The following is a 500222-nucleotide window of genomic DNA, read 5'->3' on the forward strand; positions in this document are numbered from 1 at the left end:
ATGGGCAGAGTTGCCTGACCATTCCTTTCTTTTTATAAGCCTATTTCAATAAAAGCCTTTGTGAGCCACAAAGAGAGCTGGATGGAGAGCATTTGGGAGAAATGGGGTGAAATTTCTCTCAGAGCTGTTCGAGTCATTGACGTCTTTGAACATGAGTGTGTTTCCCTCTGAGGATTTACTTTGACCATCACTGGAGCTCCAGTTGTGGCGTGCTGAAAGCTGACTTCTCAATATTTCAGCCTTACACCATTTCACGAAAAATATTTCTTCTGCAAAAGCACTGAAGCATATGCAAAACATAATTTCCCAAAGATAGGTGGAAAAAAAGAAAGAGATCTGAATCAGATTTCATAAACATTCAGCCGTAGCTGAAGTTTTGTGTCATCTTACAGTGACAGCCAGCAAATATTTGAAGGTAATGAGGGAACAGCAGAGCCTTGAGCTACAGAAATATTTCTTCAATCACAGAAGTCTGATCAGATCAAAAGGAAATGTGTTGTTTCTACTTTGTCATAGTACTCCTTTCTAGTTTTGCATAGTTGGCATCAACTCACTGGAAACTGCCTGAAAACAAAAAAACTCTTTTAAGGTTGAACACTCCAAAAAAGAGGGAGCCTAAAAAACAAAACGAGCACTGCTCTTTAGAAGAAAATCCCTAGAAAGTACTGGCAGTACAATTATCTATCCACACAAAAAGTAATTTGTACCTAACAGGAAATCTAAACAGGAAATCTAAAAACAAAAAGTTCCACACAAGCATTCAAAAAGGAAAAAATAAGGTAAAAAAGCTAACAGTTAAATAGAATTACTTTGAATTGAATAATATACAGCCCAATAATAGGTATATTTTAACTAGTTCTAAGCAAACGGTTTGCATTTTTTGAGTTTGTTTGTACCTAGTTGTTCATTTTGACTACAGTGACAAAAACTAGTAAAAAAAAAAAAAAGAATTTACTAATTTTAGAACAAAATGAAAACATGATCTTAGTACAAGCTTGTCCGTCTTAATAAAACTTTCATTAAATCTATTTGTTGTTTCCCATTTTATCATAATGAATAACAGTCTAACTTGTCAACATTTTAATAAACTTTGAGGGTTTTTGTGTCCTAAATCAAGTTTTTCTATTGTCATGAGTATGGAGCAAAGGGTTTTTGACTCATTTTAGTAATAATTTCTTTATTTCTAGATTCTAGCTCTTAATGAGACAAAAACATTCTCAACTGTGCTAATTTTGAGAAAAGAGAAGTTAAAACAACTTAAAACTTGGTCAAATATCTTAAATGTCTAAAAACAAGGGTGTGAATATTTGCAAATATCAATTAGTTTGCAGTGTAAAAATTGAAGCAAACATATGTTTTATCGAATTTAAACAAATTCATTCTCTCAAGAACTATATACTTAGACAGGTGAAAATACATGATGCATAAAAAGACATGATAGGACACACTAGCTTTCTGCAAAAGCATGCATCAACCACCTGAGCTGTCATGCCAGTCTAGGAATCATGGATCCCCTCTAGGGTTGTTTTTATTCACTTCAAGGACATTTGCTCATGCAAATATCTCACAAAATCCTCAGCTTATGTGAAGTCTGCCTGCTCTGATGATGAGGACGATGAAGCTTTTTGAGTCATGAAGATGAGCCTTTGGTGTTCTTCCGTAAATTTCAATTTTACGTGAATTTTATAAGTTGCCGGTGTAAAATTCAGCTGACATTTTCAGCCTTGATCTCTCATTTAAGTATGTTCAAACTAGGCTTTTTCTCATTTAACATTTTAGCATTTATATCTCATTAACAATATGTGACATTGAGTTTTGTAAAGGTCTTTCTTAGTTTTGGCTTTATTATGAGTCAATTTGAATGTTTTTTCATGTGCAGGTACGTCTCATTAAGCAACAATTATTTTCATCTCCAAACACACACACACAGACCGAAGACACATAAATATCTAATATCAGCACTCTTTCATCTTTATCTTTTGTTCTGTGACATACGGAGAGTCTCCATCTTCATGTGGTCCTGACCAAAATGAAGATACACTGCAGACTCCCGTGTTTTCACCATGCAGTCAATAAAATTAAAACAGATTTGAAACATATGACAAGCATGTTTTATTTTGACACCTATAAATAGAAAGTGCATGATAGAAAATTCTTATGCTTCAGTAACAAAAACACCAGCAGCTACTAACTGATCAGGATGTCTGGTCTCTGATCCTGATCAAGGTTTTCTGAAAACGTATCAGCTCCCTCTTCTAGAATAACATAAAATACAGAAAACATTAATCTCCTTGCAGAATCTCCTTGTAACAAGAAAACGGCAATGTGTGAAATGAAAATATGAATGAAAATGATGAAGGTAATGGCATAAATAACTGCACCAAAAGGAACTGGATGGAGATGAGAGAGAGAAATGTTTACTCTTTGCAGAAAACGTTGAAAACTGGATTAGAAGAGGATTTTATGGGATCCTTCAACATGCTTTGATGTGTGAAAAAAAGTCCTGATTTTTGTACTCCTTGCCTTCTAGAGCCTGAAGACTGTTGATCTGTAGGAACGGATACTTCAATCTGAAGCTGAGCAGTGGTCCAGGAGGCTTCAGGAAAAAAAAATGCCTAGAACAATTCAGCCTGTTTCTTTCAACAGAGCAGCAGCCCTTCCCTTTTTACACCAGCCTTACCGCAGGGGAAACTCATTTCCACCATTTGTATCTGGGATCTTCTCCATCCGGTTCTGGCTCAGAGCGTATAGGTGAGAGTAGTAACCTAGAATGACTGGCAAATAGAGGGCTTTGCCTTTTGGCTGAGCATTTTTTTTTCACCACAAAGAAACAATGCCACGACTATTTTACCCTTACCATTCATCTCATGTTTGATGCGTGCATTTCTGAGATCCCTTTCTGCTTAAAACCCATAGGATTGAGCGTTGGCCCTGTAGTTCATCATCATTCCACTAGGGGCAGTGGACAATTTTGGCTGGAAACGTTTTGCAAATTTTTAAGAACTTTATAGTGAGAATAACTCTTCTGTTGTTATTCTTTTATTAAATGACTGCTTGCTGTATTGAAAAAAATGCTAAATTTTTTGATATTTAATTCTTAACAATACTGTTACACCGTGCTAAAAATGTGTGCATAAAATGTAAGGCAGTGGTTGGGTGGTAAGTTGTCTTTATTTCCTGATCATTTCAATATTTTTGCATCTTAAACTAACAGTGTTGTGAGTAAAAACTTACCAAGTCTCCCAACATGTTGTAATAGATGCAATGTATATCTCAAGAAAAATTATGTTGCACCATTTTTAGGGTTTTATGCGGATTAGTACAGTCCGTAGTTTTAAAAACATCTAAATTAAAAAAATTAAAAGAAAAGATTTTTCTGTCAATTCTCTGTTGTAGTGACCCTTACATGGTTAATGCAAATATTTTACCTTTCTGATTTGTTGATCTTATTCGTAAAAAACCTAAGATACTTAACTTCTCCTCCAAAAGATACGCTTTTTTGAGATTAAGTTTACAACTCACTGTTTTTTGGGAGGCAATTGTTATAAAGCTCAAAAACATCACATTTAAATTGCACTAAAACTAAAATCTGGTGTAATTTCTATGGAAAGCATAGTGTTCAATAGCAACAAAAAAAAATATTGAAAATAAAACAAACATACAGTTTGTGTTTCTGACACGCAGACTATCACTTGATTTAATCTGTTTTCTTTTTGGAATCAAAAACTTCTTCAGCAGCCTGCAGAGTGCCAAAGCTTTGATAGTCGTGGGTTGCAGGAGGGAGTAATAACTTTAAGGAGCTTATTTTACATGGAAGAAGAGTGGGACCACCTGATTATTTGATCTTCCATTCCCATCCCGGGGTGTGTGTGTGACAACGCTGGAGGATTAGGGATAGAGTTTTGCACCGCTGTCACACAGAATAATGTTCACCCTCTGGTTTTCCTGCAGCTGCATATCCTGACAAGGAACACCTGTGTGACTCCTTTCACTGCAGATTACAGAGTGTTTCATCTGATGGATGTTTGCTACACAACCATCAGACATGCCTGTAGGTAACTTCTAGACTCAATCCCGCTCAGAGTTTTTGCGACTGCTGGAAAGCGTTTTTCTGCAGAGAGGCAACAACTTCAAGGGTCATGACAGTCGTATTATGCTGGAGTAATGAGTGCTGGGATGAAACTGTTTAACACAGCCGCTCAGTTATGACGAAATGAAAACACTTCCCTCTGTGCTACAGCCAGTCTAAGTTCCTCCCACACCTTGCTCTCATTTATCTTAGGGATGCAGCACACAAAGATGCCCACCTGCTCACATTCATCTCAGCAAGAAATGCAATCATTTTCAAGGTGGAGGGAAGCTGGTGCAGTCCAGGAACCAGTTGTATCTGCAGCCTGGGATATGAGAATTACTGTCAGAGTGTGTGCATAAAACATGGGAAGCAGCTATTTGCATGAGTGTTTGAGCCAAGTTCAACTTTTTTTTAATCATTTGCATATGGATACGGTGGCATTTCTGTCTTTTCTTTCACAGCCATTTGTGAGCGACATGACTCATCAATTCCTCTTTATCCAGCTGACCTTTGTGCAGATTGAGCGGACTTCATTTGTCTGCCGTGCTGCATTTAGAAACGATAATGTGTTGCTGAAGGTGCATACATTAGAAATGCTAATAGCATACATTGAAAATGAAATTGCATGCATGTTAATGTGACAGCGGTAAAAGCTATTCCCTTGTTGTGTTTTGTTGGTTTACTTCCTCAGCTTTTCCTGCCTCATTTGCGTCATTGAAAATTCATTATTTCATGTTTAAAATGCAAAACTAATATATTTTCAATAAAGAGACTCTCAAAGCAGAAAATAGTTGGAGTTTTATTTAGTTGTCTTCCTCCTCACTTATTCCTAAACACACTCATAAATAGAATACTATCGTCAATGGGCAAATATTGCACCACTGGAAATTAACAAAATCCATCTGACCTCATTGCAAAACTGAAATATCATCCTCAGAATGAAACCTGTTGACATTTGTGGTCTCATCTAAAGTTGTAGGGTTTTACATTTAAAATAAAGTTTTGGTTGAATGTATTGGGACAGAATGAAACAATACTTATGAACTGAAGCCCTTTGGTGAGAATTACAATGAGGTGAGGGTGGAAGGGGAAATTTTTTAAGTACATTTTATAATCTGCTGTAAGGAAGTAGTTGTTAATGAATTTGACTTATCTGCCACTCCTTTATAATACTATTATTGTCTTTTGTTATTCTGCTTCTTTCCATAAACTATGCAAGTGTATTTGCCTGGCACAGTTTGCTATAGACAATTCAAAGTGTTTTACATGAAATATTCAAAAAAAAATATATATTAAAACAAACATTTAAAGAAAGTTAAAATAAAATGAATTTAAAGAAAGCTTAAAGTAACAGTGTGGATGTCAACTTTTGAATCAAAACTAATCAAATGCAGCCTAGAACAGGTCGGTCTATAATCAGAATTTAGTGTTTCAGCTGATGTAAGGCTTAATAAAAGTCTGTTCTGTATATGTGGGAGATAGAAATTGGGTGCAGCTTCTCCATGTTTGGTTTTAGCTCTATGTACTGACAACAGACTGGATCCGGATAACCAGGTAGGTCTTGGCTGATTTACACTGGATCAATAAAACGTTAAAGTCCCACTCCCATCATGTTTTGATCTATTTTAAAAGCGTTCCCAGTGGTCTTTTTATTTTTATTATGTCATTTTTAGCTAAAGTAAAAAAAAAACTGTGTTGTTTTCTAGAAAATAGTCTCTGCAGAGTGGCAGTAGTTCATTAAAAAATGTGCCCCGTACTTGTGGGCGGAACTGTTGGTGCAGAGTAAGCCTGCCTCTACTTCCCATTATTTATGTGTTTACACACTTTCCCGCTAATCTACAGCCCCTCACACCCCAACATAACATTACTGATACAGCAAAAAAGGCAAACAATATCGGAGCTATCCAGCAGTACAGTTTAGAGCCAGATGACAGCTCAGACGAGGAAAACAAAGACGTAAATGGATGTATTTGTCTGAAAGTGGATGCATCAGAATAGAGAAGAGCAGGGAGCTTGTGGCATATTGTAGGTTTAACTTCTCAGCTACAGGCTTTTTTGTTTTGGAACTTTTTTGTCTGCTCCTGAGTCATCACAATTTGAATAAAGAAATGCTCAGAATTGCAGTTTTATGCTTAATTTTTCTTTATATATGTCCTCTGTTGTGAAAAATTCTGCAAGAACATGTTCAAACACAAAGAAAACACAATTTTCATTGGATATGGGTTTAAAATGATAAATCATGTTATAAAATGGTTACGGTAGAACAGGGGTTGGATTATATAAGTTCGCTTCCTTCCACTCCCTTTCAAGCAATATTTATTAATATGTCTAATTATCCAAAGTTTGATTAGTTATTGTACGAATGTATAACTGATGATCGTATTGTTTGTGTGTATTATTCCTATTTGATTGCTTGAAATAAACCATATCAAATCAAATCAAAAATCTAACCTCCGGCAGAAAGGCAGCCTGTGTAAAAACCTTTAAAACTGGACTGATGTGGTGTACTTTTCGTTTTGTCAAGATAACCTTTTAAAGAAATTGCTCATTTGTGCGTAATTATGGAGTCATACAGTAAAACACACATTGATTTTTTTCTCTTTGCATATAGGTTTGGTAAAGAAAACAGCATTTGAGCTCCAACTAAATACATGAATAAAGGTTTCATTCAAATGTTCACAATCTACCATAAATTAGGGGTTTTAGTATTATTTTATAATATTTTTTTCATAATCTGGCTCCACATGCTTTTAAATGTTATTGTAAAATTTAGGTCTCATGTGAAATAATGCTTTAAGTAGGCTATTTTATAGGCTCTTTCATCCAAAATGCTCACAACGGCACACTTTTCAGAGTGGGAAGTGTCCACATGGATTTAAATGATGAATCTTGCATTTATAGTCACAGAAAGCTCAGCCCACAGATCTGCTACTTAAGACCACATCAAAACGGAACCATCGCTGAGAATATTGCACTGCCATATAAAAAAGTGGCTGCAAATTGGTTCTTTATCATGAAACTAAATGTGCCACTTCTTCTCTAGAGTCTTGCTGTAGACGAGGTTTGTGTTTATATAGACCCGTCACTAATTTTCTTTCAGGAGATTGTCTTTATCTCACCTGTGGCTGGAAATTATTGCAAGTTTTCTGCTAGAGCAGGTTTTTTTCTTTAGGCTTGAGGATTGTCTTCTTAAACTACTCTTTTATTTGAAATCAGTAAAGAAAACAAGTGGTTGATCTGGAAATATTTTGGATTAATGTGAAAAATCAAAAATACTCATTTCAGAGCGTCCTCAAACATTTTCGAAAAATTTATCAGAGCAATAAAACTGTCAGTGGCTGGGACTCTGGGATAATTTCTGCAAGCATAGAGCCATCAAAACCAAAGCAAAAAGAGATAATAGACACAAATGCACGCAAAACTTTTTCCCTCTTATTATTCTTAATTCAGGAAACAAAGAAATGCATTTACTCAGTTCATTGGCCCAGCGCCCATTACTGCAACTTGAATTGTTTTGAGTATTTCATTATCTCGATTGTCTCCATTATTATTCCTCTGGCCAGATTAAAATCACTCCTCATGTAAATTCATGCAAGACTGATGAAGCCAGAGTGCAGATACGCTCAACAGAGCACTACACGAAATTTAATCAAGTGTGGCATTCAAATTTGAATGAGGCTCTGTAGTTTCGTCCAAGCCCTGACACTCTAAAAATGTGCCCCAGTGCAGTTTAATGTTGCGACCATTTAAAATTCCTTCACACATGCTTACTCTTTCTTTTAGTGTCCATGTCTGATTCTTTAGCACAGAAAATTGCTCTGTCATCACTGCAGTCTCAATCCAGACTCATCCCCTTGTGGTTCTGACAGATATGCTGGTGCTTGAACAGGTATCCTACTGACACCTTGACCTCTATTACTACTACAAGCTATTTCAAGCCTTGTTGGAAAAGCTAAAATAAAACGTAACATCCAGAAAGTTTTGAAGCACTTAAAATATTATCTGTAACATATTTTTTCTTAGAGATCCAAAGAAAAGTATGTATTTTTATTTGAATTACTGCATCTGTGCACGTCTGGTCTTTCTGTTACAAAACCTTTCTAAAATTCAGAATTGATTGAGAAAATAAATCATAGTATTTTTTGTTGAGTCATGCAAACTATATTGCAAGAAAATCTATAAACGGATGGCAATTTTCCCTTGCTGTCGCCATCATTAAGGCTGTGGCCTTAATGATGGCGACAGCAAGGGTTTTCCTGGGGTAGGAGATGAGGCTCTTTTGAAGTAGTTTGAGGCTTGTTGTAAGCTCGCTAATGTTTTCTATTTTTAATTAAGGGCAAAATGATATAACTCAATTGTCTCTCAGAAATCTGGTTAAAGTTTGGCTTCAAACGATTGTTGCTCAACATTTGCTGCAATGACAGAAAACAGCGTTGGTCCTCCTTTACCATAATGTGAAATATTCACTTTAATCTACATCAGTAACAGTTTTTTTCTGAGGTCTTAAGCTTCTCACAAAGGATGTTGTCTACTACGTTTGTCTCTTTTTTAGTTAACGTAATCATAGTAAATTGAGACACTTGGGACAATTTTGCTGCTAAATCTTTTTGCAACCTATTTAAGGAAAATGCCAGAGTTTTTTTGAGATGTTTTGGAGAATTCCTCATGAATGCCATGGTTACACATTATCTCCCCAGCAAGCTCCTACAGACAATTTAAATCAAAATTAAGTTCTTACTGGAAAGGAAAACATATTAATACTTTTCTAAATATCCATGTATGATGTAATGCAATCAATATTGCTCAGTATCTAAATCATGAATGATGTTTTTATGAAATTGATGTAGAATGCATTGGTTTCCAATTTTTCAGGTTTGGTAGTGAATTTAGGTCCATTCGCCAATCTTTTATTTATTTATTCTTTTATAACCTTTTTCTTCCTTTTCTTCATGCTATTTCATGATGCACCAAAATGTCAAGCAGTTGAAATACCTATAGCACTTTTAGAAAAATGCAGGAGACCAGACAAAAACTTGAAGGTTTAATACATAAACTTGAATGACAAAACCATGAACTAGGCAAAACAAAGCGATGATGAACTGAAAACCAAATACTTTTTAATGTTGAGGATGATCAGCATAAATAAAATCAGCTGTGGATGGTTAGCTTAAACCTTGTGTGACTGAAAGGGAGGACAACTGAAACCTGTATATATAACTGAAAAACATACCAAAGTACACAATCCTCCATTGTGTACTCAAAGGCATTTGATGGTGCTAATCAGTCTTCTTCAAAAGAAGAAAATAGTTGGTGATGGTGTTTTCACGCCAAAGCTTCACAGACAATGTAGCAGAATTGTGAACATACAATGCCAGTTGATTTGATGCTGCTCTAAAAGTGTGTGGAACTATGGCAAACACAAGTATACTTTTAGACTAAAACCCTGGTCAGGTTTGATGGAAGAGATGGATGGATCCAAGTCTGAGAGAAAACCTGATCTATAATAAGGTACATAAATTAGGAACAGGAATCCAGCAGGTTAACCTTCCTTGTAGTACCGCCTGTCTGGAAATGTTCTCTTGAGAGATTTTCTCTTCATATCATACCGGACAAAGATTAGCTTCTGCCTTTGGGACATAGATGTAATAGAATTATCCTCGTGTCAAAGGCTAGTCATTTATTGATGAGACATTTCATCTGGGTCTCAACTTGTGTGGGAGTTTTTGTCTCAAGAGTTGTGAGTCTTCTTGTTTTTTGTTTTGTTGTGCAGCTCTTGTTCAGAGATCTCCCCCCCCCTATGTTTTATCTTGAAAGTGTATTTCCATCATTCATGGTGTCTGGCTTCCATTCTTTTGACTGTCATTGTCTCTGATCTGTCTTGATTGTTGTTGCCACCTGAGTCTCGTCACCCCTTGGGTTTATATTTAGCGCTATCTCCATATTCCTTTGCTAGTCCATCTGTTCCTTTTGCTCATCACATCTCTGTGATCGGTTCTAGTCTGTGTGGCCTCATTCACCCTGTCAATCTACCTCATGATTTTCTGCCTTCTTGTTTACGAGGCTTCTTTGTTTTTCATTGCAGATTTTCTACTTTGACTCTACTTGATCAAAGTATTTTGTCCTCATCTGAAATGAATACTCGAATGCTTCAATTTGTGGTTAAAATCATTTTGGACCTCGTTAGTATTAATGCTCATCTATAAAAATAAAAAGCTTTTTAAATGTGACTAGCTTTCTCACTGGTTGCAAAAAAACAGCAGATGCATATTTACAGTGGAGGAAATAATAATTTGAATATTTTGTGGATTTGGACTCTTAAAAAGACATTGGCAGTCTGTCATTCTAATGGTAGGTTCTTTTGTACCTGTGAGTGACAGAAAATCTAAAAGAAAATTACGAAGTCAACTTAAAAAATAATATAATCCAATTTAAGTATTTGATCCCCTAATAACCATCAATGATACATTCACATCAGGCTTAGCAACATACATCCAACCAGCCACTTCCAAAGAAAAGTCTTTGTAAACGTGTGTATATGCATGTTTCAGGCTTCGGTTTGTCCATCACGCAAGTATCTATGACTATTTTCGGGCTCTATGTACAAAATGCGCTGCCACTGAACGCTCATTGCAAGTGGAACTCGGTGAAACCATGACCAATCAGAAACCGGGATTTGGTAGTCACGTATGGAGGAAATCATCTTTGATTAATGGAAGTGCCAACCATTTAAACATAGATAATGGAGAACAAATTAACAATTGTGGTTTGTGTTCAGCCTGAATTACATGACATCAAACTGTTCATGTAATAGAGCTTTGAAAGAAAAAGCCTGATGCAAGATCAGCGAGATTAGCACCACTTAGACATTTCGAACCAAGCCTATTCCAGTTGTAGGTACATGTGCTAATATTGGGTAGTGACAAACCAAATGCAAAATGAGCATTCAAAAACCTGCATTTAGCCCGTTCTTGACACATGCCCAATTTGTTCTGGTCCACACAGACCAGTTAGACCAGGGGTAGGCAAACTACAGCCTGGGGGGTCCTATGTGGCCTGTTAAACTATTTAATCTGGCCCTTGAGTAAGTTATGGTGATTATCCGTATTGATGTTTTATTTTCCCTGTAATTTCAGTGTTTCCCCATAAATGCACTACTAATAAATTAAACCTTTGTTGCAGAAAGTTATTCTGCATTCATGTGGTCTTGGAAAATTTGTTGTTTTTCTGACAATCATACATGTTTTCTCAGGCGAACAGTCATTCTTTTGATCATTCCAACACGACCTGAATGCAACGTTTCTCTAAGTTTGAGTATATTCCTCATGGATCAACCCATTGGTGCAATTGAATAGGTTAGTTTAAAAGTGTCCCAAGTCCACAATTTTTCAAAATAGAGATATTATATGTTCTATGATCTTCAAGGGAAAAGCTATCTGATTATGTGCAAAAAAGTCCCGAGTCATTTGTAATGGATTGACTATGCTTGACATTTAAAATGCATTAAGTGCAAAATTCCTTAACTTGGGCCTCTCTTGCATGGGTTTTGCTTAATCCCATAGATAGCAGCACTAGCTATCCAATATGGCAGCGCCCCTGTTTAATTCAAGAAGGGCCCAAGTCCAGAGACTTTAGTTTGCTGGTCCTCTGAAATTATAAAAGTGAAGAGCTTCATATTATAGCATTTGTAAGCTATGAACTGGTGCTAAATCAGGGTATTAATCATTGGTGTAGCCTCCCTTTAACCTATGCAATTAAAATCATTTCCTGGAAAAACAAACCTCTTGGACTTGGGCCCCTTTTGAACTAACCGATTCAATTGACACTAAAATGAAAGTAAAAGCTACAATCTCGACATAAAAACTCCAAAATGTTCTGTTTTAAAATGTACTTATTCATTTTCAATCAAAATCCAAGCATGTTTTTTTATCGAGATTCCATGTTATGTCTTTCTCTTATGGGGTGGATTACCAAAACATATCACGCCTCTTTGAACCCTTTGTGCCCCACACTTGAGTTAGTCTCTTCTTTTAAAAAGTGCAGCAACAAATAAATACATGTGATCTTGCAAAACTGTACAACCAAGGTAAATTCTTCTGAAACACCAGCACTGATCACACCTGTTCTTGCAGTGAGAATTTTTGTGCAAACAGGTTTATTTTTAAGAGTTTGTCAAAAGATTAAAGAGAGATGAACTGTTTCTACAAAGAAATTTACACACAGACTTCTTCTGCGAGGGACGTTTGCAAACTTTCGGTTTACTCTGAGTCACTGTAGAGAGATTTACTGCTTAATATTATCCTACATTCCATTGTGACAGGTTGTAGCTCTCTTGAAAAATTATTGTTCCATTGGTGCCTTTTCTTTTTTCCCCAAAGTACACGTGCACATCTTACAAGATGAGATAGCTCAGCTTCTGGGAATGTATTATGTAGCTGATGTGATCTTGCATTTATTGGAGCGGCATCACAACTCTGAGACATGGTGTAATGCGGAGTGTTGTATTTCAAAGAGAGAAGAATTTTGATTCAATAAAAGATTAAAGAGGAGGCTTTGCTGGGAGCTTTTTTTTTGCCGGACCCATGGCTGCTATATGTCTGAGGGGAGATTAGCAGGTCGGGGACAGGCGGATATTATACAGGAGGAGGCTGTGCTGGCCGGAGCAGAAAGCATTTGTAGGATCTACAAAGCTCACCTCAGCTTTGCCATTATGCGTTTAACTGTGACACTGGTGTTGTTCGTATTGATTTTCCCTGCTATTCTCCTAGTTTCTGGCTCATTTCTGGTTTTGTGCAGAGAGCCAACACAGAAATAATAATTTTTCGGTGCTTCAAAGACAGATTTATCTTTAAAATTCTCTGTAACAGGATTTTGCATAAAAATTAGGATTTGAAATTTGAATGATTTGAACAATAAACAGCAAAGATGTATTGCAAAAACATTATTGCACTGAGTTGGCAACCTGTAAGTCTTCAAATTTTATTTCAGACCATAAAACATTGCAAAAAAAAAAACCAGGGTAGAATATGTTTTACTCTGTAATATATCACATCTCCTAATGTATTTGCATTTATTTTTAGTGACAAACATGAAAGAAAAATAAATAATATGATCCACATTTTATGACAAAGAACGATGCTTTTATTGCAAAATAATGTAATACAACATTATTAAAGTCTTTCTTTAAATATTTACTTAGGTATAAAAAACATGTCTTAGAATGCACACATTTTTCTTACGTGTTTGTCTTGTTTATGTATTTGAGCACTCTGCCTCTGATTGGAACGCCTTTGCAGGACGAGAATGTGCTTCATCAGACCTGCAGTTCAATCAAATGTGCTGTCATTCAAAATGTACGCCTTCACATAAAATGTCACAAAAAAAAAATAGTCGACAGTACAATTTTGATAAAAGCTGAAAGCTTGAGTGTATGTTTGTGTCCTTTTATACTAAGAAATGGCAGACCTTGTACATAAAGTGCTTTTCGATGAAAAATGTTCTACTAAAGATAACATTTGAACCAATAAAAAATAGTAGGAAGAAGCACACAAATGTTTAGGCAAATATAAGCTAAATCTAAATATCCTCACTTTCCTTTTGGACTCAATTTTATCAGCGACCCAAAATAATCTAAAGTGCATTCCACGGTCAAGACATAACAGTTTAAAAGGAAGAACTCACTCCAGGTTTTGAACTGAGATTGAAGAACTGCTGGCATTTAATATTCAGGTGGGTGTGTTCCCATTGTCAACAAGTTGTATTGGCAAGTTGCGGGTTACCTAGAGTTGACACAAAAAAACTCGAATTTATCCGTAAAGTCCCACTCTGATTTTAAAAGCGTCCCCAGTGGTCTTTTAATTAGGATTATGCTGTTTTTAGCCTAAATCAAAATCGTTTTCTAGGACATTGTTTTTGCAGAGCGGCATTGGTGCATTAGAAATTCCCCTGTGAGTTGTGGGCGGAGCAACCCCGCTCACCTCACCGTTGCTGAAAATTTCAACATAACAAATATGCCCTTTTTTCAATCTGCCTATGGCTTTTTTTTGTCTGCTCCTGATTAACGATTTGAATAAATAAATCCTCAGGAATGCAATTTTAATGTTAGTTTTCTTAATATATATCTCAAATCCTCCGAAAAATGCCACAAAAACATGTTGGGTGTCTCCAGACTGGACACATTTAGTCCGGTTAAAGCAGGGGTTCTCAAAGTTTTTGTGGCAGAGGGCCAAACTAAGAACTCGACATTAGACCGGGGGCCAAAAAAATGGAGAAAAAAAATGCATAACTTTAATGACCAAGTGGCATTTGTACAATTAACCAGGCCCTCCAGATGTTTTTCCAGTTGCTGTTGGAGGTTGCTGCCCAGATCTTCTACTCGTCTAGTAATTGTATCATTTGACAGAATTATTTCTTCAAACCTTTTCTTTTGCTGTGGACAAACAATGTCAGCTACTTTCAGCATACATTCCTTTTACAAACTCCCCGTCACTTAAGGACTTGCTTTGCTGGGCCATTTCCAAAGCCACAACGTAGCTAGCTTCTGTCACAGCTTCACTGGATTTAGCCAGTTTTGTAAACATCTGGTGTGCAGCATGGCCTCGTTGTAGTTATTTGAGCTTAGTGTTGCGCTCCTCCACGGTAAATTTGTTATAGGTTTTATGATTTGTAACATAGTGACGATTTATATTAAATACTTTGAGCATTGCATTTACTTGCTTGCATATAAGGCACATTACTTTATCCAGCCCATGAGGTACGACAAAGTAAGCATTTGTCCACTTAGCTGAAAAGCGCCTATTCTTCTCGCCAACAGGTTTTCCTCAAAGGAACCTGCTCTGGCTCTCTTTTATTGAGGGCCACGAAAAATCTTCCTGCGGGCCGCCATTGGCCCCCGGGCCGCACTTTGAGAACCTCTGGCTTGAAGTGAACCAAAGTTCATTTCACCGATGATCCGGAACACATGTACAGTCTGAATACACCCTAGCGGACCCTGGTCCGGGACCAAGAACCGCTCTCTGACCCATCTTTGGAGGTGGTGTCAGTTCTTTTTTCAATCGGACTGAGCGTGGGTTCGCTCTGTCAGAATGTAGCAACAGATGAACTGCGACAAATGCAAAGCAGCTGTTTAGTTAGAACATTTAATTTTCTGAATCACGTTACGCGGCACGCACTGCTGTGACGTCATCCTAAAAGTGACCTTGTAGTTTCCTTAACAGAATTATCTTATAAGATGCCATTACACCACAACGATGGAACAATGCAGGTCATTGGAATGTGGTTGGATGATTTCAGACTCATCAAATCAACTTCTAACTCTTTTCCCAACACTCTATATGTCCCGAACACTTATCAGCGTACCTTCTTAGCTGTCTTCTTGCCAGTAACCGCCCTGCAGCATGTCTTCAAACAAAAAAGCGAGTAAAAAGTGTTGATACAGGTGTTGAACAATGACACAGGGGTTTAAAATTGGTCAGCAAAATATAAAGTTTGAATGAACTACCCCGAGAAGGACTGAAAAGCCAGGACTTCCACGACCTCTGTCTCTAGTCATTGGTCAATTCATGACCAATGAGTGAAAACATTTTTATTCATGTGGTTTTGTTTACAAGCTTTGGTTTGAATCAGGAAAGGTCGCTTGACAGAGGTCTGAATACAGACCAAAGACCAGAGCTCGATCCAAATTAAACGGACTGGGTTCTGAACAAACGGTTTTCCCAGTCTGAATACACACTTGAAAACAGAATTTTCATCCAAGTTGGTTTTTAAATATGCAACTCTGTTAATCTATTTCTCAAAAATTCCTGAAGGAGTTTTTGTTAGTCTTTCTTAACTAAAGCCATGCAGTGTCTCTTAAAACCTCTCTTTTAAATTTGACATTTCAAACTTTTTTTCTATTAAGCTTTTCAAAACTTTCTCACTGCTGGAATCCCTTTTACACTGTCAACAACATTCACAGGAATTTCTAGTTCATCCAGCTCTTTTTTTCTTTGCTTTTTTCTGCTGTCATTTGCCTCACACACACACCTGCAAATGCATTGTGGGCAGTGTGGGGGGTGGATGTCTTATTCAGACATGTTGACAGGTGGACTGCGGAGGCTGGAAATCAAACCCCCGGCCTCCACTGGGCTGCTGTCTGCTGCCACCACAAAATCTGATGCTGCACATCCACATAAAGTTTTATTATCTGTAGATTTATTTTCTATTATCATGGGATTCTTTGGACCTTTAAAACACGTCTGGTGTTTGCACTGCTTCTCTCTGTTCTTGTGCAAATAGGTTATATCTATTTTGGGATATTTATTTTATTGTGATGGGATATTATTCATAGTGTGACTGCATAATTTGTGATGCAAAACAATGCAAATCACACACACCCCCCCCCCCAAAAAAAAAGAAAAAAAAGAAAAACTACAATCCCTCCTTGACCACTGTTAATGTGTTTCGTTCTGTATTAATAGTTTCCATCCTTCCAAATGTGACTTTGGAAAAGTTTAAAATATTTAAGATTTACTAATGATCATTTAAGATTGTTTTAAAATCCTTTATCAAGCGTACACATCACTCAGGTTGGGCCCCACTGTCAAAATACGTAACCTTGTTCTATATGTCATTAATAAATCACAATATCTTATATCAAAAAGTAACTGAAAACATTTTTTACTCTTTTAAAAATTCATTTGAGTCCTGTTTGGCAAATTCATGTCAGTGTTTTAGAATAAAGATCCCTTCGATATACAAGAATCTCTGTTTTCCACCCAGACCTAGAAATTTTGGAAGCTCAAAATTTTCCCATCTTTCCAGGAAAACAACATTATACAAATGTAGAACATCTAAAATGGAAATAATTGTTCATCACTCATCGCTTCATGTTTTGGTTTATCCTGCTTTTAGATGTTTATTACAGCTCTTAAATAATCAATACATAGATTATGTCTTTAAAACCATTCATTCAGCCCACAGAAAATGTTAAAAAGGCAAATCTGACACACTATCCATCTGTTTTAGTATAATACAACCATCACAGGTCCGTGGCTGCCAAATGTTCCTGTGTCCTTGTTCAAATACCCAGCACAACCCATTGAAGCTGTGGAGCCCATCTGTAGCCCCATCAATATTATTTGTAAAACCGAGCAGCACAGTCTAAAGCCTGCAGTCAGAGCATCCACGCAAGACAGATTTTTTGATCCACTCGCTGGCCGAACTGCCGCTTCAGTGCCTTCTGCCTGATCAACTGCCTCCTCTATGAGGGACCAGTCAGTTGTGTTGTAACTCAAATGTTTCAGAAGCATACTTTGTCTCTGCGACTGAGACAAAGTGTGACTCATGAGTCTCCTGGCCTCAGACAAAAATATGTGGTGGGCTTCTGGGTGAAATCATATGTTCTGTAGCAAGAATTCTGTCAATATGGAGGTTTTAGACACCGCTTAACCCTGCTGAAACATGTCAAGATAGCACCGAAGCTTAAGTGCCAAAAAAATAAAAAGCTCTCACTCTGAAGAAAATGTTACTTTCTCATATCTTTGTGGGCTTCATCTTTCACAGCTTGTTATGAAAACTTATTTTTAATTGGCTAACAGGCTTTCATCTCAGCTGAGAGGTATCCTTCATGGGCATCAAAGCGCAGCGATGTGACAGCCATACACATCCTTCTTAATGCTGAACTTTTTACTCCACCAAGATGAAAGCAGACCTGAGAGCAAATCAGGCCACAGCAGCAGCTACGAGTTATGTTTCTGTGTCGAAGTTTTCTCTTTTTTTTTGTTGCGGCATTGACATGTTATTTCACCGTTGAGTTACTTAACAGAACCAGCAATGGAAACATTCTAGCGTAAAATACCTGGCTTCTTTTAGAAGACCAAAACATTTTCTTCAGGTGGAAATTCATCAACTGCATTCAGGCTTTGCTAGAATATCCTGATCATTTCACATTTCAAACCAAGTTCCTGCTTATTCGGAGAATAAGCGAGATCTGTTTCTAATGCTTTCTGTCCCAGTGCACCTGGTGTTCAGCTGCTCTCTGGCGTTCAGCTGTCATTGTGATCAGCTGGGATGTGTGCATGCGGTTGACAAAACAATTTTCTTATTCTCATCTGGACTGAGCTCTTGGGCAGGCTATCACCTTGAATCAGTACAATGTTCACTCTGAGTGGTAAAGCAACTACGCTCCAGAGTTCGGAGGCCTGTCAGTGGACGACACATGCACAAATCAAGATCTGTGTCTGTCACCAGACCCTTTTAGAAATCAATGCTAGCATTTTATTATGTCTGATCTTTTTGGCAGTTTTTTTTTTGTTTTGTTTAGGGGTTTAACCTTACTTAGCAAAGTGAATGTCAACATTTGACAAACTTTAGAGTGTGCAGGAGTCCTCCAGCTCTTGGAGAAATCATGTTATTTGACGCCATCTGCTGGATTTGAGTCCTAAATCCTGAATGTGAGTTTCCAAAGGCTCTTCACTCTGCAGAACACACCAAATTGTCTTAGAATAGATCATAATAAAAGGAAAAAATGTAGATGTACTAGTTTGAAAAGGTCTGTTTAGTTTTTTTTAAACATATTTCTTTCAAAGTTTCCACTCCAAATGAGGGTTCATACTTTATGTTGACGAATGTTGTTGTGTTTTGTGAAACAGAGAGCTCTGCAGTGTTTACACACCTTGGTTTAAGTTTCTGGTCCTTTATTTATTTGTTATTTTTGTTTGGGTGATGCCCTGTCTGTATATTTTGAGATGTGTCTCTTTTTATCAAATTATTTATCAAGCATTTATCAAGTAATGTGACTCTGGAATTGTATGAAGCTGATTGCATTGGTGAAGAGCAAAAAGCAAGTTTTTGTTGATCCATGAATTTCATGTCAACACAAAATCTATTTATTGTGTACGTCAAAGTTAAATGCATCTTCATTCCGTTTGATTTTGTACTACCTCTATAGAAATAGTGCGTTGTGACCCTACTGTATATGCTACAGGCATTTTTAACTGCATTGAACTTTTCTTTTCTTTTATCAAAGTACATTTTGAGACTCATGTTTAACCCATGAACGAACTACTTTATATACATTTTATTTATGCATACTCCACACTTTGATGCTCACTAGTTTCCGTAGTTGTTTCCATGGTTAGCAGATCAACAGAGGAAGCCGTAGCCACAGGCTTCCATTCTGACTATTTCCTTCTGGAGAAGCCGGGGAGCCACGTCTGGATGATTTTTGTGGATTATAGCTCTGTATTCACACCATTCTTCCCAGCAGACTAAGCCTCTTCCAACTGTAGGTGGCAGACATGCTCTAGCAAAAGAAAAGGAAGGAGTCCCTCCCTGCATCCAGTGTGAACACCATGGGCTGAACACACACTCAAGATCGTGCGTTTAGTACATTATCAAATGCGTGTCACACACCCGATGTGTCTGTAGCTTAGTTTTTTAATAGCCACAACCATTTTTAATATTTAAACAACACTGTCTTCATGAGACATAAAACAAGAAATAGACAGATGGTGAATGAAAATATGCAATTTTCCAAACCTATTAGTTTATTTCTCATCTTATTTTTTAATTCCTTGCTAATTGAGTTTATGGATGATTGCTGCAGTTTGAATGGTTAGTATTTTTTTTAATTTTGCTATGTGCAAATGTTACAAATTTTTTTATTTATCTTACATATTTCTATTAATTTTGATTGAATTCGTTTTACACAATAATATCTTATTTCTTTTGATGTCATGTTTCTTTTTTTCACAGAAATGAGTCAATTTCAGCTTCCTGAACTATTCCTGTTCTTTCTTTACATTTCACTTTTGAAAACAGGACTGTTTGGTTTAATTCATTCCTGCTCAACTATATATTTGTGAGCAGGAATTACATAAATAATAACATTGATCCTAAAGCATTTTCAATGTTTCACTAAGTGAGCAAGCAGGTGTAAAATAATACATTTAGGCCATAGTAAAAAAAAAAAAGAAAGAAGAAGAATAAAAATCTTAACACAGGGAAAACAATTTTTTTTATTTAAATACACAGATACAACAACGGGGCTGGGAAAATTGAAATCCTTTACATATGTATTTTATATTTAGACTATTTACTAAGCTGCAAATGATGCAGAAACAATCTTGTTGGGATGACAGCTGATTGTACAGAGGCAGTTGAGGCTTTTGTGGGGCAGCAGATGTGGTTCAAAGCGGCTCAAATGCCCCAGAACGAGGTCAACACGCAGATTGAAGAAAGCCGAAGCTCGCCTTGTTTTTCATAATTTAGGAGGAGCGGCCGGGGGGGCGGAGTCTGTGCGAATGGAGGGAGCGCGCGGGACGCAGCCGCGTGCATCCCGAGAGGCGCTTCCTCTCCTGGACACACTCACGCTCAGATTCACGTCGGAAGTTGGGATGGAGTTAGACAAATAAAGCCTCCCGCCGTCGAAGGTATTTATTAAACTCTCTGCGTTTTACCGGTTATTTCAGACCCATTTAAAAAAAATACAACAATATTATTTTCCTTTTTTTTGGTCTAAGTAAGTTTGTATGCATTTTTATTAAAATATTAAATTGTGGAAATATGTCGTATTAATGCTTCTTGTCTATGTTTTGGCTTTTTATACATATAGAGGAACGTTGCATGTTTTTGAATTGTAAAGTAACTCAGTACCAAAGTCCATTCTGCTCTCAAACAGAAACTGAAAGGTTAATCTTTAATCAACCGACTTCTCCAGATTCATGTATGGATCTATTTAAATAAATGTACATTGAGTAATTGCTCAAATCGCTTTAGTTAAAAAAAGTGCCTTGAGGATTTCCTGCAGGTGTAACTCTATAAAAGTGATTTCAAAGATGGTGAGGTCATCCTGAACAGGTGACCTCACCTTTCATCTGCATGGTGATCTCTTTTTGCAAAAAGAAGGTCTAGATGATGAATAATGATTACATTTGAACAACTGTTGTATAATTTTAGCACAGCTGCTTCAGTTTAAAAGATTGAATGTTGATCCAACAAAAATAATCTAAATTATTTTCTATTTTTTTCTCAGTCTCAAAGGAAAGTAAATAGGATAAATACATTTTCAACAGCACCGCAAACTTTTGTATGCACTCTTTTTTGAATAGCTGAAGTCTGGGAGAAAATCAAATAGATGTGAGCAGTTTTTGAACATATTATTCTGAATTTTTATATTTTGCCATTAAGTAATTTCAGACATAATAGAACAGTTGCTTCAATTTTTAAAGAATGGATGCGGATCTAACAATAATTAACACCTTTTTTTGTATATTTGTTCTCATTCTCAACTGATATATAAAAGTTGTACAAAAGCACACCTCTCATTCTTCTTGTCTTTTTGTATAAGCTAGTTAAGTCCTCTAATGAGTTTTTACACTGATCACTGTTTTTATTAATTTGAGAAACTCCTAAAGTTGAACTTTTCTAACCTTTTCCGTTTTTGTGTTTCTCAACATTTCCTGCTTAGTTTGGTCTGTTTTTACAAAGGTTAATCAGTTAAAGCTGCTGCAAATAGTGGACTTGAACTGACATTAATTTATTGCCAAAAAACTGAGTTAGGTCTTAGCATATTTTTATGAAATTTTATGTTCAGCAAGTAAATAATTTCAGACAGTATCAAAAACATATCTCCCTAAAAACAGACAAATGATTCAGGGAGAATAACGTGTTGATATTGGTTTACTTTTTTTGAATCAACCTCTTTGGTGTTTCTGATGCCACACAATTAAACATGATAGATGTTCTTGATAAAAGTAGTGCTGGTTCATTCGCAGCTATCAAGAACAACCAATAATTTACTCCTCAAAGTAAGACAAACCTGTTGAGTCTAGAAGAGTGTCCTCCTTTGTAACTGGAGAGGCACAACATTCACCTCATCTTTTTTCTTTTCTGAGGCTACAGTGGCTGCATGTGTTCTGCATGAAGCTCCTCCTTCAGCAGCCTGATAATGGGCAGGCAGAGCAGGGAACAGGTGCCATTTGTTGACTTGTTTGCAGCCTTTGAATGGTCTTTTGTCTGGTGACTAGGATATTGTACAGAATAGATGACCCAATGAATAATGGGTGATACTGGCTGCTTTTTTTTCTTTAGTTTTCTTTAGCAGCTATAACTGCTTCTTGATGTTGAACACAGACTTGTGGAAAACTTGACATTGGAAAGGGCTGAAAAAGGCTTGAAAAGCTGTTAAAGTTTGACAGCCTGGCGTTTAATATGCAAAGCTATTCCAGGTAACCGCAGGAGTGTGGAAATGTCTAGGCAACTATCTGTACAGTGGACCAATGCTGCTTTTATTCTCTGAAGTTCTAAAGCGAAAAAGAAAATAAAGGAAATTGACTTCAGTGGCAATTTACACACAAACACGGTTAATTCAGCTCATTACGCCAAGAATGTTTTAGACAGCACCCATGTGAATCCAGTGTCCATTGCCTCAGAGTGCTCTTGTCTTTCATTTATGCAGAATGATGGTGCACCAGTGTCCTTGGGCATTGGCGGAATTAACCTTCCACCCATTTGCGCTAACATTAGGACCTGACATCCATCAATTATTCATTTTCTACTGCTCTGCCAATGCCAACCCAAAAGTATCTCACCATGGAAACAGCCCTCTGGCTCCACCAGAGGGTGTTGGTTTCAGCAGCCACCCTGACTTTAGCCTCATTTCCAGTTCAGGCAGTCATGCTGCAACCCAACGAGAGAGAAAAAAAAGTCAAGACTAAAAAAGACAGTCTTTAAACCCAAATATTTCATAATACATTGGCACCGCTTAAAATTTTTGTTTTGTGTTATGGACTATTAGTGATCAGAATGATCATATTTATCAGTTAACGGCAACCTTTAAAAGTGCAGCTGCACAGCATAAGGGAAGTCTGCAATCTTAGTAATCATTATTCCAATGACGATATGGCTTGGGATACATAACCTTATAAAACAGATAATTTAATAGATAATATACATCTCACTGCTACAGTTCAAATAAAAGTCTGCATAACTTAAATTATCCCCTAAATGACCTTCGTTTTCATAGGAGAGGGGTATCTAACATAAAAGGGGTCCATCTGATTGGTCCAGTGAATAAAGGGCCCAATTTAATTTCAATTAAATAAATATCATAGCATGTGTGTGAGCATTTAGAGCGACTATTTATAGTAATTTACATAATTTTTGCAATATGTATATTGCACTGACTGATGTCCCAATAATAATACATTTTTGAGTTATTGTGCAGGCCTATTTAAAAGCCTTTTTTCTTACTTTTTTCATTTTTATGTATGAAGACAATAGTTTACAAGAGGAATGCAACATACTTTTTTACCACACAATTTTTCTTAGGCTACAAAACAACAAGGGGTCGTTAGTAAAACTTAAGAAATACTGTATATATGTAAACATTTTTTTTATTTGCTAAATGAAGACACTATAAAAAGATTATTTCATACCATTAAAAAATTCTTAGAAAAGGAGAACTTACAATGGAAGAACCTATTTATGAGCCTAAATAGGACTTAAAACTGAGATACATGGGGGTCAATTTAGAGTTCTTATCGTCAGAAGTTATGAAGGATTTTGTTTTTATCACTAGAGGGCGCACTATCCCTGTGAAATCCTGAGGCATAGTGAACATTGGAGCATTTGAGTTCTCAGGTTCAGATTTTAAAGTTATATTTGAATTGGAAACCAAAACAATGATGGACAAAGTTACATTTTGATGTAAAAATGTTTTATGTAAAAATATCATTATGTTAAAAAGATTTCTTAGAAAAATGTACAAAATACACTAGAAATTGATTTTATTAAGTATTTCTAAATACAAGCAGAGTTTCTATATTTATAAATACAGTATAAATATACTTGTGCTTGAATAGAAGTATAGCAAGTACATTATAGAACCTGTTTGTGTAGTGTAGGAGGTGTATTTGAAAACATCGTTAGACTAAGTTGAAACATTTTAAATTAGGTAGTATATAAAAAGTAAACTTCAAGTATAGTACGTCACCATTATACATGTAATACACTTAAAAAAACTACTTTTTGTTAAGGGTAGAAATGGTGCAGAAATTTTTTTTTAATAAAGAAATAAAATAAACCTTTTTCCATTAAATCAGGTGAATATGTCAGCAGATTGGGATGTGAGGCATTAACTAATTTATTAATCAGGATTAAAAGGTGTTATAAAAAATAAAATAGCCTGAGGAACAACCTTTTCCAGTAACTGCTGCCTAAAAAAGAAAACGCCTTTAAGTTACTGTATTCAGGATACAGCGGCTGTTTGTCCTGTAGATGTAGGTCAGACTGGGAAAAACTGGTTTTTGTTCAAGGTGTGTCCAGTTTGTGTTCACTTCAGCAGCTGAGGAAGACTGTATTGTACTTGAAGCCACAATTTAGGTGGAAAATATTTCTTATTTATATTGTTTAAATGCTGTGAAACAGTACAACGTACATCAAACGGAGTCAAATTTCAAACAGAAAGATGTTTGGGGATTGCATTGATGATTTGTGGAGAAGTTGTCGAGCATACTTGGAAATAAGCTGCATCTAAAGACTGCTGTTAGCAATAAATGTCTGTTTAGAGTTAGTGCTGACAAATACAGGATATTTATCCAGGACTGATGAGCACAAGTATGTTGTAGCTGTCAGAACAGGCTCTCTTGTGCCTATTCCCGCCCTCTCCACTCTGCCTCCTGCCTTTTTTGCTAAAAGAGGAGGGTCTGTGGAAGTAACTCAATACCTACTCAATTCATGAATGTTACTGTAAGCTGTTGAACTGCCCTGACAAGTGCAGGGGTTCAAACATATTAGGGGACTGGAGGTGGCCACGTTGGTTGCATCTCCACACAGCTGAAATCTTCGGTGCCACTCAGATGAGGAAGAATTTAATCTGCCAAAAAACGAAGGGAAGGAATCAAATCCTGAGCACCAAAAGAGGGTGGGAAAATTTGGCACGGCTTCAAATGGCTCTTTCGGAAGAATGAAAAAGGGAGCGTATCATCTAACATGTCTTCAGAGGAAAGTGCAGTGAGAGAAGTGGCTGAGAGTGAAACGGATTGCTCTGAAGGGCTAGATGAGGCTTTTCGGGGCCACATCGCCAGCTCACCGCTGGATCCATTCCCATCCAGAGATTTCAGAGGGAAGTTTAAAAAGATGCGGCAAAAGAAGCGACCCACTATTCTTGAAAGTAGGTGCAGTTTTTAGATATGGTTATCCTCTTGATATTTTTTTTCTTTTTATTCTGTAAGAATACTCCTCGTTTACACAGGACTCATTGCTGCCACTATTTCCATCACTTTGTGAAATTCCTCAGCGTCCCTCAGTATTTGATACAGTTACGTAGGAAGCTGGTGGCTTGTTAATAATGTTCTGTTCGGTAATTAGCTTTGCATCTAAGCGTGTGTGATTGGCTCTCATTTATCAGGGGGTTTGAGCATCTAACATACAGAAAAGGCATGAGGAGCATAATCACAGAGCATGATGGGAAAGGAAAAAGGTGTTTTAACTTCATAACTGAAAGACTGGTTGTACCAGACAGACATGCCTCACATTCCTCACCACCATCAGAGCTTGATAATGCTTTTAATAAGTGCTTAATGTGTGACCTGTCCGCTATTTAGAGAAATGCACTCACAACTGATGCAACCAGCGAGGCACTTCTTCTGTTTTGGTGTTTTCAGAGTAAACGTGGCAGCTGGATAAGCTGTCACTAAGCAGGGCTGCAGATTTGGTGATTATGCAGGTTTTTACAGAAGCTACAAAGAGCAGTAAACTTCCTCTGCTGTATATGTGGGCCCTGCTAACCTGACAGGTTTACACATAACCAAAAGGCTGTTTTACCATAAATAATGTTTTTATTTTTTTAACCAGAAGTTTGTACCTAGGTCACTGGTGTACCTTCATTCTGAAAAAGGCTAATTCAAAGAGGACAAATAAGAGATAACACTTAATGATAAGTATACTTTATGCTAGGTAATCTTTATTGACCTTAGTTAACGCATTATTAAGTATTACTTAACTACTAAACAAGGTATTAACAGACACTTCTTGTGCATTCATTTGCACTACTAAGTGTAATTAATGCATTAGTTAGCACTTAACTAACTTTTATTATTCAAGCTAACTTAACACAACAGAGCATTAATAAAGGTTTATGCAATTGCTTAGTGTTATTTTTTAAAGTAGTGTTCAAACATCTAAATCCTACAAGATAGTTGTTGATTATAATTTAAATAGATTAGCTGCCTTTTGAGTTGTGTTTGTCTGCCTCCACTCCACTGTTTTACTCTATAACAGCTGCCTTGAATGGATGTCAGAATGCTTCAGCTGGAGAATTATGTAACTGTTTGCCCTTTGGTGAACGTTTAACTGGATATGTCAAACACACCACATAAAAAATGATGGATAAGTCATGGCGTTGCACTCCATTGAGTTTTTAAATAACCCATTTGAAATTAGTCAAATTGTTCCTCAAGTGAATAAACTCAAACCAAAATGGTTCAGGGCTGCTTATGGTGCAGAGATCAGAGATATCTCTTTCTTTCACTTTATATTTTAAAAGAAAAAATATGTTTACAGGATCTTATTTTGACGGAATAATGTATGTAATACTTTTCAAAGCTAGAATACTACTTAAATAAATAAGTATACTACTACTTAAATAATATATAATGTGAGAAAAAAAATAACTGAGGAATTATCTTTCTATTTGAGCTATGAAGTTGTGGCTGCACAGTGCTTTTAAAAAACCTTAAAATTACGTTTTCAAATGTACAATACAATTCTTTGAATATAATTTTAGCACTGTCCTCTCCTTGTGCTGTGTAAAATGATATAACCACACAGATAATGAATTATTCTTGCACAATCCAAATATTTTTTCCATTACCCATAGCTGTGGTGTGCTGTTGACTGGCTGTGGTCAAACTCAGAACTAATTAAAATAGTTTTTGTGCTTGTTTTTTATTAAAGAAGCAGGAAATAGGAAGTCCTTTTATTTTGTTACTTTTTTAATTCTCGGTGAAGGCTAGATTATATTGTATTTATTTATTTAAAAAATTCTTTTAATGACAAATATAAATTTCAAACAACAGGAAGTCAAAGTGTGTGTTTACTAAACCGTGCTAGCAGCACTGATGGCTTCCCCACAGCGCAGCGTGTTATGTAATCAAGGTCAAGTGACTGTGGCTTGATGGACAGTCAGAACTCTGATAGGATTACACTAAGAGCACTGAGAGGCGGCAGAGGAAGAGGGATTGAATATGTCTATATGTGCATGTGTTTTTAAAGACAGCTGCTTTCATATTGTCAAATATTCATCCATTTTTTTCATTCATCTTCTTCCGTTTGTCCCTTTTGGGGTCATGGGGCTGCTGGAGCCTAACCCGGCCACTGATGGGCAAAGGCAGGGGACACCCTGGACAGGTCGCCAGTCTGTCGCAGGGTCACACATATCACACACCCATGCACACTCACAATACGGACAATTTGGAGTGACCAATTAACCTATGAAGCATGTTTTTGAACGGTGGGAGTCCCCGAAGAAAACCCACGCATACATGGGGAGAACATGCAAACTCCACACAGAAAGGTCCCCCATTGTTGTTCTGTTTTCAGAGGACTTGAACCAGGGGCCTTCTTGCTGTGGGGCAAGAGGGCTAACCACTGCGCCACCGTGCAGCCCATATTGTCCAATATTCACTGAAAAAACAACCCCACTAAAAAACAAGTTAAAAACAAATAGTAAAACATCTGCCAGTGGAGTAAGAAAAATGGTTTCACCAGGGATTCTTATTTTAAGAAAAAAATTCTAGTCACTAAGACACATTTTATTAATAAGGGAATTTTTACTTTGTTAAGATTCAGCTTTTTTTAAAAAAAACATTTATTTCATTTAATATCAGTACAAAACATCAATACAATACACAGTAAAATTGTAACAGTTGACAAATAAAATAAAGCAGAAGGAAGAAAACGTATCTGCCCCTATCACTACATCAATAAAAGTAAATCAAGGGACATCAAGGAAAACGAAAATGATCTAAACATAAAAATTAAGCCCAGCTTACATTTTAAATAAACATTTATTTACACAAACCCTTATTTAATTTACCTACACAACGGTTCAGTGGCATCATCTAAAAAGTTAACTTAGCTTGATAAATACTTCTTACAAACTATATACAACATTCGCTTAGCAGCTTATTCCTAATAAATCTTATAAAGGCGGCAATTTATTTTGCAGCATTGTATCTATTCAGAGCAAAAGTGTCTGAGAAAAACCTGAGCTTACATCTAACAGCAAAGGAGTGCTTAATCTGATATTTTGTGAAAATCTTCTTTCACTTTTGGCTTGTCCCATCAGGGGTTGCCACAGTGAATCAGCTGCACCATTGCGGAATATTCGCACGGTGAACTTGGCAAGGTTTTACGCCGGATGCCCTTCCTGATGCAACCCTCTCAGACAAACTGGGCTTGGGACTGGCACAGAAGCAGAGAAGGGAACAGGGAATCGAACCCTGGTCACACGGACGGAAGGCGCCGTAAACCAGCACGAGCTAAACTGGCTCCCCTGATATTTTGTGAAAATATCGAAAAGAAACGCAAATGGTTTTGGTTTTGCTTCTAAACTTTACTTTTTCCTTACACAACTATCTGCTCCAAATTTTTTTGTGTTTAAAAACAAAGACATTTTTCAGATGCTAAGCTGAAATCAGGTTAGAGGTAAGGTTAAGTCAGAGCTGATTATCTGCTTTTACTGTTTGTTTTCTTAATCTTTTACAAGACAAACACATGAACTAACAGGAATATTAAGTACTGGTATTTGATTGCAGCCTAAAAGCGTCCCATGCAGACATAACCTGTTTTTAACTGTCAGTTGTTTTCTTGCCTCCCCAGATCCTCGTTTAGTTTAATACATCTGCCTGCTCGTTTTTAGGGATCTTTCTGTTTTGTCTCATACCTCCTGTATTCTCCAGGGGTTCTGTCCGTGTTGATGACCTGTCACTTTCTCACACTCACATCAAAAGTCACCACAAATGCAGCACTGTCAACAGTCCCAGGCTCTGCACATAAACAAACACTAGCTATTATTAACTGTCCTCAGCTAAGAGGATTGTGTCCTGCACTCTCAGCCTCCATGCAGTTATTTAAAGGGGAGCTTGCGTTGCCGCCCACTGCCTGCCTCAGCTTTGCAGAGTTAGAGATGTTGAGCAGTGGGGAGGGAGGGAGGGGGGGAGAGACCAGGGGGCTGATAGCCGAGGACAGCACACAAGAGGAGGGGTAAAGCAGGGCTGGCGTGTTGTCTCAGGGTCTCGTCAGCACAGCGTTGCGTGCGTCACAGTGAGGTGACAGCAGGTTCCACCTGCTGGTTCCAGCTCCACTGCTGCTGCAGCTGCCGCCGGAGGAAAAATTAAAAGGAGGCAGGAAGCTGCAGCCATGACCAGCCAGCAGGATTCAGGCTTCTTTGAAATCAGCATCAAGTCCCTGCTAAAGTCGCTGAGTGGAAGTGAGTAGCAGTTCATCAAGTGTAATGCTCAGTGGATGGAGCTGCAGCCGCACTGGAAGCTCCACTTCCAAGTAGTGTTTTCATGTTTTCATCTGTTTTTTTCCCCTCTCTGGGTAAAATCTTGCTACTTTTCAGAGTGGCAAAACTGAACGTTAGCGGCTACTAAAGCTTTAGTAGCGCAGCACATCAGGCTAAGAACTTTTTTAGTATATATAAAAGGAACAGCAGATCAAAAACTTTCTGTTTCTCATTTTGCAATGTTATTCTTTGACTAACACTACTTAAATTGACCTCAGCTGTACCACTTCTGCTAAGCATGGCTGCTTTAGATTGTTTATGTTCCTCAACTTTTTATATCAGTTCACAAACACAGTCCAAATAGCTCTTATTAAGTGTGAGGAGTGGTAATAGGATTACTGGAGATAGAAGGGTTGCATTTTCTGTCCAGAGTTCCCAGCTTCACAGAGTCTTGGAGACTGGAGAGCCTTCCTGCTCCAGGTTATTGCCATACTCAGCAATGCTTAGGTGGTGGTTTGACTTTTAGATTTTAGTTAAATAAATAGAGAACAGCACAAGCTGCCCCCTGTCTGCAAAATCAACACTGAACTATACCTCCCGGTGATGTTGCATAATTACTGCAGTGGGTCACTTTGCTGAAGTGATACAGGCCAGGGCAGTCGCTGAACTACGTCATTATCATTTTCATTGGATATTCTGCCTATTGATGTAATCCTTTTATATTACTGCATGACAACAGTGTAGACAAAACTTTCAAAACTCCAGGACAAATACTGGTAAAATGGATTAAAAATTTTCCTCTCTGGTTGGTTCAAATGACTAAACTGTTGAAGTACACGTGCATCTATCTAGCTTTGTTTCTAGGCTTTCTGTCAGATGCTGTTTGCATTGCAACCTGTCCTCAGTGTGTTGAGCTCTGATAAAACAGTGACAAACAGCATCACAGAACTGGCTTTGTGCAGCAGCAGCATCAGGTCTGCTGTCCAAACTGCCTAAAGGCCAGTTCTGTGTCAACCACTCAGAGCAGGAGATGAACTGGAGGAGGCATGCATGGTGGGATCCCTATAAATACATATAGTGCATTTACTTTTTTCAGGTAGAACTTGTGTTTTGTCATTAAAAACACCCTTTTTTAAATTTGTAGTTGATTGGCTTAAAATTCTATGATGTTTATGACTGATGCTCAGCATCATGCTTAAGAAAGTTTACTCAGTTATAAAAAGACAACAATTAGGCAGGGATTAAATTGTATTTGATTAGGTGCCTTTTCTTTGAGTAAAAGTGACAAATATAGGCGTTTAAGTAGCCCAGTACTGCACTTTTATTATTAACCTGATCTGCTTCCCCACAGCAGTCCAGTTGGATGTCAATTGATGAAAAAGAAATTCATGGTCAATAATTTATGACCAATTTAATCTGCTTTTCAATTTGCACATTTTTAACCCACTGATACTTGAATGTATTTACAGCTCTAACAAAAAAAAAAGTATCCATAATGTTTTTGCTTTGAAGTATATAATAAATGACGGTAAATTTGTAGCAAAAGCGGTTTGACGTATATTTGCATCTGTAGGCATTGAGTGGTTAAAAGATTGATAAATAACGTTTTTAACACTTGTAAGTTACTCACATAGTCAATTCAATATGACATATATAGATAAAAGATTAAATTCACCACTTTTTTTCTGCTGAAATTCATTTTTACTAATGGTTTATTTCCACTCCATACATAAAAATATGACACCAATTAAGGCATAAATTACATGTAACATTTATTATTTAAACATTTATTTATTCCTCAACAGTGGTTCAGTTTTAATATAGAAGTTTGGGAAAATATTCTCAGAAGTCCATGTTTAAACTGGAATTTTCTGCCCGTTAAAGGAGGTCAGGGATATCTAAATATCCACCCACATGGTTCACAAACGACTGCTGAAGTGGCTGTTTACTCAGTTTACTCTGTCTTCACTGTATGCACAAGACTGTGTGTGTGTATAAACAGAGACTTGTTAGCTTGTGGACATTGTCCCCCTGAGAGCACCACCATGCTCAGGGTGTTTCCAGCTTGACGATGATGTAATGCGTGCTGTGGCCCATCTCCTTGTTTGCAGAGTCACATGTGTCTGAGACTGAGTGTCTGCAAAGACACTGGTTACCCACAGAGGTTCCCTTATTCTTTTTTATCTACGTTTTATGGCGAATTTGGAATAAACTAGTTTTGATTTGATTCTGTTGGTGCTACTTGTCAAAAATCCTGGACTAGTATGATCTAAAACATAAAAAAGTATGATCTTAGTCCTCCGGTCATGGTTTGAACTTCATCGAATGGTGTTTTTTGTAACGAAGAACAGACTTTACCCTCTGGTTGACTGTTCCTCATCATGCTTTAGGATCAGGGGAAGGGAGGCCTGCCCTGCCAATCTTGTGTTTACCCCAGGACCAAAATAGGCACCCAGCTATGCCCCCATAGCATGCCCCCTCGTCACTGTGCAGCTAAAAATTCCCACCTGACCTTCAGTCTTCGAATGCACTTGTTGGTGACAAGGCAAGAGAGAGCATTAGCAAGGCAGCCCAGACGCAGGAAAAGAAATCTACATAAGCAAGGTCTCCCAGCAGAATCAGCGGTGCGTCTCTATTAGTCACCATGGAAACTAAACCCAGGGGAACATGGCCAGCTGACATGCAAGACACAAAGGTTGGTGGATTTTGGTAGCAAGCATTCATCTCAAGTCAGGACAATCCTGGAAAGTGTACAATCCTTTTGGACCATGGACAGGACCGCTGTGTGTTGGAGTACAGCTAGCGTCATCAGCTTCATCAAAGGCCTTGGTAGGTGCTGAGTTGCTAGTGCGGAAAGCATGCCCTGAGAGCCATAAATGGTCGTAACACATGCTGGCCATTCTTTTTAAGATATACAAATACCTAATGACCTGGAAAGACCTGCTGACAAAAAATAATCTACGGTGTGTTCAGATTAGAAATGTGCTAGTTTCTTTTATACTTCTATTAAGGTCAATGCGGACAATTTTTATTTATTTATTTACTTTTGGTTTATTCATGTATGTGTACTGCAAATTACACCTTTTTATTGAGAAGATTGATAAATTATAATGTTATTGTCATTTGTTTCCTCTGAATATGGTTTAGGTTTTTGTTTAGTCATAACTGAACCATATACCTGCATTGTTCATTACTTTATTGATTTAAGCACCATAGACATATTTCTGTTTTTAACAGTTTAAAAGCACCACTCCAATGAAAATGGTGTTATTGGTGTTTTTAACATGTTCTTGTAGCGTTTTTTTTTCATAATGGAGGACCTATATAAAGAAAATTAGCATTAAACATGAATTTCTGAGTATTTCTTTATTCAAATTGTTGTGAATAAGGAGCAGACAAAAAAGATGCCAATTGAAAAACTGTTTTGTAGAAACGACAATTTGGCAGGCCACAAGCTCCCTGCTCTGCTGCATTTTGATGCATTTCCTTGAGAAAAATAATTCCATGTATGTCTTCCTTTTCTTAGCTCCAGTATTGCTCGCCATTTTTTTTATGTTAGTGTTAGTTTGGCGGATATGAGAGGCTGTGCAGGAGAGATGGTAAACAAAGGGATGGTGAGAGATAAAAGCAAGCTCACGCTACGCCAATAGTCCCACCCACAACTCAGAGGCATATTTCAAATAAACTCCTGCCGCTCTGCAGAAACTATGTCCTAGAAAACAACACAGGTTTTTTTTTGTTTGTTTTGGCTTAAAAACAGCATAATGATAAATAAAAGACCACCGTGAACATTTGTGCAAAGATCAAAAGATGATTGAAGTGAAATCTTAGGCTATTTAATGAACTCTCAGGTTCTTATGTCTTTGTATGTTGGGACATTTAGTGTGTGACAGCAGGGTGTTATGGTGCCTAGGATTGTCACCTCACATCAAGAGGACTCTGGTTCAAATCCCAGTTGGATTCATTTTGTGTGTAGTTAGCATGCAGTCCAAACACATGCTTATAGGTTGATTGGTTTTAAAATAGTTCCTTTAGGTGACAGTAACTGTGCATCCTCGCAGTGGACCAGCAAACTATCAAGGGTGTTGCCTGACTTTGCCCTGAAGTAGCTGAAATAGGCTTCAGCAAACATTATTGAAGATGGATTATAGATAAAGATTTAGTGCTCAAGTTGGACTGAAACTCTTCGGTACATCTATGACATCACATAGATGTTTTTGTTTCATGTGTGACCTGGGTTATGCATTCCAGTTTGCTCCACACACATTGCAGACGTCATGTCACTCCAGATGTGGTTTTGTTGTGTCATGTCTATTGCATGCAGATAAATACTAGGGGAGTTGTAATTGCAAGGGATGCAGTAAATAAGTTTTGGCTTAAATCAACATTTTCCTTTTTAAAAATAGCTACTTCTCTTGTGTCTTGACGACACATGTTTAGACTGAGTGTAATACCTGAGTAAACGTTTAACCTTTTAGTTAGTTTATGGGAGTTTGAGGCCTGAGTAAAGCCATGCTTGGTTAAACTTTTCCACATTGCATCAGTGGCTGAAGGATGGTCACATGAACAGGATTCATGCTTCCCTCTAAAGGCAATGACATCTTTGGTATGAAATGAAAACACCAGCTGTTGGTCATGGTGTTTTCATTCCCATATGTGCCCCGTCATGCGAAGCAGCAGGAAAGAAAAAGGAAATTTGGGGTGAGATGATGCCCTTTTACAGCCCAACTCAGTTATGTGTTGGGAACAATGTCTGAAAAACTGTGTTTTTAGCACAGACTCATCTGTGTCATTGTGCTAAGTGTTTGAAGGAGTTTCTACTTTTCTTTTGCAGCATCACCAGTGGGGAACGGATACAGTAAACCTCCTGTACCTCCAGTCAGCTGTCCTCAGGGAGAAAGAGGTCCTCCAGCCATGATGCCCATCAGCGTCGACCCGGAAAGCAAGCCGGGGGAGTACGTCCTAAAGAGTCTGTTCGCCAACTTCACCAACGTGTCAGAGCAAAAGATCTGCATCATCATGGCTGAGCCCCTGGTGAGTGAGCACAGAGAATTACTGCTCCAAGTGTCTTGCAGGTAAACATACATGTGGCTGTTAAAAGTTAGGACCCGTAATGTCTATCTTCACACTGCCCAACATTTGTTCAAGTGGCCACAATGAAAAATGTATGTTAATGAACGTTTGGGCTTCCACGTTCAAAATACTGGGGTTCACACGAGTTTCTATGACCGTTTTCGGGCTCTGCGTACAAAACGCATGGTCATTGAACACACGTCACAAGTTATACTGGGTCAAACTTTGACCAATCAGAGACTTGGATTTGGTAGTGACGAATGGGTGGCCTCCCCTTTTGATTCACGGAAGTGCCAACCATTTGTAAATTGATCATGGAGGAGACTCTAATACTTGTGGTTTGTGTCCAGATGAAATTATATGACACCAAGTCTTTCATAAATCAGAATAGAGCTGTGAAAGAAAAATCCCGAACCAAGATTCACATGATTTACACTGATTTGACATTTCACTCTTAGCCTCTTCGAACTGTAGGGTGCAGACATGTGCTGGTAAAAAGTAGAAGAAGAATGAAAAAAAAAACCTCCTCCCTGCTTGTACAGCGTGGCTATATCCTCAAAAACGTGCAAAACGCACATTCTTGAACGCATGTCATATACCATACCATATACAGTGTGTCCACACCTTAACACAGCCATATTTTGCTAGTGACTTGCAGAGGTGGATATAAATCTTAATACTTCAGTTTTTAAAGATACAGAAATAAGAATAAATCCCTCACCTTTTCATTGACAGCAATAATATTTTGATACGCATTAATGTCTGAAATGAGAAGAAAACAGAACGGATATAAATTGTCCCAAAAAAGTTAAATGGTGACTGCAATTTTCAGTTGTATATTGAACAAATAATTTGCATCCTTTGCTTTTTATTGATATTTTGTAAAATCCTATTGTTAAATTGGGGGCCAAACACAGTTTTTAAAATACATTTATGTACAGGTATTTGTTTAAGTGGGAAAAAAACCCACAACCACACCAATACGTCAAAGTGCCTCTAAAATTACAACCTTCCTATTTATCATTTACAGAAAAAGCCTAAAGCAAGTTTTAGCTGAAGCACATTTACCCTCAAACCGAGGAACTGCAGTTTACAACATGCTCAATTTAAACATGTTGTACTTGTGGGTTTTATATCAATAAGGCTTCTGTTGATGTCCCAACTTCAATTTTAGTGATTTAAAGGAAAGTTTACACTACTGGTTTCAGTCATCCAGAAAGCTTTCATTTATGCCAGAGAGTTCAGCTCTTTGTTGAGAAAACATTATCGAGAAATGCAAAGGTTGACTATCTTTCTTGTTTTTGTTTTGGCCAAAGTTGTCGCTTTTTCAGCTCATATTATTACTGGCACAGGCCTTTGCTCACTTTCATTACTCATTTTAATCTGTTTGCCAAAAAACTGACATGTTTAATGATCTGTAGCGGCTATTAAGTTTAGAAATAGAGACTAATCTTGGACATATTATTCATGTGAGACAGTATTGCTCCGTGTGCCTGACAAAGCAATTCCAAAGCCAGATAGTGGGGAAAAAAAACTTTTTAAACTGCTCTAATATGAAAAATAAAAACAATTTAAAAAAAAAAAGCTCCGATAGCTTACCGATCAGAGCTGATAGTAAGCTGGTGATCTAGCTGAAAGCAACAAAAAGGGATGTTGCCATCAGCCCACGCAATGTCAGTGGCATAGGCATCTGCCATTCCTTGTTTTAAATTAATCAGCACGGGATGCACTGGGGTTTGCTGATAAACAGGCAAAGAGGTGAGTCTGAAGAAAAGAGAGCGCAAGAAAAGAGAGCAGAGGCTTTGATTTTTGCAGAGACAGGTCAGCTAGTAATCATGTAAAATCAGCATAATCTCATTACTGTTGTGTGTCTTGTCATTTTATTGTGCAGTATGCACTAAAGCCAGTACTTGCGTCTAAAGTACACCTTTAGAATGTCTTCCTATCATTGTCAGGTTTTGCTTATGGTGCTCAGACTTCTCACCTGTTATAAAAAACCAATCATGCATCAGTTTTCTAAACCAGCTCTTCTCCTAATTGGGGTCACGGGGTCGCTCGAGCCTACCCACCTGCTTAAAGACCCTCTCCAACAAAAATGGTGTTTTAGGTGCTTTTAAAATATTCTTGTGGTATTTCTCTGATGAAAGAGGACATACAGTACAGACCAAATGTTTGGACACACCTTCTCATTCAAACTTTTGGTCTGTACTGTCTATAAAGAAAGTTAAGATAAAATTGCATTTCTAAGTATTTCTTTATTGAAATCATTGTGAATAAAGAGCAGACATAAAAATGCAGTTGAAAAAAGCCTGTAGCAGTGACACAATTTCTACAATCAGAAACTCCTCCTCTCACAGCCTCTCACAAAGTTTATTTCCTACCATTTCTGTCTCTAAATTTAGTTAAACTTCAATTGTTTTTTTTGCCCACATCACATATTTAAACAAAAAGATGTGTCCTAATCTGCTAATAAATGGTGCTAAAGTTGATCATGTTTTCTCCAGGACTGTTCATTTACCAGGAGAAGAGAAGGCTGAGCCTAAATCCTTCCTGAATGCTTTTATCTCAGATGATAGAGGACTGTAATAATGGGAGCTGTCATGAGTGTGCGGTCTCCTGTGCTGTGTGTGACCTGGCTATTGCCAGGCAACAGGCTGATGAATGTTTCTTTGGGCTGCAATGAGTCCCAGTTCAAAAAAACTGTGACACAGCTGATGAAGTTACAAACTTCAGAAGAAAATTCAAAAAGCCCATATTTTTATTGAAAAATATGAAATAAAGATGTATAATTGTGAGATGAATTACCATTGTGTGGTTTCAGGAAAAGCCGTTGTCTAAATCACTACAGAGAGGGGAAGATCCTCAGTTTGACCAAGTAAGTCCAGAAAAAAATTGAGTTTTGCTTATTTTTCATGTTGATTGCCTGGTTCGCAAAAACTGCAAGTCATCATTTGAACTGGTGTACAGCTGACTTTCTGCAGTGACTTGGCACATTTGTTTTCTCATCTAAAACACTGCTCTAGTATGAGGCACTGCAACATGGCAAAGTTTATGGGTGTAAGTGCCTCTCACTGCCCGGTGGCTCTTTCAGATCCAAATTCAGTCAAGGGCAGGACTGTTTACCTTGAGAGCTGGCTTGGATTCAGCGCAAGGTGTGTCCAGCAGGTCTGTGGCTTTGCAGAGAAGGCCTTTTCACAGCCACAGAGGTGTGCCTGTGCTGCTCTGTGAAGACATTCATACCTCACAGAGCCAGCCTTCTTCCCCAGCCTTGTGCTGAATGAAGGGCTTGCTGTGTTCGCCAGTCCCGCCAGACTCTCCTCCCTTCCTGTGTGCCCAACCTGTTCCTTCCTCCCCCCCCCCTCCCTCTCACTCTAAGGGAGGCTGCCCCATGGGCACCATGTCCTTTTGCATGGTTGCAAAAAGGACCAGCTCACCCTTCATGCCTAAATCTTCCCTTTAATGTGGCCCTAAAAGCGTCCTCATCTGGTCTGATTCCCGGTAACGTTTAAATAATTAAATGTAAATATATAATTGTGTGCTGCTGGAATTGTCGTTAAAATTGCTGTGAAAATAAACAGAGGAAACACTGATTTCTATCTCTTGTTTTGGTATGTTAACGACTGAACGGAGATGTGCATTTGCAATGGCTATGGTTTGTTCTTCTAGTTGATAAGCACCATGAGCTCATTGGCGGAATACAGTCTACCATCCATCTTGCGTACGTTGTTTGACTGGTACAAAAGACAAAATGGACTAGAGGAGGAATTGCACGAGTACCGTCCGAGAGCAAACACCAAGTCCAAAAAGTAAGAAACAGCCAATTGTGCAAGACATCATATAAAAAGTAACATCAATTCTCCTGGAGTTTGTTTGTTTTGTTTTATTTTAACAAACCTGCATTTTCATTGTCACAGTGATGAGCAACAAAGGGACTATCTACTTGAAAGGAGAGATTTGGCAATAGACTTCATCTTCTCCCTTGTCCTTATAGAAGTACTGAAACAGGTGATTTAACAAAAGCCATTCTGTAAAAGATATTCCTAAATCCACTTGAATTGAGTCTTCTTTTCACCCTATCGTGTCTTTTTGTTCTAAAACTAGATGCCGCTCTATCCAGCCCTCGACGGTTTGGTCAATGAAGTTATTAACTTAGCTTTTAAGCACTTTAGATACAAAGAGGGGTAAGATATCTATTGTCCCAAAACAAACTTCTCTTCTTTCATCATATCAGATTTGTTTAAGTTCATTTTCCTGTAATGTCTTCAGATACAATGGTCCCAACACTGCCAACATGCACACTGTAGCAGATCTATATGCTGAAGTCTTAGGAGTGTTGGCCCAATCCAAGTAAGTAAGACAACCTTTTTTCTGTTTTTTCAACATTAGATTCACACCAAATCTTTACTCTGATAGTATCCTCCTCTGGAATATTAGGGATGCCACAATTCTTAGTTTATACCAAACCGAATGTTACAATATAGTAGGGAAAGTGAATCCTTGCGTTCCAACTGCATAGAGTTGCATAGATTTTTTTCTAGTTTTATAGTTTCTAGTTGAAAATACCAAACACAGGTGTTTTGCTAAATATAATTAAACATTGTTTTATTACATTACACCAGGCTTAGTGGAAAGGTTTTTCTTCCTTGTTACTTGCTTATTAGCAAATTTTAAAAAAGGGAATTAATCCGAGTTTTTTGCCTTTTTGTTGTTGTGTTGTTATACACACATCATATATTGAACTGATACAAAACCGTGACCAGGAAGTCTACATTTGAACCAAATCATGGGTAAAATGAATTGTTGCATCCCAAGTAAATACCTTACAATGGGTATTCTTCATACACTTAATATTTTCATGGTGTACATGTTTTGCTAAATGGTCCAAATACTGTATATTTTTTGAAGGCTGGCTATTTTTTTTTGTGAGAGCTTAAATAAATCTCTGGGATTTGGTCAAAATGTCACTAAGAAACAAAAGAAAAAACTCACCATATAAACTTCTGTTAAACCATTGTTGAGAGTAGAGTGAGCAAAAACTATAAATCCCAGTTTTGCATCATTGTAATTTCATTATTTTTCTTTTGCACTACTCACCCTAGATGACAGGTGCTTCAGCATAACTTGAAATTGAAGGATAAGTTCTTTTTGGATCTTAAATTCATTAAATCAGCATTTGGGATAAAACAGAACCAGAGAATCAGAAATATTTACTGTTTTATTTTTATGAATAAGTAACTCTTTAATGAATTTTATGACAAATTTTAAGTAGAATGTCACATCAAGAGACTAAAAATTAAACTCACTTTAATTGTGCTCTTCTCCTAACTCCTGACAGACATGCAGACCCTCAGTATAATGTAATGTTTTGCAGCTTCTTTATCAAAGATTAACACGTTCTCATAAGTCCCCTAAATCTACATGAGGTGAAAAAAAACTTTGCACGGTCTTAGCATCATCTTAAGATGAGTTAAGACTCTTGTTTAGGGGTTAAACAAGGAAATTCTATTTTCAACAGATGTTTTCTCTCTGGTTGATACTTTTCATTCTATTTTACTGCATTTTTCAGGTTTCCTGCTGTGAAGAAGAAGTTTATGACTGAGCTGAAAGAGCTTCGGCAGAAGGAGCAGAGCCCTTATGTGGTGCAGAGCACAATTAGCCTCATCATGGGGGTCAAGTTCTTCCGGATTAAAATGTATCCTGTTGAAGAATTTGAGGCTTCTTTTCAGTTCATGCAGGTACAAAAGTCTTTGTAGCACTTAGCACTTTCTTCTCTTGTGTTTTTTTTTTTTTCACGGCCCTATGATTCTCTTTGCACGTTCTATTTAAATGACTGATCCTCTGTTTGGTCAGGAATGTGCCCAAATATTTCTGGAAGTCAAGGATAAGGACATTAAGCATGCCTTGGCTGGGCTTTTTGTTGAGATCCTGGTTCCTGTTGCAGCAGTAAGTTTATTCTCTTCCTCAATAATTTATCTGAAAAACAAATAAATCCCAAAGGCCTGCGTTTACACGTGACTCCACTTTTGTTCCAGATGGTGAAGAACGAGGTGAACGTACCTTGCCTGAGAAATTTCGTGGACAGCTTGTACGACACAACATTGGACCTATCCTCCAGGAAGAAACACTCTCTGGTTAGTTGGGAAGTAAAAGAAAACAGACATTAATTGCATTTTATTTGTTAAGGATTTGCCTTTGACTGACCCGTCTGCATGACGGCCAAGGTGCCTATCGTAAATCTTCAAGGTCACGTTTGCTTGAAGAGCTTCACAACCCAAGTGTCAACTTTAGGAATAATTTATGAGAAAAGGCATGAAAGGAGCTGGAAAACAGTGCAGTGTTTTGCTGGTGTACTCTCCCTTAAGTGTTTACATGCAAGTTCACAGGGCAATGGAAAGACAGTAGCCTTCATAAAACTCCAGCTTGGCCTCACAGAAGGTCTGCATTCCTCTGAGGCAGCATTTGGGTCTTTGTTTTATGAAGGTTGCATCATCAGCAAAAAGCATGCAAGAAAATAAGTTTACCTTTAGATATGGAGACGTGGTTCACAGATAATGCATAATTACTTAAGATGTGCACTTGATTAGAGCTTGTAGTATTTTGTTTAGAAGTTTTTACATTTTTTAGAATTTTCAATGCAGTATACCATGTAACTTCACTTATTCTGTCTTTCCACCAGGCTTTTTACCCCCTGGTGACATGCCTGCTTTGTGTTAGCCAAAAGCAATTCTTCCTCAACAGATGGCACGTCTTCCTCAATAACTGCCTTTCAAATCTGAAGGTAACTCAATCCAATTTTCATCTATTTGTCATTGACATCTGGATTATAAGAAACACAAAAGTATAAATGTAAACTATTTATGTCTTTTTTTAACACTAAAATGTTTTAAATGAAAGTAAAAGTTGTCTACTTTACTTTTTTGTTTTTACAATTTTTATTTTCATATTTATAGAGTAGAGACCCTAAAATGGCTCGAGTTGCATTGGAGTCTTTGTATCGACTGCTGTGGGTCTACATGATCAGAATAAAATGTGAGAGCAACACTGCAACACAAAGGTAACTATTGGAAAATTTTAACTTATTTCAACTCATTTTATTGTAATTTCATCTTTAATTTATGTATAGACATAAAAAAGTGGTAGTACTGAATAGATTTAAACATAAATAGAAGGAGAAAAAGAGTTTTAAAATTCTCTCTGGACCAAGGGATGGACTTCAGGACTACAAAACATTTTTGGTTCTTGTCAGTCAGTCTTGTCAGTGTGGATTATGAATTTTTTTTTTACAAGTTTAAAGTTGGGGTTGCTTTATGCCTACAGTCCAGCCCACAACTCAAAAGCGAAAATTACTGCCGCTCTGCAGAAATTAGGTCCAAGAAAAGTTATTACTTTTGTTTTTTGTGCTAAAACTGGCACAATCATGATTTAAAAAAAAATAGTTTAAAAGATGATTGGAGTGGGTCTTTAAACACACCAGAACATTAAAAATGTGTTGTGCAGCAGTTTTCACAGGATTATTCTCATGATGCATAACTCTCTTTTTCCACAGTCGTCTCAACACCATTATAACTACACTGTTCCCCAAAGGATCTCGGGGTGTGGTACCAAGAGATATGCCTCTCAATATATTTGTAAAAATCATTCAGTTTATTGGACAGGTAACCACTTGGATGCCATCTGTGCTTTACATCTCATTAAATTTCCCTAAAAAGCTCTCATGACACATTTATTAAACATGATTGACCTTTGTTGTGCAGGAACGACTGGATTTTGCCATGAAGGAAATCATCTTTGACCTACTATGTGTTGGTAAACCTGCAAAAGCATTTAATCTCAATCCCGAGGTACCTTTAATTTTTACCTTTCAATATTTCTCCAAGTAAAATAATATTAGCCATTTTTTGTAAAATCATAAATTTGTCAAACAATTTGTTTACACTTTAAACATGTTTCTAGATTCAAGCTGATTCTTAGAATATATGTTACGTATTTCTGTGTGGTTAACTTTTTTTCTGCCATAGCTGGATGGATTTGTATACCTCAACGGGGCATCAACATAACAATAAATACACAATGTGTTTTGAATGTTTTTTCTTCTGTTCAGAGGATGACTATTGGCCTGAGGGCATTCCTGGTTATCGCTGATAAACTACAGCAGAAGGATGGTGAGCCCCCCATGCCGAATACAGGCTGCACTTTGCCTTCTGGGAACACAGTCCGAGTGAAAAAAACATACCTGAGCAAAACACTGACAGACGAAGAGGCCAAAGTTATTGGTGAGGAACACAAACTATGATCAGAAATGTTCCGAACGGGGGCAGAGTCATCAGGTTTTATTTGATCTAAGGGCTTCAAGTTAAATTTTGGTTTTAAGATTTTAAAAAATGATTTAACACATAGTTTACTTTGAATGTGCCCATTTGAACTGAACACCTAAAGACCTACGCTGATGGAAATTGGGTTTTAGTTGTTTTTAATATCTCCTTGTGGCATTTTTCTGAGGATGGAAGACAATTATAAAGAAGATTAAGTTTAAAATGAAATTTTTAAATGTTCCTTTATTTAAATCGTTGTAAATCAGAAGCATACAAAACAAGAAATTTGACAAAGCACTCATTTGTGACGTAAAAAAAAGGCTGGACAGGCCAAGGAAGGGAAGGGGGGCAGAGTCCTGCCTACAACTCCGGTAAATTTCTAAGCAGCATAATTTAAATAAAATGACCACTGGGAACACTTTTAAAATAGATCACAAGATAATCGGAGTGGGTCTTTAATGTGATAACTGTTTAATTTGATAAGTTGAACAGAAAACATGTCTATAAAGGTAATTGTAGAGTCACATTTTTTTAAACTTTATCTTTATAACAGCCGTAACTGGAATGGGTTACTTGTAGATAAAATCAGCACTTTCTATGTCCTCGTCTGCCGCAGGTATGTCACAGTATTACTTCCATGTGCGAAAAGCTATTGACATCATCCTCAGACAACTGGACAAGGACGTGGGGCGCTGCATGATGCTGACCAATGCGCTGATGTTGAACAAGGAGCCCGAAGAAATGATCACGTAAGATTTCCAATCATTGTCTTAGCTGCTGCACAATTCAGATGATCTGTTTAAATACAACTTAATTCAAACAGAATACAGTCCCATTCTGTATTCTGTCAGTCTGTTTATTCAAATAGAATACAGAATGGGACTGTTTTCTGTTTGAATTACATTTACAATTTAAATGAGCTTGTGACAGATATTTTGACTTTCAATTACTTATGTTCTAAACTTTTCAGCTTTGGAATTGTATTTCTTTACATTTAACAATTAAAATGACCCCTAATTTAAATGCACCTCTTTCAGAGGTGAAAGGAAGCCCAAGATTGACCTGTTTAGGACTTGTGTTGCTGCTATTCCTCGAATAATTCCGGATGGGATGTCCAAGTCTGAGCTCATAGACCTGCTCGCTCGGTAAATTATAATCTACATAATCATCTCTGAAGAACTTTTTTTTTTGATAACTTTATTCCCTGTGCTACATTGAAATTCAATCAAGTTATTTATTTATTTATTTTTTGCTATATACTTAAAGGCATTAAAAGACTTTTTTTTAATGATGTTTGTCATCTAAATAACCTTTTATGTAGAGCAGGGATACCCAGTTTAGTTTAGTCTGTTTAGTTTAGTTTAGCAATTACCTATTGAATTTTCTGACGGATTTCCTGTTCTTATACAATTACTGGTCGGAAGCCCATTGAGAGGACCATTGTTGTAATATTGGGCTAAATCAATAAAGTTGAATTGAAATGAATTTTTACCACCTGCTTTGGAAAGTTTGATTTTGCCATTGTATTTAACCGATATTCTTAATTTTAAGTTAACATTCCTTTAGTTTTTCAATAATAATCCTTGTTTTCAACAGTCTGACTATCCACATGGATGACGAGCTTCGACTCATTGCCCAGAATTCCTTGCAAAGTCTTCTGTTGGATTTTTCGGACTGGCGAGATGATGTCCTGTTTGGCTTTACCAACTTCCTCTTGCGCGAGGTCCAAGACACACATCAGGGGTTGCTGGATGGTTCCCTCAAGTTGTTATTGCAGTTACTGACACAGTGGAGGCTGACTCAGGCCACTCAGGGAAAGAACCATAACACCTCCAAAACTCACACTGTGGAGGTCTGTGACCATTCTCATTCATCCTAGTCGAGTTATCACAGTTTTATTCTTTGGGACAACTGGACTTCATCCAAGAGATCTTTCTGCTTCTCATCTGAGAAGCTTCTTCTGTTGTCTATCCAACGAAGCCACTCAAATGATCAGAAAATAAACTTTGAAGTCCATTTGTCTCGAGGGACGGAGTTCTTTGATGTGTTTTTGTCATTTTTTTTCCATTCTCAAATGGCTGTTTTACCAGCATATTTGGCCAAGATGTCATGTTTTCAGCATTTGAGTTTTGGTTTAACATGTATGTCATAGCTGATGCAGTCCAACTCGAATGTCAAGGCTCCCGCTGAGCGAGGTCCCCACTCCACCGTTCTCCACGCTGTGGAGGGACTGGCTCTCGTCCTGCTCTGCTCGTGTCAAGTGAGCACTCGCCGCCTGTCGATCGCAATTCTCAAAGAGATTCGAAGCCTGTTTCAGACCATCGGACAGTCTGAGGTAAAAAATTCCAAAAGTCTCAAAAGAATATGCCGTGACGGAGATAAATAATTGATTTAAAGACTCAAATCTTTTTGCCTCCTGCAGGAAGATGACAAACCAATGATAGAGATTATGGATCAACTCAGCCCCGTAATCCTGGAAAGTTTTGTTCACGTTGCAGCCTCTGACACGGTAAGACGTTTTTAGATTTCTCATTATGAGAGTTTAAAGCAAAAACAGAACAAAGGTTGCCCTCCGTTTATTTTTTTTACCTGAGCAAACAAAAGTCTATCAGTCTACAGTCTACTAACAGTCTATCGCAATTCACCTTTTGCTGACTCGCTGCTTTGCAGATTTTTTTCTGTGGCATTTAGGTTGTTGTTTTTTAAGTTTTTGCTTGTTCTGTTTTCTGATTGGCTGTTGACCTTGTGAATCAATCCCCTCCATGCCATGTCTCCTGTACAGATTGCGTTCAGTTTGCCATATATACATAATTGTTAAATCACAGACACATTTTTTTCTCATTTTACCAAAACTGGACTTATTTTTCAATTAAGGTTTGAAGATTTGAGAGTTTCAACAAGATAGAAAATCTTCATGTCTGTTTGAGAAGAGCTGTATAAAGTGTGTAGTGTAGTTACAGCCTAAAACACAGATTTCACCTACTGTGGTTTGTTTTTATAACGTAACTCCTGCAATAAACAAGGGCACACTGAATTTATAAATGAAAAGGTAAATAAAAGGATTACTTTCTCCTTGAGTTCTAATTCAGCCATGACCTCTGACCCTTCCCTTTGCTGTGTCCCTGCTGTATTTTAGGCCGTCCTGCCAGCCGCTCACCCTGTGGATCTTCAGTGGCTCGTGGAGTGGAATGCATTACTCGTCAACAGTCATTATGACATTAGGAGCCCCTCTCATGTTTGGATCTTTGCCCAGTCTGTCAAGGACCCTTGGGTGCTGTGTGTCTACAGCCTCATCCGACAGGACAACCTGCCCAAGCACTGCCCCACGGCCCTCAGCTACGCCTGGCCGTACGTCTTCACCCGGCTGCAGATGCTCATGCCTCTGGTGGACCCCAAGTAGGTGTCTTCACACTTGACTAACACATGTCCTGTTTTCAATAACTGTGACCACATAACCCAGATGATTTTAAATACAAATAAAACGTTTTTCCTTTCACCAGTAATTCGGTGTACCCAAAGAAGACCAGCACTTCTGGAGGTGCTGATAACTATGCAACCCTGTGGAGAAACTACCTGATCCTTTGCTTTGGGGTGGCCAAGCCTAGTATTATGAGCCACGGCCACCTGAGAGCATCGACACCTGAGGTCATAGCTTCTACACCTGATAGCGGTGTCAGCTCTGATACCAAGGTAGCTGTCTCCTATTGCACAGGCATTTTCTGAATCCCTTTGTTGTTTGTGTTCAACAGGTCAGGTGTTCATACTCAGCTTATTGACAATGAAGATCAAAGTATCACGTTTCACAGCAGTTATTCTTTGCATGAACTGACAGGGAAGCTGATATATTGTGAATAGAGTAGACACTCATCTTCGTGCAGTTGTGAGTGATTAGTGGTGTTAAAGCAGCAAGCGGGATTTTGTTTGTGTGTCTCAAGCGTTGGTGTTTGATGTTTCAGGTTATCGGAAGCCCATCTGTGGCTTGGCTCCTGAAGCAGTTGGTTCCACTGATGAGGGCAGACAGCATCGAGTTGACAGAGGCGTTAGTTCTGGGATTCGGTCGCACTAATTCTCTCATATTCAGGTATATCAATACAACATGTTTGGATGTTATTTTTGAACAGTTTTTAGCTTTTTTAGTAAACTCAAATTTCCCTTTTTTGTAAATAGGTTTTAGGAAATTATAGTTGAAACAATGGAGACCTACATGAAAATGACATCAGTTTAATCCGCATGGATTTTTTTTGCCCCTTTAATAGGAGAAACAATGAAATTGAGCTTAAATCCTCAAAATTCTCTATAATTAAAGTCCACATTAACCTATATTTTTGTGGATTTAAAGTGGAGCTGAAGCGGGATTATACCTATTTGATGTCTTTTTTATCATTTGTGGTCAATTGTTTCCCAGAATGAGATTGTCGGACTCAAATCCTTTTTACTTAAAAAAATAAAAATAGCCCAAGTGCAACCTGTCAACATGTTCATCGTGTAATCACAGGGAGCTTGTGGAGGAGTTACATCCCATCATGAAGGAGGCATTAGAAAGAAGACCCGAGGTTTGTTTGCCATTTTTTTAGCACAACATATATTACAGTGAAAGAGATACAATGTCAATCATATACCGTAATTTTAAAACTATGAGTTTTTTTACTGGCAACTTTAACATGTCGTTGTTTTTCAGAACAAAAAGAGACGTGAGCGGCGAGACCTGCTGAGACTGCAGCTGCTGCGCATCTTTGAGCTTCTAGCCGATGCAGGTGTTGTTAGTGACAGGTTAGCATCAAATTAATATGCATATCTTGACAAACAAATATTAGAATAATGTTTCTTTAGTCTTTTTATATTTTTTAACCTGCTGCTCCTTTTTGGATTATTTTTACCACTTCTGGGTCTAAAGCGTTCTGCTGGTGCATCGTTTGCTGTCAGAAGAGGATGAGAAACTTTGGTTCTTCAGAGTTTGCAGGACTCTTTTTAAAGAGATTGTTGTTATGATGGGATTGTTGCATCTACCCTTGTTCTACGGAGTGAGCTGCTGGGAGGGTCGATGCGCTAACAGGAAGAGGAAGAGGAAGAGGAAGAGGAACGATAAACCGGTGCAAATATCCAGCACTGTCCTGGGATGACCCCTAGAGTCTGTGACTGTGGTGGGTGAGAAGAGGATGTTACAAAGACTGGAATCCATCATGGACAATCGTCCTCCTCTTCAACATCCTCTGCATGAGACCATGAGTGCATTGAGGAGTTCCTTCAGTCAGAAACTTGAACACGTTACAGCAGGAAGGAGCACTTTTGCAGATCTTTCTGTCAGCTATTAGACTTCGCAACACCTCATAGACACTGGACAATAATTATTATGTTTTTTTTTAAATGGTGTTATTTATCATTCATCAGCGGTTTTTAATAGAGCTATGGTAACAAGGAAATTTCCCCTTTTTGGGATTCATAAAGTTTTATTTTGCCTTTCAGCACAAACGGAGCTCTGGAGCGAGACACCTTTGCCCTCGGTGCTCTGTTCCTGGAATATGTGGATCTAACCCGAACGCTTCTGGAAGCCGAGAATGACAAAGATGCAGAGATCCTCAAGGACATTCGAGCTCACTTCAGTGCCATGGTGGCTAACTTCATCCAGTGTGTACCAGGTACAACGTCCTTTGACTCGTGTATCATAAAAATTTCAGCACTTTTGGCACAGAGCTTCATCTTGACATTGCCTATTGTGAGTGGATCTATAAATAGAACAGCTTAAGGAAAGAGTTTTTTAGGGCACATAATGTTTTACGGTTGCCAAGTGCACAAGTCTCTATGGAATAACCAATAATCTATCAAGGGACATCATCATCTCATTAATATAAAGTAAACTCAGATATCAAGCAGGAACGTATGATGCCTTCAATAATTTTGCCAACTTCTCAATCCTCAAACTAACACCTCTTTTCATTTCCTCTCCTCCCTAGTGAGCCATAGGGGCTTCTTGTTTCCACAGCAGAGCCTTCGGCATCACCTCTTCATCCTTTTCAGCCAGTGGGCTGGCCCTTTCAGTGTCATGTTTACTCCTCTGGACCGCTACAGTGACAGGAATCATCAGATCACAAGATATCAGTATTGTGCACTAAAAGTAAGTCAGGCAAAACTATCTGGAAGTTACTGTGAGGGCTTCAATGTGGGAAATTTTGAACATCTATATCAAGCTTACTTAAGCTATTATAGTATGAGCTAAGTTAGCTGATGTTTGTTTTTCCAGGCCATGTCTGCTGTGCTCTGCTGTGGACCGGTCTTTGATAACGTTGGCCTCTCTCCTGATGGATACCTCTATAAGTGGCTGGATAATATACTAGCCTGCCAAGATCAGCGGGTCTGTAGCCAATGCATTACCACATTGGGGCACTTGAACAAAGAGCTGGCCTACCTGAAATCCTCCTCAAACTTCCTTCAGAAAAATCAGAATCAGAAATACTTTATTGATCCCACACGTGGGAAATTTGTTTGTCACCATAGCAACTGACAGCAGAGGGGAAAAAAAGACTTAGAATGAAATAAAAAAAGCAAGAACAAAGAAAATGTAGCATAAATGCAAACATCAAGGTATTATAATTTAAAAAGCTATTTACAGAACAGTGCACCAACTTAATCCTGTAGGAGGCTGACGTGTACTATCAAGAGTTTTTATAACATTTTTGTGCAGCTGATACACCTTGTTTATTTTGCACATTCTTCCATGACAGAATTTGTCATGTGACTTAAACAGAAATATTGTTTGTAGCAGAAATGCAAAATCTTTAAATATTTTAAAATAAACATCACACTAAAAGGCATGAAATCCAATGAATTTTGGGTGTTTTTCTGGGTCAGGTCCATCAGCTGGGCTGTGAAGTTGTCATCTTGCTCCTGAAGCTCAACGCTGACCAGGTCAACCTCTTCAACTGGGCTGTGGATCGCTGCTACACAGGCTCCTTCCAGCTTACATCGGGCTGCTTCAAAGCCATTGCTACAGTTTGCAGCAGCAGGTGCAAAATCACGATTTCTAATACTATTAGTTTGTATCATTTGCATTTATTTTTGCAGTCCAGAAACCCACCAGCCAATAAGCTATAGTGTCAAACTGACTTTAATCCTGTTAAAGTTCTCACTATCCCATTAACTTGATAAAACTTGTATCTTCACTTTTCTACTTTTTTTTCTGTTTTACCAGCAAGAACTATCCATGTGACATAGTAACACTGCTGAATCTGGTCCTCTTCAAGGCATCAGACACCAACAGAGAAATTTATGAAATTTCAATGCAGCTGATGCAGGTAAGTAACAGGGTTTTATGGGAAAAAACATATTTTGTGGAGCCTAATCATTTTGAGGCATTTATTAAATACAGTAAACAGCCTTCAATTGACACTTTAATCATTATCCCTGTTTCACATGTGCTCGTCACTGTCTAAAAACTGAATAACACTGAAAGGTTCAGGTGGTCTTAGATTCTATACATTTTCTAAAGCCTGATAAATGATCCATTTTGACCATACAAGTGTCTGAAAAACGGAATATCCTGAATATTTTGGTCAGTCAATTCAAAGAGTAAGATTTGTATTTTACATAGAATCATTACAAGTAAATGTAGATGTTTAATGTCTTTATTTTTTGCCTTTATGTTTTGTCATTCTGATTGTTCTGGCCGATAGATCACATGTCTTCCTCCTGGCATTTTCTGTCAGGTTCAAATACAGGGACAAACCTGTACCAACACCAAAGAATGACATATGACCTGAAATCATCACTTGCAGTAGACACTTTTCCGCAAAACCTTGATTTCTATAGAAAATGGAAAATTTACTTTAATCTGAAAATAGGACTTTGATATGGGCAGCAGTCCAGTTCTTTTTCTGAATTGCTGGTATCTCTGCGTTTCCTGCTTTGAGCCCCCGATTGTTTTTTCTTTTGCATTTACATTTAAAACGCGCTGTCATCAGATGATCACACAATTCAAATAAAAATAATCAGACGCACGCCCTCGCGCGCGTCTCTACGAGAGCGCGCTCCAGCACGGTCGATTGCACTCTCTGTACAAGACCCAAGGGAGGGAGGAGCGGCTGCGGCGGGAGCGCCCTATTAGTTTCAATGTGCTTCTGTTACTGATCATACCATGTAAATATATGTGCACAAACACCTGAGAAATAAAAAAATATGGACTCAAAATAATTGTCACAGCTTCAGTTTGGCGCTGCTTTGGCCGGCGCCCCTATTCGACGTGTACGCTGCATACCCACTTTTTGCGCCCCTGGACGTGCAGTAAAAGCTACAATTGGCAGTGCATTGTGATGCATACATTGTAGAGAAACTGTATGGGTGAACAGCTCCAATATTGCTTGCCATTTTTGTTGCAGCAGTAATGTTGAGGGTTTTTAGGGGCTATACGCTAGTGGGAGAGCATCTAAACAGATGGATGGTGGGAAATGGGGGTGGGCTTACTCCGTACCAACAGTCCCGCCCACAATTCAGAAACAAATTTCTTATGAACTCCACTTGAAACGGTGGTTACAATGGTTCAAAGTGGAACTTTAACAGGTTTTTTGAGCCAAAATGCCCACTATGTGTTATATAACTTTATATAAAATACTAGTTTTACTTTTTGATTTGACTAAAAACAAATTAACTTTTCACAAAATTCAGATTTTTTGTGAAGCATCTGTAAAAATGTACAGAATTAAGTATTACACTCTAAGTATTACATTAAGTGAGACTCTCTTTCTTATTATGAACAGATTCTTGAATCCAGGCTGTTCCTGTACTCTAAGAAGGTTGCCGAGCAGAAACCCAGCAGCATCCTGTATGGCACCCACGGTCCAATGCCACCTCTGTACAGCGTCTCCCTGCCCCAGCTCTCCAGCCAGCTATCTAGGCAGTACCCTGAACTCACACTTCCCTTGTTTTCAGGTACTTTTTGGTTTGGTTTAAATGGATCTTCAGCACATTCTGTTGGAATATGTTTAAGTTTGTCTCTTTTCTAATCTCACTTTATTCATCATCTTTAGACGTTTGCCTTTTCTGCTTTTAATGAACATAGAGACTTTGTATCAGCCAAAGGAATGCTATCAGAAAATGAACTAAAAATGCTTGTAAAATGTACCTGTTTGGTTAATATGCAGGCTGCGAATGTCCTTGTTTCAGAGATTAGCCAAAGATTCCCTACTACTCATCCCAAAGGGAGGCAGATCATGCTCACCTATCTCCTGCCGTGGCTTGGTAACATTGAGCTGGTGGACAGTGGTTTGCTGCTTCCTTCACTCGCTCCTTCAACCCCTAGCTATGACTCTTCAAACCCGCTGAACACAGGTTCACCACACCAGCTAAAAGGCTCAGGCTGGGGATCCTTACAGGCCACATCTTTGGTTCTTAATAACCTCATGTTCATGACCGCAAAGGTAACTTACTCTGCTGTGGCAGCATCTAAGCGAAGGGGGAGATCAACATGGCTAACATGTTTTATTTTAATCCTGCTGGATAGTATGGAGATGACTTACCAGGACCAGAGATGGAAAACACCTGGAATGCTTTAGTCAGCAGTGAGAAGTGGAGCAACAATCTGAGAACCACCCTGCAGTTCCTCATCAGCTTATGTGGCGTCAGCAGCCACACCAGTCTTCTTCCATATGTAAGCCTTCAAAATGAATAAAAAGACATTTTTTTATAAATACTTTTGCAGCCTCTTACTAACACGTGTTGCATCTGTTCAGATCAAGAAGGTCGTGACCTATCTCTGTAGGAATAACACCACGCGAACCATGGAGGAGTTAGTCTTTGAATTACAGCAAACAGATCCAGTCAACCCGATGGTGCAGCACAGCGACAGCCCTCCTTTCTATTGCTTCACTGCCACAGGCAAAACCTCTGTCGCTTCAGGTACACTTTTTTATTTGTTTAAGCTAGGAAATTTGTTTTAAAGATGCATTTTAGCTCAGTTAATACTTCTAAAATACTGATTTGAACAATATTTTAAGTTTAACATTTGTCTTTACAGAGTTACTTAGACCTTTATTTGGTCTCTGATTTGCTGTTCATTAGATTTGCTAAAGACCCACTCTTTCAAGATCATCTTTTTAACTATTTTCAAAATGTTCCCAGTGGTCTTTGAATTATGATTATGGGTTGTTTTTGGCCAAAATCTTAAAACCTGTGTCGTTTTCTGGGACGTGGTTGCTGCAAAATTCTCTCCAGAATTTTGGGCGAGACTGTTGGCATGGAGCAACCCAGCCCCCTCTTCCCTTCGCCCATAACTGAGCTATCTGCTTCCACGTTCTCCCGCTAGCTTACAGCCCCTAACACCCAAAACCTAACATTACCAGTGTAACAAAAATGACGAGCAACGTTGGAGCTATCCAGTCGTACAGTTTTAAATCAAATGGAAGCTCAGACGAGGAAAAATGAAGACGGACATGAATTCATTTGTCCACAAGTGAAAGCATTAGAATGGAGCAGAGCAGGGAAGTTTTGGCTCACCCATTGTATTTTCTACAGAACAAATACAATCTTTTTCAAACTGCATTTTATTGTCTGCTCCTGATTCACAATCATTTGAAAACAGAAATACTATGCAATTTTCTCTCTTTATGCCTTAGGTCATCAGAAAAATGCCACAAGCACATGTTAAAAGCATAACATTTTCATCAGAGTGGGTCTTCAAGTCTTATAATAAAAACTCTTTATTTTTATTGCGTTACCTGTGTTATCTTGATTTATGAATAAAAAAAGATGTTGAAAAGAATAAAATAGAGTTGACTTTAAACATGCTATTATGACAGTAGAATCATTTAGGATTCATAATTTCCCTGTCCAGATCTTCTGTTATAAATGTTCCTAATCTTCTGTAAGCAAACTTCTTAACATGTGGGTTATTTTAGGCACCACCTCGAGCAGCAACACTGTTGTGGCAGCCCAGGACAGCTTTCCTGACCTAGATGACACCAAGACTGCAAAAGAGAACGATGAAAGGTATTGTATGCAAAAATCTTTCACTTTCATCTTACTGCTAACAGTCATACTGAACTGTTTGTATAAATTTTTATTTTTATCCTAGGCGTAGTCATTTAATGCGAGCACACAACCGTCTGGAATCACGTTACAGCAACAGTTCTGGAGGATCTTATGATGAAGAAAAGAGTAAGCATTTCTTTGTAGTAAACAACCTATCTATTGAGGGGGGCTGTTTTTTGGCTGGGAAGTGTGAAATACAAAATCTGGCTAGATGCCATCGATAATGCATGAACAGTGTGCAAAGTGGCCCACGGCTTTTCAGGGTCTGTGAGAATTGGCACTGAAACAGAAGTAGTTGAGCCCAGGGTTCCTGCACTCCAAATACTCACCGAGAAACAGCTTTCTTGAGGTTAACTACTTCCTCTGTAAGACATAAATAGATAAACAACTACAAGAATTCTTAAGTTTCTTTTTGATACAATAACCTTTTGTAGTGTTAGATTGTAAGTTACCATTAAAGCTGCGTGTTTACATGCAGTTTGTGGTTATTACATAAAAAGACGATTATTCAAACCCTTTCACCAGGCGAACTTCTGCCCCCTTATGCTGATTGGCTGATGGCGGTTTTGGAGAGCAACCAGCCCCATTCTCTCCCTATGCCTCTCAATGGAGGATGCTGGGCTCCTCTGGTGGACTTTTTACCTGAGACCATCACTCCTAGAGGTCCTTTGCACAGGTTTGACAACATCATTCAAAAGGAGCTTTAGTGTAAATGGTCTTAATTTCCCTCTGGTGATTAAAATGTTGCTTTTTTCTGTTTTAAGCAGCTCGAGTGTATATTTAGAATATTATCTAGTTTATTTTTTTAAATGTGCAATTCATTAGACACTTACTATACCTTTTGCTTTATAGATGTAATATTGCAGTCATCTTCATGGCAGAAATGGTTGTGGATCACAGTATAAAAGAGGACTGGACCATTCATCTGCCTTTGCTTCTGCACGCTCTATTTCTAGGTAAAGTCACTTTAGAGCCAGCAAGCATCCAGAAAATCTATGTTTTGATTCATTGCTACTGACAAAAATATAATATACAATAAAATAGGAAAAATCAGATTTCTTTTTCATTTATTAATAATAAGAGTCTGCCATTCCAATCATCTTTTGGTCCCAGTTGTGTTTTAATTGTAATTATGCCGTTTTCAGCCAAAATCTAAAAACCTGTGTAATTTTCTAGAACATAGTTTCTGCAGAGTGGCAGTTCTATAGAAATTCACCTCTGAGTTGTGGGGTTGTCGGCGCTGAGCAACCCCACACCCCCGTTCCCCTTCTCATTGCTGAGAGCTTAGACCAGGGAGCTTTTGGTCCACCCAGCGTATGTTTTTCAAACTGCATTTTTTTGGGCTGCTGCTGATTCACAGCAATTTCAATAAAGAAATATTTAGATATACAATTTAAATCTTAGTGTTCTTTATGTATGTCCTCTTTATCAGAAAAATGCCACAAGAACGTGAAAAACCTCATTTTATTTTAAAGATTTGAAATATATGCCTATTTTGTATGAATGCACAAGACAGATGTGCTGATGATCTTCTCATTACTGATAATTGGTATGTTTGTTTCGTGAAAAATATAACCACGTCTCCTATTTTAGAGTTACTGTTGAATTTGTAATGTTCTAAAATAAAAGTTGTCGTACACAATGTAGATAAATATTCTTATGAAACTATCTATTCATAATATTGTGTCTTCCTTATGCTTTCATCATTTTTTTTGGCTGTTATTAAGTACAGGTTTGTATTATAATTGAGCAAAATGCTGATTTTATCCTGTTTATTTCAGGCATGGATCACTATCGTCCAGAGGTGTTTGAGCACTGCAAACGTCTCCTTCTCCACCTGCTCATCACTTTGCCCTGTAACAGCAACTGTCAGGCCATTGCATCAGTTTTGTTACAGACCCGTGAGATCAACGTCACCAAGACCCTCACCTGCAAACCATATCTTCAGCCGGAGTTTTCATCTTCAGGTGGACAAAAAATAGCCTTTAACATACACCTTTGAGCCTTTTCCAACTCTAACATGTTCTCGTTTTAAGAAAATCTCATTTTCAATTAAAGTCCACAAGTTGACAGAGTAGCATTTGGCACATGACTTTTTGTGATGGCTTTAATCAACAAGCGTCAAGAGGAGATGACTAGCATTCCTTTAGGACAATAGATAAGGTTCTTATCTGGTGAAAGAAAATATTTGGATGTTGTGCCAAAGGCAGTATTAAGAACCGAGGACATCAAAGGTCTAGATTAAAGCATTCCATACTGCTATTTTTATCCTCTTGCCCAAATTGGGGCCATCTGCTTGGACAAACTTTTTTTTGCTCCCCGCTCTCTGGCTGCTAAAATGACAAATGTCTAGACGTTGTGAAACATGCTGTACTTTTGCATTCGCTCTAGCTGACTTTTTTTTAAAAATACTTTTCCAAATGTTTACTTTTGCAAAGAAAAAAAAATTGTAAAATATTTTCTGATGCAATTAAGTAGTTAGACAACTTGCTGTGATAGTTTAGTTTACATGAGCACCAAGAAACAAAGCACTTGTACAAATCTGCGATGACACACTTTTCTTGTGTGGTTAACAGGGGGATTTGACTTTCTGCGGGAGTGCCAGGCATCTCCCGTGCCAGACTCCGGGCTGAGCTCTTCCTCTACATCATCCAGTTTAAGTCTGGGAGGCAGCAGCAATAATCTGCCGGAGATTATGCAGGAGATGGAGGAGCTGGTGGGGCCCGGGAAAACAAATGAGAAGGCCAGCAAGCTCATTGAGTTTTTGGCAACAAGGTATAACACTGAGATGTGTTTTAAATTTAATTTAATAGCAGATTTAAAAATTGAACAGAGTTGAATTATGCAAACAAGTTAGAAACGGTCTTCTGATGCCTTGATGTGCTTCATCATATTTCTTGATAAAAGTTGCCACCTAGTGGTGAAGCATGCTTAGTGCAACAGATTCAAAGCAGACAGACACTCTAGACATGGCTACAGACCATTCAAAATTATTTTTTTCTCTTGTAAAAAGAATTGCAAATTTGATTGATTGATTGATTGATTGATTGATTGATTGATTGATTGATTGATTGATTGATTGATTGATTGATTGATTGATTGATTGATTGATTGATTGATTGATTGATTGATTGATTGATTGATTGATTGATTGATTGATTGATTGATTGCCTTTCTCTATGGTTTTTTAGACCATATGGACCACTTTGGTGCCATGAAGACATTTCACCAAAGAACCAAACCTCAAAAAGTATGACACAGCTGACAAACTTTCTCCGACATGTGTTGTCAGTGTTTAAAGAGTCCAAGTCAGGTAACCTTCCCATGTGTGGCTATCAGATGATTGTTTTACGTGGTACATGCTTTGTGTCTTTTATGTTTTTATATGTATATGCTGTATATATATATTTTAACCTGTGAAGCAGCTTGTGACTTCTGTCTGTGAAAGGTGCTATAGAAATAAATTTGACTTTACTTACTTACTTACTTACTTACTTACTTACTTACTTACTTACTTACGTACTTACATACTTTCTTACTTACTTACTTACTTACTTACTTACTTACTTACTTACTTACTTACTTACTTACTTACTTACTTAGTTACTTACTTACTCACTCACTCACTCACTTACTTACTTACTTACTTTCTTACTTACTTACTATCATTTACTTGTTTGAAAACTTTGCCAAATCTTGCTACTGACTTTTTTTTGTGTTCAGATTTCCATCTGGAGCAACAACTTAGCGAGGTGGCGCTGCAAACAGCCTTGTGCAGTTCGTCTCGTCACTACGCTGGTCGCTCCTTCCAGGTGTTCCGGGCCCTTCACCTGCCCATCTCTGCCCACGCCGTGTCTGACCTGCTCTCACGGCTTGTTGAAGTTGTTGGTGAACACGGAGAAGAAGTGCAGGTCAGTCCTCTGACCATATATGCATGTGCCGTTTCTCCCAGATTATGAAAACAATCATTACTGTAAATGTTAGAAAAGACTCATGCCATTTGACTGATTTTTTAGATTGGGCTGAGCCAATTCAAATAAATGTGATTCACAGGTTCATAAGTCTTTTTAACTAATTAAAATTCTTTCTAAATATGGATCAATAATGTGTATGCTAATAAAAAAAACTGTTGTCGCATATGTAAAAGTTTAAACCAGACTTAGGTGAAACTTTCATTGATAAACAGGGAATTCTTTCTTCAAACATAGAATTAAAAAGCAGCCCCCCCCTAAAAAAATAGACAAATAAAAGATCAAACAAAATTGAGTTGAAGCAATCAACCAATAATCAATTTAAGTGATAAACCAGTATTACATTTGATTTGAAAATTGTATTTGCTTAATAAGTCAACAAATCACAAATACTTTTAAACATTTTTGGAGCTGTTTTAGTTGGTTTTTCGTACAACACCAGAGGAACGTTTGCTTTGTCAGCAATGTGACTACTTGTAAAATGAATACAGCTACTAAAAAGCTGAACATTGCAGTTTTAACTTGGATATGGTGGATTTTAGCATTTCCTTGTAGTTTCTCATCTTCTTACTGGTTGCATATAGTAAAAACCATGACTTTAAAATGAATTTTGCTCCTATTCAGTCAACAATAAAGCAATATTTTGTAGAAACATTTTGCAGTTAAACCTCTTAGAAAGTTTGAAATGTTCTGGCTTAACAGATTTTGATCTTGTTCTTCACCTGTGTTTCAAACCTAAAACCTTACCTTTCACTGAGTGTAAAGCAGTTCCAATTGTATATTTTTTCATTTGAGCCTGTTGCATCTATAATGCTGGTCCTAATTTATGGACTTTTCTAAAACACAAATTGAGAATTGCATTTTTTAATCTATAATAAAACAGTAAAAATAGCAAATATGGCAATAAATTACCAAATAAGTACCTTCAAGCTCTTAGCGTGGAGCCAGTGGGTACCAGTGCAATCTTTGGTGATCTACAGCTGAGGAACAAGGCTTAGAAAAATTTTGTACAGAGGGGTGTGATTAGATTTATCTGTAGACATGATTTTATTTAACTGCCTTGGAGGGTAAAAACTGTGCCAGACTCCTTCTGTTTTGGCCTGCCAGAGATTGAATAAGAAGATGACAAAAGTCATTTTAATTCATTTTGCTCAACAAGGTGAGTGATTATTGTTAACAGTCATGAAAATATTTGAAATCAAGGTTAAAATTAGACCTTCTAAATGAACATGTGTACTTTTTCCCTCATAGGGCTATGTGATGGAAGTCTTACTCACACTGGAATCTGTGGTGGACAACTTGGCAGAATGCCTCAAGAACAATGATCTGATGGCTGCCTTGACAAGGTTTGTTTCTTTTCTAGATGTATCCACAAGCATTTAGCTTTTCAAATGTAAATTAACTTTGCATTTTTATTTTTGTAACTACAGAGCCACATCTCCAGATTTCCTTACTAGCCTCAAGCAGCTTTCCAACAGGAAAAGCACAGGACAACTCAACCTAAGAAGAGAAGAGAGGATCCGGCATCAGAGGAGCTCCTCTGTTCCTAAGAAGTTCGGAGAGGCTGACAGGCTCTCTGATCCGCCGCGTAGCGCCACACTCGATCGTATCCAGGCCTCTGAACAGCAGGGCCTGCTGGCAAAGATCCGGGGCTCGTCTGCTCTTAAAGACAACGTCACTGACCCAATGAGCATCAACCACCCTAGCAACCTGATGGCCACCATATTCTGGGTGGCAGTGTCCCTGATGGAGTCAGACTTTGAGTTTGAATATCTTATGTCTCTACGCCTCCTGAACAAACTTCTATCCAATATATCGCTTGACAAGCTGGAGAACAGGGAGAAGCTGGAGAAGCTGCAAAGTCAGCTGAAATGGAGCAGTTTCACTGGACTCCAGCAACTGCTGTTGAAGGGCTTCACTTCTCTGTCCACCACTGATCTCACGCTCCAACTCTTTTGCCAACTTGCACCTGTATCACGAGTCCCTGTAGTGGACACCTCACAAGCCATAGGTATTTCCCCAAAATGTGATTGACGCAAGTTATCCTGATAGCTTTTTTTTTTAGAATTATTAAAGTCTCGTCTTCTTCATCCTCCAGGTTTTCCCTTGAATATTCTGTGCCAGCTTCCACATCTTGTGCAGCACTTTGATGCCCCCACACAGTTTTGTCAAGAGGTTGCTGAGAAAATAGCCCAGGTTTGACTGTGGATAATCTCTTGATTCTCATATAAGATTTCTACTAGTATATATGTTTTGACTGATACGTTTTTGATGTAGGTAAGCCACGAAGAGAAAAATGCCAAACTCTCCAACCTTGCTCACGTCATGACCCTGTATAAAACACGTTCATACACACGGGACTGCTTCTCCTGGGTCAATGTCATGTGTCGGTATCTTCACGAGGCTTTCCCAGACGTCACGCTGAATCTGGTCACTTACATGGCTGAGGTGTGTGCAGCTACCTCTTTTTTTATTTGCCTTGCTGTGGACAGAGTCTGGGTTACCCAACATATTGTGTGTTCTGTCACTCCTACAGCTGTTGGAAAAGGGTCTCCCCAGCATGCAGCAGACACTTCTACACATCATTTCCAGCCTTCTGAGTCACATGGATCTGAGTGGAATTCAAGCCAAACCCTTTAACATGGAGGTGCTGAAGACAATTGAAAAGTTTGTCCATGTGAGTTGATTACAACAAACACCTTTTTTTCAATTTAATCAGTTTAATTGTCTTTATATATATGTCTTCTACCTTAAGAAACAATGTTAAAAACACCAAAAACATGATTTTCATCAGAGTGGGTCTTTAAAGCTCTTTTTAAGGTGAGTCAGAATAAAAATGAATATTTGAGTCTTTTTTTTTTTTTACTAGTCTCTGTTCCTTGTTTCCTGTAAGTGCTCTGAAAAGAAAGAGGAAAAGAAGTCAGTGTTGTGTCAGCACTGTAAATTCGTGGACAAACCCACACTATAAACAGTCAGCTTCAGACCAGGCCTGTGCCTATTCTCATACTGTGTCCATTTATATCAAATACCTCTGATCCCAAAGATGAGTCAGACAAACAGGCATCTTTCACTTTTTCTTTTCTGTGTGCATTTTAATTAATGTTGTTTGTTGTGCATTTATCTGTTTTCACTGCAGACTGTCCATTGGAGAGAGGCCCTAAATATCCTGAAGCTAGTCGTTTCTCGATCAGCCAGCTTGGTTCAACCTTCATTCCCACAGAGTGACCTTTCCTATGAGGACATCAGCTGCATCTGGGACCGGTCTTCCAAGGCTCTGCCTGGGAAAACCCTGGATTTCCACTTTGACATATCTGAGGCAAGAACATTTCTATCTAATTTTTCTTTTCTGTTATTTTTAGGACAATGCATTTCAAGTTTCTCCAGCCAGTGGAAAGGTTAAATCCTTCCATGTTTGGGCTTGGATTTTCCCTGCTATTGGGTGTGGTGTTTGTTGAAGCTGTGGCATGGAAACTTTACTTCCCCTTCCTTTTTGGATATTTCACTTTAGAGGGTTGAGATTAGCTTGAAAGCTCAGACGGTAAACATAATTAGCCAGAAAGAAGGGAACTGGAAAGTGATGTGAAAGATAGGAGCAGTGCCTGTGTGTGGGAACTGAACAGGAGATATTTGTGCAGCTCATGAATGAAAGGAAATGATGTCAGCTCATTGCCGCCTTCCTTTACTGCATGAATCAGTGAGTTCTTTGAGTTGGCAGCAGTGATCACACAGGAAAAATACTTGTTGATCATTTCAAGAACACCTCAATATTTAGGAGAAAAAAAGTGTAAACTATTGATCCATTTTACTTCATCTCCATTTCAAAGAAAACATTGTAATATTTTTACTGTTATCCTGGAGTCCAGAACTGTATTTGTTTGTTTCAGACCCCACTGATTGGTCGCCGTTTTGATGACTTACAGTGCTCACCGGGTCGTGATGCCAAGAGCAGTAAGACGGCAGTGACCCGCAGCACTTCCTCTACCTCCTCTGAATCCAACTCCAACAACGTCCTGGTGCCAGTCAGCTGGAAAAGACCTCAATCTTCACAAGTATGAAGTTTTCTCTCATTACAAATTTACAGTTTCTTATGTTAAAAAAAACTGGTATCTAATCTAAATTGAAAAATTCTTTAACTTTTTGCAGAAAAGAACACGTGAAAAACTGGTAAATGTGTTGTCTCTGTGCGGACAAGAAGTCGGCCTCACAAAAAATCCTTCGGTAAGACAGATGTTGCTTTTAGAACAAGAAACATCACTAAACATCTTTTTTTGCATTCTGTGACAAATGATTTTTTTTTCTCCATTCTCTGCATAGGTGATTTTCTCTAGCTGTGGAGACTTGGACCTCATGGAGCACCAGCCCAGCCTGGTGTCCTCCGATGAGGGCAATCGAGAACAAGACAATATGGACGACGTCACATCAGAGCAGCAGTTCAGAGTCTTCAGAGACTTTGATTTTTTAGATGTGGAGCTTGAAGATGGGGAGGTGGGTCTTCTTACCTTTTGAATCACAGACAAACCTGTTCATTAGTTGCAAAATCAGAAATGATGGGCCATTCTTTCGATGCAAAACTTGTTTATGTTGCATAAATCTGATGTACCTTCTCTGCTTTACGAGCTTTCTGTCCCTTTTTTTTGTCTGTGCAATCTAGGAGCTACAGGTAACTTTACTCATTTTGCATTTTAATTTGCTGTGCTCTTAGTTGGCATTTGTGCAGACTAGATAGCTGTCAAAGGGATGGTAAAAAAAAAAAAAAAGGACAGAATGTGTGTGTGTGTGTGTTGTGCAGTATACAAAGCTGCTTCTGCCACATTCACAAAGCGGAGTTTCAAGGTGGACAACAAGTTTTGGTAAGGTCTAAAAAAGGAGGTCCAAGGACTAACCCCTGTGCTTACGTAGGTGTTTAAAACATGCAAAGCATTGAATGCAATTTATAAAATCATTTTAGGTGCAGTCAGGCTGATAACAAAGCAATTAAATTAAGTTTGAGCAGGAAGTTTCCTATTTTTGACTTAATAAAATGGAGATTTGATGGAGTCTGGTGTTTAGTTGAGACCATCAGTGATGTTTTGGCTTTAAGTTACTGTCTTTTTGGATTTATGAGTCTGCTATATTTTCAGTTGCATTGCATCTATTTTGGTTTTAACTTTGAAAAAGTGTCAACAGTGTTGGGATTTTAGTGTAGCATCAAATCACATACTGTAATCACTTGAATTCTTTACATGGATCCAACCATAGAGTGATTAACCCTCTCCCTGAACGTGCACTGCATGGTTGTAAGTGTGTATGCATGCAGTTGCGTTATATACATCATGGTGCCGAGTATCTCTTTATTCTACTGTTGCAGGGAGAAACTATGGACAGCTTTAACTGGGGGGTGCGTCGACACTCTATGGACAGTTTGGATCAGAGTGACCTCCAGCCCCTGGAAGAGAGTCAGCTGTCCAGCAGCATGCCCAGCCTCAGCAAGATCACGCATGAAGACTCAGATGATTCGTCTGAGGAGGATTCCTTAGTTACCAGCCAAACACTCTCCCACTCCCAGCTTGTAAGCTTTTGTGTAAAAGTAATTTTAGATTTTTAATAAAGTAAAATTTGGGGTATTTTCTAGTAATATCAAAGTATTTTGTTTTATTTTCAGAATTTTTAAACCAGAAATGTTGTGTCCCATCTTATGATAGGTTTCAAAAGTATGCTAATTTACTGACAGTTATTTATGATAGCATTGTGGGGAGTCTATTAGGTCTTCATCATTTGACAAAATGAAACAAAACCAAATAAAAATGTTTCCCCAAAGTTTCCAATATTGATATAATCAACTTTTTTTTCATCTGAAATGACTTTATAATAGTAAAGGTCAAGATTTTTGATTTGATTGACAATTTGCCTTAGATGGCACAATTTAGTAAGAAAGTAGGAATCAATTAATCATTTAATTTGATTCATTCTTACACCCCAAGTTGCAATTCTTGCATTTCTCAATCCACCCTTTGTTTTTGTTTTTTTGTGCTTTCAGAATGTCAGCCTCTCTCCAACTGCCGAAATCAGTAGCATGGATGCGCCATCTGCCTTTTCTGATAAAACTTCGACAGATTCAACTCCTCCTAGTACCAAAAACCCCAGTTTCGATGTCCAACTGCCAGACGACTCGAAGCAGCGGGTGAATAAGGGCTTCAGAGTGTCTGAGATTCTAGGGAGTACTAATTCCTATCGCAGTTCCATACTGGAATTCTTTACTAATTTTGCCAAATAGGAGCCTTTATGTTGCAATGTTTTTAGTGTAATGTCTTAAATGTTAGATATGCTTTGGGCTCAATCTATGCATTAAATAGCGCTGCTTACCTTTTCGACTTCCTTTACATATTCTTTCTTCAAAGTAGAGCATGTGCCAGTATATCCTCTGTAATTTAAATCTTGCATGTAAAAGGTGAATGATCTGAATCCTACAAAGAGACAATCTGTGTTTTGGGCTGTGGGCTCGTTTCCACCTCATAATATTAGTGACAGATTGTTTGGGAATGTGATGGGTTCATAATCTATTTTACTCTTTTTTTTTCTTAATCTGTGAAAGGCAATGTGTATACCTACTGCTTCTGTGTGGGTTGGTCTAAGCAGTAACTAAAAGCTGTTGGCATGTGGGGGTTCAACCAAAGGTTTACACATTGCCTGTCCAAAACCAAAAGTGCCCAAAGCCAGATTCCTGGCTCTGATGAAGTATTTATAAATTAATTTAATTGGCAAAACTAAATAAAATGTGCCAAACAAACAAAAAAAAAAAACATCAAGGAGTGTCCCGATAAAAGGTTAGTGTGTCAGTTTTATTTGAATAGTGATGTTACTGATAACGAAGAATAACAGAGGGAGTCACAGATACATTTGACGCATGCTACATTAGCATTTGCGTTTGATTTTTGTCAGTTTCTTTTATTCTGAAGAGTTTTGTGTCTCTTTTACTTCAGAGTGAGTTTTCACAAGAAGATGAAGACACCAATGTCCATGAAGACGACTTGTCGCTCTCAATCAGCGATCTTCACCTCGAGTGTCACTCAGAGGACAGTTTGACAACAGACTTGATTTCCAGTGGTTGTAAAGCAGAGCTGGACCTGGACTCCTGTGCACTTAGGTACACATTTCTTTTACAGTTTAGACAAATCACAGTCAAATAAATATAATTTCTAATGGGCACTTGTGACGATTCAGTCTTGCAGAAGAAGAGATGGATAACTTACTGGAATCGCATTCCTCACCGCCACCATCACCTTTCTTCTCTGCTATTTTGGCCGCTTTTCAACCTGCAGTGTGCGATGATGCAGAGGAGGCCTGGCGGAGTCACGTCAACCAGCTTGTGTCTGACTCCGATGGATCCTGTGCAGTTTACACCTTTCAAGTGTTTTCATCGCTTTTCCAGGTATTTAATCCCATTTACATGGGCAGCAGGAATTCAGTATATTATATTAGTTATTGCAGTGATTCAAAGGATTAAATATAACTCAAATCAATTATTGTTTTGATTCATTACGTAGTTTTTTTTAAAACTGATAAATGTATCTTTTTTCCCTGTTTTTTTATTTATTTCATTATTATTTTTTTCAAATTGCTGTTAAAGCTCAAGCTATATGGTATTGGGAAACTGTATACTTCAACATTTACTTTATTCACATGCATATTTTTCACCTGGATTTGTGTAAGTTAATTGTTACCACTTCCCATGCACATAAAAACAGGTCTACAGATAATGCTCATCTATCACTAGTGGGGGACATCTTAAAACTAAAACAAATGTGTTTTATATTTGTAGTTTAAATGACTAATAACTCTCTTTTCACTGTTTTTAAAGTAACTAAAGTTTATAAAGTAACTTCAGAATCATGAAGCCAAAATGCTCCTAAAGTGCACTTGCAATATGCCCTCTCTGTTCAAATAATTCCCCCAAAAGATTAGAAATGTGTTATCTGTCTTAATAGTTGTATTATTTGAGAGTATGGATTTAAGTCTTGAAAGGTTTTATATCAGATATTGTTCACCTCACTGACAAAAGACAAAAAGACAAAAAAAACATTCTCATCCTGCAAATAAAGAATATAACTGCTTAAAATGAAATGAAAATGTGATGGACAAAACTATAACTAATGTCTCTGTGTTTGCAGAGTATCCAGAGTAAATTTTGTTTACTGACATGTGACGCCGTGAATTATATTGGCGATGGCTTGAGAGGGTTGGGATCAAAGTTCATTAAGTCTTCTGAGATGCTGACCTCTTGCTCAGAATGTCCAACATTGTTTATCGATGCAGATACAGTACGTTTTTTCATTTTAATTCTGTTTTTTCCCCCAAATAAGTTGTCAGTTGTTGAAAAGTATTTCACAAAGCCTTTCCCACAGATCATGTCTTATGGGCTTTTGGAAAAAATGAAATTCAGTGTGTTGGAACTTCAAGAATACGTTGACACCTACAACAACAAAAAGGAGGCAGCTCTCAGTGTAAGAACATTTCTATTTTATTTTTAAGTTGTCTCTTTGGCATTTGTATTGTGACCACATCTTTCTTTGTTTAAGTGGTTAAAGGACTGTAAAGCAACTTTTCCCAGAAGCACTGAAGACTCAACAATAACATGTCATCCAGCGCAGCATGAGGAAAAGGTAGACACTTTTGATTGGTTTATTTTTGTCTAAATTTATGCAACACATAACTGACAAAATGTATTACATTAGTATTGTAAAATACAGATTCAGTATGGACAGATTTATTCTGCTGAGGTGCGAGTAGTAGATTTGTAACAGAAGAATATCAGTGCAGGGGATTCAATTTCTTTTGCTCTTTCATGCTGTATTTTCCGCATTACTGTCTGAAACTGTCGCTCTGTGAGTGTTACTCCTACTTTTTCCTTTTTCTCTTGCCGTCAACTTTAATTTGGAGCATGTCAGATTGAGGATCCCATAGTGGATGAACACTTTGATCACCTCCTGCTCCGTTGATCATGGGATCAACTTTTCTGTCATTTTCTGGTTTTATTTCAACTCTGAACAACTACACTCACTTTATATCCAAAGAAATTTGACATCTAAATGCTTTTTTCCCAAATTTGCTTAAATGTGTCAGGAAGTGAGTGCATTTGTGCAATTTTTAAAAAACAAAACAACTACTTTAGTGGCTTTTTTTAACTAACAATTTTGTTCTTAAAGACCCACTCCAATCACCTTTGAGCATTCCCGGTGATATTTTAATTATGATTTTTCCGTCTTTAGCCAAAATCAAAAAGCCTGTCATTTTCAAGGGCATTCTGCACACCGGCAGGAGTTACAAAATTTTTACCATTTGAATTGTAGGTAGGACTGTTGGGGCAGAGCAACCCCACCCAAACTTCCCCTCACCATTGCAGAGTGTTCTCTGTTTACACTCTCCCACTCGCTTACAGCTACTCGCACCCCCAACCCAACATTACCAGTGCAATAAAATGGCAAGAAATATTGGAGCTATCCAGCTGTACAGTTTTAAACCAAATGTCAGCTGAGGAAAGCAAAGACGTACATAGATCTACCTGTCTGCAAGTTGATGCATCGGAATGGAGCAGAGCAGATTCAAATTGCCCCTGATTCACAATTATTTCAATAACGAAATACTCAGCAAAGCAATTTTGAGCTTAATGTCCTTTACATATGTCCTACATCATCAGAAAAATGCCAGAACATGTTAAAAAAACAAAAACACAACTTTCGTCAGAGTGGGTCTTTAAAAAGAGAACCAACACTGCCGTTTTGAATTGTTTTATTCCACACACATTTGTTCTTTTCTTCTTACATGCATGACAATTATTTTAGATGTTTTTCATTCTTTCATGGATGAAAATAATGAGATTTTGTTTGCTTTTGATTGCTTTCCTTACTTCTTTTACTTCTTTCCTGCTTTGTAACATGCTTACTTGGTAGCAAATGGAAACTCTAGCTGTAAGTTTCACATCTTTGTGTCTCTTCTTCTCTGCTTTAACGCCAACGTTTTAGGCTTATTGTGAAACTATCTTTCATAAATTGGTTTATTTATATGTCGATATTATTTTTTGATAGATAACTAATCCAGATACTTTTTGTCTTCTAGCAACTGGAGCTCTGTCAAAGATTGTACAAACTCCATTTTCAGTTGCTGCTGCTTTTTCAGTCCTATTGTAAGCTGATTGAAATGGTCCATGCAATATGCTCTGTTCCAGAGGTTGGTCCTTCTGTTTCATTAATGTTGATTCTGTATCTGTTGGACGCCAACTGTCTAACCCTTGCCCTTTTCAAACTTTAGCTCACAGATATGTCACAAGAGTTAAGTCAGTTGAAAAGCAATCTGAGAATAGCAGCTGCCTCAGTGACTGCAGATGAAATCGCCGTCTGTGAGAGCTCTCGCTCTGAGCCCGTCTTCAGCTCCTCTGAAGCTGCAGTGCAGGCCATCCTGGAGAATATGAAGATCAAAGAGTTTCAAACAGCCATTCGCTGCATCCGTGAGTGCAGGTGAGGTACTGGTATATGTATACATGTAAACAGCCCAAAAAGTAAGAAACGTTTGGTAGGTTATGCATTTGTTGTAACAATGCTTGTCGCCAATTGATTAACCCTGCTAGAAAGTTGCTTATTAAACTTTCAAATTGTGTTCACTTCAGCCTGATGCCAGCAGCGTACCTGTAGGAAAAGATGTGCACGTACATTTTCGCTCTTTGGGTTGACCGAGTGATCTTAAAATTTCTTACGGGCCACCTCTGTACCCGTACAAGTTTGCCCAGAGATGAAGAGCACGCCCGCCCATCGACTTCCTTGTCGGCTGCTAAGGTTCCTGAATCGCTATGACCGAAGTTTGTGCCCTTGCATGGATAAATGGCGTCAGCTGACTCCGAAGCATCCAGAAAATATCCTGATATGCTGAGGCCTCTTGCACTTAACTGATGAAGGAGGAAGCACGGGCTCCTGGTTTTAAGGAGCAGAGTGACAGAGTGACACTCCTAATGTGCGTTATAAAATACGCTACAGTAGAGTCTACTGTTCTTAACAACAACAACAAAAACTCTTTATGTTTAGCAATATTACAATGTTCTTTAATAAATGTCTTACAAAGCATTAGTAATATTTCAGAAGGGTTTTTGATCAATAAGGATCAGTTGACACAAATTCTTCGGCCATGGGGGGGGGAGTGATTTGCGGATTCTGTGGATTCCCGGCGTCTCTGGTCCCTAACACCCACGAAATTGGGGGAATACTGTGTATAAGATAAACATTTGTACCCAAGAGGCACTGTTATAACAAAAAAGTACCGACCAAACACACCTAATCGTACCATTTTTTTTCCTTTTCAGGACAACATGGCCCAACGACATCTTTGGTGCTCATTCTGAGGATGAGGTCCAAACATTGCTGAATATCTATTTCCGACATCAAACCTTAGGTCAGACTGGAACATTTGCTCTGGTGGGCTCCAAGCAGGACCTCACGGAAATTTCTGCCAAGCTGATGGAACTTAATGGAGAAACACGCGACATGATCCGACAAGCCCAGGGCTACAGCGCTATCACAGCTTTCCTCCCAGACTCCAGGATTTCAGGATCAACTCTGTAACTGTGACCTGGGAGTATTGGAAACAGAAAACTGTAATTCAGCCTCTCTTCTCTCTCCGTGTTCAAGGCAGCTGCTTTCACTTTATTTTAAAATCAATTTGTGCGCTCTCTGGGGAATAGAACAAAATCTTCCTTTTGGAGAATGTCTGACAGCTAGAATGTCAGAAATGCAGCAATACATTTCTCTTAAATAGCTGAGGGACTTTGCTGTTGACAACATGAAGAGCTTTTCTTGCACTACCAATAGAAGCAGTCAATGCATCTGTCTTGCTACTGAGGACAACTGTAACATTTAACAATGATACCAAAGTTAGGAGATTTTCCATTGGATTTCATGTTTTAAATATATAGGGAAAACGTGCAATTCTTCTCGGAAGTGGAAGACCTTTTGTCTGCAGAACGAATGTATTTGAGTATCACAGGATTGAAAACACTGGAGAGAAAACTGATGTGTGCTATTTTGTGAGGGAGTCTCTGAGTTGTGAGTGCTCTGGGGTGTATGAAATTAATCACAATGACCATCATAGATGGCATATTTGACTCGGATTTGTGGGAGTGGTTGATGCTTTACTTTAACAGATTGCAAAAGTACTGTAATGTAAAACAAAGAAAAGGAAAAAACCTACATGCTGCTCAGTGGGTTTTCTGCTACCTAAAATATTTTACTGTACCTTTTAACAGAGCAACTTTGCAAACAGATAAATTATTTATATTTTAAAAAGACAACATGCTTTTATCAGACTAGTTTTGCAGAAGACAAATATATTTTTGATCAGTTACACTTGCCATGCTCGCAAATCTGTGTACTATTAAAAAATAGAAAACTTTAAATAAATAAACTATTTTATTTGAATTGTATATATTAGTACGAGAACCTTGCCCAGGCTTCTAAGATTGTATGTTTATGTTGTTAACTAAGTTTCTTGCTGAATGAGTAAACATAAATGTCAAGCTTCAAAAGCTGTAGCCTTGTAAATATATCTGCCTTGGCAATGTACTGAATTTTTGTGACTTGTATACTTATCAATAAATTTGTTAACTAAAATTACATTCTATTTATAGTAAATTCTCTTTATGGTATAAATTCAGCCAGCTCGAAGATTTATTTGGTAAGTTTTGTTGTGGTCAACGGTTAAGTTATAAAATCTGTCTGACACAACTTTTACTTTACAGCTCCCCTTTTTTGTAAAAATAAAAAAAAAGTGTCAGTCTGGATTAGCTGACTCACATTTACATTTTTTTGTCACTGTATTCAAACATCTTGTGACCTTTTTTGCCCACTGTTTGACACGTAGCAACTTAGATAAATGAGATGCGAGGGGAAATTTGAAAAATACTAAAAATTGCATAATTTTATGTGGCGACCCGCAGGTCGCAACACATTTAGTATTTTGTTTTGGGGGGGAAATAAGATAATGGAAAGTTAGAATTATGCATTTCTGTCATATTCATACATAAAGCTAATTATAAGCGATATAAATGCCATTTTCAATTTTGTGGGAAAGACATGTAAATAATATGTTGCGTTTCCTGAATTATTATTCAATCTTCAAATAGCTCATTCGATTCATGTGTCCCATAAATTAAATAACGATGTCGAACTCAAGCCCCCAACACTCAAGCCGCCACGCTTCTCTTATTTTGAAGTCAATGTGACTTCCGGAAAGCGGCGCGCTTGATTTGTCTTCCAATGAGTCCACAGCGGCTAGGTTTTTAACTGCTTGTGTTTTTCACTTTCGAAGTTTTCTTTATCTTTTCATGTATGTTATATTATTAGTACCGACGGTCCCAGGGATCAGTATCAACCCGGGGGTTGGGGTCCACTGTTCTGTCGCACTCGAGCTACAAGGCTGTCACACGTCTCTTATTTTGAAGTCATTGTGACTTCCGGAATGCTGCGCGCGCTAGATTTGTTTTCCCGTGAGTCCATAGCGGCTAGTTTTTAACTGCCTGTGTTTTTCACTTTCAAAGTTTTCTTTAGCTTTTCGTATATGTTATTATGGACGTTTTTTCGTGACATGCAGGCTTTCATTCTTAGATTTCGTGTTGGTGAGTCACGATCTAATTAGAGTCACTATTTGTTTCGATTTTTCTACTTTTTAAGTGATTATCAAAGTGTTATTTCGCCTGACAACAGGGAGCTAGTTAGCTTGGGGCTAAATGTTGTTACGGTTCAAGCAAAATTATACCCACTTATAGCAAATAACATGTTAATATATATAGTGTATTATTCATTTCTTAGGCCATTATATATTTTAGTTAGTTGATACTTTGATGAGCTTCCTAATTAGTCTATTTTAAAAGTGTTTGTTTGTCTGTACTAGAAACACTTGTTGTTGAGAGAGCTTGTTTTCTTCTCAGGTGTGGGCCATAAACAAACCTTTGCTGTTGTTTGGGTCGCCTGGAAAAGACACAACTCTAACTAACATGTATAATATTTTTAAGGATGACGTTTGGAAAGGTAAGACGTTATAAAAGCTACATTAAAAAGTGATTATTAAATAAACTGATATTAAATCTCAGATTGATGTTTCAAACTGTGGAAGTTAATTTTAGCAGCAGCAAAGACAAAAGCATCACATATTATTTTGTATCATGTACTTATATTATAGCTCTTGTTTTCGAGCTGGGACCTCTTGACCCCAACTGGTTTGAGGTGCTGACAGCAGAAGCATCTGTTATTGAGGGAAGCCTGTCTGATCAAGAGGATCTTTGTGCGAATCAAGAGGGAAACTCCAAGGATACTCTAGAAAAACCTGCAGTGGAAAGTCAGCTCTTTTCTACCCCAAAGGTTTTCCGACACAGTCGAGTGGTGTCACCTCAAACTGAGGATGAGCAGTCATTCACATTACCACAAGGTGAGAGTTGACAGTTTGGCTTTAATGACCCACTCCGATGAAAATTGTGTTTTTGACATGTTCTTGTGGCGTTTTTCTCATGATGGAGGACATAAATTAAGAACATTAAGCTTAAAATTGTATATCTGAGTATTTATTCATTCAAATCTTTGTGAATCAGGAGCAAAAAAGAAATACAATAAGAAAAAGCTTGCATGTGTGACATACAAGTTACAATCTTCCTGCTCCACTCCATTCCGATCCATCCACATGTAGATACGTAGATCGATGTACGTCTTCGTTTTCCTCATCTAAACTGGCATCTGGCTCAAAACTGTTTACCTGGGGGGTATTCCAGAAAGCAGCTTATGCTAGCTCCCACGGTAAATTTGAGGCTATGGAAGTTGATAACTTCAGCTTTCGGTTCCAGAAATGGAGGTATGTTTCAGGGTAGGTCAAGTTGCCATAGCAACTCATTCTCTGAACATAACCTGGTCCGGAGCAGGTTTAGTTGAAGCTTAGTTTGTTTACAGAGAGGTGAAGCAGTATGACGTGTCCATTTGAAGATGATTTAGTGGATGAAGAAGCTCAGATAATACTTTTTCCACCGTGAGAGGGTGATAAGACCACATATGGATGTTGGAAAAATAAACTTTTTTACTTTGATCCAACTTAATTATTTGCTTCAGTTAAGATAAATCATTTTTTTGTTAGGTCACCTTAAAAACAACACGTAGTTTTCAGACAATTATTTTACTTTCATTCAAATTAATTCAATTAAGTAGGTGTAACTTTGGTGCTGCTGTTAGATCGGCACCGCAAGGGGATTCTGGGATATCAGTCCCTTTGCCTGCCTGGACGGATTTGGGTTTAAGTGAGGGTTTTTGTCCAAATGAGTTTAGTTGTTTATCTGTTTTACTGTGTTTTGCCGAGTTATTTTGTCCTACTATGCTTAAGCCTTTGCACCATGAGTGAGAGGCAGGGAGAGGATGATGAGTTTATACAGCACCCCTACAGTCATGTAGTGTAATGTCAAGGTTAGAAAAGTTCTACATGAATTTCTGTAAAACGCATTTAGAGTTTTGTTCTTTTTTTTGTTATACAAATGAGCATATCTGCCGGCTCAAACTTAGACATATGAGAGTTCAAGAATTATATTTAATTAAGATGGAAAAAAGATGAATTGAATTAGAGTAATGTGACATTTAGTTAGATAAATATGTAAATTTGAGTTGCATATATATATAACATACGTAAGAAAATTAGGTTAAATTTAACTCAATTACTTGTTACCAATAGAAGTAATTCATTTAAGTTGGCAAAATTGGATAAGTTATATATGCGTCACAAGGAAAATGGAAATAAGATCAGAAATCGTGCGTTTACTTTGTTCTTTTTTTTCATGCAGAAACTCTTATTGCTGATGCAGCAGTGTTACTTTTTTGATGGACCTATAATCTTCATACGACGTCATTAAAATGTCCGACTCCGTCTCACAAAAGTGTAGCGCTCTCTTTTTTTTCTCCACACGTTTCTACGGTGACTCCAGAAATCGGCGATCTATTGAGAATGTCTTTATATATCTGCTGTGCACGAGCATTAACCCAGGGTTACCAAGTCAAGAGTAATTACGCTAACTCATATCCGGTCTTTTGCAACCGACATACCTCGAGTAAGCAAGTTCAGGCGGATTTCAGCCAGAGTTCAGGGTTAAATTCAGGCTAGTTTAAACATGCCTCCTGGAATCCCCCCCTGGATGGCTGGAATATATCTTGGCATTTTGTTTTGCAGCTGTATAGTTTGGGGAGGTATTTGGGCGTGTAAGCAGTGGATGAGGGTTAAGTAGTGGGAGGCTTACTCCACACCCACAACTCAGAGGAGCATTTCTGGTTAAATGTCAGGTTTTTAACTGAGACGGCATAATCATAATTAAAAGGCTACTGGGAGCACTTTTACAAAAGATAACTGGAGTGGAACTGTGAAATACATTATAATAAAATGCATTTCGTTAACAGACATTAAAAGATTATAATTGATTTCATAACAATTTTCTTAAAAAAATATACTGACATGTTTTGGAAATGATGAATTGCAAAATTTACAACTACTTTTCTTCTTCTGGATTACCATTTAGGTAAGGGAGCATTGCCGTGGAGTAAAACCCAAAGCCCTTGTTTGTTTCAACTTACAACACAGGGGTGAGTGTAACCTTTAGATGCTGGGCGATATGGCCAAAAAATGAAATCTCAGATTTTGTTCATTCCAAAATCGATTTGGGATTTTAATAATTTTTTCCCCCCTTACTTTTACTTTCTTTAACAAATCTACAAAATGATAGAATTTAATTAACACATTTTTTCAGCTTTAAATGTTACCAAGGCACTTTTAATAAAGCTTCATACAAAGTGCCTCTTATTGTATTTATAAAATAAAGTTTTATGAATGTTCCATGAATTAATTTTGTTGCGTTTATTCGCCATGTCTTAAAGTCAGCTCGGGTAAAACAGCCCGTTTGCATAGCATGATGATAGCATCGTAGCATCAGTGTGTAACAACACCGCTGTCTCCAAATCAACACTTTTTATTAAACTTTCTGGTGCTGCTGTAAGTCCAACAGGTTTATCCTCCAGTTCATTCTGGATCCGGTTAAAAATCCTCATATGTTCCGCTGCTTCATCAGCTGAAAAGCTACACGGAGGCAACCAGCAGAAGTTAGGGGGGTGCTTCTCGCTGCGTCTACACTAGTTTTTGTTTTTTTCAGCCTTGCGGACGTAGCTCCTCTTTGCTTGTTGCTGTTATCACTTCTGCAGCAGACTGACTTTACTCTGAACAACGGAAGCACAAGAGAGCTGGGAAAATAAAACCAAAAAAATCTTTCAGAAAAACAACAAATTCGAATGAATCGGTTAATTGCCCAGCCCTATCCTGTTGTTACTGTCACTGCCGCATCTGTTTTTCTGCTGTTGACCACGTAAATGGCATTTTTGCTCTTTTCAGTGTCTCGGGTGAAAAATGCGACGTTTTTCAGCCTCAAAGTGACGACAGTTTTGGTCAGTTAACCATCACTCTGCTCAAACTTGGTGAATTCCTTATATGTGATCAGTATTTAGGAATGTCAGATGTTTTCTTTTTTTCATATTTCTACAGATTTACTATCAACACCAAATAAATCAACAGTAAGTATCATAAAAAGGTTACTTATTTGTGTTCTGGAAGTATCTTTTTAGAGATTAAGCTAGAGTCAGGATTAGTTCTTCTGCCTTGCGACATTTGTTTCTTCTTGTTTTGTTAATAACAAAGACCAGCTATGCCAAGCACATCTCTGAAAGTCTTGGTGCACAAATAAACCCCGACATTTCATGGACCAGTTCTTTGAATACACCACCAGCAGTTCCCTCCACCTTGATTCTGTGTAAGTGAAAGAAGAATTCCAGTTATGGGTCTAAAGATCTGTCTTGTCAATAGATTGTTGTCTTTTTATTGTTTTTTTTCTTTTTCTTTTTTAGCTAGAGCCGATAATAAACCTTGTACAGGGAATGCTCCCACAGACGGAAATATTGTAGTGAGTACTCTGATCAAGCAATCAGAACTAAAACTATATGTGTGTAAGGTTTTTTTGCAAATTAATTCCTATGAAACTTTTTCCTTTTGCTCCTAGTTTGTACGAAAGCTTTTCCCTTCTCTCTCTAAGTCATCTGCAAGCAAAGCATCAAAAAACAATGATCCCATTGCTTTTCAAGGTAATGACCCTTTTTTAATACACATTTTTACATTTATTAGTAGGTTTGAATTTTTAAAACATTACAATGCATTTTACTTTACTTTTGGTTCCTTAAGCCCAGATGGCAAACTTGTGTTATAACATGTCATTTAAACGTTTTGTCTTTCTCTAATTGTAGGTCCACATTCCCCCAAATTCGATCCTGAGACTTTCTCAAACCAAGAAGAGCGTGTTTGGCAACAGAAGCTTCCAGACGCTATTGAAGATGGAGACGTTCGCAGCGCAGTAGCAGATGTTCTTGATGGAGCTGAAGATGCCCTCTCTATTTTCTTTGCTAATAGTAGCTCAGCTCTGAGAAAAGTGAAGCCTGAGAGGACTAAACGAAAACAAATCCTTCAGGCAAAAGAGAATGCCTACAGCTCAAAAGATGACTTGACTGGAAGCAAAGCCAGTTCGGATGAAGAGGGAAACGGTCATCTAGAACCGGGTGGATGTAGCTTGTCTCCACTTTTGAAAATGGGACATGCTGCGACCAGCCAGTGGTCACCCCTGAGCTTATCTGAAATCCCACTTTGTTCAGTGGGAGGCAATGTTGTACAAGAGCAACTGCAGGGAGAAGCTAATTCAAGTCAATTCTCAGGTCCATCTAAGGAAATCCAAAATGCTGAATTCCAGAGCAAAAAGAGATTTGTTGACACAGTTGGGATTCCAGAACCTCAGTCCATGAAAATAAATTCATCTGTTGAAATTCCATGTTCTGGTAAGATATTTTCTATTTGATGAGTGCACAGATGTCAGACAAAAACTTTGCTATTGTAGTTCATGTTTTTTTCTTTCTTGTGGTTTCTTTTAGAAGGATTGTGCGTCGGAAAGGTGGAGAGTGCACCAAACAATACAGACTGCTGCAACGCAGGGAAGACTGAAGGACTCAAACAAAATCAACCTGTGGAAGTGAATCTGGTCGGCACGGTAAAAACTAACATGTCGCAGCTTTGTAGAGAATTTGCACAAGATTTTAGCCAAATACCTGAATCTCGAGATCACTTCTCGCCATCGGCTTGTCTCTCAGCCATGAAAAAAGCAAAACAGAAAGCAGGAGAAGGCAACCCTCACCATCAGTGTAATAGCATCTCTAATTCAATGTTTCCCATCTCTGATGTTCCTGTAAACGACAGCGGCTTTCATTCTGCCATTGTAAACGGCACTAATCTCACTGCATCGTCGTTCTCAGAAAATATTGGCCTTAGTCGAACACATACAGAGCTCAAATCAGAGTTTCACACTGAAACTGTCTTTCCACCAACAAAGGCCTTTCCTGAAACCTGGCCTTCAGGTACTAAAGCTGACATTGAGCTGATCAGTGCAGAAACGTCTAAAGAAAAGGAGGTGGACCCTGGAAGAGCGAATAAGTCTCCCACAGACGTCACTATCCAGCAACCGAGTAGAACGGGTGATATTCACAGCATTGCAATAAATGATCCGAAACACGACGGACAGACAAAGAAAACATCAACTTCTCTCCCTGCTGCGCATTCACTAGGATTCAAAACTGCTTCAAATAAAGGGATACACATTTCCTCAGCCAGCCTAAAAAGAGCCAAGCAGATCTTCAAAGAGACTGAAAGTGAAACGGCTTTTTATGATCAACCTACCACATCTGATTGTGACACTACAAAAAGAAGCACAAATAATAAAACTGGGAACATTTCAACTTTTTCTTTAAAGCCAACTCAAACTTCGATAACAGAAACATTTGGTAGCATCACCCCCCAGCTAACTGCATCACAAACAGACGATGTGACTGAACTTTGTTCTCTCCTGGAACAAACAGACAGCCAGTTTGAACTGACACCTTTCAAAACCCTAAAAGCAAAGCAACAAGACGATGGAAACTCACCACAAAAAGCTGACAAAGAACTGGACCCTGATTTTCTTGCTGGCATAGATTTTGATGATAGTTTTAGTTCAGATTTATTACAATGTGCAAGAAACGAAAACATATCTCCCTCCTTAAAGGACAACTGTCAAGACGAGGCATCTGTTGTTTCAGATGATCCACAAAGAGCGGTGCAGGCTAGCAAACTACAAAGCAAGGTGTCTGGTGTTGCTTTTAAGACTGCTGGAGGAAAAGTTTTAAGAGTTTCCGACAAGTGTCTAAGCAAAGCTAAGGCTTTGTTTGCGGATTTGGATGGGTTTACGACAAATCGAGAGTCATCAAGCAACAAAAGCACAGAAATTGGTTTCAACACCAAACAAAAATGCGCCATGGATCCAAGTAGGTGCACGAAGAATCCAACATATACAGTCAAAGAGGATGTTCATGCTGAAAGAGTTGGGAATTGTTTTAAAAACCACGAAGAGTTAGCTTCTGAGAATGAAAAGCCTCAGACTCCTAAACAACATGTCAGTGGATGCTCTGTGACTGAAAACGCCAAACTGCTACCATGTCGCATAAAAGAACCACACCTGGAAATGGTGAAGGTGGATAGCAACCAACTGAAGGCTTTGAAAATGACTGCTCCTTTTCATAGAAACTCATTTTCTGCTTCAAAGCCAGATCCTTCCCTGCTGTGCATTACTTCAAAGACTATTGACTCTAATGAGAACTGCCCTGCTGCTGCTGCTGCTGCTGGATTTTGTACTGCAGGTGGGAAAAAAGGTTTTGTGTCAACGGACAAAATGGAATATTGTGAATACCTTTTGAAAGAAATCCATACACCTGAGAATGGAAAAGGACAATTGGAGGAAAACAAGAGTACATCAAAGGCAGCAAATCCTACTGATCAGGGTTTGCAGCCAAAAATATGTGGATTTCAGACAGCTGGTGGGAAAGAACTTACTGTGTCGTTTGCAGCTTTGAAGAAAGCACAAGAACTGTTCAGTGAAAATGAAGGAGTCAACGAAAAAAAACGTGTTTTAATACTTCCTTCAAGGATTCCAAGTACTGAGTCTTCTGGGTTTTGTACAGCAAATGGTAAATCTGTGGGTTTCTCATCTCAGGCTCTACAGAAGGCTAAGGCGTTCTTCAGCGACATTAGCGTGAATACAGTTCAGCCCGGTGTTTCAGACGCAGGAACCGTAAAGAAACACAAAGATGTCCCATGCAACGGGGAGAAAATGTATTCTGCTTTCACAGCTTCAAATGAAGCAGATGCCTACGCGTCAGAGGAGCATCAGTTAAAATCAAAGCATCTTTTAAAGGACTTTGACTTGGTTTCAGACAAGGAAATGCAAGAGGCAGATGTGTTCTTGGAAAACGATGTGTGTGTTGAAAATGCAGTATTTCCAAAAGATCAGGAGTGTCAACCTCCTCTTAGTGAGATGGGCAATGAGAAGATATCTAACCCAGGTCAAAGAGCAACTCTGAACTTTTCTGAGCCTGTAAGCGGATGTCCGGAAGACCTGTTATCCTTTCAAAAGGTTGGATTTCAGACTGCAGGTGGAGCAAAAGTTCATGTGTCAACAACAAACTTAATAAAGGCAAAACACCTCTTTAAAGACTTGGATGATTTGGTTTCAGACAAAGAGATGCAAGAGGCAGATGTGTTGTTGAAAAGCGATGTAGATGCAGAAAATGGAGTATTTCCAAAAGATCAGGAGTGTCAACCTCCTCTTAGTGAGACGGGCAATGAGGAGACGAGGTCTGATCCAGGTCAAAGAGAAAGTCTCAACTTTTCTGAACCTGTAAGTGGATGTCCAGAAGACCAAAATGTGGACATGTTATCCTTTCAAAATGTTGGATTTCAGACTGCAGGTGGAGCAAAAGTTCATGTGTCAACAACAAACTTAATAAAGGCAAAACACCTCTTTAAAGACTTGGATGATTTGGTTTCAGACAAAGAGATGCAAGAGGCAGATGTGTTGTTGAAAAGCGATGTAGATGCAAAAAATGGAGTATTTCCAAAAGATCAGGAGTGTCAACCTCCTCTTAGTGAGACGGGCAATGAGGAGACGAGGTCTGATCCAGGTCAAAGAGAAAGTCTCAACTTTTCTGAACCTGTAAGTGGATGTCCAGAAGACCAAAATGTGGACATGTTATCCTTTCAAAATGTTGGATTTCAGACTGCAGGTGGAGCAAAAGTTCATGTGTTCAGTTTCAGTGGAAATAAAGCAGACATTTCCCAGAAATGGACGACTGAACGGAATCAAGACAAAGTTGATGACAAAGACAAAATACATTTTGGCTTCCAAACTGCAGGTGGAGCAAAGGTTCATGTATCAAAAACAAACCTAATAAAGGCAAAACACCTCTTTAAAAACTTGGATGATTTGGTTTCAGACAAAGAATTGCAAGAGGCTGATGTGTTGTTAGAAAATGTTGATGTGGATGCAGAAAATGCAGTATTAACAAAAGATCAGGAGTGCCAGCTTCCTCTTAGTGAGGGGGCCAATGAGATGGTAAGATCTAGTCCAGATGAAAGGGGAAGTGGACCTTCTGAGGACACAAACCAAAGAATTCTTCCAAATGTGGACTTGTTATCCTTTCAAAATGTCGGATTCCAGACTGCAAATGGAAAGGCAGTCACATTCTCATCTGAATCTCTCAGAAAAGCAAAATCTATGTTTAATGGATGTGAAGCACCTGCAGACAAAACGCTCCCAACACCACTGCAATCCAAGGCCAGTGTCCTGCCCTTCAGGGGAGGATTTTGTTCAGCAAGTGGGACGCCTGCATCAGTGTCATCTGAGGCCGTTTCCAAAGCTAAAAGTCTGTTCAGTGACATCAGTTTAAGTGGAAATAAAGCAGACGTTTCCCAGACATGGACAACTGAACAGAATCGAGACAAAGTTGATGACAAAGAAAAAATACATCTTGGCTTCCAAACTGCCGGTGGAGCAAAAGTTCATGTGTCTAAAAAGAACTTAATAAAGGCAAAACACCTCTTTAAAGATGAGGATGATTCAGCTTTAAAGGCTGCACAAAGGACAGACTTTAGTTTGTACAACAGCAGTGAAACATCGTCACCTTTGAGGAAAACTACCGGGCTGACTGCTGATCTTTCCAAACAAGATCAGAGAATAATGGTGAACCCCTCTGAGGGCCCTGCAGATGGATGGACTGAAAGCAAAACCACATCAGTAAAAGAAAAGGCGAATGTTCTGCTGCACCAGAACGCAGGCTTTCAGACGGCCAGTGGAAACGCAGTCGTAGTTTCAAGTGAAGCCCTAAAAAGAGCAAAAGCCCTGCTCAGTGAAGGGGAAGAAGTTGCAACTCCTCCTCTTTGCAAGATTCCAGTCTCTGCTTCAAGTGGGTTTTTTGCAGCAAGTGGAAAAGCTGTGACTTTCTCATCGAAGGCCTTACAGAAAGCGAAAAGTCTTTTCAGTGACATCAGAGCCGATGGCCCTGATTTTACAGACACAAGGAGCGTCAAGCAGAAACAAGAAGATGCCCCAGGCTTGAAAGACAAAATGCTCTGTGGCTTTACATCTGCAGGAGGAAGAGTATGTGTGGCAGAGAGAAGTCCAGCAAAAACAGACAATCTTGTGGCGGAAGTTGCTGATGATTGTCGCTCTGACTCCTCTGGCTTCAAAAAATTGGATCTATTTAATGTAAAAGATGTACGTAGAAGTTCAGATGTGGATCTTTCCAATTTGGCTCCATCAGAGGCTGCTGTTCAAAGTGAGAACTACAAACCGGAAACGTCACACGTGATGGTCTGCAACTCACATCATGAAAGCGGCAGCAACACATCTAGAAACACAAGAGCTGAGGAGTCTTCAGCTCTGATCTTTCAGTCCCTGAACCTCACCGGCTGCACAGAAACCCAGCACAGGCTTCTGGCCCAGGAGGCTTTGGACTGCACAAAGGCTTTGCTGGAAGACGAGGATCTGGCTTGCCTACGCTTCTCTCCTGCTTCACAAAATGCACTAAAGCAAGATTACCCACAAACCACCAGTGGGACTGAAGCAGAAGAAAAAGGACCAAGAAAAAGATTGATTGGGGATCCAGATCCAACTGGTAAGTGAGAAAATGTCCGAAACCTTTTCAGAATTTCATTAATCAGAGCAGAATAGTTTTTTCTTAATGTTTTAATACTTTTTGAGCTTTAACAGCATTTTGGAAGCTCATGGTGCTTGGAAAGCACTAAAACCTCATCAGATGAGCAGAAACAGAAAAACTTCAGTCCCAGATTTTAACATGCTTCATTTGACACATTAATAACAAATTGTTGCATGTTTGTGATGTAGGTCAGCCTCCTCTAAAAAGACAATTACTGGAAGAATTTAACCAGACTGATGATGGTTCAAAAGACTCAGCACTCCAGCCTGTGAAAAGCTGTCCTCTTGGTAAGTCACTTGCATTGAAATGTGAGCATTAGAGAATATTCTGCTCTCTTTTCTCATTGCTTCATCTGTTCTTGACATGAATAAGGATTTCAGTTTGTCTTTACTTTTTCCTCTATCTTTTCTCTTTTGTTTATTTTAAATAAAGAAACTTTATGTATAGTTCTGTCTTTATCATAAAGATATTTATTCGCATTAGTTCCTGTCAGTGATCATCTTGATGATTCATATTTAATCCCACCCTGCACAGCATTCATAATTCCTTCTGAAGTCAAATGTTTCCTCACTTGGTATTATTTTTAATCGTTCTTAATTTAAAGCTTTTAGACTTCATTTAATTTAAATAATAGCATCTTGATTCATTTAAGCAGCAACATCTGTCTGCATACTTTTATTTATTATGTGCTCACATTTAGTGTAGAAACGTGTTAGAATGTGTTGCCATGGTGAATTCTTATATATGAGCTTTCTGCATACGTGGGATAAACTCAGTCTTCTCCCAGTCAGAGTAGATTCCGCTTCAACCTTTCTGAAACGGAAACTTTCCAGTTTCTTAGTGAGTTCAGGCTCTGCTAAACCTCCTTTTTAAAATAGGCACCAGATATTTTTTATTTTCTTATTGTCATATATTTTAAAGTGTTGAGGTTGAGTGTTGAGTTCCTTTGTCATGTACACATACTTTTTTTTTGCTTTTCAGGTTTAATGAAGGACAGAGGAGTTTTCAAGTACAGTTCAAGTCTTTATCCAAACATCACAAAACCTCACTAGTAAGTTCCTGCTGCATTTTCAGGTCTCAAATCTAGTTTTCCAGCTTTGAAAAGCTGAATAAGACCGTAGAAGGCATTAAATTGCCTTAGGTTCTAATGAGTCTTAAATGTTTTCTTGTCAACGCAAAAAAAACAGTTTTCAGGTTGTGTTGTGCCATACGATGGTGAACTGGTTGTTTAACCCCAACTAACTAATGAGCTCATGTTCATCCGAGCGGGAAAAGGGCAGGGCTCCAGACTAACTTTTTTCACTAGGAGCACTGTGGCCCCCAACTGAAAATTTTTGGGGCACAACCAGAAAATTTAGGGGCGCATACCGTAAATCAACATGCTAACCAAATCTACTAATTTCCACTGTATTACGAATAAATACTTTAATAATAGATGCAGAAATTACAATGTGCTGTTTCAAATTCAGTGTCATATTTTATTCTGCACTTTTGAAGATGCAACAACAAGCTAAACTGACAGCACCATCGCTGTCATGACAGTACAAATAGTAAACAAAATACCATACATTTAGAATAAAAAAAAGTTTTTAGTAACAAAGTGATTACCGTAGTAACCTTTCGGTCATTTCACAGTTTCAAACAATACTTAAATGTATGTAAACATTAGGGGATGGAAATTCATGTTGGCGACACCAAATAGGTGCAGCCAAGATGCACAATAAGCGTGTTTGAGATCACCCAGATGGACGCAACGCTGCGCAGATCACCTGATGTGAGACGTATATTTTTGTTTTTGCTCCAACAACTGTCAATCATCACAAAAATTTCAGGAGAAAGGGGTGGGAGCAAGGGGCAAACCTACCCGGACACAGCTGGAAACTGAACTGACTGAAAGCTGCCCTACAGGCTACAAAACAATGCATTATGGGACATGTGTCCTGATGGGTTTTTGTAGTTCAGTGATCAATTAAAATAATTGAAAATACCAATTGATTAAAAAAAGGCTACATCCATTACAAAACATTAAAATAATTACAAAAGATGTAATATCACAGGTCATACTTAGGGGGAGAGGCATATTAAAACTAAATTGGTTAAGGACTACAACTTCCTGTTGTCCTTCAGTCTCGCTTTAGCTTCGCCTTCATGCCCCCCCATCCCCGGGCCTGGTCACCCCAACGATCCAGGTGCGGTGCTGGATCATCTTAAACACGTCTATCGTTGCATTTTCCCCACATGTTTTAAGTGCGTCTAAGACTAAAGCGTGTTGTTGCTTTCACGTGTTTAAAGTTCAAGCCCTCGCATGTAGGTGTGGGACATTTATGCTCCCCAGCTGACCATCTCCTGCAGGAACATTGTGCTGCCGTAACAGCCGTGTATGAGAACCGTGGTTTGCTTCGCGAGTTTGAGACCCCTGCTGTACACTCTGGCACTGGTACACTAGCTGCAGGTTGGAAGAACGAATCAATAGTTCGCTTGCTCATAGCTCAGACGCACATATCAGGTTGTGATGATATTTGTCTCCGTTTCCTTCCCACAGATGTTTACGCGCGCTCGATTATCTGTAGGCCCCTCCCCCTCCACGCATTTTAGCCACTTACAGTGGCCATTCCCTAATCTTCTCACACGCATTGGCCGCCTCAGGCATCACTCAATGAAACGTGAGTGTGTGCTTGAGTCTCATGAGTATGTGTGCGAGTGTGTGTCTGTCTGCGTGCGTGTGCGCTCGCGTCTCATTGATTATTTCATTGCTCATTTCATTGATCATCGACGTGCCCCTTCCACGTTTAGTGTATTAAAAATACGGAGGGTGGGGGAGGCAAATTAACTGGTAGAACATGTGCGACTGGATGTAAAATTCAGTCGCACACTCAAATTTTGGTCGCAAAATGCGACCATTTGGTCGCAGTCTGGAGCCCTGGAAAAGGGGAACGTGTAAATGGAGAAACGACTTGACAATAGTGTCCAGTTTGCGAAAAGACTTCTGACCTCGGCACGATGGGGATCAAGCCAGCCGAATGACACGTGCAGAAGGTCAAGCCAGAGGTGATCTGGGTGCTGACGATGGTGACGAGTCTCAATAGGCTTGTTGACACTTGAAAGACTGTTAAGATCATATGTTGTTGGTTACTTCTTATTTGTGACCATCTGAAGATGATGACAGTTTGATTTGTTGTTTTTTTTTTTCTGGAGTAGTTTGCTGACACGAAATTTACTGATTAATAATAAATATTCAGAACAACAATGATGGTGCATGATTTATAACATGTGAGAAGTGCTACACTCTGGTTTATCATTTTAGCTTGTTCTTAGGCTATTTACTGTTTGCAAGATGTTCATTTTCTTTGTACATGCATACACAAATTGGATTTGCAATGGTCTTAAAAAGGATTCAAATGTAACTTCTGTACATCTGTAGACACCATGTGTAATTTAGTCTCTTTTTAATCTGAACAGCAACGGAAAAACCAAAACAACAACAGTACAACCTTTAACGCCAGACGACAGCAGATCGACTCGTCCCAAAATGAGCCCTTTTGTTCCTCCATTTCATAAAAATGCCAGGTCAGACGCTAGCAAGACGACAGTGATTCAACAAGCCACGAGAACGCCAGTGTTTGTTCCACCATTGAAAAAACAAAGAGCTGTCCTACAGGGGGAAAAGGATCAGAATACCAACCAGCTTCCATCTGTGACAGAATCTAACAGCATCTCTCATGTTCCTTCCACTATAAACGCCCAAGAATGCAGCAGTGCCCTTTCTATTGTCAACACTCACCCTAATAATAAGACAAACAATCCAAATGTTGATGTCAATGGTGGGTCGGTCTGCTTTGAGTCCCATGCTGTTCCAGCATTTTCTAAAGGTATGTTACTCCTTTTGAATGATCTCCATTCAAAACAGCAGAAGTAATTGGATTACTCGTGTGAACAAAATTAAAGGTTTCTTGTTTTGTGAAGTTTTTCTGAACACCGAGCTCGGACGGGACATGCAGGACATGCGGATCAGGAAGAAGAAGCGCCAGAACATTCGGCCTCTTCAAGGCAGCCTGTTTCTGACAAAAACCTCAGGAGTGGCAAAGATCCCGCTGAAAGATGCAGTGAATGGAAAAGTCCCGGCGAGATGCCCTCCGGAGCAGGTGAGGCTTAAAGACTGGTGAGCTTCTTCAACTAGCTGTTGTTCGTTTGGCTCATGTTATCTTATCCTTCTGCTCCTTGTGCAGCTTTACAGATATGGCGTCCATCGGCAAGTTTCAGGGATCACAAGCGAAACCGCCGAGTCTTTTCGCTTTGATTTGCTGCACTTTTTCAAACAAGACGTTTTGATTGATGAAGGTGGGGTTAAGCTAGCCGATGGAGGCTGCTTGATACCCAGCAAAGACGGGACAGCAGGGAAAGAAGAATTCTTTCGGTATCCTTTAAACCAATAGGATCTCATGCTAACACGAACTCTCCACATTTCATATCTGTCTAATAAATCCTATTTAAATGTGTTTTTCGCCTTAGAGCTTTGTGTGACACTCCCGGAGTGGATCCTAAACTGATCACTGAAGCATGGGGGTACAATCACTACAAATGGATCATCTGGAAGCAGGCCTCTATGGAAAAATCCTTTCCAGAAAGGATGGGGGGCATCTGTCTCACTCCAGAGCAGGTTCTACTGCAGCTGAAGTACAGGTTAATGATATAAAGCTTCATGTTCGCCTGTTTTTATGGAATACTGGTGGGTCTCTTTTGGGCAAAATGTTAGCTAGATTTGCTTTTGCTAGAGCTACAGCTAATCTCTGGAATGACCTCTCCTTTAACCTTTTAAAGCTTTGATTTTCTGTAACTGCACTAGATATGACGTGGAGGTCGACCACAGTCGCCGGCCCGCTCTTAGGAAGATCACGGAAAAGGACGACACGGCAGCCAAAACGCTCGTCCTTTGTGTTTGTGGGATCGCCTCCAAAGGAGGTGGAGCGAGCGGCTCAGAAAGTTCGGATCCCAAGACGCAGGCTCCAACTGCAGTTGTTTGGCTGACCGATGGATGGTACGCCATTAAAGCCCAGCTGGACCAACCTTTGACAGCCATGCTGAACAAGGGCCTCCTGGCTGTTGGGGGTAAATTGATCACCCATGGGGCCCAGCTGGTGGGGTCACAGGATGCTTGTCCCCCTCTGGAAGCACCTGAGTCGCTCATGCTAAAGGTATTTTACGGGTTAAAATGATCAAATAATTTGCCAAACAACCACATAAGAAGAATTTTGTTATTTAGATTTGTGCCAATAGCACCAGACGGGCACGGTGGGATACAAAACTGGGATTCCACAGAGATCCCCGACCATTCCTGCTTCCAATCGCTTCTTTGTTTAGCAACGGAGGGCCGGTAGGATGTGCTGACGTCGTCGTACTGAGAAGCTACCCTGTACAGGTTTGTTTACTTCAGCATTGTTGTGGTGCATCTTTTGGTCATGAAGGCTTAAAGCTAAATCCCCGTGCATTTGAATGACATTTTCCAGTGGATGGAGAGAAAAGCGGATGGAGGCGTCGTGTTCCGGACGACCCGAGCAGAAGAGAAAGAAGCCAGGCGATTTGATGAAATGAAGCATAAAGCAATGGAAGTGCTGTTTGCTAAGGTCCAAGCTGAATTTGAAAACGAGGAGAGAGGTAAACATTTGTATTTGAATGTTTTAAAGACCCACTCCGATAAAGATTGTGCCACTCGTGTCCTTGTGGCATTTTTCTCATGATGGAGGACCTAAATAAAGAAAGATGATCTTAAATTGTTCTTTATTCAGTCTTAAATCAGGAGCAGACACAAAAATGTTGTTTGAAAAAGCTTGTAAGTGTGATGTACAAGTTATTGCAGCGGGCCACAAGCTCCCTGCTCTGCTCCACTCTGATGCATCCGCTTGTAGAAGACTAGATCCATGTTCGTCTGGATAGCTCCAATATTGTTCACAACTTTTGTTGCACCGGTAATGTTAGGCTGGGGGTGTGATGGGCTGTAAGCTAGCAGGAGAGGATATAAACAGAAGGCTCTCAGCAATGGGAAGGGGAAAGGGGGGGGCAGAATCCCAACACCGTGGAGGCAAATTTTCAATGAACTCCTGCCGCTCTGCAGAAACTGTCCTTGAAAACGTCAGTTTTTGATTTTGCCTAAAAATTGTGTACGGTAATCATAATTAAAAGACCCCTGGGAAGGCTTTGACATCAGATCTAAAAATGAACAGGGATTTTAAGTCCAAACTGAAGTTGAATAAGCTTTACATAAATGTTTCTTCTTCAGAGAAAAACAAGTCTCTGCGACGAAAGCAGAATCTGGACGTTGCAAAGTTGCAGGATGGCGAGGAGCTGCATGCAGCTGTGGGAGATGACCCAACTTACCTCGAGGTGACTTTTTCTTTCCAGTTTGTTGCCTTTATTTCTCATGAAAATGTGTTTTTGTTTTTTTATTGAACTGCTCATTTTTGTGCTGTAGGCTCATTTAAGTGAACAACAGCTGCAGACTCTTCACGCCTACAAACGTTCACTGATGGAGAGGAAGCAGGCCGAGCTGCAGGATCGTTATCATCGAGCTTTGGAAGAAGACGACCAAGAAATCAAATGTCCAAAAAGAGACGTGACTCCGGTGTGGAGACTTAGTGTTGCTGACTCTTTGGGCCCACCCAGCTGTGGTATCTCCCCTTTTTCTAAATGTATGTTCAACATTCAAAGTGTCACACACACTGATGTGGTACGTTCTGTTTCTCGTCCATATAGTTTACCAGCTGAGTCTCTGGCGACCTTCCTCAGATGTCGAGTCTTTATTGAAGGAAGGTGGTCGATACAAAGTTTATAACCTCGCCACTGCAGAAGGAAAGAAGAGAAGCAGCCATGAAACCGTTCAGCTCACTGGAACCAAGAAAACACAGTTCCAGGTCCTGCAGGTACCAAAGCAAACGAGCAGCTTTCTGCACAGCTGGAACAGTATTATTGAAGATAAATATATTATTAATATTTAACTTATTCACACAGGCATCACAGCAATGGATGTCAGAACGTTTTCAACCAAGGGTCTCCACAGACTTTGAGAGTCTTCAGAATCCAGATTTCCGACCTCTGTGCGGAGAGGTGGATCTCTCCGGATATGTCGTCAGTGTCATAGATGCACAGGGTTGGCGCTTTATTTATTTTTTTGCGTTTTTTGTGGAGTGCATTATCAACTAAATAATAACTTGTGGTTCTGAAATCAGGTTCCTCTCCTGCGTTTTATCTGGCTGACGGGAAACTGAACTTGGTGAAGATCCGCTGCTTTAGTAGCCTGTCCCAAACCGGCCTGGAGGATGTGGTCAAACCACGTGTCCTGTTGGCTCTAAGCAACCTCCAGCTCAGGGGTCAGTCCATGTTCCCCACTCCTGTTGTGTATGCTGGAGATCTGACGCTCTTCTCCATAAACCCCAAAGAAGGTCATCTACAGGAATCCCTCAGCCAGTTAAAGAACGCTATTCAGGTACAGTTTCAAAATATTCAGAAAAAAAACTACACCTCTCATCCCCAAATACCACATCTATGTGAAATTTGGAGAGAAAGTATGGTAACTTATTTGTTACTGCAGTTTGCCTCCTGTAAGAGTTTATATTTACTGCGTGTTTTATTTTGTTTGCAGCATGAAGCAAACTTTCATGTAAACGCCGAAGAGAAACTATCACATTTGATCAAATCTGGTCGCTCCAGTTTTGTCTCCCCTATGACTGTGAAACAGCAAACTCTGCCTTTGTCGTCTGACAAAAAGGACCAATCAAAGGCAAGTCTGAGTTTCCCTTCATGCTGGACTAATTATTACCTATCTGCTGCACAGTTAAAGTTTTGTTTTTGCTTTTTATTCAGGTTACATTACAGAAACCAATCAGAAGCCCGGGATCCGTCACTCCCGTCAGTAAAAACCCTCAAGCAGAAACATCTTCAACAAAAAAAGACCCCAAAATCCTAAAAAGAAGAAGAGCTTTAGATTATCTGTCTCGCATCCCCTCTCCACCACCTCTCTCAGTTCTGGACTCCGTTTCATCTCCATGTGTAAAAAAAACCTTCAACCCTCCTCGGAGATCTGGAACAGCCAACGAGTTCAGAACGGAAAAAGCTATAAAGCCCACAGACTCACTGGTTGAGGATCAGTGGGTGAATGATGAAGAACTGGTTATGATTGACGCTCAGGCACTACATGTTGGTGGCTTAATGTAAGTTCTCTGTATTCAGACAAGATGCTTTTAAAAATACATTTAAAACTGTACAAATTGTAAATATAATGATTGAAGTTTATGTAAATGTTGTTTTATCTTCAAATTTGATGCATTAAAGTGTTGAAACTGATTTGCATTTTTAATATCAGCAGTTGTGTATTTGTTAGCTGACATATCGGTCAGTTAAATTCAACAGATTATTATTAAAATTATTGTTGATTGATTGATTTTCATGCATTGCAGTCAAAACAAAGAATTCACACAGATTTATCAAACACATTACAGAAATGATGAAATGCATAAATGAAAAAAATAAACGAAAACAAAAAAAAACACTTAAATCACATTTGCTTAACTAAATAGTGATCATTAACTTGACTTAACAAGAGCCTGTTTCATTGCTTAAAAAGAAGCAAGTTTATATAATCCCACCTTTATTGAGTTAATTCATTTTATAGTTTTTATGATCTGGTTTTGATTAGATAGATTCTTTGCAAGCAACAGAATCAAGTACTTATCAAAGAACATTTATTCATGATCTCTGTTAACAGTAATGTTAACAAATATGTAATTATTGATTATCAATAGAACACATTATCTCATTAAACCAGTAATCATTGCTACACATTGCAGATCAAGTAAAGAAAATCAGTAACTTATTGATTGTAATTAAATAAATATTTCAGTAATCAGTATTTTCAGCACAAAAGGAATGACAAAAATGTAACAGGATAAAAGTTAGACCTCATTCACCCTTTGTTTTCCACATATGTGTTTTCAGATTAGCAAGATTTTGTTTGAACTCTACTGTACTGGAGTACTGGACCCTTAGTCAGCCATCATCAAGTGAGAAGTGGGCTACTATTATTATAAGTAGTAGTAGTAGTAGCAGCAGCAGTAGTGGTAGTAGTCTATATATATTTTAAATACTGTTCTATTCATTCGTTTTGGGCAAACCTTTTCGACAGGGTACTATTTCTTGTCTCCTGAAGGTGGCGCACAAGTTTAAACTAAGAGACGATCTCCTAAATTGAAGAAGAAGAACGTCACTTCCGTAATTACAAATGACCTGAAATGTTGCGACTGCATTCTGTGTTTATAATTAAAGCTGTACTTTTCTATATGTATATATTCTGAATATTTACGGTAAGTTTTCTCAAATCTTAAAAATTGGGTTTTGTAACGTTTCTTGTTGCTTTCTGCGTCACCTGTTTCTAAAACTTTGACGATATTAGCTTATTTCTGAACACATGATGATGATCATGATGATGATTATAGACTTTATGGATTTTTATCACGAACGACAAACATATATTATCATTTAACTGGTTTGGTTTACTTGTTTATGCAAATTATGCACAGAATAACCTTATTTGTTTTATTTTAATATAGTGTCACTCAAATGTCTGAGACTAAAGTTTCCACGAGTGTTGCTAAAAAAACAGCATGGTGTGAATTGTGAAAATGCCGGAAAGTGCGAGGAGGACTCTGCCGTAAACACTCCTGAGCTCGCGCCCAGTGACAGCAACAGTTGTTCGGACTCAAACGCGAGGAGCAGGGTGTTGAAGGAGGTAGGATTCACCAGCACCGCTTTCATTGGTCCAGCATTTCCTCCTCCATCATCATCTACAGCCAAACGTGACATTGAAGACTGTCTGGATGAGTTTTACAAAGAGCTAGAAAAGAGCGATATACCTGATGGAGATGCTGGAAGCCGGGCACAAACAGGCAAAGAGTCTCAGGATGCGCTGAAAGAAAAACATGTTAAATCAACAGAAGAAACGGATCTCTACCTGAAGAACAGACAAAGATCCAGACATCACTGGTATGGAAATGAACCGTACCAGTGGACAAGACAGAGGCCGGTGATGAAAGGCATTTCCTCCTCTGACCCAAACCAGTGGCATTACCCTCAGCCACCAGACATGCCACATCATCTCCCCATGTACCACAGGCCACCTTTCCCTGATCACACAAAGCCATCAGAGGGCCTTCATCGGTCAAATGATCCGTCACACATCACCCTCAGTTCAGATCATTCGGCTATGATGAGCCACCATCAAAACGAGCTTCATTTTCCACCTTTTTCCAACGTTTCCCCCCAAAATGTTTGCCCACATCCACCCCAAGGATTTTACTTAGATTGTCCACAACACTTTCTTGGGGATGGCGAAAGTTATGCACGCCACGCTCACTCAGAACATCAACATGAGGAGTCGCTTCAAAGTAGACAAGAGTGGTCAAGGTTTGATTTAGAAAATGAAGAGTGGGAGCGACGGCATTACTCCCAACCCCACATGGATGCTCACAGGTACCAGCCTTTCTTGGTACTAATATTAATGAGAGGACTACCAGGATCTGGGAAATCAACAATGGCCCGGTATGATTACATGACATGTTTTAATTTCAACTTAAGTTGTTTTGTGATTTAAAGTAACGTCTCTTTTCTGTGTGGCTTTCAGGGAGCTGCTCTCTAGTGGTCCCAGTGGCATCATTCTGAGCACAGATGATTACTTTGCCCAAAAAAACGACTACCGCTACGACCCATACCTTCTTGGAGCAGCGCACGAGTGGAACCACAGCAGAGGTAGTGTCTCTGTAAATGCTTTTCCAGGTTAAGTTGGCTTAAAAGAAAACCCTTTTTTTTATGTCTCCGTTTTTTAAACATTTTTGTTTTGTTCATTTTACTTTAAGCAAGAGATGCCTTGTGCGATGGCAGGTCTCCCGTCATTATTGATAACACAAATCTTGAAGCCTGGGAAATGAAACCATATGTCAAAATGGTAAGTCATTTGTTTGTTCAAACCTTGTTTTTTTTTTGGCTCACAGATTTGTTTCTGTTATAGGACTTGATATATATGATATATGACTTGTGCAGGGAGTGCACGGGATTTTAGAGGGGGTACTTTTTATTACAAGGCAGTAAGGGCGGGGGCTCAAGCACCCCTAAGGTGCTACAAGTGCACCTGTCTGGACTTGTATATTACAAAACGACAACAAAAAATTTGGAGAATTTTTTTTTTTTTTAATTTCCTAATAAGCAAGTAAGAATGAATAAAAATATTTAAATATTTCAGTTTTTTTTTAATTATCCTAAGCCTGACAATAAATAATAAATCCTTCTTAAATTAAGGACAATTGTTTGACACTTTTAATGTAAACACACTGATATGCAGCAATGATTTACTTTCTCCACAGTTCAGTGAATGGTTTAACTTTCAGTTTGGTAATCGGTCTAGAATTGTGGTATTACTAGTTATGAAAAAGGCATTATCTGTTGCTTGGCAGACTCTGGGTATGTGCCGTTTTTTTTGTTTTTAGAAAACCTGGCGGACTAGACAAGATTTTATTAGGAGTGAAAGAAATTGTTGTAAGCAAACATTAGGTTTTGCAAATGAAGGAAAGGGATTTTCACCCAAAATATTTAAGGTTTGCAAACAGGATTACAATAACCAACTTTTTCAAGTTTTTCCTTGGAAGGAGTGGATTTCCCACCGTGGATTAAGTCTAGTTAACCCTTGTGCTATCTTAGATGACCCCAGCCTCACATTGATGTGTTCTCCCTACCATGACAAAGGTGGGTAAAGGTGAAAAGATTTCATGTAATCCATGGACACCCGAGAAGATCACAAATCATTAAAGAAAAAAGGTTCAGCGCTCTGTCTAGTGGGTCTAGATGACCCAACTCCCCATGTTTAAGTGCCTAGGATAGCACAAGGGTTAAAAGAGAGTGGAAGACAGAAAGACGGCTGCACTGAGGCATGCTCCAGCTTCAAACACAAGTCATTAATTCTAAAGTCTAAGAGAAAAAAGACTAAGAGAAAAAGTTGTTATTCTAAGATTGCTCTGAAAATTGCTCAGGCTCACCTTTTGAAAAGATGCAAATCGTCCAAGTTTCCTGAGAAATCTCAGCAGTTCTTTTATTCTAAAGGAAGCTAAGGATGGGTTGTTTAGAAATTCATCAGTAGATGAAGGAATTCCGTCTTTCTGCTGACTTGGAAAAGCTGAAGAAAATGGTTAAAAAAGAAAAAATGTAATTCTTTAAAATAATTAATGTTTTCTATATGTATTTTTTTGCAAATGAAAAAAAAAATCAAACTTTTAACAGGCCTTGGAGAAAGGATACAAAGTGGACTTTTGTGAACCTGATACAAGCTGGAAGTTTGACCCGTACGAACTGGAGAAGTATGTTCTTTCAGCGACTCCATCTATATACTGTTGCAGGATTTGAAAAACTTGTGATCTTTCTTTAACTGATCATTTTTCCACTTTTTTCCTCTCTAGGCGGAACAAGCATGGTGTTAATCGGGAGAAGATTGCACAGATGATGGACCGTTTTTGCTTTCCCATATCCATAGACATTGTTATGAATTCACAAGAACCTCTTCATGTGCTGCACAGACACAGACCAGAGCTGACGTCCAGCAGAAGAAAATAGGATTGAAATCAGGATTTATCAGCAAATAATTTTAATTAAGGACCACATTTTTTTTATCACAATGAAAACTGCATTGAATCTATGTTTTTATTAATTCTGTAGCTTAAAGTTTCTACTTTTTTTTGTGTGCAAAAATGTAAAATCAGGGACTTGTATTTGTTGGCTGATAATTTAACTGTTCTTATTACATGCATTTTTAATAACTGGAAGATTTCCAATGTATTCTCTTTTTCTCACACACTTATCATTTTCCAAACACTTTCAGGGTCAAGGGATCTATCATCCAGCCACTGTTGGGTCCCAGAAATCCCGACCGGGACACGGAAAGGTCCCAGTTGGGATTCAAATCAGGGGCTTCTCGCTAAACTCTACAGAACCAGTGCAGCCTTCTCAAAAACACAGTTATTTAAATTGTGGTTTGGAAGTTAAGGCAATTGCTGAATACTTATGAAACAGCCAAACATGTTATTTTTTTAATTCTGTCTTGGCACGAATGTGTAGTCTGTAAATTTGCAGATAATAAAAAAAAGTATTTTTAAGGAAATTACACTTTGCGATTTATTTCTGTACTTTGGAATGGTGTAAAGCAGAAGATCTAAAAATGATCTTACTGTTCCTACTTACATTAAACAAAATCACTCATTGATCTGTTTTATTTTAAATTAAAAATAGATCAACTTTAGTCACATTAGTTTGCTTTTACGTTTTCTGTGCCTTGATCTACAGAAAAAGAAGGCAAATTCAAAGAATTTTGAGCTTAAATCTTCAGCTTCAAATGCTCTTAAAAAACCTCTGCGTGGTTTGAACCATGTTGCTTCAAGGCAATTATCTTTGCTTTTGTTGACAGACTTGAAAATTGCCAAAACATCTCCAGGGGGCCACTTTGTGGAACTGAAAGCCTAATAAACATTGCAGCAGATCAAGACATGCACTCTGGTAAACAGAATTTGTCATTAGGTGTGATAAAACACCTGAATGCATGGATGAGAGATTATTTTTATTTTTTTCTGATCACGTGGAAAATCATGTCCCATAGGAAATCATTCACTGCTGCTCACTTTGGTGTTTATTAAAACAGCAGTTTTATTTAAAGCTTTTCTTTCTGAGTGAAAAGAACTTATTTTGTCTCTTTCTAGAAAAAGATCATTTATAAGACTGTATTGAGCAAATTTACTTCATATAACTTCTTAAATATTCAAGTATTTTTCAATGCAACATTAATCCAATTTTATTGAACTATTAATAACGTGTTTTAGTCCTAATTTTTTGCAAACTTCTGTCTGAGAAGCATCTAATTCCTGCAGCATGCAAAGCACTTCTGCCTGCAGATTTCTCGTTTCTCTTGAGAAACTCAAATGACCATGATGCTCCAGATCTGGATTTTCTGTGGAGTATAGAAGAATAAATGGATTTATTTATTTAATTAAAAGTGAGAAGGAAATTCAAACATATGAGGTGGAAAGAAGCCTAATGGGTTGCATTACGACTTGTTCTGAAAGACAATTCCTTTATTATCAAATGTTCAATTACACATTAAAAAAACAAGTAAACATTAATGGTCGGATGATATACCAGAAACAATTGTAATACCTTCTCAAAATAATAATAAAAAAAACATTAAATTATAGATACAGTAGCCCAACAAAATCCAAAGCATCACAAGTCCTGACAGCTCCAAGGCCTGCAGAGAATCTCACAGATCCAACTTTGTTTTACTTTCAAATAAATATTGAATTGTTTTTTTTTAGATAACAATTTGCATTTGTAGATGTGAAATTGAGCTAGTATTATAAATACTTTAATTATACGAAATTGTTTTTTTGTGAAACCTATTGATATTATTAAAACCAAACAATGCATCTTTGTATAAAATAATAAAAGTTTTCACGAATGTTACATTGCAAAAATAAAAGGTGAATTCCTGCCACAATGTGGAGGTAAAATATCATTTCCAAAATAAGTGACACACTTGACGTGACATAAGTTAGTCAATTATAGAAATGTTGGAGATCTCACTTTAACAGAAACTACAAATTTCAGAACTTGATTCAAGAAATAAAACACATAAGAGATTTGATAGAAACCTTGAGGATATCTCACAAAGTGTTGCTACAGAATCTTTGGAGGGATTTTATATCTGTCAGCGTGAGCATCCTTGAGATCATTCTGACCTTGATCTACAGTGCCTTGCAGAAGTATCCGCCCTCTTTTGGATTTTTGTCCCATTTGTTGCTTTCTTAAATCACTCATGGTCAATAAAATGTGTCTTCCCTCACACAAAAATTTACTAGAGAAGAACTTCAATGTCAGTGTGAAAAAAGAGTTCTAAGTAATGCCAATGAAACAAAATTATAAAATGAAATATAATTTAAAAAAAAAGAAACGGAAACATATCCATCCCCATTGCACACCTTCAGATGGTGGGCTGACGTACACACAAAGATAAAACCCAGAAAATACTCCCTTTAGGCCAAGCATTGAATTACAGCATGATGGTGATGATTTAAGTTTGAATACTTCTTTAAGTTAAGTGTATTCCCAGCAAAAAGTAGTACACTTGAAGTTTATTTAATTCAGCACATTTGTTTTAAAGTAAAGCAAGTATAGACCATGTACATGTAGTGTAAAAGGATACTAAATGAATACTTCTTTAATCTAAACTACAACATTTTAAACTTGCAGTATATAAATAGTATATACAAATAATACTTCAAGTATACTGCATAACTTTTTGTATAGACTAAGTAGTACAAGTAGTACATGTACATAGACTACCTTTTGCTCAGGGTAAGCTTCACTCTGAATTGGACTATCTGACTTGATAAGATTGGAAGCCTGAGAAAAGGGCACAACTTATTGAATAATCAGAAAACAGATCATTTCAATCACTTCCTTTTGTTAGACACTCGTAGGACTCCACACACAGGGGCACATCCCAAATCATCCAAATGTTTAACATTTGACTTAAAAAGATAAAAGATGTACTTCCAAATGTGTTTTCTTTCACATTTTAATTTTTTCTTAAATGTATTTAAAACACTTAAACAGTTATTCATCTTGTCCATTCCAACATCCATGTGGTTTGAGGCAGACAGACCCCCACCAGAGAGACTGCCAACTATTGTGCATTTTAGTAACACAATACAGGACTCAACAACAGGATGTCAGAAACAGGAAAAACAAATGAACTCTGCTGTTAAACTAAAAAATAAAGTCTTGCTCCCTAAATAAAGAAATTCATTTTTGGTTATTACTTCAATGGCATTTGAGTTGAAGGTTACCAACCTGTTGTAAAAAAAATAATAATAATAAAAAAAAAATCTGACTTTATCACAATAAAAATAATTATAAAATACAAGTAGATTATAAAATACTTTGTTTTTGCTAATTTCTCTTTTAGGTTTTTCAATTCTGCCTCCAAGTCCTTAAAACACAAAAACTACAACTAAGTCGTGATGCTGATGTGGGGAAAGGAATCAGCTGGAGGAGACAAATGTGCTTTCAGAATAGGCTTCAATCATGGATACTTGCCAGGTACAGCCTTACTTGTAATATGAGGAAGCATACAGCAACAGAGATGAGCTTTGAAAGATGATGATTAGTGATCTGTGCTTCCTGAATGACAGTGATGAACCACTTACTGCTGGTAAAAGAGCATAGAAATAATCAAAGCTGCACAGGAGAAGGAAATAGAGAACATCCTATTTGACTGACAGAAGATAATGAGGTTTAATTACCACAATAAAAGCAAAAAAAAGCAGGGATGAGGGTGAAGCTCCAGACTGCTATCGTCTGCTATTAAAATATTTCTGTGGTTTTAAGATTAATACCTTTTTTTCTATTTTGTACCATTATGGATCAATACGGTGATCAAAAAAATAATTGAAGTTAATGGAAATTTAACTTGAAGGCCCCACATACGTTGTAGTTTATGGTTTTATCTATGCTCTTTTGCCAAGTCCAATCAAACTGATTAGAAAGCGCATGAAGTGTGAAATAAAAGCTCACGTTCACGTTGTTTGTTGTGGTTGTCACGTGACGCCGACAGCCAATAAAAGCAGCGAGCCGCGACCTCACAGCCTGTCATCTGTGTAAATAGACAATAAGGCCACCGTCACAGGACCGGAACAAGCTCTCCTGTTCTTCAAAATAAAAGCTTTCAGCTCAACTGTTATTTTAATTTTTCTAACAGCACATAATCATTCAACATTTTAAGACTCATTTAATAAAAATGAAAAATATTTGGTTAATTTCCAAAAGTATTCACATTGGTGATTGGGTCATTTATACTCATTAAGCTGGGCGGAGGCCAGTTTTAAAAAGTTTAATTTTTGCAAGCAACCGTTAGACTACAGCTGCTTAAAGTAACCACACATGGATGCAATCATAGCCTACTAGACTTAAAAATACAACACATAAATCAATCCTTTTGGTAACAAGAAGAAGAGGGATTGTGATGAAAAGCAACAATTTAGGAGCAAATTAAAGTAAGATCAAAATGTTAAAATTGGTTGTTCAAGTAAAAACACAGTATCGCATTATCAAATCCAAGAAACCATTTTATCTTTAAACAAATTACTTGTTCTCTCAGAAATAAAACACTACTTTACTGTGAACCCAAAATTTAATTAGTTCAGTATTTTGGCAGGTATACCAAGCCCTGATGTACAGAAATTAAGTCTTGGTGTCATAATGACTTGCATTTAGTGTTTGGCCTATATTGATTCCAAAACTAATGTTCCCAATTAGCTGAAGGAAACCATTCACGCAAACAGTGAAACTTGGGGTTCAGTGTCCAGAAAAAAATTAGAGAATCTGATTCAAGCCTTTTTTCCTTTACAGGCAAGACTATCTATACAAAGTTTACTTTCTGCTCTTCCAAAAACAGACTTTAAAAATGCACTTCTTCATTTTCTTCCTACTGTCTTTGAAAGGGAACACAAACATGACCAAAATTGTTTCTGACTAATAGCTCTCTGACCATTAATAGTATTATTAATTTTACTAATATAACAACAGCAACAATAATAAATCGTGTATTTCATTCATTCATTCATTCATTCATTCATTCATTCATTCATTCATTCATTCATTCATTCATTCATTCATTCATTCATTCATTCATTCCCATGGTGATTGTGCCTGTGAAACCGTATGAGTCTATTAGCTCTGGTACCTCCAACAACCCAATGGAAGTACAACACTCCTCCGAAATGAGATCAGCTCTGTTTAATATCATAATTCGGTTATGTCAACAGGTTTATTTTCCACACAACTCTTCAAGTTCATTTCCAAGTTGCTTTTATTTTGAAATGCAGAGGCGGATGCGTGGTTTTGCATGCACGCAATTTGACGGCTGAGCTCCGGGTTGCATGGATGCGATGCTGCGGTTCGTCCGCTTTAGGCGGCCACACACACACAGACACACACACACAGACACACACACACAGACAGCTTTGGAGGCTGACTTCATTCGTCTTCGCGGTGTGTCTGGGAGGGTTTCTCCTCCCTGCGGATCACCTGCCGTTCACCCTCCTGTCAGGTCCATGATCATGCAGACTCTCCGTCTGTGCAGAGAGGGAACTTTAACTCCGGCGTCCTGAGGACAGGGGTGGAACATCGCGCGACGCCTTGTACGTGAACGGTAAGCGAATTTGAATGATGATGAGGAGGAGGAGGAGGAGGAGGGGTTCTTTATCAAAGGATGCACAAATCCCAAAATAAATCCCATATTGCACTATTTGAAAATATATATATTTTTATGAATCTATTTCTTTTTTAAAGGATGAAAGAAACATGCATTTCGGAACTTTTTCGAACATAAAGTAGCCCTGGATTAATTTAAATCTCATCTAATATTGGAATAATAGATACAATGGGTTTGGGGGACGAGTGTTTGCACAGTTTAATTTTGAAGGGACTCTGCTTTTGAATTCTGTTTTAATTGGAGCCCTTCATCATTTAGTGTGTATCCCAACAGCAGTAACTGCACCAGACATAACCTGGACCCCTTAGTTTCACCACATGTGGATCAAGTCATTAACAGCTGGCACACTTCACTGCTCAGTCTGTTCCCTGTTTGCTGCTGTTCTCTACAGAAAATCCCATTCTGTGAGCCCTTAACTGTGAAATGCTCATTTCTCAGACAAGTCTGTGCGCCAGCCGCCTGAATGTGTCCTGTTTTAATTTTAGTTCCAATTGTCAGTCAGAGACGGTGCCTTTGCCTCCCAAGCGTCTGGTTACATAATCACAGCAGAAGATTGCTCTAGTGACCAGAGGGAAGAAAAAAAAAAAAAACTTGAAGTGAACACAAGACTCCACTCCAAAGGAGACAGCATTGCATAAGCGATGGTTCACTTCCTCTTAACTGATGCGGATGATGGTGGTCGAGAAACTGGTTGTGGAGTGGGAGGCTGCCTGACCTATATTTATAGACAGAGGAGAGCTGAGGCGAGCCCGCCAGCACACATAGAGGATCTGGCTTTGGCAGTCAGAACATAAAGGGATGCTGCTCTGGCTTTTGTTATGGCTGTTTCCATGAAAACCATTTGTCCACAATGAGCATCTGCACATTCAAGAAATAGATTTGAATGTTTTTTAGGAGGTGCAGAAGGGGAAATTTCCTTCTGGCCAGTAAGGTGCATTAGATCACAACAAATAGGATAAATTAATGCAAATCGCTTCTTTAATCAAGGTATATTTCTAGTTTGCTGATTGATTTAGCTGTGTTTGCAGCCATAACTTTTATCCATAACGTGTGATTATGGAGAATATTGCTCTTCTGATCCTCATCTGCATGTTGCGTCAGGTAGAAAATATGTTTGTTCTATCGAGTGTTCCCTTGTTGGCACTTTCTCTTGATGTTTTTCTACACTCTCATTTGCATCTGTTTTATTAGACAAAGCAAAACAGACGAGTTCACTCGGAAAAAATAAAGATGTAGAACTTATTATCAGATGGATTTTTTTTTCTCTTTTTCTTTAAAAAAGGGCCACCAGAGATTTGTAAAATTTAAAAGAAAATTGTGGCATACAATAAATACATCTTTTTTAAAAATGTAATTAATAATGAAAGGATATATCTGTTTTAAGTGAGTTTAAATAAAGGTTTGTTTCGTGGATGAAAATATCAGTTTAAATGCTGTATTTTGCACAGATTTACAACTTTATATTTTTTTTAACTGTCCTACTTTACGGTCATTTACGATCATTTTATTTTTACCCTAGAAGTTTAAATACTATAAAGTAGAATTCCATATATACCATCTTAGCTGATATCATAACAAATTTTTGTTGTAAATTTTAATTATTGACAAGTATTGCTTTTAAAGAAAATCTCTCTGAAGTCAGCATGTGATGTCAACCGCAGCTATAATTACATCTCAAATTTGTATCTACACTAGTCATATGACAGCTCTGTCTATTGAGCTGTTTTGCCTAAGAGTAAGACAGTAATCCTTTGTGTATCCGCCGTGCATCATACTTTCTAGTGGAGCATCAGTGTAGAAGCCGAGGCTGCATCCTATTAAAACCCTTTTCGCTGCAGTGGGAGCTGTGAAGAACACAAAGGTCACAATTACACAATCCCCGCATTTACAGCAGAGAAAATAGAGTGCTGATGAAAAAAACAAGTTTTCCCATCAATTTTGACCGAATAAATACATTCATGCACTAGAAACAAGGTTTCAAGAACCCACTCAGAGTGTTAAAAAAAAAGAAAGCAGGAAAGATCATCAACACAAGCACAATGAGTGGTTTTTGTTTTGGTTTAATTACATACAGAAATGATTTCTGGGCTTTAGTTTTAGCCTTAAGCAATTGTTTTGGTTTGTGAGATGCTTGTTACTTACTGAATTAATTTCTACACTTCTGATGTTTAATGCTAAAACTAAGGTTGTCCTGTAGGAAGGCTGCAGGATGGATGTGATACATTGATACTGCCGAGGCCCAGCTCAGGGTCTGGCATTAAATGACCCCTCGATGCCTGACACATGTTAGAGTGTGTGTCTGCTGATTACGGTTGCCAGCTGACCTTGTTGGACCATAATGTGCACGTAGAGCGAAACACCACTGCACTGCTGTTTATATTCTAGCGATGCCATGGTAAAAAACAAAACAAAAAAAAGCTGTGATGTTTTTGCTTCCCTGCAGTCATCATGCTGGGAGGCTGTGTGAGGCAGCCTGCATGAACACGATGGAGGAGGCTGCCAGTCAACTTGAGCGTGATCATGTGCACAGTGTTTACGACAAGATTGCTCCGTATTTTAATGACAACCGCTATAAAGCCTGGCCCAAAGTGCGTGAGTTCCTGCTGGACCTTTCGCCTGGGAGCATTGTTGCAGACATAGGTGGGTACACTGGATCCTCATCAACACATGATGTTTTTGTCTTGTTTTTAAATGAAAAACAAAAACAATTCAAAAAAGTAAAATACGTCATATTTACTTATATTTTATTGTCAAGAATCTAGCATATCTATTTTGATCATTCACCTGCTTCTTAAAAGTTTCTTGAGCTGGAAATGTTTGTCTTATCTGTTAAATTAATTACTTTTCAAAAAGTTGTTTTTTGATGCATGATGGAAAATGTGGCATCTTTAATATTTTTTTGCACTTTCTTTTTTTTAACACAAAAACACCAGAAGGTAGTTTGATAAATATTATACAAGATAAATATAAATTAGGTATATGCAGTTAATTTCTGGAGTATTGGCCAAATAAACCAGTAATGTCTTCTTGTAATAGCCTTTAACGTTTTTTTAATAATTTAATTATTGTAAATATTTCAAAGCTACCTGTTGTAAATGAATGGCCACAAAAGCATAAATAGTGTATATTTCTAAATGTTGAAGTGGGACTTTGTGGGTTTTGCTGGGTTGTAGACCCCTGATCTAGCAGTACATTCTCTTTTTGAAGAAAGTGCTTTTATTTGATCAAATGGTAAAATGGCGTATACTTGTATAGCGCCTTTCTTCCTACAAGGACAAAGCGCTTTACAGTCACACACACATTCACTCACACATTCACACACTGGTGGTGGCTCCGCTGCCAAACACAGGCGCCCGCCTACCACCAGTGGCAAGGTGGGGTTCAGTGTCTTGCCCAAGGACACTTCGACTCATGGGCGTGCAAGGCGGGAATCGAACCTACAATCTTATGATCATGGGTCGACCGCCCTACCGCTGCACCACAGCTGCCCAAATACTTCTTTATAAATGCGGAAACGTTGTGAAAATTTGTTCTGACTTCTCATTTTACTTTTTTCTTTTTTTTTAAAGCTAATATTGCCTTGTGAGTTTTATTTTTAAATAGTTCATCAGTCATACTTAAATATTGTGTCATAAACAGAATATGTCCTGCAAAAAATAGCTTATTACTATAAAAAATAAATAGCGAAGCTGCAGCTTAAGGCCACTTTGAAAGACTGCAAAACAGTTTAGCTTAAGGGTACATTGTACAAGCAAAGAGGAGGTAGAACACTTCTTTAGTATTGGAAAACTTTGCCTTCTCAGGTTGTGGCAACGGAAAGTATCTCAGCATCAACAAGGAAGTCTTCAAACTGGGGTGTGATGTTTGTCGCCCCCTGGTGGACTTTGCCTGGAGTCAAGGACACGAGGTCCAGATGTGTGACGGGCTGCATTTGCCTTACAGAGATGGCTGCTTTGATGCCGTGCTCTCCATCGCAGGTAACGGAGCCGCACAGATGGTTCGGTTGTTTGTGATTGCACCCATTCGCGGCTAAACGCCTTCCTTCCTATGCACGGGCTTAACAGCTGCAGCTGGTGCTTGCCTTGAATTTGATCAATCTTTTAATGATAAACATCCGTTTACCAGGTCTTGTGTTGCCTTGCCAACAGTGGAATCATTCATGTGTCCTCCAACAAGAGGGCAATTAGCCTTAAAAAAGGGAAGCTGTCGCCCACAGTGTTCTGTCAGCCGGTTTGCAGATTACTGTGTTTTTGCTCACTGCCTGTGCTGAAAGTGTCACTTCTGAGTTCAATGAAAGTACATATGCTTCTCTTGCAGTCATTCACCATTTGTCCACCAAAGAACGTCGCATTCGAGCAATAAGGGAAATGGCTCGCACCCTGAGGGTGGGTGGCTGCATCATGATCTATGTGTGGGCCATGGAGCAGAAACGCCGCAAATTTGAGAAGCAAGACATCTTCGTTCCCTGGAACCCCAACCCTCATGTGCCCTCTCACTCCAACAAAGACGATGGCAAGCCCAGGAGAGCCACGGCGCAGAGCGTGAGCGACGCCACTGACAACTCGAAAAAGCACAGGAAGGTTAGAAGCACATCTTCTGTTGCCGATCAGGGACATCTGACGCCGTCGGCGCCTCAGCAGAAGACACAGAGACTGTGGTTCTTCTCCAGGTCACTGGACTCCGTGTTTGACTTTGGAAGCTTAGCCATTTCCTGGCCGTCATCCAAAGATCTGAGCACTTTATCTTCACCTACGGGTGTAAACGAAGGAAGAGAAGTCAAACAGCGTGGAAGAGGAAGACGGCTAATCAAGCAAGTCTCAAGCTTCTTTTCTCCTCCATCTACAATCGGATCGGAGGAGGATGTTTTTGATTTGGGGCAGAATGATGCTGAAGACAAGAGCCCTGATCCTTACAGCAGCACAGAAAACCAGAGCGTCTCAGTGTCTTTGGTCCAGGAGTGTGGATCCCTGGCTCTGCCAGATCTGATTTCTTTGCAGGAGCATCCAAAGCAGTCTGCAGGTGAAAACAATCAGGAGCTGCAGGAAAGCACAAGTCTACTGGGGAGTGGCAGGCAGGAGGAAAGCTCCTGTTTGAGGTACTACCATGTCTTCAGGGAGGGAGAACTTGCAGAGCTGATTGAAAATAATGTGGAGGAGCTTCGAGTAAAACACAGCTACTTTGACCACGCTAACTGGTGTGTAGTGGCAGAGAAAGTTGAGCTTTTGAAGATATGATTTTATGCTTATAAATTTGGCACAAAGTTTTAGCACATAAGGGATTGTTGTAGATATGTACAGGTGTGGCGGCTGTCTTTTCAGGTACTCCAAAAAGCAGCGGTGGAACAGTTGCAGCACCTTTTCCGATACATCTAAAGTCACTTTTAGCAGTGTTCCAAACCTTATTTTAAGTATTTATTCCTGAATTTTAAATATGACACTTACAGACAGCATATAAATGACTAGTAAGAGTTCTTTTAAAATGAGTGAGCTTGAATGCTGCTAGAGATTTTTTTTTTTTTTTTAAAGAACTACAAAGGTTGATGTTGGTAAATGCACTGTTTTTTTCTTTTGGGGAGATTTTAAGGTCCAAAGAGAAATTGTGAGACAAAATAACCCTCTTCCATCCTTCTGACGTAAAATGATTCCGTGGATAGTTCTTGATGTCTGCTCATGTTTGCATGTTCTGAACATCTGCAGCTTCACTGAAAATGTTAAGTGTGCAAGCGACTTTATCTAACTATCCTACGAGCTGAAAAAACCTACAGAAAATCTTCCAAAACGCGCATTCCTAAAAGGAAGTGTGTGTTCTTGACTGATTTTTATTTTATTTTTTAAGTTGCATAATGTCTAGTGTAACAAGCTGAAGCTGCTAGTAGTGTTTCAGCAAATCGACTGCCTCATATACTGTGAATAAAGATTGCACTGCACTGCGAATATGTCGTCGCTCTGTGGCTCTGGGTGACATACGAGCAGGTGACACTTGAAACGTATTGCTTCTCTGTACTCATCGTGCCAAGGAGAGCGCTGATCCTTAAGTGTTAACAGTGTGTGGACCAACTGTGTTTGTACTGATGTGATTCTGGTACCTAAAATATCCTTGAGGCGGAATTTGTTTTCTCTTAATAAATATTTTGTTCATGAGTGCCGCATTGCAGTTACTTTTTATATAAAGACACAGTATGTCACAAACTCATGGTTTCCTTGACAGTCTGTTTTCAGTATGTGACATTAAAATAAAGTTAAATGGAGGATCAGAATCGCCAGATTCATTGAAATTACGTACTAAGGAGAACTTCTGATTTTTGTTGGTACTGTCATAATTAAAAGCCTGGAATCCACGGATGAAACCACATTATGTCTTTTTCTCCAACAGGCAAGAGGGGGCAGTTTATTAGGTAGATCATCAACACCTGTGTACATGTTGCTCCTCCCAAACAGGAATTTACATCAATCAGGGAAACACTTTTTATTTTTTTTTATACTTTATTTGTTGTTTCATGTACAAACCAAGTTATGGTCATCAGAAATGAGCATTACTAGCAAAAAAAACCCCAAAAGTTTAAAAAACTTAAAACTGAGATCTTAAAGACACCCTTTTTCTATTCCTATTTTTACTTGTGAATTTTACCGTTTTAAATCCTTTTTTTTCTTTGAGGGGAGGGTTATAGTCTGGGATGAAAAGTGAGAGTGGCTGCCACCTGGGAACATTTCATTTGATGCTGTCAGCTTGAGGGATGTGTCTCACTGAATTCGTCCAGCTGCTTCTGTTAACAACACTGCTTGGTCCTCATCACAAGGTTGGACAGGAGATGTGGCTTGTGCTTTGTCTTTCTCTTTAGAAGTTGGGGAACTTCCTGCATTATGCATCAGTTGGATTGTGTTTGTTTTGTAGCTCATGGTCTATCTGCAGTTGCTCCTCCTCTCTGCTCTGCTAACTGTTCACCACCTGTTCTGTATTGACTCAACCCAGTCTGTACACACTCTTATTGGGCTTTGCTCACTTTGTGTCAGATCTGTTGTTGATTCTATGCAACGGGTATAAACGGCTGGTTTGTTTGCATTTTACTTTACTCATTAATGGACTTTAAGCATCTTGTTTTTAGGTTGATCAAGGTCTGTTATCTTGCTTTTGTAGGAATCGTTCTCGTTCTTTTTCATTTTAGGTTAGAACTTTTTTTCCACATTTAATTTTGCTTTACTGGTGAGGAGCTTTAAAATCATTTGCATAAATGAAGCTTCCTAATTGAAGATTCTGACAAAAACATGTTTTCCTCCCCGAGAGCCTTTAATGTGCAGTGATTGGGTTTTATAGAAGTTTAAATTCTGCTGTTTTCTGAACCTTTTGCATTTCTTTTTTATAGAGCTGTTTGTGCAGTTCTTCTTGCATCTGCACTTTTTTAATTCTGACAATAAAGCATTTACATCTGTAAATGCTTTATTGTCAGAATAAAGTCTGCAAAGAATCTAATTTATTAGTTTGCATTTATTTTACCATACAGAAACTATTCATTTGCAGCTTAAATCATCCAATCACCTTTTGAGCTATTGTAAAATTGTTCCCAGTGGTCTTTCAATTATGATTATGCTGTTTTAAGCCAAAATTAGAAAACCTTTGTGTGTTTCTTGGACATAGTTTCTGCAGAGCGGCAGTAGTTCATCAGAAATGCACCTCTGAGTTGTCGGCGGGGCCATTGGCATGGAGTAAGCCCATCCACTTCCCATCATCCATCTGTTTACATGCTCTCTGGCTACAGTAGTTTACCCCACCCCCTTATAATCCCAACATAACAATACTGGTGCAAAAAAAAAAAAAAAACGGCAAGCAATATTGGAGCTACCCCGTCGTACAGTTTTGAGCCAGATGCCAGTTAAGATGAGGAAAACGAAGACTGGCATGGATCTAGCTGTTTACAAGTGGATGCATCAGAATAGAGGGGAGCAGGAAGCTTGTGGCTTGCCGTAGTAACAATGTCACATTTACATGCTTTTTTTTTTCTTCAATGACATGTTGGCCTCTGCTCCTGATTCACAATTTGAATAAAGGAATACTCAGAAATGCAATTTTAATCTTAAATTTCTTGATAAATGTTCTCCATCATGAGAAAAATGTGACAAGAACTTGTTAAAAACACAACTGATATCAAAGTGGATCTTTATTGTTCTCATCTTCCCAATAACCTGGCTGTTTTATTTTATTTCTATGTGTTGGTGCACAGAAGCCTGGAAACAGTCCAGAGACAGAGCTCCATCAGTGGAGACATTGTTACATTCCACACTCCCTCCAAACCTGAAATGGGGAAAAATAATCATTCTAAAAACATTTCTGCATAGAAATGCTTCACCTGGTAAATCATTGAAGGGCTCCTGTCACCTGAGTGGCTGCTCTGTGGACGATGGAGTGTCTGAGGGCCAGTCTGTCCATGTCTCTCGAGTATCCTCCACCAATAACAGTGGCAATAGGAACACCTTGATTCACCGTGGTCTTCATCACAAACAGGTCTCTCCGGTAGAGCCCTAGGGAGATGTTAAAGGACTTCAAGTCGCATGTAGGTAAAGAAATGCCGTATGAGAAGGCGAGAAGATGACCTTGGTCGGTAAGATGAAGTCTGCCAAGTTCATCTTCCCAGTGGGGATCGACGCCTGCGTCGTACAGAACCAGGTCTGGACGAAACGTCTGCAGCAGCCATGGCAGGTAAGCTTCTACTGTTGACACCAAGCAAACATCTTCAAAACCTTTTTCTTCAAACCTTTTTATTTATATTTTCAACACAGATTCATCGTTAAAAAAAAAAAAACACAACTATTGATATGAAGACTTGTATCAATGTACCAGTGGAGAGGTACTCCTCGTCTTCAAGCCCATCCTCCAAGCTGATATCTAGGTCGCTTTCTTGTTTGCGGAGGGGGAAGTTTTTCCCACAATGCACAGAGAATGTAAACACAGCTGGCTCCTCTTTGAATATGAAAGCGGTACCATCCCCCTGTCGATTCAAAATATGAACATTCAAAACTGACTAATGTCCAAAGCGGCCGAATGCTCCCTACCTGGTGTACGTCTAAATCCACGATCAGAATCTTTCTCTTGGTGGGACAGTCTTCCTTCAAATACTTGGCTGCGACCGCTAAGTCATTGAGCAGACAAAACCCTGAGCCGTAGCCGGGAAAAGCATGATGGGTTCCTCCTGCTGTGCTGCATGCCAGACCTCTCTGCAGAGCAGCTTCAGCAGCCAGAACGGTCCCACCTGTCGACAAGGGAGAACAACAGCGATGAGTGATTTTTCTAGGCCAGGCGGCTGTCAGATCCCCCGCAGTGCACGTCGTCTTCCTACCCGTTTCGTATCGACAGCGTGAGACTATGCCCTCACTCCAGGGAAAGCCTGTTCTCCTCTGTTCTTGCTCACTTGTTTTCCCACTTAGGAACTTGTTCAGATAGTCCTCCGTGTGCACGCAGCTCAGCAGATCTCTGGAGGCGATTTCAGGGACCCACACCTACTATGAGGGAGGAGACGATCATTGGCTTTACTGAGACTTTCACAGATAAAGCATCAGCGATGATGCTCCACAGTTGATGGATGCATGGATGGGATGCAGAGTTGCAGGATTTTGCACAAACAGACTGATGTGCGACTCGTTCAAGGGGAAACATTCATGTCTGGAGAAAATTCACACCTTTGTATTCATTTCTGGCTTAATCAAATCACTAAAATGTGAAAACTACTCACTTGTTTTTCTGTGATAACTTGGTCTTTAAGCAAAAAGTGTAAAACCCGAGGGAACTTGCCCATTGGAAACCTGTGGTTGGCTGGGAGCTCGCATACATACTTGCTGTGATGAATTATGGGAAGTCCACTGGACTCGAGCCTCACCTGTTCACAGGTGAGGTATAAACAGTCACATCTATTACCTAATCATTCATTAAAAGTGTTCAGAAAACCCCTAAGGTCTTACGTGTTCAGCGTGGAAACATCTACAAAGCCCATTTCGCACAAGCTCTGTCAAGCGCGGGTTTTTACAAAAAACCCTCTTCAGGCCGGTCATTTCTGTCTGATGCTGAACGAGTTTCCCTGTTATATAAGGTATGAAAACCCTTTCAGGCGTTATGAAAGCACAAACGTTCGAGTCCCCGGAAAGTGGATGAAGATTGGGTTTGTTCTTCGCTGCTGCCATCTGCTGTCACGGAGGTCAACTAACACGCAGGCTGTCATGGTTAAATACTGCCACCTACTGGCGAGAGACTAGTACTTGTTTTTAATACAAAGTAATGAATATATCGTAATTGTAATGCTAGTAAAAATCGTACCTATTTAATATCATTATTCATATTTATAAGACATTTCAAATATTTTAAAAGTGAAATTAAATTTTCAGCTACTAAAAAAATATAAAAAATTACTTTATTTAAAAAAAAATCCTATACCTATATCTGCTTTAAGCTGATCTGTAATAGTGTTGGAAATTAATTGTGCAACTTTTTTAAAAAGTTGAATAGAAAATGTATCTAAATAACGACATGCTTTGTAATTATTGATTTTATATAAAGAGGGCTGAAAAACGGCAAGTGTGTCCCATTCATCTTTACTTCTCAATCAATATTTAATCTGTGCATCAGTATCAGTATAGACACACCTGTCAGAGATCTTCTGAGGCCTGGATGGTAAATGTAAATAAAACACATCAATTTGATCCAATTTTTTTTTTTTTTTTTTTTTTTAACTTTTTTGCTTTTAAATTTTAAAGCCAACAGAAGTATTTTTTTCATAACAACAAATGCCACAGGATCTGTTCCAAGCATGAGGGAGGATCTGATTATAGTTTAGATGGTCTGGTGAAGGGTTTGTGATGCGGCTCTGTGTTGTCCCCTGCTTTGAATCTTCATCTCTTGTTCTACTGCTGTTATCGTCCACAGAACAGAGACGAGCTGCTCACATTCCTGTATTGTAGGTAGGTCACAACACGTGGACAATAGATAAGACTGAACATGAGTGTGTCACTGTCTGAAAACAGCCACTATTTCTGCCAGTTTCGGTGCACTTTCACATCAACATCATCATCCTGGGATTATAATCCTCCATGCATACCAGCTTCTCTCTAATCAGAAGGTTACAGTGAATGGAAACTTCCATGCAATGTATTCGCAATGACAAATTTTTTTTTTTTTTTTTTTTTTAATCTTTTATTTGATGACAATTATCAAAGCACCTTTGCATTCAGCGCCTTCAGTGCTAAGCTCAAGACAAATTGATCCTCCCCTCTAATATTATGAAATGCTTCATCTGTTCACTTGCCACTTCATCTCAAACTGTTATCTGAACCCTGCTGATATCTGTGTACTCCTTCACTCGGCTCCATGGCAACCACCACAGTAAAACCCCACCCCAAAGTTGGCGTTTGATGCTGCCAGCATGTTTAATCACTGAGATGAAGGGGCATCTGCGGTGTCGCACTGAACTCATATCTGTGCTCAGATCCAGTCCCCTTCGCTACAGTGACTCTGGAAAAAAAATGCACAAATAAGCTTCGATTTTGCAATTCCGGCTTATTTTTTTTGCATCTTTCATTGCGTATTATATTGCATAAAACTGCTTGAACGTTTGCTGGTCATTGTACCAAAACGACCTTTGATTCCATTCTTTTGTGTCTGTTTATTTCCCCCCCTCCATCTGTCTGATTTACGTTGCTGGCAGAGAGCTCAAGGCGCTGTCTGGCACAGAGTTGGCTCTGTCATGAATTTGTAAGTGCGAGAGGAGCCTGGTGGATGGGGGATTAACATCGCCCCTCTGGGACAGACTAGTGTACTCGCAGTCCAATAAGAAGGAAGACGAGCATGTGGGCCCCAGGTGCAGAGAAAAAATTCCACATAATAGAAAAAGGAGATTAGCAGAGTGAAATCAATTACTGGCTTCAGCCCAGTTAGCGGGGCTTTCAGATAAGAACGATGCTGGAGACTGGACTTTGAGTTCTCTCAGACTCTAAATGGAGGGTTCTAATTTACATTGGATTTAAAGGCAATATTAATTTAGAAGCAATCAGTTTTTTTGCAGATTGTATATGAATAATTTTTTTAAAAAACTCCTTAAAAAAATCCACTTTTTTCTGTATCCATTTTTAAGGCTTCTGCCCTTTTTTGCATTTATTCAGTTCAAATCGCCATTTTCGGGTCATGGTTTTGTTTCAGTTTGACATACAATTTGTGTATTTAAGAACAAAAAACTATAAATGTGGAAAAATACTTTTTGAAAATTTTGCTTATAAGCAAATAATGTAGAAAAACCTTTCAGTTGGCGCATACCAAGCATGATGTGATGTTATAAAAGAATAAATGCTAAATCCAAACATAAAACATACTGGTGTGCAGTGGGGATGAAACGATGGCTGGCATGCATCAATCTACAAAGTTCTACATCGAGCAGAAGTCAATAAAATGCAAGTATTCCACCTTTAATAAGACACAAACAAAAAGTATACTTCACTGGGTTTTAAGTGGGATAAGAATGGAAGTGTTCTTTTCTGTTTTTAGACTTACTCAAAGTTGATTTATAATTAATGGTTCCAGATCCTCTGGTAAGCTTTGTCAGTCAAAGAAACAACCTTGAGCGTGTCGACAACATGTGTTCAGTCTATTTAAACGTGCGTTTCAAGCTTCCGTGTTCAAAAGTCTTGCGTTCTATGATGGTTTTCGGGTTCTATATGCACAAAACACATGTCCACTGAAAAGTGAGTCAAAAGATAAGATTGAAGATTGAACTTTGACAAAGCAGGGTCTTGGATTTTGTAGTGACATATGTATGGGTGTCCTTTCACAGAAGTACCAACCGTTAAAAAGTGTTCAAGAAGGAGAAATGAACAGTTGTCTTTTGGGCCTGGTCGGAATTATACGTCCTCAAGTCTTGCGTACATTGGAAAAGAAAGAAAAAGCCTGGAGCAAAATTCGCTACATTTGCACCGCTTCAGCATTTCGAACCAAACCTCTTCCAACTGTAGGTACATACTCCAGTATCAGATAGCAAGAGTCCAGCGTAAACACCATAAGCATTCAAGAACGCAAAGAAGAATTAAACTGTCCCCTTTACAATAAACTATTACTACATTACAAAAATGAGAGCAGAGAGATTGAAGATGTACATATCTTTAATAAGGCAGCTCTTCATCTCCATCGCACAAAGACAACAACGAAAAAGGTCTTTCAGGACTTTAATCTAATTTATCTTCTTGAGGTGGAACAATAAACACTGAGCTGATAACACTAAGTCTTTTAAAAAATGATGGATTCTCCTCTAAAGCAAATTAGTCATGAATTTATTCTAGGCCCACGGGATATTTTCTGTCTTTGACAGCACCTTTCAAGGCTCTTTGAACAGATTTTTCTTGGACTATATTTCTAAATCTTGACTTGAATTCTGTCTGAGTAGCTCTCTGTCATCTTGGCATGTATTTTCACACCCCAAAGGCAGTGAGTGTGTTTGTTGGCTGACACCAGCAGCTAGGATCTGGATGGTTTGTTAAATGCCTTTCGAAAACGGATTTGAGCATACATAGAATTACCCAACATCATAATCGCAACATGAAGCCTACAAACCCCTGGGTCCTCTTCGCCCTCCTCCTCCTCCTCCTCCCAACTCTGAGTGGAAGGAATTCGCTGGTTGATTGCAAGCGGCTGGCAGAGCATGTTGCTGCAGGTGAGGACAGGGGTTGTTGTTGAAGTGAATTAATTTGTAGCTGCTCTGGGTGTATGATGGTGATGACCAGCTGTTTCCATCCTCCGAGACAGTCTCTGATTCTCCTTTACCCCATTCATGTGCTCTTGTATACACAGAAAAGGAGGCGAGATGGAGTGTCAAGTGCATCTGACAGTATAATTTCCCTTCACTGTAGGCACTTCTTACCCTCTTTTTATGATCATTGGAAATGACATTTTTCTCTCTGATAACTTCCTGTTTTTAAAAAATTCCAGCTCTGAACTGAGTCTTTTTGATTTGCTGTAATGTGTTGTCACATCAGAGATGTACACCAGCAGTAATTTGGCTTTTGCAGTTGCTTTCATCGTCATGTTCAAGGGTTCTGTTTTTTGGGAGTAAAATCCCTTTGGCTCATTATCGTAGTTATAAACTCGCTGAACTTATTTTCAGTAGGTTTTGGTGAATAAAACGTTTTAGTTTGCTGAGAGTTTTGGGTGTCATATCCCTCCGACCCCCAAAAATGCATAGAAAACTATCAGTTCATCTATCCACACATCTATCATCTCCTTTAATCTATTTGATATGTCTTATAAGTTTTATGTTTAATGCTTTTCCTGACATTGCCCTCTGCATTTACCGGGGATTGGACAAGCAGGACATTGGTTTGTTCTCTGTTGAAGCTGCATTCAAAAAAAATTTTTTTAATGTCTGCTGTCTATTTGTCCATCTATCTGTCAGTCCATTCTATTTATTTTTTTGCATTCATTTTGTTTGTTTTTGGTTTGCTGTGGAGTTTTTTTCTTGTGGATTTTGTGGGCTGTTAGATTTGGGGGGCTGTCACCCCCATGCCCATATCCGCCCTTGGAGAAAGGTAGATGTCACATGGATGCAAATGTACGACTGAAGAGACAGAAAAGACATGAGATGCACGATGCAGACAAATGATTTTCAGCACATAAAAAAGCAGAATTCAAAACATTCTCAGTTCCAAGAGGTCACGATGCATGTTAGCATGAGAGAAAAGAATCACCAGGAAAAGAGGGAGACTGGACAATTGCAACACACAAGCTCAAACATACAAGTTCAGACACAAAGTCACACACTTTCAAAATAAAGGAAACTATTGTTAATGATACCGTGTTACAAATGCCTCAAAAAGGCAAGGTTAAAGCAGCATATAGAGAAAAATCTCTAATATCGTAACTACATTTCTTATTGATTTATCCTCCTTTGTAGGACGAACAATACAAACCACATATGAGATTGTCATTTACATTTTTCTGCTATATTTGTGTTCTCAAAAGCTTTTAGCATTTGTAAAAAATCAACACACAAAATAAATTAATAAAGCAGTTTCTTTTTAAGCTCACTACTTTACAGAAGATGTTTATTTTATTTATTTAAATAGATAAAAACAAATTATTTTTTTGCCAACTATCAAGCTAATTAAGCATCAGCTGGCTACAAAATGAGATTTCTGAAAGCAATAGATTAGTGATTCGGTTAAATCTAAATTGTTTGAGTTTCTTTATTTCCTTTTTAAAAAGCCAAACCAATTATAGGTTTATTTTATGTAAAAACTAAATTAATATATTTTATAAATATTCTTACTTTGTTTTACTCAGTGTGTATTTGCAACTCTGCAGCTTCTAACATAACTGTATTTTAATTTATTTATTTATTATTATTTTTTTAAATCCACCGTGATGATAATGTCACCATTACCCACTTTTAAAATTAGGTAAATATAGAGTCAAACAAATAACAATGCTTGAGATTAAACATATTTTTGTTTTAGAAAAAGTTAAGAACATACGGAGCCCCTAAAAAAATCAAAGCTAAAAAAAACAACCTAACTGCTGCTCCGTAAAAACAGACATGAGTAAACTGTTTTTTACTATTAAATATTTGAGTCACAGATAGTTAATGCTCCAACATTATTGATGAAATTCAATAGTGAGTTTAAACATAGCTTTAAAAGTGGATTTTTGTTTATAGTTAGGTGTTGTTGATAAGAAAAGGCTTCTACTAGTCTGAAGGAAAATTAAAATTGCTTTGACGCTGCCTTAAAGGAATATGATCACCTAATGCTGTATTTTAACAGATTTTCATATCAAAATGTGAATTTTTGAGATTTACTACTTAATTACAAAACATTTCCTTATTCATCAGATTTCTCCTTGTTGCCTTTTGCTTGCTCCCTGTAGGAGTCGTGTCAGTGTGTCATCAGCCTCGATCTAACTCTACATTGGATTCAACACCATTCCGTTATGCTCTTCTGTTGAATCAGTCTAACGTATTATTCTGCTAAACCTATATCACGGTCATATGGAAACAAATCTTGCACTGTAAACACAGGGATTTGTTTCAGCACTAGGGCACAGCTTGCTCACAGAACAGCTGCATGATGATTTGAGATGTTCTCCTGGCAGAATTAAAGTGAAACTACACAAAGAAGTGATAATTCAGAACATCTGCACATGATCTGTGGTATGCTGGGAATCTGTTAGGGAGTCAAAAAGGAGACGAGATATTGAGTTAGACAGTGGTATTGCTGGAATGCTTTCCAAAAATGTTTATTTTACATGTCTGTTGCAAAATCTCTGTTCACTGCGTATTGCATAAAATAAGATGAACAGAAATTCTGTAAAGCTGCAAGCAGACGCGTTTTTATTTGTCATGTGTCTCATTGTTGAACTACACGGTCTCTACTTTTCATCTTACTGTGTAGTGGAAAGACCAGTGTTACTTCAAAAGGGCTGGCTTGCCTTGACGGCAGTGTTATTATGGGAGATAAGGGCACTAAGGAGATAAGTGAGTGAAAGGACAAAGCAGAATGTGACTCCCAGCACACAGTAGGATGCTCCTACATTCCGAAATTGATCTACTGCATGAAGTGAAAACACAGTTCTGTAATGGTTTAGTTGAGTTACAGATATGTACTTCTGCCAAAAACTGCACAATGTGTATTGCATTGATTTTACTTGAGCTCTTTCCTGTGAAACCAGCTTTGTGCTCCTTAAACATTGAACTATTAAAAAGACTTTCAGTCACTTGTTCACATGCATGCAATTATTCCAAAAACATCCTAAACTAGACTGTGTTTACAAACTAAGATCACATTTAGAAATGACGTCTAAGATATAGTAGCACAACTTTGAATATCTTAACTAACAAATATCTTTTTAAAAATGTTATGAAATATCATGTCAAAGGTTTTTTTTCCTAACTGGAGAAAATGTTTATTTTTATGATTTACTGGGTTGTATTTGGCCAACTCAAAGCGTTTTGTGCTTCATGAAAGTTGCCTTTATATTAGGTGTCCAAACCCCCAGGCTCCACAGAAAGGGGCAATATTGACAGTTGTTGCAAATCCCCCCCTGTTGTAGAGCTGAGGATTCAACTGTCAGATGCCATTTGAAATACACACTTAACTTGGATCACAGTTTAATTTGTTTAATTTATATAAATGCAAAAATATGTTTATGACGTTTGTAAAAAAATAAAAATAAAAAGTTTTTTTTTTAAATCTGACCCCTGTGGTGACTATGATTTTATGCCTAAAATAAAGCTCTTCTGTATTCAAAAGTGAAATACTCCAAAAAAAAAAAACATCAATAACTTCATATTTTCTCGTAGAAATTGTTTGGTTTCAGCCTGCCTTGAAACTGATAGTTTACTGAAAGCTGTATTCTTTTTTCTTTTTTTGGGGGTTTTATATACTTTTACCATAAAGAATCTTTGAAACTATTCTAATTGTGGCAGTAGTGACTCTTGAGCAGCCTAAAAAATGTTTCTTCATTCCTTATTGTACCTAAATCATTCTTATCACTCTGCAAATCAGCCAAAAGCAAGCCGTAACATCCTCTTCCTGTCACATTTGCCTGTCTCTTGAGGAGTTGTCAGTAAACTAAACTGCTTTCTGTCTCCAGCGGTTTGCGGGTCAGGCCTGTCTTTATCCCTCTTGTGGGATTCCTGCCCTGACATATTTGTCATAGCAGTTGTTCTGTCATTTAATTTAAAACAACAGTGTATGATGGAGACTAAGAAAAGCTGCATTTATTTATTTTTTTCCGCAAATTTTGGATGAAATAGAAGTAATGAAATGGAGCACATGCACAAGACCTGCCAAGACAAGGACCTTTTAGTGTTATTTGTTCATGTTTCTTTGTAAGAATAATTTAAATACAAATAATGCACACAGAAAAATGTAAATGTGGGGCTTCTGAGAAATTTACCGCTGAGATAGGTGGGTGACTTTAGTGTTGAAACATGCCCTGCCGAATTTGCTCTCAAATTTGAAGCAGACCTGGGGGTACCAAATTTTGCACTTTTGTGTTTGAAATAAACTAAACTAAAATAAAAAAAAAAAAAAAAAAATCACTGGAGGCTGGCTGGACTCAGAAGGAAACAATTTCCCACCAACTAACATGTTAAAAATTCAAACTTCAAACCAAAACCAGAGTTTTTCACAACAAAAAAAGTTGCTGTTTTATTTTCTGTGAAGGACACTTGTGGAGGAGGAGGAGGAGGAGGAGGAGGAGGAAGTGTTGAAATAAATGAGCTGTTTTGATACTTTAAGGCTCAAATTTGAACATGATTAAGGGCATGGATTTCATAATTGGCCAGTGGGTGGACCCATGGGTTGATTCATCAAATGTCAGAATCTTGTTGAATCAGGTCGAGTAAAATCCAACCAAAATGCTCGACCTACTTCAGGTGCCTTCATGTAAATTTGTACAGTTTTCATGTAAGATTTGTACAAAATCTGCAAACATTTGCACAGTTATTTATGTATCTATTTACTTGTTTGATCCAATATCTGGTGAGCAGTAATTGTGCTATCACTTAATCCCCCCCCCCCCCCCTTTTTTTTTTGAGCTGCCATGACAAGGAAATTTCTCCCTGTGAGATACATACAGTTCAATTCAAAATTAATGGATGATGATATGCTTCGGTAATGGTCCTTCATTTTTTTTTACTTATGATCCCTAAATTTTATCAAAATTTTGAGAACACAACACAGAATCTTTTCTTCATTGTGCATGGAAGGGATGAAGTGATATTTTTTTTTGTTTTTTTATGTCAAATTTCCACAGAGTGTTAGATGATTGCAATTACAGTCCATTAAAACTAGAATGTTGTCACAGTCATAATTACTTTTGAGTTTTACATGACTAATTAAAAAAGCAAAATGTAAAAAGACACCAAAAGTTCTTTCAAATTTTATGTATTGCTGTTTTTAATACATGTGTAAAACAAATAAAAACGCCGGATAACTCTGTGGCTTTGAATCGCCTCTTTTCATGTTCTTGCAAATATGTCTTAAAATCACAAAACAGTCCAAAAGCAAAGCCAAGCTGGAGTTTTCTTGCTGTGTTTTCAGGTCCGGTTGTGAGAACATCCAGCTGTGTTTGAGTTGAATGTCCTCCCTCCTGCTGGCCTTGGGCGGTTCACCTCCACAGCTCAACCAGCTTTCTCTGCGCCCCCTCATGCGCTCCTCCTCAGTCTCTGCTTAGGTTTTCTTCTCATTCAAATCTACCTGCATATGTTTATTTCCTATCTCAAACAGAATAAACGGTTGCAATTCTCTGAAGCAACATGTGCTCAACTGTGATAAAGAATAGATGTTTTCAAAAAGGAATCGCATTTCTTTTTTGCTTCCACTACTGAAACTCCTAGCGAAATGAGAAAAAACGTCTAAAGATGTGTTCAACAATGACACTAGCATTTATTTGAACAGAACATGGGCTGAGCTTGGGTTTTTAAAGGAAATAAATTGCAAAGAAAGCAAAAGGAAGCTGTAAAAAACAAAATATCTGCCATAAATGTATCCTACATAATGCTATAATAGACAGAATTACCCATTTTCTCTTCTGAAACGTACCTAAACACTAATTAATGATCTCAACGTCATCTTTTGCTAAAAGACCTGGCTGCACTCTTCAAGGTACCCAGTCAAGGACAATGTGAGTTTGAACTTCTACTGCTCTAGTCCAATCCAGAGGCAGTATAACACAAACTGAGCAACAAACTCCTATGACACAAAATTGTCAATGTTGAAGGTTTCAGGAAGTGATAAACTTATACTTGAACCTAACCTTGGTGTTGTGACTCCAACTGGTCACAGTTAATAATGCTTCAATTGACACCTCACCCGTCTATTACCCTTTAAGTGATCTGGCACACACTGTAACCCACAAGACGTTACCTAAAAATAGGTCTGCTTTAAAACAACATTTTAAACTCTGTTCTAAATCTTTTCTTTTGTGTGTAATCTATGTCTTTATTATAATGTCCTCACTGTAATTCAAAGGTCCGTTCTCAGAGTATGTCTTCCATCTGCAAATTTAAACTAAAGAGTTCAAACCTTCCGATAGAATTCAGGTCTTATCTTTGAGTAAAACATGGCCCTATCCTCTGTTTGACTTGACAGCATTCCTCAGTTTTGAGGAAATAACTCACAGCGGCAGTTCACCTTCCTCCTGTCAGGTAGCCGGTAAAATCAGCTATTTCCTCAAAGTCTATTAGTGAGGCCTGGAAACCCGTTTCACCTTGTTCTTCTACACTGTCAGCCAGCACTCTTCACACCCCATACCCGCCCCCAACTCATGTCTCCTCCCCTCCATCTCTCAACAAGTACACATTCTCCTTGCTCTTACGCATTTTCTGAAAGGTTCAGTCACCGCTAGCTGATCTGTCCTGCAGCCCGCCCAGGGAAACACATGAGGAGGAGGGGGTGATGGCAAGCCGGCCAGATTAAGGCTACAGGAGCAAAAGTGTGCTTCCACGAGGGTCCGGCCAACTCTGTCTCTACAGGAGCCAGGCTTTCTGCATCTGTTTTGCCTTGATCTGACACTGTTTGGGCAACACAGACAATAGCAGGTAAGTCCTTTGTTTTCCTCTGACAGCAGCCCAGTGATGCCACATGTCAGACATTCTTTGTTAATCCTACCTATTTGAATCATGCGTCAATATGTGATGTTTCTACATGAAGGGACTTGTTCAAGACCTTTATGCAAAATGAAAAAATAGGTTAGAGGTTTATATTTCACTTTTGCCATAAGTTGTAATCTTGGCTTTACACTGGTGGGTCATTTTCCCTCAGTGACTTCTCATTTAAATCTGCTCTGTATTCATCTGAGAATGATGAGAGCCCCTTTGCATACTGTTTTTGTAAAAGAGCAGTTTCTTGGAAAGAGCTCTAATCGCCTGTACACTTCACATTCACCATGTAGGGGCAATTCTAACAGGATGCCTGGCAGCAGTCCGTTTACTTTTGTATGTAATGTAAATTTAATGTGGATTGCATGCAGATTTATGAAAAGTTTTCCTATTTTGCTACTTGTGCCTCTTTGGAAAAGAGCGTTAGGGTTCCAGGATGTTTGTGTCTATCAAGAGTCTCAAAGCCATTTTAACTTTTCTTACAACATTAGCAGAGCTCTACTTGTGTGAATATTACACAAAATAATTTGATGTTGCTGCTCTGAAATCACTTATTTAAAAAAAGTAATCTAATCTTGGTTATAAAAAAAGCCATCTTGTGTTCCTTATACATACTTAAATATAAACTTTTCTTTAACCTGTCTGAAAACATCTTCTAAAGGGGTTCTTTGTGGTTGAATGGGATGATAAAGTTCTGTTTCGGCACGATAAAAGGGTTGTTTGTTTTGTGCTCATTGGATGTCTCAAAGCTGTCCAAGCTGTGTATTAAAGAAATGCTCAGTGAAGGAGTCAGTGAAATGCAAACCACCACATAGGAAGCGGGGCATCTTTTGCCTGAATAGTGTAACGTTCTGTAAATCTCCTAGTGAGGAATTGCAAACGGATTCCTCTTCACTGTGAGGTCACCACTATCTTGAGTGAAACAGATCCAGACTTGAACAGCTCAGGCTGAGCCAGATGTTGAGTTCAGTTTGACTGCATACCCTTGGCTTGATGGCATGTAATCAACACTGTGCTGTGCATTAAAACGTTGACTTTAACAGACATGCAGCAAACTCTAATCATCTTGTTCTACCTGTGCTGTAGTCTAATTATCTTCTTCCTTTACTTTATGATGTATTTGCTAAACACTCCCATTTTCTGTTTGTTTCAGGTCATCTGGTTTGTTGTCCTGGGCAAGGAAAGATGGCAATCCGACAGATCAAGCTCAAGCACCTTTGGACTTATGTTCTGATTTATGAAAAAGTCTCAAACTAAATATTAATGGAGACTCCACCCATCGTGAGCTTGGAGGAACATCGGTGTAGGACACATCTAGGGTTGCAAGATTTACCAGGCCCAATGATAAGTGATGCTACCTCAGGTGACCCCTCGCAAAACCACAGAGGGAATCACTACATCCCTGAAGACCATAGAACAGAAATAGAAGAAAACATCCGAGATTTTAGGAACAGCTTTATTGATTTTGAGTATACAAATGTAGGCTGTCTGAAAGGTGTTTGCTGTCAGGAAGCAAGCATAGAGCCAACTCTGGAGTCTGCCCAGCTTCCCGAAAAAGAAATTGGGTCAATAAATTGTAAATCAGAGGACTTTAAGAATCTAGAACCAGCATCAGAGGCTTTTGCCCCAACAGTTCCAGCTGAGCCGGCCCAGAGAATCCAAGATCTACCAAACAATGTGAAGGTGTGTGAAAAACAGACGAACTCAGACTTTTCGGACAGCAGCACTAACTCCAACACTGTCAGCCATGAGAGCTCGGAGGTGGAAGAGCCATCACCGGATGGGGTGAAGGAAAAGAATGGTCAACGCGAAGGCATGGCAGATGAGGATGATGATGATATTTCTCAAGAGCTGTTTCAAAGTAAAACTAAACTCATGCACGATCAACAAAAAAGCAAAGACAAAGAGAAGACGAAAGATTGTGTGGTAACTGATAACACAATCTGCTGCTGCGGTTATGAAGCAGAGGGGAGAACAAACAGCAAGGAGGTATGCTTCAAATCTATCATTTAACCATTTTGTGTCTTTGCAAATCCCTTTAATGGAAATCTTTTTTTTATTTTTCCAATTTCAACGTTAGGGATTTTCTTATAGTGCTTTACGTAAAATGTATTGACATCAAAACAATGCATTAAAGTCCTATTCTGATCATCTTAAGATTTATTTTCAAAAAGTTCCCAGTGGTGTTTTAATTATGATTATGCCATTTTTAGCCAAAGAAAAAAAATCTGTTTTCTGGGACATAGTTTCTGAACAGCGGCAATGGTTGATCAGAAATACGCCTCAGAGTTGTGGACAATACTGTTGGCTGGGAGCAAGCCTGCACTCATTTACCAGTAGTCATCCCTTTGTTTACAAAAAGATGACAATCTTTTCTTAAATTGAAATTTCCATCTGCTCCTAATTCACAACAATTAGAAAAAAGAAATACTCAGAATTTATTTTAATTTTCTTTTTCCTCCATCATGAGAAAAACATGCTGCAAGAACGTGTTAAAAACACCAAAAAAAAAAACACACCAATGTCATTGGAGTTGGTCTTTAAATATGGTTAAAACACAAACATTTCACTTTTATTGCACCAAATCCATATTAGAGAATATGGAAAATAAATAAATGAAATAAACCAAGCAATGAATTGTTTCTGTCCAGATTCCTAATGTTTACGGGTTTAAAAGTAAAGATGCTAAAAATTAAGTGAGCACAAACTTAGTGCCCACATTTTGTAATGATATTCCACGCAAACAACTTACTATAAATGTATCTTAAGTGTTTTTAAACAAACAAGAAAAGAAAACGTTCAAATTTGATGTAAATTGACATTTTCATTTAACTGTATTTTATATCAGTCGACACTGCAGAGGAGTCTGTGAACAATAACACGCAGAGATAACTTGTGTTTTTGTGCGTGTGAGTGCCTAACTGTGTGTGGGTCTGTGCGTAAGTACTAGCTTCATTTGTTCTCCTACACAGTTCCAGGAGGAATCTAAACAACTTCTGCTTTGTTTCCACTCCCTTAGCTGGCACTGGTGTTTTGACAGAGAACTGAGCACCAAAGTCAGCTCTCCATTACTGAACTTTCTCCTTCTTCTACTCGCCTCCTTCTTCAGGCTGTCCTTTTCACACAACCTCCACCACAAATACCTCAAACCTCATCTCTGCCCTTCAAAAATGTAACACTGTAATCCATGACATATGAGTTGCACACTCCAACAGCAGAGAAATGCAGTGCTTTTCCAATGTCCTGGTTGACATTATTAGCTTCCCTGTTGGTGAGATGTTGAGGTGATGCCAGGTTTGTGTTCAGAATGACATCGGGCTCTGAATGGGTTGTTTTGGAGAGGAGAGGAAGAATGCGGAGAATCCAGGGAGTCTGTTGTAAATATTATCAAAAGGCGAACAGTGGATGTTTCTCATGCTGTCACGCCACAAACTCTGTTTTTGTGCACTTAAAGTAATTATCACTGTAAAAAAGTTCATTTATGTTTAAGGAGCACTTGTTTCATATATTATCCTCCTCTGAAAAGTAAAGGAATTGAGATAGAACAGCTGTGTATGATGATTCATGCTTCCCTAAAACAAAAATAAGACTTCTCAAATTAACCACTTACAAAAATTTATTTTTTAGGAAATTTTCAGATCTGTCTCTACAGTTTAGCTTAATATCAGCCGTGGTTCTGTCGATAAAATACAGAAAAATCAGTGCAGTTGTCAACATGAACCATATGAGGGCACCATCTGCGTAAAGTTTACATTCAGTCATTCTGAAAAAGACCACACTTCTACACCTGTCACTCCAGCTCCACAGATACTGCTCTGTCACTGCATATTAGGAACTAATTTATTCCCCCAAGTCGCCAGGTAGCTGTTGCCCTTTCGCATGACCGGCTGCTACATTTGGATACCTCCATGGTGATCTCTGGCACTCTGTGGGTGGCGCAGACTAGGCACTGAGCCCAGAGCGCACACACTTAACTCCTCATTTCCATGTCAAAGCAGCAATGGTGGGATCCACAATGTGGGCAATTTGTGCTGATAAAGTTATAGTCAGATCTCTCTTTTTTTCTGGACTCCGCAAAAGATAACATTGATGCATCAGGCTAAAGGAATGACTCATACCAGTCGAGTTGCCATGGTGTGGGTGCTTCATACAAGACTATGACCGAGGTGAGGGGAGAAGCGCCACCAGATGAATCAAGGCCAGTGTCTTCTCCTGAGCCTCTTCAAGGAATTTGTGTACTTCTGAGTAGAATTGTCTGCATTCCCAAAGAGCACCTTGAGGGGATGTGGCTGAAAAGAGACAGTGTGTCTGTTCCAGCTTCAGCTTGTGCTTGAGCCAGAGTGGGGCATCTGTTTCTTGAATTTGTGTTTGTCTGACACCAGGGGTTAATTAGCAGTCCGGCTCAAAAGAGCTTCAGCTTCCTCCTCGTATACATTTGGCTCAGAATCTTAGGCTGGTGCTTTTCCTGTCCTCTAGAGGGAATGTACACAAGAATGAAAACTTTTATTTGTAAAGCGAACACAGAGGACTGAGTAGTCCAGACATCCTGATCCAGCCTTAAACATTTCATATTCCCTATAGTCGCCACCCTGCCGGAAAGACAGACATAGCAGAGAAAGGAAGTATTATTTTTTCCTCTTGGTGACCCAGCCGATCCCTTAGGCCTCAGAGGTCAGCAGGGGATTGGCTAGATTTAGGCCATTCCTTAAGGATTGAGTAAAGGGAGACACTTTCCCCCGTTGTTGGGTGAGTCAGCTGACCCTGGGTGGTCAGCAGGCGAAGTGGTGCCTGGTGTCCTGTCTGCTAATCCATCACAATTTAGGGATAAAGAACGAAGCAAGTCGTATGCCAGATTTCAATTTCAAAACAGACATGTTCCTGACAAGTTTCATTACTTATTCTCATACTTATAGAGCTAAAGGCTCAATGGTGTTTTCATTAATTATGGGACTCAGAAATATCATTTTCTTTTCCAGGAATGAGTTAAATTTTGCACATTTTTTTTTCCATTCAACCTAAAGTAAGGACATATCTTTAAAACATTTGCTAATGACCAAGATGACATTCCTGTAATTTGAGCGTGCTGTGTCAAGGTAACCTTGACCTCACACAGGAGATTTTTTTTCACTTCAAATTATGACAAAGTAGCACACAAATAAAATTCTTACGAGAGGAAATGTTGGAATGTCAATCATTTATATTTAAAGGTCATTTTTACAGGTCACTCACAATGTTCTGCTTAGTTACTGCAAATCCAAAAATGAACATTTAAAACATTTTTAATCTGTGTTGAAAACAGTTTGATTACATTTGCTAAATTCACTTCACATGTTCAAAGTAGTCATGGGCGTAGTCATAAACAATAATGACAAAATATTTGGCCTGAAAATGGTTTTAGCTCTCAGATCTAGATCAATGTCAGCTCCAGAGTTTGTCATGTGGGTGATGGCCAAGTGTCACACCCTAGGCTCCAATCTGCATCATCTTTTTCCCACCAACCTAACTTTTCTGGAAAAAAAATAGTTTGGCATCAAAATAGTCAATTTGCTTTTACCTTTCATAAATTTAAAAATAACCTGTAGCTTTAGTCATTAAGAACAATTTAAATACCAGTACCGTAAGCTTCAAACCTGGAGTTAGTTTACAAGAAAGTATATAAAACAACAAATCAAAGGTTGCAGAGAGTTCTGTGATTATGAGGAGATGTCATGAGATGTAATGAAAAATGAGGCATAAAGCACATGTAGAAAGATATTTATTACATAGCAAAACATGAATTTCTCACTTATTGTTTAATAAAGTAAAGCTTTCATGTGTTTTAGTGAGACCTCTAAATTCTCTGTTTAATTAGGTTAATTAACAATAATCCTTCTGCCGTTCTTGATAACGAAAATAATATGAATTACAACCAAATTAAGAAATTCGATCTTCACCATGAGACAGTGTTATTTTTTCTGCTTGTCAGACCAACTTTCTGTTCAGCTGATTTATGATACTGGACATCCAATTCAGATACAAGCTCTGCTCTATGTTAGACCATTTTTTTGTGAAACTGTCTTAATTATAAATGACCTAGATTTAAGAAGCACTGAAAACAATTATTAGGGAACAATTTGGATTAAAGTCATCACGTACAACAATCCATATTTCCCCCCTCCTGTTCTGTAGAGGCTGTTTTCTGTTGCAGGTAACATTTTCAGAGGATTTCTGAATTTGTCTTTCTTTTAGCTTTTTATTTAGCAAAAATGCATTTCTGAGTCATCCTTTGGGCTACCAACCTTTTTTTTTTTACATTTTTTATAGGTTAGTTTTAAGTGACTAAACAAGCAAACACAACCAAAACAGAAAATAAATAAATCTTCTCTGAGAATGGTTGGAGGTAAATTAAGAGCTAAAACTGATGATGGAAATACTGAAATGTTATTATAAGCTTTAGACCATTTGGTCTATGAAGACTCTCATTCATCCAGGTTGATTCCATCATAGTTGTAGGTTTAGGGGCTGTCATCTGGACTTTGTTTTTAAAGTTAAAAGACGTTTCACCTCTTATCCAAAAGGTTTTGTCAATTCTGAATTAGCTGGTAAAGGAGCTGGTATATATGTGCTAATGGGGGAGGAGTCAGACTATTGAAAAAAAATTTTTAATCCCTTTTCAGTAGAGTTGATGTATTAGAGCAATGTTACCATTTTCAATAAAAAAGTATGGCTACTTGTCACACTGCAAAAGCAGGCATCTTAAGAATAAGTCCAAAAATTCCTACCCCATAGGCAGATTTTCTTTAAATTAAATAAATAAATAAAAAACTGCCAATATGATGAGAAAAATGGTCTAACATAGAATTCTTATTTTAAGAAAAAATAATTCTAGTCTCTGAGACATGTTTTTCTCAAACCAAGATTATTTTGCTACTAAAAATCGTTCTTGATCCCACTCCACCATCCCCAATGTTGTAGCTCTACAACACAGTCTTTTTTAAAATTGGGGGAAATAAATCCAATTAAAAGGGTCATAAGAACCAGTTTATGAACGATGAGACCCCTAACTTAATTACTACAAAATGCAACCAGCAGATGCAAATCGTCACTTCCTATTTTCTAAGATCCAGTTTTTGTTGTGTACTTTGACTCATAGTAGCCCTAAGGTCACAAAAGGTCAAAGAAGACCAAACTTTCTGTGCGGACTAAATATAATCAAGACGAAATTAATGCAAACTAAAAGGTTTACTGTCATCCTGCATGTACTGGAAAAACCATCAGGTCTTTGGCAGTGGCTGTGTGTTTTCTCTTATCTGAGTGCCACCCTGTTTTACCCGCAGGAGTCTCCACAGGTCAAGTCCCCCTGGTCAGAGTCAATGAACCAGCTGATGAGGAAACTTGATCAGCTATATCAGGACATAGAGGAAGCTCTAAGTGCAAGCTCATCCCCTGCTGACACGCCCTGCATGACTCGCAAGAAACCGGTGAGAATGTGTTAAAGCAACATGGCAGTATACCTTTCTGTCATGCCAAGTGTGATAATGAGCATTTGCAGTCTGCATTAATTCATCGGTATCCTGTAGGGTACATGGTGTACCCATGTGTCCACGTTTACACAACACTTTAGGTCTCTGTGAGTTAAATCCTCATTCGAAATCCAGCAAGTTCAATGCTTTATGGTGTGTCCACTGTCACGGTTGATAGTTGTACACATTCCTCTGAAGCCTGCGCTGCATACTTGGTCATGCTTTTTAAGCTCCCTTAAATCACGCATGTTTCCCTCTTGGAGAGAAAATCCAAGACTATGCCAGCTATAGGCAGCAGGTGGTCAAAACTTCATGTCTAAAAGAAAGCTGCATATCTGCATGTCAGGTGGAGATTTAAACATGTTAAGGAACTGTGTGACTACGTGACTAAGAAATTGCAGAATATGAAGCGGTAAAGTTGGCTAATCTTCGGTGGACCATCTTTTAAGCCATCTTGAAACCTCCGTCTTGGGAGTGTGCAGCTCATTGATGGGATTCTGGGATCTAAAATCAGAAAACTGCAGCAAAAACAGACAGCTATTGTACCTTCGACCTTGCGTCTGACACCATGTAACTCTGTTTCTAAAAAGGGCCCTTCTTATGGTGGAGTGTTTCATGAAATATGCTACAAGAGTTAGGATTCAGGGACAAAAGTGCTCTTTTGGGCTCCATATGTCACTGCACAGAAGAGCTGTTGTCTAGGAAGAGAGTGTGTATGATTTGGTCCATTAGGAATGGCTGAGAGAGGCTTACATGCCTCCCAGGCATCTACATAACCATTCCAGGCATTCACCATTACTTGCTTTAACTAATGGTAGGCGACTGGCCAAGACAAGACATCTTTACTGGGATATTTGACAAGGTCATAATCTCTGTTCTCTCCAAAGAAGATCCACACATAGAGGCTTTTCTGTGAGTCTCTGTCAAGCTGATTTGAGAGTGGACACTTCACTTCCCCAGCTTCTGATCTAAGCCTTTTTCTTCTTTTCCACGGGCCCCCAATGAGTGCATCCTGTCCTCGTCTGCTTGGACACAGAGAGATAGGTCCAGCCTTGATTGTTGTTGTAACTTCTTTTTTTTTCTGCAGGAGGGTGCTGTTTTAGAGTCTACGCTGAACCTAAATGAAAAAGTTCTTCAAAGACCGGATGGAGGGGAATGTCAAAGCTTAGACAGATCTTCTGCTTTTTGCAGTCTCTCCATGGGAACAAGGGAACAAACCAAGAAGACGGTAGGTTTTTTTTTTTTTTCACAAACTTTGCCTCCTGCTGATTGATCTTTCCAGGACAACAATGTACTTATATACGAGTTATTCATTAATTCTCCGTTCTTCCAAAAACAATAGCCGTAAATAATCAATCTGATTTAAAATTAAGTGCTTTGTAAAAGGCATAATACTATACTAAATTATTTCAAAGTTCCCATCACATTAAAGCTAAAAGAAGTCAAAGGGATTCTCACCGGAGATATTCGCTAAGAGATTCAGTTCGCTAAGAGCAGTTGCTCTGTCTTTCTATGTACCTGCAAAAATCTGGGACTTGTGCTGGGAATAAAGTCAGCTTAGGCGCTTATAGAGAGGCAGCCCTCCTTTCTGCTGGACAAAGTATAGAAATGTCACCATTCAGCTGCCCTAAAAGGAACGGACAACTGAGAGATTCACAGAATGCAGGGTGGGTACAGTTCGCAGCTTTTCAGGGTGTCTTTTGTGTCTTTCTTGATGGCTCGGATGCAACTGGGATGGTAAACAACAAGCTTATGGAAAAGTTTAAAAAAACGTAACATTTCTTTTGATTTTTTTTTTTACAGTAAAAGTGTTAAAGCAAATAAAGCAACGAAAACACACACACACACATTTAAGAAAAACTTTTCATAATAAGTTTCCATATTTTAACACATAACACCTGTCTCTCTATGGGTGTCAAATTACCACTTGAAAATTACAACAACAGCATTAAAACTTGGCATTTGAACAGCTGGGAATCTTTCCATATGTTAAAGTCAAGAGCATTTTGGCTGGAGAGTATCACTGAATAAAAAAAAAGATCAGTGTTAAGTGTATAAAGTTGAAGAATACCAAAAAAAGATAATAGTGTAGATTGTTAAATCATAAAAGCCTACAAAGTTTGGAAAACAGACGAATTGCCATAGCAGCAAAACTGACATGTATTGTGATCCCCCCCCCCCCCCCCTTTACTGAGGCCTCATAAAAAGCTCTGTCAGCCATGTGGATTTTCTAAAAATAAAGAGAAACAATCTGAAACTGCCTGAATTCTGTGGCCAATTTTTGCTCCAACTGGTAAATGTGTGTGCACCTTCACAGACCGTTTCACAGCAAAATTCTAAAATTCATCATCGCTAACAGCTGTTTATATGTTTTATCTGCATGTAATTCAGTCTATTATGGCTCTGCAGTTCGAATCATTCATTGCGTCCGACTGCAGTTGGCAGTGATGGTAAAACATCAACCTGACGCAAACTAATTGTCAGAGATGAATCTGCTCACAGGTCTGCAAGATGCGATGCAGCTGTTTTCTTCCCAGAACCACATGTTCAGTAGTCACAACATTGCACATGGAAGCTCCAAAGCTGACAGCAACAACTTAAAGATAAAAAAACAGTGACTGATCGCACATTTTTGTTTGCCAGACAGCTGGCAGTCCACTCAGGGTCCTGCTGTGTGGGGCTAATGCTCACTTGCTTGACCTCCTGGCAGGCAGCAGTGAAACTTTGGTTCTGTAAAAACCATCAGGACGATAACTGTAAACCTGTGTCATCCAATTAGTTATTTAATCATTTTGTCTTATACCTGCATTATATATATATATATATATATATATATATATATATATATATATATATATATATATATATATATATATATATATATATATATATATATATATATTTCTTTTGGTGTAAAGATGATGCAATTAAAGATTCACAGACCTACTTAGGGCCAACTTGTCTGCCAACTTTTTTTTAAAATAAACCACCTGTTTATGTGCTCTCCCACAAACTAACAGGCCCTTATACCCCCCACCCTAACATTACCGCTGCAACAAAAATGGCGAGCGACAGTGGAGCTATCCAGTCTTACAGTTTTGAGCCAGTTATTACCTGAGGCGAGGAAAAAGAAGGCATGCACGGATCTATTCGTCTACAAGTGGATGCATCAGAATGTCGACTGTATCTTCGAGGTCAAAACTACAAATAGCATTTTTTTTCTGCTCAGAAATTGAGTTTTAAGCTTACGTAACTTTAAATATATATGTCCTTCATGATCAGGAAATGCTCCAAGAACATTTTTAAAATGCCAACCAATTTCCAGGAGTGGGTCTTTATACTTTTATTTTGCAGTGGTACATATTTGTAAACATTTTGTTTTTTTCATCTTGTATGACAAACCCCATATTTCTGTGTCTGGAGGTTGTGGAGGACCCAAATCCAGGAGAACCACAGCAAAATACTACATGATTTATCAAACACATTAAACCAGATCTGAACTTGGTAAACAGACGTCCAAAAACAACATGACAAAACTAAAACATGATGTGGTGAGAGATGCCAAGATCTGACAAGGAGAAACTGAAAGTATGTGCCCTAGACACTGAGGGTAATCAAAGCAACAAGAAGTATAGCTTAGACGTGCAGAGGAATAAGGGGGCAAAGCCCAAACACAACCAACATTCAGAACTTCAAAAAAAACAAAACAACTAAGAACTAAATGCAGGCATAAAATAAAAATTAATCAACAGACTCCCTAAAATTTTTAGCATGTTAAATTCTGCATCTTTTTTCAGGTCCCAAAGGCTTTGAAACCTAAATTAGAAGCTGTGGTTGTTTCTGGCGTCAGTTATTCCTTCTTTCCTGCTCAGCCTAGCGTCTATTATTGGAGCACAAACATCGATTCAAGTTGAAGACTCCTACTCTTAATTGCTGTTGGCAGAGATGGGCTCAGAGGGAAAGATGGCCCGTCACTCGTCTTGACCGGCCTTGTTACTGCCCAGCTGACTTGTCATTTGTGCTGTTAAAGCAGCTGTCACTCAGCCGCACAGAGTTGTCACTTCCTTTAAACATTCTCGCTGGTTCTAAAGGGGGAGAAGGCTTTTTGCATGGGCAACAGCCCTCAAAGGGACTCCAAGCTTCTACTCTGTTGAGGATGTCACTGATTTTGGTCTGGACCTTTGGCATGTGTCATTCATCTGACTTGAAACTAGCCTGTACCAAGGCAATGTGACTCTAACTGAGGTCCAATCTCGAGTTATGATGAAATGTCTTTGCTGAAGGAAGCATAGATATAGCATGTTTCATAGCATGTAACACTTGCACATCTCCTCTGGGGCACCAGATTTGGTTTCTGGAGATCTAGTTTTCAAGTTTATTTCTGAAACTGGGACTCCTGAGCCCTAAGTGACTAACGGAGCAGAAATATCTTGAGCACACTATGAAAAATGAACCTGCTTGTGTCTTGATAAAGGCATTTGCTGTTCCATTTTCATTTTCCGTTTTAATTCCCAGGCTGTGCTAAATCTTACAGTCAATACTAAGCAAAAATCATGGCTAGACCTACAATCTTTTACAGGATTCACTTGGTTTCTCAATGTACCAAGGTAAAAATAGATGCATAAAGACATAAGTAATTTTTTATTACCCAGTTTTGGTACCTTACTTCTCTGAGAAATTCGTTTTTTTGTGTTTTGGGACAACTAAGTGGTTGAGCCTGCTAACCCCGGAGACACCGCTGATGGTGTGGGCCTGAAATCTGCCAAAAATGTGCTGGCTGTGACTCCCTTGCAGCTTTAAATCTTTTTGTCCATCTGAATAAATGAAAAATGGAGTGCCAGATGGCTGCTGTACTTTGACCGCATTTGCAGAGTGACCTAAAAACATAAAAAAAAACAAAAAAAAACATTTACGAGTAAAAAGAAACAAACTTTGTTTGGCCATTTTTGCTTTTACATTGTAGCAGCAGCTGTATAGGATGCTCAGTTGGAAAAATTAGGTTATTTAAAGCAGGCGATTCTGTTTTTGGGGTTACAGCCCTCCCTTTAAAATTCTGTTAAAGGCTATAGCATTTTGGTGAAGTAGGTAAAGCCTTTGCAGATGTGTTAGCAGAAATTCCTATCAGCTGCATAAAGGCTGGACAGCTAGCTTAGATGGTCAGCAGTGTCACAGGGAAAAAAAAGCATTTTGGGATTTTATGTTCTGCCAGGGAAAAATGTGGAAACAGGACAAGCGAGCAAGCGCATAAATCAGAGCAGTGGGCCACAGAAGGGAAATGAAAGCGAGTTGGGCAAGAGCAGGAAAGCAGTCACTGAGAAAAGAAAAAGGTTTTTAGTCATCCAGGTTCTCTAATGATTTTTTTTTGCGTTGTCCAGTTTCACTGACAAATTCACAAGGCAAATGTCACTTCCGACACCTCCAAAATGTTTCATATGAATTGTCATCAGCTGTTTTACTTTTTATACAATGCAGCATTTTTTCTATACATGTTTTGAACATTTATTTTTGGTCATTTTCTACACAGTAGCTCAAATAACCAAATCGGAATATTTAAGGTCCTGAAATTGAAAATCTGTTTTGACATTTTCATTACAACGGTGATTACAGACGATTCAGATTCTTAACTACTAGTTACTGTCTCTGCCTTGCAGATGTTCAATAAGATGAAAACTGCATCTGATTCAGGTAAGAGGCTTTCCTTCTTTGTTTATTTGACACTTTGTAAGTGAGAGAAAAACGAGAAAAACCAAACGTTTTATCTAATAAACTACTGTTTTTCTGTCCATACCATGTCAATGTTAATGTTAATGACCTTTTAACAACATATACCACATTTCATTTATTAACATCAACAGTTTCAGATGCATTTTGACCATTGTCACTTACTTTTTCAATTGTTTTACTTTGTGGAGCTTTTGGAAAGTGATGTTATTGCACAAAATCAACTTTTGCCTTAAAGTTGTATTCATGATGAGGTATTTATGATTGACTCAGTGACTTTAAGGCGTCCCAGGCCTGTGCCTCTGAATCAAGTTCAAACCACCACTCAATTACTACCTAACTTGGCAATGTCAGTTATGTCCAAATGATAAGTGTGATCTTTTATTAAAATGGTCAAACATCTGTTGTCTCATCTGTCCAAAGAACATTGTTGTGTGGATTTTTTTATGCAGCACAGTTTTTTTTTAAGAACATAAGTATCAAACTGTTAAGTTCTTCCAAAAATATTCCCAAGTGTACTTTTCATTTTGGTAACTTGCATTATTTTTCCACATAAGCAATATTCCAAATAACGTTTTCCCTGGAAAAGCCTGAAATTGATCATAAAAAAAACTCAAAAATGCTTTGGCTATTTATGAGATACTGTAGTTGTTTTCATTTTAGGCACCAGTTTTTTTTGTTTTTTGTCATGCTTTTTCCTTTTTTTAAATATATTTGTTGTTTATCTTGGCAGCTTTTGGTGTTCAGACAAACTTATAGTATCATTTACTTTTTAGGTACTTTTATTTTCTTTTTGTGGTAATATTCCATTTGTTTTTCTTTCCTTTTTTTGGGTATTTTTTAGTTAATATAGTACGTAAAAGTAAAATGTATAATTTTGGCCTCTAACAAAGCATTTACATGTAATATAGTTGTACTTTTTTCTTAACAATTTTGTATTTTCCTCAGCTAAAAAGAAATTTATCAATTAACTTGGTGATCTGGGCAGTAATATTGTTTTTCTTTCCCCATTTGCTTCCGTCTACTCTTTACTTTTTTTCATTAAGCAGTCAATCTGACATAAAGTTTAGAATTTTTTTGCATTATTCAGCTTTTTTTTTTTTTTTAGACTGTTCATGGTGGCTAAAACAGCCTTATAAACATTACTTGGAACTTTTTGAATTTAAATTGTGTTTTAACATTAACAACTATTTATGCAGTGGGCAGTTGACCAAGACACTTCCATTCTTTCTTTTTTTTTAAAATATGCTTTCAAAACATGCTTTAAATGCTTCATGCAAGACTTCAGCCTCCTCAAAACAACCCCAGCTCTTAGCGTTCACACATGGACTTGCATAGCTGTCCTTTATTTGCAGCACCTGGCTCTAGAAGCAGTAAGACTTTATGCTGGTTTGCACTAACTGCTTCTGCATTTAAGCATTCTTAACTGCATCATACAGTCTAAAATGCATGTTCTAATTCAGAAAGCTGTTTGACTGGGCTGATGACTTTCATATTTTTTATTCTCTATTCCAAAGTGCAAAAAGGTGGTCGTCGCCCTCCCCCTCGATGGGGTTAATGTTATCCTCCATGGACTTAACACCTTAAAATCCCAAAGGATCATACAAAGTTTTAAGCCATAGTCATTTTTGTAGATTTTAATCTTTGTACACATAGAGGAAATAAAAGACAAGTGTACATTTCACAGGTTTGCTGAACCTGTGATGGATTTGCAAGCTGTTCAGGGTGAGTGTGCAGCTCTGTGCTCAGTACATACTGGGACTGCAGCCAGACCATAAAAGCTGCTGGAAAAAATGGATGAGTAAATGTGATCGCATTCTAGACTAAACGGATATCATAAAGCCAAATGCTTGTGTATTTGGCCTTAACTTGTGCACATCAGCAATGTTCCACCTGCTTGCTCAGGTCAAATGACTTTTGTTCATCTTTAAATGAGTTAAAAAGGAACATCAACACTGAAGTTTGATTGATGGTGGCATGCTGCCATTTGTTTTGCTTATTTTGAACAAATAAAAAGCATTACTTTTCTAAATAAAAGACACTATTGTGTATTTAAAATGACAACTGCCAGGAGATTCCTTAAGTAAGTGGAATTACTAAAAATCAATTAAAAACCATGAACACATTTTTAATGCCAGAATTGTTATGTATTTTGAAGGAATTTTTGTTCTGTAATTTAAATTTCATTGTCTGGTACTTCCTGGTACTGGTAATTCTGAAAACAAAGAAAAAAAAATCCTTGCAAACTGATCCTGCTCTGTGCCCTGGCTCTCATGGTGGCAATGGCTCCAAACAATGTTAAAAAAGATTGATGGTCACAGGTGTCAACCCCAGTCGGCTTCTCAAGAATTTCCACATGCACATTCTTTTATTTTAAAATTCCCTTTACATGTTGGTCACTTGGAGGGATGCAGTTAAAGTTAGGCACCATGCCAGATCATTGTTTCTGTTGTGCTTAGAGGAAATATTTGGCCTTGTGTGATGTGGCCCTTGGGGGGGCAGCTGCAGATTTTAGATTAATGTCATTTGAGGGTTAGGTTGCAGTCTTGCATGACCTCACTTGCAAATAAAAAATAAAAAATATGTTTCACTTTCATCAAGCAGTAATAATTAGATCGTCTGCTGGTGAAAATGTGGGTTTGTACAGTTACACATATTTCATTTAATGGTTTGGAATAACCTCAGAATGTTTGCATTTAGGTTTTTCTAGATTTGAGAGTTTATTTTCCATTGTTAATAACTTCTAAATAACCACAGATTTAGTCACTTAAAAATGAAATCTGAAATGTAGCTTGTAGCTTATATGTTTTAATGTTAATAGAACTCATACAAAGCTAATTCTGTTAACGGAACAACCCCGGCAGAGACATCCACATGGTAGATGTGATATTTCCTGGTTGCATTTTGTAGTAGGCCTGCGGAAAGCTCTTTTAAGACATGAGTGTGAAACAGCCAGATAGCTGTCAGTGTCAACCATAACAGCACCGTCCACCTCATTAAATTGACATTGTCCAGGAAAGCCAAACACATTCCCAAAGCTCCTTTCCAAACACGAAAAGCAACAGTGAGGAGGCTAAAGCTGTGCTGTCTTTTATATGCATTGCTAGCTGAAGTTCTCCACTGGAGCTGGATATCACTGCCAAAATACAGAACCGCTGTGATTTAGAAGTTTCAAGTTAGATTAGATTTACAAGTTTAAACTAATCTAAAATCACTAAAGGTTGAAGCTTTTTTTAAACAATTCTTACGTTAAAATCCAACTAAAATATATATTTTTTGTTTAAAAAAAAAAAACAGTTTTCATTTCTCACAATGTGTTTAGGTAAGACCCCTGACGCTACTGTCTACGTATGTAGCCACTAGGGGGCCCAAGTCTGGGTCTCCCTCTGCTGGTCCCCAGGCTGGACAAAAAACAGGGTTGTGTCAGGAAGGGCATCCGGCGTAACAATCTCTGCCAAACTAAATCAGTGAAATCCTGACAGGATATGCCGAAAGGTGAACAACAACAACAATGCTTCAAACTTCTACCTACAGCTAATTCAAAAGCCATGCAAGTTTCTATGACCGCTTGGCTGGAATTAGAAGACACCACGTCTTTTATATATTGGAATAGAGCTGTAAAAGAAAAAAGTCTGGAGCAAAATTCACGAGATTTGCACCGCTGAGAAACTGTAGGTGGCAGACATATGTTGGTAAACAGTAGAAAAAGAAGAAGAAGCCCCTCCCTGCTTGTCCAGTGTGAACACCGTGGGCTAAACACGCAGTCTTGAACATGTGTCACATGCCTGCATGAACGTAAAGCTTTAGAATTTCAGTGTTGGTATTGTGTATTTAAAAATTTTGAGTCAACTCTACACTCGCCTGGGAGCGACTCAAAGGACTTAGTTTTATTCCTGTTATTTAAAATCAACTGTTGATTTTGAAATTGACACTGAGCAGAGTGTCTCCCATAATTTACTAATGTCAGGGATTCTGGCAATGATTAGCTAATGTCACATGGTAGGCAAGCATTACAGCTAGCTTTTATTCTTTATATGCTACCAAGAGCATAAAAATTATTCAATCTAAGTATGTGGTTTGTTAAGTTCTATGTTGGATAACATTCTAGAGACATAAAACAACAGATTTTATAGGTATCATAAGCTAATAGCTCAGCTGTTGAAGGTGCTACAGAGGTTCAGCAATCCCCTTCCCCAACAATGCTATTCTTTTGCTCAGGAATAAACACAATATTGTATCGAACCAAGGTCTGCTTAGAATCTGGAGCTGTGCATGAGTGACATGTTATTTATTTTTCTAAAGATTAGTTTTTTTTTCTAATTAAAATAGAATAGCTGCTTTGTTTTTTCTGTTTGCCCTTGAGGAAGTTGCTTTATTACAGACTGTGTGGCAAAAGGTTTTCTAATAAGATGCTTAAAAAAAACACACACACTTTGTACCACTTTGTCATGTTGTGTAATATTTGTTTTGTTTTTTGCAAAACAGTTTTATTTCATGTAATGCTTGTTCCAAAAATAACTGAGTTTAAACTGCAACTTGTGTGGTTTTAACATTGACGCCAACTTTATGGGTTTATTAATTTGAAATTAAATGTAGACTTTTAACAGGAAATCAAATCTGAATTATTTTTATGTGAGATTACATATAACGCGCTATAGTGTTAAAATAATTTAAACTTTATTCAGTGTAAAAGAAAAAAAAAATTTTTTTTCATTTTTTTGTTTTTGCTATAAAAATAGTTTTGTTCTTACTCAACAATGTTGTAAAATGTTAAAAACTTTTAAAGGTGTTGTTTTAACTCGATCTACACTTTTTAAATGTTACATTTTACAATATTAGAGTTGAAAGGATTCTTCTAATTTTGCTGTACACTGTGTGGCTACACTTTCTTTGCTCTGATATATTCCGTAGGACAGTGTTTTTCAACCTTTTTTGAGCCACGGCACACTTTAACCTTGACAAAAATCCCGCGGCACACCAGCATCCCAAAAAAAAAAAGAAGCAGAAATTCATGGTCTGTATTGATCGACAGCCCCCCCCCCCCCCCCCCCCCCCCCCCGCCGCAATCTCACGTGGATTTTTGTGATAATTGTGGCAGAAAAAGCAGGAAGTTGCGGCTGTTTTTTTCTAAGAGATGAAATAAAAGTTAAATTAGAAAATTTAGAAACTGTTTGTTTGTTGTGGTTTCAAGACGTTTCACAAGGTCGACTCAGTATGCGCTGTCCCTTTAAGCCAATGCATCATGGGAGATGTAGTGTGAATACGGCAGAAAAAGGGCAGAAAGACTCGCGTCTCTGAGCTTCATTGTTTTGTTCACTTGTTCCAGGTCTGATAACGGATTCTGTGGAAAGCTACACCGCTAAAGACGAGCTTTAGCTGGTATTTTTGTTGGAACTGAGAGACTTTATCAGCAGAATTAAGAACAAGGAAGTGAAGCCTTTAAGCACTTCTGATTGGTCAGACTGATGACATGTGATTAAGCCTTCAAGAATGATTGGCGGAGACAGTTAAAGGGGCGGGGACTTTTCCGCAAACTGCTATAGCTGCAGGTAAATCGCGGTACTGTCATAATTATCAAAATGTCTTCAATAGAATTAAATAAACACAAAGAAAAAGTAATTTTAAGATATTTTATATTCCTAATTATTCAGTGTTTTATCAGGGCCTGTTTGGATGAAAAAAGAGCTGAAATCCTGGAGATGGGAAATGTTGTTAGTGCAGTTAATGAGGGCAATTTCCCACGGCACACTTGACCATCTCCAGCACACTGGTTGAAAAACACTGCCGTAGGATGATCTATGAGACATTTGGGTTGAAAATTCATTTTGAGTGATGCAATAATAAAGACCAGGGGCCTCATTTATAAAACTTTGCGTAGGACTTGCGTCAGAAGTGGCGTACGGATGAAACATAGGACGTGCGTACGCACAGAAATATTCGGATTTATAAAACCGTGCGCACGCACATCCTACGCATCTTTCCCTTAATAAATCACAACCGATCTAAATGCAGCGCAGCTTTTGCGGCCCCATGACACGCCCATAGTTGCCCATAAATAGTACGTGAAACGCCCACAAATGAATATTCATTGATTGCGAAACCATGGCAAACACAGAGAGGAAATCAAAAAAATGTGACTTCACTCAATGTGAAGTAGAATTTATCGTTGGCGAGGTGGAAAAGAGGGGAAAAGTGTTGTTTGGAGGGCACAGTTTGGGCATTACTAATGCCAAAAAGGCACGTGAGCGGCAGACGGTGGCCGGTCCGAGGTTGTGAGGCTACAGCGCTCCATGGGAGGGAGGGGGGGACCGGAGCGCCAGATGCATGCACCGGGTGACACGCGTGGTTCCTCCGAGTGCTCCTCTGTAACGCCGGGCCCAAAAGCCCGCAGAGGTCCAAAAGGACGGCTCGAGGAAGTCAGAACCGGCTCAGAAGCCACTCGTCCTCATTTTCCAGCAAGTCTTCTTGCTGTCTAAAGATGCGTTCACTCTGAATTCTTCCATTTGCCACATCTTCTAAGATCAGCCATTGTGCGTCATTACGCATTGTGATGGGGCATTTTATTTCCATCCATTTAATTACATCTGACAAGCTACAGATGTCGGTAATAATCCACGTGGAAATGGGAAATTGTTCCGCGCAAATGTAATTTCTTGTGGCTTTCTGAATGGTTGAGACATACGCCATACATTGTTTTATCAAAAATAAAACAAACTAACGGCATATGCATGAATACCATAATTCCATAGCTTATGAAGAAATGTTTTAATATGAAAACAACTTTCCCCAGTGGACAATTAGTACATCTGTCCGTCCGTCCGCACCTATCTGCTCCGCCAGACGGACACACTGACGAGAATATCAGTTTTGAACATTAGTTCGTTCTGTTAACTATATTATTTATGAGGATTAATTGCACAACATGCCAATATTGTAGAACATATATAACTTTTCTTTTTCCAAATATGTGTTCATTTGAATTTATGTTGTAATTCTCGTTTGATCTGTTTTGTTTGTTTCACTGCTGATCGATCAAACGGGTGTTTGTGTAGGCTGTTAATTGTAAGTCTTGCTTTGTGAAGTCTTGCGTTCATTTATGAGAGGCAGGAGTGTCATTTCCACTGTCACTTTCACGTGTTTCTTCCATCTGCCGACGGTGTCGCCGTTTCTCATTTCACCCGTTTTTGTGCGTACGCCTGGGTCAGAGCTTGCGTGAAGGACCGCACATTTTCCCGTCAAGTTTGCTTTTTATAAATCTCAACTATTGCGTAGAGAGCGGCGTACGCCTTCTTTTGTGCGTACGCAACGTTTATAAATGAGGCCCCTGGGGCCTCATTTATAAAACTTTGCGTAGGATTTGCGTCAGAAGTGGCGTACGGATGAAACATAGGATGTGCGTACGCACAGAAATATTCGGATTTATTAAACCGTGCGCACGCACATCCTACGCATCTTTCCCTTTATAAATCACAACCGATTCTAAATGCAGCGCAGCTTTTTGCGGCTACATGACACGCCCATAGTTGCCCATAAATAGTCCGTGAAACGCCCACAAATTAATATTCATGGCTTGCTAAATCATGGCAAACACAGAGAGGAAATCAAAAAAACGTAACTTCACTCAATGTGAAGTAGAAGTTATCGTTGGCGAGGTGGAAAAGAGGAGGAAAGTGTTGTTTGGAGGGCACAGTGTGGGTATTACTAATGCCAAAAAGGCACGTGAGCGGCAAACGGTGGCAGACGCCGTAAATGCTGTAGCCTCACAACCTCGGACCGTGGCCGAAATAAAAAAGAAATGAAAGAAATGATCGGACATCAAAGTCGAGGCAAAAAAATGTCTAGCGCTGCATCGGCAGAGTGTGTCCGCCACGTGGGGGGGGGGGGGGGGGGGGGGGGGGGGGGACCGGAGCTGACCCCTCTTGATGAGAAACTGGCCGCTATTATTGGGGAATCCCTATTAAGTCCCCCTTATCGGTGTCCTCCTCCGCCTCAGTCACCTGACTGAGACGGAGGGGACGCCGACGCGCCAGGGTCAGGGTGACACAGGTAAGAGAAATAATTAAAATGAATGCAGTCAAGTCACATGTATGCAGGCTACACAATTACAGATTATTAATATAGAACAATTTTATTTTAGTTGCTGGGTGTTCCAGCGGGGCCAGTGGTTACGATGCTGCAGCTGAGCAGCCGTCTGGACCCAGCGTCTCCACGGCACGCGGCTCTCAACCCTCCAGCAGTGGACGTTTCCTCACCGATGCAGTCCTTGAAATGCAGAGGGAAGTCAGTAGTTCAATCAGAGAGGTGGCCAAGGAGTTGGGCGAAATCAAGATCGCCCTGACTGAAATAAACTGCACGATGAAGGAATTCTTAAATAAATAATATTTTCCACACCTCTTTTTCTTTATAAGCGACGCATCACTTCCAAACGCTGGCGCACAGCAGCAGCAAATGGCTCAAATGCGTGGGGATGGGGTTCAGGGTCGGGGCCAACACAGCAATCAGCGCCAGGGGGTAGAGGCACGTTTTTAAGCTGTGCCACATTGTGTAGCACAGCACATGCCAGCACGATTTGGCACACACTGTCACTTTCACGTGTTTCTTCCATCTGCCGACGGTGTCGCCATTTCTCATTTCACCCGTTTTTGTGCGTACGCCTGGGTCAGAGCTTGCGTGGAGGACCGCACATTTTCCCGTCAAGTTTGCTTTTTATAAATCTCAACTATTGCGTAGAGAGTGGCGTACGCCTTCTTTTGTGCGTACGCAACGTTTATAAATGAGGCCCCTGGTCCTTTTTTAAGTTAAAAATTGTTGAAAAAAACATTAACCTTCTCAGCCTGATTTTTTTCTTTCTCTCTGAGATTATTTTTCAATGTTTATGGAGTATCTTTCGCATCATGACCACATGAGAGGCCAGAATAGCTTACTCTATCTCACACAGATAGATCTGCCTGGTAATGCTTTTCCCTGCAGCCTCTTTAATTGCAGTGTTGTAATGAATGGCTTTCTCTGGTGTGAAATGACAGAAATGTTCATCTTAAAAACCTCTCTGCCCTGACTATTAATCATAGAATTAATGAAACCGCAGTGACATTAATGCCTATCTTTACGCACATCTATCAGTGCTCCCATCAGAGCAGCAGATAATTAAGAGAAATTCCCTTTTAAATGTCTGGAACCGAGATTTTATGGTCTGAGCGAGGAGCTTTGAAATCATTTAAATACTTACTTTATGTTTTATGAAGGTTTCTCCCCAAAACTTTCAACAAACGTCATTTAAAATGATTCAAACTGCAGCAACTTTGCTGAAATAAAATACTTTAAGCTTGCAGAATAAAGACTTATGTGTTGGCTATGATAAACATTGCCTTCCCAAATGGCACTTGAAGGGAAAATAACACAAGTGCAGCTTAAACAACACTCTGTGGCCCAGAACTGTCAGGCTGAAGCTTCCCTCTTGGCCTCTGCGGTTTCAAACAAGCTGTGTTCATTTACACAGATCTTCTCTCTGAATAAATATGCTAATCTACTTTCAATGAGGAATCTCTCCAGCCGCTGATTAAAAGAATAACAAAGAGGAAACTCTGTGAAATGCTTGGAGACTTCTTTATATCTGTAAGGAACAAAATGTAAGGCCCAGTGTTTCTCACACACCGATGGGAATGACTCCAATGGAAAAGATACAAAAGAAAACATGCAAAAGGGGTGTGCTGAGTTTTTTTTTCTGTCTAACTTTTTCCCCCCCTGTGACTGATTACTCAAAGAAACTTCTGTGTTTTTATTAGTTCTTGTTTCCGGGTCCTTTTTAGCTAAACCACATGTTTGGGTTCTAAAAGAGGCAACTCTGGGAGTAAGTACTTCTAGGTAAATAATGAATGTTTGTTGTCCTTTCCCAGTAAATACTAATATTGAAAAAAATAAAGTTACAGTACAACTAAAAAAAAAAAAAGGGTTTTAAAGTTTTACTGTACTTATTTCTTCATTAAGGTAAAAGTAAGATTTAGGTTGTATCAAAATTCCTACATTAATTACTATAAAGTGAACTATATAGTGCACTATATAGTGCGTTCGCCATTTTGTAGCGCTGTCAGAATCTACAGTTCCAAAATTGAGTGCCCTAGAAATTTCCCAGAAGTCTCTGCAAAAAACCAGTGTGCATCGACGCTCACTAGATTGGCGAATATAGACCACAATGCATTGAATATGAAATTCTGCCGAAAATATTTTCTTTAATTGTATATTTTTAACAAACCATCAACGTTTTCATCTTCAGAAGATGGTGGATTCATGAAAGATCATTACAAAACGCTCATATCAATTAAATTTTAACTTCGGGAAATCGTTGACATTCGCAGTTTAAAAAAAAAAAAGAAGAAAAGTAGTGAGCATGTTGTCCGAATTGCTATTAAAATCCAGGGAACTACATAGTACCACATTATATAGTTTTTTAGTAGTTAGGGATAAGGGTGGGAATTTGGACACAGCCTTATTTTTTCCATCTTGCAATCTTCTTCTTTCTTCCACTTTCGGCTTCTCCCATCAGGGGTCGCCACAGCGAACAAGTCGCATGGTAAATTTGGCAATGTTTTACGCCGGATGCCCTTCCTGACGCAACCTTCTCAAACCGGGCTTGGAACCGGCAGAGGTAGAGAAGGGAACTTTTTCCATCTTGCAATAAACTTGCAAATGGTCCAATCGCAGATAGGTAGGCTTCAGCACCCTGCCCCCGAATGGGATAGATGGACCACATTTTTCTAGAAGTCGAACAATACTGATGGATTTTAAACTTTTGAAAATAGATTCTACAGATGAATGGAACTGAGCTGTCTGTGTGGATTGGGTTGATGATTGGACGACTGACAGTCTAAGTGTCCGAGATCTAGTAAAAGTAGGACATGGACTCCCAGCAGGCTTATATTCTGGGACTTCACTACAAATTCTAGAGTCTAGCTAGGTCAAAACGCACAATGTCTCATCGTAGTTGTTCATGAAGTTCCATTAGAGATTGGTTGTGTTGCAGAAACATGGTAATTGAGGGATTTTGTCTTTCAAAACAGTCTATTTGACAATCCTGCCAATTCATCCTTCGACCCTATGGCTACATAAACTGCAGATTTAATGACTGCCCTCTGTAAACAGATGGACATCAAAACTGATGACTTTTATGGTAATATAAGGATCAAAATGTCAAGAGATGGTTGTTTTCTGCAATAATTGCATGTGTTTTTTAAATGTGTGCAGTGTTGCCTGAATAGCTGGTGGTTTCAGAGTTTTGCTTCTAGAATTAATTGATTTAAAACTTTTTTTAATCTTTACTAGTTTTTCAGATACTTTTGGTTTACAGCTGGTCATTAAATGTAGTAGGGATTTTGGGACAGACATCTTAACCTCCTAAAGGATAAAATGTATGTTTGGCTTTTGTAAAGACACTGGATCAAGCTGGACTGTCTTGGTTGATAAACTCGCAATGTTACATTAAAGAAAGAAATGTACTTCTTAATCCTAATTATGATTTCAGAAAGCTTATTCCAGCAATGATGGAAAGGATGTTCTTCCAAGGATGATAGAAAAAAGGTGTCTGATTTAGTTTTGGATATAGAAAGAACATTGCCTTTTTCCAGTTTGAACAATATCTTTGCTCTTGCAAAAATTCCTGAAGGAATTTCCCCAGCCTGTCTTTTTCTGCTGTTTAACGAACGTAGTGGGAGACTTGATAGAGATGCTTTAGTGATGTGAGGAACATGAACTTTTCTTTTGAGGTTATTCAGTTTTTATATTCCCAGACAGAAAATGTTCATAGTTTTGACTGCAGTTTTTCTGGAATGAGTCAAATACATTATTTATAATATGGTTTAGACCAAATTTGCCCTTTCTGTGTTCATGAGGTTTTCTTTTTTTTTTGAGAGGGGGGGGGGGGGGGGGGGTTCTCCACACAACACGGATATGAAAGGATTGGTAGCTTGGTCAAAAGGGATCTTACTTTTTGCATTTTGCTCAATGTGACACAGTTTTCTTTATTACATGGAGACCTCTGGGAAAAAGTGGAGAGGTTTTGGTCCTTAGAGCTGCTTGAAGAGGAGAATTTTAGGTTTCTTGTAGTTAGAAAATATGGAACATAGAGAGAAAGAGATTGAAATTCAGAATCAAGTGGGGTTGTCTAAAAAAATATGTAGCTGAACTAAAATCAAAGCAGTCTTTTTACCAGTCACTCTCAAATAAAATAACTCTCCTTGTCTCCTCATCTTCTGTTGCATATAGCAATAGTCTAGCAATAAGGAAAAGCCAGCGGGTGATATAAAATGTGAAAAGTTTCTAATGTGTGTCAGCAGTGTTGTCGTGTATGAAATTTTCCCATTTTTCAGCTGTTCGCCACAGCCTCAGACGGGGGTCACTGCCTGCTCCTGAAGGCAGACTGGGATGTCAGACAGCTGCATTCTTTCTCCGTCTCTCTGTGGAATGGAGGCCTTTTAGGGTCAACAGAACACAACACAAAGGCACCATGACAAAAAGAGTCAGAAATAGATAACTCGACCTGGACTAGTTCAGAAAAAACCAAGGCAATAGGAGCAAATAATCCCATCAGAAGTTTTATGCAGGAAGAAATCTCATGGCTGTTTTTCGGGTCATTTCTTTTCAGCCTACTGGTAACTTGGCCTACTCAAGTGTTACTTTGTCTCCAGAGCTGGGTCATGAAACATTTTTTCTACATTTGTCTTTGCTAGCTGTGGTGCAGAGGTAGAGCAGTCAGCTTCTGATTAGAAGGTCGCGAGTTTGGTTCCTACCTTGCCCTGTGTCAAAGTGTCCTTGGGCAAGACACTGAACCCCACATTTGCTCCTGGTGGTTATATGTTGGCACCAGTGTAAGACAGCGGAGCCGCCATCACTGTGTGCATGGGTGAATGAGAATGTGACTGTAAAGCCTTTTGGGCTTTCAAGGAGGGTGGAAAAGCACTATATGGTACACTTGCAAATAACCCTTGCTGTTTTACCAGGGTTTGGTGAACTTCATGCCATTTGAACAAAAGCATGAAGTGTAGCAGTGAATCATAAAATTTGTTACATTTTTAGGAAAATGACATTGAAATGATGGCAATAATTATTCTAAATATTATTCTTCAGTAATTGCTATAATTGGTTTTGTTTTATGACATTAAAAACAGTCAAAAGTGACAAAAAAAGAATCAAATAACAAATAAAAGACAATGCATTTTTTGATTTGTAAAATAAATTGTGTTTCAGAGCTGCATTTATTTATTCTGTCATCATCGTGTGCAGGGCACACGGAGAAAATACCACTGACCCTTGTGCTGTCTTATGGGGTCCAGATGACCCCACCCTTACATTGATGTGTTATGCCTACCATGATAAAGGTGAAAAGGATTTCAAGTAATCCATGGACACCAGTGAAGATCAAAAATCATAAAAAAAAAAAAAAAAACATTAAGCGTGCTGTCTTGTGTGTTCCAGATGACCCTACTCCCAATGTTAAAATGCCTTGGGTAGCACAGGGGTTAAAGGGAAAGAACAGATTTAAAAATGACCAACAGTCGTATCCATTGAAAAATATTTTTAAATAAATGTTCCATTAGAAAATGTATTTTTGTGGGTTCATGCTACAGTTTTGCCTCTCCATCTACTAACAGGTGCCAAGCCAGTGACATCATGATTCAAATTTACAAGCAAGTCATCATTTGTAGATGGAGCTTGGATTAGAGCGGGTGCTGCTGGCATGACAAGTGCATTAAAAATTCCACTCATGGAAAGATGGAAAATTACTTGTGGTTTCCTAAGAGAAGAGGCCAGCTTGGCTGCTTGACAGTGAACTCAGAAGGAGGGGGAAAAAAGCTCAGTAATATTTCTGGACTTTTCTGTGTTTACAACGTGTCAAGGTTGAGAAAACATTAGAAGACTAAGCCGTTTACGCATTCTTTTTGCCTTTAAACAGCTCAAATGCAGTCTCAGCATTTTCATTGCAGATGTTTATGGTTTTTGGATTTAATAATGTCTTTAAGACCTTACTCTGAATAAAATAATTTTATTTGAAAAAAATCCCCTAATCTTTGTCCATGATTTGTTGCCAAATATAAATAAAAAAATCCCCATGTGTTCTCATGGCAAACTTTGAACAGCAATTATTTGACAATTTTATGTTCTCCTGTGGACAGACTTATGTTTATTGTTGTTGCTCTTAATTACATCAAGTTTGCCAGCTGGGGAAAAAAAAACAGCCAGTAAAATGTTTAGGGAGCAACTTTCTCAAGAAGATTGAGGTTTTCTCCATGCAAAGACTTTAGGTATTGTGTTGGATAAGACATGGCCCACCATGTGAGGGTGCAGTGGAATAGACGCTCTGTTTTTGATTGTGTGCTGGTGTGAGAAGTGACACAAAAGCTAGCTAGTTGGTCCAGCATTCATCTGCCACTGGTAGAGAAAAGCAGAGTAAGATTGATGAAGTAATGAACCCAGAAGAACCGCACTACTTCTGGGTCCCACAGCAATAGTTCCTTTAGTTTTTCAAATTTTGCAGGAATATGTGTTTTTTTTCTTTTAGTTAATGTTGTCATGATGAACCTTTTTGTAGGTTCTCAGTGATGCTTTGTTTACATATCATAGTCTCCAAGCCCAACATAGTTCTGCAGCGCTGTTTCAGATGCAGTAACTCCACTGCTTCTTTCGGTGGCCTCAGAGATTTCCCACTCAGACCACAGAGATTCCAGATGTTGCAGGGAGGCAGAAAGTCTCCTCCTCTGCTGGGCCTCCTGCATCCGTTTTCTGTGTGTTCGGGTTGGCCTTGCACGTGGCGTGGCTGACACGAAACGCAGTGTCTGTCCGCACTGAAGCAGACCCATGGGTGGCCATGCTACTGGGGATGGGAATCAATGTGCAAAACAAAAGGGTGTCTTTGTCCTGAAGCAGTGTAGCACTGCAGCTTTCTTGCGGTTTCAGACCAGATTAAATAATATAGTTCAGTAATCAAAAGCCAATAGCGACAGAGGTTCAGCAGACTTCATGCCTCCTGCCAGCTCTCTGCCTCATTGGCTTTAACCACTCTGATAAAAATTGCGTTTTTTAACATGTTCTTATGCCATTTTTCTCATGATGGAGGACATAGATAAAAACATTAAAGTTAAAACTGGATTTCTGAGCATTTCCTTTATTCAAATTGTTAGGAATCAAGAGCAAACAAAAAAAATACCATTGGAAAAAGCTTGTAGGTGTGACGTAGAAACTACAATTGGCAGGCCACAAGCTCCCTGCTCCACTCCATTCTGATGCATCCACCTGTAGACAAATAGATCCAGGTAGATCTTTGTTTTCCTCCTCCGAGCTGCCATCTGGCTCAAAACTGTACAACTGGACTAATCTCCGATATTGCTTACCATTTTTGTTGCAAAAGTAAGGTTAGATTGAGGTTATGAGGGGCTGTAAATTAGGGGGGGAGGGTTTAAACAGATGGACGTGGGAAGGGCCTTCTCCACGCCAAAAGTCCCACCTACTACTCAGAGGAGAATTTCTAAGGAACTTCTACTGATCTGCAGAAAAACGACACAGGTTTTTTTTATTTAGGCTAAAACAGCATAATAAAATAACTATGATTTTGCAATAGATCAAAAGATGACTGCAGCTGGACTGTAAGGGACCAGGTGGGCTTGACAGTTGATGACCTAACCAAAACTGCCAAATTTGAATTGGTTTATAATGAAGCACACAATGGTAAAAATAACAATTTAAAATTAAAATTGGTTTAAGTCAGTTTTGCAACCTGAGGCTTCGATGCAATGTGCAGCTGTTTGACTCTTTGGCCTTAAACTAAAATGTAAACGCTTTAAAAAGAAATGGGTTTGTTAGCCATTTGACACAGGATGTTTTATTTTGAAAGAAACTTGTATGTGCTACAGTCTAAACTGGACCATTCTAAACCGTACTGTACTGTACCGCTCAGTGGAAACGAGGTTTTAGTGGCAACCCCTCGTTTACATCAAAAATAAACAAAAACATAATGTTTAAACTGAAGACTAATGAGATAATAAGGGTACCCAGTTTCTCAGAAAGAGCCCATCATGTCCCTAACTTCAACTACCATGTGTGTTATAACTGGGGCTGATGTTGTCCAGGCTCTTTCTTATCTTGGATGGTAACACGTTAAACAAAGCCGCAGTAATTAATACCCTGAGATGTATTCTCACCCTCGGTGCTATGCAGAGGCACAACTTGTTTTTACAACTTTTCTTGTGGAACCAATGTGTAGTGGAGAAACTATTGATGTGAGGCTTGCTTGACGTAATGGCTGTAAACATGCAGCATGTAAGCAGTCACACACATAAAAAGCCACAGTGTGGTTTCTATTAAACTCAATCTTTGGGACTCAAGACTTTGGAGGCAGAATTTGAATGACTTCAGATAGGAGCACACAGCATTTATCACTGCAGAGGGGACGGTGGGTCCATACTGTTTAATTTTAAACATCTGTTGTTTTTTTTGTTTGTTTTTTTGCTTCGGTTGGACTCTTAGCGTTGTTCGTTCTCCAGGGAAAATGTCTGTCTAGAAACATAAATATCAACTTCCTGTTTAAATAAGTTTCATTAAACCTAATAACATGTCTCTGAATATGCAAAACTGCTGTCAATATAGATTAAGGTGGAATCTGGATCTACTGGAGATTATACTAAAAATAAATGTATGATAGGAAAGACTGAGCTATTGCTTCAAACTGACTTAAACCTGCAAAAATAGTTTGCATTACTTTTTAGAGAGTGTGTATGTCTATGATTAAACTCGTGTTGCCCTAATAAAAGCCAGATGGTGGACAGTGGTCCAAATGTTTTCCCATGCATTTCTGTGAGCAGTAAACCTGACATGACACTATTATATGCTTCGTCATTCACTCAAACAATGCTCACATACGCTTGTCATGCCAGCTTAACATTCTTCAAACCTCCTTAGGCAAACTTTGACCTGTGCAAGCACACACTACTACATACATATAATATAACATTGATAGGAGTGTGTACATGCATTAGAGTCCTACTTCGACCATCTTTTAATCTATTGTAAAAGCGCTCCCATTGGTCTTTTGATTATGATTTTGCAGTTTTTAGCCACAATAAAAAGAAAACTGTCATTTTCTAAAACACAGTTTCAGCAGAGTGACAACTCAGAAATGTGCCTTTGAGTTGTGGACGGGACTGTTGGCATGGTGTAAGTCTGTCCTATCTTTCCATCATCCACCTGTTTACACACACTCCCACTAGCTTACAGCCTCTCACACCCCCAACCTAACTTTACCGGTGAAAAACAAATTGGCGAGCAATATTGGAACTATCAAGCCGTACAGTTTTGAGCCAGGTGGTAGATCGGACTTGTCTGCAAGTGGAAGGAGCTTGCGGCCTGCGGATTCTAGCTCCTTTGTCACTTCTACAATATTTTTCAAACTGCATTTTTTGTCTTTTCCTGATTCACAATAATCTGGATAAAAAATTACTCAGAAATGCAATTTAAAGCTTAGTTTTCTTAATATTTTATGTCCTGCATCATAGGTCATGTTAACACCGCAGACATGATTTTTACTGGAGTGGTCTTTAACATTTCAGCTATGAATAGATCTGGCTATAAAGTCTCATTTCATCTGCATTTCTGAATTATTTGATACTACGCAAATAATTAAACATACTTATTACAACCCAGTTATGTTGATATTATTCTGTAGTTGAACAGCAGAAAGCAGGTTATGTAACCTACTTCTGCACTGAGAAGACATAAAGGGTAAAAAAAAAAATCTGCAGTTTGAGATTAATCTGTGTTTTCTAACAACTGATCACCTCCTTGGGAATTAGCGCTTCTATAAAGAGAAACCTCAGCTGAAGGCAGAGACCATGACGTTCTAATGGGCAGCCTACTAAGAAAACAGAATTAGTGGCCGCTTTAATGTGTTGGGACCAGCTCCTCCTCCATCAACCACGAAAACTAAAGCCAGATATACGCCATATGTGTGGCTGCTCTGGAAAAATGAACTCAACTCGACTTGGGAATATATGGTTTGGAAATTTATAGCACATGCCTGGGACAAGCCCTCGGGGGCCAGGATGGAGGCGAAAGGGTGATCTCCTCGCTCCCTGTGCCTCGAGCTTTGTTTCCATTTGGCTGGGAGGTGCAATCTCCTAGACGTTTCAAGGAGGCCTACTGTAAGTCCTTGTAGCCAATAGCATGACCCATTTACTGAGGAGAAATCAGTATCCTCACATCTGGGAATTTCCCACTGTAGCTATGGGACAGCATTCTACATCAGTTGTCAGACACGGATAGAAACTGCCCACACATACTCAATATAGAGAAGCTGCACAAAAATGTGTTTATCTATGTTTGCTTATTAAACTTGTGTTGAAGAATGAAGAAGAGCAGATAAATAAAAAATACTAGATAATGTTCTACATTTTCTAGGAGGAAAAATATTGATTTAAAAAAACAAACAAAAAAAAAAACATCTTGGCCAAAACAAACAAGTGGGCGAGTCAGCCAAGGGAAAACAGTCTCAAGCTGACTGATGTTTCCACTCCCGGGATCCGCTATTACTTCTCCTGACAAGAGTTTCTCCAGAGACAAAGTCATTGTCTAGCCGATGTGATTCTCACAGTGATAATGTTCGTCTTTGTAGGGCAAGTGGGGTTAAGTTTTTGGAGTAACAGGTAAGAGGGACTGGGGCTAAAGGGCTTAGCTGAGAGGTCACAACCAATCTGTCCATCTGATTGACTTAAATAATGCCTTGTTTGCAACACAAACAAGTCCTTCATTTTCCTGTTTTTTTTCTTCTTAATTTATTTTTTTTTTTTACAGAATGTTTTAATTTCATTTCTGTTTTTTACAGAAGAACAAAAACAAAATCAAAAGTCCTTTTAAAGTAATTGAAAAATGCTTGGAAAGGAGTCATCAAAAACCAAAGTCTATCCAGGTTTATTAATGATAGAGCATCCAAGATAGACGAAGAGTATTGATGTTAATGCAATAAAGTTCATAGTGTCTGTAGTTACTGACTTCTAGGTTCTTTTGTTGTCAGACACGGGTTATGTTTAAACATACCTGATATGTTTCGATGGACGTGTTCTGTCTTCGTCAGAGTCGTCATCAGGTGGTTGTACGTGACGTACTGTACATAAACATTTGATTGTCACTGAAGCGGAACTGTTTTTATGTCTGTAGGTGTTGATGTTTTTAACACATTCTTGTGGCATTTTTCTCACAATGGAGGACATATAGAAAGGACATTAAGCTCAAAATTGCATTTCTGAAATTGTTGTGAATTTAGGAGCAGAAGATAAAATGCCATTGGAAAAAGCTGGTAGGTGTGGGGTAGAAGCAGTGGACAGCCGAAGCTCCCTGTTCTGCTCCATTCCGACGGATCCGCTTGTAGATGACTAGATCCATGTATGTTCTTGTTTTCCTCGTCTGAGCTGGAATCTGGTTAAAAACTGTATATTGCTCGGTCTTTTTGTTGCACCGGTAATATGAAGTTGGGGGTGTGAGGGGCTATAAGTTAGCGGGAGAGAGTTTAAACAGATGGATGATGGGAAGCAGGGGCAGGGTTACTACACACCAACCATCAGCCCAAAACTCAGAGGTGAGTTTCTAATGAACTTCTGTAGAAAATATCTGAGAAAATGACATGTTTTTTGAATTTTGGATAAAAATGGCATTATCAAAATGAAATGTTTTATTGCTGCTTAATATCAGTCTGCTGGGTAATATTTTAATTTCCCCTTTGTGGGATCAATAAATTCTATTCTATTTTATTGGACCGGCAGGAACGCTCTTACAATAGATCAAAAGAAGATCAGAGATTGACGATCAGTATAAAACAGTCAGTTTTTATGAGAATAAATTCAATACTGAAACTTTTTGCAAATCAAAAAGAAATCATTTTTGTTGATCTAAAAGAAAATGTAAATTCATCAATTAAAGTTTTTGCCTTTGTCTCATCCAGACCCTTTCTGAGAAGTCACAGAATCCAGTGAAAGCTGTTCTCTGTACAACTCTGTGTTTGTGGACACTATGAGCTGCATTTCAGCCTGAGGTCTGGTCTGAACAAGTGCCACTAAACTAAAGGCAACATTCCAATCCGTGTCTGTCCTTATTTGACCCAAAAACAGTGGAATTATTTTTAAGACTTCTCTGTCGAGTAGTGTCAAAATTCTCTTCCTCTTTCTAATAAGATAATAATCGTGTGCAGAATAAAGAACAATCTTGGCCTATCTTAACTCGTGCATTGGTGTGTAAGCCTTTTTTTTTTTTTTTTTTGCTTGAGCAAGTTGAGCTATTTTTACAGCTTTAAACTAACTGGTAGAGCAGCGGTAAATCCAGCTGGTGCAAACTGATATGATATCACTGCTTTCAGGTCATGCTCTGCTTGAGTGGGCATAGGAGGAAATTCCTAAGACAATTTCTCCAGCAAAGATTATTGAAGCTGCTCTTTTTGCACTTAAAAAAAAATCATTCTATTGATTTAAACAAATATCCACATATAATCTGTGCAACAAAAAAGTAAGTAGTTCTGAAAAATAAGCTTGAAATCCATGTCACTGATGAACAAAATTTTTGTAATGAATAGAAACCTCTGAAAGTTACAAGGACTTTATCTTTGTTTTGAGTTGTTGATATTCTTTTAGGCTTTTATATAACACTTGTCTATATACAGTATAGACCAAAGGTTTGGACACACCTTCTCGTTCAAAGAGTTTTTATTTTATTTTCATGACTATGAAAATTGTAGCGTCACACTGAAGGCATCAAAACTGTGAATTAACACGTGGGATTATATACAAAACAAAAAAGTGTGAAACAACTGAAAATATGTCATATTCTAGGTTCTTTATAGCAGCTACCATTTGCTTTGCAAACTTTGGCATTCTCTTGACAAGCTTCCAGAGGTAGTCACCTGAAATGTTTTTCACTTCACAGGTGTGCCCTGTCAGGTTTAATAAGTGGGATTTCTTGCCTTATAAATGGGGTTGGGTACACAGCTGATAGTCCTACTGAATAGACTGTTAGAAATGGTATTATGGCAAGAAAAATGCAGCTAAGTACAGAAAAACGAGTGGCCATCATTACTTTAAGAAATGAAGGTCAGTCAGTCCGAAAAATTGGGAAGACTTTGAAAGTGTCCCCAAGTGCAGTCACATAAACCATCAAGTGCTACAAAGAAACTGGCTCACATGTGGATCGCACCAGGAAAGGAAGACCAAGAATCACCTCTGCTGTGGAGGATAAGTTCATCCAAGTCAGCAGCCTCAGAAATGGCAGGTTAACAGGAGCTCAGATTAGAGAGCAGGGCAATGGCACACAGAATTCTAGCAGCAGACACATCTCTACAACAACTGTTAAAAGGAGACTGTGTGAAACAGGGATTCATGGTAGAATATCTGCTAGGAAACCACTGCTAAAGAAAGGCAACAAGCAGAAGAGACTTGTTTGGGCTAAAGAACACAAGGAATGAACATTAGACCAGTGGAAATCTGTGCTTTGGTCTGATGAGTCCAAATTTGAGATTTTTGGTTCCAACCACCGTGTCTTAGTGTGACGCAGAAAAGGTGAATGGATGGACTCTACATGCCTAGTTCCCACCGTGAAGCATGGATGAGGAGGTGTGAATCTGTGGGGGTACTTTGCTGGTGACACTGTTGGGGATTTATTCCAAATTGATACTGAACCAGCATGGCTACCACAGCATCTTGCAGCGGCATGCTATTCCTCCGGTTTGTGTTTAGTTGGACCATCATTAATTTTCCAACAGGACAATGATCCCAAACACACCTCCAGGCTGTGTAAGGGCTATTTGACCAAGAAGGAGAGTGATAGGGTGCTGCGCCAGATGACCTGGCCTCCACAGTCACCGGACCTGGACCCAATCAAGCGGGTTTGGGGTGAGCTGGACCGCAAAGTGAAGGCAAAAGGGCCAACAAGTGCTAAGCATCTCTGGGAACTCCTTCAAGACTGTTGGAAGACCATTTCAGGTGACTGCCTCTGGAAGCTCGTCAAGAGAATGCCAAGAGTGTGCAAAGCAGTAATCAAATCAAAAGGTGGCTACTTAGATGAACCTACAATGACATATTTTGAGTTGTCTCACACTTTTTTGTTATGTATATAATCCTACGTTTGTTAATTCACAGTTTTGATCCTATCAGTGTGACTCTACAATTTTCATAGTCATGAAAATAAAGAAAACTCTTTGAATGAGAAGGTGCGTCCAAACTTTTGTTCTGTACTGTGTTTATGTATATATATATATATTGCTAGTTTTGTTATTTCTTGGGTTATTTTGCTGGTTTAAGGCTGGTTTTGGTTATTTGATATCCTAAATAAACTTTTCATTTTGACTTTTTAACCCTTCAGATGCATTTAGCTATCCATAGTTATTTTCACATGGATAATTATAATTAAAGCTACACAAATGTGTAGTTGTAGCAAATGAACACAATTTTAGAGCTCTCTTGCATGTTTATTTATTATGATTATTATTTTTTAATAAATAAAACTTAATTTGATTTTAGGATTTCTTTAGTATTTTTTTATTTTTGTTGATTAAAATTGTTTTTGGTATTATTGGTAGTGGTAGTATTTTAACTTTTTAATAACTCATCTTTAGTGACAACAAAACTGAAATTCTTTTAATGTGCTTGATCATAAAATCTATGGCATTCAGATTTGATATAGCTGTTCACACTATTTTTTGTTTTAAACTGCATTCTTAAAGATAATATTTTAACAAATATGTGTTCTTTAACTAGCCTTGTGACGTTGTTTTTGTTTTCATTCTCCCTCTTTGCTGAGTTGGGGTGCTCTTTTTCCCCCCACTGCATTTGAACGCATCACGGCTGTTTCGCTGGTTGCTCGTGAATCTGCTCACCCACAAATACACACACACATACACGCGCACACAGACGCACATCTGGTGGGAAGTGCAAAAGCCCGTCTTCGTGCTTTACTGTCACTTTTCACCAGTCCGGCTCATTTCCGTTTTTCTGTAATCCTCGCTTTATTTCTAAATATTATGAAGCTCTCTCAGAGAGCCCACACCGGGGAACCGGGCTTTGGAAGAACTTGGAAGAACCGGCAAAGGTGACTTACTTAGTGTCGGAAACGTTCACAGGTTTGTGTGAGAGCGACAGGACTCAGTTACTATGTACAAGTGGAGGATTGGTGATGACTTCTAAGAGGAAACTTGCGAGGCTGAACCTCCGGAGGTCTCTGAGCGAGCAGCTGCGGAGCTCCACGTCCAAAGCTTGGGATTTACTCTGGAAGAATGTCAAAGAGCGCAGACTGGCAGGTCAGTAGCCCCCATGCAGACCCCGAAAGCTTAAACACAACAAGAGGAAAATCCAACTCATTCGTCTTTTATGAGGCCCTGACTAGTGCCAGTGTCTTATATTTGTTAATAGAAGTTATGCAAATGGGAGAAAAAGCATGCAAATGTTATAATTGTAGTTATTTCCCTCTATGCTGAAACAGGACGGGGAAATTGCATGTCTAAAATTAGAAACGAAGTGTGTCAAATTTTAGAATACTGCAGTGGCAGCTTGTGTTAATAATAAAGAGAAAATGTGTTAAACGGCTGGAAATGGTAAAATGTATGACTAATAAATGTGTTTAATTTTATTTAATTAATTGGCCTTTAAGTTCTTGTGAAGAGGTTTGCCACGAGGGGGCGTGATTGGGTTACTTTGGGAGTTTTTCATTGACTGTCATGTTCGCATTTCTGTGAAATGGCAGTTTTCGTTTTCTTTACTCATAACTGAAATGACTATGCAATTCTCAATTGACGTTTGCAATTTGATCATGCAATTTGAAAAGGCAGTTTTCAAATTACATTTCAATATGCAATTCATTCTCATTTTTATATTTAAAATTGTAAAATTGAAGTTAAATTTTTCGTATTGAAGTCTAAATTGCAAAATTTATTTTCATTTTGCAAAATGAATTGTCAATTGAGAATTGCATATTACATGGAATGTTTTGGGAAAAAAACTTCTATTAGAAACAGCACAAAAATATTTCTTTATATGGTAAAGACACATGTGTTATTCATTTATATTTTAATTCTTTATTTAAAATTATTCTGAATTATTTCTTGTGTTTAAGGTGTTCTCACACATTTTTTAGTCTTTCACAACTATACCACTTTGAAAGAATGTTGATACTTGGTTTAATATTCTTATCTCTCCATCTTTTTGAGATGTTTAATACTTACCCATAAATAAATGTGCACATGTATACTATTAGGAATCTGAATACACAAATATCCAAAGTAGAATAAACATCTTAGTTAAAAAACACCCAGTAGCACACTTATTTCCTTCTGGAAATGGGCATTTTTACTGTAAGATATAATAAATGGAATTAAAAAGATTTGGGTAAATAGATGTGAATTACTACGCAATGATTTTATATAAAAAAAGATGAAGAGGTCTGAGCTTGGTGATTTAAATCAAATGAATGAAAGTGGATTCTTTGTGGGTGGAGAACAACTTTTTTCTGCAGTTGCCATAATTTACCACTAGATGCAGCAAAAGCAAGTTCTAGTTAGTAAAGCACATGGGTTCTGAAACAGCCTAGTCTTCATCAGGCAGGATGAAGTCACACAAACTGAAACCATATATATATATATATATATATTTTGCATGCGCACAAATACTTTAAATTATGAATTTCAAAATAAGATTGTGCTATTTTTTTTAAACTTGTCTAGTGTGTTTTGGCAGAGTAAGTCCTATTTGGATTATATTAATGAGCACATTTTACGTATTTCTTTAGTTTTCTATAGCAAAGCAGCTTGGAAAAGGCTTTTTCTGATGGTTTCATGATTTTTCCCCACTGACAGAGTTTGCTGGAGCGAACTCTGACTGAAGATTTTTCTCCAGTTTGTAATTTTCAACTCTGTGAACATTTATCTGAACTCATCGGACCAACCTTAATTAGATAAATTAGGATTTCCTGCCTGGTGGAGAACTCTGAACTATACAAAGTCATGTTATTCATGGCATTAAACTTGTTATATAGATTATGTTTTTAAGTAAAGTTTTTTACAACATTGCCTTAAACAAAGATATTTTTATTGAGAATATAGCATATACACATAAGAACAATCAATATTTAAACAAATACATATTCAGTTTATACAAGTGTTATACCACATAACTCAGTGGCGGTTCTACACTAACTTACTCCCTGGGCGAGTAACCCCACCAGCGCCCCCCCCCCCCCCCCCCACACACATACAAAATTTGACAACATCCTGCTGTGTTCCCTATCTTTTATTTAGCCATTTTACACAAAAAATGCATGAATTTTCTAGACTCGTATTACAGGGGGGTCAAACTCAGTCACACAGGGGCCTAAGTTAAAAACACGCTTAAGGTTTTGGGCCGAAGAAGATAAATGTTTACTGAACACACTAAACCTAAACTTTTAAACCTTTTAAACTGAACTTTTTGAACATAAATATGAATAAAAACAGGAACACAAGTTAAACCTTAAATAAGTTGTAATATTTTGTTCTCCATATAAATATATTCTGTCAAAATTATACAAATATGAACATGCTGGAGGACAAAAAGCAAAGAAAGCCTGGAAATATTAATAAGAAATTATATCAAATAATTCCATTTTTTTTGCTCTTTCATCATTTTTTAGAGAATTTTTTTTTAGAGCTGGACTCCTGCTTCATTTTTAGCAATAATTTCTTAATGTGTGACGTCCTGTGTGTGTCTTTGTGAAACATATCAGAGGGATTAGATCTAAAAAATAAAACTTATTGTGATTAATATGTTTAGGTCTTATAAAACATTAAAGACTAAATCTTAGAACTCATCAGTGGGATTACTCCAAAAATATTTGGCATTTCCCTAAATTTGTGCAACACCAACAGCAGAAATCCTCCAAAAAAACTCAATCCTAAAAAAATGGTCTGATCTCATCCCCCCCCCCCCCCTCCCCCTCCCCTTCCCTCTGACACACGCGGCTCCGTCTCTATGACAGGAGGCGCAGCTGCGGCCCAGAGTTGATTGTCAGATAGAAAAAGACTCCCAATCACCTGTTAGTGTGATTCAGCCAGCCACCGGCGAGTCGCGCTCCCCTCTCGAGTTTTTTGACTTATGTTCCAAAGACTACCGCAAAGAGGTGTGGCCGCAAGCGTCTTGCAGCAGAGGGCGGTGGTCACGTGCGCATCGGGTCTGCTGTGTCGGAGCAAAGACTTGTGGGAAATAATCTCCATTGCCTGCTTTTTTCGAAATTGGGTTGAGCACGGGTGTTTGTTCTGCCTAATTCCTTTTCATGTGCCTGTTTTACGTTGTTTCACTCTGTGGTATTCTTTTTTTTTTTTTTTTTTTGCACCATAGGTGTGAAGAGCAAATAGGAGGAAGACATTCTTAAGAGTCTGATGTGTCAAACAAAAAGCATAAAGTGTCGGCTGCTGAAGCAATTTCAAATTAAAAGCTCCAAGCTTCCTCTTTGAATATAGTATGTAGCACATTAGGTGTAACGCTTCAGGCACGGCAAATGCCGCCCCCTATGAAGTGCCGCCCTGGGCGACCGCCCACATCACCCATATCAAAAACCGCCACTGACATAACTTGTTGTACAGTTTGATTTTAAATTCACTTTTTTCCGTGAACAGCACAAGTACATGTAGAATCAAGATTTAAATTCTAAATTGAATGATATGTTGTAAATGTATTAAAACTTCCAGGTTGAGTCAAAAGCAAAAGATTGTAAATTTTCTGTTTTGGCTGCATGGTGGTCTGTAGTTCTGCAGTTTTTACCAAGAAGGATCCCATTCTAAAAAATAGTTTACTGTCTACTCCCATTATGTTCTGACCAAACATCTGAATTAATTCCCCCACCTTTTTAATTTCAAATTATAAAAACAGAATTTTGAATCTATGCCTACATTATGACATTTCAGGTTCAGGATAGAAAATGTTCGATTTTTCTGAAAACTGAAAAGGTCCATCGTTAATTATTTTCTTGCATTGCTTGTCTCAAAGACTAAAGAAAATAAAATGACAATATTTATTCTATTTATTATTATTTATATTGTCCAAGATTGACAACTCAAAAAATAAAACCCTGTAGCATCTCGTCGCGTTAGGTCAGTGCTTCTCAATTATTTTCTACAAGAAAAAGAAAATGCCCCCCCCCCGGCAAACCCACACGCGGTGACAATATATAGGTTAGTATCTATAACAATTCTGTAAGTATACCTAAAATTGTATCTTTTAACATTAAAAAAAGGAAAAAGCATTATAAATCCACTTTCAACAAATATTAAATTTATTTAGCCACACAGAAGCCCTGTTAGTCTAAAACAGGAAAGTATCTTAAAGTGCCTGATATAAAAAAAATCTGTTAGTCCTTATTTAAACTAGAAACATTTTGACCAACTGAACCATTTGATGCAGAGAAAAATAATTCAATAGATAATATTAAATGTAAGATGATCTGAAACATTAACAGCACCAATATATTTAACGTTTTTACTTTGAAGAAATAGGCAAAAAAACATTGTGCTGATTTTTTTTCTAAATGATTGTTTATTTATGATCTCATAAAGTGCAGCTGTTTCCCTGCATTACCTGCTGTCTTTCTGTCAAATACTGACACCAACTAAACGACAGGCAGACAAAGAATACATTTATGGAAAATAAAGACACGTTATAAAAATGTGTTCAAAAGTTAATAAAGAATGACATTATTAGCATGAGCGGAGTCATCTAAAGGTACGCGATGATCCTGGCGTTGCGCAATCTAGCGCTTCGCGTGCGCTGTTCCTCCTGAGCCCACTACCCCTCCCCTTTCCTTCTCACACATGTGACAGGAGACGGCTTTTACAAACTCTGTGATATATCAGATAATAGTAAATCAATAGTGGCACAGATATTTTTTCAAGCACTGACCCGCTGGCACCACCGCGCCCCGTTAAATTTGCGCCCCGGGCAATTGCCCGTATTACCTTTGCCTAAAACCACCCCTACTACTGCCCCCCCCTCCCCCTCCCCCCCTGACATTGCATCGGGGGCGCGCCCCACTATTTGAGAAGCACTGCGTTAGGTTAAAGTAGATCCTAGCGGGGAAAGTAATCTCATTGTAACGTGACAATCCTTGTTTTCCCCCTTTTTTTAAAAACGAATTTGTGTAAAATATACAAGTCAATAAACCAGCAAAATCTGTGAGTTCCACACATTACACACTTGGTTTTTTCCCGTCCAGCTGAGCTGGAGCTGCAAACAAGACCTAAAAATCATCTCTGAGCTCAGAAAAATAAAAATGTCATAGCTTGTGTGTTAATAATTTTCTGTCACTATAGTGCTAGGCTTAAGCCTTAAGCACAGGGAGCATGTCTTTAGTCAAAGCAGTACTGCCCAGTGCAGATTACTGTACATGTGCTGCCGAATCAAACCACATCAGAGCAGCGTGTGCTTGCTATAGCAACTTAAGCATAATAAAAAAAGTGCCTATATATATAAATCTTTCACTGCCTCATTATGATGAACAGTTAAACCCACTTCGTCAGCTCTGGCAGGATCTTAGTGTTTGTTTGTGTGTCTGTAATGTGAGTCTGGATTCCTGTCGCGGGACTGTGTCGTAGTTGAGCTCTGAAACCCAGACAGAGGCGTGTTGTAACGTGTCTGATGAGGGTTGAAGTCGCAGCGTTTCCTCTGAGGACAGTGTCACGCAGCACACGGGCATCTCAGAGCACACAGGACTGAGGTTTTCCGAATGCCAACAGAGACGATGACACTTTTGATCCAGTTTAGCAAGATGGGTCCTGTAATGCGATACGTGTGATTGGAGACCGTCTAGACGGAGCAAGACGTGCAGAAAACACAAACTTTTTCTCACACTTTTCCTAAAACACTACCACTTATTCTTACATCTGATGCCTCAAGCAATCCTTTTACAGGATGGCATCTCTGTGAGTCACCACATTATGAAATGACCTGAACACAGTCACACCATCACCTAACGCCTTTAAAAAGCAACAGGCGGGTATTTAAATAGCTCTATTGGAGGGTGTGGACCGAACCATTAAACCCAGCAGAAGTATATGAAAATGTGCATCCGGCTCTGAAGTGTGCTGCTGAATTGTAGCCTTTGTGAGCTTAAGCTGGGGTGGATTCTGCCAGCCATGGAGAGGAACAGACAGGAGCTGTGTTTAACTTGGTCTCTTGCCCGTTCGTGCTCTATTCACGTGCATGGCGCCATGCGTATTACAAACAGGGAATCGTGTATGCTAAGACTAAAACGGTAACCTGGAGAATAGCAGGGATCCTGATTGGGTGGGTCTTCTAGTGGGCGGATGCAGACTTTGGTTTTAGGTGTGAAGAGATTTTTTTTTAATCCAGCTACATTTACAAATATGGAACATGTATTACAAGCTTTATTAGAAAACGGGAATGAGTCCTTTTATTATTAATCCAATTTGTTTTCTGGCAAACACTCTTACAAAACAACTTTAAAAGGCCTTCTTTAAGTGGTTTTTTGAGTTTCATGAAGTTAGTCATTACATTTGAGATTTTAAAAAAAAGTTTTTTTAACATAATTTTTCTGATGATGGAATACATATTAAGAAAAGTAAGCTTACGTTCTCATGTTTGAGTATTTCTTTATTCAAATCATTGTAAAGCAGGTTATGGAAGACTGTCTTTTAGACTTTTTCTTTTGTTACATAGAAAATACAAGTTCAATGCTCTCCTCCATTCTGATGCATCCACTTGCAGGCAAATAGATCCACATTGTACGTCTTTGTTTTCCTCGTTTGAGCTGGTATCTGGGACAACACTGTACAGCTCGATAACTCCAATATTGTTCGCCATTTAAAAAAAAAAAAATTATCAGTAATTTTAGCACCAGCAGTCCCACCCAAACTCAGAAATGATTTTCTGATGAACTACTTCCGCTCTGCAGTAACCATGTCCTGGTAAATGAGACAAGCCTTTTGATTTTTGCTAAAACTGGCATAACTAAAATTAAAAGACCACTGGGAAGGCTTTTAAAATAGTTCGAAAGATGATTGGAGTGGGACTTTAACCTTTTTTGTTTGTCTTTCTTTGCTCACAGTGTGCATTCAGTCCATAATCTGACTGTCTGACACTGAAGAAACTTGTAAGAAATGAGTAGTTTTCTGCAAATAGAAGTGAAACCCCGGATGTGGGGGTTGGGATAGCACAAATTAGCATTCTCCAACCAAGAAAAACAACTTAACCCTCCTTGTCTCCCCACCGCGGATTTCTCTAGAGTGGCAAAAAGTCACTCACGCCCTGTAAATGTGGCACCTGTGTCGGCAGCAACAGCAGCATGGTTGTTCTTAGAACAGGGTGAGACTAAAAGCCACAGTTTGGAAAGCCGTCCCACTCCCCACATCATCCACTGCTGCTCCGCTTACTCAGTTCATAGGCATTCCAGTGGTATTTATATTTCCCTCCAGAGCAAGGGTAAGTTGACAAGCCTTTACACAGGCACTGGATTCAGCTCAACAAGGTGGGCAGCACTCCCACTGCTTCTCTCCCATTGGCTGTGCTTGGGTCACATGGTCTGACTGAAGCGTTGGCTCTCCTCCCCCTGGGCTCTTTTGAGCCCTCCCTCTGAACTCAGGCTTTTTGCGCATGAATGTGAAGTTTTCTGTTGGTGAGACAGTGTGAGTGTGTTCCAGGCAGTGGTAAAGGATTTCCTCTTGGTAGAGTATTACAGATATGTTTCGGGAGCTCTCAGAGTCCACAGACAGTGAGTGTCTGGGCAGCATGACCCCTGAAACTCAGGATATCTATCAGAGAATGGATCACCGGCACAGACGCTCCAGCTACAGACTGGGCAGGATCATTGCCCGGCAGCAACTTCTCAAGAGGATTGCTGGAGGTAGGGGAGCTTCTAAGGCGAGAAGTTTGGGCCGTTGGTATCTCCCAGAAGGATATTCCCGCTGGTCGTGCTTCCAGGAAGCTGACTGCCAAAGCATGACATGAAAGCATGATGACTGTGAAATGACAGGCTGACCCCGAGTAAGAACCTTGTTCGGAATGAGGTGACTATGTCCTGATAGTTAGTTTCCTTTCCTTTCTATGGATGGGATTCAAATCACAGTCCTTCTGAATGTCAGACAAATATGTGCAGTGTTTACATTTGTCACCATAAAAAAGATAAACCTGACCTTAGCGACAATGGTTGTCAAGGTTGAAGTTGTGGTGAATGAGTCAACTGACTAAAACATACGGCAATAGCTGATAAGCTTCAAGATCAGTTGTGTAAGAAGCCTTGAGTGTAAGCAAAGGCACAAATTCACGTCTTCCTTAACACAGTCACATGTAATTTTGCTTTTGTTTTTAGGAGAGTGGCAACTCTTATTTGGCTTTTTTTGAGACCTCTAATCTCTTGTGGTTGCATCCACCTGGGATTCACAATCAGTCCCATGTGGTCAGGAGGGGGTAGGGTATGGCGAACAACAGGGAGAACAATAAGCTGTGAACTCTGATTCCTTACCTCAAAGAGTGCTATGTTTCCCCACAGAAGGGTCTCCTTTCCAGTCACGGGGTGACGACAGCATGATGCGGTCCACTGTGTGGAAAGTTTCCCTTCATCTTCAGACAACGCAGAAAAAGCAAAAGCTATGCTTTAATCGGAGTGATCTAGAAAATGCACAAAGATTTTATTTTGTGGAACAGATGTGTGAAGACATCCCAAAGCTGGGCACACACACAGCAGTGTGTTGGTGTTCAGAAAGTCATTGTGTGGGCTTGTGGGACCATGCAGCCTGGCATGTGTTTTCCGATGACAGATGCCTGAATGACAGCAAAGCACCAATTTAAAGTCCCACTCCGATGTTCTACTGATCTGATGTAGAATTCTTCCCAGTGGTCTGAAACTGTTGCTTTCTATGACATGGTTCCTGCAGAGCAGCAGTAATTCAGTAGAAATTTGCTTCTGAGTTGTGTGCAGGACTGTTGGCACGGAGTAAGCCGTGCTAATTTCCCATGATCCCTTTGATGATGCCTTTTTGACACAGCATTAGATTGTGCTCTGCTGTTGTACTTTACTATTTTTGCTTTGGCTTTTATCTTTTGTTTTTATAGTAATATGGTCCTTTAAAAAACAAAACAAAAAAACAACAACTTTTTTTTTAACCTTTAGTTGTTTTTAATGTCTGAAGCTTTAATGTATGGCGCCTTGTTTGACTGTGGTCATTATTGGTGCCTAATAAATAAACTTGAGTTGAATGGAGTTTGTTTACACTCTCTCCCACTACCTTACAGCCCCTCACATCCCCAATCTAACATTAGCGGTGCAATAAAAATGATGAGAAACATCTAAGCTATCCAGCCGTATATTTTGCGCCAGATGCCAGCTTGGATAGGGAAAAAAGACGTTCATGGATCTGGTTGTCTACAAGTGATGCATCAGAAAGGAGCGCGCCGACCGTACCAGGTCCATCAAAAGCTTTTTAAAACCTCATTTGTTTCGTCTGCTCCTGATTCACTACGATTTGAATAAAGAAATAGAAATGCAGTTTTAATCTTAATTTTCTGAATATATGTCCTCTATCATGAGAAAAATGCCAGAAGAACATGTAAAAAAACAAACAAAACTCAGTTTTCATTGGAGTTGGTCTTTAAGTCATCTGGCTCATCAATGGAAAATATTCATGCTCAAACAGCGTTATGAGAGATATTTGCTTTTTTTGTTTGTATTTTTTTTCCAAGACAACATTTTTCTGTCTTAAACACTGCGGAGAACTAGGTTTTCTGCAATCATAGAGTTGTTGATAGTAAAAACCACTGCACAAGCTCCACATGTTAGAGAACAAAAATCAAGACACTTTTCAGCACATTTATTGTGTAGGTATTGACTTTAGAAGTTTATTTGTCCAATCAAATATACTGCATCTTTTACATAGGATGAAGTCAATGTTCTAATCAGTTTTAGGTAGCTGCCATTGGAGAGGAGTGACATGTTTTTTCATTATCAAGACCATGTTGTCGCCCATCATCAGCCATGTTTCCTTTCACATCTCGAGTCAAACTTAGCTAAGCTGTTAATTCTCATGGTGTTTTGAAGGTCTGACTGCTGAGAGACACGTCAGACCTCTGGTTGCGGTGGCTCCTGCCTTCCAGTTGGCTGGATCTGTTGACATTGTAGGTTGAAAGTCAGTGGGGGCAACGATGATGGGCAGTTGCTCACATATTGTCTCATCCTGAATTCCAGGGACGCTTGTTGAGTCTAAGTTTCCGATTTGTTTTCATGTCGGGGGCGTTTAGCCCACTGTGTGTGCATGTGTCCTGATTTGCTTTGAATGGTGACAAAGTCACACCAAGGTCGTTGAGGGTGTTTCAACACTTTGAGTGATGTATGAGTAACCAGACTGAGATAGGAACGTGTTCTTGTTCGTAATGATATTTTTATGTGAGGGGTGTGTCTTCCTATTTTATTAAATTAGCATCAGACACAGATTTATTTAGAATTTATTTAAAGCAATGACTTTCTTATAGTTATCCAGTGCTGCTATTGCATTGTGTCAGATTTTATTGTTCTTTTTTTGGAACCTAAAAACACTCAAATGAAGTCAAATGAAAACTTTTCTTCTTACTTATATTTTAATAACTCTGTGAAGGGCATGGGGATTGAGAGCATAGTTTGTTTTTTCAAATATTTTCTTAGCTTCAGAGCAACAGAGGGAATATCAGTTTTTTGTTGTAAAAACCATTCCTGTCCATAAAGTATGAAAGGAAAAATGAAAATAATAATCTGGGTTGATAAAAAACAAGATATGTACAGAATACTTGGAATATTCAACAGTAAAAATATACATTTTAAAAGATACAACAAAAGAAAAACTCAGCCATCATGAGATTACATAGAAAATGAATGCGGGTCATTTCAGAACCATGTTGCGCGTTAGTGGGGGTGTGGATATATCTCTAAATAAAGCTTTTTACTTGCATTAGGATAATGTAGTTTTGAGCATGCAGTATAATATTGTCAAATATTTTTCAGAGGAGGTATTTATAAAAAAAAAAAAACTTCTTCTGACAACATAAAATAATCTTAAAATACCGATCAAACATATTTATATTACTTCTTGTCTTTTAAAAATCAGACTTTTAAACTTCAAAGTTCCTATTTCACGACTCACACATAAGCTAAATTTGAGTTTCCCCGTACTGTTGCCAGAATTTAAATGAAAACCAGCCAGTAAACTGACTTAAATTCCCTCTTTTAGACTGTGCAAGCATTCCCGTTTGACATGGAAAAGTTCTGGAAACTCCATCAGCACTTTGGCGGTAACCCAGTAAGGTTTCATGCGGCTATAGACTTGAAGCTGCTTGGTTCTTGTCTCTCAGAGAAAGTGCTGTGTTTTTAACGAGAATCTCCCATTTTCCACATGAAGCCTCTTTTGTGCTTTAAATGTTGGAAAGAGTGAAGGTACCTGTATGTGGTCCAGTACAGTTAGCATATTTCTAAAGGGTAAATGGTATGTTATGTGCTTGAAAGACCTACTCCAAAGAAAATTGTGATTTTGGTGTTTTTAACATGTTCTTGTGACATTTATCTGATGATGGAGGGCAAATATAAAGATTATTGAGCTTAAAATTGTATTTCTGAGAATTTCTTTGTTCAAATAGTGCATCAGGAGCAGATTAATAAAATCCTGTTGGAAAAACCTTGTAGGTGTGTAGTAGAAGCTTATGACAATCCACTTGTAGACTAATAGATCTATCAACATCTCCGTTTTCCTGGTCTGAGCTGGCATTTGGCTCAAAACTGTACTGCTGGATAGCTGCAATAATTGCTCACCATTTTTGTTGCACTGGTAAAGTTAGGTTGGGGTTGTGAGGGGCTGTAAGCAAACGGGAGAGAATGTAAACAAACGGATGATGGGAAGGGGGCGGGCTTACTCCACCCACAGCCTAGAGTTGAATTTCTAAACAAAGCAGGTTTTTTTTCAGTCTTGGCCTGATCTTTGTCCTATGACATTTGTGGAGGTAGATCTTTAAACACGTAGCTATGTTCATTTTGAAAATTACACTTGGATTTTTACTCTGGATTTTTTTCCACCAGCACGAATGATTTTGTAGGATTCTGTTGTTCGGAACAAAAGTCTGCCCGCACTTCTCTTGCTACCCGCAGACGTTAAAATGGCAGCCAGCAAAGAGGAGCTTTGTTCCCAAAACAGGAACAATTTTTTAGTTATTTGGAACTAGTTCGGTTTACGACGTAGGCCAGGGGTGTCAAACCCATTTTCACTGAGGGCCACATCAGCATAGTGGCTGTCCTCAAAAAGCCAGATATAACTTATAAATGTAACTAAATGTAATGAAAAATAAATGTAACTGCTCCTTAATGTTAAATAACTCATTATTTATTTATTTTACCTTCTCAAAGTGACAATTACAGTTGCATAGAAAACATATGTTTGCTTGTTATTTTAGCATAATTCCTTTTTAATTTGATTCTGTCAGGTTAGGTTATATCAGTGCTTCTCAATTATTTTTTGCAAGGCCCCCACTAGGAAAAAGAAAATGTTTCGCACCCCCCCAACCCCCTAATAATTGTTTAAGCATACCTAAAATTGTATCTTTTAACATTAACAAAAGAAAAAAGCATTATGAATCCACTTTCAATAAATATTAACTCAATTTAGCCACACAAAATCCCTGTTAGTCTAAAACAGAAAAGAAGCTTAAAGTGCCTGAAATAAAAAAAAATCTGTCAGTCCGTATTTAAACTAGAAACATTTGACCAACTGAACCATTTGATGCAGAGAAAAATAATTTAGTCAATAGATAAGATTCAATGTAAATTGATCTGAAACATTAACACAGCAGCACCAATATATTTAACATGTTTAGTCTGAAGAAATAGGTAAAAAACATTGTGCTGATATTCTGTTTTTAAATGATTGATTGTTTATTTACGATCACATAGAGTGCAGCTGTTTTCCTGCTGTCTTTCTGTCAAATACTGACACCAACTAAACGACAGGCAGACAAAGAATACATTTATGGAAAAGAAAGACACGTCATAAAAATGTCTACAAATAGTTAATAAAGAATGACATTATTAGCATTAGCGGAGTCATCTAAAGGTACGCGATGATCTTGGAGTAGCGCAACAGAAGCAGCGCTCCGCGTGCCTGAGCCCACTACCCCTCCCCTATGGACAGTGTTCAAGTCCTCATGAATGGTTGCCCAATCTGGTATTACAAGTCAGATCCCCCCTAGATGTGAATAAAAACACACCTATTTTTATTTTAAGAAATTTAAAAATTTATGCTCTCGCGGGTCACATAAAATGACATGGCGGGCCTCAAGTTTGACACATATGACATATGATACGATCAACACCTGAAACAGAGATTCTGTCACGCTAGCAGTAGATCACCAAACTGGATTGTTTACAAACATTTTTACAGCTTCTAATTTGGTTGCACTTTTTCAGGCCAACTTTTCCTTAAATAAAATGTGTCTAAATCATGTTATTACAGCCTGATTTAGATCTATGATGTCACAAATGCAGAAATAAAGCTAATCATAAAAGGCCACAGTAGGAATTTTCAAAAATCACAAGTTTATATTCTGAATTTGTATCACAACGGAAAGTAAAAAAAACAATGTTTCATTTGAGCAGTTCTAAATAATAATAATAAAAAAGAATCATCTGTCAATATATTTTAAAAGAAAAATACTTCCATGTTTTGCCTAGTTTTTGTTCTCAGCCCCATGGAGATAAAAAAAAGACTTAAAAGAACACTTCACTTGGTAAAAGGAGAAGCTGTTCCTAGTAAAATGTGTCATCCTTTAACAACCAACCAAAAGAGCTTTGTGCTGTTCTCTGTTTGAAGAGTTTCATACAGTTAAGGGGCTCTTCAGAGGAAAGAATGTAGACTCTGTCCTCTGCCTCTCAAAACCTCACTCATCTGAAGTCTGCAGGATCATCAGTTTGGTGCCGTAGCATGTGGCACAGTTGACACAAATGTCATTCCTTTTAGCTTCAAGTAAGGGTTATATGACTAATGTAGGCGGGATTCTGTTCGGTTCATTTAAACTTTAGTTTGGCTGAAGTGTCCTGGAATTAATAATCCATTCTGGATTGTTTGTTGTTCTTAGAAAGATGTATTCTGTTTGTTTACTTGTCCTACAAATGACTGGTTATTGAGTGTTGTGTTCTGCATAGAACTGGTTTGCAGTGCAGAAGCATTTTTCATTGTGAAAAGGAACCGATGAATGTTATGTTATAGATTACTCCAGTATTTTCATTTTTTTTTTTTATCTCTGGGCTTTATGGCATCCACATTGAAGCTTTCTTAGAATTTTTGTTATAGTGTTCTGTTGCTATAACGCGATCTTGCTGTTTTTGTTTTTTTCCAGTGCTTCTTTCCTGCCTTTTTTTAACAGTGCCTTGTGTTCTGTGTCCTGATTGGCTGTCGACCCTGTCAATCAATCTTCCCTGTTCACAAATGATGCGGTTTTCCAGAGTCGTGATCAGATATTTGTTTTCATTCTATAATACTGGACTTTTTAGGGTTTAAATATGTTGATGCGCGACCGAGAAAATTGTCTGAAGTCTTTAATGAGGGGTTTTACAGCCTTAAAACATCTGTGACTCTACTTCACGGATACTTCCTTTACTGCATCTTATTTTTAGACCGTAACCTCCTCGATGAATGAGGGAACCCTGTATTCTAACCAAGAGCAAATACTGTCAACATAGAAAATGAAAGCACTTCAACGACCTGTCCAAGGGTGTAGCCTGCTTTTGCCTGACATTTAGCTGGGATAGGCTCCAACAATCCTGGGATACAAAAGGGACAAAGGAGGTTTGGAAGGTGGATGAATGGATATCAAGTAAAAAAATATTTCTATTAAATAATTATTTAACTCACAGTTTTCAACCAAAGTTAAATTATCTTTAATAAATTGCGAGATTAGAGAACTCGTCTTTTTTTTTTTTTTTTACATTTTATCCCTTATACCAAAACATTTATTGATATTTTTGGTTATAGTTTATGTCTCTCTTACCTGCTCATGAGGATACTAAATGGTGCTACTAAATGGGATCTTTTAAACATTCTGGCTTTGATTCAGAAACTTTTGAAGCTACGTTTACACCTCGCATTCGACGTGCGTTCAGCCCATGTCTTCACACTGGAAGGCAGGGAGTGACCTCTTCTTCTTCTTCTTTTACTTTTTCCACTGTTTACATGTCTGCCACCTGCACTTGTGAGGTGTGAAATGTCAAAGCGGTACAAACCGCTTTATTTATCCCGACATCTGAAAGATTTGGTGTCGTAGAATTCTAGCTGGGCACAAACCATTGAATAATTAATTTCTTCTCCATGATCAAGTGTCAAACGGTTGGCACTTCCTTGAATTAAAAGGGGTGCCATCCATATGTCACGACCAAATCCCAGTCCCTGATTGGTCAAAGTTTGACCTGGTCTAGCTTTTGATGTTAACATGCATTCACTGTTTGTTGAATTTGTACATAGAGCCCGAAAAACAATTGTAAAAACCTGCGTAGCTACATGTGAACATGTGTTTTGGATGCTGAGGCCCTAAATTAGAGTTGACATACGTTTACATAGACTTTTCTTTGAAAGTAGCCGCTTGAAAGCTCGTTGCTGTGGCCGGTGTGAAGTCACATTTAAAAACAGATTCCTGCTATTTCCTCTTAGTACTTTCGTGCGTCAGACTGGACTCACAGCTTTCCCTGCTCTCATCTTTTTCTTGTGGAAGACAGTGTTGTTCCTACAGCCTGACAGCTGCCACATGTGCGCGGCTAATCATTTACCAAGAGCAGATTTCAGGAATGCTTCAGCTGCACTGTCACTGAAATGGAAAGTCACACATTAACTACAGCAAAATGGAAAGTTTTTCCTCTGTGTTTCACATATAAGAAACCTCCAACTTGAAAATGCCTCATTGGTGAGAATATACCCAAGACATACTTTAGGATGGTGTTAGTCCTGTAAAGTGGTACTGTATTAATTCTTTTGAAAACAAACCACAAAAATTCCATCATTTTTAAATCTTTTATGTGCTCTTTTCTCTATTTAAATCTCCATGTTTTTGAATAAACTTTATTTTACATCTTTTGCCCCAATTTTTATAGCTGTCACTGAAAATTACTCTGTGCTTTTGATTTCAACATGTTTCTGTCATATTTCAAACCGTATTTTGTTCACTTTTATGTTTCAGGGTTGTCAAGCATATCTCAGAGTTTAGCGCTTTGCCGCCCTCTTGTGGTTGAATTTGACATTACATATGACATCAGCTTCAAAATAAAATGACCGTGAGGTTAAGATGACATGATATTTGGCTTCTGTCTTTTCCTTGTGGGCAAACAGCCAATCCAGACACAGAATTTTTTAACACTGATTTTTGAAAAATGTTTTAACAATTCTTTTGCTTTGGTTTAATACATAAAATAAATCAGTAACAGTCGCCCTCCATCTCCTTAAGTATGGTGAAGCTCATGATAAAGTGACCGTTCACTTTGATGTTGTTAATTAGGACCAGCATTTCAGGGAATGACTGTGGTTTTATTGTGAAGGTCCTGGGCGGACTTTCTCACGGTAGGGGCTCTTGTTCTGACATCGGCCGTCTCTGTACCCTCTGACTCTCTGAGGCCAATCCCAGAGAAGGAGGGAACCCCACTTTAGACCCCTCTGGGAACTCTTCCAAATGAGAGGAAGGAGGATCTAATGAAGCTCCGCAGGAACTTCAGAGGACTTCCGCATGTTTTTTTTTTTCTGTTATCCCCCATCATTTGTACTTTACAAACCTACACACACAAGCTTTATTTAATTTGGAGGCTAGTTTTTTGTGCTTTTGCTCATGGTATGGAAAAAAATTCTAATAGCTTTCAAATTAATACACTTCCATGGTTTTAGGTGAGTCTGCAGACATGGTCAGTATTTCCCCCTTTAGCCATGCTGCACAGCATCACTGGAAAACCAAATAATTACAGTGTGCCTATAATCTGTCAAAGGGCAAGTAGAATTACAGTGACACAACTGAATGTAACGAGTGGAAAAAACTGTTCATGACAATCTACTTAGCTGTTCATAAAAAAGAAGAGCTTCATGGACTTTAAATTGGGTTGCAAACACAACTGCAGGCTTAACCCAGCTATTTAAACTGAGGAATCAAGTTATTTTCATGAGCACATCATGGGAAACCAGAAGCCAGCTGTGAGGAGACAGGATTAGAGATGAGACGGGAGCTGAAAAGATAACTGAAAAAGATCAGATTAAAGTCTCGCTGGGAGAAAGAGAGAGGCACAACAAAGGGAGGAGAGTGAACACTTTCATGGAGGTCTTATTGGACAAAACAGGGAGCTAAAAATCAGACAAGATGCCCTCATAGATCCACACTGATTCTGTGTCACCAGGCTGTCCCACTGCCTGTGATAAACTCCTGTCTAGGCTTGAATGTTTAAAAAAACACCAGAAACAAAGACAAACTGGGGAAATGAAAGTTGTTGTGGGCACATGACTATTAATCCTGCAAAGAGTGTAACAGTTAATACATTTAATAGATTTGTATTCCTACAATCCAACTAGATCAATCTGTCTGAGGCAAGTTGTTAATTGAATCGACTTATACCATTAAAAAAAAATTCATTTCAAAATGGTATCAATGGATTCTGTCAATCTTGGAAAATACTGTTAGGATTAAGGCCTGGTAGATTTATATTACTGTAACCCAAAAACGTCCATCACAGAGGACAACACACATGCAAAAACAACAATGGGCTGAACTTTAGAGAACTAATATTTGAATGAATCATTAATTCTTGTTAACTTGTTTATTATCCTGCAAGAATTACAAGGAATCTGAAAAACTTCACCTGCACTGTTCAGTTTTTACCTCTGAGTCACACTTGTTGAAGTTTTGGCTAAAGGATCGATTTATGGTCAGTGAATTGTTCAAAATTAACCAAAATCATCAACCACAAATTATGATATGAATCAAATTGAGATTAAAATCAATTACACCCCTGATCCTGCATTATTAATAATGTATTTCATCATTTAAAAGTATTTTAATCGATCAAATATCTTTAAACTCATGTTCCAGAATAAATATTGATTTAGGAATCCTTCACAAAGTTCGCCATGATGGCTGTCAGAACACTTTAGCACGTGTGGGAACATGGCTGCAGTTAAAGGGTTTCAGGCTGTTCAGCCATAGAGGTTTCTTCATCATGTGTTTTACAGAAATCTCCCAGGTTTCTGTTGGATTCTGAGATGTTTCCAGCAGACCAGACGTTCAAGGTCACTCTTCGCTTGATTTAGAGTGCTTTGAGTTTCTCTGTTTGATACTGCACCCCAAATTGTACTAAACTGGGACCAAAGATGAAGAACACTTGACTGAAAAGCTGAAATTCACTGTCTTTAGTTTTCTGCAACCCCAGGGAACCAACAACTTCCCAAAACGGAGTGAAAGCTATGAGGGAGATAAAAATACTGCAGCATTGAGGGTTTGAACTGTGAATCTTTGGCCAGGCAGCCCAAACATTGTATCCCAGTGTTTGTCTTGCGCCTGCGACAGCCAACCAGATGCAGCGTGCTATCAGTTTACAGACTGGCTCAGGGATAATTCTGCTCAAAGGCTGTTTGTCGTAGAGATTTTCCCCCAAAAAAACATGCTCCCCTCACAAAGACTACTAGCAGTAAAACTTTATTAGGATGATGTTACATCGTCAGGAAGGACCACGTTCAAGAAATGAATCAGATTTGGCTTTTGACTACTGGTGGCCAACGCCGCCAGGAATAACAGCATCTGAAGTGGCGTCTGGGTACTTTTTAAAGTCGTCACAGAGCGTTTTATCAACCTGCAAATTCCGAAAAAGCTCTGTCTGGGATTTCCAGACTTGCGTTAGGGAAAACCAGAAAGACTGGCAGGAAAAGAGACTTGATGAGTTGTTTCCCCCTGAAGATGAAAGCAGCCTCTCTCTGGGTGTCCTTCAGAGGTGAAGGAGAGTGTTACCACAGCTGTGCTGCTCTTGTTTAAATTCAATACTGGACCTCAGGAGGAAAACAGCCCCCATGACTTTTGACCCAGCAGGCTGTGACGATGGTCAACAACAGCAGCTCTCTAGCTAACAGAGTTATGCTATTTACTCTCAGAATCAATGAACCCTTGCTGTGAGTGTGTGCGTACGCTGGGAAATGAAAGGTGACTGTTGTAGCAGTGGAGCCATTAGGAGTCTCTGAGCAGACTGCCGAACAGCATGAATCTGTGATCGGTCGTCTGAAAGCGAGGAAAATTAATTTAAGCACCAGCGATGACGATCAGTGGCATATTTAAAAGACTTGTGCAAGTCGGGCTCACAGCTTTTGAATGCTAATTCCTTGTTGGCACCGGGTTTGCATTGTGTTTGTCCTCCGGTCCCTGTTCCGCAGGAGCCGTTTGCTTTATCCACTCACAACCACAGACATGTGATCCATTGAAAGGACTTCTCCACAGGTCGCTGTGGACCACAGGGTAAAAGCAAGCCCAAGATTTGCTAGCTCATTTGTCTTTCAGAACATTTTGCTCTGGTGTCGTAGCAACGCAGCCCAGAGGTGATCATTTTAAACCCGCATCTCATGCCGGCTGCTGCATAACAGGTCCCCTGTGACCCCCACAAGATCAAATGAGGGGGCTGGAAGTCCCTGTGATTCGACACTGCCTCTGTGTAATTACTTGGCCTGTGGAGCCGGCCAGCTCATGTGTCAATCACTACATCAAGAACAAAGTCACATCCACACAGGCAGTGCGCTGTTATTCATGTTTGCAGACATATGAATTCTCAGCCGTTGCCATTGTTTATTCGCGCCTAGCCCACTGTATCCTGCAAATTAACACTTTTCCAGATTACGGCCGACACGAATGTGTCAAATTCAAGATCTGTTGAGAAGTTTGTCCGTGACACCTCCTCCTGTTTTGTTGAGGATTGTGCTGAGGATATTGGAGTCTGAGGGACACGTGGAGTTTGGTTAATTAAGACCCACTTGAGAGCACAGGAAACCTCTCTTCCCACGACACTATAGGTGAATTACATGGGGTTCTGATATATTAATCCATCTGGTATAATCCTGCAATTTGGGGGTATTGGGAGGATTGGGGGTATTTCAAATTTAAATGGAGAGAAAATCTTTCACATCAACAGGTGAGCTTTTTAAAAATGCCTTATAATTTGCTTACATTTAAGAGGATGGTTATTACACAAGTTCTAAAATTCTTTCAGCAGCATTCGTTAAAATGACAAAAGAAACCATGTTTCTCACGTTCTGACTCACATATGCTGGCAGAGCAGACAAAGAGAGCCACTGTGTGAGGTTAATTATAGCCTCTGTTCAAGTTTGAAGGCAAATGAGTCAAATCTTCTGAGTTTTAATACACTGAGTCACCCTGAACAATACATGTTAGCCCATTACCTGCTCAGAGCCTGAACAATAACATTTAAATATGGAATCTCATAGTTCTTCCAGCTGAGCAGAACTGCTGCATTTGGAGATGGAAGCACTGTCCTTGTCCTCCTGTCATTGTCGCTACCTGGCTTTGGTTTCCTTTGACTTAAATGTTGGTCCAAATCTGTATAAGAAAACTGGACTGAGTGAGTGTGATGTCAATCATTTCCGGATTATCATAGGTTTAAAACAAAGAGATTCTGAACCTTTTGGCGACTCAAAATCAGATTATTTTCCGTGTAGCAGTCTTTCCAGGGTTCAGTGTCAGTAAAGCGGAGTTTAATATATAAAATAAGGAGCTCAGAGACACGTTTGGGTGTAGACAATCGCTGCAGGCTTTATTCTCCTTTTCATTCACATATCCTGAAGTTCATTTGTCTCATTACGTCATCATCCCAACACCAATGCGGAAGTAAACAGTGTTACAAACGCCCCCTCCTGCAGATGAAATGTCCCGTTTCAGCATAAAACAATAAAGAGGAATGAAAATAGTGTTTTATATTGGCTTTGGAACGTTGAAAATGCCAAAAAAAGTGCTCCTCCTTTTGTGTGACGGAAGCGTCACACAGACGTAGAGATCTGGTCTTTGGTGGAGGAAGAAAGGATTCAAGCGAACAGCTGCAGGGACACCGACGACGGCTTCATCGGGCTGCAGAGATCCTGCAAACCAACCATCAATAAATAAAACTTTAATGAATCGTAAATCAAACAAATGACCTTCCAGACATTTGGAATGTTATCAATAAACATTCAGCTCACCTGTTCAACAAAGTTTAGTCGGTCTTCTCTGCTGCTGCACGGCGTTCACCTGCTGCTCTGCATGCTAACTTCCACTGTAATCTCCTAAAATTACGAGTTTTTTTCTCCTAAATTTACGAGTTTTTATCTCCTAAATTTACGAGATAAAATCTCGTAATTTTACTTTTTTTTTTTTTGGTGGCTCTAAATTTTTTTTTTTTTGGTGGCCCTAATACTCCGTCGTATTATTCCTTTAATTTGTATTTTCTTTTTTAATAATTGATCCTGAAACTTGTTTGAATTTTTTTATTTACTAACAGTGGATAAATAGTTAACCAACTTTGTCTAAAAAATAAATAAATCAAACAAGAACAAAACAATTAGTGTACACAAAATAATGACAGCAGATAAGTTGAAACTTTATTTTTGTTTTCTGTGGACAAAAGTCTGATCTAATCCAGAAATATGAAATTACATGGATGAGTATTTGTGACTTAATAGAAAAAAATGTAAAAATGAATAAAATAAAGTTGGTAAAATAAACTTTATTTTATATATATATATATTTTAAATACACACACATGTAAACGATGCCGTTATAATTACTCTACATCATAACTAGACACATTTGTTCTTTCACATACAACACATTTTATGTAGAAGGAGCCATTCCAAGCCAAAACAATAAACGTCAAATCCTTTGAGTATGAAGCACATCAAAAAGAGTTGCTTAAAAGAGAGTTGGAGGACACAATATTACATATTCCCACCCCTATTATGCTTTACTTAGCTTCTAATTAGAGGTCAGGGCTGCAGGTCAGGTTGCCAATACATTAGGTTCCACATTTTGGAAATGACAGCCACACATGAAGTTGTCACCACATTAACAGTCAGAGATTTATTGAGATTCAGTTGTGTCCCTTCTTGTATTTTTTTTTCTTAGACCTAACAGTGATTATCTCTTTTATTTTGCTGTTATCTATCACTTACGTTTAAGTTCCCCATTTTGCTCTCTTATGCACAATTGAAAACTGTGCGACAGATGGAATGTGGGACTATTTTGGGCATGAAACATCAGATGTTGTGGTTTTCAAGCAGACTGCAGAGGAGGGGTCTGAGTGTTTCCTCTGGCTGTCTGTCTAGCCTTCACTGACTGCTCACTGTGAGCGGGTGTCTGTTAGTTATTAGCATCATACAGGGAAAGAAGGGGCCTCCCCCTCAAGAGCCTCCCAGCATGACAACACCTACTGTACTTTGGAGACTCTTTTTTCCATATCTGCTTGTTTCTTTCCTACTCCAGGTGTTTTCAGGAGACAGCCGTGCACTCAGCTGCAGCCTCACTCGTCTGGCTGATTCATTCTTTTGCGGAGAACTGTGGGGGAGGAACACACAGACATTTTTATAGCTCTACGTGATCCTTGCACGTTGGAGTAGCTTGCCCGAGACTGTTTTTTTTAAGAGTATTTACTGTTAAATGCTGTGTTATGGCAACTTAAGTGGATTAGCTACGACATCCTGTCTTGACGCTGAGCTTTACGCTTGGTCGTAAGCTCTGTAGATCACGACAGGAAGTGGCAGGAGCGTCATTAGGGTTAGTGTAGTACAAGGAGCTTACATCTGGGAGTATGCTCACGTAATTGGAAATTGTTTTGTGATATGCTGTCCCTTTGTAATTACAGAACCATGGAAAGCCCCAATAATTTAAAGGGCCGTTTAACACATCTTAAACAAACCGATTTTCTTTGACCACAGTTTGTGTCCTTTAGTTGGAAATGGGTTTATTTGTCACTCAGCCTATTTATCCTCTTCCGCTTGATTAGGATTGTCCACCTATTCTGAATACATTTCTCATTTCATGTCATCTTTCTTTTAACTTTCCCCCTCATTTTCACAGAAAATCGTTAAAGACCCACCAATCATGTTTTTGTTGCTTTTAACACGTTCTTGTTGCATTTTTCTCATGATGGATTGGACATTGAGAAAATTAAGCTTAAGACTAACATCTCGGTTTTCCTCATCCGAGCTGGCGTCTGGCTCAAAACTGTACGGCTGGATGGCTCCATTATTGCTCACCATTTTTGTTGCACCGCCAATGTTAGGTTGGGGGTGTGAAGGGGAGTTTAGACAAAAGGATGATGGGAAGTGTGGGCAGGCTTACTCCACACCCACAACAACTCAGGTGAATTTCTAATAAACCCCTGCCACTCTGCAGATACTATGTCCTAGAAACGGACAGATTTCTTTTTAATTTTGACAAAAAAACGCTTTGACAATAGATCAAAAGATGATTGGAGTAGGTTTTTAACTATTTATTACATCTACTGATCTTGCCACAGGTTAAGACAAAGGTAGCTCAGACAGTACCCTGATGTGGGGGATTGGGGCTGTTTTGGGCACCACAGCATGATTCACTGCTGCTGATTGCCAAGAGGTTTATGTCATGGATTTCCCCGAGGCCAGCCAGCTGCCTAGCGCATATTTTTTCCATTCCATTCACGGAAAAACATTTGGACCCTTTCGGAAGCACGTTTTTGTGAAGAAGAGCGTTCATTGTATCAGTTTTACCAGCATTTGAATAACATATGACATTTTTTAAAGTCATAAATCTGAAAAGGAAATGATTGTGAGTAACATAAAACATCTTTTAGTGTTGGGCTGCAGAGGACTTTTTTTTTTTTTTGCTGAAAATGTGCTGACTTGGATATAAAAGAGTTGTGCTGGGTAGTGGGGGGACGGACAGGCCATAAGGAGCTGAGGAGGTGGAAGAGGAGGGTGGGTGTTCTGGAGCCTGCCACAGAAAGGGGTGGGTTGAAGGAGAGATTTAGTGTTGGGACAGCCACATGGGTAGATGGAAAGAGAAAGGAAGAGAAGGAGCTGTGGGTCCGAGTTCAAACTGCCAGCTGTGTTCAGAGAAGCAGAAGGAATGCGGCTCAGCGTGGGAATGAAGATGCTTTGACATGCTGAGAGACGCTCTTAAGTACTGATGGATGTATGATCCACTCCGGCTGTATGATGAAAACATCCCGTGAGTACACAGTGAGTTGTTACTGGAAAGACGAGCAATTTAATTTATCCAAGGGGTTTTGGAGAGTTGGCTTGTGTTTCCCTGAAAAGGGTGGTCTATTTTGCATTCAGCGTTTTTGTTTCTCAAAAAGAATATATTAGAAAAATATTTTTTTCTGTGCAAAAGAAAATCCAACAAAACAAAATAATTTAATTGTTTGTGAACAAGCCTCCTTGAAGATGTGTAACCAGCTGGAATCATATCATATCCAAGCGTCTGATTGCATAAGCCGTGTTCTTTACAGTGACTGTTGCATAAACTGAATTGTAAAAGAAGGGTTTGCCCTTGCTTTAGATACTTTGCCTATACACAGCTTTTCACATATCAACCCATTGTGTGTCTTCATGAAACTGTAATTCTATATTGTACACAGTTTTAAACCAAAGGAGGGTTGAGGAGAGCAAACAAGTTCTCATTCTTTGGCGTGATGCCCACCCAGCCTTTTATCCACAAGAGATTTCCTCAGAGAGGATGAGAGGACATAATGTCTTAGTATCGTGTTACAGAATGCAAAACAGAGAGGAATTCCCAGCTCCAGTTACACTCCTTCAGTGGTCCAACCTGCAGCCATTGGTCACAACAGGACCTGGCAGGGCGCTTCCCTGTGTGCTGCACTACAATGATACCAGCCTGATTTGGGGCAGCTAGGAGGGAACTACAACTGAGGGCCAAAAGACTCCTGCACATGCAGGTGGATGCAGAGCGGAGTGGCTCCTGACCGTGTGCACATGTTGACCTAACTGTTGGCTAAGGGGTTAACAACAGACTTCTATGACATTCAAGGACACAGGGAACTGTTAATATTTGTTCAGTTGTGGGTCATTCTGAAGACCAGAGTCACTTCTCATTGATCATGGCGTGACAGAATAGAAGCAGCAGAGGTGAGTTGTTTTGGAAAGCAGCATGGAAATAATGCAACTGTTGTGATAGTTTAGTATTTGATTACATTTTATAGTCTTTAATTGTTTTATTAGAGCCTCTACTTTTTATTTTGCAAAGAAAAACACACATTTTTATGACATTTAAGCTACAAAAAATGCTCCAACTATATCTTAAATTACATTTTACCCCTCAGATCAGATTTAGCTTTAAGGGGAAAATCCTTTCTACTTTATTTTACTAACTTGTGCAACACTTTGATTACAGGATTTTTTATTAAATTATTTTTTTTATATAAAGCTGTCTGTGTGCTCTGTCACCCCTGTGTCAGACATCATGTCTCATGAAGGCGGTAAATGGCACCAAACTCTATTAACATTAATGGAAAGGTGCCAATGGTCTGTTTCCTGTCCTTGTCATCGATGGCTCTGAAGCTCGCACATACCTCGCTCTGTAGGTCAGTTTATGATCCCAAAGCACATCTTTATCAAGTCTTTGCTTGCAGAGATTTCATGAAGTAGTCTTGGAGATTTCAGAAAAGTATTTGAATTTGGTTGTATTTGTGTCTTCTATTTGAGTTGGTCTCTTGAAGTATTTTCGTTTTATGAGAACTACCTTTTTTTTTTTAAATGTTTGTGCACTCGAGGGGAATTTATCAAACCCACCTCGTCTCTTCGATGTCGAGTCTGTGCCTGCAGGATCATTAAATGCAAGCCTTGCTGTTTTGGTCTATATACTGGTGGTTTTTCCTAAATGAATAAAACTTTATGTGGTTGAAGTTCACGTTTTATCTCTGTCTTGTCTTCCAGAAATTGAAGCAAAAGAGGCGTGTGACTGGCTGCGGGCAGCAGGATTTCCCCAGTATGCTCAGCTCTTTGAAGGTAATAAAAGCACTCAGAGAACTCCCACATGCATTCATCACAAAGAGGGCAATTGTTTGGGAAAAAGATTAATAAAACAGCATGCCAGTAAACGGGTTCTGTCATGGATCTAAAATAGAATTTTCTTTTTAGACTTTTTGTAAACCTGACTGTTTCCGTTTTAAGATGATGAGTGGAAAGTGGTGGACAGTGTCAGCTCCTCTCTTTCCAACTCTGCCCACAAAACCATCCATTCATGCCCTGCATGGTTCGCCTCATTTATGCCACTGTTCTCGGAAAGCCTTCGAGCCGGGGCTCAGATCTCTAGACACCACAAAACAAGTAGAACATCAGATGCTTTTAAAATCTAATCTTTTCCAAGCTACGATTACTACGTAAACATGTCCTCTGTGCTGTAAGGCTGAAGTCATGGGAAGAAATGGGTTTAATCAGAGCTTCAAGTAGCTTTTCTCCCTTAGATCATTTTGCTGGAGCCAGACTTTTGATGTGCCGCCACACGATAGTTTTACTACACTTCAGTTTGATTATTCCGATGCTGAGGTTAAGCTTTAAAAACACCCAAATATCCCTTTATTAGGGTTAGTTTATGCTTCTGAGTTCTCTGTGTTTTCGATTCCTGGCACTAAAACCGGCTGGGTTTTGTTGAGCCCGGGGCCTCATTGCAATTTCTGCTTTTCATAAAAAAAAGTGAGAAAAAAAATGCAGCGGAATGTAGAATTCTGTGTTTTGAGTTATGTAAGAGGACGCTCATTCCCAGAGTAGAACGTCATGCCCACTAAAATGTTAAAGCTGTTTTATGGGCAAACTCTGTCTGTTCTCATGAGCCTCATTTGAAGTTTGATAGTCTTCCTTTATCTTTGGTTTTCGTGCAGATCTTTTTTTTCCTACTAAATGTTGTTGCCATTTAACAAAACTTTTGTTAAAAAATATATACATTTTCTGCTTTTTATCTGCAGATTCCCAGTTCCCTATTGACATCCGGCCTGTGAAAAGAGATCATGACTTTCTGGACAAGGATCTCGTAGAACCTCTGTGCAGGTAAGCAGATATTTGATAGGAGAAAAAAACTGTGGTCGCATACTTTTTCTTTGGCCTCGAAAAAGTGGAGAAGTATGAGATTAGCTCTGCAAAGCGAACAGTAAAACCACTTTTTCTTGCATTATGTTAAAGCATTTTTTTGGGGGGGGTTAATATAGATTAAAATTAACTTGCATCATATCATATTGACCCTCTGCAGTCTATTACTAAGAATTAGCATTGAAATATTGGAACAGTCCCACTCCGATCATCTTTTGATCTGTTTTAAAAGGCTTCCCAGTGGTGTTTAAATTATGATTATGCCATATTTACCCAAAATCTAAAAACCTGTGTCGCAAAGCGGCAGTAATTCATTTGAAATTCGCCTCTGAGTTATGGGCAGGACTTTCCGCCATCCATCTGTTTACGCTCTCCCATTAGCTTACAGCCCCTCAAACCCCCAACATAAAATGGCGAGCATATATTAAAGCAATCTAGCTATACAGTTTTGAGCTAAATCCCAGCTCAGACGAGGAAAACAAAGACATACATGTCAATAAATGTCATTAAGTGGATGCATCGGAATGGAGCAGGAAGCTTGTGGCTTGCCATAGTAGCAGTTCTTTGTCACACCTACAAGATTTTGTCAACAGTATTTTTGCATCTGCTCCCGATTCACAACAATTTGGACGAAGAAATACACAGAAACACAATTTTAAACCTAATTTTATGTCCTCTATCATGAGAAAAAATGATACAAGAACATTAAAAACACAAATAATACAATTTTCATTGGGGAAATGCTTTTAGAGGCATTAATCAGGCACAAGCATAGCTTAATATTGATGGTTTTTCTTTTACTTACGGGTGACAATAGAGTGGAAAAGTACATTAAACCAGCAACTGGTGGTTCCACATCATCTCCTTTTAGAGTGCATGTACTTTATTTTTGGCCAAGATAAAACAGCACTTCAGCTACTCCTGTAACCATGGCAACGGTCCTAAGAGGGAAGACTGGGGAAGCATTAGGGGTGCCTCCCACAACTCAATATACTGTGACTCTAAACAACCCTAAAGCAACCCCTCTAAATTCCAAAGCATCAATGAATAGAGGAGAACTGGAAACAGTTCCACCTCCAGTGTGATTCTGTCCACGACTGCCTCTGCGAGCTCGATAGTCTTATGCCACCACACCCAAGAACAAAAAATAAAAAGCCACCCAACGTACTGAGACTTTGATAGAGCGGACACTGACAGATATTTCATAAATGTGAGAACTCTTTAATCACTGCTTAAGCACCATTGTATTTTAGCAACCGCAGTGAAAGCTTCTTAGGCTGGCAGAATGAAGGGCCCCCAGCTTGAAAATCCTCTCTTCAGTTGTTTTCCTCTATCTCCAGTTGCAATCATGGGAAGATCTTGTTTAACCAACCCCTATCATCCACTGCACAGGAGTGTAGTTTAAGCCTCCATCACAGTATTGTCACAGGACAATACTGTCAATCTGTACAAAAAAGAGACCGCAGGCAGAATGGGGCGCTGTTTAAAACCTTGTGATTATCATGCCACAAATGGGTTTCTTTTTGTCAGAGCCTGACTCAGTTGAGGTGTCTCCTGAACACATCTCAGCACCTTACTCTGCACCGATTCTAGCACATTCTTTCCATTTTTGAGATGAGGGAGTTTACTTTAGAGGAGGATAATGCAAGTTCATGCTCTTGCAAGCATTCTTTTCATGCATCTTTTTATTAATTAAGTCTATATTTCAATCAACTATTTAAAATGCTAAGAGCAATTACCATTATTTTGGGGTTTTGTGAGATGGACTTACAGTATTATTGTAGATCTGATTTGCATCCAGAACTCAAACTGATCAGATTAACCCCTAAAATAGCAAACAGAAGAGGATCTATTTCCAGCCTGCTCATTAGAAAGCTATTACGCTTCTGTTTTTTCTGAAGATTGACTCATCAATTCTCTTTTTCAGACGACTCAACACACTAAACAAGTGTGCCTCTATGAAACTTGATGTGAATCTTCCAAAGAAAAAAGTAAGTCTTCCGACACTTTTTTAAAATACCTGTTGTTAGATCTGTTTTGTTTATATTTATATTATATTATTATTTTAGAGAAAGCAATATTTTGTCTTTACATTTTTAGAAATTATTATTATAGATTTCGGTCTCTGGACAGAGAAGTGTATTATTAGTGCCATTCTGAGCTCTTTTGAATGCATTTGAACTTTGCATTTGACTGTTGTGCCTTTTTTAATAAACTTTTCAATTGTTATGTCATTTGAAATCAATGCTCTTGTGAAAAACAGATTTTTGTTTAAATACAGCCCTAAGCTGTGCTTGTGCCTCCTGGTCTGACAGAAATATAGTCCGTGGTTTTCCTTAACCTATTTTAAAAAAGAACACACCATTGTTATCCTGAAGTCTCTTGTTACCTTTTGTTTGTTCCACAGACTTTAATGTAAGCATGTTGGCACTTATTAGTGACTCTTCCTGCCTTGATCTATTTATGGAAAAGGTTGTAGTCAAGGACCCATTTGCCACTGTGTTGCTGTTGCTTCATTGCATAATGTTATTGTGAACCAGCTTATTCTACAGATGCTTCCTGCGACTGTTTTTGCGACGTGCGTTCCAAAAATGTCTCTCCTGGTGCATCGATTGTGAAATATAGTGCCTCAATCTTAATATTTTTTTTTAAATCTTTTTAAAAATATTACAGGTTTAGGTTAGTTCATTTGAATTGTAAAAACAAATACAAATATTTAGATCATTGGTGTAATTTGTCTTTCATAAAACGTCCTCTGTTTGTCTCCAGGGAGAAGACTCTGATGAAGAAGACGTGTTTGCTATCAGCGACAAATGGACCTTTGAGTGGAGCAGCCGGCGTTGGTCGAGATTACAGGACTGTCTGCTTCAAAACCACAGAGAGGGTCAGACTTTCAGCGACAGTGTTCCTCTTAGAACCACGACAAGCAGCGAGAGTGTTCTGACGGACATCAGTGAGCCAGAGGTCTCCTCTTTGCACAGTGAAAGCAGCGGGGGCAGCGCTCACAGAGGACTCAGCACCGAGGACTCTGACTGCTCTAACCGAACTGATTCTGCAGCAATGCCAGACTCTACTTGTCTCACAATGCCTCATACTCCCGCCAATTTTTCTCACTACGACTCTTTACCCAACAAGCACAGCAAGACGAGTTGTGCGCGTGCCAAAGACTTCTTGAAGCGAATGGAGACCCTTGGTTCCCGAGGAACCTTAGGAAAGAACCAGAAGCTGGTCATCAGCTCCCCTGTGATGCAGCAGGAAGCCCAGGCTCTGAAAACTCTGCGGTGTGTCGAGATCATCAATGGAGCTCAAGAACCACCATCAAGCCAACTTTCACCACCTCAGTCCAGTAGTGAGGGCAGCAGCCATTCTGGTGGCAGCACGCCCAGCCTGAAAGAACGAAAGCCCCACGGTGCTGACCACAAACGCAGCGGCATGTATCTGGAGGACATAGACATCTTCACAGGAGCCGACATGAGCAAAGTCACAGAGCAAAACCGCAAAAATGACTTCTGTTCCTATGAAGACCTTGTGGTCCACATTCCTAAAGACCATAAACCAGGAACCTTTCCCAAAGCACTGTCCATAGAAAGCTTGTCCCCAACGAACGGAACCACTATTAACTGGCAGACTGGCAGCATGCATTTGGACTCCACACTGATTTCTTGCAGAAAGGAGTCCAAGCGTGCAACCCAGTGCTCCTCCAGAGGCACCCGCATCAGCATTTATGATAACGTTCCTGGCTCACACCTGTATGCCAGCACCGGAGACCTTATGGATCTAGAGAAGGAGGACCTGTTTTCACACCTGGATGATATACTGCTGCATGTAAATGGTCTACAGCAGATAGTGGATCATTGGTCCAAAAACGTTTTACCTGTAGGAGAAGGCCTGCTCCAAGTAGACAGCGAGAGGGAAGAAGCAGTTGGTAGGCAGTCTGCTAGTCAGATTACTTTGGACTTTGAAGGAAATTCAGTTGCAGAAAGTCAGACCACACCGAGTGATGTAGACCGTGACAAAGTCTCATTAGTTGAGGCAGAATCGGCAACACTCAGGGAAAGAAGGGATTCAGGAGTCGGTGCTTCCCTTACAAGACCTAAAAGGTGAGCTTTCTGAAAGTATGCAGAGTTAACACAAAAGCACATGCATATATTTTCTTTTTTTTAAATGAATTTGCTTTTCACCTTTTTGTCAATGTACTCAGGCTAAGATGGCCCAGCTTTCAAATTTCCAATCGGATAAGCCACTCAGTGGCATCCCTGCAGATCACAAACCAGTCAGCAGGCCAACTGAGTTTGTTACAGAAGTTTTCTCTGCTGCGTCTTACTGCAATCATGGAAAAATACTCCATGTCAAACAAGCACGGATGGACATGGTGGGTCTAAAATGATCTTTATACATATTTAATCTTTTGTTTATATATGCTAAAATGTTATTACAATGTCTGCATTGCCTCAAGTTCAAATATGTGTCTCTTAAAGGTCTGTGCCAAAGTTCATGAAGAGAATGAAGGTACCAGACTACAAAGATAAGAATGTGTTTGGAGTGCCGCTCATAGTGCACGTGCAGCGCTCCGGGCAGCCTTTGCCTCTTGGCTTGCAGCAGGCCCTGCGATACCTGAGGAGCCGATGTCTTGACCAGGTCAGCAACAGTTGAGTCTAAGGCTGTGCCTTGATTGATCCTCAGCAAGTTAACTGGAAGAGTTTTGTTGCTGTGGCTTTATTGTCCCTAAAAGTGCAAGCTAATTTTCCGATGCCTGTCCTGCAGGTGGGTTTGTTTCGCAAATCAGGTGTGAAGTCCCGAATTCAGGCTTTGAGGCAAATGAATGAAAGCTCTGCTGATAATGTGAACTATGAAGATCAGTCTGCCTATGATGTGGCTGATATGGTGAAGCAGTTTTTCAGAGATTTACCTGAACCCTTGCTTACCAACAAACTCGGGGAGACTTTCCTCCATATCTACCAGTGTGAGTAAATGCCTCTTTTCCACCTAAAATAGATTGTTCCTGTTGTTTATTTATCTTCTAATCTAAGTTTTGATGAAAATTATCACAAATGCCATGCCCTTTGACACTGCAATGATTATTCATAAGTGCAAACGTAAATGAAATCCTCCCTTTGACATGTGCAGATGTGCCAAAGGACCAGAGACTGCAGGCTGTCCAGGCTGCAATCATGCTAATGTCGGATGAAAACAGAGAAGTGCTTCAGACACTTCTCTGTTTTCTTAGCGACGTCTCCTCCTCTGTGGAAGAGAATCAGATGACACCCACGAACATCGCTGTGTGCCTTGCACCCTCTCTATTCCACCTAAACTTGCTGAAGAAGGACAATCTCTCGCCAAAGTAATTTTTTATACTGTTTTCTTTGTTCCATTTCCTTGGTGTCTGTCATTTTGAGCTTGTCACTCTGCCATAAAAATATAATAAGGATGAGCCGCATGAATTGAATTACTTCCTGTAATTATCCTCACCTCTGACTCCATAAAACCAATGCATAAAATTGGTTGCAGATTTTGAGTAAGCCTGTGGAGTGCTGTAGATTATTCCTCTTATGGGTTTTTAAAGGATGCAACTCTTTTTCTTTTTTTTTTGTCCTTAATGTTTTATGAGATCACGCTGTGTGAAAAACAAAGCAGAGCTACTTATTTTACCATGTTGAAAACTGTTATTAAATGGATCAAAGGGGTTTCCTGCAGTGAGGAAGAGGGGTTTATATACTTCGTTTGCTAAAGATGTTGACCTGAAAACGCTGCTCACCTAATCAGTCTTCTGTCCTCGTAATCTTAAGGGCCATGCAGAAGAAATACGCCACCGGCAGACCAGACCAGAAGGATCTGAATGAAAACTTAGCAGCCACACAGGGGCTTGCTCACATGATTGTAGAATGCAACCGTCTCTTTGAGGTAGAAACTGCAATTGAAATATTGCAAGAATGTCATGCCTGGCTGTAAAATCTGTTTTTGCTGATGTTACCAGTGAGCCTCACGCATGTTTTATTCCCCTCATTAGATACCTCATGAGATGGTTACACAGTCCCGGAATTCCTACGTGGAGGCTGACTTGCATGCGCCCACAATTCAGGAGCTGTGCAAGCAGCTGGAGGATGATGACGGAACGTATCAAACACACATGGAAGGAAGGCTCCAGAACCTTCTGAAAGAGGCCCGGGAGAAATCCAAATCTTGGGTGTCGTACAGCAGCTCTGACAACACTGAACTTCTTTATAAGAAGGTTTGTGTCTTTCTTCAGGGTGTGGACTTAACTTGGATTTGACACCAAGATGAATATTGCAGTGGTCAATCATTTATCGTGGGAATTGTGTTCTAATTCTATGTTTACACTGGGCGTGTGACGTGCGTTCAAAAACCCGCTAAAACCCACATTTAGCACACAGTGTTCACGCTGGACCGTCGCTACTAGTGCATGTCTGTCACCTACAGTTGGAAGAGGCCTGGTGCAAAAAGGTGCAAATCTCACAAATCCTGCTCCTGCTTTGGTTGATATTCCAGACAAATTGTGTATTTTGTTGTACAAGCACAAACTTTGGCATGGATGTAAAGCACATTAGCCATGAGAAAAATCCAAAAATGGTGGCCATTTATTTGTAAAGATAGCAGACATATACTGAATAGTTTCAAAATATTCTTTGTCTATTTGCCCTATTCTCAGCAACATGGGCTGTTCATGCACAAAATGTAGTCTTTACTCTTGCGGGGTACTTCCAGAATACTATTGTGTGTTTATTATATTCATGTTTGAAAATTTAGGATTTTATTGTGTCTAAGGCAGTGTTTAGGCAGAAGTTGAGGCAGGTCCTGGGTGGTCAGGATGAGCTTCCAGAGGACTGGGAAACTACAGCTGAGATTATCAGGGAAACAGGTAGGAAGGTGCTAGGTGTGTCATCTGGAAAGAGGAAAGACGGTAAAGAGACTTGGTGGTGGAATGAGGAAGTACAGGAATGCGTCCAGAGGAAGAGGTTGGCTAAAAGGAAGTGGGATGCAGAAGGGACTGAGGAAGGTAGACAGGAGTACAAGGAAGCGCAGCGTAGAGTGAAGAGAGAGGTGGCAAAGGCCAAACAGAAAGCTTACGATGAGCTATATGACAGGTTAGACACAAAGGAAGGAGAGAAGGACTTGTACAGGCTAGCCAGACAGAGAGACAGAGATGGGAAGGACGTGCAACAGATAAGGGTGATTAAGGACAGAGATGGAAAGGTGCTAACAACCCAAGAGAGTGTACAGAAAAGATGGAAGGAGTATTTTGAGGAGCTGATGAACGAGGAAAATGACAGGGAAAGAAGGGAGGAAGATGTGGTTGTTGTGGAGCAGGAAGTAGCAGAGATTGGAAAGGATGAGGTTAGGAAGGCTCTGAAAAGGATGAAGAGCGGAAAGGCCGTTGGTCCTGATGACGTACCTGTGGAGGTATGGAAGTGCCTAGGAGAGACAGCAGTGGAATTTCTAACAAGGTTGTTCAATAGGATTTTAGAGAGTGAGAAGATGCCTGAGGAATGGAGGAGAAGCGTTCTGGTCCCGATCTTTAAGAACAAGGGTGACACGCAGAACTGCAGCAACTATAGAGGAATAAAGTTGATGAGCCACACAATGAAGCTGTGGGAAAGAGTAGTGGAAGCCAGGCTTAGGAAGAAGGTGGAGATTTGTGAGCAGCAGTATGGTTTCATGCCCCGTAAGAGCACCACTGATGCCATTTTTGCTTTGAGAATGTTGATGGAAAAGTACAGAGATGGTCAGAAGGAGCTGCATTGTGTGTTCGTAGATTTAGAGAAGGCGTATGACAGGGTGCCGAGGGAGGAGCTGTGGTACTGTATGAGGTCGTCTGGAGTGGCAGAGAAGTATGTCAGAGTAGTTCAGGACATGTATGAGAGAAGTATGACGGTGGTGAGATGTGCTGTAGGTCAGACAGAGGAGTTCAAGGTGGAGGTGGGACTACACCAAGGATCAGCTTTGAGTCCTTTTTTGTTTGCTATGCTGATGGACAGGCTGACAGACGAGGTAAGACAGGAATCTCCCTGGACAATGATGTTTGCGGATGACATTGTAATTTGCAGTGAGAGTAGAGAGCAGGTGGAGGAACAGCTAGAGAGGTGGAGGTTTGCTCTGGAAAGAAGAGGCATGAAGGTCAGTCGTAGTAAGACAGAATACATGTGTCTGAACGAGAGGGATCAAGGTAGAAGCGTTAGGTTACAGGGGACTGAGGTGAAGAAGGTGCAGGAGTTTAAGTACTTGGGGTCAACAGTTCAGTGTGATGGGGAGTGTGGAAAAGAGGTGAAGAGGCGAGTGCAGGCAGGTTGGAGTGGGTGGAGGAAAGTGTCAGGAGTGTTGTGTGACAGAAGAGTGCCAGCAAGACTCAAAGGAAAGGTGTACAAGACAGTGGTGAGACCAGCTCTGCTCTATGGGTTAGAGACGGTAGCAGTGAGACAGAGACAAGAGGCTGAGATGGAGGTAGCGGAGATGAAGATGTTGAGGTTCTCCTTAGGAGTGACCAGGTTAGACAGGATAAGGAACGAGTACATCAGAGGGACGGCTCATGTTGCCTGTGCTAGCGACAAAGTCAGAGAAGCCAGACTGAGATGGTTTGGACATGTTCAGAGGAGGGACAGTGGATATATTGGTAGAAGGATGTTGGAGATGGAGCTGCCTGGCAGGAGGGCAAGAGGACGGCCAAAGAGGAGATACATGGATGTCTTGACAGAGGACATGAAGTTGGCTAACGTTAGGGTAGAAGATGTTCATGATAGAGTGAGGTGGAAAAGGATGATTCGCTGTGGCGACCCCTGATGGGAAAAGCCGAAAGAGAAAGAAGATTGTGTCTAACGTGTTTTTCTGAAAGAGGGGATCCTATAGTACACCCATGCCAAATTAGGTGCTTGTACCACAAAATGTACCATTGTATTAATAACAGGCTCCACTAATATGAAAGACTTGGTATCGTATAGTTCCGACCTGGCACAAACTGCAGTTAATAATTTCTCCTCCATGATCAATTTAGAGACGTTTGGAACTTTCGTTAATTAAAAGAGACATCATCCATACGACACTACCAAATCCAAGTCCCTGATTGGTCAAAGGTCTACCTGGTTTAACTTTCAACGCGTGTTTAACGGATGCGGGATGGGAACATGGCTTCAAATTAATCTGCAACAGATAAAATCGGCAAAGTAGTCACCTCTAGTTTTTGCAAATATTATAGATGTCTTAAGGCTGTAAAACTCTCCACAGAAGACTTTGTACACCTTTCTCAGACATTTTGTCTCTTGTTTAAACGTGTTTAAAGTTCAAACCTTCACTGAAAAATAAGTCCAGTATCTACAGCCAATCAGGACGCAAAACATGAAACGGATTTTAGATGCCATTAAGGGTTGTGCTTCTGTTTCATTCAGGTGGGAGATGGGAACCCCCTTAGGCGCTGGAGAGTGTCTGTGGAGGTGGAGGCGCCACCCTCTGTTGTGTTGAACCGAGTACTACGAGAGCGCCACCTGTGGGACATGGACTTGCATCAGTGGAAAGTGTGTGAGACACTTGACAAACAGACAGAGGTGTTTCAGTATGTCCTCAACAGCATGCCCCCTCATCCTAGCAGAGAATTTGTTGTCCTCAGGTTTGTGAAGACACAAAAAAAACACAAAATATCATATTGACTTTATTTTGTTGCAACAATATGATAACACTCTCTAAATCTTTAAGGTCTTGGAGGACAGACTTGCCAAAGGGGGCTTGCTCCCTGGTTTCAGTGTCTATAGAGCATGACGAGTGCCCTACCATAGGAGGGGTACGTGCTATAGTCCTGGAGTCCAACTACCTGCTTGAACCCTGTGGCTCAGGAAAATCCAGACTAACCCACCTTTGCAGAATTGACCTAAAGTGAGTTCTCCAAAAAACACCTCTACCAGAATTTCTGACCAAATCCACAAAGAAATGTTTTTTTGTTCAATTCCATGCAATCAGTATTTAACTTTATCTCTTCAAAGACGTGCATAATTTTAGATGAATGCCTTCAATAATTGAGTTCACCGTCTGCTTTCAGAGGAAGGACTCCAGACTGGTACAACAAAGCATTTGGCCATCTCTGTGCTGCAGAAGCTGCTCGAATCCGCAACTCCTTTCAACCGCTAATCTCTGATGGCCCAGAGACCAAAATCTGAACCGTCTTTGCCAGTTGTGTCTGTGCTGCCTTGAGATCAAAACTGAGCCTTTGACTCAATGCCAACAGGAAGTTATTTACCATGGACCCAAGAACTAAAGCACAGTTTAAATGCTCTGAAACCAACTGTAAGCCTGATGCATGACATCATAAGAAGGTGCATCATTATTCATCCTGCCAATGTTTATTTTTCCATTTATGCATTATTTACCATCACGTTGTTAAGCTTTTATGTAAGAGAACTATAAGTTATAATCATTTTCCTCAATGTCTAGGACATTTAATCTCAAATGCTTCTGAGAAGCTGGAATATGTTATTACTTTGAGATTTAAAGATATGATTATTATGATGTACACACAAGTGTCTGTAAATATATAAATATGCTTGTGAATATCTTGTAAATTTAATTCTTTGTTCATACTGTCAATATGTAAAGATAGCTCATTTGTTAACTTCCTATATATATATATATATATATATATATATATATATATATATATATATATATATATATATTATATTGATTGCATCCATCCCTGTACCAACACTTGTTGGACTCATGGTACATGATTGTAAGCTGGTTCAGTATTGACCTGTTTTTTTTTTTTGCAATGGGCATAATTTTATTCAACTTTGACCTCCACTGGTTGTGAAAATGATGACTTAAGGTTTGACTTGATCATACTTGTTTGAGGGTACGGTATTATACTTTCAAGTAAAATAGACAAGGATTTTTTTTAAAATAAAAATGTAAAAATCAAGCTGTTTGTGCTGGCATGTGCTGGCATTTCATCCCACGGCAACATAAAAAAAGAAGAGCATGTGACTAACTAGGCGTCCATTATGGCCCCATCCCTTTCCCCACTGTTTACCCATAAACAATTCTATCACAAAGAAATGTAATTTAAGAGCCATTGCTTGGTCATTAGGCTAGACAAAAGGAAGGTTCCTCACAGTCTGTTCTTTTCATGTCATATTCATTTTTTGAGCTGCTGATAGCACTGAACATTATGGTAAAGCTTATTTCAAGTCATAATTTAGCTATAGTCTGTTGTCAGGGTCCATTAAATCTGTCTGAGGCCTTCGAAATTCACAAAGCCAGTTGCCATTCGCTGTAAACACTTATCACTCATAAAACAACAAACATTTTTTAACATGTAGCGAAGAAGATCCATGTTAGTGAGTGCAAACATCGGGCTTTTTAAAAAAAGCCCCTAAAGTGAATCCTTTGCAAACAGGAGTGGTTGCTGCACCGCTCTGCTGTTAAGTACGAGTGTTGAGAGTCATGCGGCTCATCTGGCTCTGGAACCACTTGAGGCTCTTTGGTTGCAGAAAAATAGAACGTTTTTCAGTATTGTTCAACTTTATTCAACCCATTAGAAAAATTGCCGTAATTCTCCAACAATCCATCAAGCGGAGTAGCTTTGAGGTTGATCAAAGTCATACAAAAACAATTTGACAGATTTTTAAGTGCCGTGTACCACAGAAAACCTGTTCAAGCTTAACAATAACTCAACTGTTCGATTTTGAAAAGAATCAAAGGATTTTAAGTGCGCCTTAAAGTTTTAAAAAATTTCAATAAGGGTAATTCATTTAGCTCTAATTTAATTTAATGTTTTGGTTTGATTTACAAATTCATGGCTAACAAACTGCCAAAGGTTATTAAATATTTCATGTTTATAAAAAGAAAACTGCAAATTATCTTTTTACGTTTTTGCTTTTTTATTCATGCTAAAAACACAACCATTCATTTATTTTATCATAATACTGACGATGACAATAAAACAAAGCAGTGCCGTACTTCATTAGAGAGTAAAGTAAGACTTGGTGGCTTCTACTGGGATGTGGTGAGTGAGAGTTTGACCCAAGTAGCTCTTTAAGTGCTGAAGGCCGCATATCCCTAGCTAAGGTCATTCTGCATGGATTCTTCGACCATAGATAGATGCATTGAACAAGGTATATTTAAAGGACCTAGGGGAGGATCAACGGGGAGCCACTGGATTGTTCAAATAATTGCATATACACAAAACCACCATTTGAAAACCCGTCTTCAAGTAGCAATCATGTTCCTTTCAGGTCAGCAAGAAGAAGTATTTAGTGTATTTAGGCCACACTGTTTCCTCACATAATATAGACAAAAGTTGTAACAATAGAACTCTAGCAACTTTCTATCCTTGTAAAAGAGACAAAAATAAAGACTATGGTTAGATAGGAGAACAAGCATTTTCTGCTACTGTGTTTTTTAGTCGTAGAAGTCAAGAGAAAAGCTGAAAAAGGCAGAGGAACAATTTTAAAGATGGAATAAAATATTTTTAAGGAAAAATTTTAAAAAATGCAGTAGTTTTTTTAAGTAAAAAATATAAAACTTAAGTGTCTGATGCAGACTGAGGTCCCCTCCTTCTCCAAACTGCATGGAGAAAAATATTCCGAAAACCAAATTATGAAAACATTCTTTGTTGAAAAGAAAAGATCAAACAAGGAGTAAACTAAAATGAAATCTTAGAAGCAGAACCAAACATTGCTGAGTTAACAGAAGACATACTCTGTATGGAAGTTAATAAAACACCACATTTGGATGGTCTCCCATTGGTATATTACTTTACTTTTTGGGACCAACTTAAGAACCCCTCATTGCAAGTATTTAAAGAATCCTTCTGGAGCTGCATTTTGACATCATATTTGCACCCTGGAGTACTGGTAATATCATTAAAACTTTAAAGATATTAAAAAGGATAGAATTGGAGAGCATTTGCTCTACTTGGGGAGGATGCTAATATTTAATCCAAAGCTCAGTTTTTAGCAGTTATTTATTAAGCAGTAGACGTGGAACCAACTTTTGCCGTATACCAGAAAGTGATATAATTGGCTCTGATTCGAGATTTCTTTTTTCTGTAACCCTTGTGCTATCCTAGGCACTTTAACATTGGGAGCTGGGTCATCTAGACCCACTAGTGTTCTGAAATATTTTTCTTCAATGATTTGTGATCTTTACTGGTGTCCATGGATTACATGAAATCTTTCCACCTTTATCCACCTTTGTCATGGTAGGAATAACATGTCAAAGTAAGGGTGGGGTCATCTAAGATAGCACAAGGGTTAATGTTGCAAAAAAGCAACGGCCAGTGTAAGTTTTAAGGGGTTGACCTCGTAAAAGCATTTGACAGTGTCAATCACAAATACATAACACCATCAATCCTAAAGGTACCGATCGACTACTTGAATCATGATCAAATGTATACGTTCTTAAACCATTATGATATAATTATCATATTTTGTAACATGCAGCTTTTAAATTATTTTAACATTCTAGCGCTTCATGTTTTATTACTGCTTTTATGCTTGGGATGTGTCTTAGGATGAATGTATGAGAGAGATAATACACCCCAATTTTTAAAAACATTTTGTTTTGTAGTTATTCCCAAAACAATAGCCAGAAGATAAAAAATCTTATTTGATGTTTTTTCCACTTTGGCACCTGAGACAGTTAAGTCAGATTTTCCATTTTACCTATGTATTTTTTCTTTTTTTACCAAATTCAAGTTACATTTCCGCACAGCATCTGCATCTCTCTTGACTCTATTGTCCCAAAGGCTAGAAATGGTGTGCTGTCGTCACAGCGAGAAGATCAAATCCCAGCTGGGATTTTCCTCTGTGGAGTTTGCATGTTCTCCTCGTGCATGCGTAGGTTTTCTCCGGGTGCTCTGGCTTCCTCCCACAATATGTAGGTTGATTGATTGCTCCAAAGTGTCCGTAGGTGTGGGTGTGTTTGGTTGTGAGACTCAGTGACAGACTAGCATTCTGTCCAGGGGGTGCCCTACCTTTGCCCTACAGTACCTAAGCTTGGCTCTGGCAACCCCATGACCCCAAAGGGGATTCAGTGTTACAATTGGCTCTGGACTGCAACAAGATGACCCGGTTTTTGCACTCAAATGGCATAATGTCATTTTTTATTGTTCATCTTCAAGAGGAGACTTGAATAGTTTTTGTCATCCCCTGTAACATGAAAAGTTGAAATTAACAGAGGATTTACTTTCTTTCAGGTGACTTAAACCTCAAGGCAAGATAGCATCAACCGAATATGCTTTGGGATTAGAAGGACCTCTACTGGGCATTTGAGAAAAAGAGACAACTGTGTGCAAAAATAAATCTACATTAAAAAGGGACATGTAACCTTTACAATGAACAATTCAAAATATTGTTACCCAATAAATAATACATGTTTTGTCTTTGGGATTTGGCTTTTGCATGTGTAGAATAGTCAAATAAACCTGGCTGACAGTCACTTTCTGGTTAACGAAAAACCTTTAGAAACTTTCTTGTCATGTAAAGATAAGGAGAATACACAATCATGTTTGTTTTGTAGCTTTATGAGGTCACAGCAAAATCGGTCACTTATTCTAGCTTGAAAAAAGATACTGTAACAAACAAATTATCATTAGATATCAAAAACGAGTGTTTACAATACCAAAGACGGATTTCAAATGAACCTATTTGGAACAGAATCCCATAAATCAAATGCATGTTCAAGCACTACTAGTGAGACATTTCCTTCATTAGTAGTAGTTTAAGTCAAATCTTTGTACAGATCAGCACTTTGGGTTAATTTAGTTTAGCCTATTTCAATATCAATGTCTCATATTGTATTATTGAACAGAAGACTTGTATGACAGACATATATAAGGGTTGTGTACTTTAGTTTGGTTTTTCAGTTGAGTTTTGGTCATGTTCCCCAGTCAGTCGCTCCTGGTTCATGTTGATCATCCACAGCTGTTTTCATTTCTGTCAATTACCCCGCAGTCTATTTGGGTGTCTGGTTTTCAGGGCATCTTCTCTGCTCAGCCTTGCCATCTTCTTGTTTCTCCATGTTTTTTTTTTTTTGTCTTCTTTCAGTTTATCTAATAAATGTTTTAGTTTTTGACACCATGCCTGATCTCCCGCATTTTGGGTTCTACAGTTCCTGACAATATAAGTCATTAAAACCTAACTATATAACATTAGCACATGAGGTCCTTGTTTAGACTTGTAAACATATTAACAATTTCGATTTATTATTTTAGAAGGTCATCAAAGTCACTAAAATCAAATAATGGAAACGTGTGCATGTTTTTGGTCTAAAGAGTGAGGAAACAGTTTGATTTTTATTTTTATTTTTTGAGCCTCCAGGCTGTTGATCTGGGACAGACTACCCGGGAGGAGCCACCTGTCTCCGCGGCGGCGCACAGGCGGGGAGCCGCAGGTAGGGGGCAGCACTATGGCGATGAGTGCAGCAGCGGAGCGCCAGGCGCGCATTTACGCATTTGCTTGGTAGCCCAGGTCAGTCCGCTCGGGTAATTGGCCGGGGCTGACAATACAGCAGACTCACTTGCTGGGAAGTCTCCAGAGTACATTTCTTTTCTGACCTCTTTTTCCGCGCATTTACGCATTTTTGATGCTCCTCTGAACACATCTGAGAGAAAGCTTGAACTACCCTCATAAAAAAAATCCACTTGACTTGGCTTTAAGGGAGAGAGAGCGGTCACAATGCCGGGCTCGGTGTCGCTCTCGGACCGACAGCCTCTGTCAGGTCACGGGAAAGACGCGGCGGCATCCTCCGCTGCGCCTGCCGGAGAGACAGCTCCGATGTCCGGCTCAGCCTCTGCGCTTCTCCCGGCTGGGATGAGCAGTGCTGCGTTTCCCATCCGGAACATGAAGATGAAATTTGCTGTTCTCAGTGGACTTATCCAGGCTGGAGAGGTTAGCAACCGGGATATTGTGGAAACGGTGCTGAATCTGGTAAGTGGACCTTTTTTAGAAAAATAATAAACATCCCAGACTATCTAGGATGGATGGCTGTATCATTTTAAAAATCACTTTATTCATCGTTTACAATTTCATTTATTATCAATGTGATGAATGAGAAGGAACTGGGATAAAGGCTTAAAAGTCACTTCCTCTTTATTTTTTACCAATCAGTATATTTCATCTGCCTTCTTTGCCTGCAAGGGCATCACTTCAAAATGTTTATTTTCCTCTTTTTTGTGTTCTCTATAAATATGCGCTCATTGTTTTCTGCATTGAACAAGAGCCGAAAATCATGTAAGCTCCTGTCTCCAACTGCCAGAAATTGCTCCAGCACACCTGATGCTGTTCATGATCATTTCTTCATTTGCAGCTCATCAGTGGTGTGGCAAGGAGGTGGAATGCTGTGGTGCTTTTATTTATTTTAAAGCATCTTAGTGGCTATATGTGGGAATGGGAGAGTCTCAGAGTAGATTTATTCTGATTTATCATGAAGTGGATTAGATCAAGTTTGTAAATGAAGCCAGGGTAGTCTTTTGGTGCAGTTTAAATTAAAAATAAGAGACTCTTCATATCGTGTGCTTTGACACCCTGCAGGATTAGTCTGTTTGCTATAGCTGGCCTGTCCTTGTTGGCACCAGAGATTAATTACTACCTGTTCTAGCTCGACAGAGACCCACTTTGTGGAGCAGAACAAATTGTGGCCCTTGGCGTGTTCAGACATGAGTCGTACAGCAGGAGCTGGAGTCGGTGACATCTTGCCCCTTCAGACTTAGCAGACTAGTTTCCCAAAACACGATCAGAGGGGATTGCAGTGCATATTTATTTTAAATTGATGGAAAAATGTCAGATTTGTTTGTGTCAAACTGCCTTTTTTTTTTTTCTCCAAATTTACTTTATTCTGTTGACCTTCTGAATGCTCCTTTTTGGCTCCTAGGGCCATGTTTATTTTAAAGGTCAGCCATGGCACCATGCTCTGTCTTATATATACACATATAAGAAGTCACGCTTTTTCTAATGATGGCTTTAATACAAGCCTGTTCTTTTAGTTTTTAGTGTGGTTCTTTGAAGTACATTTTTACAAAATCATTTTTATTCTCAAAAATGTTTGGTGTCAGCCCAATATTGAACTTATGTTTCCATCTTTTTAGAACGGGATCCCAGTAAATTGTTGTTTTTTTTTCTGTCACAAAATCACCTCCAGCTGCAGAAAAGGCAGGAGTTGCTGTTCAATCAACACTAACCTCTCCTCAAGGAAAGAACAAATCATTGGTAGTTTGAAAAATGATTTTTGGTAGAAATCTCATGTTTAAGTACCGGTAGTTTTAAGCACAGACTATTTAAAGAATCTATCATAATTAATAGGCATCAGATTGTGAACCAATATAAAATTCTTTATGAAACTTCAAAGATTTCAGATGGAACATAGCTGAAAAATGACTCTCACATGTTTTTCTGTTTTTTTGTTTTCTGTTTTTTTCTCATTCTTGAGAAAAAAACAGAAAAGAATTCCGTAATTGTCATTTAAATAATGGCTCACTGAAGCAGCACCAACAGCATGAGTCAGTTTATAATCCGAGTTCAACTTGTTTTGGTCCACATTCAAGAATCATGTATGAGATTATGGAAAACGTTCTGCTGGCATCAGTTAAATTGTGTCAATCAACGCAGAGCATGCTGGTGATAACCGGCTGTCTGACAGCAATTTAAAAGACAGTGATTTAGGGACAGCACTGAAACGACAACAAAGTAGCTTCTTCCTCCTGCAATTGCGTTCCTGTTGATATTAGTCTTGATTCAGCGGCATCTGGAGATTTATCATAGTAGCTATCTAGCAAAGACTTTTGCTTTGAAAATTCCACCAGTTTCTCTGACTTGTAACAATATTTCATCCTGTAAAGGTAGCCAGCATTTCTAATTATTTGAAGTTTTTCTTTTCACTCTTAAAACATAAACACCTGCTTGCTTCTCAAAAACCCTTTTTTCTTTTTTAATTGACACAGTTAAATTTTTATAGGCTAATATAGCAAAAAATCCTCCATGTGAATTAAATTTTTTAAATTTAATGCTTGTTGTTGTTTTCTTGTATTTAGTCAGCGATGATTTAATTTAAAAGTAGATTTGTGGATTATAATTTACTGTAATGTAATTAATTTGGTCAATGATATAAATTGAAATTAAGTGTCTGTGGAACTTTGACCAGAGATGTTTACAGAATTGCGTTCTTTGTTCTGTAAAAACAAACAAATATTTTTTGTCAGATCAGAACTGAAAATTTTTATTTCAGTCCTGTATTTTCTTTTTATACCATGGTCCAGGTGAATACTCCATTCTGGTTGGCTGCTGGGTGTGGATAAAGGGATAATGGCAGACGAAGTGTGCATCAGAAAATAACGCAAGTCGTGGAAGCGGAGGACGTTTTTTTTCACAAAGTGCGTTAATTTCTGAGAGAGCCCACTTCGGAGGCGGTTCTCCCGCTTAAACCATGGTCACTTACAAAATAAATCAATATGCAACCAGTTTTAAATACTTTATTCTTGTTATTTTTTCAGTTTAGATTGCTTTTTTCACAAAAAACAGACGATTTGTTACGTGGTGCGGCGCATTGTCACGGTAACATAACGCACTGAGCCAACACCGACCTTGACTTCAGGAAAAAAGGAACGTGGTATATATGCTGATCGTCACGATGGGTTAAATAAGGCATCCGTTCAAAGAGAAAGTTGCACAGACAACATGTCTCATGCTCTAAATTTGTATGGTTTTACTGATCAATGAGGAAAGAAAGCAACATAACCTTTATTTTAGATTTAAAAGGTACTTTTGTGTTATGAGCCATAAAAAAATGTTTAAAATGTTTTCATTTTTTAAAAGATATTTTAAAATGTTTCATTAACAAGCTTCTTATTTTCATCTGGATTTTTTACATAAACTGAGCACAGGTCAATGTAACAAAAAATTGAAAAAATATTTTGTTGTGTAGCAGCTACTAATCAAATGAAAGAATTATCAAACAGCCTGACGATCAGAGTGAACCACTATTCCACAGATTTTTCTCTGTCAGCCAAGATCGACACATTCAGCAAACAGGATTTCACAAAGTAAAGCAGCTGGATTACAGACAGTTTCTGAGAGCCTTTATGTTTGAAAAAGCATTTTTCTTCCAATCACACAGATTTCTGGGTTTTATTAGTTAAAAAAAATACTTTTCATTGAATAGGTATCCTCTTCAGACAGTTCCCCATCATTGTGGTGCAGACTTTACACATAACGTTTACATCATTACAAGGTGGTTAGAATAAATTTACATAGCATAATAACAGACTGGGTTTGTCCTGAAGCTTATCAGTGCCTCCACACAGACCTGTCCTGAACTTGTGCCAATTTAGCAGTGTTTTTTAACACCTGCCCTAGAGTCTTCTGCCTACTAAATGCAAGGAGAAAGTCAGCACCCTGGAGTTTTAAAGACAAACTCTTCAACATGTTGAAATATTTTTAAATCTGCTAGTCTGTGGCTGTTTTTATTTATTTTTGTAATCAATGTGGCATTTTGTTGTTATCATCTCTTTTTTTAAATAAAAAAATAAAAACACCATTAAATTAAAAAAAAAAAGTTTTTTTGCCACTTAGAAATATATTAATAGCATTTGCACGACACCAGATTGCTATTCTATGGTTTAATCAGAAGGGAGGCCTCAAATAAAGTTTAAAGAGTTAAATTCTTCTTCCAAGGATGATGCCCTTCTAATTGGTGTCAAAAAAACAAAAATCTATTCTTTCATATGGACTTTTATTTATTTATTTTTAGACTATCCAATTTTAAATATCCAGTAGTAACTGAAACATCTGTTTCCATCTCTAGTCAAGCATTTGAAGTTCTAGAAAATGGATTGCTTAATAACCTTTGGAATGATGAGGGGCCTTCCTGCAAACTCAATGTGTGAGTTGATTAAAGGTCATTAAGAATCCTGCTAAGTGGGGAAAGGTGCTAGACCCTGTGTGGAATGCGGAATACGTTGACATAGTTTAAACGCCAAGGATAAAATAACAAGCAAGTGTCATATATGCAGATTTTTTTGCATATATGCAGACATATGTGCAGCCTGGTTTTCGGATATTTAGTTTTATTTATTTTTTCCTGCATCAGAGAACACTTGATGCAGAAACTGCGTAGCATTATTACAACGTCACAAAGAAAGAGGCTATAAGACAAATGGGAGTAACAAACAAATAGGCTAGGTAATGGAGTGACGACCACTTTTGGTAAAACTTTTTTTTAAGATCAAATTTAGTTTAATTTAATTTTTTAATGTAAATTAAGAGACTAAGTGGTCTCTGAAGCCTACTCCAATCATCTTTTGATTTATTTTCAAAGTGGTTCCCAGTGGTCTTTTATTATTATGCCGTTTTTAGCCAAAATAAAAAAAAAAAAAATGTTGTTTTCTAGGACATTCTGCAGGAGTTAATTCGGAATTCGCCTCTGAGTTGTGGGCGGGACTGTTGGTGCGGACTAAGCCCGCCCCCATTTCCTGCCATCCAGCTGTTTAGATGCTTTTCCACCAGCTTACAGCCCCTCAAACCCCCAATCTAACATTACCAGGGAAACAAAAATATTAAAGCTATCAAGCTGAACAGTTTTGATCCAGATACCAGCTCAGACGAGGAAAACAAAGACATACATGGATCTAGTCGTCTGCAAGTGGATGCCTCCCGAAGTGGAGCTGGGAGCTTGTGGCCCGCTGATTATAGTTTCTACTTCATAGCTACCATTTTTTTCCAACTACTTTTTTTCGCCTGCTCCTTAATCCCAATCATTTGAATAAAGAAATACTCAGGAAACTTTAGGCTCATATTCTATTATATATATATATATATATATATATATATATATATATATATATATATATATATATATATATATATGTCCTCGATCATTAGAAAAATGCCACAAAAACATGTTAAAAACACCAAAAGCAAACTTTTTATTTTTTTTCTCTGGAGATGGGCTTAAGAAGGCTAAAGTATTGGTAAGGATTCTGCTTTTTTGAACTATTTTGTTCTTTAGCTTGGAAGTTTGACACTTTTATTCTGCTGTCTATATCATGCATTCAATTAATTTTGGCCAGAGTTGAATGATTAATGCTTTCATCATCATTTATATTGGTTTGCTTTGGAAACTGACAAAAATAGGCTACCATTTTTTTATGCCCTTTTTTCCTAATGCAATTTAAAAACCAAAAAGTAAGCTTTAAAATGCACACACAATCATACACACGTTCTTTTTGAGAGAAAAATTGAAATACTGTCAAAAATGGAAAGACCAGATGACCATTAAAATTCTGTTTTTGCTGCTGAGAGGTTCACCGAGAGAATCGGCACTCCTAAATCAGTAGGGCTAATTAGATGGTCAGCCTCAGGAAAATTTTCTTCAGATAAAGTTTGAAATGCTTTATTAGTTTTATGTATTCTTTGACTGGCTTAGTTATAGAAATACACGATGATTGTGGGATTGGAGGCTCATTCTTCTTTTGCAAGACATCACATTAAGTAATCAGTGCCCGATTGTCCAAAATTATGTCTTTTGAAATTTGGAATTGTCTGTTGTTGTTGGTTCTTAGCAATTTTGTGCATTCAAGCATATTTTGGGAATAATATAAGTTAAAGATAATGACTGCATGAAACAAACAGGCATTGCATTGAAACCCCTTCCTAAATGGTACATTACATTTCCTCAATAGGCAGACTACAATACACCGAAATTATGCATTGTGTATGAAGTGCATTATCTAAGAAGCCATCTCGGTTCTGCCAACAGCATTTACCTCTTATCAACTCATGGTATTCCATGGATTTGCATCAAAATGGAAATTTGGATTATGTGGGAATTTACTTCTTTAAATGTAATTTACCTAAGCAGTCGGTTGACTCGGAAACCATGCTGATGATGCATTTACCTTCAGTCAAGGACATTGTGAAGGTTAGCTTTTTCTGGCCATGTCTGCACATTTCTTTTGGTTTCGTAAACATCTAAGGCCGTTGATATTATTTCTACCAGGTCAATATGTTCTTCTTTCTTGTACTTATTCATTTTATTTGGTTACAACTTAATAGTTTAAAAAAAAAAGTTTTTAGTTTAAGTTTTTTTTTTCTAACAGACAAAACAGCAAAGTGTCTGGTTTTATCAATTCAAGACATCAATAATGGAGTTATGATGCTTAATATCTATTATATTGAGATTTAATTGATGATACGAAGTGGCTTGTCCAAATTAATAATTGTACAAAGGCCTATTTTTGTTCTAATGAATTCATATTTTCAGGGTTTTTAAAAACCAAATGGCAAAACGGATAACAGCCCTTGACACTAGTCCGATCAGTTTAACTGAAAAGGGTAGTGTACTGTTTGGAGAAAGCCGGCTTTAAATGTCCAATGGGAGACCCAGTTGTCCTGCACAAATGGGAGTGCATTTTATAATTAGCTTTATCGTGAAACCCTAGTGTTTGTCGGACTAATCAGCTGCCCAAGAACATTCTTTGCTTTCATCCTCAATGTCTGTTTTATCTCATTTTTGTTCATTTGTCCTTGTGGTTCGTATTAGTTTCATAGGCTCTTCCCAGATTTTCAAAATTAAAAATTAAAAGCTCCTTCATCTCAAGTATAGTTTAATTCTTTCTCTAATTCTTTTTTCCATTGTTCAAACTGCCACTGAATGCTAATTTGTTCCAAATTGTTAAAAGATTTTATAAACTTCTTAGCTAATTTAGAGCCTACTTTTTCAAGGAGGACAGTCTTTGAACACGCACTCCAATCAAAATTTTGTGTTGGGCATTTTTCTTATTATGAAGGAGATGTATAAAGAAAGTTTAGCTTAAATTGGCCTTTCTAAGTACTTCTGTATTCAAATCTGTGTGAATCAGGAGCAGATCCAAAACAAAGCTGTAATCTGCAACTTAAAAAAAAGCTTGTGTGACTTAAAAGCTACTGTGGCAACCCACAAGGTCCCTGCTTTGTTTGTAGACGACTAGATACGACTAGGTAGCTCCAATACTGCTCGCCATTTTTGTAGCACCGCTAATGTTAGTTTGGGGTTGTGAGGGGCTGTAAGAGAGCTGGGGAGAGTGTAAACAGATGGGAAGGGGGCAAGATTACTTTGGCCCAACAGTCCCAACCACAACTCTGAGGTGAATTTCTTGTGAACTACTGCCGCTCTGCAGAAACTCTGTCCTAGAAAAAAAGACAGGTTTTGTTTTTTTGTTTTCTTAAAATTTGTCCTTAAAATGACACAGTCATAATTAAAAGACCACTAGTAATGCTTTTACAATAGATAAAAAAGATAATTGGCATGGGATAGTAAAATAATTGATTCTAAAAACATCCAAAGAAAATATCTCATGCTGTTCATTTGTGCTTCTACAGAGTTGTCTGTTGTTCAGTAGCAAAAGCAGATTAGCTTGGAAACATCGTTCTTTTGCAGCTTCATTGACTATGGAAAGCTAAAAAGTGCACAATGGATGCTTTTATTTGCACTTGGAGTCCTGCTTTTATTTTCATGAAATGTGGGCCTCTTATCTAGCGAGCAGGAACAGAACAGGTGCAGTAGTAAAAACAATGTCCTGCCGTCTTTTCGTAACCAAGAGTTTAGGCTTTAAAACAATGAATAAAAGGTACAATGTTGTTTTGAAGAACACAAGCTTTAAAATAAATGCGTGGGTCATTTATAATTAAAGCTTGGATTAAGGCTTGTTGGTTAGTTGAAATGGGAACGAGACATGTCAGACTCCAACATACATGTCAGGGGACCAACACACTGCTCAATGGGGAAACACAGTTCCTAGTTTTTCTTGCCAAAAGGATAATGCCTCTTGCATTTGTTAAATTTGGAACCCCTACCTTTTGTGTATTGTGCACCAAAACAAAGAGCATCAGCAAATGCAATTACTCGTGTTCATTGTTGTAAAAACAGCAGCTTCTCTTAGTAGCTTGCCATTTTCAGAAGGGATACATGACAAGTGAAGGAAACTGCATTAGCAGCAGCATGAAGCTGGAGGTCCATGTTAAAGAAAGTGACAGATTTACAAGTCTCCCCTGCACACTTGCCACTAGCAGTTAATGATGTGTGTTGTGAATACAAATTTCTGTATAATTCGAGACAACGCATCCATCATTGATGGAAAGGTTTTATTATTATTATTATTTCACGTTTACATTTGCATTTAATTACCTTTTTAAACTGTAAATTTTTATCAATCTACCCAAGATTTCTTATCTTAAAATTAGCTGATAAATTTTCGTGATCTTGATTTACACAAATGGACTACCACATGTGTACAATCATTAAACGTGTTTCTTTCTTATTTAGTTTACAAAAACAAGAACCTGTCCCGAATAAAGAATATTTTAGATGTGGCTACTCTCCCCCCCCGAAACAAGTAATTCAGACATGTCTAATTTTGAACAGCTCCTACAATATCAGCAGGAGTTTGATTGGAAACAACAGATAAATCTTTAGTTTTATACAGCAAAATCATTACAATTATATTTTATCATTTTACAAACCGTGTTTTTGAAATTGACTGGATAACGTGATTAGGGGTGGGAATCTTGAGGCACCTCACAATTAGATTTCTTTACCATTCATGAGGAAAGGATTCAATTATAAAATGATGATCAATTCATCCTGAATTTTTTTTTTTTTTTTTAGAAATGTTTTCTCTTAAACCACATGAAACAAGAACAAAATTACTTACTTTTCTACACCAAAGTGCATTTTTAAGTAAAGACTAGATCAATATTCTTGTTTAATTTTTAAATAACATAAAAATTCTGACATGAAAATATTTCCTTTTGTAATCGAAAGGGTAAAAAATGTCTCCTGAACTCAACGACCTTAACTAAGATGTCACTTTGTGTCATTAGCCCTGCTTTATTGTTACTTTCTTTAACTCTAATCAAACAGAATTGATGGTGTCTAGCTAGCAACTGAAGATATTTTAGAACAGTGTTTGATCAAAAGGTTTGCCTTGAAAACTGTCACATTGGGTGCTTTCTTAAAAATAAAATACTTTTAACCTTCAAGTATTGAGAACATATGTCTAACATAAAACTAAAACTAATTTTAGATGACCGTTAACAAAAGTTCAAAGAAAACAAGAAACTATTGTATGGCATTCTGGATCAAATGTTACTTTGTGTGGTGCAAATGTGCATGTTGTTGTGTAGGAATAGAAGCTGATCCACATGCTCAGATACAAGTGTGCTGAACTGAGCAGTCATTATATCCCATGCAGTAGTAAAAACTGACTGCAGAAACACTTGCACTGCTCACATAAGTTTCTTTTGGCCAATTCTTTTGTCAAATCAAGAAAGAACAAGACTGCTTCACTTACTTTAAATCATTTGAATGTTTTGATTATCAATTATTTAAAATTCATAAACATGACTCTGAATTGGTTATGGTTTGTAATTGATGCATCTAAAAATCAAAAATTTCCCCCCACCCCTAAATATGATGCATAATCAAACATGTTTTTAGCATTAAAGTACTATGTATATGTAAATTATTATATTATTATCATTTTTTAATGCAAGTTGGGGCATACGACGGAGTTTTAGGGGCCACCAAAAAAACTTGTAAATTACGAGATTATAAATCGTAAATTTACAAGGGAGAAAAAACTCATTAATTTACGAGATTAAAGTTGAAGTGAGCATGCAGAGCAGCAAGTGAACGCTGCGCAGCACGCAGCAGACTGACCGACTAAACTCAATGGAACAGGTAAGCTGAATGCGTATTGATAACGTTCCAAATGTTTGGAAGCTCATTTGTTTGATTTACGATTTAACCAAACCACTTTTTTTCTTCGTTAACCTATGACTTTTTTCTCATAAATTTATGACTTCAAAGTCGTAATTAAAAAAATGAAAAAAAACATTTTTTTGTAAACTGGCCCCTAAAACTCGTCGTGAGGGCAAGCTATTCAAATCCCTATTTATTTTGTTTCTTTTTACATTCTAACATACAGAGCCCTGGACAGGACATTCAAAAACAAATTTTTGGCCTTTAATTAGCATTTCAAATTCAAAAATTACCATTATAAGCATGTGTATTTTGAGGGGGAAAAAATAAGGTTTTTTGGAATAACTTGGCATATTCTAGGCACAAATCAGCACATTTTGGGCACACATTTGCACTAAATAGCTTTATTTGTTCACAAATTGGTATATTGCACATACAAATAAGTATTTTGTGCACACTAATTTACTTTTACAGGCAAAAATGACCACTTTGCGGGCAAAAATTAGTATTTTGTGTCCACAAATTGGTATTTTGCAGAAACAAATGGCCATTTGTAGCCAAAACTAGCATATTTCTGAGATCATTAAAAAAAATTAGTATTTGTTTTAACAAATTTGTGTTTTGCAGGCACAAATTAGCTACTTCATGCTAACAAAATATCAATTTGTGCCTAATAAATGCTAATTTGTGAACACAAAATACCTATTCGTGGCCACAAAAATATTAATTTCAGGGAAAAATAATATTTTTTAAATGTATTATTATTTTTTCAATGTCATCTCCAGGGCTCCATAGTCACATGTTTATTATTAAAGATAAATCATTTTAACAGTTAGAATAGTTAGTCTTAAATATTGCAGTGTTTTGGTTTTACGTAAAGCCTTTGAAGACATTGATTGGGCACTAATTTAATGTTCCTAAAGTATCATGTAAATAATGAAGAGCTTAGTAAAAGGAAAGAGTTTGGATTAAAACTAATACTAAAGGATCAGCTTAATGAATAAAGACGCCCTCCATTTGTATGGCTCATTATCCTCCTTGCCACAATGTAACAGGATTTTTCTTCTTTTTTGATTAGCATCCGAAAAATTGCTTTCCACTTGTCTTTTTCTGGTTCAAAGCACCAGCTACTGGATTGATATAATTTCAAGTTCTAACTATTGGGCATCTAAAAATGCTAATTTATGCTGGTTGGAGGCTTATCACAACTTGATTACCTGTTTTAATTTTTGCAGTGGTCCAGAAGTCTCATTTATAGTGTACATTTTAACTTCCTTCCACTTTTGGGCATATTTCCCTTCATCTATGCACATATTTAAATGATTCCCCGTCTATGTAGAGACCAGATTTTGCCTTAGTGATAAGATGACCTTGACATGGCTTATGTTCATAGATTTAGCTAAAAAAAAAAAAATTCATTATAGATTTACACTTCTTCTTCCTCTTTCGGCTTTTCCCATCAGGGGTTGCCACAGCGAAACAACCTCTCTTTCGAGGATAAGTCGCATGGTTAACTTGGCAATGTTTTACGCCGGATGCCCTTCCTGACGCAACCCTCTCAATTTATCCGGCCTTGGGACCGGCACAGAAGCAGAGAAGGGAATGTGGAGCAGCCCGGATTCAAACCCTGGTTCCACGAACGGAAGGCACCGCAAACCAGCACGAGCTAAACTGGCTCCTCATTATAGATTTACACTGAACATCACAAAAACAGTGACATTTCCTTTTCAAATGTACTATTTGTTTAAATAATTGATAAATAGCGTTAAACGAAAGATAAAATTGCAGCTCTAAGCTCTGGGAATCTGTTAATTATCATACTTTTTTAAAACATCTCTTTAAATCAACTTCTATACCTCTTTAACTTCTCTTTTAAACAGTTGTTTTTACTGAATTGCAGAATGAATAGATCTGCTCTCATAGCAGAAGAGGAAAGGTATTAAGAGTACAGATCTTTAGTTCATATTTAAAATGTACATATATTTTTTTTAATTAAAAGACAATACAAGAATTTTAAAGGCAGATCTAATTGGTATCTTTTTATTAAAAAAATATATTTTTCTGATTTTGGTATAAAAAGTAAAGCAAGTCAGCTTTGTTTTATAGTGCAGCATTTTATGTACTGAGTGGATTTGAAGAGCTTTATAGAGACAATTACACAAACATAAATAAAACCACATACCATATTGTGCAACAGTGCACAGACTATAGACATCAGCACAATATTGTGCAAAAGGACTGCTAGATTTTCGCCTAAAAGTCAGGGTTTTTTGTAAGAAACCCTCCTTTTTTTATTTGATCACACATGGGAACCGGTAATGTAACGCTCATTCAAGAGCGCGCTAAACATGAACACCATGGGCTAAACACACTTTCTTGAAAATTATAAGCTCATGGTGTTGACACTGAACTGTCGCTATCTGATATTAGACATCCGACATTACAGTTCGAGGAGGCTTAGTCAGAGACGTCGAAGTGGTGCAAATCTCATGCTCCAGGCTTTTTTTTTCAAAGCTTTATTCCAATATGTGAAAGACGATGTCATATACAGTAACACCAAGTCTGATTCTCTGATTGGTCAAAGTTCAACCTGGATTAACTTTCAATGCGCCTTCAATGACTGCACGTTTTGGACATAAACCCTGAAAACTGTTGTGGAAACTTACCAAAGCTACACCTGAACATGAGAGTTTTGAATGTGGAAGCCCAAAAAGTTTTTCTTTTTTCTAATGTTTGCATAGACTTTTTATTGTGAAGAGGCCGCTTAAACGTGCGTTGTCGAGGGTAAGTCTAGCTTTAGATTCCATGCAGCTGCTCACAGCACACAATGCTGGCATCCAGGCTTGGCCATTGATGGTTAGAGGCAATGTAAGCTATGAAAGCTGTGAAAAGTGGGGAAGTGAAAGTGATCATGCTAATGTATGGTTCAAGGCAACCATGCCTAGTGGGAGTACATCATAAATCTTATAAACAACCTGATAAGTTTCATAGTTAACATAGTTTAATTTGAAATCCAATTACTTCCATGACTAAAAACAGTTGTTTGTTTACACCTTGTCAATGTCAGGAACTGTAAAGTCGACCCCAGTGGAATTAGGTCTTTTAGAAAAAACGATTTTTCTCCTTAACTAGAAAAAGTGCATAATCTTGTTTCATACTAAGCTGTTTATCTTGGCTTTGAAGGCTTAGTTTACTCTATATGTTGTAGCCTTTAATGTTTGGAAAGCAAAGTCTCGGTGCGTGAATGCGTGCCTTGGGCCCAGCTAATATTTGTATGGGCTGGGCTGCTCTGAAAAGGACATCTGGCAGGAAACCTCGCTGTTGCTCCGGAGTTTCGAGCCGAAATGGATTAATGCCGTGGCATTTGGCTGATGATGATTCAACATGGAAATAGACGCTCAACATGAAACTCATCGTGGGACACTGACAGTCTGACTCTTGTGGTTGATATGAATGCAGGGTCTTCATAGCAGTTACAGCCTGTAAAGGCTTGAATCTAAGCACTCTGTGGGACTAAAGAAGAAAAGGCTTTGATTAATGTTTCAGTTGTTTATCCTATATTGCCTGTTTCTGTGCACACATCTGAAGTTAATCTTTTTACTATAATAACTTTACACTTGATGTGTTTTTTCCTCCAATTATTTAAAGCTTATGAAAAAAGAGTTAGAAATTAGACTACGGTCACATATCTTAAAATGATTTTGCGCACCGACCTAAACACAAGTTTTTTTAGCAAAATTAGCAGGTGGCAGCATTTGCAATCGGGAAGTGGCAGTTGTTTTTTTACACGCTGCAGGGTGGCCACAGAAAAAATTGAAATTTTACGGTGATCAGACGATTCAGCACATTTGAAGTTTACGTGGTGGCAGTCCAGTGACAGGCGGGTGGCAGGAAGGCAGTAATGAGATAATTTTCCGATAAGAGGGTCTCCAAGGTCCCAAAAATCGTCCAATTTCAGACTGCCACGCCCTGCTCGGTGCAGTGGGACGGAGGCATGGACGGTTGTTAGAAATCGTGTTGTTGCTGTGCAGACACTCGACGAGGGCTGTTGACATGAGCCAGGGACTCTGTGATTACCGGACGTCAATCTGACCACTGTGGGACCTGCATTTAAATGGGGAGACTTCATTGATGCTTTGATGCTGCATTGTCAGCAGGAGTCCTCATCGGATGAAGACTCCAACTGTGGTTGTGCACACTAGGGCCATTATAAGCACTAGGGCTTTGCTTTTGCTGGGTTTCTTGGGAGGCATTTTGTCCAAAAAATTGTAAAAATGTAAAATGTTGCAGAAGGGCCCACTTTTTATATACCCCTGGGCTACCGAGCAGCCGGCAGCACTTGATATGTACAGCCGCCGTCTGGAGACATTTACACATCATCCAATGAGAGCTGCTGCCGGCCGGCGATCCGGCTGCCACCACCCGTGGCTGCCCAACTGTCGCCCCATTTTGTAATGGCGCCTGACTGACTGCCGCCGTCTGCTTTCATGACCCCGCCAATGATTTTCAAAAAAATCAGGCAGCAGCATGAAATCTTGAAGATTTTGCCAATGCCTCCCCATCGCGTAGTTGTATTCGTGAGCGTAGCATCAATTGTAAGTCCCATCTTTCTGTTTCACTGTTACAATCATTTGTAAAGAAATCCTATTATATGAACGTTTTTTTCTGAAATTACTGAAATGTAAGTAATTTCAGAAGAGTTTACGCATTGGCTATCTGAATCTAATCAACAACAGATTTGCAAAGTAATCAAGAAAATGTTCTTCACTAATAGCAGCCAAGAGAGTGGGATTTTTGTGCTTAGGAAGTTAATTACATTTTCACATCTAAATTACTGCACTCTATTTCCATTTGAGTTGATGTTTTGAATGCACCAGACCCCAGCTGCCTGAGCGGTGCAGCTCTGTCTCTTAAAAAGAGAATTAAAATCTTTCCAGAGGAGAGCGGCTCAGTGTCCAGAGAGTATCTTTTTGAATGTGCCTTATTTTGTCCATGTCAGTACACTTTGATTATTTAGCTCACATGGTTGGCTGCTCATTGTGGTTAAAGTTCCCACAGAATTTTTTAAATTAATGGACAGATTTACATGGACTATTTTCTTTGTGGGAGACAAATGGAGGTTTTAAAAATGCATGTTTTGGCCACTGCCCTGCATATTTGTCTCCGAAAAAAGTAGACCGACAAAAAGAAAAAGAAACTGTTAATGGAGAACAAAAAGAACTTCCTTGCTCCACGTTATGCACTTCAGCAGGTTATTATTGACTGTGTTTTCTGTAAGTTTGATTGGAAAAGCAACTTTTCTACAAATAGCAAATTAGTGTTTTACAAAAATTCAAAAGAAAAAAACAAAAAGAAAATCAAAATTATCAGAAGTAATAAGATTTAGAGTAAGATTGTAAATAAGGGCACCAGAGAAGAGCAAATATTCAAGTGTGAACTCTAATGCAGATAAGGTGGACAAATTTTACAATGCAGAGAAAAAAAGAATCGCTCTGAGAAATCCTGGTTCTCCAGGGCTCTTCGTTGGTTTGAAATGCCTCTTCATAAACACTTGCTTTCTCAGATTTGGCTTTGATAACCTTTATCAATGTGTTACAATATCTATCTCATTCAAAAACCATACTACTATCTCTTCCAAATTCCTCCATACCTGAAATAATTAGATCATCACAAACAATTTTCCCTTTTTAAAAAAAAAATCATTCTATTTAACCCTTAAGCTACGTCCACACCAGGCATGTGAGGCACGTTTTAGATCGCGTTTAATGTAGGTTGCTTTTGTTCGTGTTTTTACCACACTGTGTTCACACAGGTCTGCCTCTACCCGATACCAGTGTATGTATTCACAGTTGGAGAAGGCTTGATGTACAATGTCAAAATAGTGCAAATCGTGAAAATCATGCTCCAGTTTTTTTTTTTCTCCACTGCTGTATTCCAATCTATAAAGGACTTGGTGTATACATAATTCCGGCCAGGCACAAACAGCAATCATTAGTTTCTCCTCCATGACCCCTTTTCAAAGGGTTGCTACTTCCCTCTTTTTAAAAAAAAAAGATGCTAGCCATACGGCACTACCAAAGCAAAGTCCCTGATTGGTAAAGCTCAACTGATTTTACTATTGATGCACGTTTGATGCACGGAGTTTTGTACGTAGAGCCTGAAAACTGACACAAAAACTCCACACGTGAACCCGGAAGCCCTTAACACGCATTATACGTGCGTTTACAAGCCTGTTGTGAACCAAATAATAAAGGCGTAAGGTCTTTTATTCTTCTTTTTACATTCCAGTGTGTTCTTCTTCACTTATTTTTCCCCTGTTATTTATCTCACTTTCTCATCATATTTTAGCATGTAGCTGTCTCCATTCTTAATAGCTTTAGTTTAATTTAACATCTTTCCAATCATGGCTGCTCTGTTTTGCTGACATTTCTTTCTTGCTCTTTAGAATCCAATCTATCACACAATACATCATCTCTTTACTTTTTTTTGTAGTTTTTTTTGCCTGTGCAGGCTCAGCTGCACTTTGTTTGTCTTACTAGTTATTCCCTACACTTTCTATTTTAATTAAAGCTCTTTGTCCTTCATTCTCTTCAGATATGATCACCAAATACCTTCATACCTGTCTCTCTGAGAAAGTCATCTTAAGCTTCCTAAAACCAAGCATGGCCTGCATATTAGCTCTGCAATGAACTTCTCACAGCATCTAGCCCTTTCTCTTTTCTGCTATTGACCTTTTCACCTTCGCCAGTAGAAACAACAACCATAATTGATACTAGAGGTGTATCAATTAATTTTAACGAATTTGTGCTTCCTGATACCATTCATACTAGATATTGATTCATTTTAAACGATCCAATTCCATCTGACTCACTGACCTAAAATCGATCCAGGACATCTTGTGTCAAAAATTCAACCAGTGTGACTCGGACATAAATACCTGGGTACTAAACAGAGCATGTGAAGTTTTCCTGATTCTTTCTTGCAAGATAATAAAGTCTAAATTTATTTATATTTATTTCATTTTGAAATGATTTTATAATGGTTTAAGTTGATTTAATTTGATTTGATTAACAACTTGCCTCAGGCAGATTCAATCAGGTTGAATAGTAGGAATATAAATCGATTTATTGATTTAGTCTCTCGTGTTCTCCAACGTTTAGCAGAGGACACTATTTACCTTGGGATATGATGATTTTGTGTGATTCTGTCAGGGGCGGAGCTACAGGGGAGTGGGGTTTGGTGGTGGCTGCCCCCTCATTTGCCTCCTAATTTTTGAGTTAATATTATCATTATTGACAAAGATTAGGACATCATCAATAAAAGCTTATATAAGCATTAAAAAAATAATATATTTGAATGTATGGTGTATGCCTGCCCATCTGGGCTTTCAAGAGTTTTTTTTCTAGTGCTTTACATTAGTAATAGCACCTCAGCAAAAAGCACTTTTAATATTAATAAGACAATAAAACGGTTTGCAATGCATATTTTTGATCTTGTCATTTGCAATGCTGGCCCACTCTGCTGTTCTCATTTGCCACCTTTCCAAATTTCTCCACTTTTGTCCACTTCCCACCTTCCGTCCCCAATAAAATCTCCAAGCTCCATCACTGTTTCTTATGCATACCTATAGGTCTTTTTCAAAAGTAGGCATTCACTGGAATTTCTAACGTCAACACAATCCACCTCCATCTTAGTCTATTAATACTTAAACTTAGCATTTTTATGAGAACAACTTTTTGAATTCAGTAAATATCCACCATGTTTGATGAATGTCCTTTAACTGTCAGACGAATATGTCCATCCTCAGTTTGTCTTGTACAAACGTTCTATAGGTCTGGTATCAGATCAGTAATATCTGAACTTTTACTTCATAAAGTTAGTGTTATTCTAAAAATGAAACAAAAAAAAGCTGAAGAACCCAAAAATACAAGTAAATTAGTATAATAATGCTGCTCATTCTTCAAACTGCATTGAACGCTGAATATTTATTGTTTTGTTTGAACACGCTGCATCTGCTTCAGTTTATGAGCTAATTTTTGTTTATTTACTGTGACAGCTGTCACTCCTGTCAGTGCGTAGGATTGTTTACACACTACCTACATCAGTCTAGTATCCTTCAGGCTTGCAGTATTCTGTTGTTAGTTTATGAGACTGAATTTCTAGCTTGCTACATGAGATGTTATCTAATGTTGTCTTAGGCTTGGCAATAAAATAGAAGACAACAAAGCGAAATGAAAGAAATCAAGTTAGATAAAGAGAAAAATAGATATTCTACAGTTCTAAGCAAGTAGTTTGTCATTCTGCTCGAGTCTCTTGCAGGCATATCTATCCTTGTATCTTAAATAAAAGGTCATCTTCAGGCCTAATTTTTGCTCTTATAATAAGATGCCTAGAAGGGGAAAGTTTGCAAAATCCTAATGTATTCGATTTGAGCAATTCACTGTCAACATTTGAATCATTTTTTTCCTCTATGGATTTAGAAAGTGACATTCCATCCATCTATCTGTCCATCCATCCAAACCACATAGATTTTATACTGACTGGTATTTTTTAAGGCAAGATTCACATGACTGACTCACTTTTGAGCTCATCATCATCATCAGAACCTTACATTATTTTTTTCAAAGTCACTGAGGCACATCAACTTTATTTAAGAAAATTATACAGAATGTGCAAAATAGTTTAACTCCTACAGTAAATTTTGTGTATAAAAGTCTCAATAGAACATTACTTTCATTATTAGAAAGAGTTTAATTACAGACATGATGGTATATCACCTAAGCCCATAGGTGTGTGAAGGCAGATGAGCAAACCCTTTTGGCAATATCATAAATGTGATATTGTCGCAGAAGAGTTTTTCTTTAACGAAACGTAGTATTTAATTTTTTGTTCTAGTGAAAATACTTGGTAGGACTTCCAAACGGCTCTTTTCTTTTGACTTTTCCCCCTTTCATGTTTTCTTGGGTACCAAGCATTAGAGCATTTTTATCTGATATTTATGTCAGATGGTTCTTTTCATTTATTCTTTTTCACTGCCCTCTCATTATCTTGTGCCATTTGTGCATTCTTATTAGACAGAAAGCAGGTAAAAGAAACGAGTAGTTTGGTTTTTAACTGACGCTTCTGAAATATGTTCAACTACAAGTTACTATTACTTTCAATTTTTTACCAAATCAAACTCCAATGATCCAATGTCTAATTCCAAGAGAGAAATTTTGTTTCTATTAATTAAAGGTTGGCAATTAGTGTTTCTTATTTGTTGGACAACTCCTAAGTTTGAACGTTCACAGTAGACATGGAATCAAATAGAGACTGATAGAGCCACCCTTCAAACCTCATTACTAACCCAAACCATCAGGTTCAACAGTTGGTTTGAGGTTTGCTTTGGAAAGTGTTTTAGCACAAGACCCAATTTGGAATTGGAACTTTCTTTGAAAGTGACTGTGTTTTAATCTATGTATATATTTTTTTAACTTTCATAAAAATAAAACAGAGTAATCAATCTCACAGTGTTTCAAACCATCAGTCTCAGCTTCAGCCAGAATAAAATCATTGTACATGCAGTTTTTATTTTTTATTTTTTAACTTGTCCTGTCCAACAGTTGGGCAGACAGATGAGAGCTGAAGGCCTCTTGTGTTGGACATATTTTACTTTAACAACAGGTTTTTTTTTTAATTATTATTATTTTTTTCAGGCGCAGGGCATTGGCATTATCTAATCTTGTAGTTGAAAATTCTTTGGCTTTGTCTGAACCCTCTCCCTACTACATAAGTGCTATCAACAACTATCTAGTGCCCTGGATTAGAAAAGGAATTTCGGGTACCATGCTCAGTACGTTTTTACATTTTTTTTTTGGGCAAAAATGACGTCTCAGATTTCTCAAAGTAAAATCCTAATAAATATGAACATTTTTCAAAGACTATTTACAAATCCACTGTATTGTGAAAATGAAAAATTGGATGGGTTACTAAATATGAACTAAATTACGTTTTTTATTCTCTTACAAAATTGACCAAATGCAATGCATCGTGATCTATGTTCACCATTCTAGTGAGCATCAGTAAACACTGTTTTTTTTACAGAGACTTGTGGGAAATTTCTAGGGCACTGAATTTTGGAATTGTAGATTTGGACAGCTTTACAAACTGTCCAGCACTACAAAGTGCACCAAGTATTGAAGAATGAATGAATTCTGAAACAACCTTAGTCTTTTTTAGAATTATTAGTTTAATTTTGATCCCAGGTTTTTTTTTTTTTTTTTGGTAAGCTGTATCTGCAGGCTATTTTACTTTCCTTTCATAGATGGTTTATAACATTTTTTTATTTTTTGAAAGCTGTGATATATATTTAAAAAGGGTCAAATGAAAATGGATTTAAAAACAAAACCAGGCAGATGCTTTTGCACTTTTATAAATGTAACGTCTTTTTTCTTTTAATAAAGACCTAACAAAGAGCCCAACAAACAATTATGTATGAACATTGTCTCCTCTGTCAGAGTGTCCCTTTGTTTGCCCTTGATCTTTGTTTGACTGCTGATGAATTAGAAGCCAGACCACTTGTAGTCTAGGAACACAATCGATCTTTGAAGTAAAAACCATGCTTTATGTCTCAATCACACCACCATTGTTATTTTGGGAAGAAAATATATAATTTCAAGTATAAAAACACTTTAGTTAAAAAATGCCCTTCAACCCTTAAACATGAATTTTATTTTAGCCAAAGAAAAATGTGCTCATCCTGGATTGAATTAAATTCATTTGTATTTTTATAACCCAATATTACAATAAGAGTCATCTCAATGGGCTTCACACCAGTACCGGTAATCGTATAATATACATGAAATCATAACGAACATGAAGTCATAGAATTCAAATGGTAATGACTAAATTAAACTTCACAGTTCAAGCTAAACTGGGCCCTTAGTTCCTTCTCGGTAAGAAAAAAACTCCTTAAAAAAAATAAAAATAAAAACAGATTCCGAAAACAAAAAGAAGAAACTGATGTACCAGAACTCGTGGAGAAGAATCAGCTTATTTAACTCTACAACTACATGTTATAATAGTCCAGCAGATGGGCTTCATCCAGATGAAGTTGGGGGATGGCTCGGAGCGCGAGACAAGCCAGAGGCAGGGTTCACGGCCAAGTGTAGAAGCAGAAGCAGAGACGAGCCAGAGGCAAGGTCCACAGCCAACTACAGGAGCACAGATGAGCCAACTGGAATCACTCCAGAGGAAAAATACATGAATCGCACTGCACCAAACAGAGGCATGGAGAACGGAATGTTAAGAAAATGATGAAGAAGAAAGGAGAGGAGAATAGTTAAGAATAGAAGACAGAAGAACCCCAGTGCACCATAGCTTCTAACTTCTAACAGCCTACTAACAACTAATTGTGATTATTAAATGTAATTCAGACCTGTTAATAGTAAGTTAAATATTCTCTTATTACTCGCTAGCCTGGTAATAAGCCTGTCCAAACAGGAATGTTTTATGCCTAACTTTGAATGTAGAAACTGTGTTGGCCTCTCTTACATGACCTTGGAGCTTATTCCATAAAACAGGAGCTTGGTGGCTAAACGCTCTACCTCCAACCGTACTTTTACTAATTCTAGGAACCACAAGCAGTCCTGCATTTTGGGAGCGAAGTGTTCTGTTTGGTTGGCAAGGCACTATGAGATCTTTAATATAGGATGGGGTCATACCATTTAATGTCTTATAGGCTAGCAGGAAGATTTTGAAGTCAATTATGGATTCAACTGGGAGCCAATGAGGAGAAGCTAATACAGGAGTAATGTGTTCTCGTCTACTAATTCCTGCTATGAATCTTGCTGCTGCATTTTGAACAAGTTAAAGACTTTTTAAGGAACATTTAGGACACGCTGCCAGCAAAGAGTTGCAGTAATCCAACAAATCCATGGATGAGTTTTTCAGCACCACTTTAAATAATATATTTCTGATCTTAGCTATATTGCACAAGTGAAAAAAATTCAGTTTTACAAACCTGTGATATGTGAGCCTTAAATGATAAATCCTGGTCAAATAAAAGCCCAAGGTTTCTAACTGTGGAATTGGAGGGTACATCTACAGCATCTGTGAATGCTATCTGATCAGACAGAGCATTTCTCAGGTTTTTAGGACCTAGTATAATAACTTCAGTTTTTGCTGGGTGTAGGAGGAGGTAATTAATTGTCATCCAGGTCAAGATGTCTCTGATGCAGGCATTACGTTTTTCTGGTCAGGTTTAATTGATAAATACAACAGTGAAAATTAATGTTGCGCTTCCTGATTATGTATCCTAAGGACAACATGTAAATCATAAACAGGATGGGTCCTAGAACTGAGCCCTGTCGGACTCCGTAGCCAACTCGAGTGCAATGAGAGAACTGTCCATTTACATTAAGAAAGTAATACCTATTGCATAAATAGGATTCAAACCACTGTAGATCAGATCTAATCTCTAATCTTTGAGCTAAACTACGGTCGTCGATAGTGCCAAAGGCTGCACTGAAGTCTAACATGACCAGAATAGAGAGTAGTCCCTTTTCTGAGGCCAATAAGTCATTAGAGACTCTGACTAGTGCAGATTTAGTGCTGTGGTGTGGTCTGAACCCTGCCTTCCTGTGTAAAGAAATGTACTGTTGAAGTAGGTTTTTCCCCCCATCTACTCAGCAGGTTGGAAAGCCAACACATTTTTTAAAATGTTGAATCTGCTTTTAGAAATACTCCCAATTCCCTACTTTTGACTATCCTTTTGGTTCCCAGATTGCTATTTCAGGGTAAGCATCGGGTGCTGGACAGCACTCAGAGGGCAGCAGGTGCTTCTCGGACAATCGCCGAGTTACTGGTGTTGTGGCTGATTAGTCTGTGTCTTTGCACTGAGCCGTGTGATTACCATGTGGAAAAGTGCTTGGCCAAATCTCACTTGTAGCATCTGAGGATTAGTGTGTAGCTTGAGTGGCGATGTTTGTCGGCTGTTCAGACCCCTCTTTTGAGTCTAAAGGTGCTGGCAAGCAGTCAGATTGTGCATTCCGTATGGAGCTTATCATGGGATTGTGAGGTATCAAATTTATACGTCAACATTTTTAATTCTTAAAGACAAGATTCGGGTTGTAGCATGAGATTTGCATACATGATACCTTTTGTTTCATGTTGGAACACATATATAGTTCATATCAGATGTGAGCCTTGTCCGCAATTGATGCCCATCAGAGGAAGCCATACGGAACAATATGTTAGGGGGGCCAAAGTGCTGATTGGAACAATTATGCTAGAACCGCCATGAACTGCGCTAATCACCTGCTGTGTAGGTAGCTGCTGCTATTTTTATTCTGCTTTCCAATGTTTTACATCTATGATCAGAGTGAATTTTTAATGAAAACTTTGATGAAGGTAAATCTTTAATCTTTAGAAAGTATTTTATATTTCACTTTAAAAATTGCATACAAAAACTGTTGTGGTTTTTGAGAGGTGGTCGTAACATTCTTTGTTTTATTACAGCCACACTGGAAGTCGTACAGCAACTACTGACAACTGGGCTCTTAACAAACCAGTGGATCACATGATCATATGTTTTGCGCATTAGAGGCGACTCGCAGCATATCAGCTGGACTGTGCCAGAGTCCATCTGACCCCAAAAGAAGGTTCTTTAGGTAACTGATCTCTCTGTTGCTGTCGCCGGGCAATGGCTGCCAACCCAACTTGCAGAGGTGTGCCACAAAACTAGGCACCTGGACTCAAAAACGGATTAGTGGTGCTGTCAGAGTCAGCTGAGATGGATATCCCGCCAATAGGAGTGACCACTGCCCCATACTGTATTGGAGTAGCTGATAGCCATGCTTGGGTCCTGACAGTACAGAGTCCATGATGGTCTGAGCATGTTGGTACTGTGGATGGCTGCCTATATCGGTCACACAGTGTAAAAACACAAACAAGAGAATTTTTAAACTGGCTAAAATGTATTTATCTTTTGTCCTTTTTTTAACACAATTTTATGCTTTGCCCTTGTTTGCATTGCGCTTTTCATGAGAACATAAGCCAAATTCCTTGTATGTGCACTCATACTTGGCCAAGCTGTTTCTGATTCTGATTAGAGCTAGGGACGGCCAACAATCTGTGGTGATTTTGGCCCAACTGGGCTGCTATGAGTAGGCTCTTAGCTTGTGTTAATTTTCCTAAATAATATGTAGGATTCATTGAAAAAAGACCTGCATTCTCATATGTTTTTATTTTTAATTCTGTTAATAAAGTCAGTTCATTGTGTTTGTTTCATTTTGTTTCTTTTTATTCGTCCAGAATTTTTTACTGGGAGAATTGAAAGAGAAAAGCAATTGGTTTGGCTAATTAAGAAAGATAGCAGGATCCTTGCTCTTTGTGAACCAGTAAAATATTCTCATTCGATATATTTTCTAAAATCTGTTGGCCATTTTTTCCATGTATATTTCTTTTGTACAACTTGAAGCAAAAACAATAGAAAAGAACAAAATTTGTTAAACATTAAATGTTAAACCTGACAAAAAATTCAATTTGGCTAATAAGTATCGACTAATGGGTTGCAGTTAAAGTTAAAGTCTGACATGTATAAATAGGATAGATTTATGTGTTTCCAATTATTCCTTCTGAATATGATACATTAATAATTTTTCAGAAGGATGTAGTTACTCTGACATTTAATTGGCAGCTGTCTGCTTTAGCAGTCTCCTGATGTTTGGCAGATTGGAGACGACAGATTGTGTTGATGCAAATAATTACGCTGTACATCAAATAAAAGCATTAAAGACGTTTACACAGCTTCAGACTTGCCACTGTCTTGCATAATGTGCAACTCTATGTAACCACAAGCAAAACCGTACTTTGTTTTTTTTTCTTTTATAAAATTGCATTCAATTTATTGTTCTGTAAAATGATGCTAAATGCTTTCTGTGACTTTCAGATTGCTTTACTTCTTATGTGCAGTAAAATCTTCGCACTTAAGTGTTGTTTCTTACCATATTTGATAGCATGTTTTACATTTTTCCAGAAAAGAACATGGAGAAGCAATATGTGTTTCGTATAAAGCGAGCGTGGCACTTTGCTGTGCTCTCTTTATGTTATGTTTTGGTTCATAGAAGCTTGTTCATATCTCTGCTGCAGAGGATTATCTCTGCCTGCAACTTTGTTTTTTGGTTCAGTGCCCGTATCTGTATAATTCACAAGCGGTTTACATCCTCCAGCTGACTAATAAAGACACAACTCTGGGTTTGTGAATAGCACATATTAACATTTTTTAATGTGTTATGAGTTTCTGTTCCTACTTTGCTTACCCTTTATAGAACTCGGCCAGAGCTTGAATTATTCATTCTTTTTTTCACTTGCTGACGGCACAAACATGACAGTGAGGATTTAGACGGAGTCTAAAGTGCAGGCGAGCCGTGGAAAGATTTGTCTTTTTTTCCTTATATTTTTTTTTTGGAATAATAATAAAGAAGAAAGAATAAAGACGGCAGTAAGAGGTGTACAGTTTCCCTAAAAATTTAGGAAAAATAATTTGTTTCTACATTTCAAGACTTTTTTGCAAAATATGTGATAAAAATGAAGCAAATATCTTTTTTCTTTTGTGAAATATCATTTTATCCCTTACCAAAGAAGCAAAAGACAAAGAAAAAGAAAAAATCAACTACCATTGGTAAGATTGTGTTTGGCTTTGGTTTCTTAGTATAAATCTGCAAATTTTAGTATGTTTTTAGTATTGATTTTTTTCCCCAGTAATATATATTTGAAATCAACATTGTGTTTTTTTTTTCTTCCCCGTTCAAAATAATTCTGTTGCCTGTAATATTATGCATATATATTTCAAAAAGGTAGTATGTATAGTATCTTAAGTTTCTTGACATACGTTAACTGCAAAATTCATTTAACGTTTATTCATGGCTTGAATTGGATTTCATTTGAACACATTTCAAATAAGAATGCATTTATTTGTCAATTTTCCAATATAAAACCAATTTTAGTTTGCTATTAAAAACAGTTTTTTACATATCCAGTAATATAAAACAGAATAGAGATGAAATTCACATCTTAAAATGATAATTTTTTAATAAAAATTGATTTAAATATTATTTTTTCAAACTAATATGAAACATTGAATATGAATATGAAACCTTAATTTAGCATCCACTTGAAAGCAAAAACACCTGATTTTCTTTTTTTTATTGTCTTGGATGGAAATACATTCAGACATTTAGATCAATTAATGGATTTGTTTAGTTTATTTTCAGGCATTTTCAGGTAAAGATGGGTAATGAATCAATGTAAAACCTGCCTTACTAAAAATCTTTATATCTACCTACATGTTTTTTATTAAAACCATGATAATAAACTGTGCTAGGAATTCCGGACAGGAGTTTCTTGTACTTTTTGAATGTAAAAGATTTTCATAAAATCAGCTTTTTGATCATTTTCAAATTTTAATGTTCATGTCTCACTGTAATTTATGACAGCTGGTGAAACAGGTCGAGTCCAGCACGACATGAGATTTATGCCATTGTCAAAAATTTCCGAGCACAGACAGACGGACAGATGAGACAAAACACCAAGAGGTGGAGTAATTTAGGGGCTGGGAAGGGGTTGGGCAGAGCTGCAGGAGCAGTGAGAGCAGAGCGTTTAGATCAGCCGGATCCCCAGACCTGTCCTAATGCTGCCTCAGAGAGCATGTCCTCCTCGCACAGGTGACTGCACTGGATGTGCTCGAGCACCTGCCATTTTTGCATCATATTAAAAAGTGCCCTAATGTCCTCCTTTAAATAAAAAAAAAAAAAAGATTTCTTTGTAATAACATTAATAAAATCCTGTTAGAGATAATAGAAAATAAAACGTGGGTACAAAAAGCCCACGATATTCTATCAAACCCGTTTTCATGTTACATAGTGGTTCTCATCTGCTGACTCTGTTTTATCTGCTCCACTTGGACTCAGAGAAAGAGAAATAGAGTGAGTGACAACGAGAGAAACTGCTGCGCCACTGAGAACTGAAGGCGTGATTAATATTACAGAAAAACGTTCCATAGGCTATTAGTCAGTTTCTGCTATTGCCAGACGTCTGAACATGGCACATTAATTTAAAATCCTACTGGGTCAGGAAGCTGGGTTCTTGGTAGAAAATAAAACACTGTTAGAATTTTCTAAATAAATTAATCGTATTTAGGGCGAGTTGATAGCTTCCACACTTCAGATCAGTTTGATATGATATTTTCCGATTAGATTTGTCTTTTTAAAATTCATTCAGTTTGTATTATACTTTCCACATTGTTTTATAGGCCTTTTTTTGTTGTTGTTGCTTCTTCTGCCCTTTGCTGAATTTGAGCCCCTGCCCCTCTAAAATCCTGTGCACATCCCTGGCCCATACCATATACTTGTAGCTATTTTTACTTCAGAATATTTTTTACCTCGTTTTTGTACAAAACTCTGAGGATTTCAATATTTTTGTTTTGCACACAGACAGACAAAATTCAATTTCTATAGGTATAACTGTTGGTATCAGCTTTTATTCCATATTATCATTGAGTATAGGAAATTTAAGATGCACCCAAAAAGAAATTCAGCCTCAGTGTCTAGTACAGCTGAAAGGAAGAGGCAGAGACTTTCCTCACCTCCCTCCTGCATCATGTATTGACTGCTTGAACCTTTGAAGTTCTCAAGAAGCTTTTAATACCTACAGTAAAAGACAACAGCACATGCTCGAAGACTCATCCTCATCCTGGAGTTAAATATGCAAATTCTTTTTCTCACTGCTGCTACTAAGGCACCAATAATGAGGTTGAACTTCTCATTAATTGTCTGCATTCAGTGCTGTTAGAACCCCAGTGTAATAACTTCTGCATAATGATGTTTGGCCAACGAGAGCTTGATTCATTTCATCCTTACCTGCTTTTTGTGTTGTTTTTTTTCAGGCTGCCCTTACCGATGCCATTGTTGTTGTTTACTCATTAGAGCTCCAACACTGTAAAGCAAATAACATTATTTCCTTTTAGTACCAGGACCACCAGTGCACATAACAATTTTGGTACCATCAATAAAAGTGAGAAATGTATACAATCAATGATTTAACATTTGGTAAACATTGTATAAGAAATGGAAATATACACGAACAACTAATAATGTTTAAAATGTTTTTAATTTTTTTTTTCCGAATTGTTATATTTTTAGAGAAAAGTGTATTTCTTAAAATTGTGGACATTACGTTCTTGTAATAATTTGAATTGTGGTTCTTTGGGTTGGAATATAACAATTTGAAAGATTATTATTACTATTTTTTTTATTGAACATTTGCAGAATACAATACAAAAGTACAATATTTATAACGATACATATAAGAATAAAACACAGCTCTGAATACAAAACAACATTGCTTTGACCTTTTGAAAAACGTAACTATTAGGAACAAAATTATAATACTAGACTATAATTTTTTTAAACTGGAGTTCAATAATAACCAAATGAAACGATCACAGAAGGAAATAAATAACTAACAGTAAAAAATAGAAATGGGAGGGTTAAATTACGCCACTAATACAAAAGATTTACAGATGTTGATCGTTTTTTGAGCCTTTGTATTTTTTGAGGCAGAAGTTAATTTTAAATGTTGCTACAATTCAAATTTCAGTTAGAAGAATTCAGGTTTTTTATTAGCAAATTTATTTTTGTGAATACGAAATTTAGCCATGAATAACAACATATTTATAAAAAAGAAAGCACGATAGAGTTGATTAATAGTACATTGTTCACTTTAACAACTTGACAAATAGGGAGAATCTGATGGGAGCTGGCGACGTCTCCAAAGATTTTTGTCTCATTAAAAGGCAGAGAACTTTGACTTTAAAGTTCTGCCTCAACTATGTTGTTGCAGATGTCTTAAGGAAACCTGTTTGGCTTGCTGTCAGACTATGATGAATCGTGTGCTAGAGTACAGCATCATTAATGTTTTGGTCACACAGGAAATGGGGACTTGCTGCAGTAAACAATATGGACTCTTTCCACTATTACTACCCGGTCTCCCCATCTCTGTTCTGTGACCTGCATACTGATCCCCATTTTTAACTTAAAGGACATCATGTCCCAGTTCCAGCCTGATGAGAGAAGTGACACTTTGATGATCTGGAGAGGACTGAGTCAAGAGCTCTCAGCTGCCATTCCCTTTTCATCTACCTCTGTTCTTGCTTTCTAAAACGTCCATCTCAAGCCTGTCTGTTCAGTCTTGTGTTTTTCTGCCTGTGCTTCTGGAGTCTGCATTGCAGTGCACCTTTCTCCCCTCTATCGAGCACAACATGTTTATATTGGCAGCAGACCTTTAAACCTCCCTTTTTCTCTTCTGTTGATGGATACAAACATCATATACTGGATCTGGATGAGTGCATCTTGTATTATATGAGACATCAGTAAAGCATAAGGGCTTTTTTTGACAACCCTATTCAGATGGAGGGAAACTGTGTGAACTGATCACACAAAGAAACTCGTCTGTTACATAGCTCAACCTGTCAGCTTTATCCAGATGCGATGCATTATGATATGTTTTTAAAAGCTGACTTTATTCAAGCAGGGATGCAGGTCTGTCAGGGTACTACAAGCTTAGAACTCCAAAAGGAAACATGCATGATGGAACAGCCTTAGTCCAGCCTTTAAGTATGAAAAAAGGAGGATCATTTGTGTTTATTGTCAAATAAATCTCTTTAAAAGAGCCAAAATGGAGAGTACGCTGCAGGAGTTAGGAGAAAAAAGTTCTTAGTAGTACTTGCTAAAATGTTCATTCATTGTTTCATTTTTTTTTTTTAATTATAAGTTACCCTTTGCATTGTAGGCTGCTTTCCTTTTGATGAGAAGATTGACGGCACCATCCTGTGTTGTTTCTTATGGGTGTGGCTTCATGTTTTCTTTCTAAATTGGATGTTGCATCATTTGTGACTGTCAAATGGGTTCACACAGGTTTTTATTTGGTAAGGAAAGACACATTTCTTGCAAGATTGCATTTTAATTTTCTTCTTCTTACCCTCTGGAGAGGCAAACACTTCTGCTGTTTGACAATTTAAAGCTTTTTAGGGGATTAGAGGAGAAACCAGATGATACAATCCGCCAGAATAGTAAACAGACATGTTTTCATTGTGAAAACAAAGCAGTCAATATGAGATAGGAATGTAGTGAGGGTTTTTGTCTCTGTCAGTTTATACTTAACGGGTAGTTGGTAAGGAAGCAGTGTGTGTAAATCTTGCAAACATTAATTAGTAGAGGAAAAACAAACCAAAGTTTAGTATTTTAGGTTTTTTTATTTGTATGTAGACCGCGTCACACAGCCACTCTGTACATTTAGTGCATTTTCCATGTATGTAATTTTGGTCTTTCGCGATACATGCATGATGTATATATATATTTTTTTTATGTTTCTTGCATTTATGGATTTGTGCAGAAATCCATTTTGGCTGACTGGTCTTTATATGAATTCGGTAGATGCTCAAAATTTTGGGTCGTTAAGAATTACGCAGTTTACGCCTATTTTACGTTGTATATAAGCAATTATTATGTAAATCTATTGTGCTCGATTTTAGCAAGATGCACACACGTGTTCCACATTTGTCCACGTATGACTAACAGACTATTCACACATGCAGCACAGATGTATAACTTCTATATCGCATATACGGCGCACGTGTTAAAATTATGTAATTGACGCACAAATCACCAAATCAGTGCAAAATTCATGCACGGTTCATGTTCTACGTTCATGGACAGGTTTTTTACATGGTTTATTCGTACTTCTTTGTGGTTTTAACGTGGCTCATTTGTGATAAATCTATGAAAATATCACGTAAAGGCAACAGCTTTTCTTACTTTTTCCACCTTTCTTCACGTATGACCAATTTTCATCCGTGCAATATGACCAAAAGGTACGTCACACAGCCAGTATGGCTGTGTGACGTGGCCTTAAGAATGGTGTTATTTTGCTTTTTATTGGTTTCTATTGGCCCACCTGGTTTAAAAGTTATATTGGCCACAGATGAAAGCTCTAATCTCCATGTTCACTGGGTGCTCAGGGTTACAAGTTATGGCAAACAGCTGAGGAGCTCAGGGCAAAAGATAAAGAGGCTGCATAAAAACATTTGACAACTTCACAAATCTACAGAGACTGATCCTTCTATGTTGCAAAAAGCAACCTGGCATGTCAAAGGTTTGGTGCTGATCCCTACTAGGCCGTACAAAAAGGGAGCTTTCCCATTTGCTGAAATAGAGAACGACAGCAAGTCCAAGGGGTGAAAGCTCTGGGGATCACTGCACAACTGCCTCTTTATCACTGCAGTAATCAGTCACTTCATTGCCTGCAGGTACTGAGAATCTTTGTGGGGCTTTCCACTTTGCACTTAGAGCCAATATTGTTCCCTTTTGTTTTAGCGATCTTGAGACTCTCCTTGAAACATGTCAATTTATTCACACCACTGGCTTTTAGGATCTGAATTACGTCCAGACCCCTAAGTGATCCACAAAACTCCATTCTTGTCACACCTCATAAAAAATGACCAAAATGCTTTTATACCCCCTTCTTAGTTTATGCATTTTCTTTGCACTCTGCAGTATTAAATAGCAAAAATGTCAAAGAAATAAACAATCACTACACCCTTAAAGTAAAACAAGCATAAGCAGGATTTATGACAAAAGTACCGGTAGGCATATGTGTGAATTTTAACCCATTTTACAAAATCCATCTAATTGCAACAGATTGCAAATAAAACTATTTAGAGTTACACAACATACATTTTATGTTTGATTTCTGGTTATTGCATTGTAGTGTTGGTATAAAAATACATACTATCAATTTAGACTGCACATATATAAATACAGTATAAGTGTTGGTTATGACTATTCAATTTTAAATAACTTTGACAGCACACGTTATAAGTGTGGACAATTTAATGCTTTTATAATTTAGTCAGAACATAATTAAATGTCCCTGGACTAACCTGTGTTCTCCAGGTTAGAGTTATCTTTTAATTGCTTATTTTCTGGTGCATAAATTAGATGTTTATAGGAGGATCAAAGTAATTCATCTCTGAAATAAATTTGAAGGTGTTTCTTCCACTGTGGTGGAACGAAGAGAGCAGGGGCGTCAATACACTTGTGAAAGCACTGAGTTGATTTGAGACGTATGAGGTCCCTGTGATGCATGCTGGGGCTTTGGTCAGTTTGCAGAGATCAGGGAGAGATGAGGAGATGTTCTCTGTCCCCTGAATGTTGAACACAAATGTAGAATTTGCTCTTTATAGAATTCATCTCAGGCAATTTTGCTGTTTCATGGTTGGATGAATTCTTTAGGGATTGGTATCTACGATACAAAAGCTAGGCACTTGATTAAGGAACACGGTTAAAAAAAAAATGAGGATCTGATGTTTTCACTTAACAGGCGGTTAAGCAGATCAGCCAATGGTCGAAGGGTCGGCAGTTCAATCCCTGAATCTTGTGTCTTCTACGTCACTGCTACAATTTTTTCCAACAGCAATTTTTCGTTAACTCCTGACTCACAATTAGAATAAAGAAATACTCATAAGGGCCATTTAAATCTTAATTGTCTTTAGATATGTCCCCCATCATAAGAAAAATGCCATAAAAGCATATTAAAAACACCAAAAACATCATTTTTATTGGAGTAGGTCTTTTAAGCTTTAAATTTCATTTTTATTTAAATGTGTTTTAAAAAACAGTAATTGAGCAGCTTGTACATTCAATTCCGGTCTTTTCTTAGATTTAAGTTTAAGTACTTTAAGGAGCAGCAAATATTCAATGTTTATTGACAAAAAAGAACTTTCATTCATCCTTTTTATTCGTTTTCTAAACTAGTTTTGTCCCTTTCGGGGTCACGGGGCTGCTGGAGCTTATTCTGGCCATGGTTGCCTGTCTGTTGTGGGACAAATCACACACTTATACACACTCACATTCACACCTAGGGACAATTAGGAGTAACCAATTAACCTATGAAGCATGTTTTTTGGATGGTGGGAGGAAGCCGGAAACCCCAGAGAAAACCCACGCATGCACAGAGAGAAAATGCCATCTCTACACAGAAAGGTCCCCCGATGGTGTTCTGTTTTTAAGTCCCCCAGCCAAGACTTGAACCAGGGGCCTTCTTGCTGTGAGGCATGAGCAGTAACCACTGTGCAGAACTTTATTGCCTAATATATGTCTAAAAAAAAATCTCTCTAGAAAACTTCTAAGGCATTTGTTTTTGTTTTTAAATTATAAGGTTTCAGCTTCTCATTAAGCTGCTGATCAAATGTACTGATTTATTATTTAACATTGGTCCTTAAGTCTTACTGCTATGTGCTCAGTAAAATCTGACAATTTTTCTTAACGTTTTACATGTTTACCAAATCCTTATTGGTCTTGTTTTTAAAATTTAGTTAAAGCTAAATCAAGTTTGGACTTGTGTGATGTAGATCACAAATTTTAAAGTGCAATAAAATCAGGCTGTTTTAAATAAAGCTTTTTTTTTTCCATTGTTTTATTTTCACTTAATTTTTCTCTCAGACTTCCAGCAGTAAACTATGGTACTGATATATTATGATATATTTTTATATGATCTAAGATAATACATTTCTTTTAAATTTAGTTATGTTTTTAAAATAAGGATATTTTAACATTAGTATTTTTGATTTTGCATCCATATTTCTATACTGCCAGATATTGTATGGAAGTGCAGTTGTTTTTGTGTGATCACATTGTATATTTAGATAATGTGGAGAGAGCTGCTGTTAAAAAGTTGAAAAGGAAATAAGTTACTAAGCAACAGTTTTTTTTGTCATTTATACATTTAGTTTAATTGCTTCGTGAGTCATGCTGCCCTGACATTCTGACATTGCTATCTTATGTGTGAAAAAACAAGTGTAATGAAATGTGTCCACTGTCAGACATGTGGAGGTCAAACAAAGGCTTCTCTGTCGCAAGAAAATGAGACTGAGAAGCTGCTAAACTCATCGATAGGGACTTGGGGAAGACACTCCAAATGTCACAGAGAAGGGATGAAAATATTGGAATGAGGAATTGGGTAGTGTGTGTGCTAAAAGTGCTTTTGGTTTTACCTTCTAGTACTGTGCAATTAAGACAGTAGTCACATGCACCCAAACTGGAACTGCGCTTTTTTTTTGTTTTGTCCTGGCCCGTAAAGGGTCATAGAGAAGTGCTGCTGCATCCTAAAGGGAGTTCAGGTGTGTCTTGTGGCTCCTTTGAGACTCGTTTGGTCACATCATGTACAAGTGCATGTAAGATGCATGCACTTGTGGCCACAAGGGGTGGCTTTTTGTACCAGCCCCAAGCCTGGATGAATACAGAGGGTTGTGTCAGATAGGGCATTTGACGTAAAATCTTTTCAAAACCAATTATGCGAATCAGACCTATGATATCAATACCGGATTGGTCGAGGCCCGGGGTCAACAACGACATACATCAGTTCTGTTCACCGACAGGGTGCTGGTGAAAATTGGACTACTGTCGGTTGAAGAAGGAAGGTGCATTCGTAGGAAGAGAGAGAAGAGAAATGTATGCTGCAGCGCTTGACGTATGGGTGATGGTGTCCTTTACACAGCACTCTATTAGTCATTAAAAAGGTGTGAGCATTGGCTCCTTACTGACACAAATGCTGCATGAGCAGGGCTTGCATATGTAAAGTGAGGCAAAAAAAGTATTTAGTCAGTAACACAAGTTATCTTAAATGCACGTTTAGCCTATGGTGTTCACACTGGAGCAGGGGCAGCTCTACTCCAATATATGAAAGACTTAAGGCCCGTACACACCGGGACGAATATTCGCCAGGCGTTATTCGCCAGCGTTTTTCGCCACGTTTTTTGTGTTCACGCCCAGGCGATTTTCGCTGACGATGAGCCGAGCGAACATGCAATTTCATTCCCTGACATTAGATGGCGCTTAATGTAAACAGAAATACTCCTGTACACAAGGTGGCGCTGCGCAACTCTACGCTTCTTAAAGTCGCTTTTCCCTCAGAAGAAGAGAGCAAGTATTTACGCGCTTGTCAGAATCATACAAAGAAAACATGAATATTTCAAGCACCAGTTGCTCCAACTGGTGCTTGGTTCGGGGATATTTTAGAATGTCCGTCATTATTTCTTCGCTGCTGTGTAGACGCTACTCGGCGTCCATCTTCTTCGCTGGTATGTGTGCTCAGCAAGGCAGTTTTGTGTTTGAGCGCCCCCAAGTTGTGTTTTACTGTAACTTCAGAAGCTCCAGACACGTGTGCAAAAGCGCCATTCTCATTGGTCGAATAGATTTCGACGCGACGCGTCGAAAAAAAAAAAACGAAACCGAGGCGTTTTTTTTTTTTTGACGCTTTGACGCGTGGCGTTTTTTCGCGTCGGTGTGCACACTCTCATTGGTCCCCTTTGTTTAGTCACGAGGCGTTAAACGTCGGCGAAAATCGCCGGCGAAATTCGTCCCGGTGTGAACGGGCCTTTAGTGTCATATGGTTCTGGCCAGATGTTGGGTTAAAACAACCTTCAACATCATACCCAGCAACAATCTCTCTCCACTCTGGCGCATATTCTGTCGCCTCCTCTTTTATTAAGTTTGTTGGGTATTCCCTAATTTACATATGCGCTGAGCTCTAAGGAGGGGAAACAGATAAAACACAGCTGCAGCGCTATCAGAAAACATTAATTGCAACATGTCCATCTTTTCACAGTCTCCCCACATCATCTTTGGACCTGTAAAGCTTTTTACACGGATAACTGACATAGACCGTCCTTTGATCCCGGTCCTGACAGAGATACAACATAGTTCTCATGCTGATCTTGGGAAGATGCTAAGATAGTCGGTTTCCTCCCAAGAGTTTCACCTTCACCTTCCTGTGAAACAGAACTTGGACAAAAACACTTCTGCAATCATGATTATATTACCTATATAGCTAGGTAATGCATAAAAGCAAATATGAGATAACTTATATACATTCTTCCAACACCAGACACGAATGGTACATTTTGATTTCTCCTCCATGATTAATTTTCAGACGATTGGCACTTCCATTAATTAAAAGGAACGCCATCATTGTCAAATCGGAGTCCCCAATTGGTCAAAGCTCAACCTAGTTTAACTTTTAACATTCAATGGCTGGACATTTTGGACAGAGCCTGAAAACGGTCGTAAAAATTTCCGTTGCTACACTTGAACGCAAGAGTTTTGAATGCAAAACCCCAAATCACGCTTTTACACACATTTACACAGACTTTTCATTTGATGTGTTGACTTGAACGTGCATCGCCGAGGGCGATGATTGTTGCTTTACGGGCTCCTTATGACGAGGGCAGGATTTAAGGCCCGTACACACCGGGACGAATATTCGCCAGGCGTTATTCGCCAGCGTTTTTCGCCACGTTTTTTGTGTTCACACCCAGGCGATTTTCGCTGACGATGAGCCGAGCGAACATGCAATTTCATTCCCTGACATTAGATGGCGCTTAATGTAAACAGAAATACTCCTGTACACAAGGTGGCGCTGCGCAACTTTACGCTTCTTAAAGTCGCTTTTCACTCAGAAGAAGATAGCAAGTATTTACGCGCTTGTCAGAATAATACAAAGAAAACATGAATATTTCAAGCATCGGTAGCTCCAACTGGTACTTGGTAAGGGGATATTTAAGAATGTCCGTCATTATTTCTTTGCGGCAGTGTTGACGCTACTTGGCGTCTATCTTCTTCGCTGGTATGTGTGCTCAGCGAGGCAGTTTTGTGTTTGAGCGCCCCCAAGTTGTGTTTTACTGTAACTTCAGAAGATCCAGACACGTGTGCAAAAGCGCCATTCTCATTGGTCGAATAGATTTCGAAAAAAAAAAACGAACCCGAGGCGTTTTTTTTTTGACGCTTTGTCGCGTGGCGTTTTTTCGCGTCGGTGTGCACACTCTCATTGGTGCCCTTTGTTTAGTCACGAGGCGTTAAACGTCGGCGAAAATCGCCGGCGAAATTCGTCCCGGTGTGAACAGGCCTTTAGGAAGGTTGAAAAATAAAATCCTTAATGAAACGTCTCTGTCTTAAATACTTCACCTATACTTACCTTTAGATGTTGTATAAGTGCTCAATATGACCTGTGCGTGAAAATTTGTGTGAACATTTTCACTTAATGGCTCACAGAGTGGTCTGTAATAGGTCCTTGATATTTCACTACCTGTGTGTCCCACATGTTTTCCCTTTTCTTTTGCCCACAGATGGCCTTTATCCATCCGTAAGGGCAGTTGTGACTAAGACTTTAGCCATGCACACTTATGTGATCAACCAAGAAGCACCCCTCTACTTCATAGTCGTTTGTTACATGAGAGTTGACCAGTTGTGGCCTCATGGCTAACACCCAATAAAGTGAATAAAAAGTACAGTTACAGAAGTATGAAGATGCTGACACAAATATCCACATTTAAAAAAACATGTAAAAAGTATTTTAAACATTCTTGACAGCTCTTTGTGTTCTTACTTCAAGGCTTCGACATGGCGGTTGAACTCAAATCATCAGGGAAGAAAACATGACTGCAAATTAACTAGCCAAATACCAGAATATTGTCAGCAGCGGCATTAGTAAAAATAAAGTTTCTTTTTATGGTGCTTCAAACGAGCTCTTCTGTAAATTTTTATCAAGGATTGATCTGGGTTTGTCTCAACTGAGGTATACACGCGTAGCAGCACTCAGGTAGTCTGCGGTGAATCATGATCAGAATCACAGCTTCTTAGAGCTCTGCCACAACTAGTGAGTTTCTCTAAACTTGAAACAGCTCAAACTTCAAACAGTTTAATAGCAGTTCAGCTCTGGATTATTCTTTAAATACTTGCATCACATGTGCTTTTGCAACAGATTGATGGAGCATTTTCTATGGGGTAAGAAATCTGTCATTACAAAACGTATTTATTAAGACAAAATTGTGTACAAATGAATACTTTGTGCATGCTCACTCAGTTGAAACTGTTTCGGGACGCGATGTAAATGCATTCATTCATTTTCTTAACCGTTTATTCCCTTTCGTGGTCACGGGGCTGCCAGAGCCTATCCCGGACACTTGTGGGCGAAGGCAGGGGACAACCTGGACAGGTCCCCAGTCTGTCGCAGGGTAGAATGTCCACAAACACACACCCATTCACTCTCACATTCACACCTATGGACAATTTAGAGTTGCCAATTGACCTATGAAGTATGTTTTTGGATGGTGGGAGGAAGCCGGAGATCCCGGGGAGAACCCACGCATGCATGGGGAGAACATGCAAACTCCACACAGAAAGGTCCCCCGTTGATGTAGTTTTTCATGTCCCCCAGCTGGAACTTGAACCGGGGGCCTTCTTGCTGTGAGGCAAGAGCGCTAACCACTGCTCCACCATGCAGCCCAGATGTAAATGCAATGCAATGCAATTCCTCATTTTATGCCTTTTCAGTTCACTGGTTTGCTCATGGCATAGCTTACTATAGTTGAACTTGTTTCCTTTACGTCCTTGTGCTGTTGACATTCATTTTACAAGTAATAGCCACCAAGTTACACTTTGCATTTCTGGCATGCTTGTAGGTTACATTTGTCAATTACCAGTAAACCTTCAAATATAACTCTGAACATCATCTCATTCCTGTTCTTTGATGTTCTCTGTTAGACACTTACTGTGCTTAAAATAACTTTTCTATTTACTGTCTAGCAGACTACTTTCATGTGCCATTGACCAGAAACACTTACCCTGTTATTCATTTGAGGCCATCAGTATTTTTCTTCTTTCCACATGTGCATCCAACACTTACTTAGCTGAAGCAAATACTCTGTTTACTTTTCTATATTGGAGAAATTGGTTATGTACTTTCATCTCATTTGGTGGATAAGCTTTGGGTACTGTCTTTTCTGCTGGTCACAATAATGGCCACACGTCTTGCATGCTGGTCTGATCAGAAACGCTGAAGTGGGAGAATTCTTTTGGGAGATGCATGAAACGTCAAGTTCAGTGCCTCATGGCAATAGTGTCCAAATATGTTTTCTGTAGGAGAGAAAGTGAAGTTCATTTACTGCAGTTTAACAGCTTCATGTTGAATAGCTCTCTTGTAGCTAGAACTCCTCCTTTAAAGGTTTTCAGACAAGCCATGTCTGGTTTTACTAAAACAACTGCTTGCTTTAATGTGGTTTTCAACAAACTACAATGTTTTTTATTTATTTATTTATTTTTTTCAATTCTCTACTGGTTTATCCAAAGAAATGATTGATACGTTAAAAAAACATTACATTAACTCAAAGACATCAGTTTTCCATTTTCATTTTTTTCAACTTGTGGAGATGATTTAAAGCTTCTCAACATTTAAGAGTTTTGTGTTTCTGCCCACCCTTTTAGCTAATATCCTTAAAAAACGTTATAAATAAATGTTCTTCAAAGTAGGTTACTTTTTTGTAATTATTTTAGACAAATAGAATTGTTTAATCTTTGGCCTAAGAATTCCTAATTTTCTTAAAGTTCCACCTTAGGACCTCCAACAGTCCTGTTGTCGACTGTTACACCTGTTGAGAGTGTACCCCAACTTCCCCCAACGGTGACTGGGTTTGCTCCAGCAACCCCGTGACCCTAACAGGGATTTAGCCAGAAGATGGATCGGTGTATAAAAGTTTCACCAACGTTGGGTTTAAATCGTAATTATGATGGTTAAAAAAATATTCTGACTAGACATTTTAAACATAAATTGATAGTGACTAAGACAGTGAAAGGCTGTGAGTCAAATCACATTTATGAAATTTTAGATTGAAAATCTGGCAGTACTACCTAGCACTCATCAGAATGCCCTAACAATCCAAGATCCAGAGCGCATGTTTGCCACCTACAGTTGGAAGAGGCTTGGTCTTGCTCCATACTTTTTCTTTCACAGTTCTATTCCAGTATATGAAAGAATTGATGTCCCTACTTCTGGACAGGCTCAATTATTATTTTCTCCTCCATAATTAATTTTCAACCGTTGGCACTTCCGTGAATTGAAAGGGACGCCATCTGTATGTCACTAACAAAGCCAAGTCCCTGATTGGTCAAAGTTAAACCTGGTTTAACTTGTAACACACGTTTTGTGCGTACCATAAACTGCAGAAACTTGCTTAGTGAGATAAGAAGATAAGTTTACATATGCTTTTCATTGAAAGTGGTTGGTTGCTTGAAAGCGTCTTGAAGAGGGCTGTATGAATGTGGCTTTAGATGGAATTTAAATTATGTCAAGAGTTGAGACAAAGCTTTTAAAAATTACTCTGAAATTTACAACTTGTGGTTTTGTCTATTCACACATTTAGTCCAGTGGTCAAACAAATAAGATAAAATATTGATAAAGGTCAAAGACTAGATCATACAAAAAAAACGTAATATATTACAGAGGAATATTGAAGATGTGCAATTTATCTGAAAACAAACTGCATCGCTGCCTAGATATATCTATATTTATAACAACTTGCATCTCAGTGTATTGATCTCGCTCAGGTAAGTAATGCTTAAAGTCACACATGACTCTTCTCTCCATCCATACATTCATTTTCTTCACTCATACGTGACTGGGTCTTGAGGGGCAGCAGTCTAAGTAAAGATGCTCAAATATTCCTCTCGCCAGCCTCGTCCTCCAGCTCCCCCAGGGGAATCCTGGAATTCCCGGGCCAGCCATTTCATTTCCATTGACAAATATACTATTTGGCAAGATTCTCACTAAGATCTAATTATAAATTAAGATTACTCCTTTTCTGTAGGATTTGTATTTGTTATGTTGTATGAAATGATTCACATATTTTTCTCTCTACTGATCCCTTCGTTTTTCAGTATTTGCATCACGTTTGAAATGATCAGGTCATATAACAGCTGTGAACATCAAAGGCTGAACATAGATTGACAATGCAGATTTATGTTGTCAAGTTAGGCACAAGGCAAGATAAGAACACTAACAGAATTTAGAGTGAGATGCCTCCTTTGTCTGATAAGTCCCTGTGCAGGCTGCAGCTGATGTTTTTTTTCAAATATTTTTGTTCACATCCTGGGGATGTTTAAAAAAAAAGTACTGGTAGGTTACTTCTAAGAATTTGACAAATGTAGAAATTTGAATTCATTCTTTTCAAGATTAGTAAAAAACTAAAAGACCAGTTTGGATATGTGCCATAATAACATTAATCATTGGAGTACTTGCCTAAAACTGCTACATTTTTTATAATTTTTTTGGAAAAGCTCCTTGTAGTTTTGACCTTTTCTTTGTTTTACATGTATCTAAATCAAAAGTTTTTTTTTTATATCTTTTAGCAGATTAATATACACTCACCGTCCACTTTATTAGTTACACATTGCTAGTAGTGGGTTAGACCCCTTTCCCCTTTAGAACTGCCTTAATCCTTGGTGGCACATATTTAACAAGGTACCAGAAACGTTCCTCAGAGAGTTTTTGTCTGCACTGACATGATAGCATCACGCAGTTGCTGCAGATTTGTCAGTTGCACATCCATGTCGCCAATCTCCCACTTCACTACATCCCAAAGGTGCTCTATTGGGTTGAGATCTGGTGACTGTGAATACCATTTCACCACAGTGAACTTACTGTCATGTTCAAGAAACCAGTTTGAGAGCATTCCAGTATTACGACATGGTGCCTTACCCGCTGAAAGTAGCCATCAGAAGATGGTACACTGCGGTCATAAAGGCATGGACAAGGTCAGCAACAATACTTAGGTGGGCATTGGGGTTGTAAAGACGCTCAATTGGTGTGCCTAGGAAATATCCCCCACACCATTTCAACCACCACCTCCAGCCTGAACCATTGATTCAAGGCGGGATGGAACCATGCTTTCATGCTTTCATGATGATGCCAGATTCTGACTCTAAGATCCTGTCGCAGCAGAAATGGTGACTCATCAGACCAGTTTTTACAATCCTCTATTGTCCAATTCTGGTGAGTCTGTGTGGATTGTAGTCTCTGTTTCCTGTTCTTAGCTGACAGGAGAGGCACCCAGTGAGGTCTTCTGCTGCTGTAGTACATCTGCTGCAAGGTCGGACATGTACATTTAGAGATGTTCTTCTGCAGACCTTGGTTGCATCAAGTTGTTATTTGAGTTACTGTTGTCTTTCTATTAGCTGGAACCCGTATGGACATTCTCCTTTGACCCCTGGCATCAACAAAGCATTTCCGCCCACAGAACTGCCACTCACTGGATATTTTCTCTTTTTCGAACCATTCCCTTGGAAACCCTAGAAATGGTTGTGGGTGAAAATCCCAATAGATCAGCAGTTTCTGAAAAACTCCTATTAGCCCAGAGGTGGGCACTGAGGGCCGCATTCCTGCATGTTTTCCAGCATACCCTGCTCTGGCATGTTCTAATTGGCTGGACACACCTGAACCAGGTAATCAGCCATGAGTAGGGCAAGACTATCTGGAAATCATGCAGACACACCGGCCCTCGAGGCCTGGAATTGCCCACCCCTGTATTAGCCCGTCTGACACCAACAACTATGCCACTCTCTCTGTCACTTCAGTCACCATTCTTCCCCATTCTGTTGCTCGGTTTGAACTGCAGCAGATCGTCTTGACCATGTCCACATGCCTAATTGCATAGAGTTGCTGCCATGTGATTGACTGATTAGAAGTTTGCATTTAGGACCAGTTGAACAGGTTGTACCTAATAGAGGGGTCGGTGAGTGTAGAATGCTAATTTAAATTTACATGGAAAGTCTAAAACAGAATCAAAACCAAACATAAAATCATCTTTTTTTAAATGATGTTTACATCCATAGAAAATAATGAAAAGATGAAGAGCTGCATGATACTTTGTGATCATAGACTGTATCAAAACACTCTTATAATTACTTATGGAACCCTGCACACATACTGTGAATTAATGAATCATCCCCAGCAGACGTGTGAACTTGCAATCACTGTCCTATTTCTCCACCAACATATACTTTTTTTTTTAAACAAGCTGCCCCCCGGATCTCAGTCTTCTGTCTGGCAAATATGCTGTAGTGTTGTTAATTTAACAACTAATTATCATCTTTTTACTGAGTTTTCTACTATTGCCATTTTTTTTTACATCAAGGGACAAGAGGAACATATTATCATTTTTTTCCCCCAAAATACTGAAGACTTAAGAACCTGTTTTCACACCCTTCTGTCACACCACTCATGGCACTAGGATGATAAGATGTTTGAATTGAACTCATCAACATACTATTTGGGATACTGTCATATTTTGTTGCACATACATTGCACCACCATCAAGCTCTGGTGATGTGGTTGAAAGATACGTTGATTTCATTCGAACCCCCCCCCCCCATCCCCACCTCTCCTTTAGTGGAGTCCTGTCTATTCTGCTTTTCTTTTTCCTTCCCATTACCTGCCAGTCAAAGTAATGTGCAGTGGGGATTTAGACCCATTTCTTCCCTTCTTGCTTTGATGCCCACCAGCAAGTTGTTGTGAGTATGCTCCATAGACACCTAGCACTTCTTTAGAGAGGTAATTTCATGCTTTTTGGCCTTGAATAACTGCAATATTGATCCTTGTTTTCAGCTTTCTTAAAAGTGGTTATTATTTATGATTCAAACGGAGCAGAGAAGCTGTACGACTCAATATCCCTCTGTTTCATCAAATACTAGATGACTTTACTGTCAGGAATTGCTACATTCATGTCTTGCACAAAAAACCCCAGAACATTTATCTTGGGTCTAAAAGACATTGTTCTTTACCCACTGAAGTGAACTGTAACGTCTGTATTTAAATCCCATTGGTTTCCTTTCTGCACAAAAATGGCGTGTCTGTGTATATAATGTTGCCTTCATCTATTGGTAGCCTACAATGGTAAACTCACAATAATCATTGGCTGACATGCACAATTTTTTGTTGTTCTGTTTGTCTACCCCACTTTTTTTTTTAAGTTGGTGGGTGGCGAGTTTGATCTGGAGACAAACTTCATCATCCAGGATGCGGATAGCATCAGCTGCATGACGGAGCTGTTGCAGTACTGCAACGTCAACTGCCAGGCGGAAATCTGGAGTATGTTCATCGCCATGCTTCGAAAAAGTGTTCGAAACCTGCAAACAAGCACAGAAGTGGGTCTTATCAAACAGGTGCTGCTCAAAATGAATTCAGTGGAAGACATGATTGCAGGTATGATGACGAGTGGCTTCTTATTGTATATTTTCCCACTGATTGTGTTCTTTTACATTCTTCATCATTTAAGGATGCAAAGGAATGAAAATGTCTACTTTTATGCTGCAGTGTTGCTTTAATTTAAAATAAAACAGTTTGCCTCAGTGATATCTGTATTGTATTAATCTTATTACTATGCCATCCATGTAATTGCAGCTAAATAGTTTTATATTGGTTACAATCAAGACCTGCAGGTTTACAGGCAGTGAACTGTGACTTTAACTGAATGTATTTATCAGTTAATGAGCACTTATAGTAATTCTCCTGAGGATTTGCAGTATGGATGAGTTAGAATATCTGTGAAATGCAGCTAATGCTTAACATTGCCTGCTCCCGCTGCTTTCTCCTTGCTTTTGTGTGTACATGTACACAGATGTGTGTTTTGCTCTCCTATAGACTTGCTGGTGGAAATGTTAGGTGTGCTGGCCAGCTACAGCATCACAGTCAAAGAATTAAAATTGCTCTTCAGCATGCTGCGAGGAGAGGGAGGCTTCTGGGTAAGTTAAAGTTGAGATGTGTCACTGTCTTTCCCATCACTGTTACATTATTTTAATAATAAGAACGCAGATAAATGAATGCAAATTGTAACTAATGTTGATTTTCAAAGCAGAAATGTGGTACTTTGATTTCTATTCATGATTTTCGATCGTTTCCATCTGTGCAGCCCAGGCATGCTGTTAAAATGCTGTCCGTGTTGAATCAAATGCCCCAGAGACATGGTCCAGACACCTTCTTCAACTTTCCCGGTCGCAGTGCAGCCGTAAGTCATTCCAACTCGATCAACAAGCTGGAGTCTTGTTGCTTTAATTTTAATGTTAGCCCAGCAATCAACATAATGGATTCATTTTAAAACTTAATCACTACATCATGTAATTTTTGAGACACACCTATGTATTTTTTTTTCTGTAACAAATATTTTAAACATTAGAGGATGCAGTTTAATTCTGATGCGCTCCCTAAATCCACATGCTTTAAATACTTTTGTAGTGTAAATACAATAGAAACAGCAGTTAAATAATAATATTTTTTTCAAAAAAAATTTCATCTTTATTTATAAAATTGTAACTTCACCAGTGCCATAGCTAATATGTGTAATTCTTTTAAAATTTTTCACTATGTATTTTGAGTTCTCAAATTTGATTTGCATTACATTTACTTGGTGCTAATTATCCAAAACTCTGTAAAAGCATGTATGAAAATGCTGTTATTTTTATGTAGCTCTAAATTAGCCCCTTGGACACTGGCAAAAATGTACATATATATGACAACTTCAATTAAGTTTTCTGACTTTTTCATGTAAGTTTTAAGTAAATTTTGCATTTTTAAAGCTATAAAGAACTCAGTCTATTCAAAAATTAATAAAATACACAGTTTACTGCAAATAAACGATAAAACTGAACAAAAGTTTCACTGAATATTGGGGGTTTTGGTACAGGCTTTCATCATGCGATTAGTCATTTCTATGATCTTTACCTTTTTATGCCAGTTTACTCTCTTAACTGTTCTTTATGGTGCAACAACTTAAGCACAATTTTATTTAAAATAAAGTTATATAACTACTGTACAATAATGCAGTCAAAAGTCGAAATGTGTCCAGGGGGAGGATCTATTCCGATATTTCTACTTGCATAAAAATGCTTATAGAAAATGTTTTTATGTTCATTTTTTTCCAGCATTTCACATCTATTTTAACATGTTCAGTAGATATGTCTTTGAAATATAAATAATGTCTGTCATTTACTTATGAGGTATTAAGTACGACAGTTAATATCGATAATGGTTCTTTGGCAGCCGGGGTGCCCAGATCCAATCCTTTCCTGCTTTTTTCCACTAACATTGCAGCTTCTCATTGGTGGAAAACACACGGTTTAGGTATTTAGCAGTAACACAGATTTCTCTAATACAAGCAGAAAAACAGGCCTCAAGGCTTCTATTGGGTCACCCCTTCTTCAGACAAACTTTAGAACAAAAACCAAAGTACCATTTTTATATATATATATATATATATATATATATTTTTTTTTTTTTTTTTCATGCCAAAATTAAATAGGGCTTCTAATCTCTTGATAACATTTCATTTGCTTTTTTAGCAGTAATTCATAAGTGTTTTGTTTGTTGTTGTTTTAGGCCATTGCTTTACCTCCTATTGCAAAGTGGCCTTATCAGAATGGGTTTACATTTAACACCTGGTTCAGAATGGATCCACTGAATAATATCCATGTTGACAAAGACAAGCCATATCTGTACTGGTAAGTCTACACAGACAAACTTTTCCTACAATTCACAAAACCTTTTAAACTTTTAGTCACATAAATAATAAAAAAAGTCATTCCTGCAGTGCACTAGAGGTGTTAGAAGAACTTGACTGGCAATAGCGGCAACCTGCTGTTAGAAACACTCTGTTTTGCAATGATTTTCTCATAAAGAGATTATGGTTGTTACTTGTTTTTCAAGGTTAAACTAGTCTTAGCGATGCTATTATTCACACGCTGGTAACATTTTTATGAAAAATGGGCTGTAAAAGGCCTTGAATTTTCCAGACAATGATCATGAGTTATAATGCAGAGAGTGGGAATTAGGTGAGATTACGGAGATTAAAAGTCACGGAGGCATGAATTAAAGCGGCGGGAACACTGATTGCTGCAGTAGGAGACACTATGGTGGTGTTAATTTAGATTTGAAATGGTACTACAAAAGGCTCACATACCAGTTCCTGTAGTAGCTTGTGGGTAATTATTGCCAAAAAAAATAATAAAAATTAATAGCATAAAAGTGCAGTGATGCCTAGCTGCTGCTTTTTCAATATGGAGATTTTGGAGTAAATTACGGAATACAATGCAAAATATAATGAAGCTGTGAAAATAGATTTAAAAAATTGATCATTGGAATTTTGGAGCTTGTGAAAAGGTGGGATTCATTATCTAAATAGCTCTTGTAGCCTGCTGGCTTTCATCACTGGATCCAGCTGCTGTAATGAAATGGTTTTACTTTTTATTTTTTATTTTCTTCTGCTTAGTTCACGAAAGTTAACACCAATTTGTAAACAAGTATTGACATCTCGAACCATATTTCATCATTTAAAGATGCTCTCAGATGAACCGTGTGTTTTTAATATGTTCTGAAGCCATTTTCCTCATGATGGACATATATTAAAAAAATTAAGGTTGAAAAAAAACTTGCTATGAAGCTTTTACTTCACTTGCTATGAAGTAAAAGCTACAATCAAGCTTCCTGCTCTGCTGCATTCTTGTCAAAAGAACAGGCAGACGGCTGGATCCAAATGTGGCAGGTTTATTAGCTCAGTTCACAAAGCTAAATCAGGGTCAGGCAGGCAGGGGTCAATAACAGGCAGGAGATCATCTGAGGAGAGACAAGGTAGTCAGAATCCAGGCGAGTCTGGGCAGGCTGCGGGCAAACAGAATCAGAAACAGGGTCAGAAGACAGAAGATCAGGTCCAAGTATAACAGTAAGGAAGGCAGAGTAGCACAAACAATACTTTGCACTGAACTGAGCCACTGAGCTATTTTTGTTGCACTGATTATGTTAGATTTGATGTGTGAGGGGCTGTAAGCTAGCAGGAGAGCAATTGAACATATGGGTGATGGGAAGTGGGGGCTAATGAACTAATGCTGTAAAATGACAACGGTTTTTCGATTTTGGCTAAAATGGCATACCGGTAATCATAAATACGACAACACTTTGAACGCTTTTAAGGTAAATCAAAGGATGATCGGATTGGGACTTTACATTTTTTTTTTTTTTTTGCTCCAGAGAAAGAAGAACAAGAAGTACATCTTGAAATATGTTGTGGTCCATGACATTATCACTTCTGCTTGGTCTGAAGGTACTCTGTTGAGAATCAGAGCATGTTTTGCCCTTCTACACATGTTTACAGCTTTCGTACCAGTAAGGGCATTGGCTACTCTGCACATTTTGTTGGGAACTGTTTGATTGTGACATCACTGAAGTCTAAAGGAAAAGGTTTCCAGCACTGTGTGAAATATGACTTTCAGCCCAGGAAGGTAAGAATGTCTTTTGGTCTAACTTCATCTCCACTGTCCGACTGAGTGTACCCATGATTGACATATTTTTAATCAAAGAGTAACAGCCATCTCCGGCTACCTGCTTTTTCTGGTACCATTTGGCACATTTAATTTGCCTCCATACAATTCACCTGACGTATTTAAACCTGTAAGTAGTTTTGCAGGTGTAAATGTATATGAGAAAATTAAGCTGAACTTAGCTTTGTGCTGCCAAGTAAAGGAGCTAACTCAAAGCATATGTCAAACAATTACAGGCTTCACACAACACCGTAGAACATTTGTTTGTCTCACTGAAGAAGCCACGGTGCAAGTGTTATCTTGTAGAAGTGCTTTAAAGATAAAGTGCACTAAATTAACTTTTTCATTTGCTGTGAATTCAGACATCTGTAGATAAGCTTGTTTCTAAATTACCCCCAGACAAGTTAAGACTCTTTCAAATTTGCAAGTCTTCTTGTACCTTTTTCTGTTGACAGTTGTAATTATGCTGCATAGAAAATAATTATCGGATTAAAAATATAATATTTAGTCACATAGTCAAAATCCTTAATTTATTTAACCCTTTATTCCTTCATTTATTCATTCAGCTTCAGTACTTGGTCACATATCTCAGAAAATTCTATTATTCAGTAGGGCAATATAGAAAAAATATGCAAAAAAAGTATAAAAACTATGCTTATAATTGATTTGAAAATAAAAATGTTTTCTGCTCAGAAATGCTAATTGTTCCCTTGAGGACTTTAAATGTCTGGGCCACTTAAAGTCATGTCACACAGCAAACGGGTGATGTTATAACTAAACAATCCACGTAAATGAAAACAAAAACAGAATATTATATTTATTTAATCTTGATTTCAAATGTGGATTTGATTAAAAAGAGTGTTAACTTTTGAAACAAAAGGATTGATTTGTGCAAGTGTCTTGCTGTGAAGTTTCCTCTGCTTAAGCGGATGAAGCAAGCCACCAGACAGACTCAAAGATTGATTTCAATCCACTTTCAGCTTCACTTTTTCCAAATCAATCCAATTCTATTACTCATAGTTTTTCTACATTTATTCTTCTTTGTTTTTGAGTTTTATTGATTTCAATTTAGACGTTTTTGGTCGTTTTTGCAGCATCAACCCACAGAAGGCTCGCTTCATTTGTGAGTTCACTGTGTGGCCTCACCTAAACAAATAAGTTTAAAAGTAGTTTTTCTCTTTCTCAAAAACAAAAAAAAACATTTACTTTTCTAATTCTATGGAGTGGTTATTGTGCCACTATTGTGCCGTTATTCCAAGCAATCACTCAATGCTTCGAGTGTAAAACTTAATAGCAATTGTGTGCTCAAAAAATTACTTTGCACTTAAAACTGAAAAATACACTTACCATTTTTAAAGTTTTATACTCAAAACAGTGAATGTTGTTGGAATAATGGCACAAAATTTACTCCATACAAATCTTATGGAATGTTATGTTATTATAATGAACAATATATTTTCTTTACATTTTTCATAGCAACTAATAGTATTATGAATATTATTAACATTATTAACATTGTCTTTTTTTAAATGCAATTTAGATAATATGCACTACATCTGACACCATTCAGGTCTCATTTATCTTCTTGTAATTAACGATTAATTTCTGTGTGTCACTTTTTACTAGTTTAAAATGTAGTTGTTAGTCACTGTGTGCTAATATACATAAAATGGGTTCTGATCCTCAGTGCTTTGAAATATCTATAAAGGATTAATTAATTAAAGGCAATAACGGGCTGGGATGGGTTAGTTTTCAGATGTTATGTGCACTGGGCTTCTCTGTACTTTTGTTATGAAATAAGCGACACAATTATTAGGCTACTCACAAGCCAGACCTTTGAGTTTAACTCCCTTTTTGCCCTCAGTGGTACATGATCAGCATCGTTCACATCTACAGCCGCTGGAGAAACAGTGAAATCAGATGCTATGTAAACGGACAGCTGGTTTCTTACGGAGACATGGCATGGCATGTTAACACAAATGATGTAAGTACCCCTCCCTTACTGACTTGGATAAGAATAAATTCAATGCTTAAAAAAGCGTTTACTATTGTAAAAATATTAATGTTTCAAACAGATTTCACCTGAGTATTAGGGAAGTATTAGGGACTTTGAGCAAATATGCTGTATGACTTTTCTCCAAAATATATTAAAAAAATATATCGCAGAGAAAAATGTTTTCTTTTTTTGTCAATTGCCTAAGAATAATTTTTTTTCTCAAGTGCTGAAGACCCAAAATGTGTCTCTGTGCCCTTTCTGCAGAGTTATGATAAGTGCTTCCTTGGGTCTTCGGAGACGGCGGATGCTAACAGAGTTTTCTGTGGGCAGTTAGGAGCAGTCTACGTGTTCAGCGAAGCCCTCAATCCTGCACAGATATTTGCAATTCATCAGCTCGGACCAAGCTATAAGGTTTGTACTCGAGGGTGACTAAATTAGATTACGTGTAAGCAGTCTGCATCGCCTATTCATCTGTGAAATCAATGAGCAGCGCTCCTCTGCTGTAGTTCCTCAGCCTGGTGTCTTTGTCCTGGTTTTCCTCTCAGAAAAATGGCCTCGTAAATTACCAGCTCTCTGTGAATAATGGAATAGTACACAGAAGAATGTAGCTGGAAGACTGAGGAGATAAAGTCCCTGGGCAACCTATATCAGCGGCAGCAGGTGCAGGATTCTCAAGCTTCCATCCAAAACATACCAGATCATGAATGCAGATCTGAAAACTATAATTACTACCTTGAAAAGGATTTGAAAGTATAGACTTTTTAAATAAAAAACATTTTTTTAAGTTGTTTTTTTTTTTTTTAATATAAGGAGTACTGTTAATGTTTGGTATCATTTCGAACTTATGCCATACATAAGTCACAATGAACTATAAGGTGCATTAAGTGAAACAAAAGAGTCAAAGATAAGTGCTAGTCAGTCAGACTTTAACTGCTTTCACAGTAAGTCGTGTTTGAATTCCTTCACTACATTTTGCTTTAAATGGTGCATTCGCCATTTTGTAAAGCTGTCCAAGTCTACAATTCAAAAATCGAACTGCCTAAAATTTTGAAAGGAAGTGAGAAGTGAAAAATCAGTGTGCATTATTGCACACTATAGATTGGCAAGTATAGACCACAATTTATGGTTTTAGAACATTTTTTCATGTGAAAAAAATATTTTCATTTATCCTTTATAAACTTTCCAAATTTTCATCATCAGAACACAGTGGATTCATAGTAGCCATCATAAAATGTTAATATTTATCAGGTTTTTACAGAAAATCAATAATGTCATTTTAGTTACTTTTTAAAAAAAGTAGTGAACATGGTGTCCGAATTGCTTGGCACTAGGGCTGCACGATATGAGGAAAACTTGCGATATGCGATATTAGTGATCAATATTGCGATAACGATAAATTTACGGTAAATAAACAAATAGAAAAATAAACAAAAACATCATTCCCATTTCATTGCAACAGTTTAAAAATTATACTCCAAATGACCCTCATCGACATGGGGGACAAACGTCAGGGTGGCTAGCCCTGGTCCTCAAGAGCCTCAACCCTGTCTGTTTTCCAATTCTCCCTAGACTGCTCGATAATGATAACCAAAATCAGGTGTGTTCAGTCAATCAGGATGTGAAATCACTTGAGTCAGCCAATCAACAGCAAGCTGGTTAAGGAGAGCTGGAAAACAGGCAGGGTTGAGGCTCTTCAGGACCAGGGTTAACATAATAGGCCTCCATCTGACTGGTCAACAATGGGAAGGCGTCCATCTGATTGGTCAAAGCATAAAGGGATTTATTTGATTCGTTAAATGCTCCAAGCTGCTAGAAGATTGTTTTAACACATTTTGGGTTTGCGATTTATTGCGATATTCGCCGTCTTTTGCGATATGCATATTGCAGAGCTGGATATTGCGATAACGATAAATTTGCGGTATATTGTGCAGGCCTACTTGGCACTAAATAGTCCCACACTATATTGTTTTTTTTAGCAGTTAAGCAGTAGGGAGGGAATTCTGACATGGCTTTAAACTTGTTCGGAAAACTCTACACGTTAGCTCATCGGAAGCTTTAGCTACGTTTGCGTATTCAGGTATTGAGCCTTTGAGGCAACAATTGTAATATTGGGCTATATAAATAAAACTGAACTGAAATAAACACATAAAAAAGATCTAAAATCTTGGCTACGCTTATGGAGTGGTTTTGGTGCCATGATGCAACATTCACTGTTTTGAGCTTAAAACCTTAAACATTTTGTGTGCTCACATTATTTTGCACTTGAAACTTAATACGCACAATCAAATCAAGTTCTTTCTCTTATTCTCTGTGCTTTAAGCAGAGCAGGGCACCGCGGACGAACCATGTACAAACCTGATCCAATCTACGAGCTGATTGGAAGACTTTCTGATCAATCAGCATCAACCTTCATGTCATGTCTGTGATTGGCTGGCTTTTTGTGGCACATTTTTATCTTGGTGCCCTGCTCTGTTTTGAGTGGACAAGAGAGAATTTCTTTCGAGTGAAACTTGTTTTGATTGTGCATATTTTTAAGTTTCAAGAATACAATTGTTCTGTTTGCCCATATATTTGAGTTTCTAGTGCATTGTTTCTGTTTCAAGTGCAAACAAAAAAATTTTGAGCATACAAAAATGTTAAAGTTTTCGCTCTAAACATTAATTGCTGCACTTGGAATAATCGCACAAAAACCACTCCAGATTTGCTAACTCCCTACTGTTTTTTTATTCTTTAAACTATGGTAAATTTGATCAAATAGCCAGCACAGTTACAGAAATGAGGAAGCCTTCCAGTCCATGATTGGTCTTTTTAATGTAGGACTGCCAGGTTGTGTTTAAGAGCAGGCAACAGTTACACACGTTACTCCATGTTTACAACTCATTTAAAGCTATGCAGTGACTTATAGTTTATGTTAATTTAGGAGTGGTTGTCCATGTTCCATATTTAACATGTGCAGCTATGCTCACACTGTCTTTTTAAATTGAAACTCTTACCTAAGCAGTTAGTTTAAATGCAGAGATTATTGCTGCCAAGTCTGGCCATTTTTTCTGCTCGTTGTGATGTATGGTTCTGTATCTGACGGATCTATTAGCAGAATCTTATCCCCCAGGCTCTTTTCCAAAAGGCAGGATTGGGAATGTGCACTGATTTTAAATGAACTTCTGGTTATTTCATTTAAAGCCTCGACTCACAATTTTTGCTTTATATTCCCAGTATTATGACTGATATGAAACATTTGGAGCTATTCAGAAATTGTTTTAACGGATGGTAGAAAGACTAAACAAATTAGGGAAGGAAGCATAGTTTTCTAACATTTCATGTCATTTATCACTGCCGTTTTACAAAACGACACCACTGGTTTATCAGAAATCTTTGGATGAAAGGAAAACATGCTAAACTAAAAAAAAATCAAACCTAGAATGGCAATAAAATTTCAAAAGATGTACGTGGTTGAAAGCTATAATTAATAGAAGCTTTAAAAATACATTATTTACATGGTTGTTCTTTATAATTACCCATTTCTTGCCAGCTCTGCTGTCCATCAAAGCAGCATCCACTGACAGATTAACTGCACATAATGTATTAGTCATTTATTTGGCTAGTGAAAGCAATTAAGAAATGGCTTTATGTCTTTTCATATGATGCTCATAGTTATTTCTGTCTATGCCTTCCATCACCAGTGCCATATGTGTGCTACATGTGGCAGATTAGCCTATTGAAACTGTGCCAACCTTGCTCTGCAGTCAGCACTGCAGAGTGCAAGGGAGAGGACTTGGGGAGGTCCGTAGCCTATTTTTACTCTCCCCCCACCCCCCCCCATTGCTGTGCAGGACAACATACAGAACGAGCCAAGAGTATGTGAACTTCTAGAAACACCAAAAAATAGTCTTACTTACTTAGAATCAATTGTAGAAAATGAAATGACTCAAAGTCAATTTTTAAATCTGGTTTAGTTTGTTGCTTGAAATACCACAGAAACTTTCTTGGAAGATCCTTAGCTGTAAAAGCTTTAAACATTTTTAATGCTTTTTTTGGGTTTTAAAAGGAATGCAGATTTAAATACTGAGCCTTTACCAAGAAATATATTTACAGAAGTTAAAGATTGCATTATTGATAGTAGTTTCTATACAAGAAAAACTCAAATGGATGTGCCAAATGCTGAACAAGGATTACAGAATTCTGCTCCTTAGAGCTACTGGCCTCTAAATGCGGATCTAGAAGTTGTCCTAAAGAACAGAATCCTGTGATAACGAGGCTCAGATGGCCATGAGTCTTCACAGACAGTAATACGGATGATGATCACATCAGCCTTGTGAAGTCTGTCCCATCAGTGAAACTCAGACATCAGCCTATGCAATTAAAAAAGTGAAAGGCTTGGGGAAACGCAATACCATTGATTCATTGTTCCTGTTCTGTTAAAATTCATCCTACTTTTTAACAAGAAAATTCTAAACAGCTACCACTAACTAAGTCATACTATGTGTCATACTTTTTAAGATGCTAAATATTACAACTTCTAATTCAAACCCTAACAGTCACACAGAAGAATAGAGAAAGGGGAAATGTAGTCACAACTGCTCTTACGGGTGGATAGGGGCTGTCTGCGGGCAAAAAATGGGCAAACCTGTACAGGGGGCATAGATGGCCTGCACAAAATTTTTAAATCGTAGACTGCTTAGTGAGCGTGTAGCAAAAATGTGCATGCGTGTTTTTCTACAGGGATGCTGCCGGCGACTTAGTAAACGCTTTAACAACACATAAGGATAAGTACGGATAAAGTAGGTGAGACACAGGCACTTTGTTCGGATTTGTCAAATTTTGAACCCTTCGAAGTCTGCTGTTAAAATGATAACTGCACGCTGGCTATTAGAAATGAAGAAATTAGACAATCAGTGTGTAGTATGTGTTGGCATCCCATGGTCATCCCTTCCCTATCACGTGCGTTTGAGCGCGGTCAGTAAGGGCCAACTTATTAATGCTTAGAGTGTGGCTTAAGGGCTTTCTACAACCTTCTTCCACCTGTACATCATAAGTGTGAGTAACTTGGGATTATCCTTATGAATACTTAATGATATACTTGCCACACGCACAACAATGATAAGTTCCATTTTCAGGACGTTCCTCCACTGGCCAGGATAACCCAAAAAGCTGCGGCACAGGTCCACCCATCATACAGGTGCATGTGACTAAGGCACTAAGAAAAGTTAATGGAAGAAAAAAAAAGTTAAGGGTAGATGCAGTCCATATACAAGCGTGTTGGGGAAAAAGAAAACCGACATTTCTGGTAAGAGGAGTCTGAAACAGACTTAAGCTCTCCCCTACTGAATTGGCTTGTTTAGCATGCCTGCCTTCACCACTCCCTCACAGCAGGAGGGGAGGAGGTAAAACAATTATCTCAACCCAAACCTTAGCTGCTTAGCTGGTTGCTAAGTGGCTAGGCAGTCATCAAAGTCCATTAAATCAGCACATCCACTGCATGTGTGGACTCCATTATAGCACGGAATCCAACATGCAGCATGTTGGGGGTTGTTCCAGTATTTGGACTATTTTTGGACCATTAAAGGCTGATTAAGGCTGATGCTGCTCCGTCTGCGGTGCGTCTACCTTGTGCTGCGTTGACACAAAAAATAGAATGTTCCCTAATCGGTCTGAATATTTACATCGCCTCTATCATGTCTTTATCTGACGTCCGTCCCCCAGCTATGCAAGCTTTACACAGCAGTTCTATTTCCAGTCCGTTGACGCGTCAAATGCAAAGCTGGGGGAAACAGGGAAACAGGTCAGGGTTTCAAAATAAAAACATCCACTGTACTTTCAAAATAAAAATGTGTAAAACTTGTTTTTATAAGTAATGTGATGTTCCCATGCGATAACACACATTAACACCACAGATGACATTATAATCCATGTTCGTCGTGGATGACAAACTTTTAATTTCGGAAGTACAAAAATATAATGTCATTTCGGACACAAAACATGCATTTTAGAAAGGGCCTGATTGATTTTGGATGGACTACTCAACAAGAGTGTGACAGGATAAACCACGTCTATGGAAGCCAGTGGGAGGGGGGCGGACCGGAACGCAACGGTGACAATCTAAACTAACTGATGGTTGTGAGGCAGTCTCCCCATGCAATACAATGCAATACAAGAGAGACGCTCTTCAGACAGTTCACAGGTTTCAGGCTGTTCAAAACTCTGTGATATATCAGAGGCGAGGCCTCCTTTCATCACTGTGGGCCTCGCCTGTGGAACAGCCTGCCTGAGGATGTGAGGGCTTCAGCCACTGTGGAGGTTTTTAAGAAAAAACTTTAGACACATCTTTTTAGTCAGGCTTTTACATAGTTTTTACTTGTCCAGATGTTTTTTTATTTGTTTTTATAAAATTTTAACAGCTAATTTTATTTGTTTTGATTTTAATGGAGGGATGTGTATGTGTTGGGTTTTTGTGTGTTTTTATTAATTCATTTATTTTATTATTATTTGCATTTATTTTTATTTTTATTATTTTTACTATGTTTATCATTTTAACAATTAAATTTTTTTATCTTATTTTTTCATTCTTTCACTTTGCAATGCTATGTAGCATGAAAAGCGCTATATAAATAAATAAAATAAATAAATAGTAAATCAATAGTGGCGCAGATTTTTTCCAAGCACTGAGTCGCTGTCACAACCCCCCCCCCCGGCCATTGCCCATATTACCTGCGCCTAAAGCCGCCAGTACTGCGCGCCCCCCCTTGGTATCGCATCGGGGTGGCACCCCACTATTTGAGAAGCACTGCTGTACACCGACAGCTTGAGTTGGCTCCAGTTGTTGAAAAAACGCATTTACTCTCCTTCAAGGATAAGCCCACCAGGTTTTAAAACATGTAAGCAGGTGCTTGAACACGGCTTGTTTGCATCGCATAACTTTCCTGCTGTCTCTCCAGGACCGACTTACTGTTTCTTCACTGTAACTTGGGCTCTCTGAGCCTCTCATCACCACACGCTTGCTTCCGAGAGGAAAGGAAAAACATTTCCTCACTTTCATTAATAATTCAGTGCTGCTGATTAGAGGAATCGATTTCAGTATTAAACATGTTTTTTTTCACTCCGCTTTGACAGATTAATTCAACTCATCTGTCAGCCAGTAATTGATTGAGTGAATTAGGATTAGTCAGGTATTGATAAGCAATTTGTTATTTTAGCCATAATGAATGTGCAGTTGGTCTATCGACAGACTGCAAACATTATAATGTCTTGAGACATGGTGCCAAAGGTGTAATAAATTCTCTTGGCAAACATGAAACAAAAAGTGTTCTCAGGAAAGTTGAATGCTGTTATCGAACAAAATTGTATGTATTTTTTCAATAACAACTAATTGGTGTTAAATATGATGTAAGACTCAATATTTGACCATCCTTTCTTGTTGACTTACAGCTTTTTTCCCAATAAAATCACCGCCCATTCAAAGCCTAATAGCTCAGTCGGCTATAATTTTGCAGCTATGTTCATAACCCTTAATTTTGTACTTTTGCTCAAGTGTGACTTTTTTTTCAAAAACAAAATCTTTGAGGGAAAAAAGTCAATAAGCCATTACATTTCCACTTTGTGGTAATTATAGCTCTCAAATGTTTTTCATTACAAGTCTTCATAAGAATTCAGCTGTGCCTGATTTTATATAGCTCCACATGAATCTTGCATATAAATCATGGTTAAATTAAAGCAGGTAAACAATCCCTCGTAGTATCAAAGCAACTTTGATCCTTCTTATCAGCCTCTGTTCCTTTTAATCACTGAGCTCTGCAGAAGAACATGAAGATTGTCATTAGGAAGCATTCCACTGGTGAAAAGAAATGAAAGAGTCTCAAAGACTCAAAGTAAAACAAAATGAAAGCAGCCTAGCAAAGAGCTGCACCCTTTTTTTTTTTATGAAACCCACATGAGCGTAACATAATCATGAAATGCCGTATGCATAAAGTAATGTGCATAACCTTTTTTTTTAAGTGTGAAATAAAAACAGCACAGTTTCATGTCTCATTAGTTTTAAATGGAATTTCACTTTCTTTCTGTCTTGCTTTCTTATTTTTCTGTGCCATGTTTTTGATGAAACGGAGCACCACGCTGCTGCTTAATTTTGCTATTTTCTTGCTTCACTATTTACTGTGTCAAGAATGATGTGCATCACTAAAAAAAATTAAATTGACTGCCGCTTTTTTGTTGATTGTTGCAAATGAAAAGGGCCACAATAATCAATTGAGAGGAATTTTTCCAAAAACCGCCATATTGCGGTACACTTGATGTCAATCAGCTTTCATTCTTAAATAGATACTTTTTCATCAAGTCTTAATTAAAAGATAACACCCAAGAGACACTGATATGGTGCATGTGCAGGAATTGTCAGTCATTTGAAGTCTCCCAATGTTTCCTTTTTCTTTCCTTTTTTGTTTCCTGTCTTTCATTTTTTGCCCTATTTTTCTTTCAGAGTACTTTTAAGTTCAAATCCGAGAGTGATATTCATCTAGCTGAGCATCACAAGCAGGTGTTGTATGACGGCAAACTGGCAGGCTACATCGCCTTCACCTATAACGCCAAGGCCACAGATGCCCAGCTTTGCCTGGAGTCCTCCCCTCGAGAAAATGCCTCCATCTTTGTGCACTCTCCACACGCCCTTATGCTGCAGGTCAACTGCCTCGCGCTCACTCTGTGCACTCTTCAACAAGCACTGATGCATTCATTCATGCAGGCCAGATATTTTGAACACTCGGTCAGTAAAAATGTGTGCTGATGGGTTTTACATTTTCCTCACAGGATGTGAAAGCCATCGTGACTCACTCCATCCACAGTGCTATCCACTCCATTGGTGGCATCCAGGTGCTTTTTCCACTTTTTGCTCAGCTGGACTATCAGCAGCAGAGGGATGGCCAGGTGGAAACTACTGTCTGGTAAGAAGTGAAGCATTTTTATAGCATTGTGGCACAATGGAGCAAAAATAAAGATTGTAGTTTGAGCCTGAAAATGTCATGAAGGCTTCCAGTTTAAAAAGTCCATTTAAGACTATTTCCATGATTTTTGTATTTTTTTTTTTTCAATCTTGATAAAAACATGCATACTTTAAAACTGCTCCAGTGGTGGAGCTAGAACATTTATATGGGGGGGGGGCAGGATGGGGCAGAAGACTTTGGAAGGGTGGCAAATGGGAACATCAGTGGATGGCCAATACAAATGAAAGCATCAAAAATGTGTTTTAAAATAGTTTTATTAATGTTATCAATATTAAAATTGGCAGCTCTTGTAGCTGATGTGCTGTTGCTTAATGATTTTATTCATGATTTTTTGTTTTTATCTTTGTCAATAATTGTATTAATATTGACTTCAAAATGAAGTGGCAACATTTTTTGCAGGTGGGGCAGCTGCGTCCCTTGCCCCCCGTGGCTCCACCCGTGAACTTTAGTGAAAGGATTACTTGCTTTTTGAATCTGACTGTATGAGATGGCAAACTAAAAGAAGGGCTGCATAAACTAAAGATTTTCATCCATCTGTGATTATTTTGGATTGTCAGCGCTTATTATCACCATTCAAAGGGTGTGACAATTCACTACCGAGCAAAGTGCAAGTGAGAAATAGATAAAAATGTCTCTGAAGGGTAGGTCTATTTCAGGGGTTTGCAACCTTTAACAATAAAAGAGCCATTTGGTCCTGTTAATGATCAAAACCTATTATGATAAATATGAATGATATTTCTTTTTTGGCATGAATAAAAACAGAAATATAAAGAAAAACGATAATTTTTTTCAAAATGTGATGTTGTTTTGACTTCGGACAGAAGCTTGTATGACTTTTTTCAAAATAAGTCTTCCTATGCCAAACAGGATTATGCGGTGGAGCTACAAAATATTATAAATTATGCAAAATAAGAGGCATTTTCTATTGTCATACCTACTTTGGTTAGGCACCAGCCTTTTTTTCTTTCTACTATGTTAAGCTGAACATAAACATTGTTGTGCAGCATAAAAGGATCTGTTTGAAAATCATAAAATAAACTGAGCAATCAGACTTTTTTTTACCACAGTTTAGCTTACTTTTCGCATTCTGGAGATGGTGAATAAGGCCTCTTGGTGTTAGCAAGGATGTAAAAACCCTTTTATAGTTTATCTGCTAGGTGCATATCAGCCATACATTTCGAAACTTGGCTAATCTGAATCAAATTAGTGTTAATTTTGTATCCCTTACTTTAAAAAAAAAAAATGCTCGTATTTTTTGTCACCCAGAGAGCCACTTTGAAGGGGTAAAGAGCCTCCTGGGCCTCAGGTTGCAGAACCTCTGTCTATATTAATCTGAACTTGGCTTGTTTGAGTGCCCAGACTTACCCAGCTGGACCTCTTCTCTATGGTATATGAATGTCTGCTGGAGAAATAATGTGTTTGAGATTTTCTGTATCCTGTAACAACATTCCTGAAGCTGTAGGGCACTTGTCATCTTATCGCCTTGCTGTTTCCAATCCTTTTCATTCCCATCTTCCTGAGCTGGTCTGTTTGAAGCTTCAGGCTGCAAGTTCTTCCCAAATCCCTTGTTAGTTTAATGACATGGATGGATGCCTGAAGCTCTCGTGATTCCTCTCAGCTTTGTCTGCCTCTTCCTCCCTCGCTTCCATGCTAGCATCTTCGACTCCCACCATACACTTTTACTAAATATGCTTTTGTCCTTCCATTAAATCCCACTTTGAAGCCCGTTGAGCTTTAAAGTTCAAAGCTCCTGCGACAATTAACTCCCTACTTTTCTGAAGAAGTTTCTGCTTTGAACGACACCCCCAGATAGGGATTTTTATAATATCTCTTTCATTTTTTTTCTGATGTTGATGCCAACTTGAAGTCCAAGCGGGGCTGGTACAACAGATCAGTCAGTTGTGCTCTGCCAAATTGAAAGAATTTTGTGCTTGGAGTAAAGGATCAGGGGAAAACATGGGGGGTGGGGAGTTGAGTGTTGCCCAGTCCTAACTGATTCCCTCTGTAACAGCATAAGGTAGCAGAAAAGGAAACTCACTTCTAGGACCACAACATAGGGGAATGTGGATGGTTCTGTGTATACGCACAGGAAATGACACATCACATGCACAGGATTGTGTCTTTGTTATTGCTGCCATAGAGTGGAAACCACCAGAGTGATGTCATTAAGTATCGTCACTAAGCCTCTGCCACTCAGCCGTAAGACTGTTAGACTGAAAAGCAACAGAACAAAGAAAAAGAAAGCATTCACAGCACTTCTTTGGACCTTTGAACCCCCACCCCAGCTCCACCACTCAGACCCTGCAAGGTTCATCACAAAGACCACCCTTTGCCTCTATAAAACCCAGGAAACCAAACATTTTTCCTGCTGAATTAAATAGGGATGAAAGGGGGGAGCTGAAATCCCCTGCTGATTGCTGACATCCTCTGAAAATGACCTTGTGGTTCTGCCTATGCCACAGTCTCTCCTTATGCAGTTGTAGTTGAACACCCAGTCCAATGAAAATGGTATTTTTGGTGTTTTTAACATGTTCTTGTAGCATTTTTCTCATAATGGAGAACTCATATAAAATATGTCTGAGTATTCCTTTATTCAAATCGTGATGGATCAGGAGCAGATAACCTGTGGTTTATGACGCAGCAACTGCCATGGGCTGAACAAAGGGCTGAATGGAAGTTAGTGGAGGCTAAAATTCCCGCCCACAACTCGGAGGCAAATTTCTAATGTGCTCCTGACGCTCTGCAGAAACTATGTCTTGAAAAAAGACTACGACTTTTTGATTTTGGCTAAAACAGCATAATCATAATTATAAGAAAAAAAAACACCCTGGAAACGAATTTACAGTAGGAAAAAAATATATAGTTGGAATGGGACTTGAATGAAATCATTTCTTCAGTAGCTTCACATTTCTTCCAAAAACTCGTCCTTAACTTTCTTGTGTCTTTTCACAGTGAGTAATTTTTTGTACAATGACTTGATACAGTGTTTTTATTTTTGCAGTGCCACTCTCCTTGCTTTTCTGGTAGAGCTGCTTAAAAGCTCTGTGGTTATGCAGGAGCAGATGCTGGGTGGAAAAGGCTTCTTGGTAATAGGGTACCTGCTAGAGAAGGTATAGTAATATCTCCATATATACCTTCCCAATGTTTTTTTCTTTTAATTACCGGTACTCGGGCACACAGATGATGAGCTGTTTTGTTGGAAATCACAATTTATCAAATGTCACTTCTTCACAAGTCTGTAAACAAAAATATGTGGCACAAATTTTAACCTGCAGGGAAATCTTCCAACACTTGTATTTATTTTCCTTAAACCCTGCAGGAGCAGTTGTATGGTTAAAACTGTGTGTAGTTTTGTTGAGTACTCTCTGAATCTGAGGCTGTAAAACCCTGCCCGTCTCTCAGCCACACTTGTCTTGATGTGTGTAAAATCAAAGCATGTTTTGCCTGTTGCGAGGTCCTGAATCTGTCTTTGAACTGAGGAAAGCCAGAAAGGGAACATCTCCAACAATTTTATGTCATTATTTATTTATTTGGGAAGCAGATGTAGCAGACTTTCCCCACCCAGAGTACTGGTTCTCCTGCATCTCTGAGAAATGAGTCTACTTTGTCACATTGGAACTTGCCTGCCTGCTGCTTTTAGACGCTGTAAACCAACAGCCAGGCACCTGAGCTGTCATTTCTGCTTCCTTCCCTCCTGTTGTCAGCTTTCACACTTTCAAATATTGCACCATCTGTTCAAGATCTGTTTATACCACACCTTCCCTCACTCCTCTGCCTTGATTTTTACATTCTCCCCTGCATTCACAAAGTCCCCATCTGGGCCTGCCAGCAGGCGCCAGACATGGACAGTCGTTACTCATCAAAAGAGGAATTGTCTTAAAAAAGAGAACTTGTTTACCTGTTATATTTTTTGTTTGAAACTAATTAACAAATCAATTTACAGATGGTTAAACTAGTTAATTATTACTAATCACTTAGTAATCACCAATCATGAGCCTGAAAAGGACTACATTAATAGAAAAAGAAAATGAATGTAAATCCGTTTTCAAAAGACTGCGATTGACATTGCATAGTATATATTCTCATCACCTGTTTTTTTTTTTCATTTTTCTACACTGTATAGCTGCAGATTTTACATTTTAACTTTTTAAAGAAATCCAGTTTTGTTAAAGATACCGATTTTAGTTTTTTTTTGGTAACTTTGTGGCAAAGTTTTTTTCTAGCTTTAGCTACAGCTACTCAAAAGAACATTTCTGTAAAGGACCATAGGCGCTGAAAAGAAATAAATGCTTACAGCAGACCGGTCTTGGTTATATTCCTTATTTAACAAGAATTTGTGCCTCTTTCTTTAGTCCTCACGCGTGCACATCACTCGGCCCGTGCTGGAGCAGTTCCTGTCCTTTGCAAAGTATCTTGATAGTTTGACCCTGGGAGCCCCAATGCTGAAGCAGCTGTGTGACCACATCCTGTTCAATGCTGCCATTTGGATTCACACCCCTGCCAAGGTGAGCACCTGCAGGTATTCCAGTCTCTAAGGAGTGTCAAGCAAAAACTCAGGAGATCATGACTTGTTGTAATCAAAGTTTAACGTTTAAATATTCTCTCCAAGTTGTTCCACAAAAAAATTGCTTAAGGAGATGATGCGCATTATTAAATGACAGAAATTTTACAGTCATATTTCTTTTCCCTGCTTAAATTTTGATGCATTGCCATAACTTGAGGGATTCTCTAAATAATTCAGAGTGATGTTAAATATATATATATATTTAACCAATTTTTGTTCAGGCTAGTGTTTCAATGCATGTGGAAAAAAGCTTGAAACCCAAGCCCCTCATTATTTGATGGTACCTTTTTTGTTAATTTTGTGACTATTTATTAAACTACATGGAAAATTAGGGTCTAATTTCCATGGGGCGCAATGAGCTACCCTTCGCGCTACTGCTTAACTATGTAGCCACACGGGTGCTCAAGTCTGAGAATCCTTGTGCCGGTCCCTAGCCTGGATAGAATACAGGGTTGTGTCAGGAAGGGCATGCGGCGTAAAATTCTCTGCCGAACCAACGGTGCGAATCAGTGAAGCTGACCCCTAAAGGCATTTGCCCAAAGGTGAACAACATTTATGAAACTATTTCTGCGAAAGATTTTAAGTGATTTTATATTTCAAAAAATAGACAAAATGTTACAAAAAGGTAGAATAAAGTCAGCTATAGTTTTGTTAGACTTTTTTTTCTTGTCTCTATTTGCTGTTAAAAATTGTGTTCAACTTTCAAATAAAATTCCCCAAATAAAAAAAAAAATGTTTGCTACAAGCTACAATAAAGCTACTAAAACCTGCGTTTGAAGATGCCTTAACTGTGCTTTCATGTTTCATCAGCTTCGGCAACAGAAGACAAATTGTCTTGCCTTATATTAGTGTTGTCTTGGCTAATTCGAGACGAGGTGCAATCAATAAGGAGCCTGTCCTTCTCTCTGTTGGGGTGAACAACTGCAGTAATCCATACTAGCTCACTGCCTTCCTAGCCTTTTAGAACACTGAAGTGAATAAACTGTGAGGGGCGTTCTTAAGGACATCACTATTTTTTTTCACATTTTGGTGAGAGAAATTTAAAATGTAACAACAGATTAAATGTCCAAAACTAATAAATGCTTTTGGTAATTTTGTTGCTGTTAGGATTTTATATTCAGGCAAACAACAGGAGCTGCTCTCCATGTTTGTAGGGCCAGAGCTTTCACGTTCTTGAAGATTTTTGTTAAAAGCACATCACAAAGAGACATACCTTTTACCTGGGACAAAATGCCCCAGGCTGGAAGAAAGCAATGTTTTATATTTCCCAAATTGTAGACAACATTAAATGCATCCTATTTACCTTACGGTTTTTAAATTTTTTTCTATCCATTCTGTTTTGGGTTTTCATTAAAAATAATGAGCCATGAAACATGAGGTGATGTGTTATCAAAGTGGCCAGTGCATTTAATGGGGACAAATCACAAAGAAATGAAAGAAAGAGGTAAATGTCTGAAAGTGCATACCACTGACCATGTTCACCAGTAGAAGATAGAAAATTGAGAGAGGCCTTTGGAACAGAAATGACTTGAAGCATTTTAGCTGCAGTGAATTTGCACAGCTTGCTTTGTTTATGAGGTCACCACAGAGTACAGATGTTTTTTTTTTTTTTTTGGATGTTTCTTTTACTTCTAAAGAGCTTCCAGGAAAATGCGTCCAAAGCTAAAACAAACAGATTTTTAAAAGTGTACACATATGTTTTAGGTATTTTTGTTGTTGTGATAATTATTCGCTCTATTACACATTCCCCAGCCCAGTTCGAATGTAACATAGTTCTTGGATGCTGGGTTCAGTCCACATTTGCATCCTCCAGTTGGGTCATGTTTTAGGTATTTTTTTGTGATGATTATGTTAGAGATCAACCTACCACGTGACTGTTCTTTTTATTGTTTTAAATTCTGATATTGGTCTATCACTTTACAATATAAAAATATAAAAGTGAAACTTGTTTTGATTGAGAAAATAGCTTATAGTTATGTCTTGAAGTTCCCATGTCAACTAGACTTAAAATCTTCTTCCTTAAAACGTTTCACCACTCATCCAAGTGGCTTCATCAATTTCATGCTGTGTACACACCAGACATATGATGTGCGTTCAAGAACGCGCTAAACTGACATTCTGTGAACACCATATGCTAAAAGTCATCATATGTTGACTATGAATCCTATCGTCAACCACACCCAGTACAAGCGCATGTGCTCACAGTTGGAAGAGGGTTGGTGGAAAATAAAATAAAGTGGTGCAAATTTCTCAAATCTTGCTCTAGGCTTATTCGTTCACAGCTCTATTCTCATATGTGAAAGACTTGGTGTCATAATTGTGGCCAGACAAAATAGCAATTAGTACTTTCTCCATCATGATCAATGTTCAAACGGGTGGCACATCTATGTTTTGAAAAAGATGCTAACCATATATCACTACCTCTGAGTCCCTGATTGGTCAAAGTTCCACTGGTTAAACTTTAACGTGCGTTCGATGGCCGTGCGTATTGTACGTAGAGCCTGAAAACAGACTTGCGTAGTGACATGTGAACAGGCATGTTTTGAACGCATAAGCCCAAAATGCAGGTATACACGCATTTACATACACTTGTCATTGGAATTGGTCGCTCAAATGCACATTTTCGAGCCCAGTGTGAACAAAGCTTTCTTAGGTGCTGGGTTGAGTCCATATTTGTATCCTCCAGTTGGGTCAATTCTACAAATGGATGGCTCAATAAAGTGAAACAAAGAAAATGAAACGGAGTGAAACACTTTTCCTCTTATAATCCCCCATTGCCCCATCATAGTTTTTTTGGGTGTGGGCGCACTTGAGTTTTGGCCTCCATTGGAAGTAATGAAAGTGCAGCATGCTGCTAACTGGAGGATGCAAATGTGGACTGAACCCAGCACCACTTAGACTGTAGAAGCCACTGATCAGTATTGAAATATTAAAAAAAAAAAAAAGATAACTTTAGGGCCAGTTGAGAACCAAAATGAGAACCTTCACTGAGAATCTATGGGTATGAATAGTGAAAGTAAAATGTCTCTGTCTTCTTTCCTTTTCTCAGGTACAGCTCTCTTTATATACATACCTATCTGCGGAATTCATTGGCACAGCAACCATTTACAGCACAATTCGCCGCGTCGGGACAGTCCTTCAGCTCATGCACATGTTGAAGTACTATTACTGGATCACCAATCCAGCAGACAGCAGTGGAATTGCTCCAAAGGGTCTTGGTGAGCATATCTAACTTCACTTTTTTGTTGTTTGCTTTCTTTTTGTTTTACTTTTACAAGGAAATAGCTTATTTGGGTTGCTGGGTATATCATTATTTTTTCCATCCATCCAAAAGCTCATACAAGTACTTTTTTTGGAGGGGGGGCTGGGTGTTAATCTATTCACAAACTCTGTGTGCTGTCACAAACCTGCAATCAAAGTGCCTTGAAATGGCAGCAGCTCGCCCACATTTGAGATGACTCTTCTCTGCATAGTTGTTGGGACCCCGGCCATCTCGGGAAATGACAGTGAGACACACGCAGTATATCGACATTGTCATCCCAACAGGGTGCTCAGTGTGGGTGTAGTATCTCTGAAACGTCGCCCAGGAGTGTAAAACAGCATGCTGCCAAGCAAACTGAGCAGGGAAAGGAAGTCTCCTTGAACTGTCATTTCCCTGTTACAATCCATTATTCTTTTTTGAAACTACCTGAGTAGTAAGGTTGTTTTATATTGGTCCAGAGAGCTCCGTTTATGCTGCGCCAAGGCTCAATAAAATTTACCTGCTGAAGGTGAAATGCCAAATGATGTTGACATGGCTCTCTTCACATTGTCAGAAAGAATTTAATACAAAAAGAACATCTTTATTTTTAGTAAAAATACATGTATGCTTGATATTTATTAAAGTTGTAGAAGTCACTCACAGGTTCTGCCATAGCCAGGTTTTGGAGCATTTTGAATGATAATGGTTAAGGTCTGGGATCAATTGCCTTCTTTAAGATGGGGATTTCTTGGATAAACTTAGCAAGAGACATTATTGGTTCATTTAAACAACATATACCTGTCTTTGGATTGTACCTTAACTTAAAATGACCTGGTTTTGTCCTGCTTATCTACTTTAGTATTTTAGAGTGCTTCATATTTTCTTTTTTTTTTTTGCATAACGAATATAAAACTAAAAGAGTCCAATAATAATGTAACAGATGTTTACATTTGAACAATTTTTATGAAGATATTGTGTTGTACTACTGTTGTAATGTTATTTTTAGTTTCATTGAAGTTTACAGTGCAACTTTTATAGTGATGGTGTGAAAATTGGGTTGTACTGTGATGCAGTGGTTAGTACGCTTGCCCCACAGCGATGGTTCAAACCCCGGGTGGGACCTTTCTGTATGGAGTTTGCATGTTTATCTCATGCATGTGTGGGTTTTCTCCGGGCACTCCTCACACAGTCCAAAAACATGCTTGTGTATGTTGCCCAGTAAAGAGTGGCAACATGTAAGGTGTTCTCTGCTTGATTAAGCAGGTTCGGAAAATGGATGGATGTTAAAATTATCAGTGGATTAGGTGGGATGTTTTTATGAGCTTGCATTGAGCTGAACCTCGGCCATTTAGATTTAGATTTATTTATTTATTAATCCCATGAATGGGAAATTTCCTTGTCACAGTAGCATGGAGTTTGACACAAGCATGTACAGACAGTAATGACGAGTTATCAAATACACATTTTGAAAGAATATATACAAAAATAAGAGTGTTCAGAAAAATAAACAGGGAAAGAGATGTGCAGGAATATAGAGGTCATCTGTATATACAGTTTTGGTACAGTGGAATAAACAACAAAAAACTATAAAACGATTTATTTAGGCTGGTGTTGAACAGCCTGATGGCAGCTGGGATGAAGGACCTGCGGTAGCGTTCCTTCTTGCATTGTGGGTGAAGCAGTCTGCCACTGAAGGAGCTGCTGAGGTCTGAAACAGTCTGATACAGTGGGTGAGAGGGGTTGTCCATGATTGATATCAGCTTGGCTAACATCCTCTTCTCACCCACCTCCTCAATGGAGTCCAGGGAGCAGTCCAGGACAGAGCCGGCCCGTCTGACCAGCTTGTTCAGTCTCTTGCTTTCTCTCTCTGAGCTTCCACTGCTCCAGCAGACTACTGCATAAAGGATGGCCGAAGCCACCACAGAGTCAAAAAAAGTTCTCAGCAGTGTCTTGCACACCCCAAAGGACCCCAGTCGTCTGAGCAGGTGGAGACGACTTTGGCCCTTCTTGTACAGGGCGTTCGTGTTGTGTGTCCAGTCCAGTTTATTGTTTAGGTGAACACCCAGGTACTTGTAGTCCTCCACGATCTCGATGTCCAAGCCCTGGATGTTCACCGGTGCAGTCAGATGTGGTTTCCTGCTGAAGTCGATCACCACCTCCTTCGTCTTGCTGGCGTTGATGTGCAGGTGGTTCAAAGCACACCAGTCCACAAAGTTGGTGATGACCTCCAGGTACTCCAGATTGTTTCCCTGAGATACCCGCCCGACAATGGCTGTATCATCAGAGAACTTCTGGAGGTGGCAGCTCTCCATGTTGTGTGTGAAGTCCGATGTATACAGGGGGAAGAGGAAAAGAGAGAGCACGGTACCCTGTGGCACCCCAGTGCTGCAGACTACCACATCAGACACACAGTCATGAAGCCTCACATACTGTGGCCTGTTGGAGAGGTAGTCGATGGTCCATGCAGAACCTAGAACCTGCTTACATGTCGTGTTGTTTCGGTCTTAAGTATAAGGAAGTTAAGGTAGATTATGAAAATGGGCATTGAGATAAACTGTTAATCACTTGTGCAGTCATTTATTTTTATAGAGGTGTAACAACTAATCAACTTAATTGATGAATCAATTCATTTTGCTACGATCCAACCAGATCCATTTGACAAGTGTTTAATAAAATCCACCTGTACCATTATAAAATTGTTTCAAAATGAAATTAATCGTTTATATTGATATTGGAAAAGACTATTTGGATTGAGGAACAGTTGGTTTATTTTACTATGAAGTAAAAAATACCAAGTGTCATCACAGCGGAAAATACACTTGATGCAGCAAAAAATGATCAAGCCATAGTTACGGTCCAATGTGTGATAACACTTTGAATTTTGCACAGACATGTGACCATACATTGTGGTAGAATATTCTATTAATGTTCCTTTTGGATTTTTTTTATGTGAAAAATCAACAGTGGGCTAGCCTGTTTATGAAACTAAAATGTAAATGGATTTACCATTAATGTTATTTTCTGCACGTATTTGGTTTTTGTTGGTGTTTCATCTTTTCTTTGGAGCTGATTTAGCTCAACCCTTTTTTTGAGTTGACATCTTTCTGTATTCATTCTTGGTTCACTTTGTATACTCACCATTGTTTGTCAGTTCAGCTTGCTCCTTTGGGTTTGCTTTTATCCTTTGGTGTTTTTTGGGTTATTGAACCATTAGACTTTTTGACTCGTGTCTGGGCCTCTTTCCTTGCATCTGGGTCCTCATCCACCAGCCCGTGATCATTAATTCTGGGTTACTTGTTTTTTTTTTGTACACATATTTAATTTACACTTTATTATCTTGCAAGAAATACAAGGGATCTGGAAAACCTGTCCTGCACTGTTCAGTACCTCTGAGTCATACTGGTTAAATTTCTGGCTATAGATGTCCAGGATTGATTTTTGGTCAGGGAATTGGATCGTTCAAAATGAACAAGTATCGACTATGATTCGTATCATCAACCACAAGTCGTGATATGACTCAAATTGTAAAATGTGTCGTTACCCCCCTGATGGTTTGGACTCTTGATGTAAGTTTCTGTCTGCAACCTCGACATGGTTGTGGGTCCAGCGTCTTGACTCAATTAACTGAACATGTAGATTAAGATCACATATGTGCTCTGATTGGGAACAATGTGGGCATAGAGAAGAGATCGTAATACGGAAGTCTGGTCATTGCTTTTCAAACTTCATGTGATAAATTAAACTATGAATCTAAGCTTCTCACTCAACTTCCACCTGAGCTTTCCTTAAGATTTCTCGTAAAAGTCTGTGTGGGTTTTAGCAAGACCTCGGAAAAATGGATCATTTTCCCACTGTAAATAATTTTTTCATTTACCATAGAAGGGCACTTTTTCTCTTTTTCTTAACTGAGAAATGGCACAAACACAAAAGGGGAAAGGGGAGAGGGAGGCAGGCAAATAATGAAGTGTTGAATTATGTGACAGAGCATTTGAAACAGATCTCCTGCAGCTATTCGTTTTTTATCTGAAAGAGCATCCTCCTTTATTTTCCCTGCAGGTCTTGATAAAAAATGCAATATAATTAAAGCCATGTATCATTTGGTTATAACTCAGAATTGCTTCCATCATTCATAGACAGCGGCTCATCCGTCAACTCCCCCCATCCAGCACCATGTTCCCCACAGCTGGCAGACTATTTTCTTTGAACCCACTCTCTTGAACTCTCTGTCCTCCTACTATTTCTGTTTAACTTTATAGAGATAAGTAAGATGGACACAATTGCAGCTTGACTGGTCACTTAGTTCAAAGCTGTATTCCCCTGCCCATAAAATGGAGTCACAAAGACTTTAGGCTAGTATGCCTCAAAATAGCAGGAGAATATCTCCAGTTAATTAACAAGGAATTGGTTGTTTGTATTGAGTCACAGGTATTAAAACACGGAAGTATTTCATTTAAAGTCTGGACTATGAAATAAAAAAAAAGAATTGGTATCATCCTATCCTGACACAAGAGACAGAACAAAGTTTTCTGAATCCAATACGTTTGACTGGAGGTTTAGGTTTTTCCATGTTGTTTGTCTTTGGGTCTCATTTGTTTCCCAGACTTGGTTGCAATTTTTTACTATATCTGTGATATTATTCATAACTAAAGTTGCAGTCAAAGGACAAGAAAATACACTCTGGGTATGTGACGCTCATTCAAAAACATACTAAACGTGGGTTCTTGAATACGCATTTGGCCCATGGTGTTCACACTGGACAAACATTGTCAGGTGTGCTGTGGAAAATTACTAATTTTCACAGATTTGAAAATATTTATCATCAACAGGAAATCAACTCTTTATCAAAAAAGGCTCAGGTTGACGCGGTTTAAAACAAATGGCAACTTTTATGAAAAATAGCTGCAACTTTTTTGTGCCTCACTTATTACAGAAATACATCAATACAGACTACAGATTTTCACTTTTTTGTAATTTTTGGTTGCTGGTATGCTGCAGGATTTTTGTCGAGGAAAAACTGTATCTTGGCTCCTAAAAGGTGGAAAAATATTGCGTTAAAGAATGCAGGTCATCTTCTCTTAAATCACATTGTATAAGCTAAAGAAGGAGGGTAGCTTGTTCTAATTAACTAAATAATCATAGAGCAGTTTCCTTTTTATTTTATTTTAATGAGAAGTTTTTCCAGAGAGGTTAAATGTCATTATTAGAAGGTTTTAGTTAGAATCTAAAATGAACATGATTCTTGTTATCTGGAGTTTGTTACTGGTCACTGACTAAATTGCTTTTTTAATAATTTCTTTATTTTTGCACCCTGGAGATGCAGGAAATGATGCAATCTATGAATGAGAAACACGAGTTTGCCCAGCTCCTGAGCATAACTGTGGTAATAATGTTTCAATCATCTCTTCCATGTCAGGCACTGTCCCTGCACTGGGTTTGCTGCTCTCTTGCTATTAATCACTGCCGGCATGCTTCAGCATTAGCTTTGCTCCTTCAAGCTCATGGAGATTCATCCTTTATTACTTTCACTGGTGAAAGGATCAGGATGGTCAGCTGTCTGCTACCATTATATTTGTCATCATAACACAGTCATAACTTCAAGGAAGCATGTGTTCAGTCGAGGTGAAGGTTGGAGTTTATCAGCACTGGAAAGAAAAGGCAGCCCTGAGCAAAGTGGCCAATTTTCTCTGAATTGCTTCTGCAGTTTTATTTGACCTAGTTATTGCCGTGTAATAACTCCACAGTTGGAGGAGATATTGTGAGTATCTTTTCAGATGGGTTGTTGAGCAGGAAAACTAAAAAGTGAGTTAACACACTCGAATTTAATACCAAAGCCTTGTTTCTGTGTGACTGAGATCAAACATGAATTAAAATAAAATGTTATCCCTGTAAACTAGGTTCTCTGGTACGTTTGAGTTTCATGAATATGTTGATACTTTTTTCTTTTTGCACCATCAACTCTGAGAAGTTATTGAGCTTATAATACCATTAACATTCTTTATCAACATGGATTGTCTAATTGGCTCATCTGATGCACAAAAATGTTTGTAGGACAGATGGATTAAATGAGGGGGTACCTTCAAGGGTTTAAACATGACCTTAAACTGGCAGAGGAGTTCTGGATAGTTTTAATGAGGTGTTGGCCAGTGTGATGGACAGCTGTGACTAAGTTGACCTTGGGCTGACTGCCTAGCCACTGTGTTGTGGCCAAGGCTTCCTGAGAGACACTGACTTTAATGTGGCATGGATGGATGATAAATAAATATGGGACGGATGCACCTAATGACCTCACCTTGACTTTAGGTATATGTGCAAAAAAAAGATAATTATTGTCAAAGATTTTGCCTTCCGAGGTGAATTTGCACATGGAGATTGATCAAACCTGCAGTTGTCTGATGGTGTTGCTTTCTCTTTTGTTTTCCTCCAAAGTGTTTACCTGTTCATTAGCTTCTCTCAAATTGCAGATGGTCCAAGACCAACACAGAAGGAAGTAACTTCTCTGCGGGCGTTCATTCTGCTTTTCCTCAAGCAGCTCATTTTAAAGGTATGTTCCACCAGTTTTCACACATTCATCACAGTCTCACACTTGACATGGGGAAATAGAGATTGTGCCAGTTTTACCTGGTTTAATAACTTCTGCTAATCTGAAAACCATCTGTGCCATCAAATAGTAATTAAAACTTTGATTTTTTTAAGAAGAAATAAATGTTTAATTTTAGTACTTCATCATTTCAGTAAAGATGCCAAAAATGTTTGTTCCTGCACTACAAATGAGACTAATTGCTGTTCATCTCTGTTTCTATTATTGTGATTGAGTGAAGGCAGCACCATACCTTTGTAGACAGATGCCAAGCATTGAAAATGAGAATTCTTCAGCCCTGAAACTGATTATCTCTTAAATAAAGGAACAAATACAGTACTGGACCACTTATTAAACATTTAATAGGGGTCTTCAGGCTTTTATGCTGCGTAGTTTAAGCTGACAAGTCACTGCCCACCCCCCAGCATGCCAAGTCTAAGCAGATAATTATACTGTCACATTTTGTAACTGGTGACCAGTGGAATGGAAGAATGAAGAAGCATTTTGACAGCTTTATTTTCATTTTTTTGCTTTTACTCTTTGCTGCAAAAAAAGAAAAATTAAAACCCAGTCCGAACACAACTACATTATTTATTAAATTAAAATATAAAATTCTATGCTGATTTTCTAAAGGTTTTGCAAATTAACATTTCTATTTACTCATTTTTCCATCACTTTAATTTGTACAGCATCTAATGCTTGAAATTATTTTCTTATTTTTTTATTTCTTTTAGGATCGAGGTGTGAAGGAGGATGAATTACAAGGCATCTTGAACTATTTGCTCACAACACATGAGGTACATGGTATTTTTTTATATCCAAAATAACTTAGACTTTTTAGTTTTAGTAATTTCATAGTAAAACTTTGAAGGCACTCATCTTTTGGCCTCTTGCCCTTCGTTTAGTTTAAGTCTTAATCTTAAGAAGTAAATGTAAGTGTTAGAGAACTGTGCAGCTGTTATGATTTTACTTTTTGTATAACAAGGAGAAGGACAAGCTCAATGCTCCTCCGTGTCAGTGACGTGCGGTGAGGTTAATGGCTGGTGAGGCACTGACGTCATCAGTCAGATTTACAAACATATGAACCATACTGAGTAACTTATTCACCATTTGATTGACAACAGTTAACGTGTTTTGTTTAAAATATCACTTCAACGTGTTTTTTTTTTCATATACAAACTGCAGCATAGAAAAAAGCACAAACGTTATTATCGTCTTACCTTTACTTGTAAATAAAGTCCATACGCCGCTCCTTCTGAAGAAAATGACTTGCCGCTTGCTATCACTTCTTCTGTTATTTTTTAGCGTCATAATCTCAGGGCTCACCGGCGTCTCCTAACATGAGACACGAGAACTGCTGGCCTCACCCAGCGGCTTTTTCGCCGGCGTTTAGCGCTCAGCACAAGAAACATGTCCCTCACATACAGTTATTTATAAAAACAAAAACTGTACATCAAATACATCTGCTAAATTATGTAAACTCAGCTGATATAGTACAAGTGATTGAACCGACACACAGAGAGACAGCAGTACCGTCTGACTGCATAGGTATTGCGCAATCCAAGGTGAGGCTCAGCGGGCTGCTGCCTCATCGCACGTCACTTTCTATCTGAACGGCAAATTCGGAAATTCAGCGATTTTGAAAAGAAAAAACACCCAAAAATGGTACATTTAAATGGAAAATGACTGCAAAGCACAAATTACTGATTAAATATAATAATTTAATTTATTTTTTCTCTTTCCTTCCCATAATGACAGGTGAGGCACAGCCTCACCTGCCTCTCCTGACTGCACGTCACTGCTCCGTGTTCATTGAGGGTCTATAGACAAGACCCTTCATGCTGCTGCCTATCTGGGTCTCCCTGTGCCTTGAAAATACAGGGTTTTGTTAGGAATGACATCCAGTGTAAAAACTGTATGCCAAACCACTTGTGGAAATCAGTGACGGCTCATTCAATGTGGCGACTCCTAACAGGATAAACCGAAAGGTGAAAAAAAAAGGTTTTGATGAAATATTGTTTTTCAGTCAGTGTTCTTTGTTTCTCAGTTTTCCCTATATAGGAATAACCAAATTATCTTCACATAGAAGTTTTCTGTTGGGCAGCCACATTCCCACTTCAGGAATTTTACTTCTCAGTATACCTGGAAGTGTTTTTTGATGCCAGTGAATGACTGAAAAACATTTCTGGGGGGAAACCTGGACACCTTTGCTCTGATCCATGCTCCCTTTTGTACTTCTGCACCCTTGACAATAGCAGATCCAACAAATTACGTCTTAATATAGAACAGACGGCACAGTGAACAAGCTGTATTCTGCTCCCTTTTGTGCTCCTCCATCTCCGTAATTATCTTCCTATCTGGCTTTGCCTTTCAGGATGACAATCTGCATGATGTGTTGCAGTTGGTGGTGGCTCTCATGTCTGAGCATCCAGCTTCCATGATCCCTGCTTTTGACCAGAGAAATGGAATACGGTGAGCCCCTTAGGGAAGACTAAAGACATGCCGTTTAGGCACAAAATGAACAGGGATCTTCTAACATCAATCTAAACACTTAATTCTTTGGCTGTCGCTATGCACCTGTAATGCATGAATAATTCATAAATTGAGGAAAGAGAAAAGCAACAATATTGCCACATTGGTTTCACAATATTGAACAATCAAACTTGCTTTGCGTGATCTTTGAAAAAATCAAATATGCACATGTGTGCGCTTCCAAGAGCTGTTTTCATTAAGATTTACATTCAATGTTAATGCAAATTTGTTCTAGTAAAAAGAGGCTGGCAGACAGCTAGTTCTGTGCTTTTCAGTGACAGCAATGTCTCTGAAGGCCAGATTTTGCTGATGTGTGTTTGTTTTAGGGTAATCTACAAGCTCCTGGCCTCCAAGAGTGAAAACATCCGTGTTCAGTCCCTCAAAGTCCTTGCCTACTTCTTGAAGCACTTAGGACACAAGTAAGAAATCCATTCCTGAAATGTAACTAGGTTTTGTTCCCCCTCTAATGTTTAGCTTCAGCACCAATGCAGTGACCATAGCAACTCCAGAAAGGTAAAAAACAATGGACGCTTATAGATTCATAAATCAGCTTTTAAATTCATAGAGATGAGTCATCTGCTCCTGTGTCACGGTAATCAAAAGACGGTTGACAAGGTGCCAGTTTTGCAAATTACCATGCTCTCCTTTATGGAACACCTCAGTTTCTTGGCGTTCTGCCCTTTTTTTTTTTATTCCCATTAGAGAATAGTGGGGGGAAGGTCAACCCAGAGTCTCACAGAGCAAAATAAATAATAAACCACACACTGCTATGGGAGCACATCAACTTTTTTTCTTTGTGTTAGAAAGCAGAGATGACAACTCTGACCAGAACATTCCTAGATAACCAAAAATGTATATTAAAGTGTTGATCTCGAAGAGAACGTACTGTAAGTTCAAGCTCTAATGAGTGCATGTCTCTTGTGGCACAAGTGGGGAAAAAAAAAAGGATGTGTAATGTTAAAGATGTCAAAGGACAATTCTGGAACTCGTTAAATTCGTATGCGGTTCTTTAGGGTTACAGCTACTTTAATACCACTGACACCGTTTTATGCCTTTGTCACATACACCTGTATAGGGGTTGACCTGTATGGGGCCTGCGGGTTTTGGGTTGTCCGGGCCCATAGAGGGTCATAGGCGAGAGCGGTCGCATCTCAAAAGGAACGCGGGTGTGTCTTCCAGTTCCTTTGAGGCTCATACAGCCACCTTAATCCATAAGACCCATTTTTCTTTAAAGTAAAATGGTATATTTTAACCACAGAATTATTTTTTGTGAATGTACACTTATGTCATCATGGGTTCTTATGTGTTTGCCACTCGATCTTAATATATCGGTTTTACAACAAGGATTGGCTTGATATTGCAGGTAGCACTAAAATACTGTCTGAAGCTCACAATGACATTTTGGATTAGTAGTTTTAGAATAAAGTATGTGCTTCTCACTATGTCTTTACAATAGTATTGTACTTAATATTCTCATTGAATGACATTTATCTAAGTTCTTGAGCCTTATTTATTAAAAAATAATAAAATAATAAAAACTAATATAGCTTGTTTTGAACACCTTTGCTTTGTGTTTCAGCAGTTTTCCTGTTCTAAAACTCTCATTTGTGCAGACAGACGGGGAGGAAAAGCTTCTTATGCTCAAATGTTCAGATGCCTTGTGGCTATTTTGTATACTTGTAATGCAATCACGAAAAAAGAAGTTAAAGTTAAAGTTACAGACCTATAATAACTGTGTGGAACAGAGTTGGCAATTATAGCTACAGTCCTCGTGCTGTCTACAGGTGCACTTTGTAATTGTTGAACCCATTCACCTTAGTTTTACCTTTGTATCCTGGAGCCATTCTTGACAGGCTAACGTCATTATCTAATGCATGTCAAGCAGTTATACCCCATTTGTGATGGCAGATATTTCCTGACCTTTTCTTTTTTTAAATCCAACACGTATAGCTGCCGTGGGTGAAAACAGGGAAGCAGGCTGATGACACTTTTTCTTTTCCAGCTAGCTTAGAAAGTTCCCAACATCCTGTTTTACCATTTCAATTGTTTGTGTGTGTGTTCATAGAAGGAAAGTGGAGATCATGCATACACACAGCCTTTTTACTCTTCTGGGTGAGAAGCTCATGATCCACACCAACACTTTGTCTGTCACTATATACAACACTCTTTATGAGGTAAGAACATATTTAACTTTCACATCGTTGGCAACACTCTTTTTATTAGTGTCTATGTACAGATGTTCTTTCTGATTCCTGCTCTAGATCCTGACAGAACAGGTGTGCACCCAAGTGGTTCACAAACCTCATCTTGAACCTGATTCCACTGTGAAAATTCAGAATCCAAGTATGCGTCCCCAGTGTTGCAGTTTTGTTTTTTCTTGTTCATAAATGTGAGTTATTTCATTAAAACTGACAGAAAGTGTGCTTGTTTCTGTTTGCACAAATGTTGTGTCAGTGATTCTCAAGGTGGTTGCAACTTTATTGAAGAACTGCGCTCCGAGCTCTGAGCTGATGGAAGTTCGGCGGCTCTTCCTTTCAGACATGATCAAGCTTTTCAGCAGCAGCCGGGAGAACAGACGGTGAGCAGAATTGAATCGCTTTTTACTTAGTAATTATTTATTAAATATTTTATTTGGGGGTCAATTTGGTTATTTTTTCCCTACAATTGATGCTATATAATCTTTAGAGATTTAGAGCAAATGATTTGCACTCAGTGGTATTTTTAAGAATTAGGAAATTATTGACTGATCAACATTTTACCTAAGATTAATAGAAAGTTGATGCATATGGGATGTACACTCACATTTTTAAAAATTTGCAAAAAGAAAATTTGTGTAGACATTTTTTGTATAACCTTAGTAAATCATGACCTAACAAATGTATTTACATATTTAAACCATATAATGGTGTTATGTTAGCACCTTCTTAGTTTCTAAAGATCTTTTAGTATGAAAGTGACCCAAATTAAACAAAACAAAAATCCTTTGAAATCTTAACATAATGTCTTAAACTAGGAAATAAGTTCAAATGCTTAGAATGCTGAGATATAATTTAGTACTCTTGAAATTATTTTAACTGTGTGCAACAAATGTAACCAGTCCCATAATTAATATTAAATTAAATGCAACTATACCACTATCCATCCATCCATCCATCCATCTTCCTCCGCTTATCCGGGACCGGGTCGCGGGGGCAGCAGTCTAAGCAGAGATGCCCAGACTTCCCTCGCCCCAGCCACTTCCTGTAGCTCCTCTGGGGGAACCCCGAGGCGTTCACAGGCCAGACGAGAGACGTAGTCTCTCCAGCGTCTCTTGGGTCTTCCCCGGGCCTCCGCCCAGTGGGACATGCCCGGAACACCTCTCCAGGGAGGCGTCCTGGAGGCATCCGGACTAGATGCCCGAGCCACCTCAACTGGCTCCTTTCGATGTGGTGGAGAAGCAGTTCTACTCCGAGCTCACCACTAATTACTTAAAAATAAATATTTAAAAAGGTCCATAAAAGCTGCTGCAGATTACTTAATCATCCCTTACTCCTTCATTGATAATTAAGTGATGGGAGCGGCCATGGGGCACAGGTAGAGGGGTCATCCTCTTATCAGATGGTCCTAAAATCCAGTTTGGATTCTGCAGTCCTTGCCTGGTTTGCATGTATATGGCGTCGTGTGAGTGGATGGACCAGAAGAAATGACTGTAAACTGCTTTGGATAGTAGAAAAGTAGCAGTTTAAGTACACACTTTTGACCATGAAAGGATCAACTTTGGAACAATCAATGTTTTCTCTTAATTCGGGGGTATGTGTCTATTGCAGGTGTCTGCTGCAGTGTTCCGTGTGGCAGGACTGGATGTTTTCTCTTTGTTACATCAATCCTAAAAACTCAGAGGAGCAGAAAATCTCGGACATGGTGTACAACATCTTCCGTATTCTTCTCTACCACGCTATTAAGTATGAATGGGGTGGATGGCGTGTATGGGTGGACACACTCTCGATAGCCCACTCTAAGGTGAGTGTTGCACAACAAAGAGAAACACTGACCTCTGCTGCTGAGGGATACATTTCTTCTGCAAATCTCCTTCAAAAAAACCTTTCCCATACAATTATCATGAATTTTTTTTTTGTAGGTGACGTACGAGGCACATAAAGAGTACCTGGCTAAGATGTACGAAGAGTATCAGCGTCAAGAGGAGGAGAATATTAAGAAAGGGAAGAAAGGTTTGGTCAGCACCATCTCTGGTCTGTCTGCTCAGACTTCAGGCATCAAGAGTGTCATGGAAATGAAAGAAATGAACGACACCTCCCAAACACCAGAAAGTGAGACGGAATATGAGAGTGCCGAGTCTCGCAACCTGCTGTCAGACAGGAGAGGGCCTGAGGAGAGTTTCAAAGGGCCAGATGGAACTGTAGGTGGAGTCAGGGTTGAAGTTCATGACCTTCTGGTGGATATCAAGGCTGAAAAGGTGGAGGCTACAGAGGTTAAGTTGGACGATGCAGACTTTCCCTGTGAAACTTTGGGAATATCTGAAAATGGAGCTCTAGTAGAGGTTGATTCTCTGTTAGATAATGTTTATTGCACTGCAGTGGAAAAGCTTAACAATAATGTCAGCTGTATGTTGTTGCCAAAGAGCAATATGGACGACCAAGACGCTACACCTCTTATCTCACTGGATGATGGGGAAGGGGTCCTGTACAGCAATAACTTCCTGTTCCCTAAAGCTAAAGGCAGCATGGAGGACAAGCTGATACCTGATCTCAGTTCAGATGAAGCTCTAATGCTTCAGCGTTCAGAGATGCCTTCTCACTCAAGGCCAGATAATGAACTCTGTCTTTTATCTAACGTGACAAATAGCACTTTACCCGATGTCCCAGTGAAGGGTGAAAAACAGTTGCTCCTTGAAGGTATTAGCTTTCTGACTGCAACCGAACCCAATAATCTAACCGAAGTCCCAGAGGTTGTGGATACACCTGAAGTGAACCGGTTGACTGAAAACACTAGCAGTAGATCAGATACAACAATCAACACTTCTGACTCAGGAAAATTGGAGAATGGCAAAGACAAAGAAAAGATTCGAACAACAGCCACCACACAGGTTAGTATAACATTGACTGTGATGATGCTTCGTTTGCAACAGGTATATGATGTGTGTTTAGCATATGATGTTCACATTTGACAAAAAGGGGAGGGGCTTCTTCTTGGTTTCTTTTTCTACTATTTACTAACGCAAGTCCACCACCTACAGCTGGTAGACGTTTGGTGTGAAAAGCCGAAGCGCTCCAAGCTTTTTCTTTCACAGCTCCATTCTGTTATATGACCAACTTGGTGTTACATATTTCCGGCCGGACATAAACCGCATTTATTAATTTTTCGTCCATGATCCATTTTCAAATGGTTGGTACTTTCTGAGCTAAAGGGGACGTCATCCATAAGTTATTACCAAATTTGAATCTGTGGTCCTTTCAATGACCACGCGTTTTGTATGTAGAGCTCGTGTCCTAGAAACTTACACGAACGCAGAAAACCAAAACACACGTTATGCATGTTTACATTTTTCCTTGGAAGTGGTCACTTCAACGGGCAGCGTGAACGTAGCTTGAGAGAACTAAACTGAGTAACCAAAAACTAAACTGAGTATGCCAAAATCTCAGAGTTCTGTTGATAAATAAACAGCTATCACTCATTTTATTTGTCGGAAAACCCATTCTGTTTTTAACATGGACCTGCAAATTATTTATTTTTTTCATCTTTTTATTTATTTATTGCAACTGACCAATCAGATGCAGTAATAAATGTAGGTAGTGCTCTCTAACCCCCCCTAAGAGCATTAGAAACATTTGAGAGATTCTCCTGAGCCTGCTTTCAGTGGTAAGGGTATATAGACTTCTAACAAGCTCACTACTGATTGACTAGGGCGGTTGCCATAGAAGCAATGACTCAAAGCAAATTGGACTAATCACTGCTTACTGACATCATCTGGCTCCAACATGGCGCCGTCTGAATTGCGAATAAATGGTGACTGAATTGACTTAATTTGGTTGGAGCCAGAACCCATTACCCATTACACTTACTCAGTCAACATCTCTCATTCATTCAATGGTTTGATACCAAAGGAAAATGAACATCGAGTAAACAAAAGACAGGGTCGAGATTTATCAACATTTCTTATGGCAAAAATGTTTCAAAGTTCTTACATGGAAGAAATAAGGTGATTACGTAATTTATAAAATGTTGGAGCAAAGGCAGAGCAAAACCATTGAAGGAAGACTAGGGTCATTTTCAGGACATGCAGGTCCTCAGTGAACAGCTCCATATTAACAGAACCACCAAGATCATTAATTTCCCCTTACTGAGTTAGTAATTGGGACAGGGAGGCCTGGTGCACTTCAGGCATCCTCCCCCTGAGACTCAGAAAACTGGGCTGCTGGAATCGTTAGCTGAGGGATCAGGAGGGCAGAGAGGACACAAAGCATTGTTCAAAAATCACCTGGGATTTATTCATTGCTCTGCTGCTCTGCTCCTTTCATGAAGCGAGGCCCCTTTTGATGGGGGCGGGGGTCCACTGCTGTGCCTTTTTAAAAATATTTTTTGCAATATTTAAATGACTCATTTGTGTCGTCATGTCAAAACTACTTGAAGGGCATGTATTTTCATGAAACTGGATTTAAAAAGCTTTTATGAGGTCATTTTTCGAAAAAATATATTTTTTATTATGACAAAAATGGCTCTTGTGCTTAATGCCACCTGAACACACAACCCTCCTCCTCATGATGCGGATGATTCCGTTTGCATTCTGAAAATTCACTTGTTTTATCTGTTAATGTGACTCCCGTCAGAACGTTCATGGACGCCTGGTTTCTCAGACGGAAAGAGACATCTGTGTGGACCTGGGCTTTCAGGGGACGGCCACAACAGAGGAGCGCCGACATCAGTTCAGCCCTGGCCCACGCACTACAATGTTTCGCATCCCCGAGTTCAAATGGTCCTCCACGCACCAGAGACTGCTCACCGACCTGCTGTTTGCACTGGAGAGCGACGTCCATGTATGGCGGAGGTGTGTTCATTTATTTTATGTGCATTGGTTAGATCCAAAAAAGGGATTTTAATGATGATCATAATTCTGCATTTTCTCCTTTTTTCCTCTGCAGCCAGTCCACCAAATCAGTTATAGACTTTGTTAACAGCAATGAAAACATCATCTTTGTCCACAACACCATCCACCTCATCTCACAAATGGTGGACAACATCATTATTGCTTGTGGAGGGATTTTGCCACTTCTCTCAGCAGCAACGTCCCCCTCAGTGAGTTCCCTCTGATGTCAGTAAAGGGGAATATTGCCATCTAGTGGTGGTTAACTATGTTGAATCTGTTGACAAAATGCTCATTCATGCTTATCAAATAGGGTTACATACACCTATTACTATGATGATGCTGATATTTAATCTAAATAAGTCAGTTTGATACTTTATCTCATGTCCAGTTATCCTGTTCTCTTTATCGTTCATGATTTTATTTTCATGTCACATGTATTCATTTCTCTATTGTTTCTTTCTATCATAAGCTTCTCCTTTTATTTACGGATAGGTTTTCTCTCATATGAAAAATCTAGAACACATAGTTGTCTAAAGGCCAAAGGATCACTTTTATTAGACTCTTAAAGACCCACTCCAATGAAAAAACATTTTATTTTTATGTTTTTAACATGCTGTTGGGCATTTTTTTCCACAATGGAGGACATAAATTGAAAAGCTTGAAATTGCATGTCTTAGTATTTCTTTAATTGAATCAGGAGAAGACAAAAAAAAACAGTTTGAAAAAGCTTGTAGTAGTCTTTTTCCTCGTCTGAGCTGGAATCTGGATCAAACTGAACGACTGGATAGCTCCAATATTGCTCGCTATTGTTCTTTGGCATTGTAGTGTTAGGTTTGGGGTGTGAGGGGCTGTTGGGAGAGCGTGTAAACAGGTGGATGATGGTAAGTAGAGATGGGCTTACTCCACACCAGCGGTTCCATCCACAAGTCAGAGGTGCTCTGCAGAAACAGTGTCCTAGAAAGCGACGCAGGTTTTTGTATTTCGAGTAAAAATGGCCTAATCTTAATCAAAAGACTACTGGGAACACTTTAAAATAAATCAAAAGATGATCGGAGTGGGACTTAAACTTAAATTACTAACAGTTTGCTAAATATTTGTTATATTATTTTTCATACAATTTTATTCTTAACATTACTTCCTTAGATTTACTAAAATTAACATATTTTTCTTTTCCATACTTAAAAAAAGAAAACTTTTTCCACCTCTGATTTATCTTTTAATTTTTTTATCTTAGACTGAGTTGGAAAACATGGAGGCAACGCAGGGCATGTCCTCGGACACCGCCATCACCTTTCTGTCCCGTCTCATGGTTATGGTTGAGGTCTTGGTCTTCTCAAGCTCCCTGAACTTTAGTGAGATTGAAGCTGAGAAGAACATGTCATCTGGTGGCCTGATGCGCCAGTGCCTCAGACTGGGTAAGATCTGTTAGTCTTTGGTTATGATGCGGTGTTAAACTTAAGCTAAAAGCCTTTACATCATGTCTCAGTGAGAAATTCCTTCACATAGTCTTTATATATTTTGTACAGTACTATTCATTAAGTCATTTCAAATCATTCCTCTAATCCAAAGTAATCCTCTGTTTGAATAGGAACTAAATAATGAATACAGGAATTTGTAACAGTCTTGAAATAAATTGTTGAATTAACCAGATTTTGCTCTAATAAAACACATCCTTTTGGAATTTGTGATGAGCAGAAAGGTTGATTTCCCTTATTGAAAGACTGTTCCTCCAAATAGTTTCCTTTTTTGTTTCTGAATAGTAAGTTTCATGCGACTGTTGTTTTCTTTGCCCTTTTTGTTTTTTCACTAAGTCAGTGACACATTTGAATCAATTCAGAATGTTAAAAACAACATAATTTACTTTTTCCAAAATTAAGTAGAGAAGTGCAGAAATCTTGCATATTTAGCCAAACCTGTTTGTGTCAGTGGTTTTGTCCATTTGCTGATTTGAATGTTGACTTGTGCCTGCAGTATGCCGAATGAGAAGTGGCCCTTGAAACTTCACTATCATTGTTGCACCTATACGATTCCTCATCAGCGGCTGAGTGTGAAATCAGTCTGGCTGCAGATTTTACCCTTGCTCTACTTCTCCTGTCAGCCTGAAACAAAAACTCATCAGAAATAAATGATTAGGTTTGATGAAGTCATGCATGTCGCCAACATTTAATTTACGTTTAGCTCAGTCTACAGTTGATCTGGGTCCCCTAGTTCCACATCTTGAACATTATATGCCCAATCTGGGTTTTGAAATGGACGTTGATGCCATATTAGCTCTGTGGTAAAGTCTATCTTTATTTTATTTAGGGTAGTTGGTGAAGGTGAAGCTGCTTCAAATCGAAGCAGCTCTTAACACAGTGAGCCAAGCTTTAATTACATCTCAGCTGGATTACGGTAACTCTTAATTTCAGAATCCAGAATGCTGCTGCTTGTGTTCTGGTCTGCGTTGGAAAGAGGGACCACACCACAACAATCCTGGCTTCCCTGCGGCGTCCTGTGCATTTTAGAGTACATTTTAGATTATTTTTTTTTTGTTTTAAATGTTTAGATTAACTTTCACCTTCGTGCCTCTAAGCTTCTCCACACTGCTATATAAGGTGGCCCAAAAATAGAAGAACACTACTCTTAAGAAGAAAAATCACTAGAATGTCATAAAAACGTGTCCATGCAGCAAGTAATTTTTACTTAACAAGAAATCCTATAACAAGATGTCAAAATCTAAAAGCAAGGAGTTCCACTCAATCATTCAAAAGGAAAAAAATAAGCTTAAAAAGCTAACTGTTAGAAAGAAGCCCAATAAATATTTTTTGCTAGTTCTAAGCAAATGTTGTTTTTTTTGAGTTTTTATTTACCAAGTTTTCATTCATTTTGAATACAGTGTCAAAAAAAAGCTAGTGTAACAAGTAGAAATGACTCATTTTGGAACAAAATGTAAACAAAATGGGAAAAAGATGCAAACAATTTGGTCCATCTTAATAAATCCTCATAAAATCTACAACTAGCACTTAATCTTAGAACATAAATTTAATTTTTTGTTTCCAAAATAACGACAATGAATGCCAGCCTTACTTGTCAACATTCATTGAACTTTAAAATAACCCAACAGTGCAATTTGATTTTATTTTTGTGTCTCTTAAGTCAAGTTTTTCTATTATCAAATGTATAGAGCCAAATAAGTTTGCATTAATGTTATACAGTACTTTCTTATTTTCTAGATTCTAGCTCTAAATGAGACTGTTGATTTTAAGAAAAGCTTTTACCACAAACCTGGTAAAATGTCTTGAATGTCCAAAAACAAAATTTTGAATTTTTGAAAATATGAAACAGTTGGCAGTGCAGTGTCTCAGATCAACTTATCCTGGAGGTAGATAAGTTGAAGACGAAGCTCAGAGGGGAGCAAGCTTTTTCAGTCTCCGCACCCAAAGCTGTGGAAGGTGTTAACTCTGAGTGTCCGGCCAGCTTTCCCGGTATCCATTTAAAAAAATTAAACTTTTTAAAGATCACTTTTTATAGGTACACATTTGACGTAGCAAGGCACTCTGCTCAAGTTTACATTTTTACTGTTTTACTATGTTATTATCTTCCATGTTTTATGTAGTACTATGTAACTATCTAATTGTTTATTTTTTTTTGTTGAATTAAAATGTGACTTTTGAATCTAAAGCATGTTGTTTGACAGTGCTCACCATAGAAAGAAACCAATGTGAAGTCTGTGTGCTTTCTTTGTACACAGTGTGCTGTGTGGCTGTGAGGAACTGCCTGGAGTGCAGGCAGAGACACAGCAACCAGACTCAGGAACTCCTGCAAAAGCCAAATATTGGGACTTACAGCAAAGTAGGTCATCATGTTGCATGTCCCCTGTTAAAGTAATCAAACACTGATCTATGAGTCCTTTGTTTGAAATGCCCATAAAATCAAAGTTATATGTTGAAGAACGTTTTTTGTGTCTTTTCTCTCCCTTATACATCTTCTGCAAAAAATACTAAGTAAAAAAAAAAATTAGGCAACATCATTTGTTTCCTTTTATATTACAGATGACAAATTTAGCACAATTTCAGAAAAAATACCTTGCCTGGAACTTGAAATAAAATTGTTTTGCCCACTTCAGCCGTCGATAGAGAGACTCCCTAACAACCTGTCTCCAATCAAGAACCCTGACCGCCTTCTGCAGGATGAGGACATCAATCGACTCCGAGCTGTGGTGTTTCGTGATGTGGTGGGCAATAAAGCTTTATTGTGTAATCCATACATGTTTTTGTCGCAGAGACTTTTATTGATAGAGGTGATAAAAGTTGTCATTGCAGTAGACATACTGTTATGAGGTGCAGATTTAGATAATAACCGAACCCCCTTTCCAGGGGGTTTAAGTGACTCATTTTAATTTTCAATGTAAAACAATAATTCAGGAATTGAATTCAGCAAAAGGACTTTTCCTTTGAAAAAGTAACAATTTTCTGATCTCCACAGGACGACAGTAAGCAAGCACAGTTCTTGGCTTTAGCTGTGGTGTACTTCATCTCTGTCCTCATGGTCTCCAAATACCGTGACATCCTTGAGCCTCAACGAGAGCCTGCCAAGATAAGCAGCCATTCGCACCCCAGCATGGCTCAGGAAATAACACACCCAACCAGAACAGGTGTTGTCTATCGTGTCCCGCCCCTTGCACATCCACTGTGAAGCTTACATAACTTTATCTTGGGGTGATTGTGCTTTGAGCGCTCGAACACCAACCGTCTGTGATCCATTTTTCTTTATCCCTGGCCTCCAATTTTAAATCTACAAAAAAAGAAAGAGAAGAAAGATTAAAAAAAATGGAGGTACCCTGCTGGCACTCCACTTCTGCATCTATGATTTATTCATGAGTGCTACTAATTACAACACATAGAATTAGATGAGGAGGAAAATAGACTGGTCCTGGGGTTGGTGGTTATGAACTTGAATAGGCACCAAGATTTGTTCTGAAAGGAAGGCAGTAAGTGCCTCAACTCATAAATCATACATTTAATCATTTGAAAGGAAATTATTAACTGCCTGCGTGGGCTTGGTGGAGTGTCTGCTGCAGCACTAATATCCATTTGCAGCTCTCAGTTTAGTGTATTTTATCAACTTTCATGCAGATAACAGGTTAAAGGAGTAAAGAAAGAAGAAGGGAGCAGCTGAACAGCACACGGAAGTGTAATTTAAAGAACTAAGAGCAAGCATGACAAAAGAAAGAGAAGATAACGTGTGAGAAGCTGAGAAAAAAATGAGAAACAGCAGCATGCTGTCTATCTACTATGAGTTTTTGGGGCGGTGAAGCCCGGCTCACTATTTTCAGCCCTATCTGTCAGTGCCCATTAGGCAAGCAATCCACCAGAGGGGAATGGGATCATAGGGGTTCCTGGGAGAAGAAAGGCACGCTACTGCCTTCATAAATTTTACCAGAAAATAGGGGAATTTTCCAGACAGAAAGTGGCACACGATTGTCTGATGGATCCGGAACCCAGACAACTTGCTGGCTAAATCAGGCCTCGCTGACCTCGTTAGGGGGCGTGTGTTGAATATTAATATGGCTGCCCTTGCATCTAGGTTACTGCTGGGTCAGGTTGACCTGGAATCTGTCTGCAAAAAAGGTACTTTTGCAGTTCTTTGGGAAAAGCACAGTTTCTTGTATGACATAGTCAAATGCTGATTAGTTTTTAATGTGTATGTTTTTGTAAAAAATATTACAGAAGAGTACATTTTAAAATATTAGAGGAGCATGTGAAATTACTTTCCACATGTCTGTCAAAAATGTTGACAGATGTAGCCTTAGGTCTAAGAAGCTATAGATACTTTTTCTTTTGCTATTTACATCAAGGACAACCAACTATGAGCTGAGAATCAGAGCTTGAGAGGGATTGAAGATCATGTTCTGGGATTCTGTCTGTACTTTGGCTTATTCATTTAGGACCGGAATATAAAATAAAATGTTTATTACTCCTCTATTTCCAGTCTTTTTGACAAGTGTTCACTTTTTTAAGTAGTTTTTATATTATATTAAGGGTGTAACAATTCATTTTAACAACGATTCAATTGATAAAATAATTAGTGGTTTCTGATCCAATTCATAGTCCATGTTGGTTCATTTTAAATCATCTGATTCACTGACCTAAAATGGATCCAAGACTTATTAAGCCAAACATTCTACCATTGTGAGTCAGAGATGAATACCTGAGTACTGAACAGTGCAGGTGAAGTTTTCCAGATTCCTTGTATTTCTTGGAGGATAATCAAGTGTAAATAAAATGTGGACAAGTAAACAAAAATTAATGGCAAATCTATTCACATCTTAATGTAATTAAGTTCACCCCACTGTTGTTTTTCATATAAAAATAATACAAAGAGAACCTTATTAGAACATTCTACCACCCTGTGTGGTCACATGTCTTTGCTAAATCTAAAGCGTTTGATCAGGCTTGATCATTTTCTGCTGCCATAACATGTGTGTTGTCCACCGTGATTTTCCAATGTCAATATAATCAATTCATTACATTTTAATTGATTTTTATTTTGGCATGGGTCGATTTGAGGTAACAACTTTTCTCAGACAGATCTATCTGGTTAGATTGTAGGAATACAAATCGATTCATTGATCAAGTCGATTAATAGTTGCACCCCTATTATATAAGCATTTTTTGTACTCAAATGTATGACTTCCATGAATCTATGTCTTTTCTTGGTGTTTGTTTTCTTCAGAAACACCAGTACCTTTTCAAAGCAGTGAAAACCATCTGGTTTCATCAGGAGACGTTAGCTTGGAAAACTCTCTTCACCACACAGACTCAGGGATTGGAGATGAGCAGGTGGTCAATGTCATAAATGGGTCGGACCTTGATCACAGAAGGGTAGGGCCCGGCGCCATGAGCAAGCTCATATCCACGCTGTCCTTGGAGGTGAGGAAGTCTCAGGAAAACCTTTCTGAACCTACCACTGTGGAGATACTCAAACCACACTCGTCCATCCTTGAAATCGGTCCGCCCAACAAGAACGTCAACATCAAGAAGATCCTGAAGAGCCTGGTAGCAGCTCCAATGGAGGGCACAGAGACCGGGCTGGATTCTTTGCTTTATTCAGATGCTGCTGCTAAAGCCCAGCCCATCCTGCCTGTCCAGTTTCACTCTTTTGACAGGTGAGAAAAAATTAATCTAGTGAATAAATAACACGACTTCATTTATTTTTTCAATTATATTTAGCTCAATTAAACAGGTAAAAACATCATCACCCAATCCTTAAACAAGTCCAGTCAAATGACAATTAACCCTTGTGCTATCCTATGGGGTCAAGATGACCATTGACGTGTTCTCCCTACCATGACAAAGGTTGATAAAGGAGAGGATTTCATGTAATCCATGGACACCAGTGACGATCACAAATCATTGAAAGAAAGAAAAAAGTTCAGCGCACTGTCTTGTGGGGTCTAGATGACCCAACTCCCAATGTCAAAGTGCCTAGGATAGCACAAGAGTTAAAGGAGATAAAACAGACATTTTTTGGCATGATGAAGCAACTTCGAACAGCTTGTAGCCAGTTAGGTAAACTTATCTATTACCTAGTTTTTCTTGAAACTTGTACAACAGTTTTTTTTAGATAATTTTAAAGTTACCCAATTGTTGTACAGATATATTTTTGAAAGAGGGCACTACAACAAAAAACAATCCATCAAATATTTATTTATTTATTGAAGATATATTTTCATATAAAACTTTTAAAAAGAATGAAAACTGAAGTTAAAAAATAGCAAAGATTTTGAAAGACCTGTAAAAACGACAAAAAATGACCAGTTTTTTGTTTTACCACTCTTTACCATTTTAATCAAGACCTACATTTACATTTTTTACAACTTTTATTTATCAACGTATATATTTTCTTTTGTTTCTTCTTCTTTAATTACAAGTTTTTGCATGTCGTGGTTTGCAGATTAAAATTTTAATGTACCGGTATTTATTGTTTTCCTAATCCTTTTTTTTTCTTTCAAAGATTCTTTTCACCTTTCAAACATTTTTTTTTGTCAGATTTTGGCCTCATTTTTATTTCTGCAGACCACTTTGGCTTTAACAAAACTACTAAACTCATTAACCGTTTGTTTGACTTAGTATCAGAAAGTGGGGCTAAAGTCTTAATTGTTTTCCTTAGTTTTTGTCAAAATAAACGTTTTCATTGGTTTAGTGTTTGGCATTATAGCCAAGCTGGTTCCCTCTAAGCACGGACACATCTCTCAGATTACTAAATCATGTTTATTTCAAAGCTTACAGCTATAGATATGCATCTGGTAGGCATCAATTCCTGGAGGTCTATTGCATATCGCGGTTTGTAGTCAGGTTGTCTATCAGATAACTTTTCCACAGCTAATTGCGTTGCGGTTCCATCATGCCTTGCACGTTGTAAATAAGCCATTTGGGTAGTTCCTTCTAGCCAGACAAATGTTTATTAGTTATCTAATATCTACAATCTTCTGTACAATATCTAATAGACATCCATCTACACTAGATATCTATTAGATAACTTATTTGCATCTACGGTAGATGTCTGTTAGTTATCTGATATATTTCTATGTGAATCAAATAACAAATATAGATGTATATTAATTACCATATAGACATCTACTGTAAAGGTCTATTAGATGCCTGATGGACGTCTACTATGAAATCCTGTGCCTAGTGGGTTGGGTTGATTTCTCAGACAAAATGTGGTTTTTATGGTAAAAGCGCCAAATTTGTAAAACACGTAAAACAGTAAAACACGTGAGCCACAAGAAAAATCCAAAGATGGCAGCCATTTGCAAAGATGGCGGCAATACACTCAGTTGTTACAAAATATTCAATGTCTATTTGTCCCTAAAAATATGGGCTGTTCATTCACAAAATGCAGTCTTTACACTTACCTACAGAATACATTCATATTAAATACATTTTAAATCTTGGATTTTCTTGTGGCTAACAAGCTTTTTTAAACAAGGAAATCCTAATGTATCCATGCCTAATTTCCAATTGTTCCTCAAAATGAACAATAATTTAATAACGGGTTCCACTGTTATGGGGAATCATAAGAAGTCTTGCTAATTTGATTAGCTTAAACATGTAACATGTTAGCTGATGCGTATGTGGATTTAGGGCTCCTACTTTCCTGTCTGAATTTCAGAGGAATTTCCATTTGTCTACCATTTATGTCAAATGGTCAAAGCGTGTTGTTTATGTGTTGTTTATGTGAGTTATGCTTTGTATCACTAGTCGGTTTGCAGATGTATGCAAAACATTATTCATAACGGCTCATTTTTGTGTTATCTGTTCCTTCAGCGAAGAAATCTCTGTGTTTGAAAGGATCTCTGAAGAACTGCAGCTTGTTTACATTCCTGGATTATATGAAACCTCACAAAAGATCTTTTTGGATTTGGATGTTTACAAAGCGACTGCTGGAGGTTTAAAGCTTTATGCCCATTTGAACTTTGTTATTTTGTTATTTAATATTTTTATTCTTTTAAGTTAGATGCAATGTAGTAGGGTCCAGCAGAGGATAAAATCAGGAGCAACAATGTGCTCCTGAGCCCCCTAAATGCTCTCTGCAGTGGAGTCTCATGAATAGGAGAAAGGATGGAGCAGTGTATGGAGCGGGGACAGCTGACAGGGTGGGGGTCTCCTGAGTGTCGATGACAGATTGAACAGAAGTGGCCACGCCACGACACTATAGCCAGCCATCCTTCTCACCACTCCCATCCATAATGGGAAGTGGCAGGCTGAAATGAGTCGCCACAGCAAAGTGTATTATTTTTGAAATGCTTTCACACAAGCCTCCTGACCACATTTACAACTTTGCTTCATGCTTTTCAAAGCACTCCTGCCGTTGCCTGTGTCTAATTGTTTGCCACCTGCCAGGGAAATGAGCTGCCAGAGATGAAAGGCTATTCATTTGATAGTTTAGAAAAAAGAAATTGGAAGTGACAACATAAAAAAAAATGGCAGGAAATTATTTAAGGAGAGGTGCACAAGGGCGAAACCACTCATAATTCTGTATCAAAGAGAAACACACAATAAAAATCATTGTTCATACATACTTTTAGTTTCCAACCTAGTTTTTAAAACATTACATACATCATTTTTACACATTTTAAAGTTTCCTTTTGTTTAAACCTTTTATCAGTTACAGTTAACACTGCAGAAGTCTCTCTCAGCCCCAGACCATATTAATATTCATCTTACATTAATCCCTGCTTTATTCCCTGCTACTCAATTAAGACAATCATATTAATAAAATATGCACTAGATAATCTATACATGATTCATGAGCACTTGGCTAATGAATTATTCAACATAAAGGTCCTGTGTTTTATCAACATCTTGTAAATTTAATGTAATGTCCTGACCATGCAAAAGGAAGTGGAGGCTTCTGCTGGAGAGAAATAAAATCCTCTACGATTAGATTTTTCTTCCTACATTTAAAGCACTGTATTGATGTTCTGAGATGTGTCAGTGTAATTTCACAAAGGATGACTGTGCGGAGCAGCTAAATAAATCATACCGCACAGCTGTATCCCTATTTACATTAATATTTCAGAGAGCTTTCTTGACTTTTTCTCATTCTCTCGTACTCATATTTGGAACTAAATATATATATATATATATATATATATATATATATATATATATATATATATATATATATATATATATATATATATAGTGTTTTGATGTCATCTGTTATCTTTTAATACGAAACATAGTTCTGATGCTGTTGCTTTTAAATAAAATAGTATTACTTTTTTTTATATTTGGACAACTCAGCCATATACTGAAATATTTACGATAAACCGGCGGTTAGGCCTCCTCCCCCCTGTGTGAGCTTTGTTTCCCGTAGCGTGTTTTCATTTGATGTATGAGATGGGCTGCAGATATAAAACAGCCACAATAGACGGCAGTAAAAGTCTGTTGTTTTTAAATCAGAGGGATATCTGGGAATAGGCTTAGCTCGTGACAGAGCAAAGGTCTGGCCTTTGTCACCTGGAGCAGCTATTGGAAACTGGACGAGACATTACAGAGCAACCTCACAAACCCAGAGACCAACTGGAGATAAATTGAGAACAAGCTTTCTCTGATATTTAAGTCTGGCAGATCCAATTTCAGTCTCTACCTTTGGATAGTGAGATTTTACCCCATGGTCCGGGTGAAAACTCAATTCAGATTGGGTGCTGGGTGTGGATTAAAAAGTGATACTGCACAGTGATAATGCAAGCCTAAAAAAGAAGTTAAGGGCACACAGCCCAAATGTTCTACATCACTGTGCTGGCTTCTTTAAAACAAAATTTAGCTTCGTCATCTGGACAAAAACCATAGATAAGAGGTGAATTTTCTCTCAGAAATTATGCTTCAGTTAACCCATCGTGACGATCAGCACATACGTCGCTTTGCTTTGCCTTTGCAGTCAAGGTCAGTGTGGGTTAAGCGCCACGTTGTAATATGACAATGTGCCGCACCACGTGCCAAATAGTCTGCTTTTTGTGAAAAAGTGAGCTAAATCTAAAAAATAACAACAATAAAGTACTAGATTGGATATTTATTTCTTATGTAAGTGACCATGGCATAAGCGGGTAATGGCCTTCGAAGTGTGCATTTTTAGAAATTAACGCACTTAACGGAAGCAGCCTTCAGGTTTCTACCCCGTGCTTTAATTAATGTACACTTTGTTGGTCAATAACTCTTACAAATGTTAGAGAATTACTAGTGGCTTAGAGGTTGTTTCTGGCTTTTTGTGTGATTTGGTCATAACTTTACACTTTGTAAGTTTTCTATACATTTTTTTTTTTAATTAATAGGATTTATTGCTGCTTTTCTTAAAAAACAAAACAAAAAATAAATAAAAAGCTAAAAGGCTTTAGTTTTAAAGTGGATACAAATTTGCAAGTCTGGTTGTCTTTTTACATCTAACGAGAACACATTTGCCAAATCTAAAAGCTAAAACTATTTAATTACAGTTAAATTAACAGCCGCCCATTTGTACTGTATATACATTTAAGTCTTTAAAAATAGATACTTTTAAATGCGTTTTGTTAATTTACACATTTTCCTTTTAGGAATTTTTTTGTGCCCCCTTGTAAAGTTTCTTTAAGATCACTGTCCTGTTATTGGAGCAGTTTTATCATCTTTAACATGTGAAGGGGGTTGACACTTGTCATTCAATTGTCTCGGTCCATAGATTTTTAATTTTGTTTTCAGACTTTTAATGCTAAATGTCTTGATGTGAATTTCAACGGTAAATGCAAACTGATGCAAGACTGACTGTAGATTTAAAAAAAGAGACCACCACAATCAAGGCTGCAAAACTTCATATGTTTTCTGGGGTCAACTTATTAATTTAGTAGTAATATGATTAACAAATATTCTCTCTGTTACTCTGACTCTAAACAAGTTAGGAAAAATAATATATTTTTTTAAACATCTACTGTAATTATAAAGTTTAAAAAATGCTGGACTTTAAATATGTAGTTGTAGCGTTAAATACGTTAATTCTTCTCCAAAGGGTTCTGGTAAATCGCCTCTCCGTCCTGGGGGAGGATCCCTCCTTAATGTGGGCACCCCTGAGGTTTCTTCATTTTTTTTAATCCGTTTTGTTTTAGGAGTTTTTCCTTACCGCGAAGGGGGGTCTTAGGGCAGGGATGCCAGTTTGGCTTAGTCAGTTTGTGTTTTCCTATTGAACTCTATGTATTTATGATCCTTTTGATTTTATGTTTCACTTTTTCAATTACCGATACGAAGCCCATCGAGACGACTGTTGTTGTGAATTTGGGCTACACAAGGATTGAAACATTTTTTCTAAAACAGGTCTTAAAATTAATTTTAATTTATCAAAGGTTTTTACTGATTTTACATCACAGTTTGAGTTTTTTTTCAGACCACTCTAGGTTTACCAACTTGGTTGTTGTTTGAAAAACAAAACTTCTTTTTTATCTTTTCTAACTTTCTAGAACTTTTTGTCTATGGTTTGATCATTTATGCTGATGTAAATCTTTTTATTTCATTTTTTTTTAAGAAAAGAAAAGAAAAAAAGATTAGCTTCACTGCAACCTGCAATCATACCTAAAAATAGAAAAAAGGTGCTGTCAACATGAGGAAACAAAATGAGGCTTTCTGCGACTTTGTGTTCTTTGATTAAACACATCATCTTAGTAAATCCATAACAGAGTGGAAACAGACAGGAGGAGCCAATCTAAGAGAAAGTGTAGAAGCATAAATGCTGGCTATTGTGTTTATTTCCTCATGTCTTGCTTTAAATGTGTGTTTGTGTGTGTATGTTTGTCTTTGATACTTGACTTTGAGAGATGGAGTTACAAGTACGGATGTTTATCTTTGGGCTGTGCAGACTAATGAGTTGGCATGCTCTAGCTGGCGGGACTGAAAAGCAGAACATGCAGGGGGAGCATGGGGGATAGTTCCAGTTTCCCCTCTTTTCATGAAATTTTGATTTTTAAGGAACCCATTTTAAAAAATATAATATAGAAAGTTGATATTTGAAAGAATACTCTCAAAACAAATTTAGTATGATTTATTTATTTATTTATTTATTTATTTATTTATTTATTTATTTATTTATTTATTTATTTATTTATTTATTTATTTATTTATTTATTTATTTATTTATTTATTTATTTATTTCACTTCTGCTTTCAGCTTTCTTTTTTTAGGTCAACTTTTAGTATTTGACAAAATCCTCCATTGTGTCTTCTGAATATTTGGTTCTTGGTCTTCTTGCTATATTAGCAAAAATGTATCACATTTCAATCCAGCTGTACCTCACATCCAGACATATTTTTGGCTTACATTTTAGGGTAAAATGTTTTTTTATGTTGACAAAATCCAAGTTTAAATGTTTGCGTCGTTGCCACTGCCTTAGTCCTTTTAATGTCCTTCTCCAATTTATTTGACAAGGATGTCCTCTGCAAGTCCATTATTTGTAGCATCCTAAATATAAAGTTTGGACTCCCTGAATCTTTTTTTGTGCAAATTTGCCCTAAATGTTCCCTGTGTGCTTTCTGTAGGAGTGTGGTGGTGCCAGTGAAAAAAACGTCCCCTGGAGGTTTAGCTGTTAACACACTGGGAACCTGCAGCAGCACCTCCCCTGGGTTCACAGCTTGCAGCACCCCCAACATCTTTGCAGCTGCCTCTGCCACCCCGAAAAGCATGATAAACACAACTGGTAGGTCGAACTAAGGCTTACTACTTCCAGAACAACAGTCTTGCAATTATAACCATTGGGTTTTTCCTTTTGAGCGACCACTTTGTATTAGTCATGTGAATTCCAAGAATAGAAACAAAGCACTTCCAACCATGTGAGTCTGCAGGCTTTTTTGGTTACCACTAGATGGCTCTCTTTACTCTTACTTCAAAATCAACCCACATTCCCCTCACAAGAAAAAAACTACATTTTTTTCAGTCTGTCTGTATGGTGTAAAATGCCTTTCTAAATTTGAGAATCAGTCTGCAAACACTTCTATTCTGTGTTTTTCAAATACCTGTCTGACCGCCTGACCTCCTTCACCTTAAACTGTCAGGCTACTTTTCCCAGAGCTCTACTGTGTGGAGGTGATTTCACCTTAGGGCTCATGTATTCTTGGCCTCTGAAAGAACCTACTTAACACCAAGAGCTGTAAGAAGGTCCATGGCCTTGTTAATGTGTGGTGTTAGAGTAACGTTTGTCTTTTTCTGTGAACTTTCCAGTAGGAATGTGAGAAATGTGTGCAAGTAAGTGTGCTTTCAGCTGACACCTAAGGCTTTCATCCAGACCCCATGACCTCATCCTGACTGGTTTTAACTTATCACAAGGACAGTCAGAATCGGTTTTTTATGCCAAAAACTTTATTGACAAGGATGTCATCTTTAATGCCAGAGCAAAGTAACCAGTATAATATTGTTTTTATATACTGTGTGATCCGCTTTTCTTTTAAGTTACTGCATACACTATTAAGGCTTCCTTATTCAGGTTTAAATACTTTGTTTGTTTGACTCAACATAAACATAAAAATAGTAAATCAGCAGCTAGCTTATGGGATCTTTCTTGTTGTTTGATTTCAACTAAATGTAGAAAAAAAATGGGCAAACTTCCTGAATGTGACCAAAAATACAAATATTTTTCACTTGATAAGTTGGTCATTGTTGATAAAAATGCATTTGTATTAACCTATTGGTGCCTATTGATGCAGATATGCATCAAACCTCCTCAAAACTGGATGTTTTATTTGTATTTGTTTATATCTGTTCTGTTTTCCTAAATTTAAATATTTATATTTTTCCAAACATATTTAATGTCATTGTTTTAAATTGATTAAAATGTTAGATTTAATAAATATTTTTTAATGGCATACATCTTAAATGTTTATATTCTCTTTTATTATTATGGCCTTCTTTGTCTTTCTGCAGGAGCCACTGAGTCGACCTCTGCTTCTTCTGCTTCCTCCTCCTCTTCATCCAGTTTTGTCAGTCGAGCGACCAGTAAAAACCTTCCAGCCGTGCAGATGGTGGCCCCCATGCCTGAAGACACAATGGAGAGCATGAGGTACAACATGGCTGTTAAAAATCCTCCACCTTTAACACTGAGCTCATATGTAGTCAGCACGTACACACTACAAAACGTCTCTATAGTCCTTTTTTGAGATGACAATCTCTCGTTTTTTTTATTTATTTTTAATATCCTTATCCTTGCTAGGAATTTTGCACACCCGTAAAAATAAAAATAGTTCTGTGAATTCGGTGAATTTCTTTTTCTTTTTTTTTTTGTGCATGCAGGTCAGATCTCGTCTTCCTTTAATAGTTTGTTGCATCAGCCTTTATGCCTACTCTTCGGTCTTTCTTCAATCCCGAATGTCTCTTTTTCTCAGAACATCAGTGTGTGTAGCTACAGGGCTACAGATTTGGTTGCTATGGCAGCGGTAACTGACATCATTTAGTGTCACTGTAAAGGGTATGATGGTTGTTTCTCACTGCAGTGCTGTCTGAAGTTAACTTATATTTAGTCTAGGGCTGGGTTTTACTTCACTTAAAATTACTCTATAAATATTATGTTGTCTTATCGTATGATTGTAGGTTTCCAACTCCTAAAATAAATAAGTCATGTTGGGTTTTTTTGTTTTGTTTTGTTTTGCTTTTTCTTTTCATTTCAGTGCCTTTTGTGAAACAGACCTCAATCGGTTGTGTAACAGACTGACACCTCCTGAAGTCAAACCCTTTAGCTCTCCGGCAGTCTCCAGAGATGCGGGCCAGTGTCTTAGGCAAGGACATCTCTGTTAGTCACATAGAAGTGCATTTTGCTATTTTTTAAGCTAGTCTGCCATGCCTCTGCTATGCTTCCTTGTGTTGCTGCAAGGCATATTACACTACTCTTTGATGCAAAATCCTGTTTCATGCCTTCCACTCGTCTCTTGGCTTTTCTCTTTCCTACTGCTTTCTTGCTGTCCATCGCAGCAGGAAAAACTAAGAACAGTTCTCCACATGTTGCTTTTTCTCTCTCTCTGTCTCTCTCTCCCTCTCTGTTCACAGAGATACACTGCAGCTCAAACTGTATCTCTGTTGATATTCAGTCTGGAGTTGAATGCCTGTCTTTTTCTGAGCCGCTTCGATAATGTCAGGCATGTAGTGAGCATGTAGGAGATATGGAGCATCCTCCACAGAGCTGAACAGCTGTGATCTCACTTGCAGTTCTGGTAACACCTCGCGCCAACATGCAAGCAGCTGCTGAGAGGGTTTCACAAATCTTTGAACAACTCTAAATTGTCTGTTGCTGACATTGTGGTGGAGCATAGATAACTCACTTGGTTTGCACCTATAATAAGTCTTGGTCACCTTCAACAGACATTAGGACATTTTAGCAGCCTAGCTGTGCACCATCTGCTCTTAACTGTTAGCACAACGTTCTTCTGTCTGTCAGAGGAAGTGTCAAATTTTATCTCTTAAAGCCTGAACTTGCTGTGACTTTTCTTTTCATGCATTCTCTTTGCCAGCATCACTACAAAGCTAGAAAGGGCCTTGGAGAAAGTGGCGCCGCTTCTGAGGGAAATCTTCGTGGACTTTGCACCCTTTCTGTCCCGCACTTTGCTGGGCAGCCATGGACAAGAGTTGCTTATAGAAGGTACATATGTCTCTTGATTGTGACGTTCATCCTAAAAAAACATTGTGTGCATCTCTAATCTGTATTTCATGCATATCACTAGATGATTTTTATATATATATATATACAAAGGTGGTCAAAATTAGCAGTCACTATTTTGCATTAAAGTTCTAGATCTGTCCATTTAAACTTTCTTTTTTTCTTTACCTCTAACAATGAGTGATTTCCTTTATACACCTTTGAAGCTACATGTTAGACATTGTTAGACACAGCATCACAATCAATCTTTTAAGATACCTTGTTTATACGATATAAATGATTGCCTCTTATTGCTTTGGACACATTGTCTTAACTTTAGTTCCTAACAATCTGCTGTGAATTGTCAGTGGGCCATTGCATTGTTAGATGATTAATTAAAAGTATTTCAATGTCCAAAAAAATAAATTCCAAACATACCTTTACATAGAGGCCCACGTTCAGACTTCCACTGGCACACAGCCTTCTGTCATAAAATCAATAATATGCGACCCCCAGCACTTTCCAAGAACTGTGTACGATTTCTTGATTGTGATTAGCTAAATTAAGTTATAAGCAGTTGCAAACCTGTAGCAACAACCTGTGGCTACTTGACCTTTAAAGCCTTAAAGTTCATACAAGAAGATATTTGTTTCCGAGATCAAAACCACAGTGGTCTGTACTTCTAAAACCAAGATTTGTACTTTTTCCTGCTCAAATAATTTAAATTTAAAATCCAGATTTTATTTTTTTATTTCCTTCCTTTTCTTTCTGGTATTCAAATAAGAAATGCACAAAATCTTTTGCTAAAAATGTGTTGAGATGTAATTCTGTTTTATGTGTTACCATAGGGGTTCAAAGAATGCAGGTCAAAAGGATGGCCCTCACACATTTTCACTTCCCCAAATCTGATTTCTTTGCAAAAAGTTTGGCCGCCCCTGATTTACATAAGGAATGTCCTCTGTTGTCAAAATAAACATTTAGAAAAATAAATTGAATTCAATCCATTGTGTTCTGCTTATCGTTCTTTGGTAAACTTATAATTAGCAGGTTTGTTTAACTGCTGAAGTCGGAGAAATAAAATGACACGTATTTATTATTGTTTCTGTTCAGAATGTAAAAATTTAGTTGGAAAGAGGTTTCTTCTTTTTTTGTTTGTCCTAAACTTTATTTTTCTTAGGATGTACTTGCATCATAAAAAACAACTCACATGATCTATATTTATACAAAATTGGTTAAAAATGGGCCAGATAAATATTTAAATCAGGGTAACAATGCAATAGTGTCTTTGCAAGGTAACTCTTTGATTTTTCAGTTATTTTCTTGATGAATTAAATTAATGAATTGATTGAATAATTGAATTTGCTCGCGCAAATTTGTGCAATCCAACTGCTCTACATTCTAATCTGTAGAGTCTTGGGGCTGTGTAAAGGTTTGCTATAATATTTTCAGCCGTCACATTGGCGGCATCTCGTAGACGCACTCGTGCCTAACCTCAAGGACTCCATGTCTGCTTTTGTGTCCTCTGTACTTTGTTCCTTAAGCTTGCATTGGGTTATTTTCACAAGAACCAACTGTCACTGCAGCCAATATGCACGTCTCTTCCTCTACTTGTCTTCAGTGCAAATGTAAGCGTGTGGCCTCAAGTGTCTTGTCTCGCAAGCAAAATGCTATTTTTGCTTTCTCTCGTTGCCAAAGTATTTTCTCTGAAAGTAAGCTCAGCCACTTGTAGTTTGTGAGGTCTGTAGTCATTTCTTACTGTAAAAGGGCTTTAGGAAGAAAGATTTTTGACACAATTGATCCTCTTCGTCTGGAGCAAAGTTGGATTATAGTTGTTTTTTTTTTTTGCAATACATTCTACTGCTATTATATGCATTAATAAACAACAATACATTTTTTTACAGTTTTAATTTTAACACGAAATGCTGGGCTTGAAATTTAATGTTTATATCTGCTTTGAAATTGTTTTCATAAAAAAAAAATGTAAACTTTAAAATGAGTTCAAAATGTGTGTTTATGTGCATGTATGAGTATATTAATGTAAAAAATCTTGCCAAAATGACTTTTTTCTTATCTCTGCCTTTTCATCTTGATTTACTTTTGATTTTCTATAAAGTTATATTTATTGTGCTTTTAATGTTTATTTTTTTACCTTTGTTTTGTACAGTGTCCTTGGGTTCCTTGAAATGCACTTTTAAATAAAATGGATTATTATTATTATTAGAAATCTTAACAACTAGACAGTTTTCCTCCAAGATTAGATCCATGTAATGGTGCCATACATATGAGTGCCTGTGAAAACCTGCTTAAATGTCAAGATTGAGGGGGAAAAATCAGGTACACTGCCCTTGACAAGCGTGAATATGTCTGTTACCCTTTCACTCAGTGTCTGTCAGTAGACTGACCAAGCTGACAACCTGAGCTGATGTGAAGCTGCAGACTGTAACCTCACAAACAAGGTCACATATAGACAGCTGGATCCTCAGAGTTCTTGACCAGACATGCTTAACCTTGTCTGGGTTTGTAAAATGTGCTCCCTGACACTGACTGTACACAAGATTTGTAAAGAGTCTAAGTACATGGATATACTTTAATGCTCTCACATGCTGATAGAATGTATAGCTTTAGTTAGCCTCTTGAGATTATCTGTGTTATTTTTATTTCTTGATCTTCTTTTGCTCTCCTATTCCTCTTTCTGCTTTGCTTCCTGGCACTTCCCAGCCACACAGTTGAAATACTGTGCTGCGGTGCAAAGGCGCTCCATTTACCAGTAATTACCAGCCATCCATCACCCCTTAGATTGCCCGGGGTCAAGCCCTCTTGTGCCCCGTGTGCCCCTTTCCTTCACCCTGTTCCTTCAACCCCTTTTCTGGCATGTGGTCATTGCAGCAATTATGTTGAGTGCACTTTGAGCTTCCATCTTGGAGTTGGTGGGTGAGTTCTGTGTGCGAACACTGCTGCCGTTGTGATGGCCGCTGCCGGCTTCTCACTGTCCCCCAAGTGGCCCAGCCTGCCGCCACATCACCCTACAATGCCGTATTCACCTGCACCTCAACCCTGCCCTGTTTACAGGAAACGACTGGCAGGCAGTGTTTGAATGGAAATGCATTATGTTTGTCTACGAGCACAAGACCAGGGTCAGACGGCCACCTGACTCCTGTGTCACACTGGACTGACTTATGGCTGTGCATGTCACTGCTATAACAAGAGGTCAAAAGTGGCACTCTGTGAACAAGAGAGGGGTCACATCCTCTCAGAGTATAGTTCCCGAGGACTCTCTCTGCTCATATACAGAAATGACAACACAGCAAGATAATGCATCCATCAGAAATGGTTTTTGTTTGTCACGGAAATAACTTTCTTTCTCTCTGCAGTTCATACTAAAAACTTTTATTCAAATACTTTTAAATTGATGTCAATATTGCATTTAAACATGAATATTCTTATAAAAATTGTCATCTTTTTAATATTTCTTTACACTTTTAATTTGTTGACTTTACTAGAAGACAGTGTAGAAACAGATTGGCTTGAAATATAATGGTAATTAAGATATATTTTAAAATTCTCATGTTTTGCTTCATTCCAATATTTAAGATGCAAATATTACTAAAGACTAGAACAAATTAAATATTTTTTAGCTCGTTATCTTGACAAAAATGACCCGACAAATATATATTGTTATCCCTGACCGCTCTCATGTACCCTAAAATATAGCAGAACTTGTTTCTAAAATAATACCTAAAACTGTGAATATTTTTCTCACCCCTGATTGACACCCTGTCATTCATGAAGCGTTAGCAGCTGTGTGGCATTGAGCTCCACTCCTACAGCCTCTAATTAGTCCTACAGAGTTGCTTTCGCTGCTGATTGCACCTCACAATTCTCACTAGGTGCAGCAGGAAGGTGCAGAATATAAGAGCAGTTTCAGTCTTTGTTTCTACAAATGAGCTTTTCACACCTGCCCATGTTTCATTAGAGAGTTGTCTACTTTGATATCTTCCACTCTCCAAAATGGAGGTAGGAAAGAAGCTGTGAATCTTTCGTGAGTATGCGGAACTTGCAAAAAGTAGAGGCGTGACAGACGCTCAAGTGTTTGCTGTAGGTTTTATTTATTTATTTTTCTATGCAGTTTTATTGCAGAATGTAAGCACTAATTAAAATATTGCATATGCATTTTATTGTTCATAGTTTCTTAAATGTATCTTCTGTTTTTTTTTTCTTTCAGTAGTGGTTTAATAAAAGATATTAACAATAAATTCATTGCCCTTTCTCCTCAGGTCTAGTGTGCATGAAGTCAAGCACCTCTGTAGTGGAACTTGTCATGCTACTTTGTTCTCAGGTAAGTCTTTTTCATCTCAAGCATTACTATTTTTAATATTATTAAATTATTATTTAATAATATAATTAATGTCTTAATTATGTTGTTGTTTTTTGAAGCATATTATCTGATCTCGTTAGGGATGTTCCTATCAGTGCATTTTCTTCTTGTCTCGACTAATAAATTGCCCTTATGGAGTTTCTTGAATTCAGCGGCTTTCTTGCTAAACCCAACAGGTTTAATCCCAAGCCTTCTTCCAGGGATCAAGCCCCACCTCATGCAGTCCTGCTAGTGACTGATCACCTCTAAGCTGACCCTCAGAATCCCTTGTTAAGTCCATGTTTTAGAGAAGGTCAGAGCCCCAATGTAGCAGTTAGAACAGGAGATATTTAACATACCTTCTGTCAGCCCATCAGTCTTGTGTCAGGAGCCCATAAGGAAGCCATTACTTGGTGCCTCTTTGTGAATCCAGTCTGCAGGGCCGAAGACTTGAAGAGGTGGATTGCCACTGTGTGCGCTCTGTGGTATCCTCTGTTCAGAACGATCTTCAGCAGGGAGCTCAGCCTGTATTACATGGAGCTCATTATTCAGGGGCTTCTCTCTAAAAATGTTCATAAACGGGGCAGCCAGCAGTGAGTTATTGTTGTTCTTGTGATGGTCCCCTTTTGTGATGCTTTTTTTTCCCTCTGAAGAGTCTGTAAGAAGTTATTTTTTTCTTTCCAGCTGTAGGATTTATAGCAGATGAGAGTGTCAGCATGCTGTCTAAGTCCTCCCCCACCGCCCACTGATAGCATTACTGAGGCTCCAGAGGTTTCTGCCATTAGGGGCTCTGGGGATGAAACCTTGGCTGAGATATTGATCAGGCCATAAGACCTTGAAAATGGACTATGCAGCTTGAAGTCTACAGCTTTTCAAACAAACATGAGCCATTACCTTTGCACCTAGTTCAGTATTTTCCAATCAACTTCTATTAACACCTAAGAAGATTTAAAAAGTCATGATTTAATGATTGATGAGTATTCTTTCGTATTGAGATCATTCTAGTGAACATTGGCTGACAAAACTGTCAAACTTTGACCCATCCTTTACCTAATGCAGCTTTAATATTTTAAGACAGCTAAGAGGGCATTTAGTTGACCTTTTAGTCCTTCTCTGCTTTGTGACCTGCCAGTTTTTTTGAATAAATTAGTGCTAATGATCTGCCTTTTCTTGTACATGCATACTAATCTTAGCAGTCATCATGTGGCTGGCCCGGGCTTCAGGCCCTGTGCGACTCTCCTCAGCCTGGGCAGCTGTATAAAAAGGTCAAGCGGTTCTGTTTCTTGTAACAGCTTAAACATATAGCGGGGGATCTAGTAGTGGAGCCAGAGAGATTTACTGATGGAAGGCCTCCAGATGTGGAGAGCACAACTGCAAAGCCAGGCAGATAAAAGCAAAGGCTCCTGCGTACTGACAGGTTGGATTGAAACCCCAAAAGTACCCTGCTGAATTTCAAGAAGGTGAAAATGGGAGGAGAGCTATTACTCTGAAGACCCAAGAGCTGCTCACTGAGTTGAGAGTTCAGCGGTTTGAAATGTTTTTTTTTCTTTCAATAAAAAGACAGAAAAACTGCACCATTCTTCCCACAATATTGTCAGTAGTTATGATTGCTAGATATTGGTGGCAGAGCTAGAACATTTTATATTGGGGAGGCACACTTTGGGAGGGGGGCAAATGAGAACAGATGAGTCAAGGGCTATTATTAGGATCAAAAAGAAATATTTTTATTATTGTTATTAATATTAAGACAGCAGTTCTTTGAACTGAGCTGTTATTACTATTATAAAGCAGAAAAAAACAAGTGAGTAAGTAATTGGAATAAGTCTGTTTTATTACCACTCAACAGGAATATGGAACAAAGACTCACAATTCCAGTTAAAACAGGAAATATCAAATATCTGGGTATCTACTTTTCCCCCAAACTATCAGAACTGGTGCAGCTAAACCACAACCCATTACTGAAAAGCATACAGGACGATCTAACACGCTGGACCAACCTGCCTTTGTCACTTATGGGCAAGGTAGCCACGGTTAAAATGAAAATCTTACCCAAAGTTAATTATCTCTTCTCAATGATTCCCACACAACCGCCATTAAAATGGTTCAAAACATTAGACTCATCCATATCAAGCTTTTTATGGAACAACAAACCTGCAAGAATTAGTCTAAAAACTTTAAAATCTGCAAAAAGCTGTGGAGGATTAGAACTACCTAATTTCCACAAATACTTTCTTGCAAATAGATTACAATATATCTTAAAATGGTTAAAAAATAATCCAGAAACCAACTCATGGTTAGACTTGGAACAGGTGTTATGTGGAAAGATCAACCTGTCACAGCTACCATTTATTAGCCAAACAGTTAAAAAACAGGATTGTTTCAAAAGCATTAATATAAATGCCACCTTAACAGCCTGGTGGGAATTTCTCAAAATATCAAAATCATCAATTCAACCGTGCAAAATGACACCCATCTGGAACAACCCGGACATCCTTATTAACAAAAAAATGATTCACTTCCCAGCTTGGCAAGCAGGGGGCATAAAACAACTAGAGCACGTAATTATTGATAGAAGATTCATAACCCCCCAGGAACTTCAAGACAAACATGGAATAAATAACTTCTTGGAATATCAGCAACTTAAATCAAGTATTACTAAAACGTATAAAATTAAAGACGACGATTTAAAGCTACCAGATGTAGTTACCACTCTGATTAATTTTTCAATGAATAGAACTCTCTCCAAAATTTACAAACTTTTATGTAATTTAGATAACAATATTGCCCTTCCAACAAAAAAATGGGATGCAGACTTGAGCATCAGCACAGATGAAAGCTTCTGGTCAGAACTTTGTCTAAACACCTTTAAACTGACAAAAAGTCCAAATCTGCAGCTAATCCATCTCAAAACTCTTCACAGAATTTACTACACTGGACAGAGGATGTTCAAGATGGGTCTCAGTAACTCAGACATTTGCGAGCACTGTGATAATAATCTACCCGACAGCTACATGCACGCACTGTGGTTCTGCACTCCTGTCCAGGCTCTCTGGCAGCAGGTATGTGCCGATCTATCAGTCTGGCTTAAGGTTTCAATCACTGCCTCACCGTCACTTTGTGTGCTTGGTGACATGAGTGCCATCGATATAGAAGAAGGATTAGCATCTATCATTTTCATAACTCTTTGTATTGCCAAAAAAACTATTTTAATAAATTGGAAAAACAAGAAAAATATAAACATAAGTCAACACAGAAATCTGCTGTTTGATCATATCAGCTTGGAAAAAATGTCAGCCCAAAGCTCAAGTAACTTTGAAAGAATTCAGTCTCTCTGGTCTCCTGTGGTTGACTCCATGACTTAGGGGGTGGAGGGCTTGGTCGTCGCTGCTCCTTGCCCTTCTGCCGTGGTTTGGGGTGGGGGTCGGGGCTTCCGGTGCCTGGCGGGGGCGGTGGGGGGCTCCGTTGGTCGGGGGGTCGGGTCCGGTGCCTGGGTGGGGCGGGCTGGGGCGCTGCGTGGTCCTCTGGGCTTGGGTGTGGGGGTGCGTGGTGGGGGGGTGGGGTGGTGGTCTGGCTTGGCTTGGGGGGGTGGTCCCTTTGCCTGTGCTGGGGGGGGTTGGCGGGGGGCCCTGCTCGGGTGGGGGGGGCCCAGCGGCGCCGGATGGGCTGCCCATCTGCACCTGGGGCTGGGATCGGCCCTTCCCTGGCTCTGGGACGGGACGGGACAACCCTCTCGGGGCCCCCGGTCGCTCTGGGTGTCACCCGCTTCGGCTGCGGGGTCTGGGGTGGGGCGGGGTGGGGGGCTTGTCGGCCCTGTCCTGTGGGGGGGCGTTCTGGGGGGGAGGGGGGGCCCATTATTAGTACGGGTCGGGGGGGGGCTAGCGGGTCGGGGTCTCCGCTGAGGCAATCGGTGGTTGCCTCGGCCGGTTGGCCTCCTCGGTCCCGTCGAGGCCTGACCAGAGCTCTTCTAGGGCCGGCGTCTGGGGGTGGGGGCCTGGGCTTGCTCCGGGGGGGGCGACGCTTTCTGGCTCCTCTCTCTCTGTGTGGGGTGGGTGGTGCCGGGCCTGGGGTGTCGGCGCCTCCGGGGGTGGGCCCCTGGGCTGGGTGGCCCTGGCCCCTTTGCTGGGGGTGGGCTGGGGGACGGCTGTTTGACCACCGGGGGACAGTCTACCAGCTGTCCCCAACTTACCCCCTTCCTTATATAACCTCATATTAGGGTGAGGGGGTGGGGGGTCTAGCCTGCGATGCGCCTTGGGGGGGGGGCTACTTGGGAGTGGCCCCCCTCCTATGGTTGCCGTATGGAGTGGGCCCCCCCTCTTTCGGTTTTATTTGCACCTTAGACATGTAGGGTCCTTGGTAGGGGGGGGTGCTTGGACATCACTGCAAGCAAGCAGCAGATGTCCTCCTGGCACCCTACCCGCCAATTTTAACCGCACCTTAGACATTTAGGGCCCCTTGGTGTGGAGGGTGAGGGGACATCACTGTGAGTAATCAGGAGATGTCCCCTTAGTGCCCTACTCGCCAATTTTAACTGCACCCCCCTTAGTACACACACCCCTCCCCCTTCAATATATACATTCAAACATAAACACACACACATGCACACAAACACCCTCTCAAACACCCATACACGCACACACATTTTACAAGGAAGGTGGGACCTGGGTCCATCTGTCCCCTACCCCTTCCCTGGTGGGGGGTGCGGGCCCCTTGGCGATGGCGGCCGTGTCCCTTGGGTGCCGGCTCCCTGGGCCCGGCGGTGCTCTCTCCGCACGGTGGGGGGGTTCATATTACACCTGAGCCGGGGGTGTTCGTGTCCCTGGGGGGTGGGTCCTGGTCCTTGCCCCTGGACGCTGGGCCCCGCCAAACTTCCAACATGGCCGAGCCTGGTCGGGCCATATTTATAACATCCCTTGTGGGCCGCCCTTTTTTCCCCGGGGTTCCCCCCTCCTGGGCGGGGGCGGCGGGCCCCTGCCTTGCTCCTACCTGGACCAACCGTGGGCCGGGTGGGTGGCTGCCTGGAGTGCGGAGCGGGTCTCCCTTGGGGGGTCCTGGCTCGTACCTGGGGTCGGGGCGGGGGGATGCCCGGAACTCCTGGGTGGTGGTGGGGTGCTCGTCTGGGGCTGTGGGCGTCCCTCTCCGGTGGGGCCCTGCGTTGGGCTCTTCCGGCGCGGCGGGGGGCTGCTTTCCTGGCTGGGCTGGGGCGGCGCTCTCTTTCCCTCTGCGCCTCCCTGCTCTCTGGCTCTGGGGGCCTCGCGGCGGTCCTGCTGGCCCTGGCCTGGGTGGCGGTCTTGGTCGCCCGGGGGGCGGTTGTTCCCTGCCTGTTCCCGTGTGGCGTTGGGGGGGCTCCGGCTGCCGCTGCTGCTGCGGCGGGGGTATGGGTGTGGGGGTGGCTGGGCGCTCCTCCTCCTTCTTTTCACATTCCACCATCCATTTTAGAAGAACATAAACACTCACCTGAGCACAGGTGTTAGCTCACCTTTGCACTAATAGTTTGCATGATTGAATGAATGAAAGATTTCACACTAGTTGGTTTAAAGGCATAGGTATGCGTTCGTGAACACTATCTGTTTTGTGTGCATGTTGACATGTGGACATTTTTGCGGCTAGCAGGTGTGTTGATAATATTTGAGTGTGTGTGAACAGGCCCCGCCCTTTTTGTACTACATTTGAACCGTACCGTAACGATAAACAACCAGTAAACCTGCCTGCTCTATGCTGCTTCATGGTCTTACCCCCCTTCCCCTCCTATTATCACCCTCCTACCCCCCCCTCTCTCTAACGTCCCTCTCTCTTCTTCCCCTCTTTCCTTTTCCGTCCGGTCCAACACCAAAGATTTTCAAACATGATTGAAATTAATAAAGTTTGGCCTCAATTACAAAAGGGGTTTATTCAGACATACCTTTGGTTTGTCTGAAGATGAATAACCCCTCTTGTTAAAATAAAATATGTCCAACACAAGAGGCCCTCAGCTCTCATCTGTTTGCCTAGCTGTTGGACAGGACAAGTTAAAAAAAAAAGAAAAAAAAAAAAAAAAAAAAAAAAAAAAAAAAAAGAAAAAAACAAGTGAAAAATGTCATTCATCTCCAATTTCCTATTAATACCAATTTCCTATTGCCAATGCATGGAAATGGCGCAAATTCTGGCGAATGCCAGAGCGCTGATGGGCCAGCATACAACATACAGAGGGATAAAGCAAATAATTTTAAGGGCATACTTATTTCTGCTACGCTTAAAGAAGCTTGTTAGCTTGTTATAATGAGTTCTTGACAAGTTATTTATTTTCAAACCAGAACTATATATATATATATATATATATGTATATATATATATATATATATATATATATATATATATATATATATATATATATATGTGTGTATATATATATATATATATGTATATATATATATATATATATATATATATATATATATATATATATATATATATATATATATATATATATATATATGTATGATTTGACAATTTTCTATGCCTTCCCTAGCTATGCATTCCATAGCTGCACCCCACTTGTGGAGATGCAATGACAATACTCAAAAATTGAGGGGCAAAGCTTTTTTGCCAGGGGCAGCTGTCCACCCTTGTTCCCCTGTAGCTCCGCTCCTGATTGAGATTTTCAAGAATATCATGAGTTTAATTTCCTTTTGTGAAATGTTTTGTTTACAAATAAAAACAAAATGGCTCAGTGGATCCACCTTTACTACTAAACTTTTTTATGACTGTGCTACTAAATCAACTTCCAGTAACCAAAGGTGCATGATTCTGGCCACGGTGTACATTTACATCAAGGATCACATCTTTTTTTCTCAAGGAGGTGCATGTCAGGCCTTATTTTCATTCAAACAGCAGCAAAGGACTTTTTTTAATCTTGGCCGTCAAAGGCAGTCTCCATTGGGAGTACTGATCTTGAGTTAAAAAAAAATAAAAAATAAGAAGCAGAGAGCACTGAAGTGCTATCTCAGTTGTCAACATGCGCTCCTCAGACACGACAGCCAGTTTGACTGGTTCATGCCATACCTCCGCTGACCTGCTGCCACTTTTCTGACACTGCCCAAACGTAACATCTGCATTGGTTTTTCCTATTTATTTTTGTCACGTGAGCGCGGTGAGACTGGAGCGTTGGAGAGCTGGCTGTACATGATCCCTGTCCAAGTCAACAACAGCCTATCCCAGGCAGATACTGTAACTGAGGAAAAAGGGTCATGGGGAACATTTGGAGACCAGATGCTCAGCAGTTTGTCAGCAGTATCTCCCCGACTTAAAGCAACGTAGGGTCAGACTGTGTAGTCTTGTGTGAACCTGTATGTGTCAGTCACGACAACTAGCATGAAAACATTTACCCATACATAATAATGTCAGTGTCAGTTTTTCTTTTCTTTCTGGTGTGCAGAGAACTGTGTATGCTGCCTGGGTACAGAGGATTATAGATATAAATTGTATCACCATGCAGCTTCTAAGGTGGGATTTATATTTCTATTAAGCAGTATTATTAGTAACTAAAGCAAACTAGAGGTTTTTAATTTGAGCATAAATAAAAGAAATCTATACTTTTTTGCAGTTTTTTCTGCTTTTTCTTTTCTTCTCTGTTTCCCTTTCCATTTGCACCTCTGTGAGGTTGCAGGAGAGCCGCATTTCCCACAGTGCAAGGCGCTCTCTCAAACTGCTTTTTAATAATTTCCAGAGCATGTTGTGAGACAGCAAGCGCTGGCACTCTGGCCCATGACTCGGATCCCTTCCAGGCGCACACTTCAGGACTCAGTGAGCGTGCTCAGTAATCTGTCACTGTAAGGGACAGAGGAAATGGCTGTTTTTAAGCGAGAGGATACAGTTTCATCCCACAATTACATCTCTCCTGTGTTTACAGATCTTTTCACAGAGGAAGAAAGGATAGTCTCACATGTGGTGCAGAATTTCAGGGTTTTCTTTTTTAAATCGGAATTACTTTTTCTTCTAGAAGGTTATGTGAACTAAATGCTTTCTTTACCAACTTGAGTTACAAACTATGAAATGTAATCTAATTTACAGTTGAAATACGCAATTTGCATAGTGAAATATGACTCTCTTTCATGTCTTACAGAAAGATTTTGCGGCACAGTTGGTCCAAAAAGCATTTCAAGTTTTAATTAAAGTTTCTTTTACAATTGTTTTATTTGCTGATTTTATCACTATTGTTGTGTTTTTAGGGTAAAATATTGTCTTGATGTCCTTTCCTTTAACCACATCTGCAGTAATCTCTGATTACAAACATGGAGTCGTCACCTCATCAATCATCTGCACCTCAGCAAAGCGGAACTTGAGGATTTATGTATCACAGTGTAATGTTTCTTTCCTTTCAGGAGTGGCAAAACTCCATTCAGAAGAATTCTGGACTGGCTTTCATTGAACTAATTAATGAAGGAAGGTAATGTGCTACACTAAAGCATTTTTTTTGTAAAAGATTGTAATTTTCTGCAATGCAAAAGAGGTTGTGGAAAAACTGTGCAGATTATCTGTAAAGCTCCTGAATACTCTGTTGGGGTTAAAGCTAAATAAGACTGTTGTAGCTATTTGTGCTAAGAATATCAGCACTCCAGAGCGGTCTCATTGTCTCCCTCCCTCCCTCCTCTTCTTTGGGTGTGGCCAGACTTTCTGTAGAGCAGATCAGGGGCAGCTCAGCCTGCTTGCCCATCTGCTGACCCATCTGGCCTTGCCTTCTGCATGCCCAGTATCTCGCTCCAGCTCCAGCCAGGTTTCTCTGCGAGTCCCCTGCTGGCCCTAGAACAAAGAGTTTTGAATCAGTGGGGCCACAGGGCGCTGTCCGCGGTGCTGCTGACAGACACATCATTTTCCAGTCTTAAGAAACTGTACACCACCTCTGCTTCAGTAGACAAATCTAGAGGTTAAATCTTCTACTTGCACAGCGTAGCTAACATGAAGCATACGTTTGTGGCATTCCCAATACCCAGGGCACAAAGTAGTTGTCAATTTTATGCTGCAACTTTTTAAAAACACCCTTTTACTGTGAGATTAAAGATTAATATTTAGGTTTATGACTAATCCATTGCCGTCCATTTGAAAGCATTAAAATGTATTTAAAATGATTGCTTTTTTGTATGCTATGGTAGTTTTAAAATCTTACAAAAGAAATATGAATTTTGCCTTCATGGGAGTCAAAAGAAATATTAACATTTCCCTTATTAAATAATATCAACATCTGGTCATTTTGGTGCAGTTGCCTGTGAGCAAAAAGGTGGAAAAAAAGTATTTGGCGACTTAAGGATTCAGATGATGTTTTTTTTTTTTTTCTTTTCCCATTTTAGCTTTTATTTTGAAAATAATTTAGAAACATATTTTCATGTGCATCTCTAGATTGCTTGGACCTCATGGTTGGCGTTTATGGGAATGACATCTGAACATATGTGCCGTAGATAGCATATGTGTCTCCTCTTGCATCTTCAAATATAACTTGTCAACTTTTTTTGTTTAATCTATTCTTAGTTTTGAAGCGAATCTTGTCAGCCTGTGTTTTTGAACTGCGAACTTCTGTCTGGTATTGAATGCTTGTCAACAGTTAAAGAGTGCAGCATCTGGATTACAGATTCCTTTGGAACAAAAGGGAAAAAGTACAATCTGTATAAAGCACTGGAGAGGAACTGTGGCTCTTTTAATTAAATAAAGCTAGCCTAATGGTGTGTAAAATTGTATTTAATCTGCAGAGAACATCCAGGGTGTTCCAGTTTAAAAAATGCAAGAACGAAAATGGATGTTGTATTTAAAATCAGACTAACTTGAGCAAAAGAGATTGGCGTTTTGGTCATATGTGTGTCACTCGGAGGTATCCCAGATTGTGACACTTTGGCCCCTCCCAAATACCACAGAGGGTACTGTTAGTGCCTTGCAGCTTAACACAAACAAATGATGCTGTTTATCAATCTGTTCTATTATCCAGCAGAATGGGAATCCATGTTTTTCCTTAAACTCGGTCCATCTGTAGAATTTTCAATAACACAAATTATTGACATTCAGTCACATTATTGCATTCAGTCTTTCCTTTGTTTCAAAGGTTGCTCTGCCATGCCATGAAGGACCATGTTGTTCGGGTGGCCAATGAGGCGGAGTTCATCCTGAACAGACAGCGAGCGGAGGATGTCCACAAACATGCAGAATTTGAGGTACTGATATGTGTCAGTTAAAATGTGGTGGTTAAAATCCCACTCCAACAATCTTTTGCTCTATTTCAAAGTAGTCTCTTACTTATACTTGTGACATTTTTAGCCAAAATCAAAAACCCTGTGTCGTTTTCTAGGATATGGTTTCTGCAAAGTGGCAGAAGTTCATTAGAAATTTGCCTCTAAAATGTGGACCGTTGCCCCTCATTTCCCATGATCCCTCTTGTTTATATGCTCTCCCAATAGCTTAACAACCTCAACCTAACTTTACCAGTGCAACCAAAATGGAGTTATCCAGCTGTACAGTTTTTAGCCAGATGCAGCTCAGATGAAGACAACGAAAGGCATGGATCTAGTTGTCTACATCGAAATGGAGCGGATCAGGGAGCTTGTGGCCTTCCAACTCTATTACCTGTCAAAGCTACAGGATTTTTCCTATGGCATTTTCTTATTTGCTCCTGATTCACACTGATTTGAATAGAAAATTCTTAGAAATGCAGTTTTAATCTTAATTTTCATCATATACGTCCTACACCAAAAAAAATGATACAAAAACATGTTAAAAACACCAAAGACATGATTTTTTTGGAGTGGCTCTTTAAGTAAAGAAAAAGGGGGAAACGGCTCCAAAATACTGTATTTGTAAAATACTAGTTTTTAAAATGAAACATTTTCACCCTGCAGAGAAAATACAATTGTGAATCTTCTAATGAGCTCTGAACAAATCCTCTTACGATAATTCAACCATTCAGCTTAATGTTCTTTGTAATCGTGCCCCCATGTGTCCTCATGAAGTGAATTGCTCCCTCCTAAAATGATTCTAAAGCCATGTAATTACTAAGTTCAAAATATGAATTTTGGACTTCGATATGAGCTTTTAAAACCCAATTTCTGCTGAGCAAATACTGTAATTATCCTATAGATTTAAAACCAACCCTTTTAACTCAGAATAAATACTTTAAAAACCCTATTATTGTTGCTTTCTTTAATTGGAGAAAAGGAAAAAGTGTTGACCAGTAAAAAACCATAAAAACATTATGATTTTTTTGGTGCTTTTTATAGTCGATCTGTTGTTTATTGGATTTGTATATCACAAATGTTTATTAATCAAACTGAACAAACAAATCGGTGGGCTACTGCCACCTCTGCTAACCGCCTGTATGTGACGAGTGATGAGTTTCTTATCTGGGAAGCCCAGCCATCCTCAAACAGCTGCTTGATATACAGTTTCTGAGGATCCTTGACCCGCTAGATAAACTGGAAGAGACGGCTAGATATGCAATGTCAAGGGAAGGGGGAAGTGTACCTGGCCCCATCTATTCTGTCTGCCAACTCCAGACAGACTACACTTTTCATCTCGGCCCGACGTTACTTTATTACCCACTCTCCAAGATTGAAGATTCAGGACGCAGATAAGACATTTTTACAATTAAGTTGGTGTCAGGGAGAGGCGTCATACACTTGAAAGCGATAAATAATGTTTGATATTTGTCACAGCACCACGTGGTAATGCGAGGTGACGGGCAGAGATTGAGTTATCTACTTTATGAGGAATATGTTGAAGTATAATATCTGACAGGATTCAAATTTAAAGCTGGGGATTCAATTAACTCCCAGCCTCTGTTTGCAAATTAGATTGTGAATATTAGCAAGAGTTCCCCCAGGGTGGACTAGTAAGACGATCTTGTTTGAGGAGGAAAGAAGTCGCATGTGCGCTTTTTAGATTACTTTTGCCTACCTGGAATACTTTGACACTTACTTCTGGAAATGGATCCAAAATAAAAATAAAATTTTATATTTTTATGTATATATTACATGTTCTCAATCAATTGACAATTGCTTTAAATCCTAATTTTCTACACTGTAGGGTTGTAAACATTTATGGACTTCATTCTTTGCTGAGCTATTGATCATTTCTTTCTATTCACTGTAACACCTTCCATGTCCACCTAGCGGGGAACCTCATCTGTCTGCAGTTAGTGAGTGTGCTGCCTTCGCGCGTTTACCATGATTTAGTGCACTCCTCCAAGGGAGCTGAAACACATTTCTCAGTTGTCCACTAATATCTTTATGCACTCAAGTGCATTGGCTGAAGCTGTAACGTGACGAATGCTCCATGAGGACAAATACATTTTATTATGACTTCATTCAAGGAAAAAAAAAAAACCTTCTATTAGCCCGACATCACTTTTGTTTGTAGATGATTTGCCTAAATCCATAAATGTTTGAATTTTTTTCTGTCTTTTCCTTTCAGTCCCATTGTTCCCAGTATGCTGCTGATAGAAGGGAAGAAGAGAAGATGTGTGACCACCTGATCACTGCTGCCAAACGCAGAGACCATGTCACAGCCAACCAGTTGAAGCAGAAGATTGTCAACATCCTCACCAACAAGCACGGTGCCTGGGGTATGCCCAGCCAGAGGTGAGTCCCCTAAAAAAAAAAACGAGTTCAATTCTAGATTAGTGTGGGCCATGTTCTGTCTTTCACATGAGCTATAACCATGAATTGTTGGGTCCAAACCTTCAGGACAAAAGTTACCTGTTCACAGTAATCTTCAGCCAAGAAAGACCAGCAGTTTAATGTTATTTTCCCAGGATCCGATAGGGTCAGCAATTGGGTCAGCAAACGCAATTATGGTGCGGAGTGGCTTAATCCCCAGGGGACAGTTGATTGGCCAGTCATAGCACAATCTGAGGGGAATGACGGGGGTTGGGGTGTTACTGCAGCATTGTCCAGGCATTCTGTGACCCCCTCAGTAAAACTAGCACCTGGTGGTAGTTCCAGCTCTCCCCATGGGCATGTTGAAAGAACAAGCGGCTCTCCTGCTCCTCCGCCAAATGACTCACTTGAATTCAGAGCCTGAACGATTGGGTCCAGTGTGGTGGAATTACTCTGATACTATAGAGGTTTTGAAAAACATGACAACTGTAGAGCTCCAGTGATGCAAACAGTTGAGATATTTGTTTAGGTTGGATTTGTCATTGGGCTTTTGTTTTTGCACAGCATATCACGCATTAACCCTTAGTGGTTCGATCAAATCGGCTGTTTACTATGATGTAGGAATGACACCAACCTCCATTAGTACAGTTTTCATTCAGACTTTAACATGACGGTTTCAAAAAGTGTTTAGCTTTAAAACTTGTGGGTTAAAACAAACATAAAACATGTGACACATTAATTTGATACCCCTTAAAATAAAACCCTGGAACTTTGAGTGGAGCTTCACCTGTTTTTTGTAGACAATTTTCTCATTGTTTTCACTTTGTCTTTGCTTTGTTTGTGGATGTCTCCACCACTCGTCTCATCTCCAGGCAGCTCTGGGACTCCCTTCCCTCAAAACCTACATCTTCAGACTTGCATATCAATCCTAATTCATTTACTGTCTTTTATAATTGTATTCATTTAACTATCAACTTATTTTTGCATTGTGTTTTATGTCTTGTTAAATATGCCATATTGGGTGCCCAGAAAGGCACCATATAAATAAAATGTATTTTAAGTACTATTATTTATATATGTTTATTTTGTCTCTACACATTTGTTATTTTACATAAAAAGCTGTTAGATCTCAGTTTTTGGGATTTTTTTAAGTAAAAAAACGGCAACATTCACCAATTAGAATTGAGTTTTTTGGAGAGTTTCAGGTTCATTGTGAAATTATTGTGTAATATCAAAATATCTGATATTAAACAATGCCACTAAAATCTGTTTGTAAAGATTAATCAATAGAGAAAATTGTTAATTATAAATAACTCAAAAAGGCTCCTGACTGCTGAGGGTTAAAGGGATTATTACAGTTTTTACACAAACCTATAGGAACTGATGTTCCAAAGCGTGCTCCCTTTGCTGAAAATAGCCGCGTGACTGCGAGAAATTTTTAAAGATGCAATACAGATGGTCGGCCATGTTTGCTGGAAATGGTTAGCTTCTTAATTGAAACAATATTTTATATTATTTTCAAGAATGCATTGGTTCTTATAATGGTGACTAGCATAACTCTTTGTTTCTGTTAAAACTGCAGATGTCAAAACGAGTTTTGTTTGGCTTCCTTTAATCAGTTTTTGCAAAACCAAAAAAAAAAAAACATAATTTGTCTCAATTTAATTCTAGTTCACAGACATTAGCATGCACATTAATGTGTCATTTCAAATTTAAAGACATTTGACCCTTATAAATCCATTATAATTGACTAGAACTTGGATATGCCTAAACAAAGAGAAGAGAGGGAAAACAATCTGTTTTGTGTTATCCTAATACTCAATGAGAGGGAGGGCTGTGACATCCAAGAACACATTTTCCTAAAACTGACTAAGTCTTAACAACATGTAAAAATGCAGCGGGTTGAATTCAAGGCCCTTCTTCAAATATTTATGAAGTCCCTCTCGAAGGCATAGCATTTGCATTAAAACAAAAGGATAGTGAGCCTGGCTGCATTGTAAATGATACCAGAAAACTTCCAACAAATTCAAATTTAATGGTAACCTGCTGGTGAAGAAAAATGATGCAATATGCTCATAAGCTTGAGGCAAGGTTGCAGTTCAGCAGCTTAGTCTTATTCACTGCTACATTAACTTTCCCATTTATGCTGCTCTTGTAAAATATAAAGCCCTGAGGCTTTTTAAGGTGACTGTTATGCTGGTGTGTGTGTGTGTGAGTTCATGAGACAAGGGGGGAGAGAGGGATTTTAGCTTGAAGTGTTTGTTTTTTACCCTCATGCACAGAAATTGCTTTACCTTTAAATCCTGAGTTCTGCCTGGAGATATGCCAAAGGTTATTTTTCATTAGTGCAGGCAACCAAATTATTTTTGGAAAGGCATTTTACAGACACTAACATGCTTTTTGTCATTTTCTTTACTAATATTAGTGAATGCAAATGTTTATATCAGGTTTTTATTATCTCTGATCACTTTTCTCCCTGAGAGCCACCTTATTTTACACCCTGCTGCAAGTGTAGTAAACTACATTAGAAGATAGTGTTGCAGCAGGTACGACAACAGGCGGCTGCAAGGTCACAATCTGTGCAAGCCTGCAAACCAGCTGCTCCACAGTCATGTGATCTGACCAAAAAATAAGCAGATAAGACCCTGCAGTGGCTGCTTTGATCATACTATATGCTTGCTTGATGATGAATGTCCCCCTGTATGGAGTTAGCATAGAAAAATCAATAGCCCTCAAATTGAAACAGTATAGGGTTGTATTGATCCACTGTGCTAAATCAAAATGAGGACACTTTGATACATCTCTCCGAGACAGCTCTCTGCTCAGTAATGACACACTATCAATTTTAGCTTTACACTGATAAATCAACTTGAAAATTGGATGTCAGAGTTCTTTCCAGCAAGAGAGTGATTTTCCCTGCCCTCTGGTCCCCTCTGCTGTTGACCTCTGCACCCTGCCACTGGATTATAAAGTTCAGGCTCGTCCAAAGTGAAAGTAGATGTCAAGGCGAGACTGATGAATGCACTGAAGACTGACATAAACAGCTTTTTTTTCAGCAAAGGACTACTTAAAGGCCAACTCTTATGATGTTTTTGGTGTTCTTAACATGTTCCTGTGGTATTTTTCTTATGCTAAAAGGCATTTAAATGTTAAAGTTGCATTTCTTTACTCAAATTGTTGTGAATCAGGAGCAGATGCAAAAAACATGCATTTTAAAAAAGGTAGTAAGTGTAATGTAGACGTAACCAAGGCAAGCCACAATCTCCCTGCTCTGCTCCATTCTGATGCGTCCATAGATCCATGTACGTCTTTATTTTTCTTGTCCGAGCTGGCATCTGTCTCAGAACTGTGAGGCTGGATAGCTCCAATGTTGCTCGCCATTTTTGTTGCACCAGTAATGTTAGGTTGGGGTTATGAGGGGCTGTAAACTAGCGGGAGAGCCTGTAAACATATGGATGATGGGAAATGAGGGAAGGGTTATTTCACAACAACACTCCCACCCACAAAAAAGCCAAATTTCTAATGAACTACTGCAGTTTTGCAGAAACTGTCCTAGAATTTTTTTTTTCTTTTGTATTTTGGCTAAAGCCCACATACTCATAATTGAAAGATCACTGGGGACACTTTTGATTAAAAAAGTGGGACTTAAATAGTTTCATTTAGCAGCAAAACATAAAAATATGTTGATTATTATTTTTTATTTTTTGTCTTTTCAAAGCGACATAAGGCAGACGGGAAAGTGCCAAAGCATGCAAACCTCTGTTTCCCACACGAGGATGGCAGCATCATTGACAGCTGACAGAGGAGTCTGCTAGCCTCCACAGCAAACCTTAACCCTACCTGACTGCTCTATTGATTGTCAACATTTCTTCTGTATAATTACTTTTTTGTGGCCAAGGAGAGGACAGAAAATGGAGGCATGTATTGATCCTGCGGTAAGGCAGTGAAACAGCCGTTTCCCTTGACTAACAGTGAATTTCATCTCTTGCGTGTGAAGAATGGTAACAGTCTGCCTCTGGATAATAACTTTGTGATGAAATGAACCTTTTTATTCACTTTGTGCCCAGAGTATTTTTCTTGTGTGAAAGGGTTATCAATTGTAATAGAAGTCTATTACTAGGGGGTGGGCCCCTTCAGAGAGATGTACAGCCCATGAGGGCTTTATGTCTGATATCCCCTTCTGGGGGAGAACACAAAGGTTATTGTCTCTGAGTTTGACAAGATAAACAATAATAAACAGCACTGAGAATTTTAAAGGCAATAAAACCCGAGTTGCAATATGTGGTTTCAGATGTTCTTGTTGGTAAATGGAATATTTTGTTAGGCACTGAGAGAAATGATTGCTAGAAGAAAATGTAATACTGTTTAAATTATTTTTTGATAGGTTTATGCAATTAAATCGTTTTCTTTTTTTTTGTTAAAAGTTGTTGTTGTTTTTTATTTATTTAAAGGAAATATTTTAGAAATTGGTTCACTGAACCGGTTTTGTTATTCACCAGTGTTTCATTCACTTTTTAGCCTGCTTTTGAGAAAAAAAAGACTGGTATTTTTTATTTAAATTCTCTTTGTTTCTTCTTTGTTCTAGCTCTCTAAAATATTCTCTGCTCACTTTTGTTCTTGACCTAGTCCCTCAGGGCTCCCTTAACCTTGTACATTGTGCTAATTATCTTTGGAAAGAGGCCCGTTCACATAATCATTAATTTCACTGGGTGGTGAAATTGAGCTGGGCATTGCTCGACTCTGCCACATTTCCCATGAACAATTGGCCCCGCTGAGCTTGTGATTCAAAGGAGTTCACCCACAGTCCAGTGTGGCTCCCTATCCTTCGTCTGAGGCCGTATGTCTTTCTTCATTACGCCAGATGACCTGGAGTTAATGTGTGTTGTTTCCTTTTTGTCTTTTTCCAGCACTCTTTTTCACTGTGTCTCTTCTCAATTTTTTTTGATGACATCTTGGATCTTTGTTCTGTAACCTTTGGTCTGCAGCAGTGTTGAGTAGTGATGAAAAGTAAAAGAAAAGACGATAAAAGTCTTTTGTACCTTTTTTTTTTAGCCCTTTGTGATAATATGTCCATGATGATGTCCTAACAAACACTAAACATTTGGAACCCAACAGAGATGATCAAACCTGATTTGTTTTCATTGAGGAAATTGCTGTGCATATTTTTCTAACTTTATAGGCGGCTTTGAACAAAGCTGGTGCGTCCCCATATGGCTGCCAGTCTCATGTTGTGGTACATATGATTTTTTTTTTTTTGTCATGTGTGGCATCATACCAGAAAGACTAATGCAAAGATAATGGAAGAAAATATTTTCACATGGCTTTGGTTTAAATTTTTGCTGACAAAAAGACTTTCATGTTTAATGCTCTTATTATTAGGAAAGTACATACATTGCTGTTCAAATTCCTGTACTTTAAATCCAAGCAGCCACACTTTCTGAAGTTCTTGTTGTTTTTGTGAATATCTAGGCCTTTGAATAGTTTCTCCTCTGCAGTTATAGGTGTGCATGTGCGAGTGATGGTGTGGCCTTGCAAATAAATGGCAACCTGTCCAAGGTGAACCCCGTCTTTGCCCAACTGTAGCAAGGACAGGCTCCGGCAACCCTGTGACCCCAAAAGGGATGCAGCGAGTTAAGAAAATTGATGGATAATACATTTTTGGCTCAATAACAGAATCTAATGGCTGCTTAACTTTTATTTTTGACATCTTTCCCAAATCATCTGTTAAATATACAAAGATAAGTAATAAAACATTTAGGGTTAGGGTACCTTGTTATAAACACTCCTGTTTTACTTTGACATTTTCATTTTGGGCCTATAAGCATTTTTTTTTCTATAAACGACAATAAACCATGTACAACTGAAACAAAATGATGATTCATAAATAGCAGAATAAAACTTAATAACACCCAAAAATGTACAAGACAACTTGGCTTCTTTTAAAAAAAAAAAAAGAATGGCTTCTGTACAGAACTCTACTGTTTTTAGTTTTTTTACTTGTTATACTAAATATTGTTTCACTATGGCCATTAGTTACATGGGTAAAAGCATAATGACACATTTATTTTAGTAATATATATTTGGCAGACATGCACAACGCATGTGGGTTAAATGTGTGCACGAGCAAAGGAAAATTAATTTAATAGAAGTCTTTAATTTTGACTGCTCATTAAGCCTCCATTTTTGTTGCATTTTAACTTCTAGAAATTCAACAAATTAAGTTTTAAAAAAATTTGAAATGCAGTGACGTATGGGTCTCCAACAAGTTCATTGTTTCCTCCTAAGGGGCTGAATGTTGGTCTGTTGGGATGCTTGGTAAAAAAAAGAATAGACCGCTTGTCCTCAGAGTTAAAAGCAATGTCCTCAGTGTCTCTGTGTGACACAAGCCAGTCTCTGGGCTTTTGAAAAGAACTGTCACTGATTAGAGGCATTTATTATAATCGCCCCTTATTCATAGTACTATTAGCATCTGTGAAAAAGAAGTTTGATAGCTTTTATTGAATCAGCTTGTCCCTGTCCTTCCTGCTGACCGCTGCACATAAATCCCCATTGACCATAAATAGAACAAGAAATAAAAGAATCTTTCATCACAAGAACTTCAAGCCTTTTCCATCCTGTTTGATCCACTCTTTTTTTCACCTGTTCTGGTTTAACTGACTTGAAAGTCACTATTGCTGAATTTCAGAATAAAATAAGTCCGACGAGAAACTCTTATTGTGGCAGCATGGATTTCATTTCGAAACAGATTTCCTTCCACATTAGGACTTTAACAGTCCCCTCTAAATTAACTTGACTAGCGTTTCTATTTTTTGAATATTTAATTTCTGTATTATTGTATAAGGTGTGTTTCTTGGCATTTTGGATCCTTTCAATGCTTCAAAATTGTGTTTCAAAATGATTGAAAAGTAACCAAATGGCAGAAAAGGACAAAGAAAATATCACCTTCCAACACAACAGCCTTGGCAGCATTTTTTTTTCTTTCCTAAAATAATGTAATTTGCTAAATCAGTAATTGTGTCCCCGTTTTGTCTTGTTTTGAAAAGAACTAGTCATTTTTGTCTATTTTTTTTAAACCAAACCCAGTCCTTTTGGTATGATTGCGCTTTAAACCCAGCAAACCAAAAAAAAAAAAAAAAACACACCTCAACTCTAGCTTCTTGAGGGACGACGTGCTTTAAATGTCTATTTGAAAGAGAAGAGAATAGACGATACATCCTTTGCACATTTATCCTCCTGCACTTAGCAAGTCTGAAAGCTTCCATGAATGATGGTTCTGCTGTTTCCTGTAGGTTATCAGTGCTGGAAAATTAGCTTTTAAAATGCGGTTTGAAATCCATTTGGAGGATTGATGGGTGATGGAGCTAATAAATTTTGCCAGTTTCTAGAGGGCCGGCTTAGAGCAATTTTTTATGGTTGTCACGAAGCCAGACACATTTGATGTGTGAAATGGGGAGGTCTCAAACCAACTCTGCCTAATGAATCCTATTGCATAGGCAATTTGTTACATCGGCAGTACAGGCTGCTTGCTATCTTTCTATTAAGGTTTCTGAGGCAAGATTTGTCTTTTATTGCCTTTATTAAAAAATCATCATCTAAGCCTGTAAATAACTGAAGAATCGTGTGTCTGTAAGACTTACTGATAAATTATTAAGCAGAATGGTAAGCATTTGTTTGCCAAATTCAATAAAAGTTCATTATGGACATTTAAGCTTCATGCAACTATGTCCATGAAAAAATTATTTGCGAAAATTAAAAACTTTTTGTCTTATTCCCAAAAGTACTTATAAATCACTGAGATGTTCTCAGTTGAACTGCTGCCAATCTTTGGCTGGGAGTTCAGGATTACTCTGCTTTACATCTCCATCAATCCTTCTGAGCAGTTTTGGACCACCCTGAAGAAGAAGTTCCTTCTCTAGTCTTGTGCTGAGCTTCTACTTTCACTTATTGCAGGTGCCGCTCCAACAGCAAAATGGATTGCTACAAACAAAGCCAATTTTCCTGGGACATCAGATTATTGCCCTCTGAGCCATTAATCAGTCTTTGTAACCTGAAGGCTTTGCATGTTCATTTGCTCTCAGAGGCTTGGCTTTAACTCCTCTTAAAGTCCCTCTCCGATCATCTTTTAGTTTATTTTAAAAGTGTTCCCGGTGTTCTTTTAATTATGATTATGCCATTTTTAGACACATTTTTTTTAAGTTTTATTTTCTAGGGCATTGTTTCTGCAGAGCAGCAGGAGTTCCTTAGAAATTAGCTTCTAAGTTGTGGGCAGTAGTAAGCCTGCCTCATTTCCCATCATCCCTTTGTTTACACTCTCTCGTGCTAGCTTACAACCAATCAAACCCCCATCCTAGCAGTACCAGTGCAACAAAAATGGCAATCGATTTTGGAGCTATACAGCAGTACAGTTGTGAGCTAGATGCAAGGTCAGACAAGGAAAACATAGACATACATGGATTGAGTCGCCTACAAGTGGATGCATCAGAATGGAGAGTTGCAGGAAGCTTGTGGCCCGCCGATTGTTGCTTGTACGTCACACCTACAAGCTTATTCCAACTCCATTTTGTTGTCTGCTCCTGATTCACAACAATTTGAAAAAAAGAAATACTCAGAAATGCAATTTTAAGAGATGATAGATGAGATATTCTTTATTGATCCCACATAGGGGAAATTCAATTGCTACAGCAGTTCAAAAAGCAGAGAAGAATGATAGCAATGTGCAAAAGAGAATGAGGGGTGTTTAAAAATGTGCAAAAATACAAATACAAAATGTGCAAAAATAGGAAAAGTAAAAAAAGTAATAACTTATGTACACTGTTATGACATAACGTATGTTATGCGTAATAATAAAATTAAATAAAGTAAAAAGTAAAAACACTAAAAGCCATAAGTAAAGCTTCACTTTATTTAAATATGTCATTAGAAAAATGCTGCAAGGAGCCAGTTTAGCTCGTGCTGGTTTGCGCCGCCTTCCGTCCGTGAAACCAGGGTTCGACTCCGGGCTGCTCCCTGTTCCCTTCTCTACCTCTGTGCCGGTCCCAAGCCCGGTTTGGGAAGGTTGCGTCAGGAAGGGCATCCGGCGTAAAACATTGCCAAATTTACCATGCGACTTGTTCGCTGTGGCGACCCCTGATGGGAGAAGCCGAAAGAGGAAGAAGATTAGAAAAATGCTGCAAGATGATGTTAAAAACAACAAAACCACATTTTCTTTTAGAGTGGGTCTTTAAATGACCAATGTTGCTCAGTAAATCTGGGCATTGCCAAGGTATGCAAATCTTTAAAAAACTTCAGATTTACCATCCACCAGTATCTGCCCTCTTACTTGGGCTAAGACTTAAAGGGAAATAATCTTTGGCAATAATCGCCCGGTTGCCTCCAGTGGATTTGCATTTTTTCACACTGTGTAATCTTGCATTTACAATATCATTTAGGTGGGTGTCTCTTTTCCACCCACTGACATCTCTCTTCATCTCACATAAGCTTTGGGGCAAGATTGGCAGGGGACAAGCTCAAGGCATTCAGCCTTGCTTTGCATACTCATAATACTACGTTGATACAACACATACACACTTGAGCGCACACGCTCACATATGTTCACTTATGATTGATACTTAACCGAAACTGAGCTCTTGTTGATGTCAGAGCCCAGCTAAGTCTCCTGAGCCTCTTGATTTCTGACAACGCTAGATATTCTATTCAAGCAAGAAGCAGGATGTATTTTGAGATGTGATCCTCTGTAACACTTTAATCTGTTTAGACTGCTTTTGGTGCTGTGGCAGGAAAGGGGGCAGAAACTATAACAGTGAAAGTGATGGCTGCCTGCCAGAGACTTACTGTAACCATGCTGCAAAATTTCCACTTGGATTTGAAAACACAAGAGTGATCCAAGGTTTTATTGGAGCGCAGGTTCAAATCCAGTTTTTATTGTAAAGGGTAAAAACAACATATTCGATAATAACTGAAGAGAACTGCTTTAGAGATCGAATGAATTTCAGATGTTTTTTTTTCAATTAAGCACTGTTTTTGTAGAATTCCCTTTAAAGCAGTCTAGCAGACTTTTTTATACCTTGCAGAGGAAACAAAGGTTTGTGCACAGTTAGAAAAAGAATCACTCGTCTTTTTTGCTGAATGGTTTGCATTTGCTGCAAGCTATAGAATTATCCCGGGTCCTCACTTATGTTGGAATAATCATTTACAAAGATGGTTACCACATGCTGGAGGAGCTTTTTTTTCTTTTTCTTTCTTCTCTTTTACTGCCCTAATTCACTGTTATTAATAATGAATAAAAATGCAATTTTCAATTGGATTGCTCCAGGGCCCTGGGAATCATTTCAATGAATATTTCAGCACATTATTTTAATCATGGTTGCACATATGCAGCAATGGGAGGGGGCTTTGTTTTATAGGCTCATGCCTCAACCGCCCCAAGACCCCGATCATTAAACTCCACGCTGTCTGCATCGAGGTTCTTACCTTTGATTTACAAGACTTGTTAAAAAACATTGTTAAAAAAAAGGAGGCAAGCTGTGCCATTTATACTTGTAATTTGAAGCTGTATTTGTAAATGGGGGTGCCTGTGATTTATGGGTGCAGTGGTTGCTGCTTCTCCCCGCTGTTCTAGTGCCTGGGCTTTAGCAAAGCCAACATAACTGGGGCCTCTCCGGCGCATGCCTGTACTCTACTTACTAAAGTCTGCTATCTGTGGCCTGATTTTCCTTCTCAGATGTGATAAGAAAGTAGCAGCGGGAAATTGGCTTTGTCTAAACCATCGTTTCCCTTGTCTTTTTCAACAGTCGGCTACAAGATTTCTGGCGTCTCGATTACTGGGAAGATGACCTGCGGCGGCGGAGAAGATTTGTCAGAAACCCATATGGCTCCACCCACTTAGATGTTGCATGCAAATCCTTGCAGGAGTATGGTGAGTGCAATATATCAGTTGCAAAAGTCTTTACATCCATTGTTTTATTGTTTTGTTTTAAACATCACAAAAACACTGGATGGTTGAAGATATTCAGCAATAACAAAATCTGCAAAATACAGTATACAGTACAGACACACCTTCTCATTGAAATGAATGGAAAGGTGTGTCCAAACTTTTGGTCTGTTCTGTATTTTATTGCTGGTATTTTATAAAATGAAGCAAAAAATAAAAATAATGTCAAATATTTCCAGGATTTTATTCCTAGAACATAAACTTTTAACAGCAAGAAGTCAAAGTAGACTTTCATGTATGATTTTTTTTTATGTCTTGTTTTGACCCATTTTTTTGTTATTTTGTTTTATTAAATGAAAGTTTTCAGGCATTTTTTTTTTTTTTTTTTTTTTTGCTGAGGTCTACAGTCTGACCATCTGCCTACACCAGGGCTGCCCATGTGTGAGACCTACCACTTTGTCTTTTTTCCAGTTCTCCCTTTCCTCCTTGCTGCCGATTAGCTGACTCAAGTGTTTCTACATTCTGATTGACTGATCAAACCTGATCCAAGTAATCTGCAGCTGGTCTACACTTTCTCTAGAATGTAACCTTTCAGATGTGATCATAGGTTGTGTGTCTTTTCCTCTCACATGAGTCCATTTGCATCTGAATACTTGGTCCATGAATCGATACTAACTTTTTGGCACCACAAACTTTTTAACCTAGATGGATTCAGTCTAGGTATTTATTTATTTAGCATTTAAAACTTTTAAATTTTCTTACCGGCACTTTTTATTTCTACTGACAAAAATAAATGTCTTTGACTTAAAAACCTGGAATTTTGGGTCTTTTAGACTGTTTTGTTCTTTGTGGCTAAATAAAAGTGTGTCATTTCAATTTATTCAGGTATAGTTTGATGAGTTGTAAATAAAAAAGGTTTTCATATGTTTAGTGCACGCAACACACAATGTGATTCACCTTCAGCCGATTGAACTTCACCTGACATGGTTGAAGCAAGCTTGTGATTGGACATTTTTTTGCATACATCACATGTACATAAGAATGCAAACAGCGAAGAGCACAACAGGAAGAGAGACTGACAAAGTTTGCCATAAACCAATTATTTACTTCCATATCGATTTTATACCTTTTTACCAACATCATCATGTTCATTTCTGTGGTTTTGAACCGATACTGCTGTTACTCTCAGTGCTATATTGATTTTTATATCCTTTACATCCCTAGAACATAGTTAAACAAGTTACTGTTAGGTGTCAAGTTTCACTGACTGCAAAGTAGAAAAAAACTCAAACCTCGTCAATACTGTGTAATCCTTTGAATGTATGTTATTTTAAACTCTTGGTTTAGTTTTGTTGAGTTTTTGCAGTAAACATGAATGTGGGCACAAAGACTGAACCAGCTGTGATTTCGTCTCATCTTTCCATTCAGTATTTTTCCAGAAAACTTGACCTTTGGCTGCAGATTGAACGTTTGTATTTGGTATTAATCCTGCTTGCTGTGCAATGGCTTTACTGGTACAACATTACTAGTGCTTTACTCTTTATGCATCAGACAATCAAACAAGCAAAGCTTTAACTGTTGTTGTTTTACAGTGTAGCTAACTCAATGATCATTAGTTCATTTGGTGTTCAATTTTACATCCAACTTTACATTCAAATCATGTGGAAGCAGTAAAATAGTCTTGCATTTGTGCTTCTGTGTTTTTGGACAAATGCAATTTAAAGAGTTTTAATAAAAGAAAACACATTTCTTCTATTTATGTTGACATCTGAAAAAATAATCGAAAAAGATTTACTGTAACTAACCGTAAAAGTGTATAAGATTAGAAAGATGTGCTAACAGCACTTTTCCTTACTGCTTTAGTTTAGATTCCAAACTGTTTTTATGATGCATTATTATTTTTGCAAGCATTAGGTTATGAACTTGCTCTGTTGAAAACAATAACCTAACCTAAAAGTCTGATTTTAGAAGCTTTGGGCTATAAAAATCAAAACCAAAAGAAAAAGTAAGTTTTTGCAAAGTTGAGCATCTTGGGGAAAGAAATTGCATTGCATTGCATCAACAGCGCCTGTCAGAAAATAAATACCAGCAAACCACTAAAACAGATCAAAACATCAGTGGGAAACTCTCCTCCCATCTTGCAGCATTCTGCGCCTGACTTTTACTTCACATCTCACTTTAGTGGGGGAGAGATAATGAGATACATTTCAAATTATTTAAATAAGGGCTTAATAGGCTAAATAAAGAATCTGTGTTTTAGAGTAACTGTTAAATGTAAAACCTACAGTACTCCATTTTCTGGGTATAGACCAAAAGAAAACAATTATTTTTGATGGGTTTTGTTTAATTTGAGACCGTAAATACTGCAGTTAGGATGGCACAGAATACATGTGTTTTCTTCTATAAACACATTCAGAGATAAATAAAAGAGACTGAAACATTATAAATGTCAAATCTTCTTTTCTTGCTTTCAAGAGGGTTAGCTGTGATAAAAACTTTCATATTGTGTTTTTTTTATCCCTCAAAATCCTTGCTTTTATATCTTTAAAAGTCAATCTCATAAAAAATAAAGCTGTGTTTTTTTTAAGAAAACTGCACCATAAAAACCTCATGTTTGTATAGTTTTCTTGCAATGCCAAATCTATGCGTTAGGATTATACATTGGATACATTTGCTGCACATTTCACTCCAAATGTTGTTTGTGTGATATATTATCTGTTTTGATTTTTGTGACTATTATGACACCTGAATCTTTTTCAGTCTTTAGTCTTTTTTTTTAGCTGCTGTCTGGCACTAAATTGTTATGGTGGTTGACTGAAAACTTGTTGAGGTCCTGCTGGCATGAGGTAGTTTTAATGAGCAGAATAATGTATAAACCTGACAAGTGAAAGAGATTGCCTGCAGTTGAAAGGCTCACTGGAAAAGGTGAGCTGCTTCTTCAGGCTTTTTTTCCGGCAGGCTTTGATGTGATCGCACAGCAGAGGCCAAGTTTCATTTTGGAGTTAAAATGAAAATCATCTTTTTTGTTCTTTGCTGGAATTTCATTAGATATTCTGGCAGTGACAGTAGGCAGTTTTAAAAGTAGCGTGGCATTTTTAATTATTGTGCTATTGAGATAAAGACATGCTTTATTTTATTTTATGTATTTTTTTGCAGATAACCTTGTTAAATAGGCTGAAAAGTTGGTTTGCTGTCGTAACATGCAAATATGTTCTCTGTCAGGATACTCTGCAACCTTTCAGTAAGTCTCTGGCTGTACTTAACCTCGGTCGATATTTAAAATCGGGGCTTTAAAAAAATATTTTTTCAATCTTTTTTAAATATGACGACACGTTTCACTTATCGGTTAAACTGTTTGAGGGGCAACTATTTAGCAGTTGGAATAATTGACAGTCTTTTAAACTGACTTGATGGGTAAAGTGACAGGATTGTGACACATTTTCATAAACAACTCAATAAGTGCTTTATACGTCGTGTTTTTAAAAGATCAAGACTTCTTTGATAAAAAAAAAAGGAACAAAGCTATTTGGTTTCCTATTTTAGAAGCTGGATTATGTTGTTTATTAGGATTTCTGAGGAATATCACGTCCAACTCACTCATTGTTTTTTTTTTTTCTTTTTTGTAGCCAAAGACAAAAATCTTTCAATTTGTCTTTTAAAGTTAGACTTACTTTGGGACAAGTTTTTTTTCTTTCTTCTTTTTTTAATCATCAGGGCCAAGTCCTGAACAGAACGAACACTGTCCCACACAGCTTATTAAAAAGGATATAGAGCTGAATGAATTATTTACAATTTATTTTAATCTATATTACACTTTATTTTTATTTTTATTCATGCATCTGTGATATGTGTGTGTGCGTGCCAGAGCATGTGAACTGATGGGAGGTTAAACTCTGCTTCATTGTCTATTAGCAGTGCTGACAGCTTAGCCAGCACTTTTTGTCTTTGCCCTTTTGCCTGTAATAACCTGCCGTGTTGCAGCTGGCCTCCACCCCGTATCAGACTATATTGTTAGGTGATTGGAATTGGGCAAGCATGAAATGGAAGTCACGTTAATATTGATCCAAATGTTTAACGGGGTGTTTTACCTCTGAGTGTCCTTGCTGTCTCAGTTGAACTGAACAACTTCTCTTAAAGCTTATTGCACCAGACAGAGATCTTTATAGCTTTTTACTTGAGCAGACTCTGAGGCTGATATGTTATTTACCATCACCAAAGTTATAATACTGTTTTTTTTAAATAATTTATAATACTAAAACACTGCCCTAAAATTCGGGTTGTGACATCATAAACTTTGCTGGACAAAAGTTATCTGAGATGCAGGTGTGAAGCAGTGACTGCATATGTTGGACTAATTGACCCCTCCCCTCTCACATTCCAAACAGGAAGTACCCATTGGTTCCAAGAAGCCAAAATCCCATAGACTTCTATTAAGAAATAAACAGCTATTACTCAGTCATTCTATTTGTCAGAATAATCATATTTGCTCTAGTACCTTTTTTAACATGTTCTTGCTAATCCTAAAATTTTGCATGATATTTCTTCATGTTATAATCTGACCAATTGGATGCTTCAATAAAAGCATGTGCTGGCCTCGAACCTTCAACCTTTGATTGACAGATCCTCCTGAGCCACTTTCAGTGTAAGGGGTGTGGACTTTGACCATGCTCACTCCTGTTTGGCGACAGTAGTAGAGTAGAGTTCGACTCAGACCAATCACTGTCGACTCGCTTCAAACATCCAATGGTGATTGAATTGGCTTCCTTTTGCTGGAGCAGGAGGTAAGACATTATTTAGGGGTGACATCACACCTAACTGTCTCGCTGCAGTTCTGGTATACATTAATTGGTATAGAGCATGTCTAAACACTAATATCAATGCTTGTGTCAGAGTAGCAGTTGTAAGTTTTTGCTCTTTTCTGTTGTGATGTCTATCAATGGATGTCTCGTCTAATGTATCCCAAGATTAGAAAATTATATCTAAATAAAATTTAAAAAAGGCTCAAACCCTGCAGGTATGAATTGGCACGTTGAATGTAACATTTTCTGAAAGTGAAATAAAAAGAGGAAATAATGCATGTGTTGAAGGTTTGGGAAGAGGCTGTTGTTGTTGTTGTTGTTTTATTCTTCTTCCTCTAAAAATGACACAGCAGCATACCAGTGGTTAACAAAGTTCCATTTGAACCAACCACACAAACCTTTAAAGAACCACTGGGACCATAGTTGACATATCTGCCTGTAATAACCAGAGACATATTTGGTGCCCACTAAAATGAGCAGAAACACCTCATGCCAGCTGTCAGGGATTGTGTTAAAGAAGTGTTGAAATGTCCTTTTTCATTAACCTATTTTGGTTTTGCTTTTAGTCAAATTTGAAGCAATTTGACAGGATTAGAGCTTTATTAAAAAAAAGGTCATCCATTGGTACAAGAGCACAAATCTTTCATTAAACAAAATGAAAATAAAAATACTTGAGGAAAGCTTTCCTTAGCAAAAGTAGAATACCTAACGATTGTTTCAGTAAGTGAACCTAATTAAGGCACGTATACTAGGCCATGTGCATGTAGTATTTGAAGTATACTCGCTGAATAAGATAATAGGAACATTTTAAATTTGCAATATAGATGGGATATAAAAGTAAACTTCAAGTAAACTGCCTCACTTGTATAGCTTAGTCAGTCTGTTAGTTCATTTTGGTATTTTCCTATTGAACTCTTTGTATTCGTGATCCTTTTGAGTTCATGTTTTACTTCGAAGCCCATCGAGACGACTGTTGTTGTGATTTTGGGCTATACAAATAAAATTGAATTGAACTGAATTTAATTGTATCTCCTTGGGTGTTGACGCGATCAACGTGACCACCAGATTTTGATGTTGAAAAGAGCGGCGAAAAAAAAAAAGAAAAGAAAAGAGCAGCTTTTCATATCGGCTTTGTGCCGATTTGCAACATATTACTAATTTGTTACTTAACAATGCAAAGTCGCTTTTCTCTGCGACAGAATCGTCTGCTCTCAAAAACATCAGTGCCTTTAAAAGCTATCTATTCTGTTCATGTCAATTGGGGGGAGGAGTTTAACAACTTGAATCCATGTGTTGTTGAAGCCATGTTTTTTTGGGGGGGCTGGTGGGTGGACTCATTGAAATGTTTACGTTGTTTGCTCTTGCCCAATCTGCCATATTTGGCATGTTTTTGAATTTGAGTTACTTTTTTTTTTCTTTTTTAATGAAAGCAATCTGCACAAACCCTGGCTTCATTGGTAATTCAACATCACCTGTGGGCTTATTTCTATTTATAAACGTACAATTCAGCTGTTCTTAAAGTGGCCGGAAAGTTACAGACTTCAGTTTGTGTTTTCCTAAGTCAAGCCCAAACTGAAAGTACTCCAAAAATTTGTCACCAAAACTATAAATATGAAGCATTATGTCAATCACTTACGCCTAATTGTCAGGATAATCTTCAAAGAGCAGGCATTTTTAGATGCCCCAGACTGAACTCAGAACTGTGGATCCTGGATGACACCCTGGTGATGAGATCTTTATAGGCAGCCTCTGTTGTGACAGCCGGCAAAAGCTCTGCAGCTTTCTTCACGGAGTGTAATTAGTGCACTCTGAGGCAGTTTCAGCTCAGTGATTTGAACATTAGGACCCAGGAGACTGGTGATTGCTGGCTTCTTCAACCACTGCTCCTGAAAAGCTTGAAAGCAAGGGTGAAAGATACATTTGTAAACTCTTTTTCTGTGTATTGGAAACTGTTATTTTAGAGAGAATCTATAGGTGTTACACTTTCCCTAAAATATATCAATAGACCCACTTCGATAAAAAAGGTGTTTTTGGTGTTTTTAACATGTTCTTGTGGGGTTTATCTGACGATGGATGGCAGATATTAAAGGGCTTATACCATGCAAAATCAATTTTCTGAGATTCTAAGTGTATTATAATGTTCATTCCTCACAAAAATAAACCCCAAAATGGCATTTTGATCCGTTCACGCATTTCTGAGTGTTCCTCTATAAACCTACGCTCTGAGCACTAGCCCCTCCCCTTCCCCTGTGGAAACAATTTGAATTTTGCAAAGAAGTGACCATACAGTGTGGTAAATTGTTCTAATAATGTTCCTTTCCAAATTATTTGATGTGGAAAAACAATGGGGTGAACTTCATGGAACTAAAATGGGAATGAACTTACCATTGTTATCATTGTTGTTGAAAATAATCATTTTTGTTTGTACAAATATTTAATTACACTTGATTCTCAATACATGGAATCAGGAAAACTTCACTTGCACTGTTCAGTACCCAGGTATTTATCTGAGTCACACTTGTTGAAGTTTTGCCTCAATATGTCCTTAATTGATTTTAGGTCAGTCAATCGGATCATTTTAATTTAACTAAAATCGACTATAAATTGGATGCAACCACAAATTATGATATCAGTCGTTGTTAAAATGAATCGTTAGAACAGTTAAATGCAGTTAAGAATAAATCTTGACTGTAAATACAACTGTTGACTGGGCTTTGTGGAAAAAAAAATTTTTGAAATGATTATTGTACTAAAGAACTTTTTAATTCAAAAAAGGGGGGAAAGTGGGGCGGAGCCGCTCTGCTCGAACAGTCAGACCAATACAACTCAGAGGCTAGTGCCGCTCTGTAGAAACTATGTCCTAGAAAACGATGCAGGTTAAGAATCATGATTAAAGGCCACTGAGAACACTTTGAAAATAGATCAAAAGTTGATTGGAAAGGGACTTTAAGATTTTTAAGAGATCTCAAAAATTCAAAATTAGTTCAAAAATTAAATGTATGTATTTAGACTGGGTTGGTAGTCCTACATTTTGATGAGATCTTGTGTTTTTAACAAATGTGACTGAAACAACAGAAAAGATGTTAATGACTGGTTGGTCATTTGTACTTGCACGTGACCAGAGAAATAAAACATCTTTTTAAACCATGATGTGAATGAAAATCCTTTAAGAAAAAATAGTCAAATCCTTCCTGGAACATTTATGAATTTGTTTCCTAATATTTGTCAACAGATAGTTTAGAAATGATTCATATTAAATACTGATGGAAGAGAATGTTTTTGTCCTCCCATTGAGTTTCTGAAAACATGAATTTCTTTTAAATCAGTTTGACTGCAGGCCCAGTAATAATGACAAATTGGAGTCTTACTGTAGCACTTTTAGTACAACACTATCTCCAAATCCTCACATACAAGAACTTAACTATTCCTGTCTTTGTGACAAAATTTCCCATTTAGTAATAGAATTAAACACCATATATAATATGTAATATGTGTGGCACTATTGCTCTTTGCTACCCAACATCCCTCCCATCACCCGCATGCACACGCACGCACGCACGCACGCACGCACGCACGCACGCACGCACACACACGTACGCCTGTTAAAGTCATGCCTTTTCATGCTGAAATCAGCATGGTTTATTTGGTCTGTATAGCTCTTTTTCAACTTCTCAATCAGACTGTTAGCCATTCAGCTAAGTGTGTCCTCATTACCTTAGAGCATAATGATGGTTTACAGAATTACAGTTTTAAGTTTCACCCTTTTTGCTTTGATTTTTGACCGCTGGCTGGCTTTTGCATTTAACGCAGCACGTAATTCATTCCTGGACTGCTTCGACTTCTTCCCCTCGTCTGAGGAAAAGCACAGCAGATATGAGACAGAACAGGAAGCAGGCTTTTTTTTTTCTAAACAGCCCTGTTGACAACAGTCAAATGTGACCTCTTCAAGACAAGGTACATGTTCCTCAGGAGAGAGAGAGGAGAATTAAGCACTGTGCTGAAAGGAAACGTGTCACACGGGTGTCAGCCACCTCCTTTACCTTTGATATGTGTTCTTCCTTTTGTTCACGTAATTTTTTTTCCTCCGGTTATTGCCTACATTGGCCTTCAGGAAGACAAATCCACATAAATGTTTTAAGTGGCTGCATGGCAGCTTGGAGATGGGCTGATTCATGCTGGTTAATGTCTTGTGAGACCTCTTTGTTTTTCAAGATGTGTGAACATATCTTATTCAATAAGCAGGTTTCACTATAGCTATATGATGAAGTCTCGCTATAAGCAGCCTTTCTAATTGTGTTTGCTGTTCTCCTCTCACTTGTCAAAGCTCCAAAGGAACCAAATGATATCTCTAATCTACAATGAGCTGCTATATTCCCCGATTTAGCTGTTGGTCTTATAAGATACGCGTTGAGTTTCATTGTTGACCCTGTCTAAAAATAAAAGCTGAAGCACCTGTGATGTTCAACTATTAAAAATAAATTGCTTGAACAGGTTTGCACGAATCCCTGACATTCTTTCATATGCTATGGCAGGTACATTATCATACATCTCTTTCATAACGTTTTTCTTGTGCTTTAGGTTTTTATGTTCTCCCGTTTCTGTTGGTGGCATCTATTCTATATTGTCTGTGTTAGATAGTCATTAAACTATGTTTAATGGAACATATTTGGTAATATATGTTTGTTTTTCTTTGTTTGACCGTAGCATTTTCTGGTGCCTCTTCACTAAAAACTCTTTTCACTCCATAATAGGACCTAGTCAGCATATAACTGAGCTAAAGTGTGTTAATACAAAGTTTGTTGCTAAACAAAAGTTACATGACTGAGTCTAAAGCTACATTCACACTGGGCATGTGACACACGTCCAAGAATGTATGTTTAAGACTTACTTGTATTTTCATTTAGCCTATGGTGTTCACACTGGACAAGCAGAGAGGGGCTTCTTCATCTTTTTCTTCTGTTACTGTTTACTAGCACATATCCACGGAAAACGCTTGGTGCAAATGTCGAAGCGGTGAAAATCTTGCTCCGGGATTTTTCTTTCACAGCTCTATTACAATTCATGAGAGACTTGGTGTCATATAATTTGACACCAAGTCTTTCAAATGGTTCCTTAAATAAAACAGGACGTCATCCATATTTCGTATATCGCCACCAAATTTGAGTCTCTTGTTGGTCAATGTTCAACCTGATTTAGCTATCAATGAGAGTTCCATTGCCGTCCATTTTGTACGTAGAGCCCAAAAACGATCTTAAAATCTCGCGTAGCCATGAGTGAACGTGAAAATTTTGAACGCGAAACCCTGAAATGCGCATGTATTAACATAGACTTTTCATTGAAAGTGGTCGCTTGAACTTGCATTACCAAGACATTGCTTTCATTATTTGATGATTGGATGTATAATCTTCCATACATCAAGTACATTAAAAAAATTTGCTTTTGCCTCTTAACAAGGGTGATTGTGTTATCCATCAACTACTAGAAACTAAAAAATTCTTGGCAACAATAGTTTTAGTCCGTGCATAGAGGTTCTGTTGATTTAGACAATTATATTAACAAAAGCTGCCTGTAGCACTCCATTAGTCTTTGTCCTCAAATACAGGCTAAATAAATTCTGAATCTATTTTTCCCCAAAGCTCCCAATCTTCAGAATTGTTGGAAGGGTTTGGGACTGTGATTCTAAAACATAATAAATACCTTTTATTAATTATAGAAAAAGAATCGTAGAAGCCATGTTGATTTAGTCATCCTGTGGGTGTTGCTATGTCATCTTTGATGTCATCTTTGATGTCAATTATGAATACAGGTTGGTTAACTAACCTCAGAAAGGTGTGTTTCTTCTGAAGGCCAAAAATGTTTTGACCAAGATTGCGGTAAAAAAAAGTATGAATGAACGTTTTTTTTAATTATGTAAATAACAGTAAAAAATTATCTGCAAATTAGATTGGGTTTCAAAGACTTTCGTTTTGCTCATCATAAAAAAAACAACTGTTTAGTTCATTTAGCGCATCAGGTTATTCTGGTGTCACAAACCCCAGTAGCCTCAAGTTCTCAACTTATCTCCTATATCTGTTCTTTATTTTGACTATACCATTAAAAAAAATTTTTTTTAAATATTCAGCTGACCTTTGAAAAAAAATGCTAATTTTAAGGATCTTTCAATATCCCATTTTCAGCTTTAAAGGAGGATGAGGTGGTCAAGTCCAAGTTGGTTTTCCGGAACCCAGTCGTTCCCATTCAGAACCCTGAGACTGAGCTCATCCTGGACGGAGAGGATGATAACGTCAGCCTGCTGCAGGAGAAGGAAGTTGACAACTTGGGTGGTAAGTCAGCCTACCGGCATTTCTTCATGCCAGCCATTGAGCATCACCTTTACCCCATCAATTGTGTTTTGGCCAACCTTGATTTTCTTAAGTGTCTTAGTAGTGTTATCATTTTAGTTGATGTGCGACAATGATATACTTTTATTTTTTTTACAATTGTGCATCGTACAGTCTTCCTGAGATTGGATCTTTTAATTCTGGCACTTTTTTTCATCCACTCTGCATGTAGTTTTGATAAGATGGGTATCCAACACTTCAGCATCCCCCCCTTGTTTTTTAAGTACTGGGGGAAAACTAGTTCACCCATCCCCCATTCGATGATCAGTCAAGATGTGCCAAGATTTTTTTTGGTGATCAGTAATTAGATTTGATTTTTCAAAGTTGTTGATGGTCAATGCTACAGAGACCTTATTTAACTTGATCTGATGCAGTTAAGTAAAATACAGACTGAGGATATTCAAATGTGTTTTAATAAATTCAGAATGAAAACGTGGTTTCACTTGTAATCAGAGTCATGTGTGACTTTTTATAAGCACTGAAACAAATTATTCTATTCACAGTCTCATCATAAATTGTAGACACAGTAATGTTAATCTAAAAATTGCTTTTTAATGTAATTAAAACAGATAAAGAACTCTATTGTCTTTTAGCACAAATTGTGGAATGTCTGTAGAAAACTTGAGCGCTAAATCTCCATTGCCAAACATGTAAGACGTCTCAGTCGCATAGTGATGAAGTGCTCAGTTGCAACGGCTTAGCGTGTGAAGCTCAGTCTGAACCGAGGCTCTAAAATCCCTTTTAAGATCCCACAGATGAATCTCACAGGAGGAGAGTAACCCCTCCCCGCTGTCCCGGGGCCAGCAGACAGCCAAACGCCCCATGTCTGTCAGATGAAGCATTCACTGGCCAATCTTAAGAGCAAAAAAATAGAAAAGACTGGAATTCAAACTCGACGTTTTCTCTCGAGATGACTAATTTGCTTGAAACAGAAAGGTGAAACTTGGTTGTGGCAGCAGAAGTATGATGTGTGAACTGAACAAAACACTAACATGTGACACTGACTTTAAAGAGTTGGTGCTTTTGGAGTGTGTCTCTTTATTTGTGGAATAGGTTTTCACATTTTTGCCGACAGGGGAGCTCTCTTGCACTGCAACACTGGGTTTGTATTTCAGCACCCACATGCACTGGCCGACTTTGCCCCGCATAAAATCTCAAGCATGAAGAGCTTTAATGAGAGATCTGGGACCAGATCCTTGTCGACAACAGCGCTCCTTCTGCCAGACACTCGATCAGTGCCTGCTGCTGCTCCTCCTGCCAAGGGGGCAGTGCCTGCGCTCATGTGCTCTGGCACTTGTGGTTACTGAACCTATGATTAGTGTAACTCCCCCACAAACACTGGAAATCCAGCCTGTGTATTAAATTTTTACGTTTGCATTATGACCAAATATGTGTAAAATGGAGATATTGGATCAAGGAGGAGCTTCAACAGCTCTATCAGTTGAACAAGAGCATGATATAGTGGCACTTTGCAGCCACAACCGTTGATTTTTGCTTTATTTGAAACCTTTTTGTATTCATTTTGACTCCCTTTCAGAATTGTGATGGCTGAGGTAGAGACATATTTGCGACAGACTAAAACCAACACAGCCTTTCTGAATCTGTCATCCCTGAATGAGTGTGATTTTTCTGCTTTTGGGAGTTTCCCACTTGGGTTTTTCATTCAAAAGTTTGATTTGATGAGTATTTTTCTGCTACATACATATTTCATAATTTAAAACTATATAGCACCACTTAAAACCCAACTCCAATCACCTTTTGATCTATTATAAAAGTGTTCCCAGTGGTCTTTTACTTAGGATTATGCTGTTTATAGACAACTTTTTTTTAAGTGTCGAAATTTGCCTAAGAGTTGTAGGCGGGACTTTTGGCTTTGTGTAGGGCTGCTCCCATTCCCCATCATCCTTCTGTTTACATGTTCTCCCACTATAGCTTACAGCCCCTTACACCTCCAACCAAACATTATCAATGCAACAAAAAAGGCGAGCAATATTGGAGGTATCCAGCCGTTTAGTTTTGAGCCAAAGTCCAGCTCAGATGAGGAAAACAAAGACGTACATTTATTGATTTGACCAAAGAATACTCTGAAAAAATAAAGTTTTAAAATTAATGTTCTTTCTATATGTCCGCTATCAGGAAGAAGAACATGTTAGAAAAATTAAATAAAAAAAAGAAAGATTTTCCTTGGAGTGGGTTTTTAAGGCTATAAGGTAACAGTCGTAATACTGCAACACGAAAAAGCATGAATGACCCCCCCCCCCCCCCCCCCCAGTCCAATACTTTTTGGGTCATAATAAACTCATCAAGTCACCTTTTGAAAACACTCAATCTATTTAAAAGTAAAGATCCTTTCACCACTTCATTAAATTAGCCCGTCCTTCCAGCAGTATTAGCATTTTCATTAAAAAAAGACCCAAGAGCATGGGAGCTTTATCCTTTGCACACTATGCATCCAATGTAACTTGTCTTTAATTTCATTATTCTCATGTAAACATTGTGATACAGTAATTATTGAGAGATCACTTGAGGGTTTATTTTATAATCCTCTTTCTGCCCATGAGCAATAGATGTTTAATACTTAAGACCAGAGTCTTTTTCCCCTGTGTGTCACATGAACAAACTGGCTTAACCCCTGGATGTAATTTAGGTGATTTTCTGGATTATCCTTTAGTGGTTGGAGTATTGTAGCAAAAATATTTGAAATCTATTTTGTTGATAATTGTAACTGACTGTTAATAATTGTATTGGAGCAGTTCTTTTTCTTTGTAACCGATATCTTTGTCAGAAATGCAGTTTAACGGGCTGTTTTGCTTCTAAAAAGCTTGTAAAGGACGTGTAGTGTCCAGGCTGATAGCATCAGCAGATAAAATCACCGTTAATGGACCCGAGAGTCGCTGGAGAGCAACGAGAAAAAGGGGAAAGGAGGAAAAAAATAAAAAAAAAATAATGGAAGAAGGTTTAACTGCGCAGCCTGCAAGAGCGATGATGGGGCGCAAAGGGAGTTCAGACCCAAATCTTGTATTCCTGTAACACTATCAGCCGTAATTGGCTGAGGAACGCAGATTAAGATTGATGAGACATTAATGTGGCTCTTTGGACTTGAGGGGATCGATAAATATCCCCCGATTTGGAGAGCTTTTGTTTGAGAGCAGACAAATCACTGGAACGGCGCGTCGCAGCGACAGTGATCTGAGAACATGGAGGATGAGAGGAAGGGAGGGGACTGAAATAAAGATGTGATCACCATCAGCTGACCGGGATCACAGTTAAACCTGAATGGGTGATTATTTGCGCGATAGGAAACGAGCCACTGGTTGAAACGTTGATATTTATTTCGTCTTGAGTTTTTGATAATCTCATTCACCCACGTCCTGCCGGAAGAACCAAACTCCTATAAAAACCAGCAACACAAAGCAGCAAAATGTTCAAACATTATATTTTTAAAACGAGAGAAACAAAACGAATGAAAAAAATGTGTTTTAGATTTTTTTCTGGCAAATCCATCGCATTTATCGCATCGGCCCAGTATACAATCTGTAAGGCAACGAAAGTCGCACGACCACTAGAACTGCATAATTTTACGCGCAGGTTTTGCTTTGCTTCCAAATGTCGATTTAAAAAAAACAAACATTATTGTTATTACTTATTTCCACATTTTTGATGCAACACGTGGTTGCCCCCCTCCAACATGTCCTGTAGGCCCTTTGGTCCTGAGCAGCTCGGCCCAACTGATTGCCCCGGCTCTGGCAGCGCGCGGAACCCTGTCCATCACCGCCTCTGAAATCTACTTCGAGGTGAACGAAGATGACCCGGACTTCAGGAAGGTCGACCCCAAGGTAATTGACCTGGAAGAATTGGTGTGAGTCCTGTTCTTTTTTATTTTTTTTAATTGGTTGTTTATTTTATGTTTGTTTTATGCATCTATTTTATCCACGATTGCTTGATTTGAAGTAAACTATTATGCCCGTGTCATCTATAAACTTTTTTTGTGTTCCAATTTGCTTCTTTTTTTTTCAGCTGTGGCACTCACTGACCATCAACTCTGCATCCAGTTTCAGCGAATTTCTTTGTACATTTAGTTGAAATCTTGCATTCTAATACAAATTATTCCGCAAAAAAGAATTAAATTCTGATATGTTTGCCCACTTCCTTGCAATAATTCTACTTCAATAATTCCAGTTCACATTTAATAAATCCATAGCGTAGACACAAGTATATAAAACAGCTCGTTTTATTAACTCTTTAAATTAGACCAAAGACAAAAAATTAAAAAAGAAATTCAGATCACAGACGTTATAATCCAGTGTATTTCAAGTGCATTTTTTTTTCCAATTAAAACTGTATTATATATATACTATATATAAGATATCATTTTCTTTCTTTTTTTGTCATGTAAGCCTAAGGAAAAAAAAATATTGTAGTTTCTTAAATAATTCAAGTAAACTGATGGAATGTTTTAGATGGAACAAATGTGGTACGCCTACCATCAAAATGACAAAAAAAATAAAAATAATCAAAAACGTCAATTGAAACAGTTGAGTCTGACTACCACTGATGCAAGTATAAATTAATAACGTTTCTATCAGATAAAGAGAAAGTTCCGACGTGGATTTTTAAACAGTTGGATCCTATTTACGTGTCACAGAACAACATTCACAAATCCAGACCACTTGAATCACAATCGATGAATGTATTTACAGTATAAACATGGGAGATGTGGGCTTTCTTTTTGTTCTTCATTTTTTCCAGAAAAACAAAACAAAACTGTATGGGGATTTATTTTGAAAATATTCCAACTGCTGCTGAGGTGGCCTTTTATTATTCCTTTTTTTTTTTTAAATAAATTGTTGCCAATAATTTAAACTTGGACTTTAAATACCACCGAAAGGTGCACGAGGATTGTTCCATATAAATTGTGAAATTAAAATAAATCTCAAAATAGGTTTTGCCAAAACATATTTCACAATGAAAGACACATTTCACAAGACTTGCAAATTGGTTAATTCCTTTGTCCTCATTTGAGCCCGTTAGGTCTCAAGACAACCTATATTTTATTTTATTTTATATTTTGATTTTTTTTCTTTTTTTTACCTCAGAGTTTCTCCAAGCTTTTGGGGTTGGTCAGTATTTCTCTCGCCAGTCGCCAAGTCTGTTTGGCTGCGTTCTCTAGCGCAGAGTGAGGTTTTCCTTGGAACAGGTCTAAATTAGGCAGAAAATAATGCGGGCACCTTCTGCACTGCAAACACGAAATAAGCTGCAATAGAATCCCGTTCAGGCGGTCGCCCAGGCAGTTCTCATCCCAGTCCGACTCTCTCGGGTGTTTCTCACACTCGTAGGAAACCAAAGTTTTCATATGGTAGTTATTCAGAGGCTGTCCGGGCAGTTCCAGGTGACGGTCGCGCAGCGCCTTCAGCACCGACAAGCACTTCTTCCTGCACCCACCCAGCAGGAGCCGGTTCTCGGCTTCGGCGAACTGCAACACCCAGGCGTCGCTCTCCGCCGAGCTCTGCTTGCCGTTCAGGGAATAGCACTCTTTGGATAAAAGGTTGAAGCCCTCTGCTTTCACCTCTGCCACCCGGTTTGGTCCGGGCCAGGGGATATGCGGTAAGGGCCAGTGCGCAGCGCTGCGTGGCCAGATCCCAGTGCACTTGAAAGCCGGCGTGATTTGCACAACGTATCGGTCTCTAATGCGCAACTTGACTTCACTGGTGTCCGCTACCATCTTGACAACATCTCTGTAGCTGCATTTGTCGACCGCCTGGGCCACCAGCGTCTGGAACCGGGAGCGGATCTTGCGCGCCGAGAGGTAACCGGAGGCTGTGATGAACTCGACCCACAGAGACATGCTCCTCTTGCGGCCGTCGCTCAACTTAAGGACGGCGCAGCCGGGGAGTGAGCCGTCATCCACAAAGTTGAACACCCCCATCTGGTTCAGATAGAGAACCACCTCGAACTCTGTGGGGGAAATGACCTCCAGCCCCTCGAAGCGGTTATCCATCTCACTGAGCGAGCTGATGAAGCGGGGCTCCTGCACCTCCACCTCCTTCAGGACATCCGAGACAACCTTGCACACCTCTCGTATGGTCTTGGAGATGGCTGCTTTCCGAGATTGGCATTTCTCGTTGTAGTATTTGTTGAGGTGATACACCAACTTTGCCTGCGCGGCTATCATATTAGGGCAGAGATCCGGGTTATACACCGGAGTCTCGCAATAAGCCGAGGGATCCAACGCGGCTGTTTGTACGGGAGCCAATTTTAGAGAAGAAGAGGAGCAATCTAAATAGAAAAAGGGGTATATTTATAAAACAATCACGTGCTTAAAGCACATGCGCAATAATTAGAACATGCACTGCTGTGCGTAAATATCATTGAAGTGATCGAATAAAGTCCTCGAAATGATCCGGACGGGGTCGTTAAAAGTCCATTTGCGCCGGGAAGAGAAAAAAAAAGTATTTTTTGGCTCTTTGCTGGTCGGTTCCGCGTAATTGTGCGTGATGGTGTGCGCCCTCCCGACGCAGGCGCCCGGTGTTGCTATCTTTTACAACAGGGACTCTCACACTCTTTATTATAAGGGAGGAGTTGAAACCGAGCTGTCCAATCGCTGCTCGCAGCGTCACCGCTGTTTATTGACAACAAATTAATTCCCGGGTGTTATATACAAGCAAAAAGTACAGGTACCGACTGTATCGAGGAGCGGAAGTACAGCCGCAGAACGACACCATTTCAGAAATAATCTGCCTTATTTTTCCATATTTTTTGTCTTTTTTTCTTGTTGGATTTTACCTTCTTTTTAGTTTGATTTTTTTATTCTTATTTTAAACAATAGGTGGGTCGAGCATCTTTTTTAAATAAAAAAACATTACTGCTTATTTTTAATTAGAGCAAAACTGTAGTGTTAGGGGATAGCGACTGAATACTCCAGATGGAACAGACATCTAAATTACGCACATATTTTGTGCGGACATTTTGATTTAAAATACACACCGCCTCTATAGCTTAAATTGTTGTGGTGCTAAGTGTTTTAAAATGAAACCTCTCCGCGGTTTAATTTCAATGACCACTTATTGTGAAGTGCGTAAAATGTTGGCAGGATTCAATTGCGCTTTTATGGACATATGGATGACTGAGCCATAGTCCGAGTACGATTAACAGATTCACGCGCATGCCTGTTGTTAGAAACTTCATTCAAGGATTCAAACATATATTTTGCATTTGAACAAAACGCATGTATTTAAATCTTTTTATATTGCATTATATCCCGGATCCTGTTGCTTCTTAGTGATTAAATAAATGCTTCATATCGCTATATTTAATCAAAACAGTATTTTAGACACGTTTTGTATACTTTTGTTAAAAAAATGTTCAGAAAAGGAGAAATTATTTTTGTGTATTGCAAAATGCTTCCAATTTTTTGAGAATAAAAATTTAAAAAGAGTCGAGAACCGTTGTTTTTTTTAAATGCATTTATATATGTTATTATATTGTTTTAATTATTTCAGAAGCTTTTACTGCCATGTATATATATGTTCTTCAGAAACGACAAATGAAAATTTGGCAGATTGAGGGTTGCCACAAATTAGAAAATCAAAATAAATAAATAAATGAAATAGTTTTGCGAAACAATACACGTGCTTAAGGGTTATAAGTAATACTTGATCATTTAAGGGGGGGGGGATCTCAATAACTAGTTCTTGCATGTGCAGTTGCACTGAACCTTCTCTGGCTCTCATCATTGTGCTGTCACTCTTCTCCCATGGTACCCCGCGTGCTTTGAAGAGAACTTCAAAAGGTTGAAGCTGCACAGATCAGATAAAGGCGTTTACACTCCTCTGCCCGAGTCGGAGCTGGATGCGTCCAGACGTTGTAAGGGCGAACCGCTGCACCTCAGCCCCGGCTCTCCGCGCATGGCTGCGTGAGAAGGGGTGGTGTTTGCAGAGAGAACCTTGATAGATCGGTGACTCCCATTATCATCGCTTGTCATGAAAACACCGCCAGCCCAGCAGCTGCCCATCCTGGGGATCATTTGACGCGGTTACTGAGCAAAGTTACACATTTAAACATACAAAATTTATCTTTAAAAAAAAAAACGTTTTAAGCGATTATATACACTTTCCCCAATAAGTCACATTTACTTTAAGTTTATGTCACAACCAGACATTTTTAGTTTTATTGACACGAATAGGCATATAAACGAGGATATGGATTTAGTTATGGGTTTTTTTTCATGTGGTGAGAGGTAGCTAAAAGCCTCCTCCCCTCTCAGGCTTTGGTAGTATTTTCTCTCACAATTCCACAGTCCATAGCTCAGCAGGTACTTGACTTTTATTAAAACCAGACCAGCCTCACGATCCAGACTATCGTGCTCAGAGTAGGATATGCCTCAGAGTCCAGTTGCAACTCTTAAGTTTCTGCTTCGGCTTTTGGCCATCACTGTGCATTTTTGAAAGGGGGCGGAGGGAGACATTTTCATTGAGATTATCACCTCTTAATCTAAAACATGTGGCTGCACAGACTCCCACTGTAACTCAACCTGCACCACAGTCCCATGACTCCATCAGGTTTAGCTATAGGACAATCCAGTCCTCTTTTAATGCGGCATTGTTTTCCTTTTTCGCTTTGGGCTCCAGCCTGCTAGGCTATTGGAAGCCCATCAGAGTGATATATGGCTGTGTGATTTTAGCACATGCCTGTTTTGGACCCAGCAAAATGCTCGCTTGATTGTGTAAATCAATAAAATGACTTCCACTTCCCCTAATTTCGCACGAGCATGTGACTCTGTTTTGAAGGCCTCTTTGTTTCCATAACATGCCTCTACCCTTATTCATTTTTTTCCCTCCTTTTTTCTTTTTAAACATGACTGATCATCCTTTCTAGCATAGACATGCAGACATTCAATGGTACGTGTCTGATAGTACAATTGCCCTTTGATGGTGACCTCTTGCACGTTGAAACAATATTCTGCCATTTGTAACCAAACTCATTAAGAATGTGCAAGAATAACCGTGAAAGCCTTCTGATCTGCAGTGATAAATATGATTTTGCTTCATTTGGGCTTTAGTGGCGAACCAAATGATGTAAACAATATGCTATTGTAAATATCATGTTAGTTGTTTTTAAGTCTCAGTTTCCTCTGTGACTCAGTAAAACAGTCAATAATGTTTTGCAGCTGTGGCATTAGGGCTGATTTATAAGCTGGTTCATGTAAATTGTTGCCAGCCATCTTCCAACTGGCAGTGGAATTACGGAGCATGTTTTATTATTTCATCAAGGTCAACCAGATGCCTTTTTTTTATTGAATACTTTTGTTATTTACTTTGAAACGAAGGATTCTAAAGCTATTCACAAAAGGAATTCGCAGGCGATAGCTCCCAAGTTAATGGGTAGATTAGTCCAAGTGGACTTAATGGGATGACATGTGTCTGTATGGATCAGATTAAAAGCTGTGTCACTTTGACATCTTTGGTTCTCTGTGAGAAATAATATACTCATGGGATAACCACTCACTTTGACGCATTTTTTTAATTTGTTAGCCATAAAATGAAATTGTCATTTGGATTTTTAATAATGGAGCTTTATTATTCTACGCAATATGGTGTCTCTGTAGGATGCCAGTTAATTTTTTGGGCCTTGAGCCTCTCAGTGGACCCCCTTCGGATTCTATCCAATCATTTATTTCATTTTCCACCAGTGTATTAGCACACTCATCTGGATAAGTCATGACCACATGGCTCCAGGCTCCCAGACCCTTCAGTGTTCACCTTGACAGGCTCACTGCACAGAAAAGTCTGCCTGCTTCACAAAATAATCACTAAATCTTCTGCTTGCATTGGATTTATATTCGCAAAAATAAAAAAGGAAATAAAGAAAAGTGTAAATGATGACACATAATTGATTGTCTCAGCTTCATTTGGCCCTTCATCCCTCCCCTCTGCAATATGGTACGCTTGTCAGACTTGGTGATAGATTACATGCATGAATTTGCATGAATTTAGCATAAATACAAGTTAGTTTTGTTGAGCAAACTAACAAACCAGGAAATTTCTGGATTTTTCACAAAAGGCAAATTAGGTGCTTATGTAGCATTAAGGCCTTTTTCTTCAACACAAGTCGCACTGCATGCAACGTTTGTATGAACTCCTCTTTATCCGTTTACTAATGCATTTGTGTTTTTTAATTCTCTATATTAGTTTAAGCAGAATATAATACTTTTTTATTTGCCAGTTGTGTGAATTGTTTTTCTTCCTTTCCTAACTTCAAATGTATCTTCTTAATGCCCTTGTTTGCTATTTTTTTCTGTCTTTCTAACAAATGTTGCAGGACAGCAAAGTAATCAATCTTGATTTTTCAGAGATCCGTCTACCCTTTATTAAGTAGACACAGTAATCACCTGCCTACTGACCCCATGATGCTCATTTACTGTCTTCTCCTCAGCCCTTGTTTCTGATAAATAATTTCATACCTGAGGCGGCCTGAACACACTCGGTCCCACATGTCATGAGATTTTTAGGAGGACGCGCCCTCTGAGGCAGCAGACAGAGTAAATGGGTGAATCGAGGGGCATATTGTTAGTTTGTGGCTGATGGTAATCAAAGGCTTTAGGGGAAAGGCTTGTGATAAAATTAGGTGACGCTGCCTAAATAAGGGATGAAGGGTTCATAATTGCCGTTCTTGGAGATCTAAGGTGCAGGGTGCCAACTGTCAGAGTGGGGCTAATGATGACAAATGTCTCTGTATGTAGATTGCTGCTGCAGCACTAGTGTGCAGCTGAGATGGTAGAAAGGAAACATGCAGAGGTCCCCAACTTGAGAACGATTGTGTGCACTCATTAAGTTTTACTGGAGAGAAAAAAAAAATCTCATTTTAAATTGTATTTACAAAGTTACTGTTACTAAGGCAGCTAAAAAAATTTCTTTGGTTTTACAGCTGAGAAAACTCTAAATGAATTATTTTAAAAACAATATTTCTTTGCCCAGTGAAAGTTTTTCTCAGAATTGAAGATAAAAAAGGGATATTTTAGCCGATCTGTTACAGTATGTTTTTATGTGGGTCACACAAAAAGATCTTTTTCTGCTTAACTCAGCTAAACTGTTGTTGGTTAACATTTGTTTCCTGAAAGTGTGCATGACTTTAACTACCTTTGTGTAGAGCGCCATAAATCTGATTTCACTTACTGTGACATAGAGTTCATGCTAATAAAAGAGCAAACCTAGAGTGCTGCATGGCCAGCTTTCCCCAATTTGTTGCATGAATGGGTTTTCAAAGGGGTACCTCTTTGTACAAAGGGAGTCTCGTCTTTGTTTGGTTTCGCCCCATCTGTGTCATCTGGTGGTCTGTGCAGGAGGGTGGCGTTTCAGGGTGCTCCCCAGCGGCGTTGCCAGTTGTTTTATGGACTCGCTGAAGTGGTGCAGGGAGTTCATAAGTTGGCTGGCCCATTGTGAGCCGAGCCCAGCTGACACGTGTGAATTGACTCCAGCATATTGACAGATCATTTCCATTAATGAATCGGAGGAGTCTGCCTTGTTTCACTCAGTGATTTATGCCCCGGCCTCATCATCCAGGCTGAACCAACATCCCCCTGAATGACTCAGCTTTTAATAAATGCATGGAGGGAGTTTCCTTTATTGGGGCCTTTGTGAAGCTTCATCCACCTTCTATAATCTCTGTGTCACATTTTGGGTGAAAGTTGGAAGTGCCAAAAAATATATATAGTTTATCGTATTTTCTGCATAAAAGGGTGCACCGGATTATAAGGGGCACTGTCAATGATTGGTCTGTTTTCAAACTTATGTCCTATTCAAGGCACACCAAACTATATAGCGCATTAAGCAAGACGAACAAGTGAGAGATAAGTCAGACAGACTTTTCTAATTGCATTCACAGTAACTCTAGAACTTAACACACTATACATTAGAAGGATTAGCGTATAACTTGCAGCCTTGTTTGAGACACATAAAAAAACAAAACAAACACACAACACGCTAAAGTCCACTCAGTGGTACGGTCCGGTTTGGAATGGTCCAGGTAATTCAGGTGAGTGTTTCGACTCAAAGTTGGACCATCACAGCACGTGCGGAGTGAAGCTAACACGGTTCGGTCCGGCTTAATGAGTCCACTTTAAAATGGAAATCCTCAAAATACCGGACTGGACCGTACAGTACCGCTCAGTGGAAACGAGGCTCATAGGTTAGCCACGTTAGAGTAGTCACAATACCTGTAACTCCTGACCTTATTTGCAACACTTTAAACACAGGTTGTTGTTTTTTTTTACCACTGAAACAAATGTTACTGTAACTACAACATCTCCTAATCTTGTTAGTAAGACATAAGAAAAATACAGTCCGATTTGCTAGACATTCACCGCGTTAGCATTGTCGCAATAACATCCTATATATATAATATAACAGAGTACCATATACCTCTCAAAATTGCTTCAACACCAGAAAGCACAACCAGAATTAACACTTTTTATCATTTTAAAAGCACACTGTTGTTTTTGAAGAAAGTTAAGGCTTTTAAGTGCAGATTATGGTGCAAAAAGTAAATGTTGCAACGTCTTGTACTCCAACTCTCAAATGAAATCATTGTAGAATTTAAAATCTGATTTAAAAAATATATTTATAAAAATATATATTAAGACACCTCAAGCGTTAAAAGTTTTAGTTATCAAACTGCTGTCGATTGTCTGTGGGAGTTATGCGTTTTTATTTTTATTTTTTATTTGTATGCTTTGATGCTGAACTGCTTTTGTTTGTAACAACTGGTGCCTCATAAGCTCAGCTCTGATCGCCCGATGGCGACCATCCGGCTTTCTTAAAGCTGCAGCTACACACTGATGGCCTCAGCCTGGCCAATCGACCCCCACCACCACTGCTGCCACATGGAAGGCACATTTGCTTACCACCATTTTCTCCTGCTGTCCCCCTCCCCTTGAGGATGAGAGGAAAGAGCGGTGGTGAAAAGAAGAGGAGGGGAGGAAAGGGAGGCTCACCCCAAGCGGATGCTAGACAAAGATGGCACCAGAGACATTTTGTCTACTTTCATTAGTTCTGGTGGTGGTGAGGTGTGCTGCATATTAGCCTTTTAACAGCAGAGCCACATATTGTGGAGCACAGACGGAGAGCAACTCAGAATCAAATCTAGCCTGCCTCATTTCCATCTTCCTCCCCAAAAAAGTGGGACATATGGGGCAGGATGCCAGTTGCTTATTTGATATGGTAATCAAAAAAATCCCTGAAACCCTGTTATATGGTAGGTGTGACAAACTTTATCACACACATTTACATATTTATTCCCATTAATGTGATATATTTTAGGATTTATTCTGACTGCAAAGACGTATATGATTAGGAAATAAACTGTACGAACTTTACAGGGCTTCAATCAGCTGCAGTGATTTTGTTATGACAGTGTCACATTCAATTCAAATCAGAGCCACACTAAATCAAAGCTGTCATTTATTCCTATGAGCTATATGTCAGCTGAAATTGGGACCCGACCAAAATCTATCATGTTTGTGTGTATTTGAACGGCGAGCTGTAGAAAGCTATACGTTCATACCACCCTTGGCAACACACGTTCAAGCGGCCACTTCCAATGAAAAATCGATGTAAATTTTTATGCTTGCTGTGCAAGTTTCTACAATGTTTTTTGGGTCTCTGATTCATTAAGTGACATTTTGATGGTTTCCCTTTAACTTATGGAAGTGCTAACTATTCGAGAACTGATCATGGAGGAGAAAATAATATTTTTATGAAAAAAAAAATTATGAAAGAAGTCTGGAGGAAGATTTGCACCACTTCAACATTTCGCACCAAACCTTTTCCATTTGTAGGTGGCAGACTGTGCTAGTAAACAGTAGAAAAGCAAAAGAAGAAGAGCCCCTCCCTGCTTGTCCAGTGTGAACACCGTGGGCGAAATGCACTTGTAGGAACCAGCGCGTTCTTGAATGCACATCACGTGCCCGATGCGAGTGTATGCACACATGCCTGTTTTTTTTTTGTTTGTTTTGTTGCTGTACAGGATGAACAGCACATTTTAAATCACTCTAAAAGTACTTTTTGAAGTTTTGCCAAAGATATTTCCTTTCATTTGTCCAAACATCATTATTTACTCAGTGAGTCCAGATTGGTCCCCAGATGCGTCTGATTGATGTTTTGTCCTGCTGGGCTCTCAACTATTGGGCTCATTATGGCTGCCATCTCGATGGGCTCTGTTAGAGAAACTCAGGAGATGGAGGAACCTAGGACAGAGTCATCACATTGGAAGAAGTTCTGATGCGCAGACTCCTGCCTCCAGGCTTTCACCTGCTCAAGAACAGCCTGCAGGCACAAAGCAGGCCTCCCTGGCCAGCCAAGACAAACAGAAGGGTGAGAGTTGTGACTTTCCTCGCTGCATAATGTAAAGAAAACTAAATCTGCAATTGTGACATGACTTAAAAGGATAAAAGTTTGCTTAGTGAGTGGATTTGCTCTATTTCGCTCTCATGATTAAAGCAAACTCGTCAAAAAGTGGATGTAGGTACCAAATCAAAAAGAGGGGAAAAAAACAGATGAAGTTTTGGTGTTCTACCTTGTTAAATTTTGAATGATTTTATTAGTGTCAACTCTGTGGTCTTGGCAGGGCTTTGGAGGCGTCTGAGCGAGGAGTTTGGCGGCGGGGTGAAAGCATGTCGACTGTTGACACTATCTAACGAAGAGAGGATTAGGAGTTTACAGAGGCAGTAATATGATAGGTCAAAAAGAGGAGGCACTCCACCACAGCACTTGGCTCTGTAATGAATGATTGACTGGAAAAGAAGAGGCTGCCACTCGCTGGCTGAGTGCTCATCTTGACGCCTGCCGCAGCGCTCCACAGCTCCCCTTGATCACGTTTCGCTGCTCCCTTCTCATCTAAGGCACCGGCCTGCAGGGAAAAGCTGCTTTTCGCTCTTATTTTTCTCTCTAATTTACACTTTTAAGACATTTTTGTTTGCTTATTTGCAATTCCTTTTTTGTCAGTGAGCTTCCCTGTATCATTCCCTCTCCAAGCCTTAAAACCACCCCCACTTACACAGAAACATCGACACACACGGTCATGCACACACACACACACCACCTTCCCCTTTTCCTGTGTTTGCCTTCAGGCAAATAACTAATTTCAGGTTCCATAATTGCGGTGTGTTGTACACCTGTCTGCTATTAATTCTCCCCTGCCTCTTATTCTTTTGCTTAATGAGATATTATTGTAACTATTGTTATTATGCTGTTTTTCATAATTAACTTGATGGATTTTGTTGCTATGAAACAATTTATTCTCTATAATGAGTGCAAATGTGTTGGAAACTTCCAGCGGCACAGATAGTCCGAAGGTTTTGCTCATGACTGATCTCAATTCTTCATTCACTCGTCATCTGACCTAGGGAGTTCCCGCTTGGAGAATAGTTTGCCTTGGATAAGAGGAGCAGAACTAAGCAGCCTGGTCACCGCTGAATAGGACCCTGCTTGTAGCCATTTTAAGACCATTACAACGGTGAAAGCTTTACAATAGTCCGCTCCGAACTGTGCTTTGGCCTGTCACACGCACCCTGTGAAAATCAAATAGCGCTTTTGCTTAAATGAAAAAGGCTTTACCATACCCCCTTTAAAAAAAAAAAAGGCTTTTTCATAAGAAAAAAAAGTCTTCAGTGACATAAGTTTGAAGGTTATTGTTGTGGAGGCAAACTACTGGAAGAATGTGTAAAGAAAATTTCAGCTGAATGACAAATGTTGAATTTTTTTCTTTTAGTGGGTCTCAATCCAATTAGGAGTTTAGTAAGGGTCAAGCATAGGGACTTCACGCTGCAGGTCAGTTTCTTTTGGGGGGAAACTGGAGAGTAGCATGGGACTGAATCTTGTGAAGGTCCTGACTGAGGACTGATGTCTTTAATGTTGAGGGGTCTTGAGCCCCAGTGAGTCATTGAAACTGTTTGGGGAGCACAGATAATCTTTTTCATAGTTTCGGAGGCCAGGTTGAAGGATACACTTGACACTGTGGCAGCATTGGTTTCTCAGATGGTACCAATTACCTGATCTCTCACACCAGTCCGCTTTTTCTTTACAGGCAGCTGTGCAAAAGTCTTCTAAATGCATCTGCTTCACATTCTTCTTCTTCTCATTAGTAAAATAAGTTATGCAAATTGAAATTATGCAACCTCTTTTAGTGTTTCTTTTTAGATTCACTATACTAAAAAGCTGTAACCCTGAAAATCCACAGCAGCTATATGTAAAAATGGTTTGCTTGATCATATTTCAGGAAGTCCTAAAAAAGGGCCTTTGAATGTTTGTTCACATGCTGCTGGTCTTTGAGCGTCTGACAGACGTTTAACTCCTCAAGTGCGGTCATTCTTGAATCCTGTTAGGAGCCTTAATTACAATTCATGAACTACCTGCAATAATTTAAAAATGCATTCTGAGACTAGCTGTCATAAAAAGTGATAGATTGAACTTTTATTTCTTATTTGGGATAAACTACAAATGGACACATAATAGGTTTTTATTTGCATAAAATCATAAATTAGCAGTATTCTAGGCATACTAACAGGTTTTGAGTTATTGATATATGGGAAGTGGAGCAAAATTAATTATTTTAAAGAGAAAGCAAAGAAAGAAGGAGCATAAAGCCTAATAGGTGCTTTAGTAATTTTTGAGTTTTCATAGCTTAATCCGTTCTGAAAAGCTGAGGAGAAGAAAGGCTGCAAATGGCTCTCACTATTAATTTGATGTGACTTCTGTACAATAACGGCTCTGGATCCCAGAAGCCCATTTTCAGGCTTACCTTCTTTCATCATCTTCAGCCCTTTGGAACTTTTCCCTAAATGTTTCATGAAACTAAGGCAATAAGCCTCTTTGGTATTCTGTCTTTATAAGGCTTGGTTTCATACTATTGTTGCACAGTGTTCAGGGCAGACGAACACATACAAATATCCAAGCTGAATCCCAATTGTGTGAATTTCTATGTAAAAACCTATGTGGAACAATACAGATGATTGGTAATATAACACATATTCCATGACCAATTTCCCATTTTACCTTTTGGATTTTTACAATTGCAATGAAATTAGTATATGCATTATTTCTGAATTTGTAATGAGTCTTATAAAATAGCTTTTTACTTAAAGAGCAGTTACAGCCACACTATTAAGTTGGCATGCAAAGCTGAAACTTGCCTTTAAAATACTGTCCTCTGACATCTTATTTTTAGATTTTAAAGAAAAAAAACACGTTACATTTTTAATAATCTGCTCCATGAAATCAAAATAAATCATTTGTTGTTAATTAGTTTCTACATGATGATGCTACTTTCTTTTAGTCACCAGTCTAATTTAAGAAAAAAAAGTTATAAGAGGTTTTTTTATACTATTAAAAATATATATCTATATACTTGTTTTGGTATATTTTGCTTTAGTTAAAACAAGGGAACAAAGGGCCGCTCACTGACCCAGGAGAAAAGGTCTTATTTGCTGTAATCCAGCATAATTAGTCAAATTACAGCATGCTAAACAGATTGCAAGGGGCTGTCTGTCAGGCAGGCTCATGAGATGGCCTGAAGTCCCACTGGGCTGTGAGGGTACTTCTTTAATGCCCTCCTCAGTCTGTTTTTTCTCTGCCATCCTTTCATTTTTCTAAAAAAAGAAAATGTTTACAGCTCTTTTAGTCAATGTTTTCACCGTTCTCTGCTTTTTCTCTCAAACCTGAAGGCTACCATCTTGGCTCCTAGCCTGCCTGCTAAGGTGGATGAATATGATAAGAGGATTCATTGCACACACTAAAGAAAGTCAGAATAATTATAACAGCGCTGCACCCCTCCTACTTAATTTTATATGAAAGTCAAGGGTACACTTGTGCTGCTAAGAAGCACAGACAACAGTTAAGACACTTTGGTAGGATTAGCACTGGTGAAAAGATTTAAACTATATAATTACATGAGGATAAAGTACAAATTATCTAGTGCACTAAACAGCCAGATTATCATACAGCACAAACCAGGCCCCAAAGGGTGAGCCAAGATGACAAAAGGCTCTCATTAGCATAAATTTACAAGCCCTCTCGTTCAGAGAAGCCGATAAGAACCTGTTCCACCTTTCCTTTGGCCCTGAATAGCTTGTTGTGCTTTTGGCAATGACAGATAAGTCAGGGTAGTTCCACATGCCTGAAAAAACGATGCTCCAGATTCTGGCTGCGTCCCGAAGTTGTCACCCACAATAATCCTCAAACAGTGGCCAGTATAAAAGGGGGCTGTGTGTTTTCCAGATGATATACTGCAAATGACAGAAAGAATTATATGTAGGAGGACGAATCTGTAACATATTATTAAGCAATTCCCTCTGAATAACAAGGATAAAAGGATAATGGATGAGGGTGTCATTACTACCTCGGTTCCAAGGGAAGTGGCAAAGCAAAGGTAGAGAGACAAGATTAATTAAATACGAATGAGGCTCTCATTGCTCATCAGGCTTCCGTGTCTTACCGTTTTCTCTTCCTGTCCATCTGACCATCCGTCTTTCAATTTCTCCATCCTTGTTCTCTCCATCTTTCCTTTCCTTTTCTGTTTCGCTCCAAACCCTGACATTATCAAAATTGTAGAAATAGTAGGGAAACAAGGCCAAAAAAAAAGAAGCAATTTTGAAGTTGCAGCAATAGAGGAAGCTGTAGCCCAGGCCAGGAAGATTTCAGTCATCCTAAGTCTGACAAGTCCTTTAAAAAGTCCAATTAGGAAAAGCTTTCCTAAAAGACCCAATACCGAATGACAGCGATCCTTCTTTCAAGCCTCTTAGTAAAAACACCCTCAAGCTGTTTATCTCGATGATGTGCTGACTCGTGTGTTTATGTAAGTTTGTGGATTTGGCTTTGGGTGTGGGACTCTTTGACTGTTCTCACAGTGATTTAAAAAAACAACTACTTATATTACTGCCTCTTTAAGTTTGAAGCGTAACATACACGACCAACTTTGCACAACATGTAAAACGCAGGTACATACAACTTTATTAAGCAAAACCAAATATAAAGTGTTACTTTGTGTCAGAAGTTGGTTTATTACTGATATAGTGTTGTTTTTTTTAAATCATATGTATGAGGTTCCATTTGTGCCAAAAATCTGTTTTTGTGTCCACTGTCTATGTCTTTGGTCGTCTCACTTTGTCGTCAGGACTTAGCAACCGTTGCTACTGTCGATAGCTCCGGTCGTTAGCTACTGTCGATAGCTACGGTGTTTGCTACTGTCGATAGCTACTGTCGTTAGCTACGGTGTTTGCTACTGTCGTTAGCTACGACGTTTCCCCGTGTTTTGTCGTTAGATGTTCTCGTTTTTCAAATTTTGCCAAAGTCGTCAGAAAAGTCCTTTGTACGGCCGGTAAATTTTTTCCTGTACTACCACGGAACGAAAAAGAAATGTTTATCAAAGCAGACGTCAGGGTTAACCATGACAACACGTTTTTAAGATGAACTTTATTTTGATATTCCCTCAAACGCGTATTGCCAGAAAGGGGGGGGGGGGGGGGGGGGGCATGCATACAACGCTTGAAACGAAAACAAAGTGGCGCATTACCGCCACCACCTGATCTGGAGGCGAACTACTTCTATTTAACACGGAGAATGACACATAATAAATATGTACATTTTACGAAGACTATTTATGAATGTGCTGTGTTCTGATCATGAAAAACGTGGTTGATTTATTAATAATAAAATTACAAACACATTGGTGTTGATTTAATGTATTTGTTCAGAAATAAACCCTCAAGTCATTAGTCCATGGCAATATTTATTTTTTTTGCCGCTGAACGATTTACGGGGGCCTTGCAAGGAGGCCTTTAAAATATCTTTGATGAGTTACCTTCTCAAATTTTAGTGGGTCGAGTCACTAATTATGAATATAACAGTCGAAAACTGACTGGTTTTTGAGCTTTTCTTTTTAATCTATTTATGTGACCATGAGATGGCGCACTCGGGACCACATAAGGCTCTTATTAGCCCGTCTGATCCTCGTTTATCCATCAGATTTGTAACAACATATTTTATAAAGATCAGTCATTTTTCAAAATAATTTGAAATAATAGTTTCATCACAAGATTAAATTAAAGCCATACTCTAAATAACTTTAAACGGGAACGTGAAACCGTTGTACGCTGCACCCCCCCCCCCCCCCTTTCTGGCAGTGCGCGTTTGCAGGATTGTCAATAAAGGTTTTTTTTTTTTTAAGTGTTTTGTTCCGTGATAATACGGGAAACAATTTATCGACCGTACAAAAGACTTCTCTGACGACCTTTGCAAAATTTGAAATACAGCAAGATCTAAGGACACGACATGGTGAAAGAACGTAGCAAACGACACTAGCAACGGTTGCTAAGGATCTTCCTGACGACACGTGAAACGACGTAGCAGACGACACTAGCAACGGTTGCTAAGGATCTTCCTGACGACATGGCGAGACGACGTAGCAAACGACACTAGCAACGGTTGCTAAGGATCTTCCTGACGCCGTAGTTAGACGACATGGGATAAGGACAATGACAAAGATAAAGTTTAAGGATAAAGCAAGCATATACATCACAAAGTTAATACAAAGTAATAATCAAAGAATCATGGGCATGCAGAAGATATTGCTTAGTAATACATAGACATGAACCAATGTAAAATGAACTCGTTCAATAGACATAGACAATGAGCCCAAAGCATAGACAGTGGACGCAAAAACACGATCAGTGGACATAGACAATGGACCAAAGACATAACAGTAGACGCAAAAACACATTTTGATATTTTTGGCACAAATGGAACCTCATACATATGCCTAATTTTTTTAATTAGTATAATATGTATATATTTTATGAGGTTCCATTTGTGCCAAAAATATCAAAATGTGTTTTTGCGTCTACTGTTATGTCCTTGGTCCATTGTCTATGTCTACTGATCGTGTTTTTGCGTCCACTGTCTATGCTTTGGGCTCATTGTCTATGTCTATTGAACGAGTTCATTTTACATTGGTTCATGTCTATGTATTACTAAGCAATATCTTCTGCATGCCCATGATTCTTTGATTATTACTTTGTATTAACTTTGTGATGTATATGCTTGCTTTATCCTTAAACTTTATCTTTGTCATTGTCCTTATCCCATGTCGTCTAACTACGGCGTCAGGAAGATCCTTAGCAACCGTTGCTAGTGTCGTTTGCTACGTCGTCTCACCATGTCGTCAGGAAGATCCTTAGCAACCGTTGCTAGTGTCGTTTGCTACGTCGTCTCACCATGTCGTCAGGAAGATCCTTAGCAACCGTTGCTAGTGTCGTTTGCTACGTCGTTTCACGTGTCGTCAGGAAGATCCTTAGCAACCGTTGCTAGTGTCGTTTGCTACGTTCTTTCACCATGTCGTGTCCTTAGATCTTGCTGTATTTCAAATTTTGCAAAGGTCGTCAGAGAAGTCTTTTGTACGGTCGATAAATTGTTTCCCGTATTATCACGGAACAAAACACTTTTTAAAAAAAAAACCTTTATTGACAACCCTGCAAACGCGCACTGCCAGAAGGGGGGGGGGGGGGGGGGGGGTGCAGCGTACAACGGTTTCACGTTCCCGTTTAACGTTTAAAGTTATTTAGAGTATGGCTTTAATTTAATCTTGTGATGAAACTATTATTTCAAATAATTTTGAAAAATGACTGATCTTTATAAAATATGTTGTTACAAATCTGATGGATAAACGAGGATCAGACGGGCTAATAAGAGCCTTATGTGGTCCCGAGTGCGCCATCTCATGGTCACATAAATAGATTAAAAAGAAAAGCTCAAAAACCAGTCAGTTTTCGACTGTTATATTCATAATTAGTGACTCGACCCACTAAAATTTGAGAAGGTAACTCATCAAAGATATTTTAAAGGCATCCTTGCAAGGCCCCCGTAAATCGTTCAGCTGCAAAAAAATAAATATTGCCATGGACTAATGACTTGAGGGTTTATTTCTGAACAAATACATTAAATCAACACCAATGTGTTTGTAATTTTATTATTAATAAATCAACCACATTTTTCATGATCAGAACACAGCACATTCATAAATAGTCTTCGTAAAATGTTCATATTTATTATGTGTCATTCTCCGCGTTAAATAGAAGTAGTTCGCCTCCAGATCAGGTGGTGGCGGTAATGCGCCACTTTGTTTTCGTTTCAAGCGTTGTATGCATGCCCCCCCCCCCCCCCCCCCTTTCTGGCAATACGCGTTTGAGGGAATATCAAAATAAAGTTCATCTTAAAAACGTGTTGTCATGGTTAACCCTGACGTCTGCTTTGATAAACATTTCTTTTTCGTTCCGTGGTAGTACAGGAAAAAATTTACCGGCCTTACAAAGGACTTTTCTGACGACTTTGGGAACATTTGAAAAACGAGAACATCTAACGACAAAACACGGGGAAACGTCGTAGCTATTGACAGTAGCAAACACCGTAGCTAACGACAGTAGCTAACGACAATAGCTATCGACAGTAGCTAACGACAATAGCTATCGACAGTAGCTAACGACAGTAGCTATCGACAGTAGCTATTGACAGTAGCAACGGTTGCTAAGTCCTGACGACAAAGTGAGACGACCAACGACATAGACAGTGGACTTTTCTTTTTCAAATCGTTGTGAATCAGGGGCAGATGAAAAATCACAGTCTGTAAAAAAACGTATTTGTTATGTAGAAATTACGCTGGATGGACCATAAGCTCCTCTTCATTCTGATGCATCCACTTGCAGACAAATAGATCCATGTACATCCTCATTTTCCTCGTCCGAGCTGGCAGCTGGCCCCAAACTGCACAGCTGTAAAGCTCCAAAATTGCTCCCCATTTTTGTTGCACAGGCAATGTTAGGTTGGGGCTGTGAGGGGCTGTAAGCTAGTGGGAGACAGTGTAAAAATATGGGTCACAGGAGATGGGGGCAGGCTTACTTCGGGCCACAACTTGGAGGGCAATTTATAATGAATTCATGCAGCTCTGTAGAAACTATGACCTAGAAAACACATTTTATTTTTTTTATTTTGGCCAAAGCTTGTATAATTATTAACATCTTAGGACCCAAGCTAAAATTTGACAGGCCCCAAGTTAAGCAGAATTAAGAACTGTGGTTGGATAACCCAAATGTGATGTCAACGCATGTGGACGATGTTTTAAGAGTTGGAATGCTTTTTGAGTTAAGAGACGGTTGGAGTGGGTCTTTCAAAATGTTAAACTTTGGTCCTCTAGGTTGAAAATAATAGTAGGAACAGCACAACAGTGAAAGTAATATTTTATGTTTGTTCCCGGTTTATTACTCACTCCATTTAGCCATAGGAGTTGCAGTAAAAGTCTTTCTTTCTTTACATTTGTCACGTTGTGTTTCCACCCATTTGCAAATCATTTTTTTCTTTCCCTCTTCGTTGCACCTAAAGGTCTGCTTCACTGTTCAATTCTTTAACAAAGATGGCAATTCAGTTGACAGATTAACTATTAGTTGCCATGGTGGGGTGATTATGGCATCAAAGTTGTGTGTCATAACAAAGCCCATATTATCATACCTGCTTTACTGTGCTTTATTGTGGTTTGTGATTATCAATCTTCCAAGGAGATGAACTTGATGTAACTGGAATAACTATAATAAGTTTACTGTATGTTCAAAGGCGATTTGTATCATTTCATTCAGCTCTTGGTTCTATGCAAGTCTCCTTGTCTATAGCCTTTTGATGTTTGAGTTAGTTTTCAGGCTTCATGAGACGGGTTCTTGTTGTCTTTACCTAAAGTCAAACACTGAGGTTGTTCTCGCAGTTTGCAGGCCTCCCTGATGTTTTTCCCAGTGTCTGGATGTTTTCAGGGTGTTCCTTCTAAAGTGCAAGGCCGCATGCTGATGCAGAATCTGCTGGTAGCGATTTCATCGAGCCGAGCTTTGCCCCACTGTCAGTCATGAACTGACTTCTGACTTAAGTTGAACTGTTGTTCTGTATGACAAGCAAGACATGAAAAGTCCAGGACTCAAAGTATTGGTTTAAGTTTCCATTTCAGATTTTCTTTCAGTGCTTTCTGACAGAAAATCTGAATGGGTTTATGAATGGATTCAGCCGAACAAGTAACTTGTAAACAATAAAAACGAGTATGAATAAAATTAAAGTACTTGGCTATAGTTTAACTACCTTTTTATAAGACCCAGTTCATAACAAAGATATAACTCATATTTAAGATTTAAGAACTCTTTCAAAAAACTTTTTAACAAAAAATGTCTGTTTTGAAAACATTATTCTTTTCCAAAAAAGGGTTATGTCATTGATATTACAAGTAAAAAACTTAGCTGGTATTTTGAGCTATCCAACTGTAAAATTTTGAGCCAGATGTCAGCTGGGAGGAGGAAAATAAAGGTGTTAATGGTTCTATTCGTCTGCAAGGATGCATCAGAATGGAGCGGAGGAGGGAGACTTTGGCCAGCTCATTTATTTTGCTGCATTACATCTAAGAGCTTTTTCAAATGGCGAGTCTTTATCTGCTCCTGATCTATCAAAATTTGAATAAGGAAATAATCTGTTTTAATTTTAAGTTCTCTTATGTATGATCACATTTCTACAGTCAGTCCCCTACCATCACACATGACAGTGACACAAAAATAGACTGGCCTTGTAGTTTAGATGAAGGACTGTAGTAATGGATTATGAAAGGAGCAGCTCACAGGAATGGAACAGTATTGCAGGATCAGTATGAATGCTCACCTAAAGAGCAAGAATGGGAAATAAATTACCAACAAATTTTTTTTACTTACATTTTGGTATTAAGCCTTGTTTCCACTGAGCGGTACAGTATGGTACTGTACGCTCCAGTTCAGTATTTTGAGCGTTTCCATTATAAAGTGGACACATTAAGCTGGACCAAACCATTTTTGGGCACGGTTTGGGTTTGGGTTGTAGGTCCATAGAAATATGGTACTACTGTTGAAACCCGTTGATTGGCTGAAGGTCATTGCAACAAAAGAAAGCAGCTGTATTCCTCTTCGCTGCCTGCGATCTTCTCTCAAACAACTTTGAATGCTTTGTATATATGAAGTACCAAAACTCAAGCGGAAAACTTGAGCTGCCGGATGACCTCCATTGTTGTTGTTAACTTCACTCCGCATGCACCGTTATGGTCCAACTTTGAATGGAAACGCTCGCCTGAATTGCGTGAACCATTCTAAATCGGACTAGTCCCTTACTAGCATTCTATTGGATAATTTTATTTTACTTGCAACAATTATTAATATTTCCTACTGGATTTTTATAAAAAAAATCCACTTTACATAAAAATGTGATCAGGTTTCAAACTTTTTAGAGATGTTCTGCAGGCATCCTCAGACTTATTACAGGAGTGTAAACCACCGCTGGAGAAAACCAGCCTAAATTGTCATATTTTTTCTCCCATTTTGTGGAGACTTATATTTTAGCATTAAGGGAACCTTTACTCTGTACAAAGTGACTGCATACCAGGACGAGAGCCCCTCCCACCTGTCCCACCATGGCATCGTTGATGTCGGCGCTGCTGGGCTCGCTAATGTGCGTGAAATACAATCCCTGACATGAACGTTATTGACAAACCTGGCTGGACATTTGGGGCAGTGAGCTGCCAACATATTTAATGCATATTCATCTCCTTTATCCCACTGGTCCTGCCAGAGCACTCGAGCTGTGTCATCTTGCCACACTCCAGCTACCACCCAAATGTATAGTGACACTGATTATGCAAATCTGTATCTTGTTTTCCCCCCAATACCTGCACTAAGAGCCTTAGATGTTATTGGAGCTCAGATATGAGGCTCGAAAAGAGTAGAAATCTGGGAAAATCTTTAAAAAAGCTATTTCTTTTAAATGTTCTTCACCACAGTTGTCACATTAAGGGAAACCAGATGAGACACATGCTTTGATGTTCATGCATGCATTTTAAATTCACTATAAAAGGGATTAAAATTTAAAGAAAAGTTTGCCATGAGTTTTCCCTAAAATGGAAATGTAAAGTTGAATCTGCTTTAGCTTTGCATTGAAGCACAGCGGTGATGTTTGAACATCTGGCACAACATCGAATGTCTTCTGCAAAAAAAACAAAAAAAACACTCAACACTCTCAACTGTTCAGCTCTTAAATGTTTTATGCTTTCTTATTAGTTTCCCAAAAAGCTTTATCTCTTCACAGATTTGGCCCATATTTGCCCAGGATCAGTCATTCAATAAAGTCAGCCATAGTGTTTCTGATCCTCCAAATTGCCTTGTGTGAAATCTATCCCACTTCTCCTGAGGGAGTTCTCGTATCAGTCAAAATGAAACCGCTAGCAGTGTCTCTTTTTTCCTCCATGTTCCTCTTTGGCTGCCTGGGATCACACAGTCATGAGGCTTTATAATGGAAGCCTATTAGACAAATCTGGGAAGAATGCAGCACAGATGCTCTGACACCAGTTTGTCAAGCAGTCCAATATAAATATATCAGTCATGCTGGCTTGGAAGACTCACTGAATTATACTATTTTCTTTTTTTTATTTTAGTATGAATGCATTGAATTGGGGGTGGTTATTGCCTCACATTGAAGAAAATTGCATCAGGTTTTATTAAGAATGCTTTGTTATATTTATTAATAACATCCGTCAGTGTGTCTCAAATATTATGGTGATGAAGTAATTCAAAATCAAATATATTTCTAATCTTTCTATGCATGAAGTGGCTTCCTACGGCTTATAAGTATAATGCGCTCTACTTGATGATACTTGGTGATATGTGAGTTTCCTTCTAAACACAGCCGTCACCTGTGCTTCTCTTCATCCCCACCTGTCACACGTTTGTCAATGTTTCCTACAAAGCTCTGCAGCCACAATTTAACCATTTAAAATCGCATAAAGAAGAAAGGACGAACAACAAGGTGACAGGACAGAGATGTTAAATGACATTATGCTAGAAATGTGTAGTTTTCTGCAGCTGCTGTAGTGACGCATGCGCTCGGGCCTCCTAATGAGCCTGCATTGAGGGAGTTGTGTGGAAACAAAAGGCTCTGCTAGTAGTCCACACCAGAACCCTTCACCCGCCCTGTCGCCGTTCCCCCAGCACTGAGCGTGACAGACCATGAGCAGAGCGCCAGTCCCTTCCTGGTGGCGTGATTAGATTGGGGCCGAAGTCTCCAGCTGGCAGGCCTGTCTGTGACTGGAGGCGGCCGTCCCCAGTGCTTGTCACTGGCTGACACCTCTGACAGGCAGGGGACAGCTTCAGCAGACAGGTTCATTAAATGGCATTTTTTACAGCTGGGCCTCCAAAAATGAGGGCTGGGCTTTGTCAAATCTTCAAGTCTATAGGGGCCCCTGCATGTTGGTTTAGACCAAAGCTTTGTTGTTATGACAATTTTTTTTTCTTTTTTATCTGAGATGTTTGAAATCAGCTTTTTCTCTCCTCTTTAGCCTCTCTTTTGTTGACAGGTAGCCTTTTGGCCTGCACTTTGTCACAGCAGAAAAGTCCCTGAAGAAACCAACAGCCACTGTTAAAACTTTACATCCGGACCAACATAAGTCTTAACATATCAGTTTAAAAGAATCTGCAAGTCAAAATCTAATTTTGATTTGTTTTAAAGCCTTTATAATTATAAAACATTCTCACAGCACACAACTAATTATAGGGGCTTTTTAGACGGCCTATATTTAATCCTTTGAATATATTTCCACATATGTTTTTGCCCCTAAGTAGATGATGAATTAAGGCAATTTTGGAGCTGAAGTGGTTTGATGCATATTTGCACCAATAGGTATAAAGAAGTTGAATAAAAGACTAGTATTACATTAACTCATAGCATGTTAATACCTGAAACAACTCCCAGTCTGTGTCAAGCGTTTAAACTTTCAAAAGTCTTTATTTGTGCGATGCACATCTGTGCCCCTTTCTTTCTTTTTGTTCATACAAAACAGTTTCCAGAACATCTGGTTGCAGAGTGAAAGCAGAGAAAAGCCAACACTTCCTCCTTGTTAGCTGCTGCTGGCCCTCAGCAGTGTTCATGCAGCCCTTTCTCACCTCCCTTCCTCTCTCCTCCAGTCTGCAAACTGCCTCCTCTGGGCTGTACTGTCTCTATGACAACTGTTTGAGTAGGGGGTTGCAGAGGTGTCAAGCAGGGGCATTACTGGTAGAAGAGCACCAGAGATGCTGCACTGCACATCCAGCATCTCCACCTAATCCAATTTTAATTGAGCTCAAGAGATTTTGGATGTGGCGCAGAGGTCGGGCATGAGCTATTCCACTGAGAAATTAAGGCAGCCCAGCTCAGGCTGCACTCTTCCGGCCTGTCACTATTTTAAATGAGCATTAGCATCAGACCTAACCCAGCTCACCATCTCACTGTGCTCTTTCCCTCCCTGCCCACTCCACCTTAATCACACACCCTCCTACACACACTCTCAGCAGTGCTGCAGCGCCTCACTCCTCTGCTGCCCTGTTATATCTTTATTCTCTCAAACGCTGTTTCTCCACTGCACCTATGTGTGATCGTAACCCCAGGAGCTGCTGATGACGTTTCTCCCCCTCGCTCGTTCTGTTGAACAAAATTGCTCAGTGAGATGTAAGGGGGGAGGAAAGGTGTGTGAGTGGATCATTCTCACTTGTCAGAACAACTGTCTCGATTTGTGTGTGTGCTCCTTTAATCCCAGTAGTACTGCATAGCCTACACGACGGATTCTTTGTCTGCCCTAGCTGTTATTTTGGATGATGTTTCTTAGTATTGTTTTTTCTCCAAGGAGTTGGTGTGTGTTTTTCTTGATTCTTTACTTTTTTTTTAGAAGTAAACTTAAAGCTAAGAAATATTTTTCCTGTAAAATAAGTTTGGTCATATGTGACAATATAATCTGTCTTTTAAGGTTAAATCTAAATAAGTTTTAAAAAATGCTAAGGTGGTGTAACTCTGTTAGAGTTCACTTTATGGTCATTGCTTTCAAAAAGTAACATTTTGTGACAAAAAAAACGTTAAAGTTTAATTTTTGTTAATATAAATTGATTCAACTGAACATGTGCACACTATTATCACTTTCTGTTATTGTATTTTTTGTGTGAGGAATTTTGAATCCTTAATGTGTATGTACAATGTCAATTTTTTCATAAGCTACTGTCTGCACCTTCAAAAGGAATTGTCCCTCAGGATTTTTTTCAAAGGGACAAAGTGTCATTTTTGTAAAAGAAATTTGACCTACATTATTATTTTATGTTTAAAAATGTAATTCTACACCACATCTAGGCTTACTTTAAAACAACACTCGTAATTAGTTACTTGATTATTTAAAGTCAATAATAATGATGATTTCACATCAAGCATTCTTTAATAGACAACGGTTTATCGTCTTGGTTTTAATTTCTGCCAGTGTTTAATTCTCCACGTATTTTTCATTTCTGTCTTTCTCAGGTCTTAGCTCATACTGAGGGTTTACATGGGAAGTGGATGTTTAGTGAGATCAGAGCGGTCTTTTCCAGGTGCTACCTTCTGCAGAACACTGCTTTGGAAGTCTTTATGGCCAACAGAAGTAAGCGAAAATTCTATCAAGAAATTTTGAGCAAAAAAGTGAAATTTGTTGATACTTATATCATACTTTTTACTGCTTATAGCCTCCGTGATGTTTAACCTTCCCGACCAGGCCACCGTGAAGAATGTTGTCCACAGTCTTCCTCGAGTAGGAGTGGGCACCAGCTATGGACTTCCTCAAGCCAGGTGGGTCAACGTATTGACAAATCAGCAGGAGACTGATAACACCTATAAATCTACCTTCACACTGCCCTCTGCAATCCACGTTCAAGCAGCCACTTTCGATGAAAGGTCGACGTTATACGCGCAAACGTGTTTCAGCTTCAAAATGGGAGCATTCAAGAGGGTCCCATTTACATGTCACTACTTACCTTTTTTACAACCGTTTTCAGGTTCTACATACAAAAGGCGCGGCTGTTGAACAAGCGTTGAAAGTTAAACCAGGTCAAACTGATCAGGGGCTCAGATTTGGTAGTGGCGTTTGGATGGTGTTTCCTTCGATTTACGTGCCAACTGTTTGAAAATCGATCAGGGAAGAGAAATCAATAAACTAAATTGCATTGCATTGTATGTGAGAAATACTTGATTTTTCTTAACTCATAGAATACATTTTGTGCATCACTGTATACTTGCAATTGTGTATTCACATGTACACTTGAATATTAAAAACTTGCGAATCCAAAATACAATCTACTCCACACAACTCGAAATTAAACCTGCTTAAAACTAACTATAAATTAAAAATGGGTCCTACACATAAAAATCCTTAAATAGTTAACACTAATCATCCAATACACAAAGACAAAACCACAGTTATGCACAGATCAACTAAGGTTTCCGGGACTCCTAACTCGTCTTCAAATTTGTGCGTAGATGATACGCGTGTTGACGTGTGAACGTAGCTTAAAAGTTGTTTGATGAATTGCAAGTATCTTCTGTGTTGTGATGCATCCTTTCAGCCTGGAGCAGAGTTTACTTGAGGTCCCAAAAGTCCACTCATTGAAGTGGTTGTGCACTGACCCTGACTGAACTGACCTAATTCTCTGACAGAAACGGGACTACAGCCAGGCCAAAGACCACTGGGAAAAAAGAAACAAACACTTAGACCCCCCATAGACTTTCAAAGTGCTAATCAGCCTTCTTATTCTATTGCTGACGATCTAACACTCCACTCTATGCTGTTATAAGAAACTAACTGTTCTTGTATGATGTTTTGATCCCACATTTTTGATTAGAAAGAAAAATAAAGTGAAATGTTAATGTTGGACGTATGTGAATGTTGGCAACCACCAGCATAAGATTATTTTGGTTGATGTGATTGCATGTGTTTGCATTTGAAGTTATTTTTTTTATCAACCTCAAATCCAGTTTATTTTAAATTTCCAGCTGGAATTGCTTTTCTTTTTATTCAGGCGTATTTCCCTCGCAACCCCTCGGCAGCTTTTCAAATCCTCCAACATGACCCAGCGCTGGCAGCGACGGGAAATCTCAAACTTTGAGTATCTCATGTTCCTCAACACCATCGCTGGTAAGGATTGATTGCAATGCAATTATCTCATTCATTTGTAGAATTCTGTGCTTGAAAACTTGAAAGTATGGAAATATTGTACTTTTTTTCCTACAGCCATCAGTTAAACTGATAGATTCTGACTTGTTTTCCTCCTTTTCCGGGTAGAATTTACAGCTACTGAAACTTTTAAGTGTTGATGTATTATCTATGTGCTTCTTTTCACAGCTAGAGTTTCATAACTTTAGGGTTAGCTATCAGAATCAATAAATTTTATATGTCAGCGCTGCTGAAAACATGCTCTAAGTGGCTTCAGGTATGTCGTATTTGTTTAAGAATGTGTGCTAGCTCTAAGCGATGCTCAACACGGTAAACTTCCCTTTTCATGGGACTGTGCTGTTTGAAGGAAAGAGCAGGCACAGCAGATTTTGCCAGATAATTAGTGGCTGGCTTTGTGAAAGAGTACACACACACACGCACACACACACACACAGAGGAGTATCTGCAAAGTTGAAAGGTTCTGTTGTCAACTCTCTGATCTGAACTGCAACTAACAGGGAACGAGAAAAGCGTACTCTGCTGAGAGAGGTGTCATCTGCACTCTCGCTGCATATTCATGCATATTTATATTTAGCCTGTTCTGGAGTTCGATACATTATTGTCAGCTAATTAGATGTAAGGCAGACAGAAAAACATGCCCAAAATTCATTAAAAATCCCGGTAATGACCTGAGCTGCCAGGGATGTCAGGAATAGTGTTGAGATGGAGACAGGCTAGGGGGGGTGAGGTGCTGGGAAGAGGCGTGAATGGGAAGTGGTCTTCTAATTAAGCACTATTCCACTGTTATTAACATCGCGCCACCCCAACCAAGGCCTTAGCACTGGTAGCTACACACCAGCACAGGAATCACCTTCTTTGCTCAGCCCACCGTTTCCTTTCAATTGTGTGCCATTAACTTGGATAATTATACTCTCTTGCCACCCTCATATCCTGACTACTGCCTCTAAAACTTTCAAGATCATTTTCAATGTTTAGAATGAGATGCCTTTTCCAAATCTTTCCAAAGTTGCATCTGCTACAGTGGCTCAGCATGGATCTTTGGTAAAAGTCAAAATTATCATCTCCTAAAATGATATTAACCTAAAGTACTAGAAGTACAGAATGTGGTTATGTAGACGCTTGAACTTTGTGTTTTTTCTGTGAATCAACAGCAACCCATTGGTTGTATTAAAACGATGTGTGATTGACTCCCAAATGGTGGTCAATACCAACCACATTCTATCACTGCAAGGGGTCTATATGTCCCAGTGTGTCATTTAAAAACATGCTACTGACAAGTTTTTCTAATGAGAATGGTCATTTGACTATCCACTTTTGGGTTCACTTCCCCTCTTTGGTGTTCTGGATAGTCGGTCTACGGTCACATTGATGTGAATCACACCAGAGTTCGTTTGCAACCAAATAAGACGTTGGTTTCCAGCAGAACTTAGAAGAGCTAACCTGAACAAACAAACAAACAAAATTATTTTTCCCCTTGTTAAAAGCAGATAGAGGCATTCTCCCCGAAAATCTTGACTGAAAGAATAGGATTGTGAAAAGAAGTGGTTTTTAGCCTTTCTGGATAAAAAACAAACAAACATAATTTCACTTTAAATTGATAGCCATGCAGTAACAGAAATGTGTTTAATTAAGTAAACAAACAGACTTTTCTTTATCATTTTTTAAATTTTTAGTATTTTATCTGATCTTTTTTGTTAATTGTTTTCTTTTATTAGTCATGTAGTATTTTGGCAAGATTCTGCTTGAATTATGGTCAGTAGTAGAACTTCCAACATGATTGACAGTGTTCTGCTTACACTGTTACTCTTGTCTGACCTTCTGCCTGCTTCAATACACTCTTCAAAGGAAACGTATCACTGAATGCTCTTTCAGCTTTTCCCATGGATTTCATCCAACATTTTTCTTTTCCATCTGCAAATAATTTATCCTCTCCAAGCACATAAGGAAAAGTAAATTTCATACTTTTGTGACATTATCTGTGCATCACAGGCACAGAATAGTATGAATCTCCAGTCTTTCCTCTGTACAAAAAGATACTATTATGGTTTCTGTAAATTTGAAAACATACATCCTGTGACTCCCACACTCGATTAGCTAGGAACGCACAGCAGGAATAATCGTGTCAAGGGACCAACAGAAAACATTCCCACCACTTCAAGTGTACATTTCCCTTGCAGAACCCATATGGAAACACAAGGGAAGTTACTCTAATGGAGAGCTTTGAGAGGAGGACTTGTTGAAATCCTGCATGCTGATCCCCAAAAAATAAGCAAAGCCTTAAATGAACACCCCCCCCCCCCCCCCCCCCCCCCCCCCCCTCTGTTTCTTTCTAAACCTTCATCACTCACAGACTTTTGTCTGCTTTATGTTTCCAGGGAGGACATACAATGACCTGAACCAGTACCCAGTCTTTCCTTGGGTCCTTACCAACTATGACTCTGAGGAGCTGGACCTGACCTTACCAAGGAACTTCAGAGATCTCTCAAAGGTACAGATGCCTTTTGGCCATGAACCCCAAAATGTTAAGAGAAGAGGGGCCAACTAAGGGACAAATGTATTTAATGACTGGGGATTTCCTTATTTGGGGATAGATTGTAAAACAATATGGCATATGCTGTCAAAAAAAATCATGAGTTGTCTCAGCTCTTGAGATGGAATGCAGAAAGTAGAAAGAGCAGATTTTAAAATCCTGAAATGCACCCATATATCTAATGTAAGTTTACCCCCCTTTTTTTCTGATTCCATATTGTCTTAATGCAAAGTTTAAAGTGTATGTTTTGCATCCCTAAAATAACCTTCTGGTTCCTTTATTAGAGGCATATGTCCTGTCTTAACCCACTCGTTTTTTTTTCTGCAAACAAAAACTCTTTATTTTTTATTATCTCAAACTCAGGTGAAACTACGCTTTGATCTCATGCTATTGTATATTTGTTTTAGCCACCAGGACATTTTAGGTTTTAAATACTAGTGCTTCTATGTTCTGGGAAAGACTATAGTTCCTCTTTATTTATTTATTTATTTATTTATTTATATTTAAGTATTTATGATAGAAGATGATTGAGAGAAGCATAAATGACACGTTGAAACAAAACAGCTAAATGTACATTAGTAAAAGTTAAATAAAAGAATTGTGAAAATGTTATCCATAATTGATTTATTGAAAACCAAAAGGCACATGGAAGAGCAAATAATCTCATGTACAATCTACATTGTTTTTTTTGTATTTTAAAGTGCACTTAAAAGGCTTTTTTGTGTTTTATAACCTAAAGCGCCTTACAAAGGGATTAATGTTGGTGACGCTTTCTGATTTTAAACCGATTTTATGAGGGAAGCAACGCTCTTTTAAAATGTTTGTCTGTTTTTTTCACAAGTTGCAAACAAGGTTGGGTTGCGGCTAATGTGTAGTAGTCACAGTAATATTTGTTTTAGTGTTATCAGTCAGGTTTCTTTTGTGTGTTGTAAACACGTTTGAGAAGTATTGTGAATTTGCTAATACGGCCAGTGTTTAGCGGTGTCAAGGCCCGTACACACCGGGACGAATATTCGCCAGGCGTTATTCGCCAGCGTTTTTCGCCACGTTTTTTGTGTTCACACCCAGGCGATTTTCGCTGACGATGAGTGGAGTGAACATGCAATTTCATTCCCTGACATTAGATGGCGCTTAATGTAAAACAGAAATACTCCTGTACACAAGGTGGCGCTGCGCAACTTTACGCTTCTTAAAATCGCTTTTCACTCAGAAGAAGAGAGCAAGTATTTACACGCTTGTCAGAATCAAACAAAGAAAACATGAATATTTCAAGCACCAGTAGCTCCAACTGGTGCTTGGTTCGGGGATATTTTAGAATGTCCGTCATTATTGCTTCGCGGCTGTGTAGACGCTACTTGGCGTCTATCTTCTTCGCTGGTATGTGTGCTCAGCAAGGCAGTTTTGTGTTTGAGCGCCCCCAAGTTGTGTTTTACTGTAACTTCAGAAGCTCCAGACACGTGAGCAAAAGCGCCATTCTCATTGGTCGAGTAGATTTCGACGCGACGCGTCGAAAAAAAAAACGAACCCGAGGCGTTTTTTTTTTTTGACGCTTTAACGCGTGGCGTTTTTTCGCGTCGGTGTGCACACTCTCGTTGGTGCCCTTTGTTTAGTCACGAGGCGTTAAACGTCGGCGAAAATCGCCGGCGAAATTCGTCCCGGTGTGAACAGGCCTTCAGACTGTTTTTTATGTCTAACTAACAAGGTTGGGAGTTATTGGAAATGCATTAACACGGCTTACATGTCACAAAGTCAGCCTGTGTGTGTGTTTTTTTATGTGTTACCAATAAGATTCGGAGTTATCTCACTGAATGTGCAAAGTGACGTTGTTAAGACGTGTTATTCACGGAACCTTCAACGTCAAGTTTCTGTCCCCTGAGGGTGCATAAAGTTGCAACAGGCAACGTGTTTTTTTCAGCGTCTGACTAACATCGAGTATCAACGTCCAAAAGATGTTTTTATAAGGGCTTATTGTAGTCCATATGTGGGTGTTGAAGATGTTTTTCTACGTCAAATTTGATCTTATTTTAGACATGGTTTTCTTCTGCTTTGAGTGTGTTATTTCAGAAGCTGCCGACTGTTCCAGTCTATTTTCCTATAACTTTATTTGTAGTAATAACATGTAATAAAATAACAATGTGCATTATAGTTTGGTGCGCCATATTACATAAGTACGATAAAATGGACCATCCTTTGACAGTGCGCCTTATAATCCAGTGCACTCTGTAGTATGGAAAATACGGTACTTCAATGATAAATATACAAGGTTTAGTGGTTATGACAGAAGTGTCTGCTGAATTAATGAATATAAACATTTAGTTAGACATCAGCATATAATTAAGACTGTCAAGACTTTTATATCCTGCATCCTTGAATTGATCAAATTCAGCTTTTTGTTTTCTGGGTCTCTGACTTTACGGATAAAGGCAGTACATCAGTCTACCACAAACTGTGGCCTCGTTTACTTGGTCTATCACCCACCCCCTTCTCTTTTCTACACACTGCTGCTCACTGACCTGAAAACGGCTGCATTCCATTTTGAGCTCTCACCGTCTTTGTCATTCCCCTTGTTTCTCCTAAAGCACCAACATTTATGATGAGTCCCACTTTGCTCCTTTTTCAACCATTTCTGTCAGTTTTCAGCAAATCTGAAAATCATAAAGAGTGTAAAGGGATCTCAGAGAATTGACGACTGATGGACGTGTAAGGTTTAGCGGTGCTCTTCAGCACCTCATTTAACAGCTCAGCTATGCCTTGCCTGTGTCATTTCAGCAATTATTACTTTACCTGTAGGGTGTCCAGGTGGGACAGGATGTGTGTCTATGGGTGTTGAGGGTGGTTGATCAGGGCTGAGCCGCATGCAACCCTGCTGTCCAAGGAAGACAGTTATGTATTGTAATGTATTCCAGTGACATCCTCCCATTCTGTTTACAGGGCTGAGCTGCCTTCATTAGCGCAAGTTCACAGACTGTGTCTCCTGACAGTTGTCCTTGGAACCCTGGGGCTTTTTCCTCCAAAAGTTCACTGCAGTGTAGCAGAGAGGGACACACGCCTCCACACTTTTCCTCTTTGCTTGGTCTGCTCTTTTGTTCAATTATAGATTAGCGACAGTAGCGAAGACTCTGGAGACATGTTTATTGTATTGCTGGCTTGAGTGTCTTTCTTAGGACAATGCTCAGACTTATGTTTTGTTTTGAATTGTTTTAATTTCTGTTTTTCCTCTTTATACTTATATTAATGGTGGTTGTTAATTTTGACTGCATGTTTCAAATAGTTAAAAAAGCTCTTTGACTAAATAAAATCATCACTGGTTTTATACGAAAGGCTAAAGAAATATTAACACATTCAAACAAGAAAGTACTGCATGGTTTGAGTGTGTGGGAGGATTTGTGTCATTGGGTTTTGGATCCAGATTAGCTTGTTTTAACTCTTTAACACCAGAGCTTTAGCACCAGTGTTGACATTATTTCGACTACCGTAACTCTCTGTCAACTATACATGACTAGTCAACCACAAAATTAACGTAAAGCCAGTGGATTCTGATGTGGAGAGAGGCGGTCTTGTGCTGCTGCAAAACTTTACATTTGTGAGGTGCTTACACAATCAACGTAAATCAGTTGATTTTGTTTGCAAAGAAAATATGGTATGCAACACCAGTGTTGCACACATGCAAATGCAAAGTGGCGTTTTCTCCGCATCTGAATTGGCTGACCATATTGTTAGCATTCGATGTTAAAGAGCATGGGTTATTTAGGCGTTGCTGGCGACATCTCTGGTGTTACGCTACATTCACACCGGGCATGTGACCATGCATGTAATGCGTGTTCTAGCGCGTTCTTGAACATGCTTGGAGCCAGTGGTGCTCACATTGGACGAGCAGGGAGGGACTTCTTCGTTTTCCCCAGTTACAGTTGGTGGAGGCTTAGTGAAAAATGTCCGTCTTGTGAATCTTGTTCCAGTCTTTTTCTTTCTTTCTGATTTATGAAAGAGTTTGTGTCATATAATTCCAGCCCGGCACAACCCGAAATTATTAATTTCTCCTTCAGGATCAATTTTCAGATGGTTGGCACTTCAGTGAATTAAAAGGGACACCATTTATACATCTCTATCAAATCTATGTCCCTGGTTGGTCAAAGTTCGATCTGGTTTAACTTTCAACACTCGTGTTATGGCTGCAAATTTTGAACCCGAAACGCACGTTTACATAGACTTTTCAGTGAAACTGGTTACTGGAATGCACATTCCTGAGGGCGGTGTGACGTAGCTTTGAAGGGTCAAACAAACATGTATTATTTTACTGACTGTTTTTAAAAATGTAAAATTTATCTGCCATGATGTCATTTTAGTATAGCTACATGACTTGAAGTTTAAAGATCTTCATTTACCCATCATCCTTCTGGGTTCTTGAAGACTCAAAGCGTGTGCATGGATGGACTTGGGTAACGCAACTACTGCAAATCAATTTGATGACTTGTCAATCATAGCAATGCTTGTACGCCTATATATCTATAAAATACACTGGAAAAGGGCTGATGTTAACCATATTTCATTTATTCATTTAGAGAGAACCTTATACCACCATTCAAGGAGGCCTATAAATATAATATAAACAATTTGACAAGACTTAAGAAGATAAAAATTAAACCTGATTACATGTTCATGTACAAACAAAATTGAAACCAGAAAAAGACAATTGGGCAGTACAAAGTAAAGTTTAAAGCTCAGTTGGGTTCACCCAATGGCCACCAAACTAGGTTCTCTCAATCAATGGTTCACCCAATCAGCAAATTTAAAACCATACTCTAACAACTTGCATCTATGAACTTTAAATATGTGGAAAACGGCTAATATATGTATTGTATTCCATAACAATAGTTCACAACCATAAAAAATATGATTTATATCAGCCAACAGTGTTTCTGTCTAAACTATGGTTTGTTTTATACATTTATGATTGTAGGTTTCAGCCAGAAAGGAACCTGTTAATTCTTTATATGCTATGGAATTTGTATACTTCTGTTGCAAGCTCAAACTTTCAATCAAATTCAAATCACAATGTTATTTAATCTAGATATTCTACATTTGTAAAACTACCCACAGACTTGACACCATTCAGACTTGACACAGAAAAGCTAAAATTAAAGTCAAATCAGAAACCACCTTTTTTTCTGCTGCGACAAATTTTTACAAACCACATGCTGCTTCCTGAAGTTTTCTTGCAAAATTGTACAGGTTAATTATGTTGAAAATCTAACTTGAAAGTAAATTATTCTCACCATATGTCACGCAACCATTGCTCAAGACCAGTTTTTCCCACAGATGAGTCGTACCTGAGACCTGTTCAAAATTGTTTGTGACTGTCACTTGATTGACATCCTTGTTCAAAATGCTCCAGGTCTGATCTGCCAAATAATATTCACTCATATTTGTTCCCACCTGCAATTACCTGCTAGTTGGGCAGTCATTGAGCTGGAAACACTTCGTCAGTTATGCGTTGCTTTACCTTCAGGCTAGACTTCTGCATATTTGTATGTCAGGTAGATTTGTGCAGCAAAGTGTTTCATTCGATTCTAACGATTATCTCTTGATTGAAGGACAAGGGGATGATAGATGAAGGAAAACCTGTCTTCTTCATAACTATTTATAGAGGGCGTGTAATTGAAAAAAAGCATTTTGGATTCAACAACTGTGCTTTTTCATACTCTGACAGTATGACACGTGGCTTTTGTAGGATAGCTGATGCCAAAAAGTGACATTTTTTTAACCAATTAAACAGCTTTTATTTTCACATCACTTAAATAGGCAGTGCACACAGCCAAACTTATTTTTCATTTAATCTTGTTTTTGCTGCTGCTCGAACAGATGAGCTTTGGTGATCTACTGACTTTTTCCACAGCACAAACCAAGCCTGGCTGCTTCACATTTTCAAACTGGATCATTCTTCACCCTGAGCAAGACAGGCAGGATGTTTGGAAGCACTTCTGCCGCCTCATGAGTTGGAGCAACCTGATTGCATTAGACTGCAGCTCCATGCAGCTCTGCTTTCTGACAAGAGAAACAAAATGACTGTGACTTCTCCTGACAGAGCACTGTAGCAACACACTGTATTGTAATTTCTTCTGAAATATAAATGAGTTTGCGTCCCTTTTGGAGATAGCCTAGATATAACCAAACAAAAGGAGACACTTTCACTCACCAGTAGCCTCACTATTTCCCGCAGTGTGTCACCAGCAGTGATGCTGACTGAATCTGAACCCAGTCTAAGTTTGATCATACTTGTCTTAGTTGTGTTGCTGCGTTTCACTGGGTCAGGTGTCATTCGAGAATGAACTCATTGTAAAAAAGTGTGGCACTGTTGTCTGCCGTTGTCTTCATAGACTTAGATCTGAGTGCTGAGGAACAAAAACACAGTTTTATTTTTTGCTGCAAAGAGATTTAAAAATAAGCATGACTTAAGTTCATCAGCAGATGAGAAACACAGCAGTGTTAGAAGTAATAAAGGGCAAATAAAATGTTTATGCCATTCTACCATGAATGGCATAAACACCATGGTCCGGGTGAATACTCGATTCTGATTGGCTGCTGGGTGTACATTAAAAAGTGATAAACCACAGTGATAACTGCACGGTGAAAAAAGAAGTTCCGGTCACCTAGCTTAAATGTTTTGTATCACTGCGCCGGCTTCTTTAAAACAACCTTTTGCTTCATCATTTGGACAAAAACAAGCTGTAAGAGGTGAACTTTCTCTCTGAACTGATGCTTTATTCAATCCATCGGAAAGATCAGCATATATACATCACCGACTAAAAACTGGTTAATATGTATTGCTTTTGTAACTGACCATGGTATAAGCGGGTTAATGGCCTTCGAACAAGCATTATCACTTTTTAACACACTTCACGTCGGACGGTTCAGGCTTCCACGGCGTGCGTTAAAAAGTATCATACCATCGTTCGGTTGAATACTCGATTCTGATAGGCTGCTGGGTGTGCATTAAAACCTTATAACCGCACAGTGAAAAAAGAAGTTCCGGTCACCTAGCTTAAATGTTTCGCATCACTGCGCCGGCCTTTTTTAAACAAACTTTTGCTTCATCATTTGGACAAAAACAAGCTGTAAGAGGTGAACTTTCTCTCTGAACTGATGCTTTATTCTACCCATCAGAAAGATCAGCTTATACATCACTGAATCTTGACTGCAGCGGTGGTGCGGCGTGACGCGGACTATTTGTTCCGCTTTTCGTGAGAAAAGCGATTCAGATCGGAAAAAAAACAAGAATTAAGGACTAAAAACTGGTTAATATGTATTGCTTTTGTAAGTGACCATGGTATAAGCGGGTTAATGGCCTTCGAACTAAGCATTATCACTTTTTAACACACTTCGCAGATGACTATAAGTAGGTTCAGGCTTCCACGGCGTGCGTTTAAAAGTAATAACGGACACTTCGTCGGCCATTAACCCTTACATAATGCACACTCCAAGTGCCATTAACCCTTACATAATATTACAATATAAACTCACCGACTATTCCCTTTAATCCCTAGAGATGGTTGTGGGTGAAAATCCCAGAAGACCAGCAAATTCAGAAATACTCAGCTCATCTGACACCAGCAACCATATCAAATTCAAAGTTACTTCAATCACTTTTCTTCCACATTCTGACGCTTGGTTTTACTTGGGGCAGATTGTCTCCACCATGTCTACATGCCTAAATGTATTAAGTTTCTGCCTTGTGATTGGCTGATAGGCATTTGCCTTAAGTAGCAGTTGGACAGGTGTGCCTAACAGTGAGTGTTCATTGACAATTTTCACCATAGTTTGTGTTTATCTAACCATATAAAAGTATTTTAGTTGCGTGGAAGTAAACTGCACTAACTAGTAAGTTGTGCAGGAGCTTCCATGTCCTCAAAAGCCAGTTTTGGCACTGTTGAGGTGCAGAAAGTATTTATTTTAAATCTTTCATATTGCAAATAAAGTGAGACAGATCTTGCTGCTGGTTTTTGTGGCTGTAGTTAGCCGCAAATGTATAAAAATAAAATTCAATGGTAACAGTTACGCTCAAAAATATTATTCTGATGCAGAGTGGCAAATACATTTTAAAAAATACAAGCTCATAACACTCTTCACTGCAAAAGGTCATCTGAGAATTATAATTGGCTTTCTGTTTTAATTAGTTTTTGCAGAGCAGCGCATAGCGTTTCTTGTTAAGTTCTAAATGATGACACTTTGAGTACAGAAATCGCAACCAGCTGGCAAGTTTTGGTCATTGTTTAAAACTTTATTTCACAACTAAGTCTGAGTATAAGTCTTTGAATGGGTTAATGTAAATGTGTTTGTTGCACATTTTCCCACAGTCACACACAATAAATGTAGGTAACAATGAGACAACTTTACATTAAGTATAACCAGTTTTTGTGATACATTTTAATAGTAAAACTGTGAAAAAAGTTTCCTGACTGACATAATGACATCAAAAAAAACTCTGAAATCTTTAAGATTTTTCATCTTCTTGCCAATTGTACTCAGTCTTTTTTTGTCCTGTTTAGATTTTGTCTAACATGTTATTTGCTTTATCCTAGTTCTTTAGATCTGAGAGTTACCTGCAGTTGTCCTTTTCTGCACTTTTCCTTGCTTGTCACATCCACTTCCTGGAAGTTTTGTCTTCCTGCTCAAGCGGCTCTGGTCTCACTAGCAGCGGTTTTACGGAGTGTGAGACATTTCGTGGCTTTCACCCCAACCCAGCTGGTCTAAGACGTCATATGGAAAGCTATTACCACCCCATAAATCTATGTAGATCTCAATAAACTTTTCTTTCAGTCTCTTCTGTTGTGCTAACACTGATGTGGACCATCATTAACTTTTGAGAAAGGATGCAAAAAGAGCCTTAGTTTAAGTTTTGGTTGTACACAACATAATTAATTACAGTTAGGCTCATATGTAATTAAGTTTCCACTAATTGGCATCAAATCTATTTGAAAAAAGTGTGCAAATTTTAAGTTATTAGAATTTTTTCTAAATCTGCAAGGTGGTTAAAGTGTGGGTGACATGGCCTATTTTAATAAGCCAAAATATAGTAAATAGTCTCTATTTCATGTTGCGATTGTTTTTAATATTTTTCGAAAAAGAATAAATAGCGAAAAACGCGATATAAACAACGAGGACGGCCGCCGGCTTCACGCATTCCGCCGAATTCGCGCCGCCCCGTTTGTGACGTAACGAAAGGAAGACAAGGCAGACAACATGGCTAGCACCGATAGCGAAGCACAGAGTGATGCTACCGTCTCTATTAGCGATTTATCATCAGATGAACAGAAAGATGAAGAGGAAGGTTGCGGAGATTATCATGATGATGAGTCACTTTTGCAACCGTATCGATTCGAACCCTTTTGCGAAAGTGAGGAGGATATAGTATAGCAGAAAGTAGTAGGTCTAGTGATGCCGATGACGATAGCCAGCATGAAGATTCGGCTAGACTCCAGTAAGTCTAAAAAATGTATAAAATTAAATTACTCCACTTACCCTAAAATATACTCAAAATGTCCCCTTTTGGCCTAATCTAAACAAAGGTAAACACTGGTTTTCAACCCAATTTACAAAATAAATGTCACAAAATAAAAGTTTCCCAGATATTACTACTCTTTAGTTAACAAAGTCACTGTATACCATTAACAACTGTGGAACATTAACAGTTTTACCTGTTTGAACCAGTTTGAAACCTTTTCTCGTGCGCGCGCGCTCACACACACACAGTTCAGTTTACTCACGGTACCGGCACCTCAAAAGCAAAAGAAAAAAAAAAACGTTGCAGGCCTGTTGCTTCTCTTGCAAAACATTGAGTGTGTTGAAATACTCCAGTTGGATCCAAGGACAACAGAAAACACGACTACTTCGCCTCAATGTGATCCATCGTGATGCACACTAGCCTAGCTTAGCAGCCTCCGCTCCCGACTCCAGCGCCGTCCTGTCCGACCCAGAAAACGGCTCGCTCGCTTCCAGCTCACCCGCCTTTCCTCGACTCAGAAGCCAAGATCCTCCTCCCAACTCTCCGTTCAAAATTCTTCGTTTGTGTCCCGGTTTTTGTCCCTTCGAAAACGCAGACTTCTCTCCTGCAGATGATCTGGAGGGAAAAATCCTTCGCCGTCCACCTTCTTAAATTTTCCCCTTTTCAGCAGCGTTTCTTGTTTTGGGAATTTTATACACAGATACACTTTCACTAGATGTATTGCTACATCCAGCTGCCACACAACGACTTGGCATGTTGATGATTAACGGATTTAAACACGAGAGAAACGAAGACTACCTGTTTTGTTTACATGCTGTCCTAAGCGCAACTGCGAAAGGCAACTCCCTTTCGTTACGTCACAGGTCATATCGGGTTCACTTCCAGCCTGCGCTCTAGCGGCAGATCCAAATCTCTGATTCCTTCGAAAGATGTCTATTATTCATATGCTTCGGATTTTTTTCGACGCAAACTATTGGTATCAATAGAATCAGCGTTTAAAGGGCTTTTTTATTTGACAAAGTTGTTCAAAGCATGGCATCCACACTTTAAACTCTCATTGTTTACTTTTACATTACCCCCCTTTTCCCTATGCTCCTGATTCAAGTGTACTGAGTATATTAACATTAACTTAATATTCCTTTGAGGCTCCAATTTCCTACCTCTTTCGGCTTTTCCCATCAGGGGTCGCCACAGCGAAACAACCTCTCTCTCGAGGATGAGTCGCATGGTGAACTTGGCAATGTTTTACGCCGGATGCCCTTCCCGACGCAACCCTCTCAATTTATCCGGGCTTGGGACCGGCACAGAAGCAGAGAAGGGAATAGGGAGCAGCCCGGATCAGAACCCTGGTTTCACGGATGGAAAGCGCCGCAAACCAGCACGAGTTAAACCGGCTCCCCCTTTGAGGCTCCAATATTGAATAGAATTATTTAAACCCAGAAAAAGCAAAATATTAACCAGCAAACATATATTTAATGAGAGTAATTGTGTTTCTTTAAAGGCACATAAAATGGGAAGACTGCCAAAGGGCTGAAACCTTGTGCTCTCGGTGTAATATTGAAGTTATTACTGTGAGGCTTAGGCCAAATAATGATTCTACTTATAGTCTCAGATAACTATGAAACAATTGCATGGGTGGCAAATAAAAAGGGCAATATTGTGCTGTTTTTATTTATAGACACAGCCTTGATTAATTTTCAGTCATAAAATACATTTATGTAAAATGTAAGTTCTTTTTTTTTTTTGTAACTCTACATCTCACAATCAAAATCAGGTCTATAGCATGTTAAATAATATTGTCCTCCACACACTTTCCGTTGTATTTTTTTCTATACACAGATTTTTAATCATCTGTACCTTAATAACACTAATGTGCACATTTACTGTACTGTTCAGATACTTGCAGCCTCTATCGGCAGTGCCCAGGGGCAGACAGGCACTCTGAACACAGAAAGCAGAAGGACTGCTGAGTTAAGTGTTTGTCCTGATGTGTGTGTGCGTTGAGTGCAAATCAGGTCAGCCAGGGTTAATCCACATGGATTACCAACAACATTTAGCAGGAGACGCTCACATCTCCTCTCTCCATCCTCAACACGCAGTCCTGGTCACCTATGCCTTCACCCCCCCCCCCTTTTAAATTTCAAACAAAACACAGTTCAGCCGGACCTTTTAAGGTCTCCATGAATAATGGGGTCTGACAGAGAAATCCCAGAGTAAAGCTCGGTGTCTGCTGCAAACTCCCCGTCTACTTCTCTGCCGCTCAGACTTTCAGCAGCACATTAATTAAATCCAGTTTTGATTCTTCCTCTAACAAAAGTAAGAAGATCAAATTCTCCAAACTGTAGGAAATAGTTTCCTATTGTTAGCAAGTAAATATAGTTATTTATTGATTTGTCTGTTTTTTGTCCCGAATACTCCAGTAGAATATAAAAAAATTCTTATGGGAAATGTTGATTCTCAGCTGGTGCTTTATGTGAAAAAACTCTTCTGTGACCACAAAGACATTGTAACACATTTCCCAAATGTCAAAGTCTTAAAAATGTCTTCAAGTTACATGCAGACTGTGGAAAGGTCTAGAACAGCAGGCGCAATTGTATTTTTCGGGGCTAAGTAGAAAGCTTGACCTCAGGTGTGGTTCCATAAGCAGTTATTTGTAAATGCCCAGTCTGATTTATATTTATTAATATACTAGAAAAATCCAATATTCCTTTGAGGCTCCAATATTGAATAGAATGAATGCAAAAAACATCTGCACTCATTTAAATAACTACAACAGGTATGTTGATGTTGAACATCTGTGACCAAAATGGTCAGTATTTAAGATTGCTCTAATAGCCAAAGTGAACTTTTATTTTACTGTTTTCAACCATGTTATGGGATGTTTAGATAATTGCAACCTGATTTAAAAAATAAATTGTGGGGGAAACAATTGCATATACAAGGAAAAAGTAAATGGTAAACATGGATACAACACATACATACAAGGTTGTACTCTTTGGTTTATTTTCTCAGTGTTGAAGTTTAGCCTAATTTAAACAGAACTGGAGTAAAATTCGAGTTTGTTTACGTTAACAAAGGTTTTGATTTCTGTAATGTAACTTGTGGAATCTGAGTTGCCATGCATGAACAGCAGTGACTTACACTGTAAAGTAAAACACTAAACATATGCTGGACAATCACTCAGCCTTCTTGTTTGAAAATACTAAGTATTACTGAACTTATGTTTTCAAAAACCAACCTTTAAAACATAACTATTAGTGTCAGAAGTCAGAGCTCTGTCTCCCCCTCTGGCCACCAGCAGGAACCATCTCTCGAGTTCTAACCACACTACTCTCCCAGCAACCTAGGCCGCACACCTGACTCACATTCACTCAGTCAATCTCAGCATACTTAAACACTGCACTGAGCCTCACTCAGCATGAAGTACTGTTTGTGCCATTCTGCTATATTTATTTATTTATTTTTTCACCAAGTGTTAAATCCAGGCCTGATCTGCTTTCTTGCCCCTGTACTGTATTTGACTCTGTTTGCCCTGAATCTTGCCTGAACCCCTACTTCTCCTGCTTTTCTTTTGATGCTCGTTGTTGACCCCTGCCTGCCTGATCCCGATTTAGCTTTGTGGAGTTTTAGCTGAGCTAATAAACCTGCTGCATTTGAATCCAGCCGTCTGCCTGTTCTTCTGACAATTAGGGTTGTATATCTTTCCCTCTCACATTCACATTTCAATACACGGTGCACAAATCGAAACATAAAAGAACTTTGTCGTGATAGAAAATATTCCAATTCTTTTACCTTAGTGGCTACAATCTAGATATTTATTATCGAGTTGGCATTTAGAACTATTAATGAAAATAATTTAACAGAGAAAATCTTTTTTTTTTTTTATGTAACAGCTTCAAACATAAAAACCTGACATTGTGGGATGTTAGACTGTTTCATATTTTACTCTTCTATTGTTTGAAGTGCTGTGAAAAAAGGGTTATATGTTTAGTGCAACACACCTCTCTGTGATTCACCTTCAGCCGACTGTAATTTACCTGAATTGGTTGAAGAAAGCTTGCGATTGGACGTCAAATGTACATAGAAAGGTAAAGACGGTGGAGAGCGCAATGGGAAGAAAAACGGACAAAGTTTGCCAGAAACCAATTTTTAAATTTCTGATTGATTTTATACCTTTTTACCCACATAATCTTGTTTGTATCTGTGGTTTTGAACCAATAGGTTTCCTTTGCATCACTACGGTAATCTCTACTGATATCGTGACTTATATCGACTACCTAAAATCTCTTGATTTTTCTCCTTTTTCTTGTTAAACCATTTAACTCTCTAAAGGACGAATTATTTTTTTTTTGCAAGACAATTTTTATATATTGACAGTTATGAATGTGTGTCAGGTAATGATACCAGATTTGCAACACTTGGGGAGAATCAAAGGATTTGACACAGTTTTCAACTCAGAGTTAGGTTTTTGCTGCATATTTTGGAATAGTTTTTTACCTGAAGGATTTTATTTTGTAATTGCTTTATTAAAAAAATTCTATTGCATAACCCATATTTTTCTTGTGAATCTTATTTTTTGTTTGTTTCAGCCTGTTGGCGCGTTGAATCCAAAGCGAGCAGCATTTTATGGTGAACGTTATGGAACATGGGAGGATGACCAGACCCCATCTTGTCATTACACCTCCCATTACTCCAGTACTTCTACTACCCTGCACTGGCTTGTCAGAATAGTGAGTAAAATCTTGTCTTTAAAACCCTTGATGGGACTGTTGTACTGTCTTTCAAACCCCTAAAATAGTCCAGTATGCGAACAGAAATGAAGTCAAACTAAGACTCCAGAAAAGCTTTCCATTTTTTTTTTTTTGTTTTTTTTTTTTTGGGTTGATTGTCACTTGTCAGACTTGATGATCCTGTTACTTTGAGGTCTGTCGGCTTCTGCAGAGGAAGCAGCTCAACATTTCAATTTGATTGGGGCTGAGTTAGACCAATGGCGCTCAGAAAACACATTTCACAGGCCAGTAAACCAGCATATGTGAACTAAATAAAGAGTGGCTGGGTAATGATTTACAGGGGCTGCTGTGACAGGTTTATGTGTTTCAGGCAACCCCGGTGAGCGCTGGAGACATGTCCATCAAGGTTACTGAGCACTGTCCTCATTTACTGTGGAAAAGAAAGCAGACACACACATACACACACGCACACACACACAAACTTATAGACCGTTTCAAAGAACAAAGCACTTAAATTTTTGAGAGCTTCTTAAGGTACATTAAATATTTTTGCTTTCATAACTGTTTTTGCAGGGAAATTGAAACAGCTTATATAAATTTATATTATCCCCCCCCTCTTCATTATTGCCAAAATGGAGCTGATGAAGTGAAGGGAGCTCCTTGACAACCATTAGACTGGTCTCAGTGGGTCTTTCCCACAATTCCTTTCTTCTTCTGATGAGTGATCCACAAGCTTCAAGGCAGGAGCTTTCTATCAAAGCCGCAGAAAACCAAATTTAAGCCAATTATTGTTGTAGCTATACGTATTCCAGAACACTAATTGATTATCCCTCTGGACACAGAAAAGGAACAATCGTTCCAGATATTCCTGGGCTGGGAAAAAGTGCCATGAACAATGAGGACAATACTTATTCAGTACTTAGAAAATCCATTGGTTTTTATAATGGTTGACGCCAAATGTAATGTAATCAGGCCTAACTTGTGCAAATTTTAGATTTTTACTAATTTTTTTGTGTTATTTCTTTTTGTTTATATATTTTTCATAGGAGCCTTTCACCACGTTCTATCTTTGTTCCAATAAAAACAAGTTTGACCATCCGGATCGCACATTTTCTTCCATTGCTCGTTCCTGGAGGAGCTGCCAGAGGGACACCTCAGATGTAAAGGTGAGACTTACAAAACGGTGCAAAATATTTAACCTTATTTTTGCAGTTCATTTCTTAATCCAGAGCAATTGACCTGATTGTGTCATGATAGAAACTGTAGGGAAAATATAGGAATATATATGAACTTCATATATATTTCTAGGTATATATTAAAAAGAGAATATAGTTTATTTATAGGTATATTATTTACAGCTGATCTAAGTAGATCTGGTGTTTTAACTAAAAATGCACAACCTCCTTTACTTCCTCTGTGTTTCCAAAGAAAAGGAAATATAATTGCCTCATCTTAAAACAGAAAATCAACCGTACTGCTCCTAAATACCCAGTGAAGAATTGGTTTATCTCATGCAAAAAGCAAACAGTTTCAAAGATGAACTGATCTTACACAAAGCCAGCGTTTGAGAGAAGAACAAAGCCCTCTCTCTCCAGATGCACGCAGCTCTCATCCAAATTGCTGAACCCTGCTGATTCGCCTCCATTTTGCCCACTGCATAACACACAGCAGGGATAGACGGTGACCTCAAAGTGTCATATATTTCCAGCACACCCTGCGCTGGGTAGTGTTGCCCCAGGCAATTAATAAAGCATTAATGACAAAAGCTATTTAAAATGTAGTCTTTTATGTACAGACAGGGCTTTTACTTGCCAGGATCTGTGGAAAAGCAGCCAACAATCCATGTGAAGGAGCGGTGGAACGCTACAAGCCAGTGAACAACCAGAATAGTCAAACACCACCCTGTTAACAAATACCACCATCTTTCTACGACTTGCATGTCTGCATGCATTTGTTTTTACACATGACGGAGGCTGCTATCTATTAGAAGAAGCAGGGCAAAGCAAGCTTGCTAACAGTATTTCATAATGTATTAGTGGAGGAATTACATGTGGAGCTTCATGGACAGCTGTTTCTGGCAGTGATTGATGATTACATCCTATTTGCTTTCTTTAGATATTCTTTCTATGTAGATTTGTGAAACTAATCAATGTTTTTTTTTTTATCATTTTTTTATAAAACTTTTTGTACAGTGGCCTTGAAGTGCAACATAATAGCATGTTAAAGATTATAACAACAATGATGAAAGCAAAACAAATAATAATAAAAAAATGTACATTTTAGAAATCAAAACAAAATTCCTAAAACCAAAATAAATAAACAAAAACATTTTGGGAAAAAAAAATGTATTTCAAGAAATCAAAATGAAGTATTAAGAAATTGAAATGCAAACGTTTGGAGATTGCTTAATCAACTCCTCATGCAAAGTTCATGCAAAACATCCTTCTGCTTCTTTCTCTCTTCTTCAAAACTCAAATGTCATCCTCCAATCAATGATGTTCTGTTACCTGCTTCTTTATTTGTTTCATTTCTAAACTTTTCATTTTGATTTCTGGAAATTACTTTTGTTCCCGTAACCTTTCTTTTTTTTCTTTTTTTTGAATTGCTTTTTGTTTCTTTGGAATTGTGTGTTGGTTTCTATTAATTTGTTTTGATTTTTAAAATGATTTGCACTTCAGGGCCACGGCATTTCTGGATTAAAAATCCAGAACAACGAGAGCTTTTGAGGGAGATTCCATCAATCTGAACGATTCTCCTCTGGCCCAGATTCAGCCAGCCCCACTGGCAGGTGCAGGTGGAATATCAGGAAGGTTTAAGGCGTCTCATCCCTCTACGGCCCTCAAATACTTAAAAAAAATGCATTGGTTAGATATATTTGATATGTTCACACAGATTACGTTCACTGTCAATCACTCCTTTTTATTATTGACTTAATGCAAATTGGAAAAATATCACAAGCCTCCAAGGGACCAGTGTAGCGGGTGCACACAGGCCCTGCGACAGGCTAGCAACCTGTCCAAGGTGTTTCCCTCCTTTGCCCCACAGTAGCCGGGACAGACTCCAGCAACTCCGTAGTCCCGAAACGGATACAACGGGTTTAGGAAATGGATGAATGGATAGAAGTTCAGGTCGAGAACGCTCGCATCGATCTTCCCTATTGGATTTGTACTCCACCCGTTGATCAAGTCACTGAACACGTCACATGCCTAAATCTGAGTCCCTGATTGGTTGACACAAAGTGTCGACCTCCCCAAAGTTGAAACTCCCCACCCCTGATTTGTGTATCACATTCGCTGTGAACGCACCTTTATCAATTTTATGTTGAATGCTCTTTCTGACTCTACCCTCTCCATTTACCGGGCTTGTGACCAGCACATGTTTTTGTTAGTTTGTTGGGTTTTTTGTGGGTTATTTATTTTTTCTTCTTGTGATTTTTATTTCTTTAGTTAATTGTAATTTTTGCTGTCCATTTCGTTTGGGGCGAGCAGTCACAGCATTTAGGTGGGCTTTGACCCCCGACCCTTGCCCATGCCTATATCCAACCTTGCTTTTCTGTGTGGAATAAAAAAAGAAACTTATCCACTTCAAATTATAACCAAAGACTTAGCAGTCCAGCTCAATGATGGACTAAAGATAAAAACACGGCCCCCACAGCTGAAGTAAGATTAGGGTCACTTCCTGACCTCCGCCTTAAACAGAGCTTGTTTCTACAAGGGTCTCACTTTCATTAACCTTAGTCTCCTGGCGCAGTGATGACGACAACACCAACAGAGGCTAAAGCTCTGATGGCGATGACCTCCTAAAAAAAGCAAGTCAAATGAAAACAACTGCACACTGACCAAAAACCATCCATGTCAGGCCAACCTGTCATTACAGTTAAATTCTCTCCTTACCTCTCGTTTGTTTCTGCGTGAACACAATTATCATGGCTGTGCTGCAACAGCTGCCCATCGGCAAACCAAATTTACTTGGAAGTAGTGGGCACACATCCACACATGTAGGTGTGCACACACACAAAAGCTGTCACTATGTTGTCTGAAGGTATCCAGCAGCACTCTGCTGCTGACAGATTTTGACGAACATGTCATTAAGGTGACACAGTGTAAAGCAATGGAGCCTTGTGTGATTGACTTGTTAGCCCATTACGATGCTGTTGCAGAATTAATGGCTGCCATGGGAGGGTGGCTTGAAAACGGAGCTGGCAGTTTTAACGGCTTGGCGGTGAGTTACGGCAGGATGTTTACTGCCGAAAACGGAGGGAAAGTGTGGCGGTGTGCGTGTCTGTGCATGTGTGGAGGCGGAGGGAAATGGACAGGAAGGGTTTCTTCACTCGCTGCCCTGTCGTGCGCGGAGGGTGAAATGTGACCAACAGCAGGCCAGTAGTGTTATTGGCCTGTTTTGTGTCATGCTAACTCCTCCTTTCAAAACCTAGTGATTTATGGATGCATAAATGCTCTGAAGGTTATGTTTCCCATTGGAAAAATAAAACTTAACAATACTACAGAGTCGGAGAAAAAGACAAAATCTGTAAAAGGGAAAAGAAAATTCTGTAATTCTCAATTGTGTCTTCAATATTTTATGAGTCTAAGAGCAAACATTTATCTTTTTTATGATAATAAAGAATTTATGTTCATTGTGTGCACATATTTGACTATTTTTAAGCATAAGAGGACACGGTATTAGGTTAAGAAGATTTTGAGGGTTCTTGACAATGGTAATATATTTAGCATGCATTGATTTAAATTATAAATGCAAGGTAATCGAGAATTTAAAATTTTGATCATGATTATTTTCTTTAATCAAAAGTAAAAATTGATAATTGAGCAAGGTTAAAAAAATGTAAAGGCTCTAAAACTGTATAACAAACAAACATGTCTAACACCATTCTATCCTATTTCTACCTTAATGTCTCAGTTTTCTGTGTAGCAAAACTGAGACATTACTGTGTCAATCAATACATTAGAAAGGTCGTTTTAAGCCAGAATGAGGGCAAATATTTGCCCTTTACCTCTATGTAAGGGATCAGACCTAGCTTTACATTTGGGGCTCCTTTACCAAGCTGACTTCCATTCTACTGCAAGGTCCTGACCCCATCACAAGAACCCAGAGACTAGGAAGGAAAAACCCTCCTTGGTTCCAGTGTCATTTAACACACCTAACACTGCCTGAAATAACTGGGCTAGCACCTCTCACCGCCTGCTCATGGCCTGCTGTTCAGTTTGTTTGTGTTACCTTTACCCGTGAATTCTCACCTTATCTCAGAGGGGATGCTGAGGTCTGGGGGGGTTTGTGCCTTTGTTGTTGTATGGAATATTTTCCTGCAGTGGGAAAATTGCACAACAGGATTTGAAACCTTGATAATTTTTAAAATGAAATATTTTAATCCACGCAGGAGCTGATTCCTGAGTTCTACTACCTCCCAGAGATGTTTGTCAACAGCAGCAACTACAATCTGGGAATGAGGGAGGATGGGAGCAGGATTTCGGATGTGGAGCTGCCAGCGTGGGCCAAGAAACCTGAAGATTTTGTTAGGATAAACAGGATGGTAAGCTTCAGGTGTATCACAGTATAATACTAAGTCCAGATGACAGCCCCTAAACTTACTACTATGATGGAATCAACCTGGATTAATGAGAGTCTTCATAGACACAGTATAATAAATATTAATTAAAAATCCAGATGTCTTCATTCAGTTTTTAGGTCGGTATACTTAGTCCATACTAAAAGTGAGGCAATATACTTGAAATGTACTTATATACACTATATATGCATTGTAAACTTAAAATGTTCCAATTTAGTCTGAAAAAGTATTCAGTTATTTTTAGCTTTTCCACACTACATGTACATGGTCTATAACCTACTTTGGTGAGACACGATTCCCCATCCCCCAAAATTGAAGAAATCCATTATGCATACTGCACTTCTGGGTCAGATAAAATTTAGAATGTTCAATCGCCAAATTCAATGTACAACAACAGGTTTCTGCCAACCTTTCAGTGGCGCCTTTGTACTCTGCTCAGAAAGAAAGTTGGACAACGGCCTACCTGTTACATCTTGAAATCCTGGACAAGCCCCACATAGTTGAGACGTGATTCCCCATCCTAGAACATCTCCCCCGAGTTGTTTTTTGTCAAAGGAGAAGCGCAAACCAATAGGGTAAATTTTATTTGAAGATAGAAAAGATCTGGAGATCATGTGGAAGGGCTCGAGAGATAATAGTCTATAGATCTTCTCCATCTTCAAATAAAAATGGTTTATTTAGCCTATTGGATTGTTGTTCTCCTTTGACAAAAAATAACTCTGAGAGACTTTCTAGGATGGGAAATCATGTCTTAGCAACTTAGGACTTATACTCAAGTGTACTTAATAAAACAAACTTTGGGTGTACTACTTTTTGCTAATGGTATAATTTTTCTGTTTAGCTTGATTATAAAAATTAAAATAACAAAAAAAAAACACCTATCCATTATCCATTATTTTTCAAAAGCCATTTTGTCATTCAAAATTGATAGTTTTAGTGTCTAAATAGCAAGTATTCTGCACATTTTGCAGAATGCAATGCAAATTTTGCGTAAATGTATTTTTTATGGTGACAATGTGCAATTTTGCTAAACTGTCAAAGATATGAAGCTTAATTCCTTAAATTAACAAAAATATTCATTATTTCTGATTTTTTTTTACATTTATTTTACTTTGAAGCTTTTTCTGCTACAATTAGTGAACTATTGGTTACATTTTTTTTATCTCAGTTTATTCAGATGTTATAAAAATGTGAATCTTTGTTGCTTTTCATTTTTCAAATATCCATTCACTATTTCTCCTCTTTGTTTTAATCTTTTCATTTTATCTATCCACCTGACATGTCTTTTGGTATTATTCATAAACCCTTTATGATAGTTTGGAATATGCGCTGTTACCCCTGACCCCAGTAATGTCACGAAAAAACTTGGCTGGGGGCAAATTTGTACAGAATTGTTCCCTTCTGTTCTTACAGCGAGCAGGCCCTTTGTGAATGTCTCGTACATGCGGAGACCATCAGCATGTGCAACTCCCAGCAGGATTCAGAAGCAGTAATGAGATCTGGCTCATTTGTTACCTTCAGAAAAACATTTTCTCCCTTTAATTTGGAACAATTTAGAGCGCAAACTGACTGTTTCTCATCAACCAAAAAAATAAATAATGCAAAACTAAAAGTTTATTTTGTTTATTTGACATATTCCGTCTAGTCGGTTTTCCTTCTAACTTCACCACCTTTTTATTCTTTCTAACAACATGAGTTTTATTCATTATTTGTATCTTGCTAGATTAAAAAAATACTCTTAAAGGTGTTTCTAAGTCGAGTTTAATTGGTGGTTTCCTTTCTAATACCAGAGCGGCTTGTGTAATTTACTGGGAACAAAACATGGTTTTCGTGGGGTCAGGGGGCCGCAGCCTTTCTGTGGACCTGAGTTACAGAGAGGTAGTGGGAACACTCTTGACCTTTTCAGTTGGAGTGACAGAGCTTGGCTGGTCTTATACAGGTGACCTTTCCCCATCCTCTACCCACAACCTCTTGGCGAGATCAGTCAGGCTTTTACAAGCCAAGAAACAGAAGAATCAAAGAATTTTTAAAAGCATGTCCACCTTTCCAAAACAAAAAAAGGATAAATGTATATCTTTTCTGTGTCTCACAGCTGCAGCATGTATGCACCGTGTTGTCACGCACACTTAGATTTGCAGACCAGTGCATTTACACACATTTAAAATCAGTCTTCTGCCTCCATTTTCTTTTTCCTTTTGTTCTCTGCCCAAGCAAGCCCACACTCTTACTTCCTTTTTTATTTCATTTCTGTCAGTAAATCTCTCTGACTTGGCTCCCCCTTTCTCTCACTTTTTTTTTTCTTCCTCTATCACCATCTCTACCCCCTCCTTCTCCCACTTCCCATCTTTGCATGTGCCACTTTCAATTGCGTTGATATGCCCTGTGGCAAACTCTGCCTCTGTGGGCTTGAGCAGGCTTTGTTGGTAATGGCTGTTATTCCTGACGCAAAGGGAGGAGTGTGAATCTCACTTGCAAAGCTGTTCACCCCTGCATGCATGGGAATTATGTTGTTCCGCATTCTTAGACAAAACATCAACCACCACATAGCCACACTTTTATACATGCCATATCGCTGCAACTATGCCTTAAATTTGGTTCTGTTAGTGTCTGATGTATTGTTTGAGCAGAAATTCTATTTAATGTAAAATATATTTATATATAATGGGAATCTTTTATGGGAATCCTGCAGATTACATAAATGTGAAGACAATGCTGGCAAGTCGGTGTGTTGGAAAAAATGAAAGACTGCGTTATCTTTTACTGTAAAGCTGCGTTCTCATCGGGCATTTGATGCATGTTTTTTGATCGCGGGTTCTAAACACGGGTTCTTGAATGCATGCTTAGTCCATGTTGTTCACATTGGACAATCATTAAGGGGCTCCTTCTTTTTCTTCTGTTCACTAGAGCAGAAAAATACCTACAGTTGGTACGAAGCAGTGCAAATTCTGCAAATCTTGCTCCAGACGTTTTCTTTCACAGCTCTATTGCAATATTTGAAAGACTTGTTGTCATTTCATTCCGGCTGCGCAGAAACCGCAGTTATTCATTTTTCCTCCATGATCAATTTTCGACAAGTTGGCAATTCCATGAATTGAAAGGGACGCCATCTTTATGTCACTACCAAATTCTACTCACTGATTGGTCAAAGTTCAACTTGGTTTACTTGTAACCCGTGCTCATTGGCCAAGCGTTTTGTACATAGAGCCCAAAAGAACTTTTCATAGCTATGCGTGAACACGACAATTTTGAAGACCAGTACATAGACTTTTTCATTGGAGAGGTAGCTGCTTGAACAGGCATTGCCGACGAGCTTGTGAACATGCTTTAACCGAATATAAAGTGGTTTGCCTAAAACTCAATGTTAGCTTAAAAAGATAGTAATGCTTACAGTAGATTTCACTTTTAAAAAAATCAAGATAATTAGGAATATACCTACATTTTAGAAAGAGTTTCATGTAAACAAAGAATAATAATTTTATCCATGCAGTTCATGCATAACTGCCAGATCTCTATCGATCTTTCAGGTGTTTTTTAGACCTCGACTACTGATCAAAACAAAATGAACAATTTTTGGCTGAAACCTGCTCTTGAAGAGCTTTTCTCCCAGAATATGGAAAGTTGCTTTTGTCTTGTAAAACAAATGCAGTGAAATAAGTAAATATCACGAAAATTATCTGATTGATGAAGTTTTAATGTTTTTTATACTCCTTTTTGTTCACATCAAGTTTTTTTTTAAATTTTATTTCTACCCTAATTACATGTGTTGCTTTTTCCATAGTCTCTTTTAAATCGAATGTTTTAAATAATTCATTTAATTTTTTGTTAGAACTAAACCCTATACAGTCTACTGTATTCTGTTGTGCAGTGTATCTGTGTATTTATTCACAACCTGTGCTTTGTTCTGTTTAACTTCAGTTTGTGTGTTTTGAGCCAAGTTGCTGCGTGTGTTTCTGGGTGTGTCGTTTCTTTTGTGTGTAATTGCCCTTTACTCCTCTGACAGGCTCTGGAAAGCGAGTTTGTGTCGTGTCAGCTGCATCAGTGGATTGACCTAATTTTTGGCTACAAGCAGCGAGGCCCGGAGGCGGTGCGTGCCCTCAACGTCTTCCACCACCTGACTTATGAAGGCTCTGTCAACCTGGACGGTATTGGTGACCTGTCGCTCAGACAGGTAAAGCACAGACTTACCCACATGTTGCCATGGGTTACCAAGCCCAATCATCATACTTACCTTGAACATAGCTTCCTTTTAGTATTTGTTGTGGCATGATCTGCAGGTCGAGACTTTCATAACATCAGTGAATTACTGCATAAGTCATGCATTTGTGATCTGTGGGGGAAGCTTGCCGTATTAGACTCATCTTGCTGTTTATGAAATATGTGTCATCTTTTGAAAGCCTAAAATGATAATTGCTTATTTCTGATTTGAGTTTGTTATTTCATTTGATCCCCTAACCTTACAAATTCCTGCGATTTTCATTGAATCTACAAAATCTCTTTTGTATAAACAGATCAATAGGCCCTGTGCACTGTGCTCTTTTGTCAATTCTGAGAGGTCAATCATTCAATGGATGAAGGAGTAAATCCTCTTGTTCTGAACAATATAATTAAATAACTACTAGTTTAATTGTATTTCTGTTAAATGGCATGATTGCAAGGGGAAAGGGGATCAGAGAGCAACAGCAGCAGCTGGCATGCATTGTAGCACTTTGCAGGGTGAGCTCTTTCTCCCTGTGATATTCACCATCTGCTGTCTGCAAAACAAGTCATTTATATACTGTCACTTCCAGGGGAGGCTTTATTTATCAAGTGGCCACTATGCAAATCACCTGCAGAAGATTTGGCTGATCTAATTACCAAACCATATTGTGAGAGGTTTGGTTTTCATCATTTGGGAAGAGTTTAGGAAAGGGCCTTTTTTTTGTGACAGACATATTAGCCAACTCCCATTCAGTTGTGCTGAAATATGGCGCATGTTGGAAAGCCTCCATCTTGGTTGACACTGTAGTTTTTGAAGTAAGTATTTTTATAAGTCATGTTAATAGGAATCAGAAATCCAAATAAGAACAATTCAACATGGTGAATTGTGGTGACCTTTAAACCTGCAAAAGATTTTTTAAAAACTGACATGTTACCAAATCAAACTTTATTTGTACAGCACCTTTCTGACAAAAGTAGCTCAGTGCTTTACAGAAAACCTTTTCCAAATTTAAAAACCAAAAAGCAAGACAAAGAAGAAAAAATATAAAATACAAACAATATGAAAGAAAATGTTTAAAGCTCTTTATAAACCACAACATTTCAGCAAAACTCGTGTTTTCAAAATGTTTAACTTCCTAAAGAAACGTCAGAAAAACTAGAAAATTAAACATTCACTGGTACATAAAAATAAACTGCCAGACAATGCAAAACAGTTTTGGGTACATTTTTCTAAAGATTGTAGTCAACTAACAGATTTTAGGACATTTTATTGTAGTTTACCCTGTATTTATTCTGATTTTTTTTTTTTTAGCCTTTTAGAATAGCCTTTTTTTTATATAGTTTATCACCTATGTTGAATGCTTGAAGTTATGATCCTGTTTATCCCACACAGGCTGGTAGCACCTGTCAGGATGGTCTGAAAGAGGTGGAGCACACAAATTTCCCCAGCGACTCTCATTCAGATCTAGCAAATGTTGTGATTGACTCTGAAGTATTGATTTATGTGGGGCTTGACAGGTGAAACTGCAGACTTTGCATTAGTCCCCAACAATTAAGGGCTTTGAATTGTGGAGAAATCAGAGGTCATGAGCGATGATTTCCCTGAGCGTGTCAGATGAAAATGATGACACCCCCTGACATGCTGCCAGGCCTGTGGCCCTGCGGTTGAGGACGATGTGACAGCTCTGCTGGGCACACTGCCGGAACAACAGTCCTTCACTGGGATGCCTCTCCTGACAGCCTTCCCTTATGGAAAAACATGACAGCAACCCCTTGGTTCAGACCCCACTGTGTCACTCTGAAGTAAACAGACAAATTATTCATCAGTGGGACTCTATTCCCCCCCCCCTCCCCCCATTTAACAAAGACAACAAAGTGATGGGCTTTGAAGCTGCTGTCATCAGTTAAACTGATTTCACACTGATATTCTCATTGTGGTAGTTTGAATGCTTATTATCCATGATCTGGGATGATAACTGGATTAGGGATGATCACATACATATTGCTTAAAATATTTTTTTACCTCTTTACAATACCTCACCTGTGTGCTCCCAAGCTGCCACTCAGGAAACACCCTCAGGCCAATTCTTTGTGGTTTGGATGATAACCCTGATCGCACTTTTCCATTGGCATGTAAAGGATAGCACTGTCATCCCCTGACTGCATTTTAATCCCCAGAGGTCATTTGTAATCTTTCACATGAATCAGGTGGTTAAAAGAGTTGATTTGGCATTTGTCATCGGTCTCCAGCTTTGTGACTCAGCATGGTCCCACGCTGCTTACTGGGTCAACGCGAGGCCATGTCTGCAATCTGCGTGACAGAACAGTTGTGTTGCAGCATTGCTTGAGTGCACTTGAGGGTGTTGCTTGGGGATCATCCTCAGTTGAGTCCCTGTCAGAGTGTGGATAGAGTGAGAGCTGCAGCCAAACACCTCAGAGCTGATTCTGAAATTGGATTTCAGCAAAGTCCCACAGACAGGTAGCTGCAGTGTCGTTCTGGATGTTTGGTGCTCACCCATGCAAGGTGTTTTTTTTTTGCTGGGAGGGGAGATCATGCAGGTGGGTTAGTGTCACATCATGCAGAAAGCAGAGCCTAAAGAGAATTAAACTAATGAATTTCTTGTTAACTACTTTTCTTTCTTAGATTGAGATGAAGATAAGTTTTTGACATACATCACATAGGATTAGTGATCAAGCAACCGAGAAACGTGGATGTGTTTTAATCATCTGGTGGAACAAGTTACCCTGTAGCAAATTGGACCCTCTTCCTAACACACACACACACAAAAATGCAAACCTCGCTGTGCTTTCCGGAAATATATCTTGTCCACAAAAAGGCTTCATTCAGCAGCAGGTCCCTGGTAATAGAATCTTTTAGTTAGAAATATGATGATGTTTTCCACATGGGCCTTTCAAGCTTTCTGATCCTGGTATCAGATTTCTGTATTTGAACAGAAACTGTGACCCTCAACCCTAAACCTAACCCTAAATAGCCCTAATGTCAGTTGTTTATTGCTTGACAGAGTGTGTTGTAAAGACTAGCTCTTAATGGTTGCCAAATGTGCTCACTAGCTCACATGAAGCATCCATTGCATCACTCTCGAATGTGTGGGCAGCGGCATTTTTTGATGTGAAAAATAGGAAACTGATTGTGGGGGGATTTGTGCCTGGCAGGTGGCTTGTCCTAATTCTGTATCACCTCCGAAACCCTCTGCGTCACATTTCCCACTGTGGCATTTGTGACCCAGTGGGTGTTTTTGATAGTGAATAGTGTGTACATGTTGAGGAAAAAGAGGGCTAGTGGCCCAGGCAGTCAGGAGGGCAGGCGAAACGCTGAGCGATGTATGTTCCTTTGTGCTTAGTGGCATTGACGGACATCTACAAGCTCCCCTCTGATGGTGGAAGCAGCTCCGCTCCTATCAATCACTCCCGCTGTGGAGTGGCCTGCTGTCATTGAAGCTCAGCAGCACTTACTGCTTGTTGTTGAAGGTTTTTTTCTTTGTAATTTAAAAATAAATAAATAAAAGCTTTATCTATTTATTTATTTGTGCACATCAGTGTGAAGCTCAAGAGGCTTTTATTTGTCTGCACTGCAAAAAGAGAGGGCCTAAAAATAGGACAGGAAAACTAATCTCAAGAGGATAAACACAAAATAGTAGTCAAATTATCTGTCCATCCAAGTAATTTATGACCAGATGTTCCACATAACCATTCAGAAAGGGGAAAAACTACAAGTACTTCAAAATGAATGTAATACAGCTCAATAATTCATATTTTTTTGCTAGTACTAAGGAAATGGTTTGTATTTCTTTCATTTATTTGTACCCTAATGTTGTTCATTTTATAACAGTGACAATAAAAAAAATTGTGTAATAAGTGGAAATGACTCAGTTTAGAACAAAATGAGAATATGATCTTAGTACAAGTTGGTCCATCCTGATAAATTCTTATAAAATATATTGGAACTTAAAGAACATAAATCTAAATTTTAGACTCCTTAATGATAATGCTGAATGCCAGTCTACCCTTTGGAACTTTAAAATGACATTTCTAAAATTGAATTGAAAAACCAGATTGCAATTTTTTTTTGCCTTAAATCAAATTGTTCTATCTTCTAAAGTATGGAGCAAAAATATGTTGCCCCTTTTTAATAACAATTTCTTTATTCTGTCTAAAGCTTTCCACGTCTAAAGCTTGGAAAGATGTAGCGTGAAGACACAACAACTTAAAACCTGGTAAAAAATATTGAATGTTTAAAAACAAGGTTTGAATTCTTTGCCGTATAGGGGTTGGAGTTTAAAATCTATTAATCTGTAAATCCTCCTTTATTGTGGCACTGTACCTTTAAACAAACTGCTGTTCAGCTTGTGAGATGTTGGCTTCTGTACGTATGTTTTTGTGCTTGTGTGTGCGTGTGTGTGTGCACATGCTTTTCCCCTTTGTTTCAAGCACAATAACATCTAAGAGCATGCCAGCCCGCTGCAGTTCTAGCTGGATGTCACTCCAGGTTAACGTTTGTGCAGTTGGGGCCCCGCTCCTGGAAATGGGGATGGTTAACTGAAGCATGCTAATAGGAAAAGGCTTGTCTCTTCCATACTAACACTTGGATGACTCTGCAGGCTGAGGGGGGAAGGGGGAGCACCCAGGCGGATTGGGAGCGAACCCCTTTCCCTCCTTCCTCAGAAGCAAGGCTGAGTTAGGATTTGCTTGCATTGTCAAGCAACGCATTGACCCATCACTTTGATGCATATTGATTGTGACAGCCGCTCTCTCTGCCTCTCTCTCTCTCTCCCCTGCAGGCCACAGAGGCGCACATTCAGAGCTTTGGACAGACGCCATCTCAGTTGCTTATTGAGCCACATCCTCCACGCAGCTCTGCCATGCACCTGGTGAGAGCAGCGAGCATGCTGGGAAAATGTCCTGCACCTCTGGATGTGCCGTTTTTTCAGATAGATCTGTGTGTTAGATGAATGTGTTTGAAGGTGTTGGTGAGAAATTATTTTACCTTTACATCGCTCTGAGCAGCTTTTTAAACACAAATAGCATCGAGAAAACCATTATTGAAGTTTTAGAACACAATTTCAAGATAGTTCTCCTTTAATCCTATATAACCATTTTTAGCATATCTATTTTACTTATCTGTAAAACCTTAAAAACCCATAATATATCACATGGTTCATGTTTTCTGTCCTGTAGTTCATTATCAATCCACTTGAGGCAGCAGAAGGGCTTTTCCTGCTCATTTCAAAATGGCTCATTCCATGAAACCTCAAAAATAAAATGTGGCCGGCAAAGTTTTTCTAATATCCACAATTGTATAGTAAGAATAATCATTCATTATTGTCCTTATTTTTAAATCACTACTTCCTGTATAGAATCTATGCAAATTAGTTTATATTCAATTAATTTTAACACAGTTACAATATGTTAGAAATTGAATTTGAGACAGTGCGTAAATAATAAGCTTTTTTTTCCCTGAACACTCATGTCAATATTTTTGGCATCTTAAACTTACATTGTTGAGAGCAAATACTTTGTAAATTATTATCTGTTGGGCGATTTGGTAGGTTTTTGGTAAGTACTGTAAAAGTCACAGCAAATAACATCTATATCTTCTAACAAAGTATGCAACATTTTTATGGATTTCATCAAAACATTTTTATTTAAAAAAAATGCATATTTTCAGTCAATTCTTTGATGCTCTGAGCTTTACAGGGTTAACTTTAAATCTTAAAAAAACTTTTCTTTTTAAACCGCTAGTTGACGAGAAAAGTCCCGTTGAGATCCATTGATCTCTATTTCAAGGGAATCCTGGGCAAGAGGCAAAAATTTAAACTTATATAAATTTAAAAACATAAAAAATAAAAATAAAAACAGGTACAGCTTAATTATTTCATTTCCAGGTCCTTTATAATTGCGTCAAACTGATTCCTAGATATGAGATTTGTGAGTTTTGTAGAGTGTTCCAGTCCGTATGTGCTTCAGCCAATTTCCTTTTTCTGTACGCAAACTGGACTGACAGCAAGTAGACGTTCTGGTAATGAAGGGCTCAAGAAACAACTGGTGTTGTTCCTTGGGTGGACCTGCTTGTTAATGAAGCTTAAAGAGAGCAGTGCTCCCTACTGGTCTGATCTCTCCTTTCTGTGCTCCGGAAACTTTTTTTTCCTCACATCCAACCAACTATGTAATCTCTTACACATACATCTCTGCTTCTCTCCTTCCGAAACACTGAAAAAAAATTATATTTTTCTTTTGTTCTTAAAATACCAGCATTTTTAATTGATATTGTTTTAATCAGTGAAATATTCAACAATACCTTTTATTTCTGCCACATGTGCAGTGAAATGCCAAGGCATGAAGATTAATTGTAATTTTTGATGAAGAGGTGAAAGCAGAAGACTCAACATGTTTTACTCTTTGACTTTATCCAGTGTAAATGTGCATCAGCTGATTTGAAAAATCGATTTCATTACAGATTTGTAAAGTCCCACTCCAATTATCTTTTGTTCTATCGTAAAAGTGTTTTCCAGTGTTTTTTTGTTTAATTACGATCATGAAGTTTTTAGCGAAAATCAAAAACCCTGTATCATTTTCTTAGACAAAGCAGTCCCATCATCAGTAGTTTGTGAGAAAGTTGCATCAGAGTTGAGGGCGAGGACTGTTGGCGCAGAGTAAGCCCGCACCTTATCCATCTGTTTACACTCTCCCCCTGCCTTACAGCCATTTACAACCCCAACCTAACATTGCCGGTGCAACAAAATGGCGAGCAAAATCAAAGCTATCAGCCGTACAGTTTTGAGCCAGAATCTAGTTCAGACAAGGAAAACAAAGACTTTCATCACTTTCATCAGAGTGGGTCTTAAAGGGTTATTGACTTGTCTGTAGTCTATTTACTAAAGGCCATTTTTTTTCTCTCCATTCTTATATTTTCTTCCAGTATTTATACTAATTCACACTTGTCTCTCTCTCTTTTATTTTTTTCTCAATTCCGGGTCACTCTTTCTTATTATTTTCATCCATTTTGTCAAACTGATCCATTCATTTCCACACGTTGTCTTTTCTCTCTGTCCCTTAACAGTGTTTCCTTCCACAGAGTCCTCTCATGTTCAAGGACCAGATGCAGCAGGACGTCATCATGGTGTTAAAGTTTCCGTCCAATTCCCCCGTAACCCACGTTGCTGCCAACACTTTGCCCCATCTCACAATACCTGCTGTGGTTACCGTCACCTGCAGTCGCCTGTTTGCTGTCAACAGATGGCACAACACCGTTGGTGAGTGGATTCTGGTCCCACACAGGGGGGGGTGGAACGTTCAAACCTAGGCTTGTGCCACACCGCATGCGGTACCTACCACAGCAATGGTCATAATAGAGCTGTAATAGAAAGCAGCTAACACCTCCCAGGTAAGTTGACCATGAGTGTTTCCACATGTTCCTTTTTTTCAGTCGTGGACAACATTACCCAGAGTGCCCCTCCCCAGGAATTAGCATCACCTCTGGGTCAGAGGGTCAAACCAATGGTTAAAAGGAAATTAGGCCACAACTGCAGCACATTCTCCTCACACATCCCCATCTGTCCCTGCAGAGATGCATAAAATTTGGGACCCAAAAGTGTGCAGTGTGTGCATGCTCATAATGAACACAGCTGCAGCACACATATCCATGTATTGTTTTTTTTTTCTTATTTTAAACAAGGACCCTAATTTGGTCTCTGTTGGTTTAGATACTAATTTGAAATCATGACAGTGAGATAAAATAAGACACACAAGAAGATAACAAACTCATCTCTGAAAAGCTCTGAAAAGGGAATGAATGTCCATGTTTGGTGACCGAACCTCATGTTTTTCATCCAAATCTAGGCCTCCGAGGCGCACCAGGCTACTCTCTGGACCAAGCCCATCACCTTCCCATTGAGATGGATTCTGTGATTGGTGAGTCAGCAAAAAACTGTTGATTTAACTATTGTAGTTATTTTAGATTTGAGACCTTTTATTAGTTACTTCAAATTTCCTTGTTGTATTTGTTTGTTGTTTTGTTCTCTTTTTCTTTGTATTCCCAGCTAACAATACTGGAAGCAACAAGCATCAGATCACAGACTTAGTGGACCAAAGCATCCGAATCACCACACATTGTTTTGTGGTGACAGCTGACAACCGCTACATCCTGGTGTGTAGCTTCTGGGACAAGAGCTTCCGCGTGTACTCCTCTGAGACAGGTTTGAGAGTAAACTATATCCTACAGAGGTGTGCATCCATGTGTGGAAAACTCTGTGCTCCTGTGTTGTCACAAAATAATCATACAGAAATCAAACAACACTTTTTCTGTCTACATAAATCAATTAGTATACAATAACAAACTGGAATTCTTTTTTAAGTTGTATTGATAAAAATAAAACACAAGGTATTTAAATCTAACAATGTCTATTTTTCTGTTATGATTTGGATGCTTTTGCCAACTTGGCTACTATTTTCTCAATTCAACAACAACATACTATATAAGTCACACCAATTTTTTTCAAATAGTCTTGATGACCACAAAACAAACTATGGTTTCACTCTCCCTAGGTAAGCTGACCCAGATAGTTTTTGGCCACTGGGACGTGGTGACATGTCTGGCCAGGTCGGAGTCTTACATTGGTGGGGACTGCTACATCGTCTCTGGGTCAAGAGATGCCACCCTGCTGCTATGGTACTGGAGTGGACGGCACCATATTATTGGCGACAACCTTAATAATGGTGGGTAAAATGATGCATGTCCCATATTTGCTCTGGGACTGTTGTATCTCACCGTTATTATTTGTTTAGTGCAGAATTAATCCAGTTAAATCAGCTTATTGTTGATAACTGAAACTCAATAAAACAGAAGTTCTGAAGGAGAATATGTTGACGCTGAGAGTCTTTGATCTCCCCTTTATTGCTGCTGATCAGATCATGTGGACAGACCGGGAAAAGATATATTATTTGTGCTGTAGCATTGATATATTACCGTGATTGATGACATAGAGTTGCACCAATTTCAACTATTGGTCTCTATGTTTAAAATGGCCGAGTCCTACTGTGTGTTTTTCTGTTGCCTTCATTCGCTATTGTGTTAAATTAGAGGTGTAACAATTCATTTTTAATAAGGATTTCATTCATATCATAGTTTGTGGTTGCTGATACAATTAATAGTCAATATTGGTTTTCATTTTAAATGATCCGATTCAATGACCTAAATTCGATTCAGGACATCTTTAGCCAAAAATTCAACCAGTGTGACTCAGAGATAAACACCTGAGGACTGAACAAAGCAGGTGAAGTTTTCCAGGTTCCTTGTATTTCTTGCAAAATAATCAAGTGTAAATTAAATACGTGTACAAACAAACAAATGAACAAGAATTAATGACAAATGTTTTCACATTTTAGTTTCATAAAGTTCAGCCCGCCGTTTTTTTTTCACAGCAAAATAATATAAAGAGAACATTATTAGAACATTCTACCACTCTATATGGTCACATCTTTGCAGAATTCAAAGTGTTTCCACTCATTGGTCTTTAATGAGGGATCCATCATTTTTTGCTGCCATCATGTGCGTGTTGTCCGAGCCGGTTTAGCTCGTGCTGGTTTGCGGCGCCTTCCGTCCGTGAAACCAGGGTTCGAATCTGGGCTGCTCCCTGTTCCCTTCTCTACCCCTGTGCCTGTCCCAAGCCCGGTTGCTTTGAGAAGGTTGCGTCAGGAAGGGCATCCGGCGTAAAACATTGCCAAGTTTACCATGTGACTTGTTCGCTGTGGCGACCCCTGATGGGAAAAGCCGAAAGAGGAAGAAGATGTGCGTGTTGTCCACTGTGATGGACTTGGTCATTTTTACGTTATAGTAAAGTAAACCAACCATTCCTCGATCCAAATGGTATTTTCCAATTATAGGAAAATAAATCAGTTATAATTGATTTATTTCATTTTGAAATTATTTTAAAATTGGCCCAGATCAATTTGACTAACAATTTGCGTCAGACAAATCGATCTGGTTGGATCTTATTTTTAACTTTTGATACTTGATCAATTTATGCTATAAATAGTTTTGAAACAGTGTCATGTCTATTTTACTGATATAGTATTATTTTTTAATCGTATACATGATTTTTATGTCTATTTTTTGCATAATAATTAAGTAATTCATCTTTATCATGTGCTTTATTGATACCTAAGTATTCTTAATTCTGTCTGATAAAAGATAAATGGTTTTTTTTTTGAATATATTTCTCAGGAATATATATCGATTCACTGATTAAGTCGATTAATCGTTACACCTTTGGGTTGACATCCCCTGTATTCAAAATCAAGGTTTGAAGAACAAACACCAGCATTGTACTAAAAAAAAGTTGTACAGAAAAAAAGAAGCCTGAAGAAAATGGCAATAGAGTGTTTTGTTAGCAGTATAAATTATGTTCTAAAAAGTCTTGTTTTCCCAATTGTCAAAGAGTCTGGGAGCTTTGGATTAGTAGCGAGTGTCTTCTAATTAACTTCACCGAAGCTTTGACAGTTAATTAAGAATTTCAGCTTGGATGCCTCCAATTAGCAAGGGGCAACATCACTTGTGTTACTGCAGCAAGAAAACAGTATTCCCCTGGTATTTAAGCTGCGACTTCCCAAAGCTTTTCTGCAATGGACAAAAGGAAAATCTAAAGAAAGTAAGTTGGAGACAGAATCAATTGAAGTCAGTTAACATATGCTCTGTGATTGCATTCATGTGCATTGCAATCAGAAGAAATGTTTACATTATTGGCCTTTTCTGGCGATGGTCTTCCAGGATTGATTCTAGTTGTTCTGTAGTTCCAACTGAAGGTTTTGGTTGTTTTTAGCAGCAGTCTGCCAGAGCTAAACTTCCTCATCCCACAGGTGTACCATGAAAAGCCAGATTTCACTCTGAATGGCTTTAAATGTGCAATAATTAAAATAACTTTTCTGCCTCGGCCCATCACACCATGTCGAGGGGATATGTGCACCAGGTTAATTGTGGTGGCTGAGTCCAGCGTGTCCCATGGGGGAACCACACGGGTGGGGGTGATTTGATGAAAGAGTGATTGAATCTTTTGTTAGGCAGGTGAGCTCGCTTTTACTCCCTGGAGGCTTTTTTTTTGACACTTGTCCTATTCAGGGCCCCCTCAGCAGCGGGTGCTGGGATTGACAGGGCAGCTGAGTTCTTAGCCACTGAGGGACCGGGATGCATCGATCACAGCCCAGCTCTCTGACTGGACTGCTTCAAGGATGCAGGCAACAAGCTGGAGGAGGAGGACAGCATGGTGATGCTGGTGGTGTCTGACATGTGTCTGTATGCTCTTTCAGCATGATGCTGTCATAGAGGTAAAAAATAAAAGAAAGAAAAACTTTTCATTAAATTGGCTGAACCTGAGTCATATGTGGACACCAACAGCCTCATGAAATATATTTAGATTAGCAAGTTTACTGTTAGTTTGCAAAGTCTTCAACAACAGAAAAATGTTAAAGCGTCAGAAAAAATGGCTTGCAACTTGAAATGTCAGTAAATGCAGACCAAAATAATTAAACTTATGGCTTTTATTGAAGCATTATGGAAGTATATTCTATTCAATTACATAGAAAACATTAGGTGACCTTCGTTTTAAGTGTTTGTGGTTTTTGTTCTAGTTTTTCTTCCGTATTTTTTGCACTAATATTTTAAGCAAAGATATACAAAAAAGGGCGGGCACTTATCTCACCTCCTCATAAATCCGTCAGATGACCTCCAAGTAAAAGTTAAAAAGCCACAATGTGTCCGTGTCATTGACATGCTCCTACTCAGTTATGTGTATGTACTCTTCGCCAGTCTGTTGAGTTATTCCTACTGACACAACTATTACAGTCTATTATATTGGAGAAGTATTAAATGTTGACCAGTATCAAGTGTTTATTTTTGTGTGTAAGTCAATTCAGATGACAACATTAGACACAAAGCTGCAAAGTCTGTGGGTGACCAGAACGCTCATGTCGTGGGTGTGATCAACTTTGTAGCACGCAGTCTGTTTTTGGGGTTATTTAAGAAATACTCTAAATATTTTTGAAAAATTAGTTTTCATTTAGTATTTTCTAATTAATTTTTTAATCTGTTTTTCAAAACGTTTTTATTTTTAATATAATTTCTTTTTCAAGAGAATTTTTCAAATATTTTTTTTTTCTTTTTGCAGATATCATTTTTTAACACTTTTGAGAATTTTTTTCTTTTCTTTTTGGAGATATTTTCTTCCCTTAACTTTTCGATACAATTATTTTCTGTTTTTCGAGATAATTTTTTTTACTTTTTTATCTTATTTTTGTTTTTTTGTTTTTCAAGACAGCTGTATTTCTGAAGTTAGTCTCCAGCCTGTTTGTAGTCGTAGTTTGCTCCTGGAAAAAAAGGCAAAATATTAGAATGAAAAGCAAAAAATTAGAACAAAAATCGCTAGGTTTTTATTGTTGGTTGTTTTTTGTGAAATGCAATATATTTCCATAGGTTTTTGTGTTTTTATTTTTCCTGGCTTAATTTCTAGGAAACTTTTTTTTTATGTAAAATTGTTTATTGCAAATAAAAAGTAAAAAATAATGTAGACTCTTATATTTGCTAGTTTCCGTTAAAATTTGGTCTAAAAACACAGGAATTAAGGATCAGAATGCTGAGAAAGCCTTGAGTCTCCCCATTTTAATTGGTGATCACGATTTTTCCGGGAGCTCTCTGATATCATCGTATTCAGGGTCGATGGTTCCAGGTGCCACGAAACACCCCTCACTAACCTCTACCCCAGATATCATCAATCATGTGACACTTGCAATGAAATCAAGTGGCTTGGCTGCCTTCACGGCATCCCATCATTTACATAACAATTTAAGAGCACCTCTTTTTGGCAGATGTGTGCTTCTTGTATTTATAGTGCATTACATTACAATGCATTACATTGGTAAAGGTTGCAGAGATGGTCATTATCATTTTATTTTCTTGCTCTATTTATGTTTTGGTTTGTAATCCTCTCTAGGTGACTACCCAGCACCACGAGCGGTTCTGACTGGTCATGACCAGGAAGTTGTGTGTGTGTCAGTTTGTGCGGAGTTGGGCTTGGTCATCAGTGGAGCTAAAGGTCAGTGTATGTTTACAAGCAAGAAATGCCACATTTTTTTCATGCTTGTACACAAAAATGTGCACAAATAGATTTTCAAGACTAAATACATGTTTAGCCTGTGTGAAACACACACCTTTTGTTTGTTTGTTTGTTTGGTAAAGAGGGGCCATGTCTGGTGCACACCATCACAGGGGACTTGCTGCGAGCTCTGGAGGGGCCAGCCTACTGTCTGTGCCCACGCCTCATCTCAGTGTCCAGTGAGGGTCACTGTATTATCTACTATGAGAGGGGGCACTTCTGCAACTTCAGTATTAATGGGAAACTGCTGGCACAGATGGAGATCAAGGATTCCACCAGGGTAAATAGACTTTACAGAGATACACTGCAAAAGATGAAAATGCAAATAAATTAATTTGAATTGTATTTAATTTTAATTAAATGCTTTAATGTACATAACTTTAAAGCCAGACTCCAATCCTCTTTTGATCTATTTTAAAAACATACCCATAGGTCTTTTAATTATGAAAATGCTGTTTTTAGCCAAAATAACAAAAACTTGTGTCCTTTTATTAGACATAGTTTCTGTAGAGCGGCAGTAGTTCAGTAGAAATTCACCTCTGTGTTGAGGGCAGAACTGTTAATTCAGAGTAACACCGCCCCTATTTCCGATCATCCATTTCTTAACACTTTCTTCTACTAGCTTACACCCTCTTATAACCCCAACCTAAATTGTTACCAGTGCAACAAAAATGGCGAGCAATATCGGAGCTGTCCAGTCGTGCAGTTTTAAGTCAGATTACAGATCAAATGAGGAAAACAAAAAACGTAAATGGATCTATTTATCTGCAAGTGGAAGCATCAGAATAGAGCAGAGCAGGGAGCTCGTGGCCTCTCAATTTTAGCACCTATGTCACTGCTTACAAGCATTTTGGCGTCTGCTCCTGATTCACAGCAATTTGAATGAAGAATACTCACTAATGTAATTTTAAGCTTTATTCTCTTAGAAAAATGCCACAAAAACATGTTAAAAACACTAAAAACATGATTTTCATTGAAGTGAGTCTTTAAAAAAAGAAATCTGATTTACATACAAAAATAAATATTGTAAAATATGTGTCCAGGACTCCACTTAATTTAACATTAAGGAATTTTGTTTTTTAATATAATTGGTAATTAAGTCAGGCATGAAGGGATTGTTCAAAACGCAAAGGACAATCCAAAATTGAAAAGAATATTTTAACATAGAAAAATATCAAAAGTCTGACTTTTTGCTTTGCATTTTTGAAGGATTTTTAAGCAGGTTTTAAATTGATATTTGTTATTTTATCACAACCCCTTGCTTTTCTTATTGTGATGGGGTGATTCATCTTTTTTTGTGGAATGTAACCTTATTATTTAAGTGAAGAATGAACCTACAAGTGAAGATACAAAGCCTTTAGATAAGTCAGTCTTATTGTGGTAGAAATAGAGCGCCAGATTCAATCTAGTAAACAAAATGTTGAGAATAATTAGAATACTTACAAATCAGCCAATCTTTGGTTTGCCCTGTTTGATTGATTTAAACTGATATTCAAAGTACTTTGAGCACTATATATATATATATATATATATATATATATATATATATATATATGTAAAACAACTTTTTAAACTTTACTTTTTGAAGTTGCTTGGCTCACACTTGCACAGTTCCACATGCAGATCTATGAACTGCCCATTATGGAAACGAATGAACCTTTGTGTTTTCAAAAATATAGTCATAAACGTCTATCAATATTGTCTGAACCACAACTCTTTGAGGAGAATGAAACAAAATTTGAATAGAAGTTCTAAGAACAGCATTTTTACTACATGGTATTTTTCAATTTTCCTCAAAGCGATGCTTGTTTACTGACCTTTGTCACAAAAAGAAAAAGAAATAAATAAATCAAAATGTTAATGAAGGAACTATAGTTTTGTAAGTTATAAGTGACTTCTTTGAATGTGGAAGGCCATTATCCTGAGCAGCGACGGCCACAACCTGGTGACTGGAGGAGATAATGGCGTGGTGGAGGTGTGGCAGGCCTGTGACTTCAAACAGCTTTACGTCTATCCGGGCTGTGATGCAGGCGTCCGAGCCATGGACCTTTCACATGATCAAAGGTACAGACAATAAGAGTACAGCAGGTAAAAGATTCCTTAAGATACAGCCCTATATGACAGTAATTATCCTCCCTCCTATTCCTTTTATCAATCTATTTCTCAGGTGTTGGTATTTAATTTGTGTTTTGTATGCTGTTATTGTAAAAGAAAACAAAAGCACTGTTTTATGATTTGAGAACAAACTGAGAATTCACGAAAAGGTTTGGAGTCTACTGATGCCACAGACAAAGCTGACCTAAGATTGAGCTTATTCGCGTGTGCACCAGTTTACTGTCCGTTCAGTCGTTTTGTTTCCCAGTTGCATAACTGAAGATTTATTGGAAGCCTTAGAGGTCTAGAGGGTGACTCAGAGGTGACAAAGTTCACGTTCGGCCTATGAAAGCCTGACGTAATCATGTGACCCCAGCAGTCAAGAGGTCGCACGGCCTGAATACTCGAGCTATAGTTCACAACACAGCTTTAACTGAGCATCTTATAACACATAGATGGCCTTTTATCAGATGGAGTTGATAAAAGCAAGGTTGGTAAATATGAGGAGCCATTTTTATCTTTTTTTTTTTCCTAACTTACATGGGGATAAATGAAAACCTGTAAGACATTGATAAGACTGATTTAGGGCTTTTTATCTCAATAGTTTGTCAATAAACACAACAAGTGAGCTGAGGTCGTTCAGTCCTTTTGCAGAGCGACGTTTTGGCGCAGCTCTGTTCATTGTGCTTAAGCATTTATTGCCCTAGGGTGCAGCAGTAAAGGCGACCCCGACAAATCAACTGCTTTTGTGCACACAAGCCGGTTGTGGATTTGAGAGATGAGGGAGGTAAATGAGGCTCGTGTCAACAGCATACCCTCCCAGATATTTATCCCTGGCCAGTCATTAACTTTGAAAAATTTAACCTATTTGTGATGAAGTTATTATTATTAATTGTAGACAGAATTTTCATACAGATGAGATTGATTTTCTTAAAATTCAAATCAGCATAAAATAGAATTGTTGTGTAATAACCTGCAGGAGTCTAAGCAGACTAATATTTTTGTAGTTTTGTGAGATTTTCCAAAACTGTTTTATGTGCCTGAAAGAGAGAAATCAGAAGAGCTGACGATTATAAGGACGTTATACATTGATAGTTACCATTTAAGAGTTTATTTCAGTACAGATGTCTGTGTTTTAGATTCATCTAAAATCTAAAACAAGTTCAAAGCAAAAAGTTAGAAAGTTAAAGCAGCAAAACATGGATGTAAGAAGTAAAAATAATTTTGCAGAAATCTTACAGCTCCCTTACAGAGATGCTTAATCTAATTCTCCTTTATGGCTAAAGTGATTGGGATTCAAACACAAAAAAACAGGTAAGGTAAAGGTGCAAGCAATGTGGCAACTAATCAGAACATGGAAAGTTTTATATAATTATTTGCATTTCTTTAAGTTATTAGACAGTGGAGTTATTTATTTCTAAAGGCGAACCATTCTTTTCTAGATGCCCCACGGAGGGTTTATTCCTCAGGAATGACACGTGTCCTCTTCAAATAGTGGATAAACAGTTCAGACTTTTGTAAAAATTAACATTCACAACTTGTGAAAGCCAAATAGATGAACGTATGAAGAAATGTCATTGTCCAACTATCTACTATTTAGGTTTGGTTGGTGAACTTAATTGATAAAAGTCTTTTAATGATAAAATCAATGTTTTTAAATAGTTTGAGCTGCAATGAAAGACAGAAAAAAAAGGGAAATAACCTTTTACCAGTATTTTATTAGCTATAAAGATGTGTCCGTCGGTTTTCAGAGTGGGCTGATTTATTTAAAGCTTCTTACAATTAATTTTGAAAAATTCAAATATTGATAAAAGTTTTGAACTTGAGAAAAAAAACATGAAAGTATTCATACATATAGACAGCTTATGGGATTCCACTGTTTTAACTGGAATTCCAGTTTGTTGTTTTTGTCCTGATAATGGAATGTCATATTTTTGTCTTTGGTGGTTTTGTTGCCCCTTCAGGACGTTGATCACAGGCATGGCCTCTGGCAGCATTGTGGCATTTAACATCGATTTTAACCGATGGCACTACGAGCATCAAACCGGGTACTGATGAGCGAGGAACACGCCAAGCGCAGGGCTAATGTCAGGGGTCAAAGGAACGTCTACCAAGCCTGGCTGTAGCAAAAGATTCAAACAGCTTTAAGGAGATCTACCGAGCAAGATCGGATAATGGACGTCTTCACATTCTGCTTTCTGGGACAGTTGTGCTTCAACGGAAACCTGGTCACAATGTTGGCTTTCAGGGAAACCAGCCAAAGCGAGCTGTGATGTTCAGATGTGTTGCTCTGGATGCTTGAAGCTGTGATCAGAACAAAAGCACAGTGACTATAATTATGCCTGATTACAAAAAGGCAGAACTAATTTATTCCTCTACCTGGAACGTTTCTACATTTGTACGTTAGATACTTAGAATAATTTTTATACCAAAAATAAAACATATATATAAAAGTGTTTCTTACATGAAAGGCTGAAAAGAAATAGAAAATAGGCTTTTATTTTGAAAGCCATGAAATAAATATGAAGATTGTCTTTATTGTATTAAAATATTTGTTGTTATATTGTCATTGTTTGCTCCTTCACAGGTTCTGTTTGTTAAAATGGCAAAATATTCATTAAAAATTTGCATCAAGTCTGAGTGGGAATTTCCGTCAGAGTTCAGTCTTTTGTGAAAAATGTTTTTAAGAACAATAAATTAACTTTATTTCTATATTTATGTTAATTTAAGGACTATAACACAAAAAAAGTTCTAGAAAAATAACTCCCCCCCCCCCCCCCCCCCACAAATGTACTTCGAGTCGCATTGTTGTGTGTCAATAAGTGTTGTCGTAAAGTTGTTTTTATACAATTTGAAGACTTTGTGATTGTTCAACTTTTTTTTTTGATTGACCATTTAGATTATGAATTTGTAAAGAAAAAAAGGGAATTTGTCATCTGATAAGCAATTTTTTCATTTTGTGGCAAAAACAAGTTTTGGTAACCTGTTTAACTGATACATTTCTTGTTTGATGATTAAAGCTGTCTGCAAACAAAAATATTTTTATTTTTTAATATCAACCAATATTTGTAAGCTTTTGTTTTCAAATAATTCTTTAGGCAATTTATTACCCTGGATCAACTGGTTTTACTTGTTTTATAATAAGATTTACAGTGAATATAGCAATTCTATTAAATTTATTCATACTTCTTGTTTTTTATCTTAACTGCCACCTGCTTACATAAAATGAATTATGAAGCATTGTTTTGATTTGAGCATAGCTTTAATTAGAAATCAAGCCATAGAATGAAAAGATTGTAGCTTGCTCACTAATGCAGTAAATCCTTAAGTAACCTAAGGAAAGCTGGAATTTTGTTATACTGTAAGGCTGGGATGTTAGGGTATACTGCCCTCTGCTGTTCAACCCTCAGAAAAAAAATTCTTGGACTTTGGTTCTCAGTTTTTTATTTTTTATTTGCAGAGTATATGTTACAAATTAAGAACTTGAATGTTTTGCGTTTATTTAACCCTTGTGCTATCTTAGATGACCCCACCCTTGCATTGACATGTTTTCCCTTCCATGACAAAGGTGGATAAAGGTGGAAAGATTTCCTGTAATCCATGGACACCAGTGAAGATCATAAATCATTGAAGGAAAAAAGGTTCAGTGCACTGTCTAGTGGGTCTAGATGACCCAACTCCCAGTGGTAAAGTGCCTAGGATAGCACAAGGGTTACAAACATTTTTGAAAGGATGAATGAAAAAAGAAACCTTTTTATTCTCTGTCATTGACTCCAGCATCAACACGATTCAAAATGTATTTAAAAACTGCAAATTTTCCAGGTAAGGAAAACTAGGACGGTTTCAGCAAAAATCCCTAGATAAGCAACTCCTTCCCTTGTGCTTTGTGTTTCCTCTCCTAATTAAAAAGAAAAAAGCCCTTTTACAACACAACGATGGGAAATTACATTGCAGCGAAAGCAAAGACACATTTTCATTCCAGGAACACACCTGTTTACCAGAACTGATATCTATTATTGACAGAGCAGACAATGGCGACAGGGATTTGTGTGTATCCAACAGTAAAATATCCAAACAACAGATGCTGTGTTCTTTGTGAAGCATGCAGGTCACATACAGTATCTGAAGGGGAGTTCAGTGTCATTTGTGAGTATCTGGCCAGCTAAACAAGTGCATGGTGAAAAGAAATGGTTGCCTTTCTTCCCTCGTTTAGATATAAAATAAAAATAAATAAAAAAGGTTGGAAGCACTAATGAATTAACACTAAAATTCTCATTTTAATGGGAGAATGTAAATGTTTCACCAGTCACCCCAGTCTGTTTCTAGTTGTCGAAACATTCTCAGTCATGCATGGATTTACAGGACGCATTTTGATGATGCGCTCGCTGAACAAAACTCCTAATTGCACTTGAAGTCCACGTGTGCCAAGGCAAGGCCATGTTTACTAACTATTACACTGACAATTATTTACTTTTACAATCACCATCACAGCCATTCTCACAGACATGTAACAAGAAGTACTTCATTTCCAATAATCCTTAGTTACAACCATCAGACATTTTTGTGTCCCAAGGTATTTGGAGATAAGCCATCGTGAAAGAGGATCTTTTTGAAAGGTTATGTGGCAGCGTTAGTTTTTTTATTGCCTATGTCTGTAAAAACACAGTGCCCAAGATTCGTGAACTACATAAGTCAAAATCATACATGAAAGTTGACTGAAACTGTAAGCAGACTGCACCAAATTCAATGCCATTTTCTTGCAGTACCGCAGATTAACCACCAGAGGTCGCCAGGGTACTAAATAAGGCCCAAGAACGGGTGTTTTCATAGAAGAATAAATAATTAAAAGGCTTAAATGCTTTTTCATTGGAAAAGTAAGCCATCAGAAGAAAATAATAGACAGACGTTGGCAAAATACAAGTTCTAACATTTAAATATGGGCATAGCATTTGAGGAATAATCCAACCTTTCTTATTTTAGCTCAATTACTTTTTTGAGGGAGCTATAACAAAAACACTGACAAAAGCTGAGAGGAAGGGCAGCATTGAAAGCAATGTAAGATAAAAGTCAGTCAACAGAGCTTCAACATAAAGAAAGCTGCATTCAATATGCATTTACAAACTCTGCTACCCAAGTTGTGAAAAAAACTAAATTTCTGCAGTCAGTAGACTGTGCCACTTGTTTGATTACTTTTTGTGCCATCGCAGCTCTCCCAGGTTCAGGGCTGTCAGAAGGGTGGTTAAAACGGGGAAGTGGGTGAGCGGACAGTGTCACCAGAACTTAAGGAATAGTCTTCAGAGTCTGCGGGGGACAGGACAGGGTCATCGATGTCCTGTGGGAGGCCAAAAGTGGGCTTCACATCCGGGTGGCGTCTTCGTCTGAAAATTTGCTTCTCTTTATCAAGTGATGTGGTCTGAGAGAGGATGACAGCCGCAACAGTGAGGTTTTAGACAGATCCAAAAAGGAGAAGTGTTTCTCTGACTCGGGAAGGTAATCACTTTTACACAAAGTGGCATGCAGAAAACAGAGGGAATTTTGACAAACCCACATAAAAAGCAAGCTGAGCTTATTTAATTTTTGAAATGTGCGCTTTAATGACAACATTTCTTGCGCAAAAATGATTAAATCATGGGGAATTGTAGCAAAGTAGGCACAAAGTTAAAGACCAGCCAAGAAATGAAGCTGGGATGAGAACATGTGATGAAGTGACGCTGCTGACACTGATGGGCGGTGGGTTCCATGAGAAATGGAGACTAGCTGGAGCTACGCCACAGAAGCTCTAGCTGCACCTCAGCACTGCGCCGTGTCATACCTTATCCAGCACAATCCTGGGTGCTGGCAATGGTCCGGAGACCCTGACTTCTGGTTGGCAATGTCCTGGTCCGGAGGAGCAGAGGGAAATGAACGCAACTCAGAGAATCACCTTGAACGCAGCATATTATAGACCCTTTAGCCTGTAGCTTTTTAGAGGCCTGTTACTGTTGACATCTCATAAAATGTCAGAATTTTTTTTTTTTTTTTTCAAAAGAAAAAGAAAATAGAAAAGTAACTGATTTGATCTGCAAACACAATACTGGTGATTATTTCAAAATAGTTTGATCACACACACGTAATAATTGTGTTTGTCATGAGTGACAATTCCCAACACAGTGCTGAGCGTCCAGAAAGAGCAATGAGGATGAAAGGACAAAACAAACATACAGACATGGCAGTGACATGGGGATGGACCACTGCAAACACAAAATTCAACACAAAACAGACTTTTTTCTTCTTTTTTTTACATCACGAAACGTGAAACGATGAACTCGTTTTTTATTTGGGTTTGATGAAACAACAATTATTTCATGAAAACAGCAGAGAGGTGCCAAGCAGCAGCTGCATGGTTAAAACTACGGTTTCACACCGTTTTGAACTGCCAAAGCACAGAAAGAAGAGAGCTGCACTGAAGCACAGAAACATGGGCCGAGTGTAATGAGTCAGACGTCTTTGCTTACTGTGATCACGGAAACTCCCGCTGAAGTGCTGCTGCTCTTCGGTCCAGAGTTAAAATGCTTCTTAAGTTTTCCAGCCACTAGGAGCTGGTGCTCTTTCTCTGACACTCCATCCACACCTTCACCCTGGAACATCCAAAGAGCAGCAATCCATGAGCTCCAGCCCAGCATAGAAGGTGTGTCTCACTACTAATTGGGTACAGAAGACTTACATTGACCCAAGGGTGATCGAGCACTTGTGCAGCTGTGTATCTTTGATCCACTGAAACCTCCAGCATCTTCGTAATGAGGGTCTGAAAGATTTTTAACTCTATCCTTCAGTTTTTTTGTATAACAAGAGCTTGTCATTCGTATTGTTTTTTTTGTTTGTTTTGTAGGGAAAATAACCAATAAGAGGGAAGAAAAATCCAGACACTGACCTTGGCAGCATCTGAAACATTGTCCCAGTAGGGTGTGGGGAAATCAAACTGGCATTTTAAAATCTGTTCAAAGAGAGCTTCCTGATCATCTTCACTGCTGCAAAATGTAAAAAAAGAGGAAGAAAAAAATAATACACATCATAAATAAAGAATTTAAACTTTTTATTCCGTTTTGTGACCGTAGGATTAAAAAAATCCCTTCTCCTTTACAGTCAAAGTTTTGTAGCTTTAAAAAAAATAAAAATACTAATAGATAAATCAATGTCGAAGTATATGTGTTTTAACCTTATAAGCCAGAGGTGACAAACACGTGACACCAAGTCGATTCAAAACGGTAGCAGAGGGCTGAAAGAACTGAACTTCTATTTTGAATGTGAACTAGTAAACACAAGCTTTAGTGTAAATGTCAAACTAACCTGCGAAAGGGAGGAAATCCACAGAGTAGTATGTAAGTGATGATCCCAGCAGCCCAAACGTCTACTTTGAGGCCATATCTGTAGTCAAAAAGAAGGAGAAAGCAGCTATGAAGGACGTTTGGTATCTTCAAGGTAAATGTTAGGACACAATTAAAACAATTTGTTACCCAGTTTCAGCCACAATCTCTGGTGCTACATAGGTAGGAGTGCCACACACAGCATATAGGGGTCCGTTGACGATGGTCGCCAAACCAAAGTCGCCTAATTTCAAAGATTTACTTCCATCCTGATGCTCAAACACCTGAGCAACAACAGGGCAGGTGATGTGGGCAAAATGTTAAAAGGTTACAAAATAACTTCATATGCTATTAGAGATTTTCAACATAAAAATTACATTTTTTCTGATAAAATGGTTAAGAAAAGTCTTATTACAGCTAATATTTGAAACAAATAAGTTTTTAAAGTACGAGTTAGAGTATTATTATTATTATTATTTATTTATTTATTATTATTATTATTTAGAACAAGAAGAACATTTATTTCAACTCCATTTCATCTATTTTGCCCACCTGGACAAAACATAAAATCAGTCATGAATATAATAGCTATAAAAGCCCATAATTTCTTATTTATGCTTTCAGATTTTCTTTTGTGATAAAATCTAATTAAATATGCTTAAGAAAAGGTAATTTACTTTAATCAGCATGTTATGAATCACACATTAGCTCCCAGATTTACAGCTTTATTTAAATGCAATGACTTCAGGCAGAGTAAATCTGTCATTTAACAAACAAGTGCAAGTTCAAGTTATTACATAGGAGTGGACTAGTCAAAAAGAAGTGTAAGGTGAGCGGTAGAAAATCCAATGCAGAAGCATACTTACCAACAGATTTTCTGGTTTGATGTCTCTGTGAACAATGTTCAGACTGTGAAGATACTTGATGGCATTTGCCAGGTTGAACAGCATACAGCTGGCATCTCGCTCGGTGTATTTATTGGAGGAGGTGATGGCATAAAAGAGATCCCCCCCCTGATGGGAACAGTACCAGTAATGAAAATAAAACCATTTATATGTATATTTATGAGCTGAAAATAACAAATTTGAATGATTTGTGAATATCTACATTCTTTACACAGCAGTTAAGGTATACAGTAAATGTGCACTTTACCTTAACTAGTTCCATCACAAGATAGAGCTCACTGGGGGAGTCAATTTCCTCCACTAAAAGAACTATATTTGGATGTTTCACACGCCGGAGGATGGCTACTTCACTCTGTATCATGTGCTCCTGAGGGGAGAGGTGGAATTAAACCCTTTTTCGTCAGAGAAGATGGAACACCTTAACCCGTATTCACATTTACAAACATCCTCACCTTTCCTTTGCATTTCTCTTTGCTGATGATTTTGAGAGCGTACTCTCTTCCAGTGGATCTCTCCACACACTCCCGGACCACCGCAAAGTTCCCGTCCCCCAAAGTTCTCCCCACTTTGTACCTTTCTGCGATGGAGGCAGGAACAGAGGAGAACTCATCTGCTGTCTCGGCTGCAAAGCAAAGGTAAAAATTTAAAGTGGTGTAAATTAAAGGACATATGAACTCATCTTTCTGCCACGACGCTGATATCAGGTGAAGTCATCGACCTTCAACCCCGGGTCCATCTTCATCCATGGAGCTGCAGACTTTGGAGGAAGCCAATGAGAGTGAGGAGCCACTGTGGGGTGATCCCTACAAACAAGATGAAAGACAACATGAAATTGTCTTAAAATAAAAAAGTTAAGAAGCTTGTAAAAAAAGTTTGTTTTGAAATAAATTGGAAAAAAGGGGCATGACCTATTCTAGTAAATCACTCCAACAACCAAATCAGAATCAGAATTACTTCATTGATTTCACACCTGAGAAATGTGTGTGTTACCATAGCAGCTTGTAATCATAAAAAGAAAATAGAATCAAATGAAAACAAGTAAATTTACACAAGTAAGGTGGTATAATAATGTAAAAACGATTTACAACAGTGCAGGCAGAAATGTGCAAGAATGTGCAAATGTAAAAAAGTCAACAACAGTTAACACTTTTAAATTTAGAAAATATGCTTTACATGAGTTTTTGTTGGGGAACTTAACCCTTGTGCTATCCTATGGGATCAAGACGTGTTAGTCCTACCATGACAAAGGTGGATAAAGGTGGAGAGGATTTCATGTAATCCATGGAAACCAGTGAAGGTCTCAAATCATTGAAAAAAAAGGTTCAGCGTACTGTCTAGTGGGTCTAGATGACCTCACTCCCAATGTCAAAGTGCATATTAGCACAAGGGTAAAATCATTAATTCATTTACTAAATCTCCATCATTTATTTTGGGGTCACGGAATTGCTGGAGCCTATCCCAGCTACTGTTGGGCAAAGGTGGGGTACAACATGGACATTCCATTGGACTCCACATAGACAGGTCCTAGTTGAGATTCAAACCAGGGCCTTCTTGCTGTGAGCCAAGAGTGTTAACCATTACCCCATCTCTTAAAAACCTTCAATATTTTCACATTACAGTCATAATAATAGTATAATACTTAGCTATTTAAATGGTTTGGATAATTTTTAAATTAAAGACTAAGTAGATTTTTTACCAGTCTGGTCCAGTTTACGAAAGGAAGAGGTTAAAAAGCTAGTTTTTAAAGCTTGTCTAAAATAATTTTTGACATTGCAACAAATAAAGTGCATTCGTTATAAAAAACCTAAACTCTCTTATTACCTGCCGTCTTCTAAGGCTTGCTGGGCTTGTTGGAGAGGGGCTTGGAGATTTCCCAGAGGGAGGGGTTGACAGTTGACTGCCTGCGTTGCCATTCACTGTTGGTGCAACAGAATTTAAAACAGACAAAAATCATACCAGAAATAAAGCAAACAAGAAGTTGTTGTATCCTGCAATTATTTAAATATTTAAATCATTAATGAAAGATAGAAAAAAGAGATTTTAAAAATAACACGTTATTAATTCTTTACAGAACTATAGAAACTCGTGCTTTCACACTCACCTGAACCAGGTGATGAGGGGGACTTGCTTCTGCGGACAAAGCCTCCACTTTTAGGGGAACAGCGACCTTGCAATGAGGATATTCGTCCATATGAGGAGGACTTCGCCACTCTGCATTCTGTAAGTAAAAAGGGATTCCACTAGTGTAGCAGCATTTATCACAGCTGATAAAATGGCCACATTAGTACTGAATACTCTGAGGTTTTATTTACAAGTATAAAACTTGAGACGTGAAATCTCAGCTGTTTTAAAAATGGGGGGAAAAAGGGAAAGCTTAATAAAACAAAAAACCGACAGCTCCACAAAGCTTTAGCTGCACAGTTGCCCTTACCATTTTCATCCAAGTTAAAGTCATCTTGATAGCGGAACTTTTCAGGGCCACAGGCAAAGAATATATCATCTTCCCCAAAAAAGTCCTGAAGACAAGTCACCTGGCAAAGAAGATAGTTTTAATTATACACAAACAAACATGTATTTAACCCTTGTGCTATTTTAGGTGACCCCACCCTTACATTGACGTGTTCTCCCTACCATGACAAAGGTGGATAAAGATGGAAAGATTTCATGTAATCCATGGACACCAGTGAGGATCACAAATCATTGAAGAGAAAAAGTTCAGCGCACTCTCTAGTGGGTCTAGATGACCCAACTCCCAATGTTAAAGTGCCTATGATAGCACAAGAGTCAAAGGTGAGATACCTTTGACTCTTGTGTGATACCATAAATGGTTCGCCAGTCCATTGTAGGGCCACCCAGAGAACAAGGACACACACTTACATTCTCATCTTCAGCTACATCTACCTTTCACACTGCCCTCAGCAATGCACGTTCGAGTGACTACTTGTAATAAAAAAAGAAGTATTGGTATTTCTATAAAAGAGAAATTAATATTCGTGGTATGTCCCTAGCCGGAATTATATGATACCAAGTCTTTTAAATATCCGTATAGAGCAGCAAAAGAAAAACTCTGGAGCAAAATTAGAAAGACTTGCACCGCTTCGACATGTCGCACCATACCTCTTCCAACTGTAGTATTGGGTAGAAACAGTCCAGTGTGAACACAATGCTAAAAACATTTTTAGCGAATTTTTGAAAAGGTATTGCATATGGGAAATTCTAAAGAGACCATTTGACCTACGATCCATATGCTGGGATTGTGGTAGAAAACCACAAGCACGAGAAAAGGCCAACTCTACACAGAAATGACCCAGGCAGGATTTGAACCAAGGCCCTCTCAAACATAATAAACATACGCTTCATGTTTAGAAGAAGCTTTGTAAAACCATGCTAATAAGAAGAAAAAACCCACTGTCCTTTGACCTTTTAAATGGTGGCACAAATACATAACACTGGAAAGTAAAATGCGCCAACAAAAGGAGGAACAAAACGTTTGTAATGAAGCTTTACTGGGACAGCTGCTTTATAACGATTGCAATTCTCTTCAAGCACAAAGATTCAGCAGATCCATAAAGAATAGTGTCCTCTCGACCAACACAAACAAACATTTATTTGGTCCTGGAGCATCCTGTGCAAATATTGATCGTCAGGGTTTATGATTTCCATAAGCATGTGCGCTGCTGCTGGTATTCATCTCTGAAAAATACCTATGGAAGACTTCCGTGCAACAGCAGCTAATTGACGCAGCCCACGCCAAACGCCATAATACTGTTACTCAAGAAGCACTTAAATAGGAAGCAAAACAAAGAAGGTAGGAGCTCTAAGTGCAGGAGGTGGGAACTAAATAGAAATCACTTTGAAATAATTCTGGCTTATTTAGTTCCATTTGGCAGAAGCAGCCGTTTTGATCAACTTGAAGTGACAGAAATGAGATGGATGGCCTTATGCTGCCTTATTTTCTGGAAATCAGTTTTAGTCACCTTTATCCACCTTTTTCATGGTACGAAGAAGACGTCGATGTAAGGGTGGGGTCATCTAAGATAGCACAAGGGTTAAACTTTCTTTGCATTATTTTTTTCCATCAGAATATTTTCCTGTCATGATCTGATAGTGGATGTTGTGGTTTGAGTTTTTTCAGACGTCTTCTCACAACCTCACATGTTTTGCAATAGTTGTAATATTTCCTTCCCACCTCACAGCCTGTTTAAATAACTCACAGTGTGGGTTTGTAAAAAGAAATGACCATCAGTGTATCTCTGCAGCAGAGAAACACTGCCGTCGAGATCCACACACAAAGCTGATCCACAAATAGAACCATGAATCCAAAATAAGTAACTTCATAAAGAAGACACAACAAATCTGGGTTGTCACAGAGACAGAAACATAACACTGTGGGGATTGTACTGATGCTATAAAGTGCAGCATGTGCATGTTTTATTCTGCCACAAAAAAAGAGTAATTCCTGAATATTTCTTAAAATACATGAAAACTGGACGATTTCAACTCTACAAAAGCACAAGCAGTTATTTGCTAAAGGTTAAAACACCCATGAAAATGTGCTCTTTGATGCCAGCGGGTGTTTGTTTGGCCATCTGGGCTCACAACATGGAAGGAAGGGACATGGAGCAAAGACAGACTGGCACATTGTCAAGCACTCAAAAAAGTTCTTTGAGGACAGAAAAGTAATTAAATTTACTTACTGAGTGCTATGTAAGTGTTTTTAATGATAATTGTGAAAATTTCTCAACTGCTCAGCCATGTGTTCACCTCTGTTTTTTTAAAGTAAAACGGATCAAAAACGACGAAGAACAAGTATTAATTCTGACAGACAACAGTAGATGAACTACACTAACTTTATAAACTGAACATTAAAGATCTGTTAGCAAATCCTGTTTTAGCATCGTCCCAAAGAAATACAGGGTGTATTGTGGGTACAGTTTGATTAGCTGGTAATTCTGGACGTTTTATTAAAATAAAAAGATCAATTACTTGAGAAATGTTTATATTTACCACTCAGATTTCCTGTTTTGTCCAAACTAAATATATGTTTTAAAGTACTGCTAGAGCACTATAGTAAAGAGGATGAGAAGGAGTCCTAGAAACCTACTTCTCATAATACATTTAGCAATACTCCCAGGTGACATCAGACCTACTAGGCTGCTCCTCTACAAGGGTAAAGAAGAAGTCTTCCAACAAATGAATGAAGGATTGTAACCCTTCATTAGATACAGAAAATTATACTCAATGTTTTTGAAAATAGTTGCATAAAAAGGGAAGTTATTGTTAACATACGACGTCTTTATATATCATAAAAAGTACCCAATTGTAGAAAGAAGTACAAAAGACGAGCATAAGATTACTGAAGAACACATTTTTTATAAACTATTCAACAATTTCCTTGGATAAAAATATTCATTATTACTTTTAATTGAATGGAACCTCTAAAAAAATGTCTCCCAAAACACAAAACTAACAGGCTACTGTGGAAATGAAGCTTCTCTATAAAAGTAATCACAATCTCACCTGAGAATTTTTCTGTCTACTCATTGACTGTATGTGAGAACTGGACTGAGTGACCCATCCCGCCTCCCATTCCAAACGGGAAGTACCCGCTGGTTCCAAGAAGCCAAAATTCCAGAGATTTCTATCAAGAAATCAGATGCTTTAATAAACGTATGTACGTTCAAAGCGTTTGATTGACAGAACCTCCTGAGCTTGCTTTCATGTGGTAGGGGTGTTGCCTTCCAACAAGCTAACTACATAAAAGTTTGGACTCAGACTGACTTGTCCCAACCACTGCTTACTGATGTCATCTGGCTCCAACATGGCAACGGCTGTTTCATAAAGAAATGGTGACTGAATTGACTTCATTTGGTTGGAGCCAGAAGTATGTCACACATCACACTCGTTGGTCCAGTTCCCATGATGATCCACCTTAATTTATGCTATCTTAGATGACCCCACCCTTCCATTGACGTGTTCTCCCTACCATGACAAAGGTGGATAAAGGTGGAAAGATTTCATGTAATCCATGGACACCAGTGAAGATCACAAATCATTGAAGATAAAAGGTTGAGCGCACTGTCTAGTGGGTCTAGATGACCCAACTCCCAATGCTAAAGTGCCTAGGATAGCACAAGGGTTACGAAGAAAATATGCCAACAGGTATAATAAAAACCCAGACCTACCATTTTGCCATCAACGGTGTACAGCCTTTTGACCACTCCAGAGTCGAGCTTAATGGCATCTGTTATGTCAGTCATAACCTGCTCAAAAGAGTGAGCAGTTTTCTTGTTGAGCAAGATGCGAACAGCCTTGCGGGGTTTGACTCCACTGCGAACAATTGTAACCAGTTTTGGCCTGATGAAATCTTTGCTCTCTCTGGTTTCTGGAGATCCGGCTTTGTTGCTACAGAGAAAAGGAGGATCTCGGACAGACGCAGCTGTTTTTGCACCAAGTGACCAGTTGGGATTCACATTTTTAGTGTAATCCAGCTTTTTGAAGGGTTCAATGGATGCACAGACATAACTTTCTCCTGGACAAAAACAACAGAACAAGTTTTAAACTAAGTAATGAATAAAAACAATTTTTCTGGAAAGATTGAGAAAGTTTTTCACCACATTGTCTGTATTTTGTGGTTTACCATCAGTGTAGATCAAACTTAAGTGTACAAACGTACCTTCCACCAGCTGGTCCATAGAGGCAATCTTGGTGACCCCATCTATGGTATATATGGTTCTTACTCCTTGAGGCAGATTGACATTATCGGACAGACATCTTGTGAGGTCAGCAAGCAGAGCGTCTAGAGACCCAAACCTCTCTGAAGATATGGCATAGACAATCCCTTTGAAGTAGCGGTCCCCATTGCGGTAGAAGCGAATCTTTTTGGCCTTCTTTTCAGAGATCAGTGTTTGCAGTGTCCTGGTTCTGTACAGGCTGCAGTGAGCACTATGAGTGGGACTGGGAAGCCCGTTTCCTCTTGAACCCCTTCGAGTGTATCTCTGAGCCTTGTCCCGCTCGTCAAAATGCTCCAGTTCCATGACTGTTTTGTGCTATTATACTCTAAAACAATAAAAAAGGCTTAGAATTTCAATAACTGATTCAATTGAATTAATTTGAGGATAACATTCTACACCTATCAAGTTCTGGACAAACATGTAGAAATCAGATGTGTTCTGATTCTACAATTGTTTCCTATAAACATTATGAAAGAGCATGTCACGCCCATTTTTTGTCCCATGATGTGCTTAAATTTCTATTTCTAGTATTATTCACAAAATCCAACAATAAGAATCAAACACTTATTTGAGATTCTTGGCTGCATAAAAAATTCTGCAAGCTAAATCCTGATAGCAGAAGGTTGTACAATGAAAAAAACAGGGTTTTGTTGCAATCTCTTACCTTCAAGGTGAGGACAAATGCAAGGATTTCCAAACGAGACGCCCCTCAATCTTTTATTTATGTGAAGCCTTGGAGGAATCATGCGTCCCTTTGTTGCACTATGATGGTGGCCTCCCTTCCTGCTGCCGTGTGTCTGCTCTACCCTGTGCTCACATGCAGACTGGAGGCAGGGCAGCCGGTGTCCTCCACCCTCCCCTGCTCCATTGCAGTAATTCAGACAGATGGGAGAAGCAGTTCTCCATGGCAACAAGACAGCATTCTAGCAGGATTGCTCAGCAAATGACATTTAAATCCATTTCTAAACAGATAAAACTGATAGACTTTTTTTTTTTCTTCTCCAAGTTATTGATCTAAATAATTTACATGCTTTGGTGATTTAAAAACCAAATTAAATTTGTGTCCCTTTTATTATTTTGTAAATATTAAATTAATTAATTGCAAGACAGTAAGCTAACAGTAAAATGAAAGATAGTACAACAAATAGGTATGTTGTTGCTCATCTCTCACAGTTGTACTGAATAGATGGAATGCGTTTTCACTTGCTCCAACAGCAGCCTAGACTTTTAAGATTAATTGAGCTGCACTATGAGCAGGTGATCTCTATGTAGGACAGGTAACAGTAAGTTACTGTTTACCTAAACACAAAGGAAGCCATTAAAAACATAGCATTTATTGCTGTCAGCACTTTTGGCTTGATTCAGTTTTATGCCAGCGTTTACATTAGTGTTAGGCTTCTGTCCAGTCGCTGATGCTGTACTCTTATCCTCTGTCTAAAGGATTACATGCAGGTCTGCTGACCAGGTAATTTGGCTAAAATGTTCATAAAGACAGAGAAAGGTTGTGACTTTGAAAAACTTCTTTGTTTCTGAGAAGGTCAATAATCTTGTGAATTCCTTATAACTTCATAAACAGCATCTTGGCAAAAGACAAGCAAGTTAAAATCAGCATTCTTTAGACTTTAGGCTTTTATTAATGAGTCTAAAGGGGAAACTACCAGAAGAACTGTTATTCTGCTGAAAAAAGTGAGTTTTAAAGTTTCTTCTTGCAAAGATTAGTGTAACATAAGTTTTTTTTGGTCATTATTTTTGTGTGTGGTCTTTACTGTAATCTAAAAATTGAAAAAAAAAGATTTTCATTTGCTATATAACATTTTTGTTTATAGTGGAAAATCAGTGGTATTTCTCACCAGAACATGTTGTTTATGGTTCTGCATTTTTCCAGCTGACCACATACAACTGCACTTAATGTCTGTAAATAATAAATAAGCTACCTGTCTAATGTGTCCTCATGTCAGCAGCAAAAGATCTTATCCTACGTGAACAATTATTTCGCTTTCATTAGGTTAACATGTCAACAAGGACAGGGTGCATTCACAAGAGCTACACAGATTTATTTTTTTAGTTTGAATAAAATTAATCTAAAAATACTTGATCTCAACTTTCTGAGAAGTCATCTCTGGAAACCAATGAAGAAAGTTATTACATTTTTTAAATTTGATAGTCAGGAGTGACTGCAGGGTACCAACTTGGTGCATTATATCTATTTATTTATCCCCCAGCCCTGACTGGGATGCTGCATCCAGAAGAGAATCTGCAAACAAGTGTATTTGCAGTTGTCTCCTGCATCAACAGTCGATGGATCGAATATTTGCTCCAGCTGACGGCCTGACCTCGGTGGACGCCTGGCCAATATTGTTGGACAAATCGACTGTTTCCCCGGGGACAAATGCTGCCGATGTGGAAGGATCAGCTTCACTGCAGTCTATGAAAAATGGTTGGATCAGACATGGGACTGGACCAGATGTCATGGGAAATTCTAACAAAATGAATCCTTTTCTGTCTCAATTGTTAAGTTTCCCATTCTTTGGAAGAAAAGAGATAAGGCTGTATCTTTGTTTTCCCCTCCCTGACAGTTACACCGAGGGTAATATTCTTTCAAAAACCACAAATCTTTTCGACGAGTATTTACAAATGACCAATTTTCATCCATGCAATATGCCTAAAATGTACGGTTGTGTGACACAGCCTTAAAAGTTGAAACAACCCATCTTGTTAAGTGGTTTAAAAAAAAAAAACACTAAATATTTTCATGTTTACTTCAAATAAATCTTTATTTAGGAGAAAATTTCATTGTACATGGCTAGTGTAGAGCACATCAGATTTAGACAGATTTGAAGGTATAGCAGCTGAACATAAATATTTCATGTTTTTAGACACCTGACATTTAGACTAAAGAGCCAACAACCATTTTCTGACTTCATCAGGAATGTTCCAGAAGAAAGTTTCAGAATACAAACATTTACAAACTTCCAAAATGGTTTATTGTGTAAAGGCACAGTCAGCACAGCAACCAAACATATCAGACAAGATGAAATTTGAAGAAATATTTATAAAAAATATTTAGTTTTGGTTAGTCATTTACTTACAAACACACATTTATGAATGACAGTTATTGAAGAGTAATTCAAAATATATACGTTTTTAATAAACAGATTTAAATATAGGGGCTTTCATGTTGAATGGTCATATCTAAATAATACTTCTAACAGTAAAGTGATATTTTGGTTTGATTTATACAATCACGTTAAAATCCTGCTGTTCTATATCACAAAGATTAAAGTGCTCATCTGTATAAATTAAGATATGCAAATCATAGCAGTTCCATTTGTAATATAGAAGATGTTTATAAACAGCTCTCTCTTTAATATTGTATTAGTAACCTTCTTAAGGCATAGCTGAGGTAACACCGTCAGACAGCACTATTTCTTGAAACTCTCTACTTGCTTCCCGCTCTCTGGTTTCTCCTGAAGCCTGTAGTCTTCCAGGATGGCTTGTGCCGTTTGCTTGCCCGTTCTTTTCACCACGGCTTTGATCCCGAGGTTGTCAATGTTGAAGGCAGTGATGCCGACATTTATGGCTGAATTGACAGCGTGGTCTGTGGCCTGTCCCGCTGCGGCCCCGTACCTTGGAAGTCAGATTGGGTAAGAGGTTAGAGCAAAAGAAAGATGCAGTGATTTAGGACTGAAAAGACACCGAAAAGGAAATATCCATGTGAGGGTCATGCAAGTGCAGGATTTGCATACAAACTTGTAAAAATTCAAAGTCCAATTAATGTTTGAGAGTAGGCAGGCATGACCAGAAAATTAAAAGATGCACATTTCTGTTCTTCACATGGACATAGAAACCATAACTACGACCTCCTGAATGTTGATTTCCCACCAAGTCAGAAACAAAAGAAGTTTATTTAAGGAAGATTTCATTAAAATCAATATTTTTGGGTGATTCAGCAGAATGGAATCAGCTGGAATCAACTTTGTTACGTTAAAATCGGAGCATATAACGTGTTATTAAAGCAGGAAAAGATGTTATAGTTAAATTATTACCAAATTAGGACATTTATGTCAGAATAAATTCTGTTAAAGTAAAGGAATGTAGTGAATTAACACAGAAGGGAGGGAAGTAATGCATTTTTTCCTCAAAGCAAAATGTTAAGAAAACAGAGAATTAAATTATTCATATGCGATTAATGAAGTGATTAGTAAAATCTCTAGTGTATAGTTAGTTACACGTCTTCTCATTAGGTGTGTCGAAGACGTTTTCTAGGCCCCTAAATCTGCAAAGCAAATTGAAAATGTACAAAAAAAGTGAAAATTTAGTTATTTGTAATATGGTGCAGAAACATAATCTGAATCAAAATATAGCTATGATGGCGGGCACAATTAGCAGGTGAAAAACGTTGAAAATGTACTTGTGTTTTACGGTGGTGACCGTCTCTGCTGCAACACTTGAAGCAATGTCCTTGGCTGCCGATTCCAAACCGGTCCACATGGTCGCAAATCCTAGACAAAAACATGGTTCCAGCACACATTATGTTCAAAATTCAACTTTTCAACAAATAAATGATATGCAATAAGAGTCATTTGGTGGTTTACCCAATACAAATCTTAAAGTGGAAGTTTTAGAGGTGCTGAAAACTGAAAACATTTGCTCCCATTTTTTTGGTTCTTGGTATGACCCAATGACCCAATTGTGGATTCAAACCCACAGTCTAGTGTCTTGAGGCAGACATCCTCCCACTAGGGCACAGAACTGAGTTTTCCTACTAAAACCTAACCCTTAATGTACATATTCACTTACACAAGTTTTAGATTTTACAAATGATTACATTATTTATTTATTTATTTATAGATAATACTGATCTACAGTGAATTGTTTATGCACAGATTCAGTTCAGTGGATCAAAAACAAACGTTTTTTTATTTCAAACATTTCTCTCAAGTATTTCATGTACTTGTATCACTTTTTGGTCTTGAATTAATAGAAAAATTAATACTTTTCAAAAATAAAAGCATGGTTAAAAATGACATTTCAAAGCTCATCAGAACTTCTCTTATGAATTTAGTCCTAACGTTCCATAAAACCTGGAACAGTTTAAAAACGTTTTACCTTTTTTAGTTTCTTTCCCTTTAAAATGCATCTTAAAATAAAAAGAAGAAATAAGAATTATGCAACATTCTTTTTCATCATTTAATTGAAGTAATTAGTTCATGCCCAGGTTTTTCTGCCGAGATTATTTACAAACTTTATTTTATTTAATTTGAATCCAAAAGGGGGAAATCATGTTTGGTTGGTAAGAAGACATTTTTGCAATACTTTTTCTTAGATTTGTATCCATCAGACATTACCTAAGTATGTTGCTTTTTTTTCCTACAATGTGCTTTGAGTTGACTTACTGGAAATGTATATAATTAAGACCAAGTCTAAGACCACTTTTTTATTTATTTTTTTACTAAACTAAAGATTTAGAGCATCATTATCTAAAAATCACAGAAGAAAATAAATCAACTCTTTGAGGAAGAGTTTGTGGCCAAGCAGGTGGAGGAAGAGCAACAGAAAGGTTTTCTCTGCTTAACTTTTGCTAACCCTGACAATAAAAAAAGTAAAGCCTTTCATGAAAATCTTAAGAATTCACTTTGACATTAAGTTGTTCAATCAACAAAATCTAAATGTGCGATCATATTCATGAATTTATTCCTTTTTTTATTTACACAAGTTTATCCAGTAAAAACATAAAATTAAGTCAAAAAACTGGATTGAGGTCTTTAAACTAGTTCTGCTTAAGTTTCTGAACGTCAACATGAAGTTGGTTCCACATACATCTCAAGGAAAACAAAGAACTGTTTTGCTTTACCTTGAACGCCACTGGCAGCTACAACCATCGCTCCATCAATGTTTGAGCGCCCGTCCTTGTCCTTCTTCATGGACTCGGGGATGAGCTTGCCTCCATGTTTTTTGACATGAGGCGCCAACTCACGGCCCACACAGCCAGCAACTGTACAAACACCATCCACTAGAGACAACAACAACGACAACAACAACAACAACAACAACAACAACGCTCCGTTAGAGATCTACAATAAAACCCGGATATAAACTCTGTGAAAAAAACTTTTCATGACTATGAAGATGTTACCTAGAAACTGGCTGACTTTAACAGCTCCACCGGTCGCCTGTTTTGCCACGTGGAGGCTTTTGGTGACAGTGGGGCTGACTTGGGTGGGCTTGTCCTCTGGTGTGATGTGCTCTCTGAGCATAGATGCCCCTTTGTGAATAGCCTTGCCAGTGTATGCTGCCCCTTTCACCAGACCCCAGCTCAACCAGGATGCCCCTAACAGGATAACACACAGCGAGTCAGTCAGGATTATTGACCGATATTTGATAACCAATGGATAAAACACCAAACGAAAGGATAACAAACTTTAAATAAAAAAGTGTGCCTTTACCAGTCAAGATTCCACTAGCCACCTTTTCACTCCATTCAGGGAGAACGTTCTCTTCCTCCTTCTCGGTTGGTGCTGGTGCCGTCTCTTCGGGTGTAGCAATAGGCACTTTCTGACTGAGATTAATTTCTTCTGCTGCTTCATCTGGAGCCTGAGAATACAAACACATCGGTCAGCAAAAAGAAGATGTGTAAAACAAAAATGTTAATCTGAAAGCCGTCAATCAGTTTGTGCAGATGATTCTCGTCTCTGCCATCGTGCTGCCGATGTGAACAATAGCTTCTCTCATTTCCTGCTTTCTAATTACAATGAATCCTTTGTCTGACACAAACAAAAGTCTGCAGAGTCAGAAATCTTTGAAGCGACAGCCCCAAACCTCTACTTAATCTCCTATCAGAACAATTAAGAGTGCTTACTGTCTGACGGGGTACGACTTCCATCAGAGAAGGTATCTAGGTTGACTTCATTTGTCAAAAATTAGTTTACAGGGCATCCCTCTGCTCAATCACCTCTGCCTCCATTGTGGCTGGACTGAAACGTGTCTTTGGGTTGACACTCTTGGATGGTTCCAAGTGCCCCAGATAAGAGCATTAGAACTGATTAGTTCTCCTCACCTGCCAAACTCAAATCCCCACAGTGCTGAGAGAGGGGAACAAATGCCAAAAGTAATCACCAGGAGGGCCTTTAGGTTGGAATAAGAGCACCAAAAACATTGGTGTTCCAGTGTCTTTCTGCTGAATGCACACATTAGAGATTTTTGTTTGTGAGCAGAAACTATAATCCCTGAAATAATTTGTACTTGAATTATTAATAATGTTAATTAATTAACTGATACTGTAATGTGCTCAAAGAATGACGTCAACAGTCTGCCTAAATATAATGAAGATCAGGTTCTACCTTCAGCGAATGGGTTTTAATCTCTGGTGACAGTCTCATCCCAGGATGACCTGAGCTCACCGTATGACAGAGTTGATCAGGAAGAATGAGACTTTCATTTCAGATGTGGATTGACCTTCACACAGTCATTATCAAAAATCATTGGGATGTGATGAAAAAGATCTAACGCAGTGATCATCTTCATCAGCACCGCAAAGTCCTTATAGTAATAATGTCTCTGACAGTATTTCTCTATATTTGTATGCGTTTTTGTTTCAGTACATTTATTGTTTAATATATTTGTTTATATTTATTTTTATATTTATTGTTTTTTATTGTATTTATATTATAAACACACAGTACGTAATTCAAGCTTTAAGGTTTTCCAATATGCCTGTAACGTTTAATCATATTTTTCGACCACCTGGTGCAAACTTATTTAAAAGTATGTACTGTATTTTTATTTATTTTTTTAAGTTAACAAGAGATATCAAAACTTGTACTTTTTTGGGGGAAATGTAACTACATGAAAAAACACCAACCTGAACCCTGAGATCTGTCATCTGGGACAGCAGTTCCTGAAACTGTTCCCTCTGTGCATCTGGGAGCTCAGAGGACAGCACCACCCCGACATAGAAGCCTGGAGCCTGTGCCATCATGTCCGGGAACATGAACACTCCCGTGTTACACAACAGCACCGGAGAGTTTGCGGCCATCAGAGGGTAGAGCCAGTCACACACCTATCAAAGAGAAAATAATAGAGTTAGAGTAAAATATTGGATGGTGAATGGGGGAGCAAAAAAAAGTATTAACCGTAAGATTTGGATTTAATTAAAACATGTACATAATTCTGAATTAATTGTGCATGGAAGTTAAATAAATAAAATATATAAATGTGACTAAAATTTGCAAAGAAACATCTCAAATGGTCTCAGATGAGTAAACCACAGGAAAAAGCACAGAGGAAAAACTTAAACTGCTATCCAGTGACAAAAACAGAGGACGCAAAGAAGGGAGAGATAAATCGGTACAGGCTGGCAAGCAGAGAAATATTTGGGAAGGATGAGCAGCAGGTTAGGGTGACAAAGATGGAAATGTGTTGACAGACTGAAAGGTGGAAAGATGGAAGGAGAACTTTGAAGAGCTAATAAATGACAAAAATGAGACAGAGGACCAAGTAGAAGAAGTGGCTGACGTGGAGCAGGAAGAAAACAAAGTATAAAGAAAGGAAAGATATTTGTTTTCTGACAACAGGCCTATGAAAGTACAGAAAGGTGGCAGCAGAGTTTTCAACTGGACTATTTAACAAGATCCTAAAAAGTTAAAGTATGACTCCTCTGGATAAGTTTCTTGGTGTCCATTGTTAACCCCTTGATATCTGAATTTCCTTCCAGAAATGACGAGGCAAAAAAAAAAAATAATAAAGAAAGTCAATTATGTTTTTGGAGCGTAAGTGTTTTGGGGCATTTTCGCATTAATAGGAGTTAAGGACCCAATCCATTTGTTTTTGTTTTTTTACATGTTATTGTGTCATTTTTCTCTTTAACAACATCCATGAACAATCTCCTAGGTCTTCCTTTAGATCCCTAGCTTCCTTTTACCAACATAAACTGTGTGTCTGATCGGGTCTAAACCATTTCAATCTGCTTCCCTTTGTTCATCTCCAAAACTTCTAACACAAGCAGCATCACCACAGGAAACAAGAAGGGGCTCAAATCAGGTCCTTGGTGCACGTTGAAGTCTTCTATCATTTTGAGTCAGCTCAGACGAGGAAAACGAACTCGAAATGCAATTTTGTGCTTTCTTCATATATGTCAATCATCAGAAAAATGCCACAAGAACATGTTTAAAAGACCCAAAACAGTATTTTCCACAGGCCATTAAAGAGGGCATGAGGGGGGTTGGGGCGAGCGAGGAGGACGCAGAAGAGAGAGTTCGATGGAGGCATTTGATTTGCTGTGGCGACCTTTAAAAGGAGAGCAGCCGAAAGACAAAGACGACTGCTGTTTTGCGACGACTGCATGCCCAACAAGATTACAGAGCAAAACAGTGTAAGCAGGGTTATGCAATTGGCCTCATGCGCTTCCCTGATGTCACTCAATGAATACCTGGGAAATTCCCTATTAAGTATTCAAGTCTCAGTCTCATGATCCTCTAGTTTAAAAGAGGGCTGTGGCACAAAGCATTGCCAAAATACATTTCTGGCCACGAATGCATGACTTAAATCTCAATAATAAATCTAAATGTCGGTTTCTGTTAATGGATTTCTATTTTATAAATAAAATGTATCTTCACAGTGTCATATGTGGGTTTGAGCCTTGCATTGATTGAACATAAATTACGTGTTAATATAGTCTGTCTGCAGTTTACAGTTCAGTATTTCCTTGATAAACTGGTTAAACAGGACTGGTAATCTAAAAAAAGAGGTTTTAAAATGTTGCAATTCTATCTGTAACTCCACGTGAACAGTTAAGAGTGACATTGTAGTGATTTGTTGTTTGCTTTTAACTAGGAGATCAAACAGTCAGTGGAATAAAGGGACAGAGTAAACAACTAAAATCATTCAGTCCACAGGGCAACAGATTTTAATCTCCCCTATCTGTTGCTCCAGACAAAGAAACCTTGATTAGCTTAGCATAAATCCAAGAAAACTGGATCAAAGGGCAAAAGAAAGACTGAATCAAGCTGGTGAAACTTCAGTGATGACATTTCACCACCTGCTATTGCATCAGACAGCAGTGAGGGTTTATTTATCATTGCTTTCTGGATTTAGATAAATGAAGACACTTTAATGCTTCCAACAAAGTGATGCTTGCTTTCGCTTCTGTCCTACCTGCAGAAATGCTGGTGGGCGATCGGGCATTCCCTCAGAGCGATCATCTGTAAACCTCACCAATCGTAGGAAACCTGGGTATGATGGAGCGCTTACTTGTCCATCAGGAGTGACAAAGAATATCTGAACACCATTAGGAATGTAAATCAGCTCCTCTCCATCTTCTCCTAGACTCTGGGTGGAAGGTGTAGAGATGGCTGAACTATTGTAGAACTCATCCCCAACCAGCGACATCTCCCCTGATTCTGTTCCATAAGAGATGGATGTGTGGCCCTCCGCTGCCTGGGGGGAGTAAGCTGGAGGTGTTTGGGTTGGAAACATAAGGTGTAGGTTTGGAGCCATGCCTCCTTCAGCTCCAAGAGGTGGTCCATTACCAACATTTGGTGGATTTGGCCTCTTTGGCTTCTCTTTGGTCTGGAGCTTTGGGTAAAGACCATTTGTAGGCAGATCACTACAATCAGAAACACTAGTAGAACTCTCCGTAGGTGCAGACTCGAGGTCAGAGCTGGTCTCTAGAATGGCGAGGCGAGTTGTGATGTTGTTCAGGGTCTCCTCCATCTTCTGCTGCATCTGTCTGGCTGACTCCCAGGCGCTGCCACCACACTCATCCCCGTGTGAGGGCACGCTGATGGCCCTGAGAAGGTGTTTCCGGCCTTGCTTGTAAAGCTCCAAGGCTCGTGTCTTGTCTCCAGCTTCATCTGCAGTGAGTCCTTCATTGATGCACTCAAAAGCCCTGTCGTAGCCATCTTTGATCACCTGAAGTCTTGCATTATCAAACGCATCTTGTTTAGCCTTTTCCATCCCCCTAAAAGAAGAGTTTAAACGCAGCGTCAGAGTACAGGTTAGCTTGTAAAAAAAAAAGAACTGTAAAACAGACAAACGACAAACATTTACACTTATTTAAGCTGCACACATTGAGGCAAAAGGGTTATTTTGTTGTCTACGCCACATAACTTGCAAGCAGGCGAAAACACATTAGGCACCAGGCACGTGACTAGAATGAACCAACAAGACTCCAATTGCGTGACGGTTAATTTTTCATGCTGTCTATTGCGGACGTTCGCTAAACTTAAAGTGAGCTATATTGTAGATAAGGTAATTGTATACAAACGACGTCAGATGCTCACTTATAGCAACGTATTTTTTTTAATAATTTCCTGTAAGAGACCGTGAGCTGTCAAAATAACACTGCTGACATTAGCTTTAGCTTCGTTTTAGCTACTTAAACTGACTTACTTTGCGGCCGTAATTTGCGACGACTCACTAACTATCTTCAAATGTACCTTTTCTGTTTTAGCTATTAAAAAGAAGGCTAAACCCACAGCTCCACTTACCAACTGAATGGACTTTATAGGTCAGGCTCCTTCAAAATTGTGAAAGGCTTTAAAACAACGTCACATCCCTTTGTCGACCTTTCAAAACAAGAGTATCCTTTAATGAAGAATCTCAACTTTGTTGTGATATCAGTTTTGTTTTGAAAGTATTTATCGGAAGTTGTTATTCACACAACTACGCCATCGTCTGTATGCCTGTCAAATTAAAAGTATGGAAGAACATCCACAAATTCTAGGTTTGATGAATTTCAACTTGAAAAAAATAAAAATGTAATTCTTAGTTCTCATAATTTTAGTCAAAATGATCATGAGAAAAAAGGTTTTTATCAATGGCAAAATGTCATACTCACTAAAGCAAATTTGCTATTGAAAACTAAATTTAAAAAATATTACTTAAGCAATATTTAAAAACAATTTCTTCAAAAAGCACAACAGCTCAAAAACTAGGGCTGGGTATTACCAATAATTTTCATTACTTTGTTTTGTTATTTTTTTATTTGTTTGTTTTAGTGTTTGTTGTTTTAAATTTCCTATTTTTTGTTTTGTCCAGTTTTTTTCCTTAAAAATATTTCTTTGTACTGCATTTTGAAACTTTATATCTGTATATTTATGTTTTTTTTAACAAGCATTCATTAAAAAATAGGGCCTGTCAAACTGCGGGACATCTTCTACTGCCATCTTGTGGTTATTTATTATTAAAAAATATTACCTAATTTGTTGTAATACTTTAATAGAAATCTTGGCAAGAGAGCGATTTTGTTTTTGGTTTTTTTTCACAACAACCACTATGTCGTTAACTGAATATAGATTTGAATATAGAGATACATTATTTTATTTTAAAAATTGTTTTAATTTTGGTTTTCATCCAACTAAGTTAACGGGTGGTCCTTCTGAAGTGCTTTTCTGGCAAGTTGCTTTTAATTATCCTATTGCTTTAACTTCTATCCAGTTTCTTAACCTGCTTTATCCCTTGAAGGGGTCAAGGGGTCGATCGAAGGCACCTTTGGGCGTATAGGCACATGCACACCCAGAAGCAATTGTTTTTTAACTGTGCCACAATTCAGCCCCATTACTTTAACCCTTGTGTTATCTTATGGGGTCCGTAAGTAAGGTTCAGCGAGGGTTAACATATTTATTTAACTTTTTAATGAAAATTTACAGTCCCCTTTGAACTTTGCATCATTCTTATTGTGGTCTGTTGGACATCAGGGAATGTTACTGACCTCTAGAGGGCAAATAACCGTAAATAAGCGTTTTGACGGAATACTAAAAAAATAAAAACATTTGGCTACTTATGGGCATAAGATTGAGAAGAAAAAAAATCTGAATTTAGAGCAACTCTCTTTCTATGCCGATTAACCATGTATTAAATCTTCAACAAAACCTAGACAAAACAAAAATAGACACTTAAAAGCGCACAAAAGACCATCTTTTTTTCGATCTTAAAAGGTTTAATGTAAAATTAGTATCATTTTCCCTCTCTAAGACATTCTTCAAACCTTTGGGGTTTTTTTGTGGAGGCCTCATTCAACAGGCAGCACAACTGTAGAAGATTGTTTTCCCACATTATCATTGACAGAGAGCTCACCACAAACCTGTTTAATGTTTAGTTCAAGGCCACTTACTATAGGATGTGAGCTTTCTTGTAGGCTGACCACCCACAAACGAGATGAGAAAGTGATCTGTATTTACAGAAGACGCGGACCAACCGGTCAATAAAACACTAAGTTCAAAAGCATCATCATTGTTTGATAGTATTATTTGTACTTAATTGCTTGAAATAAACCATTTCAAATCAAAAATCAAAATAATTACATCTTGGGCTTGAGAGCAAAGATACATTCTCTTTCTCTATCTTTCAATTTCCTTTTTTGCACGTAATGTTTTAAACTATAATTTGCTTAATTGCACCGACTATTTCACAATTTAATTTAACACTACTTTGTGAAGTAAAGTTGTGAGATTTGAATGAGCTCAGATGAAGAATAAAGAATTATTAATTTCTTAATGATTAGGTGAGCATTTTTATTACATTTTAGTATTTCGATCAACAGAGGGGGCCATTTCCTATCTTAAAAGATATAGACCTAGTGTGCTCTGTTTTTTTCTTTTTTTATGCTCTTGGTTGAAGTTCATGAAACCTTTAAAACACTTCATTTTCTAAGTGTGTCCAAGTCTGAAAACATTTGTAGTTTTTGTTTTTTGTCTGCTTGTTTTATAGATATTGCGTTCCTCTTATTGCATTCAGTTTTTGGTCATGAATCTGAAATGTGATGGCAGTTGATGAAAGCAAGCGCTGGACTGCAATTCACTGAATAATTAACAGCAGCACTGATTAAAGTTGCTTTGCTAAACATCTATTTTACGATTTTAACCGCCACCAGATAATTCTGGGATAGTTGCTTTGATCCAGTAGACAGGCATGAAATAAAACAACAGCATTATCCAGGGTGCACTTAGACTCCCTGCATTCATCAAGGAAACTTTGGTGGGACCAGACTGGACATGCTCTTCACACATGAGGAGTTAATACAGCAAGGCTCCAGCATACTTCCATTTCCTGCTAAACTCTCCTGTATATGGTGTCATATTTTTTAATCATAAAAATATGGCATCTTTTTAAACCTTTTAAGGTGTTTTGCTTAAAATCACGTGCTTTTCCTTAATAGGTTTTGAAGTGGTGTCTGCAAATCCAAAATATTGCATCAAATCATATTGCGTAAAAACCTTACCAAGTCATTGAATATAAAGTATTTACATAGATCAGGCGCATTATAGTTTTCTTTGCAATGTTTTGTTGGAGGTTTTCCTTTGCATTAAACTTAGTATAGGTTGCCCCTTGATTTAGAACACTGCAAAAACATTACGTCTTCATATTTCTGATGATTTTACCACATGCATCTCCACAGGGAAGTAGTAAATTTACTATGTTTCCTCATGGTGAGTTTGACTCCATTTAATGCCTGTAAGTGAAACAAGGTGCTCTACTCATACTTTTGGTTCACATATGCTGCTCACATGTGAACCTCTTCCTTTTTTAAGACTGATCTCTTCTTAACCTTAACATTTACCATAACTCTCCCAACATAAATTCTGCTTTTTAATTTGCCAGAAGCACAAAAATCCATTGAGATGTGAAACTTTGGAAAAAATTATTTATATTGCTGATTTTGTTGTAAAAAACAAAAACTTAACATACTGCGGAGAACCTGAGCCATTATGTCTTCTGCTGTTCTGCTACTTCATTATGTTGCCACATGTAAATAATCACATTAGCAAGTAGTAGAACCCAAAATAGCTTGTTTGCATTTTGAATCAGTGCGGCAAAACTTTGCAACACTCAAGTGTTGTTGAAAGAGGTGACATATGGAGAACGTCAACATCTCCAAACGTCAAATTCTAATGTGGTGAACTTTGGATTCCGAAGGGCTTTCAGGTTAATGTTTTAGTAAAGTTTTAATACTAAGTTTTCCTTTCATGTTAAGTGCCCCAAAGTGTAAATTATCAATTACAATGCTGTATTTTTTGTAATTAATCTTAAAGATTTTGTGATATTTTATCGCAACATCTTTGTCAGTAGTGCAGATGTTAACAGGCATCCAACATCATTTCAACAAGTTATGTGTCTCATCGTATCTCCACTACCCTGTTTACATCCTATGTTTTGGATCTAGTTGTTCTGCTCCGATCACGGACTGTATTCAGACTGAGGAATCTCAGAGCAACCCGGAGCTCAGTCCGACTGGAAATGAACAGAGACCACCTGGAAAGAAGGGTCTGAGAGCGGTTGCTGGTCCTGGACCAGGATCCACTTGGATTTCGGAGGAAACGAACTCTGGTTGACTTTAAGCAAAACAAAAGTGTCCAGTAAGAATCCTAAGGAACATCAGAAGAAAATTATTTCAGAAAATCATATGTTAAAATCAGGAAGAATTTAGTGTTTTTACAATAAATACTGGCACAGAATGAGCAGTAGTTTTCCTCACAAATAGCAGCCAGCCTCACAAAAAGCAGCCACCCTGGATTTTCAAATCTCCACAGACGCACAGGATTTGTAGTTATTTTCCTGCATTTTTTAAATGCTAAACTCTAAATATGTGTCAGTGGTCAAATTCATCTAGCAGATAGTCTTGGATTCATTTTATATTTCTTAAAACCAAAGTAAAAAATATGAAATGAGTATAAATGTTTGCCGCCTAAATCATGGTTGATACAGTCACACGGTACGAGAGCCAGACAGAAAATAGCAGATGGGAGTTTGATCTAAAAAGCCCACGTGGCATGTCAATTTGGACTAAGCAAACATCTTCAGGGGAAATCTTCATCATTTTCTCTTCTTAACTAATATTTAATGTTCTATTAAAGTGTTTGCATGAGTTTAAAAAAAAAAGGAGTTGACGGTTCTGTGTTTCTCTTTGATTTACGGGCCAGAGGGATCGTTAGCTTCTAACTCCAACAAGCTGCAGAGTCTTAAACTGTCATTCTCAGGGGGAAACAAGGCTCTAAAACTTGGATAAAACACAGTGTCCTCATTTTAACCACTGTCTCAGGTTTTCTATATATGGAACTGTCTCACCACGTAATCAAGTTTAACATAAAGATCCATTTTTAAATGCTTCTTCAAAGTTTCCAAAGTAAATCACTCTGCTGTGAAAGACATTATTATCCAGGGGATGTAACACATTTGAACAAAAATGTGACAGCTCTTCAACCAGCAGCGTTTTTCCTCAAGAGATATATTAAAAGTTGCTGCTAATGTGGAGTCATTTCAGGTCACCTATCCTAAAAAAAAACAGACAGCTTGGTGTTGTTTGCCCAGGCATCACTGAGAGTTTAAAAAAAATCAGGTAAAGTAGGGTAACATTCCTGAACCAACTTTCTGGTTCAATAAAGAGATGAAATAGTAGTTCAATTTAGGATTTTTGTCACTTTTCACCTGGAATTTTATTTGATATTTTCACAGAATTATATTTTCATCTGTGCTGTTTTCCTTAATTATTTGCAATGTCCACGGAGCGGACCTGGCGTACATTTCACTACTCGTTGTATTTGCTAAATATAACTTTGTATATGACAAATAAAATTCTTGTCTAAAATTATTTTCTTGAATTGTCCCACCAAAGCATCTTTCAAAAGCATAAATGCTGCTACAACATATTTTTGGTGAGATGTCTTAATACTGTAATAATCCTAAAACTGTAAGTGCCAAAAGTGAAATGGCATTTTCTCACATACAGGTACTTCACTATTGGCTGGGAAGATGAAACGTATTATGATTTGGCAGAAGAGAATAAACAGACACAACAAAGTGCTTAACTTCCAGAACAAACAAAAAATGCCAAATTTGTAAACCTCAACAACTGCCCGTATTTTGCAGAATGTTAAACAGATGAGCCGTCCGAATATCAAGGCCAGGAATGAAAGATTCACAAACACAGGTGTGACGGAGCGGCTCCGTCTCTCGGGCTGAGCGAACACCGTGAGCACACATACACACACACACACCCACACATGTTGGTGCGCGCGTCCACGTCACAATCAAACATTTCGCTGTGAAACCATAGTTTCTTACAATTCACCTTTCATTTTTACAGTTTAGACCTCGGGTGCACACTTGGTCATCAGTAGTTTTAAGCATACACATACATAGAACCGCTTACTCACGGCAGCAGCTCAGCAGCAGCGGCGTCTTAGCCACGCCCCCTCCGTTGACAGCCAAACCGAGGGATTTGTTTTTTTTGTTTATATATTGTTGTAAATCTTAGGAAACAGCTGTTCCTAATTTATCTTGTTTTTGTTTCTCGTTTTTTCTTTGTATAATTTAAGTTGAATTATTTGTGGCTGAAGTTAATGTGATGGACATTATTTAATTATTGAAGGAAATATGAAATGTTTTGAGAATAACTCTTTACAATTTTCTAAGTAAAAGGCCTAATTATGTGGGAGTGGCAAGAGGTACATAAGAAGGCGCCTCACTCTCACAATGGCAGAGGAAGCCTCACTCTCATCATTGCAGAGGGACTGAGAGGTTGAGAGAGAAATGGGCAGAAGGAGTGCCATTCAAATTCACAATTGAAGACTCTATTAAAAAGGGTAAAAACCCTATGAAATCTCTCCTGGCTTGCCTACCAGTTTTTGTTTTTGCATTTTTTTATGAATTTCTTGAGAGAACCCCGCGACATTTGGTGTCAGAAGTGGGATGGCAAGCCGTAAAAAGGAGGATTCAGCTTCCAAAACGAAGGAGTGGATTACGGTCCCAGAAAGACTCCCAGCATCCTGAGGCAACTGTGGACCAAGCTTGGGAAACAGCACCATCTACGCCATCTGAAGAAGAAATGGAGGCACCTCCAAAGCCAGGTCCCTCTGGTACTTCAGGGAGTGACATGCTGACCATTATGAGGGATTTCTTGACTGCTCAGCAAAAGAGAGAAGAAGAGCTTGTGGCTTCACTTCACCGCCTGAGCGGATCCCTCCAAAGTAAAGTGCAGCAACCGCACATCAAAGCTCCGTGCAAATCAAAGAGCAAAGGACCACGAACCCCCAGTACATCTACAGCAAGCAGCCCAAGGTATACTCTACCAACTCCAGCATCACGTCGTTTGCCGGACACTGAGACGTCATCATCTGGCTCAGAAGACTCTGACAGCACTGCACATCCTAGGGGTCTTTTTTCCGATCCAAAAATTCCCCCTTACCAGATGGGGGAAGACATTGAAAACTATCTGATGCGCTTTGAACGCATCGCTAAAACATGGAAATGGCCGAAAAAAGAGTGGGCATGTCGTTTGGTTCCACTGCTGTCTGGTAAAGCCCTGGAAGCCTACACAGCAATGGATGAAGACCGAGCCCACTGCTATAAAGACTTGAGAGCAGCACTGTTGGCTAAGTTTGACATTTCACCAGAGACTTATAGGCAGCAGTTCCGCTCAACATCTGTGCCGCATGGTGAAAACCCGACAGAAACCTACCATCGCCTGAAGTCTCTCTATCGCCGTTGGATCCAGCCGGAGCGGCACACCAAGGAACAGATAGGGGAGGTCATCATCTTGGAGCAACTACTGCGGGTGTTACCAGCTGATGTCAGGACCTGGGTGAAGGAGCATGAGCCGACAGAGGGGATTGCAGCAGCAAAGTTGGCTGTCCAGTACCTCAACGCCAGGAGGGGAGGGCCAACTCTACGCTCCATGGGGGTAACATCTCAACCAGCCCAGCTGTTTCAGCAAAGAATGTCGAGGAGGGAGAACGCTCCAGACGCTCCAGGTACCACCAATAAGGCAGCAGGCCAACGATCATCTGGTAAGGACATTGTGTGCTTCTATTGTCAGCAACCAGGACACAAAGCTTCAGTGTGTCCCATTCGGAAATCTAAGGTCACTGGTGCATGTTATCCACCTAGACCTAGGGGTGAGCACACTGATGGTAAAGACTTTAAAGGTCAGAAATATATTGATGTGACTGTTAATGGACAACTGATCACTGCTATGTTGGACACTGGAAGCTTCATCTCATTGATAAAGCGCAGTTTGGTGCCAACGGGGGCTCTGGATTATAGCCAGAAAACAGACATTCTTTGTGTTCATGGGGATAAGCATCTTTATCCTAAAGCTGAATTAACTGTATGTATTGATGCTCAGGCCTATCTATTAACGTTTGCCGTGGTAGACAATTTACCTGTAGATGTTATTCTCGGATGTGATTTACCTGTGCTCATGGACTTGCTGAAAAAAACAACTGAGCCACTGAACATAATGAAAACCCACGGTGAAGTTGATGTGAAAATTTCTGGGGCTGTACTCACTCGAGCCCAAGCTAAAGCTAATGTGCAACATTTGCCTGATTTTGATTTTGATGACAGCCTTTTTGAGGGTGGTAAAATTAGGCTAAGGAAATCTCGCTCCCAAAAACATTTCGAGAAAAAACTAAACTTAATGAGCCCAGAGGCAACAGATTTTGTGGGGATGAAACACGGGAATATTTCTGATTTACAAAAGGAGGATAAAGATTTGAAACCTCTGTTTGCTAAAGTCACACAAAGTAATGACAAACTCTTTGTGGAGAAGTCACAGTTTATTGTTGACAACAATGTCCTATATATGGCTGAGGGTGAACAAAGGCGTCTTGTTGTACCGGTTATTTGTAGGCCACTTGTTATGCAGCTCGCTCACACCGTTCCATGGGCAGGACATTTAGGTCGTCATAAAACATACCTTAGAGCAGCATCTCGTTTCTACTGGCCTTCTATGTATACAGATATACAGAAGTATTGTGCCGCATGTCCTACCTGTCAGAAAACATGTCCAACCCGAAAATCAAACAGAGTCTTACTCCAACCACTTCCTGTTATATCCACTCCATTCCGAAGGATTGCCATGGATATAGTCGGCCCACTTGTTAAAAGTAGTAGTGGCCATGAATATATCCTTGTTGTCTGTGACTATGCAACCAGATTTCCTGAAGCCTTCCCACTGCGCACCAGCACTGCTCCCACTGTTGTCCGAGCCTTGGTTCAACTGTTTTCCAGAGTGGGGATCCCAGATGAGATCTTGACCGACCAGGGGACTAACTTTACTTCCCGGCTGATGCAGCTCTTCTACAAACACCTTGGAATCTCTGGTATTCGAACTACACCGTATCACCCACAAATGGATGGTTTGGTGGAGAGGTTCAATCAGACACTCAAAAAGATGCTGCAGAAGTTTGTGGATGACACAGGTAAAGACTGGGATCGCTGGTTGCCATTTCTTCTGTTTGCCTACAGAGAAGTTCCTCAAGCCTCCACAGGATTTTCCCCTTTTGAGCTCCTGTACGGGTGGGATGTCCAAGGGCCGTTGGATCTACTCCGGAAGAGTTGGGAGGCTCCGTCTACCACGCCTGCAGGCAAAGGGGTAATACAATTTGTGTTGGAGATGAGAGAACGACTACAGAGGTATCAAGAGGAGGCAGAAGTCAACCTGCGTGAGGCCCAAAGGAAACAAAAGACTTGGTATGACCAACAGGCCCGTAACCGTGAGTTTCAACCTGGGCAGAAGGTTCTTCTTCTTCTCCCTTCCTCAACTCATAAGTTGTTGACTAAATGGCAGGGGCCATATGTCATTACTCGGAAGATGGGTCCGGTCACCTATGAAGTTCACCACCCTGAAAAGAAAAAGTCAAAACAAACATACCACATCAATCTGCTGAAAGAATGGAGGGAAAACCCAGATCCGACTCCTACGAGAGCCATGCTGGTGAGAAAAATCAACTCCGAAGAGGACAGCGATGAAGATACTAGCTCTGGTGGTTCAGCCGGTCTGGCACACCTCCCACCCAAACAAGCAACAGAACTGACTGAACTGTTCAAAGATGTTTCTTCACTGTTTGCAGATAAACCTGGAATGACCTGCTTGATTGAACATATCATCAGACTGAAGAATGGGCTTCCGATCCGCCAACGTCCGTACAGAGTTCCACAGCAACTGGTGAGCAAACTTCAAGATGAAATAGAACAGATGTTGAGGCTTGGGGTGATCGAGCCTTCCACTTCAGAGTGGTGTAGCCCAATGGTCATTGCCTTCAAGAAGGATGGTTCTCTGCGCATCTGTATTGATTTCAGGAAACTCAACTCCATCTCTGAGTTTGACACCTATCCCATGCCCAGAATAGATGACCTGCTAGAGAAGATTGGACCTGCAGAATACATCACCACCCTTGACCTGTGCAAAGGGTATTGGCAAGTCCCTCTGGAGAAGACGAGTCGACCGTACACTGCATTCCAAACACCTGCAGGGTTATTTCAGTTTACTGTTATGCCCTTTGGTTTGCATGGTGCCCCAGCCACCTTCCAGAGGTTGATGGACAGAGTGCTACAGGGATGTGGCCACTGCAGTGCAGCATACCTTGATGATGTGGTAATCTACAGCAAAACATGGACAGAGCACATGCAACATCTCTCCTTGGTTCTAGGACGAATTCAAGAGGCTGGCTTAACACTTAACCCTTCCAAGTGCAGATGGGCCCAGCGAGAGACCGAATACCTTGGGTACCATCTTGGAGGAGGAGAAGTGCGTCCACAAGTGGATAAAGTGGAGTCGATCCGAAACTGTCCTAGACCAAAAACCAAGAAGGAAGTGCGATCGTTCCTAGGACTGGTTGGCTGGTACAGGCGTTTTGTTCCACAATTTGCAACCATGGCAGCTCCACTTACATCTTTAACTAAGAAGGACCAAAAGAACCCAGTTCAGTGGACAGAGGAGTGTGAAAAAGCATTCACAACACTGAAAGCCTGTCTGTGTTCATCACCGGTCCTGCGAAGTCCCGACTTCAACCAAAGATTTCTGGTGCAGGTGGATGCTTCGGCGGTCGGCCTGGGAGCGGTGCTGGTCCAGGGGGAGCCAGGAGATGAACATCCAATATTGTTCCTTAGTCGTAAGCTTCAACCACGAGAAACCCGATATTCTACTGTTGAAAAGGAAGGTCTTGCAATTAAATGGGCATTAGAGAGTTTGCGATATCATCTGCTAGGTAGAGAATTTGACCTAGAAACAGATCACAGGGCCCTCACCTGGATAAATTCGATGAAAGATCATAACAGTCGTCTCACACGTTGGTACCTATCACTTCAACCCTACCGATTTGTTGTGCGACATCGATCTGGCCCCACCAATGTAGTTGCAGATTTTCTCTCCAGGTTGCCGAACATCGACAACCTCCCAGAGGGGAGGGATGATGTGACGGAGCGGCTCCGTCTCTCGGGCTGAGCGAACACCGTGAGCACACATACACACACACACACCCACACATGTTGGTGCGCGCGTCCACGTCACAATCAAACATTTCGCTGTGAAACCATAGTTTCTTACAATTCACCTTTCATTTTTACAGTTTAGACCTCGGGTGCACACTTGGTCATCAGTAGTTTTAAGCATACACATACATAGAACCGCTTACTCACGGCAGCAGCTCAGCAGCAGCGGCGTCTTAGCCACGCCCCCTCCGTTGACAGCCAAACCGAGGGATTTGTTTTTTTTGTTTATATATTGTTGTAAATCTTAGGAAACAGCTGTTCCTAATTTATCTTGTTTTTGTTTCTCGTTTTTTCTTTGTATAATTTAAGTTGAATTATTTGTGGCTGAAGTTAATGTGATGGACATTATTTAATTATTGAAGGAAATATGAAATGTTTTGAGAATAACTCTTTACAATTTTCTAAGTAAAAGGCCTAATTATGTGGGAGTGGCAAGAGGTACATAAGAAGGCGCCTCACTCTCACAATGGCAGAGGAAGCCTCACTCTCATCATTGCAGAGGGACTGAGAGGTTGAGAGAGAAATGGGCAGAAGGAGTGCCATTCAAATTCACAATTGAAGACTCTATTAAAAAGGGTAAAAACCCTATGAAATCTCTCCTGGCTTGCCTACCAGTTTTTGTTTTTGCATTTTATTTATGAATTTCTTGAGAGAACCCCGCGACAACAGGCATACATCACTGGAGAAGCTTCCCAAGAGCGCAAAATAACACTGGCAGGAACATGCAGGGGGGAAGCCAAAAATGATGGCTTCTTCTGCACCAACAGGAGGACAGCCAGTAACTGATCTAAGACACAGAGGCAGAGAACAGTTTTTCTTTATTTAACTGCAGCTACCTTTTTTCAGGGCTGCCTCAGTGAGCCTTTTTGCATTTCCTGTCAAACACAGTAAAATAAAAGCATCATCTGCAAAAATGTAAAAGCTGTGTGCTGGGAAACCTAAATTTAGTAGTATATTCTTTGGCCTATTCATTGAAGGAGTCAGTCGGTTTATAGCATCAACTGCAGTGAAAGTACAAAGCCAGCACAATCTTGTCAAGGCTTGTCTCAACATATCATAAATTACTGCCCTTTTGGCGAATGTTCCAAGCATTGAAGATGAAGATATGTCCTGCATGCCAGTGCAGATGGAGGAATTCATCAGCTGCCTTTAGGTGTGGCTCTCTTATATTGTCCTGACACAAAGCGACAGGTAAAACAATCAGTTCCCACATCGGACACAATATTTGAAAATGTATTACATTTTAATTAATGGTGTGTGAAGAAGTAAAACGTGACAAACATAACATTTTTTTTTAATTGAGTAATAGTAACCCTGTGATCCAAAAATGACCCTAAAAGGAGACATATTTGATTTAACCTGCAGTTTTTTTTCTTTCTTTTTTTTATTTATTGCACATAAACACAAATAATTACTTAGTAGCTTAATGTCTAACTTTTAAATCTATGCATGACTTTTCTGTAACCTCTCCGTAACCCTCTAGCCAAAAAGGTGTTTACCTTTAGTTACCTAACTTGAATGTTTAACCTTTACCTTGCTGAGTGATGAATGTGTGGAGTTTGACAGAAGGTATGATTAAGATTCAACCTGCTGAAAGAGGAACACTTCTCACTGCTTTCTTTTAATTAGGTTTGTGGTGCGCACTTACAAGGCGGATTTTATGGGGGAGCAACCAACTAAACAGAAACACAAGTGTGATGTGCAAAAATAAAGCTTCCAGGCACAGAAAAAAGTCAACTTCTTTTAACATTTTACAAGGTAATAACAGGTTCAAACATAGTTTAACGTTTTCATGTCTTTTTAATAATTCAAATATTTATTTTTAGATGTTTGGTACATAAAGAAAACTTACTTACAAGAACCAGAATTACACACAACAAATACCATTTTTACAATGCAATTGTTTTATCCAAGCATCAATTTTGACTTTAGTGGCCTATATTAGAAGTTTGTTACAGAGAAGATTGGTTTTATTTCTTTAATTGTATGTTAAAATAAAACAATTTTCATTCATTCATTTTCTAATCCGCTTTATCCCTTTTGGGTCATGGGGCTGCTGGAGCCTATACCGGCCACTTTTGGAAGAAGGCGGGGGACACCCTGAACAGGTCGCCAGTCTGTCGCAGGGCCACAAATCACACACCCATTCACTCTCACTCCTAGGGACAATTTAGAGTGACCAATTAACCTATGAAGCATGTTTTTGGACGGTGGGAGGAAGCCGGAGACCCCGGAAGAACCCACGCATGCACGGGAAGAACATGCAAACTCCACACAGAAAGGTCCCCCGTTGATGTAGTTTTTCAAGTCCCCCAGCCGGGACCTTCTTGTGAGGCAAGAGCGCTAACCACTGCTCCACCGTGCTGCCCCAATTTTGTAAAAAACAAAATTTTATAATTTTTAACAACACAACAAAACAACATTCTGTTAAACTGTCAATACATAATAGAAAAACAAGCAGTTCATTTAGGGGAAACTTAAACTGAGCACAAGTAAAAAAAAAAATTTCAAACTCTTTCAAAGCTTACCTCAGAAAAAAAATCAAGATAGTAACCATAGACCCATATTGCTCCCGGTTCTGTCACAATATTCACTCACAATCAACACAAACAATAAAAACTTTGCTCGTGCTGTGACCACAATCAGATCCCCAGCACAAAACTTTTGGTTTAATCACGAAGCTTGATTTTCTCTCTAAAGTCCAATTCCAATCATTCATTTTGATTGATTCATCTTAACCCTTGTGCTATCTTAGATGACCCCACCTTTCCATTGACGTGTTCTCCCTACCATGACAAAGGTGGATAAAGGTGGAAAGATTTCATGTAATCCATGGACACCAGTGAAGATCACAAATCATTGAAGAAAAAAGGTTCAGAGCACTGTCTAGTGGGTCTAGATGACCCAACTCTCAACGTTAAAGTGCCTAGGATAGCACAAGGGTTACAAGTGTTCCTTATCTTTATCTTCCTATCTTAGATGACCCCACCTTGACATTGACGTGTTCTCCCTACCATGACAAAGGTGGATAAAGGTCGAAATATTTCATGTAATCCGTGGACACCAGTGAAGATCACCAATAATTGAAGAAAAAAGGTTCAGAGCACTGTCTAGTCTAATGTTAAAGTGCCTAGGACAGCACAAGGGTTAAATAGGATTTTGCAGTTTTTAGCCAAAATGAAAATCTTTTTAGGACATAATTTCTGCAGAGCGGCAGTAGGTTATTAGAAATTCGCCTGTCAAAAAGTTTTTTTTTCAGACATACCTCTGGTCTGTCAGAAGATTTATAACCCCTGTTGTTAAAGTGAAATATGTCCAACACAAGAGGCCCTCAGCTCTCATCTGTTTGCCCAGCTGTTGGACAGGACAAGTTTAAAAAAAAAAATAAAAAAAGACATTCGCCTGTCAATTGTGGGTGGGACCACTGGTGCGGAGCAACCCCCCACCACCTTCCCCTCTCCTTTGCTAAGAGCTCAGAGCAGGGAGCTTGTGGCCTGCCCAGTTTATTTTCTTCATCACAAACAAGCTCTTTTTCAATGTCATTTTTCGTCTGCTCCTAATGATTTGAATAAAGAAATACTCAAAAATACAATTTTTAGCTTCATTTTTAACCTCCACCGTCAGAAAAATACCACGAGAACATGTTAAAAACACAAAAAAACACAACTTTCTTCTGAATGGGTCTTGTAACTGACCTTTCCAACACCAGTCCTGTCGTATTGTTGAAGAAAACATCAAATGCTATAAGATTTAGGGCTCTAATTATTTGGTTCAGGCCAGATGCACCCACCTTTATCCTAACACATAAACAAGCATCTTACATCATTAGAGTTTGTTTCTGACAGCTAGATGGTGTATGTGATTAGATAAATGCAGTTCAATGTAATTAGGATTTTTTTTGTATTCGAAAAAAATGGAGGTCAATATCAATTTGTTGTCATTCTAGGCAAAATCTGGATTTCCTCTTGATACAGAATTTCAGAAACAGTACTGTAAAGAAAACTTTTAAAATAAGTCAGTCAGGAAAACACAAAGTCTCTGTCATGGGCATTTTTCAACAGAAAAGGTCAAAACAACATCTTGAACTTAGAAAAACACTTGACCCATTTTTCTTGATTGGTTTTAAATATCGTTACCATTTCTGCTTCTGTCATCAACCCCAAATTATGCAAGAGTAAAAAATGATTGTATTTAGACTTTGTTAAGGAAAATGTATAAACCATTGGTTCTCTGGCCACAACCGGCAGGATAGGAAAGTACAGAGGAAGTTGCAGACTGGGAGCCTGATTACAAAAAAAAAGCACAGGGAATCTTTTCCGCGTGGGTTTTGACTCCCAGAAGAGGAGAAGGAAGGGAGATGCTCATCACCGTCTGACAGAGCTTTAAAGAAAAGATTTAAAATGCTTTCTTTTCCTTGCAGTCTGCTGGAACACAGACAAAGAGTTTGGGTGCCGAATGACTAGCCAGACCTAAACTGTGTTGATGAGTTTCATCTTACCTCTTTTATTTGAGAATAAAATCTATAAATTTACAGTCAAAGCAGAGTCTCCCAGAACAGAAGAAAAATGAAAAACTAGCACACGTGTCCAAAACAAACAAACAGAGGGAAAACACACAGGAAAGACACTTAGCACTTTTCTGCTCAACAGATGATTTATTGTTGCCTGAGTCGCAGTCTTGTGCATGAGTGGCAAATTTCATAAACACGCCAAGAAAACCACAGGAGGACTCTGTCTGATACTAAAATGTTACATGTCTTTCTTTCTTTCCCATACATGGGCTGCTGGCTTTCTGTTATTTTCCAAACCCACACTGGACGATTCTTTTTTTTTTTTTTTCAGGAAAGAAAAAAAGTGGTTGCCTTTAAACTGTCAACTGTATTTGATGAAATAAAAACCTGATATCTATTTTTTCAAGATAAAAGTCTTAACCGTTTTTTTTTTATTGCTCAAATCGTAAAAACATACACACAAAATTTTTTCCATTTAATTTTAGCCAGAGTGCTAAGAATCTATCAGGGCTTTAAAAGTAGTAGTGGGGATCTACAACTTGAAATTGATGTCATTAGATGATTCTTGAGGTTCTTAATGGTGCTTTAATGGTGTGTAAATTACACATAGCATGTGCACTGATGCATCTTCATACCATTACAGAGCTGCACTGTGAACCTTTGCTGACAGTAGGTTGGATAGATCCTCTAATCTTTGGCCAAGAGAAGGAAGAGCCACGACTTTCAGGAGAAATATCCCCAAATTGATTTTTCAGACCACAAGACGGTTTTTCCAGTTTAGCTCAGGAGTTGGGCTCAGAGGGACAAGCCTTTATCACTTTTTAAAAAATGTTTTCAGAAAAAGTGATGTGCAGTCTAAATCCCTAACCCTTAACCCTTGTGCTATCTTAGATGACCCTACCCTTGCATTGACATGTGATTCCTACCATGACAAAAGTGGATAAAGATGGAAAGATTTCATGTAATCCATGGACACCAGCGAGGTTCACTAATCATGGAAGAAAAAGGTTCAGCACACTGTCTAGTGGGTCCAGATGACCCAACTCCCAATGTTAAAGTGCTTAGGATAGCACAAGGGTTAACTAAGTCACACACATCTGCAATTTATGTTTATCTGACAGTAAAGGATAAAAAACATTCATGTTGGAACATTAAAAATGTAACATCAATACATGTGATCAACACTATTTGTGTTTTCAGCCCAATAAAAATTGAAGTGCAAAAAAAAAAAAAAAACATGATAGAAATATGACACTACATTCCTGCTCTTTCTGTTTGGTCCTCAACAGCATTTATTTTATAGGATTCAACATTCCTCGTTGCTAATGATGGAAGAAATGGTCTGAACCTTTCCCTCTTGGCACTCTGTTATCTTTCTGCCAAACAGCCACAAACTCAATGTGGTGGAGAGTGGGATTTGACTGTGGGCACTCCTTTTAAAAGCGCCATCAACCTTTCTGTTGCCATGGTTACGCATCATAATAGTGGTTAAAAGGGCTAGCATCAGCAGAAGAAAATCCTCAAGTTGCACATCATCCAAAGCAACATAGCTTAAAAAAAATAAAAAGATCACTGTTTTGAAAACAAAAATCTTAATAGAAATTGAGCATCGGATTACTGAAGCTCTGGGTTTTGTGGTTATCTTTCTGGTTGCAGATTCTCCGACTTTGATGTTTTTGTAATTTTGTAATCTACATTCTACATCTACAAGTCTTTTGGTGTGATAAATCTTTTATGGACTTTTCTACTATAACTTCCCATAAATATTTTATTTTTATTTTTTTGTACAAAGCAGGTTTTCAGGCTCTTATCAGTTTAAGATAGGTTCAATTCAACAATAATCTCTTTTGGCTGCAGTTGGCTGTTCTACTTTGATGAGCAAACATTTAGAAACACCTGTTGTAATTGTTTTTAATGAACTTTAATGGGTGTCCATCTGCCCAGTGAGCACCACACAGACTAACACATGCTTTTGGTGTTCCCCTGTGCAGCTGTGCAAAATTATTAGATGTTTTCTTTGATCTAATCTCAGAGCAAAGCGACGACTGTTTATCGTGGTTGTCATTGCTTAAGAGGCAAGATCCAACCTGAAGAGGCTGCAAGTCCATGAAAGGGCAAAGGAGTGATGAAGTAGAGAAGGTCAAATGAACTGACTGTTTGCAATATAAGCAAATTCTTTCAAGTCTAGTTCCCATCTGAGACCTGCTACCAAGCCTTTTGAACCTGGAACTGTTGGATTTGAACCAAGTTTAACGTAATATAATTTTTACTGCTGTTTTACATGCTTTTAGATTCAGGAAAAAAAATACACAGGCATATCAAAATACACACAAATGAGATGACACAGTAAACTAACTATAACATATTTATATGTTTGCTCTTTCAGTGCAAGAATCTGAAAGCTTTTGAGTCATTAATGAGTCATATAACATGCCATCCAGGATGGGATTAATGGTTTAGAAAAGGTTTAGTTTCACTCTCATATTAGGACCAAGACAGGATTTATTTTTTCCCCCTTTATTTATGTTTTATTAATTTACTCTCTCTGCAGGAAGGAGTGCTTTTGCAGATCTATCCTACCAGTACCTTATAGACTCTACAATGCCTTTTTTTTAAACATACATTAACTTAACTAATGGTGCAACCTGGACACCTCATCAGTGATGTTACTTGGGGTCATGGTGTTCCGGGTCTTTCAAACATCACACACTCTCACCCAGGCTATTCGGCTGGTGTTGATCAGATCCTCGCTTGTGTCCAGGTAGCACTACCCACCCACGGTTCCCCTTCCTAATCCACAGCCACCTTGAGGCTACTTCTGCTGCCTCCGTGACCTCCTTAATAGCCCTTTGCTTGCTGGCCCCAACAATGTCCAGCATGTTTGCCCTGCAAAGCGAATGGCTTATGAACCCTCTGCATCCCACCTCAATAGGCTTGTACATTGTTCTCCAACCATTGTTACAGCACTGCTTTACTAAATCAGCATGCTTTCCCCTCTTCCTCTCGTGTGCCTCATCTTTCCGGTCCTCCCAGGGGACAGTCAACTCCAGGAAAAGGATCTGCTTAAAAATTTCAGAGATTAGTAACATATCTGGCCTCAAGATTGTAATGGCAAATAGTTTCAGGATATTTAAGTTGCTTTCTAAGGTCATCTTTTCATCATATTATTCAATAAATTTCATTTTGCTTTAAAAACCTGTTCAATATTTATTATTTTAAAACAGCATTTTAAAATATTCATTTTTAATCATGTGGAATATTATTATAATTCTACGTTTTTTTTCAGAACCTCAGATTTCAAAATCAATATTTTCCATAGTAGCTTTGTTTTTATTTCATGTTGCTGTTTTTCCACAATGGCTTATTTATTTCAAGAAGAACTTTTTCAGGAGAATGTCTCTGTCTGTCAATCAAACTAGACAAGGCGGAGACAGTTTTGGGATTGGCTATTTCTTAACTCAGACATGAGCAGAAGCACCCTGACTACATCGATCGAAGATGCTTCAGCGAACATAACAGCGCAATGCACACCTCTCAGCACTAGGGGGAGTCTGCACCTCAACACATCCACAGTGTTACACGAAATTGTGCAGTTTTGGTTCTAAATTTGCGGATAAAAGTGGCTTTGGGCGAGTGTGCATAATTCAGGTGGTTTTGTGGTCGGTTCAGCAATTTTCATCTTCTCATCAACATCTAGTAGTGGTCTAAGTTAGGCTGAGTGGCTGTTGGAGTTCCACAAAACTTCTATGAACTGGAGTTCCATGAACGCAACATGCTGCGTGTGGGAGGAGCTACCAGCTAATGCTTCAGCCTGATAGCCACATGGAGCGGTTGCCTGCGATTATCTCAGTAACAATGCATGGATGCACAATGTACATGGAGTGTTAAAAGATCAGTTTTATTTATTTGAATAGTTCCACATGATAACAATGTTTCCATATTTGAGTTCATGAGATCATCCCAGAGAGTCTCTGCTTCAACTCCTGCCGTCAAACTACTACGTCTTAAATTACGTGTAAATCAGAGCGCCCAGGCAGCGCGAGAGTGTGTGTGAGCGCAAGGCAAGGCAAGGCAAGGCAAGTTTATTTGTATAGCACAATTCGTACACAAAGTAATTCAAGGTGCTTCACAAAACAGAAAAGTGCATTAAAATCACAATACATCATAGAAATAATCAACATAAAATTTACTTTAAAAAAAAAAAAAAAAGATTTAAAAAGAAAGGAAGGAAAGAAAGGTGCAGATAGGACCTTTCAGTCATATACACGGCTAAACAGAAATGTTTTAAGTCTAGATTTGAACATGAACACAGAAGAGGCCTGTCTTACGCCTTCAGGGAGGCTGTTCCAGATTTTAGCTGCAGAATATTGAAACGCTGATTCCCCTTGTTTAGTTCTGACTCTGGGAATCAACAGGAGGCCGGTCCCTGAGGTCCTCAGAGTACGAGATGGTTCATATGGCACTAACATGTCAGAGATGTACTTTGGTGCTCGGCCATGGAGAGACTTGTACACAAGCAGAGCTGCTTTGAAGTCTATTCTTTGAGTTACAGGGAGCCAGTGCAAAGACCTGAGCACAGGACTAATGTGATCATACTTCCTGGTTTTGGTCAGGACTCGAGCAGCAGCATTCTGGATGTACTGAAGCTGTTTTACAGCTCGTTTGGACAGGCCGGTGAGCAGGCCGTTACAGTAGTCTAACCTACTGGAGACAAATGCATGGATAAGTATCTCCAGGTCTCGCTTTGAGATTATGTTTTTGATTTTGGCAATGTTTTTCAGGTGGTAAAATGCCGCTGATGTTACTGACTTGATATGGCTGTTAAAGTTCAGGTCAGAGTCCATGATTACCCCTAGATTTCTGACTTGATTTGAGGGTTTGAGAGACAGAGAATGAAGGTAGCTGCTGACAATTTCTCTTTGTTTCTGTGGGCCAAAAACAATAACTTCGGTCTTGTCTGAGTTTAGCTGGAGAAAGTTGTTCTGCATCCACGCGCTGATCTGTTGGAGGCAGTGGTTGAGAGAATCCACCGGCCCATATTCACCTGTTGTCAGTGACACATAGATCTGAGTATCATCTGCATAGTTGTGATAAGATATGTTATTACTGCGTATTAACTGCCCTAGTGGCAGCATGTAGAGGTTGAACAGAAGGGGTCCCAGGATCGATCCCTGGGGCACACCACAATTCAAGCCCATGTAGTCTGAGACACAACTCCCAATTTCAACAAAATATTTCCTGTCTTCTAGATAAGACTTGAGCCAACTTAGGGCAGATCCAGAGATGCCAACCCAGTCTTGGAGTCTGTGCAAAAGGATCCCATGATCAACAGTATCAAAGGCAGCGCTCAGGTCTAGCAGGATTAAGACAGAGACTTTTCCATCATCAGTGTTCAGGCGGATGTCGTTGGTTACCTTGATAAGAGCAGTTTCTGTGCTATGATGGGGTCTAAAACCTGACTGGAAGACATCAAACGAATTGTTTAATAAGAGAAAGTCAGTGAGCTGTTGGTAGACAACTTTTTCAAGGACTTTTCCTAAAAATGGCAGATTAGAGATAGGTCTGTAATTATTCAGTACAGTGGGATCAAGACCGCTCTTTTTCAGGAGGGGTTTAATGACTGCAGTTTTTAAGGCCTCTGGAAATATTCCAGATTGAAGAGACATGTTAACTATTTGAGTAATTGATGGCAACACACTGTTCAAGACAGACTTTAGAAATCTAGTGGGTAACACATCAAGGCAGCATGTAGACGAGCTCAGACGGGTGATGGTCTCTTGGACAGTTTGGTCAGTGACAGGTATAAAGTGAGTCAGCTTAGAGTGAGTAGGTGGCCGTTCGATAGTTATATGTGTTGTGGAGTTGATGGCTTTTTTAATGCCCTGAACCTTGTCATTGAAAAATACAGCAAACTCATTACATTTAGGTGTACAAACCAATTCTATTGGTAGCTGGGTTGGAGGGTTAGTTAATCTGTTAACTGTTGTGAACAGGATACGAGAGTTGCTGCTGCAACTTCCAATTATTTCAGAGAAGTACCTTTCCCTTGTTCTGCATAAGATCTGGTTATAAGCGTACAACTCCGCCTTATATATTCCATAATGAACCTGGAGTTTTGACTTGCGCCACTTTCGCTCGGCTCTGCGGAACTGTTGTTTCTGTGCCCTGACTAGATCATCATTCCTCCAGGGAGCTTTCTGTCTATGTTCAATTGAACTTTCATAGGGGCAATGGCATCCAGAACATTCAAGATGCTAGAAGTAACAGAATTCAGCATTTCATCAACATTGGCACCAGAGACGTTTTCAGGGTTTATCATTTCTACAAACTGTGCCCTAGTGCTCTCATTTATTTGTCTCCTTTGGACAACTGCAGGGCCAGGCGGTGGTTTGGGAGCAACAGACAGGTCAAAGAATACACAGAAATGATCAGAGAGGGCGACATCAACCACACTGACATTGTAAATAGTAACCCCCCTTGTGATGAGCAGGTCCAGAGTGTGCCCTCTGCTGTGGGTGGGGCAACTCACATGCTTAATTAGACCAAAGGTTTCAAGGACAGCATTGAGCTCTTTTGCATTTCTGTCATTGACATTATCAACATGAACATTAAAATCACCTGTAATGACTAGACCCTCAAAGTCTGTGCACACAACTGAGAGCATTTCAGTGAAATCATCAATAAAACTTTGGCTGTGCTGAGGAGGTTTGTACATAACTATGCAGAGTAAGGGAGGAGTTTGTTTTAACTCAATCTTAAAGGACACATACTCAAATGAATAAAACACACCAAATGATAGTCTGCGGGTTGCAATATTATCTCTAAACAGTGCAGAAACGCCTCCACCCTTTTTATTTTCTCGTATTTCCGATTCATGTTTGTAGTTGGGGGGAGTTGATTCGACTAGAACTATGTTTCCTGTGTTTTTGTCAAGCCATGTTTCAGTTAAAAACATAAAATCAAGATTAAAAGAAGAGATAAGATTATTGATTAAAAATGATTTGTTGCATAAAGATCTGACATTGAGTGCAGCAAGTTTGAGATTAGTTTCCTTGGGACTGGTCAAAACCTTCTTGCAAGGGATGTGAACTAGATTTCTTTGATTGGACAGTCTAACTGCCCTTTTTTGCATTCTACGTGGTGCAACTACAGGTATAGCACCAGAAGGAAGCTGTTCATCACAGGGCCCCAGTTTGACATAACCTTTCCTAGGACACTGGGGGCCCGTTTCATCCTAGCTCCGGGGAATAGCACGTCTAGTATTTTCCTATTGAACTCTTTGTATTCGTGATCCTCTTGAGTGTATGTTTTACTTCGAAGCCCATCGAGATGACTGTTGTTGTGATTTTGGGCTATACAAATAAAATTTAATTGAATTGAATTTGAAAGACATGGTGGAAAAGTCAATGCTGCTGTGCCAATTACAATTACTGGGATTGATGTGACTCAATAATCACCACATGAAAGATTCCCATCTAAGCAAATTGTCCCAAAATTTTTCATCTTTTTAAAATTAGGACAAATAAAATGTAAATGTCACACTTTATGGATTCCAGTCATTTATGCCTAAAGTGAAACTACATACTGCATTTATTACCAAACTCCACTGGGTTTTCATTGCAATATAATAACTTTAGGGTTCATAAAAAACACTACACTGTTAGTTCATAAAACTAACAGTGTAGTTGCAAACATTCCAATGTGTTTTAGATTTTTCTTAAACGAGCAGAGAAGACCTGACAGTCAGTGGAAAAAATGAAGGGTAAAAAAAACTTGTAAATATGTTCCTTTGTTTCAACAATTCCTTTCCAACAGATCTGTTCCAACGGTGTATCATCAGGTGTTCAAAGGCAATACATCACAGTGGATTTGACAGTGGAAAAAAGGGAGTTCTTTAAAAGTATATCACTCTGGTGCCTAAGGCCCGTTTACAACCTCCTGATATTAACAACTGAAGATCTAAAGTGACCTCAGAGCAAAAAATAAGAGACTGCCTCGTGATGCATGCTTGTTAATGACACATAGTCATAAGTTTGACTTTTAATTCAAGCAATGTTCTGCAAAAAGCTTCTTTACTACTCATACTCCTGTCCTGTTTATCTCCAGCACCCTATAAATTCAGACTTTTTTTAGTCTCGTCTGTACTCAACATGAGTCAATAATTTTAGAATGAAGCCACTGTCCCAAAAACACGTCAACTCTTTGGATCAAGTTCTGCCTTCTGACAACAACTCACAAACAGCTGTTTCCAAAGCAGTCGTCAAAGCCTTCTGGATCAAAGTGTTTGTCTGGTTTGCTTTCATGTCAGATTGGAACCAGTTTTATTTTTCTTTTTTTTTTCAAAATAAAAGTGGGAAATGCCGTTAACTTTATAGAATGACCAGATCTTCAAAATCCAACACTTTAAATATACTTAAGCAATAGATTTAAGCATTCAGTGCCAAAATTAATTTTAATTAGAAACAAAGTGATCCAGATTGTGGTTCTGTGAAACACTAAATCGTAACTGAACAAAATACAGTTTAGGTTCATGCGTTCTGTGATGCAGATGATGCAATTTTTCTTGGCTGCTGCCAGGGTCTTTAAAATTTGTTTTCTACCCATGAAGCTATAAAGTGCATTGAAGAATTCTATATATGAGCCAAGTAGTAATCGGGGCCTGATGCAGATGTTTGCACATGAACAATCATTAACTCCTTAAAACCTGACCTTAATATTCAAATATTCTGCAAAAAAGTAGTTTTGGTCAAGAATATGGCAATTTCTCTTGTAAGAGTTACAAAACAAGATGATGCACAGATGCATATGCTCCTACTGTACATTTGTTGTAAGTACATACTGTTCTTTAACATATTGTTCTTTACTTAACCCTTGTGCTACCCTAGGCACTTTAACATTGGGAGTTGGGTCATCTAGACCCACTAGACAGTGCTCTGAACCTTTTTTCTTCAATGATTTGTGATCTTCACTGGTGTCCATGGATTACATGAAATCTTTCCACCTTTATCCGCCTTTTTCATGGTAGAAATAACACGTCAAAGTAAGGGTGGGGTCATCTAAGATAGCACAAGGGTTAAAGACCCACTCTGATGAATATTTTGTTGTTTTTACATGTTCTTGTGGCATTTTTCTGTTAAACTCCAACTCCACTCTGTTCTGATGTATCCACTTGTAAACAACTAGATCCTTGCACGTCATCGTTTTTTTTCGTCCAAGCTGGCTCAAAATTGTACAGCTTGCTGGCCATTTTAGGGGTTTTAGGGGCTGTAAGCTAGCGGTAGTGTGTAAGTGGTTGGGTGATGGGAAGTGTTACCCACAATTTAGAAGCAAATTTCCAATGAACTACTGCTGCTCTGCAATAACTATGGCCAATAATTTTGGCTAAAACTGGCATAGTAAGTAAGTAAGTAAGTAAGTAATTTTTATTTATATAGCACCTTTCACAGAGAGCGACTCACAAAGTGCTTCACAATGTTAAAACAATATAAAATCAGAAGCAATACCCAATAAAATGCACACAGGCATATAAACAAGCATACAGGCAAAAGTGAACACAAGTAAAAGTCAGCTAAAAGCTTTCCTAAATAAAAAAGTCTTAACTTGAGCTTTAAAACACTCGACTGGGTAACACTCGCATAACCATGATAAAAAGAACATTGGAAACAATTTCAAAATAGATCAAAAGATGATCGGAGTGGGACTTTAAAACCTATTTGATTCTTTGTTAATGTCTTTCCAAACAGTCTAGAACAGTGGCCAATTTCTCAAAATTCCTGAAATTTGAAAAACACATCTTGTACTTGAGAAATCGTGAACATCCTCAGGTTTTTATCATATTTTTTTCTTTTTTATCCTAATTTTTTCTCAAGTGTAAAGTAATGGTCTCAATTTTCAAACATTCCGGGCACCAAAAATAACTTTCTGGCACAATTATCTCTTTGAAAGCACTTTATTGGAGAACGCCTGTAAAATAGATGCAATCATCTTCAACATTTGACCTTGACCTAAATGATGCAATTGCCTGATTAGAACAACGATTACACTTAAAAATGTCTTACAGAGAGGACTGAAAACAAAACAATATGAAAACATATGTGGTATTGTAATGATGAAATTTAAAGTCTTCTTTTTCAAAATTTTATCAAGCAAAAGTTTGAAAAAGTTGATGGAAATTATTCACTGGAGCAGGTAGCATGCAGTGAAGTTAAACATTCAATAATATACAGTATATATATACAATTGTAGCACCATTGGAAATGCGTACTGATGGATTTTTCTTTTTTATCAGTTACAGGCAGGACATTGTATTTAAAGTCTGACACTTTGGGTAGACAAGCATTACAACACAAGTTTCAACCATTGATTTCGACGTCTGTCTCCTCCATTTTAAGACGGATCTCCTCATGTGTCCATGCTCAGAACCAAGGCTCTTCTTCTCCTACGTCACCTGAAAGAGTAGGGATGATGTGAACCAGGTACAAGGGGCTTATTGTCCAAAAGAGAAATATGTACTGTGTCAAAGCTTGGTATTCAAGCTCTGAGCTCATCTCTTCACACATGGAAACATCAAACAGCACACAACAGGGAGCTGAAGAGATGATTTTAGCTTTGTGGACGATGGGCCTTAAGACAGACGTATAGCTGCAAAGACAAAGCCAATGTCCGCAGAGCATTCCATGGAGGGTTGTAGCGACAAGCATGGCAAATGAATGAATGATGAGCCTTCAGCAGATTTTAGGGAATTGCAGAGATTTTTACAAAACACACCAATGCTCTTCCTTGCTGATAGTGAGATGCGAGCACCAAAGCCACTCCTAGCTCTGGATGGAAAATGTGAATGCGTCTGTGCTAACTGCTCCCTTCAGCACAAGGACTGGAAAGAAAAAGAATCAGCCAATCTGACTGTGGCCAAAAACAACAAAACCCACCTACTGCAACTTCAAACCATATTTGTTAGTGCTTGTTTAATTCTTTAAGAACACATTGTGGTTTTACTGAAGGTTACGTGGGGGCCACTATCTCAACTTCAATCCCTGTTTCCACTACAGTTAGGGGGCAAACTGCAGACGTCGAGTCAGTCACACTGTATGACCTGAAAAAATATCATTGCACATAATCAAAGTCAAATATTTTTCCTATAATTAGGAATGTTTTATTCCGCCAGCTCTGAAGATGTTAGCACTCCTTGCTTTAAAATCACCATGCACTGATGTTAGTGCTCTATATTTTTCTCATTTAACTTTCAGCAAGGGAACGAGCAAATTTCTCAAACAATTCCGTTGATTGCTGCTACAATCACTAGTGGGGGTTTAAGTGCTATAGACACAAAGCAGAGCAGGAAAGCGTGCCACATAAACAAAAAAAAAAGATAAAAAAGATAGACAATAACAGCTTCAAGTCTGTGTTATCTTGTATTAAAAAAGCCAGTCACTGGATTCATCATTTTTTTACCTAAAACCCTTCGAGGAGGAGTTCTTCTTACTATAAAGGCAACATAAATGATTAATTGATGTCTCATGAGTTCAAAAAAGTTAAAAGACATACCTTTTATTTTAGTAATTAGCTCATAAGGATATATTATTGATTTGGTTAATCTCCTATGGAACACTAACAGCCTTTAGATCGTCAAACTACAGATCTTTACGTTGTGTCATTTACAATCCTGTGTTCCACATGCTTGATAATAGATTGTATTATTTTATAAATAAAGAAGACAAAAATCTAGCTTTGACTTCTCAAAACTAACTTGACTTAAATACACATTTATGCTCCCTCAGTCTTACATATTTTTTAGCTTGTTGGTCGTGGAACCCCGCCTGTGTGCCTTAGGCCACCTGAGGACACCAGAGCCAAACATTCATACAATCCAAAACGTACCAAAGAAAGAGATTTAAAATATAAAACCTGCTTACCTGTGACTCTGCCTGTGCTAAAGGCTTCCTCCTTAAAAAGCCTGGGTTTAGATCCACTTTTAACAACCCTGGTGGTCATGATGGTGCTGGGTTCACCTTCAATGGTAATTTTTTGGAAATTGGGCTGCCTTTCAACATATCTTGTCCTAAATCTAAAGTAATCTCAGTAAACCTTGAAAAACAAATGTGTAAACATGATTTACCTTCCTTGACAACATGTGTCACAATCGTCTCTAAAAGAAATGCGATCATAAAAAATTAGTTGTCATAAAGCATATTTTCATTTCAATTGTGGTTTATCAATACTAGTACTTACTCATAAAGGTCAGTGGTATTTCCTGATATTTGAAACCTGCAATGTACTGTAAAACCAATAATTTGTTAAAGCAGAGGACTGCGATGCAAAGGTATGCATGCGTTTGAATCTAGGAGTTAATGCCAAAGTACACCATAATTTTTTTTTTTTTTAATGATGGCCGTTACATCAGTTTTGGCACCCTGAGATGTGTTTAAAACAGGAACTCACCTTTACTTGTATGTATGTAACAAGCTTCCTCAGCACCATGAGCAGATCCTGGCTTCCCACAGGCATATCTGGTAGTTAAACAACACTCAGGTTTTATTGGTGTCACAGTAAAATGCAGAGCTTGACAGATTTATTGAAGGGAGTGAATAGTCATACCTTCGGGGTACAGAACCTGGTTGACAAAGTGAACCACACCATTTGTGGCCATGATGTCAGCTTCTGGGACTTTGACAGAATTGACTTGGGTAGTGCTGTTTGCCTGAGGACAGAAACAAATAAACAATCAAAAGATCTCAAAATGAGATTTCATATATAACGTCGCAAATCTCCAAATGATCTCACTAACTTCCTGTGGCTATGCTACTGGGAATGAAATTTGTTTAAACAAAGAGTCACGTGCCCTCAGAAATTTTACGTTTAAAACCCACTCTAATGAAAATTGAGTTTTTGGTGTTTTTAACATGTTTTTGTCACCCTTTTTTCTCAATGGAAGACACAAATAAAGAAAATTAGGATTCATTTTCATGAATATTTCTTTATCCAAATCCAGTAAATCACGAGTAGATGAAAAAATGCCCAATTAGCTTGTAGTTGTTAAAACTACAATCGACCACAAGTTCCCTGCTCCGCTCCATTCTGATGCTCCTACTTGCAGATAGATAGATCCATGAGTGCGTCTTTGTTTTTCTCGACAGAGCTGGAATCTGGATCAAAACTTGTACAGCTAGAAAGCTCCAATATTGCTCACCATTTTTGTTGGACAGCTAAAGTTAGGTTGAGGGTTGTGAGGGGCTGTAAGCTGGCGAGACAGAGTGTAAGACAGAAAGTGGGTGCAAATTTGCTCCGCCCAGCAGTCTTCCCTGTAACTCAAAAGCTAATTTCTGACTAACTTCTGCTGCTCTGCAGACGCTTTGTCCTAGAAAACGACATAGGATTTTTTATTTATTTATATATATACAAACCGTGAAATCCTAATTAAAATTCCACTGGGAACACTTTTAAAAACGATCAAAAGCTGATTGGCGTGGGACTTTAAAGAATGAACATAAAACAATAAAATCTTCCTTGAAAAAAAAAGAAATCTGGGATGAACACGTACAAAAATCAGCTTGAGGCTGCTGCCTTGCAGAGACTTCAGAAGGTTAGTCACTCCAACCTCCAGTCCCCCACTGACAAACACAGCATTTGTGAGGTGATACAAAAGGATGGTTTTTAGGGCGTTCTTATTACCTGAAATATCACAAAAGACATGATGTTAACCAACAGCATTATTTTTTAAGAGGCTGCATAAGCATCTAAAAAACAAAAATCGATAACAAAAGGAGGATTTACTCTTCAGCAACTCAAGATCTCTAGTGGCCAGGCTGGCAAATGCCTTATCACTTGGGGCAAAAAGAGTGAAGCTTCCCTCCTGCCTCAGCACGTCAGTCAACCCAGCGGCTTCCATCAGAGACAAAAAGATCCTGCAGTACAAAAAAAAAAAAAGAACAACAGCAACTTGGCTGTCATAAAAACCACAAAGGGTTTTCAAAGTGAACCGAATGCACTCACCCCTTCACATCTGTGCCATTTGGGTTTCATAGAATTATACAGAAAGATGTGGTTTACGAAGAAATGTTTTTTTGAGCTTACTTAAAATTTCCATTTTGTTTCAGAATCTCAAACATTGTTTTGGCTGCAGGTTTCAGCAGAGTCTTCATGAGATGAAGGGCCCCATTGGCTCCCTCTTTAGTTCCTCGGATCAGACAAGAATTCTCGATGCACACAGCCTGCAGATGAAAGTTACAACTAAAAGTTAGGGCATTTCATGTGATTTATCAAACGCAGTACATCAAATGTCAGTGAAAAGGCAACGGCTAATGCATACAATGTGTGTTTTCTAGCATGCAGCTGTAAATTTTAAGCCCAGAATCAGAAAAGATGACGTACCGTGCGATAGATAAAGACCCTGAGGGTTTTTCCTGCAATGGTCTCCAGCAGCTGGCCGTTGTACAGTTGTCCCAGCATGATCTTATTCTTAAAGACGTGGTTCTCCAGGATAACCCTGAGATCATCTTGATCTATAGACATGACTTCATCTGTAAAAGATTTGTTTGATTTCATTTACTTGTTTTTTTGTTCTGGTATCACTTGAAATCAAAATTTTGAACAGATTCTTTGCAGTTGGTGTTATTTTGGCATGGCTCAAAAGCAGTTGCAGCATTAACACAAACTCAAGCATGAAATGTGGCCCACCATGGACAGGTACCCACCATATGAGACATGTTCATTTTTTGTGCACAGTTGTGCTGTAAGTGGAACACCTTCACAGTGAGGAGGATCTGGTTTAAAATACAGCTTTAAAATGTGTTCTTTGCACTTGACAGGGGAGCGCTGAGCTGCAGTCACAGCCATGCTCAGAAACCCACAATCCTCCAGTCTTAGGGCAGAGAATTCTCCACTAGGTCACAGAGCTGAGAAAGACTCCAATCTGCCCAAATCTATAGATTTTTTCTTAGCTTATTTTCATAAATTTAATACAGTGGTCAGTAGTAACTAATGTCCACTGGGTTTGACATACTTTATAGGCATCAAGGGGCTAAAGACCCACTCCAATTAAAGTCCTGTTTTTGTTGTTTTCAACATGATCTTGTGGCATTTTGCTCATGATTATAGAAAGAAAGTTAAGCTTAAAATTGAATTTCTGTGTATTTCTTTATTCAAATTTTTGTGAATCAAAAGCTGACATAAAATGCCATTTAAAACAAGTTGTAGCTGTAAAGTATCCATTCCGATGCATCCACTTGCAGACGACTAGATCATGTATGTCTTTGTTTTCCTCGTCTGAGCTGGCATCTGGCTCAAAACTGTATGGCTGGATTGCTCCAATACTGCGAATTTTTGTTGCAACGTAAAAACAGATAGGTGATGGGAAATGGGGTGGTGTTGGTCTGCTCCAATCATTCTTCCAGCAACTCATAGGCTTATTTGTAATGAACCCCTGCCGCTCTGCTGAAACTATATACTGAAAAATGAGTTGTTGGTTTTTTTTTTCGGCTAAAACCTGCATAATTGTAACTGAAAGACCACTCTAAATGCTTTAATAGCAGATCAAAAGATGATCGGCATGGGGCTTTGAAATATTTATTGTGATAGTTGTAGACCAATTTACCAACATCAGTTGAAAAGTTTTCATCTGGACCATGTTTGTGCTGCCTTCACCATTTTTATATCCATAATAATGATGATTTAATTGCTGAAGGGACACACTTTTTCTTTCTAAGGGAAGTGTAAATTTGACTTTCCTTAATTTAGCACTAAATGATCCACAGCGTCTACCTATTGAGAATAATAAGAAAAAAAGATCTGTGTATGCGCCATAAAGTCAGCTTGGAAAATCAGTCTAGACAGAAACGGCAAAGATTTGCCATTCATATTCAGACATTCCTCCTGAATGGAAAACAGAGGCAACATGTCATAAAAAGATGCATGTGACTCACCAGTGAACACATCATTGAGAGGAGCCAAGAAGGTGTACTCAGCGTCCGACGCCATGCTGGTAGAAATGCCCAGCTCAGAAATCATGTCACCAAAGGTTGACTGGGAACTTCCCAACAGTTCCATGACCTGCTTGGCTTCAAAGAGAGCAGGAATTTCAGAGTCCGTCAAAAAACCAACAACATAAAAACATCATGTCTGGGTTGGAGGAGTGAAGGAAATGGGAGGCTTACCAGAGTCTGGAAGGAGTACTTGGTCAATGAGATGAATGACACCGTTTTTAGTAACAATGTCTTTTTTCAGAACCATTTTGACTCCGTTCACTGTCAAGCTGTCCCCGTCGCAGCCAATTTCGATGCTGTTTCCCTCCAGGGTCTCATACGAGCTTCCAACCATGATGGCTTCAGAGCACTGGACTGAGTCCAGGAGATGGAAACTCAGAAGAGCTGAAACAGGACACCTTCAGTTAGAGCATGGATCATTTTTCCAAAATACTCTCAAAAATTGTCATGTTCTGAGTGACATTTCCAGCATAAGACATATTAGGTCCTGAAAACCTAAAAACCCTTGAGATCCTTGTGGTCCTTCTCTGTAATGACTTTATACTCTCCGTTTACTTTGGGCCAAAGGGTTCTGATTTTATCCAGTAAGTTGTAGTAATCAAATAAAAATATATAGTTTTACAATGTCCTTGGTATATATATATATATATATATATATATATATATATATATATATATATATATATATATATATATATATATATATATATATATATATATATGTATATATTTTTTTATTATTTTTTCTATTTTTTTTGTTTGTGAATTTTCATGTGATTAGAAATGTTTAAAACTCATTTTCTGTTAAACCTATCATAAAAACGTGAATAAGTGTATATGTAGCATTGTTTTATTCAAAACTTTATTCAAGTAACTTTTGCATATTTTCCTTTCAGTTCCACAAAATGGGCAAATGTTCTGTAATCATCATGGTTCACTTTTCTTAGTGCAAAAAATGTAACCTCTTAATGCTACGTTCACGCCGCCCTTGGCAATGCGTCACTACACAAGTTTTGAATGCCAATTTTCAGGCCCTACGTACAAAACAAGCAGCTTCTTCAAGACGGGACGAACACGTATTTAAAGTTAAACCAAACTGAACTTTGACCAGTCAAGGACTCCGATTTTGTAGGGACGTATTGGTAGCGTCCTTTTTAATTCCTTTTTAATTTCCAACCTTTGGAAAAGGAAAAATTAAAAATTTCCAGTTTGTGCCCAGTCAGAAATATATGACACCAAGTCTTTTAAATATTGGAATAGAGCTGAAAAATAAAAAGATTCGCATTTAGCGCATTCTGGAATGTGTGACACGTAACCAGTGTTAACGTAACATTAAAACTTGAGGTAACCCTCCACATACATAGTCACAGGGCCCTAGATTAGCAAATTGACCATTGTGGTAGTATAACCCTTAATGTGATGCCCTCACACGTGGACACCAAGTCTTAAGAGATTAAAGCTGATTTAGAAAGAAAGCAGATAATTTCACCTTTGAGGACCTCTTTATCACTCTGAAGTCTTTCTAAGACATCACTGCCTAGTTTATCAAAAGCGTCGTTGGTGGGGGCAAAAAGAGTGTAATGTCCCGGCTGACCCAGTTTCTCCAACAATCCACTGGTTTGGGCAAGGTCCTAAAAAGTATGTTGTTTAGCACACTTTCATTTAGTTAAACTTCATTGTTTGGTAACATAAACTACAAATCCTCCTTTACCTGTGTGTATACTTACAGACAGAGTAGTCAAGTCATCCTCCACCTCAATGACATCCTGCATGCTGTTACCAATTGCACTAATGACACGGTCAATGACGTGCACCACTCCATTGGTGGCAATCTGGTTTCCAGAGATTATCCTAGCACAGTTTACAGTCACCACCTGCAAATGTCACATAAAAGATGTTTTCTTAGCATTTTTCAAGTTAGTGTGTGTGGGGTTTTGGTGTGGTTTCTTCAAGGCTAAACTCACCCCATTGGAATAATGGTTTATGTGGAGATCAAGGTCATTGTACATGGAGGTGATTGTCATTCCATTTTTCAAATCTTTGGTAAGAAGACGTTTGTTGGCCATGTGATAATGCAGAGCATTGTACAGTTCAATGTTGACATTGCTAACCAGCGCATTCCTCACATCCTGTTAGACGAGAACAAGAAAATGTTTAGATTTGGTGGGAGAGAAGACGGAATTTTAATTTAGAGCTTAAATCACCTCGTCCAACAGCTCCCAGGCTTCGTTGCTGGGAGCAAAGAAAGTGAAAGATCCAGATCCCTCAATCTCAGGTCTCACTTTAGAAATGTCTGCATACTTTTGAGTTGATGACGCTTTCACTATACCCAAGCTCCCGTAAACATGGTCGATCGGGGCAACTAGAGAACAGATGACTTGTTTAGTTATCAACATGCCTTTATTGATATTGATTGATATCTTTGAGCTTGATTTTGTAATATTGTAAAAAAAAAAAAGGTGTGAAAGTTGTACCTGCAGGACAACCACGCATGCCGTCCAGCTTGATATAGCCTGGGCAGCACTCATAAAGCACAGTTCTGCAAGCAGACAAAAGAAAAAAAGAAATATTGTTCGTCTGACTGTTTTGACATCTTCTGGCTGCTTCATTTTTCAGTGGAACTGTCATCAAATGAATTCATAGTTTTTCCAGATGATACTCATTATCCCAGTAGACAACACTGTGCACCAGTTTGAGCCAAAACTAATACACTTGATGCCCTGAGGCTTGTGCTACCATTACAGTAGTAGTTTTTACTGCAAACTTTTTTTAAGTTAATCCATTTTGGCATCTTTAGACACTTTACTTTACTAAACAAAGAGTTAGATTTTTGTTTTGGAAAAAGTTTGGAAGCCACTGGAAACATGTTTTTTATTGTACTGTTTGAAACATAAAATTGTTCAGAAGCTATTTCGTAAAAAAAAGGGTGTCTTAGAACATATTTTATAAATTTAAGGTAAATTTATAAATTAAAGATAAAATGTATAAAATAGTATTTTCTGCTAAGTTTGCCAGTTCTTTCAGCCTTGGTGGAGTTGTAAAATTCAGTGCAGCTGCAAAGCATAAACACATCTTGTATAAATACGATGATTCATTTCAGATCCGCACAGGCTCCTTTATGCATAAGCTAAACATGCGGCGATGTACATTTCACCCCTTGTAAAAGGCAGGTATTCCACAATTTAAGAAAACTCACAAAATATTAAAAAAAACAGCCCAGACGGAGCTAGTAGGTTTAAACAACACCACATGTTCGCAAAGCTGTCGGGAGAGTTTGCCAGGGTAAGACACCCACATTTTTATTGCCCGAGATCTTCTGATCTAGCTTTATGACTGCAGTAATAGGGGCAAATAAGATGAACTAATTAACCACTCACAAGTAGACAGTAATCCCATGTTTTGTAATTTTCTGATGTTAATACCTCCTAAATGGAAAGTGGGACCGTAATTTAAAGCCAATTTTAGTTTATATTCTGGTACTGCAAGATTACTAACAAGAGTCTTTAAAAGCCAAAAAATAAAGAAAAAAATAAAGGTCTTTGATTACTCAAAATCAAAGACACAACAAGCAGAGAGTTTGATGAGATACGCTGCTCCATGATTTATCTACTGCTGATGCTTCGGACAGGATCCAGACCGCTGCTTCTTCTTACAGCTGTATTTATGTCAGGGTTAAATGAATATGCAAGAACTGGGATGAGAGTCCTGCAGAGTCAGCATAACCCACGTTGAGCCCCTTTCCCACTCCAAATGATTGTTTTTGGCAGTAGAGCTGGAAACTTTTGACTGTCGTGCTCTTTTACAGAAATACTGTTCCACTTGTCTTGATAACTTTGTCATAAAGTATGATTCATGCAACTGATGCGGTTTTACATTGTCGGTGAGATGTTCTGAATAAGTGGTTTGGAAGTTGAGCAGTGAACATTTTCTCTTACCAACCAGTTCAGGACATGGAGACAAATGTGCTAATTGACTGCAGGAAACTTGTGTGGGAACATCCTGTCTTGAAGAAGCTGTTCTAACTCCTTAAACAACTCGTTTTTATGGGCAAACCTTCCCTTTTGCAGCCAATGTTGCAGAATTAGCAGGACTTTCTGAATTGTAATGTGTGTGCCAAATGTACTTCAACTCAACCTGATAGCACATTTGGAAAAAGATCGGAACTTTGACATGAAGAGAAATTTTTCGGAGCTGCTGGGCAAAACCAGTGAAGTTTATGTAAGAGTGCATGTGAGACACATCTGAAAAGATTTTCTTTAACAGCGTCATCTGTGTCAGATTAGGAACTACAATGAGCAAAACTGCACCATAATATTATGTTATCCAAATGTTTTTCATTGTTTCTCTAAATTGGTTTAGATTTATTGTCATAAAAACGTGTTGGTGATATTTACATCAGTCTGTGTTTTATGAATGAGAAGATGCTAATTGGATGGTAGTGGAGTGAATCCATCAGCACTGTTTTGAAAGCTCCAAGTGGTGCTGTGAAGCACAAAGCAAAACTTCATTGTGGGTTTTTACTGTGTGCTTATATATGAGGGAAGGAAAATGACGTATAAAACCGACATGGTTGGCACCCACTTCAAAATGAAAAGAGCTGAGCTGGCTGGAATAATAACCCCCCCAAATAGCTTTTAAATATTAAACTTTAAATGTTTCCATTCATAAATAAAGTTCTGTGGCCACATGATATCCTGGAGTCAGTGGTTCACCACGGTGGCAAACATTGACAAAAAAAGGATCCTTCTTTTAAGACAACCCGATTTGAGTTGAAGGGATTAAACAGGATTGTCTTCTCCATAAAGAGTTTGGGGCAGGATCCAAAAATGTGTTTCTCATTTGACCCAGCAATGTAAGTGAAAGTTGGATAACAGATGTCCCCCCCCTCCCCACTCTCTGTGGAACTATCCAAGTTTCCATCAAACTCTTGAAAAGAAGCAAAAGAGGAGCAGGAAGGAAACTTGAAACATCATCAGAAATACATGCACAAACATTTTTCAGCTGACAAATCAATTGATCTGATTGAATGAAACAACACTCACGCTTTCTTTCCACAGATGGCTCCATGGTACCAATTGCGGCAAGTGCTGAAATACTTCTTCTTGGTCCCCATAACTTGCTGGAGGGCACAGACATTGGGTCTAAAAAGATGCAATAAATGAACGTGGACAAGGCATTACTAATTTGATAAAGACAGTAAAGGCATCAGGGCAAGTGTGAATAAGTATTTAACAACCACTGCAACTGAAACCAGAGACTTTTTGCGCAGATGTTTGCTGTGTGTGAAATGTTTCTGAATCATCTTAGTTTTGCATGGCTTAGAAAATACATTTCAGCCACATTTCAAGAAATTTTTTTCCCACTAAGACCTCCAAAGCAATATTTTTGCACACCACCTTGAAGCAAAAAAAAGATTAGAATTTAGATGCTTCCTTCACATTTAAGGCACACACACAGACAAAATATGGCAACACAGCTTAAAAAGGCAAACTTTAAATATATATATATATATATATATATATATATATATATATATATATATATATATATATATATATATATATATATATACACACACACACACAAAACAGATTTTAAATGGCTTACCCTTCTTTTTTTGCCCTGATGCGACTGTGGGTAAGAATTTTGTCATAAGCTGAAGAGTCAGCAGAGTCAAAGGTGTAGAGTACAAAGAGTGCAGCTGCTAAGAGGAGCTTCATCCTTGTTTTAGGCAAGCCTTTCCAGTTCCAGAGTGATGAAAGCCGACTCCCAGCAGCCCTTATATACCACAAGTCTCACCCTCCACTCCAAGAGGAAGGCTGCATTTCTTGCATGCATAGACCACCCAGACACTTACAAAGAACAAGAGGTTGATCACTTTTTTAGTTAATAATAATGGCAGTTAATCTTATAAATATGTTCTGACAGCATTTAGTCATTTAAAAAGCATGACAAAACTTTTGCCATCAGTCATTTGATGTCAAAAAATTGATTCTACATTTTGCACAGAACAGAAATCTCTTTTAAAATGTTAGTTTTTGACTTAATTTTAACCTTTTTAAACGAAAAAAATTGTTGCTTGCATAACAACAGAGCAGTTTCACAAAATACTTTAAAGACATCAAAGCTAATTTCAAATGATCAGGTTATGAACTTGGGAGACCGAGTTTGGATGTTTACAGTTTTTCCAGACTCAATTTATTTGGATTGCCAATAAACAATGAAAACAGAGAGCACACAAGAAAACTGAATAACATCTGTGTGATAGAGATGCCAAAAAAGCCCAAATGCTTCTGCTGGACTGCAGCTCCACCTGGTGGTATTGACCTGCAGAACTTAGCTTGTATGATTGCTGCTACAGTAGATTCAAACTAAATGATTTGATGAATAATAATTAAAATGCACTAAAGCTGGGTAAAACGTTCGGCTAAACGTTGTGTAACGTCAGATACGTGACTCACAGATTACACTTGTAAACTATTTACATGGTCCCATACTCCAGTAAACACAGAATAAACTCATTCATATCCACCTACTTAAATATCAAGACAGTCTTTGGTCTAGTTTCACTTATAAAATAAAAATATACAGTAATTAATTCACTTACTGTACTAAAATTAATATGAAAACACACATTATTCATAAAACAAAACAGATAAAACATCATAGTTGATGATATTTTCAAAGTCCCATTAGCTGTCACGCACCATGGGTGTGTGAAATTTGTTCTCCGCATTTGACCCATCCCTCAGAGGAATGTTTGCCACATTAGGCAACCACTTGGCTGTTTAACCCTTCAACCAAACCCCTTAATGCGGAGTGTCAAGCAGGATGGAAAAGAAAGTAAATACAGGAAGGCATTTATTTTCTTTGGTTTGACTCAAACGTGGATTTGAACTCAACCCTCCAGTCTCAGAGTGGACACTCTCTCACAAGGCAACTAAGCTGGTGAAAGAAAGGTTTAATGTTTTTAATTGTATTTGATTTTTTTTTTCAATTTATGCAGTTTAGCACAATTAAAAACAAATTCTACAATATTGAAGACTATTTCCATTTTGATCCTAGCTTTATTGGCATACGTTTTCCTCTACAGTGCATATTAAAAGTCTCTCATGGAGTTTATCAATTCTAGTCTAAACTGGATCTCTAAGATTTCATTTCTAGGAAGGTTTGTTAGTAATTTATTAATAGATAATGAGTTCTAAAGGAATTTCTAAGAAAAAACCTAGTCAAAATAACACATTATTACATAAAAGACAACAATATGTATTTTGTTGCACAGCAGTTTCGGTACATGTCTTGATTACTTAGGCAAAATATTTATCAAATGGAAACAAAAAATATCACCTGGTATAATAACAGTGAAAAACAAATGTAACGTCTTATTTTGTTCTCTGCTCCAACGCAAGCAGTTTTAATAAAAGCTCTGTTACTTTAAACATTTCGGGTGGTCAAATAATAATAATTTAGCTCTCAGTATGGAGGATTTATTTATTTATTTTGGTTTTACGATACAACACAAAGGACAAACTACTATGCAGGACAAGAAGAGTTATACTATTTCAATGGGCAGAGGATACAGAGTATTTTGCATGTCACAGTAGGATGGAAAAGTGAGGAGGGGAAATAGAAATAGAATCAGCTGATTTACATTGACTGCATAAGTGTTGCGTATCAGCGAAAACCTGCTTTCCTCCGCTACAGAATCCGCTGGAATTACGCTGATTGCATAAACAGTTAAAGAGATTCTTCATAAGTTTGCAGTTTTAATTCAAAATCTAAAAACCTGTGTCGTTTATGCAGAATGGCAGTAGTTCATCAGAAATTTGCCTCCAAGTTGTCAGTATGGAGCAAGCCCTATCCCCTTTCCCCTCACCCATAGTTGAGAGCTCTCTGCTCAACCTGACATTACTGGTGAAACATAATTGCAGAGCAATATCAGAGCTATCCAGCCATATAGTTTTGAGCCAGATGCCAACTCGGACAAGGAAAATGAAGACGTTCATGGATCAAGTCGCCTACAAGTGGCCTAATCAGCATATTTTTTACGTCATAACTACAATCTTTTTCAAATGGCAAATTTTGTCTCCTCCTGTTTCACAACAATATGAACAAAGAAGTACTCAGAAATGCAATTTGATATCCTCCATTATCAGAAAAATGTCAAAAAATAATAATTTAGCTCTCAGTATGAAGGATTTTCTTTTTTATTTAGGTTTTACGTTGCAACACAAAGGACAAACTATTATGCAGGATAAGAAGAGTTATACTATTTAAATGGGCAGAGGATACAGATTATTTTGCATGTCACAGTAGGACGGATAAGTGAGGAGGGGAAATAGAGAGGCAGCAGGATGTCAGAACTCTTTTGGTACTAAACTGTTTCACTGATCCCTGAATAACAAGAGAGTGACCCATAATTTAGATATAAAATGTTACAAAGATTATATGGTGTCCCATTATATAGTTGATTAGAATAGGCATTTAACTACTATGACGTTTATGGGGACTTACATTATTTTGGTTAAACGCTAGAAACCTCAGATGAATATTTGATCAGTTTTTGTATTTTTTGGGCCCATTTGGCACTTCACTTAAATTAAAGGCATGAGGATGCTCCGTTTCCTGAGTGTCAGAGTTTACTTTCTCCAAGGTCTCTTTGTTTGCTGTCTCGGCACTCAGAAGGTCTTGGTTATGCCCAGCAGATTTCTGCCCATCCCCTTCTGATGGAGAAAATGTTTCATAAAATTCAGGAGAAAGGAATTTGTCCGATCTCAGAAGGGATCCTGTCTTCGAAGCTTCAGGTGATAATGTGTCGTGAGAATCTTCTGTGCTAACCACAACAACTGGACTATTAATTGAGTTTTCAGGGTAAACAGTGCTGGAAATGTTGGAGTCTTTCCTCTCCAGGTTGTTGTTGGCGGTATTCACTGGTGCCTTTTTCTGAGACTTGTCAAAAGAAGATCTGGGGTAATATTTGAATGAGTTTCCAGGGTAAGCCAATGTTGAACCCACAACTGGACTTGGAACTGCGCTGTGAGGTTTACCCTTCATCATTCCCAGAACTTCATATCGGAAGCTGGATATATCTTGCTTCAGTTCCTGTGACGATTGAAAAACAAGGAATAAAGACTCACTCCCATCATCTATTGAGCTATTTGAATGCTTTTTAACACCTGAGATGTCACCGGCGACACCTAAATAACAAACACACTTAGTTATACTGCAACTCTACGATTGACGCGCGATCAACGTGAATCAACTGATTCTGACGTGGAGACATAACGGCTTTGCAGATTGACTTTGTGGCATTAGTAAAGTCACTTTTCCCCACGACAGAATCAGCTGATTCACATTTATTGCGTAAGTGTTTCGTGTTATCGAAAACTTGCTTCCCTCCGCTACAGAATCCGCTGGAATTACGCTGATTGCATAAACAGTTGAAGAGATTCTTCATAAGTTTGCAGTTTTAAGTCAAAATCTAAAAACCTGTGTCGTTTTTTAAGACACCATTTATGCAGAACGGCAGTGGTTCATCAGAAATTTGCCTCCAAGTTGTCGGTATGGAGCATGCCCGATCCCCTTTCCCCTCACCCATAATTGAGAGCTCTCTGCTCAACCTGACATTACTGGTGAAACAAAATTGCTGAGAAATATCAGAGCTATCCAGCCATATAGTTTTGAGCCGGATGCCAACTCAGACAAGGAAAATGAAGACGTTCATGGATCAAGTGGCCTAATCAGCATATTTTTTACGTCATAACTACAATCTTTTTCAAATGGCATGTTTTGTCTCCTCCTGATTCACAACAATTTGAACAAAGAAGTACTCAGAAATGCAATTTGATATCCTCCATTATCAGAAAAATTCATGTTAAAAACACCAAAAACACATTTTTTTAGAGTTTATCTTTAAACAGCAGCAGTGATTACATGCAACAATGGTACTAATTGTAAACATTGTTACCTTAAAATTTTCCTCTGTCAACCCTTCCTCTGTTTTGGCATCTCTGATCATCGCCGCCACATATCGTTTCACAAGATTCTTTAAGACCTCCTAAAGAAAAAGAAACATTTATTGTTATAAATATACCATTTGTAACAAACAAAATGACAAAAGAGTGCAGCATAGTGCTTTATGGAGAACTAACCTGGTACTCGTGGTTTAATCTGACATTATTGGCTGCACGAGTCTGCAATTAAAAAAACAGAATGGGATCAATTTAAAAGACCTTATGTTACATATTAACATGAGTCAAATTGGAAGAACAGGCAGTCCCATTCATCTGTTGTTATGAAATTGATCATAGCATTTTAATCTAATAGATCAGCACTGAGAAGAAGTAAATGTTGAGCAGATAAGACTGGAAATATCTTACCCCCAAAGTCTCAAAGGTTTGACGGATTCTTTTAGCTGGCTTTCTACAAAAACGTTTCCTTATCCATCCAAACAGATAACAAACGGATTTCGGGCTGGGTATGATGTTGAATGGAGGGGGTAAGGTCCCCCCTTCTTCAAAATAGCTCATCCACAATTTTGTTCTTGCAAATTTCCACTCCATATCAGCGTGATCCTGAAAGAAAGAACAAGCAATTCATAAAAGTGTCTGGAAAGGAAAAAAATATATAAAAATTTGCAGTGAGAAATCGCAGGGAAAAATCATGCACATCCCTCACAGCAATGTGTTGGTAGGAGTTGTTCATCATTGCAATTAGCATATTTAGAAGCACCACCAAGGAGATGATGTTATACGTCCCAAACATGGTAGTGCCCACAAACTCTGTGAATTCATGAGGTGGCTTTACATTGGTCACATAGAGGGAAACCAAACCAAACACAGACCAAAATAAGGACTGCACTGTTTCAAACAGCCTGAAAACCAACCAAACAAGATTTATGAGAATCAGAAATATTGATGAGCACTTCAAACATGTGAAATGTTGAGCTGCATTCACACCGAACACAATTCGTACATCAAATTTGGTTTTTGAAAGCATCTCCTTTGACGCATGTCATAGTCGCTGCCTGACGCTTGTCCACAACTGTGTTCATGAACTCGACGCTCCATAACGAGTGTGGGAGGAGCTACCACCCAAACATGGAAGCATTGACTGAGTGTTTACTGAGCTCCACTAAGAGCATCAGTAAACACGTCTGGGTTCAGTCAGAGATTCTCTTGGTACGGCGAGGTTCACCATCTACTGCAGCAGCTGCGTCTCAATCACTGCCGCTTTCAGCGGTACTTCAGTCTCTCTGCGACCCAGTTTAATGACTTGCTGCATTTGCTGCATAAGTCCAAGGAGGAAAGAAGATAAAATAAGAATACAATTAGACAATCTTTTAATTGCTGTCTTTATGGAGAAAAGTAGAACAATACTATGAAGTTCAGGAAGAGAAAAAACAAATTCTCCTTCCATGTTGATTTTGGACTCAGCAGCACATCATGGGCCAAATCTAAATCCTTTGATTGGTCAGCGTGACAAATCTTTTTTGCCAAAGTTCGGTGCCCGATGCCCGATACACGCAGCAGCCAAAGCTATCAACCTGCTGCAGGATCTTCGATCGCCCGTGAAGTGCGAATGACGTTCGGTGGTAATCCAGCTTTAACGTTACAATGATCTTAAATATTTTGACTTACGTGGAAAATGCATTGTTTTGCTGCAGGCAGCGGATGCCATAACAGCTTTTTTCTTCTGTTGCATAGTAAAAGTAGAGCTGGTTTAGACCATTGGCAAAGGCCAGCAGCACTAAACAATAAATAAAGAGGAACTTGAGGATATCCAGGAGCATGCGACCCAGGGAAATCTGTAAAGGACCCAAGTGGGAGTTGGCAGTAAACAGAGAGATGAGGCGCAAAGAGCTAAAGATGTTGGCGATCGCAAACAATGACTCTGCCAACAAGGTGGGGTGCCAGACTTCCCAATCGTCCCTGGATACATGGGTTCCATTAGAATTGCATTGCTGAAAAAAAACAAAACAATGACATTAAAGTCAGTTTTATTTGAACTTTAACCTTTTTCTACTACAAACAAAAGCACATTTTAAAAGAATAGAAAAAAAACTTTCTAAATTGTAACAAAAAGTTACTTTTTTATGTTGTGATTTATTTGTTTTGACATGAAATAAAATAAAAAGACTGTGTCAGTAACGAATACTTTATTGAAACAAAATGAGCCTATTATAAAGAAAATAAGCTATGTGATGTGGTGGGTTATATAATGTTATTTTAGTTTGAACATGAGAAACTCTTAGGTTAAGATCTTTCGACTTAATTAATCCTATGAATGGCATAGCTGCTCTCATATTCAGATTTTTTTTTTAAATGAAGGCGTTTCTGTGCCTTAATTGCTGCTATTGTTAATAGAATTGTTTAATTTGGAGGGACGAAAGATCAGTTGTCAGTTTAAGACCTGTAGACACAATTTCTTGTGTGTATATTTAGTAAAACCAAAGTGTCTGTTATACCTTACAAACCGAATCTTGGGGAGAGTGAATCAGTGCTTCTCTGCAGCATACTTTTGCATATGTTTACATTTAAAGTGCCAAACAAAGGTGTTACTAAATTTAACACGGTTAATTTAATTTTACTACAATTTAAAATAACGATTTTTCTGAATTTTTTTTCATTTTTTGTTGTTGTTTTGTAATACACACATCATATATCCAACCAGAACAAAACAGCGACCCAAAAATGGAGGCTTGAATTGAATCATGGGACAAGATTTTTGTGTTTTGAATAATGTTTGAAATCAAATTTTTGTAGTAGTTCTTAACATAACTTTATCATCATACCCCCCCCCAACCCCCCACCCTGAATGACTTAGTTTAAATATTCAGATTCCCTGATTTAAAAAAAAGACTGTGGTTACGTCTAGCACAGGGGACGGCAGCCTGGGGCTCCAAAGCCGCATGCGGCTCTATCGTCTCTGCGCTCCGGCTCTCTGTGGTTATGTAAAATAACTGCTATGTTCCAAGATTGTCGTGGCGCCTTTAACAGCGTCGGGATGTGCAACTGGGCAGTAACGCGTGGCGGGGCGTGTCTGCGACTGTGAATCCAGACCAGAGTCTGTTATGGGATGGAAAGTTCTTCTATACAGACAGTACAGGTTGAATGAATCATGCAGAACCTCTGTCTGTCGACCAGCTGTTTTATTTGTGTGAGCAGGTCTGGACCAAGAGCAGGTCGGAACCAGGCGAGCTGCTCGGCTCCCCTGTGCTGACGATTATGGTCAGCAAGCAGTAAACAGGAAAGGTTTGAATTTGAGTGTGCATGCGTGTGTGATTGTGGCCCTGTGACAGACTGGAAACCTGTCCCGCGAGTGGCCAGGATAGTCCGGCATCCCCGTGACCCCGAAAGGGAACAGATTAGAAGATGAATGGTAAAAGAAAAAACTAACTGGCCAAGTATTAGGCTTGAAGAAAAGTCTAAATGTACATATTTTCTAAGTAAAGTTCTATATGACTATCGACCTGCGTCCCAGCCACAACTCCCGCCAGTGTTTAATCCCAACAACGTTCTGCCCCAGGTAGGACGACGCTGAAGAATTTTGAGAAAATTGAAGTTCCTGAAGAAAGCAGTGCGTTTAATGGCATCTGGGCAGATTGGTTTGCTTTCAATGACTGTACCAGTATGATTAATATGGAATGTGGAATTAGCAAAAAAAAAAGTCTCAAATGTAGCGAGACATCTCAGAATAAACATGCAACTTTTGCCCAAAAACATCCTGATCCAGACGAGAAAAACAGTTGTTTGTTTGTTTGTTGACAATAATCTATTGGAGAAGTGAATTAACTCTCGGGAAATAGTTCTAATCGGACACAATTAAATGACAGAGGATGCAAAAAAAAAAAACAGCTTTCAAAACGAGTGAAATGTACCATTCACTGGGAACACCAGGTTTTCCAAAGGGTGTTGGGGGCTCCCTGTGTTTTCATTTCTGTGGGAAACTGATCCAAATGGCTCTTTGAGAGGTAAAGGTTGCTGACCCCTGGTCTATGCAGTGTCAGCAAGTGTTAGTTTTAATTTATAACCAATATATGGGCAAGAAATGCACTTTTTTGCTGTGAAGAGCAGATTTCTTTAAGCTAATTAACCATAGCAACTTTGAAAAACAAAAACTAATCTAAGATAACAATCTTTTATTATCTTAATTTTCTGTATCAGTTTGAAAAAACAACAAGAGCAGAATTAGACTAATATCCAAAAGCATTCACAGAACTAGAAAGTGCCAGAAAAAAATGTTTTTTTCTTGAGGTATGACAGTAAGATCTGCCAATACTGGATCAAATGGGGGCAGAGGAAACTAGAAAAAACAAAACTTTTGTTCGATTATACATTATATTTCATCAGTAATACTGTTGTTACACTTGACAGGAGAAGACAGTGGTAAAACATCAGAAACATTAAGCTCGGACAAAATGGACACAAATGTTTTGGGCAACAATTTGACAAAGACTACCCTTGATTTCCACACGATTTTGAAGAGAAAAACCAAAGTAAAGACACATGCAGTGATTCTTTTTGTGCTGTTTTGTCCCTTTCTGGGTCATGGGGCTGCTGGAGCCTATCCTGGCCACTTGTGAGCGAATGCAGGGGGCACCCTGGACAGGTTGCCAGTCTGCCGCAGGGTCACATTTCACACACCCATTCACATTCATATCCACACCTAGGGACAATTTAGCTTGACCAATTAACCTATGAAGCATGTTTTTGGACAGTGGGAGGAAGCCGGAGTCCCCTGAGAAAACCCACGCATGCACAGAGAGAACATGCAAACTCCACACAGAAAGGTCCCCCAGTGATGTTCTTTTTCAGTCCAGTTGCTATGATTCAACTTAAAGACATCCAAATGATTTATAAAATATGAACCAACATACAATACCTTCATCTTTACATATGCAACGATCTTCAGAGCGATGGTGGCGAGATACAAGGAGTTCATAATGAAGTCCATTATATTCCACCAGTCATCTGCGTAGTCCTCTAAACCATTATCCCACATTTGTTTGATTTCAGTCCAAATAAAACCTTAAAGACAACGTCACGTTTATGAAGCCATGTCTTCACATCAGTGTTTCTAGGTATACCTGATATAAGAAATGCTACAAAATGTGACTGTTACCTATTATCCAGGGCAGGATCATCCACTCCACTGTGGTGGGTGGTGGACCTTGAACATCGTGTGACAGAGAATTTGGACCTGTGGAGTCAATATGCTGAGAGGCCAAGAAGAGTAGCAACAGAAAGGTCAGGTAGGATGCCGTGTGACAGATGAACTTGACGAAGGGTTTACGGATTAAGAGCCCGTATCGGCTCTTAGGAAAGATTAAGTAGAAGATGGATAACAGTGGAAAGAGAAGGCCAATAAAGAAACAGGTGATGAGTTTTCCTGCCCAATGACGCCTCCTCCAGCCTGGAAATTTATCATACCACCGAGACGCCAGCAGCTGTTGGCAGTTGGGTTGAGCAACAAACTGGAAAGAAGAACGAAAGTTTGGAAAATATTATTATATTAAAAAATAAAAGAGAATAAGTGTGAGAAATATTGGGTTCCGACACCAGTAGAAGAATAAATAACTTGTTTTTACATTTTGGAAAAATAAAATGCAAAAACAAATAAAATCAATAATATATTTTGAATATATTAAGGTAATGCATGTTAATTTAATAAAAAAAATTCATAAACAGTACAAAACTCATATAAATCTCTATTTTTCAATTATAAATGTTCAGTTACGACTTAAGACTTAGCAGAATTAGAAATAGAAAATAAAATGTCCATCGTTTTAGTTAATGCTTTAATATGCTTTAAATAAAAATAAATAAAACTAATTCCTTCACCGCTGGCAGTTTTTGAAATGAAAAAACAACATTTTTCTTTTTTTTCAATATTTGTTACTTTTTGTAATACTTAAACAGTTGTTTACTCCTCCAATTAGATGAGAGGCAGTAGTGACCACTAACTTTAAATATGTTTGGGACCCCCAGGTTTAAATTAAGATGCGCAATACATCAGTTCAATACATACACATTTTAGCGTGTGAATCATCACAAACCCCTCTGAAAACAACTGTTTTTTCTCTTGCCTTGTAATGAAAAGGATGAAGAGGATGAAAGCATGTATAAGTTACCTTTTCAGTTCAAACTCATTCGAATTTCAGTCTGATCTTCCTTAAATGAACAAAAGGCTACTATATTTTCTGAGATTCAGCTCACATTAATATTCGGAGTCAGCAGAACAGGATTTACTTGTCTGTTTTTTCTATATTTCATATCCTGTAACTGAATGGGAACACAGGGGACTTACAAAAGTAGATGAATAGGGAATACACAAACATCACAAGATTCATAATGACAAAATCTGTCAAGAGCTGTCAAAATAAAAGCGTATGACTAAATCTTGGTCTTTTGGGTTTTTAACCAAGTTGTTTTTTTAAATTTGTCTGATTTTTTATTTTTCTACAGAAAAAACAAGATCTCTGACAAAGAAAATAATACTGGGAGTTTTTTTGTTTTGTTTTTTACCAAGACTCCAAAATCAAACAAACAGTAATTTAGCTCATGACAGTCTAAATTCAACAAGTGTGACGGCACTACCAGGCTGAGTGACGGTTCAGCTCTGCTGCGCTGAAACTATTTATTCCTCGACTTAGAAGTGCAAACAAAATATTGTTCAACATGTAAATGAAGGAAATGGCAACAAAATAAAAATTAAAAAAAACATGCAAATGCACTAAATTGTGTGATAAAACAAACGCCAGTGGAACTATTTGTTGTTACTAATTTCTTTATTTATTTATGTTTTAGCAAAATGCCAAAATCAAAACAGCTTTCTAAGCAAACATGACTGGATAATAACTATTAGGGGATGCAATATAATCTGAATTCAGTGAGTTTCCACAATGGTTTTAAAATTAGGTCTAAACATAATTGTAATTTTGGTATTAAATGTGATAAATTTAGTCAATTTACCTTCAGTGACAACAAAAGGACAAACACTTTACAGATTTTTGACAAAATAAATGGTTTCCCTTCTAATTAAAATATTATGAGTTGGCATTTCAGGGAAATGGACATTGCTTCTTCCATCATTATCCACTATTATCCAGTCGTCATGGGACTGTGTAAGAGGTCTACTGTAATGCATTTTTAAGAGTCCGTCTGGCTATTACATGTTGTTGTGGGATCCCAAAGGATGTCTCCACCCATCCTAGCCCATTTACAGCTCAATTTGGTGCTTTTCTTGTCATGCTGTCCCTTTTGTTCTGGAAAACTCAGTTGTTCTTGCACCTGTTTAATTGTAAAACCCTGATTATGTAGGTTGACTTATAAGACGTAACCTGTTTTGGGTTTTTTTGCTTGTTTTTTTTTTTTTTAAATCAATTTCAATGTTGCAGCTACAACAAAGAAGGAGTTTACCTCTTTCTGACAATACTTGATGGCCAGCTTCAGCCGCGCCAGGTCATTGGTGCTCTCATCCAGGATGGGGTTTATGTCATCACGGTAGTTTAGGATTATTTCCAGCTCCTTGGAACTTCGAGTCTGATCCAAAAGATCCTTTGCAAATTGTTTACAAGTGTGGGAGAGCTCTTCGTACTCTGACTTGAACTCATTCTCCACTCTGCTGAGCTCCTTAAGCTCCCAGCTCAGTTGAAAAGCTGTGAGGAAAGGATCCTCGCTGGAGAGGGCGATGAGAGACGGACTAGCGAGGGCCTTGTAGATGTTAAGGCGAGAGCGTGAGTAGCGCAGGCAGTCGACGTCTGTGCTGGACATACACTCCACACAGCTGCAACGCACGGCATGTGGCTGAGGTATAGAAACGCCGCGTTGCAGAAGGAGCTTGATCACCTCATAGTTGTTGGTGTGGGCTGCGAGGATGATGGGAGTGATGTCTGGGGTGAAGTCTGAAAACTGTTTGTCCAGAAGAATTCCAGGGACCTTTCCAGTAATCAAACAGAGGAGAAAATAATGTATAAACTTTCATTTGGTAAATTTCCCACCATCCAAGGAAAATACTAAATCTCTTACAGAAACGGGGGGGAGTGTGATGTCAACATTTGGGAATTAATTAAGCTAGTTAATAATACGAATAATGGATTCAAATATTTGAAAGTTGTTCAAATGGGCCATGAAAGGTCATTACAGAGCTAAGGATTTAAACGTACCATCTATCTTATGGCAACGGCTCTATCTGAGGCCCATTTTGAACTGAAAGGTAAAATAAAAGCATTATTTTGATAAAGAGTCTCCCCCTTTCCCCTGTACATTTGTTTTTGACAAACCATAGAGTCAAAAACTGTTTCCAAAACCAGACTAAGTGTGCTTAAAGCCCCACTCCGATAATCTTTCCCAGTGGTCTTTTAATCATGATTATACCGTTTTTAGCCAAAATAAAAAAAAAAAAAAACTGTGTCGTTTTCTAGATTACAGTTTCTGCAGAGCGGCAGGAGTTCATCAGAAATTCGCCTCAGATTTGTGGGCGTGACTGTTGACACAGAGCAAGCTCGCCCTACCTCCCTGACATCCATTTTACTCTCTTTCGCTAGCTTCCAGACCCTCACAACCCCTAACATTATCGAAAAAAGATCAATTTTGGAGCTGTCCAGCTGTTCAGTTCTGAGCCAGATGCCAACATAGAAAAGGAAATGATCAACGTACATGGATCTATTTGTCTAAAAGTGGATGCATCAGAATGGAGCAGAGGCTTGCCGTAGCAGCTTCTACATCACACCTACAAGCTTTTTGCAACGGCATTTTTCGTTTGCTCCTGATTCACAACAATTTGAATAAAGAAATACTGAGAAAAGCAGTTTGGAGCTCAATTTTTTTTAAATATGTCCTCCATAAGGAAAATGTCACAAGAAAATGTTAAAAAAACAATTTTCATCAGAGTGGGTCTTATATATATATATATATATATATATATATATATATATATAAGACCCACTCTATATATATATATATATATAAGACCCACTGGACTTGAGTTGTTTCTTACTGGAATGAATTGGGACTGACTTCATTGTGTAAAAAAACACCCTGGCTTTGACTTGCTGAACTGATCAGGCTCCACTCATTGCTGTTTTGAAACTAGCTTTAAACAGGAAGCCAAAGTGGCGTCCCTTTGGAACTGGACGAATGTGTCTAATTGAATCTTTCCTCAGACTCCGACTTCTTGTCTAACAGCAAGCAAACAACTAATGGCTTTCGGTCCAGCAAGCCTCAGGAAATCTCACTGGTTGGAAACAACAACACCCATTGCTTTTTCCTGTCTTCACAGAAAATACCATAGTTTACAAGAAAACCAAGCTGGGCCGGTTTTAAAGTGCAGGAGATTCAAACCGTGGCTGTGTTACTGATTATCCCTTCATCTCTATCCCATTTGGACTCTAAAATCTCCAAGAGCTTCTGCTAAAGCCAAGAGACATAGCATTGCCTTAAATGGCTTCTATGATGTCCTGCATGTATCTGCTGCATTTTCAGAGCTGTTGCAAAATAAAAAATAAAAAGATGAATTCCTCTGTTTTACTGAGTTTTGTTCTACTACTCAACATTTAAAATGGGACTTTTGTTTATTATTCTCTACCTGTTTTTCCCCACGTGGTTTCTTGTGGTTGAGCAGCAGCTCCACAGCTCCCACTACTTCTTTCCGGATGGCGTGCAACAGGGCATCCCCCACGTGGACGTTGTAGCTGAGCAGCAGCTCGATGATCTCCAGGTTCTCGTTCTCGATGGCAATGAGGAGGGCTGTGCGTCCCAGAGAGTCTATGCAGTTTATGTTGATCCTGAAGTAGATCTCAGCCTCCTCCAAGGCTTGCTTCACGCTGCCGTAGTCTCCCTTTTCCACAGCCCCCAGGTAGGCTTTCTCCATGGGGGAGAGCTCAGCCTCCGCTCGCACAATGCGCAGGGGGATGCGGTCCCTGTACGCGCTGCTTTCCGTCTTTTTATAATAAAGCTGTGACATTTTGATTTTAGTGTCTCAACTGCTGGAAAAGAAAAGAACAAAACGAAACGTGCAGCTTTGGGTAAAAAGGATCAAATGAGAACAATTTGATTCTTAATGAAAGCTGTAAAATGGGGGGAAGGGGGGAAGTATTGGCTGCACCTCAAGGAATAGGCAGCATTATTTCAACATATAGTACTCAAAGGAAAGCGAAATGATGTGCAAACTCCGCCATAAAAAAAAGAGAAAAAACTTCACCGTCCACCGGTTAATCACTTGGATGAAACGCTCCACCCTGCGCGCCGCAGTTGCGTAAATCCTCTTTTGTATCCCTAAAAATCAATCCAAGATACTCTTTTGCGCGTCATAACATTTTTAATAAACTTTAGCAAACGCTCAAGTTAACAATACTAACACTAACTGGTGTTTTCTTTCCCCTCTGGCTGGCTATAGGCGCGCGTTCTGTGAGATCTCTGTGCGCACAATGACATCCGCTGGCTGCTCTGGCTCCAAATTGAGGAAACTGATACCAACGCCCCTTAGGGCACTTTCTTTGCGGCTGCATCCCACTGATGAGAAAATGAGGATGTCAAGTGTTTGTTTATTTATATGTATTTATTTATTTATTTATTATTGCGTTGAAATAAGACAAAATTAGCTGTTTATGAGGACGCGTTTATGTAAACCTCTTATTTTAAAGTTAAATTGAACTGTGCACTGAGTGTCCAAGTAAAACGATACAAAATAACTCAAGAATTCCATTTTGAAATATTGTTTCAGGGTTTAATCGTCCCACTAAAGTCAAATGTATTTGTTGTCAGGTCTTCTATTTATTAATTTGCTTTCGACAAATCACTGATAAACATTCTGTTCTTTTCCTTCAAATTGAAAGCCCTTGTTCTAGAACTAATTCAGCCAGGAAGTAGATTGAAACCAGCAATCACAATCTTTGTTGTAATAACTGCAAAAACTTGACGTTTAAAAAAGTTTTGACTGTGCAATAAGTCCAGTGTAACTAAATGATGTGTTAAAAATGTGCGTTGCCCAAAAGTTATTGCAGCTTTGTTAGTCAGGCTGCAAATGGACAGCATAATAAATTCACAGTTTTCAGAATGGAAACATTTATTTTCACAAGTATTTAAAAAAAAATAGCGAACAGACAAAACAAACTGGTTTGAACATTACAGGCAGTTTTGAAGCTGAACGATCTGGGGATGAGTCAGAGGAAGGTCAGGGCTCTTCTGCTGTCAGGATGATGGGAAAAAGGTGTTCTGTTTGAGAGAGGAGAAGACAAAAATAATTCTTACTTTCATCCCAGTCTTGTATGGTGACAATAATAATACTTTATTGACAATAATGTATCAACTAGCATACAAACAAAGTGCATGTTAATCTGAATAGTAAAAAAATATGTGTGTGTGTGTGTGTGTGTGTGTTGAAAAATCTGTTTCATTTATACATTTTTTGAACATGCTGTGAGACTTTCAAGATTTGCATTATACTTCGAATCCCAAAAGCACAGAAAACTCAAGGCCAAACATGTGAGTAAAACCTGCTTAGACCAGTTTACACAGGCACCTGGGTGAACTGAATATGCAGTTCTTGTAACCTACACAGGCAGGCTAAAAGTCTGCATACCCCAATGCTGTCCTTAATTTAACTAATTCAATTCAGAGTGATAATGATCAGTCCAATTATTTGATTATCAAAGTTACCTATTTGCAGATGACTTGTTTCAAATGACCTTTTGGGTTGACGCAGCAAACTGCACTAGAATGTCTATAGCAATAAAGCAAATTGCTGAACAAGGCGCAAGAATCAGTAAAAGCACCAGTACTTCTGAAACACCTGTATCATTGTGTGTGTTCTAATCCCAAGTACACAGCTTTGTAAAAGTGTTTTCAACTCAAAGCCTCAACAGCTTTTCAGTGTCGTATTTCGTTAGCGGACACAACACCACAGCCGGGCGAGCATAACAGTCTTTGTGGGCATTAGATAATAAGCTGCTGTGCAGAAAGTGGATCTGACAATATTGATAATATGTCATGTGATGTTTGATGGAAACCACGAGGAAGATGCAAACTTCCATACAAAGTAACTCTAGGACATTAACAAACATGGAGTCCTTGTTGACTGATATTTGCGCCAATTATAACATTGGGTCAGACCTAACCACAGATTTTGCTCTTTCGCTATGCTGCATTAAAACAGAGAAAAGTACATAATTGAATGTGTTGCAACATTCCTTCTTGTTCCTGTTTTTAGTGATCCAGGTTAAATACATTTCCATTTGGATTCAGGGTTATTATTGACAGATATACGTTACAGTGAGAGTCATAAAAAATAAGTTGTAAAAATATTTGACACAGCACAATTTAAATTGAAATAAATGTACAAATCAGAATTTATCTCTCTGCTGTCTTGTACCTATCAGAGATATATAATAAACTGTGTTTAAACAGTCTATTTTATAGAATACTATTTCCTTATACCTTTTTGTGTATTTTAATTTTTGCACTGTTTCACATTGTTGTATTTTCTTATGTTTACATGGGCTTCTCTTGCATCTGTGCATTTTTCAGTGGACCGACAACAGGACTCCCAGAAAAACGGCACATATTGATATGTTAATTGCAAATTACACAACAATACTTAAATGATGTAAATATTTTACTTTTTTTTTCATGTTTAAAGATTATACAAAGGCAATTTCTTTTCCTGATTATGTGGTAATCTTTAGATAAAGAACATAATTTTGGTTTTTCTTGTAAAAATGTGCTTGTTTGTAACAGGAGGCTGTATTTTTCATTACTTATATATGTTTTTAGAAATAGATTTGAAAATATTCCTACTTTTTAAAGGAGACATAGCTATAAAAAACTACAAGAGGCTAAACTTGAATGAAAAAGTGAGCTTTTTATAGCAGCAATGCATCTTTCTGCCACTAGATGGCAGAAGTGCATTTCTTTTTAAAATCTAAAAGTATAGATCCTCACACAATATTTTTTGACAATGGCACAAGTAATGACAGATTACTGATGTGCTATTCTTTATTGGAACCATGTGAAATGCACAGCTTCAAAACAGACTTTTACTTTGAAGGTTTCTAATCAGTGATTGACATAAAAGTAAATATATAAACACAACTAAACCTATTAGAATAATGCTCCATGCTCCTATATTCTAAATTTTGTTAGTTAGGTTTGCATTTGCCAAAATGTTGTATGACCCACTTCCTGTCATGCTGATTGGTGCTTCCTATCCCTTTCCTAAAGCATACATTAATATTGAAGCACTTGGAAGTTTACTCTGCACATAGAAATAATTAATGAGTTGCAAAAATATTTCTTTTTACATATCTATCTATCTATCTATCTATCTATATATATATATATACCTACTTAACCCTTCTCCTTCCCACGTTTCTAGTTTCTCATCAGCATCCGCTGTGTGGAACTCATTTGGCATTGCAGTCCAGCTCTCTGTCAATTAGATGTAAGGGGTGTCGGTCAGGTCTCGACCCTTCTTCTAAAAATGAACACTGATGCAATCGTGACGCTGACAGGACAAGTTCAAAGTCGTTAGATACGAACTTGAAATAATCAAGCCTGCCAGTGTCAGAGTAGTCAAAGAATGCTGTCAGTGAATGCAACGCTTGACGTACAATTACACCAACGTGTTATACTTTCACCAGGTTCTCTGACTTAAAGTCAGATTTGGCTACAAAAAGAAACTAAGCGCTGGTGAATTAAATTTTTTGCCTTATTTATATAACTAGCATTACACCTAAAATCCCAGGGTCCTTCTTTGAATAGCAGCTTTTGTAACATGTTTTAGCTTTTACCTCATTTTTTATATTGCCATCCTCTGGAAATATTTAGCACACATCCTTTTTATTTGGAGTTTACTTATGATTATTGGATTCATGCATAAAAACTTTTTTTTTTTAAAGGTAAAAAAAAGGATCTGTTCCATGGCAATACATGGTTCCAATGAAATCAGCTCATTGAGATCAACAAGATTCAGTCATACGACGGAAATGAAGAGTGTCAGTTTGTGCCCTGGCTCCTATTAGAGCTGTCAGCAGGGTTGCTTGTTTGTGTGCATGAGTGTCGGTGGTCAGCTGGTTAAAAGTCTTATAGCTGAAACTTAAAATCTATCAGAAGCATGGAAAAACACCTTGTTACAGCAGTTAACTTTACAGCTGACGGCTGACTTTGACAACAAGGGCTAATGGGAAGGTTAAGTCCATTACGTCTCAGTAGGGGCCCTTGGAAATATTTGAAACAGTCCCTTGAAATACTCAAACAGAACACTAAACACAGCTAGTGTGAGGGTGCAAGAGGAACAGCAAAGTGATGTTCAAAATTGTTAAAAGTTTAGAAAAATATTGTCTTAAGGCTATGTCACTTATGAAAATTGGTCACAAGTGAACGGAGAAAGTGTGGTCTTTGCATGACATTTTCACAGATGTCTCGCGAATGAACCACATTAAAAACGGCGGAAGATGTACGAAAAAATCACGCAAAGAACACGTTATTCAATGTGGAACGTGAAGCGTGCGTTATTATTGTGCTGTTTACATGATTCATTAGTGATTCATGCATCAATTACATAAGGTATTACATCGGTGGTACACGTGTGAAAAGACCGTTAGACATACTTGGAATGGTCGTGGAAAGCCACTTATCTGCATATGCATCTCACAAATTCACATAAAATTGCACAAGATTTACGTAATAATTGCATTTAAGCTATGTTAAATAGGCGTACACTTTGTAATTCTGAACTGACCAAAAATTTGGAATCGCTCAAAAACAAATTAACATAAAGCTTTGTAAATAAAAAATATAAATATTAAAGAATTCAGAATTCATTAGTAGTGTTGCAAAGTTTATGCTTTTCTTTTTTTTTTAAACTGCTTCTCACTTTAGTTGTTTTTGTTTCTAGTGGGCACGGTGTCAGATAAAGATTATTTTTCTTGTAAACCATCATACATGAGTTCAGTCACTGAACACTGGGTTATGCTGGAAGGCCTGTGGGGTAGATATCCAGCAGCCATTGGTCTAAATGACGTTACCTTTGACCTGCCAGAGACTCTTCTCTACAGGAAGTTAGTGATTACGAGAACCCAAAAGGCGGCTGTCAAAAACACAGCTTTCAGTCATGGATGACTGAATAAAAGTCTGCTGGTTTTCTCCTCTGATCAGTCAAGTAGTTAGACTGTAATGGAGTCAGTTTTGACATCACCCTGCTGACCTTGCAAGTGTGTTTGCACTGTTGCACCACAGAAGCTTTCAGGCAGAGGTTTTGTTGAAAGTTGAGGGAAACACTGCACCAGTAGCGTTGAACACTTTCGTGCTCAAACTGAACATGATTTTGAACTTGTTTTAAAGAAGAAGATTAGAAAATGTAGCGGACTACCATAAAAACAGTGAAATGAATGTGTCAAGCAATTGAGGGACAGACAAAATATACAAAAATGTGCTTCTAAAAATATGCAAACTATCAACTCAAGTTGGAATAATTTTATTTCAATCAATAAAAATCTATGAATAAATAAATAAAGAAGACAAACTAAATAAATATTTATATCCACAGATACAAGAAAAAGAGGAGGGCCGGAGAACTGTCTAGAATACAGAGAGAGACAACCACTCAGGAATTTATAGGCAAAAATATGATTGTGATTGACAGAGAAGAAAGGCACCAAAGCACCAAATTTAGCATGAATGTACCTCAGGATCCTGTCACTCAGAAAAGCATGTTCACCATGAGAAGAATCTGAAATGGTGGCGGTTTGTAAAGCTATTTGTACTGCAGAAAAGGAAATCATTTAACTCAAGGGAACTTACAGAATACTATTAAATCCCTGCTAAATTAAGATGTTTGTATCCCACAATGCACAATTATTTTGATAACCGGCTCCACAACAATCAGCTTTTGGTTCAAAATGAAGGCCTAGTAGATAATGGTGAGTAGAGTGATGCAACAACTCAGTGTACCTGTAAGTGAGGTTAGGGTTACTGAAATTATATCTCCTAATCACTGGATTCATATTACTGTTTTAGTCAAAAAAAATTTGACTGCAGGTTAATTGTTTTAGACTCTTTAAAGTATGGTTGCTGTAATTTTAAAAGACAAGTAAACACTCAAGCAATTGTTCAGTAACTTTGTGCTGGTGTGGTTTGATGGACTTGAGGTCGTGTCACACAGCCGCTACATACATTTTGGGCATTTTCCACGGACGAAATTTCGGTCTTTTGTGATACATGCATGATATGCGTAATTGATTGAATTGTTCATGCATTCCTCACTTGTCGATATGCACAGATGTCTGTTGATGATTTTGGCCGACGGGTCTTCAAGTGAATTCTGTTTTGAGCTGTTCAAAATTTTTGATCGGTTGAGAATTATGCAGTTTATGCATATTTTACGTAGTTTATGTGCAATTGTTATGTAAATATTATGCAATTGTGCAGGATTTTTCTGAGATGCATACGCAAATTTGTGGCTTTCCATGACCCTTCCATTTATCTCCATGTGTGTCAGACTTTTCATACATGTACCACCGATATATAATTTTTATATCATGCACACTCTATGTTAGAATATATATAGAATAGAATCTATATATGTTAGAATTATGTAACTGACGCTTGAATCACTAAAATGAATTGGATATAAACAGCGCAATAATCCAGCAAGGTTAGTGTTCTACATTGATTTACGTGTTCTTTCTGTGGTTTGTAACGTGGTTTCTGTAAAGAACCATAACTTTCTCACTTTTTCCATGCATATTCACATATGACCAAATTTTCATCCGTGCAATATGCACAAAATATAGTGGCTGTGTGACACGGCCTTTAGAAAAGAATCATATTTGAGTGGCTAGTTTGTGTTTCTTGCTGGAAAGCTGGAAATCACTTAACCGGAAGTTTACTTTTTGATTTTATGTTTATCATCCTTAACATGTTAAAAGTTTCGGTGTGCTGACAACATCATTGTAGTCACTGTTTTGCATGCTCAAATAAGCAAATTTCCCATACATTTTGTGTTTTTTCCCGTTCAAACTCCTGTGTAAGAAAATATTCTGTTAAACAGCAAATGCGACTAAATAAAAACCCAATAAAGAGAAGCAAAACAACTAGACAAACAATTAAATAAAAAATAATACACATAAATGTGGAAAATAGGGCCATGGTGGAGGAATACATAGTTTCAAAGAAATAGTTGTGAGATGGCAACTGCTTCAATTGGGACGTTAAATACACACCACATGCACATCAGATGTGCTGTTTTAAAATTCTCTCCGTTTTCTGCCTGCGCCTCTCTGTGAGGCCTTTTTTTTCTCCATTCTGTCCTTCAAAAGTTTTTAGACCTTCTGTTTTCCTTCTGGCTAAATGCTGTCAAGCTTTCCACTTGTCATAATGATCAGCTTCCCTGAAGCTGTCTTTACACCTTCTCCCAGTTCCCATTATCCGTGGCATGACTTATTTCAGCTCTGCTCATAGCAGTTTGTCTCTGAAATTGTTTATCGGCAACACAGTTTCTAATTCCCTTTCTGCTGAGTTTTTTTTTGTCTTTTTTTTTAAATTAGTTGTACAATATTATACTGAAAATCTTATTTTTTCTTAAATAAGCAAAGGCAATATTAGATTTTTTTTGTTCTGTTCCACATCATATTCTCAGTTTTTTTGTAATTCACAAAACCATACTTAGTGCATTTGTAATGCTATTGGATTTTCTTTTATTTTTACCTTTAAAATTTTCAGAATTATGTTTTTTGCCCTTTTTTTATTCATGAAGTCCTATTTAATGAGGTGAAATCCTTGTTATAACATCTTGTATTAATGCAGTTGAGTGTTTTACCAATCTATCATGTTGAAAAACTGTAATGTAGCACTCAAGTGTCAGATGCATCTCAACATAATACCAGAGCTTTAACAAAATCAAACGTCTCAAGTCTAATCTTGCTCTAAGGACCTGAAAATAATTCATTTTGTAACTGCAGGCTGACAAAAACAAATAAACACATTGGTTCTAATGCTTCCAAACTGTCCTCTTTTGAGCATTTGTGGATATTTGTAAAGTGCTTTGCAATAGATCTAAGAGTTTGAAAATCTTACCATAAATACACCTGACTTGCTTTGTATGCATTATGATCGGTCTGGCCATAAGTCATAGTCTTCATGTTCAGGTCCACAGATGCCTTGGGAATTTAGGAAAGCAATAAGAATTTGATTAAACTTGACTGCTTCAGCTTCTTTTTCTGTTCTTCAGCATCCCAGGAGGAACATAATCTGGAGAAGATGGATTTGGCTGCAGGATGGCTGTGTGCTCTTCCTCTGCAGGTTACACAATTTATTTCAAAGGGCCGGATCTCGGAGAAGATGCCACAGCCTTTTTCAGCAGAAAACCTCTGCTCAAACAAATTGCCTTTGACAGAGACGAAATGAGCAAATATAGCCTTAATGAGATTAGCCAGGCTGTGGTTGTGTTTCTTAAAGTGGGTTGGAAAATTATTCCCTCATTAGTCTAAGCATAAGAGTTGAAGCCAAGTTAAAGATAAAGATAAGGATGGGTAGCGCTGAAGAAGATCAAGAGCATCTTTAGAGAAGGGTTTATGTAAAATCTAATTGAAAACATTTTCACGAACTGTGACAGTGTAGCTATGAAATATGTGTGGTGGAATTTACATTTATTAAAGACAAAATGTCTATATTATATCTAATATACAAGGCTTTTCTTTGTTTTAGTCTCATTGTTTTTTCTGACACATTTTGTAGTCCCCCTGAAATTATGTCCAAAAATATGAAGCACACTTTGAAATATTAGGCTACGCAAAATAGAGGGGGATAAAAAAATCTAAATTTGAGTACAGAGTAGAGCCTAGATTGAACACACTGATCCTGAAGCTTATCGGGTCTGCTTTGATGTCACCTTTAAGAGCTCAAGGGCATCTCTCACTCTGTTAAATGGGGTTACTGAAGCACTGCTGCTGCTGGAAACTGTTCTTGTCTTTAAAGACCCACTCTGATGAAAATGTTGTTTTTGCGGTTTTTCCGTGTTCTTCTGGCATTTTCTCAAGATGGAGGACATATATTAGAAAAACTAAGTTTGAAATTGGATTTCTGAGTATTTCTGTATTCAAATAGTTGTAAATCCTGAGGATATATGATGCATCCCAAATAGATTGTTTCTGTCGTCCGTGCTGGTATCAGGCTCCTAAGTGTAGGGCTGGATGACTCCAATATTGTTTGCTATTTTTTGTTGCAGCTGTAATGTTAGGTTGGGGGTGTGAGGGGCCGTAAGCTAGCAGGAGAGCTCGTAAACAAAGAAATGATGGGAAATGGTGGTGGGCTTGCGCTGGCCCACAACTTAGAAGCGAATTTCTAATGAACTTGTAGCTGTGCTTCCTTTAACTACGAAATTGCGCAAATTGGTTATGCGAGAATATATTTGCATAATGGAAAAGTATAATAATTGAAAAACCTGTTTTTGCGCTTGGAGGAGGTGATTTTTGAGGTTTACTGACATAAATTGACTTATTTTACAAAACTGCAATGGAAACACTTCTTTTTCCTAATGAAATTAGTCATGTGACCGACCACCGGCTGACAATGCACTTTTTTTGGTTGGAACAAGAGGTCCCGTGGTATCACACAGCTCATTAAAGTTAAGACTCGTCATGCAGAATAGTTGGATCCACAGTGGCTGTAAAATCACCCACCACAATTTCCCAAAATTGCTTGATCCGTAGCCGCTCCCATGTGTTGAGAGCTCGCTGCTCCATGGACTGAATAAGACGCCTACGTCTCCTTTGATAGATGATGATGAGCGCTAGTGCCATGGCAGAAATGGCAGAAATTTAAATGTTTTTGCTGTAAATCAAAAATATTGTTCACGCCATGTTTTTTGAATGACTTATCACATGAGTTGGTTTGTGTTTATTCGCAAAATTATGATTTAATGGAAACAGTTTGATTGCGAAATTGTGCTTTTTCAACATTTCTAGAAGTTTATGTATATGTGTGATGGAAACACAGCTCTTGTCGCTGTGAAGAAACTGTGTTCTAGAAAGCAACATTTAAAACAAACTGTGGCTAAAAACAGCATAATCATTTTAAAACATTACTAAAAAATGCTT

General features: G+C 38.5%; 12 protein-coding genes across 43 annotated transcripts; 6 read left to right on the forward strand and 6 right to left on the reverse strand.

The window, feature by feature from the left end:
* Positions 1–20348: 20348 nt before the first annotated feature.
* Positions 20349–70562, forward strand: frya (furry homolog a (Drosophila)). Of its 8 annotated transcripts, none has more exons than XM_078930113.1 (62): positions 20349–20481; positions 34396–34595; positions 37456–37509; positions 38301–38440; positions 38549–38639; positions 38736–38815; positions 38901–38981; positions 40201–40369; positions 40485–40577; positions 40667–40765; positions 41311–41412; positions 41585–41688; positions 42181–42289; positions 42389–42475; positions 42736–42907; positions 43563–43695; positions 43984–44091; positions 44543–44798; positions 45099–45281; positions 45369–45455; positions 46083–46342; positions 46447–46636; positions 46903–47027; positions 47442–47499; positions 47625–47716; positions 48410–48582; positions 48898–49058; positions 49185–49295; positions 49793–49947; positions 50133–50235; positions 51694–51865; positions 52100–52353; positions 52437–52583; positions 52666–52831; positions 53830–53920; positions 54006–54088; positions 54488–54638; positions 54815–54918; positions 55744–55929; positions 56539–56737; positions 57154–57275; positions 57686–57873; positions 59185–59279; positions 59364–59944; positions 60032–60129; positions 60211–60381; positions 60470–60610; positions 61070–61249; positions 61818–61982; positions 62077–62151; positions 62248–62418; positions 63281–63481; positions 63950–64093; positions 64893–65056; positions 65134–65341; positions 66081–66230; positions 66315–66413; positions 66489–66572; positions 67860–67877; positions 68026–68136; positions 68218–68423; positions 69260–70562. In XM_078930113.1, the coding sequence occupies exons 2-62, from the start codon at positions 34476–34478 to the stop codon at positions 69516–69518; spliced, it is 8880 nt and encodes a 2959-aa protein (XP_078786239.1). In that variant the 5' UTR covers positions 20349–20481; positions 34396–34475; the 3' UTR covers positions 69519–70562. The 8 variants fall into 8 exon arrangements, with proteins under 8 accessions (XP_078786239.1, XP_023817112.1, XP_078786237.1 ...); XM_023961344.2 differs by lacking the exon at positions 20349–20481 and adding an exon at positions 24837–25223; XM_078930111.1 differs by lacking the exon at positions 20349–20481 and adding an exon at positions 24837–25223 and having other exon boundaries at positions 61854–61982.
* Positions 70563–71425: 863 nt separating this feature from the next.
* On the forward strand, positions 71426–90410 carry brca2 (BRCA2 DNA repair associated). The gene is made up of 27 exons (XM_011482350.4): positions 71426–71566; positions 71879–71978; positions 72130–72375; positions 74489–74552; positions 75352–75404; positions 75502–75530; positions 75655–75766; positions 75861–75916; positions 76013–76094; positions 76254–76835; positions 76929–82034; positions 82265–82363; positions 83058–83127; positions 85536–85945; positions 86040–86218; positions 86303–86490; positions 86586–86756; positions 86920–87268; positions 87337–87492; positions 87581–87728; positions 88351–88454; positions 88543–88738; positions 88824–88990; positions 89079–89217; positions 89297–89553; positions 89710–89847; positions 89931–90410. Exons 2-27 carry the CDS (start codon positions 71945–71947, stop codon positions 90279–90281), a joined length of 9486 nt encoding a protein of 3161 aa, XP_011480652.1. The 5' UTR covers positions 71426–71566; positions 71879–71944; the 3' UTR covers positions 90282–90410.
* An 848-nt stretch (positions 90411–91258) lies between these two features.
* Positions 91259–95262, forward strand: n4bp2l2 (NEDD4 binding protein 2-like 2). The gene is made up of 6 exons (XM_004075300.5): positions 91259–91426; positions 91673–92660; positions 92743–92867; positions 92975–93063; positions 94389–94465; positions 94565–95262. Exons 2-6 carry the CDS (start codon positions 92149–92151, stop codon positions 94716–94718), a joined length of 957 nt encoding a protein of 318 aa, XP_004075348.2. The 5' UTR covers positions 91259–91426; positions 91673–92148; the 3' UTR covers positions 94719–95262.
* A 4868-nt stretch (positions 95263–100130) lies between these two features.
* Positions 100131–106565, forward strand: trmt9b (tRNA methyltransferase 9B). Of its 2 annotated transcripts, none has more exons than XM_004075299.5 (4): positions 100131–100362; positions 102869–103065; positions 104229–104402; positions 104743–106565. In XM_004075299.5, the coding sequence occupies exons 2-4, from the start codon at positions 102903–102905 to the stop codon at positions 105657–105659; spliced, it is 1254 nt and encodes a 417-aa protein (XP_004075347.2). In that variant the 5' UTR covers positions 100131–100362; positions 102869–102902; the 3' UTR covers positions 105660–106565. The 2 variants fall into 2 exon arrangements, with proteins under 2 accessions (XP_004075347.2, XP_020563789.1); XM_020708130.3 differs by having other exon boundaries at positions 100153–100351.
* A 1994-nt stretch (positions 106566–108559) lies between these two features.
* hdac12 (histone deacetylase 12) lies at positions 108560–110603 on the reverse strand. Of its 2 annotated transcripts, none has more exons than XM_020708127.3 (8): positions 110373–110603; positions 110147–110290; positions 109754–109913; positions 109470–109666; positions 109255–109405; positions 109011–109124; positions 108796–108938; positions 108560–108711 (listed from the first exon to the last, which is right to left on the reverse strand). In XM_020708127.3, the coding sequence occupies exons 1-8, from the start codon at positions 110589–110591 to the stop codon at positions 108688–108690; spliced, it is 1152 nt and encodes a 383-aa protein (XP_020563786.2). In that variant the 5' UTR covers positions 110592–110603; the 3' UTR covers positions 108560–108687. The 2 variants fall into 2 exon arrangements, with proteins under 2 accessions (XP_020563786.2, XP_011480650.2); XM_011482348.3 differs by having other exon boundaries at positions 109011–109127; positions 110373–110598.
* Positions 110604–120764: 10161 nt separating this feature from the next.
* stard13b (StAR related lipid transfer domain containing 13b) lies at positions 120765–195311 on the forward strand. 5 transcript variants are annotated; one of them, XM_023961613.2, is made up of 18 exons: positions 120765–120985; positions 122199–123034; positions 128362–128505; positions 129635–129775; positions 134199–134232; positions 183245–183316; positions 184273–184354; positions 186321–186384; positions 187163–188493; positions 188595–188765; positions 188872–189031; positions 189158–189356; positions 189521–189734; positions 190180–190294; positions 190401–190622; positions 193789–194006; positions 194093–194269; positions 194433–195311. In XM_023961613.2, exons 2-18 carry the CDS (start codon positions 122309–122311, stop codon positions 194548–194550), a joined length of 4188 nt encoding a protein of 1395 aa, XP_023817381.1. In that variant the 5' UTR covers positions 120765–120985; positions 122199–122308; the 3' UTR covers positions 194551–195311. The 5 variants fall into 5 exon arrangements, with proteins under 5 accessions (XP_023817381.1, XP_078812712.1, XP_023817383.1 ...); XM_078956586.1 differs by lacking the exon at positions 134199–134232 and having other exon boundaries at positions 120767–120985; XM_023961615.2 differs by lacking the exons at positions 120765–120985; positions 122199–123034; positions 128362–128505; positions 129635–129775; positions 134199–134232 and adding an exon at positions 157179–157579.
* A 4561-nt stretch (positions 195312–199872) lies between these two features.
* On the forward strand, positions 199873–415427 carry nbeab (neurobeachin b). 3 transcript variants are annotated; one of them, XM_078956585.1, is made up of 58 exons: positions 199873–200322; positions 244018–244249; positions 244688–244788; positions 244956–245051; positions 246419–246540; positions 248187–248313; positions 250217–250336; positions 250613–250759; positions 258816–259013; positions 259142–259275; positions 262337–262445; positions 263688–263840; positions 266949–267117; positions 273602–273681; positions 274452–274514; positions 276092–276189; positions 276576–276668; positions 278315–278423; positions 278511–278592; positions 278704–278827; positions 280056–280248; positions 280367–281332; positions 283074–283291; positions 283386–283539; positions 284565–284745; positions 287061–287161; positions 287436–287543; positions 287795–287963; positions 290045–290241; positions 290335–290477; positions 297372–297529; positions 298750–298885; positions 299490–299597; positions 300327–300454; positions 304726–304787; positions 313163–313227; positions 314869–314977; positions 317229–317395; positions 328204–328328; positions 339319–339465; positions 343222–343358; positions 368916–369033; positions 369116–369218; positions 370445–370560; positions 372975–373087; positions 387218–387358; positions 388405–388524; positions 392751–392903; positions 396940–397107; positions 401936–402025; positions 404230–404407; positions 404994–405065; positions 405194–405349; positions 405699–405869; positions 410135–410236; positions 410380–410576; positions 412209–412360; positions 414355–415427. In XM_078956585.1, exons 1-58 carry the CDS (start codon positions 200071–200073, stop codon positions 414443–414445), a joined length of 8622 nt encoding a protein of 2873 aa, XP_078812711.1. In that variant the 5' UTR covers positions 199873–200070; the 3' UTR covers positions 414446–415427. The 3 variants fall into 3 exon arrangements, with proteins under 3 accessions (XP_078812711.1, XP_023817008.1, XP_023817004.1); XM_023961240.2 differs by having other exon boundaries at positions 290045–290477; XM_023961236.2 differs by lacking the exon at positions 299490–299597 and having other exon boundaries at positions 290045–290477.
* On the reverse strand, positions 343736–346950 carry mab21l1 (mab-21-like 1). Its single transcript, XM_004075298.5, has one exon. It carries the CDS (start codon positions 345692–345694, stop codon positions 344615–344617), a length of 1080 nt encoding a protein of 359 aa, XP_004075346.1. The 5' UTR covers positions 345695–346950; the 3' UTR covers positions 343736–344614.
* A 390-nt stretch (positions 415428–415817) lies between the features above and the next one.
* On the reverse strand, positions 415818–428204 carry dclk1b (doublecortin-like kinase 1b). Of its 4 annotated transcripts, none has more exons than XM_078956587.1 (17): positions 428037–428204; positions 427315–427697; positions 426824–427170; positions 423070–423169; positions 422740–422856; positions 422460–422539; positions 421357–421441; positions 421091–421260; positions 420886–421005; positions 420600–420746; positions 419884–420017; positions 419717–419794; positions 419301–419397; positions 419094–419174; positions 418885–419007; positions 418203–418267; positions 415818–417803 (listed from the first exon to the last, which is right to left on the reverse strand). In XM_078956587.1, exons 2-17 carry the CDS (start codon positions 427673–427675, stop codon positions 417746–417748), a joined length of 2163 nt encoding a protein of 720 aa, XP_078812713.1. In that variant the 5' UTR covers positions 427676–427697; positions 428037–428204; the 3' UTR covers positions 415818–417745. The 4 variants fall into 4 exon arrangements, with proteins under 4 accessions (XP_078812713.1, XP_011480649.2, XP_020563782.2 ...); XM_011482347.4 differs by having other exon boundaries at positions 422460–422554; XM_020708123.3 differs by lacking the exon at positions 418203–418267.
* A 1915-nt stretch (positions 428205–430119) lies between these two features.
* On the reverse strand, positions 430120–444655 carry spartb (spartin b). Of its 7 annotated transcripts, none has more exons than XM_078956588.1 (8): positions 444523–444655; positions 437525–438329; positions 435234–435431; positions 433819–433966; positions 433509–433703; positions 433227–433385; positions 431784–431874; positions 430120–430999 (listed from the first exon to the last, which is right to left on the reverse strand). In XM_078956588.1, exons 2-8 carry the CDS (start codon positions 438323–438325, stop codon positions 430795–430797), a joined length of 1797 nt encoding a protein of 598 aa, XP_078812714.1. In that variant the 5' UTR covers positions 438326–438329; positions 444523–444655; the 3' UTR covers positions 430120–430794. The 7 variants fall into 7 exon arrangements, with proteins under 7 accessions (XP_078812714.1, XP_078812716.1, XP_011480646.1 ...); XM_078956590.1 differs by lacking the exon at positions 444523–444655 and adding an exon at positions 442622–442644; XM_011482344.4 differs by lacking the exon at positions 444523–444655 and adding an exon at positions 438859–438979.
* Positions 444656–464084: 19429 nt separating this feature from the next.
* postnb (periostin, osteoblast specific factor b) lies at positions 464085–475920 on the reverse strand. 8 transcript variants are annotated; one of them, XM_011482341.3, is made up of 21 exons: positions 475736–475920; positions 475171–475269; positions 472603–472667; positions 472333–472490; positions 472093–472257; positions 471856–472002; positions 471618–471759; positions 470300–470512; positions 470069–470203; positions 468519–468667; positions 468222–468358; positions 467922–468052; positions 467689–467819; positions 466746–466848; positions 466590–466657; positions 466380–466425; positions 466267–466296; positions 466064–466159; positions 465935–465985; positions 465603–465632; positions 464085–464598 (listed from the first exon to the last, which is right to left on the reverse strand). In XM_011482341.3, the coding sequence occupies exons 1-19, from the start codon at positions 475846–475848 to the stop codon at positions 465942–465944; spliced, it is 2172 nt and encodes a 723-aa protein (XP_011480643.1). In that variant the 5' UTR covers positions 475849–475920; the 3' UTR covers positions 464085–464598; positions 465603–465632; positions 465935–465941.
* A 1683-nt stretch (positions 475921–477603) lies between these two features.
* On the reverse strand, positions 477604–490577 carry trpc4b (transient receptor potential cation channel, subfamily C, member 4b). The gene is made up of 10 exons (XM_004075538.5): positions 489716–490577; positions 487549–488067; positions 485252–485603; positions 485012–485157; positions 481768–482090; positions 480806–481001; positions 480508–480702; positions 480280–480321; positions 480096–480185; positions 477604–479230 (listed from the first exon to the last, which is right to left on the reverse strand). The coding sequence occupies exons 1-10, from the start codon at positions 490091–490093 to the stop codon at positions 478685–478687; spliced, it is 2787 nt and encodes a 928-aa protein (XP_004075586.1). The 5' UTR covers positions 490094–490577; the 3' UTR covers positions 477604–478684.
* Between the last annotated feature and the right edge of the window lie 9645 nt (positions 490578–500222).

This window comes from Oryzias latipes, chromosome 13, assembly GCF_053564925.1.
Source record: "Oryzias latipes strain Hd-rR chromosome 13, Olatipes_Hd-rR_3.1".
In the NCBI taxonomy this organism is placed as follows: Eukaryota; Metazoa; Chordata; class Actinopteri; order Beloniformes; family Adrianichthyidae; genus Oryzias; species Oryzias latipes.

Excerpts from the sequence above, each read along its gene's own strand:
- frya (XM_023961344.2), top strand. The coding sequence starts at position 25,043 with ATGTCTTCAGAGGAAAGTGCAGTGAGAGAAGTGGCTGAGAGTGAAACG. Across the intron at positions 38,640-38,735 it reads TTATAGAAGTACTGAAACAG|ATGCCGCTCTATCCAGCCCT; the intron begins GTGATTTAACAA and ends TTCTAAAACTAG. Across the intron at positions 47,717-48,409 it reads GCAGGTGTTGTTAGTGACAG|CACAAACGGAGCTCTGGAGC; the intron begins GTTAGCATCAAA and ends TTTGCCTTTCAG.
- brca2 (XM_011482350.4), top strand. The coding sequence starts at position 71,945 with ATGTATAATATTTTTAAGGATGACGTTTGGAAAG. Across the intron at positions 83,128-85,535 it reads AACATCACAAAACCTCACTA|CAACGGAAAAACCAAAACAA; the intron begins GTAAGTTCCTGC and ends TAATCTGAACAG. Across the intron at positions 87,729-88,350 it reads ATTTGAAAACGAGGAGAGAG|AGAAAAACAAGTCTCTGCGA; the intron begins GTAAACATTTGT and ends TTTCTTCTTCAG.
- n4bp2l2 (XM_004075300.5), top strand. The coding sequence starts at position 92,149 with ATGAAAGGCATTTCCTCCTCTGACCCAAACCAGTGGCATTACCCTCAG. Across the intron at positions 93,064-94,388 it reads TGAAACCATATGTCAAAATG|GCCTTGGAGAAAGGATACAA; the intron begins GTAAGTCATTTG and ends AACTTTTAACAG. Across the intron at positions 94,466-94,564 it reads GACCCGTACGAACTGGAGAA|GCGGAACAAGCATGGTGTTA; the intron begins GTATGTTCTTTC and ends TTTCCTCTCTAG.
- trmt9b (XM_004075299.5), top strand. The coding sequence starts at position 102,903 with ATGAACACGATGGAGGAGGCTGCCAGTCAACTTGAGCGTGATCATGTG. Across the intron at positions 103,066-104,228 it reads GAGCATTGTTGCAGACATAG|GTTGTGGCAACGGAAAGTAT; the intron begins GTGGGTACACTG and ends TTGCCTTCTCAG. Across the intron at positions 104,403-104,742 it reads TGCCGTGCTCTCCATCGCAG|TCATTCACCATTTGTCCACC; the intron begins GTAACGGAGCCG and ends CTTCTCTTGCAG.
- hdac12 (XM_011482348.3), bottom strand. The coding sequence starts at position 110,591 with ATGGCAGCAGCGAAGAACAAACCCAATCTTCATCCACTTTCCGGGGAC. Across the intron at positions 109,914-110,146 it reads AAGTTATCACAGAAAAACAA|GTGTGGGTCCCTGAAATCGC; the intron begins GTGAGTAGTTTT and ends CCCTCATAGTAG. Across the intron at positions 108,939-109,010 it reads ACTTCATCTTACCGACCAAG|GGCTCTACCGGAGAGACCTG; the intron begins GTCATCTTCTCG and ends ACATCTCCCTAG.
- stard13b (XM_023961613.2), top strand. The coding sequence starts at position 122,309 with ATGGAGACTCCACCCATCGTGAGCTTGGAGGAACATCGGTGTAGGACA. Across the intron at positions 123,035-128,361 it reads GGAGAACAAACAGCAAGGAG|GAGTCTCCACAGGTCAAGTC; the intron begins GTATGCTTCAAA and ends TTTTACCCGCAG. Across the intron at positions 183,317-184,272 it reads GTATGCTCAGCTCTTTGAAG|ATTCCCAGTTCCCTATTGAC; the intron begins GTAATAAAAGCA and ends TTTTATCTGCAG.
- nbeab (XM_023961240.2), top strand. The coding sequence starts at position 200,071 with ATGCCGGGCTCGGTGTCGCTCTCGGACCGACAGCCTCTGTCAGGTCAC. Across the intron at positions 259,014-259,141 it reads CACACGCCCTTATGCTGCAG|GATGTGAAAGCCATCGTGAC; the intron begins GTCAACTGCCTC and ends TTTTCCTCACAG. Across the intron at positions 290,478-297,371 it reads CAGTTTCACTCTTTTGACAG|GAGTGTGGTGGTGCCAGTGA; the intron begins GTGAGAAAAAAT and ends TGCTTTCTGTAG.
- mab21l1 (XM_004075298.5), bottom strand. The coding sequence starts at position 345,694 with ATGATAGCCGCGCAGGCAAAGTTGGTGTATCACCTCAACAAATACTAC.
- dclk1b (XM_004075297.5), bottom strand. The coding sequence starts at position 427,675 with ATGGAACTGGAGCATTTTGACGAGCGGGACAAGGCTCAGAGATACACT. Across the intron at positions 422,857-423,069 it reads CTTTAACTTGGATGAAAATG|AATGCAGAGTGGCGAAGTCC; the intron begins GTAAGGGCAACT and ends TTTTACTTACAG. Across the intron at positions 421,261-421,356 it reads AGATGGACCCGGGGTTGAAG|CCGAGACAGCAGATGAGTTC; the intron begins GTCGATGACTTC and ends TTTGCTTTGCAG.
- spartb (XM_078956588.1), bottom strand. The coding sequence starts at position 438,325 with ATGGAAAAGGCTAAACAAGATGCGTTTGATAATGCAAGACTTCAGGTG. Across the intron at positions 433,967-435,233 it reads TGACAGATCTCAGGGTTCAG|GCTCCAGATGAAGCAGCAGA; the intron begins GTTGGTGTTTTT and ends TTGTATTCTCAG. Across the intron at positions 431,000-431,783 it reads GTCACCACCGTAAAACACAA|GTACGGGGCCGCAGCGGGAC; the intron begins GTACATTTTCAA and ends CTGACTTCCAAG.
- postnb (XM_020707959.3), bottom strand. The coding sequence starts at position 475,848 with ATGAAGCTCCTCTTAGCAGCTGCACTCTTTGTACTCTACACCTTTGAC. Across the intron at positions 468,053-468,221 it reads AAACAAAATGGAAATTTTAA|GATCTTTTTGTCTCTGATGG; the intron begins GTAAGCTCAAAA and ends TTTGTACTGCAG. Across the intron at positions 466,849-467,688 it reads GCAGCCTCAAGCTGATTTTT|GCAAACAGCACTACCCAAGT; the intron begins GTACGTGTTCAT and ends TTCTGTCCTCAG.
- trpc4b (XM_004075538.5), bottom strand. The coding sequence starts at position 490,093 with ATGTCACAGCTTTATTATAAAAAGACGGAAAGCAGCGCGTACAGGGAC. Across the intron at positions 481,002-481,767 it reads CAAAACAATGCATTTTCCAC|GCTGTTTGAAACAGTGCAGT; the intron begins GTAAGTCAAAAT and ends GTTGGTTTTCAG. Across the intron at positions 479,231-480,095 it reads TGACAGAGGAAAATTTTAAG|GAACTGAAGCAAGATATATC; the intron begins GTAACAATGTTT and ends CAATCGTCACAG.